We start from the raw sequence: 576,716 nt of genomic DNA, 5'->3' as shown, positions 1-576,716 counted from the left end.
ACAATCTGCTCAGTTACTGGGATTTTCATGCACAACCATTTCTAGGGTTTACAAAGAATGGTGTGAAAAGGGAAAAACATCCAGTATGCGGCAGTCCTGTGGGCAAAAATGCCTTGTGGATGCTAGAGGTCAGAGGAGAATGGGCCGACTGATTCAAGCTGATAGAAGAGCAACGTTGACTGAAATAACCACTCGTTACAACCGAGGTATGCAGCAAAGCATTTGTGAAGCCACAACACGCACAACCTTGAGGCGGATGGGCTACAACAGCAGAAGACCCCACCGGGTACCACTCATCTCCACTACAAATAGGAAAAAGAGGCTACAATTTGCACGAGCTCACCAAAATTGGACTGTTGAAGACTGGAAAAATGTTGCCTGGTCTGATGAGTCTCGATTTCTGTTGAGACATTCAAATGGTAGAGTCCGAATTTGGCGTAAACAGAATGAGAACATGTATCCATCCTCTGATGGCTACTTCCAGCAGGATAATGCACCATGTCACAAAGCTCGAATCATTTCAAATTGGTTTCTTGAACATGACAATGAGTTCACTGTACTAAAATGGCCCCCACAGTCACCAGATCTCAACCCAATAGAGCATCTTTGGGATGTGGTGGAACGGGAGTTTTGTGCCCTGGATGTGCATCCCTCAAATCTCCATCAACTGCAAGATGCTATCCTATCAATATGGGCCAACATTTCTAAAGAATGCTATCAGCACCTTGTTGAATCAATGCCACGTAGAATTAAGGCAGTTCTCAAGGCAAAACGGGGTCCAACACCGTATTAGTATGGTGTTCCTAATAATTCTTTAGGTGAGTGTATCTCACTGATCATCTGGAACTGTACACAGCATGCATACTATACATATATCTCACTGATCATCAGGAACTGTACACAGCACGCATACTATACATATATCTCACTAATCATCCGGAACTGTACACAGCATGCATACTATACATATATCTCACTAATCATCCAGAACTGTACACAGCATGCAAACTATACATATATCTCACTAATCATCAGGAACTGTACACAGCATGCATACTATACATATATCTCACTGATCATCCGAAACTGTACACAGCATGCATACTATACATATATCTCACTGATCATCAGGAACTGTACACAGCATGCATACTATACATATATCTCACTGATCATCAGGAACTGTACACAGCATGCATACTATACATATATCTCACTGATCATCAGGAACTGTACACAGCATGCATACTATACATATATCTCACTGATCATCAGGAACTGTACACAGCATGCATACTATACATACACCCTGTACAGAATTATTAGGCAAATGAGTATTTTGACCACATCATCCTCTTTATGCATGTTGTCTTACTCCAAGCTGTATAGGCTCGAAGCCTACTACCAATTAAGCATATTAGGTGATGTGCATCTCTGTAATGAGAAGGGGTGTGGTCTAATGACATCAACACCCTATATCAGGTGTGCATAATTATTAGGCAACTTCCTTTCCTTTGGCAAAATGGGTCAAAAGAAGGACTTGACAGGCTCAGAAAAGTCAAAAATAGTGAGATATCTTGCAGAGGGATGCAGCACTCTTAAAATTGCAAAGCTTCTCAAGCGTGATCATCGAACAATTAAGCGTTTCATTCAAAATAGTCAACAGGGTCGCAAGAAGCGTGTGGAAAAACCAAGGCGCAAAATAACTGTCCATGAACTGAGAAAAGTCAAGCGTGCAGCTGCCAAGATGCCACTTGCCACCAGTTTGGCCATATTTCAGAGCTGCAACATCACTGGAGTGCCCAAAAGCACAAGGTGTGCAATACTCAGAGACATGGCCAAGGTAAGAAAGGCTGAAAGACGACCACCACTGAACAAGACACACAAGCTGAAACGTCAAGAGTGGGCCAAGAAATATCTCAAGACTGATTTTTCTAAGGTTTTATGGACTGATGAAATGAGAGCGAGTCTTGATGGGCCAGATGGATGGGCCCGTGGCTGGATTGGTAAAGGGCAGAGAGCTCCAGTCCGACTCAGACGCCAGCAAGGTGGAGGTGGAGTACTGGTTTGGGCTGGTATCATCAAAGATGAGCTTGTGGGGCCTTTCGGGTTGAGGATGGAGTCAAGCTCAACTCCCAGTCCTACTGCCAGTTTCTGGAAGACACCTTCTTCAAGCAGTGGTACAGAATAAGGTCTGCATCCTTCAAGAAAAACATGATTTTCATGCAGGACAATGCTCCATCACACGCGTCCAAGTCTCCACAGCGTGGCTGGCAAGAAAGGGTATAAAAGAAGAAAATCTAATGACATGGCCTCCTTGTTCACCTGATCTGAACCCCATTGAGAACCTGTGGTCCATCATCAAATGTGAGATTTACAAGGAGGGAAAACAGTACACCTCTCTGAACAGTGTCTGGGAGGCTGTGGTTGCTGCTGCACGCAATGTTGATGGTGAACAGATCAAAACACTGACAGAATCCATTGATGGCAGGCTTTTGAGTGTCCTTGCAAAGAAAGGTGGCTATATTGGTCACTGATTTGTTTTTGTTTTGTTTTTGAATGTCAGAAATGTATATTTGTGAATGTTGAGATGTTATATTGGTTTCACTGGTAAAAATAAATAATTGAAATGGGTATATATTAGTTTTTTGTTAAGTTGCCTAATAATTATGCACAGTAATAGTCACCTGCACACACAGATATCCCCCTAAAATAGCTAAAACTAAAACAAACTAAAAACTACTTCCAAAAATATTCAGCTTTGATATTAATGAGTTTTTTGGGTTCATTGAGAACATGGTTGTTGTTCAATAATAAAATTAATCCTCAAAAATACAACTTGCCTAATAATTCTGCACTCCCTGTATATCTCACTGATCATCAGGAACTGTACACAGCATGCATACTATACATATATCTCACTGATCATCAGGAACTGTACACAGCATGCATACTATACATATATCTCACTGATTATCCGAAACTGTACACAGCATGCATACTATACATACAGTATAGACCAAAAGTTTGGACACACCTTCTCATTCAAAGAGTTTTCTTTATTTTCATGAATATGAAGGCATCAAAACTATGAATTAACACATGTGGAATTATATACATAACAAACAAGTGTGAAACAACTGAAAATATGTCATATTCTAGGTTCTTCAAAGTAGCCACCTTTTGCTTTGATTACTGCTTTGCACACTCTTGGCATTCTCTTGATGAGCTTCAAGAGGTAGTCCCCTGAAATGGTCTTCCAACAGTCTTGAAGGAGTTCCCAGAGATGCTTAGCACTTGTTGGCCCTTTTGCCTTCACTCTGCGGTCCAGCTCACCCCAAACCAGCTCGATTGGGTTCAGGTCCGGTGACTGTGGAGGCCAAATAGCCCTTACTTTCAAAGTTTTCCCAATTTTTTGGCTGACTGACTGACCTTCATTTCTTAAAGTAATGATGGCCACTCGATTTTCTTTACTTAGCTGCTTTTTTCTTGCCATAATACAAATTCTAACAGTCTATTCAGTAGGACTATCAGCTGTGTATCCACCTGACTTCTCCTCAATGCAACTGATGGTCCCAACCCCATTTATAAGGCAAGAAATCCCACTTATTAAACCTGACAGGGCACACCTGTGAAGTGAAAACCATTTTAGGAGACTACCTCTTGAAGCTCATCAAGAGAATGCCAAGAGTGTGCAAAGCAGTAATCAAAGCAAAAGGTGGCTACTTTGAAGAACCTAGAATTTGACATATTTTCAGTTGTTTCACACGTGTGTGTTATGTATATAATTCCACATGTGTTAATTCATAGTTTTGATGCCTTCAGTGTGAATCTACAATTTTCATAGTTATGAAAATAAAGAAAACTCTTTGAATGAGAAGGTGTGTCCAAACTTTTGGTCTGTACTGTATATCACTGATCATCAGGATGTGTACACTGTGTGCATACTATGTATCTCACTGATCACTGGGATGTGTACATTGTTTGGACACTATATATCTCACTGATCTTTAGGATGTGTACACTGTATATATACTGCTGTATATTTCTCACTGATCATCAGGATGTGTACACTGTATACATACTATAGTATATATCTCACTGATCATCAGGATGTGTATACTGTTTGCATACTATATATCGCGAAAAAAAGGAATCTGTGGCTCACCGTTTGTTGCTGATATGGAATAGGGGTGCACTACTAATAGACTTGTCCCAGGTCTAATGATCCTGTATGGATCCAATATATCTTGCTGATCCTCAGAATGTGTGCACTGATTGCATACTATAGTATATATCTCAGTGATCATCAGTTTATGTACACTGTGTGCATACTATATACCTCACTGCTGATTGGGATGTGTGCACTGTATGGATATAATATAAATCTCACTGATCATCAGGAACTATACACTGTATGTATACTATATATGTCACTGATCATCAGGATGTGTACACAGTAGTTATGTCCTCCTAATGGCCCCTCACTGTAGATATGCCCACCTTTGTGCCTGTCACAGTAGTTATGCCCATCTTTGTGTCCCTTCACAGTAGTTATGGCCAGCTTTGTGCCCCTTCACAGTAGTTATGCACATCTTTGTGCTTCTTCAAATTAATTATGCCCACCTTTGTGCCCCTTCACAGTAGTTATGTCCTCCTTGTGGCACCTCACTCTACTTATGCCTACCTTTGTGCTTATCACAGTAGTTATTTCCATCTTTGTGCCCCTTCACAGTAGTTATGCCCACCTTTGTGCTCCTCACTGTAGTTATGCCCACCTTTGTGCACCCTGACAGTAGTTATGCCCACCTTTGTGCCGTCACAGTAGATATGCCCATCTTTGTGTCCCCTCACTGTAATTATGCCCACCTTTGTGCCCCTCACAGTAGGTATGCCCAGTTTGTGCCACCTCACTGTAGTTATGCCCACTTTTGTGCCCCCTCACAGTAGTTATGACGATATATGTGCCCCCTCACCATAGTTATGGCCAGATATGTGCCCCCTCACTGTAGTTATGCCCACTTGTGTGCCTCCTCACAGAGTTATGTCCTCCTTGTGGTCCCCAGTGCCCTCTCCAGCTACATGAAAGAAGAAAAACACACAAATACTTACTTCCCTGATGACGCGCTTCCACACACACATGGTGCCATATGAGCAATACTCGTATATATATAATAATTAATATATCAATCTTATACCAATAAATAAACACAAACCAAAATTGTGGTAGAAATTGGCCGTGGTCTTTTATTAAGGGTTACATCAATATAATACTGCTGATAAACACCATAATAATTAAATAAATAAATAACCAATAAATAAATACTCATTTTAAAATTCATTGAGTCCACAAATTATCCCCCCAGCAAAGCTGGGTGACTAACCCCCTTCAATATCAGACCACGACTTCTTCTTTTTTAAAACAAGGAAGGGCGGCGGGACGACGTCCTCTTCATCCAGGCTCCGCGGCGGACAAGCTCCGGACCTGCTGCGATCCTCTTTAAATATTCAATCTTCCCGCCCAAGATATCAACCTCCATCAGGAACAGGCAGAAAACAGGTACCTCAGCAACAGGTAAGCAACCAGGTACCAATCAGATTCCTCAATTAGAAACCACCTCAGAAAATGTAAAAGAACATATATTTAAAATCCAAAAGGCGGGAAAATGGTAAAAACATAAATTAAATTAAATTAACCCCTACCCTACTGCTCAATGGCCCCATGGTGGGCATTCAGTATAACTTCTGTGCCCACTATCATTGTGCTGCTGGCTGTGCAGGACGTTGATTCCCAGGCTTTCAGCGCTCCTCCTACAGCCAGCAGTATGATGTGCGGCCTGAGGGTGGAGCACTGGCAGAACAGTGAAGCAGGGAGCGGATGGCAGCCTGCTTCACCATGCAAACAAACTGCCTGACAGTGAAAAGAACTGCCCCCCCCAGGCCTGCCTCTGCACCTAGTGAATGTGCCCCATCTTCCCCCCTCGCTACAGCCCTGCCCTAGAAAGTATTAGGCTATAAGTTCATAAAAACTTTGGGGCTTTTCATTTTTGGTTCAGCTGTCCTGAAATAATTGCTAAAGACGTTGGCAATCCTGTCTAGGACAGAGTTCTCTGTTCTTACTTAGGCTACTTTCACACTTGCGTTGTTCTTTTCCGGCATAGAGTTCCGTCACAGGGGCTCTATACCGGAAAAGAACTGATCAGGTATGTCCCCATGCATTCTGAATGGAGAGTAATCCGTTCAGTTTGCATCAGGATGTCTTTAGTTCAGTCGTTTTGACTGATCAGGCAAAAGAGAAAACCGTAGCATGCTACGGTTTTATCTCCGGCTAAAAAAACTGAAGACTTGCCTGAACGCCGGATCAGGCATTTTTTCCCATAGTAATGTATTAGTGCCGGATCCGGCATTCAGAATACCGGAATGCCGGATCCGTCCTTCCGGTATGCGCATGCGCAGACTGAAAAAAAGGTGAAAAAATAAATGCCGGATCCGTTTTTTCCGGATGACACCGGAAAGACGGATCCGGCATTTCAATGCATTTTTTAGACTGATCAGGCATTTTTAAGACTGATCAGGATCCTGATCAGTCTTACTAATGCCATCAGTTAGCATACATTTTGCCTGATCCGGCAGGCAGTTCCGGCGACGGAACTGCTTGCCGGATCTCTCTGCCGCAAGTGTGAAAGTAGCCTTACACACTCAAGTTGAAGGCATGGTGCTCTGAGTATGAACTGTCTTTCACCTCACATAAAAAAAGATAAGAAGGGAGTCTGTTTTCACCCCCTAGATTATAGGCCTCAGAGCAGCTTGGGTTGTGATAGGCTACAAAGCAGTTGCATGGTCTCTTCCTCCATTACAGATACAATAGTACTCAGACCTCTCATCCCTAATTCCTAATGCCTTAACTGTCACACTAGTGTTTATGGACAAGGAACCAAAGTGTCCAAATAATGTTTAAAACTATGGAATATTGCTAATGACTTCTGCAGCGTGCTTCAGGGGCATGCGCGAGTGCAGACAGGGTCCCTGTTGTCATGACGCCAAAACCTTGCGGTGTAAATGTAGTGCAGAAAGCAATGATGACACAGTTGTGCAGCAGAACGGTTTCTTTACTGAAGAATTCAAATGCAAAGAGTTATGGTCAGGTCTTACTTGCAATGGACTGGCTGATGTTACACTGAAATGCAGTATCCTGAAATGTTTCAGATCTTATAGCTGCACAGGTAATCATAGGCCAAGAGGTGTCGTTAAAGTAGTTGAAGCAGTATTTTTAACTTTGCTAACTGACTTGTACTTTAGCATCCACATGTGGGGTGTAGTATTTTACTTTAAGCAAGATCTTGACACCAGTAAGAGTGTTACTCTCTGCAGCAGGTATACAATTCTGCTACATTATTTGTACAGGTTGCTAGTCCACTCTTCCACCTTGAGATGTGGAAAACTACACAGGAGGGCCAAACTGTGTGAAGTGTGCTCAGACACTGGAGGGAGCTCCTGAACACAGGTGCTGTAGTGTAAATAAAGTCATTTCTTAAGACAAGTCACCTATACAGGTCTTTCTGTACACCTCTATTGAATCTGGTCTGCCTTCTGGAGATGTTCTGGCTCTATCTTGGATGGTGCCAGGTCCAGGATGAGCTAGCCTTTCAGCTATATACTTGGTCTTCCTTCTCCTAGTCCTTGCTAGGCTCTAAACTGACTGCAATAGACAAACTGACAGACTCTAGAACACTTTTATATAGACGGTGACATCAGCCCTATCTAAGAATATGCCTGTGCACATACATATGTAGTTATTACATATTAAAGCATATACCTTGTGTTAACCCTCTGCAGTTTGCAGTATACAGCAACTGTCCGAGCACGATGCTGCACTTCCTTAAATGGTTCTTTAATATGTAGACTTATATGCCCAAGTCAAAAATCATGAGCTTGCGCTTCGACCTGTTCCAGTTATATTGTGAGAACAAGACTTGTAAGTTAACAAACATTGCAGCCTCTTCACATGTATGTAAAATAAGTTGACACTAGAAGATGCTTTGTGATTCTTTTTACAAGCACCATAAATGTCATGCAACTCCTCAGAAATTATAGCAACTTTCATTTTATATCTTTCTCTGTCAGAATAATACAAATTGCCATCACAATTATGAAAAAAAGATTATTAGTTAGGATTTTCATAAAGTGTTGTTGAGACATTTCTTGTCAAATACCTTTCAAAATGTGCTTTAATTGCATTTAATGAACAATCCAGATAAAGAAGTATAGTTTAATTTTCAAAAGTGCATCATGTTATTTTAGAATGCTAATTTTTAGGGATGAGCGAATCGACTACGGATGAAACATCCGAAGTCGATTCGCATAAAACTTTGTTTCAATACTGTACAGAGCGAGCGCTCGGTACAGTATTAGAATGTATTGGCGCCGATGAGCCAAAGTTATTACTTTGCGAAGTCTCACGAGACTTCGCTTAATAACTTCAGAAATTGATGTATACTGTAAAAAACAATTTCCCAATTTCAGTTTCGGAGCCAATACATTCTAATACTGTACAGAGCGCTCGATCAGTACAGTATTGAAACTACGTTTTATGCTTTATTCGCTCATCCCTACTGATTTTAATATATTTAAAGGGGTTGTACGAGTTACAGAAAATAAATGACACTCTAGCAAATTAAAAATGCTATTTCCACACATATCTAGTGCTGCCACGGCCCCTTTGTTTACATGCAGTTGCAGAGCTGTGTGGGCGTGTAACAGCATTCTGTGATGTTCTTCTTATAAATATCTGGGGGTGTCAGCTAAGACTGTCTTTCCACTCCCCCTGCCCGATCTTGGTTCTCCTTGCTGACAGATCCATCTTTTCTTCCCAGTATTCCCTGACCTCTCACAAACATTCTTCCTTCTGGTTGCTCTCCTGGCCATTTACTTGCTGCATTTACAGGCAGGGCATTTCACCTGTTACAGTCCAGTAAACCATCTCCCACCCTGTTAGCTTTCACTGTGACTGGAATTCCTCTTCTGCTTATTGGATTATACACTGCGTGCAGAATTATTAGGCAAATGAGTATTTTGACCACATCATCCTCTTTATGCATGTTGTCTTACTCCAAGCTGTATAGGCTCGAAAGCCTACTACCAATTAAGCATATTAGGTGATGTGCATCTCTGTAATGAGAAGGGGTGTGGTCTAATGACATCAACACCCTATATTAGGTGTGCATAATTATTAGGCAACTTCCTTTCCTTTGGCAAAATGGGTCAAAAGAAGGACTTGACAGGCTCAGAAAAGTCAAAAATAGTGAGATATCTTGCAGAGGGATGCAGCACTCTTAAAATTGCAAAGCTTCTGAAGCGTGATCATCGAACAATCAAGCGTTTCATTCAAAATAGTCAACAGGGTCGCAAGAAGCGTGTGGAAAAACCAAGGCGCAAAATAACTGCCCATGAACTGAGAAAAGTCAAGCGTGCAGCTGCCAAGATGCCACTTGCCACCATTTTGGCCATATTTCAGAGCTGCAACATCACTGGAGTGCCCAAAAGCACAAGGTGTGCAATACTCAGAGACATGGCCAAGGTAAGAAAGGCTGAAAGACGACCACCACTGAACAAGACACACAAGCTGAAACATCAAGACTGGGCCAAGAAATATCTCAAGACTGATTTTTCTAAGGTTTTATGGACTGATGAAATGAGAGTGAGTCTTGATGGGCCAGATGGATGGGCCCGTGGCTGGATTGGTAAAGGGCAGAGAGCTCCAGTCCGACTCAGACGCCAGCAAGGTGGAGGTGGAGTACTGGTTTGGGCTGGTATCATCAAAGATAAGCTTGTGGGGCCTTTTCGGGTTGAGGATGGAGTCAAGCTCAACTCCCAGTCCTACTGCCAGTTTCTGGAAGACACCTTCTTCAAGTAGTGGTACAGGAAGAAGTCGGCATCCTTCAAGAAAAAACATGATTTTCATGCAGGACAATGCTCCATCACACGCGTCCAAGTACTCCACAGCGTGGCTGGCAAGAAAGGGTATAAAAGAAGAAAATCTAATGACATGGCCTCCTTGTTCACCTGATCTGAACCCCATTGAGAACCTGTGGTCCATCATCAAATGTGAGATTTACAAGGAGGGAAAACAGTACACCTCTCTGAACAGTGTCTGGGAGGCTGTGGTTGCTGCTGCACGCAATGTTGATGGTGAACAGATCAAAACACTGACAGAATCCATGGATGGCAGGCTTTTGAGTGTCCTTGCAAAGAAAGGTGGCTATATTGGTCACTGATTTGTTTTTGTTTTGTTTTTGAATGTCAGAAATGTAAATTTTTGAATATTGAGATGTTATATTGGTTTCACTGGTAAAAATAAATAATTGAAATGGGTATATATTTGTTTTTTGTTAAGTTGCCTAATAATTATGCACAGTAATAGTCACCTGCACACACAGATATCCCCCTAAAATAGCTAAAACTAAAAACAAACTAAAAACTACTTCCAAAAATATTCAGCTTTGATATTAATGAGTTTTTTGGGTTTATTGAGAACATGGTTGTTGTTCAATAATAAAATTAATCCTCAAAAATACAACTTGCCTAATAATTCTGCACTCCCTGTAGAAGCTAAAGTTAAGCCATTCTGCCTCCAGTAACATGCAGGGGACATGACTTCACATTGATAAGCTCCACCCACTTTTCATACCTCAGTGCTGATGTTCCTATGGCCCATATATGCTGGCAGCTGACAAGCTAGCCTCTATGCTGATGCCTTCTGAATGGACTTGATATGCCTGACAGCTCTCAGCTGGAGCATGATGAGAAAGGTAAGCCTGCAGACATCAGTAGTGATGACCCGTTAACAGGAGGCAATGCTCGTCCCTCCAGCAAGCACCGCCCACAGGTCGGACTTTAGTGACGTTCCGTGCACGGAAGCAGGACTGCCCACTCCTGCAGCCCTAGGCTGGTGCATGGAACATCATCATAGCAAGCAAAGAAGGTGATGTTATAAGTCATGTGATGATCAGCAAGGTATGAGAAAAGGGGCCACTGTAGAAGAAGTTAATCAATTGAAAATACATTACTTGTGTTTAGATATAAACATATATACCACATGGGTCAGTATCGGGCCCTATTCTCTTCAATATATTTATTAATGATCTTGTAGAAGGCTTGCACAATAAAATATACATTTTTGCAGATGACACTAAACTGTATACAGTAATTAACAAGGAAGAGGACAGTATACTACTACAGAGGGATCTGGATAGATTGGAGGTTTGGGCAGAGAAGTGGCAGATGAGGTTTAACATTGACAAATGTAAAGTTATGCACATGGGAAGGAATAATGCATCTCACCAGTACATACTAAATGGTAAAACACTGGGTAACACTGACATGGAACAGTGGCGGATCCAGAGCCTGGTCTCGGGAGGGGCACTTCCAGATTATTTTCTGTCCGCTGCCACAAAACAATGGTGCTTATAGAACAGACTACTCAGTGTAGAGGTATACTATATATTGTGTGGCACAGTGTATGCTATATGTGTGTAACATAAACATATTTCACATGAAAACTTACAATTACTTGGCTTAGCCCTTGGGGATCTCGGACATCACCTCAACACTTTGGCTGGGGGGCTCGGTGGAGCTGATGTGTTTTATCCTAATGAGAAAGATTTCATAATAAGGTTTTGGAGAAGGGGCAGAGGGATAGCAGAGCAGGGAGAGGATGGTGCTGCTACTAGGCAGCTCATACCATGGGGGAGTAATAAAGCCCACCATAATGCCCCCCCCCCCCAGTAGAAATAATTCTCTTTATAATGTGACAGTGTAAAAAATACCCCCTTGTAATGCCCCCAGTTAAGCTAATGTCCCCATAGTCCCCTATAATGTGCCAATATAAAATACCCCTATATAGTGCCCCCCGCAAATGCCCCATAGTGCTCCTCTCCTCCCTTCCTCCTAGTGACCCCCATAATGTACCAGTATAAAATGCCCCATATATAGTGCCCCAGTAGATGCCCTCAGTGTCCCCCATAATTTGCAAGTATAAAATACCCCTTCTTAGTGTACCCCGTAGATGACCCCATAGAACTCCTCTCCCCCTTCCCCATAGTACCCACCATAATGTGTCCCAGTAAAAAAAGCTACTGTACAGAGCCCCCCATATAAAATACCCCTTCTTTGTGGCCTTAGTAGATGCCCCTATAGTGCCCACCAATAATGTGCCAGTAAGAAGTGCCCCCAATAATGTGCCAGTAATAAGTGCCCCCAATCATGTTCCAGTAATAAGTGCCCCCAATCATGTGCCAGTAAAAAGTCCCCCCAATAATGTGCCAGTAAAATGTGCCCCCAATCAAGTGCCAGTAACAAGAGCACCCCCCATCATGTGCCAGTAATAAAAGCACCCCCATCATGTGCCAGTAATAAGAGCCCCCCATCATGTGCCAGTAACAAGAGCCCCCCAATCATGTGCCAGTAATAAAAGCACCCCCCATCATGTTCCAGTAATAAGAGCTCCCCCCCATCATGTGCCAGTAATAAGAGCCCCCCATCATGTGTCAGTAATAAGAGCACCCCCATCATGTTCCAGTAATAAGAGCTCCCCCCATCATGTGCCAGTAATAAGAGCCCCCATCATGTGCCAGTAACAAGAGCCCCCCCAATCATGTGCCAGTAATAAAGGCACCCCCCATCATGTTCCAGTAATAAGAGCTCCCCCATCATGTGCCAGTAATAAGAGCCCCCCATCATGTGTCAGTAATAAGAGCCCCCCAATCATGTGCCAATAACAAGAGCCCCCCATCATGTGCCAGTAATAAGAGCCCCTTCATCATGTGCCAGTAACAAGAGCCCCCCCAATGTGCCAGTAAAAGTATTGTACATATCAAAAACACTTATACTTACCTCCATGTGATGCAGGCCTCTTCCGGCCTGTGTCCCACGCGGTACGGCTCAGGCGCCTGCAGCCTATCAGAGGAAGGTGAAGGGATACGCCTCTCCCTCCCCTGCCCTGCCGCAGCACAGCCATCTGTATTGCTGTCCTGAGGACGGCGATACAGATGACTATGGAGATGAGCGCTTCCACAAGGTAAGCGCTTATCTCCCTGTGCCCTGCCGTCGCCGCACCCCACTTGTGAGCAGGGCCGCGCCACCAGCTTGGGGAGGGGCAATTGCCCCGTTGCCCCCCTGGATTCGCCAGTGACATGGAAAAGGACCTAGGAATTTTAGTGAACAGCAAACTAAGCTGTAGAAACCAGGCAGCTGCTGTCAAGGCCAATAAGATAATGGGTTGCATCAAAAGGGGCATAGATGCCCGTGATAAGAACATAGTCCTACCAGGGTTATTCACTTTAGAAAAAAGACGACTGAGGGGAGATCTAATTACTATGTATAAATATATCAAGGGTCAGTACAGAGATCTATCCCATCATCTATTTATCCCCGTGACTGTGACGAGGGGACATCCTCTTTATCTGGAGGAAAGAAGGTTTGTACACAAACATAGAAAAGGATTCTTTACGGTAAGAGCAGTGAGACTATGGAACTCTCTGCCTGAGGAGGTGGTGATGGTGAGTTCACTAAAAGAGTTCAAGAGGGGCCTGGATGTATTTCTGGAGTGTAATAATATTACAGGTTATAGCTACTAGAGATGGGTCGTTGATCCAGGGAGTTATTCTGATTGGAGTCGGGAAGGAATTTTTTCCCCTAAAGTGAGGAAAATTGGCTTCTGCCTCACTTTTTTTTTTTTGCCTTCCTCTGGATCAACTTGCAGGATAACAGGCTGGACTAGATGGACAAATGTCTTTTTCAGCCTTATAAACTATATACGTAAAATAATTGGACAACCCCTTTAACATCTCATATTAAAAATGTAATTGCAATATTTTTAGGGTTTGCCTATGTTACCGTTGTGGAGTTAAAAACATGTATAGCATTGAAGCCATGGGAGCTTGCTTATTAAGCAGTAAAGGATTCACGGTATCCACTTATTATACCCACTGGCTTCTCGGTACAACAGTAAAGGCTAGATTCAGATTATGTGGTGATCAGGTTGAGACAGGACTGCAGAGTTTACTGAGTTTGAGGTTGTCATCACTATATGTCAGCTGTATAATAACATACAAATTACCTGAAAATTACAGTTACGTCCTTTAACGGAGGATAAATCACAAGTCATCTTACAGCTGTGGCAAATGATCCACATGATGAGTAACTGAACTTACATTGCAAATTAGTGTTGCTTCATTTGTTCACATTTTTTCATGTCTAGTGCAGTTTTTGCATGTTTTCCTCCAAAAACAAGAGGATAAACATAATGAATTACTTTATACTTTTGTCTCCACTCTCAGCTTTGGCATAAAATAAATATGCACTAAAACTGAAAATGTCACCGTGTAAATTCCCAGAACTAATTCAGTTACTGGAAATCTCAAACACAATTCTCAAGCTACCATGCTGATGATCTCAGTGGCACTGAAGCATGGGAAATGGTGGAGATTTTCAGTGATGGAAATCTCTAACACTATAAGGGGGTTGGTACTTTGCAAAGCCCCTCACAATTTTAATAAAGGATCCAGTTTAATCCAAGTTCACAGACTCTTGCCACTTAAATCTTTTTATGCCTATGTGACATGTGAAAAGATGCTAATAAGGTAATTTTTTTCCCACCCTTTACATATCAAACAGAAAAAATGGGAAATCCATACAAGCAGACTGATACACCGAAAATTTCAGCAAATCTGGAATTGCCTCATGCCAGTTGTCTTGCTTTGATTTGTAGATTTATTAATGTATCTGCATTCTGCATAGATACTGTGTTTTGTTAATGCAGCTGCAATGTTGCATCAATGTTATAGGCATAATATCTGTACTTTCAGCCAGGGGCGTTGCTAGGTTAAAACATTCCGGGCCTGCGCCCCTGAGGTTTTGTCCCAGGCCCTGAATATCCTGCCTACCAGACAGATCCAACTGTATTGCCATCCTCAGGACGGCAATACAATTGAATCTAATGCCCTGCAATAGCTGAAGGACCTGTGATGACATCACAGTCCATGTGATCAGTTCTGAATGCAGTAGCTGAAAAGGAACTGCGATGATGTCACCTACATGTGACCAGTGCAGGAGAGGAGGGCTCAGCAGTGAAGAGAAGTCCTGGGAAGATGCTGTGGTGAGGTCTGTACATGAGGAGAGGTACGTGAAGGGGTAGATTACTCAGTGTGAGAGGCAGAGCAATGTTGGGAGATGTAGTTATTTAACTTGGACGTGTGTTAGGGCTGAAGGGAGGGAAGTTATTTACATAGGACAGTGGGGTTATTTACATGGGACTGAAAGTTGAGGGGGTGAAGTTATTTACATGGGAATGCATGTTGGAGGTGGCTGGGGAGGGGGTGATTTTATTTACATGGGACTGTATGTAGAAGGTGTCTGGGGGAGGGAGTGATGTTATTTACATGGGACTGAATATTGAGGGGGTGATGTTCTTTACATGGGACGTTATGTTGAAGTTGGCTGGGGAGTGGGTGATATTATTTACGTCGGACTGTACAGTCGTGGCCAAAAGTTTTGAGAATTACATAAATATTGGAAATTGGTAAAGTTGCTGCTTAAGTTTTTATAATAGCAATTTGCATATACTCCAGAATGTTATGAAGAGTGATCAGATGAATTGCATAGTCCTTCTTTGCCATGAAAATTAACTTAATCCCAAAAAAACCTTTCAACTGCATTTCATTGCTTTCATTAAAGGACCTGCTGAGATCATTTCAGTAATCGTCTTGTTAACTCAGGTGAGAATGTTGACGAGCGCAAAACTGGAGATCATTATGTCAGGCTGATTGGGTTAAAATGGCAGACTTGACATGTTAAAAGAGGGTGATGCTTGAAATCATTGTTCTTCCATTGTTAACCATGGTGACCTGCAAAGAAACGTGTGCAGCCATCATTGCGTTGCATAAAAATGGCTTCACAGGAAAGGATATTGTGGCTACTAAGATTGCACCTCAATCAACAATTTATAGGATCATCAAGAACTTCAAGGAAAGAGGTTCAATTCTTGTTAAGAAGGCTTCAGGGCGTCCAAGAAAGTCCAGCAAGCGCCAGGATCGTCTCCTAAAGAGGATTCAGCTGCGGGATCAGAGTGCCACCAGTGCAGAGCTTGCTCAGGAATGGCAGCAGGCAGGTGTGAGAGCATCTGCACGCACAGTGAGGCAAAGACTTTTGGAAGATGGCCTGGTGTCAAGAAGGGCAGCAGAGAAGCCACTTCTCTCCAAAAAAAACATCAGGGACAGATTGATCTTCTGCAGAAAGTATGATGAATGGACTGCTGAGGACTGGGGCAAAGTCATATTCTCAGATGAAGCCTCTTTCCGATTGTTTGGGGCATCTGGAAAAAGGCTTGTCCGGAGAAGAAAAGGTGAGCGCTACCATCAGTCCTGTGTCATGCCAACAGTAAAGCATCCTGAGACCATTTATGTGTGGGGTTGCTTCTCATCCAAGGGAGTGGGCTCACTCACAATTTTGCCCAAAAACAGAGCCATGAATAAAGAATGGTACCAAAACACCCTCCAACAGCAACTTCTTCCAACAATCCAACAACAGTTTGGTGAAGAACAATGCATTTTCCAGCACGATGGAGCACCGTGCCATAAGGCAAAAGTGATAACTAAGTGGCTCGGGGACCAAAACATTGACATTTTGGGTCCATGGCCTGGAAACTCCCCAGATCTTAATCCCATTGAGAACTTTTGGTCAATCCTCCAGAGGCGGGTGGACAAACAAAAACCCACTAATTCTGACAAACTCCAAGAAGTGATTATGAAAGAATGGGTTGCTATCAGTCAGGAATTGGCCCAGAAGTTGATTGAGAGCATGCCCAGTCGAATTGCAGAGGTCCTGAAAAAGAAGGGCCAACACTGCAAATACTGACTCTTTGCATAAATGTCATGTAATTGTCGATAAAAGCCTTTGAAACGTATGACGTGCGTGTAATTATATTTCACTACATCACAGAAACAACTGAAACAAAGATCTAAAAGCAGTTCAGCAGCAAACTTTGTGAAAACTAAAATTTTCTGTCATTCTCAAAACTTTTGGCCACGACTGTATATTGGAGGGGTCAGGAGAGATGGTGTGATGTTATTTACATGGGACTGTATTTTGGAGGGGCTGAGGAATTATAATTTTTGAGGACAGTAAATGGAGGAATACAACTACAGGGGGCATTATAAATACTGGGGGTGCTTCAGAATGAGCATTATAACAGTAGGGGGCAATATAAATACTGGCGGCACTTCAGGATGAGCATTATAACAGTAGGAGTCAGTATAAATACTGGGGGCACTGTGGGGGCATTATAACAGTTGGGGGTGATATAAATACTGGGGCACTTCAGGGTGAGCATTATAACAGTAGGGGGCATTATAAATACTGGGGGCAATGTGGGGCCATTTTAAATCCAGGGGACATTAGGCGTTCATATTATTACTGGGGGCTCTATAGGAGGGACTTATAGATCTGCATTATTTCTATTAAGAGCACTATGGGGGGCCTTATTACTACTGAGGGGTCTGTAAGGGCATTATTAATACTGGAGGGCTCTTCTACTAATGGGGGCACTCTTGGGGAGCACTATCATTGTTGGGGCACTGTAAGGGGCATTATTACTAATGAGGGCATTCTAGATGGGAATTACTATTGGTGGGACTATGAGGAGTACTGTTACTATGGCGGGCACTCATTTTTCTTCAGCATAGTAATTGGGGGTACAGAAAAGTGAGAAAATCAAGATGTCTGTGTGTCACTGTTGAAGGAAGTGTTATATTTAAATATATATGTATATATGCCCTGACATATATACATGTATATTGGCCCTTGACTGTGGGCCCGTCCAGGTGGGACCAGGGGATATACATGGAGATGTATGTAGGCCTCCTTGACAGGCATACATCTCTATGTATATATATGTATAATATGTATGGATGGGCTTATTGTCCCTTGTGTGTGTGTGTATGCATATTTGTGGATGTGCCCCAAACATCCATGAATGTGCATATACTTATAAATATAACTGTGTATATATATATATATATATATATATATATATATATATGTGTGTATGGATGTGCCCCAAGCATCCATACACATATAGTATAGGAACAAGACGTGCCGCCCCCCCCCCCTCCTCATGCATCCCTGCAGGGGATGAGAAGGTCTCCAGATCGCTGGACAATTATGTCCAGCCTCTGGTGACCTCAAAAGGCATGGGATCAATAGAGATCCGATGCCTTTTGGTATTTAACTATCCCCAACCGTTGGGGATAGTTAACATAACAGAGAGAGGAACAAACGTCCCTCCCTCTGTTATCTGCACACCTCCGGCGCGATAATTATCGCACCGCATGGTATGCAGATGCGCTACAGGCGGAGGATCAAAGGAACCCTCCGCCTGGAAGCGCGCTCCGGGATGCGCGGGCCGGCGCGGTGACGTCATATCACCGCGCCGGCCCACAGGTTCTGGCCGGCGGCGCGCACGTGCACGTCCGGACGTGCTGCCTCGGGAGCGAGCGCCGCCAAACTTAAATAGTCAGGCGGCGCTACGCTGAGGCACTGCTGAACGGAGCCCCAGCCAGAGAGGATCATCCCTAGACGAACGAGCAACCCCTGCACAACGCGCATTTAACCCTAAGTATCCTATATACCCCCCTGCACTCCATCTATATACCCCCTGCACTATATATATATACACTGCGTGCAGAATTATTAGGCAAATTAGTATTTTGACCACATCATCCTCTTTATGCATGTTGTCTTACTACAAAGTGTATAGGCTCGAAAGCCTACTACCAATTAAGCATATTAGGTGATGTGCATCTCTGTAATGAGAAGGGGTGTGGTCTAATGACATCAACACACTATATTAGGTGTGCATAATTATTAGGCAACTTCCTTTCCTTTGGCAAAATGGGTCAAAAGAAGGACTTGACAGGCTCAGAAAAGTCAAAAATAGTATGATATCTTGCAGAGGGATGCAGCACTCTTAAAATTGCAAAGCTTCTGAAGCGTGATCATCGAACAATCAAGCGTTTCATTCAAAATAGTCAACAGGGTCGCAAGAAGCGTGTGGAAAAACCAAGGCGCAAAATAACTGCCCATGAACTGAGAAAAGTCAAGCGTGCAGCTGCCAAGATGCCACTTGCCACCAGTTTGGCCATATTTCAGAGCTGCAACATCACTGGAGTGCCCAAAAGCACAAGGTGTGCAATACTCAGAGACATGGCCAAGGTAAGAAAGGCTGAAAGACGACAACCACTGAACAAGACACACAAGCTGAAACATCAAGACTGGGCCAAGAAATATCTCAAGACTTTTTCTAAGGTTTTATGGACTGATGAAATGAGAGTGAGTCTTGATGGGGCAGATGGATGGGCCCGTGGCTGGATTGGTACAAAATACAACTTGCCTAATAATTCTGCACTCCCTGTATATCCCCCTGATACCCCACTGCTATACACCCCCCTGCACTCCATCTATATACCCCCTGCACTATATATATATATCCCCCTGATACCCCACTGCTATATACCCCCCTGATACCCCCCTACTCTCTTGGTATATACGCCCTTGCTATATACCCCTCTAATACCCCCCTACTATATACCCCCTTGATCTATATACCCCCCTGCTACACCCTATTTCCCCCCATACAATATTCCCTCTACCACCAACGAACCCTTCCTGTTAACCCTTACAACATACCCACCTCTGGACCCTTGATACACCCCCTGATCCCTTGGTCACCCTTACCTTCTCCTGCCCTGAGTCCCCCCTTTTCTATCCCCTGTGTTCCCCTAGGACATCCCTCCTTGCCCGTAATAATCTCTTGTCATTCCCCGTAGGGATAGTATATTGTCAGGATTGGGTGGGTTGCTGGTAAAGTGTATGTATGTGTATTAGTGCAGTTGTAGTTAGATTTTGGGGAGGACTTGGGGCCGCGTTAGTGTAGTCAGAACCGTATTAGTGTGTTGTAATAGTGTGTGTATTCATATTGCTGTGGGCCGCTGTAACTATATAAGTCTATACCCTTGATATAGAAATATATAGTTATAAACCTTTAGATTCCTTGTATATGTAAGTTGCCTCAGCAATAGTTGTAGTGTATTGTTGTACTGTATTATCAGTGTATTACATGTGTTATGTTCTGTAAGAATTAATAAATACGGTATTATTTATACCCTTTGTGTAGCGTGTACTTGTTAGCGGTAGCAAGTTAGTAAGGCGCATGCAGCTAGTTTAGTGAGTAGCGTAGGGCAATCAGTAGCGATTTGTTGTTAAGTAAGGCATAAATAGGCCGAGCTATCATAAGACGACTCACGCCTATTTATGAATATTAATTAGTGGGATTCGCATAAATACCAATAATTAATATCTCCTTTAACAGTCACACTCTGCAGAGACGAGGCGCGGCTGAGAGAAGTTATCCGGACCAAATGGAAAAGATGATGACAGAGAAGAGCTACATCAGAGGAAACGTCACCTGGAGGCACTGGATGTGACAGGTATGTGCTGTTGTATAGCTGTATAGCAAATACAGTAAAATGTCTTCAGTGCTTGTGTTTGTGTTTGGGGTGGTCGGTCGACTTAGAGAATTGGGCCATATGCATTGAGGCTTGGGCCCCAGATCTTTTGAGACTCTAGCAACGCCCCTGCTTTCAGCTTTTCTGCTGATCAAAACTCCCTGCATAGGGCAGTAGTTTAGAAAAAAGGAGTGTGCTGCTAGAAAAAGAGCATTGGGGCACTTATTGTGATATACACTGATCCGTGTATATCGCTCTTCTATAAGCTTGTAAATGTCCTGAGACTCCACATATTTTTCATAAGCAGCCGAGTACTCCTTTTCTATAAAGAGGTAAAGCGCATAAAACGTCTACACCAATGGTGCAGTACCACAGAAACAGGGATATGCATATGATTTTATTATACTCACAAGATCAAAAGCGTTAAAACATAAATCATGTCCAATATTCAGATGCCCGACTCGAGTTTTACAATAATCTTGTTATGAGGCAGCTGATTGTGAAGAAAAAGCTAATTGTGAAACTTGAGTCAGGCATGTTGTGAACCTTGCACACGTTTTATGCTTTTAATTTTTTTCATCTTGTGTTGTAAAATAAAATTTTATGTATATCCCTGTCTCTGTGGTACTTCAAAGTTTGGCAAACGGACTGTGGTACTTCACCATTGGTGCGCCCAGTTTTTGTCCTTTACTTATTTACAGACAATGAGTACTCGGCTGCTTATGAAAATCATGTGGATTCCTGGGATATTTACAAGCATATAGAAGAGCAGAGCTGGATAGGAAGGGGAAATCATTCCTGGGAGTCTTGGCTGGATTACACAATAAGTGCCTCCAATGCCCTGTTTCTGGCAGCACACACGTTTTTCTATTATATGTACTATGTGAGTTTGGGACCCTGCTCATTTGGGTGTTGCCGCACTAGGTATGAACGGTCCGCAAGATTATTATACAGTTCTTTTTAGCATAGTGCAATATGTATTGAGGGACCAAAAGACTTAAAGGGTATCCATCATTTAAAATAGCACCATTTCTATTTTTGCAGATGACACCAAGCTATATTGAACTGTACAGTCTATGGAAGATGTCCACAAACTACAAGTTGATTTGAACACTCTGAGTGATTGGGCATCAACTTGGCAAATGAGGTTCAATGGACAAATGTAAAGTTATGCATCTTGGTAGTAATGATCTCTGTGCTTCATATGTCCTATGTGATGTGGTACTGGGAGAGTCACTTATAGAGAAGGATTTGGGTGTCCTTGTGGATGGTAGATTAAATTACAGCATACAATGTCAATCAGCTGCTTCTAAGGCCACCAGAATAATGTCATGCACAGGGCCGGCTCTATCATAAGGCAGCCCAAGAGGGCGCAGAGAAGGGGGGGCGGAAAACAATTAGCTGACTTACATTTACCCCGCTGAGCCTGTGTGCCCTCAGCAACCAAAGTTCAAAGTTGTTGTTTTTTCCACACAGGATGACAACTTTGGCACTTTTTCAGAGACAGTTTTGATCCATGATGCTCTCTATTTTCAAGGTCTCCTCACAAATTACAAGAAGAACAAAAGTAGTTGTCATTCAAGGTAAACTGGAGTGTGATATTTTATATAAACCTATCCATTTTAATTCTGCTTATGTAACTGGAACCACTTTTAACTGAAACCTTTTTGGAGCATTTCTTGCTGTGGATAATTGAAGAATTATGGTTTAACATTAACATTTTTCGATATGTGCTCCTGACTTTTTTTTTAAGATAATTTTTCAAGATTCAGCCTGGGATCCTGATTAAGCTGAAACTACAAGATTACAAGTAAACATTCTCACTCCATCATAGGACTTGAGACTTTTCAAAATGTTGTAAAGAGAACCTGGTTATTCTCTATACCACAAGTTAAGATCTGTTTTGTTGGCTATTTCAGGCAGGGAAGGTTCCCTGCTGTGTCCTTCACTGGGCTTACTGACAAGAAGTTTGATATGCTTATGAAAAATGTCTCCCTAATGATCAAAGCCTAATGTCAAATATCTCTGTTCTCACAACCTTCTTAATCTTTTGTGTAAAACTTATGAGCGTTACGTGTAACTTCCTTATACAAATCAACTCTCATGTTCAGTTAACAGCACAAGGGAACATTTGCCCTTTTCTCCCAAGCTGTGGGGGTAATATATAATAAAACGTGAAAATGCAAGCATGCTGTAAACAAGACACCTGATGAAATCTCATTTCCCTGGTTATTCTACATTTCCATTTTTTCTTACAGTGAAAATAGTGCAGTTATTATTTCAACAATGGCCCACATTCAGTATTGTAATAGACCTGGACCTTGTTGTAAAATCAGCCAAAATGTTTTGTGTCATTCAGCACATGTAGTTTTAGAAAAATACACTTTACGCAGCTTGACAAGGGGGTGGAGGTGGGGGTGGCTTAGGAGGAAAAGGGCATGGTTTTAGTGAGAAATGGCTATGGTTTAGGATGCAACATTTACACCAAAGGTTTTGCACAAAATTCTGGTGCGAAGTAAGCCACCCAATAGTTGCCATAATGTTAGACAAGAGTGTCCAGTTATGCAGTAAGTTCATCATCCATCTTTAACCACTGTAATAAATTTTAAATATCTCTAGGCTATCTATCTAAAGGTAGGTTTAGATACTCCAATCCAACATCTGATTGTCGGGAAGGAAGTGTTCCGTCCCAACAGTCGGCTGCTCATTTAGTGAAGGAGAAGCATTTATACGCTACAATCTCCTTCACAGTATGAGTACGAGGGATCGCTATTGTGATCACTCATTCTCATAGAGCTGCAGTGTTTCTGGGCAGCAGATCGTTGTTTAGACAGCACGATCTGCTGCCCAGAAACAATAATTGGTGTGCCTGCACGAACGACAGGGTCACCCGATGAGCAAGCATTTCGCTCGTTCATCGGGTCATCGGCTACACATTTTGATGGGCAGATTGTTGGGAACGAGCGTTCGCAGGAACGTTCATTCCCAATAATTGGGTCGTGTAACTCCACCGTAAGTTTGTTTCATATTTGTAACTCTGGCCAATTATCCTCAAGAGTTTAGATAAAATGAATTAGTTGACTTAGGCTACTTTCACACTTGCGTTTTTCTTTTCCGGCATAGAGTTCCGTCACAGGGGCTCTATACCGGAATAGAACTGATCAGTTTTATCCCCATGCATTCTGAATGGAGAGTAATCCGTTCAGTTTGCATCAGGATGTCTTCAGTTCAGTCATTTTGACTGATCAGGCAAAAGAGAAAACCGCAGCATGCTACGGTTTTTTCTCTGGCGAAAAAAACTGAAGACTTGCCTGAATGCCGGATCCGGCATTTTTTCCCATAGGAATGTATTAGCGCCGGATCCGGCATTCAGAATACCGGATCCGTCCTTCCGGCCTGCGCATGCGCAGACTGATAAAAATGTGAAAAAATGTACAAGACGGATCCGTCTGTCCGCATGACAAGCGGAGAGACGGATCCGTCCTTGCAATGCATTTGTGAGACGGATCCGCATCTGGATCCGTCTCACAAATGCTTTCAGTCAGCGGCAGATCAGCGGATCCGGCGGGCAGTTCTGCCGGATCACACTGCCGCAAGTGTGAAAGTAGCCTTAAGCCAGCAAACCATTTATTGTGTATTATGGTGTCCCAACCTATCCCCTGATAGTAGATGGAACATGCCTGATCCTTTTATTCTTAAGGAAGATAATTTGTTGCCAGCTGTGTCTGGAAGGATCTTCCTTCCCTCTCCCCATTTAGAACACTTGCGTGCTCCGGGAACACATATGTGTTTGTGAGGGGGGTCAGGAGGAATGACAGTTTAGCAGACAATTATCTTATGTATATGAGTACCCTATGTCCAGTATGACATTGCGGTAAGTGTGAATGGGTTCTGTGTGTGTGGATTTTTTGTCAGAAAGAGCCACTGTTGTCCATGGCTTGTGTCTAGTTTTACAGTTAAGCACCTTCATTCGAGTGGGCCTGAGCAGCAATACCTGACTCAAAAGTGGTACAGAGAAAAGTCAACCAATAAAAATTGGGCATTTAATATACTAAATCATATGCTGGTGTGGTACTGAAAATGAATCAACCGATAAATATAGCAACACTCAGGCACAAATTTTAAAAGTTTTAATTAATCTATTTTGCACAGAAAAAGCATGTAGGGCAGTGGTGGCGAACCTATGGCACGGGTGCCAGAGGCGGCTCTCAGAGCCCTCTCTGTGGGCACCCACGCCCTGGAAAAAGTCAGTGGTGTACCAATACGCCTTAGACTTTTCCTGCCATTTATCAGCGCAAAGGCGCACGACAGCGCACTGAATGTAGGCAGATAAAGTACATGGAAGATATACTGTACTGGACTGTAGTATTTGGGTTCAATAAATAGATATACGGAAGAAAAACTCTGTTACCAGTTCCAACCCAGGAATAAATCATATGTCAGTGGATGCGGCGTGTCACAGTGAGTGAAGACTCCCAAAACGGAAAACAAGGATCCAGCACTACACTTCCCCTAACTGTATTCTTTATTGAAGCGTACACATGCCATTAAAAAAGACTGAGTTTTATTGAAGCGTTTCGGGCAACACAATCTCACACAAAGCAACAGGTAAAATACACGTTTGGAAAATCAGGTAACCAATAGTGAATCAACACATACATGATCAGGTGAATATCATTAGGTCTCCACAGGTCCATGACTAATTATTCAAGGAGAGGAAGACTACTATAATGAAAAAAAAAACAATGCTTCATATACATGATAACTTCGAAAATGACGTCTATCACTGCTCACCCTACAATAAAGTGCATAATATATCATGATACAATATACTACTAATAGAAATTAATAATAATAAATTACATCCTGTCTTTTATTTAGACCATTTAGGGCTCTAGTTTCTAACATAAAAATCCAGTATGTTTCCCTGGCCAATTTGGAAGTGTGTTTTCCAATTCAGGTTAAATAGTTGTGTTGGCTCCTTGGGATAAATAAGTGGGTTTTGGGTTGCAGTTTGGGCACTCAGTCTCTAAAAGCTTCGCCATCACTGATGTAGGGGATATATAAATATCTATATATATATACACTCACCTAAAGAATTATTAGGAACACCTGTTCTATTTCTCATTAATGCAATTATCTAGTCAACCAATCACATGGCAGTTGCTTCAATGCATTTAGGGGGGTGGTCCTGGTCAAGACAATCTCCTGAACTCCAAACTGAATGTCAGAATGTGAAAGAAAGGTGATTTAAGCAATTTTTAGCGTGGCATGGTTGTTGGTGCCAGACGGGCCGGTCTGAGTATTTCACAATCTGCTCAGTTACTGGGATTTTCACGCACAACCATTTCTAGGGTTTACACAGAATGGTGTGAAAAGGGAAAAACATCCAGTATGCGGCAGTCCTGTGGGCAAAAATGCCTTGTGGATGCTAGCGGTCAGAGGAGAATGGGCCGACTGATTCAATCTGATAGAAGAGCAATGTTGACTGAAATAACCACTCGTTACAACCGAGGTATGCAGCAAAGTATTTGTGAAGCCACAACACGCACAACCTTGAGGCGGATGGGCTACAACAGCAGAAGACCCCACCAGGTACCACTCATCTCCACTACAAATAGGAAAAAGAGGCTACAATTTGCACGAGCTCACCAAAATTGGACTGTTGAAGACTGGAAAAATGTTGCCTGGTCTGATGAGTCTCGATTTCTGTTGAGACATTCAAATGGTAGAGTCCGAATTTGGCGTAAACAGAATGAGAACATGTATCCATCCTCTGATGGCTACTTCCAGCAGGATAATGCACCATGTCACAAAGCTCGAATCATTTCAAATTGGTTTCTTGAACATGACAATAAGTTCACTGTACTAAAATGGCCCCCGCAGTCACCAGATCTCAACCCAATAGAGCATCTTTGTGATGTGGTGGAACGGGAGCTTCGTGCCCTGGATGTGCATCCCTCAAATCTCCATCAACTGCAAGATGCTATCCTATCAATATGGGCCAACATTTCTAAAGAATGCTATCAGCACCTTGTTGAATCAATGCCACATAGAATTAAGGCAGTTCTGAAGGCAAAAGGGGGTCCAACACCGTATTAGTATGGTGTTCCTAATAATTCTTTAGGTGAGTGTATATGCAGATGTGGTCTGTAGGATATACAGACCAATGTGGTGGCAACAGATACCCAGACAAATGTTTTACTGTCACTTTCTGTGGGGATCTAGACCCTCAGGCTTACTCTATGCATTGTGGGATTTTCTATATATACAGCCTTTAAAACTGTAGTCAGGATATTACTTATACATGTGTTAGGGCCCTTTCACACTTGCGTTCTTTTCTTCTGGCATAGAGTTCCGTCGTCGGGGCTCTATGCCGGAAGAATCCTGATCAGTTTTTTCCTAATGCATTCTGAATGGAGAGAAATCCGTTCAGGATGCATCAGGATGTCTTCAGTTCCGGACCGGAACGTTTTTGGCCGGAGAAAATACCGCAGCATGCTGCGCTTTTTGCTCCGGCCCAAAATCCAGAACACTTGCCGCAAGGCCGGATCCGGAATTAATGCCCATTGAAAGGCATTAATCCGGATCCGGCCTTAAGCTAAACGTCGTTTCGGCGCATTGCCGGATCCGACGTTTAGCTTTTTCTGAATGGTTACCATGGCTTCCAGGACGCTAAAGTCCTGTTTGCCTTGGTAAAGTGTAGTGGGGAGCGGTATACTTACCGTCCGTGCGGCTCCCCGGGCGCTCCAGAGTGACGTCAGGGCGCCCCACGCGCAAGGATGACGTGATCGCATGGATCATGTGATCCATGCGCATGGTGCGCTCTGACGTCATTCTGGAGCGCCCGGGGAGCCGCACGGACTGTAAGTGTACCGCTCCCCTGCTCCCCACTACTACTATGGCAGCCAGGACTTTAATAGCGTCCTGGGTGCCATAGTAACACTGAACGCATTTTGAAGACGGATCCGTCTTCAAATGCTTTCAGTTCACTTGCGTTTTTCCGGATCCGGCGTGTAATTCCGGCAAATGGAGTACATTCCGGATCTGGACAACGCAAGTGTGAAAGAGCCCTTAGCATCATGCTTGTATGGATTTACACTTGTCCTTCGTAATTTTTGTGGATTTTAAATAAAATGTAATTGTGATAAGTAATTAAGAAAGATGAATTTACATTTTTACAACTTGTGGCTGAGTGCGTCTATCTTTATTGGTGAATTCTGAAAAAAAAAAGAAGGTAAACACACTCTGCTAATTCCATCATCATCTTCTCATGCAACCCCTTTGGGGGCTATATTGTTTTATTATTGCATTCTGCTCACCAAAATCATTTTTCCAATTGTTCTTATTAAAAAAATTGTTTCCCTGGAATGGCTTTCAGGTTCTGTGTGTTTGCAGACTGGAAGGTTTTCCCTTCACAGTGAATCTTGCCAGACAGCAGCTCTGATGGCTAAATGTTTAGCTCTTATCTCTGAAATCCTGACAGCTTGTAAACCCTCATTAATTATAATTGAGCTATAGTGAGTATTTATACTGAGCTGTCAGGAGTTCAGAGATAAGGGGTACGCAATTCCCTGATAGGATTCACTTTGAAGAAAGAGCCTGCCATTCTGGAAATACATAGAAATGGACCAATTGACCAATTGAAAAAGTGTTTTTTAGTTCAAAATGAGTAGCACACAATAATAAATTACTGCCCACATTGTTGTCCATAGCCTTTAACTATGTTTATAGCACAATACAACACATGTAACATTTTTATTTATCACATTGTACTTGCTCATAATTCTGAACATTGTTATTGAAAAAGTTCGAATAGAAAATTCACATTTTGCTATATAAACCATACATGTCAACAGCTACAGTATCTCACAAAAGTGAGTACACCCCTCAAATGTTTGTTAATATTTTATTATATCTTTTCATGGGACAACACTGAAGATATGACACTTTAATACAATGTATAGTAGTCAGTGTACAGCTCGTATAACAGTGTAAATTTGGTGTGCCTTCAAAATAACACAGCCATGTCTAAACCGCTGGCAATAAAAGTGAGTACACCTCTAAGTGAAAATGACCAGATTGTGCCACAATTGTCAATATTTTGCGTAGCCACCATTATTTTCCAGCACTACCTTAACTCTCTTGGGCATGGAGTTCACTATAGCTTCACAGGTTGTCATTGGAATACTCTTCCACTCCTCCATGACGACATCACAGAGCTGGTGGATGTTACCGACCTTTCATTTGAGGATGATCTGGAGACATGCTTGGCCAGTCTAGCACCTTTACCTTCTATTTCTTTGGCAAGGCAGTGGTCATCTTGGAAGTGTGTTTGGGTCATTATCATGTTGGAATACTGCCCTGCGGCCCAGTTTCCAATGGGAGGGGATCATGCTCTGCTTTAGTATGTCACAGTACATGTTGGCATTTATGGTTCCCTCAATGAACTGTAGCTCCCCACCACCATGCTTGACTGTTGGCAAGACACACTTGTCTTTGTACTCCTCACCTTGTTGCCTTTTCGGTGTTATGTGACTCATTAGTGTTACAAGGTCTCATGTGTGAATGGGGAGGAGGTGTGTTATATCTTCAGTGTTGTCCCATAAGAAGAGAGAATAAAATATTTTCAAAAATTTGGGGGGTGCACTCACTTTTGTGAGATACTGTATAAAGAAGCAATAGAGTAGAAAGAGTCTGATAAGAAGCATACTTTCAATGATAGAACTGTTTACAGCATATTTATTTCTGTGGAAACAGCTCCATCCTTAGACTTAGATTTGTATATTCATACAAATACATTAGAATTGTGGGCAAGACATATATTAAGATTAGTGCTGACAAATTGAATTATCTAAAGTGGACTTCGATACGAATTTCAGGAAAAATAAAATTTGCCGCAAAGACGAATTTCCTCATGCTTCATGGTAACAAATCAATTTTCACTGAAATGGTGGTAAAAAAAATCATACTCACCTCATCAATTTAAGCGCGAAGAGGCCGCTGCGGCACTCTTGATTGAAGGTCCCACGGAAAATCTCATACACGGTGACATATGATGTCACCACACTGGCCATCGTGATGACTTCATCATCTGCAGTGCAAGATTTTGTGTGGAATCTTTAATCAATATGGCCACGACTGCCTCTTCACACTGAAATGGATAAGGTGAGGATTATTATTATTTGTTTTCAACGATTAACCCCTGAAAGCCCTATTTTTTAAATCTTAGATGCCTCGATCATCGATGAACGTGGCCCCACTCTGAGGGGTTCCATGACGCGGGCAGCGCAATCGCCGTTCCATATCATTGTGCCCACTACTCACAAAGAAATGCGCTTTGTGATGAAGTAATTCATCATGAAGCAAATTTCTTTGTGAAATTCAGCAAAGCGGCCGAATCAAAGTTTTCTAAACTTCGCTCATCTCTAATTAAAATTCAAAAATGTTACTGGATCTGCAATGAGCCGGACCGTGGTATGGTTACACGGACGCCAAATTATGCAGTGGGTCAGGATAGGGGTAATGAAGTCTATAGTTTGTTCGTGCACCTGCTGCAAGCCGGGATCCCTAGCCGGTGCAGAGGCGGTTAATACCTCCGGCTGAAGGGGTTCTGGAAGGCTACTTGCAGGTGCCTGGCATTGCTTCTACGACAAAACATACGGTTGCACCCTGGGATTGAAGGTGAGAACCGAATTGTTAATCTGGCCCACCCGCAGTGTTGGTGGTGCAGCCAGGTCAGGGATTAGTGGCTCAGGTTCTGGCTGGGGCTGTTCTCTGAATCTCAACCTGCCGTCTGGTGTCTCCTGTAGACAATGGACTTTACCTGCAGAGCCTGGGTCCTCCTGCCAGGTCTCTGGGGTGACTGCAAGGGTTAACGGTTTAGCCAGCAGGGTCACTCCGGCAGCAAAGGGGCCTTGGACGGAGCGCATAGGGGTGTACTCCACTTGGTTGCCCACATACAGACTGTGGCGGGCCTGCGGCAAATAGGGGTGCTTAACAGAGCGGCGGCCTACAAACATCTCTGCTCCAGAGTAATTGTCCTGAAGAAACCCTCTCCTCGCTGTACGGAAAACCAGAGGACTGTCTCTGTCCATCTGGTGAGCTTAGGGTCGCCAGGCTGGGGATTGTCTAGAACTTGTTTACCCACTCCTCTATGTTGGTCTTATATTCCCATGGGGTCTGGGCATAAGCAGTAATCTCCCACGGAACTTCGGGGTTAAGGCATCCCGGTTTAGCAGTAGTAGCACTTGGCGGCAGAGTGGAAGTTCTGTCCGCCTCCACCGCACCAGTAGGTGTCCTTGGCGAAGCAGGCCTAGGCCTGTTTGGGGTATCGGGACCCACAGGAAGAGGTGCAGGGGCAACTATGGACCGGGCCTGGGCATCAGGGAGTGCGTCTGCTCCTACCTGATGTCGCGGCCGGCCGACCGGTTCCGGTGCCTCCTGGTAGTCATCGCGGGCTTCAGGTGCCGTCCGCGGTGCAGGCTGGTCCAAAGCCTTGGCAGCTGCGTCAGTGGCGTCCTCCGCGGGAGCAGGCTTAGCGTCGGCGGCCATCTTGGGGGACGTCTTGTCTTTGACGCTGGCAGCAGTCCGGTTCGCTGAATCAGTAGCGGCGGAGGGATCCACTGCCTCCGAGGTCTGGACTGGAGTCACAACGTCTTCTTCTGCGGGAGCGGGAACAGCGGCCTTCTCAGTTTGGTCAGCGGCAGCTGTCTTTTCCCTGGTTGCGGCATGCGCTAAATCTGGGGACGCTCCGAACGTGCAGGGGCCAGCTCTCTTGACAAGCTGAGAGACCCGGATCTCAGGTACGGTGGTCTCATAGACAAGCTCTCCCAGGATCGCCATCTGGTCCCATTTTGGAGAAGGGCGCGCCATCTTCCTTGGCTCCTCTGTCACAATCAGTGCAGGACATGAGGGTGGAGCCCAGAGGGAGGAGTCTACACTCCCTTGGCTCGCAATGCAAAGTTCTTGGTGGGCAGGCTTTAGAGTTCCCGCTTCTAAGGGGGCACAGTCATCATTTTCACGCTCTTGAAAGCCATGAAGACACTGAGCCATGAGGGAAAAATGGCTGATTAACCCTTGCAGTGCTAATGCGCACAATGCAGCGTTTTCTGGTCCCGCAATGAAAGTAATAAAGTCCATTTTCAGGGTTTTTGCACAATTCTCAGATCTTGCAGTACTGTGAAACATGCAATTTGATCCAGTTAAGCACACAATTGGATCCGATTCTGTTGGCACACAGTTGGATCCGGTTGGCACACAGCTCGATCCTGTTTTGGCACACAATTCAGTTTGTATCCTGTTCCAGGGACGCCACTTAAATGCAATGAGCCGGACCATGGTACGGATACACGGACGCCAAATGATGCAGTGGGTCAGGATAGGGGTAATGAAATCTATAGTTTGTTCGTGACGCCACTTTAATGCAATGAGCCGGACCATGGTATGGTTACACGGACGCCAAATTATGCAGTGGGTCAGGATAGGGGTAATGAAGTCTATAGTTTGTTCGTGACGCCAATTGCAGCTTGCGCAGGGTCCTGTCGCTGGGCCCTTTAAGGTGTTGTAACTCACGTACCAGGTTAGGAATGCCAGAGTGGGGTAATGTCTCTGTGCGATAGTGGCAATAGTGTCAACGGTGTCTCCTACCTGGGTACGGCTGGACTCCTGGATCCTGGCTCATTTGCAATAAAATGAGTGTGTTGCTAGTAGGAGTAATTGAGGGATTTGCAGCAATAATTGAGATCCAGACTTGGAATAAAGTTCAAACTTGTCTACTATATGCAGCTTTCATCCAAGTGAGATACAGCAATAGTCTTGGGTCCCAGCAGGTATTGGCAATGTGTGGCAGGGATCTATCTTATGATTCTATCATGGGCCTGGAGCTCTTTGCAGGATAAGTTGTCTGCTTGTGGCTCTGTAATGTGGCAGGAATTAATATCTTCTGCGCTTACTATCTTCTGCTGTATGGGGACTGACTAGCTGAGGAGGGATTTGGCTTCTCCTGGTCTCTGGACGGTACTCACAGTTGTGCTGACAGGGTATGCTTCTTCCTGGAATACTGGAGGTGGCTGCTTGCTTTCATCGGCTGAGGCTGCAAGGCTCAGGCTGGGAATGATGATCAATTGTCTCAACCGAGACAAGATCCTGGCTTTGGATCTCTAGAACTGGGAGCTCCTACACACACAGCCTTCCCCATGCAGGGAGAGCTAGAACTCTAACTTAACTTCCTTCCCTCCCCATGAGGCAGGAAATGGGCAAGCCCACTTTGCTCACAGAAGGGGGGAGCTAAACTGGAATAAACTATTCCAGTCTAGAAACACTAAACTGTCCCTGCTAAACACATTGCTGCCACCTGCTGGTGAACATAGAAATTACAGCAATTTACATTTACAAGGCTTAGAATGCACATTTGTGAGAATATTAGATAAAATCTCATTAGATGACAGTATAAATACACTTAACAGGTTGTAGCAGGGTAAAAGAGTTTTGTAACATAACTCTGGGATGTTACAGATCCCATGTGGAAATCATGAAAGTGAAGAGAAGAAAAGAGCTGTGAGCCTATTGTCATCACCACATGATGGCACTGTTTAGGGGAGGGGGGATCTGTGGATGGCACTGTTTAGGGGGGATCTGTGGATGGCACTGTTTAGGGGGGATCTGTGGATGGCACTGTTTAGGGGGGAGATCTGTGGATGGCACTGTTTAGGGAAGCGGAGATCTGTGGATGGCACTGTAGGGGGATCTGTGGATGGCACTGCCATCCACAGATCCCCCTACAGTGCCATCCACAGATCCCCCTCCCCGACGCTCACAGCAGTATATTTATAAACTAATCAGTAACTACTTTAACTTTAATCATTGCTCATTGCTGAGCTCTTTACTTGGATTATTTGGATATCTTACTTTGTCTTAGCGCCGGTAATAGCAGGCAGTGCGGGGGGCGGCGCTCACTCACTGACGTCACGCGCCTGCACCGCCTAGTGGGAGGAGCAGGCGCGTGACATCAGTGAGTGAGCGCCGCCCCCCGCACTGCCTGCTATTACCGGAGCTAAGACAAAGTAAGATATCCAAATAATCCAAGTAAAGAGCTCAGCAATGAGCAATGATTAAAGTTAAAGTAGTTACTGATTAGTTTATAAATATACTGCTGTGAGCGGCGTGGCCCTGTATATTCTAACCCCCAGGCAAGCGTCCCTGTCACCATGGGAACGTCTGGGGGTTAGAATATACCATCGGATTTGAGTTTTTACGATCTCACTGAGCTCGTAAAACTCAGATCCGATGGTATATTCTAACCCCCAGGCAAGCATCCCCATCACCATGGGAACGCCTGGGGGTTAGAATATACCATCGGATCTTCTGAGTTACTCAGTGGCCTGGCTGGAAGTTGGCCCCGGGCCAGCTCGGGGCCCCAAGCAATTGCTTATTTTGCCTGTCTGTTAGCGACGGGCCTGGCTGCAGCTCTTGACCCCCTGCTTCAGGTCTCTGTTGGATCAGAAGTGATGAGGTTCCGTAAGCATTGCAGCAAATCATTAGTGAAATAATGGGACAATCCTGCTAAGCCTCAGGTATGACATGCAGTTCTGGCACATGACCACAGAAGCCAACAATTAGCTGCAGCTGTCAATGGACCTCATCACTTCTGGTCTGGCAGGGACCTGAAATGGTGAGGATGAGAGCCACAGCATTGGAACGGCAGGACTTTCAATAGGTGTTTTTTTTTTTTTATGTGAACACTTTCCTGCCAGTCTTTTGCAATTAGCTACACTGATAGAGACTTTTAGATGTGCAGCTGTAGGTTTTTGTGCGGACACAATGTGATGTGTGGTTTCTGGCTAGCTGAGAATCAGAAAGCCTTAGGTCTCATGCACAGGACCGTAGCAGGTTGGTGCTCATATTGCGGCCCGAAAATAGCAGATCTGCAATATACAGGCACCGGCCATGTGCACAGCGCATCACAGATGCGGACCCATTCACTTGAATGGATCTGCAATTCGGAAGATACAATGCGGAAAAGAGGCACTAATCGGAAGCCCGTGGAAGCACTACTGAATCCTTCTTTGGGTTTTCTGTCAGTGCCTCCATACCACAAAAAAGTAGAACACTTTTTTGTGGTGCGGACCTTCTGATGCGGATTGCGGACCCCATTCAAGTGAATGGGTCTGCGTCCGCAGACAGCAGGTACACGGTCAGTGCCCGTGCATTTGCAGCACGGACATAGCCGTCACATGGTTGTGTGCACAAGCCCTTATACTGAAATAATTCCTGCACTGTCTATAAAATAGGTGGGAGGGAAATGTGGCTGTAACTTGAAAATGAATATATTTCCCATATTTTCATGGTTACTAAGATCTGTAGTCACGTGTACAAAGATCCATTAGTGTTTAGACAGCTATTTTGCCGTAAAAAAGAGAGTGCACATTTATTGCCATTGTGAATGATGTTCATGAGCAGCTTTACCAAAAATGAAACATTCTTTCAGAAATTAGGTTGTGCTATCATACATCTTTTACATAGAAAACGATAAACCAAAGTTGTAAGCATTTTGTTTTGTATTAAAAGTTTAAACCTTTGACAAATCCAATACCTAAGATGTAAGGGTACTCTGGGATCCAGCATGTTCTATTACAGTATGCAATTTACACATTGCTCAGAAATCAATGTTTAATTAAATAATAGCATTGTAAACATTTTATAGGTAGCTGTGTGATGATCTTACAAATGTCACACATAAAGACAGCTATTGAAGTACATGTATATGTGTAAAGTATATGTAAGGTCTTGTAAATGAATTGTTATGGATCCATATTTATCATATTTACCTTTTTTCAGTAGTCACCAATTTGCCTTAGACTAGGCCACTGCCTTTTTATGGGTAAGCACTGCACGGGTCTCCTGTGCAGCGGAGAGCAGGAGCTCAGATATCTCATGAAAGCTGGGCTACTGCTCTAACAGCCCGAATCGGCAGAAGCACTGATCCAGGCCCCTTAACCCCTTAGATGCTGCTGTCAATAGCGACCATGGCTTGTAAGTGCATTACAGGAAGAGACCTCTTTTTCTCAGGCATTGGCACCACCACAAATAAGATGGTGTGGTGCCAATGTGTTCTCACTGCAGTCTAATGTAGGCCCCCAAACCTGCCCTCAGTGATTGCCTCAAGTTGTGATAGAGGCTCATCCTGATAGTGCCTGAGATATAGATATGGACTACATTCTTTGATTCAGCTAAGAAAACTCCCACATACTTTAGCTCTCAGACAACATCTTTTCCAGAGCACAAAGGTTCCATCGTACCAAAGAGAACATGCCTCCTTGCTACGTCATATATGCTTTTTTTGTTGTTAGTGAAAACTCCATTACAAGATGGCATTGACAGCTAGATATTTACATAGTTCACATACCACAGTTAGTAAAATAATGCACAATGGGCAGATGCCAAGTGTTAGCTCTTTTCATATTTTAATATTTTAGCCAATGTAAGGATGCCACGTGCCTCAGGGGGAATGGCCCTCTGATGACTTTATAAACTGCTGTACTTCCTGTAATAAAAAATAACTGAAATAAAGTGGCCTGAATTGGATGAAATGCTCAAAAACCCCAAACACTTTGGCGTGTTTATAAATGGGGGAGCAATTCCTCTGCATGTGATACGTTGCTAACGGCAATCCCCAGCAAAAATGCAAACAATGGAGGATGTCGGCAGCGGACCACATGCACCACAATGTCATCCTACACAAGATGGGATAATGTGTGGATGCAAATATAAAAATACATAAATCACTGCGAAAGGTGCACCAGTTGCATATCATTGTGGTGCACCTTTCGCAGTGATTTATGTACTTCCTGTAATAAATGAGAATTTTCTTTGACCCCAGTGTGTGTGTCACAGTTATCTTCTTCCGTGCACGCAAAGCCCTTGGGTTACTATTAATTTGGAGCAGTAGAGCAAACATGATCGGCCCTGATTAGGGGCAACTTCCATAGTTGGCGCCCAACGCGGGGCTCGGGAAATGTAACATCGCTAGCTGAAGTTTGGGGTTTCCAGGGCACAGTGGATCACACTTGAGGACGAGGACTGAAGCCTTACAGAGACCAGGTGAGAAAATGTGGTTACCTTATCTGCCTTTTGCTGTGCTCCACTGTGCTGTGGTAATCTGTTTTGCTATTGAGGTTACGTACGTAGTAGCAACTATGGTTCATGTAAAATCCTGAGTTCCTAGAATCCTTTGAGTTTGCTCTTCTGTGTTTTGTCTGTGTGGTTTGTGTCAGGCACCTTCACAGTTAACGGTTAAGCAGAGCAAGAGGTTTCCCCTGGCAGGGGGGGCTACAGTTGATTTCTGCTGGACCTGGACTGGGGCATCTTTACAGATCTTCCCTTAGGAGGTGGCAGATGGAGTAGCCCAGGGGGACTACGGTAAATATCTGCTGGACCTGGACTGGGTAATCTTAAGTGATCTCCCCTTAGGAGGCGGCAGACCTGCAGGACCTAGACTGGGGCATCTTAAGTGATCTCCCCTTAGGAGACGGCAGGTGGATTAGTCCCGGCTGGTGGGCCAGACGTGAGAGCCAAAGTGTATATACTGTAGGGGTGAGCTCTGCTTAGGAGTGTGAAGGAGAAGGTGCCTGCTTCTGTCTTGGTTATAAGTGGATAAAGCCATAGGGCAGTTGCAGTCACTGCCCGAGGGCGAGTATACAGCTCATCAGCTAGTAGCCCGAGAAGAGGGGAGCAAGCATGTCAAACATTACAAAAAGCTGAAGATAGCTGGTGGTTATGAAAATTGAGAGTTAAAATGTAATGTGGAGGAAAGTTTTGGCACAGTGCCGTGGAAAATTGTGTGACGAAGGCTTACTGAGTGCTTCACAAACTTGGCAGCGAACAGCAGACCACCTGGCTGCTAACGGAGGATTAGAGAGATGGGATGAAGGTCTGAAAACGTATGTCTATATGCCACAAAATGGGACACCGCCACCCTATAATGGTCTGGTGGTGGTGATTTGGTGATTCGCACTCTGGGGGACTCCGCACACCGAGTGGGGAGACAGTGAGGGGACCAGCAGAATGGACGTGCGTACATTGAGGGCAGCAGAATCCTGATGCCCGAGATACGTGTCTTGCTTGTGGTGCCCCCCGGCCCCACCCTTCCAGAAATGGGAGGGCCTCTGTGACGACCCAGCTCCGGTCCATAGACACAACCCACCTCCTTGTTCAGACGGTCCTCTGCCCTGTCCAGCCCCCATTGCAGGGTGACAGACAGTCCAATAAAAGTTGCCCCGACCCTCCGTTGATAACATTTGACAAGACAGCGCAGCCCTGTGAAGATTCACCCAGACAGACTACAGGGATATATTTTAATATACAATAAAATTGATACGATTTTGGATATATTATCTCCACTAGCTTTTTTTTGTTGCTGAGACTATAGGGACAATGCTGAAGCCAGTAACTCCCTTGTATCCTGTGCTGAATCCAGATGGCACCTATTACTTGCCAGGGGGTCAGGTTGCCCGTTCTACTGCACCCGTAAATCCCTTGAATGTGGCTATCATGATGGGAGTGGAGATGTGGGGACAGAAAGAGCAGCAGGAGGAGGAAGAGACGAAACCTTCTCAAGACCCAGCAGTCAGTACTCCTGTTAGCCCCCCTTCCTTCATGCACCTGCCGGGAGAAGCAGGAGGAGGAGAGACAGGGGAAGTGTAGAGAGCAGAAAGGGAGGGGAGATGGAGAGAAAAAGAAAGAGACCTGGAGGTGGCCAGGTTAGCCGGACAAATAGAGGTCTTGACCAGACAAGCTGAGACCCCTAAGCCTCCCCCTGAAATAAGCCATCAGGGTAGATACATGACTTTTAACCCCACACAGGCCACCAATCTGGTGATCTCTCTCTCCGACCCCAAACAACATCCCATGCCCTTCTATAGGGCATTAGAACAGATCAGAAAAACGCGTTCTGCCACATGGAGAGACCTCTCTGGACTTACTCAAATTAAGGCAGGGGATTCTTTTTGGCCAAGCATGGCTAAGAAGCTGCCAGCCCCGAACCATGGGGATGAAGAATACAAAAAAAACTATCTGTCTGGAGTGCATTTCTGTGAAATATTAGAAACTTGGGATAGGACCAGACTGGCCAATCAGGCTATCCAAATTGAGGATATGAAAGAAGATAAGGCAGAGTCAGTGGAAAAATTTGCAAACTGAATGGAGCAACCTGGGGTTCTCTAAACAGGACCCCATGTAAACCAGGATGCTGTCTAGTGCCTTTGCTGATGGACTAAAATCCTCAAATCATTCTGTTCCTCTTGAAACATTAAACTTGGCTAAAGGCATAGAGGCAGTTCCCAAAACTAACATAATGCTCGCAGCAGAGGAGTACCCCTGCCGTCCGAGGGGAGATACCAGTAAAAGACACCCCCCCTCACTGCTATGGGTGTGGCCAGCTCGGACATTTCAGAAGAGAGTGCCCGCATAACCCCCCTTCTCACCCTCCACTGCAACAGGGAGGGGAGGGGTACCACGCCCCCTAGGACAGGTCGGAGGAGCCAACCCTACCATGGTCCTCCTCCCTCCCCACTAAGAACCTGCACCTACAGTGCAGTTGCAGATAGGGGAAGACGTACACACTTTTCTTGTGGATACTGGTGCAGCTAGAAGTGTAATCTGACATGATGAGATCCCGACCTCTCCTTCCTGGACAACATTACTGTGCAGTGCATCGGCATTGACGGCCGTGCTCGATCCTCTCCCTTAACAAAACCGCTCAGTGTTTCTTTTAGACCACAGCTTTCCTATGATGTGCTTTCACAGTTTGTAGTCTCCTCCACGTGTCCACTTAACCTTTTGGGTGCAGCTCTGTTACAGAAAATAAAAGCCACTATATAGTTTTAGCCCGATGGTACAGTCACCCTTTTCACTCCCCTTCAGCCAGAGTAGACAGTCATGTTAGCTGCTCTTATGTCCCTAGAAGACTGTCCGCCTGAAGGTTCACTTCCAGCTGCTGTTTTATCTGTCATACCTGAGACGCTGTGGGTAAATGGACCACGGGATGTAGGCAGGCTTCCGGTGCAGCCTGTGATGGTACACCTGAAACCAGGTGCTGTTCTCCCTCGCAAACCGCCATATCCTCTGTCTGTAGCACAGATGGACTCTGTCACTCAAAGTTATGGGCTTTCTTAAAAGCTGGTGCCATAATTCACACCACCTCTCCGTGTAACATGCCCCTTTTCCCAGGGAGGAAGAAAGGTAAAAAAGGACAACCTGACACTTACAGGATGGTTCATGATCTTCGGGCTATGAATGAAGCAACCGTCTTGGAAACTCTGATTGTACCAAATCCCCACACTCTGCTCTCTTCAGTACCATCGGATGCAGCAGCCTTTACAGTCATTGACCTAGCTAATGCCTTTTTTTCTATACCTTTACACTCCGAATGTCAATACCTTTTTGCCTTCACCCATGCAGGATCACAGTATACCTGGACAGTCATGCCGCAAGGAGCTCTAAATAGCCCATCCCAGTTTAGTAAAGCCATGTCTTCTATCTTGGAAGATTTGAAGCAAGTTCATGATGATGTTGTCCTGCTCCAGTATGTGGATGATCTCTTAGTCTGTGCACAGGACACCTGTGTGTGTGTTCAGATACCTCGCTTTCCTTGCTCCTTTTCCTATCAGATCAGGGATGCAAGGTTTCCAAAGACAAAATCTAGTGGTGTCAATCAAAAGTAGTGTTCCTTGGACACTGCCTTAATCCTGGTGCAAAACACATTATAGAAGAGAGGAAAAAGGCTATCTTGCAGATCCAAGAAACAACTACCTCAAAACAGTTGTAGGCCTTCGTAGGCCTCATCTTATACTGACGCCCTTGGATCGTAGATGCTTCCATCCTCATGCAACCACTGAAGTTAATTAAGCAAGAGACTAAGCCTCTCCCGAACATGACTTAAACAATACTGGACAATCCTGATCTCCATCCGTTTGTGGATGGATCAAGATATGCAGATGATCAAGGCAGATATCATACTGGATTTGCGGTTACCTCCTTCCATGATGTGCTACAAACCTCTCCTCTTTCTCCAGACAAATCTGCCTAGGAGGCATAACTGATAGTCCTCACTGAGGCCTGCAAGATGGTTGAGGGGAAGACTGCCAACATATACACAGATTCCAGATACGCTTTTGGAGTAGCTCATGATTTTGGCCCCATCTGGAGGAGCCACAATTTCATCACTGCAAGTGGAACTCCTATAAAACATGCTGAAGCTATGCAAGCACTAATGGAGGCCCTGACACTCCCTAAGCGGGTGGCCATACTTAAGGTCAAGACACACTCAAAACCAGATACTCCAGAGACCCAAGGAAATGCCAGAGCTGACAGAGCAGCAAAGGAAGCTGCAATGAGGAGAAGGGAGGAGATAAAGACGATGGTAGCCCAGACACGGTCAAAGGTCATAAGAGACGAGACTCAGATGCCACGTGGGTCCCACCCTACCAAAGAAAAGGTACATGCCCAGAGAAAGGTGGAGAAGACTTCTTAAGGACTTCCTAAAGGACTCTATGGGGACAAATGGTTCCTGATAGACAGACAGAATGAAGCATCAGATGAAGAAGTCTCTGCATGGGGGTAGGAATGGAGCGGGGCCAGACTCAGATGATGATTACATATGGAAGCTTTACCCTATGACTGGGACTTGAGCACATGGCCCTACTCATCTCGGGAAGGAAGCCATGAATAATCTCATATCCTCCATCTTTTTGGCTCCAGCCATCTCCACGTACACTACCTGATATGTAAGCAGCTGCATGGTTTGTGCCAGATTCAACCCAGGAAAAATGGAAAAAGTCTCTGTAAAGTGTTCACCAAAACCTCTCTACCCCTTTCAAGGTAGCCAGATTGACTACATACAGATGCCCCCTCCACAGGGATTCCAGTATGCTCTAGTGGTCATAGACATGTTCTCTGGATGGCCTGAAGCCTATCCCGTAAAGAATCAGACAGCAAAGACAACAGTGAAGAAGCTGTTAAATAAGATTGCAGATTTGCGGTACCTGAAGTGATAGAGAGTGATCAAGGAACTGCCTTCACACCTGAAGTGGCCCAGGAGATATGGGCCGCACTGGGGACTCACCTCGCCTTCCATACCGCTTACAGACCACAAAGTATCACATTGAAACAAAAAATGCTGAAAATTGTTAAATCACCTGCGGTCTCAATGAGAAAGGTACACTCCCAAAGCATACAAGATAACACAACAAGTAAGGAGTGCATAACACACCAATAATGAGTGATAAAAATCTAATTTATTAATGTTTCAGTTAAAAATTAATCATGATTTACAGTACATCTATGTAAATAAGCAGGGACTAACCACAGTCATACATCACCCTGCTATCAACCCTATCACAGTAATAATATGATATACCTCAAATGACCAATTGAACAATGTCCTAATAAATATAATAGATCAGAAAATGTGAGGTATACATACAAATGCATGCGTGCCCCATGTGAATAAAGGCAACACTAACAAGGCACAAAACAACTAAGTCTACCGGCCAAGAGGTGCATGAGTATATAGGGCAAAATACCAAGATAGCTAGGGCTGACACCAGGGCAATGGCGCTCCTCGACGCGCGTTTCGCGTATGTTTGCTTGCTCAAGACATTGGTAAACCATGGCTAGAGACTCTTCCTTTTGCCCTATCCAGTGTCAGACATACCCCTAGGGGGAAGGAAAAGCTGTCCCCTTTTAAGATTTTGTTTGGGAGTGCCCCCAAGTTTGGACTGTATTTTCACCAACAACTTGCTTTACAATATGTTTGCTTGTCTGCCTATGTATCTGCTCTGTGTAAACATCTGACTGACCTACATTTTCAAGTATTCTCTTCACTTTCAGATCCCAGACAGATTCCTGGAAGTCATACCCTTTAGCCAGGAGATTTGGTTGTGGTGAAAAGGCATGTCAGAAAGACTCTGGAGCCCAGATTTGATGGCCCATTCCAGGTTCTTTTAACTACTCCTGCGTCTGTGAAACTGGAGGGGAAGACGTCCTGAACACACACTTCACACTGTAAAAAGGTTCCAGCCCCCCACCTGGAGGCCTGCTGAGAATGATGTCCTTTGTGGTCTTCCTGTTGGGAGGGGGTGTGGGTCTTGTGGGAGCGTATACGGACCAATGTTCATACTGAGCCTCAGATGCCTCAAGTGGCACATGGGCCTTCTGGATAAATACCACAGAGCCAATACAGGTCTTTGAATTTGACTTCTGTGATGTTGCTGATTGTAGATGTCATGACAGTTCAATGTTTGATTTTGCTTCCCTGCAATACTATGTATGTGTTACCAGGACCAATAATGAGTACTGTGCTGCCTGGTCCGATGTACTCACTAATACAGGAGTCAGCTGGGGATACAAACCAGCTGAGGGGATGAAAAGAGAGGGCAAAAATAAGAAAAACATGGGCAGGTTTCTAGAAGGATATTGTGGAACTGTGGTGAATATCACCGGTGAACCCTATCAAAGCCATTTGATAAACCAGATTCAAGCATTAGTGGATATGGAAAGGAGAAGGCGGGATACCAGTCCAGGAGGCAGCCTAGATTTTTACATGTATATAGATGCTATAGGAGTGCCCAGGGGGGTCCCAGATGAGTTAAAAGCCAGAAATCAAGTGGCAGCAGGGTTTTTAAATCTTTAATCAGTATAGTTACTATAAATAAAAATGTGGATATGAACGACTACATCTATTACAATCAGCAGAGATTTCTGAATTACACCAGAGATGCATTAAAGGGTATAGTAGAGCAGCCGGGTCCCACTACTGTTATGGCATTCCAAAAAAGAATGGCCCTCGACATGCTACTGGCAGAAAAAGGTGGTGTGTGCAAAATAATTGGTGAAACCTGCTGTACTGTAATTCCTGATAACTTAGGACCAAATGGTCAGGTCATGAATGCCCTGAAGGGACTTACTTCTCTTTCAGAAGAGTTAAAGAGAAATTCTGGGGTGGATAGTTCATGGGAAAATTGGTTCGAAAACTGGATTAAGAATTGAAAACAGACCTTGTCACAAATTGGAATGGTTATATCATGGTATTATTAATCCTTGCAGTAATTGTTTGTTGTGTCATCCCCTGTATTAGGAGGCTTCTGCTCAAAGCCGTAGCTGAGGCTACCCCGGAGATGATCGTGTGAGAAAGGTTCCATCCTACCGAAGAGAACATGCCTCCTTGCTACGTCATATATGCTTTTATTGTTGTTAGTGAAAACTCCATTACAAGATGGAGCTTACAGCTAGATATTTACATAGTTCACATACCACAGTTAGTAAAACAATGCACAATGGGCAGATACCAAGTGTTATCTATTTTCATATTTTCATATTTTAGCCAATGTAAGGATGCCACATGCCTCAGGGGGAATGGCCCTCTGATGACTTTATAAACTGGTGTACTTTCTGTAATAAATGAGAATTTGCCCCCAGTGTGTGTGTCACAGTTATCTTCTTCCGTGTGCGTAAAACCCTTGGGATATTATTAATTTGGAGCAGTAGAGCAAATGTGATCGGCCCTGATTAGGGGCATCTTCCCCACCTGTCAGTATTGTACTGACAGTATAATATACTGTACTAAGTAGTACAGTGAATTATAAAAGTGATCAGTGGTTCACATGTAAAAATCCCCTTGTGGAACTAATAAATGGTGAAAAAAAAAAAAGAGTTAAAGCTTTACTTTAAAAAACCTCCAAGTTAAAAAAAAGTGAAAAAATATGCACTTCACTACTACAATATACACTATACATGTAATGTATCTCACGGTGAATGCTGTAGAAAGGAAAAATGACAGAACTGATGCATTACGTGTATTCCAAAATGGTGTCATTAAAACCTACAACTTTCCCTGCAAAAAAAAAACAAGCCCCTATACATCTATATCAATGGAAAAATAAAAAAAAGTTACAGGTCTTGGAAGGTGACGATTGAAAAATGATAAAAATTGCTTGGCCACTAATGTTTTTTCATAAACTGAATTTCTGGTCATTTTCAATCATTATGAATGTTTTTCACAAATGTAATACAGCTATTAGGTGTTACAAGAGATCTCATGTGCAACATATTTAACATATAAAAAATTATTTTTCGAATATAAGCCAGATTACAACAAGCATATCAGCAAGAACAAATAAGAGAAGAACGGAGAAGTAGGTCCTGTGAGGATCAGAGATTATGTGTGGGGGTGTATCTGGAAAGCAGGTCAGAGATATGATCTGTGGCACTTTTACCCGGGCAGATTATCTTGAACGAGCATACAGTATGTAGAAACATTTGTCGGGCCATGTAAATCCACCTTCCGTGTAGGAAATAGGGCCCTGCAACTGCTACGCCAGCCTTGATAGGGTCTGTGTTTCTGGAGGAGGCATGTCATCTATGATGAGGCACTGGCGTTGTCATAAATTACCTGCCTCTGGCAGTCTGTGTGCTAGGACGCTGCCATAGATTTCAGGCATAATTTATGATCTTCATATATCAGAAGCTGGTGTAAATAATAATTAGCCAGACCCGGTAGCAGCGTAAAATGCAGATTGCAATTAGAAAAGTCGTAAATGCATAGAAAAGTCAAAAATGTTATGGATTTCAGACTTTTCAATGGCAAAAAGAGGCCTAAAGGAATGTTGAACTTCCCCCTGTGTCTTGCAGACTTTGCTGTTATCTTCTTGAGACATTGTCTGATTTTCTGCACAATGTTTTTACATTTGTCTCACATTTTGGCCTTTATCTTTGGTATTTGTGCTTCTGCCTAGCCACTATCCTTGATGTGCTGCTAAATATAGAAGCAATCATTGAAGGATGGAAGCATGTCAATTGAAGCTATGACGGATGGAGCAGAAAAGACTGTCTAATTGGACCACAATTTTATGAGATAACCATAAAGTGAACTCAAGACTTTTTTCTTTTTAATTTTCATCTGAAGCACATATAAAATGCCTACTGCAAATGTGGAACAGACCCAGAGTACACATTATTTCAAATGTATGATCTCTGTCACTAAAGTTTACAAGGTAGGTCAAGCTTGTACAATCCCTGGGGAGAGTTCAATCTGTGCTGTCTACACAAGTGCAATCAGTTCATTGATTGAAAGCAAACCTTAAGAACATGCTCTATTACACCCGCTTTTGAGAAATAAATTCCGGAAACTGTATACAGTCACTAGTTTGCCTACTTATGTCCATCACAGATATTACGTGTCACATGAAAGCATAGTATCGTCCTATATTTTATTAAAGAGGAAAAAGTAATAGAGACTGGTTTATTTTCAATGACGCCTGCAACGCTTTGCCTTTTTTTTCTGTTTTGTGACTTTTCCATTAAAATGGTTTTTATGATTGCGAATAAATGACTTTAAATAATGGCTTCCTACCTCTCCCATTAATGGATTAGCATGTTATTATCTCACAGAAGCAATTCTGCATACTACTCTTGTCTTGAAATATTTATCCTCACCAGTCACCTCTCGTGTTCTCTGTGTGAAGTGAATGGTACTTATCAAGCTTCTCAATTTTCTTGATTACTAAATACGGCTGATTGAAGGTCAACAATCATTTATTAATAGCAACTATTCTGCAAGGTTTTTTTCTCCTCTAAGATATACTGTTCAGCAGAATTATGTTTACCGCTGTCTTGTTTTCAATGATTGTGTTGCCATTTTGAGAGTCACTTTAATAGAAAAGCCCACAGTGTGCATGAGGGCACTTCTAGTAAACATTGTAATTTGTAATTATTGTACAGTATACAGAGAAACACAGGTTATACATAAAATTATTACTTCAAAAGATTCGGATATTTAAGGAATAACTAAACATTTCTAAAACCTTCTTTTAAAATATTCTAAATAGCCTAAAAGTGATTTTTGTAATGTACTTTATTAATCAAATAGGCACCCAAAGTCTTGGGTGCTATTGTGTCCTAAAATCATTATCCTTAGGGCTCATGCCCACGAAGGTAAGGGCTCCGTGCCCATGCTGCGGACCGCAAAGCTCGGGCACCGACCGTGGGGCAGCCGCACGCGGATCACAGACCCATTCACTTGAATGGGGTCCGCAATCCGCATCTGACAGTCCGCACCGCAAAAAAGTAGTGCGTGCACTACTTTTTTGCGGTGTGGAGACACGGCCAGAAACACCACGGAAGCACTCCGTATTGCTTCCGTGGGGATCCGATCCGTGCTTCCGCACCGCATCTCAGTGTTTGTGGACCCATTCAAGTGAATGGGTCGGCATCCGTGATGTGGGGTGCACACGGCCGGTGCCCCGTGTGTTGCGGGCCGCAATATGGCCACGACGGGGCAACGGCCTTGTGCATGAGCCCTAATACAGAGCTTACATGTCAACGCTGTACTGGTATACGAATTTCACTGGGGACTGCAGGGGAACACTGCACAGGTCTATGCGCTCCTCAAGCTTGGCTAAACACTGAGCCTACTACTTGGAGCAGCTGCACAGGTGTGAGATTGACAGGATAGGCAAGATGTCTGGCTGTGTCAATCAACAGGGAAGGGTAGAGCCTCTTGAGCAGCAAGGATAGCCCTTTGCTGCTCAGGAACATCAATGAACAACTCGATTCATAGAGTTAAGGCAGACTAAAGTGTGGATTATATATATTAACCCTTTCACACATTTGGATGTAACTGTACGTCCAAATTGCAAGTGACGTTCTGCATTTGGACATACAGTCACGTCCAATTTGCTTACCGGGGCTGTGGCACTCCCGGAGAGCAGAGACACTGGGGAAGCAGTCAAGGAACCAATCAGAGTGGTCCCTTGCCGGCAAGTGCTCCAATTGGTTAGTCTCTGCAGACTACCCAATCGGAGCGCTTCATTGAGAAGAATGCCGGTTTCAGGCTGTGATCTCCACGCTTGAGATCACAGCCTGAAATCAGGCATGACTGCCACCGTGCCCCTGATAAATGTAAGTGCCCCCCACATGTGGCCATTGCCCCCCAGATGCCCCCTGCTGCCACGTTCTCTCTGCCAGCTGTGATGGCAGCGGCTCAAGAAACGGAGACGCTGCCATCAACAGAGAGTGTCTACTGTAACTTACAGCTGACACAGTCGAAATTGCTGCTGGCACCGATCTTGGTCGTTTAACCCCATAGATGCCATGGCCAGCAGATGCCTGCGGCATCCATGGGGTTGAGAGGGAGAGAGCTCCCTCACTCTTGCATCTGGCCACCGCTGCTGCAATGACAGCGGCCCGATGGTTGCCATGGCAACCGGATGACTTACAAAGGCATCCGGGTTGCCATGTACCTAAGGCTGATCAGACCCTGAGGGTCTGATCAGCCTTAGGGCTCATGCACATGAACGTATTTTCTTTCCGCTTCCATTCCATTTTTTTGCGGACCGTATGCGGAACCATTCACTTCAATGGGTCCGCAAAAACAATGGAAGGTACTCCGTGTGCAATCCATTTCCGTATTTCCGTTCCATAAAAAAGTAGTGCATGTCCTATTATTGTCTGCAATAATATACTGTCATCAGTATTTAATCCGTATTTTGCGAATCCATACTGATGAAATGCTATGCCCAGCCCATATTGTTCATGTGTTTGGTGATTAATAAGTTACTGTTTCCGTTTCTGATCTGCAAAAAACGGATTGCATATATATTTTGTGGAATAACGGAACGGAAGAGGACTTAAATCAGAGGGAAAAAAATGTCAGATACGGAACAACGGATCTGTGCAAAACCGACCGCAAAACAACGTTCATGTGCATGAGATCTTAGTGTAAATATAGCACTGATTATACAGTGCATTGCAATAGATAACTATTGCAATGCACTGTATAGCCATCAGGCCCACTGGATCTTCAAGATCCAGATGGGTCTTGATAAATAAAATAAAAAAAAGTGAAAAAAGTAAAAAAATAAAATAAAAATTGTCTTTTCTCATATCTGTGCCAAACAGCGGTTAATGACCGCATATGAGGTGTTGCATAACAAATTTTGGGGTGCATTTTCTCCTGTTACCCCTTGTGAAAATGAAAAATTTGGGGCTAAAGCAACTTTATATTGGAAATAAAAGTTAATTTTTCATTTTCACAGGCATGTGTTTTTAAATTCTATAAAAACGCTTGTTGAGTCAAACCATTCACTATATTTATTCCTTCAGGGGTTAGTTTCCAAAATGGGCTCACTTTTTGGGGTTTTATTTCTAGGGGTACCTCAGGGGCACTTCAAATGGGACATGGCACCTGAAAACCATTCCAGCAACATCTGCCCTTCGTTAACAATATGGCGCTCCTTTCCCTCTGCACCTTGCCGTGTGCCCATAAAGCAGTTTACGACCACATATGGGGGGTTTCTGTAAATTTCAGAATCAGGGTAATAAATATTGAGGTTTCTTTGGCTAATTTCCCCTCCATTTTGCTTTTATTCTTGTGGAACACCTAAAGAGTCAATAAAATTTGTAAAATCATTTTTGAATAACTTAAGGGGTGTAATTTCTAAAATGTGGTCATTTATGGGTAGTTTCTACTGTGTAAGCCCCACAAAGTGACTTCATAACTGAAATGGTCCTTTAAAAAGTGGGTTTTGGAAATTTTCTTAAAAATTTAAAAATATGCTTCTAACTTGGTAAAAAATAAATAAAAGGACATTTGCAAAATGGTGCCAACATAAAATAGACATATGGTAAATGTAAAGTGATAACTATTTTATGAAGTATCACTATCCGTCTTAAAAGCAAAGAAATTATAATTTTGAAAATAGCTAATTTTTCCAAAATTTCTGCAAAGTTGGGATTTTTTTATGCATAAAGGTAAAATGTATCAACTCAAATTCACCACTAACATGAAGTACGATGTGTCACGAGAATACAGTCTCAGAATGGTTTGGATAAGTAAAAGCGTTCCAAAGTTATTACCACATAAAGTGACACATGTCAGATTTAAAAAACGGGGTTCCGGCATTTGGTCCAAACTGGCTGTCGACCCCTCTCCTCTTCACCCAAAGGATCCGATCTTCCACAGACCTCCTCCTCTACAGGGTTTAAGAAGATTGGCAGAATAGTGAAGCACCCTTTTGCAAGTTAGTTTAAAAGGTTTTATTCTACTCACAAGAGTCGAAAGACAAAAAGCATATAGCACAATAAAATCGTCACGTTCCTGCCCGACCCGGGTTTCGCTGCCTCGCTTCTTCAGGGGCGATAACTGCGCATGTCCGCAGTGGGGCCCTTTAAATAGCCCAGCTTATCCCATTACATGAGCCGGTATTAATCCGGATCATCTCCCAAAGTTACAAACAACAGTTACAAATCATACATATTAAAATTACAGACAGTAATCTTTTTATACATTCAAAATTGAAATAAAATTTAAAGTTTCTCTTGCTATTGTAAACTAATTCACATATACACCCTTTCGGGTAGCTTTACCTACAGTGTTCATAGTGCCGTCACCTAGGCTCCGCCCACTCCTGGAGCGTCATTCAGGTATTCTCGACCTCGCCTCCCCCCTCCGACGCCCACATCACGATGTACCACCGCCCAATTGACCGGTCAGACCTTCATGACGTCGCTCAAAGGTCCTCAAGAAGCAAGGTAAAGAAAACCTGAATAGCGCTACCAATAGGGACACTTTACAATATGCATGGTTTCAAATCAAATTCTATGTTCAGCCCACCTGGTTGTAGGGTCCCTAGCTGGTAGATCCACTCTACCTCTTTTCTATTAATTTGTGCCAACGAATCCCCTCCTCGCCAGTGTGGCTTGACAATTTCTACTCCAGCAAATTTCAAGCCCCGCAGATTTTTTCCATGCATGAGCTTGAAGTGGGCTGATACACTGTGGGTCATCAGGCCTTTTTTGATGTTCCGTAGGTGTTCTTGTATCCTAACTTTCAGCTTCCTTACCGTCCTACCCACGTACTGGAGCCCACAAGGGCACTCCGGCACGTATATGATGCCCTCATTTTCGCACGAGCAGTTTCCTCTTATACGGAACTCCGCTCCATTCTTTTTGGATACCATACAGTTAATATTCCTCTGCCGTTCTTTTGAATTCCGGTTCTTGCACCCTGCGCAAAACCCACACCAAGTGAATTTTCCTCCTTCCTTATTTAACTTTATGTTCACTGGGGGGATGGCACTGTGTACAAGCTTTGTTCTAATACTGGCCGCTTTCCTAAAAATAAAGGAGGGATTATCAGGTATAGTTTTTCCTAATATTGGATCGTTCTTTAATATTCCCCAGTTCTTTTTCACCATTTTTTTAATATTGTCAGACATCGAGCAGTATTTTGTCACGAAGGAGAACCTATAGTCCCTATCAGCCTTTTTCACTTTTTCTCTCATGCATTCATTTTCTTCCCTTTTTTCCACCTTCACTTTTTGTATACACACGTCCAGACTTGCCTCATCATAACCCCTTTCAACAAATCTGTCTTTTAACACCTTACATTGGGAAACTTCAAATGTGGGCACTACGCAATGTGTAACATAATGCGCACGGGGAAACAAGTCCAGATAGGACATATAACACACATTATTAAGCAATTTATTAATTGCAAGTCAGCTTATGTAGTGTATGCGATTTTTTGACCATGCAAAAGATTTTATATCTGTAAAACCCATAGACCCCTATATGTGCGATTCAGAGAACATAAAAGATCGATCGTTACAGGTATTAGAGCTACATGTCTTATAGAACATATTAAAGATGAACATCAGGGAAATAAAGAAGTGTTAAAATGTGCAGGGATCGAGAGAGTTAATCCACCAGCCAGAGGTGGGGACAGAAAGCGCATTTTATTGCAACGAGAAGCACAATGGATTATTAAAAGTAATGCCATGGGAGGTTTAGGCTTCAATGACAAAAACGATCTTGCTGTCTTTGTACTATTTTAAAGTTTTATATGTATACGAAGGTGATCCGAATATTTGATTGATTGATGCACCTGTTTAGCAGTGACGTGCAGGGAGGAGACAGGTATATTGGGCGCTCCCCTCTCACGTCACAGTAGGCTCGACAAAGCGCGATTGTAGCGCGAAACGGCTGTTGCCTTTCCTTCTGCTATATGTGACCCGCACCCGCTATGTTTCAAACCGAATAAAGCTACGATTTAACGAAGATTCGGTGAGTGCCGCCTTTTTTCTCTTTTTTTCTTTTACCGTTGATGACATTCAGCTACTTACCTAGGCAGAGCACCACTCGATTTTTTTGCATGGACGCTGCGAATTAGCCATCTGCACCATACCGCGCATTAGTGCCGACTGTGTTCTCTTTTTTCTTTTATACAATAATAAAGCACCACACACCACAGCTTCCTTGTGCAGGATTTATTATACTCACAGAGTCAAGATAATAATGCACTTTAATAAAAAACTATCATAAAAATTTGCTCGACCTAGGTTTTACCATTGCTTTCTCAGCCCCTGTACTTCTGATTGGCACCATATTATCTGGTTTTGAGCAGTGTGGAAGCCATAGTTACTATACAACTTTTTGCATTTGAAGAGGACTTACATCATTTGATTTCTGAACTTTGTGGGCTGGTAAAGGTTTTATTTTTATTGCATTTTTACAGAGGCTTACAGATATTGCATGAAAACCTATATTCATGTATTAAATGCATTACACATAGCGGTGCAGAATTGGTAATCCTGCTTAATATTTAGGCAGTGTAAACTTTAAGTAATAGTCTAAAGAAGTGCCAAAGCTTAGAAAAGTGTCTCATGCTGGATGAAAATACATCTTTACACAATTTTGTCTTACTTTTGTATACAGTAGGCGACCAATAGGTGGTTCAAAGTTTTGGTGCACGTTGACACATATTAAATTGACCGCTTTCCATCAAGAGCACATCCTCTTGACAATCAAGACACACAAAGTGTCTAAAAACACATGATGTGCTGCATAGCATGTACAGTAAATATGCGGGGTGTACTCACTTTTGTGAGATACTATATATGTAACATTGGCAGTCCTTGTTTGCCAGCATTTCCAAACTCCTAGTGGGCATGGTAGTCGGAACGCTCACCTGTTTCTACGTTCTGTTGCAGTCCATGCTTACCAGCATCACAGTAGTGTTCTGCCTGACAACTCCTCGCTAGGTTGCCTTCCTCTTTCTGCCTGCAGTTCCTCTCTCTGCCTGTAGGGTGTGTTTTTTTCTTCTCCTGGCTTTAAAGGGCCATTAAGCCTGTCCTAATATGCCCCAGCCTATATCTAGCCTTCCCAGGCACCTTTCCCTGTTTAAGTATACCTGGTCAAATAGGTTCCCTAGGTTTCTAGTCTCTGCGAAGGTGTTTGTTACCATTTCATTTAACCTACCCAACTTCTGTCTGTTTATCACGCTGACCCTGTGCTGTCTGCCCCAACTTTTAGCGTGTTAACAGGTTAACCTGTTACTCTACCTGCCCTTATCTTGGTCTTGTCCACTAACTACAATTTTACCTGTCCCTTTGGTGCCATGGACAGATGTTACTTAAGCTGTCACTAAACAGAGACTATTTCAGGAGGTAGTGGCCTGGTGGTTCCCCTGCAGCAGAGACAAGATGCCTATATAGGGGAATAGGGTGCAAACCATGGGGATACTTATATAATTCCCTTAGGATTAGCCCTAAACCAAATCTGTTCAGTGTCACAGTGGGTGAACACCTGCTTCATTACAGTACGCAATGTTTTTTTTTCAGCATTGTGTTTTGCTGTATGGCATTTCTGTGGCATTTACTGGACCACTGCTTGTGGTGTTTTTTAATTTTATTTGGTATTTTGCCTATAGGCTTCTCTATGACAGGAGCAATGCATGTACAAAGTGACGCTACATAAATAAAACCCCACCAATGCCTGTAAAAAACAAATGTTACATTTACAAAATTTGACTTTGTTATGCATTTAGATACCTGATAAGAACACTATGTAAAGAAAGTTTTTCAGTGGCTGGTCTATGATAAACAGGAATGTTCTATTAAACACTGAAACACTAGATCATCTCTTTCCCACAAAATACATTGTCCTTTCCAGACTGTGACGAGGGCTTTTTCATTTTTCCTGCTTCAGATTTATAAATCTCAAGCACAGTTTAATTAGCCAACTTTTCAAATAATTAAGCAATATAACATGATGTTATACTGTGATATATTGGTCATGGAATCATTTCTAATGCATACATCAAATGTGCTTCCAGCTGGTGTCATTCTGTTAAGTCTAATATAGTAAAATCTCACATAAAAGTACTTAGTTTCATATCATCAGACATTGCTGGGCATTGTGACAAGTTTGGATCTTCTATCAAAAACCTCATTGAGGGTTTAGCCACCCTAAAGGATCTCTGGAGTAGGATTACTCCAGCTTAATATTCTTTATCTTGCTTTACAACATTAAAAAGGAAAGATCTTGACTTTGAGAGAATTAATAACCACTCTTCTTGAAGAAAAGATTACTGAAATCAATGATGTGATTAGGATTGTAAATAAGAAGTACAAGACGTTGCCATTAAAAGCAGTCTCCAATGCTAACGGGAAAATGTGTGAGTCTTACTGATGGGCTTACGGCTAAAAATCCTCCATCAAACATTAAAGTCAATACGGAACAATCTTGCAGATTAATTACGTATCCTGATTAGGGTTATTTGTGATAGAGGACATTGCTTTCTATGTTCCCTGTAGGTTTCCTTGGTAATTGCGGGTGAGACAAGGCAAGGATGTTACAGTTGGGTTTGTACATTTAAACAATTCAGGTGTTAGTAGATCTGAAAAACAGGTCGACCAAAGTAACAAACACAATGCTCTCAATGGCAAGTAAATGATGCGGACAAATTGGGAGCAGCCTATAACAGCTAAAGAGAACATGAATTGTTCAGCTGAATTGTGTTAAGTCTCAAGGCTGCCATATTACCAAGCTGTTTACAAAGACTTTCCAGTAATTAAAGAGCACATAAAGATACTCTAGAAACCATCAACTACTGTATCATTTCCTCAGCAATACTTTGAATTTGAGTTAAAGCAATTAACCTTGTATTATCCAGGAATTATTTACACTTCACCGACCCAACATTCATAATATGCAGTTTAGCTACTTGCAGTATTTTCACAAGTCTGAGTATCTATCTATCTATCTATCTATCTATCTATCTATCTATCTATCTATCTATCTATCTATCTTCCAAGTCAAATAAAGTATATATAATGATCATATGTTGCACAGGCCCTACGATAGATGCACCAATGACTCATGCAACATGTGAAGATGCTGGAGTAAGATGCACCTAATTTATTAAGAAATACAATTTATAGTAAATTTCCTGCCCCTACGGCTAAGCCACAACCATGTTTTACGAATGTCGAGGGCAAAAAGTATCAGACTTTTGTGCAAGTAGGGCGCCTGCAAAAATGTAAAACTTTTTTTACTTTACAACTGTGGCATACACCACTCTATAAATCCCCCTTGTGTTTTTTTTTGGATCTTTATAACAGAAGTTAGTTATAGTGACAATGTGCAAGCTATATCAGGTGATTGGGACTGAACTGCAATACGAAGCAAAGATACTATACAGTCTACGGCAGGGGTGCACAACCTGTGGGCCGCATGTGGCCCCCAGAGCCAAGGTTTGCGGCCCCCATCCTCCTGGACAGAAACACAGATGATGGTGTGATTAGCTGTGTTTCTGCCCGCAGCGCCACACAACAGAGCATTACAGCTCCTGTTCCCCCACTGTGGAAGCCCCAGTTACAGTAGTAATAGTGCAAAAAGTGACCTCTTGGGGACAAATTATGTGGAAAAATATATTTAAAAAATAAGTAAAATAAAAAAAAATAAAAAAATAAATATAATAAAACACAAATTAAAGAAAAAAAGAAATGAAATATGATGTGGCAAAAAATGGAAAATTATAAAACAAAAATACAAATAAAATAAAAAAAATAAAATGGAAACATTGCAAAAATATAACAGTGTTCACTGTCCCCCAACAGACTTTTTAGGTTACCTTGGGGGACATTTTGTGTTGCAAAAATATATAAAAAAAATATAATAGAAAATAATAATAAATAATAATAATAATAATAATAAAATACAAATAAAATAAAAAATATAAAAAGTGCTAAATAATAGAGTGTTCATTGTACCCCAACAGTATTTTTATGACCACTTGGGGGACATATTATGTGGCAAAAAAATATTAAAAAAATAAGTAATAAACCAATTATAAAAAAAATTGGTAGAATAAAATATTAATAACATACAATTAAAATGAACAAAAAAAGAAAAAGTAAAAAATTAACAAAAGGTGTCAGTGTCCCCCAAACGTCTTTTTATTATCTCTTGAGGAATATATTTTGTAGCAGAAATATATAAACTAATTTAGTTAAAAAATAATAAGAATAAACTACATAAAAGAAAAAAAAAAAAACACCAACCAAAACAGTCACCATTATCACCCCATTCACATAAAACCATACATATTATATAACAAAACGACTGACACAAAATAGGGAAGTAATTATAATAATTTATTTTGGTGTCAGTTTACATTTTTAAATTTTTTTTTTAATAAGGAGCTATATACTTAAATACTTTTTAAAAATGTTTTGTACAGTTTTTTCCCCCAAATAAAACTTAAAAATAAATTATAAGGCCCTATGTGTCAAGTAAAAAATAGTTGCAAAAATTATTTTGGTACTCCTAACACATAAAACATAAAAAAAAACTTCCAAACGTTTGGACCACCACGTGCACTAAATAAAAAAAAAAGTGTCTGTTGAGGCCTGGTTATTAAAGTGTTAACCAATAAGTGCTTTCCCCACTAGTAAGTGCTTACTGGTTATTGCATGGCACCTGTAACTGGGGGGCAGAAGATGGTAATAACCAATGAGCGCCATCCTCTGCAGTGAAGGAAAGCTCTGATTTATGAATAGGAGGCAGGATGGAATGAAATGTCACCACTTTTCTGGGTTTTTCCTGTAAAAATTATTTTTTCACAAGTTCCTGAAGCATGGACCATGGTCATACACTGCCAGGTGGAAACAGCCCGGGACCAGAAGAATGAGGCAGCAGGGGCAGTGTGGAGGACCGAATTGGCAGAGAGCAGGTAAGTTTAACTCTTTGGTTTCAGGGGCCATGCTGCAGGAAAGTGTTATAAATTCATTGTTACTGGAAAATCCCTTTAAGCCCGTAATACACTGTGAGAAATTCAGGTCAATTACTGGGAACAAGTCTTCATAGGAACGTTCATTCATGATAACTGGCCGGTATAATCATGCCATACATCTCTCTGTGTAATCAGGGATGTGCTAGCAATAATCAATTTAACTAAATTAAGGAGGAATAACTGTGATAGCGATCATTACTCCTCAGTCACTTTACATTGGCCTGTATAATAGGCCGATGCAAATGGCCTCCGATCAACATTTTTTTAAATTTGCGGCCCCTTGAAATAGAGCGATGTGACAATGCGGCCCTCAGGCCAAAAAAGGTTGTGCACCCCTGGTCTACGGCATTGTGCTTCATAAGGTCTGAGGAAGCCTCTTCGTGGCCTCTTCAAACAGCTGATTGTGGGGGTGCCGGCTGTCATAGCCCCACCGCTCAGATATTGATGACCTATCTTCCGGATAGGCCATTTGTATCAAACTACTGGAAAACACCTTTAGTTTAAAACATTTTGAAGTACATATTTTTTCCTGCACTTAGCCAAGTTTTCAGGCATTTATAGGGGTCAGAATAATAGAAATCATCAAGAAAGTACCTAATTTTGAAAAACACACCCCAGGTATTCATTAGGGGATGTCATTTGGACCCCACAGTTTTTTTTCAGGAATTAATGCAATGAAGGTGAAAAAAATAAAAATGTGTTTCAAATGTATCATTCTAAAAGCAGTTTTTTGTAAATTGCACATAAAAATTAAGAAACACACCACAAAATGTATCACCCACAAACACACCACAAAATATCCCCATTGTGGTCCTAATATTATGTCTTGACACACGGCAAGGCACAAAAGTGAAGAAGCTCCCAGTAGCTTTCAGAACATAAATTTTGCATAAAAATTATTTAGGCTCCATTACTCATTTGTGGAGACATTGAGTTGCCAAATGAAATCCCTCCTTAAAGAGGACCTTTCACTAGAATAAAAAATCTAAACTAAGCACACAGACATGGAGAGCGGTGCCCAGGGATCTCCCTGCACTTACTATTATCCCTGGGCGCCGCTCCGTTCTCCCGTTATAGGCTCCGGTATCTTCATATGTTCGGCTAAACTGGGTGGAGCCTGCCAGCGTCTCCTTCTCCCAGGCTGGAGTGTAGATTTTTTATTCTAGTGAAAGGTCCTCTTTAAGGTATTTATTTAAGGCTGTAGCAGTGGCGTGCCTAGGGTGTTTGGCACCCGGGGCAGGTCCTTTCTTTGGCACCCCCCAATACTTTCAAAAAATTGTACCCCCTCACAGTAGTTATGCCCACATTGTGCCCTCTCTGTGCCCCTTTCACAGTTATAATCCCCATTGTGCCCCTTCACAGTAATAATCTCCATTGTTCCCCCTTTATAGTAATAATGTCCACTGTGCCACCTTCATAGTAATAATGCCCATTGTGTCCCTTAATAGTAGTAAAGCCCATTGTGCCAGTAATGCCCTCTGTACCCCCTCCATAGTAGAAATCCCCATTGTGCCCCCTTCACAGTAATAATGCCCTCTGTGCCCCTTCATTGTAGTAATGCCCTCTGGCTCTGTGCCCCCTCCATAGTAGAAATGCCCATTGTGCCACCTTCACATTAGTAATGCCCTCTGTGCCCCCTCCATAGTAGTAATGCCCTCTGTGCCCCCTCCATAGTAATAAAGTCCTCTGTATTTAAAAAAAATAAAAAAACACAGTAACTACTCACCTTGTCCCGCTCCTAAAGCTCACATACCTCTCTTCCGTGCAGGCGCAGATCGCTCTGTAGCACTGTGTGGACATAGCTTATGCAGATTTCCGGGCTGCAGGCTCCGCCCACACATGCCAACAGCACGATCTGTGCCTGCAGTCTGAATGGTGGAGCGGGGAGAAGTCTTCCTGCTTCACCATTCTGTGCGTTGCTGGCCTGAAGGAGGGGAGGGGCGCTGGGAGCTGAGCAGTGAGTGACAGGACCGCAGCTCCCAGCGCTCCAGCAATGAGCGCTTCCATCTCTATAGGGAAAACGTGTTTGAACAATAGGTAGGGAGAGGAACAGCCACGATAAGTGGAGCTGTCCCTTTCAGTGCGATAACTGCTCAGCAATAGGGCCAATAGTCCCACCATCATAGTCCTAATAGCAGAAGTTGCATGTCATGAACCCTGGATTATAAATACAGAACAACCCAGTGTTTGAAGTCTCTTATCTGTTAAAGGAGAAGGTGAATTGGATAAACTACATCCTTAACTAGAGGGTCATCTGTCCGTGAGTAATGATATTTTCCAGTGACTAATTGCATTGCAGTTATAGTACAAATATTTTGGAACCCATAAGTATTAGCATGTGGTCCCACTGTTTTATATAACAACACTTATAATGGCTGTGATCTTGTTAATATTATGGTCACCCACTTTTCTTTCTTTCTTTTTTTTTCTTGGGCATTTTTTAAGTGGATTACAATAAAAGTTATGTTTTATGTAGGGCTTTATTTTCAGCGAAAGTTATTTTGGATCTTATTTCTTGATATCTGAGTGATTTGTGTTTCTTCAGAAAAAAAACCACACTGTAACCCCAATTAGCTTACTGGATACATGGCTGCCCAAACATTGAGGGAGTACCCTTTGGCCTTTATGGCACCATTGAATGAATTGCAAATTACATTTTCTGCTTATAGAGGCATTAAGTTGTCAGAAAGACACTAGTGTAGTTAGCATGCTAACCCCAACATATATATTGTTTTCTTCACTGTTTCTACATTGTCATATAAAACAGGAAGAAAAATATCTTAAAATGTATAACTCTATTGTTATGTTAAAAATATGCCAAATTCTTACTTTTAGGGGAAAACAGACAAGATCAAAATAAAAAAAAAGACTATTTCTTGCCACAAAGCAGTTGGCCTTTATCTGTGTCATTCTGATGCTATTGTGAACATCATTCTGGTCTGATATATAATCAATTATAGTGAAAAAAAACTGTACTGTAGTCCATCAAAATAGAGAAAAATGCATCTATGTGGCAGATTTGAGTATGTTCACAAAATGAACGAATACCTGTAGGGCTATATGACAAGTTATTTTTCATAGCGACTGATCATACAACATCTCTTTAGCCCCCATCAATCCCTATATGATTGACAGATATGTCAAATGCCTCTCCAGCAAGGTGGAAACTGCTATGTGCTTAAAACAATCAATCACCTACAGAATGTAAAAAAGAGTCAGTGTCCTAAAGCATCCTAAACTCTTATTTTGAGAGGTACATACCTTAAAGGAGTGTAAAAGTAAGGGACAATAAAAAACATTGCCGATAAATAGAAATGTAAATGGGGCAATACATGACAAAAAGAAAGCATTTCAATTATTAAAATAGGAAGGTAGTGAAGAGACACTAAAAAACTATAAAAAAAAAAATAGAATATGTAAAAGACAGATAAAGGCAGCCAAACTTGAGAAAGAGAGGCTCATTGCCAAAGAAAGTAAAACTAACCCTAAAATGTTCTTCAATTATATAAATGGTAAAATGTTTAAACGTGAAAGTGTTTGACCATTAAAAAGTGAAGAGGTTGGAGTTGTAAAGGGCAATGAGGTAAAAGCAAATTCATTGAATATTTTGTTCTGCACTGAGGAAAATGAAAAATATCAGATGAAATGTAGAGTGTCAAAATAAACTTCCTATTAAATGTGTCCTGTCTGATCCAGGAAGAAGTGCATTCTTGAAAATATTAAAATAGACAAATGGCTGGGTCCAGATGGCATACACTCCCAGTTTCTAAGATAATTAAGTAATGTTATAGACAGACCCTTATTTCTTATATCTAAGGACTCTATAATGACAGGGTCTGTTTCATAGGATTGGCTTAGAAAATGTGGTGCTTATATTCCAAAAGGGGACAAAAACAAAGCTTGTAAATTATAGGCTGCTAAGTCTAACATCTGTTGTGGGAATACTGTTTAAAGTTTTTCTAAGAGATGCTACCTTCGCTCCACATGTGCTGCGAAGGGGGGAAACCACCTCTGAGGAAAGGGGTGCGGAGCCCGGAGACCTCTCCTTTCTGTCCTCCCTCATTATGGAGCCCACTCCCCCAGTGTCACTGCCAATGTTTGGTGATACACACTCAGTTCATGGCTATTGGCCGCGGCGGTAGGGGATGGCGGACGCGGTGTCTATCAACGGAGAAGACAAGGAGGAGGATGGAGGGCGAAAGACGGTGAGCAGCACCGCGGGCCCTGCAGAGACCATGGGCTTCTATGAGCGGAGCGACGGCAGCGGGCGGTCAGAGGGGAAGAAGCGCAAACTGTCATGTAATTGATTGGGGTGGGGGTGATTGGCAGATCAGGGGGTTAACCATGTACTGGCCAGGACAGTGTAAAGTGACAGCTGCTTCTGTCATACCAGGGAGCTGCCACCATAAGAGGCCCCTCAGTGACCAGCCAGTGTGACTGTCACCTGCAGCATGGGATTGGATTTATGTGGTTACCCATCAATGACCCCAAAAAGTTGCCCCCCCTTCCCCGCTCACTGCCTGGCTGCTGGCCCCTGACCAATAGTAATTGTCCTGCATAGAGGTGTGTGTGATAAGCAGCTGCCAGATACTTCCTGTGATGCTCATCACCTGGGTAAACAAAAGATAAGAGGTCCAAGAGAACCCGAGTGACTGACGCACTGACTCCCATACAAACTGCGCATGCACGGCACGCCGACCAATCATCACATGCCGCCCACACCTGCGAGCTGGCCAATCACTGCTGCTGCTCGCAGGTTATGGTGTGCTCTCAATGTTGGAGCGCCACCATCACAGATCCGCACAGTCCCAGCACTCTCAGCCACAGACAGCAGCCGCTGCCAACAATCTCATCCACCAGTCAGTGCCACCATTTAGTGCCAATTGTCAACTTGCCATTTAATATAGACTGTTCCTACTAATGTTTATGCACTACTGTTCTAGCGCCCGTTATTGTAACAGGCTTAATTTTTAATCCCATAATATCAGCCTGGACATGCTGGGAGTTGCAGTTGAGTCTGGTTTAGATCTGTTGTTTATTTCTGAACACTTTTTTTTTATGTCTGGACAAACTGCTTCGTCATTCTGATAGACTTGTATTGACACTCTATACAAGTCTATGACAGACTGAAATTGCAACATTGTTTCTTTTTAGGCTGAACTTCTCCATTCCACTCTTCCCAATAGATGATTTTAGTTAAGCTAGTAAATGTATATAAAGAGTGCAGTCAGCCCCTAGTTGTCTGCAGATAGGGACCAGTGTTTAGTAGACGAGACTTTGTCAGACATGAATGACCAGAAGAAGAGATGGGAAATACAGAACCATAGACCCTTGGTCACCAGCCCTTTGATCAGGGAGCCTGTTGGATGACCAAGTCACAGAACCTGGGCCACTAGCCCTTTGGACAGGGTACCAGCCTTCTAAGAAAGAGAGGGACAGCTGGCTCAGGCCTTTAGAGATTGGAGAAGTCAGCTCAGTGCTTTGTCTGTAGTGTTTTGCACTTGAGTTCCTCCAGTAAATAAGCACACTGATTTACTGCAAACCCTGACTCTGGACTAATTTCTTATTGGGGTGCACCATGCATTACTATCACCTCTGGAGAGCAGCAACATATGGTGACATATCAACATTGTCGGGGGGACTCAGCATAATGTTAGGACCACCCTAAACCTGGCCACTACATAATGTCACATAATATCAACCTGGACATGCTGTGAGTTGCAGTTCAGTTCTCTTTTGCCCACACTATAATGTAATCTGATAGAATGTAATAGCAATCTGCAATTACAGGTATTAAGAGTTTAGGCCTCTTATACCTTCTTCCTATAATATCTTCTGATATCACATAAAAGCCTGGACTTGCAGTGAGTTGTAATTCAGTGCTCCTATACCCCTTCCCTGTAATGTCCTCTGATATCACATAATACCAGCTTGGACATGCTGGAAGTTGTAGTTCTCTCTTCTTATACAGTACAGACCAAAAGTTTGGACACACCTTCTCATTCAAAGAGTTTTCTTTATTTTCATGACTATGAAAATTGTAGATTCACACTGAAGGCATCAAAACTATGAATTAACACATGTGGAATTATATACATAACAAACAAGTGTGAAACAACTGAAAATATGTCATATTCTAGGTTCTTCAAAGTAGCCACCTTTTGCTTTGATTACTGCTTTGCACACTCTTGGCATTTTCTTGATGAGCTTCAAGAGGTAGTCCCCTGAAACGGTTTTCACTTCACAGGTGGGATTTCTTGCCTTATAAATGGGGTTGGGACCATCAGTTGCGTTGAGGAGAAGTCAGGTGGATACACAGCTGATAGTCCTACTGAATAGACTGTTAGAATTTGTATTATGGCAAGAAAAAAGCAGCTAAGTAAAGAAAAATGAGTGGCCATCATTACTTTAAGAAATGAAGGTCAGTCAGTCAGCCGAAAAATTGGGAAAACTTTGAAAGTAAGGGCTATTTGACCATGAAGGAGAGTGATGGGGTGCTTCGCCAGATGACCTGGCCTCCACAGTCACCGGACCTGAATCCAATCGAGATGGTTTGGGGTGAGCTGGACCACAGAGTGAAGGCAAAAGGGCCAACAAGTGCTAGGCATCTCTGGGAACTCCTTCAAGACTGTTGGAAGACCATTTCAGGGGACTACCTCTTGAAGCTCATCAAGAGAATGTCAAGAGTGTGCAAAGCAGTAATCAAAGCAAAGGGTGGCTACTTTGAAGAACCTAGAATATGACATATTTTCAGTTGTTTCACACTTGTTTGTTATGTATATAATTCCACATGTGTTAATTCATAGTTTTGATGCCTTCATAGTCATGAAAATAAAGAAAACTCTTTGAATGCGAAGGTGTGTCCAAACTTTTGGTCTATACTGTATATCCTCCTGTAATGTCCAATAAGAACTCTTGGAGGCAGTAAGGAAAGGAATTAAGGAGGTATTCCCACAAAAAATATTCAACATTTGTAAGCTAGCATCTAGATCTGATAACTTATAATTAGAGATGATCGAATTTCTCAAAAATTCGATTAGGCCAGTTCGCCAAATTTTCCGAAAAAATTCACTTCGATCTGAATATATGCTCTTCCTCTGATCCGATAAAACAATAACCCACAAAAAACGGATCCCGTCTGTAGAGCACACGCCTTCACTCGTTCAGCATTTGCTCAGTAATCCAGTATTGGTAACGCCAAAAAAAACAGGAGTGAATCTAAAACAGAGATGACACGTGAAGGTAATATTTGCATGTCTTCTGTGTTTTGTACCCACTCCTGCTTTTGGCTACCAAATAATAAGCCAGTTCTGATGCGACCATACAGGCCTTACAGCTGCTACACAGACAGGATCCGTTGTGTGTCTCATTTTTCCTTTCTTATGACCGATCAGAAGAAAGGTCAAATAAATGGTGATTTCAAGAAGGCCAAACAAGGACAATAGCGACCCGTCAGAGAGTTAGGAGGGTGTTAACAGCATGAGAAGTCCACAGAGTGTTCAAGTGGCACAATGACAGGGCCTGGAGGTGGCGGCAGCATCAGGAGGCCACAGAGTGGTACAATGACAAAGTGTGGAGGTGACAGCAGCAGAATGATTAGGCCACAGAGTGGCACGGTGACATAGTGTGGAGATGGCAGCATCAGGAGGCCACAGAGTGGCAAGGCGACATATTGTGGCGATAACAGCAACAGCAGCAGCATGATACCACATAGTGGCATGGTGACAGTGTGGACATGGCTGCATCAGGAGGCCACAGAGTGGCAAGGTGACATAGTGTGGAGATGGCAGAAACAGCAGCAGCATGATACCACATAGTGCCATGGTGACATAGTGTGGACATGGCTGCATCAGGAAGCCACAGAGTGGCAAGGTTACATAGTGTGGAAATGGCAGCAACAGCAGCAGCATGATACCACATAGTGCCATGGTGACATAGTGTGGACATGGCTGCATCAGGAAGCCACAGAGAGGCAAGGTGACATAGTGTGGAGATGGCAGCAACAGCAGCAGCATGATACCACAGAGTGGCAAGGTGATGTAGTGTGGACATGGCAGCATCAGGAGGCCACAAAGTGGCAAGGTGACATAGTGTGGAGATGGCAGCAACAGCAGCAGCAGCATGATACCACAGAGTGGCAAGGTGACATAGTGTGGAGGTGGCAGCATCAGGAGGCCACAAAGTGGCACGGTGACATAGTGTAGAGATGGCAGCATCAGGAGGCCACAGAGTGACATGGTGACAGTGTGGACATAGATTATCTAATCTGATGCATCAGGCATTGGTGGGTGGAAATCCTGGCTGATCCACGTCTGGTTCATCTTGACAAAAGTAAGTCTCTATACATTTTGGGTGGATAGGCGAGTTCTTCTTGGGGTAACTATGGCCCCCGCCGTACTAAACACCCGCTCTGATGCTACACTACTGGCTGGCAGGACAGCTTTTCCAGGGCAAACTCGGCCAGTTGCGGCCACAAATCCAGTTTGGCTGCCCAGTAGTCCAGCGGATCTTCTGTCAAAGTATGCCACCACCTGCTGGTTCAGGTCCTGCTCCAGGTCTACCTGCTGCTGGTGAGTAGTTTCTTCACTATGTGGGTGAAGAAAGCTGCTCCTCAGCGACTCGAGAGTCAGGCTGCTAGTGCTGCTGTAAATTGCGCCGAAGTCGAAGATCCAATCAACCGATCAAGAACCGCTGGGTTGCTGGTCAAGACACGACCGCTAGCTGACATGTGGACCTGAGTCCTTGGGAAGAAACCCCTGCTACCATGCCCCCTTACTCTGCTGCGACTTATTGCCTGTGCCAGAATCATTTACGCCTCTGACACTCCCCTGTGCAGGGCCTGGCACTTCTTTTTCTGACATACTTTTAGCTGAACTAAATAAATTAAAAGCAAATTACCCCTAATTACCCCTAAAAGCGCCAAATATATATTTCTTTTTTTACTGAGATGGGCAACTAAAGGATTTGAAATGGGCAACAAAATGATTTCAGCGCAAATAACAGCAAAAGTGAACTGCGTATATATTTCTCGTATTGGACTAAAATAGGCCACTAAACAATTTCTAAGTAAATTACAGAAAAAGGGAACAGCGAATATTTTTCTCTAGAAATGACAATAAACGCTTTTAGCGCAAAGAACACCAAATGTGATCTGCGTCAATTTTTCTCGTATTGTAGTGAGATATGAAAAGAAACGCTTTCAGCGCAAATAAGACCAAATGTAATCTGTCTCTATTTTCTTGCATTGTAGTGAAATATGACAATAAACGCTTTTAGTGCAAATAACAACAAATGTGAACTGTGTCCATTTTTCTCGTATTGTAGTGAAATATGATAAGAAACGCTTTTAGCGCAAATAACAACAAATGTGAACTGTGTCTATTTTTCTCATATTGTAGTGAAATATTACAAGAAACACTTTTAGTGCAAATAACACCAAATATGAACTTAATCTATTTTTCTCTAGAAATATGGCAATAAATGCTTTTAGCGCAAATAACAGCAAATATGAACTTAGTCTAGTTTTCTCTTTTTCTCTAGAAATATGGCAATAAACGCTTTTAGTGCAAATAACACCAAATGTGAACTGCTTTTATTTTTATCGTATTGGAGTGAAATATGACAATAAATGCTTTTAGCGCAAATAACAGCAAATATAAACTTAGTCTATTTTTCTCTTTTTCTCTAGAAATATGGCAATAAATGCTTTTAGTGCAAATAACAACAAAAGTGACGTGCGTAAAAATTTCTTGTATTATATTGAAATAGGCCACTAAATGATATCAGCGCAGTTAACAGCAAACGTAACCTGCATATATATTTATCTTTTTCCACAGATCAAAGCCACTAAAGGGTTTTCAACATAGCACTTACACCTCAATAACTAATTTCTGGAATGACAGAGCTGTATTATAAGACTATCTGGACCCCCAAGTAATGTTTCCCTGCACTTGTAAATCGCTTCTTTCCTTTTTTTTTTACAATTAGTTTTTCTTTCACTCTCGCTAGCGCCTGCATACATGTCTGTCCCTGAACAAAGTACGATAGTGAATAGCAGACTCTAAGATGGCCGCCATATCTATAGGGCTCCACAGAGTAACAGTCGGCACTCTGTTCACTGCCGCTGCGTGGTGCCCGTGTCCAGGGTTGGCGACCCGTCAATATACAAAGGAAAGAGATTGGCACTCACAAAAGTAGATGCGATGCTTGTTTTTATTGCCACATAGATGAAGCAAATGTGACGCATTTCGACTCAACCTGACGTCAGGTTGTCAAGGAAACATAAACAAAGAAAGTAACCATGCGGGCTACGATTACATGCCGGAATACACAAGGTTACATGCAGGTAACAGCAAATATAAACGAGACAAGATACAATGTACATAAGAATTAGATCAATATAGATATTAGTAATGTTGCAAACGTCTAATATAAAGGCACAAGACATAATTAGTTGTTAGTGATATAGTATATAATCATAAAGACCTGAGGAGATACATAAGGAAATTTTAGTGTCCATCACACATTCTGTGAAAAAGAAAACAAAAATATTATGAACTAAAATATAATAAATGAATAAATCACAAAAAACTATTAATCTCATATTCACGGTTCAAGCCCTTTGGATCCAGAGTCTGGTAACACTTGTTCAATTATTTGAAAACGCAATTGGGAGACATTGTGGCGACATTGGTAAAAATGTAAAGGAACTAGCAATAGCAAATTATTTTTCCGTATCGTTGACTTGTGCTTACAAAACCTGTCTTTCATCCGAGTTGATGTCTTCCCAACATACAGTAACCCACACGGACACTTCAGAATGTAAATTACAAAATTACTATTGCAAGTGAAAAAACCATTGATAGGGAATTTTTCTCCTGTCTGTATCTCCTTTGTGATGCTGGAGCAATGAATACACTGCAAACAGGGGAATGTGCCCCTTTTGGGTGTGGACATTGTCATTTGTCTTGATAGGGTTTTGTTACTACCTATATCAGCCCTAACTATAACATCTATGATATTTTTGGACCTTTTGTAGCATACCATTGGTAAGTTTTGAAATTCTTGTATTGCTGGGTATGCCTTCTTCATAATGCCCCAATGTTTGTTAATAACACTTCTGAATGTATTGATCCAAGGGTGATACTTAACTACAATAGGGATTCACATCTTTTTGTTGTTGTACTGACATAGGAGTTATACTATCTAATTTGTCCCTTTCTTGTTGTAACAGGGATTCAACAAGACTGCAGGTAAACCTTAGACCCACATTCTTTTGTGAGAATATTGATTATTGCACATAGTTTGCAAATATTTTAAATAAGTGTTTATATGATCTGATGATCCTCACCATTGAGTATCTTACCAGCGCTATTACTGAGACTAAATAGAAATTTTATCAATTGAGTAACAATTATATAACTCTTTAAGCGCTGACGATCTTACTACTTTCAAAAACTAAGATTGACAAAACTTGTTCTGATAATACATTTATAGAATTTATAAATGGCAAGACTCCTTGGGTACCGCGATTCCATTGTCCAGACGTCACACTCAGCAAATAGAAGAGATTATACTCCTGCTGTACATCATCCATCTCCTTTTTTAGGGAGAAAACAGCTCAACACAAAAAGAATACCAGAAGGGCAGGACGCCATCATAGGAGGAATAAATGCTCCAAGGAAACGCGGTCCCAGGTAGAAATGAGACTTTAATTTTTAATATCTCCTAAAAATTTGAGTCCTATTCAACTGCAAGTATTGCAAAAAAGACTATCCTTTAGTCCAACAGGACATTTAGATACTTTTGAATTAGAAATGGATTGTCAAAGGTTTTTTCGTAATATTTATTTAAAGGCACATTTTTGTACCAGTGATGACATTTCTCCCCAAAAGGTAGTAACAGATACCAGTAAGCTAACATTACAACAATTTAATCTTAGGATTAAGAGTAAATTTCAGCTGCTTAAAACACACCATCCGGTGGAGACATTTATATTGCTGGTCCAAAGAGACATATCACAACTGTTGAAAGACTGCAAACAGGGTAAACTGTCTATATCTTACAATCTGACATTATCTGAAAGGGATGCTTTGCATTCTATGTTAAGTGATGACTCTGTGATGTTCAAACCTGTGGATAAGGGGGGTGCCCTTGTCCTCATGGATAAGGAGTTCTCTATAGCAGAGATTTTAGGCCAATTGGCAGATAGGGACACTTACCAACCCTTGAGACAGAATCCGGTCTATACTATTAAACCAAAACTTTTTGTATCATAGAGGAATTCAAGGATAGAGATATGCTGGATAATAAATTATGTAGCTTCTTAATTAATCAATATCTGATAGCACTGGTATTTTATACCTTACCGAAAATTCATAAGTCACTCACACACCCTCCGGGACGCCCTATAGTGGCGTCTACTGACTCCATCCTGTCTCCACCAGCTATTCTTTTAGAGAAGTTTCTTACACGTCTAAACAAAAATACACCTTCTTTCTTGTTTCATACTAATCCTTTTCTTTGAGAAATACAGAATCTTTCATGGCAGGGAGATGATCTGTTGGTGACTGTTGATGTATGCAGTCTGTATACCTCAATAGAACATACCAAAGGCCTTGCAGCGGTAGAGTGGATTCTTGAATCCTCCCCCTATACATCGCAGGAGAGGGAGTTTTTTATGCAACTTTTGGATATCATATTAAGAGAAAATTATTTATTTCAGGACATGTTATTTCAGCAACGGTTAGGAACCACGATGGGTTTGAATGCTGCACCGCCATACACAAATTGTTATATGGCCTGGTTTGAAAATACATACAGTACAGAGCAAAAGTTTGGACACACCTTCTCATTTAAAGAGTTTTCTTTATTTTCATGACTATGAAAATTGTAGATTCACACTGAAGGCATCAAAACTATGAATTAACACATGTGGAATTATATACATAACAAACTAGTGTGAAACAACTGAAAATATGTCATATTCTAGGTTCTTCAAAGTAGCCACCTTTTGCTTTGATTACTGCTTTGCACACTCTTGGCATTCTCTTGATGAGCTTCAAGAGGCAGTCCTCTGAAATGGTTTTCACTTCACAGGTGTGCCATGTCAGGTTTAATAAGCGGGATTTCTTGCCTTATAAATGGGGTTGGGACCATCAGTTGTGCTGAGGAGAAGTCAGGTGGATACACAGCTGATAGTCCTACTGAATAGACTGTTAGAATTTGTATTATGGCAAGAAAAAAGCAGCTAAGTAAAGAAAAACGAGTGGCCATCATTACTTTAAGAAATGAAGGTCAGTCAGTCACAGGAGAGTGATGGGGTGCTGCGCCAGATGACTTGGCCTCCACAGTCACCGGACCTGAACCCAATCGAGATGGTTTGGGGTGAGCTGGACCGCAGAGTGAAGGCAAAAGGGCCAACAAGTGCTAAGCATCTCTGGGAACTTCTTCAAGACTGTTGGGAGACCATTTCAGGGGACTACCTCTTGAAGCTCATCAAGAGAATGCCAAGAGTGTGCAAAGCAGTAATCAAAGCAAAAGGTGGCTACTTTGAAGAACCTAGAATATGACATATTTTCAGTTGTTTCACACTTGTTTGTTATGTATATAATTCCACATGTGTTAATTCATAGTTTTGATGCCTTCATAGTCATGAAAATAAAGAAAACTCTTTGAATGAGAAGGTGTGTCCAAACTTTTGGTCTGTACTGTATATTTACAGCAATAATTCTTACAAAAAACACTGTACCTTATGGCGTTGTTTTATCTATGACATTTTTTGCGTATGGCGGGGCGGCATTCAATCCTTGCTGGATTTATTCATTTATATAAATTCTATATGGAAAAACTCAAATTTACCATACATTGGGATGACGAGAGGATCAATTTCCTTGATACCTGTATTATTAAAGACGAGGGAGGCCATATACAGACTGATTTGTACGTCAAGGAAACTGCCATAAATAGTCTCCTGTACTTCACAAGTAATCATCCGCCTGCTGTAAAAAAATCTTTACCTTACTCACTATTTCAACGTGTAGACAGAATAGTCTCGGACGCCACTACTAGGGAGATCAGAATCAATGATATGACACAGAATCCCTGTTACAACAAGAAAGGGACAAATTAGATAGTGTAACTCCTATGTCAGTACAACAACAAAAATGTGAATCCCTTTTGTAGTGAAGTATCATCCTTGTATCAATAAATTCAGAAGTGTTATTAATAAACATTGGGGCATTATGAAGAAGGCATACCCAACAACACAAGAATTTCAAAACTTACCAATGGTATGCTACAAAAGGTCAAAAAATATCAGAGATACTGTAGGTACAACTGATATAGGTACAAACAAAACCCTATCAAGACAAATGACAATGTCCACACCCAAAAGGGGCACATTCCTCTGTTTGCAGTGTATTCATTGTTCCATCATCATAAAGGGAGAATATTTTTCCCATCCACATACAGGAGAAAAATTCCCTATCAATTGTTTTTTCGCTTGCAATAGTAATTTAGCAATTTACATTCTGAAGTGTCCGTGTGGGTTACTGTATGTTGGGAAGACATCAACTCGGATGAAAGACAGGTTCTGCAAGCACAAGTCAACGATACGGAAAAATAATTTGCTATTGCCAGTCCCTTTACATTTTTACCAATGTCACCACAATGTCTCCCAATTGCGTTTTCAAATAATTGAACAAGTGTTACCACCACAGAGAGGTAGCGACACAATTCAGATGTTAAAAAAAAGTGAAGCCTTTAGGATCCATAGACTGCAGACTCTGGACCCAAAGGGCTTGAACCATGTATATGAGATTAATTGTTTTTTGTGATTTATTCATTAATTATATTTTAGTTCATAATATTTTGTTTTCTTTTTCACAGAATGTGTGATGGACACTGAAATTTTCTTATGTATCTCCTCAGGTCTTTATAATTATATACTATATCACTAACAACTAATTATGTCTTGTGCCTTTATATTAGATGTTTGATCAAGTTTTGGTTCTGGTGCCGACCGTGGACAGTAAGTTCCTGGCTAGGTGGCAGGGCCCCTACGAGGTACTCGAGAAAATTGGAGATGTAAACTACAAGGTACACCAGCCAGCGTGGCGAAAGCCGGAGCAGGTTTACCATTTTAATTTACTCAAACCGTGGAAAGATAGGGAAACCTGTACAGAAGACAGCCCGCGACCGGGTTTTCTAGGAGAAGAGGTACCAGCCCCTCTGTCTGATGCAAGTGAGACGTCTGCCACAGTAAAAATTGCTGACAGCCTCTCCTCTAAACAGACTCGGGAGGCCAGGGAGTTCGTTAGTCAGAACACGGATGTGTTCTCGGACCTCCCTGGACGCACTTCCATAATCCAGCATGACATTGTCACTGAGCCTCAGGCAAAAGTCTGATTAAAACCATACCGTGTGCCTGAGGCTCGGCAACAATCCATATTGGAGGAGTTGCAGCTAATGTTGCAGCAAGACTTCAATGAGGAGTCAAAAGGTGAGTGGGCCAGTCCTATAGTACTGATACCTAAGCAGGACAGGACGTTGCGGTTTTGTAACGACTTTCAAAAACTTAAAGAGGTTTCCAAATTCAATGCGTATCCCATGCCCCGGGTGGATGAGTTCATCGAGAGGTTAGGACAAGCCCGGTATTTTCTGTTTTGGACATCACGAAAGGGTACTAGCAGGTGCTCTTAACGGAGGCTGCCAAAGACAAAACTGCCTTCATCACGCCTGAGGGGCTGTATCAATATAAGATCTTACCCTTTGGTCTGCATGGCGCCCCCGCCACTTTTCAGTGACTAATGGACATTGTTCTTCGTTCACATCGTCGGTATGTTTCGGCTTACCTGGACAATATTGTAATCCACAGTACTGACTGGGAAAGTCACCTGCCCAAAGTGCAGGCTGTAGTGGACTCCCTTTGGACAGCTGGCCTAAACGCTAACCCAAAAAAATGTGCGATAGAGTTGGAAGAGACTAAGTACCTGGGGTATTTCATTGGGCGCGGAGTCATCAAACCCCAAGTGAACAAAATAGAGGCAATACGGTATTGGCCTTGACCTGTCACCACTAGGCAAATAAGTAATTCCTGGGAATGGTGGGCTATTAGATGAGGTTTGTTCCCCACTTTGCTACTCTTGCCGTGCCCTTGACAGGACTCTTGTAGGGACACAAGTCAGTGATAGTTTGCTTGGATGAACGGGTGTAAGAAGCTTTTTCCACTTTGAAGTCAGCCCTGTGCTGGTCAATAGGGAGTTCGTAGTACAGACCGATGCCTACGAAGTAGGCCTCTGTGCTGTACTGTATCAGGAAGTCAACTGAGAGGAGCATCCCATTGTCTTACTCAGCCGTAAGCTCACCCCAGCCAAGACCAGGTATAGCATAATGGAGAGAGAGTGCCTGGCTATAAGTGGGCACTAGAATCTCTCCACTATTATTTATTGGGCAGAAAATTCCGCCTGGTGACTGACCACTCCCCTCTCAAGTGGATGAGCCAGGCCAAGGACAGAAATGCCCGGGTCACTCGATGGTTTCTCTCCCTACAAAGCTTTAAGTTTTCGGTGGAACACAGGCCAGGCCGGTTACAGGGAAACGTGGATGCCCTGTCTCGGGTACACTGTCTGGCGTGTGTTCACCCCCTCAGGGTTGAACAAAGGGGGTATGTGACACAGTGAGAGGTTTGGTCTGGGAAAACAGGTATTTTACTTCCAGCATGTGCTGCTGGGCTGATTTACAGCCAGATGAGGTCACGTACCAGACCGGATTTTAAATGCCGGTCTGGGTTTTGGCAGCACCTGGCTGTCCTTAAATAGGCAGCTGGGCTCCGAAGCCAGGTCTCTGTGTTGGGATCTGGGAGCCTTGTATCTGGATGAAGGTTTGCTACCTGTTTGGCGTAAAAACAGGTTGGTGCTGCTATCAGCAAGGACTCTTTGAGGCAGAATTGCCGCATGGTGTGAATTACCACCAACACTGCAAGGTGACTTTTTGTTTGAATATGACTGTTTGTTTTGTCACTTGCCTAAAGTGTGAATAAAACACTGAACTGTTTTATCCAAAGAACTTGTTGTTGCCTCTATACTGCGTCCGCTAATCCTGTCTACCAGAGCGAGTCCCCACAGTATACAAAACAATAAAAGGCTATCTGCCCATCAATCTTATATTAAAAATGAGGGTAGGGAACTGCGTGCGTACCTTGGTGTGTAAACTGAACTACCCACCCTTGCACTGCTAGATTCCTTGCATATAGCAGGACACACCAGTGAGTCTTGTCCCCCTATAATCAGCAGCAGTGTGTTATGTCATCAGATCAACACACAACTATAGGGCACCGCAGCAGACATACAGTAGGTAATGCATCCATCCAAACATCTATCTGTGCCCTAAATGTCCCTGTTATCATACTCGGTACACTGGCTATTGTGGTGCTCAATTGACCTAACTGGTCTATTTCTCTAGGTAAACCCTCTCAGTGTCAGCTATATGCATAAGTCTCCTCACACTCAATGTGTTTCATTGCTCTGACTGTAGCAATTCATCAGGGGTAAAAATGGAGATGATTCAAACAAGCACAAAGTATTGCGTGCCACTGATGGCGTGTGCGCAATACACATAGCCTTCGCCACTATGACAGCCGTGGCTCAGCCATCAAGGGCCTTTGCTAAATGGCAATAGCCACACCCACCAGGAGGAGCCTTCCTGTGGAACTTCCAATTGGATCGAGGAGGCAGAACTAGGCACGCCTCCCCTCCACAGATACAGTATGCAGCATACTCTGGAGCGTCAAGAATGTAAGTTAGGGGTGCATATACAGCGGCTTGAAAATATATGTCCGCATCCCGAACTCAGTGCATCACAGTGCCAGGTATCCAGCGGAAAGGCGCCATAGGCACATAAGGGTGATGTGTATAATCTTGATCATTATGTACATGCTGCGGCAGAAAGCCAGCCGCAGAGGTCTTTTCTCATGTCGCGATCACCTCGACCCTGTCGCCTGGTTCTACCTCCCATAATAAACCTTAAGTTGTCACTGTGGCCAGTGACAAAACACTTGTGCAATGCAGCATAGTAACCTATGTCTGGATATCCCATCTGCCAGATATATAAACATGTCATATCAATAGACATGCCGTTCAAAGTGATGTATTCAGACAATGGGGTAGTTAAATTAACCTACCCTCTATCAATCCATCAACGTGACCTTGCACTGTTTGGCAGGCAGCATTGCCGTATGTACGGTGAAGTGTAACCCTGTTAAGGCACGTTCCCACATAGTTGTATGCACAATACTATTGCCTACTAAACCAGGGACACATGCAATGGCCCTAGACCTATTGCCATTAAACTACAGTAAATCCCTGGTAGATGGTTGAAGAAGTACCCCATGCATTGTTAAAGAGAACCTGTCACCTCCAAAAACCATCCCAAGCCGCCAGCAATACCTGAGAGTAGCCCATAGTGTGTTTCTAATGATCATTTTCGTTCAGCAGTCAGATGTGGCAAATGCTCTGAAATCGTTCTTTTATTCTCTGCCCGCGCTATTCTCTAGTCATGCTTGAAGTCAAGGCAGTGGAGTTGCTAGGGCTGGTGTCACCCGGTGCGGTAGAAAATGGTGTCACCCCCCCCCCTCCCCGAAGCAATAATTTTTTAGCCATATATGGGGGCTATGGTGGTGCTACTGCCATAGGGGGCATCCGTTAGCTCAGCAGACCCCCCTAGCAGTCAGAGCCTGGTCTCGGGAGGGGCACTTCCAGATTATTTTCTGTCCGCTGCCACAAAACAATGGTGCTTATAGCACAGACTACACAGTGTAGCAGTATACTGTATATTGTGGGGCACAGTGTAGCAGCATCAAGTGCCTCTCTCTTCCCCCCCATGTCCCAGTATCATAGTGCCTCTCTCCGCCCCCCATGTCCCAGTATCATAGTGCCTCTCTCCCCCCCATGTCCCAGTATCATAGTGCCTCTCTCCCCCATGTGCCAGTATCATAGTGCCAAACCCACCCATGTGCCAGTATCAAGTGCCAACCCCCCCCACGTGCCAGTATCAAGTGCCTCTCTCCTCCACCCCCATGTCCCAGTATCATAGTGCCATCCCTCCCAAAAGTGCCAGTATCAAGTGCCTCTCTCCTCCCCATGTGCCAGTATCATAGTGCCATGCCATCTCCCCCCAAAAGTGCCAGTATCAAGTGCCTCTCTCCCCCCCAAAAAGTGCCAATATCAAGTGCCTCTCTCTTCCCCCCCCCCCAAAAGTGCCAGTATCAAGTGCCTCTCTCCTCCCCCCCAAAAAAGTGCCAGTATCAAGTGCCTCTCTCCTTCCCCCCATGTGGCAGTATCATAGTGCCATGCCATCTCCCCCCCAAAAGTGACAGTATCAAGTGCCTCTCCCCCCATGTGCCAGTATCAAGTGCCATCCCTATCCCCCAATGTGCCAGTATCAAGTGCCTCTCTCCTTCCCACCCCCATGTGCCAGTATCATAGTGCCAAACCCCCCCATGTGCCAGTATCAAGTGCCTCTCTCTTCCCCCCATGTCCCAGTATCATAGTGCCATCTCCCGCCCCCCATGTGCCAGTATCAGGTGCCACCCCCCCCATGTGCCAGTATCAGGTGCCAACCCTCCTCCCCCCATGTGCCAGTATCAAGTGCCTCCCGTTCCCCCCATGGCACTAAGAGTCGGGTATTAAAAAAATAAAAATAAATTCTACTTACCTCCATGTCAGTGATGCGATGCAGCCTCTTCCTGTGTCCCACCCTGTATGTCCATATATGGAGTCAGTGCTTGTGTATTCTAATTTAGCCTGTATTTCAGAAAAAGTTTCTCCTGGGATTCGAACCCACAACCTCCTGTAGCAGAGGCAAAGCACTTAACCTCACAGCCATAAGATCTGCCTTGCTACTGACTGAAAAAATATGAGACTTCTACTATAGCTGGCTAAGTGTACATCTATACACATGACAGCTTCCCTAACACACCCAGCTCTGCTATATCTCTATATATGATAGCTGCCCCAGCACACCCAGCTCTGCTACATCTAATACACATGACAGCTGCACCAGCACACTCAGCTCTAATATATCTCTATATATGAAAGCTGCCCCCGCACACCCAGCTCTGCTACATCTATATATCTCTAAGTATTGCTATACAGTAGATAGATATATAGAGATATAGCAGGGCTGAGTGTGCTGGGGAGGCTGTCATGTGTATAGATGTAGCAGAGCTGGGTGTGTTTGGGCAGCTGTCATGTGTATAGATGTAGCAGAGCTGGGTTTGCTGGGGCAGCTATCATATATAGAGATATAGCAGAGCTGGGTGTGTTTGGGCAGCTGTCATGTGTATTAGATGTAGCAGGCTGGGTGTGCTGGGGCAGCTATCATATATAGAGATATAGCAGAGCTGAGTGTGATGGGACAGCTGTCTTATAGAGATATAGCAGTGCTGGGTGTGCTGGTGCAGCTGTCATGTGTATTAGATGTAGCAGAGCTGGGTGTGCTGGGGCAGCTATCATATATAGAGATATAGCAGAGCTGAGTGTGCTGGGACAGCTGTCATATAGAGATATAGCAGTGCTGGGTGTGTTGGGGCAGCTGTCATGTGTATAGATGTACACTTAGCCAGCTATAACAGTAGAAGTCTCATATTTTTTCAGTCAGTAGCAAGGCAGATCTTATGGCTGTGTGGGTAAATGCTTTGCCTCTGATACAGAAGGTCGTGGGTTCAAAGCAGAAACTTTTCTGAAATACAGTCTAAATTAGAATACACAAGCACTGACTCCATATATGGACATACAGGGCGGGACACAGGAAGAGGATGCATCGCATCGAAGGTTGTGGGTTCAAATCCCAGACACATCTTTCCCTCTCCTGAGGACGGCAATACAAATGACTCGTAAATGCCGGCCCTGCTGGTGTCACCCCATCAATGGTGTCACCCGGTGCGGTCCGCACTCCCCTTGCAACGCTACTGAGTGAAGGGGGCAGTGGACTCCTTGCTTCAAGTCAAGGTAAGCCACTCCCCCTTCCCTGCCCCTTTGATGTGACTGACAGCGCTTATGCAGAGAGTTCGGCAAAGTCAATCACAGCGAAGGGGCACGGAATGGGCGTGGTTACCTTGACTTGAAGCAAGGAGGCCGCTGCCCCCTTGACTTCAAGCAGGACTAGAAAATAGCGCGGGCAGGGAATAAAAGAACGTTTTTAGAGCATTTACCACATCTGACTGCTGAACAAAAATTATCATTAGAAACACACTGCGGGCTACTCTCAGGTACTGCTTGCGGCTTGGGATGGTTTTTGGAGGTGTCAGGTTCCCTTTAATGACTCAATAGATGTCCCTTGGCATTCTGCCATTTATCTATGCGTCCATATATCCATGTATGCATGGGTCTGCCCCCATTAAGGTGTAATTTTTGGATGCTTGGTTCCAACAAGCTACTGTCTTTTTCCCATTATACAGTGTGTGTTTACCCTTTCAAGACCGGCTTATTTTCTGTTTTTTTTATCACAGCCCACCTAAATCCATAGCTTTATTTTTTATTTTTTCATTCACATAGCCGTATAAGAGCTTGTTTTTTGTGGACAAGATGCACTTTTTAATGGCACCATTTACAGTTACATGTGGTGGGAAGTGGAAGGTTAACTCCTAAGGTAGATAGTGTTGCAAAAAAACAAATAAAATGTTATTTCTATTGTGACACAGTGAGAGGTTTGGTCTGGTTACATGTGGTGGAAAGTGGAAACAAATTCCAAATGGTATGGGAAATGGGAAAAAAACACCATTCCACCAAAGTTTTATGGAATTTTTTACGCTGTTTCCGATATGGTAAAACTTACTTTTCTTCTCAGTGTCAGTACGATTACAATGTTACCACATATTTATAGTTTTTCTTGCATTTTAATACTGAAAAATTTTGAAAAACTTTTAACTGACCCCCAGAACTTTTATATTTTTATGTGTATGGAGCTTTGTGGGGGCTCATGTTTTGTGGGGCAATCTGTACTGATCTGGAGAATGTATGTCTTTTTTTGATAATTTTTTATTACATTTTTTTGTGTGAGGTGAAGCAGCCAAGAACTGGGGAATCAGCCAATCTGTCAGTCGTGTGTTTACCCGTAGCTGTGTATGTCAGTGTCACTCTGACATTATTTCCTATTGCTGTCAATGCAGTTATGAGCTTAAAAGGGGGCATTGGGAGGTGAGAAATAGCTAAAATTCATTTTTTTTTTTAATTAACAAAAAGAGATAATGAAAATATATAAAAAAAATCCTAGGAGACCTCAGAGAAAGTGTCATATGCCAATTTTAAGGCTAATTGGAGCATATTTGATTTATTCATTTATTTATTCATTTAGGCTTGAATCTAATTTTTTTGAAAACATCATTGAATAGAACACAAAACCTATTTCAAGAAATTTGCTTTCTAATCCACACATCCCCATAAATGTATTATAATGTGTCATGCAGACAGGCTTTCTCGTATCAGTGCTACCCCCTATCTCTTACTACTTCTGCAATGTCCTCATGTATAGTGGAAAGCATGTCTACATTCTCTCTGACATTCCACTTGACTACAAGTAACTGGTCAAGTGCAAATTACACCTTTTTTTTTACACATTTCCGGACTCTAGAAGTTGTGGGAATCCAGCTCTGTTTTTCAGACTCTCATGCAAGCCCCTGTATTTGCAGCATGGAGGGATTTATATAGGGGGACACTTCTATAATTATTTTCTGTGTAGATGTGATATGTATTCTGGAAATATGGCACCATTAGCTCCCAGACATTTTTTCCACTGATGACAATAGTTTCTGAGCAGATTGTGAGATTAATTAGCAGTGATGGCCAGTTCGCCGTGTTCGCCCGCGAACACATGCGGGCTGCCACCTTAACTCACAAGTCCGGCGATGCACAGGTAAGTCCTTTCCTGTGCCTGTGCGCGAGCCGGTCTGAAACAAATGCGGTCACCGGGAGCAGGCAGTTCCGAGAACAGCCACCGGGGGCCTTCATCGGGCTGTTCTCGGAACTGCCTGCTCCCGCTGACCGCATTTGTTTCAGACCGGCTCCCGGCACAGGCACAGGTAAGGACTTACCTGTGCATCGCCGGACTTGTGAGTCAAGATGGCAGCCCGCATGTGTTCACGGGCGAACACGGCGAACTGGCCATCACTATTAATTAGGCGATCTATGCCTTCATAGATAAATATATTGCAGGGGTAACCTGTGGAGATGAACAGATTTCCTAAAATTGGATTCGAGTCAGATTTGGGAGATTGGGGGTTTTAATTTATTAAATCAAACATAGCCTGGGTAATTTCTTTGAGGGAACCTCTGAATTGCATGAAAAACATTTAGAGACATTTGGTGGGGGGGATCTCCAAATTCTTGAATAGGTACATGTGAGGTTTTGAATAATACATTGTCTAGCGATGTTTATCCCAGCAGTAGCTAAAAAGTGGGGTACTTGTGGGGAAAATGAAGTTGCAGGATCCCATAAAACATCTGATGTGTCAACAGCTGCCTCTACCACCATGAGGCTCTAAGGATCAGTGGTAGATGTAGAACTTGTGTTGTTGCTGTTTACTACATGCATTTCAGCCACTGCTGCAGTTTCAATGTTTCTGCTAGAGCTGCTGGAGTATAGCAAGGCATACTCTTGCTTCACACAAAGCACATTAGTGACCACCATAAAAACACGGTCACTAATGGGTTAACCACTTCATCCCGCAATTTTCCATTTTTGAATTTTTGTTTTTCAATTCCTGCCTTAAGCCCTAACTATTTTATTTTTCCCACTTACATAGCTGCCTAAAGGCTTGTTTTTTTGAGCGATATGTTGTACTTTGTAAAGGCACCATTTAAAGAGGACCTTTCACTAGAATAAAACATCTAAACTAAGTATACAGACATGGAGAGCGGCGCCCAGGGATCCACCTGCACTTACTGTTATCCCCGGGCGCCGCTCCGTTCTCCGGTTATAGCCTCCGGTATCTTCATAGTTAGGCTCCACCCAGGGGAACCTGCCGGCGTCTCATTCTCCCATGCTGTAGCGCTGGCCAATCGCAGCGCTCAGCTCATAGCCTGAGAGGAAAAAAAAGCCTCTCAGGCTATGAGCTGAGCGCTGTGATTGGCCAGCGCTACAACATTGGAGAATGAGACGCCGGCAGGTTCCCCTGGGTGGAGCCTAACTATGAAGATACCGGAGCCTATACCGGGCGAACGGAGCGGCGCCCAGGTATAACAGTAAGTGCAGGGAGATCCCTGGGCGCCGCTCTCCATGTCTGTATAGTTAGTTTAGATGTTTTATTCTAGTGAAAGGTCCTCTTTAATATTGCATACGATGCAGTGAGAAGCTGGAGAAAAACTCTAAATTTGTTGGAATTGGAAAAAAAGCTATTCAGACACAGTTTTACGAGTTTTGGGGGAGATTTATCAAACTGGTGTTAAGTAGAACTGCCCTAGTTGCCCATAGCAACCAATCATATTCAACCTTTCATTTTCCAAAGGAGCAGTCAAAAATGAAAGGTGGAATCTCACAGTTCTACTTTACTCCATTTGATAAACCTCCCCCTTTGTTTTTACGTTGTTCACCATGCTGTAAAACCCACCTCAAACCCTTCATTCTCTGGGGCAGTACAATTACAACGATACTACATTTTTATAGTTTTTTTGTGTTTGAATACTTGTAGTTAAGTCTATGGAGTGGTGTGAGGGCTCATTTGTGCAGGACCATCTGTAGTTTTTATTTTGGGGAGGTGAAGCAATGAAAAAACTATGTATTTTATATTTTTAAGAACTTTATTTTGTTATTAGATTTGTATTTATATTTACTAATGGATTTTTATCCATTACTGAACACAAAATTCAGTGTATTCCAATTCAGTGCTGCCACCTGCATGCCTGCATTGGAATATACCAGTGATAGGTCCAGAAGCCTTGTGTAGGCTGTGACCTATTAGTACTTAGAAATGCTTTCACCAATCTCAGCCAAGGGATGGTGTTTCTGCCCGGGAAGTGTGTGCACCCGAGTCTTTTACATTTCACATGGCATGATCACATTTGACCATGACATCTGAGGGGTTAAATGTCTCCAACTGGCGTTATCGCAGACATTAGCCCCTGGTGTCTGCCATTTTGAAATACCCTACCGCTGATTAATATAGTTGTACAATGGCAAGGAAGTGGTTAAATAAGGGCAGAGCTCTTCCTAGTCTGGGAAGAGAATGTCAAAGAAAATTACTGTGGGGGCTACAGGACCATATGTATGGTGTGAATTCTGGTGAATGGTGACTTCTGTGAGGAATCTGGTACTACTAGACAGGAAAATGGCTGAGCATTTGGTTTTGTGACCCTCTATGGTGTTGAAATGGCTTCTTCACATAGCTTGAGAAAGACAGCAACAAGCTGTTGAAACGTCGCTGCTGACTCTGGAGGAATAAACTTCACATTTCGTTGAAAACCTTGGTGTGCTGCTGGCCTTCCTTTTTGTCTGTATACTACATTGGATCTCGGTGCTGATTCACACTGGCCTGACCTTGCACCCGCCATTGACAGAGTGCTGCATCCTCATTTTTCCATATTCTATATATATATATATATATATACAGTTGTGTTCAAAATTATAGCAGTCTGACATCATTAACCTGATCAATCACAGTTTTTGGTAGAAATGATATTTCTACATGGCAAATAATTTACTAGCAGGTGTAGTAGAGTAATAGAAACCTCAACAGACCCAACAGTCATGAAATGCATGCTGCTGATTCTCTGTAATTCAATCACTTATTGAAAGAGGCATGTTCAAAATAATAGCAGTGTGGAGTTCAATGAGTGAGGTCATTCATTCTTTGTAAAACAGGTGGCAATTATTGCCCTTATTTAAGGAAGGAAGTCATTAAATGTTGTACATGCTGGTTACAGTACATTTCTCTCTGAAATTCTGAGGAAAATGGGTTGTTCCAGACATTGTTCAGAAGAACAGCGTACCTTGACTAAAAAGTTGATTGGAGAGGGGAAAACATATAAAGAAGTGCAGAAAATGATAGGCTGCTCAGCTAAAATGATCACAAATGCTTTAAAATGGCAACCAATACCTGAAAGACGTGGAAGAAAGCGAGAAATTACCATTCAAATGGATAGAAGAATAGCCAAAATGGCAAGGACTCAGCCAACAAACAGCTCCAGGAAGATCAAAGAAGGTCTAAAGTTACCTGTGAGTACTTTTACCATTAGAAGACGCCTATGTGAAGCCAAGCTATCTGAAAGAAGCCCCCACAAAGTCCCACTGTTGAAATATAGACATGTGCTGAAGAGGTTACAATTTGCCAAAGAGCACATTGACTGACCTAAAGAGACATTTTGTGGACTGATAAAAGTAAGATTGTTCTTTTTGTGTCTAGTGGCCGGAGACAGTTTGTCAAACGACCCCCAAACACTGAATTAAAGCCACAGGACACTGTGAAGACAGTGAAGCATGGTGGCGCAAGCATCATGATATGGGGATGTTCCTCATACTACGGTGTTGGGCCTATTTATTGCATACCAGGGATCATGGATTAGTTTGAATACATTAGAATACTTGAAGAGGTCATGCTGCCTTATGCTGAAGAGGAAATGCCCTTGAAATGAAATGGGTGTTCCAACAAGACAATGACCCCAAACACACCAGTAAACGTGCAACATCTTGGTTCCAGACCAACAATATTGACGTTATGGAGTGGTCAGCCCAATCCCCGGATCTTAATCCAATAGAAAACTTGTGGTGTGACATCAAAAATGCAGTTTCTGAGGCAAAACCAAGAAATAGAGAAGAACTGTGGAATGTAGTCCAATCATCCTGGGCTGGGATATCTGTTAACAGGTGCCAGAAGATGTACAGCAGTTCTCAGAAACAGTGGTTATACAACTAAATATTAGTTAAGTGATGCAAAGGAAAGCAAAATCTTCAAACATTTTTCAGTTTATATAGTGAATGTTTGAGCTTGTAAAGAAGAATACAAACACTGCTATTTTTTTTAACAGTCTAATATTCACTTTTCTTCATTTTTTTAGAGGAACAACACAAATTTGATATATTTTTCTTCATATTTTGATTTGGAATAGAATGTGTAGTGTTCCCAATGCATTTGTGTGTATGGAAATAAAAGCTATTAGAAGGATTTTGGGCTTTATTCACTTTTTTAAATACACTGCTATTATTTTGAACACAACTGTATATATATATATATATATATATATATACAGTCAAATCCATAAATATTGGGACATCGACACAATTCTAACATTTTTGGCTCTATACACCACCACAATGGATTTGAAATGAAACTAACCAGATGTGCTTTAACTGCAGACTGTCAGCTTTAATTTGAGGGTATTTACATCCAAATCAGGTGAACGGTGTAGGAATTACAACAGTTTGCATATGTGCCTCCCACTTGTTATGGAACCAAAAGTAATGGGACAGAATAATAATCATAAATCAAACTTTCACTTTTTAATACTTGGTTGCAAATCCTTTGCAGTCAACTACATCCTGAAGTCTGGAACTCATAGACATCATCAGACGCTAGGTTTCATCCCTGGTGAGGCTCTGCCAGGCCTCTACTGCAACTGTCTTCAGTTCCTGCTTGTTCTTGGGGCATTTTCCCTTCAGTTTTGTCTTCAGCAAGTGAAATGCATGCTCAATCGGATTCAGGTCAGGTAATTGACTTGGCCATTGCATAGCATTCCACTTCTTTCCCTTAAAAACCTCTTTGGTTGCTTTTGCAGTATGCTTTGGGTCATTGTCCATCTGCACTGTGAAGCGCCGTCCAATGAGTTCTGAAGCATTTGGCTGAATATGAGCAGATAATATTGCCTGAAAACACTTCAGAATGCATCCTGCTGCTTTTGTCAGCAGTCACATCATCAATAAATACAAGAGAACCAGTTCCATTGGCAGCCATACATGCCCATGCCATGACACTACCACCACCATGTTTCACTGATGAGGTGGTATGGTTAGGATCATGAGCAGTTCCTTTCCTTCTCCATACTCTTCTCTTCCCATCACTCTGGTACAAGTTGATCTTGGTCTCATCTGTCCATAGGATGTTGTTCCAGAACTGTGAAGGCTTTTTTAGATGTCGTTTGACAAACTCTAATCTGGCCTTCCTGTTTTTGAGGCTCACTAATGGTTTACATCTTGTGGTGAACCCTCTGTATTCACTCTGGTCAAGTCTTCTCTTGATTGTTGGCTTTGACACACATACACCTACCTCCTGGAGAGTGTTTTTGATTTGGCCAACTGTTGTGAAGGGTGTTTTCTTCACCAGGGAAATAATTCTTCCCTATCCACCACAGTTGTTTTCCGTGGTCTTCCGGGTCTTTTAGTGTTGCTGAGCTCACCGGTGCATTCCTTCTTTTAAAGAATGTTCCAAGCAGTTGTTTTGGCCATGCCTAATGTTTTTGCTATCTCTCTGATGGGTTTGTTTTGTTTTTTCAACCTAATGATGGCTTGCTTCACTGATAGTGACAGCTCTTTGGATCTCATCTTGAGAAATGACAGCAACAGATTCCAAATGCAAATAGCATGCTTGAAATGAACTCTGGACCTTTTATCTGCTCATTGTAATTGGGATAATGAGGGAATAACACACACCTGGCCATGGAACAGCTGAGAAGCCAATTGTCCCATTACTTTTGGTTCCTTAACAAGTGGGAGGCACATATGCAAACTATTGTAATTCCTACACCGTTCACCTGATTTGGATGTAAATACTCTCAAATTAAAGCTGACCGTCTGCAGGTAAAGCACATCTTGTTTGTCTCATTTCAAATCTATTATGGTGATGTATAGAGTCAAAAATGTTACAATTGTGTCAATGTCCCAATATTTATGGACCTGACTGTATATATATATATATATATATATATATATATTCAACGAATAAAGAGGCAGCACTTCCAGTAGTTCGGTGATAGGGTGACGACCCCAAACTTTATTCCAGCTGGAATAAAGTTTGGGGTCGTCACCCTATCACCGAACTACTGGAAGTGCTGCCTCTTTATTCGTTGAATATATATCCTGGAGGAGAAGCCAGCCTCTGTGAGGATTTTTTTGCACCCAGGGCACTACATCTGACTGTGCTGCTGCAATATTTGTGGTATTATATATATATATATATATATATTATACACGCACAAATATCACAGATCAGGGAAATCCGTTATAAAATGCAAAGTGATGTGCAATTTTCAGCTTCCTTTCAGTCTTTGCTTTGGTCTTTTCAAACCCAACTCAATTTCCACCCTTTTGAATAGGTTTCATAAGGAGGAAATATATATGTTAGGGTATTTGTAGCTTGTACACTAGAAGAACATGTCTGTTCAGTCACAAGCTATATTGGCTAGTAAAGCAAAAAGAAAATAAGCATTTCCAATCAACTAACAGTGCCGGAAATGGATTTCCTTCTTGGTGCAAACACACAAAAAAGGACAGAATTATTTGTAGAGATATTCTTTAGTTAGTGCAATTTTCCATTTTCACTCCTTAAATTGGGTTGGTTTCTGCCGAACTGTTGAATTGTTGGCTGTTTCTATTCTCTCACTGTTAATATAAGAGAAATTTGCAAATGCTTCTAATATCTTCCTATGTAAAGTTCAAAGTATTCACAGGCAGAGCAATCCTTCCACTTTTTGTTACCAAGATGTCTTTGCTGTTAATACCGTTAATATTACTTCTGATTGTAAGTAGATTGAAAACAACCTCAACCTTCTTATGAAGAAAATATATTATTTTCAAAAATGATATTGCTATTAGTTACTGTTGACCTTGTTGCTTTGATGATCCCACGTAAGTTGAACTCTTGAATTGTTTAGTCACTGTTACTGAGAACATGCCAGAAATACAGTGATTTTATGTTTATATATGCCATTATATCTTCTCATACTTGTAATTGCACCCTTATATTATATCCCATATATGATATGGTGTGTGTGATGTATCATGCCATGTGTCTTTAAGCTGCTGAGAGATGCCAGTAAGGTCACCAGATATGATGTTCATCACTGTGGCTGAAATGTCCTATATGAATTATGGATATGGTGGGGATGCATAGTTTTAGCATCACAGATGGCCTGTGACAGTAGACAGATACCTCAGAAGAGTCAAATACCTTGGATAAGGTGATGAAGGACCTGTGCAGAAGGTCCACACTCAATACTGATGAACCACAACGGTTCCAGTGGGAAACACACTCAATGTGTTAGGTATTGCAATGTGATATTTGAACAATTGGTTGCAATGGATAAATAGAAATGCAAGCAGGCTTTGGTGGGAGAGCTGCAGGAGACATAGAGTCACACTGCAGTGTGTCAGCTGGAAGAAGCTGAAGATTCCTGTGAGTAGCTAGTTAGCAGTAGAGGTGAGTGGAATTAGCTATTAAAAGGGTTGTCCAGCCTAGGAGCTGGCAACCTCAATGGCCATAACCTGTTGCCAATGAAAAAGAAAAACAAACTTGTCTAAAGTCCCACATTCCTGTGCCCCTGACCTGTTCCTGGTCACTTCTAGTAATGCGCTGTCCCAACACATATGACCATTGATGCAGGTAATTGGCCACAGTAGTCATGGAACCAATCCACTTTCATTCTATTGGAGTCTGGAAGCGACCAGGAATGGGTTAGTGGTGCGGGAATAGTAGGTCCGCAGACGGGTGACTTTTTTTGAATTTGACAAAGGTTAGGGGTTGTCAGTTCCTAGGTCAGAAAACCCCTTTAATGTGTGCCACCTAATGGCATAGATAGAACAAACTCACTTGAAAAATCACTGCATTGAGTAATGTAGAGGAATTGAGGTCAGAGCTAGGGGTAGCAAGAAACCACCTAGTATCCTGAGAGCACCCAAGACCTGTATAGAAATCAGGCCTATGATCAAGAAGTAAAATCCATTCTAAATTGATCCTGTGAAGACACCTATAAAGTAAATGTTCTGCATTCCATATCGAGGGTCTTCGGTTTAAATCCCAAAAGAGAATTGTTAATTTTTATTTCTCTCATTTAACCCATAATAAAAGTTGATAGAAAATAAAATCTTTCTGTATGTGTAAAATGGCCTGATGCAGGTAATACTGTGTATATGATATCACACTATGGCACAGCTCTACAATGAACTTACTTTACTTTTTTTCCTGATACTCATTCATAATACGCCCCATATCTAGTTCAAGGTCTGTTTCTCAGTCTAAGGCCTCTTTCACACTACGTTTTTTTTTTTTCCGTTTTGCGGGCCATTTTTTGCTTTCCGTATACGGTCCGTATACGGAACCATTCATTTCAATGGGTCCGCAAAAAAAACGGAATGTACTCCGTATGCATTCCGTTTCCGTGTTTCCGTATCTCCGTTCCGTGCAAAGATAGAACATGTCCTATATTTGGCTGCAAATCACATTCCGTGGCTCCATTAAAAGCCTCTTTCACAATACCGTTTTTCTTTTCGTTTTGCGGGCCGTTTTTTTGCGTTCCGTATACGGAACCATTCATTTCAATGGTTCCGCAAAAAAAACTGAATGTTCTCTGTATGCATTCAGTTTCCATATTTCCGTTTTTCCGTTCCTTTGAAAGATAGAACATGCCCTATTATTGCCCGCAAATCACGTTCCGTGGCTCCATTCAAGTCAATGCGTCAGCAAAAAAACGGAACACATACAAAAATGCATCCGTATGTCTTCCGTATCCGTTCAGTTTTTTCTGAATCATCTATTGAAAATGTTATGCCCAGCCCAATTTTTTCTATGTAATTACTGTATACTGTATATGCTATACGGAAAAACGGAACGGAAAAACGGAATGGAAACAGAAACACAACGGAAACAAAAAAACGGAACAACGGATCCGTGAAAAACGGATTGCAAGACACTGAAATAGCCATACGGTAGTGTAAAAGAGGCCTAAAGCATGAGTGTCACCAATATGAGAAGCATGATTGCATCTGCTGCTTCTTATCTCGCCATGTTTGATGCCTAGCCCTGTCAGTCAAGTGTAGGAGGGAGTGTGCAGAGCATAGGGCGTTACAAAAGCAGTGCTCCAAAGTCTCAGTCCAACCCCTTGTTCTCGAACTTGCTTATATCTATGCAGCTATTGATCATACAGACACTGTTTTACATATACCTCTCCGAGAACTATGTTGCTTCACAGAGGCCCACACCAAGATCTCAGCATCCACTGTGTGAAAATCTCTCTGACTCACAGATCCTGCTAACAAGGCCTCTCTCTATCGCAGTCTGTGTGTCTCAAGGGTTCTGTTCACTCTTATGTTCAATTTACTCACTGGGCAATCTTATTACTGGACAATCAGACAGATCCTCATGTCTACTCCACACTCACTCATTCTTACAGAAGGGCCGACTTTCCACCTTGGCACTGATTCTGAAAGGTTCCCAAATCTCTACTTAGTCTAGTCTGATTCAGGACTGTACTATCAGGTCACACCCATAGCCTACAATGGAACTTTATTAACTTATTGGTTACAGCTTAGGGTGAACTCACCCTTACCCATTCTATAAATATTGATGATAATCTATGTATAAAATACACCAGTCAGCCATAACACTAAAACAACATGCCTAATATTGTGCAAGTTTCCCTCATGCTAGAAAAATAGGTTTGATCTACTGAGGCATGGACTCCACAAGATCTCTAATGGTTTCCTGTGGTATGCAGCACCAAGACATTAGCAGCAGATTCTTTATGTGCAGTACCTAGTGAGTTGGATCAGACTTGTATTTGCAGCACATTCCACAGATATTTATCTGGATTGTGATCTTAAGAGCCATCAGTCAAGTGCGGTACGCCAGACCTGCAGGGTAATGCGATTGTGAGGTCACGGTCAATGGCAAGCGAGGGTCACTCACAGTTATATATGGAAACCCCTGGGCAGGCATACAGCAGTGAAGGAGAGGCTGGCACAAAAGTCCTCTGGGGCACACTCTGTATTTAGGGACCAAGCCTGATGTTGGTTGAGGTGCCCTGGATGTTGCAGGTGTTTTATGTGCCTGGGGCAAGGTCCCTTTAAGGTTCGTGACGCCAGTGCCGGTAACGGTGGCACACCGGTGGAAGGTCTTAATAAGCAAGGAACACAGATGGCAGGGTGAACCAAACTTTGCTTTACTGTAGTAAATTCCACTCTGTACAGTTAGATGGCAACTCACATGTCAAATACACTTCACAAGCAGGTTTCACAATTATGGCAGGTATATGGTGGTTAGGCAAGATACACAGAGGGTAAACATCCACATGCGCAGAATCAGGCTGTACAGACTCCTCGGAGATTAGTGTACACTGTTCCTTTCAAACTCCTGTCTGGCTTTAATCCCAAGGCCCAGATACCTTATTGTAGGCTTTTATCCTTGGTAAATAATCATCCTTAGGTGCTCATTCTTGCTCCATACCTCTATTCTCTCTGCCCTTCAGCTTACTTGTATCAGCTGGACCTGTTGGCTCTGCTCGACTCGGTGGTAACTACAGGGTTGCTCCCAGGAGGCAACCTCTTCCCCTGGGTTAGATCTTCTGAGCTAACCATGGCTCTCTGGATCAGGAGGTAGACTAGGATCCCTCTACTAGTCTCCTGGTGGCAACTAGAAGCCTGGACTGTCTAGTTGCATGTCAGGAGAAGGCCCTGACTGGATGCCTTCCAGCTTGTCTTTGCAGACTCCTGACCTTCAACCCCCTTCCCTGTCTGGGGCCTGACTACTTATACTAGGGGTACTCTAGCTCCCTCTAGCGTCTGGGATGACTAACTACAGGGACTAGGCCTGATAATGCCTATAACAGGGAAACATTGCACAATACAAAAACAATACTTTACAAGTTACATAAAATATGCACAATTGGAAATGACACTCCTATACCAAGTGAAGAGAAGTCACGCACACCCCAATTGACCCTCGTGTAGTGCCCACGCTTAGTCCGTGAGGCCACTACACAAGTTCTGATGCTCTTATTAGGTACAGGGGTCAGCACTGGCATTGTTAGCAGTCTTCGGCTGTGTACTACCATATGCAGCAAGCTACAGTATGATGCACTAAGTGTTCTGATACCACTCTATCATAGTCAACACTATCTTTTTCAGCAATATTTTAGACAGAATAGCTTTCACTCCCCATGCACATCAATGAACTTTGGGTGCCCATAATCAGGGGCGGACTGATAACTCATGGGGCCCTTGGGCAATAGGAGATTATGGGGCCCCTGTGTCCCCGCCCACCCTCAAGCCACACCCACACCGACATATCGCGCCGCGCCGACTCCAGACTCATGTGGGCCCTTGGGCAATAAAGTCTCAGTGGACCCCCTATACAGTGATAACTCTCGGAGTACAGATAATATAGTAGATGTCCCCTGCAGTCCTATGTAACAACACAGATAGCACAGTGATGGCTATCTGAGTACAGAAAATGTAGTAGTGTTACCTGCAGTTCAATGTAAAACCACAAATAACACTAGTGTAGATCATGTGGTAGTGTTACCTTCGTCCTTAGTGTGCCTCCCTGTGCCTCTCCCATGGACTCCATGCTGGTGGCGCTGCCTCTTCTTCCATCTTCTTTTTCTTGCCCCGCACAGAACATCCTGATGCAGCTGCGTCAAGACATAGGAACACTGTAGGCATGGTGATGGTGACAGACACAGGGACAGACACACACAGGGACAGACACACACAAACAGAGGGACAGACACATACACACAGGGACAGACACACAGCTAGGCCTCACCACACTCCAGCCAGGCTCCTCTCCGTACAAGAACACACAGGGTCACTAGTGGGGGGAGCAGGGTTACTAGTGGGGTGACAGGAGGAGGGGGGAGCAGAGTCACCAGTGGGGTGACAGGAGGAGTGGGGAGCAGGGTCACTACTCTCCCATCTCCTCATCAAAGAGGCTGAAAAAACGCTTTTTATGGCGCATCACTTCAGTATTTGTTAATCACACCCAGATGTTACAGAGCTATGTTTGTAATTTGAGCATTAGGATATACAAGGTAGTAAACAATCCAACCCTATGTAAAGTATCTTACAGGAGACAGCCCTATGGCCTGATGACAGTGACAGTGTGTCCCATCAGTAATTAACCCTTCCAGTGCTGGCAGCCCAGCAACAATGCCTTCATGTCAATGCAGAAAACAGAACAGTGATTCATCATCTTCCAGAATGCTGCTGCCTGGCTTACATAAGGGCAGCAGCCTGTCCTCAGCACTTTCCTCTTTATCTGCAATCAATGGAAATGGAGGGTAAGCAGTGAGCTGCAGATAGAGGTAAGTGGCCTAATCACATCCACCAACCCTACTAGCCTGGGGGGTAATGAGGACACAGATAGGGACTTGAAATGAGACACATCATACAGCAGGGATCCCATATGGATGGTGGAGATACAGGAGCTGAGAAGTCTGCACAGACATAAAGGGCATTGTGTGGGACGGAAGAAGTCATCCAGAAGACAATCCAGGGGCAAGTCAGGATACATGCAGGAGGACATCTGTGTACTCATTGACTCCTGCAGCAGCACCAGTAGTGGGACCCTTCTGAGGTCCGCAGCAGCACCAGCACAATATCCCTCCTGAAGTCAGCAGTAGCATCAGCAGAGGAACCCTCATGAGATCACCTTCAATCCTCCCAGACTCCTGCAGCAGCACCAGCAGAAGGACCCTCCTGATAGCCTGTGTTTGTGCGTGCGTAGGGATGCAGCGAGAGAGTATCGCAGGCACGGCACGTATGAGGAGGCAGGACCACCATGGTGAAAGTTGCACCTAGGCAGCACAACGAGCGGGGGAAACGGAGGCACCATAGCAAGTGAAGCGCTAGAGCTGAATACACCGCCCTGCACTAATCATTAACTGTCTGTAATCACAGGGGATTTCCCCAGCTCCCTAACGGGCCATGCCCGAGTGCCCGAATGGTCAGCCCGCCCCTGCCCATAATCCTTTTGTAAGTTTACCCCTTGTCCCTCCTTGTACTACTTTTGGTAGGTTTTAACCACTGTTTGATGGAACAACGTAAAAGACCTGCAGCTTTGGAGATACTTTGAACAAGTTATTTGCAATTACAAATGTAGCCCTTGTCACAGTGACTTAGATCCATAGATTGCCCAATTCTCTTCATTGAAGTCGAAGAACTGACTGTTCAAATGCTGTCCAATATATTCCATCTCTTTCCAGCTGTCACTATCATAATCTCTGCTGTTCAAAATCCTTGTCAGTTATGGCTAACCATCATGGCTGATTGGTGTAGAACATCACCTTCCTCACAAAACTTTAGTCCTTTAGTTGGCCATTTAAAGGGAGCCAGGTTGTCTGTTATAAGGTGGAGAACTGGGACTTCAAAAACATAGACCCTTTGCCATTGAGAGATGTAATGGCTCTCTTTCTGATACTGTCATTAATGCTAGAAAACTATAAGTCAGTAAAAGGGGTTCCTGTCAACTCCAAAGCGACAAGGTGTAAGTTAACCAGATATCAAAGCACATATCTACTGTGTATCATATGTAATGGAATTGAGAAACAATGTGTCAGACAGAGCTTATTGGTGTGGGACAGCTCGTAATGTGCGTTGTGGTGTGTAGCACCAATTTTTCCTTTTTCAATTTTCAGCATTTGGAGACCTGATGTGAAAACAACTTCTCTGCAAGTGTCCATCTATCAGCATGATATCTTTTCACCAGAGGAAAGTAACTTCATCCAGTACTAACACAGAAATAAACTGTAGTATAACCTTGGTGGTATTTCTGGTGGTGGTGGTGGGGGTAAAAATATAGAAGCCACAAGCTCAAGTATATCATTCTGCTGCAGTTTGCATTTTTGTGATGCATGCTGCTCCCTTTCCTACAGTAGATTTAAGAACTTATTTAGATAGTTTGGGGTTTACTTTTAACGGGTTGCACAGGATATGGGATGAAAGTAACTGTTTAGTTTTCAATGATATGCAGCTTTAGAAAACCACTGTACATTTACATTTGAAATATCTTTACTCCTCTCTATAAATCTATTTTAATAGTAAAAGTATGTTTGATTGGAATTTTTGCGCCAGCATTTAAATTATCACATGAATGTATCTTGATAATGAGACCTTCAATCAACAGACTCTCTAGTATAATTAAAATCACTTTCAAAATGCAATTTTTGATTGTTATAAAGCAATTGAACAAATACAATTACATTTCACAGACACGTTGAAATACAGGGCAGGTTAAACTTCATAATTTATAAAACTTTTACAGAAAATAACCAGCAGCTCTTTGTAGTCCTCTGCAAGATGTTTTGAATACAAAGTAAAATTCAATACAATTGTGCTAATAAAATTGAAATGTTACTAGGTTTTTTTAAATGATACGGCTAGGTATTCGATGAGTATAGAGAAATGAAACTTGGCTACTAAATAGACATAAGATTTAATGCCAGGTTAAATTGTAAAGTTAGATGCAATGGCACTTTAAGGAGAACTTTTTTTTATTATCTGGCAGTTCATTTGACTGGTTGTTTGTCTCTTTTTTATTTCTATTTTTTTGCAGTTTTTTTTAATTCAAAGTTTTTTTATTTTCCAATTATTTAATGCGTTAACAAGTGAACATTGTAACACGGTACTTTGTCTCTTTTTAATGGTTAGAAAGACAAAAAAGGGGGTCAGTCAACACATACCAAAACGCAGGAGCACATTGCTATGGCAAGGAACAACACTAAAAGACAGAAACATGCAATGCGACAACTCACTGCAATATAGAGTACAAAATTGCATAATAATTACAAGTGCTACACTATAAGTGAGAGATACTTGGCAAATCGTTTTGTACAAAATTATTTGAGCCCGTCTGCCGCACGTCAAGGTGATCTCTGTTAGATGGGTTCCTACACTAAGTTCTACCTGTTAGGTGCCATGACAGCTACCATACACTTCAGGGAGTGTAGGTTCCACAGCAGGCCCACTCCACAACACCACCGGCGCCAAATGGCCACCAAGGACTGTAGTGAGAGTCCACAAACTATCTCACTCCTGGAGCCATGGCAGAGATCGCCTTGACGTGCGGCAGAGGGGCTCAAATAATTTTGTACAAAACGATTTGCCAAGTATCTCTCACTTATAGTGTAGCACTTGTAATTATTATGCAATTTTGTACTCTATATTGCAGTGAGTTGTCGCATTGCATGTTTTTGTCTTTTACTCTTTTTAATGGTTGTAAACCTTTGACTTAGGCAGTAATCAGCCACTGTAAGAATATGGGCATGTAAACACATACTGCCAGATGTAGCATTAGCTCAAGTCAAAATAATGGAGTGAAAAAGTTGCAAATTTTTCCGCAATCGCTAAAACTGCGGAACAATTTGTGACTTTTATTGGCTTTGCCCTATGCTCGCCAGTTTTCTGAAAGTGGGCGTGTTTTATTATGTAAATTAATCTCTAGACAGATTTACTATTGCGACAATTTTAAAAGTCACAAAGAATTGCGCAATTTCACTCCAGTGAGGACCATGCTTATCTTATGCGACTTTTTAATAGAACATGCAACATTTTTGTAAAGATGTGAGACTTTTGTAAAGCCGCTTACTGAAGGATAAACTGCTACCGACAAACCACATTTATCACAGTATTTTTAAAGGACCATTAATAAATCTGACTTAGCCACAAGGGACTTTGGACATATGTAAAAGTGGAGTAAGATGTAAGTGTAATGATAAATCTGGCCCATAGTAGTAATTTATTTCAACACAGTGACAACAAATCCTGTATCACTTTACAGTTGGGATAGTAACAAACTAAAAAACTGACAAGTTATCAAAACAAATGGGAAACAGACAATGAGAGAAAAAGAAAGGGTTTCCTGCTCTTAAAAGCTTACAGACTATTGTAAATAGAATGGGAGGAGTGACAAATAGTTATAAGCTCTGAACAAACTAGACTGAATAAACAGGAATCCAATTATTCTAATACTTGGTACAGAGCGACATTTTAAAATTGTTCCAATATCACAAAAGTGTAGCCAGAGTTCAGCACAGGGTTGGCAAAAAGCACATCTAACTGACTAAGGGAGCAGCCAACGTCAGGTTTCACCTATATGCTGTCTATAGGCTGAATAAGCCTATAGAGGTGAAATATGCATCGAGTTGTCAGCGCTGTATTTGCTTATAATTATCATGTCTCAGGGTATGTAAAAGCGGCTTATGAGCACTGTTATGTTTATTCAGTTATGTTTTTTTTTTATTACATTTATACTAATTAGGATTTTTTACTATATATAATTGTGGTTCTCCCAACTGTGACATGTGCAATAAATAGAAAGGTACAACGCCAATCAAAAATTATAACATGTGTAATAAATAGAAAGGTATAAAACTAGTGTTGATCAAGCACTATAATGCTCGGGATGCTCGGGTGCTCGGTAGAATGGAGGTCAATGGGAGAACCCGAGCATTAAACCAGGCAACCCTGCTCTGAAGAGGGGAGGGTGCCTGGTTAATAGGAAAAGGTCAGAAATTTATGGAAATACCACCAAAATGGTTCGGGAACAGCATGGGGAGGATGCCTGGATGCATCTTGGACTCCCAGGTCGCTTTTGGAAACGATGTTGTCCGAGTAGTACGCCACTTTTACAGACTGACAATAATACGCACAAAACCGAAGATAAAATCGGTTTTAAAGGAAATATTGTTAGGAAACATTCTTTCCTGTATATTTACTTGTATATAAAGTGCAAGTGCTGCCAAAAATTACAAGGAAGAGGCACTCCGATACAACCTGTATATCACATAAAGGAGGGCCTCATTCACATTGTGGTACAATTGTTCAGATAGTGGGACTCCTACACTCATAAAGCCTATGTACTAAGTGAAAGGGCCGCCAAAAATTACAAGAAACCGGCAATACAATACACCCTTTGTTAAACATAAAGGAGGGCATCATACACAGCATTGAAAAATTATGATTGATGGCCTGCTGGTGACCCTCAAAAACATTTGGAGCAAGGGCCTGCTGATCTGACCATCTAAAACATTATGGGCGAGGGCCTGCTGCCGCTTTGGGGACTCTAGATAATCTGGGCCCGATCGCACGTCCCCGTGACGGCGACGATCCATTCTGATGTCTTCCCTATCAACTTTCAATGTTATTTTTAGAGCGAACCACGGTGACCTTGGGTAACAGGGAATCGGGGTTTGATTCCAGAGAGGGAGCCTGAGAAACAGCTACGGCTGCCACTTCCAGGCAAGGCAGCATGCGCGCAAATTACCTATTAGGTATAATTAAATGAGGGCCTGCAGGTGAGCTGACCCTGTAAAACATTATATGTGAGGGCCTGCAGGTGAGCTGACCCTGTAAAACATTATATGCAAGGGCCTGCAGGTGAGCTGACCCTGTAAAAGATTGTAGATGAGGGCCTTCAGGTGATCTGATCCTGTAAAACATTATATGCGAGGGCCTGCAGATGAGCTGACCCTGTAAAACATTATATGCGTGGGCCTGCAGGTTAGCTGACCCTTTAAAAGATTTTAGGTGCGGACCTGCTGGTGAGCTGACCATGTAAAAGATTTTATGTGCAGGTCCTGCTGGTGAGCTGACCCTGTAAAACAATTTAGGTGCAGGCTTGCTAATGAACTGACCCTCTAAAAAATTATATGTGAGGGCCTGCTGGTGAGCTAACCCTGTAAAACATTGTAGGTGAGGGCCTGCTAGTGAGCTGACCCTCTAAAAATTATATGCGAGGGCCTGCTGGTCAGCTGACCCTGTAAAACACTTTAGGTGCGGGCTTGCTAATGAGCTGACCCTCTAAAAAATTGTATGCGAGGGCCTGCTGGTGAGCTGACCCTGTAAAACATTGTAGGTGAGGGCCCGCTGGTGAGATGACCCTCTAAAAAATGATCTGCGAGGGTCTGCAGCTGAGCTGACCCTGGAAAACATTGTAGGTGAGGGCCTGCTTGTGAGTTGACCCTCTAAAATATTATATGCAAGGGCTTGCAGCTGGGCTGACCCTGTAACACATTATATGCGAAGGTCATATATGCGAGGGCATTATGTGCGAGGAATAAGGAGGAGAAAAGGAAGATTCAACCATATACTCTGGTACAGTGTATTTAATACACCATAAAAGCCACATTTAAATTACCTTTATGTTTAGCTGCTTTCCTCTGGTGGAGTAGAGAAGTCATGGTCAATCCAGGCCTTGTTCATTTTTATAAGAGTCAACCTGTCAGCATTTTCAGTTGACAGGCAGATACGCTTATCTGTTATAATGCTACCAGCAGCACTAAATACCCGCTCAGACAAAATGCAGGCAGCAGGGCAGGCAGCAACTCCAAGGTGTAGAGCGCCAGTTCGTGCCACGTGTCCAGCTTGGACACCCAGTAGTTGTAAGGCACTGAGGGATCATTGAGGATGCTGACAGTGTCTGCTATGTACTCCTTCACCACCTTCCAAAAATTTTCTCTCCTTGTGACAATAGGCCGCGCATCAGGGTAAGGGTGCTGGCGGGGTGTCATGAAACTGTCCCAGGCTTTGGAGAGTGTTGCCCTGCCTCTGTTAGAACTGCTATGTGTTCCCCTTGTCAACCCTCCTCGGTTGGCCAAGATATTACGGACTCTGCCGCCAGCATTGTCAGATGGAAATTTTTGGGGCAATTTTTCAGCAAGGATCTTGTGGTATTGCACTGTTTTGCTCATCCCCTCCACCAGAGGAATGAGAGATGAGAAGTTCTCTTTGTAGCGGGGGTCGGGAAGGGTGAACAACCAGTAATCCGTGTTGTCTAAAATGCGTATAACACGTGGGTCGCTGGAAATGGAGACTAACATGAAGTCAGCCATGTGTGCCAAAGTACCAACAGGCAAGACTTCGCTGTCATCATCAGGAGGATCACTCTCAATCTCCTAATCCTCTTCCTCCTCTTCTGCAAACCCACGCTGAACAGATGAAATTAAACTTCCATGGGTACTACCCTCTGTAGTGGAGGCAACCGTCTCCTGCTCCTCCTCCTCCTCTTCATCGTCCAATTCGCGCTGAGAAGACGAACTGAGGGTGGTCTGGCTATCACCCTGTGTAATGTCTTCCCCCATTTCCACCTCTTCCACATGCAAAGCGTCCACCTTAATTGTGAGCAGCGAGCGTTTGAGTAGACACAGAAGTGGGATGGTTACGATGATAATAGCGTTATCGCCGCTCACCATCTTTGTTGATTCCTCAAAGTTTCTTAAAACCTCACAGAGGTCAGACATCCATGCCCACTCTTCGCTTCTGAATAGCAGAAGCTGACTGTAAAGGCAACGACTATATTGAAGCTGGTATTCCACTACTGCCCTCTGCTGCTCACAAAGCCTGTCCATGTGGAATGTGGAGTTCCAGCACGTGCTCATGTCGCACAACAGCCGGTGAGCTTGATAAAGCTGTCAATAACTTGTGGAAATGTGCACACACGTTGCACACCTTCACCAGTAGCTCAGGCAAATTTGGGGTAGGTTTTGAGAAACCGCTGAACCACTAAGTTTAAGACATGGGTTAGGCTTGGGATATGTCTGAGCTTGCCGAGCTCCAAAGCCGCCACCAAGTCACGGCCATTATCAGACACAACCATGCCTGGTTCTAGGTTGAGTGGCGAGAGCCACAGCTCAGTCCTGTCTCTTATCCCCTGCCACAGCTCTGCGGTGGTGTGCTATTTTTCACCTAAGCAGATCAGCTTAAGCACAGCCTGTTGACACTTCCCCACTGCAGTGCTACACTGCTTCCAGCTACCGACTGATGACTGACTGGTGCTGCACGCGGATAATTTGGAGGTGGAAGTGGAGGGACAAGGATAAGTGGGGGTTGGAGCCACTAACATAGGTGCTGGTGGAAACCCTGATCGACGTAGGGCCCGCAATCCTTGGCGTCGGTAGCACCTGTGCCATTCCAGGGTACGACTCGCTCCCGGCCTCCACAACATTCACCCAGTGTGCTGTCAGGGAAATGTAGCGTCCCTGGCCGGATGCACTTGTCCATGTGTCCATGGTTAAGTGGACCTTTCCAGTAACTGCATTGGTCAGGGCACAAGTGATGTTACAGGACACTAGAGATGTTGCGAACATAAAATTTTCCGTTCGCGAACGGGAATTTCTGCAAATGTTCGCGAACGGGCGAACCGGGCAAACCACCATAGACTTCAATAGGCAGGCAAATTTTAAAACCCAAAGGGACTCTTTCTTGCCACAGTAGTGATGGAAAAGTTGTTTCAAGGGGACCAACACCTGGACTGTGCCATGCCGGAGGGGGATCCATGGCAAAACTCAGATGGAAAATTACATAGTTGATGCAGAGTTGGATTTTAATCCATAAAGGGCATAAATCACCTAACAATCCAATTTTTTTTTTGAACAACGTGGTTTAAAACATCCAGTGTGTGTATACGATCAGGTATGATGTTGTATCGATCAGGTAGTGTAAGGGTTACGCCCGCTTCACAGACATTGACAGACCAAACTCCCCTTTTAATGCACCGCAAACAACCGCAAACAGTCCATTTGCCCAACCGCAAACTTCCCATTTGCACAAGGTTGGATACGAAGCTAGCCAAGTCCAGTCGATGTTATTGAAGGTTTCTTCCTCCACCCAGCCACGTACAACACCAAGTGTCCCCGAAAGGTGAATTGAATAGATTTTTCCAATGGAGAGATGGTTAAAAAAACGTTGTCTCCCTCCCCTTTGTTTGAATCCACGCCACGGTCACTGCATCTGCACCATGCAATTTACTGTCACACCCGATATGAGTGCTATTTTCTGTAGTTCTCTCTTCTCATCAGTTTAATCCCTGTTACGTCCCCAATCTGGGGTCCATTTATTAAATTGATTTTTCGAACCGGGAGATGGTTAAAAAAACGCTGGCTCCCTCCCCTTTGTTTGAATTTACGCCACGGTCACTGCGTCTGCGCCGTGCAATTTACTGTCACACCCAATATGAGTGCTATTTTCTGTAGTTCTCTCTTCTCATCAGTTTAATCCCTGTTACGTCCCCAATCTGGGGTCCATTTATTAAATTGATTTTTCGAACGGGGAGATGGTTAAAAAAATGCTGGCTCCCTCCCCTTTGTTTGAAATTACGCCACGGTCACTGCGTATGCGCCGTGCAATTTACTGTCACACCCAATATGAGTGGTATTTTCTGTAGTTCTCTCCTCTCATCAGTTTAATCCCTGTTACGTACCCAATCTAGGGTCCATTTATTAAATGGATTTTTCGAACGGGGAGATGGTTAAAAAAAGCTGGCTCCCTCCCCTTTGTTTGAATTTACGCCACAGTCACTGCGTCTGCGCCATGCAATTTACTGTCACACCCGATATGAGTGGTATTTTCTGTAGTTCTCTCTTCTCATCAGTTTAATCCCTGTTACGTCCCCAATCTGGGGTCCATTTATTAAATTGATTTTTCGAACGGGGAGATGGTTAAAAAAACGCTGGCTCCCTCCCCTTTGCTTGAATTTACGCCACGGTCACTGCGTCTGCACCGTGCAATTTACTGTCACACCCGATATGAGTGGTATTTTCTTTAGTTCTCTCTTCTCATCAGTTTAATCCCTGTTACGTCCCCAATCTGGGGTCCATTTATTAAACTGATTTTTTGAACGGGGAGATGGTTAAAAAAAAGCTGGCTCCCTCCCCTTTTTTTGAATTTACACCACGGTCACTGCGTCTGCACCGTGCAATTTACTGTCACACCCGATATGAGTGGTATTTTCTGTAGTACTATTCTCATCAGTTTAATCCCTGTTACGTCCCATATCAGGGTGGGATTGCCTTTTGTGAAAAAAAAAATTAGGCCGGGTACCTTCGACTGCCTTCACAGTGACAGACCAAACTCTGATACACCAAACTGAATTGATTTTAGGAACCGGGAGATGGAAAAAGCAGCTTGGTCGGTCCTCTTACTCCCAAGTTGGGGCACTGCGCGTGCACGGAGAAATGTGCTGTGACACCCTATATGAGTGGTGTCTTAACTAGTACTATTCCTATCAGTTTAATCCCTGTTACGTCCCCTATCCGGGGACATGTGTCGAATTGATTAACCATTGTCGAATTGATTAACCATTGTCGAATTAACGAACCATTACGACATCCTGGAATAATTTAGTTCTGAGCTTTGTACTTGCTTTGTATTGGAATTGATGGGGATTTTTTAAATTGTCTGCATTATTTCTAATAAACTATTAAGAGACTTTATTATGATTTTTTTATTTTATGTATTAAAAACCCACCCATACATCTTAAAAATTTTTTTTTTTAAATTTTTGTTTTTTCTATGAAAAATTATCCAGCCGATCGCTTTTGTCTGATCATAATGAAGCAACGGCCTTATCATCTGGGGTGTGGCAACATTGCCAACACACTCAGAGGTGATGATCGCTTCATTGTGATATGCAAGCCCCTTCACCACAACAAGGTAACGATCACGAAGGGGAATTGACACTTGTATGTGCCTTTTTTTTTTTTTTGTTTTTGCAGCCACAGTGCAGCACCAGAGGCCAGAAAAATTAGGCATGTACACATGCCTGAAAAATAATGTTATTGTTGCAGCCGCTGTTGTAGCAGCGGCCGGAAAAATTGATGCTTTCAAGGCAGAAAGGTAACTAAAACATTGCGGCTTGAACCCTAGTTGGTGGCGGAGAATTCACAAAAGTCATCCGGTATGCAGACATTAAATACAGCAGCATGGGGACCATTTTGATGCCAAGGCATGTCATCAGGCCTTTTGTTAGTCAAACGTATCCCCCACTGTCAGTCCCTTCGGGATCCATGCCTCATTCATCTTAATAAAGGTGAGGCAATCAACACTTTTTTGACCGATGCGACTTCTTTTGTCAGTGACAATGCTTCCTGCTGCACTGAAGGTCCTTTCTGACAGGACACTTGAAGCGGGGCAGGCCAGAAGTTATATCGCAAGCTGGGATAGCTCAGGCCACAGGTCAAGCCTGCACACCCAGTAGTCAAGGGGTTCATCGCTCCTCAGAGTGTCGATATCTGTAGTTAAGGCGAGGTAGTCTGCTACCTGTCGGTCGAGTCGTTCTCTAAGGCTAGATCCTGAAGGGCTGTGGCGATGTGTAGGACTGAAAAAGCTCTGCATGTCCTCCATCAACAACACATCTGTAAAGCGTCCTGTCCTTGCCGCCGTGGTCGTAGGAGGATTACTTTCACCTCTTCCCTTGTTAGATTCCCGTTGTGCTGTGACATCCCCCTTATAAGCTGTGTAAAGCATATTTTTTTGTTTTGTTTTGAACTGCTGCATCCTTTCTGACTTTCGGTAAGTTGGTAACATTTCCGCCACTTTGTGCTTATACCGGGGGTCTAGTAGCGTGGCCACCCAGTACAGGTCGTTCTCCTTCATGCTTTTTATACGAGGGTCCCTCAACAGACTTGACAGCATGAAAGACCCCATTTGCACAAGGTTGGATGCCGAGCTACTCATTTCCCGTTCCTTGTCCTCACAGATGTCATTGACGGTCTGTTCTTCACCCCAGCCACGTACAACACCACGGTTCCCAGATAGGTGACAACAACGAGCACCCTGGGATGCCTGCTGTGGTTGGTCTTCCTCCTCCTCAAAGCCACATTCCTCCTCTGACTCCTCTTCCTCATACTCCTCTTCCAGCGTTGCCGCAGGTCCGGCAAGCGATGATGACAAGGCTGTTTCTGGTGGTGATGGTGACCACAACTCTTCCTCTTCCTCTTCACGCTCATCTACAGCCTGATCCAGCACTCTTCGCAGGGCACGCTCCAGGAAGAAAACAAATGGGATGAGGTCGCTGATGGTGCCTTCGGTGCGACTGACTAGGTTTGTCACCTCCTCAAAAGGACACATGAGCCTACAGGCATTGCGCATGAGCGTCTAGTAACGTGGCAAAAAAATTCCCAGCTCTGCAGAGGCTGTCCTAGCACCCCGGTCATACAAATACTCGTTGACGGCTTTTTCTTGTTGGAGCAGGCGGTCGAACATTAGGAGTGTTTAATTCCAAAGTGTCGGGCTGTCGCAAATCGAGCGCCTCACTGGCATGTTGTTTCGGCGCTGAATGTCTGAAAAGTGCGCCATGGCCGTGTAGGAACGCCTGAAATGGCCATACACCTTCCTGGCCTGCTTGAGGACGTCCTGAAAGCCTGGGTACTTAGACACAAAGCGTTGTACGATGAGATTCAACACATGTGCCATGCACGGCACATGTGACAACTTGCCCAAATTCAATGCCACCAACAAATTGCTTTCATTGTCACACACCACTTTGCCGATCTCCAGTTGGTGCGGGGTCAGCCACTGATCCACCTGTGCATTCAGGGCGGACAGGAGTGCTGGTCCGGTGTGGCTCTCTGCTTTCAGGCAAGTCAACCCCAAGACAGCGTGACACTGTCGTATCCGGGATGTGGAATAGCCCCTGGGGAGCTGGGGGGATTCAGTTGATGTGCAGCCAGACACCGCAGCAGAAGAGGACTCAGCTGAGGAGGTTATGGAAGAGGATGGAGTAGGAGGAGTAGAGGAGGTAGCAGTAGGCCTGCCTGCAAGTCGTGGCGGTGTCACCAACTCCGCTGCAGAGCCACGCATTCCATGCTTGTCAGCCGTCAGCAGGTTGACCCAATGCGCAGTGTAGGTGATATACCTGCCCTGACCGTGCTTTGCAGACCAGGTATCAGTGGTCAGATGGACCCTTGCCCCAACACTGTATGCCAGAGATGCCATGACTTCCTTTTCAATCACTGAGTAGAGGTTTGGGATTGCCTTTTTTGAAAAAGGTACCTTCCACTGTGGTGTCCCAATAGCGACAAATTTTTTGAAGGCCTCAGACTCCACCAGCTGGTATGGTAAAAGCTGGCGGGCTAAGAGTTCCGTCAAGCCAGCTGTCAGACGCCGGGCAAGGGGGTGACTCTGTGACATTGGCTTCCTACGCTCAAACATTTCCTTTACAGACACCTGACTGTGGGCAGATGAGATGGAACTGCTGAAGGTGAGAGGCGGAGTGGCGGGTGGTTGAGAGGGGGCAAGGAGGACAGCAGAGGTTGACGTGGCTGAAGATGCTGGACCAGGAGGAGGATGGTTGCTTTGAGCTTGTGTGCTGCTTCTACTCGTCATCATGTGTTGATCCCATAGGCATTTGTGATGTGCGATCATGTGCCTTCGCAAAGCAGTTGTACCTAGGTGGGTGTTGGATTTCCCACGACTCAGTTTCTTTTGGCACAGGTTGCAAATGGCATCACTGTTGTCAGAGGCAGACACACAAAAAAAATGCCACACTGCTGAGCTTTGCAATGACGGCATTCTGGTGGTGGCAACAGCATGCGTTGATTGGCGTGCTGTCTGGCTTACCCCGGGTGCCGATACATGCTGTCTGACTGTGCCACTAGCTCCTTGCGACGACCTCCCCCTGCTTCCAACTCGTCTCCTCCTTCTCTCTGTCTCCCCTTCTGAACTTTCCCCCTCTTCTTCTTCTCTTCGAGCAGGCACCCACGTGGCATCCACGGACACATCGTCATCATCAACCACTTCACTTGTATCTGACACCTCAGCAAAGGAAGCAGCAGCGGGTACAACATCATCATCATCATCAGCTCCTTGCGACGACCTCCCCCTGCTTCCAACTCGTCTCCTCCTTCTCTCTGTCTCCCCTTCTGAACTTTCCCCCTCTTCTTCTTCTCTTCGAGCAGGCACCCACGTGGCATCCACGGACACATCGTCATCATCAACCACTTCACTTGTATCTGACACCTCAGCAAAGGAAGCAGCAGCGGGTACAACATCATCATCATCATCAGCTCCTTGCGACGACCTCCCCCTGCTTCCAACTCGTCTCCTCCTTCTCTCTGTCTCCCCTTCTGAACTTTCCCCCTCTTCTTCTTCTCTTCGAGCAGGCACCCACGTGGCATCCACGGACACATCGTCATCATCAACCACTTCACTTGTATCTGACACCTCAGCAAAGGAAGCAGCAGCGGGTACAACATCATCATCATCATCATCACACTGTACGTCCATGTGTAATGCTGCCTGACTGAGACATATCCCTGTTATCTCCATCCTCTGGCAATAATGGTTGTGCATCACTAATTTCATCCAACTGACGTGTAAATAACTCCTCTGAGGGATCAAGTGAAGAGGCTGTGGTAACTTGAGAGCAGGTGACCAAAGCTGAGCTGGAGGAGGATGGTGCGTCAAGGTTCTTAGCGGAAGCTGTTGAAGATTGGGTGTCCTGTGTAAGCCAGTCAACTTATTTCTTAGAATTTTTGGGGTTCAGGGTACGTGGCCTCTGAACACTGGGCATTATTCCAGGGCCAGTGGAAATCACAGCACCACGAACACGACGGCCCCTGCGGCATGGCCTGCCTCTGCCTGTCATTTTTTATTAGATAAGTGTTACTATGCGTGCAAGGTACTGTGCCACCCTATATAAGTGGTGGGTAGTGGGCACAGTACAGTCTGTGTGGGCCTGACACACACTGGCTTGTAACTGTGATTATATCACAGAAAAATATTAAATAGAATTTTTTTTATCTGAAAGGTATTTGAGTGAGTGACACCCTGTAACGGTAAAAGTGGAGGCCTAGCCACTAGCCAGTGGCCACAATACAGTCTGTGTGGGCCTGACACACACGGGCTTGCAAATGTGATTAGATCACAGAAAAATATTAAATAGATTTTTTTTTTTATCTGCGAGGTATTTGTGAGTGAGTGACACCCTGTAACAGTATAAGTGGAGGCCTAGCCACTAGCCAGTGGCCACAATACAGTCTGTGTGGGCCTGACACACACTGGCTTGCAAATGTGATTAGATCGCAGAAAAATATTAAATATAATTTTTTTTTATCTGAAACGTATTTGAGTGAGTGACACCCTGTAACGGTATAAGTGGAGGCCTAGCCAGTGGCCACAATACAGTCTGTGTGGACCTGACACACACGGGCTTGCAACTGTGATTATATAACAGAAAAATATTAAATAGAATTTTTTTTATCTGCGAGGTATTTGTGAGTGAGTGACACCCTGTAACGGTATAAGTGGAGGCCTAGCCACTAGCCAGTGGCCACAGTACAGTCTGTAGGCCTGACACACACTGGCTTGCAACTGTGATTAGATCACAGAAAAAGATCAAATATAATTTTTTTTTATCTGCGAGGTATTTTCTGTCACACCCTGTATGAATGGTGTGCACACAGTACTGTCTGTGACTGAGCCTGCAGCCTCTCACACACGGGCAGGCAACTGCAATATATATATATACAAAAATAAAAAGCAGACTGATGTACCAGCCCTGAAAAGGGCTTTTTGGGGTGCTGTCAGGACGCTGTCCTTACAGCAGATGAGTCTGTGGACACAGAACACTGCCCTAGCTAACGCTTTCCCTATTGAATCAGCAGCAGCAGCACTGTCCCTCCTCTCACTGAGAATGCAGATTCCGAATGAATCTAAAATGGATGCTGTCCAGGAGGTGGGAGGGTCTGGGAGGGAGGGTCTGCTGCTGATTGGCTGGAATGTGTCTGCTGACTGTGAGGTACAGGGTCAAAGTTTACTCAATGATGATGTATAGAGGGCGGACCGAACATCGCATATGTTCGCTTGCCGCGGCGAACGCGAACAAGCTATGTTTGCCGGGAACTATTCGCCGGCGAACTATTCGGGCCATCACTAATTGTAGCCTTCTAGGGGCTAAAAAAAAGTTAAAAAGATTTTTTAAGAAGTTTTAAAAATATAAAAATTTTAATCACCCACTTTCCCCAGAATTAAAATAAAAATAAATAAAAAATAAAAAAAACATAATGATCATGGGCAATGCTGTGTCTTAAAATGCCTGACCTATTCAAATATAAAAATATTTATCCCATATGGCAAAAAACAGAAAAAAAATCAAAATGGCCGATTTCATTGCTTCATTTACCCAAAAAGACACACACTCTAAAATGGTCTCAATAAAAACTACAGATCGTCCTGCAAACAATACCCCCACACAACTCCATGGACATGACTAGAAAAAAGTTATAGGGATCAGAATATGGCGATGAAAATAAAAAACTGTTTTTTTTTTCAAAGTTTTATTTTTTTTCAGTATTAAAACACAAGTAAAACTATATAAATGTGGTATAGTTGTAATCATACTGACCCGGATAATGAAGGGAACAGGTAATTTTATGGAACACCATAGAGACAAACCCCACTTTCCACTTCCCACTACATCATATGAAATATTAAATGGTGACATTAGAAAATACTTGTCCTGCAAGGAGCACACTCTCATAGGGCTACATGAAGAGAAAAATATAAAAAAGTTATGGCTCTGGGAAGACAGGGAAGAAAAATTAAAATTTTAAAACAATAAAACCTCTGGGACTCGGGTTAAAATAAAATACACTGCGTGCAGAATTATTAGGCAAATGAGTATTTTGACCACATCATCCTCTTTATGCATGTTGTCTTACTCCAAGCTGTATAGGCTCGAAAGCCTACTACCAATTAAGCATATTAGGTGATGTGCATCTCTGTAATGAGAAGGGGTGTGGTCTAATGACATCAACACCCTATATTAGGTGTGCATAATTATTAGGCAACTTCCTTTCCTTTGGCAAAATGGGTCAAAAGAAGGACTTGACAGGCTCAGAAAAGTCAAAAAAAGTGAGATATCTTGCAGAGGGATGCAGCACTCTTAAAATTGCAAAGCTTCTGAAGCGTGATCATCGAACAATCAAGCGTTTCATTCAAAATAGTCAACAGGGTCGCAAGAAGCGTGTGGAAAAACCAAGGCCCAAAATAACTGCCCATGAACTGAGAAAAGTCAAGCGTGCAGCTGCCAAGATGCCACTTGCCACCAGTTTGGCCATATTTCAGAGCTGCAACATCACTGGAGTGCCCAAAAGCACAAGGTGTGCAATACTCAGAGACATGGCCAAGGTAAGAAAGGCTGAAAGACGACCACCACTGAACAAGACACACAAGCTGAAACGTCAAGACTGGGCCAAGAAATATCTCAAGACTGATTTTTCTAAGGTTTTATGGACTGATGAAATGAGAGTGAGTCTTGATGGGCCAGATGGATGGGCCCGTGGCTGGATTAGTAAAGGGCAGAGAGCTCCAGTCCGACTCAGACGCCAGCAAGGTGGAGGTGGAGTACTGGTTTGGGCTGGTATAATCAAAGATGAGCTTGTGGGGCCTTTTCGGGTTGAGGATGGAGTCAAGCTCAACTCCCAGTCCTACTGCCAGTTTCTGGAAGACACCTTCTTCAAGCAGTGGTACAGGAAGAAGTCTGCATCCTTCAAGAAAAACATGATTTTCATGCAGGACAATGCTCCATCACACGCGTCCAAGTACTCCACAGCGTGGCTGGCAAGAAAGGGTATAAAAGAAGAAAATCTAATGACATGGCCTCCTTGTTCACCTGATCTGAACCCCATTCAGAACCTGTGGTCCATCATCAAATGTGAGATTTACAAGGAGGGAAAACAGTACACCTCTCTGAACAGTGTCTGGGAGGCTGTGGTTGCTGCTGCATGCAATGTTGATGGTGAACAGATCAAAACACTGACAGAATCCATGGATGGCAGGCTTTTGAGTGTCCTTGCAAAGAAAAATGGCTATATTGGTCACTGATTTGTTTTTGTTTTGTTTTTGAATGTCAGAAATGTATATTTGTGAATGTTGAGATGTTATATTGGTTTCACTGGTAAAAATAAATAATTGAAATGGGTATATATTTGTTTTTTGTTAAGTTGCCTAATAATTATGCACAGTAATAGTCACCTGCACACACAGATATCCCCCTAAAATAGCTAAAACTAAAAACAAACTAAAAACTACTTCCAAAAATATTCAGCTTTGATATTAATGAGTTTTTTGGGTTCATTGAGAACATGGTTGTTGTTCAATAATAAAATTAATCCTCAAAAATACAACTTGCCTAATAATTCTGCACTCCCTGTATACCAAATTGCTACAAGTTTTGGAGCAAATTACATCATAATTCATGTGCAGCCATAATGGTTAATGTGGGCCATCAAGTATTTAAAACATGATACATTTACCCAACTAGGGACCTTTATAAGTGAAACATATTGTAATACAACTCAGCATCTCTCCCTATCTATAGCAAGTGCGTAACATCAGGTACATACACATGCAGAGTGAAGGTGTAAGAATGCTGTTGGTGGTACAGCAGAGAGAACTGCAACAGTATACAGATATAACTCCCCACCCCAGCTCACTATAGTGACAGGGTAAGATATCCAAAGGGACATTAGTCAGCAAGTGCCCTAGTACCAGGGTACTTTGACGTGCACTGATATGTGGTGCGACGCTTGCGCTTGGAACTTGAAAACATGTAATATACATATATAACATAGTAACATAGTTTCTATTGGCAAAAAAAAAAAAGAGGTAGAAGACAATGTTCCTTGTTTTAGGGAAAGAATTCTTACAGATTCCAATCAAGCAGAATAACTCCTTGGATCAATTACGCTTCACCAAAAATCTAGTAAATATAGCCTTTATTATTATTACACTGCAGAAATTCATCCAAGCCCCTTTTGAACTCTTAGTGAACTCACCATCACCACCTCCTCAGGCAGAGAGTTCCATAGTCTCACTGCTCTTACCGTAAATAATCCTCTTCTATGTTTGTGTAGAAACCTTCTTTCCTCCAGACGCAGAGGATGTCCCCTCGTCACAGTCACAGTCCTGGGGATAAATCGATGATGGGAGAGATCTCTGTACTGACCCCTAATATACAGTATTTATTCTAAATTATTAGATTTCCCCTTAGTCATCTTTTTTCTAAAGTGAATAGCCCTAATTTTGATCATCTTTCTAGGTACTGTAGTCCCCCCATTCCAGTTATTACTTTAGTTGCCCTCCTCTGAACCCTCTCCAGCTCTGCTATGTCTGCCTTGTTCACAGGAGTACAGAATTGTACACAGTACTCCATGTGTGGTCTGACTAGTGATTTGTAAAGTGGCAGGACTATGTTCTCATCACGGGCATCTATGCCCATTTTGATGCAACCCATTAACTTATTGGCCTTGTCAGCAACTGCCTGACACTGGTTTCTACAATTTAGCTTGCTGTCCACTAAAATTCCTAAGTCCTTTTCCATGTCAGTGTTACCGAGTGTTTTACCATTTAGTATGTACTGGTGATTTGCATTATTCCTTCCCATGTGCATAACCTTACGTTTGTCAGTGTTAAACCTCATCTGCCACTTCCAATCTATCCAGATCCACTTGTAGCAGTTTACCGTCCTCTTCAGTCTTAATTACTTTACACAGTTTAGTGTCATCTGAAAAATTTTAATTTTCTGTGCAGCCCTTTAACATGTTCATTAATAAATATATTGAAGAGAATAGGGCCCAATACTGACCCCTGTGGTACCCACTAGTGACAGTGACCCAATCTGAATGTGTACCATTAATAACCACCCTATGTTTTCTATCACTGAGCCAGTTACATACCCACATACATACATTTTCCCCCAGTCCAAGCATTCTCATTTTATATACTAACCTTTTATGTGGTACAGTTGAAGGAGAAAATAAAAATTATATAGTATAATGCCGCCTGATTATACCAGACAATACATTCCCAAATCTTATGTGTGTGTACACATTCATAAGGTGGGGGCACTCACTTGGGTGAGGGGCTATAGACTAGACAGGATGAAGCAATCATTGGTAATGAATGACAGATGTTGGCCAAGAAGAACATGAAGCAAGCATGCATTGTCCATGCATGGAGATGTCCAATGGGGTTTTAGAGAGAGTTTAACCTATCCAATGAGAATAAGACAAGTATGTAAAGTTTAGGATGGTTATGTGTATAAGATGAGTGTGGGCCTCTCCCCCTTTGACCATTTTCCCTTGTGTGATTGAAGCTGTTAATGCTCCCGGCTAGCTGCAATAAACCTTATTCTTCCTGAAGAATGTGTTTTCTGAGTGGTTTTCCACAACATTTCTTGGTGACCCCAACGTGATCCCAGATACTTGAACCCTACGTGCTGGCAGTGTGTCCATCAGGAAAATCTCAGCAGTGCAGGCCTGCGCAAATTATAGGTAAGAAGACACCTTGCTTTGCTAAAGTCTGTACGCACAGTTTTTTCCAGTGACCACCATAGTCCAGTAAGTAAGGGGGTTAGTTCGGGTGAAGAGTAACATTTATTAATAGAATATTTAATATCTATGAGTAAAGGGTAACAGTCAGGTTCGCGTCACTGCTGTCCAAATCTAAAATTGGATTAGATACATTTTTTATTAATTATTCAATTAATTAATGATTCATTGATTGAATAATTTTTTGGTCCAATTCCGATTGGATTTGGTTCTAAATCCCTAATGAAAGAAGACACGGGTAACAGATAGGGAGATCCACTACTGTCCAGGCCTGGTTCTAAATCCTGTGTGAGAGAAAGAGATTCCCTATTGGTTACGAAACAAAACCTCAGTTTCGTACCAAAGTAGGAAGAGGTCAGTTACGGTTAGAGGCACGGCTCATTGGTTATTTAAACCGATGCAAAAGATCCAGAAAGCGCGCAAAAAATCCTTTGGGTTATGTATTCCTTTGTATATGTCATTGTAATTGTGTTGTGATTGTTGTGTTAACTGTCTGTACTAATCATTTGTTGCATACGCTGAGTGATTGAAACTCTACGTTTTGGTTAGCACACACAACTTTGATGTGGTGTTTTGAACTTTACTGTGAGCACTGTGGAGGAGTAGAATCCGCGACTGTGTTGTTACCTCAGCTTGCATTAAGGTAAGGGGACACTTGCTGTGTAGTGAGTGGTGTCAGTAGACTTTACCCTGAGCAAGACAAGTGAGGTGACGAAAACGAACTATTGTGGTCATGGCTACGGCCAAGAGATATCCGAAGAACCCTAGGGAGAGAAACAACGGGAACAACCTAACCAAGCTAGGCGTGTCTTAGCTGACCTGACTAAATGGCTTGTTGTGTGCCCTAAGCCATGATCGTGGGTAGGCCTGTAAGTGGGCATACCCTGTGGAAATGAGAAGATAAGGGAGGGAGGGTGGGGCACCTGAGAACACACGCCTGTGAGTGAGGCTGTGGCTCGTATATGAAGAGCCTCCGCCCTTCCCACAAATGCAGGCTGACTAATCAGCCTTACCAACTTGTGGTCATGGCTACGGCCAAGAGATATCCGAAGAACCCTAGTTAGAGAAACAACGGGAACAACCTAACCGAGCTAGGCGTGTCTTAGCTGACCTGACTAAATGGCTTGTTGTGTGCCCTAAGCCATGATCGTGGGTAGGCCTGTAAGTGGGCAAAAACCAAGCCAAGTAGGGTAGAAAAGGAACTCTAATGGCATGTGCAAACTAATCCCCGAGCCAACTGCAAGGCGTCAGGGATCTAGGGCGAAAAATTCGGGGTGTATGAGGCAAGGCCAGAAGGAGACCTACAACCCATCTTGTGGATGACAAGGCCAGAGACATGATGCTCAATATTGCGGATACTGCTCCAAAGCGGAATGGAGGACCGGGAATACGTTGTGAAATGGATCATGAAAACCAACTGAACCTTGTAAAGTTTTGGTTCTAGGGAGTACTGGCAATGCCATAGCCTCAGGAGATCGTGGGACTGAAACCTAACTGCCTAGACTATGCAGGAATGAGGTCCAAAAAGAACTATGTAGATAGGAAGAGAATCCTTGAATAGTTCCCCAGACAACAGCTATCTGCTAGCCGTGGTCCGTGCGTTGTTCTACTGTGTGCCCCTGAGAATTGTTTTAACGCTTGAGACGTGAAGACCGACCTACTATCTGAATCTTCTACTGTGAGGAAATGCTGAACCTTGTCCAAAACACGATTTAACGTGGTTGTAGAGAGTCTGAGGTTAGTGCGGCAAGAAGCTACGAAGCCATAATATACAAGATTCTGTCTATGACCTCCCATGAGTGAGGGAATGCAATTGCAATAAAGCTACCGGCGAAAAATGAATTCCTAGTCGTGGTAAAAAGGCAAAGACTTTGCGCGGGGACCTGGTTGACAAGATATGGTCAACTACGATCGGAGACTGAAATGCTAGAGGGAATTACCCTACTTGTTCCTCCTCTGGCAGGACCTGAACGAAAGCATGAATAATTAAAGCAAGACTAAATATCTGCGTAAGACATGACAATGATGCTGTAGGGCGAACCGGACCAGTTTGCGGTCAAAAGATAAAGTGAGCGATCAACATGGATTATTAGGAAATTAGGGAAGCAGGTATGTATGTGATACATACGGGCCAAATCAGCCCAGATGGACAACCAACCAGGCAATCAGCCCAGCAGGACTGAAAACAGTCATCGGGCCCCCGAAGCCATGGGGCCGAAGCAGTCATCGGGCCCCCGAAGCCATGGGGCCGAAGCCGTCATCGGGCCCCCGAAGCCATGGGGCCGAAGCCATCATTGGGCCCCCGAAGCCATGGGGCCGAAGCCATCATCAGGCCCCCGAAGCCATGGGGCCGAAGCCATCATCGGGCCCCCGAAGCCATGGGGCCGAAGCAGTCGTCGGGCCCCCGAAGCCATGGGGCCGCAGCAGTCATCGGGCCCCTGAAGCCCCGAAACCATGGGGCCGAAGCAGTCATTGGGCCCCCGAAGCCATGGGGCAGAGTTTTTTTTTTTTTTAAATCAAGAAATTATGACTATAATAAGTGACCTGAATAAGGTGCAGGTGAAATTAAACCATGAGCCTGACCGATGTGGCAGGCGATACCTAAGATAAACTACGTGGCCTGAATAACATGCAAGGCGAAATATCGTTAGGAACGAGACCTGACCGACGTGGAAGGTGACCCCCAACATGAATTCAACTGCATGACCTGAAAAGACGAAGGGAAACGTGACAGAAAATGGAGATAATAACGAACATTAACTAAAATGAAACCTAAATAACATAAGTTGGCAAGCAGATAAAGATGTGAGTCATTCAAAACCAAAAGCATAGCTGCACAGGTGGACAGACAACCATTGGTCGGACCCCTGAAGCCATGGAGCCGAAGCAACCACCAGGGGCCCACGGGGCTGGGCAGCCGCCGGGGTGCGAACCTTAGAATTGGGGATGGCTGGGGAAAAGATTGGGGCTTAACCCGACGGGTTTAGTAATCAACCGGCACTCGATAACCTAGAAAGACAAAGACATGGGGTAAAGCTTCTTACTGAAATGAGGCTGAAATGAACCACAAGTACTAATCTGTAAAATATAAATGAACAAAAGAAAACTTCTGAAAGGTGTGCCATGGAAAATAGTATCAGATGGCCGTATGACCTACCAATGCGGATGACAATTGTGAAATCCTCTAAGCCAAGAGCTACTCCAGCGAGTCCCTTATGGCGGGAGCCATACGTGCGAGTCCCTTATGGCGGGAGCCATGCGTTCGAGTCCCTTATGGCGGGAGCCATGCGTGCAAGTCCCTTATGGCGGGAGCCATGCGTGCGAGTCCCTTATGGTGGGAGCCATGCGTGCGAGTCCCTATGGCGGGAGCCATGATTGCGAGTCCCTTATGGCGGGAGCCATGCGTGCGAGTCTCATATGGCAGAAGCCATGCGTGCGAGACACTTATGGCGGAAAAAAGTATCAGATGGCCGTGCGAACTACAAGTGTCAGTGCCAATCGTGAGGTCCTATAAGCGAACAGCCACTCGGGCGAGCCTCTTATGTATTTTTTTTAAACCACTTATGCAGCACCAGAATGCCTTGGGGACTCGCATAGCCATGACCCCCTCTAACAGCAAACCTGGGACACTAACCAGCCTACAACCATGTCGTACCCCTAACAAACAAAACAAAACATGAAAAACGGTCAAGGGGCCCCCGGAGCCATGAGGCCGGATCAATCATAGGGCCCCCGAAGCCAGAGGCCCCCGAAGCCAGAGGGATGACGTTGCGGTGACGATAAGTAATTAAAACGTAAGCCGGACCTGATAGGATATGCAGAGGCTTGAATGATTGGATTGGCTAGGAGGTGGCCTAAGGAACATAACTGCAAACAGGCGTTGAAAATATAGACATTAGAAATCCGAAGCATGTGCATACATAACACTAACCACCGCGAACCATAAACGTAAACATGAAATTGAAACAGAGATGGGAGAAAAACAAGAGCCTGAGTCATTGCAAGTTCACTAAGAGAAGTCTCTTATCGTGACAAACAAATGAACAGCTTGTGAAAACATAGCAGGAAACATACTCCTATTGGCCGACTGACCTCCGCTGAGGAGCTGTTTGGTGAACTGGGGCAGGAGACCAATCTAAGTAAATACGAACCAGAAGTAAAAGGAGACCAGTCTGAGTGAATATGAACCAGGATTAAAGAACCAGAGCGGTGGGTGCAGACTGCCCCGGTGAGACTATTGAGTAAAACCATGACGTAGCAATAAACAGGAGAATGCAGCTTTGAGTGGAAGCAGAGTACAACACATGATATAACAACAAATGGGTAAATTGGAGCTTTGCATGTGAGTGGTACCTAAAAAACATGGTATGGGCGCAGCTCCGAGTATGGGTAGCGCATGAAAAGCATGGTATAAGCAGACGTATGAATGCAATTTGAAAGTGAGCAGAGTATTGACGTGATGCGAAAGCAGACACGTGAACACAGCTCTAGTAGTGAATGGAGTATAGTACAAGATGTAAAAGCAGACATGCGGACGCAGCTTTGGATGTGCACGGAATATTAACTTGATGTGACAGCAGACATGGAAAGCGGCATTGGTGAGTGGGGTATACGACCTGGTGTAGCAGTATAAGTGTGAACACAACTCTGGGTATAAGCAGAGCATGAAATTTAGTATAACAGCAGCTCTGGTTGTGAACGGAGCATAACATAGATGTAACAGCGACATGAATGCAGTTCTTGAAATGGGCCTGGAAAGAACCTGTAGTAGTATAGGACGTGTGAACGCAGCTCTGGGTGCGAGTAGAGTAAACCCGATATACCGATAGAGTGGGGTATGGCAGAGACTTATTCTAACAACAAAACATGACATATAGCGTAGTATAAGCAGCGGCTGAACCTGACGGTCCAGTTGTCACCCAACATTTAGCTTGTCCTGGGCGATCCAGGTAACAAGACAAATGACATAGCATGGTATCTGCAGTAGCTGAACCTGGGCGATCCAGGTGACATACAACATTTAACTTGGCCTGGGCAATCCAGGTGACATACAACATTTAACGTGGCCTGGGCGATCCAGGTGACATACAACATTTAACGTGGCCTGGGCGATCCAGGTGACATACAACATTTAACGTGGCCTGGGCGATCCAGATGACATACGACATTTAACGTGGCCTGGACGATCCAGGTGACATACAACATTTAACTCGGCCTGGGCGATCCAGGTGACATACAACATTTAACGTGGCCTGGACGATCCAGGTGACATACAACATTTAACTCGGCCTGGGCGATCCAGGTGACATACAACATTTAACGTGGCCTGGGCGATCCAGGTGACATACAACATTTAACGTGGCCTGGGCGATCCAGGTGACATACAACATGTAACTCGGCCTGGGTGATCCAGGTAACAAGACAAATGACATAGCTGTGATCTGCCGTGGCTGAACCTGGACGATCCTGGTGACATACAACATTTAACTCGGCCTGGGCGATCCAGGTGACATACAACATTTAACTTGGCCTGGGCGATCCAGGTGGCATACAACATTTAACTCGGCCTGGGCGATCCAGGTAACACATAACATGTAACTCGGCCTGGGCAATCCAGGTAACAAGACAAATGACATAGCGGGTATCTGCAGTGGCTGAACCTGGGCGATCCAGGTGACATACAACATTTAACTCGGCCTGGGCGATCCAGGTAACAAGACAAAAACATATAGTATCAGCCGTGGCTGAATCTGGACGGACAAGGTAACATGCAGCCTGTGCACCTGAGAACCCACGCCTGTGAGTGAGGCTGTGGCTCGTATATGAAGAGCCTCCGCCCCTCCCACAAATGCAGGCTGACTAATCAGCCTTACCAACTTACTAACTGGTGCCGTATTACTAGGATTGGTACCTAGCAGAGCATTGCACATCGTTCTGCTGGAGTGTTTGTGACCTTGAGTTACTCCTCCATTAGGGATATCTATTACTAATATCTTTTACGATTTGAGATTATGATCAGACCATGAGATCTCTATTAACACTTATGTGTCAGGAATACCCTGACACTAAAACTGAGTTAGTTAGAAGTGGTGTGGGAAGTGGCACAAAAGGACATTATCGCTTACTGTCTTCTGGCCAGATGCAGGAAGCTTTTCTAAGGTCCATTTGAATCATTTGCATACGTATATTGAAGCCACCACATCAGGGAAAGACCAGCAACTTAGAAACATAGGGAACAGCAAGAGGCTTCATGTATACCATCTACAGATGGTGAAGAACAAAAGCCTACTGTGGCCTCATCTGCCCTCCCCTCTGCCCCACCCCCATATCATAAAACCCCCAACTATAGTGAACTGTTAGTATAAGCTAAACAAATATCTACTGTAAGTGACTCGGTGGGACACATGGGAGATATCCCACTACCTGCTGAGGGATATAAGAATCCCCCAGTAATTGTAAAGGATTCTAAGATCAGAGCCAAAGTTGAAATGGGAAGTGAAAACACAGAAAAGGAAGATAGCTCTTCAGAAGAAGAAGAAGAGAGGGGTTTGTCAGATTTAGGGGAGTTAGGAGCTAATATATGGATCAATGTTTCTGGTTTAGTTTCTCTTAACCACCTCAGCTCCCCTAGCTTAAACACCCTTAATGACCAGACCACTTTTTACAATTCTGCACTACACTACTTTCACGGTTTATTGCTCGGTCATGCAACTTACCATCCAAATGAATTTTACCTCCTTTTCTTCTCACTAATAGAGCTTTCATTTGGTGGTATTTCATTGCTGCTGACATTTTTACTTTTTTTGTTATTAATCGAAATTTACCGAAATTTTTGCAAAAAAATGACATTTTTCACTTTCAGTTGTAAAATTTTTCTAATAAAACTACATTTCTATATAAATTTTTCTCTAAATTTATTGTTCTACATGTCTTTGATAAAAAAATAAAAAAAAGTGCATATTTATTGGTTTGGGTAAAAGTTATAGCATTTACAAACTATGGTACAAAAATGTGAATTTCCGCTTTTTGAAGCAGCTCTGACTTTCTGAGCACCTGTCATGTTTCCTGAGGTTCTACAATGCCCAGACAGTTAAAACACCCCACAAATGACCCCATTTCGGAAAGTACACACCCTAAGGTATTCGCTGATGGGCATAGTGAGTTCATAGAACTTTTTATTTTTTGTCACAAGTTAGCGGAAAATGATGATTTTTTATATATATTTTTTTTCCTTACAAAGTCTCATATTCCACTAACTTGTGACAAAAATTTAAAACTTCCATGAACTCACTATGCCCATCACGTAATACCTTGGGGTGTCTTCTTTCCAAAATGGGGTCACTTGTGGGGTAGTTATACTGCCCTGGCATTTTAGGGGCCCTAATGCGTGAGAAGTAGTTTGAAATCAAAATGTGTAAAAAATTACCTGTGAAATCCTAAAGGTGCTCTTTGGAATGTGGGCCCCTTTGCCCACCTAGGCTGCAAAAAAGTGTCACACATGTGGTATCGCCGTACTCAGGAGAAGTTGGGCAATGTTTTTTGGGGTGTCTTTTTAAACATGCTTATGCTGGGTAAGATAAATATCTCTGTCAAATGACAACTTTGTATAAAAAAAATGGGAAAAGTTGTCTTTTAGGAGAGATATTTCTCTCACCCAGCATGGGTATATGTAAAAAGACACCCACAAACACATTCCCCAACTTCTCCTGAGTACGGCGATACCACATGTGTGACACTTTTTTGCAGCCTAGGTGGGCAAAGGGACCCACATTCCAAAGAGCACCTTTAGGATTTCACAGGGCATTTGTTACACATTTTGATTTCAAACTACTTCTCACACATTAGGGCCCCTAAAATGCCAGGGCAGTATAACTACCCCACAAGTGACCCCATTTTGGAAAGAAGACACACCAAGGTATTTCGTGATGTCCATAGTGGTATCGCCGTACTCAGGAGAAGTTGGGCAATGTGTTTTGAGGTGTCTTTTTACATATACCCATGCTGGGTGAGAGAAATATCTCTATAAAAGATAATTTTTCCCATTTTTTTATACAAAGTTGGCATTTGACCGAGATATTTATCTCACCCAGCATGGGTATATGTAAAATGACACCCCAAAACACATTGCTCAACTTCTCCAGAGTACGGCGATACCACATGTGTGACACTTTTTTGCAGCCTAGATGCGCAAAGGGGCCCAAATTCTTTTTAGGAGGGCATTTTTAGACATTTGGATCCCAGACTTCTTCTCACGCTTTAGGGTCCCTAAAATGTCAGGGCAGTATAAATACCCCACATGTGACCCCATTTTGGAAAGAAGACACCCCAAGGTATTCAATGAGGGGCATGGCGAGTTCATAGAAGATTTTTTTTTGGCACAAGTTAACGGAAATTTATTAATTAATTTATTTTTCTCACAAAGTCTCCCTTTCCGCTAACCTGGGCAAATATTTCAATCTTTCATGGACTCAATATGCCCTCAGCGAATACATTGGGGTGTCTTCTTTCCGAAATGGGGTCACATGTGGGGTATTTATACTGCCCTGGCATTTTAGGGGCCCTAAAGCGTGAGAAGAAGTCTGGAATATAAATGTCTAAAAAATGTTACGCATTTGGATTCCGTGAGGGGTATGGTGAGTTCATGTGAGATTTAATTTTTTGTCACAAGTTAGTGGAATATGAGACTTTGTAAGAAAAAACTAAAAAACTAAAAATTATTTCCGCTAACTTGTGCCAAAAAAATGTCTGAATGGAGCCTTACAGGGGGGTGATCAAGGACAGGGGGGTGTTCAGGGAGTCTATATGGTGTGATCACCACCCTGTCATTGATCACCCCCCTGTAAGTCTCCAGTCAGACGTCCGTATGTGTTTTGCGGATCTGCTGTGTCAGTGTTTTGCTGATCCGCGGATCCGCAAAACACATACGGATGTCTGAATGGAGCCTTACAGGGGGGTGATCACCCTATATAGACTCCCTGATCACCCCCCTGTCATTGATCACCCCCCTGTAAGGCTCCATTCAGAGGTCCGTATGTGTTTTGCGGATCTACGGATCCATGGATCGGATCCGCAAAACACATACGGATGTCTGAATGGAGCCTTACAGGGGGGTGATCAATCACAGGGGGGTGATCAGGGAGTCTATATGGTGTGATCACCACCCTGTCATTGATCACCCCCCTGTAAGTCTCCATTCAGACGTCCGTATGTGTTTTGCGGATCTGCTGTGTCAGTGTTTTGCTGATCCGCGGATCCGCAAAACACATACGGATGTCTGAATGGAGCCTTACAGGGGGGTGATCACCCTATATAGACTCCCTGATCACCCCCCTGTCATTGATCACCCCCCTGTAAGACTCCATTCAGACGTCCGTATGTGTTTTGCGGATCCGATCCATGGATCCGTGGATCCGCAAAACACATACGGACCTCTAAATGGAGCCTTACAGGGGGTGATCAATGACAGGGGGTGATCAATGACAGGGGGGTGATCAGGGAGTCTATATGGGGTGATCACCCCCCTGTCATTGATCACCCCCCTGTAAGGCTCCATTCAGACGTCCGTATGTGTTTCGCGGATCCGATCCGTGGATCCGTAAAACACATACGGACGTCTGAATGGAGCTTTACAGGGGGGTGATCAATGACAGGGGGGTGATCAATGACAGGGGGTGATCAGGGAGTCTATATGGGGTGATCAGGGGTTAATAAGGGGTTAATAAGTGACAAGGGGGGTGTAGTGTAGTGTGGTGCTTGATGCTACTTATTACAGAGCTGCCTGTGTCCTCTGGTGGTCGATCCAAGCAAAAGGGACCACCAGAGGACCAGGTAGCAGATATATTAGACGCTGTTATCAAAACAGCGTCTCATATACCTGTTAGGGGTTAAAAAAATCGCATCTACAGCCTGCCAGCGAACGATCGCCGCTGGCAGGCTGTATATCCACTCGCTTACCTGCAGTTCCTGTGAACGCGCGCGCCTGTGTGCACGCTTTGACAGGAAATCTCGCATCTCGCGAGATGACGCGTAGATGTGTGACTGTGCCTGAGGGAGCCACCTCCGGAACGCGATCCTGCGTTAGGCGGTCCGGAGGCGGTTAAAGAACCCCTGACAACCGTAAAGCAATTGACTAAACTACTTAAAAACAGTCTGTGTGAGGGGAGAAAGATAAATCAGGTCTCCCTGGATTAAAGCCCTCTCCATGTTTTACCCCCTCCCCTCATCTGTCTCCTATTGACCTCCCTGACCCCTTTGCATTAACCCCTTCAACTCCGGGCCTGTTTTCACCTTCCTGCCTAGGCCATTTTTTGTAAATCTGACATGTGTCACTTTATGTGGTGATAACTTTAAAACACTTTTACTTATACAGGCCATTCTGAGATTGTTTTCTCGTCACATATTATACTTCATGACAGTGGTAAAAAAAGAAGAAAAAAAACATTTTTATTCATAAAAAATACCAAATTTACCAAAAATTTTAAAAAATTTGCAAATTTGCAAATTTCAATTTCTCTACTTTAATAGTATATAGTAATACCTTCAAAAATAGTAATTACATTACATTCCCCATATGTCTACTTCATGTTTGGATAATTTTGAAAATGACATTTTATTTTTTGGGGACGTTAGAAGGCTTAGAAGTATAGAAGCAAATCTTGAAAATTTTCGGAAAATTTCCAAAACCCACTTTTTAAGGACCAGTTCAGGTCTGAAGTCACTTTGTGAGGCTTACATAATAGAAACCACCCAAAAATGACCCCATTTTAGAAACTACACCCCTCAAGGTATACAAAACTAATTTTACAAACTTTTTTAACCCTTTAGGTGTTCCACACGAACTGATGGAAAATGGAGATGAAATTTCAGAATTTCACTTTTTTGGCAGATTTTACATTTTAATCCATTTTTTCCAGTAGCAAAGCAAGGCTTAACAGCCAAATAAAACTCAATATTTATTACCCTGATTGTGCGGTTTACAGAAACACCCCACATATGATCGTAAACTGCTGTACGGCTCACGGCAGGGCACAGAAGGAAAAGAACGCCATATGGTTTTTGTGAGGCAAATTTAGCTGAACTGGTTTTTAGATGCCATGTCCCATTTGAAGCCCCCCTGATGCACCCCTACAGTAGAAACTCAAAAAAGTGACCACATTTTGGAAACTACGGGATAAGGTGCCAGTTTTATTGGTACTATTTTGGGGTACATATGATTCTTTATTGCTCTATATTATGTTTTTTGTGAGGCAAGGTAACAAAAAAATGGATGTTTTGGCACCGTTTTTTTTATTTTTTTTATGGCGTTTACCTGAGGGATTAGGTCATGTGACTTTTTTATAGAGAAGATCGTTACGCACGTGGCAATACCTAATATGTCTACTTTTATTTAAGTTTTACATAATAATAGCATTTTTGAAACCGAAATAATGATATTTTAGTGTCTCATAGCCTGAGAGCCATAACTTTTTTATTTTTTGACCGATTCTCTTAGGTAAGGTCTCATTTTTTGCGGTATGAGGTGACGGTCTAATTGGTACTATTTTGGGGGGCATACGCCTTTTTGATCACTTGCTGTTGCAATTTTTGTTATGTAATGTGACAAAAATGCCCTTTTTTTTACACATTTTTTTTTTTTTTTTTTACGGTGTTCACTTGAGTGGTTAGGCCATGTGATATTTTTATAGAGCTGTTTGTTACGGACGTGGCAACACCTAATATATATACTTTTTTTTATTTTTTTCACTTTAGCACAATAATAGCAGTTTTGAAACAAAAAAATATATGTTTTAGTGTCTCCATGTTCTGAGAGCTATAGTTTTTTTTATTTTTTGGGCGATTGTCTTAGTTAGGGTCTCATTTTTTGCAGGATGAGGTGAAGGTCTGATTGGTACTATTTTGGGGGGCATACGCCTTTTTGATCACTTGCTGTTGCAATTTTTGTGATGTAATGTGACAAAAATGGCTTTTTTTTTACACAGTTTTTTTTTTTTTTTTACGGTGTTCATCTGAGTGGTTAGGTCAGGTAATATTTTTATAGAGCTGGTTGTTACGGACGTAGAGATGCCTAATATGTATATTTTTTTTATCTATTTCACTTTAGCACAATAATAGCAGTTTTGAAACAAAAAAAAAATATGTTTTAGTGTCTCCATGTTCTGAGAGCTATAGTTTTTTTTTTTTTTTTTGGGCGATTGTCTTAGGTAGGGGCTCATTTTTTGCGGGATGAGGTGACGGTTTTATTGATACTATTTTGGGGGGCATACGCCTTTTTGATCGCTTGGTGTTGCACTTTTTGTGATGTAAGGTGACAAAAATGGCTTTTTTTTTACACTGTTTATATTTTTTTATGGTGTTTATCGGACAGGGTCGATCTTGTGATATATTTATAGAGCCGGTCATTACGGACGCGGTGATACCTAATATGTGTGGGTGTTTTTTTTTTCTGTTTTTTAGTATAAAATAAGGGGAAAGGGGCGTTTTTTTTTCTTTTTTACTTTATTAATTTTATTACTTTATTAATTTTATTAAAAACACTTTTTTTTTTACTTTACTTTATTTATGACATTCACTTTTGGGGGTCTGATCCCCTCTGTAATGCATTACAATACATCGGTATTGTAATGTATTGCCTGTTAGTGTATGACACTGAGTCATACACAAACAGGTTGCCTAGGAGACCCAGCCTGAAGCTGGATCTCCTCGGCTCCCGTAGAAGGCAGTTCCCGATGCCGTGCAAGGCATTGGGCAACCTCTGCACGGCTTTGGGCAACCTCTGCACGGCATCGGGCTGCCTTGTGTCGCATCGGGTCCCTGCCACAGCAGCGCGGGGACTCGATGCGATCGTTCACCTGACACAAACCTCTTCTATGTCGCGGTCAGCGCGGACCATGGCATAGAAGGGGTTAATCCACCGGCATCGGCTTTTACAGCGATGCCGGCGGATACAGCAGGGGCCCGGCTACCACGGACTTCCGGGCCCCTGCAGTGATCGCGCGCGCACCGCTCCGGTGCCCGCGCAATCACAATGACGTACTATTACGTCAAATTGTGGGAACTCAGTGGTTCCCATGATGTAACAGTACGTCAAAGGTCGGGAAGGGGTTAAGGCATGGAGATGGTTCTGTGCTGGAGTCTGATGATAAACAAAGTGACCAGAGGAGGAGGAGGGGGAAGGAAAGGAAGCTGAAGGGTTAATAGTTGTAATGTTTAAGTGGTAACTGGCCTTTTGATTAATTTTGCAATACAATGTGTGCGTTAAGGAACAGCAGACCACAGCAGTGTAAGTAGAAAGGGGATTGTATGTGGATTATGAAGTGAGTGTGAGGTTAAGGTCGGCGTATGCTCTACTATGGAGATTTGATGAGTGTAGATGTAGGTGAGAGCAAACTAATTCCATAAACTGCATGTTATACTATAACACTTTTGAAAGGATTAAGGATATGTTGATTGGCATATAAGATTGTATAAAACCTGGGTTGAGGTATGATAACCTCTGGTTAATCCAGTATAATGTGAGGTTTATGAATTTGATGTAATGATATTAATTAAGCTGTTTGTTCTCTTTCCTAGGAAATGAAGATGCTGTGACATTTCCCATTGCTTTATTGTGTGAATGAAGGATGCATGGAAAGTAGGGTGTGATGTGTGGTATAACTGAGAATGTCAAGAGTACTCTACTAATAACTATACATCGTAATCGGATATCCTAAAAATAAAAACATAAAATAAATTGGATAATAGAAAATCCACGTTGTAAAAAATTAGCCAATTGTTAAATGTAATATTGGGTGAATATGGTTCTTTAATTATGAAAACAACTGTTTTATCCGTTTTATTTTGCAGCTGTATTTACGGAACGCTTGGAGGCTTCTTGCTAATTACTTTTACTTTCTCCCAAATGTATGATTTGGTGAATGTTTTATTTGTAGCAATAATGAAGACCCCAACAGAACGTCTGGATAAAAAATTGGTTTGGAGCTCAAATTAATATTTTTATGTTGAAAGGTGTTATGTCAAAGGGGCCCTTTGTCTGTTTTATGTTGGTATTGTGTTATATGTTGTATGTTATGTATGTTATGTGTTGGGACATCTGATTAGGACCAGTGCACTGTTATACACCAAAGCAGAACTGACTTAGGAAACATGGTACATTTCACCAGACCCCAAGGGGTGTGGACAAATGATGAAAAAGGGAGGAGGAAAGGTGGGATATTGTAATGAGTGAACTTCCATTACATCCTATCTACTGATTCATGATCCTATAGGTAGGAAGAACCTTCTTATTAACAACTGCAGTACAAGATGTTCAAACAATCAATTGTATCTAAACCAAATACTGAGATTTTTCCATTGCAGTAAGAGTCCTTCTTTACATTTTCTGACCTCACATGAAGTGACAAAACACTTCAACAAACTCACTGTAAGTGTATGTTTACTTTAAGTCTTTCTCCAGGTAGGAAACTTACCTCCTCAGCAGCATTTTAAAGGGAAAAACAGGTGGAAGGATGGGGTTCCAGGGTATTTGCATCAACAGAATATAAGGGGAATGCAACCTTTCCAATTAATAATCCAGACTGAGTTTCTTGTAGTTGGTTTCAGGTTATTCAAAGATGGATCATCTTGGACAGCATATGCTGCCTCTACCCAAACTGATGTTGTCAAGTAAGAACCACTCTCTCCAGCAATGTCAGTGCAGGAGACGGAGCTGAAGGCACTCGCTGAGGTTTGTAAGATGGCTCAGGGTAAGACTGCTAACATTAATATAGATTCTAGGTATGCCTTTGGTATCACCCATTATTATGGTGTAATCTGGAGGAGCAGAGATTTTGTTGGATCCATGGGTAAGCCCATCAATAATGAATGTTGAATGTGTGAAAGGTGTTTGATGCCCTGATGCTACCTGAGGAACTAAAGGCTAAACTATTACCTGAAGCCTACTGTAACTGGGGGTCTATGTGATACAGGCTGGTTTAGGGCCAGTAGACTTCCAAAATGTGAGTCTGATACAGGCTACAGAGGCTGAAGGGAAAAATTAGGGTTGCAAACGTTATCTTCAGAGGGCACTCTACCCAAAGAGGATGGATTTAGAGCATGGCAAAATCAAGAGAGGGAATATGTGACTGGGTTCAGTGGTGGATGGCTCCTGGGTTCAACAATGCTGCCACGAGGTTAGTCCAAGGTTGAATGAGGTGTGTTATAATAATGATGGGAGAACTTTGGGACATCCAGGGAGGCATACGTATGCCCAGGTCATCTTACCCATTTCAAAGACTGCGTATTGACTACATTCAGTTACCAAAGGTAGAACAGTGTGAATATGTCCTTGTCTGTATTGATCTCTTTCCAGGATATTCAAAAACCTGTCCTGTAGCAAAGACTACAGCTACGAAGATACTGGCTGAGGTAGTATATAGATATGGGATTCCAGAGAGGATGGAGGGTAATAAGGGAATTAATTTCACAGAAGAACATTGGGTATGGTGGAGAGATAGAATAATGACATGTTATTGAAAGATCAAGGCAAAGGGAAATAATGTCCCTCCATAGTTCTGTATTCAGGAAGGATCATGCCTCAGAAGAATATCTTCTTGTCACCGTATGAGATATTCTTGGGCTATATTATCTAGGACAGGGCTATACAGTATTATCTCCAACAGGCCCAGATACTGTATTTTGGATTTTACTACCTATTGTTATGGTATGTGGCTTCTGATGCATGAGGATCAGAGACACCAAAGTGGGGAAGTGGGCTATACTTTGTACAAGATACAGGCTGTACTAGTAATCAGGAGACAGGTTGTGGTCTTGGACAAGTTTGTGGAGATCTGTAATACAGTCTAGAATTTATAGTAGAGAGGAGCAGTGGAGACAAGCTGCTAGTGTGACATCTGTATGGGAGTCCTACAAAACCAACTGATTGCTGTAGATAACTAAGTGTGTGATTCCCTTCCAGATGTGAATTCAGTGGCTTTACCTTTCCACAAACCTTGTGAGCATTGATGATTAAGCAGGTGTTAAGAGACATAAGGAAAACTTTGAATGACTGATTTGATCACTTCAAAATTAGTGAAGCGTTTGAAGGAGAAACCACCTGGAGACACATGACCATTACGAATACATCTGTAACTAAAGGAAAACACGAGGAGAGTCTTCAGTCTCTGCATTGTGCTGCTTATTGGACTTATGGGTTTAAAGGACATTTAGGACAATACATTTATTAATCCTCATATGGCTACTTTAAAAAATATCAATTTGATTGTTTGATATGTACAAATTGTTCAAATGATTCCAATGTTATGTTTTCTATTCCTGTTACTGAGGATATGCTGATATCACCATATTGCTGGAATTTTATACTGTACAATGTGAATAAGTGGGTGTTAGGCTAATTAGTGTTACTGATTTATAATGATGTCTATATAGCATATGTATTTTCAGGTTTAGCTGAACATAGATTAGGAATATTAGTAGGTTTCGTAAAAGTATTGTGGTTGTGCAAGCCAGACTCTTTGGAACTTCACTTCCGATTCTAGTTTGGTAAAAGATACTAACCTGTGTAAAAAAAAAGTATGGGGAGATGTTGTAACCTCATTAATACGGAGTGAAGATCCAGAAGAAAAAAGGTCTCAAAGTCACAGAAAAGAGGGAATTTAATGTATGTTATTCTAATGATGGGAATGGGCAAAGGTTGGGAACAAACACACGATGTAAGTTGGTCAAATATGAGATATTTGAGTCAAGGGACTGCTGTACTGATGGATGTATATTGGCAATGTGGTAGTCTGGCGTATACCAGACTCCCTGGAGACTGGTCAGGTGTGTGCTCAACGGTTAAACTGATCCACCCTTTGTTGGCAATCCCTAAGCATGCATGGGTTCCAGGTGAGCGTGTGCGAATCAAGAAAAATCCATATTTTGCTCCAGAGGAGGTTCCAGATGATTTTCTAATCTTTTCAAAAGCTGAAATGTTTTTTGTAAGTTGGTTGACTTCTGCAGTACAAGCAGTAGCAAATGCAAAATGGATAAAAACAGGTACGAGCTATTAAAGTTTATAAACATTACAGATGAGGCCTTGAATGCCATCAAGGAGGAGCTCAGAGGTCTGAGATTACAGCGGTACAGAACCGATATGCACTCAACATGATTCTCACTTCTCAAGGAGCAGTTTGTGCAGTTATTGGAGACTCTTGCTGTACTTTCATCCCAGCGAATGATGATGAGCAAAATGGGATTCTTGTTAGGACCATCGAGCACCTCCATTCCTTGAATAAGCAGATGATTGATGAAGCTGGAGTTACAGGTGACTGGTTCTCAGGGTGGTCTTTGAATCTTCCATCTTGGTTGTTGCCATTACTGAAGACTTTCATGCTTGCATGTGCTCCAGTACTGTTATTGTGTCTTGTAGGCCTATTGTTGTTTACGTGTTGTAAAAGACTGTTCATGAAAGCCACCATGATGCTCGCCTACGCACCTGTTGCTACAGAGGAAGTCAAGGATCCGGAGTGTGAACTTTGTTCATTGGATGAGGAGAACATCATATATTGAATTGCAAAAAGCCAGAAACATTGTGTATGTAGTATAAGGGTCCATTCACACGTCCGCAATTTTTTTCCGCATTTTGCGGAACGGAATTGAGGACCCATTCTATTGCGGATACATCGTGCTGCCCAGATCCGGAATTGCGGATCCGCAGTTCCTTGTCCACAATTCCGATCCCGAAAAAAATAGAACATGTCCTATTCTTGTTCGCAATTGCGGACAAGAATAGGCATTTTATATTAAGTGCCGGTGATGTGCGGTCCGCACATCGCCAATGTCAGTGTTTTGCGGATCCACAGATCTGTGGATCTGCAAAACACACACACGGACGTGTGAATGGACCCTAAATGTCAGTATCTGTGTGTGTGTGTGCTGGGAAAAGAGGAGGGAGTGAAGGAGAAAATTAAAAATATATAGTCTAATGCCGCCTGATTATACCAAACAATACATTCCCAAATCTTATGTGTGTGTACACATTCATAAGGTGGGGGCACTCACTTGGGTGAGGGGCTATAGACTAGACAGGATGAAGCAAGCATTGGTAATGAATAACAGATGTTGGCCAAGAAGAACATGAAGCAAGCACGCATTGTCCATGCATGGAGATGTGCAGATGTCCAATGGGGTTGTAGAGAGAGTTTAACCTATCCAATGAGAATTAGACAAGTATGTAAAGTTTAGGATGGTTATGTGTATAAGATGAGTGTGGGCCTCTCCCCCTTTGAACATTTTCCTTTGTGCTATTGAAGCTGTTAATGCTCCCGGCTAGCCGCAATAAACCTTATTCTTCCTGAAGAATGTGTTTTCTGAGTGGTTTTCCACAACACAGTATCAAATGCAAACACTAAATTGACATTTAACAAGTTACATACCATGGAAATAAAGAGTACATAACACATTAACGCCAAATCAATGTTTGCTACATATGTACTATACAAAGTTTTTTTTTTTTATGTATTAAATAGAATTCTTCTATCAAGGGTGGTAGGGGAAACATGAGTCGTCTTTTCCAGGGGGCCAGTTCATTCTCAGTTTAACTTTTTTCTCTTAACAGAGTTTTTTAATGATCTTGTACTAGCTACAGTAGTACTAACAAGCCACATACCATTTCACATTTTAGTTTCCTTATGTGACAGCAGATGAAGGTTTTGCATTACTTTCGGTACTAAAATGTATTATATAGATGTAACTCAGTTTGATGCCAGTCTGAATGATTCTTTAGTAACAGTATTGTTGAACACAAGTTTAATCTCACACTCTTATTGAGAGCTCAGTGACCTTTCTCTTTTAGCGGCAATGCATATCAGCCTCAGTTGCTATTTCTGGATGTGGTGTTCTCATCATTTAATCATGCTTGATTAAACCTTGAAATGGTAACCTTGGATAATCTGCAATATTCATGTCATTTCACCCCCCCTACAAGCGCCCCATATTTTGCAACTGTACATATTACATCCCATTATGTTTTAAATAATGTTCTTTATAGAGTTTTATAACCAAATTACTAAGCTCTTTACTACTAGAGATGAGCGAATTTCCGGTTATGAAATTCGTTTGCGATTCGTTTACTGGTAAAAGCTGAATTGTGTTATGGATTCTGTTACCACGGACCATAACGCAATTCTATGACTGAATGCCTTTAGAGGCATTCTGTTATGCATTCTGTCATAGAATTGCGTTATGGTCCGTGGTAACGGAATTTATAATATAATTCACCTTTTACCAGTTAACAAAGCGTGAACGAATTTCAAAATATGAAATTCGCTCATCTCTATTTACTACCATCAGAAAATAGTTGACTGGTAGTTTTTGTTAATCAGATTAAAATCTGGATGCAAAAATATAATATAATCATTTTCATATTATTAAGTACTTGTGAAGGTGAATTTATAGTAATCCACTAAAAACATGTATACATTTTGCTGCTAAGTGTTGGAATTATATAATTGATTAAACTATTTATTTAAATCCTAAGAATAATATTGTTGCATAGAAAGTCAAACATCTTTCTTATAGTTGTGTAGCAGTCCGTGAAATCTCTTACTGGTATATTCTCTTAGGCTCCTTTCAGATGAGCGAGTCCCACACATACAACTCACACCATGAGCATGCAGTAGCTCCTGTCCTTACCTCCCAGCACTGACAGGGTCGCATAGCATTATATTGATTTATGATGCCATGTAACACATATAGTTCTGGAATGTATTGGATAACATTGACATAATGTTGTCAGTCTTATCCAATACATTCCAGAACTGTAAGGATTACATAGCATCATAAATCAATATAATACTATGTGACCCCGTCAGTGCTACAGCAACATTAAAGGAGCTGCAGGAATATCTGGCAAGTACTGGCTGTGTACATGTGACAACAATCTCCCGTATTCTTCATATGTCTGGGCTATGGGGTAGAGTGGCAAGACAAAAGCCTTTTCTTACGAAGAAAAACATCCAAGCCAGACTACATTTTGCAAAAAACACATCTGAAGTCTCCCAAAAGCATGTGGGAAAAGATGTTAAGGTCTGATGAAACCAAGGTTGAACTTTTTGGCCATAATTCCAAAAGATATGTTTAGCACAAAAACAACACTGCACATCACCAAAAGAACACCATACCCACATGAAGCATGGTGGTGGCAGCATCATGCTTTGGGGCTGTTTTTCTTCAGTTGGAACTGGGGCCTTAGTTAGGTAGAGGGAATTATGAACAGTTCCAAATACCAGTCAATATTGGCACAAAACCTTCAGGCTTCTGCTAGAAAGCTAAACATGAAGAGGAACTTCATCTTTCAGCATGACAACGACCCAAAGCATACATCCAAATCAACAAAGGAATGGCTTCACCAGAAGAAGATTAAAGTTTTGGAAAGGCCCAGCCAGAGCCCAGACCTGAATTTGATTGAAAATCTGTGGGGTGATCTAAAGAGGGCTGTGCACAGGAGATGCCCTCGCAATCTGACAGATTTGCAGTGTTTTTGCAAAGAAGAGTGGGCAAATCTTGCCAAGTCAAATGTGCCATGCTGATAGATACCCAAAAAGGCTGAGTGCTGTAATAAAATCAAAAGGTGCTTCAACAAAGTATTAGTTTAAGGGTGTGCACACTTATGCAACCATATTATTATAATTTTTTTTTCTTCCCTCTACCTACCCTCTACTTAAAAGATTTCAGTTTGTTTTTCAATTGAGTTGTACAGTTTATAGGTCACATTAAAGGTGGAAAAAGTTCTGAAATGATTTATCTTTGTCTCATTTTGTTACATCACAGAAACCTGACATTTAACAGGGGTGTGTAGACTTTTTATATCCACTGTATATGTGTGTGTATATATATATATATATATATATATATATATACAGGGAGTGCAGAATTATTAGGCAAGTTGTATTTTTGAGGATTAATTTTATTATTGAACAACAACCATGTTCTCAATGAACCCAAAAAACTCATTAATATCAAAGCTGAATATTTTTGGAAGTAGTTTTTAGTTTGTTTTTAGTTTTAGCTATTTTAGGGGGATATCTGTGTGTGCAGGTGACTATTACTGTGCATAATTATTAGGCAACTTAACAAAAAACAAATATATACCCATTTCAATTATTTATTTTTACCAGTGAAACCAATATAACATCTCAACATTCACAAATATACATTTCTGACATTCAAAAACAAAACAAAAACAAATCAGTGACCAATATAGCCACCTTTCTTTGCAAGGACACTCAAAAGCCTGCCATCCATGGATTCTGTCAGTATTTTGATCTGTTCACCATCAACATTGCGTGCAGCAGCAACCACAGCCTCCCAGACACTGTTCAGAGAGGTGTACTGTTTTCCCTCCTTGTAAATCTCACATTTGATGATGGACCACAGGTTCTCAATGGGGTTCAGATCAGGTGAACAAGGAGGCCATGTCATTAGATTTTCTTCTTTTATACCCTTTCTTGCCAGCCACGCTGTGGAGTACTTGGACGCGTGTGATGGAGCATTGTCCTGCATGAAAATCATGTTTTTCTTGAAGGATGCAGACTTCTTCCTGTACCACTGCTTGAAGAAGGTGTCTTCCAGAAACTGGCAGTAGGACTGGGAGTTGAGCTTGACTCCATCCTCAACCCGAAAAGGCCCCACAAGCTCATCTTTGATGATACCAGCCCAAACCAGTACTCCACCTCCACCTTGCTGGCGTCTGAGTCGGACTGGAGCTCTCTGCCCTTTACCAATCCAGCCACGGGCCCATCCATCTGGCCCATCAAGACTCACTCTCATTTCATCAGTCCATAAAACCTTAGAAAAATCAGTCTTGAGATATTTCTTGGCCCAGTCTTGACGTTTCAGCTTGTGTGTCTTGTTCAGTGGTGGTCGTCTTTCAGCCTTTCTTACCTTGGCCATGTCTCTGAGTATTGCACACCTTGTGCTTTTGGGCACTCCAGTGATGTTGCAGCTCTGAAATATGGCCAAACTGGTGGCAAGTGGCATCTTGGCAGCTGCACGCTTGACTTTTCTCAGTTCATGGGCAGTTATTTTGCGCCTTGGTTTTTCCACACGCTTCTTGCGACCCCGTTGACTATTTTGAATGAAACGCTTGATTGTTCGATGATCACGCTTCAGAAGCTTTGCAATTTTAAGAGTGCTGCATCCCTCTGCAAGATATCTGACTATTTTTGACTTTTCTGAGCCTGTTAAGTCTTTCTTTTGACCCATTTTGCCAAAGGAAAGGAAGTTGCCTAATAATTATGCACACCTAATATAGGGTGTTGATGTCATTAGACCACACCCCTTCTCATTACAGAGATGCACATCACCTAATATGCCTAATTGGTAGTAGGCTTTCGAGTCTATACAGCTTGGAGTAAGACAACATGCATAAAGAGGATGATGTGGTCAAAATACTCATTTGCCTAATAATTCTGCACGCAGTGTATAGCTTTAGACAAAAAACAATAGCAGCACACTCAATTATTCCCGGTGCTATATCCTTGTATGGATTCCGGATGAAAAATCCCCAAGCAATAGAAAAAATAATTGACAAGGCAGCACATGCAGGATTGGTGGTGGAAAGGAGGTATATTTCCCCAAGCTTCCTCTCCTATGTGAAGTAACAGGTGGAAGACTCTCACCTGTGAGATAATTAATGAAGCAGCACTTAGGTGGGGATATATCAGAGCCAGGAGGTCAGTCAGTCTCTCTCTGCCTGGGGACACAGAACGTCTGTCTGTGTGAATGAGTAAAAGGTTGCTGAAAGCCTTGTTTTGTGAGCTGACAGGGAGAAGCCCTCCAGCAGGTAGACAGGGAAGTCTAAGTCTCCATTCACACGTCCGTAATAATGGGTCCGCATCTGTTCCGCAAATTGCGGAACGGGTGCGGACCCGTTCATTCTCTATGGGGACGGAATGGATGAGGACAGCACACAGTGTGCTGTCCGCATCCGCATTTCCGGAGCGCGCCGCAATTGCGTACAAGAATAGGCATTTCTATGGGAGTGTCGGCTGGGTGTATTGCGGATCCGCAATGCACTACGGACGTGTGAATGGACCCTTATGTATAGTAAGTGCTGGACAGGTGAGGTTTTCTTTTGCTGTTTTGTTATTTTTATCTGCATCCTTATCAATAAACCTGGCTACAAGTCAACTTAAAGGGGATTTTCCGGGCTAAACCTAAAATTGGGGCATAATACTAACCTGTGGAGGGAAGTATGTTGGTCTGGTACTTACCTTCCACAGCACAGCCCATTCCAAGATCCAACACCCTGTCACGTGACTGCTCCTGGCCGGCTTTCTGGTCTTCCAGTAAGTCTCTGTCTTCTTCTCCTACTTTCTTGAGCAGGAGACGGATCGTCATGAATGACATCACCACCTTCTGTTCAAGAAAGCTCTGGCTGGCCATCCTCACTCACAATGAAAGCACACTATGCTGAATGCTAGTGCGCATGCGCAGGATTGCTGGCTGCTCTGCTGTGCAGGATTGACAGCATAGCAATCATCCACAGTGGCTGATCGCTATGTTGTGGATCTCACTGGGGGCATGACTGGCACATTGGGGGGAACTGTGAATGGCAATGGGAGCACTATTTATAGCACATGGGGGCACTGGATGTCACTGGGACACTGTGGATGGCACTATGGATGGCAATGGCGCAATGGGAGCACTATTGATGGCACATGGGGGCACTGGATGTCACTGGGGAACTGTGGATGGCACATTGGGGCCATGTAGATGACACATGGGGGCACTGAATGTTACTGGAGCACTGTGGATGACACATTGGGGAAAAGTAGATGGCATGTGGGGGCACTGGATGTTACTGGGGCAATGTGGATGGCACATTGGGCACTGTGGACGGCACACTGGATGTCACATGGGGCACTGTGGACGGCACTGGATGTCACTCGGGGCATTGTGGATGGCACATGTGGCACTCTGAATGTCACTGTTATGGGTGGATGTCAATGTTAGTGATGAGCGGCAGGGGCAATATTCGAATTCGGGATATATCACAATCATTTTGTAGAATATTCGTGATATATTCGTGAATTTGAATATTCGTTATATTCGACTTACCAATTTTTATGCGAAAATCGGGAACGTAATGATCGAGTGAGTACGCGAGTACGTCATTCAATATTGTAGAAAGTCTGCCCGATAAGAAGAAATGGTGCGCAACTACTTTGAGAAAGCTGAGGAAGAAATCGTGATAACTGTAAGTAATATTATATTACAGCATTTTTTTTTTTACATATTGCATGCATGGCAGAAATTTTTTTATATGTAGATCGAGTCTTTCCAAATATTCGTACATGTGAATAGTAGCTATATGGATACAAATTTAAATTTTTTGTAATACAAACAACACTGTTTATCTGGTAAGAGTGGTTATTACTGATTGGTGCACTAAGTATTCTTGTTACTTCACAGCACTATGTCTGTAGCATGTATATATGGACAACAGATAAATATCTCTCACATGCACATAGCACATCTATTTTTCTGCCACTCACTATATACCACACACTATATACCACACACTATATACCACACACTATATACCACACACACAATATATATATATATAGATTATATTTTATGTCCATGAGCTTTCTTTGTCTGACCGTAAGTATTTGCTGGTTCATTTAGCTTTACTCAGGGTGCACCACGGGGAGGCGAACCAGCAGTACACCCCATACCGTACTGTAAATTAACTAGACAGGTACATCTCTGCTTAGCTGGCCAATATCTGAATGCTCAGACCCCACACTCATTCAATCGCAATACCATCCGATTTTATACTGGTAACATTAAATCTAATATTTCCCCTTCAAACACGTAACTACTTTTTGATATTTTGTTGAGGACATTTTTTTGAAAACTTGTATTTAAAAAAATTGGGATTATATGCTTGCATCTTTATCCTGCAGCGAATGTTGGTGCGGGGCTATGACAGGACCTGGAAAAGAGAGGAGAAGCAGGCCATCATCAGGGCTCTCCGGTTTGAATTGTCACAAAAATATGGAATCTAGCACAGAAAGGACGCCATCCAGAAAAAATGCTGCGATCTGAAGCGCATCCACTATGATCGGGTCAATTATCGGCGATTATGCCCAGATACAATGCTTACATGACTTGTGTATCTCTCTCTACAACACTCTGTAATGTATATATTCAGTTATGCTGCTAATCCGTACAGATGTAGTAGGGTTAACATACAACCTCTTAACTCAAATTTCTTAACTCATCGCGTTATCTTGAAACAAAAGACATTTTAAAAAAAAATTGCTTAACGCATTTAATTGCATTTAGTTTACATAACACGTCTCCTAAAGCATGTGTGTTAACTCTACCACATCCGTATTTCATTCCTTTAAAAATAATTACTTAACACCTGGTGTGACACGAACAAAATCATCCAGTTATATATCTCTACGTCGCTGTGAGTGTATATATATATATATAGTTATACACACAGCATGGTAAAGATGTATGATGTCACCAGATGATTTCATACGTTTCACACACACATAAATAAATATAGGTCTTTTTGTTTATATCTACATAAACTGCAAATATCATTCAATATTCCGGTGAAAGGCCCCGTCCATTACATACATCCCCCACTTTTTTTTTTGGAATTAATTATCTTTATTAATTGATATATAAAAGCAAATTACAGTACAAAAAGAATTTTTCATTTTCCTTTCCCCTTATCCCCATTCCCTATACCCACCCCCCTCCCCGTACCTGTGGTGCGTCAAAAAAAAAAAAAAAGGAATAATTATCCTAACTAATCAAGTCCTCCAACCGCCCCATAACTTAGTCCACTTCTCCTCAGCTTCCCTCTGTTTATACATAATTTTCTCATAATTTTTTACCTTGTTAATTAGGTTTATCCATGTATTTATCTCTGGAATATATCGAGCAAACCAGGTCCGACTGACCAAAACTCTGGCCAACATCAGTATTCTACCTAGGAAACTCTATTGATACTTATGGTTATTTATTTTGGAGAAATCATTAAGCACAAACACTTGTGGTTCGAAAGGAATTCGTATTTTTAATTTGTAGCGGATAAAGTTGTTAATGCTATTCCAGTATTTTATAAGTTCTGGACAGGTCCAGATCATATGAAGATAGTCCGCGCCTGGGGTGTCACATTTAGGGCAATTAGACGTGTCTCTTAGACCACATTTATTCATCCATAAAGGGGTGACATAATCTGTGACAAATATTAAAATGTATTAGAACATGGTTAAAGTTCTGGGATAGTAAACCTAGATTCCCAAAAATATTCTCCCACCCTTCTACTTGTATGTTCGGACAATCCATCTCCCACGCTCTTTGTCCTGGTGATTGTGTATCACTAAATCGTGCCTTAAGTAATAACTTATATATATTTGAAATCTTCAATCTAGGCGGTGTCCCCCCTACCCAATCATTCAAGAAGGATGAGCTATCTATATCCAACACCAGTTTATCGTCCAGACTAGATAATGCTGAACGCAATTGAAAATATCTAAACCATGAAAAAATTTCTATATTATGTGATATCTCTATAAATGGCTTAATCTCTCTATCCTTAATTACCTGTGAAATATACAAAATTTTATTCTTTTGCCAGAATGTGTCAACTGCAATATCATCTAACCTTTGTAGGTGCAGATTATGCCAAAGAGGCGTGAATGTAAGTGAGCCCTTTACCTTTAACCATGTCCTAGTAGTAGCCCACACTTTCAGGAGTAATTTTATAGTCTCTCTATAGCCCCGCTCATAGCTCCTCAATAACCCGGATTCCAAAAGAGTGAATATATTATTATGAGCGTGGCTACCCAATATTTTCCCTAAAAGTGCACTGTTTTCTGATTCATAGCACATCAATAACTGAGTAGCAATAAAATAGCCTTTAAAGTAAGGGAGATTTAAACCCCCGCACTCCAGTGATTTATACAAATATTCTAACTTTATTCGAACTCGTTTTCTTCCCCATATAAAATCATTAATTATTCTTTCCATAAGTTTAAAGTATTTATCTTGTATCCAGATAGGTGTATTCCTAAGCACATAAAGAAATTGTGGTAATATCACCATTTTGACCAATGAAACTCGGTCAGCTCTAGATAGGGGAAGTCTCAACCAGATCCCTATTTTGGCTCTAATCTTTGTCACCATGGGGATCAAATTAAGTTGTAGAACATTTTCAACCCGAGGTGATATAGTCAAACCCAAATACTGAAAAGAGTCAACGATGTCCAACTGTGTCTGTCGTAGGGGGTCTATTGGCATCAAACTGGTCTTAGACCAGTTTATAAGAAGACCGGACACCTCACCAAATGATTTAACCATTTGAATAATTCTGGGGAGAGTTGTTTCCGTATGGTCTATAAAAAAGAGAACATCATCCGCGTATAGGGAAATACGGTCTTGCACTCCTAGCGTACCAAATCCCTTAACTTGATCATCCTGCCTAATGGCCAACGCAAGAGGTTCAATATAAATATCAAATAACAATGGGGATAGTGGGCAACCCTGACGTGTCCCTCTATTTAAATCAAAACTAGTTGTCAGGATCCCATTGAGACTCAATTTTGCCTTGGGGAATCTGTACAATAACTTGAGAATGCCTATAAATCTTTCCCCAAAGCCCATCCTTACCAGAACCTTCAAGAGGAATCGCCACTCCACCCTGTCAAAGGCCTTAGAGGCATCCAGTGACAGGATGGAGCGAGCGGTCCCCCCAGGGGCCTGAATATTAGCAAAGAGCCGATGTAGATTATGGTGCGTGCCCTTATTTTGAATAAAGCCATTCTGATCCGGATGGACAATGGAGGAAATAACCCCAGAGAGCCTTGTGGCCAAAATCCTCGCGAGGAGCTTTACATCTGCATTAAGCAGTGAGATTGGTCTGTATGATTCTAGATCTACGGGATCTTTGCCTTTTTTTGGAATTAATGTTATTACGGCTTCCATCATTAAATCTGGTAACTTCCCGTCCTCCACTGATTCAGAAAAGACCTCCAGCAGTCTGGGGAGAATAAAGTCCCCATATTTACTGTAGAATTCGTATGGGAGTCCATCTGAGCCAGGGGTGGAATTGTCTGAACATAATTTAATAGCTCCCTCAAGTTCCTGGATTGAAACATCCAATTCAAGTGCTTTCTTTTGCGCCTCAGTAATAGTTGGAAAAGCAATGTCATCAAGATAGGCATCCATCTTATCATCTGTGATCTTCGAATCAGCTTTATACAAATCCAAAAAATAGTCCACAAAGGCCTTCTCTACAGGACCCTGTCCACTAACCATCCTACCATTAACCAGTCTAACATTATCTATATATTTTTTGGATTGTTGACTTGAGATCACTCTGGACAAAAGTTTACCAGGTCGCCCTGACTCCGCAAAATATTTTTGCCCTTTAAAGAAAAGGCTCTGTTGGGCCTTGTCCAATAAAAAGTTAGAGTATACTTGTGTGGCCATTTGCATACTTTCTCTATTCTCCTCCGTCTTATTCGTATAAAAGGATTGTGTCGCCAGTGATGCAAGTTCTTCTAGATTTTTCAGTTTTTTCCCATACTCCTTTCTAAGGTTCGCAATATTACTGACCATCATTCCCCTCATGTACGCCTTAAAGGTATCCCATACCACTTGGATTTTAGCTGAGCCATAGTTGTTATCCCAAAATCGACCAATTTCATTCTGGATTGTTTCATGTGTCTTTATTACTGATAACCAGTAAGGGTTTAATCTAAAAGGGGGCTTTTGTATGTGTCTTTCCTGGGTTAAGCAGAGTTCAAGGAATAACGGTGAGTGGTCCGAAATTGACCTTGTTTCATATTTCATTCGTTTTACGAGTTTCACGTGTTTACTACTTATCAGTGCAAGATCTATTCTAGACATAGATTTACCTGCTTTACTAAAGCATGAAAAGGCCCTTTCCCCCTGTCCTAGGTGTCCCCACTACATCTTCAAAACCCGCCTCAGAGCAAAACCGTGCCAGGGGAGACCCCTGAACCGGGCTATCTCCCTTGGCACTCGTAGAGACCCTATCACGCAGAGGATCAATGACACAGTTGAAATCACCAATAATCAATGTTGGGCACTCTGGCCATTTATCCATAAATAATAACAAAGAATTAAGAACCAAAAAGGAAAATGGCGGTGGAATATAGACAAAAGCTAAAATACATGTCTTCCCCCTTAATCTACAATATAGGAAGATAAATCTCCCCTGATGGTCAACAGAGGATGCCTCACAGATGAAATCGATCTGTCTATGTATCAAGACAGTAACACCTCTAGAGTGGCTGGAAAAAGTAGAATGATACATATGCGCGGCCCATCCCCTGCCGACCACCCTAGAGGTCTCTTCAGTAAGATGAGTTTCTAACAAACATACTATTGCTGGTAGGTGGACCTGTGTCAAATCAAAAATCGCTTGTCTTTTTCCTCTATCCCCCAATCCGCGTATATTCCAGGCAAGGATTCTAGTCGTCATTATCAAAAGCGGTTAGGTGGGACAAAACAACAGGAAAAAAAAAATAAAAAAAAAATAAAATAAAATTAAATAATAATAATTTGACGCACTAAATTATACCCTCTTCTTCTTCAGGTTGTCTAGAGGCTTTTTGTGGTTCTATCTCATTAACCTCAGGGTCGCCATTTTTTCTAGAGGCAAAGTACTTTTGTTCGCCCCTCGTATTAACCCTTGGAGACCTCAAGAACTGATCTATTTTTGTTGTTTCAAAAGTTTTTGTTCCCGGTTTCTGACTAGAAAGATCAGCCGAGCGCCTACTGGCTTTTGGAGCCATGCCTTGATCCTGTGTCTTTTCTTTTTTCTTTTCTTTTTTTTTCTTCCTCCTTTCCCCTCTTTCTTCTTTTTCCCTTCTCTCCCCTCTTTTTCTTTTTTTCTTTTCTTTCCTTTTTCCTTCTCTCTCCCCTTTTTCTTCTTTCCTTTTTTTTCTTTTCTTTTTTTTCTTTTTTCTCTCTCCCCCTTCTTTGCTTTTTCCTTTGCCCCTTCTTTTTTTTTTTCTTTTTCTTTATAAAATTTTTTTTATTTTTTTTTCCCTTTTTCTCCCCCTTACTTTATGTTCCTCTCCCCCTTCTCCTCCTCCTTGTTTTTTTTTTTTTTTTTTTTATATTTTCCTCTTCCTTCTTTTTTTTTTTTCACTTTGAGCTTTTGTAGCTTGTTCCTTTTATATTTGTATTTATAATTTATTTATTTGTATTTATAATTTACTTTTATTTTGCTTTTATGGCCACCTCACTTTTCTCTTTCAACAGTGAGGGTACTAGCAGTAAGCTTTACAAAATATAGATTGAGTACGTTTTGAAATGCAGGAGCAGTTTTGGTTAATGGTTAGTATCGAAGGGAGAGGACATAGGGAGACACAGTAGGCCAAAAAAAGGGAGAAAAAAGGAGGAGGTAAGACAGGGCTCCCAGGTGAGCTGAGAATCAAGCGTTCGCCACCCACGCAGGAGACGAAAGCGGAGCCACCAGTCCACCAGAAGGAGATCAGGCAGATCAGGCAGAGCTCGCAAGTAAAATCGAATAGCCCGTCCAGCAGCCCGTCAGTTAGGGCAATCACAGGAGGATTAGTCCCAGCGGTGCAGGGGAGGAGAGCAGGAGGATCGGCAGAAGGTAGGAGCGCACTCAGCAGTCAGAAGCAGTGGAGTCAGCGGCTAGGAGTCAACGGCTAAAACAGCAGCACATACCCCGCGACCATAAGGAGCATAGGGGCAAGAACCACCGCAGAGATTATTCTTTTTTATAAGGACATCTGTGATTTTATGACAATATACAATATGTTATTGGTGTGTACTAATATAGGAGTATTAAAAAGAGTCCTAATGGCCGGAAATACTGGTTCTCTAAATGGACTGATTCCAGTTCGGACTTTCAAAGATTCCTAAATAAATGAGACACCTCCCTATCTAAGCAAAACCCTCTATATAAGGACATGACTTTCATTATGACATGACTCCTATTTTGCCACATCATATTGAGGTGATAGCGATATTGGTTATTGACCCCCTGGAGTTTGCTGAGTTTGCTGATTCACGTCTGCAATATACAGTGTTTTGCAATTTGTATGATTTTACACATTTATTTTCTATATGGCGCCTTTTTATGTGTGATTTAATTCTGTTTTTGACTTTGTATTTACCTATGCTATTTGATTAAATATAATTTTAATACAATTTTAATACCGTATTGATCATCCATCTGGTTCCAGATAGTTGAGTGCCCCCTACCTATATACGTATCCCAAAAAATTATATACTAAACATAACACCATCCAATAACCCCTTATCTAATTTCCAAACTTTTGCTTGGTTTCCCTAAACGTCAATAACCCAGCCACAATACCCTATAGGGCACCTTCCTAACAAATCCCATATTACCTCCTCCTACCTTGTAACTTAGGCTAGTTTTACCCATCTGTAACACTGGTTTTGGCATGTTATATAACCCCAAAATGAGGCAAATACACCATATGGATAATCATAATCCCATGTAGATCCCTCCATATAGGAATTTCTGGATCTTTACCTTTTGTTATGATTTATGAGTTGTTTGTCTAAATTCTTAACATTCTGTGATTACAGGGGTTCCCATTCCATCGGTCAGACACCGAAGACCCCAAAAGGATGTTAACGTGGTGGAGGTTTCCATGGAGGAGGAAGAGTCGGAGGAGCAGACGGAGGGAGAGAAGCCCAGACCCTCCAATAATGTAGCGGCCTCTCCCCCACCTGATGTGGGCAAAATGTCGGAGGTAGAGTATTAGCAGCCCGGACCCTCCCAGCCACGGGATTCCCTTCCCCCACCTCCAGAAGAGGAGGAGGTTGTCTACACCCCCACCAGGAGGGTAAATATGTGCACACATCAATATAATTCTCTATGCATAACATATTCACAAACATCCCACGATCCCATCACCACCATGCATCTCCGGAGCTGTAATGCACATGTGTAAGGAATCCGAACAATAGCAGCCCTTAGTTAACATGTCTGCCTGTTTAGCTGAGCAGCCTTTGCACCCCGGTTCCCAAGTGATTATTCCTGGGGGCCAGGTGTTTGTTGGTCCGTAATAGTACGTCCCTGTGTGTCAAGTCACGTCCCGCTGTGGCGTACTATTATGGGCCGGTCGTGAATTGTTTAAAAGTGCCAACAATGAGGAGTCAACAAACTACATTACTAGAAAACAAAAAAACTGCACCATAACTCTGTAAACTACCTAAAAACTATTACCTAACCAAATAAATAACATTATACTCTATCCAAACTATCACTAAGCAAACAACACTATAATTAACATAAAGATCTATAACTACTGAATTTAGATGTAAATCGGCTGTGTTTGAACACATACTCCACACAATGCACTAATTTTCTTGCAACATGAATTGCAATTATTATTATTATTTTTTTACAAACAGTAATAAAGAAATGCATCAAACGCATGGCCCAGATGCAGCGTGACCACCGTAAAAACATGCAGGAAGTTCACAAGCTGCTAATGAGGGTCAATTGGCCGGAGTCATTGGCCAACAAGCAAGAAGTAGCGAGGAATCATGTTCATATGGAAAAAAATTCTGAATATTCGTCATTACGAATATACAGCAGTATATTCTAAATATTCGCGAATTGTCGAAGTGCCGATATTCGAGATTAAAATTCGTAATTCGAATATTTGCGCTCAACACTAGTCACTGTTATAGAGCTACTGTGGAGGTCACTGTTATGGGATCACTGTGGATGTCACTGTTATGGGGGTAATCTAGATGTCACTGTTATTGGGGCACTGTGGATGTCACTGTTATTGGGGCACTGTGGATGTCACTGTTATAGGGGCACTGTGGATGTCACTGTTATAGGGGCACTGTGGATGTCACTGTTATAGGGGCACTGTGGAGGTCACTGTTATAGGGGCACTGTGGAGGTCACTGTTATAGGGGCACTGTGGAGGTCACTGTTATTGGGGCACTGTGGATGTTACTGTTATTGGGGCACTGTGGAGGTCCCTGTTATGGGGACACTGTGGATGTCACTGTTATGGGGACACTGTGGATGTCACTGTTATGTGGACACTGTGGATGTCACTGTTATGTGGACACTGTGGATGTCACTGTTATGTGGACCCTGTGGATGTCACTGTTATGTGGACACTGTGGATGTCACTGTTATGTGGACACTGTGGATGTCTCTGTTATGGGGGCACTGTGGATGTCACTGTTATGTGGTGATAGGGATCATGCAAACTACTGTGATCGGCACAGGAATCCATGTCTCAGTCCATGTGTCAGCCACAATTTCCAGGCCAACCTCGGCTTCCCTGACCAGATAAGAGACTGGCTGTATCATACATTACTGTCATATCGTCAGTTCGGTCAGGAGAGTGCAGTCGGCCTGGGAGATGTGGCGACACACGGACCGTGTTTCCCAGGCCGATCATGGTCTTATCTCACGTGTATCACACATGATGGGCCAAGATAAACCCTTCAGCAGTCAGGACCAAAAAAGATAAAATTAGGCCTCATGCACAGGACTGTATTCGTTCTGCTTTCTCCAAGTAGCAGATCTGCTAAATAAGGATACTGCCTATGTGAGATGTGCATTTTTTTCCCAGAGCCATTGAGTTCTATGGGTTTTAGATCTGCATTATGAGGACCAGAATAAGACATGTTCTATATTTGGCTGTACTTATTTATAGATGTGGAAAGCACACTAATGAAGTCCATGTGTTTTTCGCATCCGTATGTCAGTTCTGCAAAAAACCGCAAAATGGATACGGTAGTGTGCATAAGAATTTAGATACACAGCTCAGGAGGCTGTATCATGCAAAATGGGATTAGATACACAGCTCAGCAGGCTGTATGATAGAAGATGGGATTAGATACACTCTTCAGCAGGCAGTATCGCACACAACATGATTTGTATCAAGCACACATACATGTTAGGATTAAATACAGATATGTTTGGATATAATGTTTTTATTACACTCTGGAGATGGTGAGGGAAGAGCCTGTGGATGGTCAGTGATTTAGACACTGAGTGAGAAGGAGATTCATGTCTGGGTGTAGAAAGATAGACACAGGAGTTATAGATGGTGTAGCTGCTGCAGACAGAGCAGTGGGGGCGTGGCCAGCCTGTGACTCATCTCTGTGCAGTGCAGCCAGGCTTGTGTGTCAATAAAGTTATGCATTCAACAAAACAAGAAGGGGAGAAAGTAAACAGATCTGCCAGGATAATGTGATGTCTTTCATGGAGGAAGGAAAGCTCAGACATGGAAAACAGGTATTGGGGGCATATGTATGCATGGTGAATGGTGTTAGGAGCACATAAAAAGAATTTAGATTTTGGGACCGGACAACCTCTTTAAAACTTATACTTGGTGTTTGATCTGAATTGGATGGAACAGACAAGTGTCCTTTGACCTCAGCAAAAGCGATCCCGAGCATAACCCCTCCCAATATATATATATATATATATGTCCTGAACTATTTGCCGGCGAACAGTTCCCGGCGAACATTGGTTGTTCGCGTTCGCCGCGGCGGGCGAACATATGCGATGTTCAGTCCGCCACTTATACGTCATCATTGAGCAAACTTTGACCCTGTACCTCACAGTCAGCAGACACATTCCAGCCAATCAGCAGCAGACCCTCCCTCCCAGACCCTCCCACCTCCTGGACAGCATCCATTTTAGATTCATTCGGCAGCTGCAGTCTTAGTGAGAGGAGGGACAGTGCTGCTGCTGCTGATTTAATAGGGAAATCGATAGTCAGGCCAGTGTATTCAGTGTCCACTACAGTCCTGAAAGACTCATCTGATCTGCTGTAAGGACAGCACCCCAAAAAGCCCTTTTTAAGGCTAGTACACCAGTCTGCTTTTTTTCCCCTCTGTAATCTAACTGCAGTTGCCTGCCAGCGTGTGTGTCAGGCACACAGCGTATACTGTGCCCACTTGCCCAGTGCCACCACTCATATCTGGTGTCACAGTAGCTTGCATAAAAAAAATAAAAAACTTTTTTGACTGTAATATAATTGCAGTTAGTTGCCTTCAAGCGTGTGTGTTAGGCCTGCAGTGTGTACTGTACCAACTACTGCCAGTGCACAGTGCCACCAGTGCCACTCATATCTGGTGTCACAGTAGATTACATTTAAAAAAACAAACAAACACTTTTTGGACTGTAATATAATTTCAGTTACTTGCCTGCAAGCGTGTGTGTTAGGCCTACAGTGTGTACTGTGCCAACTACTGCCAGTGCACAGTGCCACTCATATCTGGTGTCACAGTAGATTACATTTAAAAAAAAAAAAAACTTTTTTGACTGTAATATAATTTCAGTTAGTTGCCTGCAAGCGTGTGTGTTAGGCCTACAGTGTGTACATAGCCAACTACTGCCAGTGCACAGTGCCACTCATATCTGGTGTCACAGTAGATTACATTTAAAAAAACAACAACACTTTTTTGACTGTAATATAATTTCAGTTACTTGCCTGCAAGCGTGTGTGTTAGGCCTACAGTGTGTACTGTGCCAACTACTGCCAGTGCACAGTGCCACTCATATCTGGTGTCACAGTAGATTACATTTAAAAAAACAAACACTTTTTTGACTGTAATATAATTTCAGTTAGTTGCCTGCAAGCGTGTGTTAGGCCTACAGTGTGTACTGTGCCAACTACTGCCAGTGCACAGTGCCACTCATATCTGGTGTCACAGTAGACTACATTAAAAAAAAACTAAAAATACTTTTTTGACTGTAATATAATTTCAGTTACTTGCCTGCAAGCATGTGTGTTAGGCCTACAGTGTGTACTGTGCCAACTACTGCCAGTGCACAGTTCCACCACTCATATCTGGTGTCACAGTAGCTTGCACGCATAGTACAACTAATCTAAAAAAAAGGACAGGCAGAGGCAGGCCACCCCGCAGGGGCCGTTGTGGTCGTGGTGCTGTGATTCCCTTTGGCCCTAGAATAATGCCCAGTGTTCAGAGGCCACGTACCCTGAACTCGAAAAGTTCTGAGGACATAGTTGACTGGCTAACACAGGACACCCAATCCTCTACAGCTTCCGCTAGGAACCTTGACGCACCATCCTCCTCCAGCTCAGCTTCGGGCACCTCTCAAGTTACCACTCGCCCGCCTGCCTTACCACCAACACTAGCACCACAGCTGCTTCACTTGATCTGTCAGAGGAGTTATTTACACATCAGTTGGAAGAAATGAGTGATGCGCAACTATTATTGCCAAAGGATGTAGATAACAGGGATATGTCTCAGTCAGGCAGCATTACACACATGGACATACGGTGTGATGATGATGTTGTACCCGCTGTGTGTGATGATGATGAAATTGTACCCGCTGCTGCTTGCTTTGCTGAATTGTCAGATACAAGTGAAGCGGTTGATGATTACGATGTGTCCGTGGATGTCACGTGGGTGCCCGCTCGAAGAGAAGAAGAACAGGGGGATAGTTCAGATGGGGAGACAGAGAGGAGGAGGAGATGAGTTGGAAGCAGGGGAAGGTCGTCGCAAGGAGCTAGTGGCACAGTCAGACAGCATGCATTGGCATCCGGGGTCAGCCAGACAGCACGCCAATCAACGCATGCTGTTGCCACCACCAGAATGCCGTCATTGCAAAGCTCAGCAGTGTGGCATTTTTTCTGTGTGTCTGCCTCTGACAACAGCGATGCTATTTGCAACCTGTGCCAAAAGAAACTGAGCCGTGGGAAGTCCAACACCCACCTAGGTACAACTGCTTTGCGAAGGCACATGATCTCAAATCACAAACGCCTATGGGATCAACACATGAGTACAAGCAGCACACAAACTCAAAGCCGCCATCCTCCTCCTGGTCCAACATCTTCAGCCACGTCAACCACTGCTGTCCTCCTTGCCCCCTCTCAACCATCTGCCACTCCGCCTCTCGCCTTCAGCAGTTCTTGCTCATCTGCCCACAGTCAGGTGTCTGTCAAGGAAATGTTTGAGCGTAAGAAGCCAATGTCACAGAGTCACCCCCTTGCCCGGCGTCTGACAGCTGGCTTGTCGGAACTCTTAGCCCGCCAGCTTTTACCATACAAGCTGGTGGAGTCTGAGGCCTTCAAAAAATTTGTAGCTATTGGAACACCGCAGTGGAAGGTACCCGGCCGAAATTTCTTTTCACAAAAGACAATCCCCAACCTGTACTCTATTGTGGAAAAGGAAGTCATGGCATGTCTGGCACACAGTCTTGGGGCAAGGGTCCATCTGACCACTGATGCCTGGTCTGCAAAGCACGGTCAGGGCAGGTATATCACGTACACTGCGCATTGGGTAAATCTGCTGACGGCTGCCAAGCATGGAATGCGTGGCTCTGCAGAGGAGTTGGTGACACCGCCACGACTTGCAGGCAGGCCTGCTGCCACCTCCTCTACTCCTCCTACTCAATCCTCTTCACTAACCTCCTCGGCTGAGTCCTCTTCTGCTGCTGCGTCTTTCTCCACATAAACTGCACCCCCCCAGCTCCCCAGGGGCTATTCCACATCCCGGATATGACAGTGTCACGCCGTCTTGGGGTTGACTTGCCTGAAAGCAGAGAGTCACACCGGACCAGCACTCCTGTCCGCCCTGAACGCACAGGTGGATCAGTGGCTGACTCTGCACCAACTGGAGATCGGCAAAGTGTTGTGTGACAACAATTTGGGCAAGTTGACACATGTGCCATGCATGGCACATGTGTTGAATCTGATCGTCCAACGCTTTGTGCATAAGTACCCAGGCTTACAGGACGTCCTCAAGCAGGCCAGGAAGGTGTGTGGCCATTTCAGGCGTTCCTACACGGCCATGGCGCACTTTTCAGATATTCAGCGGCGAAACAACATGCCAGTGAGGCGCTTGATTTGCGACAGCCCGACACGTTGGAATTCAACACCCCTAATGTTCGACCGCCTGCTCCAACAAGAAAAAGCCGTCAACGAGTATTTGTATGACCGGGGTGCTAGGACAGCCTCTGCAGAGCTGGGTATTTTTTTGCCACGTTACTGGACGCTCATGCGCAATGCCTGTAGGCTCAGAGTACTGGATCAGACCGTAGATGAGCGTGAAGAGGAAGAGGAAGAGTTGTGGTCACCATCACCACCAGAAACAGCCTTTTTGCGGCAACGCTGGAAGAGGAGTCTGAGGAAGAGGAGTCAGAGGAGGAATGTGGCTTTGAGGAGGAGGAAGACCAACCACAGCAGGAATCCCAGTGTGCTCGTAGTCACCTATCTGGTACCCGTGGTGTTGTACGTGGCTGGAGGGAAGAACAGACCTTCAGTGAGATCAGTGAGGACGAGGAACGGGACATGAGTAGCTCGGCATCCAACCTTGTGCAAATGGGGTCTTTCTTGCTGTCGTGCCTGTTGAGGGACCCTCGTATAAAAAGGCTGAAGGAGAACGACCTGTACTGGGTGGCCACGCTACTAGACCCCCGGTATAAGCAGAAAGTGCCTGAAATGTTACCGAATTACCGGAAGTCGGAGAGGATGCAGCAGTTTCAAAACAAATTAAAAAGTATGCTTTACACAGCGTATAAGGGTGATGTCACAGCACAACGGGAATCTAACAGGGGAAGAGGTGAAAGTAATCCTCCTCCTACCACGACCACGTCGGAAAGGACAGGACGCTTTACAGACGTGTTGTTGATGGAGGACATGCAGAGCTTTTTAAGTCATACGCATCGCCACAGCCCTTCGGGGTCCACCCTCAGAGAACGACTCGACCGACAGGTAGCAGACTACCTCGCCTTAACTGCAGATATCGACACTCTGAGGAGCGATGAACCCCTTGACTACTGGGTGTGCAGGCTTGACCTGTGGCCTGAGCTATCCCAATTTGCGATAGAACTTCTGGCCTGCCCCGCTTCAAGTGTCCTGTCAGAAAGGACCTTCAGTGCAGCAGGAGGTATTGTCACTGAGAAGAGAAGTCGCCTAGATCAAAAAAGTCTAGATTACCTCACCTTTATTAAGATGAATAAGGCATGGATCCCGAAAGGACTGACAGTGGGCGATACATTTGAGTAAAAAAGGCCTAGTGATGAGATGAGCTGCCTTGGGCTAAAAATGGTCCACACGCTGCTGTATTTTATCTCTGCATGCTGGATGACTTGCGTGACTTCTCAGCCACCAACTAGGGTTCAAGCCAAAATGTTTTAGTGCACTTTCTGCCTGGAAAACATCAATTTTTCCGCAGCAGCGGCTGCAACAATACCATATTTTTCCGGTATGTGTACATGCCTAATTTTTCTGCCCTCTGGTGCTGCACTGTGGCTGCAAAAACAAAACAAAAAAAAAGTCACATACATGTGTCAATTCCCCTTCGTGATCGTTACCTTGTTGTGGTGAAGGGGCTTGCGTATCACAATGAAGAGATCACCTGTATGAGTGTGTTGGCAATGGCAATGTTGGCACACCCCAGATGAGATAAGGTCGTTGCTTCATTGTGAACAGACCAAAAGCGATCGGCTGGATAATTTTGCATAGAAAAAACAATAAATTTCTTTGTGATCATCTAAGGTGATCATTAAAGCCTACTAGGCCAACAATGGGCCCACACTGCAGAATCATTGTTTTCTAGGTCACTTAACTGTCACTGAACTACTTCAGCACGACCATAGGCTTTGAAAAACCGCCATCGCCTGCAATCTGCCAAACGTGCACGAGCACAGTCATCACTACACCAAGATTGACGCATAGAGGAATAAAATTTATGTCATGAGTGTGTCAACTATTGACAACTCTTTGCGGTTGTCTAAACTTTATTTCATACACGTCCCCTGATAGGGGACGTAACAAGGATTAAACTGATAGGAATAGTACTACTTAACATACCACTCATATCTGGTAGCACAGTAAATTGCACGGCGCACGCGCAGTGCCCCAAATTGGAAGTAAGAGGACCGACCAAGCATCTTTTTCCATCTCCCGGTTCCTAAAATCTATTCCATACACGTCCCCTGATAGGGGACGTAACAGGGATTAAGCTGATAGGAATAGTACTACTTAACATACCACTCATATCTGGTAGCACAGTAAATTGCACGACGCACGTGCAGTGCCCCAAATTGGAAGTAAGAGGACCGACCAACCATCTTTTTCCATCTCCCGGTTCCTAAAATCTATTCCATACACCGGCCCCTGATAGGGGACGTAACAGGGATTATACTGATAGGAATAGTACTACTTAACATATCACTCATATTGGGATTGCATAGTACATTGCACGGCGCACACGCAGTGCCCCAAATTGGAAGTAAGAGGACCAAGCATCTTTTTCCATCTCCCGGTTCCTAAAATCTATTCCATACACCCCACCGGCCCCTGATAGGGGACAAAACAGAGATTAAACTGGTAAGAACAGATTTTTTTTATAAAAAAAAAAAAAGAGGACAGCCTCTGCGGAGCTGGGTATTTTTTGGCCGCGTTACTGAACTGAATGGCTGCAGGCTCATGCATCCTTTTGCGGAGGTGACAAACCTGGTCAGTCAAACCCAAGGCAACATCATCGACCTCATCCCATATGCGGTTTTTCTGGAGCGTGCCCTGCGAAGAGTGCTGAATCAGGCCGTAGATGAGCATGAAGAGGAAGAGTTGTGGTCATCACCACCAGAAGCAGCCTTGTCATAGTCGATTGCTGGACCTGCGGCAACGCAGAGAGAAGGGGTCTGAAGAAGAGGAGTCAGAGGAGGAAGGCGGCTTTTAGGAGGTGGAAGACCAACCACAGCAGGCGTCCCAGGGGGCTTGTTGTCACCTTTCGGGGACCCTTGGTGTTGTACGTGGCTGGGTGGAGGAAGAGACCTTCAATGACGTGGCTAGCTTGGTATCCAATCTGTGCAAATGGGGAGTTTGCGGTTGTGCAAATGGACTGTTTGCGGTTGTTTGCGGTGTGTTAAACGGGGAGTTTGGTCTGTCACTGGGAAGCGGGTGTAACCCTTACACTACCTGATTGATACAACATCATACCTGATGTTTTAAAGCACGTTATTCCAAACAATTTAGGAATGTTAGGTGATTTATGCCCTTTATGGATTAAAACCCGACTCTGCGTCAACTACGTAATTTTCCATGGGAATTTTGCCATGTATCCCCCTCCGGCATGCCACAGTCCAGGTGTTAGTCCCCTTGAAACAACTTTTCCATCACTATTGTGGCCAGAAAGAGTCCCTGTGGGTTTTAAAATTTGCCTGCCTATTGAAGTCTATGGCGGTTCGCCCAGTTTGCCCGTTCACGAAAATTTGCGTTCGCCGTTCGTGATCGGAAAATTTTATGTTCGCGACATCTATATATATATATATATATATATATATATATATATATACATATACACACACACACATACACATACACATCAAGCCATAATTAGAACATTAAAAGACTTTTCAAGGAAGATATTTAACTTAAAAAAAAGAATCATTGACCTGACAATATTGAAATTTGGTAGCGCAAATATTGTGGGCAAAATAAAATAGTACAGATTAATTTTATTTCCTCTTCAGATACAGATATATCCTTTATTTATCATGCTACAATACAATACTGCTGGACAACCACTTTAACCCCTTAACGCCCGGCACCGTACATGTACAGCGCAACCGGACATGACTTAATACCCAGCGCCGGGAGTCCGGCAGTCACTGAAAGCGAGACCCTGCTGTATGCGCTGGCATCGGTGAAATCTCAGATGCCGGAGCATTAACAAGTGCACGGCCACGGTCAGCGCTAACTGTAGCATGTGCGGACTTCAGACGTGTGCGGGGTGGCCATCGGGTCCCTGCGCTGCTGTCACGGGGACCCGATGGCAGAGAAGGCAGCCTGATGCATTCTTTAGGCATCGTGGCTGCCTTCCGGGAGAGCCTTTGAGATCCAGCCCCCTGGATCTCACAGGCAAACAGGCTGTAAGTGTATTACACTGGTAGTACACTTACAGCTAATGCATCACAATACAGAAGTATTGTGATGCATTGTAAAGCGGATCAGACCCCCAAAAGTTGAAGTCCCAGACTATGGAGACACTAAAACATTATTTTTTTTGTTTCAAAAATGCTTTTATTGTGTTAAATGTAAAAAAAAAAAAAAAAGTAGACATATTATGTATTGTTGCGTCCGTAACAACCTGCTCTATAAAATTACCACATGACCTAACCCCGTGAACACCGTAAAAAAAAAGAAAACACCCTAAAATAGTAACAATCAAACCGTCATCTCATACCCCAAAAAATGAGCCCCTACATAAGACAGCCGCCCAAAAAAAAAAAAAAAACTATGGCTTTCAGAATATGGAGACACTAAAAAATCTTTTTTTTCAAAAATGCTTTATTATGTAAAACGGAAACAAACAACCAACTAAGTAGTCATATTCGGTATTGTCGTATCAGTAGAAACCTGCTCTATAAAAATACCACATGATCTAACCTGTCAGATGAACATTGTAAATAACAAAAATTAAAAACGGTGCCAAAACAACAATTTTTTGTTATCTTGCCTCACAAAAAGTGTAATATAGAGCAACCAAAAATCATATGTACCCTAAAATAGTACCAACAAAACTGCCACCTGTTTTCAAAATGGGGTCTTTTTTTTGAGTTTCTACTCTAGGGGTGCATGAGGGGGTCTTCAAATGTGACATGGTAACTTAAAATTATCCCAGTGAAATCTGCCTTCCAATAACCATATGGAGCTCCTTTCCTTCTGCACCCTGCCGTGTGCCCGTTCAGCAGTTTACGACTACATGTGGGGTGTTTATGTAAACTACAGAATCATGGCAATAAATATTGAGTTTTGTTTGGCTGTTCACCCTTGCTTTGTTAGTGGAAAAAATGTATTAAAATGGAAAATCTGCCAAAAATTTGAAATTTTGAAATATAATCTCCATTTTTCATTAATTCCTTTGGAACACCTAAAGAGTTAACAAAGTTTGTAAAATCTGTTTTGAATACCTTGAGGGGTGTAGTTTCTAAAATGGGGTCATTTTTGTGTGGTTTCTATTATGTAAACATCACAAAGTGACTTCAGACGTGAACTGGTCCTCAAAAAGTAGGTTTCGGAAATTTTCTCAATTTTCTAGATTTGCTTCTAAATTTCTAAGCCTTCTAACGTCCCCAAAAAATAAAATGGCAATCGCTAAATTATCCAAACATAAAGACTACATATGGGGAATGTAAAGTAGTAACTATTTTTGGAGTTATTACTATATATTATAAAAGTAGAGAAATTGAAATTTAGAAATTTGCAAATTTTTCAAAATTTTGGTAAATTTGGTATTTTTTATAAATAAAATAAAAATTTTACTCAATTTTACCACTGTCCTGAAGTACAATATGTGACGAGAAAACAATCTCAGAATGGCCTGGATAAGGGTCCATTCACACGTCAGTGGTGTATTGCGGATCTGCAAATTGCGTATCCGCAATACACCTGGCCGGCACCCCCTACAGAACTGCCTATTCTTGTCCGCAATTGTGGACAAGAATAGGACAGGTTTTATTTTTTTGCGGAGCCGCTCTCCGGAAATGCGGATGCGGAGAGCACATAGTGGGGTCTCCGCATCCAATTCTGCCCCATTGAGAATGAATGGGTCCGCAACCATTCTCGATATTGAGGAACAGATGCGGACGTCTGAATGGAGCCTAAGTAAAAACGTTTTAAAGTTATTACCACATAAAGCGACACATGTCAGATTAGCTAAAAATGGCCTGGGCAGAAAGGTGAAAAATGGCTTGGTCCTGAAAGGGTTAAGGAACAACACAGACTTTGTTTATTATTTTTCTAATGCATTCAAAATAAATACATAATTCATGCATGCTGTATACATGAAAACTGAGCATAATATTCAAAGAGTATACTTCAGTAATGTCACATATCAACAAAAAATAAACATCTATTGCAAATCGTTTTGACAAGTGACTCATAGCTTGATGTGTAGAAACCAATCCAAACAACAAATCCTATTCAAAGTATTAAAGACTTAAGGTTTTCCTTTTCCTTCAAATAAGTCTATCATAGGCAAGAAATGCTACAGCTAGGGCATTAAAAATACTCCCTCCCCTTGATGTCTTTCCTGTTTTGTTGCGTTACAACCTAGATTTTAATGGACCAGACAATATATTTTCAATTGTTACAGTGGAAAAAAAATAAAAATAAACATGATTACATGTGTATAAACCCCCCCTATGTGCAATCAAAGTGTTGCAAGATCTATCGCATAATGTGAGTATATATACACCTATTCTGAAAGGCTCCAGAGTCTTCATCACTACTAAGCAAGCAACATGAAGCTCCAAGAAACTCTCCAAGCTGGTCAGGGACAAAGTTGTGGAGAAGTATAGATCAGATGTAACGCCTGTAGGACAGACACATACAGTGAGCCCTAAACTAAAACCCGGACCGTTTTCTCTGCCTACTTGCAGTGCAAGCGCTAGGTAGCAAGACCACAACTGGTCAACAGTCCCTATGCTACTTATGTGCAGAGACAGACAAACACTAAGAACCAGAACCAGACAATCTACGCAGTACCAAATGAGAAACAGAGAGTGGTCAGAAAACAAGCCGAGATAAGAACCAGACGGACAACGCAGTACCAAACGAACGACAGAGTGGTTTAGAGGACAAGCTGGGGTCAGAGGAATGAGCAATCCAACATGCACAGGAACCAGGCACCAGGAACACAGCTTGTGAGTAAGAAACTATAACTGGCACTGGTCCTAGATCCAAAGTCGCTTCGCTCAAAACTTTGTTTTAACGCTGTACGGATATTCGTTTCCCTACAGCATTAAAATGTATGGCCTCTGACCAAGAGAAGTGAGTTATTCCCGAAGTCTCGCAAGACTTCGGTGAATAACTTCGGTATTCGATTTTTTTATCTGAATTCGGCATCGGTTCTGAGGTATCAGTCGGACTGATATCTCGGAACTGAAGCCGAATTCGGATCCAAGTTTTAATATGGTTTTGCAGCCGCCATTATCCTGCCTTGTTTACTCTTAGGGCATGCCATGCTTCCGTTACTCCTTTTAAAGGGCCAATACATGTGTTCACTAAACCTTCACTAGCCAATGGCCGAGTGTCCCTGGGTAGTGATGGAAGAACATCTGCCGGGACGGTTCGCGAACAAATGTTCGCGAACCGCAAGTTCGCGGTGGGTCCCATTCATTTTAATGGCAGGCGAACCTGAAACACTTTCAGCTTATATTTGCAGCCAATAAATAATTACTAGAAGTGCACAAATAGTCCCACAATATGGACAGTGACATACCAGATGTATTATTCGAATTTGCGATCTTAATTTTTGCGTAAGTGCATGTGCAAATGCACTATACAGTACCCAAATGCACTATAAAGAAAGTATATTGGTTTATAACACCCCACATCAATCAGTTTTTTGGGGGGACGACTGGTATATCACACCAGTAGAAATTATTTGTTCCAATAACGCTTGTGCCTCTATATACCTGCAGTATCGCAGCAGAACCGCACACAACTGCCGCACAATACAAATGCACTATAATATACTTTCTAACATAGAAAGTATATTATAACATTGTACAAGGAAGGCAATCCATTAGAATATACATAAAGATAAAACGTAACCTTTAATAATTTTACTATGAGGGTCCATTCATACGTCCGTAATGGTTTTGCGGATCCGCGAAACACGGACACCGGCAATGTGCATTCCGCAATTTGTGGACCGCACATCGCAGGCACTATGATAGAAAATGCCTAATCTTGTCTGCATTTGCGTACAAGAATAGGACATGTTCTATTTTTTTGCGGAAACGGAAGCACAGATGCGGATGCGGACAGCACATTCCGGCCCCATTTAAAATGAATGGGTCTGCACCCGTTCCGCTAAATTGAGGAATGGATGCGGACCCATTTTGCGGACGTGTGAATGGAAAAGTATCCCTCAAAATGAAAATAAATAAAATTATTAAAGTTAACCAAAAAGCATAGATGTGGTAGGCAATAACAAGTGCTCGGCGGCACTAAATCAGGTGTTCGGCGGGACCAAATCAGAAACCATATGTCCTACCACAATCCGGAGGGTTCCAGGGCACATCGATGAATCCAGGAGGGAAAGCAAAAAAAACATCTATCCCTGGGCTAGATGATGATGTGGTATTGAAGGACAAGGTGGGCAAAGAACTATCCCCGATATTGCCCTACAGGGGGGTGCTATTTTGGCCCTGATAGCCTAACCACAGACTACCCGCCCTGATAAGAGCGACCCCGTCCGGAACCTTACCTTATATAAAAATGGCCCCTAGTAAGCCCCTAGGCCCCTGACTTTCAGGTGATCACTATATAGATCTATGTGTTTTTGACTCATTATAAAAGTATATTATAAGTATATCGCACCCCTCTGTGTATCACACATATCGATAGCACACCTATACTAGTGCTTACAATTACTTTTGTGGTCCTATTAGCTAGCGTTTGGTGTCCCTAACAGCCTGTCCCTGCTCTATACAGCAACCTCTCCCTACACTGGCAAAACACTGAATGGCGGCCAGATCAAGTTTATTTATAAGGTAGGGGGTATGTCCATATGCTGAAATGTCTGAATTGGCTGTCCTGTATCAACTGATGGATGTGTCATGGGTCAAAGTTCTTCACAATGTAAAACAATATGGCGGGCGCAAATTTCTCCATATGTTTGCATGTTCAGTGAATCGCGAACACGCAAAGTTTGCCGCAAAACGACCGCCGAGCGAACCGCAAGGCCATCTCTATCACTGGGTGTGATACACAGAGGAACCACCTAAAACGTAACTTTTATTATAGATTATTTAATAACAAAACAAATCCCAAAAGGACTAATATATAAAAATGCAGCTACAGAAGGAGCTATGATAACCTGGACAGCCAGTAAGTAGGGAATTAGCAATGGGACAAAATGTCTATATACCTAATGTCTGTCCCTGTTTCATCCTACAAAAATATCCTCAGCCCACAGATACACCTGGATGGTAGGCGTAATCTGTCCACGTACCTTGGCTAACCTGTCCTTACAAGGCCCTAACTTCAATCTAATACACGATACATGATTGAAAATCCCATAAAATTGATACACAGTACTTGGTTCACAGTCCCAATGCGTTTCCCCTTATGGTAATTGAGGTTTAAGAGGTTTAAGACTTACCTGTGAACAACTTGGTCTGCAAGATAGTGAGTTTGCTGACCTTAGAATCTTTCTGGATTTATTGGATGAGGGAACTCGTAAACCAGGACAGGGACCATTCACGGACCTTCGCCCTAAGAGTAAGAAATTACCTCCCCCTATGAATTATGATCATATAGATATTTTTCTACAAATGGTCACTGATGATATAGAAAAGCTGCCCCAATCTACACCATTTTTCCACAATTTGTCAGGCCCTGAAACTGAGGCCCTTTTGAGTTTAGAAAGGGATACCTCAATAGTGGTGAAACCAGCTAATAAGGGAGGGAACCTTGTAATTATGGGGCACATCTGTTTAATGATAGACAATGTTATCGGGTGTTGCCATGAGATCCCACGGATATCTTTGTAAGTGAACTTGTGTCCATCCTTGACGATGGGCTAATTAGGAATGACATCAATGATACTGAATACCTCTTTCTGCTACCAAGTTCACCTTAGACAGCTACCTTTTATGGATTGCCAAAAATTCACAAGGGTGTATCCCCATTGAGGGGTTGCCCTATTGTGTCTGGGGTGGACTCGGTCACTCAGAATAGCGGTATCTATATCGATCGGATTCTAAAGGGATTTGTATCTGCCCTCCCTTCCTATACGAGGGATACTATGGACTTCCTACGGAAAATAGAGACCATAAATATAGAAGCATCATGCTCACTTGCGAGCATAGATGTTGAATCCCTGTATAGCTCCATTCCTCACTCAAAAGGACTGATGGCAGCTGCCGAGTTTCTTAAAACGAGGGCGTATGTTACAGGTTCCATAATGACATTGTGGTGACCCTCCTTGAATTTTTCCTTTTTCATAATTTTTTTCTGTTCGATTTGCGGTTCTTCCACCAGCTCAGGGGGACTGCAATGGGGAGCCCTTGTGCCCCTACATACGCTAATCTCCTCCTGGGCTGGTGGGAGGATAATGTGGTCTTTCCTGATGTACAAACCTGGTGGGGTGACAAGATTGTCTTCTGGACACGCTATATTGACAATGTCTTTGTAATATGGAACGGTGACGCTGAGGAATTTTAAACATTTGTTAAGGCACTTAATATAAATGAGTTGGGCTTATCTTTTACCTTAGAGTTTCATCCAGATACACTAACTTTTCTGGATGTCAGGGTCACCAAAGAAAGAGATAGACTAGTTATGACCACCTTCAGAAAGGCTCCCGCGATGAACAGTTTACTTTATTGGGACAGTCATCATCCTACGAATTTAAAAAGGGGAATTCCCCGGGGTCAATACTTAAGGATGAGGAGGAATTGCTCAGATACAGAAAGCTTCCATCATGAGTCCCAAAAACTCCAGGACCGTTTTAGGAAGAGAGGCTATCCACAGCAGGTCCTAAGAGGGGCTTTCCAAAATGCAGAATCATGCGAACGTAATTCCCTCCTAGTACCTAGGGAATCCAATGCAAAAGGGGAAGAAATCATCAGGATTATCTCCACCTTTGATGTGAAAAATAAGGAGGTTAGGGTCATCATTTCCAAATAATGGCCCATTCTTCTAATGGATTCAGGCGTGGCTGATGTACTCCCTCCCCGTCCAAGTATCACCTTTAGACGAGATGGATTTCTACGTGACCGGTTAGTACATAGCCATTTCTCACGACCAGCTCCTGAGGGGACGTGGCTAGATAGAAAACCGATCGGCACGTTTCGTTTCGACATGTTTGGCCTGTTGCTATCTGAAAAGCACCAAGACCAACATTTGCTCAGTCACAAACAAGAGATACAATATCAGAGACTTTGTTAACTGTAGGAGTAAGGGGGTAGTGTATCTCTGTCAATGTACGTGCCCTACGGATTACGTGGGAAAGACCTTCAGGGAATTTTGTCGACGTATTGGAACATCATGGATGGGATCTGAAGTCCCTGAAATTCTCAGCCCTAGAATTAGTGAGACCCTCCCCCAGAAAGGGTGACTGGGACGGGAGAATCCTTCAAAAAGAGACCGAATGGATCTACAGATTCCGCTCCCAGTCACCAAGGGGGCTTAATGAGAAACTCACGTTCTCATGCTTTATTTAACCCTGAAGTTGTAAATCTCACCTACTTCAAATATGGTTAGCCTCTTGCTGTATTCAATACGCTTCGTCCTCTATAACTGATAGAAAATGCTATCGACACAAGAAGTGTCATGTCACTATTTAAGAGACAGCTCTATATCTGAGCGTCTATCTATATATCTAATGTATCTATGGGCTGGCAAGAACAGTTGGCGGTCTATGGCAAACTCACTAATTCTATCATTAGACACTCCCATGCTGCCCTCATAATGTATGGTCATAAAACATGAGTATCATTATATGCTCCCCTTTCCCTCTCCTTTGGGGGAGTACTAGTGTTGGACACATATATGGGATGGTAGCAATGGAGGGGTGTACTCCCTTATGATCTGTCTGGTTACACATACCGAGTAAGCGCAAGATTACTGCACACTGTGTTCCACTGTGTATATCGGTGTAGCGCACGGCCATTTTCCTGTATCATGTGAGTGCATCACGTCACCCGGACATCTCACGTGCGTTCCACTTGCTTCATAGGTGAGACGCACGACCATATTGTTAAGGATCACGTGAATAAGTCATGTGATCGCAATATCGAGGGAGCCGCGACTGCATGAATGGCAAAGCGGCACAGAGGCATGTTGGCGCTGTCACGGGTGACTGTGTGGAGGATTCGCCTTTGGTGCAGTATGATTGTGGACACCATTGGGTCTGGTGCTATCTGCTGGCATGTAGGCATTGTGAGTGGTACCTGGCCAGTGGCATTCATCGTCATGTGACAAACATGGGCAGAGTAGTATCTAGCCAAGGGCAGGTCTAACTCACTATCACATGACTACATGAGCGGATCAGGATTGGCCAATGCAGGTGGGGTCCACCACTATCCAGGCATTTAAAAAGTGAGTGTGTTTCCTTGGACTAATTGGAGCTGTATCTGTTTGCCCCCTGGAGCCCCTCCAACTGTACACTATTGGTCTGTGAGTGAATAATGTCGACTGAACTTATCAGATAAGTACTATACTAGTGGTTATTATTGAAGTATCTATTGACGTCGGCACTGCATATGATTTATATCTGGATTGTTGACACACATCGCGTAGTTTATCATACTCTCTCACAGACCTGCTTTTTGCTTAACTTTAATAATTTTATTTATTTTCATTTTGATGGATATCTTTTCCATTCACACGTCTGCAAAATGGGTCCGCATCTGTTCCGCTATTTTGCGGAACGGGTGCAGCTCCATTAATTTTCAATGGGGTCGGAATGTGCTGTCCGCAACCGCATTTGCGGATCCGCATCCACATTTGCGGATCCGCACTTCTGCATCCATGCTTCCATTTCCGCAAAAAAATAGAACATGTCCTATTCTTGTCCGCAATTGCAGACAAGATTAGGCATTTTCTATTATAGTGCCAGCGATGTGCGTGAGGTCCTCAAATTACGGAATGCACATTGCCGGTGTCCGTGTTTTGCGGATCCGCAAAACACTTACGGACGTGTGAATGGACCCTCATGGTAACATTATTAAAGGTTACGTTTTATCTTTATGTATATTCTAATGGATTGCCTTCCTTGTACAATGTTATAAAATACTTTCTGTGTTAGAAAGTATATTATAGTGCATTTGTATTGTGCGGCAGTTGTGTGCGGTTCTGCTGTGATGCTGCAGGTATATAGAGGGACAAGCGTTATTGGAACAAATAATTTCTACTGGTGTGATATACCAGTCGTCCCCCAAAAAAACTGAAACGGGGTGTTATATACCAATATACTTTCTTTATAGTGCATTTGGGTACTGTATAGTGCATTTGCGCATGCGCGTACGCAAAAATTATATTGACGATATTTCACATTGAAAATAAATTTATGGAGATCGCAAATTTGAATAATACATCTGGTATGTCACTGTCCATGTTGTGGGACTATTTGTGCACTTCTAGTAATTATTTCTTGGCTGCAAATATGAGCTGAAGGTTTTTCGGGTTCGCCTGCCATTAAAATTAATGGGACCTGCCGCGAACTTGATTTGATCGCGTTTGCGAACCATCCCGGCAGATGTTCGTCTATCACTATTCCTGGGTATTCAAGACTCCCTCTGCAGGGTGCCTGAGCTTTAAGGTTCCCTGTGGCCAGCACAGATGTTTGGAAGACTTAGTGCTTCAGAATTTCTCTTGCGATCCTGCTGTGTACCCACCCTGCGTGTGTTCTCATATTCTCACAGTTCAGCTGTCGGTTCAAGTCTGTTTTTAAGTTCTTCCAGTCTGTCTTGTCTTTGCCAGAGTCTTGGCTCCTGCCCTACACTCACCAATACCCCGCCTGCAAGTTATCCTAGTGTCTATATTTCAGTGTTATCTGCAGTTCCATTATCAGGCACTGTTCTAAATGCCTTTGTGTTGTGGTGCGGTTTCCCTGCATCTCTGCCTTCTAGCCAAGTTTTCTACAGTCAGGCACTTAATCAGTATAAGTGACTGTTCGGACTATACCTGCAGTTTTGGTGCATTTTGTCAGGTTTTCTATGCCTAAAGTCTCTGATGCTTACACCAGAGTCCCTGACTCCAGTGTGTCAGCTGCCAACTGCCCCCCTGCAGCGAAGTCCAGATCCCTGTATAGGGGTTAATGGATGAATGCCAGAGGAGCACCGAAACAACTCTCTTATCTTAAATCCAAACTATTTAGTTGGCACAATAGGTCCACAATCACTGATCTCTAACAGGAAACAAGGCTTGTTCCCCATAAGATCACGCAATAGAATTATAGGTGGCACTGCCATTCCGCATCAACACCACTGAGTGCTTGATAAATGCCTCTCGACACCTCCAGAAAACCAGTCACAGCGGTGCACAATCCACTAAATAAAGCCATCCAAATCTTCCAAACACAAGATGAATAAAAATAGGCAGCACTGACCACTGGTTCTTTGCTTCTTTTATTTCATACAAGCAGATTTCATGCGGCTGGGTAACAGATTGCCAAATTTACATACAGCGGCGACGGCCATTGCGCACGAATAATCACGCTTCCTCAGGCCACTATGTAAGCACGTATCTACGTGCTGGCCTCTTATACCCAGCGTCTAGTTGTCATGGAAACCCCTAACAAACCAGATGCCACAAATATAAGGGTCCATCGGTAACAATATACAACAGCAAACATGCTATTACAAAAACACATTCAAATCATTCCAGTCATTTAGACCTAACTGGCCTAATGCTCCTGTACGTATAATCCATTTTGCTTCCTTTTGTAAAAGAATGCGATGTCTATCCCCACCCTGAACTGTGTGCGGGACGACCTCCACTCCGGCAAACTGGAGCGCTTGTACATTTCCTCCATGTACTTCTCTCACGTGATCAATTAATCTGCGACAGCCCTTTCCCGTTCTTATAGAGGTAAAATGCTCTCTGATCCTTTCAAATAAACACCTGATGGTTTTTCCTATATAAAAGTGGCCACAATCGCACATCATATGTACTTCTGCAGTTTATGAAACTGGTTATTTTTTGAGTTATGGGACCTATCTTTAAAATTTTAGTTTGGGAATTGAAAACACAAAATGAGCAACTTCCGCATTTGTAGTTGTCCTTCGGCAACCTCTCCTGCAACCAGTTGCTCTTTTTTCCCAATAAGAATCTGCTTCTAACAATCCTATCTTTGATTGTGTGACTCCTTCTATACCTTATTAACGGCTTTTCATCCACTATACCCTCAAATCTACATCCTTTTTCAAAATATCCCAATGTTTAAATATTGCTGTTTGTATCAAATTAAGAACGGGAAAGGCCTGTCGCAGATTAATTGATCACGTGAGAGAAGTACATGGAGGAAATGTACAAGCGCTCCAGTTTGCGGGAGTGGAGGTCGTCCCGCACCCAGTTCAGGGTGGGGATAGACATTGCATTCTTTTACAAAAGGAAGCAAAATGGATTATACGTACAGGAGCATTAGGCCAGTTAGGTCTGAATGACCTTAATGATTTGAATGTGTTTTTGTAATAGCATGTTTGCTGTTGTATAATGTTACTGATGGACCCTATATTTGTGGTGTCTGGTTTGTTAGGGGTTTCCATGACAACTAGGACGCTGGGTATAAGAGGCCAGCACGTAGATACGTGCTTACGTAGTGGCCTGAGGAAGCGCGATTATTCGTGCGCGAAACGGCCGTCGCCGCTGTATGTGAATTTGGCAATCTGTTACCCAGCCGCATGAAATCTGCTTGTATGAAATAAAAGAAGCAAAGAACCAGTGGTGAGTGCTGCCTATTTTTCTTCATCTTGCGTTTAGAAGATTTGGATGGATTTATTTCGTGGATTGTGCACCGCTGTGACTGGTTTTCTGGAGGTGTCGAGAGGCATTTGTGAAGCACTCAGTGGTGTTGATGCGGACCGGCAGTGCCACCTGTAATTCTATTGTGTGGACTTGATGAACTTAACCTTTTCGGGTAGAGCACACTGTGTTGTAAGCTGAGTGCTTGTGAATTTGTGGAAATATGGCCTCTGAAGGATTGATACTTAGGTTGTGTGTCGGCAGAGAAGGGGCAGATGCCTTTTTACAACAGTAAGGATGCTCTGCAGAATTTGAGTACTAAAGCTTTGAAAGTGAAAATTATGCAATTAGCTGACTGTGAAGTTTGTTTATTCTGGACAGTTAACGCATTCAAATCGTACAAAGAGAGCAATAGAGTCCCGAGAGGACTAAGAGTGTACAAGGATCCTATGCAATATGCCAATGATGAGGAATTTATGAAAGAATGGCAAAGTCTACATGCACAGTTTTCTTCCCAGATTATGGACTTGGTTCTAAAAAGAGATATGGTTGAATATGAAAAAGTGAAAGAGGATCTGAATAAAGCAAAATCTGAATTTAAAAACACGACTAACAGAATCTCAGTTACAGAATTGTGAGAAACGACTAAATAAGAAATTAATTGTGACACAAGCGGAGGTAAAACAAACGGAAAAAGGATAAATTCCTACATGATAAACAAGATTATGACTCTGGGAGAATTTTTGACTGGAACATGCAACGAAAAAGTAGGAGAAGATTTAGTTGCCAGCAAAAAAGTGGGGGTTGGACCACTGATTTAGACTCTAGTATATCTGATGAGATTTGTCAGGTGGGGAATGTCAATGAAAAATCAGTTTAGCACCCTTTAGGCGAGCTACCCGTAGGGGCCGCAGGAAAATCAAATGGAACCAGAAAATACTCTCGCCAAAGGAGACAGGTCTCATGGAAACATTAATTTCTCCTGTGGGAACAAATTCTCTGATGGGCGAGGAAAATGTAGTTATTAATCTGACAGGATATGAGCTATTTCCGGACTGCATCTCAGTCCTTAAAAAGGGACTGGGATACGGTCTCGTTGAACAGTTTGACCCCACAATGTTTGAAGTTGATTTATATAAAGCTGTCCGAAAAACTATATTTGCAAAAAAGGTTCCATGATAAAATTCAATTAGATGTGTCTAAAAAGGAAGGTGGAATACCACTGCAGTCAAACCCCCAAAATTTATCGTGAATTTCATAGCCATGCAATTTTTACCATTAAGGTGCTGTACAAACTTCCTACATAAAGTCTCCGTTCCGGACCAGATTATAAAAATATTGTCCACAAACCGAAGGAACAATTTAATGTACTACAAGTAAGGATTGCTGGTATAAAAAATGCATTTATCTTCCAACCTTGCTAGGTACATACACTGCTCAAAAAAATAAAGGGAACACAAAAATAACACATCCTAGATCTGAATTAATTAAATATTCTTCTGAAATACTTTGTTCTTTACATAGTTGAATGTGCTGACAACAAAATCACACAAAAATAAAAAAATGGAAATTAAATTTTTTAACCCATGGAGGTCTGGATTTGGAGTCACACTCAAAATTAAAGTGGAAAAACACACTACAGGCTGATCCAACTTTGATGTAATGTCCTTAAAACAAGTCAAAATGAGGCTCAGTAGTGTGTGTGGCCTCCACGTGCCTGTATGACCTCCCTACAACGCCTGTGCATGCTCCTGATGAGGTGGCGGACGGTCTCCTGAGGGATCTCCTCCCAGACCTGGACTAAAGCATCTGCCAACTCCTGGACAGTCTGTGGTGCAACGTGACATTGGTGGATAGAGCGAGACATAATGTCCCAGATGTGCTCAATTGGATTCAGGTCTGGGGAACGGGCGGGCCAGTCCATAGCATCAATGCCATTCGTCTTGCAGGAACTGCTGACACACTCCAGCCACATGAGGCCTAGCATTGTCTTGCATTAGAAGGAACCCAGGGCCAACTGCACCAGCATATGGTCTCACAAGGGGTCTGAGGATCTCATCTCGGTACCTAATGGCAGTCAGGCTACCTCTGGCGAGCACAGTGATGGCTGTGCGGCCTTCCAAAGAAATGCCACCCCACACCATTACTGACCCAATGCCAAACCGGTCATGTTGGAGGATGTTGCAGGCAGCAGAACGTTCTCTGTCACATGTGCTCAGTGTGAACCTGCTGTCATCTGTGAAGAGCACAGGGCGCCAGTGGCGAATTTGCCAATCTTGGTGTTCTCTGGCAAATGCCAAACGTCCTGCACGGTGTTGGGCTGTAAGCACAACCCCCACCTGTGGACGTTGGGCCCTCATATCACCCTCATGGAGTCTGTTTCTGACCGTTTGAGCAGACACATGCACATTTGTGGCCTGCTGGAGGTCATTTTGCAAGGCTCTGGCAGTGCTCCTCCTGTTCCTCCTTGCACAAAGGCGGAGGTAGCGGTCCTGCTGCTGGGTTGTTGCCCTCCTACGGCCTCCTCCACGTCTCCTGATGTACTGGCCTGTCTCCTGGTAGCGCCTCCATGCTCTGGACACTACGCTGACAGACACAGCAAACCTTCTTGCCACAGCTCGCATTGATGTGCCATCCTGGATAAGCTGCACTACCTGAGCCATATGTGTGGGTTGTAGACTCCGTCTCATGCTACCACTAGAGTGAAAGCACCGCCAGCATTCAAAAGTGACCAAAACATCAGCCAGGAAGCATAGGAACTGAGAAATGGTCTGTGGTCACCACCTGCAGAACCACTCCTTTATTGGGGGTGTCTTACTAATTGCCTATAATTTCCACCTGTTGTCTATTCCATTTGCACAACAGCATGTGAAATTGATTGTCACTCAGTGTTGCTTCCTAAGTGGACAGTTTGATTTCACAGAAGTGTGATTGACTTGGAGTTACATTGTGTTGTTTAAGTGTTCCCTTTATTTTTTTGAGCAGTGTATTTGCAAAAGTGCATGAGACCGGAGTCCCCATTGCTGTACCGACTTTGTCTATACCAGTTCATTCCAAGCTTGAAGACATTATCATCCAAAATAAACATTAATGCCTCCTGCACAAAATCACAATATAGGGAACTTTTTCCTGCATGTTTTATGACGTCAATAACTGCTGTCACTCCTTCAGCATGCGGTATACATGTATATAAACTTTCCACATCCAGGGACACCAATTGATAACCCTCCTGCCAATGAAATTGTCTCAAAGACAAGAGGAAATTATTAGTGGCCCTGATGTAGGCTGGAGCACTATTTAATATTGGTCTTAATAACCATTCAACATACTGGGATAGTGGTTCTGTCACTGAGCCAATCCCGGCCACTATAGGGCTGCCTGGAGGATGGCTCAGTGATTTATGAACCTTGGGAATAAAATACCATGACGGTTTCATAGGATGAATAAGCACCAACTTTTCCAAGAGCTTATTTGGGAAAAAAACCATGGTGACATATTTAAATAATAGATTTTTTAATTGCTTCTGGATATTCTCTATTGGGTCCTGTTTTAAAACTTTATAAGTTTCCTTATCACCCAACTGCCTAAGAGCCTCTGACACATAATATTCTCTGGTCATAAGGACCACGTTGCCCCCCCCTTGTCAGCCGGCTTCACAATGACATCATCATGTGATTTGATCTAATCCAGGGCCTTTTTTTCACCTCTTGTGATATTCTCCTGTGCCTGAAGATATATAATAGCCCTTACTTCTTGTAAAACCTGCTGATGAAAAATATCAATATTACTACCGGCCTGGCATGGGGGAACAAAATGTGGACCCAATACCTCCTTTAAAATATCCCAAATCTGTTACAATTGGGCTATCATAATTAGACCCAGTTAGAAACTCTAAGCAGGATACCTCACTCTCATCGAGTTGGGTGTCAATACTAAAGGCTAATGGGTTTACCCCTAGAATTTCTGAACGTTTCTGTCGTGGTTTGTGGTGGAGAGTTGGTCACGGAGGGTTTTCGCAAGCCCACGGCGACCAACTCTCTAGTGCAGTGTTTCCCAACCAGTGTGCCTCCAGCTGTTGCAAAACTACAACTCCCAGCATGCCCGTACAGCCAAAGGCTGTCCGGGCATGCTGGGAGTTGTAGTTTTGCAACAGCTGGAGGCACACTGGTTGGGAAACACTGCTCTAGTGCACCACAACAGTTTTCACCCTTATGCTGTGAAAAAATCTGTACCATATGGGCAATTTGTTAGATTGAGGCGCATTAACAGCAAAGATGAAGGATACAGAAAACAAGCACTGCAGCTAAAAGAACGGTTATTGCAAAGGGGTTATCCTGAGATGTTATTAGATGAGAAAATGGAAGAGGCAGGTAAATTTTCCCAGTATGAGCTACTAACGGGTAAAGGAGAAAATAATGTGAGAGGACAACAGAAGAATAAAAGCAGTAAAAAAAGATGTGTTTTTGTTCAAATTTAGCCCGATGGCTAATTTGATATGAACAGCAATATTTAAACATTAGGATATTTTGAAAAAGGATGTAGGTTTGAAGGGTATAGTGGATGAAAAGCCGTTAATAACGTATAGAAAGAGTCACACAATCAAAGATAGGATTTTAAAGATAGGTCCCTTAACTCAAAAAATAACCAGTTTCATAAACTGCAGAAGTACATATGTGGTTTACCTTTTGATGTGCGATTGTGGCCACTTTTATATAGGAAAAACCATCAGGTGTTTATTTGAAAGGATCAGAGAGCATTTTACCTCTATAAGAACGGGAAAGGGCTGTCGCAGATTAATTGATCACGCGACAGAAGTACATGGAGGAAATGTACAAGCGCTCCAGTTTGCCGGAGTGGAGGTCGTCCCGCACACAGTTCAGGGTGGGGATAGACATCGCATTCTTTTACAAAAGGAAGCAAAATGGATTATACGTACAGGAGCATTAGGCCAGTTAGGTCTAAATGACTGGAATGATTTGAATGTGTTTTTGTAATAGCATGTTTGCTGTTGTATATTGTTACTGATGGACCCTTATATTTGTGGCATCTGGTTTGTTAGGGGTTTCCATGACAACTAGACGCTGGGTATAAGAGGCCAGCACGTAGATACGTGCTTACATAGTGGCCTGAGGAAGCGCGATTATTCGTGCGCGAAACGGTCGTCGCCGCTGTATGTGAATTTGGCAATCTGTTACCCAGCCGCATGAAATCTGCTTGTATGAAATAAAATAAGCAAAGAACCAGTGGTGAGTGCTGCCTATTTTTCTTCATCTTGTGTTTGGAAGATTGTTCCCCATAAGAGCTGTGAATCTGTGGACTAGTCTACCTCAGGCGGTACTCACAGCAATAACAGTTGACGGTTTTCAAAAAGGTTTAGATTAATTTTTAGAACTAAATACTATCAATGCTTATTGAAATATGTAGAATTCTGTTTCCCCACTCCTCTTCCCTTAAATCACTTCCTCTCCCATACCTTGGTTAAATTTGATGGATATGCCTTTTTATTAATGTTACAATCAGTGAGTATGGACCCACTGTGCCAACTAACCAGTTTGGCTTTGGGCTAAACCTAAGGGCATTGTCCTGGCGGTTCCTTGGTGTTCATCCTTTAACCCCTGTACAGGGACCTGGACTTTGCCGCAAGGCACCAACCAGGCCGCTACCTCCTGAAGTAGTCCTGGTGCAGTTGGCTGCTAACTGACGGGGGTTTGAGACACCATTGTGAAGCACCAAGGACTCATGCAAAAACTGTAATCTAAACACTGTCCAATAGTCAAGGCAGGCTGAGTTCTTGTGTATTAGAAATAACGAATCAAAAGTCAGGGCAGGCTGAGTACAAGCGTAATCCAGGTCAAAGTTCCAAGGTCGGGGCAGGCAGCAAGGAGCAGAATTGGTAGATAGAAAAGGTTCGGTACACGGATATTCAGATGAGATCACCTTCCCTGGTTAGTAGATTGCCTCAAAGCTCAGACAAGGAGGTGGATACAAAGCACAGGTGAATAGGGAGGATGATTAACCAACTTAACCAGCAGGGGGCTGGTAGTAACAGGGGCATGAGTAAGGGATTTAGTTTCATAGTCCTGAAAGGAGTTCACTGAGCAGCAGTCCCAATATGCACAAGGAGAATGGAGCACTTGCCTGGGACAGCAGGACTGCGGCAGATTTGACCCGCCAGCCTAACAATTAACTGTACTATGTAGCTATGAAACATGGAAGGTTCTCTGGTCAGATGAAACTAAATTGAGCTTTTTAGCCATCATAGGAAATGCTGTGTGTGAGGTGCAAACCCAACACCCCAAGAACAAGAGAAGCATCAAAGTAGCAGCATCATGTTTTGGGGGCGATTTTCATTGACAGGGAATTAGGATTAAAAAAAGGGTAGATGGAACTAAATACAGAGTAATTTTTGGGGAACCCTGTTTGAGTCAGCCAAAGATTTGAGATAGGGACAGAGGTTCACCTTCCAGCAGGACAATGACCCTAAACATACTGCTAAAGGTAAATTAACCGGTTTAAGGGGTAACATTTAAATATCTTCAAATGTCCTAGCCAAAGTCCAGTCCTTAGTCCAATGGACAATTTATGGCATGAGATGAAGACTGCTGTATGCCAATGCAAAACATCTAACTTAAAGGAGTTGGAGAAGTTTTGTTTGAAAAAACAGGCACAATTCAATTTTTTAGGCCAGAGCAGTGACATAAAAAGTCACAGATTATGGTGAACACCATATTTGAGCCATAATTTGCAACTTTTTGAGCATCTCAACACTTTTTAAAAGTGTCAAAGAGAGGAGCAGGCTTAACAAGAGGGAGTATGGACTACAACAACCCACCAGATTTCCTATGATTTACACCAGAAACTGGTATAAATTGTAGCTGAAAGCTCCACCTACTCCTAGCCTTTGTAGATTTCAGTTTCTTGCACACAGAAAGCCAGAAGATTCACCAAATTTATTAAGAGGACTGAACCAGATTTTAAAAATGGATCATCTTATTCCAGTGCACTTTTTACTAAGACTGACATTGGAGAAGGCTGTTTCAGTAAATCTCCCCCTCCTGTGTCTAGATGTGCTAAGCTAATAGAAAATACCCCAAGAGACTTGCATCTGTAATTGTAGTATTAGGTGGCTCCAAAAAGTATTGACTTTAAGGGAGAAAACACTAAATTACATTTAAGTTCCCAGTTTTTTGTTTTAACCATTATTTGTGTCACAGTAAAATAGTTTTTGCACCATGAAAGTGGAAGGTATGTTGTGTATATCAGTGTTACGGATCACTTAGCATGGACCCACTGTGCCCACTAACTAGTTTGACTTTGAGCTAACCCTAGGGGCACTATCCTGATGCTCCCTTAGTATTCACCCATTAACCCCTGTACAGGTATCTGGACCTGGATGCCGGGGAGCAACCAGAGTGCTAACTGTTGGGACAGTCCCAGTATAGTTGGCTGTTGACTCACTTGGTTCAGGGACCATGCTGCAAGCACAAAAAACTCAGAGTACAAAAAATTCACAAAAACTTAAACATGAACTGAACATGGACTTGAAAGTACAGAGGCACACAGGCAGAATGTCACACACTTGAAACATGGCAGTAATGCAGGCAGGAGAAAATGCAGGATAAACGCAAGAAAATCATAATGACACAGGACTATCAAACTCCTTTGCTGTAAACCAGGAAACCTAATGCTCAGGCACCCTCCAGCTGGAAAGGGTGCCCCAAATACCCAAGTACCTCTGGAAACGTGATTATTGGCCATTCAAGAGGCTGGAGGTGAGAGCACTCATGCTTTAAGGAGACAGAGACTGGAGCACAGGGCAGAAGCATGGAGGCAGCTGCTTGGTCAGGAGCACTGGTATCATGTCCTAGGGGGTGAGCAGGGCATGGTCAGACATAGACAGATCCACTACATGCACTACACTAATTGACTAAACAGTCAATTAGTGCAAACCTTCCAAAGATCAATTGTAATTCCAGGTTGTAATGCAACAAAAGGTGGTAAGTAAACTCATTGAAAGAAAATATAGAGGGCTTACCCAAATATCTAGAGATTCACTTAGGGTATACATAAAACATAATAACCTTTATTGGTATAGGCATAATGCCCAATACAGCTATTAAGAACTTCTGACACAGTGTGCAATAATTTAAAAGTATATCACTGTAAATGCTATCTCCACCTTCTAGTAAAACAACAGTGAACAGCTGTATCACTTAGAAAGACAGGTGGACACGCATGCCCTGGCCTATTGGGTATGAAGAGATTGTTTGTCTTGCTGTTATATCACTGTTTCTTTTAATATTGATTGTTCAACCTTTATTATCAGTCAGTGGCCATTTGGTGTCGATCTAGCTATGATGACAGATAAAATATGGGGCACATGTACCAGAAGTTCAGTGTTCTGTATATTTGTTTCAGGCATTATGCCTCTTAATGTATGCCAATATAGGTTATTAAGCTTTATCTCTACACATTGTTCCCTCAGTGAATCACCAAGGGGTGAATACTTTCACAAGGCACTGTATAAGAACTATGGGGGGCATTTATCAAATTTGCTTTGACTGTTTTGTAGTGTTAAAATGTGCGTGCAGACTAGGGGCGGGCTGGGACGGGGGACAGGGAGGCATTTGCCCCCCAGGCCGCCCTAAAAAATGGCCGCTGGGCTGTCTTTAACAAATAATATTTATTTTTTTATTTTTTTAATTCCTCAGGGTCGCACAGCCGATCACCACAGGCGGTGCGGCCCTGGATGTCACTGCGGCGGCGCTGGTGGAGACGGGCAGTAGGAGATGAGCGCTTCCATTGTGGAAGCGCTCATCTGCATATTAATTTGTATCGCCGTCCTCAGGACAGCGAGACAGATGCCTGTGCTGCGACAGGGCAGGGAGAGGCATCTCCATTCCCTGTTCTTCTGATAGGCCGCAGGCACTAATGCCTGCAGCCTATCAGAGGCCGGCTCAGGCGGCGTGATGATGTCATTATCATCGCGCTGCCTGAGCTGGGCAGCACACAGCAGGGACACAGGCTGGAAGAGGCCTGCATTGCATCATATTAGTGTTTTTTTTCTTTGTGGGGAGAGCTGCCACTATGGGGGGGCTGGCACTATGGGGGGAGCTGGCACTATGGGGGGAGCTGGCACAATGGGGGGAGCTGGCATTTCTTACAGCCCCTTTTTTTTGCTGGTGGCATTCTGGGGGCATTTATATCTTGCCCATTTTGGGGAGGGGCACTATGGGGGCATTTCTTACTGGCACATTATGGGAGGCACCATGGGGAGAGGAGCACTATGGGGGCATCTGGAGGCTCTAAAGGGGCTTTTTTTTTATTATTGGCACATTATGGGGGCACTATAGGGGAGAGCGGCACTATGGGGCATCTGGTGGCACTAAAGGGGTATCATTTGGGGGCACTATGGGGAAGTGAGGGCTCTAAAGGGGACTTTATTGGCACATTATGGGGGGCACTATGGCATCTGGTGGCACTAAGGGGGTATTTTTTACTGGCACATTATGGAAGGCATTACAGGGGAGAGTGGCACTATGGGGCATTATTTGGGGGCACTATGGGGGAGTGGAGTACTATTGGGGCATCTGGTGGCACTAAAAAGGGGGTATTTCATGTACTGTCATTATAGGGAGAATTATTACTACTAGGAGGTATTATGCAGAGCTTTACTACTACTGGGGGCATATTTGGAACATAATTACTAGTATGGGCACTATAGGGGCATTATTACTACTAAGTGTGCTCTGGCAGAGAATTATTTCTATTGGTGGGATTTTGGGGAGCACGGTTACTTTGGGGAGCACCCTGGCACAGTATCAGCTTAGCACAATTATTTTTGGAGGACATTATCTTTATACTATTACTGTCTGGGCGCAGTTATTTTTTAGAGCACTGTGTGCCAATCATTGTTGAAGGGGGCACTATCTGTGTGGTAGTAGTATTTCCAGGGGGACTGTTTCTGCAGTATAGTATTGGGGGTGGCAGGAAAGGGTGCTCAGAACATGTTAAGATGATAGAAATGTGGGAAACTAATGTCTGTTTGTCAATCTCTACAGAGACGGGAGATGGCTGAAAAATCATCATGGCGGTCTGGTCTGAATGGAGAAGATGAGAAAAGAGAACGTCTACAACAAAGGTGACATCACTGGATGTAATAGGTATGAGGTGCTATGTAGGAGAGGAGATGCTCCGGCTCCTCCCACTGCCATTTGCAGAAGGAGGATTCAGAGCTGGGTGAGGACGGTCAAGGGGGGCAGCAGGCCACGGGCGGGTGGCAGATGGTGGGGGGGAACCACAGGCCTTGAGCAGAATCTGGGGAGGGAAGAGAGCAGAGGAGCCTGCTGTTTATTGTATAATGTGAAGCAAGCAGTGCCAGGACAGGTCCTCCCCTCTCCGTATGATGTGTAGAGACAGGCCTCAACAATAGAATGTCAGCTGTACAGTGTTTGTTGGGAGTGGCCTGTTATATGTAGGAAGGGCTTTTAATAATGGGCGGGGCTAAAAATTGGCCACTTGACTGGATTTGCCCCCCAGGACTAAGGCTGCCAGCCCTCCCCTGGTGCAGACCAGTACTCCTTTTTCAAATTCAAACACAAGGGGGAATTTATGACTCCCTGCACTTCAGAATTCTGTCTTAAAAAGTTGCAAAATAGGTTTCACAACTTTTTGGACTTTTGTTGTGCACGCAGCAGTTTTTGTCCGCGCACTCCTCACCATATTTGCCGGGTTACGGCTGGATCTCTGCCGGACCCCATTATAGTCAGTGGGGGTGGACGGATTGCTGGAAGCGCATGGTTGTGCCCGGCAAGGAGGGATCCGACAGGCTGTTCTCAGCAGCCATAGCCTGCTGGATCTGTTTAACCATTGTGAATAAGGCCTTAAAGGGATGCTCCAATGACATTTTTATTTTGGAATGTGCAAGTTTTAACTATCATTTTTCACTGTTAATTATCAAAATATTTTAGTTTTTTTAATAAATCCATGTAAACTACATTCTATTCAGTGTCTTTATCTTCTTTTCAGTGTGCCTATTAGCACAAAAGGAAAGCTCACTTAAAAAACACATCTGAGGAACAAGTGGTCTGACACAGAGGAGAACTGAGGGGTGGTGACTTAAATAAAGTACTACATCTCCTCTAAAAAAAAATGAAAACAAAGAAAAAGAACAAAGAGCATGTGGCGCTATACAGATACATTATATTGAATAACTCAGTGGCTATACAACATTTTTAATTACATGCAATTACAAAAGTATTCAGAACCAGGTGCTGGTTTGAAAACTGTAAAATATTTTTCATGGGACAACCCCTTTAACCACCTCCGGACCGCCGAACGCAGCGACGCGTCCTGGAGGTGGTTGATTCATTCCTCCTGGACGCATATACGCGTCCTCTCGCGAGACGCAAGATTTCCTGTGAACGCGCGCACACAGGCGCGCGCGTTCACAGGATCGGAAGGTAAGCGAGTGGATCTCCAGCCTGCCAGCGGCGATCGTTCGCTGGCAGGCTGGAGATGCGATTTTTTTAACCCCCTAACAGGTATATTAGACGCTGTTTTGATAACAGCGTCTAATATACCTGCTACCTGGTCCTCTGGTGGTCCCTTTTGCTTGGATCGACCACCAGAGGACACAGGTAGCTCAGTAATATGTAGCACCAAACACCACACTACACTACACCCCCCCCCGTCACTTATTAACCCCTTATTAACCCCTGATCACCCCTGATCACCCCATATAGACTCCCTGATCACCCCCCTGTCATTGATCACCCCCCTGTCATTGATCACCCCCTTGGAAGGCTCCATTCAGACGTCCGTATGATTTTTACGGATCCACTGATACATGGATCGGATCTGCAAAACACATACGGACATCTGAATGGAGCCTTACAGGGGGGTGATCAATGATGGGGGTGATCACCCCATATAGACTCCCTGATCACCCCCCTGTCATTGATCACCCCCCTGTAAGGCTCCATTCAAACGTCCGTATGTTTTTTACGGATCCACGGATACATGGATCGGATCCGCAAAACACATACGGACATCTGAATGGAGCCTTATAGGGGGGTGATCAATGACAGGGGGGTGATCACCCCATATAGACTCCCTGATCACCCCCCTGTCATTGATCACCCCCCTGTCATTGCTCACCCCCCTGTAAGGCTGCATTCAGATGTCCGTATGTTTTTTATGGATCCACGGATACATGGATCAGATGCGCAAAACACATACGGACATCTGAATGCAGCCTTACAGGGGGGTGATCAATGACAGGGGGGTGATCACCCCATATAGACTCCCTGATCACCCCCCTGTCATTGATCACCCCCCTGTCATTGCTCACCCCCCTGTAAGGCTGCATTCAGATGTCTGTATGTTTTTTACGGATCCACGGATACATGGATCGGATCCGCAAAACACATACGGACATCTGAATGCAGCCTTACAGGGGGGTGATCAATGACAGGGGGGTGATCACCCCATATAGACTCCCTGATCACCCCCCTGTCATTGATCACCCCCCTGTCATTGCTCACCCCCCTGTAAGGCTGCATTCAGATGTCCGTATGTTTTTTACGGATCCACGGATACATGGATCGGATCCGCAAAACACATATGGACATCTGAATGCAGCCTTACAGGGGGATGATCAATGACAGGGGGGTGATCACCCCATATAGACTCCCTGATCACCCCCCTGTCATTGATCACCCCCCTGTCATTGATCACCCCCCTGTAAGGCTGCATTCAGATGTCCGTATGTTTTTTACGGATCCACGGATACATGGATCGGATCCGGAAAACACATACGGACATCTGAATGCAGCCTTACAGGGGGGTGATCAATGACAGGGGGGTGATCACCCCATATAGACTCCCTGATCACCCCCCTGTCATTGATCACACCCCTGTCATTGATCACCCCCCTGTAAGGCTCCATTCAGACATTTTTTTGGCCCAAGTTAGCAGAAATATTTTTTTTTTCTTACAAAGTCTCATATTCCACTAACTTGTGTCAAAAAATAAAATCTCACATGAACTCACCAAACCCCTCAAGGAATCCAAATGCGTAAAAATTTGTAGACATTTATATTCCAGACTTCTTCTCACGCTTTAGGGCCCCTAGAATGCCAGGGCAGTATAAATGTGGTCACATGTGACCCCATTTCGGAAAGAAGACACCCCAAGGTATTCCGTGAGGGGCATATTGAGTCCATGAAAGATTGAAATTTTTGTCCCAAGTTAGCGGAAAGGGAGACTTTGTGAGAAAAAAAAAAAGAATCAATTTCCGCTAACTTGTGCCAAAAAAAAAATATTTCTATGAACTCACCATGCCCCTCATTGAATACCTTGGGGTGTCTTCTTTCCAAAATGGGGTCACATGTGGGGAATTTATACTGCCCTAGCATTTTAGGGGCCCTAAAGCGTGAGAAGAAGTCTGGGATCCAAATGTCTAAAAATGCCCTCATAAAAGGAATGTGGGCCCCTTTGCGCATCTAGGCTGCAAAAAAGTGTCACACATCTGGTATCGCCGTACTCAGGAGAAGTTGGGCAATGTGTTTTGGGGTGTCATTTTACATATACCCATGCTGGGTGAGATAAATATCTTGGTCAAATGCCAACTTTGTATAAAAAATGGGAAAAGTTGTCTTTTGCCGAGATATTTCTCTCAACCAGCATGAGTATATGTAAAAAGACACCCCAAAACACATTGCCCAACTTCTCCTGAGTACGGCGATACCACATGTGTGACACTTTTTTGCAGCCTAGGTGGGCAAAGGGGCCCAAATTCCAAAGAGCACCTTTAGGATTTCACAGGTCATTTACCTACTTACCACACATTAGGGCCCCTAGAATGCCAGGGCAGTATAACTACCCCACAAGTGACCCCGTTTTGGAAAGAAGACACCCCAAGGTATTCCGTGAGGGGCATGGCGAGTTCCTAGACTTTTTTATTTTTTGTCACAAGTTAGCGGAAAATAATGATTTTTTTATTCTTTTCTTACAAAGTCTCATATTCCACTAACTTGTGACAAAAAATAAAAACTTCCATGAACTCACTATGCCCATCACGAAATACCTTGGGGTGTCTTCTTTCCAAAATGGGGTCACTTGTGGGGTAGTTATACTGCCCTGGCATTTTAGGGGCCCAAATGCGTGAGAAGTGGTTTGAAATCAAAATCTGTAAAAAATGGCCGATGAAATCCGAAAGGTGCTCTTTGGAATGTGGGCCCCTTTGCCCACCTAGGCTGCAAAAAAGTGTCACACATCTGGTATCACCGTACTCAGGAGAAGTTGGGCAATGTGTTTTGCAGTGTCTTTTTACATATACCCATGCTGGGTGAGAGAAATATCTTGGCAAAAGACAACTTTTCCAATTTTTTTATACAAAGTTGGCATTTGACCGAGATATTTATCTCACCCAGCATGGGTATATGTAAAATGACACCCCAAAACACATTGCCCAACTTCTCCTGAGTACGGTGATACCAGATGTGTGACACTTTTTTGCAGCCTAGGTGGGCAAAGGGGCCCACATTCCAAAGAGCACCTTTCAGATTTCACCGCCATTTTTTACAGATTTTGATTTCAAACTACTTCTCACGCATTCGGGCCCCTAAAATGCCAGGGCAGTATAACTACCCCACAAGTGACCCCATTTTGGAAAGAAGACACCCCCAGGTATTTCGTGATGGGCATAGTGAGTTCATGGAAGTTCTTATTTTTTGTCACAAGTTAGTGGAATATGAGACTTTGTAAGAAAAAAAATAAAAAATAAAAAATCATCATTTTCCGCTAACTTGTGACAAAAAATAAAAAATTCTAGGAACTCGCCATGCCCCTCATGGAATACCTTGGGGTGTCTTCTTTCCAAAATGGGGTCACTTGTGGGGTAGTTATACTGCCCTGGCATTCTAGGGGGCCTAATGTGTGGTAAGTAGTTTGAAATCAAAATCTGTAAAAAATGACCTGTGAAATCCTAAAGGTGCTCTTTGGAATGTGGGCCCCTTTGCCCACCTAGGCTGCAAAAAAGTGTCACACATGTGGTATCGCCGTACTCAGGAGAAGTTGGGGAATGTATTTTGGGGTGTCATTTTACATATACCCATGCTGGGTGAGATAAATATCTTGGTCAAATGCCAACTTTGTATAAAAAAATGGGAAAAGTTGTCTTTTGCCAAGATATTTCTCTCACCCAGCAGGGGTATATGTAAAATGACACCCCAAAACACATTGCCCAACTTCTCCTGAGTACGGCAATACCAGATGTGTGACACTTTTTTGCAGCCTAGGTGGGCAAAGGGGCCCACATTCCAAAGAGCACCTTTCGGATTTCACCGGCCATTTTTTACAGATTTTGATTTCAAACTACTTCGCACGCATTTGGGCCCCTAAAATGCCAGGGCAGTATAACTACCCCACAAGTGACCCCATTTTGGAAAGAAGACACCCCAAGGTATTTCGTGATGGGCATAGTGAGTTCATGGAAGTTTTTATTTTTTGTCACAAGTTAGTGGAATATGAGACTTTGTAATAAAAAAATAAAAAAAAATAAAAAAATCATCATTTTCCGCTAACTTGTGACAAAAAATAAAAAGTTCTATGAACTCACTATGCCCATCAGCGAATACCTTAGGGTGTCTACTTTCCGAAATGGGGTCATTTGTGGGGTTTTTCTACTGTCTGGGCATTGTAGAACCTCAGGAAACATGACAGGTGCTCAGAAAGTCAGAGCTGCTTCAAAAAGCGGAAATTCACATTTTTGTACCATAGTTTGTAAACGCTGTAACTTTTACCCAAACCATTTTTTTTTTACCCAAACATTTGTCATTTTGTCAGTGAAAAATGTCAGTGAAAAATGTCATTTTTTTGCCAAAAAATCGTTAAATTTCGATTAATAACAAAAAAAGTAAAAATGTCAGCAGCAATGAAATACCACCAAATGAAAGCTATATTAGTGAGAAGAAAAGGAGGTAAAATTCATTTGGGTGGTAAGTTGCATGACCGAGCAATAAACGGTTAAAGTAGTGTAGGTCAGAAGTGTAAAAAGTGGCCTGGTCATTAAGGGTGTTTAAGCTAGGGGGGCTGAGGTGGATAATGGGGAATACAATTATTTTTTAAAACAGATATGGCAGGAATGGTAACAGGTCCTTCTGAAAAATACTTACCACTAGACTTTTACTTAAAGGCTATGTACACCTTCGGGGGCAATATTGTTTTTTTTTTTTTTAAATTCTGTTTATTTGGAGCAGATTCACAAAATACAAGGCAAGGGTCATGAACCCGCATATCATACATTAAACATGCTTTCACCCCCTGGCTTCTGGAGGAAGACAGGGAGTCACATACAGTAACATAAGGAACATGAGTTTAATATACATGAATCTGACTGCATTTTTTATTTTAATTTAAAAGTAGTAGGAACAGAAATAATAAAGAAAAGGAAGTGAAGAGGGGAAAGGGTAAGAGATATAGGGGGGAGGGGAGGCAGGACTATACTGCCAGGGGTCCCAGAGTATTACCTAGAGATGCTCTAAGATACCATGAAGTGTACTGAAAGGGTTTAACCAATTCTCTAATTTCTACCATATTAAAGTGTGCAATAACAAAAGTGCGCCACTTATTAAAGAATTTGGAAGCTGAACTTTCTTTGTGCCTAGATGCTTCAATCCTTTCATATCCCAAAAGAACTTTCAATTCAGAGATCACAGCAGGAATGTCTGGCATGGCATCCGTGAGCCATCTCTGGAGCAAGACCCTTTTGGCTACTAACAAGACCGAGTGTAATAAAATCGGTATCTTAGTTGGGTTCTCCAGACGGATATAATGGAAAACCAAGGTCTGGGGTTCCATAGGTAACTCCACCAACCAGTTAGTCTTGATATACTCAATCACAGCAGCCCAAAATTTGACTACCTCAGGACATGTCCAAATGCCATGCCAGAAATCCGTAGCAGCCAATTTACAATAAGGACAATGTGTGATACGGTCTGGAAACTGGGGAGAGGCTGGAAAGTTAAAACCATAGATTGCCCGATGCATCATTCTAAAAAACGTTTCACGCCAAATCTCACCTATCACGCACTGACGTACCTTACTCCAACCTTCCAGGATCTTTACCCCAATCTCATCATCCATAGTGATGTGCTCCCACTTCTTAAAAAGAGTGGAAACCTTGGCTTTCGTGAAATTTCCTGAAAAGGCCCTATACAACCTAGAGAGAGAAACTGTTTGGGGGGAGAAACTAAGGATCTCGTCGAAGGAGTTTTTGGTCACCTCCCTCGACAGATCAGGCAATCTATGTGAGCAGAAACCCACAATCTGCATTATTTGCAAGAAATGGGAATCCGGTAGGGCATATTTTTCCTTCAGTTCTATTGGAGTTAGCCAACGTTTTTCCCCTTGATGCATCAGATGTTCCGCCCTAGTCAAACCCCTAGATATCCACAGCTCAGAAGGTCTCAGACTAGTTCCTGACGGAAATTCTGGATGACCCCATAGCGGCATCCATTTAGAGATTGCATGAGGCAGATTTACTGTCTTCCTAACCGCCTTCCAGGTTGCTATCGTATCTCTCAATAAAAGCGAGGATTTAATTTCCCCAGGTAATGCGGCCAAGTTAGAGTGGAGGCACGATACCAGGTTCCATGGAGCTACCAGGTTTTGCTCCACTTCCCTATTAGAGAAAAGATCAGTATTATGCACCCAATCCGAAACATGACGCATAAGACATGCCAGATTGTAACCCCGTACATTCGGGAATTTCACTCCTCCTTCTGGTTTCCATAACATAAGCTTCGAAAGAGAGATACGAGGGCGTCTGCCTGACCACAAAAACGTGGTAAAAGCCTTGTTTAGAGCAGTGACATCGGTATGTTTCAGTAGAATCGGGAGCGTTTGGAGGGGGTAGAGTAACTTAGAAAAACTCATCATCTTAATGAGCTGGCACCTTCCCAGCAGAGATAAGGGAAGTGAATGCCATTTCTGTAGTTCAGATATTATTTTCGCTATGAGGGGAGGATAGTTTAGTGAGTACAATGACCCCGGAAGCTTACCAATTTTAACCCCTAAGTACGTGACATATTTCTTAACAGCAGATAAAGAGAGACCTATATCCTGCCAAAACTGTGGTGGGTTAGTGGCGTGAAGCTCTAGAATCTCACTTTTAGACAAATTTATTTTATATCCTGAGAAGGACCCAAAAAAACTCAGGAACTCCATTAGGGGGCCTAAGAGACAGGCCAAGCAAGTTATAAGAACTTCTAAAGCGCAGGCAGAAGAAAAACTAGCTCAGTCTATGAAAAAAGGGGATAAGACATTCTTCAGATATATAAATGAAAAAAGGAAATTAAAACAAGGAATAACTAAATTAAAAACAAAAGACGGAAGGTATGTAGAAGAGAATAAAGGGCTAGCCGACTGCCTTAATGAATACTTCTGTTCAGTTTTTACAAAAGAAAAAGGAGAAGGACCTCCACTAGAAAGAATGACTATTAAATCGTTTGATGCATGTATCTTTACAGAGGAAGATGTTCTAAGTTTGCTGTCTAAGGTGAAGACAGATAAGTCACAGGGGCCTGATGAGATACACCCAAAATTATTAAAAGAGCTTAGTGGTGAGCTGGCAAAACCGTTAACAGATTTATTTAACCAATCATTAGTAACAGGAGTCGTCCCGGAAGATTGGAAATTGGCAAATGTCGTGCCCATTCACAAGAAAGGTAGTAGGGAGGAATCGAGCAACTATAGACCAGTGAGTCTGACATCAATAGTAGGCAAATTAATGGAAACCCTATTAAAGGATAGGATTGTGGAACATCTAAAATCCCATGGATTGCAAGATGAAAAACAACATGGGTTTACTTCAGGGAGATCATGTCAAACAAATCTTATAGATTTTTTTGACTGGGTGAATAAAATAATAGACGGTGGAGGTGCAGTAGACATCGCATATCTAGATTTTAGTAAGGCTTTTGACACTGTCCCACATAGAAGACTTATCAATAAACTGCAGTCATTGAGCATGGACTCCCATATTGTTGAGTGGATTAGGCAGTGGCTGAGTGACAGACAACAGAGGGTTGTAGTCAATGGAGAACATTCAAAACAAGGTAATGTTACCAGTGGGGTTCCACAGGGATCTGTACTGGGACCGATTTTGTTTAATATCTTCATAAGTGATATTGCAAAAGGCCTCGCTGGTAAGGTTTGTCTTTTTGCTGATGACACAAAGATATGTAACAGGGTTGATGTTCCTGGAGGGAAACGCCAAATGGAAAAGGATTTAGGAAAACTAGAAGAATGGTCAGAACTCTGGAAACTGAAATTTAATGTGGATAAGTGCAAGATAATGCACCTGGGGCGTAAAAACCCAAGGGCAGAATATAGAATATTTGACACAGTCCTGACCTCAGTATCTGAGGAAAGGGATTTAGGAGTAATTATTTCAGAAGACTTAAAGGTGGGAAGACAATGTAATAGAGCAGCACGAAATGCCAGCAGAATGCTTGGATGTATAGGGAGAGGTATAAGCAGTAGAAAGAGTGAAGTGCTTATGCCGCTGTACAGAACACTGGTGAGACCTCACTTGGAGTATTGTGCGCAGTACTGGAGGCCATATCTCCAGAAGGATATAGATACTCTAGAGAGAGTTCAGAGAAGAGCTACTAAACTAGTACATGGATTGCAGGATAAAACTTACCAGGAAAGGTTAAAGGACCTTAATATGTATAGCTTGGAAGAAAGAAGAGACAGAGGGGATATGATAGAAACTTTTAAATACATAAAGGGAATCAACTCGGTAAAGGAAGAGAGCATATTTAAAAGAAGAAAAACTACCACAAGAGGACACAGTTTTAAATTAGAGGGGCAAAGGTTTAAAAGTAATATAAGGAAGTATTACTTTACTGAGAGAGTAGTGGATGCATGGAATAGCCTTCCTGCAGAAGTGGTAGCTGCAAATACAGTGAAGGGGTTTAAGCATGCATGGGATAGGCATAAGGCCATCCTTCATATAAGATAGGGCTATCCATAGTATTCAGTATATTGGGCAGACTAGATGGGCCAAATGGTTCTTATCTGCCGACACATTCTATGTTTCTAAGTGTCGCTGTGGAGTGTCCATGAAAATCAAAAGATCATCCGCATTTAAAGTTAGTTTAACCTCTTTCTTGCCTATGGTAATACCCGTATATAAGTCAGAATCTTCTAGAAATCTAGCTAAGGGCTCGATGGCTAGGTCAAAGAGGAGGGGGGAAAGCGGACAACACTGTCTAGTCCCTCTTTGGAGGGGGAACACCCGAGACAGGAAACCTCCCGTATGGATGCGCGCCGCTGGGCTGGAATAGAGACCCTTCAAAAAGGTACGGATATCCCCCAAAATCTTGAATTTATCGAGCACCGCCCCCAGCCAGTCCCAACGCAATGAGTCAAAAGCTTTTTCCGCATCTAAAGCCAGCAAAATAGGGGTCCCGGCTGGCTGAGGGCGGCGCCGGACCCAATCCAAGGTTGCCAACACCTTCCTAATATTTGCCACCCCCGACCTCCCTTTAATGAAACCCACCTGGGAGGGCCCTATCAGGGTAGGCATTAATAGGCTCAGTCTGTCAGCCAGTATTTTAGTCAATATCTTGAGATCCTGATTAATGAGCGAGATCGGGCGGTACGAACCTGGATCTTGTGGGTCCTTATTTGGTTTAAGTATCAATTTAATGTGGGCAACATTAACATGAGCAGGGAAACTACCTGTGTGTAAAAGATGGTTAAAATAGTCCGTCAGTGTGGGAGCAAGATTTTCTTGTAGCACTTTGTAAAATTCTCCTGAGAATCCGTCAGGGCCTGGCGCCTTTCCGTTATGTAGGAAACGTATTATATGTAGCACTTCCTCAGCCGTTATTTCCGCATTTATAGATCCCTGCTGTTCCTCCGTCAGGGAAGGTAATTTGACGTCTGACAGAAATCTCCTACCCTTTTCAGGGTCTTCTGGGGTGTCGCTATAGAGACGCTCATAATATTTTCCTAGCAAATCATTTATCAACTTAATATTTGTTTGGACCACTCCCCCCTCCCCTTTCAGAGCTGTGATGACTGTAGGAGTCCTCCTGCCCCGTGCTAAGTTGGCCAACATTTTGCCTGACTTATTCCCAAATCTGAACAGATCCGTCTGGAATTCTGACCTATACATTGCCTCCCGTTTAGCTACCCAAACTTCAAAGGTATTTCTAGCTGCAATCCAGGCCTCCTTGTGCTGAGTGGTAGCCACCCGGAGGAATTGAGTGTATGCCTGTCTCAGGGCCGAGCTAGCCTCCTGATATTGTTTAGCGACCACCTTGCGTAAATTACTAACATAACTGAGAATTCGACCCCTCAGGACCGCTTTAGCAGCCTCCCAATGGGTCGAAACATCTGATGCATCTCGGGGATTGTCACCCTGAAACTCCCACCACCAACCTTGTAGTGTATCTTTGAAATTGTCGTCCTTGGCAAGAAAAGAAGGAAAGCGCCATATAAAATCAGTTCCTCTAGGGTAGGTATCCTGCAAGGAAATGGAGATAGGTGAGTGGTCAGAAATAAGTAAGTCATGAATTTCAGCGGAAACCACCCTAGATGACATATGCAAGGGAAGGAAAAGATAGTCAATACGAGACCATACATTATGTGCGTGTGAAAAATGCGTATACTCCCTGTCATCGGGATGTAGAGAGCGCCAGGTATCATATAAACCTGTAGAGGTTAGAAAGGGAGGTATAACCTTGTCAGAGAGTCTTTGCGATCTGACCATCCCCTCCTCTCTCTTCCGATCTTCCAGAACAGATGCGACTGAGTTAAAATCACCACCCACAATTCTGTTGTGAGTTCTATCCATATGCAGTCTGTTCTCCAGAAGAGCGTAAAAGGGGGCATTATTTTCATTTGGGGCATACACATTATGTATGCTATAAGAAATCCCTCCTATCTCTACCACTAACCTATGCCATCTGCCCTCACTGTCATGAAATTCTGAAAGTATTTTCCCTGAGAAATTTCTATGTACTAAAGTGAGTACTCCAGCTTTGCGCTCCCTGGCTGAGGATCCGAACACAGAACCTATATCAGGAGAACTATATCAGGTTGAAGACGCTTCAGGTGGCGTAAAATCTTTGACCGCTTCTGCGGGGAGCGTAAACCCTTGACATTCCAGGAGATAATTTTCATTTCAGCTCCGGTATATACGGATCCCCAGACAGAGAGAGCCAAGGGAGAAGGGAGGAGGGAAGGAAAAAAGGGGGGGAGGAAAAGAGAACAGAAAATACAAGCAAAAATCAATATAAGTACAACCAAATAGAACTGCCTAGGTGTGTGGCAGCAGGTACCGATCCACTGGACCGGGTACGGCTAGATGGTGTCAGCCGTCACTAAATCTAGTTATAGACTTTCCTTTTTTCCGCCATGGCAGAGCTCTCACATACCTAGCCTAAACAATGGCAATCTGTACGACTGAACAATAACGGCCCTAGTATGGAGCATAAAGCAGAATAACAAAACATTCTTAATCTGGAACAGCTTAGCAGCATTAACAAGATTCTACCCCTCAGGGTTGAGTCTCAACCACATTTAGAATTGAGGAATATCAACGTCCTCTTCTGGAGGGCCTTTCTGGGCCGTTGCGCAAACGGTCATTCCCTCGTCGAACAACTGGATCCAATGAGTCCTTCAAAGTAGACCGCTGGGGAGAGAGGGATACATCATGCTACTCTGAATCAATAATCTCATCCAAGGCCTCCTCTGCCTCAGTGGGGGATCTAAAAGTGATAGTCCCTCCTTGTGCTCTGTGAATCTTTAGAACCGCCGGGAAAAGAAGCTGAAATCTGATGTCCCTTTGGTAGAGTGGAGTGCAGACCGGGCTAAAGGCCTTGCGTTTCTTCGCCACCTCAGCCGAGAAGTCCTCAAACAATAAAATTTTGTGGCCCCTTATAGTTATCTGGTGTCGTCTCTTACGAAAACTGCGGAGTAAAGCCACCTTATCATTGAAGTCCAGCAGTTTAAAAATAACTTGGCGAGGTCTCCCATCTCCACTGCGGGGAGACTCCGAATTAGAGTCCCTAGTGGCGCCTCTTTCCGGACCAATCCTGTGGGCCCTCTCCACTCGACAGAAAAACTTTAGGCCCAGGGCCTCTGGCAGTTCTTTCTCACATATATCTAAAAGGTCCAGTTGTTTAATGGACTCAGGCAGCCCAACCACCCTCAGATTGTTGCGGCGTGACCTGTTTTCCAGGTCATCAACCTTAAACTGCAGGTATTCCAGGGCATGCTGCTGGGATTTCAAAACAGACTCAGTGTCCCCTGCTTGCTGCTGCAAGGAACGCAGCTCTTTCTCCAGGGCCCCAATTTGTATGCTGGTCTGGTTTACCTCTTCCCTCAGGGAGTTAAAAGAGGCCAGTATTGTCGTTTCCAGTGTTTTCTGGATGTCCGGCATTATACGCATTGCCACTTCAATGGCTAGTTGTTTATAATCTAATGTGGCCGGGCCACCTAGAGGGGACCCCTCTCCCTGGGTACTCTGAGAGCCCTCTTCCCTGAATACTAGTGGCTGAGTGTCCGCCATTTTTGCCGCGCTCTGTGAGGCTGCTAGCTGCGCACCTGTGATCTTCTGCCCGCTCCGGAGAAGATATCTTTCCATCAGCCCCTTGATGCAGGTAAGTGGTGTCAGTCGGACGTCCTTTAGGGCTGAAAAGCAGTTCCCTGCGCTGCAAAATGACAAAGATGTTCGGCGGTATGCAGGAGCTCTGAGCGCTGCGTCCTCACATGGCGGCGCCGGAACCGGAAGTCGGGCAATATTGTTTTATGATTGCATTTAACTTATTTGGGGCCAAAAATATTTTTTTCAATTGGTCTTTATTAAACATATCGAGCTGTTCTGTCAAAAAGGGTTAACTGTTTTTCTAGCTATGTGCATCCTTCTTTCACTTTGTGGGTCATCTAATAACCCTTATCTCTAAATTACTAAGAGGTCATAAACACTTATTTAAGCCATATTCTTATCAGTAAGATAAAGATTGAGCTTTGTGTTTATAAGGTCTGAGAGCAGAGATAAGGAGCCTGTCAGCTTCCTGTCTGACAGAGCAGAGAGAAAAATCAAATTCTGCTAGAAGAGCATCTCAGCTCTGCACAGAGAAAACAACTCCATATTTTTAATAAAGACCAATTAAAAAATATTTTTTACCTCATAATGAGTACAATGCACCACAAAGAAATTGCCCCCAAAGGTGCAAATAGCCTTTAAAAGGAGAAAATAAGTCTAACATATTAGTCTCTCATAAGTTAATCCCCATGCATATCTTGCTGAAAGTCAGAGTATCAGCCTCATGTGAACATACCCTTATTGACACCCACAGACAAGGACAGCTTTACTATTTCCCTTTTCTCATATTTTGGATGCATTTTGGATTAGGAGTATGGGGAAGTTATTTACTTGCTAATTTTTTACTCTCTACTTACACATTATACAGAATATCTAATTATAATAAAAGTTAAAGAATGCAATTTAATATTGGTATCAGTACTGTAGCCAGATATTTCTTGTGACTGCATAGTGAAGCAAGTTAAAGTTTTCTAGTTAATTTTAGCTCCTGGAGTTCTTAAACAGTTCAGAAGTCAGGTCAAGCAGCCATGCTGTTTCTGAGACACATAAAACATGCAAATATATTACTTACATCTACACTGTTAACATTGCAAACTCTGCTGGGGTCTTTATCATTATGGTTTTTATAGATGTAATGCATGTGGTGTTATTTATGTGGCCTGCTGCACTTGTAACTCGGTTTATGCTGTGTTAACCACCAGGAGATTGAAATATCAAGTAGAAGAACATATAAATAGTAAAAGAATGCTTTCTAAACTGATAGGAAGCAGGCAACTGTTGTTTTGTAAAAAGGCACATTTAATATATATTTAATAGACCCATTTGTAGCTTGATTTGTTTTTCTTTAAATATCTTACTAGAAGTATTATGCAGTACTGAAATAGTATTAAAATATGAATATTCCAGTTTGCCTCAGCAGGAACATTATTACAGATTAAAAGTTTAACCAAAAATTGCATACTGTCAAACTGTTAATTTAGATGCTAATAGTCATGGGATTGTGGTACCATAAAAATGACTGTAATATCATTTGATCAACAAATATGAGCTAATCAGTAAACTGATCAGATGCAGGAATATGAAATCCATTAGATATGGAGTTGTGCCACTGTAGACTTGTTTAGATTTTGGGGTTATGAATAGAGTTGAGCAGACACCTGGATGTTCGGGTTCGGCCGAACTTCATAAAAAAGTTAGAGTTCGGGACCCGAACTTGACCCCGAACCTGAACCCCATTGAAGTCAATGGGGACCCGAATTTTGGAGCACTAAAATGGCTCTAAAAAGGTCATGTAAAGGGCTAGAGGGCTGCAAATGGCATAAAAATGTGGTTAAGAGCATGGCAAGTGCTCTGCAAACAAATGTGGATAGGGATAGGACTTAAAATAAAATACAATACACAAAAATAAAAATAAAAATTATCTTAAACTAGGAGGACGAGGTCCATATGAAGTAGGAGGTTGAGGAGGCGGTGGATGTGGCGGTGTAGGTGGAAGCGGCAGTGGAGGAGGAAGAGGTAGCCAACACAGGTTTTTGGTTTTAATTAGGGTAAACCCCAAAACATTCCAAAACATTGTGAAATATAACCTGTGATAACCCCCTCCAGCCATGCTAAACAAACGCACAGACAATACACTGGCTGCAGGGCAGGCCAGCACCTCCAAGGCGTAAAGGGCAAGCTCAGGCCATATGCCCAATTTAGAGACTCAGAAGTTGAAGGGGGCAGACCCATCAGTCAGTACATGTAGGCGTGTGCACACATACTGCTCCACCATGTCGAACGTCCCCGTGATGTCCACAATCCAATTGGATATCTGCTCTATCAACTTTCGATGTTCTTTTCTGCGCCTACCAAGTTAATCAAGGTTAATGGCGAATCAGGGTTCCACGCCGGAGAGGGAGCGTGAGAAAGGGAGCTCACATCTAAGGGAGGTCAATGGCTGCAATGTGATCAAGCTGAAATGTGGGACAAATTATTGAAGCCAAAGCTTCCAATAGAGGAGGGGGAGCGCGGCAATTACCCACTCCCGACTCGGGGAGATAGTGATGATAAATAACAATACAGGACTCTTAAGATGCCCTGTTATTGGAATGATTAATAAAAAATTATAGGGAATGTCACTGGGGTATTTTGGATTTGTAAACGTTTCGACAGGAGAGGCCCTGCTGCCGCTTTGTTGACTCTAGATAGCTTCTGCCTGATCGCACGTCCCCGTGACGTCAACCATCCATTTGGATATCTTCTCTATCAACTTTCGATGTTCTTTTCTGCGCCTACCATGTTGATCATGGTTAACGGCAAATCAGGGTTCCACGCCGGAGAGGGAGCGTGAGATAGAGATACCACATCCAAGGGAGGACAAGTTGTTAAAGGGTTTCTATCACTTCATATGACATAATTAGCTGGCAGACACTAGCGACCTGCTAGTGTCTGCTCTGGCCAACCATCCTACTATAATCACTTGTGGGGCAGCGGTTTTGCTAAAAAACTAACTTTTATAAATATGCTAATGAGCCTCTAGGTGCTATGTGGGCGTCATTAGCACCTAGAGGCTCCGTCTACCTTCATACACAGCGGCCGCCCAGCACGTCCCTCCAGCCCGCCCATGTCCTCCTCCGTGTGACGCAGCGGCCGAATTCTCGCGCATGCGCCGTGCGCGGCTGTATTCGGCGCATTAGAGATGTCTGAGCTCGGAGCGGTCAGACATTCAATGCGCATGCGCGGCCGCGCATGCGCATTGAATGTCTGACCGCTCCGAGCTCAGACATCTCTAATGCGCCGAATACAGCCGCGCACGGCGCATGCGCGAGAATTCGGCCGCTGCGTCACACGGAGGAGGACATGGGCGGGCTGGAGGGACGTGCTGGGCGGCCGCTGTGTATGAAGGTAGACGGAGCCTCTAGGTGCTAATGACGCCCACATAGCACCTAGAGACTCATTAGCATATTTATAAAAGTTAGTTTTTTAGCAAAACCGCTGCCCCACAAGTGATTATAGTAGGATGGTTGGCCAGAGCAGACACTAGCAGATCGCTAGTGTCTGCCAGCTAATTATGTCATATGAAGTGATAGAAACCCTTTAAAGTTGAAGCATCGAATGAAAGGAGGGGGCACGCGTCAATTAAAGACAAATTTTTGAAATTTAATTCCCTGTCACCTATGCAGAGCAGGGGTTTTTCTTCGCTAAAAATGGGTTAATGTCACCCACCAATGGAACACCCAATTTTTAAAAATTTTGGTCCCTGTCACCTATGCAGAGCAGGAGTTTATTCACTGCAAAAATGGTAAAATGTCACCCAAGAATGTGAATGGTCTCTTGGACCTGGAGCGTGTGTCTGCAACCTCTCTGATAATATAACTTATACTATAAATTAAACCTTTATTGAAATCCTTAGATTAAACAATTGTGTATTACATAATACTCTTAGGGACGAACATTTAAAACTATCAGGTGTGGGTAGATTGCAGGGTGATCGTATCTACTGCTGATGTGTATTACACATGTGCATTCATATTTTCCCCCAGGGAAGGGGGGCTGCACTCTGTTGCTTTAATACTTTAATGTATGCCTCAATCTACCCTTCCTGCCTAAAAGCTATAGACCTGCCTCCCAGGCAGGTCTATAGCATATAGCTTTTAGGCAGGAAGGGTAGATTGAGGCATACATTAAAGTATTAAAGCAACAGAGTGCAGCCCCCCTTCCCTGGGGGAAAATATGAATGCACATGTGTAATACACATCAGCAGTAGTTACGATCACCCTGCAATCTACCCACACCTGATAGTTTTAAATGTTCGTCCCTAAGAGTATTATGTAATACACAATTGTTTAATCTAAGGATTTCAATAAAGGTTTAATTTATAGTATAAGTTATATTATCAGAGAGTTTGCAGACACACGCTCCAGGTCCAAGAGACCATTTAAAAATTTTCTTGTGTATCAAAAATAGCGTGGTAACCTCCTGCGGGATCTTATTGTTTGTTAAGAATACCAAGAATGTGAATGTCACAGACGAATTAGTGAAATGTATTTCCTTGTCCACTAGGTAGAGCAGGGGTATATCACAGCCAAAAATTGGTGAATGTCACCCGACAATGTAATAGAAAAATTAGTGAAATTTATTAACCTGTCCACTAGGTAGAGCAGGGGTATATCACAGCCAAAAATTGGTGAATATCACCCCAAATTTTTGAAATAACATAAAATAAAATATGTACAAATTAACCACCTCAGCCCCCAGTGCTTAAACACCCTGAAAGACCAGGCCACTTTTTACACTTCTGACCTACACTACTTTCACCGTTTATTGCTCGGTCATGCAACTTACCACCCAAATGAATTTTACCTCCTTTTCTTCTCACTAATAGAGCTTTCATTTGGTGGTATTTCATTGCTGCTGACATTTTTACTTTTTTTGTTATTAATCGAAATTTAACGATTTTTTTGCAAAAAAATGACATTTTTCACTTTCAGTTGTAAAATTTTGCAAAAAAAACGACATCCATATATAAATTTTGCTCTAAATTTATTGTTCTACATGTCTTTGATTAAAAAAAAATGTTTGGGTAAAAAAAAAATGGTTTGGGTAAAAGTTATAGCGTTTACAAACTATGGTACAAAAATGTGAATTTCCGCTTTTTGAAGCAGCTCTGACTTTCTGAGCACCTGTCATGTTTCCTGAGGTTCTACAATGCCCAGACAGTACAAACACCCCACAAATGACCCCATTTCGGAAAGTACACACCCTAAGGTATTCGCTGATGGGCATAGTGAGTTCATAGAACTTTTTATTTTTTGTCACAAGTTAGCGGAAAATGATGATTTTTTTCTTTTTTTTTTTTTTTCTTACAAAGTCTCATATTCCACTAACTTGTGACAAAAAATAAAAACTTCCATGAACTCACTATGCCCATCACGAAATACCTTGGGGTCTCTTCTTTCCAAAATGGGGTCACTTGTGGGGTAGTTATACTGCCCTGGCATTCTAGGGGCCCAAATGTGTGGTAAGGAGTTTGAAATCAAATTCTGTAAAAAATGACGAGTGAAATCCGAAAGGTGCTCTTTGGAATGTGGGCCCCTTTGCCCACCTAGGCTGCAAAAAAGTGTCACACATCTGGTATCTCCGTATTCAGTAGAAGTTGGGGAATGTGTTTTGGGGTGTCTTTTTACATATACCCATGCTGGGTGAGATAAATATCTTGGTCAAATGCCAACTTTGTATAAAAAAATGGGAAAAGTTGTCTTTTGCCAAGATATTTCTCTCACCCAGCATGGGTATATGTAAAAAGACACCCCAAAACACATTACCCACCTTCTCCTGAGTACGGAGATACCAGATGTGTGACACTTTTTTGCAGCCTAGATGGGCAAAGGGGCCCACATTCCAAAGAGCACCTTTCGAATTTCACTCGTCATTTTTTACAGAATTTGATTTCAAACTCCTTACCACACATTTGGGCCCCTAGAATGCCAGGGCAGTATAACTACCCCACAAGTGACCCCATTTTGGAAAGAAGAGACCCCAGGGTATTCGCTGATGGGCATAGTGAGTTCATGGAAGTTTTTATTTTTTGTCACAAGTTAGTGGAATATGAGACTTTGTATGAAAAAAAAAAAAAAAAAAAAAAAATCATCATTTTCCACTAACTTGTGACAAAAAATAAAAAATTCTAGGAACTCGCCATGCCCCTCACGGAATACCTTGGGGTGTCTTCTTTCCAAAATGGGGTCACTTGTGGGGTAGTTATACTGCCCTGGCATTTTCCAGGGGCCCTAATGTGTGGTAAGTAGGTAAATGACCAGTGAAATCCGAAAGGTGCTCTTTGGAATGTGGGCCCCTTTGCCCACCTAGGCTGCAAAAAAGTGTCACACATCTGGTATCGCCGTATTCAGGAGACGTTGGGGAATGTGTTTTGGGGTGTCTTTTTACATATACCCATGCTGGGTGAGATAAATATCTTGGTCAAATGCCAACTTTGTATAAAAAAATGGGAAAAGTTGTCTTTTGCCAAGATATTTCTCTCACCCAGCATGGGTATATGTAAAATGACACCCCAAAACACATTCTCCACCTTCTCCTGAGTACGGAGATACCAGATGTGTGACACTTTTTTGCAGCCTAGGTGGGCAAAGGGGCCCATATTCCAAAGAGCACCTTTCGGATTTCACTCGTCATTTTTTACAGAATTTGATTTCAAACTCCTTACCACACATTTGGGCCCCTAGAATGCCAGGGCAGTATAACTACCCCACAAGTGACCCCATTTTGGAAAGAAGAGACCCCAAGGTATTCGCTGATGGGCATAGTGAGTTCATGGAAGTTTTTATTTTTTGTCACAAGTTAGTGGAATATGAGACTTTGTATGAAAAAAAAAAAAAAAAAAAAAATCATCATTTTCCACTAACTTGTGAAAAAAAATAAAAAATTCTAGGAACTCGCCATGCCCCTCACGGAATACCTTGGGGTGTCTTCTTTCCAAAATGGGGTCACTTGTGGGGTAGTTATACTGCCCTGGCATTTTCCAGGGGCCCTAATGTGTGGTAAGTAGGTAAATGACCTGTGAAATCCTAAAGGTGCTCTTTGGAATGTGGGCCCCTTTGCCCACCTAGGCTGCAAAAAAGTGTCACACATCTGGTATCGCCGTATTCAGGAGACGTTGGGGAATGTGTTTTGGGGTGTCTTTTTACATATACCCATGCTGGGTGAGAGAAATATCTTGGCAAAAGACAACTTTTTCCATTTTTTTATACAAAGTTGGCATTTGACCAAGATATTTATCTCACCCAGCATGGGTATATGTAAAATGACACCCCAAAACACATTCCCCAACTTCTCCTGAGTACGGCGATACCAGATGTGTGACACTTTTTTGCAGACTAGATGCGCAAAGGGGCCCAAATTCCTTTTAGGAGGGCATTTTTAGACATTTGGATACCAGACTTCTTCTCACGCTTTGGGGCCCCTAGAATGCCAGGGCAGTATAAATACCCCACATGTGACCCCATTTTGGAAAGAAGACACCCCAAGGTATTCAATGAGGGGCATGGCGAGTTCATAGAAATTTTTTTTTTTTGGCACAAGTTAGCGGAAATTGATATTTTTTATTTTTTTCTCACAAAGTCTCCCGTTCCGCTAACTTGGGACAAAAATTTCAATCTTTCATGGACTCAATATGCCCCTCACGGAATACCTGGGGGTGTCTTCTTTCCGAAATGGGGTCACATGTGGGGTATTTATACTGCCCTGGCATTCTAGGGGCCCTAAAGCGTGAGAAGAAGTCTGGAATATAAATGTCTAAAAAATTTTACGCATTTGGATTCCGTGAGGGGTATGGTGAGTTCATGTGAGATTTTATTTTTTGTCACAAGTTAGTGGAATATGAGACTTTGTAAGAAAAAAAAAAAAATTCCGCTAACTTGGGCCAAAAAAAAGACTGAATGCAGCCTTACAGGGGGGGGGGGGGGGGGAATCAATGACAGGGGGGTGATCAATGACAGGGGGGGTGATCAATGACAGGGGGGTGATCAGGGAGTCTATATGGGGTGATCACCCAACTGTCATTGATCACCCCCCTGTAAGGCTGCATTCAGACGTCCGTATGATTTTTACGGATCCGATCAGTCTATCAGTGGATCCGTAAAAATCATGCGGACATCTGAATGGAGCTTTACAGGGGGGTGATCAATGACAGAGGGGTAATCAATGACAGGGGGGTGATCAGGGAGTCTATATGGGGTGATCACCACAGTCATTGATCACTCCCCTGTAAGGCTGCATTCAGACGTCCGTATGATTTTTACGGATCCGATCAGTCTATCAGTGGATCCGTAAAAATCATGCGGACATCTGAATGGAGCTTTACAGGGGGGTGATCAATGACAGAGGGGTAATCAATGACAGGGGGGTGATCAGGGAGTCTATATGGGGTGATCACCACAGTCATTGATCACTCCCCTGTAAGGCTGCATTCAGACGTCCGTATGATTTTTACGGATCCGATCAGTCTATCAGTGGATCCGTAAAAATCATGCGGACATCTGAATGGAGCTTTACAGGGGGGTGATCAATGACAGAGGGGTAATCAATGACAGGGGGGTGATCAGGGAGTCTATATGGGGTGATCACCACAGTCATTGATCACTCCCCTGTAAGGCTGCATTCAGACGTCCGTATGATTTTTACGGATCCGATCAGTCTATCAGTGGATCCGTAAAAATCATGCGGACATCTGAATGGAGCTTTACAGGGGGGTGATCAATGACAGAGGGGTAATCAATGACAGGGGGGTGATCAGGGAGTCTATATGGGGTGATCACCACAGTCATTGATCACTCCCCTGTAAGGCTGCATTCAGACGTCCGTATGATTTTTACGGATCCGATCAGTCTATCAGTGGATCCGTAAAAATCATGCGGACATCTGAATGGAGCTTTACAGGGGGGTGATCAATGACAGGGGGGTAATCAATGACAGGGGGGTGATCAGGGAGTCTATATGGGGTGATCACCACAGTCATTGATCACTCCCCTGTAAGGCTCCATTCAGACGTCCGTATGATTTTTACGGATCCGATCAGTCTATCAGTGGATCCGTAAAAATCATGCGGACATCTGAATGGAGCTTTACAGGGGGGTGATCAATGACAGAGGGGTAATCAATGACAGGGGGGTGATCAGGGAGTCTATATGGGGTGATCACCACAGTCATTGATCACTCCCCTGTAAGGCTGCATTCAGACGTCCGTATGATTTTTACGGATCCGATCAGTCTATCAGTGGATCCGTAAAAATCATGCGGACATCTGAATGGAGCTTTACAGGGGGGTGATCAATGACAGGGGGGTGATCAGGGAGTCTATATGGGGTGATCACCTCCGTCATTTATCACTCCCCTGTAAGGCTGCATTCAGACGTCCGTATGATTTTTACGGATCCGATCAGTCTATCAGTGGATCCGTAAAAATCATGCGGACATCTGAATGGAGCTTTACAGGGGGTTGATCAATGACAGGGGGGTAATCAATGACAGGGGGGTGATCAGGGAGTCTATATGGGGTGATCAGGGGTGATCAAGGGCTAATAAGGGGTTAATAAGTGACGGGGGGGGGGGGGGTGTAGTGTAGTGGTGCTTGGTGCAACATATTACTGAGCTGCCTGTGTCCTCTGGTGGTCGATCCAAACAAAGGGGACCACCAGAGGACCAGGTAGCAGGTATATTAGACGCTGTTATCAAAACAGCGTCTAATATACCTGTTAGGGGTTAAAAAAATCACATCTCCAGCCTGCCAGCGAACGATCGCCGCTGGCAGGCTGGAGATCCACTCGCTTACCTTCCGATCCTGTGAACGCGCGCGCCTGTGTGCGCGCGTTCACAGGAAATCTCGCGTCTCGCGAGAGGACGCACCGGCGCGTCCACCCAGAACAACAGGACCGCCGCAAAGACGCAATCCTGCGTACGGCGGTCCTGAGGTGGTTAAACAAAATAATCATGATGTATGAGGTGGAGGTCTATATGGAGTAGGAGGTTGAGAAGGCGGTGGACGTAGCGGTATAGGTGGAAGAGAACAAGATAGCCAACACTGGTTTTTGTTTTTGAATTTTATTTATTTATTTTTTTAAATTAGGCTACACCCCAAAATAGTGGGAAATATCAAAAATAAAACAATGAGCTATTGCGCTGTAGTATAACAATGGCTGGGTAAGGCCGGTATACATGTCTATTCTCCACAAGGTACAGACAAGTCCTGTGGGATCATGCCTGGTTCATTTTAATGAACGTGAGCTTGTCCACATTGGCTGTGGACAGGCGGCTTCGCTTGTCTGTGATAACGCCCCCTGCCATGCTAAATGAACATTCAGACAATACACTGGCTGCAGGGCAGTCCAGCACCTCCAAGGCGTAAAAGGGCAAGCTCAGGCCATGTGCCCAATTTGGAGACCCAGAAGTTGAAGGGGGCAGACCCGTCATTCAGTATGTGTAGGCGTGTGCACAGATGCTGCTCCACCATGTTGCTGAAATGCTGCCTCCTGCTAAGGCTACTTTCACACTAGCGTTCAGAGAGGATCCGTCTGGTGTCTGCACAGACGGATCCTCTCCTATAATGCAGACGTTTGGATCCGTTCAGAACGGATCCGTCTGCATTATAGTTTAGAAATAATTCTAAGTGTGAAAGTAGTTCAGACGGATCCGTCCAGACTTTACATTGAAAGTCAATGGGGGACGGATCAGTTTGAAAATTGAGCCATATTGTGTCAACTTCAAACGGATCCGACCCCATTGACTTACATTGTAAGTCTAGACGGATCCGTTTGCCTCCGCACGGCCAGACGGACACCCGAACGCTGCAAGCAGCGTTCGGGTGTCCGCCTGCTGAGCGGAGCGGAGGCTGAACGCTGCCAGACTGATGCATTCTGAGCGGATCCGCATCCACTCAGAATGCATTGGGGCAGTACGGATGCGTTCGGGGCCGCTTGTGAGAGCCTTCAAACGGAGCTCACAAGCGGAGCCCCGAACGCTAGTGTGAAAGCAGCCTAAGACATTCCATATCAGCTGGTGGTGCTGGTTGTTGTGGCGTGCTGACGAAGCTTTTCCACATTTCGGCCATGCTAATCCTGCCTTCTGAGGTGCTGGTGGTGCCCCAGCTGCGTTGGCGACCTCTTCCTCCTCCTTCACCTTGTGCTTCTACTAGCGTGCGCTTGTACTCGCGCATCTTACGATGACGCTCCAGTGATGGAATTAAGGATGGTACGTTGTCCTTGTAATGGGGATCCAGCAGCGTGGCCACCCAGTAATTAGCACAAGTTAGAATGTGGGCAACTCAACGGTCGTTGCGGAGACACTGCAGCATGTAATCACTCATGTGTGCCAGGCTGCCCAGAGGCAACGACAAGCTGTCCTCTGTAGGAGGTGTATCATCTGTGTCCTCTGTATCCCCCCAGCCACGTACCAGTGATGGCCATGAGCTGGTTTGGGAGCCATCCTGCTTTGAACACGGTTCCTCCTCCTCATCCTCCACCTAGTCATCCTCCAGAACTGTGCCCTGGCTGGACAATTGTGTACCTGGCGTTTCTGGGTGCAGGAACCCACCCTCGGAGCCACTTGTGAATGACTGGACGGAAACCCTATGAAATGATCCCTCTTCCTCCTCCTCCTCCTGTGCCACATCCTCTTCCATCATCGCCAGAAGCAAAGGCATAGAAGTGGGATAGTAACGCTGAGAACTGCGTTATTGGCACTGGCAATGTTGGTGGAGTACTCAAAACAACACAAGGAACAAAGGTCTCGCATGGAGGCCCAGTCATTGGTGTTGAAGTGGTGCTGTTCCGCAGAGCGACTCACCCGTGCGTGCACAGTCTGGCCAGCATGTGCAAGGTGGAGTTCCACCTTGTGGGCACGTCGCATATGAGGCAGTGAGCAGGAAGGCCAAAGTTACGCTGCAGCGCTGACAGGCGAACAGCAGCAGGCTGAGAACATCGAAAGAACGCACAGACGGCCTGCACTTTCTGCAGCAGCTTTGACATATCGAGGTAATTTTTAAGGAACCTCTCCACTACCAAATTCTGCACATGCGCCAGGCAAGGGATGTGCGTCAAACCGGTTAGTCCGAGAGCTGCTACGAGATTTTGCCCATTATCGCACACCACCAGGTTGGGCTTGAGGCTCACTGGCACCAACCACTCATCGGTCAGTTGTTCCATGCCCGTCCACAGCTCCTGCGCGGTGTGGGGTTTGTCCCCCAAACAGATAAGTTTTAAAACTGCCTGCTGTCATTTACCCCTGGCTGTGCTGAAGTTGGTGGTGAAGGTGTTATGCTGACCGGATGAGGAGGTGGTAGGCAACAGGAGGCAAACTGAAGCGCCGTGCAATCCTCGGTGGTGGAAGGACATGCGCCAAGCTGCTATACGCCTCAGGCCCAGCCGCCACTGCATTTGTGGTCAGGACCTAAACGAGTGGAAGATGCCCAACCACCACCCCCCTACCTAATTGGCCTGAGGTGTGCCATGGCCTCACTAGGTCGGTATGCCTGAAAAAGGGGGCATACCCTGAATGTGATGGTTGAATGACTGAATGAAGAATGGGAATGGGTGGGCAGGGGACGTCCGAATGCCGACGTGCTGCCTGGGAGAGCCGGACTGCTTAAGACAGGTACCGGCCCCTCCCACAAATCCAGGCTAGCCTGCGGCCAGCCTTAACACTTGTGGTCAGGACCTAAACGAGTGGAAGATGCCCAACCACCACCCCCCTACCTAATTGGCCTGAGGTGTGCCTTGGCCTCACTAGGTCGGTATGCCTGAAAAAGGGTGCAAAACCCACCAGTGAGGGAAGGATTGGCCTGAGGTGCTACTCTGCCAATGTACTGAATGCTTGGACCAGCTCCGCTTGTGGCTCCGGGATATACCGTACAAAGCACCCCGAGCGCCAGCGCCCCAAGTGTTTGATGATATGCACAGGGACTCCATGCTTGGACGCTGCGGATGCCACACCGATGCGGAAAGAATGCCCCGAGAATTGAGCCGGATTCAATCCTACACTGGTCAACAGGATGCGAATATGTTTGATGAACTGGCTGGACGTCAGTGGACCAACAGGGAATGGAAGTAATGGGTCGGTGGGGCTGTGAAGACTAAGGGCCAGCAAGAGGTTGTCCAAGACTGTCACTGGACACCATGCGTTTGTGGTCTGGAAGAACTTTACTACATGGCCGGGACCTACCTGCCTTGTCTTGTTGTGAGGCAACTGCAAATTAAAGTTACTGCCCATCCTGACTAAATCTCCCTTGCGGAGAGCCACCGCCCCTTGTCTGGCCTGTGTCACTTCACCTGGTCTTAAAAACCCGTAAAACGCCAAGTACATCGCCGCCTTGATCACCAGGCTGGGAAGGACTCCGAATGGTGACAATGTGAGAACTTCCGACAGGCTACGAAACGTGTCCCCCGTAATAGGTCGACGGACCGACTTGACCGTGACCTGGCTTTTTTGAATGCCTCTGAGGATGGCCTTGATCGGGTGAGCTGAAAATATAGAGGGTCTGTCTGGCTCTTGAAGTGCCAAAAAATGCTGCACCCCAGCCAAATATAGCCTAATGGTGTTGTAGGATAAAGCCAATACCGAATGACAATAAGACACGAAAGCCACCATATACTTGACCTGACCTGTGTCACCTCTAGGATATGCCAACTGAAAGTTTGAAAAAACCACCCACACTCGGCGGTACGACCGCAACGTACTGGCCGACAAAGACTTGGTAATGAGTGAACTGGCGACCACCATCAGAGAGTCTAATCCAAGACCAGCAGCCGCCAGTCCGGTACCGGGGTGCCCACTGAGTCTGCTTCTGGGTTCTGTAAGAAAAAGCGAGAAAAATCAAAACGAGATAAAGCATCAGCTGCAACGTTGCTGACCCCGTCCAAAAACAGGGCATGAAAATGAAACCCCTGTTCCAGAGCTATCCAGGTCAATCTACGCATGAAAGACATGATGAGTAACGATTTAGATCTGCCCTTGTTAATGATCTCTGCGGTCGCCATGTTGTCAGTGTGGAAAACCACCGTGTGACCCGACCACCTATGCCCCCAGACTATAGCAGCTGCTACGATAGGATAGATCTCGAACAATGCCGACGTCTGAGAAAACCCCGGCAACTGTAGCACGTGTGTGGGCCATGAGCCGGCGAACCAATGTGAGCCAAATATGGCCGCGAAACCTACCGAGGCAGCCGCGCCTGAAAATACGTGTGGAGAATCAGAAGTGGCCCTCGGAATAAACATGGAAATGCCGTTCCACCCGCTGAGAAATCTGTCCCACATGAACAGATCTGCTCGGGCGTTCGCATTAAGATGCACTGATGCGTCCAAATCACTGGTCTGTTGTAATAAGACTAGCAATCTTGAAATGAATGATCTACCCTGAGGAATGATCCTCATGGCAAAGTTTAACATGCCCAACAGACTGCAATTCTCTCTTGGTGCAAACCTGAGACATGAGCAAGGAACGGACACCTGATTTGATTCTGTCGAGTTTGTCTTGTGGCAGACTGGCTGACATGGCGCGTGAATCCAGAGAGATCCCCAAGAACGTGACAACCTGCGCAGGCCCTTCTGTTTTGTGTTCGGCCACTGGAATGTTTAACTCCTTGAAGACCTGCAAGAGAACCTGCAAGTCAACAGGTGCCTGGGAGGGTTCTTCGATCGACAGAAAATCATCCAGGTAGTGAATGACATTCTGGCAACCCTGTTCCAACAAAATCCATTCCAGTGCCTGCGCTAACTTGTCAAACAGACTGGGGCTGCTCTTGGAACCAAACGTCAACTTGGTGGCGAAATAGTACGCATCTCTCCATTTGATGCCATGCCACTGCCAGAGAGATGGGCTAATGGGCAGTAGTTTGAACGCATCAGAGACATCTGCTTTGGACAGCCAAGCCCCCATGCCTGTCTGAAGAATGACCTGGATAGCCTGGTCTACGGAAGTATACTTCAAAGAAAATTCCTCGGACGGAATCAACGAGTTGAGACTTGGAACGTGGGAAGAATGTGGAGCAGACAAATCATAAATCAAACTAAATTTATTGGAATATTTTCCCTGCACCACCCCCACCGGGCTCACCCTCCAAGTGCAGAAAGGAGGGGACTGGAAAGGACCAATGATGAAACCCTTGTCCAGCTCAACTGCCAAGAGTGAATCCACCAGACCAGCATGTTTAGAAGCCGACTGCAAGTTGGGGCATCCATGAGTCTGCTGGGGCAAAGTTATGAGCCCAGTGTGAAACCCCCGTGAAAACCCTTCCACCAGGAATGTACGGAACGGCTGAACCGGATGAAGCCGCAGCAGCTGGTCTAGTGCCTCCACATTCACCCGGCTCAGTCACGCCGGCTTCAATGTCCAGACCGTGACCGGATGTGCCCTAAAACATGTGGCACAGACATGCAGGAGCCTGCACTGGCTGAAGTTGCAGATGGCGTAATTAAAGTTATTGCAGAGCTGGGCTTTGCCTAAATAATGAATGGGTCTCCCTAGCTTGTCAAACTGGGTTGACTGCTGGCTAGGACCCGGGTTGATCCCACCTCTGGAGGTACTGGGGGCGGCTGTGAGGTCAGCCAATGGGCACCAAGCGGTAGTATGAGCAGGAGACTGACATGTAGCGCACACCGGGGACTTCAAACTGGCGAAGTGCCTGCAAAATAGTTTGATGGTGGTATTGTCGCTGGTAGCAGCAGGCCTGGCCTGTGGAGTAGCGGGGAACAGAAGCCTGAAGAGTTCCGCCTTTCTGGCTGTAGCCGCGAACGGAATTCCTCTCCTGAGCAGTTCGGCCGTCAGTTTAGGCACTGTCCAAGACCTAAGGGATGGAGTACTGCCGTGTTCGGACCCTCTTGGAGACGGAGGCAAGGACACAAATTCCTCAATGTCTGAAGGCTGAGATATGACCACTGCAAACAACACAACAAACACCACAAAACAACAACAAAAAAAAAAACAACCTGTTAACCCTACGACCTGCTGCCCGTAAGCTGACAGACAAGATGACGGAATCTAAGTCCCTCCCCTCCCCTCCCCCCCAGCAGCGTGAAACGATTGAACGAAAAGCCTTCGAGGCTGACAGGGAGTATGATAGTCATTTCCACTGACGTATGAAGCGAGCCCGAGTTTGTGTGAATCTGTGACGTGGCAGATTAATTAAAAACGAATACTGCGGGCTAACGAACCTACAGACGTGGTAGGTGATGTATGTAAGTATAGGATTTGTGGAAAACAGACCGTATAACGTATGACACTAGTCTACGAGATGAAACGGGGGGTGTATGTCGTGCGAGCGTGTAGCTGTATTGGCGGATGTACCTATGCTAGAGGTGTATGGATGAAGCTTGGTGGATAAAGGTTCCCAAAATTATTATTATTATTTTTTTTTAAATCCCCAAAAATTCTTTTTTCTTTTTTTTTCTTTATTTGAACAACCCACTCTTTTTTTTTTTACTCTATTTAACAATTTACTTGTACCCTTTTTTTTTTTTTTTTCGTCAAACTGCCTGATGTGCGAACTATGTGTCTAAGGTATGTATGTAGTGTATGTGATGAGTGTCAAACATGTGCACAAGCAGCAACCTTGTAAGTAATCAACTCAGTAATGGCACCAGGACCCAGCTGCCAGAGTTTAACCTGCTGAGCCCAGATGACTCGCAGCCCCTGTATGAACTTAGATACAGGTTATGCTGAAAGTGTTGAACAGGCAATGAGCTCCAACTATGTGACAATGCTGCCCCCTGGTGCCAAAACTTGAATTGCATGTGCCTGAACGCAGTGAGGAGAAGCGATCCTCCGACACACTTCCCCCTCTCTACACACCCTCCTACCCTCCTCCACGTTGCCACGCTCCCCAAACAAACCAGTTATCTTGGAAAACGATCTGAACAGCTTGTAGACTGAAGGGAAAGGTACACCCGGCTTCTCTGAGATCCGACTCGTGCAGGACGCTTGCTGATGACGTCACACCCGAAGTAGCAGACGTCCGAATGCCGACGTGCTGCCTGGGAGAGCCGGACTGCTTAAGACAGGTACCGGCCAGCCTTAACAGTGTGCTGTTCGGGAGATATAATGTCCCTGACCGTGCTTACTGGTCCACGTATCAGTAGTTAGGTGGACCTTGCCACAGATGGCGTTGCGCAGTGCACACCTGATTTTGTCCCCCACTTGGTTGTGCAGGGAAGGGTGGCTCGCCTGGAAAAGTAGTGGTGGCTGGGCACGACGTACTGTGGGACAGCCACCGCCATACGGCCTTTAAAACTATCCGTCTCCACCAGACGGAATGACATCATTTCAAAGACCAGTAATTTTGAAATGCTGGCATTCAGGGCCAGGGATCGTGGGTGGGTAGGGGGGGTACTTCCTCTTCCGCTCCAGTGTTTGAGAGATGGAGAGCTGAACGCTTCCATGGGACATTGTGGAGATGCTTTCTGACCCAGGTGGTGGTGATGCTGGCAGATACTCTGTTTGTGGGGTGCCAGGTGGCACTGTCATTCAAGAGGGGGATGAAGAGGCCGAGACTGCAGCAGAAGAGGAAGCAGGAGGAGCCAGAGACATTTCTTGGACTTTGAGGTGTCTACTCCACTGCAGCTTGTGCTTTACACTTATATGCCTGGTCATGCAGGTTGTGCTCAGGTTGAGAATGTTTATGCCTCGCTTCAGGCTCTGATTGCACAGCGTGCAAACTACTTGTGTCTTGTCGTCAGCACATTGTCGGAAGAACTGCCACGCCAGGGAACTCCTTGGAGCTGGCTTTGGTATGCTCGGTCCCTTGCTGCATTGGTCAGTAGCAGGCGGACTGCTCACTCTTCTGCTGTGCTGGTGGCTCTGTGCGACCACCACCTCTTCCTCCGAACTAGACAGGTCACTCACATGATCTTGATTGCATGTGGGGGTCGAGTACCTCATCGTCCTCCTCATCATCTTCCACCCAGTCTTCATCCCTGCCCTCCTTGTCGGTCTGCACACTGCAGAAAGCCACAGCAGTTAGCACCTGTGTTTCGTCATCATCCGAGACGTGCTGCTGTGGTCCTCCCATGTACTCATCTTGAAAAATAAGTGGTTGGGCATCGGTGCACTCAATCTCTTCCACTTCTTGAGCAGGTCTAGGTGGATGGCCCTGGGAAACCTTGCTAGCAGAGTCATCAAAAAGCAGAAGAGACTGCTGCATGACTTGGGGTTCAGACTGCTTTGCTGATTTGTAAGGGCATGAGGTGAAAGACTGATGGACATCAGCTGCAGGTGCCAACTGAAATCTTTCAGCAGGAGACTGGGTGGGAGACAATCTATTATCGCCTGTACTTGTTCTGGCCTCACCATTCGTATAGCCGCATTAGGCCCTACCAAATAACACTGAAAGTTCTGTCGCCTACTTGCACCTGAGGAAGGTGTTTCACTTGTGCGTGTAGCTGGCACAGATCGACCACGTCCTCTCCCTGCAACAGGAACTCCACCAGCAGCACCACGACCGGGGCCACGTCCCTTATTTTTCCTTATGGTGTTCGGATGCGGTGTTTTATTCAATAAATCATTTTACTAATGTCCCGAGGACTGCCTTACACCTATTAATCCTACACCTCCTATATCCTAAAACTTAACCTTTATTTGGTAATACTTGTAATATACATCTATAGAATATATTAAAATTGCCAGTACATCTCAACCAATTAGAATTAGTGTCTATATTTCCTATTGGTGATCACCTATCTAGGATTGCCTATCTAGGATTATACATTGTTGCCTTTCTGGCTGCGTGCTGCCAGTATGAGTACAGGCACAATGTATCAATTGTCCCCTATGTATGGAAGGATAAAGTCTCTATTGAAAATACTTGTCCTCTCTAGCGCTGCAAATCCAAAAGACAATGTGGGAAAAGTCCGCTATGTGAGTAAATGTAGGAGAGGATTGCGCTGCAGGAAAGAAATCTTTTTTGTGGATAAAAGTTCCCTTTTGAAAGTCTTCAACCAATGGGATCACAAACCAACCTCACAATCCTTCACTGGTATGGAAACCTGTGGTATAAAGAAAAACGCACTATGTTGTAGCGAGTTCAGACACCTGACGCACCATGTGAATAGGATATACTCACAAGATTCCAGATAGGTAAGTGCACGTAGAGATCTAAAAGGTGTCTCCTATAGGGCTCTGCTGAAAGGAGAAAACTATAGTGTAGTATGTAAAGACACGGTGCACGCCTGCAAACAGATTGTACTCACAGAACTTCACTGGAAAAGTGCATGAAAGGATCCTGACAAAATCTTCACAGACAGCTGGGCAGATCGAACAAGCGGAGGTCCAGGGGCGTCGGTATAGGAAATCCCAAATATCAATCGACAGATTGAATACCTCTACACCTGGATGGCATCGAATCACAGCTTTCAAAAAGATCTCAGTGGAGGAATCGCAGATGTAATACGCACCAAAGGGCCAGATAAAAATATATTTAATAAAAACAAAAATTACAGCTAAAAACCGTATTAAAATATCTCTGTAAAGCCCGACCCGGGTTTCGCCGTGATGCTTCGTCTGGAAAATTGATAGGTAATAAGATACCGCTGGGTTTAAATTAGCAGGAAAACCTCCCTCATCCCACGTCATAGGCATCCAAAAAACAGGGCATGGAACAGACATACACAAACAGACTAAAATTGAACAAATAAAAATGCAGCAAAGAGACAGAACCTAATAAGCTGGCGGAAAATAAACATTAAAATAAGCAAGCATTAACGTCGCACTCAATATTTAACCCTTGGGGTTGAATGGTGCCCAAAAGGAACATCCATTCCACCTCTTTTTTATTTATTAAGGCAATAAAATCCCCTCCTCGAATAGGGGTGTGTGCTAATTCTAATCCAAAAAACCGCAGACCTTTAGGATTTTTATTGTGATTAATCTTAAAATGTAATGAGACACTGTGGGTCTCAAGACCCTTTTTAATGTTACGAATGTGTTCCTGCACCCGAGTTTTGAGACTCCGTGTGGTCCTACCGACATATTGGAGCCCACAAGGGCATTCCAACAAATAAATTACACCAACATTGTTGCAGGAAAAACGGCCTCTAATTTTCAGGGTAGTGTCTTTTGTTTTTTTGGTTATGATGGTATCTACAGATCTTGCTCGGTCTTTTAAGTTGCGGTTTTTGCATGGTAAGCAAAAGCCGCACCATGTGAACCTGCCTTTATTAGTACTAATATGTTTTTTACTAGTGGCAAGACTGGCACTACGAACCAATTTGTTGGTGAGATTGTCGGCTCTTTTAAAAACTACAGGAGGCCTTACTGGCAAGTCTTTACTCAGAACAGGATCATTCTGAAGAATATGCCAATTTTTTTGAATCATATTTTTAATACAGCCCATTTTGCTGTTATATTGGGTCAGAAATGTATATCTAAAATCCTTAATAAATTCTTTTTTATTATTGGTTGTCTGTGGTTTAGTATTGGTGCGTCTTTGTTCTATCTCATCCTTACAGTGATCTAAAAATTCTTTTTCGTATCCTTTTTCCAGAAATCTATTTTTGACCATCTGTCCCTGTTCTCTATAGTCCTCTACCTTACTACAGTTTTTTGAGATGCGTTGGAATTGGCTTTTGGGAATATTTTTAAGCCATGATGGATGATGACAACTATTAAGCTCAATATACGTGTTCACATCCACGCTTTTGAAGAAGGTCTTAGTCTTGAATCTGCCATCTTCCACAAAGATGGCCAAATCGAGGAAATCTACAGAAGTAGCACTAATATTGCTGGTGAATTTTAAATTAAAATTATTAACGTTAATGCCCGCTATAAAGGCATCTAGACCCTCCCTCTCACCTGACCAGATGAGAAGGCAGTCGTCTATATACCTTCGCCACACTAATAGGTGCCCCCCTTCTAAATCTTTTTTGAGGATCTGGTCAATATTCTCCCTCTCCCACATAGTCATAAAAAGGTTGGCGAGGCTTGGGGCGAATTTCGCCCCCATCGCCACGCCAGAGTGCTGCAGATAAAAAATATCTTTGTAAAGAAAATAAGAAGATCTTAGTACTAATAAAGGCAGGTTCACATGGTGCGGCTTTTGCTTACCATGCAAAAACCGCAACTTAAAAGACCGAGCAAGATCTGTAGATACCATCATAACCAAAAAAACAAAAGACACTACCCTGAAAATTAGAGGCCGTTTTTCCTGCAACAATGTTGGTGTAATTTATTTGTTGGAATGACCTTGTGGGCTCCAATATGTCGGTAGGACCACACGGAATCTCAAAACTCGGGTGCAGGAACACATTCGTAACATTAAAAAGGGTCTTGAGACCCACAGTGTCTCATTACATTTTAAGATTAATCACAATAAAAATCCTAAAGGTCTGCGGTTTTTTGGATTAGAATTAGTACATACCCCTATTCGAGGAGGGGATTTTATTGCCTTAATAAATAAAAAAGAGGTGGAATGGATGTTCCTTTTGGGCACCATTCAACCCCCAAGGGTTAAATATTGAGTGCGACGTTAATGCTTGCTTATTTTAATGTTTATTTTCCGCCAGCTTATTAGGTTCTGTCTCTTTGCTGCATTTTTATTTGTTCAATTTTAGTCTGTTTGTGTATGTCTGTTCCATGCCCTGTTTTTTGGATGCCTATGACGTGGGATGGGGGAGGTTTTCCTGCTAATTTAAACCCAGCGGTATCTTATTACCTATCAATGCCCCAGACGAAGCATCACGGCGAAACCCGGGTCGGGCTTTACAGAGATATTTTAATACGGTTTTTAGCTGTAATTTTTGTTTTTATTAAATATATTTTTATCTGACCCTTTGGTGCGTATTACATCTGCGATTCCTCCACTGAGATCTTTTTGAAAGCTGTGATTCGATGCCATCCAGGTGTAGAGGTATTCAATCTGTCGATTGATATTTGGGATTTCCTATACCGACGCCCCTGGACCTCCGCTTGTTCGATCTGCCCAGCTGTCTGTGAAGATTTTGTCAGGATCCTTTCATGCACTTTTCCAGTGAAGTTCTGTGAGTACAATCTGTTTGCAGGCGTGCACCGTGTCTTTACATACTACACTATAGTTTTCTCCTTTCAGCAGTGCCCTATAGGAGACACCTTTTAGATCTCTACGTGCACTTACCTATCTGGAATCTTGTGAGTATATCCTATTCACATGGTGCGTCAGGTGTCTGAACTCGCTACAACATAGTGCGTTTTTCTTTATACCACAGGTTTCCATACCAGTGAAGGATTGTGAGGTTGGTTTGTGATCCCATTGGTTGAAGACTTTCAAAAGGGAACTTTTATCCACAAAAAAGATTTCTTTCCTGCAGCGCAATCCTCTCCTACATTGTCCCCTATGTATATTGGCTGAAGGACTGTACTGTATTAAAACGTGAGATCCACGCTGCCCCCCGACATGTTTCGCCGAGTACCGGTGTCTTCAGGGGTTAGGGCAGAGTGTGACAGTGTCTTAACTCGGCTTGATTATAAAACTTATGTTTGTGATGTCATCACTTGTAGGCTAGCCTATGGGAATGATCTCCATCCTCATCCTGGAGTTTGATAGGTTGCGTCCCAAGGTACCTCCCCCTAGTGTTACCGCCCATACTAACTTCGCCTTCTGATTGGCGTTCACCACATCTCGTCATTAGGCTGCGTCGCGCATGTCTTGTGGACTTTGACATTTCTTCCCATGATCCGTCTCACTGCGCATGTCACTGGACTTTGTTTCCGACGCTTGCATCGTCAGGTCCTGCGTCTGCGCATGTATCAATGCTTTATTGCCCGTGTGGATCATCAGTACTAGGGCGCATGTCACCGGACATAATCTGCTTTCATGATCGGGTCCTGCGTTTACGCATGTCTAGGTACTTAGTTACTTAAGTGAATCGTCAGCACCAGGACGCATGTCAGCGAAGGTTGTCGCCTTACTCTTAATGCATCTCAGGAACTATACTATATGTTCAGCACATATGAAGGGATTTAATTCACTGTGTGATCCTTCATAATGGATATATCTAGCCATGGGTATGGATTCATAATACTCATCCTTAACATCTAGCTTATGTTAAGCTACTATCAGTATATCATAGAGGCCTTGATTCAATTTTTTGAAGTTTGATGGTGGAGATGTTCCTACATATATAATATTATTATTTACCTGGTGACAATGCCCAAGTGCATGTCTCCAGGTTTCATACTTTTCCCCACCCCTACATGCATCTCAAGGTCTGTACTTTATATTCTGCACGTATATTGGGACTTTATTCACTATATAATCCTTCATAATGAATATATCTAGCCATGGGTATGGATTCATAGTGCTCATCCTTAACACCTATCTTATATTGGGCTACCGTCAGTATATACTAAAGGCCTTCATTCCATTTGTGAAGTTTAATGGTGGAGATGTTCCTGCATATATATTATTATTTTCCTGGTGATAATGCTCAAGTGCATGTCTCCAGATCTCATGCTTTTTCCACCACTACTTTTCACTGATCCACAGATGCTTCCCTTGTGCAACTTATTTTCCTGCATGTGATGTATATAATTATCGTCCTGACTATTCCGCTTTTCACAAGACCTTATTCTCCAGGTAAGATGGTTATATTCCCACTGGTGCTGTTATTGCCTTCATATTTTCTTCTCTTTTAATTATTCATTGCCGAGTAAGTTACTCAGTTTCCAATCTATCATATTGTTTTATCATTTTTAACTGCTTACTAATATCTTATGATTTTATTTTTCTCCTAGGAGGGGGTCCAGACTACAGGAAGGACGAGTATGTGAACCCTTCATTGAGACCTCTCGGGGATAAACTATTAAGCAGGTAAATACATTTTGTCTCCTCCTGTTGAAGTTTTCTGTCTGTCTCCTTTGCGTGGGCCTGATTTTACCTTCATCACTCCTCAAAACTTGAAGTCTGTCCTTTTTCCTCTGTGTTTTTCTCTCATATGTCTGGCTAGGCTGGTATCTTCTCCCGTGTTGATGCTGCTCAGGTGTCTAGAAATCCTTCTTAGCTCCTGGGTGGTCTTCCCCATGTACAGTTTGGGACAGTCACATTTAATAATATACACTACTCCTTTCATTTTGAAATTAATGTAGTCTCTTATTTCATAATTCTTCCCATCCACCGGATTCACAAATATTTTTGTGACCTTCATCCGGCAACAGAAAATACAGTCCCCACATAGGTATGATCCCTTGTGGTTCAACCAGGTCGTTTTATTAGTTTTTTTGTGAGGTTGATAATGGCTGTGGACTAGCATTTCTCTTAAATTTCTTCCTCTTCTGTAAGTTATCGCTGGATATCTCAATATCACTTTCTGTAGGTCATTTTTCAGCTTGTAAGATATGCCAATGTCGTCCCAAGATTTGTTTTATGACACTGTGTTCAGTGTCATAAGTGCCTATACAACGTATGATTTTTTTCACCTCCTTTTTGGGTTCTGCCTGCCAGCAATTCCAGCCTTCCTATCTTTCTTGCTTTGTTATATGCTCTATGAAAGCATTTCTTGGAATACCCTCTATTATAGAATTGTGAATAGAGTATGTTGCATTCTTTTTCAAATGCCTCCTCTGTGGAGCAATTCCGCCTGGCTCTTAAGTATTGCCCCACGGGAATTCCCTTTTTGAGGGGTTCAGGATGAAAGCTTTACCAGTGTAGCAGATTATAGGTTGACGTTGGTTTGCGGTATATTTCCGTTTGCATACTGCCGTCAGGTTGCAGTGTTAATTTGAGATCCAAGAAATTGAGGGTGCTCTTGTGTATTCCGGCTGTAAATTTCATTCCAATTTGATGGTCATTCAAGTGACAAACAAATTCATGAAAAAGTGCTTCAGTGTCATCCCAAAAAAATCAATATATCATCGATATAACGACCCCAAAATAAAATGTGATGTGTGTACTTACCATAGGTGTCTGTGAAGACTATACGATCTTCCCACCACCCTAAAAACAGATTAGCAAAACTTGGTGCACAAATCGTGCCCATAGCAGTGCCAGTTGTCTATGTGCCAGAGTCTATGTGAAGGCATCAGCGAATACGTGGAACAGGTCATCTCTCCATTTGTAAGATCACTACCATCATATCTCAGAGATACCAAAGATACTGTTGTCAGGTTGCAAGAGATCCAAGTAAATTCACAAACTTTCATAGCTAGTCTCGATGTGGAGGTTCTATACACTAGTATTCAGCATCATCTGGGAATACAGGCAGTGGAAAATTATTTGAGCATGAAAGGGATACAATATCACGAGCACAATTGTTTTAGAAACATAGAATGTGTCGGCAGATAAGAACCATTTGGCCCATCTAGTCTGCCCAATATACAGAATACTATAGATAGCCCCTGGCCCTATCTTATATGAAGGATGGCCTTATGCCTATCCCATGCATGCTTAAACTCCTTCACTGTATTTGCAGCTACCACTTCTGCAGGAAGGCTATTCCATGCACCCACTACTCTCTCAGTAAAGTAATACTTCCTGATATTACCTTTAAACCTTTGCCCCTCTAATTTAAAACTATGTCCTCTTGTAGCAGTTTTTCTTCTTTTAAATATTCTCTCCTCTTTTACCTTGTGGATTCCCTTTATGTATTTAAAAGTTTCTATCATATCCCCTCTGTCTCGTCTTTATTCCAAGCTATACATGTTAAGGTCCTTTAATCTTTCCTGGTAAGTTTTTTCCTGCAATCCATGTACCAGTTTAGTAGCTCTTCTCTGAACTCTCTCCAAAGTATTAATATCCTTCTGGAGATATGGTCTCTAGTACTGAGCACAATACTCCAAATGAGGTCTCACTAGTGCTCTGTAGAGCGGCATGAGCACCTCCCTCTTTCTACTGGTAATTCCTCTCCCTATACACCCAAGCATTCTGCTATCATTTCCTGCTGCTCTATGACATTGTCTGCCTACCTTTAAGTCTTCTGAAATAATGATCCCTAAATCCCTTTCCTCAGATACTGAGGTTAGGACTGTATCACCGATTTTATATTCTGCTCTTGGGTTTTTACGCCCCAGGTGCATTATCTTGCACTTATCCACATTAAATTTTAGTTGCCAGATTTTTGACCATTCCTCTAGTTTTCCTAAATCCTTTTCCATTTGGTGTATCCCTCCAGGAACATCAACCCTGTTACAAATCTTTGTGTCATCAGCAAAAAGACACACCTTACCATCGAGGCCTTCTGCAATTTCGCTGATAAAGATATTAAACAGTATGGGTCCCAGAACAGATCCCTGAGGTACCCCACTGGTAACAAGACCTTGGTCTGAATATACTCCATTGACTACAACCCTCTGTTGCCTGTCCCTCAGCCACTGCCTAATCCATTCAACAATATGAGAGTCCAAGTCCAAAGACTGCAATTTATTGATAAGCCTTCTGTGTGGGACAGTATCAAAAGCTTTACTGAAGTCTAGATAAGCGATGTCTACTGCACCTCCTCCATCTATTATTTTAGTCACCCATTCAAAAAAATCAATAAGATTAGTTTGACATGATCTCCCTGAAGTAAACCTATGCTGTTTTTCATCTTTTAATCCATGGGATTTTAGATGTTCCACAGTTCTCTCCTTAAGTATGGTTTCCATTAATTTCCCCCACTATTGATGTCAGGCTTACTGGCCTATAGTTGCCCGATTCCTCCCTACTACCTTTCTTGTGAATGGGCACAACATTTGCTAATTTCCAATCTTCTGGGACAACTCCTGTTGCCAGTGATTGGTTAAATAAATCTGTTAATGGTTTTGCTAGTTCACCGCTGAGCTCTTTTAATAGCTTTGGGTGTATCCCATCTGGCCCCTGTGACTTATTTGTATTAATTTTAGACAGCTGACTTAGAACCTCTTCCTCTGTAAAGACACATGCATCAAAAGATTCATTAGTCTTCCTCCCTAACTGAGGTCCTTTTCCTTCATTTTCCTTTGTAAAAACTGAACAAAAGTATTCATTGAGGCAGTCAGCTAGTTCTTTATCTTCTTCCATATACATTCCTTTTGTTTTTAATTTGGTAATTCCTTGTTTTAGTTTCCTTTTTTCATTTATGTATCTAAAGAATGCCTTATCGCCTTTTTTCCCAGTTTGGCCTCTCTGCCTAAACGTATAAATTTGCCTGTCATCCTCGTTTTTTTTTTTTATTTATAATTCCTAAATGCTATCTTTTTGTTTTTAATGATCCTGGCCACTTCTGCTGAGTACCACAGTGGTCTCTTCCTTTTTTTGCTTTTACTGACAAGTAGGGATGAGCGAACCCGAACTGTATAGTTCGGGTTTGTACCAAATTTTGGGGTGTTCGTGACACGGACCCGAACCCGAACATTTACGTAAAAGTTTGGGTTCGAGTTCGGTGTTCGGCGCGTTCTTGGCGCTTTTTGAAAGACTGCAAAGCAGCCAATCAACAAACGTCATACTACTTGCCCCAAGAGGCCATCACAGCCATGCCTACTATTGGCATGGCTGTGATTGGCCAGTGCAGCATGTGACCCAGCCTCTATTTAAGCTGGAGTCACGTAGCGCCGCACGTTACTCTGCTCTGATCAGTGTAGGTAGAGGATGCAGCTGCTGTTAGGGCGAGATTAGGCAGGGATTAACTCAGCAAAAACACTTAATGAAGTGATCGATCTACAGCTGTGAATCATTCAACTTCTGCTAGTTAATTGCTCACTATTTTTAGGCTGCCCAGAGCATTTTTCTGTCACTTTTTTCTGGGGTGATCGGCGGCCATTTTGTGTCCTGTGGTGCGCCAGCACAAGCTGCCACCAAGTCCATTTAACCATCAATAGTATTTTTTTTTGCTATATCCTACATCAGGGGCTTGGCTGTGCTTATTGTCACCCCTAGAAACTCAGGATATAATTTTCTATATTTTATTGAGGGGTGAAATTCACTTGCAAAAATAGCAATCCCCTAAATCTGGTGTTCCAGCTGTGGCTAGCCAAGTGTAATACTGTCTGCTGTCTGGCAAAGGATTTATTTTTTTCTGGGGTGAAATTCAATTGCCAAAATAGCAATACCCTAAATCAGTGGTTTCTGCTGTTGCAGGCCAAGTTTAAATCTGTCCATAAAAGGGTATATTACACAAACTGTTAAATTACAATTGCTGAAAGCATAAGCCTTTAAATTTGCATGCACTATTGTGCATCTCACATAGTGTATTTCTGTCCGTAAAAGGGTATATTACATTCAAGGTGCAAATTCAAGTGCTGATAGGGTCATCCTCAATAACTTCACACGCTACCGTGCATCTCCAAGTGTAATTCTGTCCGTAAAAGGATACCTTTCATCCAGGGACTAAATACTAGGCCTACAATTTTAATTCAGCTAAATCTTTGGTTACTGCTGTGCATGTATTAGTGTAATACTGTACATAAATAGATAGCCAGATAGTGTTAGGTGCCTGTAAAAAAAAGGCCTGAATTTGAATTCAATGCATTGGGCCAAATAATTTTTTTCTTATTGTGGTGAACGGTAACAATGAGGAAAACATCTAGTAAGGGACGCGGACATGGTCGTGGTGGTGTTAGTGGACCCTCTGGTGCTGGGAGAGGATGTGGCCATTCTGCCACACGTCCTAGTGAACCAACTACCTCAGGTCCCAGTAGCCGGCAGAATTTACAGCGATATTTGGTGGGACCCAATGCCGTTCTAAGGATGGCAAGGCCTGAGCAGGTACAGGCATTAGTCAATTGGGTGGCCGACAGTGGATCCAGCATGTTCACATTATCTCCCACCCAGTCTTCTGCAGAAAGCACACAGATGGCGCCTGAAAACCAAGCCCATCAGTCTGTCACATCACCCCCATGCATATCAGGGAAACTGTCTGAGCCTCAAGTTATGCAGCAGTCTCTTATGCTGTTTAAAGACTCTGCTGGCAGGGTTTCCCAAGGGCATCCACCTAGCCCTTCTCCAGCGGTGGAAGACATAGAATGCACTGACGCACAAACACTTATGTTTCCTGATGATGATGAAACACAGGTGCCAACTGCTGCGTCTTTCTGCAGTGTGCAGACTGAACAGGAGGTCAGGGAGGAAGACTCGGTGGAAGACGATGCAGGGGACGATGAGGTCCTAGACCCCACATGGAATGAAGGTCGGGCCACTGACTTTCAGAGTTGAGAGGAAGAGGCAGTGGTGAGACCGAGCCAACAGCGTAGCAAAAGAGGGAGCAGTGGGCAAAAGCAGAACACCCGCCGCCAAGAGAGTTCGCCTGCTACTGTCCACCGCCACCTGGGACCCAGCACACCAAAGGCAGCTTCAAGGAGTTCCCTGGTGTGGCACTTCTTCAAACAATGTGCTGACGACAAGACCCGAGTGGTTTGCACGCTGTGCCATCAGAGCCTGAAGCGAGGCATTAACGTTCTGAACCTTAGCGCAAACTGCCTGACCAGGCATCTGCATGCAAAGCATGAACTGCAGTGGAGTAAACACCTTAAAAACAAGGAACTCACTCAGGCTCCCCCTGCTACCTCTTCTGCTGCTGCCTCAGCCTCTTCCTCCGCCTCTGGAGGAACGTTGGCACCTGCCGCCCAGCAAACAGAGGACGTACCACCAACACCACCACCTGCGTCACCAAGCATCTCAACCATGTCACACGGCAGCGTTCAGCTCTCCATCTCACAAACATTTGAGAGAAAGCGTAAATTCCCACCTAGCCACCCTCGATCCCTGGCCCTGAATGCCAGCATTTCTAAACTACTGGCCTATGAAATGCTGTCACTCAGGCTGGTGGACACAGACAGCTTCAAACAGCTCATGTCGCTTGCTGTCCCACAGTATGTTGTTCCCAGCCGCCACTACTTCTCCAAGAGAGCCGTGCCTTCCCTGCACAACCAAGTATCCAATAAAATCAAGTGTGCACTGCGCAACGCCATCTGTGGCAAGGTCCACCTAACCACAGATACGTGGACCAGTAAGCACGGCCAGGGACGCTATATCTCCCTAACTGCACACTGGGTAAATGTAGTGGCGGCTGGGCCCCAGGCGGAGAGGTGTTTGGCGCACATCCTTCCGCCGCCAAGGATCACAGGGCATCATTCTTTGCCTCCTGTTGCCTCCTCTTCCTACTCGCCTCCCTCTTTCTCTTCTACTACCTCCTCATCCGGTCAGCGATAGACCTTCACCACCAACTTCAGCACAGCCAGGGGTAAACGTCAGCAGGCCGTTCTGAAACTGATGTGTTTGGGGGACAGGCCCCACACCGCGCAGGAGTTGTGGCGGGGTATAGAACAACAGACCGACGAGTGGTTGCTGCCAGTGAGCCTCAAGCCCGGCCTGGTGGTGTGCAATAATGGGCGAAATCTCGTTGCAGCTCTGGGACTAGCCAGTTTGACGCACATCCCTTGCCTGGCGCATGTGCTGAATTTGGTGGTGCAGAAATTCATTCACAACTACCCCGACATGTCAGAGCTACTGCGTAAAGTGCGGGCCATCTGTGCGCGCTTCCGGCGTTCTTATCCTGTCGCCGCTCGGCTGTCTGCTCTACAGCGTAACTTCGACCTTCCCACTCACCGCCTCATATGCGACGTGCCCACCAGGTGGAACTCCACCTTGCACATGCTGGAGAGACTGTGCGAGCAGCAGCAGGCCATAATGGAGTTCCAGCTGCAGCACGCACGGGTGAGTCGCACTGCGGAACAGCACCACTTCACCACCAATGACTGGGCCTCCATGCGAGACCTGTTTAGAGTACTCCACCAACATGGCCAGTGGCGATGACGCCGTTATCAATGTTACAATACCACTTCTATGTCTCCTTGAGAAAACACTTAGGGCGATGATGGAAGAGGATGTGGCCCAGGACGAGGAGGAGGAAGAGGGGTCATCTCTAACACTTTCAGGCCAGTCTTTTAGAAGTGTCTCAGAAAGGATTTTTGCAATAGCAGAGGCCAGGTACAAATTAGGAGGAGGAGGAGGAGGATGAAGCATGTTCACAGCGGGGTGGCATCCAACGCAGCTCGGGCCCATCACTGGTGCGTGGCTGGAGGGAAACGCAGGACGATGACGATACACCTCCCACAGAGGACAGCTTGTCCTTACCTCTGGGCAGCCTGGCACACATGAGCGACTACATGCTGCAGTGCCTGCGCAAAGACAGCAGCGTTGCCCACATTTTAACGAGTGCTGACTACTGGGTGGCCACCCTGCTGGATCCCCGTTACACAGACAATGTGCCGTCCTTAATTCCCTTACTGGAGCGTGATCGGAAGATGCGCGACTACAGGCGCATGCTGGTAGACGCGCTCCTGAAAGCATTCCCGACTGACGCCGGGGGACAAGTGGAAGCACAAGGCGAAGGCAGGGGAGGAGGAAGAGGTCGCCAACGCAGCTGTGTCAACGCCAGCACCTCAGAAGGCAGGGTTAGCATGGCCGACATGTGGAAAAGCTTTGTCACCTCGCCGCCACAACCGGCTCCAACTGCTGATATGTAGCGTATTAGCAGGAGGCTGCATTTGAACAACATGGTGGAACAGTACCTGTGCACATGACTACACATACTGACTGATGGTTCTGCCCCATTCAACTTCTGGGTCTCCAAATTGTCCACATGGCCAGAGCTTGCCCTGTATGCCTTGGAGGTGCTGGCCTGCCCTGCAGCCAGGATACTCTCTGAACGTGTGTTTAGCACGGCAGGAGGCGTCATTACAGACAGACACAGTCGCCTGTCCACAGCCAACGTGGACAAGCTCACGTTCATTAAAATGAACCAGGCTTGGATCCCTCAGGACTTGTCTGTACCTTGTGCAGAATAGACAGTTCTAACAGCCTCAACCATCCATCCTTGTACTCAAGTGCACTTATTCCTTTTTTTTTTATATGTCCCAATATTTTGGGGGATACCCCTATGTAAAAATGCAAAATAACACATCTGTGTTGGCTACCTATTCCTCCTTCGCTTCCACCTAGACCGCCACGTGAGCCTACACGGCCACATCCACCCATTCACCGCCTCCTCAACCTCTTCCTCCTACATCATTCCTAATTTTTTTTTTTTTAAAGGTCTTTTATGTTTTTTTAATTCATTTCTCTATCCACATTTGTTTTCAGAGCATTTGCCATGCTCTTAAGCACATTTTGCTGCTTTTTGCAGCCCTCTAGCTCTTTCCATGACATTTTACAGCCATTTTAGTGCTTAAAAGTTCAGGTCCCCATTGACTTCAATAGGGTTCGGGTTCGGGGTCAAGTTCGGTCCCGAACCCGAATTTTTTTTTTAAGTTCAGCCGAACCTGCCGAACCTGAACATCCAGGTGTCCGCTCAACTCTATCCATAACGATACGCTCAAACGGTACCGCGATGATCGGGAGAGATACCAAGGGACTGCAAAAAAGGGGGCTAGTTGCCTGGCAGGTCAGGCAAGACTTGCAGAACTCGTCCACCTCTTTAAACACACTGGGCCAGTAAAACCGTTGTAGTATCCGGTCCTGTGTTTTTTGCATTCCCAGATGTCCCCAGAGAACATGCTGGTGGGCTAACTCTAACGCGAGTTTACGATAAGCCTAGGGCACCACCAACTGTTCAATGGATTCACCTCGCAGCTGATTTACCCGATACAACATATCCTGATGAACCACAAAACGGGGGAACACCGACTCTGCCCCTGGTTGTTGTGGTTCACCATCTATTATTAGTACATTTTCCCAGGCTCGAGATAAGGTTGGATTCCGGTGTTGTGCAGTATCAAAATTATCCCCGGAGACATTGAGGTCTGCCAGCTCAGTCCCCGGCGGAAAGTCCTCCATGTCTCCCACCATGACACTTACCGGGGTTGTTTCCCCCCCCCCCCCTCTTCCACTGAAGTGGCGGTCACCCCTACCGCTGGCCCTTCAGACTCAGGTTCCCATGGTTCTGGTCTCCCCCCTGAGCCAGGCTACTCTGCTAGGGTTACCCCTGTCTCATGGGTATCAGTCACTCTCGTAACTGGCCACAGTGCCGGTAAGCACGGGAAGTCTCTCCCTATTATAAGTTCATAGTGCAGGTTGGTTGCGACAGCCACCTCGTGGGTCCACCTGCCGGAAACCGTGGACAGAGACATCATAGCAGTAGGGTAGTCTTTTAAGTCCCCATGTGTACACATGACTCCGACCTTACGGCCGATGTACTCAGCGGAGCGTACCAGAAAAGCCCTTACCAGGGTCACCAGACTCTAACAGAGCCTCTGATGGAGTGTCTCCCACCTCCACCTGGCACAGGTGGTTCAGAGACTCCGGAGCTTCCATGGCATACAGTTTCCTGGCATACAATGATTGACGGAAGCCATAGTTCGTGTCCATGGGTTCCCCCTGATGTGGACAGTCAGCTCGAACATGGCCAGTCTCCCGACACCGCCAGCAAATTATAGGAGCGGGGTCCACAGGGGTTACATCCCGGGCGGGTTTGGTGGGCACCAGTCGCCGGGTCCGGGTCGGAGAGTTACGGGATCTCAAGCGCATTACCTGTAGAGACCTGGCCAATCCATTGCTGGAGAGGGGGTGGTAGAGTACTCCAGAACATATCTGCTAGCAACCGGTCCAGCATAGCAGTGGGGCTCAGCACGTCAGGCTGTAGCCACTTTTGCAAATGGTTGAGCAGGTTATAATACTGGGGTATCACAGCCTTAGCTGGGTTGAACTCCCACTGATGCATCCGCTGGGCCTGGACCAGCACATTCACCCCCAGTCTTGCCAAAATCTCACCCTTTACCATTGGATAGTCGGCTGCTTGATCGTCCAGCAAATCGAAATACACCCGCTGAGACTCTGATGCCAGAAAAGGAGTGACAACCTCAGCCTACTGGTCCTGGGGCAGCCTTTCCCTGGTGGCCACTTTCTCATACATCACCAGGTAGTTTTTCGATGTCATCTGTGGGTGTCATCTTAGGGATCGCTGTACGGACTGCTTTCCGGGCATCGTGGACGCTTGGGGTTGCTCCTGCTGTCTGCAAAGCCATCACGTGTTGTAGCAGCAACTGGTTGGTCTCTTGCTGCTGCTTATTAGCACACAGGTTTGAATCTAGCTGGTTTGATAAATGACATACAGCCATGTGCAAACCAAAAAATATTTCGGCGTTCATGCCAGCCTCACTGCGCTTGCCCACTCCAAGCCACCAATTGTAGGGATTTGCTCTGGTAGGCAGGGTAAGCGGACGCAATACAGAGGCAAGACCATGGTTGGAAAGCAAAAGTTCATTGTTTATTCACACAAAAAGGCAGAAAAGAAAAACAATACTTTGCAGGGTCCTGGTGTTAATTCACACAGCAAGAGTCCACAGAACAAAACATGTCACCTGGAAGTCCACAGCAGGTTTTAGGGCGCCTGACTCCCAGAAGGCAGCTCTCATGCAGCTCTCAGCCTTGCAGCATGGCGGAACTCCTCAGCTCTCAAACACAGAGCTTCCACAGCTCCACTATCATCTGGATGATTATTCCACACCCAGCTAAGCTACTGGCTGGGTTTTTAAATCCCAGCCCAAAACCTGGCCTGGAACGTGGAGAACAGCCACCTACCTTGCTCTTTGGCTGCTCCCAATAAGAACCGGCCCGGATTGACTTTACAGCCACACTAAGTAAAAACTAAAAACTAGCACTAGCTACCGCTGACACACAAAATTACCGGTTCCTATCTCACCGAGGCCAGGAACCTCGGTGACAAGTACCTTCCGTCAATAACGGACCCTTGCGCCTTCCTACAATTATTTAAGTGATTCAAAGGAAAACAAAATCTTCAAACATTTTTCAGTTTATATAGTGAATGTTTGAGTTTGTAAAGAAGAATACAAACACTGCTATTTTTTTGAACAGTCTAATATTAACTTTTCTTAATTTTATTTTAGAGAAACAACACAAATTTGATATATATTTTTTTATGTTTTGATTTGGAATAGAATGTGTAGTGTTCCCAATGCATTTGTGTGCATTGAAATAAAAGCTATTAGAAGGATTTTGAGCTTTATTCACTTTTTTAAACTCACTGCTATTATTTTGAACAGAACTGTATATATATACAGCACTACTGTAATATCTGCATATGACACTGCAGGATAATGGGGGTTATAGTTACACTGACCTCATGTATACAATGTCCTATACTATATATCCTACCTAATAAAAGCCATGTGTGCCTGCGCTGTGTCCGTGTGTGCCTGCGCTGTGTCTGTGCACCGTTGCTAATGGCGATGCCCAGCAAAAATGCATACGGTGGAGGATGCCCGCAGCGGACCACAAATACCACAATAGACATCCTACACAAGGTAGCAATTGTGTGGATGTCATAATCAATATAACAATATAACAAAATAGCAAAGACAGGTGCACTCTGCAGTCTTACTAAACCCTCAAACTGATTTGCTGGGGATCTCCATTAGCAACGGGCCACAAGTGCAGGATTTGCTACCCTATATATATGCACGACTGCATGTGGGTTTGAGCACCTCCTGCTAATACCACGCTAGTCTTTTCAGTTTGTATATATAGAGATTCCTGGAGGTGCATAAACTCCAATTTAAATGTGCCTGTTTTCCATCTACAGGTCACATTTAGGTGCACCTGTGAGGCCTGGGACATATCAGCCAGTCTTGAGTGGGACTCGCAGACTCCTCCCTCCTCCCACTGCAAGCATGGTTACATGCTGGAGGTAACTGGTGAGTTGTTTGTGAGTCGGCCTCATGCTCTTGTAATTTGCCCACTGGCTCCTGGTATTGCCCATACGGCTCAGTTAGGAGAGTGTTAGGTCCCGGGCTACTTGAGAAACCTTGGCGTGGTGCCCGGGCTTAGACATGTCCTACACCGTAGAACATGTTGACTAATCTCTCAATTTTAAAATCAGTTTGAGGGTTTAGTAAGACCGCAGAGTGCACCTGTCTTTGCTATTTTGTTATATTGTTATATTGATTATGACATCCACACAATTGCTACCTTGTGTAGGATGTCTATTGTGGTACTTGTGGTCCGCTGCGGGCATCCTCCACCGTATGCATTTTTGCTGGGGATCGCCATTAGCAACGGGCCACAAGTGCAGGATTTGCTACCCTATATATATGCACGACTGCATGTGGGTTTGAGCACCTCCTGCTAATACCACGCTAGTCTTTTCAGTTTGTATATATAGAGATTCCTGGAGGTGTATAAACTCCAATTTAAATGTGCCTGTTTTCCATCTACAGGTCACATTTAGGTGCACCTGTGAGGCCTGGGCTATATCAGCCAGTCTTGAGTGGGACTCGCAGACACCTCCCTCCTCCCACTGCAAGCATGGTTACATGCTGGAGGTAACTGGTGAATTGATTGTGAGTCGGCCTCATGCTCCTGTAATTTGTCCACTGGCTCCTGGTATTGCCCATACGGATCAGTTAGGAGAGTGTTAGGTCCCGGGCTACTTGAGAAACCTTGGCGTGGTGCCCGGGCTTAGACATGTCCTACACCGTAGGACATGTTGACTAATCTCTCAATTTTAAAATCAGTTTGAGGGTTTAGTAAGACCGCAGAGTGCACCTGTCTTTGCTATTTTGTTATATTACTAATGTTTATGCACTAGTGATGAGCGGCAGGCGTCATATTTGAATTCACAAATATTTCGTAGAATATTCGTCGAATATTCGCAAACTCGAATATTCGTTATATTCTACGATTTTTTTACTCAAAAAATCGGCAAGGTAATGATCGTGTAATATGCGAATTTTCTGATTCTAATTTTGCGAATTTTTATACTTTTAGACAAAGAATATTGTAGCACTATATTAGCTAAATTGCTCTATATTCGTTTTTTTTTTCCGAATATTCGTTATATTGCTATAACTTAGTTTTTTCGAATATTCGTAATATTCTAAAACAAGAATATATAGCAATATAGCGAATATTCGAAAAAAACGAATATAGAGCAATCTAGCTAATATAGTGCTATAATCTTCTTTGAAGTAAAAAAGGGGGTCAGTCAGCACATCCCAAAGCACCACATTATTGCAAATGCTATACTAGCAAGTTAGAGATATTTGGCAAATCATTTTGTACAAAATTATTTGAGCCCGTCTGCCGAACGTCAAGGCAATCTCTAGTTAGACGGGTTCCTAACACTATATACCTGTTATGTGCCATAGCGGCTAACATACAATTCAGAAAGTGTAGGTTCCACTCACATGCTGGGCCCACCTGAATTTCTGTCATTTTCGGTGCCAAAATGGCCTCCATTGAATCCAGGAAAAGGCATTTACCAGCATGCACGCTGGGCCCACTCCACACCACCCCCGGCGCCACATGGTCACCAAGGACTGCAATGAGAGTCCACACACTATCTCTCTCCTGGTGCCATATGGCTTCAGTGAGTGAGGGGGAGTGGGCCAAGCTATATACTAACACTAATTAAAATCAACCTGTGAGACAAACGAGCTGGTCAGGAGTGCACGACTAAAGAGGCAGCCACGCCTCCAGCAAACTGTGAAGTAAAAAAGGGGGTCAGTCAGCACATCCCAAAGCACCACATTATTGCAAATGCTATACTAGCAAGTTAGAGATATTTGGCAAATCATTTTGTACAAAATTATTTGAGCCCGTCTGCCGAACGTCAAGGCAATCTCTAGTTAGACGGGTTCCTAACACTATATACCTGTTATGTGCCATAGCGGCTAACATACAATTCAGAAAGTGTAGGTTCCACTCACATGCTGGGCCCACCTGAATTTCTGTCATTTTCGGTGCCAAAATGGCCTCCATTGAATCCAGGAAAAGGCATTTACCAGCATGCACGCTGGGCCCACTCCACACCACCCCCGGCGCCACATGGTCACCAAGGACTGCAATGAGAGTCCACACACTATCTCTCTCCTGGTGCCATATGGCTTCAGTGAGTGAGGGGGAGTGGGCCAGGCTATATACTAACACTAATTAAAATCAACCTGTGAGACAAACGAGCTGGTCAGGAGTGCACGACTAAAGAGGCAGCCACGCCTCCAGCAAACTGTGAAGTAAAAAAGGGGGTCAGTCAGCACATCCCAAAGCACCACATTATTGCAAATGCTATACTAGCAAGTTAGAGATACTTGGCAAATCATTTTGTACAAAATTATTTGAGCCCGTCTGCCGAACGTCAAGGCAATCTCTAGTTAGACGGGTTCCTAACACTATATACCTGTTATGTGCCATAGCGGCTAACATACAATTCAGAAAGTGTAGGTTCCACTCACATGCTGGGCCCACCTGAATTTCTGTCATTTTCGTTGCCAAAATGGCCCACTCCCCCTCACTCACTGAAACCATATGGCACCAGGAGAGAGATAGTGTGTGGACTCTCATTGCAGTCCTTGGTGACCATGTGGCGCCGGGGGTGGTGTGGAGTGGGCCCAGCGTGCATGCTGGTTCATGCCTTCCCTGGATTCAATGGAGGCCATTTTGGCACCGAAAATGACAGAAATTCAGGTGAGCCCAGCATGTGAGTGGAACCTACACCTTCTGAATTGTATGTTAGCCGCCATGGCACATAACAGGTATATAGTGTTAGGAACCCGTCTAACTAGAGATTGCCTTGACGTTCGGCAGACGGGCTCAGATAATTTTGTACAAAATGATTTGCCAAATATCTCTAACTTGCTGGTATAGCATTTGCAATAATGCGGTGCTATGGGATGTGCTGACTGACCCCCTTTTTTACTTCACAGTTTGCTGGAGGCGTGGCTGCCTCTCCAGTCGTGCACTCCTGACCAGCTCGTTTGTCTCACAGGTTGATTTCAATTAGTGTTAGTATATAGCTTGGCCCACTCCCCCTCACTCACTGAAACCATATGGCACCAGGAGAGAGATAGTGTGTGGACTCTCATTGCAGTCCTTGGTGACCATGTGGCGCCGGGGGGTGGTGTGGAGTGGGCCCAGCGTGCATGCTGGTTCATGCCTTCCCTGGATTCAATGGAGGCCATTTTGGCACCGAAAATGACAGAAATTCAGGTGAGCCCAGCATGTGAGTGGAACCTACACCTTCTGAATTGTATGTTAGCCGCCATGGCACATAACAGGTATATAGTGTTAGGAACCCGTCTAACTAGAGATTGCCTTGACGTTCGGCAGACGGGCTCAGATAATTTTGTACAAAATGATTTGCCAAATATCTCTAACTTGCTGGTATAGCATTTGCAATAATGCGGTGCTATGGGATGTGCTGACTGACCCCCTTTTTTTACTATAATCTTCTTTGTCTAATAGTTGTAATTTTTTTCTCATCTGAAGTTCAGATTGGAAAAAAAATTACAACTATAAAAAAAAAAAGATTATAGCACCATATTAGCTAAATTGCTCTATATTTGTTTTGTTTTCTATATTCGCTATATTGCTAAAACAAGAATATATAGCAATATAGCGAATATAAAAAAAAGAATATAAAGCAAAATTCGCAAACAACATTACTCTTAAAGTCAAGTATATTGCAGGCTTCTTATTGGCCCACAAGCTAGAAGCAGGGAGGGATCATGTGTACTGATTAAAAAAAAAAATCGAATATAAAAAAAAAAGGAAAAAAAAATTGAATATTCGAAATTACGAATATATATCACTATATTCAAAATATTTGCAAATTTTCGAAGAACCTATATTCGCGATAAAAATTCGAAATTTTAATATTCGTGATCAACACTATTATGCACTACTGTTCTAGCGCCCATTATTGTAACGAGCCTAATGTCTAGTATTTATATATCTCCCTTGTCGTCTTTTTTCTAAAGTGAATAGCCCTAATTTTGATCATCTTTCAGGATACTGTAGTCCACCCATTCCAGTTATTAGTTTAGTTGCCCTTCTCTGAACTCTCTCCAGTTCTGCTACAGTATGTCTGTCTTGTTCACAGGAGCCCAGAACTGTGCACAGTACTCCATGTGTGGTCCAGTGTTTATAAAATAAATTTGGGGGAGGTAAAAGTGATGAAAAAAATGGCTAATCAGCCGTATAGATTTTTTTTCCATTGCGTCATTCACTGTATTGGATACACTTTTCAATATTTTAATAGTACAGGCATTTTCATATATGGCGATGCCCATGATATTTATTTTTGCTTATTTATTTTTATTTTATTTTAGTAAATCGATGGTGAATCACGTTAAAAAACAGGTATTTTCTGGCTGCAGAGAGCCTGTATTGTGGTGTAGAACACTATGCCTTGCAGTAACACGCATAGGGTGTCTGCCGTGGTACAGAAACAATACTGTGAGTCAGTATGACACGCAGATGATAGGCATCGCTCTTAGAATCACTGGACACTTCACTTATTTGGGCAGTTATGGGGCCAAAACAAATCAAATAACTCAAGTGTGAACTCAGCCTTACAGGTCAATGTAAGTATCAAGAAGAAGCACACTCCTTTTACACCGTCGTCAGCTTATTCCACATAGTTTTCTACTGAACCTGTTATATTAAATGCTTATACAAGTAAAGCCCCCTAACAGAGTGGAGAGGGTGTCAGCAGTAAGTTTCTGTTGACGTCACTGATTATTTTGCCCTTCTGATCCGTCAGAAGAATAACCCCCCAAAAACAGATCCTGTCTGTTGAGCATCGGCCTTCACTCGGACAGCATTTGGTCAGTAATCCATTAGTATTGCTAAAGCCAAAAAAAACAAAAACAGGAGTGGATCCAAAACAGAGATGACACGTGAATGGAATTTTTGCATGTCTTCTGTGTTTTGTACCCACTTCTGCTTTTGGCAACCAAATCATAAGCCAATTTTGAAAAAAAGGGACCATGTCATACAGGCCTTACAGCTGCTACATATACAGGATCCGTTGTGAGTCTCATTTTTTTCTTCCTTCTGACAGATCAGAAGGGTCAAATTATGATGTCAATTAGGCCAAAAAGGCAAAATAGTGGCCTACTCATGGAGTGAAAGAGTGGGAACAGCATGAGAAGTCCACAGAGTGGCCCAATTACAGAGTGGTGAGGTGGCAGCAGCATGAGGAGACCACAGAGTGGCCCAGTGACATAGTGTTGAGGTGGCAGCAGCATGAGGAGACCACAGAGTGGAGAAGTGGCAGCAGCATGAGGAGATCACAGAGTAGTGATGTGGCAGCAGCATGAAGAGACACACAGAGTGGCCCAATTACAGAGTGAGGAGCTGGCAGCAGCATGAGCAGACCAAAGAGTGGCCCAGTGACAGAGTGGGGAGGTGGCAGCAGCACAAGGAGACCACAGACTGGCCCAGTGACAGAGTGAGGAGGTGTCAGCAGCATGAGGAGACCACAAAGTGACCCAGTGACATAGTGTTGAGTTATCAGCAGCATGAGGAGACTACAGAGTGACCCAGTGACAGAGTGAGGAGGTGGCAGCAGCATGAGGAGACTACAGAGTGACCCAGTGACATAGTGTTGAGTTAGCAGCAGCATGAGGAGACCACAGAGTGGCCAGTGACATAGTAGGGAGGTGGCAGGAGCATGAGGAGACCACAGAGTGGCCCAGTGACAGAGTGAGGAGGTGGCAGCAGCATGAGGAGACTACAGAGTGACCCAGTGACATAGTGTTGAGTTAGCAGCAGCATGAGGAGACCACAGAGTGGCCAGTGACATAGTAGGGAGGTGGCAGGAACATGAGGAGACCACAGAGTGGCCCAGTGACATAGTGGTGAGGTGGCAGCAGCATGAGGAGACCATAGAGTGGCCCAGAGACATAGTGTTGATGTAGCAGCCACATGAGGGGACCACAGAGTGGGGAGGTAGGGGGCAATACCAGTACCAGCTGAAGATGTTGGCTGGCAGTAGAAGCACCTGGCATCAGGCGGGTGGCAGCATCAGAATAGTGATGTCCCGAACTATTAGCCGGCGAACAGTTCACGGCGAACATGGCTTGCTCGCGTTCGCTGCGGCGGGCGAACATATGCGATGTTCGGTCCGCCCCCTATACATCATCATTGAGCAAACTTTGACCCTGTACCTCACAGTCAGCAGACACATTCCAGCCAATCAGAAGCAGACCCTCCCTCCCAGACCCTCCCACCTCCTGGACAGCATCTATTTTAGATTCATTCGGAAGCTGCATTCTTAGTGAGAGGAGGGACAGTGCTGCTGCTGATTTAATAGGGAAAGCGTTAGCTAGGGCAGGGTTCTGTGTCCACAGACTCATCTGCTGTAAGGACAGCGTCCTGACAGCACCCCAAAAAGCCCTTTTTAGGGCTGGTACATCAGTCTGCTTTTTTTAATTTTTTTATATATATACAGTACAGACCAAAAGTTTGGACACACCTTCTCATTCAAAGAGTTTTCTTTATTTTCATGACTATGAAAATTGTAGATTCACACTGAAGGCATCAAAACTATGAACTATGAACATGTGGAATTATATACATAACAAACAAGTGTGAAACAACTGATAATATGTCATATTCTAGGTTCTTCAAAGTAGCCACCTTTTGCTTTGATTACTGCTTTGCACACTCTTGGCATTCTCTTGATGAGCTTCAAGAGTTAGTCCCCTGAAATGGTCTTCACTTCACAGGTGTGCCCTGTCAGGTTTAATAAGTGGGATTTCTTGCCTTATAAATGGGGTTGGGACCATCAGTTGCGTTGAGGAGAAGTCAGGTGGATACACAGCTGATAGTCCTACTGAATAGACTGTTAGAATTTGTATTATGGCAAGAAAAAAGCAGCTAAGTAAAGAAAAACGAGTGGCCATCATTACTTTAAGAAATGAAGGTCAGTCAAACTTTGAAAGTAAGGGCTATTTGACCATGAAGGAGAGTGATGGGGTGCTGCGACAGATGACCTGGCCTCCACAGTCACCGGACCTGAACCCAATCGAGATGGTTTGGGGTGAGCTGGACCGCAGAGTGAAGGCAAAAGGGCCAACAAGTGTTAAGCATCTCTGGGAACTCCTTCAAGACTGTTGGAAGACCATTTCAGGGGACTACCTCTTGAAGCTCATCAAGAGAATGCCAAGAGTGTGCAAAGCAGTAATCAAGGCAAAAGGTGGCTACTTTGAAGAACCTAGAATATGACATATTTTCAGTTGTTTCACACTTGTTTGTTATGTATATAATTCCACATGTGTTAATTCATAGTTTTGATGCCTTCATAGTCATGAAAATAAAGAAAACTCTTTGAATGAGAAGGTGTGTCCAAAATTTTGGTCTGTACTGTATATATATATATATATATATATATATATATATTGCAGTTGCCTGCCCGTGTGAGAAGCTGCAGGCCCACAGACTGTACTGTGTGCACACCACTCATATAGGGTGTCACAGACAGTACCTTGCCAGACAGTGAGAGGCCGCAGGCTCACAGACTGTACTGTGTGCACACCATTCATACAGGGTGTCACAATACCTTGCAGATAAAACTAAAGTCAATTTATTATTTCTCTGTAATAAATATAATCGCAGTTGCAAGCCAGTGAGTGTCTGGCCCACAGACTGTACTGTGGCCACTGGCCAGGCCACTACTCATACCATTACAGGGTGTCACAATACCTTACAGATAAAACTAAAGTCAGTTTATTATTTCTCTGTAATAAATATAATCACAGTTGCAAGCCAGTGAGTGTCTGGCCCACAGACTGTACTGTGGTCAATGGCCAGGCCACTACTCATACCGTTACAGGGTGTCACAATACCTTGCAGATAAAACTAAAGTCAATTAATTTTTTCTCTGTGATATAATCGCAGTTGCAAGCCAGTGTGTGTCAGGCCCACACAGACTGTACTGTGCCCACTGCCCACCACTTATATAGGGTGGCACAGTACCTTGCACGTATAGTACCACTTATCTAAAAAAAAATGACAGGCAGAGGCAGGCCACCCCGCAGGGGCCGTCGTGGTCGTGGTGCTGTGATTTCCACTGGCCCTGGAATAATGCCCAGTGTTCAGAGGCCACGTACCCTGAACCCGAAAAATTCTGAGGACATAGTTGACTGGCTTACACAGGACACCCAATCTTCAACAGCTTCCGCTAAGAACCTTGACGCACCATCCTCCTCCAGCTCAGCTTCGGTCACCTGCTCTCAAGTTACCACTCTCCCGCCCGCCGCCACCGCCACTACCACCACAGCCACCACAGTCGCTTCACTTGATCCGTCAGAGGAGTTATTTACACATCAGTTGGATGAAATTAGTGATGCACAACCATTATTGCCAGAGGATGTAGATAACAGGGATATGTCTCAGTCAGGCAGGATTACACACATGTACGTACAGTGTGATGATGATAATGATGATGTTGTACCCGCTGCTGCTTCCTTTGCTGAGGTGTCAGATACAAGTGAAGTGGTTGATGATGACGATGTGTGTGGATGCCACGTGGGTGCCTGCTCGAAGAGAAGAAGAAGAGGGGGAAAGTTCAGAAGGGGAGACAGAGAGAAGGAGGAGACGAGTTGGAAGCAGGGGGAGGTCGTCGCAAGGAGCTAGTGGCACAGTCAGACAGCATGTATCGGCACCTGGGGTCAGCCAGACAGCACGCCAATCAACGCATGCTGTTGCCACCACCAGAATGCCGTCATTGCAAAACTCAGCAGTGTGGCATTTTTTTTGTGTGTCTGCCTCTGATAACAGCAATGCCATTTGCAACCTGTGCCAAAAGAAACTGAGTCGTGGGAAGTCCAACACCCACCTCGGTACAACTGCTTTGTGAAGGCACATGATCTCACATCACAAACGCCAATGGGATCAACACATGAGTACAAGCAGCACACAAACTCAAAGCCACCATCCTCCTCCTGGTCCAGCATCTTCAGCCATGTCAACCACTGCTGTCCTCCTTGCCCCCTCTCAACCACCCGCCACTCGGCCTCTCACCTTCAGCAGTTCCATCTCATCTGCCCACAGTCAGGTGTCTGTCAAGGAAATGTTTGAGCGTAAGAAGCCAATGTCACAGAGTCACCCCCTTGCCCGGCGTCTGACAGCTGGCTTGTCGGAACTCTTAGCCCGCCAGCTTTTACCATACAAGCTGGTGGAGTCTGAGGCCTTTAAAAAATTTGTCGCTATTGGGACACCACAGTGGAAGGTACCCGGACAATTTTTTTTTTCAAAAAAGGCAATCCTAAACCTCTACTCTGTTATTGAAAAGTAAGTCATGGCATCTCTGGCATACAGTATTGGGGCAAGGGTCCATCTGACCACTGATACCTGGTCTGCAAAGCACGGTCAGGGCAGGTATATCACGTTTACTGCGCATTGGGTAACCCTGCTGACGGCTGACAAGCATGGAATGCGTGGCTCTGCAGCGGAGTTGGTGACACCACCACGACTTGCAGGCAGACCTACTGCCACTTCCTCTACTCCTCCTACTCCAGGGCTGGCCAACCTGCGGCTCTCCAGCTGTTGTAAAACTACAATTCCCACCATGCCATGCTGTAGGCTGATAGTTCTAGGCTGTCTGGGCATGCTGGGAGTTGTAGTTTTGCAACAGCTGGAGAGCCGCAGGTTGGCCAGCCCTGTCCTACTCCATCCTCTTCGATAACCTCCTCGGCTGAGTCCTCTTCTGCTGCGGCGTCTGGCTGTACATCAACTGAATCCCCCCAGCTCCCCAGGGGCTATTCCACATCCCGGATACGACAGTATCACGCTGTCTTGGGGTTGACTTGCCTGAAAGCAGAGAACCACACTGGACCAGCACTCCTGTCCGACCTGAATGCACAGGTGGATCAGTGGCTGACCCCGCACCAACTGGAGATCGGCAAAGTGGTGTGTGACAATGGAAGCAATTTGTTGGCGGCATTGAATTTGGGCAAGTTGTCACATGTGCCGTGCATGGCACATGTGTTGAATCTCATCGTACAACGCTTTGTGTCTAAGTACCCAGGCTTACAGGACGTCCTCAAGCAATCCAGGAAGGTGTGTGGCCATTTCAGGCGTTCCTACACGGCCATGGCGCACTTTTCAGACATTCAGCGCCGAAACAACATGCCAGTGAGGCGGTTGATTTGCGACAGCCCGACACGTTGGAATTCAACACTCCTAATGTTCGACCGCCTGCTTCAACAAGAAAAAGCCGTCAACGAGTATTTGTATGACCGGGGTGCTAGGACAGCCTCTGCGGAGCTGGGAATTTTTTTGCCACGTTACTAGACGCTCATGCGTCCTTTTGAGGAGGTGACAAACCTAGTCAGTCGCACCGAAGGCACCATCAGCGACCTCATCCCATTTGTTTTCTTCCTGGAGGGTGCCCTGCGAAGAGTGCTGGATCAGGCTGTAGATGAGCGTGAAGAGGAAGAGTTGTGGTCACCTTCACCACCAGAAACAGCCTTGTCATCATCGCTTGCCGGACCTGCGGCAACGATGCAAGAGGAGTATGAGGAAGAGGAGTCAGAGGAGGAATGTGGCTTTGAGGAGGAGGAAGACCAACCACTGCAGGCATCCCAGGGTGCTCGTTGTTGTCACACAGTGTCGGACTGGGGTACCTAGGGCCCACCAGTAAAATGTATTTTGGGGGCCCACTGTACGGATACATTCAAATATAATAAATAATCTAACAAGTTTTTTATATGAAAATAGGCTGGTTGAGGTGCTGTACATTGACTATATGTATGTAGTGCAGTAAGTCTACTGTGTTATGTGCTACTTGTGCAGGTGGTGGGAGACTAGGGGCCTACCTTGCTCAGGGGCCCACTGGGGGATTCCCCTGTACCCCTGTGGGCCAGTCCGAGCCTGTTGTCACCTATCTGGGACCCGTGGTGTTGTACGTGGCTGGGGGGAAGAACAGACCGTCAATGACATCAGTGAGGACGAGGAACGGGAAATGAGTAGCTCGGCATCCAACCTTGTGCAAATGGGGTCTTTCATGCTGTCATGTCTGTTGAGGGACCCTCGTATAAAAAGGCTGAAGGAGAATGACCTGTACTGGGTGGCCACGCTACTAGACTCCCCGTATAAGCAGAAAGTGGCGGAAATGTTACCAAATTACCGCAAGTCGGAAAGGATGCAGCAGTTCCAAAATAAATTAAAAAGTATGCTTTACACAGCGTATAAGAGTGATGTCACAGCACAACGGGAAACTAACAGGGGAAGAGGTGAAAGTAATCCTCCTCCTACCACGACCACGCCGGCAAGGACAGGATGCTTTACAGATGTGTTGTTGATGGAGGACATGCAGAGCTTTTTCAGTCCTACACATCGCCACAGCCCTTCGGGATCCAGCCTTAGAGAACGACTCGACCGACAGGTAGCAGACTACCTCGCCTTAACTGCAGATATCGACACTCTGAGGAGCGATGAACCCCTTGACTACTGGGTGTGCAGGCTTGACCTGTGGCCTGAGCTATCCCAGTTTGCGATAGAACTTATGGCCTGCCCTGCTTCAAGTGTCCTGTCAGAAAGGACCTTCAGTGCAGCAGGAGGCATTGTCACTGACAAGAGAAGTCGCCTCGGTCAAAAAAGTGTTGATTACCTCACCTTCATTAAGATGAATGAGGCATGGATCCCGAAGGGACTGACAGTGGGGGATACGTTTGACTAACAAAAGGCCTGATGACATGCCTTGGCCTCAAAATGGTCCCCACGCTGCTGTATTTAATGTCTGCATACCGGATGACTTTCGTGAATTCTCCGCCACCAACTAGGGTTCAAGCCGCAATGTTTTAGTCACCTTTCTGCCTGGAAAACATAAATTTTTCCGGCCGCTGCTACAACAGCGGCTGCAACAATGCCATTATTTTTCAGGCATGTGTACATGCCTAATTTTTCTGGCCTCTGGTGCTGCACTGTGCTGCGCTGCAAAAACAAAACAAAACAAAAAAAGGCACATACAAGTGTCAATTCCCCTTCGTGATTGTTACCTTGTTGTGGTGAAGGGGCTTGCGTATCACAATGAAGCGATCATCACCTCTATGAGTGTGTTGGCAATGTTGCCACACCCCAGATGATAAGGCCGTTTCTTCATTATGATCAGACCAAAAACGATCGGCTGGATAATTTTTCATAGAAAAAACAATAATTTTTTATTTTTTTTTTAAGTTGTATGGGTTTTTAATACATAAAATAAAAAAATCATAATAAAGTCTCTTAATAGTTTATTAGAAATAATGCAGACAATTAAAAAAATCCCCATCAATTCCAATACAAAGCAAGTACAGAGCTCAGAACTAAATTATTTCAGGATGTCGTAATGGTTCGTTAATTCGACAATGGTTAATCAATTCGACACATGTCCCCGGATAGGGGACGTAACAGGGATTAAACTGATAGGAATAGTACTAGTTAAGACACCACTCATATAGGGTGTCACAGCACATTGCTCTGTGCACGCGCAGTGCCCCAACTTGGAAGTAAGAGGACCGACCAAGCTGCTTTTTCCATCTCCCGGTTCCCAAAAATCAATTCAACACAAGTCCTCGGATAGGGGACATAACAGGGATTAAACTGATAAGAATAGTTAACACACCACTCATACTGTGTGGCAGAGTACATTGCACGGCGCACGCGCAGTGCTCCAAATTGGAAGTAACAAGAAGGACGCACACAGATAAATCACATTTCTGCAAGGAGTTTGTCAACTTTTGACAACTGTTTGCGGTTGTCTAAAATCCATTCAATACACATCCTGATAGAAGACGTAACAGGGATTAAACTGATGAGAATAGTACTACAGAAAATACCACTCATATCGGGTGTGACAGTAAATTGCACGGCGCAGACGCAGTGACCGTGGATTAAAACAAAGGGGAGGGAGCCAGCGTTTTTTTAACCATCTCCCCGTTCGAAAAATCAATTCAATAAATGGACCCCAGATTGGGGACGTAACAGGGATTAAACTGATGAGAAGAGAACTACAGAAAATAACACTCATATTGGGTGTGAGAGTAAATTGCACGGCGCAGACGCAGTGACCGTGTATTCAAACAAAGGGGAGGGAGCCAGCGTTTTTTTTAACCATCTCCCCGTTCGAAAAATCAATTCAATAAATGGACCCCAGATTGGGGACGTAACAGGGATTAAACTGATGAGAAGAGAACTACAGAAAATAACACTCATATCGGGTGTAAGAGTAAATTGCACGGCGCAGATGCAGTGACCATGGATTCAAACAAAGGGGAGGGAGCCAGCGTTTTTTTAACCATCTCCCCGTTCGAAAAATCAATTCAATAAATGGACCCCAGATTGGGGTCGTAACAGGGATTAAACTGATGAGAAGAGAACTACAGAAAATACCACTCATATCGGGTGTGAGAGTAAATTGCCCGGCGCAGACGCAATGACCGTGGATTCAAACAAAGGGGAGGGAGCCAATGTTTTTTTAACCATCTCCCCGTTCGGAAAATCAATTCAATAAATGGACCCCAGATTGGGGACGTAGCAGAGATTAAACTGATGAGAAGAGAACTATAGAAAATAACACTCATATCGGGTGTGAGAGTAAATTGCACAGCGCAGACGCAGTGACCGTGGATTCAAACAAAGGGGAGGGAGCCAGCGTTTTTTTAACCATTTCCCCGTTCTAAAAATCTATTCAATTCACCTTTCGGGGACCCTTGGTGTTGTACGTGGCTGGGTGGAGGAAGAAACCTTCAATGACTTCAACGGGACATGGCTAGCTTGGTATCCAACCTTGTGCAAATGGGGAGTTTGCGGTTGGGCAAATGGACTGTTTGCGGTTGTTTGCGGTGCATTAAAAGGGGAGTTTGGTCTGTCAATGTCTGTGAAGCGGGCGTAACCCTTACACTACCTGATCGATACAACATCATACCTGATCGTATACACACACTGGATGTTTTAAACCACGTTGTTCAAAAAAAAATTGGATTGTTAGGTGATTTATGCCCTTTATGGATTAAAACCCAACTCTGCGTCAACTATGTAATTTTCCATGGGAGTTTTGCCATGGATCCCCCTCCGGCATGCCACAGTCCAGGTGTTAGTCCCCTTGAAACAACTTTTCCATCACTACTGTGGCTAGAAAGAGTCCCTGTGGGATTTAAAATTGCCTATTAAAGTCTATGGCGGTTCGCCCGGTTCGCCTGTTCGCGAACATTTGAGGAAATTTGTGTTCGCCGTTCGCGAACGGAAAATTTTATGTTCGCGACATCTCTACATCAGAATAGTAGCTGAAGAAGGTAGCCAAAAGAAACAGGCCTCTTTTGTTAAATTGTAGGTGTGGCACCATGGATGATCTAGTCTTATGCATCATGCACTTGTGTTTGAAAAGCCTGGCTGATCCACGCCTAATTCATCTTCACAAAGGTCAGTTTCTCCACATTTTGGGTGGACAGGCAAGTTCTCCTTGGGGTAACTATGGCCCCGCCACTCTAAACAACTGCTCTGATGTCATACTGCTGGCTGGGCAGGAAAGTTTGTCCAGGGCAAACTAGGCCATTTACGGCCACAAATCGAGTTTGGCTGCCCAGTAGTCCAGAGGTTCTTTGATGTGGGGTGGCATGGTGCACTCCAAGTGTGCCACAACCTGCTGGTTCAGGTTCTGCTCTATGTCTACCTGCGGCTGCTGGTGAGTAGTTTCTTCACTAGGCAGGTGAATAAAACTGCTCATCAGCAACTCTAAACTTAAGTTGCTGATGGAGCTGGTATTCCTCCTGCCCCCCCTATCCCAGCAGCCATGGCAGTGGAATGTGAGCGCAGACGGCTATCCCCCGGGCAAACCTGCGTAAGGATGGGCTATGGCGCACATAGGCAGCGGCCAACTGACTACATGAGATATCTCGATAGTAGTTCAGTTTGTCCTCCCCTCTCAGCGGGTGTAAAAAAGGCCCCCATTTTGGACCGGTAGCGAGGGTCTAACATGGTGGAGAGCCAGTAGTCACCCTCTGGCTAATGGTGACAATTTAGCTGTCACTATGCAAGCAAGTGAGCATGCATCGGGCGATTTGCGCAAATGACTCAGAGAGACTCTATGCCTCCATCTCAACTGCATACTGCCACGGTGTGTCCGGGTCTCCTGCCTCGTCTTCATTGCCCTGTAGCTCCCCTGGATGTGCTTGCTCCTCCTGCTCCTCCTCTTCTGTCAAAAAACCACCCATTTCTCTACACATTGCTTGTGCTCGAATCTCCTCCTCCTCCTCTAGTCACAGGGCTCATTTGGCCGTGAGATGTAGTCGCCATGCCTCGTGTCCACTGGCAAGCCAGCTTTAGCAGCATCTGTTCCAGGACCTGAAGCAGTGGAATGAAATTGTTCATCCCGTAGTCCTGGCGACTGACAAATAAAGTGGCATCCTCAAAGGGCCTGAGCAAACGGCAGGTGTCACGCATGAGCTGCCACTGGCTAACATCGAATTTACACAGGGGAGTACCTCTGTTCGCCTGTATCATCAAGAAAAAGTTTATTGCCTTTCTCTATTCATATAATCAGTCCAACATATGGAGGGTGGAATTCCAATGGGTGAAAACATTGCATATCAGTCTATGTTGGGGGATGCCGTTCTGCCGCTGCAGCTCAAGGAGGGTGTGCTTTGCGGTGTACGAGTGGCTGAAGTGCAAGCAAAGTTTCCTGGCCATTTTCAGGATATTTTGCAGATGGGCGGAAGACTTCAGGAACCGTTTTACGACCAAATTGAACACGTGCGCCATGCAGTGTTCATGGCTCATGCCTCCTTGATGTAGCGCCAACACCATGTTCTTCCCGTTGTAGCTCACCATGGTTCCGATTTTGAGTTGTCGAGGAGAAAGCCAGGATTTGATTTATTGATGAAGGATGCGGAGCAGTTCCTCTCCTGTGTGACTCCATTTGCACAGGCAAACTAGGTGCAGAACAGCAAGACACCGCCATTCCCTGTACATGTGGTATGCTGGAAGGGCACTGTGAATTGTCCCTGCAGTGGAGGCTGAGAACATGGTGGAGTATGAGGAGGTAGAGGTGGACATTGTCTCAGGACCAGCGGCGTGAGAACATGGAGGCGAAATCTGCGTCACCTGGCCAAGTTGCTGGTGTGGCTGGGAAGGAACCACATTTACCCAGTAAGCCGTAAAGGACATATATTGTCCTTGACTGTAGTTACAGCTCCACATGTCGGTGCTGCCGTGCACTTTGGCAGACACCGACAGGCTCAAGGACTGGCCCACCTTCTGTTCTACATATGTGTGCAGGACTGGTGCTGCCTTTTTAGCAAAGAAATGACGGCTTGGGACTCTCCACCTCGGCTCGGCACAAGCTATCAATTCTCTGAAAGGTGCAGAGTCCTCCACTTGGAAAGGGAGGGACTGGGAGAAAACTTGGCCAGGAGGAAGTTCAGCTTCTGCACCATTGGATGAGTGCACACATACAGTTGTCTCTTGGCAATCACTTCAGTGATCGATTGCTGACGGAATGACTGACGAGGAGTAGGAGGGCGAGGAGCAGGAGCATCATGACCAGCAGATGATGGGAAGGACAGACAGCTCTCTTCAGCTGAGGTGGTGGAGCCTTGACTGCCTGAAATCGGCTGCGTGCCACTGGGTGATGCAGCAGTTGCTGCGGCAGGCTGGACCACCACATCGGAGTCATGGTTCTCCAAGGCCACTTTATGGTGATGCTGCATATGTTGACACAGGGCCGTGGTGCCAACATTGGCACCCTGGCCACTCTTCACCTTCTGCCCACAGATTCTACATATGACCATGTTCACCTCCTCCGGCGGCTTAACACAAAACTGCCACACCGCTGAGTAGGTGATTTTATTCCTAACACTACGCACTGACTGACTGCTACCGCCACTGCCTCCGTGAACCCGTGCACCGCTACTTCCCGGGCAGGTAGGCTTCTGCGAAGCAGGTGGTCTACCACGGGCACGTTTGGTTCCCGACATCCCACTGCTGCCACCCTGCTGAATCCCAGCCATGCTAGCGACTTGCTGGCTCCGCCACTGCCTCACGTGCGAGCTGCCACCCTCTTCTCCTGATGATGATGAAGCTCCTTCGTCACCCGGCTCCCAAGGGCGATCAGCTACATCATCATCATTGAGTACTGTCTGCACATCACTGATGTTCTCCTCAACCGTCGCTGGGTCAGGAGCCTGACCGCTCACAACACCAGCTCCCACGCCACTCTCCTCATAACTACTTGCCTGCCTACTGGAGGAAGCGGTGGATGTCTCCTGCACATCTTGGCTTGCCAGTAGCTGCTGACTGTCTTCTAATAGCTCGTCCTTACTGTATAGTGGAGCTAAGCCCACAACATACAATACTTCTCTGGCTGAGGGAACAGAAAAGGACAGAGGCAGGTTGAGGACAGGTGAGGGCACAGGGCCTGCTCCCGGGCCATGCCGACCAAGGGTTGTGTCTGACGAACCCACCGACTCTTGGGTGAGGGTGTCTGATGTCACTTGCTACGAAGTCGAAGATCAAGTCAGCCATTCAAGAACCGCTGGGTTGCTGGTCAAGACACAACCACTAGCTGACACTGGGAGCTCAGACCTCTCGAAGTGACCCCTGCTGCCATGGTCCCTTACTTTGCTGCGACCTCTGCCTGCGCCAGAAACATTTAGGCCTCTACCACTCCCCTATGCAGGAACTGGCACTTCTCTGTCTGACATACTGTTAGATCAAATAAATAAATAGAAAGGAAATTAAAACACCCCAAAAAAGTCTGTAATTTTCTCACTTCACCAGACAACAGGTAATAAGCCCTTTTTTACCACTAATACACGACAAAAAGGGCTTTAGAACATATAACTGCACCGCTGAACAGCAAATATATTTTTCTTACACACTCCGCAAATGGCTTTAGAACATATAACTGCACCGCTGAACGGCAAATAATATATTTTTTTGCCACTAATAAACGCCAAAAAGGGCTTTAGAACACTAAACGGCAAATAATATATATTTTTTTGTGCCACTATTATACGCCAAACAGGGCTTTAGAACATATAACTGCACTGCTGAACGGCAAATACTTTTTTCTTTTTTTCCACTTATACACTCCACAAAAGGCTTTAGAACATATAACTGCACCGCTGAACGGCAAATAGGCCCTTATTTTTTTTCCACTTATACAATCGACAAAAGGCTTTTGAACATATAACTGCACCACTGAACGGCAAATAGGCCATTCGATTTTTCCACTTATACCCTCCACAAAAGGCTTTAGAACATATAACTGCACCGCTGAACAGCAAATAATATTTTTCTTTTGTAACTAATACACGCCATAAAGGGCTTTAGAACATATAACTGCACCGCTGAATGGCAAATATATATATTTTTTGTGGCACTAATATACACCAAAAAGGTCTTTAGAACATATAACTGCACCGCTGAACGGCAAATAGGCCCTTTTTTTTTCACTTATACACGCCAAAAAGGGCTTTAGAACATATAACTGCACCGCTGAACGGCAAATAGATTTTTTTTTTGCCACTAGAACACAACAAGAAGGGATTTAGAACATATAACTGTACATCTAAACTCCATATTTTTTGCTACTAAAACATGTCAAAAAGGGCTTTAGAACACATAACTGCACAGCTGAACGGAAAATATATTTTTCTTTTTCCACTTTTACACGCCAACAAGGTCTTTAGAACATATAACTGCACTGCTTAACGGTAAAAATATATTTATTTTGCCACTAATACACGCCAAAAAGGGCTGTAATTTTCGCCCTTCACCACACAACAGTTAATATGCTTTTTTTTCCCCCACTAATACAAGCCAAAAAATGCTTTAGAACATATAACTGCACCGTATAAGGGCAAATAAGATGTAGAAATATTTCCTTGTAATAAACCCTGTTAATGGCTGTATCAAACAGCACTTGCACCCTAATAACAAGAACGGTTTGCTCGAATTACAGAGCTGTATAATGGCAATTTGGATCCCCAGTCAGTGCAGCAAGGCAGTGCTCCAGACAAAAAAAAAATGACCAGGAGCCATTGGCTCCTAAACTAAAAAATTTAGGAGCCAAATAAAAAAAAATTGTCGCCAAATTTTAAATGCATATAATTAAAAAAAAGGACTTTGAGAAGATGAGACGCAGGTCACAGTAGTGAGCCAGCACTACATATAGGAGAAAACAGCACCACATACTTCTCACATCCAGGGACATCTTCTGGGGGACAAGGTGACTAAAAATGGCTAATTGCGTGGTTTAGAGGGTTTTTTTTCTGTTACGGCCTTCACCGAGCGAAAATATTTTTTAATATTTTAATAGCTCACACTTTTTGGGACGTGGCGATATGTAATATGCTTATTCTTTATTGTTTGTAAATTTTTTATGTAAAACTGGGAAGGGGCCATTTAAACTTTTAGTATTTTGGTGTTTTTTTTAATCTTTTTATTTAATAACCATTTCTTCCCTTGGGGACTAGAACCTGGATCTTTTCATCCCTTGTCCTAATCACCCTGATAGAGCTCTATCAGGGTGAATAGGATCTCACCCATCTCGCTGCTGCCCTGTGCTTTGTGCATACAGCAGCAGGGAGCTGAACATGGCAGCCAGGGCTTCAGTAGCGTCCTGGCTGCTATGGTAACGATCTGAGCCCCAGCAGTGTAATCTGCCACTGCCCAGGGAGGGGATGGAGGGGATGGGACCCTGTGGCCACCATATAACAATGGGAGGGGGGGGACTTGTGGCAAGTAATAATGGGTGGGTGAGGCTTTGGGGGGGCGCACTACACCACCAATGAATGTAATTAAAGAGGACCTTTCATAGGTCCAAAGAATATGTACTTAGTAGCAGGCTGCATAGAGGGGCGCCCAGGGATCTAAGTGCACTTACTATTATTCCTGGGCGCCGCTCCGTTCGCCCGCTGTGGCCCCCGGTATTTTCAACAATCAGAGCAAGGAGACGCCAGTGTCTCTCCGTCTCCATGACAGCAGCGCTGTCCAATCAGAGCTCAGATCTCAGAGCCAGGGAGAAAAAAAAACTCCCTCGCTCTGAGCTCTGATTGGACAGCGCTGCTGTCATGGAGACGGAGAGACACTGGCTCTGAATGGAGAGACCTCCTCCTTGCTCTGAATGTTGAAAATACCGGGGGCCACAGCGGGTGAACGGAGCGGCCCCCAGGAATAATAGTAAGTGCACTTAGATCCCTGGGCGCCACTCTATGCAGCCTGCTACTAAGTTCATATTCTTTGGACCCATGAAAGGTCCTCTTTAACTCCTTTATACAATTGTCTGCAGCGGTATCACAGACCCGGCACCCAGCCTCAATAACAGGGCATGCGATCTGTGGCAATTAACCCCTCAGATGTGGCACCTGAGGGGTTAATTGCCGCAGATCGCATGCCCTGTTATTGAGGCCGGGTGCCGGGTCTGTGATACCGCTGCCTATATTTATGTTTTACATTCATTGGTGGCGCAGTGGCGACAGCTCCTGCCCTCCTCCTCCCTGCTATATCCCCATTGGTGGTAGCGGCGGCCCCGTCACAGTGGAGAGGGAGGGGCTCCTTCCTTCTCCACTGTGCTACTGAAGAGAACTTAGGCTGCGCAGGAGCGCGGCGGTACAGTCGCAAATGGCGACAAGACTAAAAAGTCTTGTCGCCATCTGCAAATTTTAAGTCGCATTGGCGACCATTTTGGTCGCCATCTGGAGCCCTGCAAGGTGTAATAGGATTGTTCCTATTACCCAGGCTATAATCTCCCCTACTGAACCCTGTTCAACAGAAATGCTGTGGAATGATTCCTCCCTATCCTTTCCCTACACCTTGAATAATCGTTCACTGAACTTGTAAATCGTTTTTTTAGCACAATTAAGTTTTTTCTAGCACTGTCCCTAGCGTCTGCTGACGTCTCTCCCTGCACACTAGTACACTGGAAAATAGCAGAATCCAAGATAGCTAAGGCTATTTATAAGTCTGTGACATCTCAGGCCTGGCTGGCTACTGATTGGCTGCATGCATGGCATCATGGGTGATCTCGTCTTCCCAGAGTTCCTTGCTCCATGTCCTCACACGTGCAGCAGCCATTTTAGGAAAAAATGTGATTCGTTACCACGAAGCGTGAGAAAATTTAGATTTGGTGCGAAATTGAATAAAACTTGAAATTCGGATCGAATTCCACTTCGTCAACTTGATTCGCTCATCTCTAACTAATTGTCACGACGGGGAGTGTCAGAGGGTAAAGGGGATCAGCCTGGCCAAAAGGAGTAATAAGGGAGCAGGTCACCTCCTACAACATCCCTAATCCTCTCCCTGACTCCTCACCGTATGAGCGGATCTCGATGGTAGGACAACTCATACTCAGGATACCTAAAGACCCTACGTCGCCCTGGTAATTTCCTCACCAAGGAGCAGGGAAGAGACGACCTGTTCATCCCAGTAATGGAGGAACAGGAGTCTCTATCTGAGGCCAGGCTGCAAGGAGAGGGGAACACATACAGCTATAGAGATGGCAGGTAAGTGAGACTAGTAACACACTTACCTGCCACAGACACACTGACTGGAACCCGTGCACAAGTGCTGGTGTCCACACCAACATTAAAAGGACACAGCACACACCACAACCACACAGGAACCCAGGACATCCATAGCTGCAATAAACGTGAGACACCATAAAAACATCTATGACCACAAGGATGGCCCTCACTGGACAGATGGAATATGAAGACCTGGAGGATAGCTCCAGCACACACCATGGCTGGAGTACCAATCATCTACAGGCTTCCAGCAGAGACTAAATAGCCCAAGCAGCCACACCCACAAACACATAAACCCAGTGTTAACAAAACACTAGGAAGGGAGTTAACCCTTCCAACACCAGACAAGGGAAGGAAGCAACTTAAAGGGGAAGTGCACACACAAGCATAGAAAGCTACACGTTGCAGCAGGCAACAACATGCGTGGCAACCATGTCACGGCAATCACCCAGAAGGCCGAGACACTGCCACCGCATGCTGACACAGCAACACGGTGCCGCGGGCAACCGCAAGTATAGCAACAGTGTCACAGCGCACATCATAGGCCGTGACACTGATACACCAAAAAAAAAAGCTCTAGAACAATGTAACTGCACCAGAGAACGGCAAATAAAACATCCCTTTTTTATACTAATACACCCCAAAAGAAACTGTAGAACTATTTAAATGCACCACAGAACGGTTAATATGTACGTATATTTCCTATAAATACACTCTGCATCACAGCACTTGCACCCCAATAACAAGCAAGGTTTGATGGAATAACAGAGGTATCATCTAGTGCAAACCTAAAAGCAGCAGTATAATGGCAATTTGAAACCCCAATTAGTGCAGCAAGGTGTAATAGAATTGCTCATATTACCCAAGCTCTACACTCTCCTATTGCACCCTGTTCTCCTTTTATAGTGTGTGTTCTGCCCAGCTGGGTTAGAAAATGATTCTAGTTCATTCTGCTAGAGTCTTGGTATTTCTCAAGTGGTTAGTGTGGTTATAGCACCATCTAGCGGTGTTAAGTTGTAGTACACTTTGTTTTCCTGTTACAAAGACTACAGTGTGGGTGGTGCACTGCATTGTGGAAGTGAAAAGAATCTTGGTAAAGAGAAGTCTCCAGTCTCCAGGACACATCAGCAGAGCTGTCCTTTTGCATATCTCCTTCTTAAACTCCACCATCCTTGTATAAGCATATCTGGTGAGAGATCTACCTTTGTTTCAGGTACATGATGTTATGCAGAGCTGTTCAGCTAGTTGTAATTGTTACTCAGGGAGTTGTTACTACTGTTAGCTAGACATGTAATCCTATGTATACGCAGCCATTTTACCATGTGCTTTCAGTGTTAATTGTATTCTTGAAGTTTTACCAATAAAACAATCCTGTTTTACCAATAAACAAGTTAGACTACAAAGAACAGTCCTCTTATTTGGAAGACATGAATGGTTTATGCTGAATGTCAGACTGCACACTGCGTGAACGTGTATTAAGACAGAACAGTGTGGATGATGGCTCCCTATGCTTTCCCTACACCTTGAATAAACTTTTCCTGAACTTGTAAATTGTTTTTAGCACAATAAAGTCTTTTCTAACACTGTCACTAGCACCTTCTGACATCTCTCCCTGCACTAAGCACACTGGAAAATGGCTGAATTCAAGATGGCTGAGGTTATTTATAGGGCTGTGACATCACAGGGCTGGCTGCTAATTGGCTGCATGCATGGCATTGTGGGTGATCCCTCGTTCCCAGAGTTCTTTGCTCCATGTCCTAAAACGTGCAGCAGCCATTTTAGGAAAAAATGTGATTCGTTACCACAAAGCGTAAGGAAAATCGGATTTGGTGCGAATTGGACTTTTCCTGAAATTCAGATCGAATTCCACTTCATCAACTTCGATTCACTCATCTCTAATCAGTATATTCCAATTCAGGGTGCCACCCACAGGCCTGAATTGGAATATACTAGTATTAAGACTAAAAGCCTAGTATAGGCTCTGGCTTATTAATTTAATGAAGCACTTTCTCCAATCTCCCAAAGGGAGACATTCTTTACCGTAAAGCATACCATTCCATTTTTTTGCCTTTCAGATGTCGTGGGCACATTTGACCATAGCATCTGAGGGGTTAAATATCCACGATCTGCCTTACTGACAATTGCAGACATTAGACCTGGGTGTTTGCTGTGTGGAAGATCAGGCACCCGGTAGCTATGGCACTCACTCCGCTCTGGAGCAAGAGCCATCTTTGAAGATTCAACATCCACCATACATGTATGACTGATGTTGAGAAAAGGTTAAATAAAACAGAATGCCCTCTTACACCTGATTGCCATCCCATTTCACTTTACAATTATCTGAAAATACTAAAGGTTCACAGACGTGATATTGCATCATTTCTCTCATTATATAAATTGCCAAATCTGATATTTTTGTCTCATTTGTTTGATTTGTTTATCTTTATCTACATGCAGAAGTGGTGCAAATTTTTGCAGAAATATAGAAAATTCGGAAGGGTTCACAAACTTTCAATGTAATATGTTAGGAACATGTCCTACTGTATGCATCTTTTGCAGGTTTCAAACCTATTATGAACATTGCCCAAAAATTATACATCTAATATATAAAGATGAGTGTATGTATGTATGTCCGCTAAAGGAATCCGCACAGTCGCATTTACAATCACAAAATTTGGCACACAGGTACATCAGGTGTCGGGGGAGGTTTTAGACCAGATCTCAGCTCTCTAGCACGTATTGTTCCTGAGATATTCCCAAACAATGCATTAGCCAATAGAAGCCTGGTCACATGACCCTTATCAGCCAATAGAAGCTCATAGACCCTTAGTTTCCACATACACACAGTTTTACACCAGGTTTCAATAACAACCCAGCAATTTTTCTTCACTGCTGTAGTTCAGCTTTAAAGGGGCAGGGCACTGTGGATAGCACTGTTAAGGGAGCAGAGTCATCTGGAGGTCACAGTTAAGGGAGCAGGTAGAGTGGCCATACAGGTCACCCTCAAAAGACGGACTTAAAAACCCCGCCCCCAGGTCCGACTAAGCCACACCCAATCCCACTTCGCAGCTGACGGGGATTTAAAAAATGAAGGTAAATATCAACTTCTGTCAGCTGCATGGGTGGAAGGAAGGCTGACTTTCTCCCTGCAGCTCACTCTCAGACATCACAGTGCTGCTGTTAAAAAGGACATACCTGTTTCCATTCAGACCCTGCTCTAGACGGAGGACAGGGAGTCTTAAAGCCAGACTGTCTAGCCTAAAACCGGACCTCTGGCCACCCTAGGGGCAGGCTGCTGTGGAGGTCTCAGTTAAGGGGACTGTCCACTATGGAGGTCAGTGTTAAGGGGCAGATTGCTGTAGAGGTCACTGTTAAGGGGACGGGGTGTTGTGGAATTCACTGTTAAATGGAGTACTGTGGAGGTCACTAATAAAGGGACGGCCGCTGTGGAGGTCACTGTTAAGGGGTGGGATGCTACGGAGGTCACTGTTAAAGGGGTGGGCTGCTGTGGAGGTCACTGTTAAGGGGGCCGGATGCTGTGAAGGTCACTCTGATGAGGGTGGGATGCTGTGGAGGTCAGTGGTAAAGGGGCGGGATGCTGTGGAGATCACTGTTAAAGGGGTGGGCGCTGTGGAGGTCTCTATTAAGGGGTAGGGAACGGTGGAGGTCACAGTTAAGGGGACAGTCCACTATGGAGGTCAGTGTTAAAGGGTGGGGTGCTGTAGAGGTCACTGTTAAGAGGGCGAGGTGTTGTGGAGGTCACATTTTAAGGGGACAGCTCTGTGGAGGTCACTGTTAAGGTGCGGGTCATTGTGGAAATCACTAATAAAGGGGCAATCACTGTGGAGGTCACTGTTAAAGGGGAGGGCACTGTGGATGTTACTGTAAAGGGAGAAGACTGTTGTGAAAGTCACTTCTAAAGGTGTGGGATACTGTAGATGTCCCTGTTATAGTGGATTCTGTCTATCTTTTAACGCCACATACAAACATTACATAAAATAGATTAAATATACCCGTGTGAAGCCGGGTCCTTTAGGTAGTTTCAAATATTCTTCACTAACATTTTACATTTCTCTATTAATCAATTTCCATTTTTTTATCATCTTACATGAGATTTCATTTTAAACCTCAAAGTTATTGAAATGAGTGTTTTGTTATTACCTATATAAGACATATGTATGGTCCAGAATTGCATAGCTAAATAAACAATAGCAAATTCTAATTTTACCAGAAAAGTATTTTCACTCCTACGATTCTTTTAGCTGCAGTGTTCTCTTATCATTTACTGTTGTCACCAGTAGATATCACTCCAGTCAAACAGTTATAGTAACGTAAACCAGGCAATAACATATGCTACTTGCTTAGACAGCTGCCCAAATGTCACTAGCTCATGATTGAAAGAAAGAATACTTGGCAGGAAAATGAATTGTTCATTAACTGAGCTGTGAGAATAATCTGTTCAGTTATCATCCAGGGCTGCACTAGATATATTAATCTCTAGAGCATAGTATTTACTCCTTTAGGGAAAATCATTAAAAAAAAAGTTTTAAATAGTTATTATTTTCCCCCTAAAATAGATATAAATATTTATAAAAGTATATTATGTTGATGTTTGATATATGTTATATACAAGGGAAATATTTTAACCCCTTCCCAACATCAGCAGTACATGTCTACGGTGTGGTCGGGTCTTTAACCCCCTCGCTACAAGCACCGAACATGTACGACGCAGAAATGCAGGACAGAAATCCCAGCGCAGTACAGGTACAGCGCTGATCAGAGGCAGGGATCTGGCTATCACTGATAGCTGGACCCCTGCTGTATGCTCCGGCATCGGTGAAACCACTGATGCCGGCGCATGAACCCTTGCACGGCCGCGGTCAGCATGGTATCCTCACAGGTGCTGGTGTCCATTGGGTCCCCGCTCTGCTGTGACGGAGACCCCATGGCAGGGAAGGCAGCTCGATGCCTTCCTTAGGCATCGTGGCTGCCATCCGGGAGAGCTTGTGAGATCCAGCCCCTGGATTGAGTTTTGTTGAGTTTTGTTGAGTTTTTTTTGGCTGTTAACCCTTGCTTTTTTAGTGGAAAAAATATGTAAAAATTTAAAATCTGCCAAAAAAGTGAAATTACGAAATTTTAACTCCATTTTCCATTAATTCTTTTGGAACACCTAAAGGGTTAACAAAGTTTGTAAAATCAGTTTTGAATACATTGAGGGGTGTCTTTTCTAAAATGGGGTCACTTTTTTGGAGTTTCTACTCTAGCGGTGCATCGGGGGTCTTCAAATGTGACATGGCAGCTTAAAATTATCCCAGTTAAATCTGCTTTCCACAAACCATTTGGCGTTCCTTTCCTTCTGCGCAATGCTGTCTGCCCGTACAGCAGTTTATGACCACATATGGGGTGTTTCTGTCAACTACAGAATCAGGGCAAAAAATATAGAGTTTTGTTTGGCTGTTAACCCTTGCTTTGTTACTAGAAAAAGTGGATTAAAACGGAAAATCTGTCAAAAAAGTGAAAATCTGAAATTTTATCTCAATTTTCCTTTAATTCTTGTGAAACGCCGAAAGGGTTAAAAAAGTTTGTAAAATCGGTTTTGAATAGCTTGAGGGGTGTAGTTTCTACACAAAGTGACTTCAGACCTGAATTGGTCCTTAAAAAGTGGGTTTTGGAAATATTCTGAAAAATTTCAAGATTTGCTTCTAAACTTATAAGCCTTCTAACATCACCTTAAAATAAAATGGCATTCACAAAATCATCCAAACATGAAGTAGATATGGGGAATGTAAAGTAATAACTAGGGTTTAGCGAACCCGAACTGTAAAGTTGGGGTTCGTACCGAACTTTAGGATTTTTGGACCCCGGAACCGAACTTTTCAGTAAAAGTTCATGTTCGGGTTCGGTGTTAGGCGATTTAATGGTGCTTTTTGAAAGGCTGCAGAGCAGCCAATCAACAAGCGTTTAACTTGTGTGCCCTTAGAAGCCATCACAGCCATGCCTACTAATGGCATGGCAGTTAAAGGCCAGTGCAGCATGTGACCCAGCCTCTATATAAGCTGGAGTCACGTAGCGCTGCACGTCACTCTGCTCTGATTAGTGTAGGGATAGGATGCTGCTGCTGTGAAGGAGAGAATAGGAAAGAATCTTTAATCTGAAGTGCTTGTTAACTCAGCAATCTACCTGGATTTTGTTTTGTGGGTGCAGTGCACAATCTTTTTACCCTGCCCTAAACCCAGTGACACAGAAAAATAACTTTTATATGTCTGTTAGTTAGGTGGGCGGCAGCGGCTATTTTATGCAAGTTCAGTACACCAGCACACCATATGTGCATTTGTGACAGTTAATACAAGCTTGAAATACTGCAATTATAATCTGGGTTTAAAAATATCACCAATTTTTTGAAAGACCCTATATCTGTGGCCTTTGCAGCATTTGTCAGTGTGAAATACAATCTTGAAATAATGCAATAGTTTTCTGGGTTTAAAAAAGCACCCATTTTTGGCAATACCCTACATCTTGGGCCTATGCTGCATTTGTTAGTGTGAAATACAAGCTTCAAATACGGCAATACTATTCTGGGTTTAAAAAAAACACTCATTTTTGGCAATACCCTACATCTGGGGCCTATGCTGCATTTGTCAGTGTGAAATATAAGCTTGAAATACTGCAATAATTTTCTGGGTTTTAAAAAACACCCTATTTGGGCAAAATACTAAATTTGCAGCCTTTGCTGCATCTGTCAGTGTGAAATACACTCGTTAGATACTGATGTTATATTCTACTATTAAAAAAACACCCATTTTGGGCAAAATACAAAATTTGCGGCGGTTGCTGCATCTGTCATTGTTAAATACAAGCTTGAAATACTGCAATAATTTTCTGGGTTTAAAAAAACAACCATTTTTGGCAATACCCTAGATCTGGGGCCTATGCTGCATTTGTCAGTGTGAAAAATAAGCTTGAAATAGTGCAATATTTTTCTGGGTTTTAAAAAACACCCTTTTTGGGCAAAATACTAAATTTGCAGCCTTTGCTACATCTGTCAGTGTAAAATACACGCGTTAGATACTGCTGTTATATTCTGCTATTAAAAAAACACCCATTTTTGGCAAAATACTAAATTTGCGGCGTTTGCTGCATCTGTTATTGTTAAATACAAACTTGAAATACTGCAATAATTTTCTGAGTTTTAAAAAACACCCATTTTGGGCAAAATACAAAATTTCCAGCCTTTGCTGCATCTGTCAGTGTGAAATACAAGCATTAGATACTACTGTTATATTCTGTTATAAAAAAAAACTAAAAAATCATTTTGGCCAAAATACTAAATTTGCTGCGTTTGCTGCATCTGTCAGTGTTAAATACAAGCTTAAAATACTGCAATAATTTTCTGGGTTTAAAAAAACACCCATTTTTGGCAATACCCTACATCTGGGGCCTATGCTAGATTTGTCAATGTGAAATATAAGCTTGAAATAATGCACTAATTTTCTGGGTTTTAAAAAAACTAAATTTGCAGCCTTTGCTGCATCTGTCAGTGTGAAATCCAAGCTTTAAATACTACTGTTATATTCTGCTGTTAAAAAAACACCTATTTTGGGCAAAATACTAAATTTGCGGCGTTTGTTGCATCTGTCATTGTTAAATACAAGCTTGAAATACTGCAATAATTGTAACGGTCACATACACATACACACAGGGGGGAGGATAGTGACCACTTCGCTCCACCCTCACCCCTGGTCCTGCCTACTTGCCTCGCGAGTCCTGATGACAGGGGACAACTGGACGGCAGTCCCTAACTTAGGATACGTGCAGGGAGGACAGGCAAGACAAATAACGGATGGTGAACGGACAGGGTCAATACCAAGAGAGCTACGCATTACCATGGGATAAGCAGAGAATAGTCAGGAGAAGCCGAGGTCAAATACCAGGAGAGTAATGAAGTACAACAGGAGTCCGCAAAGAATCATCAGGTGGAAGCCGGGTTCAGAATACCAGAAGAGTAGCGCAGTAAAGGAGGAGCAGGCAGAGGATCGTCAGGGAACGCAGGATAAGGTAAGTATTCTTAGGAAACCAAAAATCGCCAGGAACCTAATAAACAGGCAACCTGTGGCCAGCAGGCTGCCTGTTAAATACTGGCTAGCTGGGGTCATGTGACGTGGCCAGCGTCACATGACCCACACTAAGGAATACAGCTGAGCACTGAGTGCTTAGCTTGGTGCTCAGACCTCCCATGGTTGCTGGGGGTCTGAGGACGCCGGCCGCACAGAGGAGACGTGTGCGGACGGTCCGTCCTGCCCCATATCACCTAGGAGATGAGGACGCTGTGCGCGTCCTCGCTCCTGCAAAGAAACGGGACAACAACGGCGCTGAGGAGAGCGAGCGCCTCGGAGTCCCGTGACAATAATTTTCTGGGTTTAAAAAAGCACCAATTTTTGCCAATACCCTACATCTGGGGCCTATGCTTCATTTGTCAGAGTGAAATATAAGCTTGAAATACTGCAATAATTTTCTGAGTTTTAAAAAACACCCATTTTGGGCAAAATACTAAATTTGCAGCCTTTGCTGCATCTGTCAGTGTGAAATACAAGTGTTAGATACTACTGTTATATTATGCTATTAAAAAATATATATTTTGGGCAAAATACAAAATTTGTAGCATTTGCTGCATCTGTCAGTGTTAAATACAAGCTTGAAATACTGCAATCATTTTCTGGGTTTAAAAAAAAAAAACATTTTTGGCAATACCCTACATCTGGGGCCTATGCTGCATTTGTCAGTGTGAAATATAAGCTTGAAATAATGCAATATTTTTCTGGGTTTTAAAAAACACCCATTTTGGGCAAAATACTAAATTTGCAGCCTTTGCTGCATCTGTCAGTGTGAAATGCAAGTGTTAGATGCTACTGTTATATTCTGTTATAAAAAAATAATAATAACATTTTGGCCAAAATACTAAATTTGCAGCGTTTGCTGCATCTGTCAGTGTTAAATACAAGCTTGAAATACTGCAATAATTTTCTGGGTTTAAAAAAAACACCCATTTTGGGCAAAATATTAAATTTGCAGCATTTGCTGCATCTGTCAGTGTGAAATACACGCATTAGCTACTGCTGTTATATTCTGCTATTAAAAAAAACACACATTTTGGGCAAAATACTAAATTCACGGCACTTCTTTTTGCCTTCTGTTGCTTCCTCCTACTACTCTGCTTCCTCATCCTCTACGGCCTCCTCATCCGGTCAGTGTAACACTTTCACCACCAACTTCAGCACAGCCAGTGGTAAACGACAGCAGGCAGTTTTAAAACTTATCTGTTTGGGGGACAAACCCCACACTGCGCAGGATCTGTGGACGGGCCTTGAACAACAGACCGATGAGTGGTTGGGGCCAGTGAGCCTCAAGCCCGGCCTGGTGGTGTGCGATAATGGGCAAAATCTCATAGCAGCTCTGGGACTAGCTGGTTTGACGCACGTCCCTTGCCTAGCGCATGTGCTGAATTTGGTGGTGCAGAGAATCCTTAAAAATTACCCCGATATGTCAGAGCTGCTGAAGAAAGTGCGTGTCGTCTGTGCGCTCTTTTGCCATTCTCACCCTGCTGCTGCTCGCCTGTCGGCGCTGCAGCGTAACTTCGGCCTTCCCACTCACCGCCTCATATGCGACGTGCCCACAAGGTGGAACTCCACCTTGCACATGCTGGAGAGACTGTGCGAGCAGCAGCAGGCGATAGTGGAGTTTCAGCTGCAGCACGCACGGGTGAGTCGCTCTGCGGAACAGCACCACTTCACCATCAATGACTGGGCCTCTATGCGAGACCTGTGTTCCTTGTTGCGCTGTTTCGAGTACTCCACCAACATAGCCAGTGCAGACAACGACGTTCTCAGCGTTACTATCCCACTTTTATGCCTCCTTGAAAAAACGCTTCAGGCGATGATGGAAGAGGATGTGGAGGAACAGGGATCATTTTATAGGGTTTTAGGCCAGTCATTTACAAGTGGCTACGAGGGTGGGTTCCTGCACCCACAAACGCCAGGTACACAATTGTCCAGCCAGGGCACAGTTCTGGAGGATGACGAGGTGGAGATTAAGGAGGAGGAGATGGAGGAGGAGGAACTATGTTCACAGCAGGGTGGCACCCAAACCAGCTCATGGCCGTGATGGCCATGTGATCCAGCATCGTGGCCACCCAGTATTCAGCACAAGTTAGAATGTGGGCAACTCTGCGGTCATTGTGGAGACAGTGCAGCATGTAATCGCTCATGTGTGCCAGGCAGCCCAGCAACAACAAGCTGTCCTCTGTGGGAGTGGTACCGTCTGTGTACTCTGTATTCCCCCAGCCACGCACCAGTGATTGGTGCGTGGCTGGGGGAATACAGAGGACACAGACGGTACACCTCCCACAGAGGACAGCTTGTTGTTGCTGGGCTGCCTGGCACACATGAGCGATTACATGCTGCACTGTCTCCGCAATGACCGCAGAGTTGCCCACATTCTAACTTGTGCTGAATACTGGGTGGCCACGATGCTGGATCCCCATTACAAGGACAATGTACAGTCCTTAATTCCGTCACTGGAGCGTGATTACAAGTGTAACATCCCGGAGTATGTCACTAAACTCTTTCTCCCCGCTACAACATGTTAGGTGTATGTATATTGTCATCTGGTATAATCTAACATTGCATCTGAATTGTATGTATTTTCTAGGCCTGTTTTATGTATTTTGCTGTAATTTCCATGTGCACCAGCAGGTGGCAGCAATATATTTAGCAGGACCTTATCCAGTTTAGTATCGCTAGACTGGAATAGTTCATTCCAGTATGGCTCCCCCTCTTTGAGCAGAAGTGGGCTGGCCCATGTCCTGTCTCATGGGGAGGAAAGGAAGTATAGTTAGTGTACCAGCCCCCCTGCTTGGGATAGGCTGTGTTAGTAGGAGCTCCCAGACATAGGGATCCCTACCTAGGATCCAGCCTCGGCTGAGGCCAAAGATCCCTCTTCCCAGACTGAGCCTTCAGCCTCAGCTGGAAGAAAGCAATCAGCACCTCCAGGAAGAAACTACAGAAGAGACCAGGAGAAGCCAAATTCCTCCTCAGCTAGTCAGGCCCATACCAAGCAGAAGACAGAGCAGAAGATAGATACCTGCCAGATTCACTAGGCATATGATAAGAAGCAGAATATATATTGATTCCTGCCACATATTGCCAATACCTGCTGGGACCCAAGGCTAATGCTGTTACTCGTATGGATTCAAGCTGCATTAAGTAAAGACAAGTTGGATTATATCACCAGTCTGGATCTCATTCCTTATTATCAAAGTTCCTCAGTTACTCCTACTAACAACACTCAATTTTATTGCATGTGAGCCAGGATCCGGGACTCCAGCCATACCAAGGTAGGAGACACCATTGACACTACATAGAGACATTATCCCCTCTCTGGCATTCCTCACCTGGTACGTGAGTTACAACATATTAAAGGACCCTGAGACTATAACCTGCGCACCTTGTAATTGGCGTCACAAACAAAAACTATTAATATTGCGCCAGTGTGCATCAGTCCCAATCCGGCTTACTGCACAAGCACACGCTGGTAGACGCGCTGCTGGTGGCATTCTCACCTGACAGCAGGGGCACAGTGGAAGCACAAGGCGAAGGCAGAGGAGGAGAAAGAGGTCGCAAACACAGCTGGGGCACCACCAGCACCTCAGAAGGCAGGGTTAGCATGGCCGAAATGTGGAAAAGCTTTGTCAGCACGCCACAACAACCAGAACCACCAGCTGATATGGAACGTCTTAGCAGGAGGCAGCATTTCAGCAACATGGTGGAGCAGTATGTGTGCACACGCCTACACATACTGAATGACGGGTCTGCCCCCTTCAACTTCTGGGTCTCCAAACTGGACACATGGCCTGAGCTTGCCCTTTATGCCTTGGAGGTGCTGGACTGCCCTGCAGCTAGTGTATTGTCTGAACATGTGTTTAGCATGGCAGGGGGCGTTATCACAGACAAGCGCAGCCGCCTGTCCACAGCCAATGTGGACAAGCTCACGTTCATTAAAATGAACCAGGCATGGCTCCCACAGGACTTGTCTGTACCTTGTGCAGAATAGACATGTATACCGGCCTTACCCAGCCATTGTTATACTACAGCGCAATTGCTAATTGTTGTATTTTTGATATTTCCCATTTTTTTGGGGTGTACCCTAATTTAAAAAAATAAAAAAATAAAATGTAAAACCAAAAACCAGTGTTGGCTACCTCGTCCTCCTCCACTGCCGATTCCACCTACACCGCTACGTCCACTGCCTCCTCAACCTCCTACTCCATATGGACCGCTACCTCATACATCAATATTATTTTTTTTTATTTGTACGTATTTTATTTTCTGTCATTTCACTAATTTGTCTGTTACATTTTCGGGTGAAATTCACCAATTTTTGGCTGTGATATACCCCTGCTCTACCTAGTAGACAGGTAAACAAATTTCACTAATTTGTCTGTTACATTTTCGGGTGAAATTCACCAATTTTTGGCTGTGATATACCACTGAAATACCTAGTAGACAGGTTAAAAAAATTCACTAATTTGTCTGTTACATTTTCGGGTGAAATTCACCAATTTTTGGGTGTGATATACCACTTTTTATTTCACTAATTTTTCTGTTACATAGTCGGGTGACATTCACTAATTGTTGGCTGTGATATACCCCTGCTCTACCTAGTAGACAGGTTAATAAATTTCACAAATTTTTCTGTTACATAGTTGTGTGACATTCACCAATTTTTGGCTGTGATATACCCGTGCTCTACCTAGTAGACAGGTTTATAAATGTCAAAAAAATTTCTGTTACATTGTCGGGTGACATTTACCAATTTTGGGCTGTGATATACCCCTGCTCTACCTAGTGGACAAGGAAATACATTTCACTAATTCGTCTGTTACATTCTTGGGTGACATTTTACCATTTTTGCCGTGAATAAACACCTGCTCTGCATAGGTGACAGGGCACGACATTTTTAAAAATCATCTGTTCCATTGGTGGGTGACATAACCCATTTCTGGCAATGAAAAACCCCTGCTCTGCATAGGTGACAGGGAATTAAATTTCTAAAATTCGTTTTCATTGCTTCAACTTTAACAACTTGTCCCACATTTCCGCTCAATAACATTGGAGCCATTGACCTCTCTTGGATGTGGTATCTCTTTCTCACACTCCCTCTCCGGCGTGGAACCCTGACTCGCCGTTAACCGTGATCAACATGGTAGGCCCAGAAAAGAACATTGAAAGCTAATAAAGAAGATATCCAAATGGATCGTGGACGTCACAGGGACGTGTGATCAGGCAGAAGTTATCTAGAGTCAACAAAGCAGCAGCAGGGCCTCTCCTATCTAACGTTTACAAATCCAAAATACCCCAGTGAAATTCCCTATAATTTTTTATTAATCATTCCAATAACAGGGCATCTTAAGAGTCCTATATTGTTATTTATCGTCACTACCTACCCGAGTCGGGAGTGGGAAATTGCCGTGCACCTTCTCCTTTACTTGGAAGCTTTGGCTTCAATAATTTGTCCCACATTTCAGCTTGATCACATTGCAGCCATTGACCTCCCTTGGATTTGATCTCCCTTTCTGACGCTCCCTTTCCGGCATGGAACCCTGACCGCTAACCCTCGCCGCTAACCGTGATCAACATGGTAGGCGCATAAAAGAACATCGACAGTTGATAGAGCAGATATCCAATTGGATCGTGGACATCACGGGGACGTGCGACATGGTGGAGCAGTATGTATGCACATGCCTACACGTACTGACTGATGGGTCTGCCCCCTTCAACTTCTGGGTCAACAAATTGGGCATATGGCCTGAGCTTGCCCTTTACGCCTTTGAGGTGCTGGCCTGCCCTGCAGCCAGTGTATTGTCTGAACGTTTGTTTAGCACGGCTGGAGTGGGTTATCACAGGTTATATTTCCCAATATTTTGGGGTGTACCCTAATTTAAACAAAAAAAAAATTAAAAATTAAAAATAAAACCAAAAAGCAGGTAGGCTACCTCCTCATCCTCCACCACCGCTTCCACCTACACCGCCACATCCACCGCCTCCTCAACCTCCTTCTCTATATGGACCTCGTCCTCCAAGATCAAGATTATTATTTTTCATTTTTACATATTTTATGTTATTTTAAGTCATTTGCCTATCCACTTTCCATGCTCTTATCCACATTTTGCTGCCATTTGCAGCCCTCTAGGCCTTTCCATGACTTTTTTAGAGCCATTTTAGTGCTCAAAAGTTCGGGTCACCATTGACTTCAATGTGGTTCGGGTTCGGAGTCAAGAAACCAATCAAGTTCGAGTCCCGAACTCGAACCTTTTTGTGAAGTTTGGCTGAACCCGTCGAACCCGAACATCCAGATGTCCGCTCAATTTTTTTTGTAAATTTGGTATTTTTTGACTAACCACCTCCGGACCGCCGAATGCAGCGACGCGTCCTGGAGGTGGTTGATTCACTCCGGCTGGACGCGCCGGCGCGTCCTCTCGTGAGACACGAGATTTCCTGTGAACGCGCGCACACAGGCGCGCGTTCACAGGATCGGAAGGTAAGCGAGTGGATCTCCAGCCTGCCAGCGGCGATCGTTCGCTGGCAGGCTGGAGATGTGATTTTTTTAACCCCTAACAGGTATATTAGACGCTGTTTTGATAACAGCGTCTAATATACCTGCTACCTGGTCCTCTGGTGGTCTTTTTTGTTTGGATCGACCACCAGAGGACACAGATAGCTCAGCAATATGTAGCACCAAGCACCACACTACACTACACCCCCCCTGTCACTTATTAACCCCTTATTAGCCCCTGATCACCCCATATAGACTCCCTGATCACCCCCCTGTCATTGATTACCCCCCTGTCATTGATCACCCCCCTGTAAAGCTCCATTCAGACGTCCGCATGATTTTTACGGATCCACTGATAGATGGATCGGATCCGCAAAACGCATACGGACGTCTGAATGGAGCCTTATAGGGGCGTGATCAATGACTGTGGTGATCACCCCATATAGACTCCCTGATCACCCCCCTGTCATTGATTACCCCCCTGTCATTGATCACCCCCCTGTAAAGCTCCATTCAGACGTCCGCATGATTTTTACGGATTCACTGATAGATGGATTAGATCCGCAAAACGCATACGGACGTCTGAATGGAGCCTTACAAAGGCGTGATCAATGACTGTGGTGATCACCCCATATAGACTCCCTGATCACCCCCCTGTCATTGATTACCCCCCTGTCATTGATCACCCCCCTGTAAAGCTCCATTCAGACGTCCGCATGATTTTTACGGATCCACTGATAGATGGATCGGATCCGCAAAACGCATACAGATGTCTGAATGGAGCCTTACAGGGGCGTGATCAATGACTGTGGTGATCACCCCATATAGACTCCCTGATGACATTTTTTTGGCCAGAGTTAGTGGAAAAAAAAATTTTTTTTCTTACAAAGTCTCATATTCCACTAAATTGTGTAAAAAAATTAAATCTCACATGAACTCACCATACCCCTTACGGAATCCAAATGCGTAAAAATTTTTAGACATTTATATTCCAGACTTCTTCTCACGCTTTAGGGCCCCTAGAATGCCAGGGCAGTATAAATACTCCACATGTGACCCCATTTCGGAAAGAAGACACCCCAAGGTATTCCGTGAGGGGCATATTGAGTCCATGAAAGATTGAAATTTTTGTCCCAAGTTAGCGGAAAGGGAGACTTTGTGAGAAAAAAATAAATAAAATCAATTTCCGCTAACTTGTGCCAAAAAAAAAAAATTCTATGAACTCGCCATGCCCCTCATTGAATACCTTGGGGTGTCTTCTTTCCAAAATGGGGTCACATGTGGGGTATTTATACTGCCCTGGCATTCTAGGGGCCCTAAAGCGTAAGAAGAAGTCTGGGATCCAAATGTCTAAAAATGCCCTCATAAAAGGAATGTGGGCCCCTTTGCGCATCTAGGCTGCAAAAAAGTGTCACACATCTGGTATCGCTGTACTCAGGAGAAGTTGGGCAATGTGTTTTGGGGTGTCATTTTACATATACCCATGCTGGGTGAGATAAATATCTTGGTCAAATGCCAACTTTGTATAAAAAAATGGGAAAAGTTGTCTTTTGCCGAGATATTTCTCTCACCCAGCATGAGTATATGTAAAAAGACACCCCAAAACGCATTGCCCAACTTCTCCTGAATACGGCGATACCACATGTGTGAAACTTTTTTGCAGCCTAGGTGGGCAAAGGGGCCCACATTCCAAAGAGCACCTGAGGTAAAATTCATTTGGGTGGTAAGTTGCATGACCGAGCAATAAACGGTGAAAGTAGTGTAGGTCAGAAGTGTAAAAAGTGGCCTGGTCTTTAAGGGTGTTTAAGCTATAGGGGCTGAGGTGGTTAATAAAAAAGAAATTTTTTGATTCAATTTTATCACTGTCACGAAGTACAATATGTGACAAGAAAATTTTCTCAGAATGGCCTGGATAAGTAAAAGTGTTTTAAAGTTATTACCTTATAAAGTGACACATATCAGATTAGCAAAAATTGGCCTGGGATTTAAGGTGAAAAGTGGCTTGGTTTTGAAGGGGTTAAAGATGGCGCCCTCTCAGGTATTGAGCAGGTGCTATAGCCACTGGGTGCTTGCTGTTTTACACAGCAAACATCTGGAGGCAGATTCAGTAACACAGATGATTTTAACCTCTCAAATTCTTGAGGCGCTGATCTCCCAGGGACCAAACAGATTAAGGGTGCCATTCAGTTGCTATGGCAGCCTCAGGATTTTCGAAGGCTTCAAGGCCTATTATAGCAAAGTTCCTAAGCAGCTTTGCCTGTGTCAGGGCTTTATAGAAACATAGCTAATCTCCCAAAAGGCTACAGTGTTAAATAATTGCAGTCTATGGTAGAAGAAATCAGATGATTGCATGTTAAAGTCCACTAGGTGGACTTAATGCAAAAAAAGAAGTGAAAAAAGTATTAAAATATATTTTTAAAAAAGCATAAAAATTTAAATCACCACCTTTCCCCATTTAATAAATAAATAAAGATTATAGGTATCATTGCATTTCAAAATGCCTAAACTTTTAAAATATTGAAGTATGTTTTTTGTGGCTTCACCTCCCCAAAAAATTTAACAAAAAGCATCAAAAAGTCTTATACACCCCAAAATGGTATTAAAAAAACTACAGAATGCCCTGCAAAAATGAGCACTACCAAAGCTCTATAGCAGGGCTGGCCAACCTGGGGCTCTCCAGCTGTTGTAAAACTACAACTCCCACCATTCCCTGCTGTAGGCAGACTGGGCATGCTGGGAGTTGTAGTTTTGCAACAGCTGGAGAGCCGCAGGTTGGCCAGCCCTGCTCTATAGAATATAAATATAAAAAAGTAATGAGGGTCAGAATATGGCGATACAAAGAAAAAAAACTATTTTTCTTAGGTCTTTTTTAGTTTTAAAACACAAGAACAAATATAAAAATGTGGTATCGCTATAATTGGAAAAATAGGGGTGTAAATAGGTTAATAAATGTCCCTCATTCTCTTTTCAGCTTGCATTGCACCCAACTACATGTTGACACTCTAACTCTAGACTCCTCAGATTGCTCCTCGGCCTAAGATGGCTTTTTCTTTATTTATTACTATGGCTTTCTCTCCACTTGGCACAGTACCATACAATTTGCACACTCTCTAACAGGATCTCCCAGGTTGTAGCATCACTGGGTGGCAACCCAGTAGTCCGCACACGTTAAAATGTGGGCAACTCTGCTGTCGTTGCGCAGGCACTGCAGCATGTAGTCGCTCATGTGTGCCAGGCTGCCCAGAGGTAAGGACAAGCTGTCCTCTGTGGGAGGCGTATCGTCATCGTCCTGCGTTTCCCCCCAGCCACGCACCAGTGATGGGCCCGAGCTGCGTTGGGTGCCACCCCGCTGTGAACATGCTTCATCCTCATCCTCCTCCACCTCCTCCTCATCCTCGTCCTCCTCGTCCTCCAGTAGTGGGCCCTGTCTGGCCACATTTGTACCTGGCCACTGCTGTTGCAAAAAACCTCCCTCTGAGTCACTTCGAAGAGACTGGCCTGAAAGTGCTAAAAATGACCCCTCTTCCTCCTCCTCCTCCTCCTGGGCCACCTCCTCTTCCATCATCGCCCTAAGTGTTTTCTCAAGGAGACATAGAAGTGGTATTGTAACGCTGATAACGGCGTCATCGCCACTGGCCATGTTGGTGGAGTACTCGAAACAGCGTAACAGGGCACACAGGTCTCGCATGGAGGCCCAGTCATTGGTGGTGAAGTGGTGCTGTTCCTCAGTGTGACTGACCCGTGCGTGCTGCAGCTGAAACTCCACTATGGCCTGTTGCTGCTCACACAGTCTGTCCAGCATGTGCAAGGTGGAGTTCCACCTGGTGGGCATGTCGCATATGAGGCGGTGAGCGGGAAGGCCGAATTTACGCTGTAGCGCAGACAGGCGAGCAGCGGCAGGATGAGAATGCCGGAAGCGCGCACAGACGGCCCGCACTTTATGCAGCAGCTCTGACATGTCGGGGTAGTTGTGAATGAACTTCTGCACCACCAAATTCAGCACATGCGCCAGGCAAGGGATGTGCGTCAAACCGGCTAGTTCCAGAGCTGCAACGAGATTTCGCCCATTATCGCACACCACCAGGCCGGGCTTGAGGCTCACCGGCAGCAACCACTCGTCGGTCTGTTGTTATATACCCCGCCACAACTCCTGTGCGGTGTGGGGCCTGTCCCCCAAACATATGAGTTTCAGAATGGCCTGCTGACGTTTACCCCGGGCTGTGCTGAAGTTGGTGGTGAAGGTGTGTGGCTGACTGGATGAGCAGGTGGGAGAAGAGGAGGAGGAAGCCGAGTAGGAGGAGGAGGCAACAGGAGGCAAAGAATGTTGCCCTGCGATCCTAGGCGGCGGAAGGACGTGCGCCAAACAGCTCTTCGCCTGGGGCCCAGCCACCACTACATTTACCCAGTGTGCAGTTAGGGAGATATAGCGTCCCTGGCCGTGCTTACTGGTCCACGTATCTGTGGTTAGGTGGACCTTGCCACAGATGGCGTTCCGCAGTGCACACTTGATTTTATCGGATACTTGGTTGTGCAGGGAAGGCACGGCTCTCTTGGAGAAGTAGTGGCGGCTGGGAACAACATACTGGGGGACAGCAAGCGACATGAGCTGTTTGAAGCTGTCTGTGTCCACCAGCCTGAATGCCAGCATTTCATAGGCCAGTAGTTTAGAAATGCTGGCATTCAGGGCCAGGGATCGAGGGTGGCTAGGTGGGAATTTACGCTTTCTCTCAAATGTTTGTGAGATGGAGAGCTGAACGCTGCCGTGTGACATGGTTGAGATGCTTGGTGACGGAGGTGGTGGTGGTGTTGGTGGTACATCCTCTGTTTGCTGGGCGGCAGGTGCCAACGTTCCTCCAGAGGTGGAGGAAGAGGCCGAGGCGGCAGCAGCAGAAAAGGTAGCAGGGGGAGCCTGAGTGAGTTCCTTGTTTTTAAGGTGTTTACTCCACTGCAGTTCATGCTTTGCATGCAGGTGCCTGGTCATGCAGGTTGTGCTAAGGTTCAGAACGTTAATGCCTCGCTTCAGGCTCTAATGGCACAGCGTGCAAACCACTCGGGTCTTGTCGTCAGCACATGGTTTGAAGAACTGCCACACCAGGGAACTCCTTGAAGCTGCCTTTGGGGTGCTGGGTCCCAGATGGCGGTGGCCAATAGCAGACGGACTCTCTTGGCGGCGGGTGTTCTGCTTTTGCCCACTGCTCCCTCTTTTGCTACGCTGTTGGCTCGGTCTCACCAGTGCCTCTTCCTCCGAATTCTGAAAGTCAGTGGCACGACCTTCATTCCATGTGGGGTCTAGGACCTCATCGTCCCCTGCATCGTCTTCCACCCAGTCTTCCTCCCTGACCTCCTGTTCAGTCTGCACACTGCAGAAAGACGCAGCAGTTGGCACCTGTGTTTCGTCATCATCAGAGACGTGCTGAGGTGGTATTCCCATGTCCTCATCATTAGGAAACATAAGTGGTTGTGCGTTAGTGCATTCTATCTCTTCCACCCCTGGGGAAGGGCTAGGTGGATGCCCTTTGGAAACTCTGCCAGCAGAGTCTTCAAACAGCATAAGAGACTGCTGCATAACTTGAGGCTCAGACAGTTTCCCTGATATGCATGGGGGTGATGTGACAGACTGATGGGCTTGGTTTTTATGCGCCATCTGTGCGCTTTCTGCAGAAGACTGGATGGAAGATAATGTGAACGTGCTGGATCCACTGTCGGCCACCCAATTGACTAATACCTGTACCTGTTTAGGCCTTACCATCCTTACATTTATCGCTGTAAATTCTGCTGGCTACTGGGACCTGAGGTAGTTGGTTCACTAGGACGTGTGGCTGTGGCAGAACGGCCACGTCCTCTCCCAGCACCAGAGGGTCCACTAACACCACCACGACCATGTCCACGTCCCTTACTAGATGTTTTCCTCATTGTTACCGTTCACCACAATAAGAAAAAAATTATTTGGCCCAATGTATTGAATTCAAATTCAGGCCTTTTTTTACAGGCACCTAACACTATCTGGCTATCTATTTAGGTACCGTATTACACTAATACATGCACAACAGTAACAACAGATTTAGCTGAATATAAATTGTAGGCCTAGTATTTAGGCGCTGGATGACAGGTATCCCTTTTACGGACAGAATTAAACTTGGAAATGCACGGTAGCGTGTGAAGTTATTGAGGATGACCCTATCCGCACCTTCAATCTAATATACCCTTTTATGGATAGATTTAAAGTTGGCCTGATAGAGCAGAAGCCACTGATTTAGGGAATTGCTAAGTTAGGAATTGTATTCAACCCAGAACAAAATCTGTGCTTTGGCGGACACTAAATAAATTGACCAGCCTCAGCAATAAACACAGATTTAGCTGAATATAAATTTTAGGCCTATTATTTAGGCGCTGGGTGACAGGTATATGTTTACGGACAGAATTATTTAAACTTGGAAATGCACGGTAGCGTGTGAAGTTATTGAGGATGACACTATCTGCACCTTAAATCTAATATACCCTTTTATGGATCAATTCAAACTTGGCCTGATACAGCAGAAAAAAATTATTTAGGGGATTGCTAAATTGGGAATTGTATTCAACCCAGAACAAAAACTGTGCTTTGGCGGACACTAAATAAATTGACCAGCCTCAGCAATAAACACAGATTTAGCTGAATATAAATTTTAGGCCTATTATTTAGGCGCTGGGTGACAGGTATACGTTTACGGACAGAATTATTTAAACTTGGAAATGCACGGTAACGTGTGAAGTTATTGAGGATGACACTATCCGCACCTTAAATCTAATATACCCTTTTATGGATCAATTTAAACTTGGCCTGATACAGCAGAAAACAAATATTTAGGGGATTGCTAAGTTGGGAATTGTATTCAACCCAGAACAAAAACTGTGCTTTGGCGGACACTAAATAAATTGACCAGCCTCAGCAATAAACACAGATTTAGCTGAATATAAATTTTAGGCCTATTATTTAGGCGCTGGATGACAGGTATACGTTTACGGACAGAATTATTTAAACTTGGAAATGCACGGTAGCGTGTGAAGTTATTGAGGATGACACTATCCGCACCTTAAATCTAATATACCCTTTTATGGATCAATTTAAACTTGGCCTGATACAGCAGAAAAAAAAAAATAGAAAAATATTTAGGGGATTGCTAAGTTGGGAATTGTATTCAACCCAGAACAAAAACGGTGCTTCGGCAGACAGCAGACAGTATTACAATTGGCTAGCCACAGCTGAAACACCAGATTTAGGGTACTGCTATTTTGGCCAATTGTATTTTACCCCTCAATAAAATAGCAAGCACAGCCAAGCCCCTGATGTAGGATATAGCAAAAAATAACCACTCTATTGATGGTTAAATGGACTTGGTGGCAGCTTGTGCTGGCGCACCACAAGACACAAAATGGCCGCCGATCACCCAAGAAAAAAGTGACATAAAAACGCTCTGGGCAGCCTAAAAACAGTGAGCAATTAAATAGCAGCAGTTCAATGATCCACAGCTGTAGATAGATCACTGAATTAAGTGTTTTTGCAGAGTTAATCACTGTCTAATCTCCCCCTAACAGCAGCTGCAACCTCTCCCTACACTGATCATAGCAGAGTGACGTGCGGCGCTACGTGACTCCAGCTTAAATAGAGGCTGGGTCACATGCTGCACTGGCCAATCACAGCCATGCCAATAGTAGGCATGGCTGTGATGGCCTCTTGGGGCAAGTAGTATGACGCTTATTGATTGGCTGCTTTGCAGCCTTTCAAAAAGCACCAAGAAAGCGCCGAACACCGAACCCGAACCCAGACTTTTACGAAAATGTTCGGGTTCGGGTCTGTGTCACGGACACCCCAAAATTCGGTACGAACCCGAACTATACAATTACCTAATATTAACCACTTGTGCTACTCTTCTTAAAAGTGACTGTCACTTTTTTTTTATACATTTATTGTTTGTATTTTAATTGTATCTAATAAAATATCCTATTTTAATTTTTATAAAAAATTTCTGTGGTGTGGATTTTTGATAAATGCTGTCTTTTCTACATTGCCTCACTTCAGGAAATTGCATTTATCATGTAGAGAAAGTTAATACAAGGCACTTACTAATGTATTGTGATTGTCCATATTGCCTCCTTTGCTGGCTTGATTCATTTTTCCATCACATTATACACTGCTCGTTTCCATGGTTACGACCACCCTGCAATCCAGCAGTGGTGGCCATCCTTGCACACTATAGGACAGTGATGGCTAACCTCCAGCACTCCAGCGGTGGTGAAACTATGACTCCCAGCATGCTCCATTCATTTATATGCAGTTCTGAGACCAGACAGGCAAATGTGCATCTTGGGAGTTGTAGGTTTACCACAGCTGGAGTGCCGGAGGTTAGTCATCAAAGCTATAGGAAATTGCCTCTTTTTCCTATAGTGTGTAAGCACGACCTTCGCTGCTGGATTGCAAGGTGGTCATATACCCTGGAAACCAGCAGTGTATAATGTGATTGGAAAATTAATTAAGCTAGCAAAGTGTCACAGACGTTCCTGTGGCAGGTACCAGGAGATCGGAGAGACTGGCAACTCATAGTTAAATTGACAAGTTCACTGTGGATCTTATTGTGTCTGTGTTTTGGTGAATGCCACACCCCTTGCTTCCGGTGTTGCTTGTTGGTAATTTACTTTTCCCATAAGTAGCTGCTTCTCACTCTTGGAGGTGCGGTTTATAGATTTTCTTCCTGCCGTCTAACTAGCTGGTCAGTTATACTCTGTGGTGCTTCTGGAGTTGCCAGTTTTCTACTTTCAGATAAGCCTTGTCTTTTCTTAGTGTTTTGTGTTTGTTATATTCCCTGTTGTTTGTATCTGGGCCTGAGACAGAGACTTCCATTCATCCATCTGGGGAGGAATGGGTTGTCTCTGGTCCTAACCTCATTCCAGGGCATTATAAGGATATAAGGGCCCAGGTATTCAGCTTATGAATATTCCTACCTTCAAGGTCTATTCATGTTAATAGGTAGTTAGGGCCCGGATTAGGGTTGTTTAGAAGGTGACCTGTTCCTTCCCTAGTTTCCAGTTACTGTTCCCATTCCCTCCTGTGTTTAGTGTGGAGTTTTTTCCCCACACTGATCGTGACAAGGAGGCAATATGGACAATCACAATGCACTAGTAAGTGCTTTGAATTCAGTTCCTTTACATTATAAATGCCATTTGCTGAAGTGAGACAACTCCTTTAACTTCCTAACAGTCAAAGTAAATTTGTGAAACCCTCCCAAAAATGTCACTTTTTTATTGTAGGTTTATAATAGTTTGAAGTAAGCATAGTTGGCACACAATTCACAGGGCACAATTGTGTTTTTAACCCCTTAGTGACATAACTAATTTTAACCTTAAGGATCAGTAACATCCTCTCTGTTGCAGCAGTCATAACCTTTTATTTTTTTCATCCAATTTTTATTTTATTTTTTATGGGTTGTATTTTTTTTTAGGAACCATTTTTGGGTACATACAGTGTTTTACATACATTTTATTTTTAGGGGATAGATAAAAAATGCTATTTTAACATTATAGCTGTCAGATCCCCAACTGCCCCCCTACTCTCCAGATGGAAGAGGGAGAACTGCTCAAGCTGCTCTTATCTGGGGATGTAGGTTTGATCTTGAAAGCTGGCATTCGAAGCTTCAAACAATCTCCACTACAAGATATAGCTGTTAGAATTCGGCATGGCAGTGTTCAGCTAAAAAAGAAAGTAAAAGTGGGTTTCACACTTTTTACTCCCAACCCCATTTCTAACAGTTATTCTGGTCTTGTTTGAAAACTTGGAATACCAGTTTTAAAACAAGTCCAGGCCCATAAATCTAGCTGCTACGAATCTCAGGATATAGGCAGCTAAAACAGGCCTCCCCCCTCACCCTGCTGCCCAAGCTCTGCTTGGATAAACTGTGAAGGTACCTTCCCATGTGGCAGATTTTGTGGCAGGAAATTCTGCCACTGAAAATCTGTTGCATTCAATAAATGGGGCAGCAAGCACATGGAATTCTGCAAGTCCCATTAAGATGCATGGAACTGATTTTCAGTCGTAGAACTTTCTGCCACAAAGTCTGATGGGTGTGAAGGTATCGAGCAGGACAAAACTTTTAGGTGGTTAAGGACCTTAAGTTACATGGTCTCCAAGGTCTCCACAACCTGACATTAATCACAGTGCTATACTGTATATTGTGTAATGTGTGTGTTTGCGTGAAATAGATAAAATTAGACTGAAAGCCTTACTAGGGACAGGCACTGATGTGTGTGACTAGAGAACTGGGATATGGCCTGGAAAAGCCATCATCATTATCTGGGTCAGATGAAAAATAATGTTTTCAGAGAACGTCACCTGTTAATTACTGGATGTCGTTTATTCTGCCTCAGACTGTTTCTGGTCAGTACTGCAGTCACTTGTACAGTCTGCAGGGTGATGGGTGTTAGCATTCTCGCTTGTGAAACAGCAACTAATGTGCAGAGATGAATGTGCAGTGGACTGTTCAAAGTGAAAATTGCAATTCCTCCACAGATATCCTTATCTTTGGTTATACTTTTATCCATGTTAAGGCTATATTTTCATGTGGCACAAACATATAAGCCAGGGTCTAATCTTTACAGTACTCTGTACTAAACTTTTTCCTTTTACTATGATTTTGTTATGGGCTTAGTTGTTCTGCATTATTTTTCTTCTAGTATAGGTGCTATAAAAAGATCTTGCAGGGGATGTTACACAATTCTCCTGTCTTTACACAGTGTATGTTATAATCTTAACATTGGTGCCGCAGTAAGGTTATAATCTAATTTTGGTGCTTTATATATGTAATAAGCTTGGCTCTGTTTCTGTAATTATGTTATAATCTTAATTCTGGTGCTGCAGTCATATAATAATCTTGCCATGGATCTTCAATCAAGATGGCTGCGGCCAGCTCTTAGCGATCAAATGGATGAGGTAAGTATATATTTTTTTTGTTACACTCTAATATCAATTTCAGATGCCATGACCATATATGAACGCTGCATCTGAGGGGTACAATGATGGGGGGCGGCACAAATGCGCTTCGTGATTAAGCAAATTTTATTGTAAAATTCGGCAAAGCAGCCGAATCAAATTTTTTTATACTTCGCTCTTCACTAGTTCTCATGAAATATTAATGTTAGGTGGTCAGTTTCCATGCTGTATTTATACATAAGCTTTGCTATAGGTTAATATTAATATTATGTGCTTGTTTTTTGTTCTTTATTTATGTTATGCACTTGGTTCTGGTGCTGTATTTATGTTCCTATAAAAAAGGTGCCTAAAATAACCCCTTTAAGAGCTAGAGGGATCATGCATGTACTGTATTTATGTTATAAGATTGGTTCTGGTGCTGTATTTATATTATGTGCTTGGTTCTGTTACCAAATTTATGAACTGAGATTGTTTTTGGTGAATTATTTATATTATAAATTAGATTCTGGAAAATTTACAGAAATAACTGTTACATAAAATAATATTTATATTGCATGTTAGCATATAGCATATTTAGACTATTGTAATTATTTTATTTGTTTATGGAAGTCGGAATAACGTTCCATAATACTACAGCACAAGCACTTCAGACAGTATATTTTTGTAGTCCAAGTAGGCAACCTGTTGTTAACTGCAACTGTGTCTTTCCTCCCTTCCTCCTGTATTTAATAAGAGGTGGTAGACAAACCAATGACCAAAACTAGAAATCTGCCCAGCAGTGGAGAAGGACAATAGCATCAGGCAGCTCAGGGATGCCCAGTAAAATTTCTGGTCACAGCCCTGATTTAGTATCAGGACTTGGCAGGTATTGTAGCTAAATTGTAAGGTTCCAAAATAAACCTTTGTTCACTTTAATTTAAATATACAGTTTTAAAATTTTAAGTATCTCCATGTGTTAAACAATCATTTGGCCACATGCTTCTTATTAAAAATTCTCATCATATTTAGAAAGTTAATTATCTGATTTATTGGGTGGCAATTTTACAGAAGGCACCTTTAATATAAGATAGTAGATTTTGCACAAAGCAGATAGAAATACCTAGAGAACTTACTTTTAAGAATCATTGTAACAAAAAGATACTCCATTTCACAATTTTTCCTATAGAAATCTACAAGATGAAGTGTTTTTTTTTTAGTTCTGCATTTGCATGTTATCAGCATTCCTATCTTAATTATAAGACATTGTATTGAATGATGGCAGTTCAAGAATAGTCGAGTCAATTAATTATCTATTCACATTAACTTCTAATCATATAATGAGCCTAAATACCTGCTTTTTGTTAAATTAATATTTTGGATAGTTTTAGCCACAGAAGCATTAATATTTTACCATTTATATATTTTGCATTTACTTTGTTTTACTTTATCATATACTATGTATTTTGAAGTTTAAAATTCATGATGTGAATCTCTATTTTGAAAACTGTATATCAGAAATATGAGTCTCTACATGTTTGTGAGTAGGTTAATATTGTATGTTAGTATGTTAGCATATAATGAGTTAGTGCATACAGACATTTCAGCCAGAAATAAAAATAAAAAAATGGATATTGCAACATAAAAAGACAAATAGATAAATAGAGAGATATTGTCATACAAAAAAAAAAGGATAATAGGGTAATACATCAAATGAATGATAACTTTTTAATGCTTTTTTCTAGCAGCCCTTTGCTTTACTTAACAGGGTCCTGCCCGAGTCCCCTCTCTATAACACCAAGATAACCGAATTGGGTACATGAAAGCGGTGGTATTCATGATATAAAAACACTTTAAATGTTAACAGTTTTAAACCCTTCCCTTCCAATGGCATACTTGTATGGTGCAGGATGGGTCTTTAAAGATTGTGCCCGCTCGTGACCGCAGCAGGCACCTTAGCCACCGGGGGCCTTTTGTTTTAAACAGCAGAACCTGGGACTAATGCGATCGAAAATAACATTGAATGCATACTTTTAACCCCTCAGATGCCGTGGAGACAGTTCTTTCCACTGGCCGGTGTGATCATCCTCCACCTCTGACTCTTCCTCCTCCACTGGCAGCTGCCATATTCATCCTCCTCCATGGAAGATTCTCCTTGTGGGTCCCCAACAGCTACAGGGTAAACAACAAGATGCATTGACTGTTCTTCTTCTGCTATCCCCCTTGTTGCATGAGTGTCAGCATCTGTTCTAAGATAAATATAAGTGGGATGAGATTGTTCATATCGCAGTTTTCCCTACTGACAAATTTTGTGGCCTCTTCATAGGGCTTCAACACTCAACAGGCGTCTTGGCCTGCCTAACCTCGAAACAACACCTGTTCCCTACTGGTGCATGACAAAATCATTCATGGCTTTCCACTGCTCGTACAGACGCTCAAGCATATACAATGTTGAATTCCAGCAAGTTGGAATGTCATGGATTAAGCAGTTTAACAGTAAACTGTTCTGTCGCTGCAAGTCCAGGAGAGCATTCCTCACCGCATATGGCTGAAATGCAAGGACAGACTCTTGGACATTACAAGAACCTTACGCAAGCCATTGTACTTTTTTAAAAAGAATTGTGCCACTAGGTTAATCATGTGCGCCACACAGGGAGAATGTGTTATTTCCCCCAGGTTTGGCGTGGCCAATATGTTGCAGCCATTGTCAGCTAGTGTTTGCAGTTTAAAGTGGTTTAGCAACTGTTTGCCTGTGTTTCTACTCTTCCCCAGGCTGATCAGCACCAACATCACATGGTAACGCTTGAAAAATGTTATAGGAGGGAGGGGGAGTGGAAGCGATGCTGTGCCCTGCTGTTGTTGGGGACAGGAAGGTGTCCATAGAGGAAGAGGTGGAGGAGGTTGGAAGTCACCTCCATGTCATCTTTAACTGAGTGGAGAAGTGAGCCATCCAATCCACAATCTCATCCTCTTTCTCCTCAGTGATAATGTTGCACCTTTCCGAAGCCAGGGAGAATTGTGGCCTACTACTACTACCAGATAGCTAGCTATGCTACTACCCACATTCTGGCACTGGGAGAACAAGAGCTGGTCCTGTGTGTTTCACTTGGAACCCTACAATATTCCTCACAAAGTATGGAATGGTTTGCAGGTCTGTTTTCTGAAACATAGAGGTGCAATAAAATGCTACTGACAATTTACTTTGGTAATATAATGCAGTATCAGTGCCACTAACAGATTTAGACCTAAAGTCTTATATGCATTCAAATACACAGATTCATATTTTTTTTTATCAATCTACTATGAGATTATTACACCCCCTCCCCCCACCGACACAAACACTTGAACTTTCTGGAGATTTCAGGTGCTTTTACTCTGAGATTTAAAAAGGTACGCTCTAGATTGTACACTTAAATTGCGATTTTTGCAACCCACACAAACACTTGAAATGTCTGGAGATGCCCTATCCCAGATTTTGGCCTAATATTTCAGGTGTTTTCACTTAGATTTAAAACTGTACACTCTGGATCATAAGGCATGCGTTTTACACTTATATTTCTTTTTTTGCAAATCATACAAACACTTGAACTGTTGGAAGATGCCCTGTGAAATATTTTCGCCTACTACTTCAGGTGTTTACGCTCAGTGATTTAAAATGGTACCATTTGGATCGTAAGACACATGCTGTACACTTGCATTGCTATTTTTGCATCCCACACCAACACATCAACTGTCGGCAAATGCCCTGTTCTAGTTTTCAAAAAACAATTTCAGGTGTTTTTACTCAAAGATTTAAAACAGTACCCTCTAGATTGGAAAACACACTTTGTACACTTATATTGCTATTTTTGTAAATTACATCAACAGTTGAACAGTTTGGAAATGTCCTGTCACCGATTTTGGCCTATTATGTCAAATGTTTTCAGTCACAGATTTAAAACAGTACCCTATGGATTGTAAGACATGCATTATACTCTTATATATATTTTTATTATTTTTTTTTGCAGACCACACCAACACTTGAACTGGAGATGCTCTATAAAAGATTTCGGCCTACTGTTTCTGATGTTTTCACTTAGAGGTTTAAAACGGTAACCTCTAGATTGTAAAACACACATTGTATACTTATTTTGCTATTTTTTTAAATCATACCAACACTGAAATGTCTGGAAATGCCCTGTCCCAGATTTTGGCCTACTATTTCAAGTGTTTTCACTCAGAGATTTAAAATGGAACCCTCTGGATTGTAAAACACACGTTGAAAACTTGAATTGCTGCTATTTTTCCAACCCATACCAAGACTTGAACTGTCTGGAGCTGCCCTGTCACAGATTTTGGACTATTATTTCAAGTGTTATTACTAACCGATTTAAAACAGTACCTTCTGGATTGAAAAATACTCATTGTACAGTTGTATTGAACTTATTCCTCCACATCAACACATGAACTGTGCAGGGAAGGTGATTTGATTTCTGTGTACGGTTTAATTTGCGTTCGATTTCACTAGCAGAAAAATTGCTTTGTTACTTTTGTTGCATTGTGGAGGTCACTGTTAAAGGGGCGGGCACTGTGGAGGTCACTAGTAAAGAGGCAGGTACTGTGGAGGTGACTGTTAAAGGGGCGGGCACTGTGGAGGTCACTGTTAAAGGGGCGGGCACTGTGGAGGTCACTGTTAAAGGGGCAGGCACTGTGGAGGTCACTGTTAAAGAGGTGGGCACTGTGGAGGTCACTGTTAAAGGGACGGGCACTGTGAAGGTCACTGTTAAAGGGGCGGGCACTATGGAGGTCACTGTTAAAAGGGGCGGGCGCTGTGGATGTCACTGTTAAAGAGGCAGGCACTGTGGATGTTACTGTTAAAGGGGCAGGACACTGTGGAGGTCACTGTTAAAGTGGCGGACCCTGTGGAGGTCACTGTTAAGTGGCAGGGGCCACTATTAAAGGGGTAATTGCTGTGGAGGTCACTGTTAAGGCAGCAGGGTACTTTGAGGTCACTGTTAAGGCAGTGGAGTACTGTGGAGATTGCTGTTAAGGGAGTGGGCCTCTGAAGAGGTCACTGTCAAGGGAATAGGGTGCTGTGAAACTCACTTTTAAAACGGCGGGCTGCTGTAAAGGTCAAAGTTAAGGGGATGGACTGCTGTGAAGGTCCCATTTAAAGTGGCGGGGCACTGTGGGGGTCAGTGTTAAGGGTTGGGGAACTGTGGAGTTTACTGTTAAAGGGGCAGAGTGCTGTATAGGTCACTGTTATGGGGGATATTGTTGCTATCTTTTAACGACACACAGTAACATTAAATGAAGTAGATTAAACATACCTGTGCGCAGCCGGGTCCTTCTGCTAGTAATATATATATAAGAATCCATTCCAGAATTTTCATTGAACTATGTTTTAGAATGAAGAGTACCGCCCTATACAATGGCAGAGTTTAAATAGTGTACACACAGTGGTTTATGCATGGAACCACTGATGAAGAGCATGTAAGCTCCGATACGCGTTTGATTTTTAATTTGATGTAATCCAAAAAGACCCCAAAAGATACTGTAGCCAGGATATGTAATTGGAGGCCGGATTGAAGAAAGTAAACTACCAGGCCTGATCAAAGAAGCGATCTCTACATACGGTGCCAAACAACCAAAGTACTCGACTGGTGTGAAAGCAAGCCGATCACCATGTGGGACGCCAAGTTACGAGAAGTTTCATTGCTTGGTAGTCCACTCAATGCCAGGAGGCACTGTATTCGTAGTCTCCTGATTTTTTGAAGATGTTAAGTGGTAATGTTAAGCTGGTAGCTGGTAGAAAGTTATATCTACAGTCGTGGCCAAAAGTTTTGAGAATGACACAAATATTAGTTTTCACAAAGTTTGCTGCTAAACTGCTTTTAGATCTTTGTTTCAGTTGTTTCTGTGATGTAGTAAAATATTGACAATTACAGGACATTTATGCAAAGATTCAGTATTTGCAGTGTTGGCCCTTCTTTTTCAGGACCTCTGCAATTTGACTGGGCATGCCCTCAATCAACTTCTGGGCCAATTCCTGACTGATAGCAACCAATTCTTTCATAATCACTTCTTGGAGTTTGTCAGAATTAGTGGGTTTTTGTTTGTCCACCCGCCTCTTGAGGATTGACCACAAGTTCTCAATGGGATTAAGATCTGGGGAGTTTCCAGGTCATGGACCCAAAATGTCAACGTTTTGGTCCCCGAGCCACTTAGTTATCACTTTTGCCTTATGGCACGGTGCTCCATCATGCTGGAAAATGCATTGTTCTTCACCAAACTGTTGTTGGATTGTTGGAAGAAGTTGCTGTTGGGTGGTGTTTTGGTACCATTCTTTATTCATGGTTGTGTTTTTGGGCAAAATTGTGAGTGAGCCCACTCCCTTGGTCTCAGGATGCTTTACTGTTGGCATGACACAGGACTGATGGTAGTGCTCACCTTTTCTTCTCCGGACAAGCCTTTTTCCAGATGCCCCAAGCAATCGGAAAGAGGCTTCATCGGAGAATATGACTTTGCCCCAGTCCTCAGCAGTCCATTCACCATACTTTCTGCAGAAGATCAATCTGTCCCTGGTGTTTTTTTTGGAGAGAAGTGGCTTCTTTGCTGCCCTTCTTGACACCAGGCCATCTTCCAAAAGTCTTCACCTCACTGTGCGTGCAGATGCGCTCACACCTGCCTGCTGCCATTCCTGAGCAAGCTCTGCACTGGTGGCACTCTGATCCCGCAGCTGAATCCTCTTTAGGAGACGATCCTGGCGCTTGCTGGACTTTCTTGGACGCCCTCAAGCCGTCTTAACAAGAATTGAACCTCTTTCCTTGAAGTTCTTGATGATCCTATAAATTGTTGATTGAGGTGCAATCTTAGTAGCCACAATATCCTTGCCTGTGAAGCCATTTTTATGCAACGCAATGATGGCTGCACGCGTTTCTTTGCAGGTCACCATGGTTAACAATGGAAGAACAATGATTTCAAGCATCACCCTCCTTTTAACATGTCAAGTCTGCCATTTTAACTCAATCAGCCATAATGATCTCCAGCCTTGTGCTCGTCAACATTCTCACCTGAGTTAACAAGACGATTACTAAAAAATGATCTCAGCAGGTCCTTTAATGACAGCAAAGAAATGCAGTGGAAAGGTTTTTTTGGGATTAAGTTAATTTTCATGGCAAAGAAGGACTATGCAATTCATCTGAGCACTCTTCATAACATTCTGGAGTATATGCAAATTGCTATTATAAAAACTTAAGCAGCAACTTTTCAAATTTCCAATACTTATCTAATTCTCAAAACTTTTGGCCACGACTGTACAGTACAGACAAAAAGTTTGGACACACCTTCTCATTCAAAGAGTTTTCTTTATTTTCATGACTATGAAAATTGTAGATTCACACTGAAGGCATCAAAACTATGAATTAACACATGTGGAATTATATACATAACAAACAAGTGTGAAACAACTGAAAATATGTTATATTCTAGGTTCTTCAAAGTAGCCACCTTTTGCTTTGATTACTGCTTTGCACACTCTTGGCATTCTCTTGATGAACTTCAAGAGGTAGACCCCTGAAATGGTTTTCACTTCACAGGTGTGCCCTGTCAGGTTTAATAAGTGGGATTTCTTGCCTTATAAATGGGGTTGGGACCATCAGTTGCGTTGAGGAGAAGTCAGGTGGATACACAGCTGATAGTCCTACTGAATAGACTGTTCGAATTTGTATTATGGCAAGAAAAAAGCAGCTAAGTAAAGAAAAACGTGTGGCCATCATTACTTTAAGAAATAAAGGTCAGTTAGTCAGCCGAAAAATTGGGAAAACTTTGAAAGTAAGGGCTATTTGACCATGAAGGAGAGTGATGGGGTGCTGCGCCAGATGACCTGGCCTCCACAGTCACCGGACCTGAACCCAATCGAGATGGTTTGGGGTGAGCTGGACCGCAGAGTGAAGGCAAAAGGGCCAACAAGTGCTAAGCATCTCTGGGAACTCCTTCAAGACTGTTGGAAGACCATTTCAGGGGACTATCTCTTCAAGCTCATCAAGAGAATGCTACGAGTGTGCAAAGCAGTAATCAAAGCAAAAGGTGGCTACTTTGAAGAACCTAGAATATGACATATTTTCAGTTGTTTCACACTTGTTTGTTATGTATATAATTCCACATGTGTTAATTCATAGTTTTGATGCCTTCATAGTCATGAAAATAACAAAGCTCTTTGAATAAGAAGGTGTGTCCAAACTTTTTGTCTGTACTGTATAAATATCTTCTTGATAAATGAGAACATTTTCATCTATGTTGGATAAGCAGACATTATATAACAGTCCGAATGTGATGAATGGATGACCCATATATATGAATTTTGATGGTCATAGATCTAATGAATACTAACCATTGGGATTGTTAATTGAATATTAAAATCATGAACATTAACCATTGGAACTACCAATCGGATTAACTAATATTATCAACTTTTTATTTACATTAGGAATCATGTTTGCATAAGAACCTCAATTATATATTGTTCTAAATTATAAACTACAATTTTCAGTAAGGAGGATATATATAACCTATTGCTAACTATCTTATTTTAACATTTATATTTTTTTGAAGGATTATCAATGTATCTACTATTGCTACAATTGGGAATTTGAATTTTTAAAATATTTTCTATGTATGTATTTTGATATATTGGGTATGTAATTAAAGCACTGAATCTTGAGACGGTTCCAGATGATAGAGTGAATGTTTATACATTTTTTTTATTATTATTAATACAGATAAGATGCTGTGAAAAAAATAGCAATTGCTTAGCAGCAGATGGTGTTATTGTGGTAAAATGCTTCTGCTACAATGCAATATGTTTACCACTGACGGATGTGATGCACTGACTATACAAATGTAACACTAAATGTACACTAGTTGTTCAGCATTCAGCACTGCAGCATAATGCTAATTGTACTGGAAGTAAGCTGGCAATATTAGAAACTTCAGTTTTGGGGGAAAAAAACGTTTTTCCTGTTAAAAATAAAACAAAGTAATGTTCTTCCATGTGGTTCTGCAGCAGCTGTATTATAAGGCAATAAATGTAGCTAGAAGGCACTGCAATGGACTGCCTCAGCTCCTCACTTCACATTCCCTGGCTAAAATCTTTCCCTGCCTTTCCCTTTCTATTGGCCCTGACACTGTCCCTTTCTATTGTCCCTGACAGCTTGATTGAGACTATGCCTAAGATCGTTTTCTGCCACAGACTGCTATACCCGTCCACCCTCATTCACAGCCCAACACAGAATGATGTTCTGCTCATTCTGCGAGGGTACAGTTGTGTTCAAAATAATATCAGTGTGTTTAAAAAAGTGAATAAAGCTCAAAATCCTTCTAATAGCTTTTATTTCCATACACACAAGTGCATTGGGAACACTACACATTCTATTCAAAACATGAAGAAAAATATATCAAATTTGTGTTGTTCCTCTAAAAAAAATGAAGAAAAGTGAATATTAGACTGTTCAAAAACAGCAGCATTTGTATTCTATTTTACAAACTCAAACATTCACTATATAAACTGAAGAATGTTTGAAGATTTTGCTTTCCTTTGAATCACCTAACTAATATTTAATTCAAAGCCATCAGGTCCCATTTGCCTAGTTCGGGATTCCCATTAACCATCCTGAACCATCATACCCTGTTCCCCAGACCCTGGCAAGGAGTCTCCACACTCTACTTATCCCAATGAGACAACTGTCTCCACGGCTGACACAAGGATCAGGATGTTGGCTCCTCTTCTGTCTGATGGCACTAACCCTTCTCATGCTGCTCTTCAGTAATATTGCATTTTGCCTAGATCTATTACTAGTCCTATTTGGCCATATTCAAGCTGCCCCTTTGCACATGTTGTATACACACCTTGTAACACAACATGTGTTTGAGGCCAATATATCATTAGCTAGAACCAGCCCTGTACCTCACATGGATACAGAGATCGCCCCATTTATTGCTCTGCTAGTTTTAAATCAAGCTGACAGCTCAAGAGAAGAGTCTTTTCTGCTGCAGCTAAGGGGATGTATCTTTTACGCTGGAGCTCTCTCCCTATCACAGCTCTGGAGGATGAAACTAAGAATGTGAGCCCTTCTGAGTGAGCTTGACAAAGAAATAAGAAAAAAACTAAGAGCAGGTGGTGCTATACAGATACATTTTATTGAATAACTCAGCAGCTATCCAAAATTTTTCATTACATGCAATTACAAAAGTATTCAGATCCAGGCGCTGGTTTAAAATATTTTGATCCGAGGTATCAGACCTCAGATCAAACCCCCAATAGACCTCCATGTCAGACCACACCAATATCAGACTTCGGATTATAGACCCCCAATAGACCTCCATGTCAGACTCCCACCAATCTCAGACCTCAGATCAGACCTCCATTAGACCTCTCAGACCCCCCCATTTCAGACCTCAGATCAGACCCCCATTAGACCTCTCAAACCCCCCATATCAGACCTCAGACCAGACCCCCATTAGACCTCTCAGACTCCCATATCAGATCTCAGATCAGACTTTAAAATAAATCAATTTACTTAAATCTTCTGCTCAGTCGCCACTCTCCTGGTCCAGCCATCTCTCTGGTTCTCGTGGCCCACAGTGCACAGTCAACTGACTGCCTGTCGCATCAGGTTATAGTGCACTCTGTACTACCTGAAGCTGTAGGCAGCCAGGACACAGCAGTGCGGGCCCCGAGAAGAGCAGGTAGGGATGAGGGGTGAGTACAGTGCTCACAGCGCTTCACTTCCCCGCCTTTTGCAGACAAGTGACTGCTTCCATAATAGAAGTGCTCACTAGTATTCCCTTTATAAGATGCACTGCTTGTATAACCACTGTTTCTGAGAACTGCTGTAAATCTGTGTTGCATGGAGTCAACCAACTTCTGGCACCTGTGAACAGGCATTCCAGCCCAGGATGATTGGACTACATTCCACAGTTCTTCTCTATTTCTTGGTTTTGCCTCAGAAACTGCATTTTTGATGTCACCTCACAAGTTTTCTATTGGATTAAGATCCGGGGATCCATAATGTCAATCTTGTTGGTCTGGAACCAAGATGTTGCACGTTTACTGGTGTGTTTGGGGTCGTTGTCTTGTTGGAACACCCATTTCAAGGGCATTTCCTCTTCAGCATAAGGCAGCATGACCGCCTCAAGTATTCTGATGTATTCAAACTGATCTATGATCCCTGGTATGCGATAAATAGGCCCAACACCGTAGTATGAGAAACATCCCCATATCATGATGCTTGCGCCACCATGCTTCACTGTCTTCACAGTGTACTGTGGCTTTAATTCAGTGTTTGGGGGTCGTCTGACAAACTGTCTCTGGCCACTAGACCCAAAAAGAACAATCTTACTTTCATCAGTCCACAAAATGTCTTTTTAGGTCAGTCAATGTGCTCTTTGGCAAATTGTAACCTCTTCAGCACATGGCTTCTTGCAGATAGCTTGGATTCACATAGGCGTCTTCTAATTGTAACAGTACTCACAGGTAACGTTAGACCTTCTTTTATCTTCCTGGAGCTAATTGTTGGCTGAGTCCTTGCCATTTTGGCTATTCTTCTTTCTATCAATTCATATGGTAGTTTTTTGCTTTCTTCCACGTCTTTCAGGTTTTGGTTGCCATTTTAAAGCATTTACGATCATTTTAGCTGAGCAGCCTATCATTTTCTGCACTTCTTCTTTATATGTTTTCCCCTCTCCAATCAACTATTTAATCAACGGACACTGTTCTTCTGAATAATGTCTGGAACGACCGATTTTCCTCAGACTTTCAGAGAGAAATGCACTGTAACCAGCATGTACAGCATTTAATGCCTTCCTTCCTTAAATAAGGGCAATAATTGCCACCTGTTTTACAAAGAATGAATGACCTCACTCATTGAACTCCACACTGCTATTATTTTGAACATGCCCCTTTCAATAAGTGATTGAATTACATTGAATCAGCAGCATGCATGTCATGACTGTTGGGTCTGTTGGATTTCTATTACTCTACTACACCTGCTAGTAAATTATTTGCCATGTAGAAATTTCAATTCTACCAAAAACAGTAATTGATCAGGTTAGTGATGTCTGACTGCTATTATTTTGAACGCAACTGTACCTCCCTGCCTGCTACAGTACTGATTGGCTCATCCAGTCTGTCTGCCAGCCTGTGAGCCCCACACACACAATTCCTCTCAGGATCACTTGTGCATTCTTCTACTTCCTCCTTTGTGGTTTTTCCTGCCAACAAGTGGAGCAAAATGGCGCTGTGCGCCATTTTAATGGAATCATCCATAGCAAACCTGAATCGCTTTGGGTTCGTCTTGTGGACACATTTTTGGAAAGTTCGTTACCCGGTTCATTACAAAATGATTCAGGGCTCTTTCACACCTGCGTTCTTTTCTTCCGGGATAGAGTTCCGTCGTGGGGGCTCTATGCCGGAAGAATCCTGATCAGTTTTATCCTAATGCATTCTGAATGGAGTGAAATCCGTTCAGGATGCATCAGGATGTCTTCAGTTCCGGAACAGAACGTTTTTTGGCCGGAGAAAATACTGCAGCATGCTGCTCTTTTTGCTCCGGCCAAAAATCCTGAAGACTTGCCGCAAGGCCGGATCCGGAATTAATGCCCATTGAAAGGCATTGATCCGGATCCGGCCTTAAGCTAAACGTCGTTTTGGCGCATTGCCGGATTCGACATTTAACTTTTTCTGAATGGTTACTATGGCTGCCGGGATGCTAAAGTCCTGGCAGCCATGGTAAAGTGTAGCGGGGAGCAGCATACTTACCGTCCGTGCGGCTCCCGGGGCGCTCCAGAGTGACGTCAGGGCGCCCCAAGCGCATGGATCACGTGATCGCATGGCACGTCATCCATGCGCATGGGGCACTCTGACGTCATTCTGGAGCGCCCCGGGAGCCACGCGGACTGTAAGTATACCGCTCCCCCGCTCCCCGCTCCTACTATGGCAACCAGGACTTTAATAGCTTCCTGGCTGCTATAGTAACACTGAAAGCATTTTGAAGACGGATCCGTCTTCAAATGCTTTCAGTACACTTGCGTTTTTCCGGATCCAGCGTGTAATTCCGGCAAGTGGAGTGCACGACGGATCCGGACAACTCAAGTGTGAAAGAGGCCTCACTCCTCTCTAATATATATTTTATATTTTTACTTACAAAACCAATATAGCCCCCTTTACTACACTGCCATGAGAGCAGAAATTGCATTGTGCAATGTAAATAATGTTTTTTTTTTTCCCATGAAAAGATGAATCCACCTACTGATGCTGTGAAAAGAGAGAAATGAATGAGATACATTTTTCTATTTCAGTAGATGCGCTGAATTGCCTGTGGTTGCATACACAGTTAATGATTCATTGTAATTGCTTTTCTGGAAATAAAACTGTTTTGTTATTAGTAACAATAAACTCCAATACAGTTGTTCATATGAGCACAGTTATATGAGGCTTTCTACAGTTCGAAAGTATTTAAAATATTCTAAATGTATATATGTGCTGCAGTATGTTTTAATGGATCGAATAATAAATATTGTAGTTTTAATGTTATGGATGCGCTGGTTGACCTACTATTGCTAGAAAAAAGATAAATGATTAATAGATAGATGGATAGATAGATAGATAGATAGATAGATAGATAGATAGATAGATAGATAGATAGATAGCAGAAACTCCAATCTTCAACTTGAACAGCAGCAACAGTTAGTTGTGGTCCTTAGACAAGTATCAGAGGCCTTGACAATGTGGGACAAGTCCTATCATAAGCCGTTTATGCCGGGGTTTATTCAATGAAACAGTTGCCATGTAACTTTCATCTTATCGCCATAGTTTACCAAAGAGCAATACTTTTCCTATGGATTCTAGAGTAAGCTGCAGTAACTGGGTAACACCATATACCCTTCAAATTATGCTCCTTGTACCTGTAACATGTAGAGGGCACTACATAGGATAAACTGGTTTCTAGTGGAAGAGAATTGTGAAACACACAAAGTCCACAGTGTCTGGTGTAAAGCATTATCTGGTGTGCTGTATATTTGTGTCAGGGAGGGTGCAGCTGATAATGTGGTGCAGATGGCAGTTGAGCCTGCAAGTTGGTTTCATCACCCCCAGATTAGACGAGTCACTATTGTACTGTATTGTTATAATTGAGTACTTAGACTGTATTGTCTCAACACTCAAGAGACTGTTAAAAATGCCACCGAGCCTAAGAACCACAGTGCATGCCTAGAGATTTGTGTTCTAACCTGTTCAAGATTAATTATTTTACTACTGCTTTCTGTGCTATTAAAATATTCAATTGTAACCTGTTAAAGAGTTATAGATGTCATATAGCGATAAGTAAAACATCATTGCTCTTCAAATCTGGAGTCTATGAGGAACATGATAAATAGTTATTCAAGGTGTGGGCCTGGGCTACAACTTCCCTAGAGCTATATTTGATCAAGCATCTGGGATGTGCTGGAGAAATTAATCAAATCCAATCCATGGAGGAACCACTTTGCAACTTATATGACTTGAATCTGTTCTTGGAGCCAGATAGTACATGACATCTTCAGAGGTCTTGTGAAGTCCATGTTTCAATGGGTCAGAGCTTTTGGATTCCTTGGGTGCCACTCCACAACTGTTGGCAGCAGTAGTGAGGTTATTTATAAGTCTCTTATAGGGCACTTCAAGATTGATGGTGCTCACTCAGAGGCATAGTCCTTAAAGGGGTTGTTTCACTTCAGCCAATGGCATTCATTGAAAAATGAATGAAGCCAGCAAAGGAAGCATTATGGACAATCACAATACATTAGTAAGTGTTGTGTATTAACTTTGTCTACATGATAAATGCCCCATATAAACTTCTTACAGTTCATATGGTAGGCCAAAGGGAATCTGCCTGCTACAGGTGATGTTAAGTCATCAGGTCCCATTTGCCTAGTTCGGGATTCCCATTAACCATCCTGAACCATCATACCCTGTTCCCCAGACCCTGGCAAGGAGTCTCCACACTCTACTTATCCCAATGAGACAACTGTCTCCACGGCTGACACAAGGATCAGGATGTTGGCTCCTCTTCTGTCTGATGGCACTAACCCTTCTCATGCTGCTCTTCAGTAATATTGCATTTTGCCTAGATCTATTACTAGTCCTATTTGGCCATATTCAAGCTGCCCCTTTGCACATGCTGTATACACACCTTGTAACACAACATGTGTTTGAGGCCAATATATCATTAGCTAGAACCAGCCCTGTACCTCACATGTATACAGAGATCTCCCCATGTATTGCTCTGCTAGTTTTATATCAAGCTGACAGCTCAAGAGAAGAGTCTTTTCTGCTGCAGCTAAGGGGATGTATCTTTTACGCTGGAGCTCTCTCCCTATCACAGCTCTGGAGGATGAAACTGAGAATGTGAGCCCTTCTCAGTGAGCCGGACAAAGAAATAAGAAAAAAACTAAGAGCAGGTGGTGCTATACAGATACATTTTATTGAATAACTCAGCAGCTATCCAAAATTTTTCATTACATGCAATTACAAAAGTATTCAGATCCAGGCGCTGGTTTAAAATATTTTGAATCTGAGGTATCAGACCTCAGATCAAACCCCCAATAGACCTCCATGTCAGACCACACCAATATCAGACTTCAGATTATAGACCCCCCAATAGACCTCCATGTCAGACTCCCACCAATATAAGACCTCAGATCAGACCTCCATTAGACCTCTTAGACCCCCCCATTTCAGACCTCAGATCAGACCCCCATTAGACCTCTCAAACACCCCATATCAGACCTCAGACCAGACCCCCCCCATTAGACCTCTCAGATCCCCCATATCAGATCTCAGATCAGACTTTAAAATAAATAAATTTACTTACATCTCCTGCTCAGTCGCCACTCTCCTGGTCCAGCCATCTCTCTGGTTCTCGTGGCCCACAGTGCACAGTCAACTGACTGCCTGTCGCATCAGGTTATAGTGCACTCTGTACTACCTGAAGCTGTAGGCAGCCAGGACACAGCAGTGCGGGCCCCGAGAAGAGCAGGTAGGGATGAGGGGTGAGTACAGTGCTCACAGCGCTTCACTTCCCCGCCTTTTGCAGACAAGTGACTGCTTCCATAATAGAAGTGCTCACTAGTATTCCCTTTATAAGATGCACTGCTTAGGGGCCCGGTCGCAACTACGACCGTTGCAACCCTTATAGCTATGTCAGTTTCACATATGAGGTGGTAAGAGATCCTCTGAAGCTCTCTGGATCCGGCATTGATAGATGGTACCATAAAACCATAAAAATACACAAGACCCACCTATGAGACCAATTATATTGGGGATAGGATCTATATGTGAGAGAAAAGGATGTTGGGCTGATAATTAATTACAACCTCTGGTACATAGAATATCTAGATTCATTATGGATTCACAAGATTACCAAATGGTAATCAGAAATGAACTGGTTGAAATGTTATGTGTTCTCATTATACATATCTATACCTTATGAGGTGGCAATGCAGGCTTTGCATAATCACCTCTTGTAGTATAGTGATTATTCCCATACATAACATTTATAGTATAATTTTGATGAAGCACAGTTTTTCATTTTTGATAAGTCATATTATTTTCAAACAGAGAGTGTTTCTATGGAGGCGAAATACTCACCCTCATTAGTTAACTTGATGATGGCTTACTGGGAAGAAAAACACATTTATGATGTCCGCAACATGTATGCTGACTGCGCTGGTATAGCAGATACATTGATGACCTCATTTGGAGAGGCGACGTGTCTGCCGTAACAGGGTTTGCACAGTAAATGAATGGCAATCAATTTAATTTGAAATTCACGAACAATTATGATAAAGAAAAACATATTTTTTTGTAATTTAGTATTTGAAGGACATAGGGACCAGTGTTGGGCGAGCATGCTATCTCGATGCTTGAGTCTACGCAGCCAATAAACATGCGGAGAAGTACTGGCCCTCACTGTAATGCCATACCCATGTTGGTTACTGGCATTCAGGGGCCAAAGCCCCATAGCATATGGCCCAATTCTATAAGTCGACCAAAAGACCCCCCCGCCCCCTGCAAACACTAGCACTGAAGACATTTTGCTGTACTTGCTATACAGCAGAACATACCGGTCACAACCAGTGCCTCCAGGTGACATCTCCTCTGATGTAGATCTTCTCATCATCTTCTCTATTCGACCTGGACTTCTCTCAGCCGCCTCGTCTCTGCAGAGTGTGACACACAGACATCTTAGTTTCCTCACATTTCTATCATCATCCCCCAACCTGGTGTCCCCACAGTGTTAACCTGCTGCTTGCTGTGCCCACCAATACCCCCAAATACTATCCTAAAGAAAAATTAGTGTCCCCAATAGTAATAGTGCTCCTCATAGTCCCACCAATAGTACTACCCTTCTAGAATGCCCTCATTAGTAATACTGCCCCTACAGTGCCCCCAACCATGATAATGCTCCCCAAGAGTACCCCATTTAGTAGAAGAGCCCTCCAGTATTAATAATACCCTCACAGAGCCCCCAGTATCAAACACATAGTGCAACAGCACTCTACGAACCAAATAAAGTACAAAGGTATATTTATTTTGCAATACTATACTAATAACTTAGAGATGCTTAGCAAATACTTTTGTACAAAATTATCTGAGCCCGTCTGCCGCACGCCAAGGCGATCTCTATAAGACGGGTCCTAACACTAAAGCTCACTTGTTGGGTGTCACAACAGTGACCACGAAACTCAGGAAGTGTAGGTCCCACATGCATGCTGGGCCCATTTTTGGTTTATTATGGTGCCAAAATGGCCTCCATTACAACCAGGGACTATAAGTACCAGCATGCATGCTGAGCAAACTACGTACTCATGCTAATTAAAATCAGCCCATGACGCAACACAGGCTACAGGAGTGCACGACCAAATGGGAATCAGCCACTACTCCCATACAAATTACAAAACAAAAGGGGGGGGGAGGGTCAGCACGTTGCTATGGCTGAAAATACATATCAAATACATAGTGCAACAGCACTCTACGAACCAAATAGAGCCCCCAGTAGTAATAAGGCCCCCTTAGTAGAAATAATGCGGATCTATAAGTCCCTCCTATAGAGCACCCAGTAGTAATAAGAACGCCTAATGTCCTCTAGATTTATAATACCCCTACAGTGCCCCCAGTAGTTATACTGACCCCTACTGTTTGAATGCCCCCTGCAGTGTCCCCTGTAGTTATATTTCTCCGTTTAGTGTCCTCAGAAATTATAATTCCTCAGCCCCTCCACCATACAGTCCCATGTAAATAAAATTATTTCCCTCCCTCCACCAAAGAGTTCCATGTAAATACCATCACACCATTTCTCCAGCCCCATCCAATATACAGTCCCATGTAGATAACATCCCTCTCTATCTACAACCCCCTCCAAAATACAGCCGCCTTCAACATACAGTCCCATGTAAATAACATTACCCTTCAATATTCTGTCCCATTTAAATAACATCATTCCCTCCCCAAAACACATTCAACATACAGTCCCATGTAAATAAAATCACCCCTTTCCCAGCCACCTCCAACATGCAATCCCATGTAAATAACATCACCCCCTCAACTTTCATTCCCATCTGAATAACATCACTCCACCCCACTGTCCATGTTAATAACTTCCCTCCTATCAGCCCTTACATACACTCCCAGTTAAATAACCAAAACTCCCAACATTGCTTTGCCTCTCACACTGAGAATTCTACCCCTGTACTTACCTCTCCTCATGTAGCTGACCTCACCTGAGCTTCTACCCAGGACTTCTCTTCACTGCTAAGCCCTCCTCTCCTGTACTGGTCACATGATGGTGACATCATCGCAGGTTCTTTTCAGCTACTGCATTAAGAACTGATTACATGGTCTTTGATCTCATCACAGGTCCGTCAGCTCTTGCAGGGCATTAGATTTAATTGTATTGCCTTCCTGAGGAGGGCAATACAGTTGTATCTATCTGGCAGGCAGGACACATCAGGCCTGGGACAAAACATCAGGGGCCCAGGCTCTATATAGCACCTGATGACACGTGGTTCGGCTCAGTCTTAGTCAGTGAGAGCTGCAGCAGAAGGGACAGATAGTGTAGGGACAGGAATTGTTTAGTGTTGAAAGGTGTTAGTGACCCAAAAGTCCTTTTAAGAACTATTGTTTTATTTGACTGCAATATATATAATTAGCGCAACCTGCGCTAAATTGCGTGCAATTGTTGGGCCGATGCTGACAGTGACACAACCTCTGCTACATCTGTTGTGTTACATTAGCGCATCCTAAATATCTGAGACATTTAGCGCAATTGTTTGGCCGCTAGTGACAGCGACATAACCTGCGCTACATCTCCTATATAACGTTTGCGTATACTAAATATCTGTGACATTCAGGCAAATTTTTTCATCGCTGGTCGCAGCGACATTACTTGCGCTATATCTCCTGTATAACGTTTGCGCATCCTAAATATCAGTGACATTCAGTCTAATTTATTTGCGCATACACTTGCAAAACCCACTCTACTGTACGTGTGACATACTTGAAAGCATATATACCCTTTAATATGCTCAAGGCGAGCAGTAAGGGACGGGGAAGTGGCCGTGCTGCTGATGGTGCACGCAGAAGCCGTGGCCCTGGGGGTGGTGAAACTGTGCCTGCTGCCAGAGCACAAGAAACACACTCTTCCACAATACCTAGCTTCATGTCCCAGTTTGCAGGGCGGCACAGGACACCACTCTCAAAGTCACAACAGTGCGACCAGGTGGTCGGTTGGATTGCAGCAGATAATGCTTCCAGTCAGTTAAGCACCACATTGTCTTCAACAAAGTCCAGTCTCAGTAGCCAAGAGTCTGGTCAACAGAATCCTCACCATGATCCTCCTTTCTCCCACCATGTGATCCCACACTCGGATATTCTGAGGAGCTCTTTTCAGCGTCATTCTTTTATTTGGCCCTCTCGCCAAGCCCACTTGAAGAGGGACATGAGGAGATCTTGTGCACTGATTCCCAAACTCTTGAGCATCCACAGTCAGAAGAAGATGATGGTGGGGAATGGCAATTAGTATTTCTCAAGGTGGATGATGATGAGACACAGTTGCCAATAAGTCAACCGCAATTAGTGTCTCAAGAGGTTGATGATGAGAATGAGACACAGTTGTCAATAAGTGAGGTTCTTGTTAGGTCAACAAGTCAGGAGGATGACCAGAGTGAGGAAGTGGAAGAGGAGGTGGTGGACGATGAAAATCACTGACCCACCTGGGAAGGTGGCAAGCCGAGCAAGGACAGCAGTACAGAGGGGGAGGGATCTGCAGCACCGCAACAGGCTGGAAGAGGCAGTGGGGTGGCAAAAGGGAGAAGGCGAGCCATACCACATTCTCTTGCAACTGTTCCCTGGAGCACCCCCTTGCGACAATATCCTTGCCAAGGGGTAGGTGTTCCGCAGTCTGGCGCTTTTTTGAGGAAAGTGAGGACGATAAAAGAATTGTCGTTTGCAACCTGTGCCATACCAAAATGAGCAGGGGCATGAAAAATAGCAACCTCATCCCCACCAGCATGATCTGACACATGGCAACAAAGCACCCTAATAGGTGGGCCGAACGCCTGGGTCCACAATCAAACCACTGCCTCCTCTTTCCCTGTGTTATGTGCTGGCCAATCCTCTGTTCAAGATGCAGGCCCTGGACTTTCGAAAGCACCATCAGCTAGCACATCCACTTCTGTGTCCCAGCACAGCATACAGAAGTCCATACTCCAGGCCTTTGAACGCGCAAATACCCAGCCACCCACCCACAGGCCATAGCACTAAATGCGCACCTTTCCAAATTGCTGGCTCTGGAAATGTTGCCATTTAGGCTTGTGGACAGTCACCACTATTTTTCCCAGTGTGCTGTCCCCGTCTTACACCAGCATGTGCCCCATAACATCACCCGTACCCTGACCAGCGCAGTAATTGGGAAGGTCCACTTAACGACTGACACAGGGACACTACTTTTCCCTAACGGCACACTGGGTGAACGTTGTGGAGGCCGGGAGCGAGTCGTACCCTGGGATGGCACAGGTGCTACCGACGCCAAGGATTGTGTGCCCTACTTACAACAGGATTTCCGCCACCACCTACATTAGTGGCTGCAACCCCCCTTCTCCTTTTCCACTTCCACCTCTGAATTCTCATCTTGCATCACCAGTCAGCCATCAGTCAGTAGCTGGAAGCAGTGTAGCATTGCAGTGGGGAAGCGGCAACAGGCCCAGCTGAAACTAATTTGCTTAGGTGACAAACAGCACACCGCCGCAGAGCTGTGGCAGGGTATAAGGGACCAGACTGAGCTGTAGCTCTTGCCACTCAACCTACAACCAGGCATGGTTGTGTATGATAATGGCCGTAACTTGGTGGTGACTTTGGAGCCCACGTGTTCAATTTAGTGGATTAGCGGTTTCTCAAAACCTACCCCAATTTGCCTGAGCTACTGCTGAAGGTGTGCCGCGTGTCTGCCCATTTCTGAAAGTCATCTACAGCTGCTGCCAGTCTGGCAACGCTGCAGCAGCACTTGCAATTGCCAGCTCACCGACTGTTGTGCGATGTGAGCACACGCTGGAACTCGTCATACCACATGTTGGCCAGGATTTGTGAGCAGCAGAGGGCAGTAGTGGAATACCAGCTGCAACATGGTCGTCACCTTTCCAGTCACCTTCTGCTCTTCACAAGCGAGGAGTGGGCATGGATGTCTGACCTCTGTGAGGTTTTACGCAACTTTGGGGAATCAACAAAGATGGTGAGCGAGGATGATGCTATTATCAGCGTAACCATCCCACTTCTGTGTCTACTGAAACGTTCGCTGCTCACAATGAAGGCGGACGCTCGCATGTGGAAGCTGTGGAAATGGGGGAAGACAGTACACAGGGTGATAGCCAGACCACCCTTAGTTTGTCTTCTCAGTGCAAATTCGATGATGTTGAGGAGGACGAGGAGGAAGAGGAGGAGCAGGAGACGGTTGCCTCCGCTACAGAGGGTAGTACCCATAGCAGGTTTATTCCATCTGTTAAGCATGGATGGGCCGAAGAGGATGAGGAGATTGAGAGTCATCCTCCTGATGAGGACAGTGAAGTCTTGTCTGTTGGGACTCTGGCACACATGGCTGACTTTATGTTATGCTGCCTTTCCTGTGACCCTTCCGTTGTACGCATTTTGGACAACACCGATTACTGGTTGTTCACCCTTTTCAACCCCCGCTACAAAGAGAACTTCCCATCTCTCATTCCTGTGGTGGAGAGGACTAGCAAAATGGTGCAATACCAGAAGGTCCTTGTGGAAAAATTGCCCCAAAACTTTCCAGCTGACAACGCTGGCGGCAGAGTACATATTTCCTTGGGCAAATGAGGAGGGGAGACGAGGGGAACACATAGTTGTTCAAACAGAGACAGGGCAACACTCTCCTAGGCCTTGGACAGTTTCATGACACCCCGCCAGCACCCTCACCCTGATGCGTGACCTGGTGTCACAAGGAGGGAAAAGTTTTGGAAGATGGTGAAGGAGTATGTAGCAGACCGTGTCAGCGTCCTCAGTGATCCCTCTTTGCCTTACAAATATTGGGTGTTCAAGCTGGACAGGTGGCACGAAATGGCGCTCTATGCCTTGGAGGTGGTGGCCTGCCCTGCTGCCAGCGTTTTGTAAGAGCAGGTATTTAGTGCTGCAGGGGGCATAATAACTGATAAGCGCATCCTCCTGTGAACTGAAAATGCTGACAGGTTGACTCTTATCAAAATAAACAAGGCCTGGATTGCCCCTGACTTCTCTATTCCATCAGAGGAAATCAGTTGAACATAAAGGGACTTTAAATGTGGCTTTTATGGTGTATTGAATACACTGTATTCCCATGCACCCCTTTCACCTCAAAAAAGGGTATATGGATCAATCTTCCTTTTCTCGTCCTCCTCCTCATCCTCCATCATATCAACATGCTTATTACGCTGCCCTCACTCCTAATATTTTAGAGGGTCATCTCACCAGCAGACCCTCACCCCTAATGTTTTAGAGGGTCACCAGCAGGCCCTCGCCCATAATGTTTTAGATGGTTAGATCATCAGTAGGCCCTCGCCACTAATGTTTGAGATGGTGAGATCAGCAGCAGGCATTTGCCCCTAATGTTTTAGAGGGTTAGCTCAGCAGCAAACCCTGACCCCTAATGTATTCAATGGTCAGATCAGCAGCAGGCCCTCGCCCCTAATGTTTTAGAGGGTCAGCTCAGCAGCAGCCCTCGTCCCTAATGTTTTAGAGGGTCAGCTCAGCAGCATATTTTCGCCCCTAATGTTTTAGAGGGTCACCAGCAGGCCCTCGCCCATAATGTTTTAGATGGTCAGATCAGCAGCTGGCCCTCGCCCCTAATGTTATAGAGGGTTACCAGCAGGCCCTTGCTCCTAATGTTTTTAAGGGTCACCAGCAGGCCATCAATCATAATTTTTTAAGGGTGTGTATGATGCCCTCCTTTATGTGCAATAATGGGTGTATTGGAGTGACGGTTCCTTGTAATTTTTGGCAGCCCTTTTACTTAATGAGTGTAGGAGTCCCACTACATGAACAATTGTACCACAATGTGAATGAGGCACTCCTGTATGTGATATAAAGGTTGTATCGGAGTGCCTCTTCCTTGTAATTTTTAACAGCACTTTCACTTTATATACAACTAAATATACAGGAAAGATTGTTTCCTAACAATTTTTTATCTAAAATAGTTTTTATCTTCGGTTTTGTGCGTATTATGGTCAGTCTGTGAATAGTGGCATACTACTCGGACAACATCGTTCCCAGCAGCAACCTGGGAGTCCAGGATGCATCCAGACATCCTCCCCATGCTGTTCCTGAACCATTTTAGTGGTGTTTCCATCAATTTATGACCTTTTCCTTTGAACCAGACACCCTCCCTTCTTCAGAGCAAATGGTGCCTGGTTTAATGCTTGGGTTCTCCCATTGACTTCCATTGTGCTCGGGTGCTCTGTAAAAGTGTTCTACTCGAGCACCCAATAACTTTCGTGCTCGATCAACACTAATAGAGACCATAATATTTTTTCCCATGTACATAGAATTATGGGCACTGAAAAGATTAACAAATCACATAAAGGTGGAAATAAAAAAAACATTTCAAAACAGAGAAGCTTTCTGAATTTTCCAGTGCAATACCTGCTACCTATTAGTGATGAGCGGCAGGTCCCATATTCGAATTTGCAATATTTCACGAATATTCGCTAGATTGCGATTGCGATTAAATTAAATTGTTAAAATCGCGTAATGCGAAGTTGATCAAAAAAGAATATATAGCAGTAAATATTTTGCTATATATTCATTTCAAGAATATTCGTCATATTGTAAAACAAGAATATATAGCAATATAGCGAATATTTGAGAAAATACAAACAGAGCAATTTAGCTAAGCTAATATAGTGCTATAATTTTTTTTAATAGTGTACATTTTTTTCCAAATCTGAAGTTCAGAAGAGAAAAAAAATAAGACTATAAAAAAAGATTATAGCACTATATTAGCTAAATTGCTCTATATTTGCATTTAATGAATATTCGCTATATTGCTATATATTCTTGTCTTACAATATGACGAATATTCAAAAAAAACGAAGTTATAGCAATATAGCGAGTATTCCTAACATGCACATATAGACTGTAATTTAGCTAATATTATGCTATAACCTTTTTTTTTTCAAAGTTGTAATTTTTCTTCAAATCTGAAGTTCTGAAGTTCATTTTCATCGACTATGAAAAAAAGTTTATAGCACTATATTACCTAAATTGCAGTCTATATGTGTATTTTACGAATATTCGCTATATTGCTATATATTCTTGTTTTAGAATATGACGAATATTCTAAAAAACTAAGTTATAGCAATATAGCGAATATATTCATTATTTACAATATTTGTCTTATTTCTTTTTCAATGTGTACTGTTATTCCACTTTGGCATACTCCTCCCCGACAAGCGTCCCCGCCACCATGGGAATGCCTGTGGGTTAGAATATACCATCGGATCTGAGTTTTCACAATCTCAGGGAAAACTCAGATCTGATGGTATTTTCTAACCCACAGGCGTTCCCATGGTGACGGGGATGCTTGTCGGGGAGGAGTATGCCAAAGTGGAATAACAGTACACATTGAAAAAAATATATATATAAATATTCTAAATAACGAATATATTAGCTATATTGCTATATATTCATTATTTAGAATATTCGTCATTTTTTTTTTCATATGAAAACATGATTCCTTCCTGCTTAAGTTGCTTGTGGGCAAATAACTCATTGACCCACAAGAAAGAAGCAGGGAGGAATCATGTTTTCAGATGTAAAAAAATGACGAATATTCGATATAGCGAATATATAGCACTATATTCGAAATATTCGCAAAGTTGCGATATTCGCGATAAATATTCGCTATTCGAATGTTCGCGCTCTACACTACTACCTATCAGTACTGAACTATGAACTTTACTTTAACTTATTTTACATGATTAGTTTTTGTTCCTCTATATATATTTGTTGTGCATATTTGTTATATATCTTATTTTCATGGGATCTGTAATGAAGTTTAAAGTTTGAAAGCCCTTGTGTTTCTCAAGTGCTAAATGTCACATCTAAATGGTAAATGTTACCTCTACGATCAGCGTTATTTTGGAGAGGTATTTGGATAACGAGTATTTGGCACCAGTTTGGTGTATATGTTGCTTTTCCTCTCTACAATACACTGCTTTTGTATCTTCTTGTTTGCATGAAGTGATATTTGGTATTGATGGGATGTTTTTGTCTTGCGGTAATGGGAAGGTACCATATACCATACAATACATATAATTAACACATAATTCACTAATACTCAGATGAATACTTATGATATGAGTGTGTAGTACTTATCTATATTTAGATTTGTAAGTTACTCAGGCCCAGTGACATAGTGGTGAGGTGGCAGCAGCATGAGGAGACCACAGAGTGGCCCCATGACAGAGTGGTGAGGTGGCAGCAGCATGAGGAGACCACAGAGTGGCCCAGTGACAGAGGGTTGAGGTAAAAGCAGCATGAAGAGACCACAAAGTGGCCCCGTGACAGAGTGTTGAGTTGACAGCAGCATGAGGAGACCACAGAGTGGCCCGATGACAGAGTATTGAGGTAGTAGCAGCATGAGGAGACCACAGAGTGGTGAGGTGGCAGAAGCATGAGGAGACCATAGTGTGGCCTAGTGACTGAGTGTTGAGGTGGCAGCAGCATGAGGAGACCACAGAGTAGTGAAGTGGCAGCATCATGAGGAGACCACAGAGCGGCCCAGTGACAGAGAAGGGAGGTGGGGGCAACACCCTGCTCCTCCCCCCCCCGCAACAGCCATGGCAGTGGTTCGTGAGTGCAGACCTGCGTGAGGATGGGTGATGGCGCACATAGGCAGCTGCTAACTGACTACATAGGATGTCTCGATAGTAGTTCAGTTTGTCCTCCCTCTCACCGGGTCAAAAAAAGGCCCCAATTTTGGACCTGTAGCAAGGGTCTAGCATGGTGGAGAGCCAGTAGTCATCCATCTACCGAATGGTGACAATTCGGCTGTCACTACACAAGCAACTAAGCATGCATCGGGCCATTTGCGCAAGTGATTCGAAGACACTCCCTGCTTGCATCTCCATAGCATACTGCCACTGTGTGGGTCATCTACCTCGTCTTTATCATTCTGTAGCTCCTCCGGCTGCTCCTGCTCCTCCTGCTCCTCCTCTCCTGTCACCTGTGTAGAAAAACCACCCATTTCTCTACGCATTGCTTGTGCTTGAATGTCCTCCTCTTCCTCCTCCTCCAGTTCAGCCCCCACAGGGCTCATGTTGCCGTGAGATGTAGTCACCACTTCTCCTGTCCCCTGGCCAGCCAGATTTAGCAGCATCTGTTTCAGGACATGAATCAGTGGAATGATGTTGTTCATCCCGTAGTCACGGAGACTGACAAATAAAGTAGCCTCCTCAAAGGGCCTGAGCAAACAGTAGGTGTCACGCATGAGCTGCTGATGTCTAACATTGAAGTTACACAGGGGAGTGCCTCTGTCCACCTGTTTCATCAAGAAATTGTTTATGCCCTTTCTTTGTTCATATAATCAGTTCAACATATGGAGAGTGGAATTCCAATGGGTGGAAACGTTGCATATCGGCATATGTTGGGGGATGCCATTCTGCCGCTGCAGCTCATGGAGGGTGTGCTTTGCAGTGTATGAGTGGCTGAAGTGCATACAAAGTTTACTGGCCATTTTCAGAATGTCTTACAGATGGGGTGAACACTTCAGGAACTGCTTTGCAACCAGATTGAACATGTGAGCCATGCAGGGCACATGACTCCGCCCTCCTTGACGCAGGGCCGACACCATGTTCTTGCTGTTGCCAGGATTCGATTTCTTGATGAAGGACATGGAGCAGTTCCTACCCTGTGTGACTCCGTTCGCCCAGGCAAGATAGGTTCAGACCAGTGTGACTCCACCGTGCCCTGCACATGTGGTATGCTGGAGGGACACTGTGAATTGTCCCTGCAGTGGAGGCTGAGGACACAGTAGAGAATGAGGAGGCAGAGGCGGACATTGTCGCAGGACCAATGGCGTGAGAACGTGGAGGCGGAAGTGGCGTCACCTAGCCAAGTTGCTGGTTTGGCTGGGCATGAACCACATTTACGCGGTGGGCCGTAAAGGACATATATTGTCCTTGACCGTAGTTGCAGCTCCCACGTCGGCGCTGCCGTGCACTTTGGCAGACACTGACAGGCTCAAGTACTGGCCCACCTTCTGATCTACATTTTTTGTGCATGGCTGGTACTGCCTTTTTCACAAAGAAATGATGGCCTGGGACTCTCTATCTCAGCTCGGCACAAGCTATCAGTTCTCTGAATGGTATAGAGTCCACCACTTAGAAAGGGAGGGACTGCAGCACCAGCAAATTGGCCAGGAGCACCTTCAGCTTCTGCGCCATTGGATAAGTGCACGCATACTTTTGTCTCTTGGCAATCATTTCGGGGAAGGACAGACAGCTCCCTTCGGCTGAGGTGGTGGAGCCTTGACTGTATGAAATCGGGTGCATGCCACTGGGTGATGCAGCGGTTGCTGAACCACCACATCGGAGCCATGGTTCTCCCAGGCCACTTTATGGTGATGCTGCATGTGTTGACGCAGTGCCGTGGTGCCATCATTGGCACCCTGTCCACGCTTCACCTTCTGCCCACAAATTTGGCAAATGGCCACGTTCACCTCCTCTGGCGGCTTAACAAAAAACTGCCACACCGCTGAGTATGTCATTTTCCCCCCAACAATCCCTGCTCACTGCCTGCTACCACTGCCTCTGTGAACCCCTGTACCGCTACTTTCCTGGCAGGTAGGCTCCTGCGAAGCTGTTGGTCTACCCTGGGAATGTTTGGCTCCGAACCTCCCATTGCTGCCACCCTGCTGAGTCCTGGCCATGCTACCAACTTGTTGGCTCAGCCGCTGCCTCATGCGCAAGCCCCTTCTTCACCTAGCTCCCAAGTGCGATCGGTTAAATCATCATCATCATCCGCTACTGTCTGCACATCACTGATGTCCCCCTCAATGGTCTCAGGGCCAGGAGCCTGACCGCTCACAACACCAGCCCCCAAGCAACTGTTATCATCACTACTTGCCCTGCTACCAGAGGAAGCAGCGGATGTCTCCTCCAGATCTTGGCTGGGCAGTAGCTGCTGATTTTCCTCTAGTAGCTTGTCCTTGCTGAAAAGTGGAGTCGAGCTTACGGGATACTCGCACTGACGGAACAGAAAATGACAGAGGCAGGTTGAGGACAGTTGGGGGCACAGAGGAACCCACCGACTCTTGGCTGTAGGTGTCTGATATCACTTCTGACGAAGTCGAAGACCAACCCAACCATTCAAGCACCGCTGGGTTGCTGGTCAACACACGACCACTAGATGACACTGGTAGCTCAGGCCTTTCGCTGCGACTCCTGCTGCCACCCTCCCTTCTTCTGCTGCTACTTCTGCCTGTGACAGAAATATTGTGGCCACTGTCTATTCATTTTGAAGAGCCTGTCACTTCGTCTGACATACTCTATAATAAAAGAATTAAATTAAAAGTGTAATAATAAACACCAAAAAATGCTATAGTACAATATAACTTCACCACAGAACGGCAAATAAGATGTACGTATATTTCCCATTAATACACCCCATAAATTGCTGTAGTACCATGTAACTTTACCGCAGAATGGCAATTAAGATGTATTTTTTTTCCTATTAATACACCCCCAAAAAAAAGTATAAAAATTTAAATTCACCGCAGAACAGCTAATAAGATGTACATATATTTCCTATTAATACACCCCGTAAATGGCTGTAGTACAATGTAACTTAACAGCAGAACGGCAGTTAAGACGTATTGTTTTCCTATTAATACACCCCCCAAAAAAATGTATAACTATGTAAAATCACAGCAGAATGGCTAATAGAACGTATGCATATTTCCTATTAATACACCCCGTAATTGGCTGTATTACACAGAACTTGCACCCCAATAACAAGCAAGGTTTGCTGGAATTACTGATATAGTGCAAACAACCTAAAAGCAGCAGTATAACACCAATATGGATCCCCAGTGCAGCAAGGTGTAATACAGGGTGGGCCATTTATATGGATACACCTTAATAAAATGGGAATGGTTGGTGATATTAACTTCCTGTTTGTGGCACATTAGTATATGTGAGGGGGGAAACTTTTCAAGATGGGTGGTGACCATGGCGGCCATTTTGAAGTCGGACATTTTGAATCCAACTTTTGTTTTTTCAATAGGAAGAGGGTCATGTGACACATCAAACTTATTGGGAATTTCACACGAAAAACAATGGTGTGCTTGGTTTTAATGTAACTTTATTCTTTTATGAGTTATTTACAAGTTTCTGACCACTTATAAAATGTGTTCAATGTGCTGCCCATTGTGTTGGATTGTCAATGCAACCCTCTTCTCCCACTCTTCACACACTGATAGCAACACCGCAGGAGAAATGCTAACACAGGCTTCCAGTATCTGTAGTTTCAGGTGCTGCACATCTCGTATCATCTGAAGGCAATCGTCTATGCTGTGAAGATACGAGATGTGCAGCACCTGAAACTACGGATACTGGAAGCCTGTGCTAGCATTTCTCCTGCGGTGTTGCTATCAGTGTGTGAAGAGTGGGAGAAGAGGGTTGCATTGACAATCCAACACAATGGGCAGCACATTGAACACATTTTATAAGTGGTCAGAAACTTGTAAATAACTCATGAAAAAATAAAGTTACGTTAAAACCAAGCACACCATTGTTTTTCTTGTGAAATTCCCAATAAGTTTGATGTGTCACATGACCCTCTTCCTATTGAAAAAACAAAAGTTGGATTCAAAATGGCCGACTTCAAAATGGCCGCCATGGTCACCACCCATCTTGAAAAGTTTCCCCCCTCACATATCCTAATGTGCCACAAACAGGAAGTTAATATCACCAACTATTCCCATTTTATTAAGGTGTATCCATATAAGTGGCCCACCCTGTAGAATCACTCCTATTACCCAGGCTGTACACTCCTCTATTGGACCCTGTTCTCCTTTTATAGTGTGGATGATTCCTCCCTATCCTTTCCCTAACACTATGAACAATCTTTCCCTGAACTTCTAAATTATTTTTTCAGCACAATAAAGTCTTTCCTAGCACTGTCCCTAGCGGCTGCTGACATCTCTTCCTGCACTAAGTACACTGGAACATGGCTGAATCCAAGATGGCTGAGGCTATTTATAGGGCTGTGACATCACAGGGGCTGTCTGGCTGCTTATTGGCTGCATGCATGGCATTGCGGGTGATCCTTCGTTCTCAGATTTCTTTGCTCCATGTCCTAACATAAGCAGCAGCAATCTTAGGAAAAAATGTGATTTGTTACCACGAAGCATGAGGAAATATGACTTCTGTGCGAATCAAATTTTTACAGAAAATTCCACTTCATCAACTTCGATTCGCTCATCTCTAGTCTTGACCATCCAGAACTCTTTCTCTGTGTATAGGAGTGACTTCCTTTGACCGCTGTCAACAACACTAATGCACTAAAGAAACTTCTCGTCCAATTATTTTTGAGTTTTGACAGATGGCGCATCCAGCTTCACAAAGTCCCACTATTTGGCCCTTTTTAAAGTATGATAATTGCACAAATGGTGCATGCCTTAATCTAGCAGACATAAGGCCTGATTTATCATTCCTTTATTTCAGAATAATGGCATCAAAAAGTCGTAAAATAGGGCTTTTGCAATTTTTTTGGACTCACTTGCTCAAAATGTAAGCGATTGCGCAAAATTTTGCGAGTTTACACTCACTTGTGCAAAATTTTGCAACTTTTTGCATTTGTACACCACTCACTCCAGTTTTGTAATAATGGTGGAGAAGTGGGTGTGGTTAACCATGTTAATGAGTTTCACTTCAGATTCATCATTGTGACTTTTTTTAAAAGGAGGGTGGAGTAGGAAAACTGGAGTAGCTTCTCTAGACAAAAGTGTTAGGTTTAAGGACAAGCCAAATTTATCAAACAACCTGTGACATTTTATAAATGTGGCACAAAGTATTCCAACACAGACTCAAGCAAAACTGACTTCAAATATTCTCCTCATGATAAATTCCCCCCATAGTGAACACTTCAGTGTTACCCATTCAACAGTTCTGTAAGAGAGAATATGAGAAACGGTGCTATCAGTCAAAAACAGCAACAGTGATGCCAGACAAAAAAACAAGTCTGTGGAGCATCTCCATCTAGACTAGTAATCTTTGAACTTTTATCACTACACATAACACCCTCCAACATTGCCATATTGTAAAATAGCCATTAAAATTCCTTCTAGGTGGTCAATTTTATTTTCTGGCAGTGTACAGGAAACATTTACACAATGACTTTATATGATGAATTTACATTGGGCTGCTTTAGCCATAGTGCATCTGTACTGTGCTTCCTGGCTGCGCCGAATACTGAACGGGACAGCGCAGGCGCGAGAATTCCCCAGCGCACACGGCCGGCAGGAGGAGCTAAACACTGCCTGGCTCTGTCAATCAAGGATGTCAGGGCGGGATATGAGGTGGGAGAATGGAGCCTCTAGGAGCAGGAGCAACACCCTCCCTGCTCCTAGAGGCTAATTTGCATATAATAAAACATTAAATTGCACAAAACCTAAACCACAAATACCTAAGAAAAAGGATAGCACATTTAGGCCTCATGCACATGACCGTTGTGTGCATCCGTGTCCGTTGTGCCGCTTTCCGTTGTTTTTCGCGGACCCATTGACTTTCAATGGGTCCGTGGAAAAATCGGAAAATGCACCGTTTTGCAGCCGAGACCGTGATCCGTGTATCCTGTCCGGCAAAAACATATGACCTGTCCTATTTTTTTGACGGACAACGGTTCACGGACCCATTCAAGTCAATGGGTCCGTGAAAGAACACGAATGCACACAAGATTGGCATCCGTGTCCGTGATCCGTGGCCGTAGGTTACTTTAATACAGACGGATCCGAAGATCCGTCTGCATAAAAGCTTTTTCAGAGCTGAGTTTTCACTTCGTGAAATCTCAGATCCGACAGTATTTTCTAACACAGAGGCGTTCCCATGGTGATGGGGACGCTTCAGGTTAGAATATACTAAAAGAACTGTGTACATGACTGCCCCTTGCTGCCTGGCAGGTGCTGCCAGGCAGCAGGGGGCAGCCCCCCCCGTAGTTAACACATTGGTGGCCAGTGCGGCCGGCCCCCCCTCCCTCCCCTGTAGTTATGTAGTTAACTCATTGGTGGCCAGTGGGCCCCCTCCCTCCCCTGTAGTTAACTCGTTGGTGGCCAGTGCGGCCGGCCCCCCTCCCTCCCCTGTAGTTAACTCGTTGGTGGCCAGTGGGCTCCCCTCCCTCCCCTGTAGTTAACTTGTTGGTGGCCAGTGCGGCCGGCCCCCCTCCCTCCCCTGTAGTTAACTCGTTGGTGGCCAGTGGCCCCCCCCCTCCCTCCCCTGTAGTTAACTCGTTGGTGGCCAGTGGGCCTTCTCTCCTCCCTCCCCCTCCTAATTGAAATCTCCCCCCTATCATTGGTGGCAGCGGAGAGTACCGATCGGAGTCCCAGTTTAATCGCTGGGGCTCCGATCGGTAACCATGGCAACCAGGACGCTACTGCTGTCCCGGTTGCCATGGTTACTTAGCAATTTGTAGAACCATTATACTTACCTGCGAGCTGCGATGTCTGTGTCCGGCCGGGAGCTCCTCCTACTGGTAAGTGACAGGTCATTAAGCAATGCGCCGCACAGACCTGTCACTTACCAGTAGGAGGAGCTCTCGGTCGGACGCAGACATCGCAGCTCGCAGGTAAGTATAATGGTTCTACAAATTGCTAAGTAACCATGGCAACTGGGACAGCAGTAGCGTCCTGGTTGCCATGGTTACCGATCGGAGCTCCAGCGATTAAACTGGGACTACGATCGGTACTCTCCGCTGCCACCAATGATAGGGGGGGAGATTTTAATTAGGAGGGGGAGGGAGGGGAGAAGGCCCACTGGCCACCAACGAGTTAACTACAGGGGAGGGGGGGGGGCCCACTGGCCACCAACGAGTTAACTACAGGGGAGGGGGCCCACTGGCCACCAATGAGTTAACTACAGGGGAGGGAGGGGGGCCGGCCGCACTGGCCACCAACGAGTTAACTACAGGGGAGGGAGGGGGGCCCACTGGCCACCAATGAGTTAACTACAGGGGAGGGGGGGGCCGCCTCTGTGTTAGAATATACTGTCGGATTTGAGTTTCACGATGTAACTCAAATCCGACGGTATATTCTAACATAGAGGCGTTCCCATGGTGATGGGGACGCTTCAAGTTAAAATATACCATCAGATTGGAGAAAACTCCGATCCTATGGTATATTAACTCCTGACTTTACATTGAAAGTCAATGGGGGACGGATCCGTTTGAAATTGCACCATATTGTGTCAACGTCAAACGGATCCGTCCCCATTGACTTGCATTGTAATTCAGGACGGATCCGTTTGGCTCTGCACGGCCAGGCGGACACCAAAACTTTTTTTTCATGTCCAAGGATCCTCCAAAAATCAAGGAAGACCCACGGACGAAAAAACGGTCACGGATCACGGACCAACGGAACCCCGTTTTGCGGACCGTGAAAAAATACGGTCGTGTGCATGAGGCCTTAGATTCAGCTGACATTTGCACATGTATAATGTCAGCCTGTTCAATAGGCATAATTGTGGTGACAGAAACCCTTTAAGACTGTTAAAAAGTGAACTTTTCTTCAAAATGTGTTTATTATCATAAATCCTTATGCCTGTAATAAACTTTTTTCTCTATTATTCATACCTTTTAGAATCTAAAATATGAAAAAACAACAATATGTGTAAAATATCCTAGATAGGAAAAAAAAAATTGCTGTGTGACAAAGTGCATTTTCTTACAAGTAGTGGGTGCATCTAATCTCGGCATGTGACTGCAATAATACAGTGTAAAATAAAAAAAAATTATAATCATACTTACCCTCATCCATTTGATCACGAAGAGCCGTCCGCCACCATCTAGTGCGAAATCTCGCGTGGCCCAAGATGACGTCATTACATCGGCTGGAGTGGTGACGTCATACGTCACTGTGCACGGGATTTTGTGCGAGATCTTCAATCAAAATGGCAACGGTCGGCTCTTCGCGCTCAAACGGATGAAGTATGTATGATTTTTTTTTATTGCCATTCAGGGAAAAATGATTTAACATGAAGTACGAGAAAATTCGGCTTCGCTGAGAATTGAATTTTCCCTGAAATTCAGATTGAATTCTAGTTTGTGTAGTTTGATTCGCTCAACCCTAATACTGGCATTGCTGTATTCAAATCTGGACTTTAACACGTTCAGGACCTTGGACGAGAATGCTCGTCCTAACTTGCAGGTACTTAACGCACTAGGACGAACAATTTCGTCCTGCAGTAAAACTGTCACTGTGAGTAAACACACAGTTGATAAGAACTGAGCTACTTGTGACTTAAAGGATGGAAGATACCCAGGCAATAAACCACCCATCTACCTTACCGCCCCTTCCTGTTCCCCAATTAACACACAGAGACATCTTCTTGGGAAAAGAGCCTTCTCGGCCAATTTATTCAACAACACTAATTATCACTTCACAGAAAATACGTAATAACACGCATAACATATCAATTACCATAACAATTATCATAACATCTGAACCATTGAATAGGATCCTAGAAGGCAACAGGTAAGCTGTGTTCTCCACCATTCACCTCCACATGTAATATCGCCTTACCCTCGGCCGCGGTCACCGACCTGAGAGCACCGAATACTCCAACTGTAATTAGTCTCCCCTGTAGGCCCATCTGCCCACAGGAGCCCCATGCACAAGCTTACCGAACCTCCTGAGATGCACACTCCACCTTGGCATGCACCTCTTAAACCTATGATTGCCTTCCAGGACCCTCCATTACCACGCCACAACAAACCCTTTCAACCCCTTGCCGATATACCGGGCGGGCGGGAAAAATCTTCCTGCTTCTTCACAAGCTCCTGACTGATAAACTCCGCCCCCCATTCCCTTCATATACTGCCCGGGAAAATAGCTGACCGAGACCCCTCCCCACGACCTAACCTTGACCCTCAGCTGCCTGAACTTCCCCCCAAGTCAAAGAGCACTACGCCCAGGCTGCGCCCAGCTCCGTTGCTCCCATGACTTAAAGGATGGAAGATACCCAGGCAATAAACCACCCATCTACCTTACCACCCCTTCCTGTTTCCCAATTAACACACAGAGACATCTTCTTGGGAAAAGAGCCTTCTCGGCCAATTTATTTAACAACATTAATTATCACTTCACAGAAAATACGTAATAACACGCATAACATATCAATTACCATAACAATTATCATAACATCTGAACCATTGAATAGGATCCTAGAAGGCAACAGGTAAGCTGTGTTCTCCACCATTCACCTCCACATGTAATATCGCCTTACCCTCGGCCGCGGTCACCGACCCGAGAGCACCGAATACTCCAACTGTAATTAGTCTCCCCTGTAGGCCCATCTGCCCACAGGAGCCCCATGCACAAGCTTACCGAACCTCCTGAGATGCACACTCCACCTTGGCATGCACCTCTTAAACCTATCATTGCCTTCCAGGACCCTCCATTACCACGCCACGAACGACCATAGGAGAAACCTCACCTATGGGAGTCCTGCCACACCCGAAAAGCCGTCTCCAGACCCTCCTGAATGGAGTTGGGGGACGCAGCGACGCCTGGGAGGGTCGCAGGGCCATAGTCAGGCAGACTACTGAGCCCCAATCCCCCACAAGAAATACTGAACTAGAGACAGTGGGCGTACTGTGCTCTGTACAACCAGGAGGCTGTGGGACATTGGCTGACAAAGCCGCATGAGTTCACAGGGTGTGAACTGTGACTTTAGGTGAGTCAGGATATTAAATGTTTAGTTAGAGCCCAGCCGGGCATGTGTTTATTTTGTACCATTTATGTTTGGATTGCTGAGGAGCCAAATAAAGTGATTTTTGGACCAGAAAATTGGTGTCTGGCGACGATATTTGTGTGAATCACCCCCGGAGAAGAGCTAACCCCCCACAATTGGTGGAGGATGCGGGCAGGTGTCCCTGCTGATAAGTAAAAATGCTGGAATCCTGCTAGTTTGCAGAGCAGAGACTGCTGGTGTTAAACTGGACTTTTTTTTTCTGTGGTGCAAACAGTGCAGGATTTAAAGGGCCAGAAGCCCAGTACAAGAGACTGAGCAGTGGAAATGGCTGCAAAATGGTATAGCCCGTGGGAGAAATCCTGCGAGTTAGTGATCGGCGGAATCCCGCTGGGGGTCATTCTAGACTCCCGCCAGCAAGTGTCTCGGGTCCTGCCTGGAATTCTGGACTTTGTAACAAGGGGGCCAGAGACCAAAACTACGGTGTCACTGACCTTTGTGACGGACTATGGCTCTGTGCAATGGGAGCTGTTAAAATGTGAGACACTGGAAGTGGAATTTGTACTGGGCAAGGACTTTCCATTGTTTGGGCAGTTGTGGAGCGGAGTTCCTGATAAAAGGCAAAGATATGCCGTTGCCAAGGGCAACCGTCGGGAAGACAAAGAGGTGGAGAGCGGCGCTGTTCTCAGGAGTGCATATCTTCCCTGCGACTGTGTCCGGAGTCCTAGAGAGGAAGTGCGGAGGTGCAGTAAAGCTGTTGCTAGGAGCAACCACAACCTTGATGAGTCCGCGGGAGAGAATGTCACTGCTTTACCAGAATGGTTGATTACAAAGGGTAAGACTGTTCCTGTTATTAACTATGTAGCAGAGCCAGTGACAGTGAGCCGGCGGCAGGGGATACCTGCTGGGCCGGTAGGTAATAAGTCTGTGTCTGGACAGGCGGATCAGCCTGCTGTGATCGCTCCCTCGCAGAAATCTACAGGGGAGAAGGTTTCTGTGTTACCTCAGTTGCCCATGACCAAAGCTAGTTTTGGGATGACAAGGATCCGGGATCCCATGCTAGCCCGGGTAAGAGGTAGCACCATATTGAAACCTGAGACTGGTAAAATAATAAAGGTGCTGGACAGTCGTGCGGATAAGGACTATCCGCTGATTTTCACTGAGCGTGAGACTCCAATGAGAACAGAGACTGATGAACTTGATGTCACAGATACGCTCATGCATGAGGGAGTGCTGGGCCGTGATATCGGTTTGTTGCTGTGGGGTAAGGTAGAAACTTCTGCAGATAGTGACGAAACTCCTGCAGAACCTGTACCTGTCCCTTTAAGTGAGGATCTAAGGGAGTTGCACTTTGACCTGCATGGGGAAAGAATATTGACCATTGGAAACAATGGTGCTGGTCAAGTGCAAAGTGATGGTGACAAAAGTGCGGAAATGCATAAGGAAAATATGATGTCATATGAAATATGTGGTGACAGTGATATAACTTTTCCGTTGCAGGTTGTGGTCAGGGGAGAAGCGCCCCCTGGTGGTAAAAATGTAAATGATGATGAAGCTTTATTTTCTGCATCTGCTATGTTTCATGAAGCGCGATATGACGTAATCGAAAGGTTTGAAGACATGCATATAAGTAGTGTGGAGCAAAGCCCAGCTCAGTGTTTGAAGGTGCAGGAAAATATGATTGGGCTAGAGGGTGTACCGCACGTATCAGAGGTGGAAATGCAGTCCCCACAATGTTGGTTGGTTACTAAGGAAGTGTCCCAGGTGGGGATTAGCTCATCGGTGCCCCTAGAGGTCAGAATTAATAATGACATGAGCGGTATAGGTGACGGATGTGCTGTGACCGTTAGCAACCCAGAGAGTGAAGCTACTATGTCAAGGTCCTGTGAAACAAAGGTGGTTACTAGTAGCGACCAGACAGTTATATATGACGAGATGAGAATTAAGTCGGGTGACGTCATCCTAGGGTCTGAAGCCCATGTCCAGACAGTTGTAGATGACCTGACACGACAGTACAACTGCAAACAGGAGAATGATCTCTCTCTCTCCTCACGCTCCCTAGAAACGTTAGAGACGGGACTAGCTGTCTTCACAGAGCAACTGAAGAAAATTTCAGAAAGGGCAAAGAAAGAGAATGGTGATACTCCTACATCTGCTGCAGCAGAGCCGAGCAAGGAGCAGCTGGAATCGGAGGCCCAAAAGCGGGGCACTTCCCACAAGCTTGTGCAAAAAGCTGAAAAGAAACTGCTGAAAAACATGGAGTTGGTGGTTCAGCGCCTGGAGAAACAGGGTGTGACATACAAAAAGGGGGAGAAAACCAAGAACAAACTTCAGCGAGGATTGGATGATCTGATGGTGGACCTGGACCACCAGAAGCAAGTTATGTCTAATCCAGCGAAGAAACAGGAGAAGTGTGACTGGCTCCTAGCTGAAGAGAAATACATCTCGGCTCGATATGGTGAAAAACGTGACCAAACAGAGACTGATGCTTGGGAAAAGGAGACCAAGGCCCTCTCCTTGGCTAAAGCCCTGGAAAAAGCGCTTGAGGAGCATGCTGAATTGGAGAGGCTGAACAAGCAACTCAGAGCAGAGAATGAAAATCTCATGAGCTTAAAAGAGGAGTTGGAGAAATCTAAGTGTGCTCTCAAACAGCAGGTGGAAGGTGAGAAACCTGAAGAGGAGAGTTCTCTGGAAGATGTCAAGAAGCCAGAGCCTGTTAAAAATGGGACTGGAGAGGGTGGCACGGTGGTGCTGGCTGTGGCAGAGAATATGGAAGAGGCTTCTGCTAAACCAGATGATGGGGCTGATGTGGATGCCGAAGACCACAGACCCGTGGTAGCGTGTAGCCTAGGCCTGGAAGACGTCCCCTCTGCATACAAGGCCTTCCAAATAGCCAGCAGCCTGCTGGGGAAGAAGTACGAGGAGGTGAACGATCAGTTTACGGATCCGGGCTATTACAATGGGCTGTGTCTCCTGAATCCTCCACAAAATGAGAACAGGGTCCTGGGTGAGCCTCTGGAGAAAATGACAGAAGACGAGGAGTCTGCAGAAGACCCTGGTGCCTCCTGCCTCGATGAGGGGGAGGGGTTAACAGGGCAAGTGTATGGTGCCATGTCCGAGAAGGATGAGAAGGCGGTCAAAGAGACTGGAGACTCCAAGAAGACAAAGGCTGAAAAAGTTAAGGCCGATGTGTTGGTTGACGTGAAGTCTCCAGGTGCTGCAGAGACCAAAGTTAAGCCAAAGGGGGCGGCGGCCGAAGTGGGAAAAGCCACTAAAGAAGCGAGTTGGGGCAAGCAGGCTCTGGTGAAGGAGCCCTGCAAAGCAAAGGAGGAAGTGTCGGGACGTGACCATGACTGGGAACAGTTCAGTCAAGAGCGGCAGCAGTCCAAGAAAGGACATGAGGCGCAAGTGCGGGAGCCAGAGGATCAAAAACGAGAGAGAGATCGAAGAGTGCGAGAGCGCATCATTATCACCCACGAAAGAGTAGGAAAAGAGTACCTGACCATGAGATGGGCACATGAGGCCTTTAGGCAGATTAGATTGGGCAAGATGCTAGTTTGGGTGATAAACCAAGCTCTGCTGGCGTGGGTCTGGCAGAACAAAGGGAAGGTACGTGTCACCGAGTTTCCTGGCCTCGGTGAAATAAGAACTGGTAATTTTATGTGTCAGCGGCAGCTAGTGCTCGCTGACACTGTGTTACTTAGTGTGGCTGTAAAGCCAAGCTGGGCCGGTTCTTATTGGGAGCAGCCAAAGAGCAGGGTGGGTGGCTGTTCCCCACGTCCAGGCCAGGTCGATACCCTCTCACCAGCCTCCCGTGGTTATGCAGGTGTTCACCCTCACGGGCTTGAACAAAGGGGGGGGATATGTGAGACAGTGACAGGTCTCACTCAGGTTAGAGGCAAGGAAGGGGTGGATAGTGTGGTCCACACCCCTGTTCCACCACAGGTGAGAGAAGCTGGAGGTAATCAGCCTGGCATAAGGCACCTCCCAGAGTGTCAGAGAGGGGTAGTGTGTTACATGTGAACAGAGGCCTGGAGGCTCTGTCTGTGTGGTCTCAGCTGGGCAAGGCTGAGGGACCACAAGGCTGGGAGATAGCCTGGAGTTGGGGGACGCAGCGACGCCTGGGAGGGTCGCAGGGCCATAGTCAGGCAGACTACTGAGCCCCAATCCCCCACAAGAAATACTGAACTAGAGACAGTGGGCGTACTGTGCTCTGTACAGCCAGGAGGCTGTGGGACATTGGCTGACAAAGCCGCATGAGTTCACAGGGTGTGAACTGTGACTTTAGGTGAGTCAGGATATTAAATGTTTAGTTAGAGCCCAGCCGGGCAGGTGTTTATTTTGTACCATTTATGTTTGGATTGCTGAGGAGCCAAATAAAGTGATTTTTGGACCAGAAAATTGGTGTCTGGCGACGATATTTGTGTGAATCACCCCCGGAGAAGAGCTAACCCCCCACACCCTTCAAAGCTTGCCTAACCAGAAAGCAGTTAGACACATCCATGAGACCCCGCAACCGCAACCAAAAATTGACGGCCGCCACTCGCTTGGAAACCACCGAAACAGACACCCCCGAACTATAAGACAAACCTATAAAATATACCAACAACATCTGAAAATCCTCCACTACCTCACAACCCCCCACCTGATCCAACAACTGCTCCCACCACACCGAAGAATACGCCAACCACGTACTCCTACTCACGGACCGGCGAATCAACTCAGAGGAGACCCCAATGCCACGTTCCAGAGCCACTGAGGACATGATAGACCCGTCTCGTCCGCATCCGGCACCAGCCCGCGAAAACGATCCCACTGAAAGCGAGAAAGTGAATCAGCAATGTCGTTATCAACACCCGGAACATGCACAGCCACAAAACAGGCATTCAACCGCAAGCCACTAAGCACTAAATGGCGAAGCAAGCGCAACACCGGGGGCGAATTAGCAGACTGACTGTTAATCGCCTGAACCACCCCCATGTTGTCACAGCAAAATCTCACTCTTTTATTCCTGAGCACGTCCCCCCACAACTCACAGACAAAATGATCGGAAACAATTCCAACAAAACCAGATTCCTCAAAAAACCTGCCTCCACCCAAACCTCCGGCCAGGCACCAGCGCTCCACTGCCCCCGGCAAAAGGCCCCGTAACCACAAGACCCCGACGCATCCGTACACAATTCCAAATCAAAACTGGACACAGGCGCCTCCATCCACACCGAACGCCCATTAAATTCCTCCAGAAAACGCTCCCACACCAACAGGTCATCCCGAACCTCAGATGATAACCGCAAAAAATGGAAGGGCCTCCGCACCCCAGCCATCGCCATGGCCAAGCGCCTGCAGAACACCCGGCCCATTGGCAGAATTCTGCATGCAAAATTCAACTTCCCCAGAACCGACTGCACACGCTGCAACTGCACCTTTTTCGCCCTCCTTAAAAAGGCAATATCCTCACGCAAGTCCGCCACCTTCTCCTCCGGCAACCGACACTCCATGGCCACACTATCTATCACTATACCCAAAAATTTAACAGATGTCGCCGGGCCCTCCGTCTTTTCCGGTGCCAACGAGACACCCAAACGACCAGCTATGCTCTCCATCGTGTGAAGTAACACCAAGCACACTCGCGACCCAGCAGGTCCCAGAAACAAAAAGTCGTCAAGATAATGTAAAACAGAAGTTCAACCCGCCTCCTGCTTCACCACCCACTCCAAAAAGGAAACAAACTTCTCAAACAAAGAACATGAAATTGCACAACAGATCGGCAGACAACAATCAACATAAAAACTGCCTTCCCACTTAAACCCCAACAAATGCAAACTGTCCGGATGAATGGGTAACAAACGAAAAGCGGCCTCTATATCCGTCTTCGCCAACAAAGCCCCTTTTCCAAAACGACGCACCCACCGAACCGCCTCATCAAATGAAGTATACGAAACCGAACAAAGCTCCTCAGCAATACCATCATTAACAGAACTACCCTCAGGAAACGACAAGTGGTGTATGAGCCTAAACTTGCCCGCCTCCTTTTTTGGACCAAACCCAACGGTGACACCCACAAACCTGACAACGGGGATTCCGCAAATGGGCCAGCGACCCGCCCCGCCGCGATCTCCTTACCAATCTTCTCCGCTACCACGTCCGGCCTACGCAAAGCCGACATCAAGTTACGGGGAGCCACAACCGGGCTGACCGAAAAACACGGGATCCGAAAACCATCCCTGAAACCAACAAACAACAAAGCCGCTGCAGCCCTATCTGGGTACCTCTCTCACCACGGCAACATCTCTTCCACCTTCACCGGCGTCGCCCCTCTTCTGCGCCCCATCAACTCCTTTTCCTCGCCCCCGCTTGAAACACCGTGACAGACTGTGCGCCCCACCGCATCCGGAACACTCGTGCTTGAACCGACAGTCGGCGAGGTATCTGCAATAACCCTCATTGAACTGCCAACAGCAACCCTTCTTTTGCCCAACACCAGGTTCGGACGCCGAGGGACCCCCGGCTGCCCCACGAAAGGACTGATGCCCCACCTTCGGAGCCGCCATAAGCCGCATCCAAAGACCGATATCTTTGTGATCCCAGCGAATACTCGCCCGGACCGCCTTCCGCTGACGAAACTGCTCGTCTTACCTCAACCATGCCACACCCCCATACGTCCTATAGGCCTCACCAATGGCATCCATGTAACAGAAAAGCGCGGAACAGTGCTCCGGCGCTTTTTCTCCCACCACACTTGCCAGAATGGCAAAAGCCTGCAGCCAATTCAAATACGTCCGCGGTATCAACCGATACCGCCGCTTCTCCTCCTCCTCCTTTTTGGACTCATCAGGCCTAACCCTATCCAAACTAAACTTTTCCAACTGAAGCAAAGAGAATATCTCCACATACTCGTCCTTCCAGATCTTCTCTTTAACCTCCGCCTTCAAATGAGCCCCCAGCGGCCCCTCAAAACAGACGTAGACCTCGCCCTTAGCTGCGTCCGCCAACCGCACCTCGTCCCCGACTTTTCCTTTCTCCCCAACACCGACCGACACATCCCCAGTCCCCGGCGCCTCCACATCCGCCCCAACGCTACTCGAGCCAACCCCGCCAGACTGACACCTCGTATCACCGGACACCTCTGAAGCCCATACCGCCGCAGGTGACTCCCGCACACCCGACCCCAACCTAGACAAAAGCGACACCATCCCCTCTAGCAATTCCTGCGCCAACCCCTGGCCCTGCAAAACACCCCCCCCCCCACCGATTGCTCAACAGGAGCCCGTTGCTGACCCGAAGGCCCCTTACCTGACCGGCCCTGAGGTATCCGCCCAGCAGCCACGGTCCGCCCGGACACTCCCGCCATCGATGGTCCGCTCAGCTGCGCTGCCGCCGGACCGGCTCCATCCTCGTCCATCCGCCCGTCGTCAGCTCCAGAGTCGTCCTGGCTCACCTCGCCGTCCTCCACTTCCGCCCGCTGTCCAGGCCCGCCGACAGGTGGCCGCCGTCTCTCGTCGCCCCCGGCAACCGACGTAAACCGCCTCCGTCCAGGCTCACCGGCAGGGGAACCGGCAGCCGCATCCGAAATACCTCCATCACTGCAGTCGTCCAGTACTACAGCATCTCCTAGTCCAGCTCCTACAGCAACCTCGGCCTCCTGAACAAATCCAGATGCAGTACCGGGGACAGCCACAGGTGTCGCTGCCGCGCTCCGCCCGCTCCTCTGCAGTCTCACTGAAGAACGCCGCCGGCCCTGCGACAAGGGCCGCGGCACAACACGCACCACTGCTGACCTCACTCCAGGATCCAGGCCCCCACCGGAAGGCTGTGGGGCCGCACGCTCCTCTCCCTGCCGTGGTCGACTCGCCGCCCGACAAGGACAGGTAAGGGCCGACGCCTGGCTCGCTCCCCGTCCGACAAGGCTACAAGGGGAGACGCCGCACTTGCATAGCTCCTCCCACGCCGTGAATAGGACGAGGCGACGGGCACAGCCTGGTCCTCTCCCGCTGGTGCCCGGCGCCGACCAGGATTCCTCCCGCTGCGGCGGCGAGGCGCAGGGCTCACAGCCCTCACCGCCCGCAATGAAGGGTCCCTGCTGGGGCTCCTTAAGCGCCGCCGCACCCGTGGGGTAGCCTCAGGGCTCAGCCTCTCTGGGGGCACAGACCTCCTAGCCCTAGGCCTAGCAGCAGGGGCGGCCGGTGTGGGAACCGGACCCGCCAGACTCTGCTGCAACCAATCGGCCCCATGTCTCTCCACCGCTGCCTTCACCGCATCCAATAAAACGTCCAAAGACTCCATAACTCCCAGCAAAAAATCCTTCCAAACCTTAAAACCTTCCTGCTTCTTCACAAGCTCCTGACTGATAAACTCCGCCCCCCATTCCCTTCATATACTGCCCGGGAAAATAGCTGACCGAGACCCCTCCCCACGACCTAACCTTAACCCTCAGCTGCCTGAACTTCCCCCCAAGTCAAAGAGCACTACGCCCAGGCTGCGCCAAGCTCCGTTGCTCCCATTATTCTCCTTCTCTAGTGCTGAGGAGATCAAAGCTGTGGATTAGCCTGCCCTTCATCCTCAGCTGCAGAGTTAACCCCTTCAGTACTCCTCACACATCCATAGCCCTTCCTTAGTGCTATGCTTGAATGTCATTTACAAAATGATCCAAACATGAAGTAGACATATGGGAAATTTAAAGTAAACTATTTTAGGAGGTATTACTATTTGTTTTAAAAGCAGAGAAATAGAAATTTTGAAAATTATGAATTTTTCCAAATTTTTGGTAAATTTGGTATTTTTTTATAAATAAAAATGAAATATTTTGACTCAAATTTACCACTGTCATGAAGTACAATGTGTGACGAGAAAACAATCTCAGAATGGCTTGGATAAGTAAAAGCGTTCCAAAGTTATTACCATATAAAGTGACACATGTCAGATTTGCAAAAAATGGCCAGGTCCTTAAGGTGAAAAATGGCAGGGTCCTTTAGGGGTTAAACATTTGTACTTACTAGAAGTGCACAAATAGTCCCACATCATGGACCCTAACATACCATAGGGGGATCATTGGCAAAAATTCCCTGTATTTTAATCAGGGGCCATTTTTATGCGTCTTTGTTAAGGGAAATATTAATTATTGAAATTTAGTGTAATCTCAATAATTAATATTCATAAATAGGCGTGAGTCGTCTATTGATGACTCCGCCTATTTATACTATAGATAGACTGTAATTAGCTAATTGACTAACTAACTAGCTTCCTCTGTTTCCTTTACACTACACTGAACTAAATGCGACTTACTACTGCTATTACGATATACTACGGCGGCAACCAAAAGCACTATACACTGTATTATGAATAATAATTGTATTTATTACACATTGCAATTATACAAGTCTAATAATACTATATGGGTGGGACTGCTACCCCAATGAAAAACACGCTACAGTGTTTGGGGTTTGAGCAGCTCCCCCATATTTGCCACTATATTTCTGTGATTAAGTCTAATAATACGCTATATCTATATATATTTATAGATCAATGGTTATAAATATATATACATATAAAGGCACACACTACAGTACAGTAATAACACTACAGTAAACACAATACAAACCTAACTACACTACACAATACACCATTCCCATTCCACCCCACACACTATATAGGCAATACACTTACATACACATGTTATATAACAGTGCCCACCCCACCTGTCTCTACACACTGTCCCTACTGCAATGCAAGGGTTAACAGGGCAGGGGTAACCCAGGAAAGGGCTACAGGGAAATGCAAGGGTTAACTGCTGCAGGGTAAGGGTCCAGGGGTCCTGGTGTAAATATGCAGTGGTCCTGGAATAAACTGCAGCAGGATTATTCCATGGGTAATTGGACAGGGGTAAGGCAAATGCAGTGCAGATGATGATGGAAAGGGGTTAACCCAGGGTTGGAAAGGGTTAACGCTTATACATCAGGGGTTAGACAAGGCAGATTAGTCACAGAAGTTCCAAACCGTTGTTTCACAATGGTTTTACCGCTGCGGGTACCAGGAGGGAAGTGGGCTCAATTCACAATATCAGCATGCGTTCTTTCGCGATTATTTACTACTTCCTCCTCTCTCAAAGATCCTCCAGTTATGCAAGCACTAGTGGGATGCCGTATACTCCAAATATTCCTCTTTCCACTACAGCTCCTGTAGGAAAAGCGCCCCAATAGTGTAGCACAGTATATGCTTCTCACCTGCACTTTTTCCTATTATACTCACTGGGACAGGTGGAAATCAGGCACCTCAGACACAGTAAACACCACAAATCCTCCGATGTTCTTATTCCTTAGTAGTTCTATATAACATAAAAGCTCCAATAGTGAAGAGACGCTATTCAGTAGATAAAACCTTTTTTAATAATACTCACAAATGTAGGTGGACACAAGCGATTATAACAAATAGCAGCCTATTGCTCCTGCCCGACCCGGGTTTCGCTCCAAAGCTTCATCAGGGGCGTAACCTAAAATCCCACATCCCATCTTTAAATACCCCCTCCCTTCCCCCATTTCAATCTGAGACACTAAAAACCAGTAATACTTTTCATAATTCTTCCTCTCCTTAAAACCACCCATGCACATTAATATCTTATATCTATAAACCGCAATTTCTTTAAATGTTCCTTTCATTCATCCACGAATATTCTTTTATTCGCACCCATCCAGGTCACATGTTCTATTTTATTTATCTCCATATTCTAGGTTTTTACACCAGTCAGGGTCACATGTCCTATTCTAACCTATTGTATACCAGCCGTAACAAACACCCTCTCAACTTACTCCAACATCCATTCTTTAGAGGTCAAACTCTCTTCTTAGCCTTAAGTGACGTAGTTCATACCTAGCTGCAAGGTATGTATTTGCAGAGTCCTCCCTGGTGTAGGGAAACGGTGCTTCCATGATGTCTCCACTCAATCTACAAGGCAGGCCGCTAGATCAAACTCCACATTAAGCACCTTTGGTTGAAGTGTATCTAATTCATAAATCCATTTAACTTCGCATTGATCTATCTGTGCAACCAAATTTCTTTCCAATCTCTTTTCACTATAAACTTTAACCCTTTCGGGTTCTTCTGATGTTTGTTTTGAAATGCAGGGACCCCCCATGCGATTCTAAACCCTTCTTTATATTTCTGATGTGCTCCTGCACCCGAACTTTGAGCTTCCTGGTTGTTCGGCCCACATACTGGAGGCCACACGGGCACTCCAGCATGTAGACCACCCCTGAAGTGTCACAGGTAATCTCTCCCTTCACCTTAAAATCCTTGTTCCTTGCATTCGAATGTACTATTTGCACATACCCCTCTTTTTTAATTCTATTTTTACATGGGGGATAAAAATCGCACCATGTGAACTTCTCCTGACTTTTCTACTTACCTTCCAATGGGATAGCGCTATGGACCAAGTGATTGCGAAAATTGGGGGCTTTTCTCTTTTCTGAAGATAACATCCAGACGATCCGGTATTTCCTTGCCTAACACAGGGTCGTTTTTAAGTACTCCCCAGTTTTTTTTTATTGCGTTCTTCACCAATCCAGCCTGTACAGTATATTGAGTAATAAAAGAGTATCTAAAATCCTTCTTTTTAATCCCCTCTTTTTTTTCTTTATAGCCTCCTATCTCTATTTCTTGGCTACACATACGAAGATCTTCCCTCTTATAGCCTTTTTCAAGAAACCTATCTTGTAACACCTTACTCTGTTCTCTGAAGGTAATTACATCTGTGCAATTTCAATGATTTTTTTTTTATCTGGCCTTTTGGGATATTTCTCAACTAGGGCTTGTGATAGCAACTTTTTATATCTATGTATCCATTTACATCTGTTTCTTTGAAAAACGTTTTAGTCTTCAATCTTCCATCTTCCATCCTCTATCCAGAAAATGTATTGCCTTATCACTTATACTGCTAGTAAATTTTAGATTCCAATCATTTATATTGAGGTTACAGATAAGCATTTCCAGACCCTCTTTACTCCCCTCCCTCACTAGCAGACAGTCATCAATATATCCTAGCCATACTTTTAAAATCCTCCACTATGTACATTTGGAGAGGATTGGGTCAATGTACCTTTTTTCCCATGCTGTCATGAAGATCTTTGCGAAACTGGGGGCAAATTTCGCCCCCATCGCTGTCCCAATCCTCTGCAAATAAAATTCTCCATTAAACCAAAAATAATTGTGAGTCAAACAATACTCGATACATTCCATAATAAAGAATTCAAAAGGTGGAGGGGACTCAGATGACTGGGTAGATAGATAATCAGAATACAAGTGTAGTGTATAGGCAGTAACAGAGTTACCCTTCCGGTCACGTAGGACGTCATTTCGTGTATCACGTGGGATGCAGCAAGAACATCCAGGGATCCAGAACGCCGCAGCAGAGAGAGACGCCGAGGGAACACCGAACCATGTGTGCACCAACGCCATCCAGGACCAGGTCATCGCCCGTATACACCAGGGTATTGTGAACTCAGAAATCTTTTCACAGCCGCTCCCTGAGACCCAGAATCAATGGGGTAAGACTGTTCCAATTATCCAAAACAACCATTTATCCAGGACATAAGTGGATCACATCAGTGTCTATGCTATTATTAGTTTTACCTTTTTATGCAGTTCACCTTATTTTATGCAGTTCATTTTATCTTGGTTTTAATACCTTACACATTGTGCATATTTATATGTTCTAATAAGACCTCTATACAGACTGATCACCTGTATAAGCAGGCTACCCTTAATTTAGAGGGGTGTATTTATAGCCCATTCGACCACACGCCTTTATAACTTGTGGCCAAGACATTACTGATTTAAAGATTCAGTGGTGTATATTTTATATGTAACTAATAAATAACTGTCTATACAATACACTTGTATTCTGATTATCTATATACCCATTCATCTGAGTGCCCTCCACCTTTTGAATTCTCCATAGTGTACCCAATACCTTGGCAATAGGTGCTGCCATTTGGAGAGAGCACCAATCCGTGAATTGCTGACAGTAGAGCCTCTGTAATCCCCTATCTACATTCCCTAATAAAATTCCCTTGTAGTGTAGACATATGTGGATCCCCCTCTAGTTCTTCCTTGACTGCACTCAAACCCAAATCTTTGGGAATGATAGTATATAAAGAGGCGACGTCAGCTGTCGCCAACCAAACATTGTCACCACATGGTCCCAACTCCTTTATTAACTCAATAGTGCTCCCTGTATCTTTTAAAGAAGACGGTGCCTTCACCACATACCGTTGCAAAAAAAACAACAATATATTCAGTTAGTCTGCTAGTGAGGGAGTTGATACCGGAGACGATAGGTCTCCCCAGAGGGTCTGTCAAGCTTTTGTGGATTTTGGGTAAATGGTAGATGACAGGCGTCACTGGCGATTTAATATCAAGATATTGATACTCTTTATTATTTAATACTCCCTCTTTAAAGGGCTTCTGTCAGCCCACTAAACCGTTTTTTATTTTTTTTGTTTAATAATAATCCCTACACTGCGATCTCTGCATACATAAGTAAAATAATAATTTTCATTCGGTAGAATTTTATAAAACGCTATTTTTATAATATGTAAATTACCTTGCTACCAGCAAGTAGGGCGGCTACTTGCTGGCAGCAGCCGCATCCTCCGATCCTAATGACGCCCCCTCCGCATTGTGATTGACAGGGCCAGGGAACGGAATCGTTCTCTGCTGGCCCTGCCTGTTTTCATTCAATATCTGGCGCCTGCGCCGTGGCCGTACCTATCTTCAATCTGCGCAGGCGCACTGAGAGGCGGCCACTCAGTCGGCCGCTCCATCCTCAATGCGCCTGCGCCGATAACGTCACATCTACACCCAGCGCAAGCGCATTGAGGAGCGAGCGGCCGAGTGAGTGGCCGCCTCTCAGTGCGCCTGCGCAGATTGAAGATAGGTACGGCCGCGGCGCAGGCGCCAGATATTGAATGAAAACAGGCAGGGCCAGCAGAGAACGATTCCGTTCCCTGGCCCTGTCAATCACAATGCGGAGGGGGCGTCATTAGGATCGGAGGATGCGGCTGCTACCAGCAAGTAGCCGCCCTACTTGCTGGTAGCAAGGTAATTTACATATTATAAAAATAGTGTTTTATCAAATTCTACTGAACGAAAATGATTATTTTACTTATGTATGCAGAGATCGCAGTGTAGGGATTATTATTAAACAAAAAAAACGGTTTAGTGGGCTGACAGAAGCCCTTTAAGGCCCTTTTGTAGCAGCACATCTAAGTCTGCTTTATACTTCTGGACTATAGTCTCTTTAATTCAGCCTCATATGTAGTTTTATCCATTAACACCACCCCTCCTCCCTTATCAGCCGGTTTTATTACCAGGTTTTGTTTTTTTTCAAGATTATCAAGTGCCGATTTTTCTTCCCTTGTTAAATTGTACATCCTTGGTTTCGCATCTATGATCTCTATTTCTCTTAATACCCCTCTCTTAAATGCTTCAATGCACTTGCTATTTTTGTTTTTCGCACAAAACTTCAATTTTTCATTTAACTTATTGTGAATTATGTCATTACTTAGTCCTGCGTTTTTTAGTGCCGGTGTTTGGTTATTCACAAAATATTTTGCCAAATTAAGTTTTCTAATATATCTATTGACATCCAAGAAGGCCTAAAATTTATTCAAACCCTTCGTAGAGGCAAATTTCAGACCTCTCCCTAATACCCTTACTTCCTCTTCTGAGAGAATGTGACTACTTGGGTTGAAGATACCTGTCTCTCCTCTTTGCTTTTTTTGGCATTTGGGCCTATGTTTAACCCCCCCCCCCTTTTTTCCTCTATATGTCCCCGTTTCAGTGGCGTTCCCCTTATTTGTATATCTTTTCCCTTTCTTTCTATCTTTTCGTTTCTCTGCATCCCTTTCATTCCTTGGTGGGGAAAGTTCTGTTTTTCGGGGGCTACCTCTCTTTGAGTGTGTTGCTGTACTTCCTTGTCTCTCCTATCCTGATCTCCTCCATAATCCCTGAATCCCCTCTGCTGGTATTCCCTACCTTCTCTGTATTGTCCATATCTTGGTGGGCCCTGTTAGTGCGTGTTCACATTCCCATATTGTGGACGATACTATGAAAAATGCGGTCTCCATCCATAATGTGGAAAATAATTCCTATTCTGTTGGCAAAAACCTTCCTGTCTAAAACCACCGTAGGGTCTAAAATCGGGCCGATAATGCCCCCATAAGGCCTCTTCTGAGGTCCATATCTTTGCCCTTGATAATACTCTTTAGCGGGACAAAGTTATTCTCATTCCTCCATGTCTCATGCACTGGTCTGTGAATCTGGTATCCAGCATCACCCCTACGGGCTCCTGTGCTCGCATTACGATCCTCTAGTTCCACATTATTTATTTTTTCATTTTTCACTTTCCATTTGTAAACCCTATTATTCTCATAGTCATCACATTCTTTAATATATTTTTTTCTGCTTTTCACTTTTCACCTCCATTTTGATTTTGTTCAAGTTAGTTTTACACCTGACGCTTAGATCTATATACTCTTTTTTACCTTTAAATGGTTCTAATAGTCGTTGCAATCTCTCTATATTTATACTAATGCTCTTCAGTTTATTTTTCCGTATACCTAAAATAAATCTCACCACTCGAAGACCGCAATCATTCATCAGGTGTTCCCAATCTTTCAAATCATCCGCTTCATCAGAATTTAGTGGCAAGTGCCATCTTAGACCTTCTGGGATTTTGTCTTCTGATAGGTATTTTTCCAGAGACAATATATCCCATGAAGTTCTAATTTCCTTAACCAGATCTCTTTCTAATTCCTTGAACATATCCTCCATCTCGTTCTATTTCTTATTAATAACTTTCGCAGAAAAAACAGATGCGAAGAAAAGAATATTTGTGGATTAATGAAAGGAACATCTAAAGAAATTGCGGTTTATAGATAAGATATTAATGTGGATAGGTGGTTTTAAGGAAAGGAAGAATTATGAAAAGTATTACTGGTTTTTAGTGTCCCAGATTGAAATTGGGGAAGGGAGGGGGTATTTAAAGACGGGATGTGGGATTTTAGGTTACGTCCCTGATGAAGCTTAGGAGTGAAACCTGGGTCGGGCAGGAGCAATAGGCTGCTATTTGTTATAATCGCTTGTGTCCACCTACATTTGCGAGTATTATTCAATGCATTAAACTCGCTCGTGTGAAACCAGCCTAACAAAGGCATCTGTGGAAAGCAGATGGAAATAGCCACAGTGTCACTATGCAACTTAGCAGTCATACACACAGACAGGACTACCTAGGAAACTGCAAAGGTGGGGTGGGGAGAGGTCAACACCCAGAATCATATTGTGGACTGAGTTATATAGTTGGAAGTGTTGTATAGTATTAATCTTTGCGGAAATCAATAGACTGTTATTTTATATACAGATTATAGATGAGTGAATTACTTGAAATTTGTTTTGGGATTCACTGAATCCGTCCAAAATTCTGTTCCAGATCAAATTGATTCTACCAAAATCAAAAGTTCTCCAATTGCCATGAATATTGGTAAATAGCTCTCTGTCTCCTATTTTTTCTCTTGTCTTTCTCTCTTGTTTTTATTCTTTTCAACCCCCCCCCCCCCCCTTAGGCTCTTTAATGCAATGACAGCAATAGTAACTAGTGACACTGGCATATAGCTATGGGTAAAAGCATAGTTGATGGGTATAAACAAACAGCCTGTTGTTGCTTATTGGGAGAAGATTGTATTTAAAAACACACAATATTATCAAAGAAAAATAGTGACTTGCTCTGAATAAGGCTACTTTCACACTTGCGGCAGGATGGATCCGACATGCTGTTCACCATGTCGGATCTGTCCTTCCGCTATTTCGCCGTGCCGCCGCTCCGTCCCCATTGACTATAATGGGGACGGGGCGGAGCTCCGGCGCAGCACGGCGAAAGCCGCCGGACTAAAAAGTCCTGCATGTCCGACTTTTTAGTCCAGCGGCTTTCTCCGTGCACCGCCGTGCTGCGCCGGAGCTCCGCCCCCGTCCCCATTATAGTCAATGGGGACGGAGCGGCGATCCCCAACGGATTGCAAACGGAAACATAAAATTTGTATTCATTACTGTAATGTACAGTAATGTTTGTAAACAGTAAACACATGAGCAAAGTGGACATAGATCTGCAAAAAACGGACGACATACGGATGTGTTCTGTATGCATTCCTTCTTTTTTGCGGACCCATTGACTTGAATGAAGTGACGGAACTTATTTGCGGACAATAATAGGACAAGTTCTATCTTTTAGCGGAACTGATATATGGAAATACGGAAACGGAATGCATACGGAGTACATTACGTTTTTTTGCAGAACCATTGAAATGAATGGTTCTGCATACAGACCCCAAATGGAACCCGCAATAACAGAACGGAAACGGAAAAAAAAAACATTCATGTGCAAGAGGCCTAAAGTTGTGGTTACTACGCCAGACGACTTTCGAAGTTAACAAACTTCTTCCTCAGTTTGTTAACTTCGAAATGCGTCTGGCATAGTAATTAAATCCAAAGCTTAAATTAAAATAAAAAAATGAATGCAATTATTTCCAAATCTTATAAACCCATATTTTATTCACAATAGAACATAGAACACATATCAGATGTTGAAAGTGAGACATTTTACTAATTCATAGGGGAAAAAAAATCATTTTGAGTTATCAGATCAGCTTGGGTCTGACTCCCTGTACCCCTGCCAATTAACTGTTTGCTGCACAACTCTTTTCACAGTTTACCAAGCACAACAATGTACATTGTATAGCAGCTGTGCTTTGTACTGCAGCACTTGAAAGGGACTGAGCTACACCTAGGCCATGTGATGGATCTACGGTGACGTCACTTGTCTATGAAGAGGACTAAGCTATGGAATTTCAATAGCAGTGGCAGCAGTAGCAGCACAGCATGGAAAAGACAAGGTAGTAGATGTATGGCTGTGTAGAAGTAATGGTAGAGGCAGTATGGGGAGTTGCAGCTGACATAAAGCACAGAACATGAGGGCAGGCACACAGCGGCAGTGGCATGATTCTGGTGATAAATAGCCACCGTCAGCAATGGCAGATAATATTAATAGTAGTAATTAGTGTTGATCGAGCACCAAGAGCACCCGAACACAATGAAGGTCAATGAGAGAACCCGAGCATTAAACCAGGCACCCCCTGCTCTGAAGAGGGGAGGGTGTCTGGTTCATAGGAAAAGGTCAGAAATTGATGGAAACACCACTGAAATGGTTCGAGGATGTCTGGATGCATCTTGGACTCCCAGGTCGCTGCTGGGAACGATGTTGTTCGAGTAGTACGCCACTTTTACAGACTGACAATAATACACCCCAAAACCGAAGATAAAATTGATTTTAGAGGAAAAATTGTTAGGAAACATTCTTTCCTGTATATTTACAAGCAAGAGGCACTCTAATACAACCTGTATATCACATAGAGGAGGGCCTTATTCACATTGTGGTACAATTGTTCAGGTAGTGGGACTCCTACACTCAAAAAGCCTATGCACTAAGTGAAAGGGATGCCAAAATTTACAAGGAATCGGCACTACAATACATCATTTTTTACACATAAAGGAGGGCATCATACACACCCTTGAAAAATTATGATTGATGGCCTGCTGGTGACCCTCAAAAACATTTGGAGCAAGGGCCTGCTGATCTGACCATCTAAAACATTAGGGGCGAGGGCCTTCTGCTGAGCTGACCCTCTAAAACATTAGGAGTGAGGGTCTGCTGCTGAGCTGACCATCGAAAACATTATGGTTGAGGCCCTGCTGGTGAGCTGACCCTATAAAAGGTTGTAGGTGAGGGCCTGCGGGTGAGCTGACCCTGTCAAGCATTATATGCGAAGGACTGCAGGTGAGCTGACCCTGAAAAACATTATATGCGAGGGCCTGCAGGTGAGCTGACCCTGTAAAAGATTGTAGATGAGGGCCTGCTGGTGAGCTGACCCTCTAAAAGGTTGAAGATGAGGGCCTGCAGGTGAGATAACCCTGTAAAACAATATATGCGAGGGCCTGCAGGTGAGCTGACCCTGTAAAAGATTGTAGGTGAGTGCCTGCAAGTGAGCTGACCCTGTAAAACATTATATGCGAGGGCATATATGCGAGGTCATTATATGCAACGAATAAGCATGTTGATATGATGGAAGAGGAGGAGGAGGATGAGAAAAGGAAACTTATTTCATATACCATTGTTTGTAGTGGAAGGGGTGCATGGGAATACAGTGTATTCAGTACATTATAAACAACACATTTAAAGTGCCTTTATGTTCATCAGCTTTCCTGTGGTGGAGTCGAGAAGTCAGGGTCAATCCAGGCCTTGTTCATTTTTATAAGAGTCAGCCTGTCAGCATTTTCAGTTGACAGGCGGATACTCTTATTTGTTATAATGCTACCAGCAGCACTAAATACCCGCTCAGTGGTAGGGCAGGCCAGCACCTCCAAGGCCTAGAGCGCCAGAACATGCCACGTGTCCAGCTTGGACAACAAGTAGTTGTAGGGCACTGAGGGATCATTGAGGACGCTGACACGGTCTGTTATGTACTCCTTCACCATCTTCCAAAATTGTTCCCTCCTTGTGACAGTAGGCCACACATCAGGGTGAGTGTGCTGGCGGGGTGTCATGAAACTGTCCCAGGCTTTGGAGAGTGTTGCCCTGACTCTGTTGGAACTGCTGTGTGTTCCCCTTGTCTCCCCTCCTCGGTTGCCCAAGGAACTACGGACTCTGCCGCCAACATTGTCAGATCAAAATTTTTGGAGCAATTTTTGAACAAGGACCTTCTGGTATTGCACCATTTTGCTACTCCTCTCCACCAGAGGAATGAGAGATGAGAAGTTCTCTTTGTACCGGGGGTCGAGAAGGTTGAACAACCTGTAATCCGTGTTGTCTAAAATGTGTATAACGGTCAGGTCGCGAAAAAGGCAGCCTAACATGAAGTCAGCCATTTGTGCCAGAGTACCAACAGGCAAGACTTCGCTGTTGTCATCAGGAGGATCACTCTCAATCTCCTCATCCTCTTCTTCCTCTTCTGTCCACCCACGCAGAACAGATGGAATTAAACTTCCATGGATACTACCCGCTTTAGCGGAGGCAACCATCTCCTGCTCCTCCTCCTCTCTTCTTTGATTAAGCTAAGAAAGCTCCCACATACTTTAGCTCTCAGACAACACCTTATCTTCTCCAGAGCACTGTCACGGATGGTGTTGCAGAAAACTGGAAGTTATAAATAAACATCCGACTGACTTGATCCCAAACTAAGGAACATATGGGTGAGCCCTATAAAACCCCTAGAGCTCTCCCTGACTGCTCTGCCCATGCAAAGATCTTTATGATAGATGCATGCCCTCGTACCTAGACTGTGTGACACCTGAAAACCCTATAATAGTGAGGGGACACGACCACCGGCTCCCTGCACTTAATACGGAGGGAGTCAGGGTCACCTAGAATCAAGTCAGATTGGAAACACAAATAAAGGAAAAGACTTATCTGAGGAACCAGCAGTTTCAGCATGTAGCAGTGAACACAATCCAGGAAGTAGTATAAACCGCAAAGTGAGGCAGTATGGGAGGGAATATAAAGGGAGGCAATCAGTGTAAATAGATGACAGCTGGGAGAAGAAAAAGAGATGACAAAGTGAAACCAAAACAAAGAACATCATGCAAGAGGTACAGAAGAACGTCTGCCAGAGCTTCTCAGAGAGCTGGCGGTGACAGTACCCCTCCCTCTACGAGTGGACTCCGGACACTCAGAGCCCACCTTCTCAGGATGGGACCTATGGAAAGCCCTGATAAGACGAGTGGCCTTAATGTCCGCCACTGGGACCCACATCCTCTCCTCAGGACCATAACCCTCCCAATGAACGAGATACTGGAGAGAACCGCAGATAATGCGAGAATCCACAATCCTAGAGACCTGAAATTCAAGATTATCATCAACAACAATCGGAGGAGGAGGCAAAGAGGAGGGTACAGTGGGTTGGACATACGGTTTTAATAGGGACCTGTGAAAAACATTATGAATCTTCCAAGTCTGAGGAAGATCAAGACGGAAGGCAACGGGATTGATGACGGACAAAATCTTGTAAGGCCCAATAAACTTAGGACCCAACTGAGGGAACCTTTAGTTTGATATTCTTTGTAGACAACCACACCAGATCACCCACATTCAGGTCCGGACCAGGCACACGTCTCTTATCCGCCACACGCTTATATCTCTCACTCATCCTCTTCAGATTACCCTGAATCTTTTGCCAAATAAATGACAAAGACGAGGAAAATCTCTCCTCATCAGGTAAACCAGAAGACCCCTCTCCAGAGAATGTCCCAAACTGCAGATGAAACCCATATGCACCAAAAAATGGTGACTTATCCGAGGACTCCTGGCGACGGTTATTTAAAGCAAACTCAGCAAGGGACAAAAAAGAACACCAATCCTCCTGATTCTCTGCCACAAAACAGCGCAGATATGTCTCCAGATTCTGATTGACGCGTTCGGTCTGGCCATTCGACTGCGGGTGAAAAGCAGAAGAGAACGACAACCGAACCCCCAAGCGAGAACAGAAAGCCTTCCAGATTCTGGAAACAAACTGCGTGCCCCTATCAGAAACTATGTCTGAAGGAATGCCATGTAATTTGACAATGTGATCAACAAATGCTTGTGCCAGCATTTTAGCATTGGATAACCCAGGGAAGGGAATGAAATGTGCCATTTTGCTAAAACGGTCCACTACTACCAGAATCACAGTCTTCCCCGAGGAATGAGGCAGGTCCGTAATGAAGTCCATGGACCGATGCGTCCAAGGACGGGAAGGAATGGGTAACGGGAGGAGAGAACCCGATGGCCGTGAATGAGGGCCCTTGGCACGAGCACAGGTCTCGCAGGCTGCCACAAAACCCTCAACCGTCTTACGAAGAGCCGGCCACCAGAATCTCCGAGCAATGAGATCCACTGTGGCTCTACTCCCCGGGTGCCCAGAATGGACAGTATCGTGGTGCTCCTTAAAAACCTTGTGTCGTAAAGCAAGAAGCACAAACAACCTCCCAGGAGGACAAAGATCAGGAGCCTCTGCTTGGGTTGCCTGAACCTCTGCCTCCAAATCAGGATAAAGAGCAGAGACGACCACCCCTTCAGCCAAAATGGGACCCGGGTCTTCAAAGTTCCCCCCTCCCTGAAAACAACGTGACAGGGCATCAGCCTTCACATTTTTAACCCCAGGGCAGAACGTGACAACAAAATTAAACCTAGAAAAGAATAAAGACCATCTGGCCTGTCTCGGGTTCAGACGCTTGGCTGATTCCAAGTAGGCCAGATTCTTATGGTCGGTAAACACGGTAATAGGGTGTCTGGCTCCCTCTGGCCAATGACGCCACTCCTCAAAAGCTAATTTGATGGCCAACAACTCCCTATCTCCCACATCGTAATTTCTGTCTGCGGAGGAGAGTTTCCTTGAGAAAAAGGCACATGGTCGCCATTTGGCAGGAGAGGGATCCTGAGACAAGACCGCACCCACACCCACCTCAGAAGCATCCACCTCAACAATGAAAGGCAGAGAGACATCAGGTTGAACCAAGATGGGAGCGGAAGCAAAACTCTCTTTGATACTAGAAAAGGCCTTAAGTGCATCTACCGACCAGGAGGAAAAATCTACCCCATTTTTAGTCATATCAGTGAGTGGCTTAACAACAGAGGAATAATTCAAAATGAACTTCCTGTAATAATTGGCAAAACCCAAAAACCGCATCAGCGCCTTCTGATTCTCAGGAAGCTCCCAATCAAGCACAGCGCGGACCTTCTCAGGGTCCATGCGAAAAACAGAAGCGGAGAGAAGAAAACCCAGAAATTGAATTTCTGGGACTGCAAACACACATTTTTCCAGTTTAGCGTACAATTTATTCTCCCGCAGAATGAGCAAGACCTGACGTAGGTGGTCCCTATGAATTTTGAAATCAGGAGAAAAAATTTAAATGTCATCTAGATACACCAGTACAAATTTCCCCATTAAATGATAAAAAATGCTGTTCACAAAATATTGGAAGACGGCTGGAGCATTCATCAAACCAAAGGGCATAACCAAATTCTCGAAATGGCCCTCAGGGGTATTGAAGGCCGTCTTCCATTCGTCCCCTTCCTTGACCCTGACTAGGTTGTATGCCCCTCTTAAATCCAACTTAGAAAAAACTTTAGCCCCAACAATCTGGTTAAACAGGTCCGGGATCAGAGGAAGCGGATAAGGGTCATGAATTGTGATACAGTTCAGCTCCCTGAAATCCAGACATGGTCTTAAAGAACCATCTTTTTTCTTAACAAAAAAAAAAAACTGCGGCAACAGGTGACTTTGAGGGTCGGATGTGTTCCTTTCTCAGGCTCTCAGAGATATAAGTACGCATAGCGACCCTTTCAGGTTGGGAGAGATTGTATAAACGTGATTTTTGCAGCTTGGCGTCTGGGATGAGATTAATAGGGCAATCGTACTCCCGGTGAGGGGGCAGCTCCTGGACACCACTCTCTGAAAACACATCCGAAAATTCAGAGAGAAAAGATGGTACAGTCTTGGTAGAATCCTCTGAAAGAGACGCCGTGAGGCAATTCTCTCTGCAAAAGTCACTCCAACCATTTATTTGCCTTGCTTGCCAATCAATGGTGGGGTTATGTTTAGTTAGCCAGGGTAGCCCTAACACTAGAGGAGTAGGTAATCCGCTTAGGACGAAACATGACATATCCTCAACATGAGCATCACCCACAGTCAAACGGATATTGTGAACTATGCCTTTTAACGATTTTTGAGAAAGTGGAGCGGAATCGATAGCAAAAACAGGTATATCCTTTCCCAAAGTGCATACCTGGAAACCATGTGTTATAGCAAATTGATTATCAATGAGATTGACAGCTGCTCCACTATCTACAAAAATCTCACAAACAATGTTCTTGCTATCTAGCGCCACCCTGGCAGGTAGGACAAAACGGGAATTACAAGCAAACGGCAAACCTTCAATTTCCGCATCAACCTTGCCAATAGTAACAGATGGAAAGTTTTTAGAGGGTTTTTTTTCTTTTTGTTTCTTTAATACCCTCAGAAAACTTCCTGAATCTCCTAGAGGGGCAAACATTTGCCAAATGATTTATGCCTCCACAACAGAAACAAACCCTCCTCTGAGAGCTGAATCCTCTACTATCAGAGGCAAGCAAACCCAGCTGCATGGCCTCCTGCTCAGAAGGGATTGAGAGAGACTGAGGCCCCTGCACACTGAATGAGACCGCCCCACTGTCCTTGGACTGAATATGACAGGAATGAGTGATCTCTCCTCTCTCTCTAAGATGCCTGTCAATACGAACAGCTCGAGACATGGCAGACTCCAACGAGGCAGGTCTCTCATGAAAGGCAAATGCAACTTTCAATCCCTCCGAAAGACCATGGCAAAATTGACTTCGGAGTGCAGCATCATTCCAACCAGTATCAGCTGCCCATCTCCAAAATTCTGAACAATATATCTCTGCGGACTGTTTACCTTGGCATAAAAGATGCAGTTTAGATTCAGCCAGAGCAATACGATCCGGGTCATCATATATCTGCCCCAGGGCTACAAAAAATTCATCCACCGATCGGAGGGGCCGTGCCCCCACCGGCAGCGAAAAGGCCCAAGACTGAGCGTTATCCCTGAGCAGCGAGATGATGATCCCCACCCTCTGCTCCTCATCACCAGAGGAATGGGGAAGTAGGCGAAAATGGAGTTTGCAAGCCTCTCTAAAACGAACAAAATTCTCACTACCCCCGGAGAACGTATCCGGAAGTGAGATCTTAGGCTCGGAACAAACTCCATGAACGCAAGCAGAACCGGTCATCTGAAACTGAGACACAGTTTTACGGAGATCTGCTACCTCCAGTGAAAGACCCTGCATGCGGTCAATCAAGGCTGAAACCGGATCCATGCTTAAGACGGTTTTGGCGGTTTATAATGTCATGGATGGTGTTGCAGAAAACTGGAAGTTATAAATAAACATCCGACTGACTTGATCCCAAACTAAGGAACATATGGGTGAGCCCTATAAAACCCCTAGAGCTCTCCCTGACTGCTTTGCCCATGCAAAGATCTTTATGATAGATAATTGCATGCCCTCGTACCTAGACTGTGTGACACCTGAAAACCCTATAATAGTGAGGACACGACCACCGGCTCCCTGCAGTTAATACGGAGGGAGTCAGGGTCACCTAGAATCAAGCCAGCACGGAAACACAAATAAAGGAAAAGACTTATCTGAGGAACCAGCAGTTGCAGCATGTAGCAGTGAACACAATCCAGGAAGTGGTATAAACCTTAAAGTGAGGCAGTATGGGAGGGAATATAAAGGGAGGCAATCAGTGTAAATAGATGACAGCTGGGAGAAGGAAAAGAGATGACAAAGTGAAACCAAAACAAAGAACATCATGCAAGAGGTACAGAAGAACGTCTGCCAGAGCTTCTCAGAGAGCTGGCGGTGACAAGCACACAGGTTCCATTCTACCCAAAAGAGCACGCCTCCTTACTACGTCATATATGTTTTTTCTGCTGTTAGAGAACTCCATTACAAGATGGCGCCCATAGATATTTACATAGTTCACATAGTAAAACAATGCACAATGGGCAGACGCTAAGTGTTATCTCTTTTCTTATTTTGATATGTTAGCCAATGTAACAATGCCACATGCCTCAGGCGGAATGGCCCTCTGATGACTTTATAAACTGCTGTACTTCCTGTAATGAATGAGAATTTGCTTTGACCCCAGTGTGTGTGTCATAGTCATTTTCTTTTGTGCACGTAAAACCCTTGGGTTACTACTAATTTGGAGCAGTAGAGCAAACGTGATCGGCCCTGAGTTAGGCGCAGCTTTATCAGTTGGCGTGGGGGCTCAGGAGAAGTAGCGTTGCTAGCCTAAGTTTGGGATTCCCAGAGCACAGTGGACCACGCTGGAGGAGGACTGCAGCCTCAAAGACAAGGTGAGAAAATTTGGTTACCTCATCTGCCTCTTGCTGTGCTCCACTGTGCTGTGGTAATCTGTTCTGCTATTGCGGTTACGTACATAGTAGCAACTTCGGTTGATGTAAAATCCTGAGTTCCTAGAATCCATATTTTGCTCTCCTGTGTTTGTGTTTTGTCTGTGTGGTTTGTGTCAGGCACCTTCACAGTTAACGATTAAGCAGAGCAAGAAATTTCCCGTGGTGGTGGGGGGGGTGGGTGGGGGGGGGGGGCTTCAGTTGATTTCTGCTAGACCTGGACTGGGGCATCTTTACAGATCTCCCCTTAGGAGGCAGCAGACCTGCAGGACTTGGAATGGGGCATATTTACAGATCTCCTCTTAGGAGGCGGCAGGTGGATTAGTCCCGGCTGGCGGCCCAGACTTGGGAGCCAGAGTGTATATACTGCGTAGGGGTGAACTCTGCTTAGGAGTGTGAAGAAGAAGGTGCCTGCTTTTGTCTTGGTTGTAAGTGTTAAATCCATGGGGCAGTCGCGGTAACTGCCCGATGGCGAGTATACAGCTAATCAGCTGGTAGCCCGAGAAGAGAGGAGTAAGCATGTCAAACATTATAAAAAGCTGACGAAGATACAGTCAGGTCCATAAATATTGGGACACCGACACAATTCTAACATTTTTGGCTCTATACACCACCACAATGGATATGAAATGAAACAAACAAGATGTGCTTTATCTGCAGACTGTCAACTTTAATTTGAGGGTATTTACATCCAAATCAGGTGAACTGTGTAGGAATTACAACAGTTTGCATATGTGCCTCCCAATTGTTAAGGAAACAAAAGTAATGGGACAATTGGCTTCTCAGCTGTTCCATGGCCAGGTGTGTGTTATTCCCTCATTATCCCAATTAAAATGAGCAGATAAAAGGTCCAGAGTTCATTTCAAGTGCGCTATTTGCATTTGGAATATGTTGCTGTCAACTCTCAAGATTAGATCCAAAGAGCTGTCACTATCAGTGAAGCAAGCCATCATTAGGCTGAAAAAACAAAACAAAGCCATCAGAGAGATAGCAAAAACATTAGGCGTGGCCAAAACAACTGTTTGAGACATTCTTAAAAAGAAGGAACACACTGGTGAGCTCAGCAACACCAAAAGACCCGGAAGACCACGGAAAACAACTGTGGTGGATGACCGAAGAATTCTTTCCCTGGTGAAGAAAACACCCTTCACAACAGTTGGCCAGATCAAGAACACTCTCCAGGAGGTAGGTGTGTCATAGTCAACAATCAAGAGAAGACTTCACCAGAGTGAATACAGAGGGTTCACCACAAGATGGAAACCATTGGTGAGCCTCAAAAACAGGAAGGCCAGATTAGAATTTGCCAAACGACATCTAAAAAAGCCTTTACAGTTCTGGAACAACATCCTATGGACAGATGAGACCAAGATCAACTTGTACCAGAGTGATGGGAAGAGAAGAGTATGGAGAAGGAAAGGAGCTGCTCATGATCCTAAGCATACCACCTCATCAGTGAAGCATGGTGTTGGTAGTGTCATGGCGTGGGAATGTATGGCTGCCAATGGAACTGGTTCTCTTGTATTTATTGATGATGTGACAGCTGACAAAAGCAGCAGGATGAATTCTGAAGTGTTTCGGGCAATTTTATCTGCTCATATTCAGCCAACTGCTTCAGAACTCATTGGATGGCGCTTCACAGTGCAGATGGACAATGACCCAAAGCATACTGCAAAAGCAACCAAAGATTTTTTTAAGGGAAATAAGTGGAATGTTATTCAATGGCCAAGTCAATCACCTGAGCTGAATCCGATTGAGAATGCATTTCACTTGCTGAAGACAAAACTGAAGGGAAAATGCCCCAAGAACAAGCAGGAACTGAAGACAGTTGCAGTAGAGGCCTGGCAGAGCATGACCAGGGATGAAACCCAGCGTCTGGTGATGTCTATGCGTTCCAGACTTCAGGCTGTAATTGACTGCAAAGGATTTGCAACCAAGTATTAAAAAGTGAAAGTTTCATTTATGATTATTATTCTGTCCTATTACTTTTGGTTCCTTATAAAGTGGGAGGCACATATGCAAAGTGTTGTAATTCCTACACCGTTTACCTGATTTGGATGTAAATACCCTCAAATTAAAGCTGACAGTCTGCAGTTAAAGCACATCTAGTTCATTTAATTTCAAATCCATTGTGGTGGTGTACAGAGCCAAAAATGTTAGAATTCTGTCGATGTCCCAATATTTATGCAACTGACTGTAGCTGGTGGTAATGAAAACTCCGTAATGTGGAGCAAAGTTTTGGCACAGTGCCATGATAAATTGTGTGATGAAGACTTACTGAGTGCTGCGCAAGCTTGGCAGCGAACAGCAGACCGCCTGGCTACTAACAGAGGATCAGAGAGATGGATGAAGGTCTGAAAACGTATGTCTATATGCCACAAAATGGGACACCTCCGCCCTATAATGGCGCCGGTGGAGCAGTGTCTGGTGATTTGCACTCTGAGAGGCCCCGCCCACCGAGTGGGGTGACAGTGAGAGGACCAGCAGAGTGGACGTGCATACATTGTGGTCAGCAGAATCCTGATGCCCGAGATACGTATCTTGCTTGTGGTGCCTCCCGACCCCACCCTTCCAGAAGTGGGAGGGCTCTGGTCCATAGACACAACCCCCCCCATTCAGAAGGTCATCTGCCCTGTCCAGCCCCCACCGCAGGGTGACAGACCGTCCACTACGAGTTGCCCCGACCCTCCATTGATAAAATTTGACGAGACAGTGCAGCCCTGTAAAGACTCAGCCAGACAGACTACAGGGAAAATGCTGCTGCCAGTAACTCCCTTGTATCCGGTGCTGAATCCAGATGGCAAATATTATGTGCCAGGAGGTCAGGTTGCCCGTTCTACTGCACCATTAAATCCTTTGAATATGCCCATCATGATGGGAGTGGAGACGCGGGGACAGAAAGAGAGGCAGGAGGAGGAAGAGACAAAACCTTAACAAAACCCAGCAGTCAGCACTCCTGTTAGCCCCTGTTAGCCCCTCTTCCTTCATGCACCTACCTGGAGAAGCAGCAGAGGGGGGATAGGCAGGAGCGGTGTGGAGAGCAGAGAGGGAGGGCAGATGGAGAGAGAGATTAAGAGACCTGGAGGTAGCCAGGTTAGCTGGACAAAGAGAAGTCCTGACCAGACAAGCTCAGACCCCTAAGCCTCCCCCTGAAGTGAGCCATCAGGGGAGATAAGTGACTTTTAACCCCACACAGGCCACCAATCTCTCCCCGACCAACATCCCATGCCCTTCTATAGGGCATTAGAACAGATCAGAAAAACGCATTCTGCCACATGGCGAGACCTCTCTGGACTTACTGAAATTAAGGCAGGGGATTCTTTTTGGCCAACTATGGCTAAGAACCTGCCAGCCCCGAACCATGGGGATGAAGTATACCAAAAAACCTACCAATCTGGAGTGCATTTATGTTAATTATTACAGACTAGGGCTAGGATCAGACTAGCCAATCAGGCTATCTAAATTCAGTATATGAAACAAGATAAGGCAGAGTCAGTGGAAAAATTTGCAAACCGAATAAAGCAAATGTTTAAGGACCTGGGGTTCTCTAAGCAGGACCCAGTGCAAAACAGAATGCTGTCGAGTGCCTTTGCTGATGGATTAAAACCTCACATCCAAAAGTCTCTAAAGACTGCTCGCCCAGAGTACCGTACTGTTTCTCTTGACACGTTAACCTTGGTGGCTAAAGGCATAGAAGCAGCTCCCAAAACTAACATAATGCTCGCAGCAGAGGAGTACCCCTCCCGCCCGAGGGGAGATACCAGTAACAGAACTCCTCCTCGCTGCTATGGGTGTGGCCAGCTCCGACATCTCAGAAGAGAGTGCCCGCATAACCCCCCTCAGCAAGGGAGAAGGGGGCCACCCTGTGTGTTTACATGGGCTCCCCCTGCTCCCCCTCCTCCTCCACCGCAACAGGCAGGGGAGCGGCACCATGCCCACTAGGACAGGGGCAAGCCAGATCCACACATCGGAGGAGCCAACCCCACCATGGACCTCCTCCCTCCCCACTGTGGACCTGCACCTACAGTGCAGTTGCAGATAGGGGGAGATGTACACACTTTTCTTGTGGATACTGGTGCAGCCAAAAGTGTAATCCGACGGGGTGAGATTCCCAACCCCTCCTTCCTGGACAACATTACTGTGCAGTGCATCGGCATTGACGGCGGTGCACGATCCTCTCCCTTAACAAAACCGCCCAGTGTTTCTTTTGGACCGCAGCCATCCAATGAAGTGCTTTCACAGTTTGTAGTCTCCTCCACATGTGCGCTTAACCTTTTGGGTGCAGATCTATTACAGAAAATGAAAGCCACCATACAGTTTCAGCCCGATGGTACAGTCACCCTTTCCACTCCCCTCGGCCAGAAGAGACAGTCATGTTGACCGCTCTTAGGTCCCTAGAAGACTGTCTGCCTGAAGGTTCACTTCCAGCTGCTATTTTATCTGTCATACCTGAGACGTTGTGGGCAAAAAAACCACAGGATGTAGGCAGGCTTCGGGTGCAGCCTGTGATGGTACACCGGAAACCAGGTGCTGTTCTCCCTCGCAAACCACAGTATTTTCTGTCAGTAGCGCAGATGGATGCTGTCACTCAACAGTTACGGGCTTTCTTAAAAGCTGGTGCCATAATTCACACCACCTCTCCATGTAACACACTCCTTTCCCCAGTGAGGAAGAAAGGTTAAAAAGGACAACCTGACATTTATAGGATAGTTCATGATCTTCGGGCCGTGAATTAAGCAACCGTCTTGGAAACTCTGACTGTACCAAACCCCCACACTCTGCTCTCTGCAGTACCACGGGATGCAGTGGCCTTTACAGTCATTGACCTAGCTAATGCTTTTTTCTCTATACCTTTACACCCCAAATGTCAATACCCTTTTGCCTTCACCCATGCAGGATCACAGTGGACCTAGACAGTCATGCCGCAAGGAGCTCAAAATAGCCCATCCCAGTTTAGTAAAGCCATGTATTTAATCTTGGAAGATTGGAAGCAAGTTCATGATGATGTTGTCCTGCTCCAGTATGTGGATGATCTCTTGGCCTATGCACAGGACGCCTGTGTGTGTTCAGATGCTTCACTTTTCTTGCTCCTTTACCTGTCAGATCAGGGATGCAAGGTTTCCCAAGACAATATCCAGTGGTGTCAATCAAAAGTAGTGTTTTTCGGACACTGCCTTCGTCCTAGTGCAAAACGCCTTACAGAAGAGAGGAAAAAGGCTATCTTGCAGATCCAAGAACCAACTACCTCAAAACAGTTGCAGGCCTTCCTAGGCTTCATCTCATACTGCCGCCCTTGGATCATAGATGCTTTTATCCTCATGCAATTACTGTATGACTGCACACTCCATTCGATCTGACAGAGGATGCTAAACTCTGTTTTAATCAGTTGAAGGCAGCAGCTTCTTCCTCTCCTGCCTTAGGACTGCCTAATTACAGCCTGCCTTTTAGACTGTATGTCATGGAACGTCAGGGGCATGCCACAGGGGTCCTTACCCAAAGCCACGGAGGTAGAAACAGGCCTCTGGGCTACTACTCAGCCCGCATGGATCCAGTTGCTCGACCCCTTCCTGCATACGTGCTATTCATGCCTGCCATCTTCTTCTGGACAAGACTTCTGATATTGTCCTGGTTCACCCTTTGCAGATTTTGGCCCCCCATGACATTTCTGCAGTTCTCCAGCAAACACAACCCAAACATCTCTCAGCTGCTAGACACCTTCGTATGCAGTGTTCTCTTCTTCTTCCGGAAACTGTGACTATTTCTAGGTGTCATGTCCTCAACCCTGCTTCCCTCCTTCCTTCTCCTCAAGGGGGGATTGTTGAGGAGGGAGATGTTTATTCTGATGATGCTTTTTACTCTCGAGATTGCCATGATTGCTTGGAGTTGATTAAGCAAGAGACTGAGCCTCTCCCGAACGTGACTGAAACACTACTGGACAACCCTGATCTCAATCTGTTTGTGGATGGATCTGGATATTCAGATGAACAAGGCAGATATCATACTGGATATGCGGTTACCTCCTTACATGATATGCTACAAGCCTCTCCTCTTTCTCTGGACAGTCTGCCCTGGAAGCTGAACTGATAACACTCACTGAGGCCTCCAAGATGGCTGAGGGGAAGACTGCCAACATATACACGGATTCCAGATACGCTTTTGGAGTAGCTTATGATTTTTGCCCCATCTGGAGGAGCCGCAATTTCATCACTTCCAGTGGAACTCCTGTAAAACATGCTGAAGCTGTGCAAGCGCTCATGGAGGACCTGACTTTCCCTAAGCAGGTGGCCATACTTAAGGTCAAGGCACACTCAAAACCAGATACTCCAGAGACCCAAGGAAATGCAAGAGCTGACAGAGCAGCAAAGGAAGCTGCAATGAGGAGAAGGGAGGAAGTGAAGACAATGGTAGCCCAGACACGGTCAAAGGTCATAAGAGACAAGACTCATATGCCACATGGGTCCCACCCTACCAAAGAAAAGGTCCATGCCCCAAGAAAGGGGTCCATGCCCCAAGAAAGGTGGAGAAGACTTCTGAAGGACTTCCTAAAGGAGTCTATGGAGAATATAGGGAAAAACTCAGCTCAGAACATGTCAAAAATATCCCACAGATCAAGGGGGCCCCTGGGTTGTCATCCATTGATACTGGCAATAGAATCCCCCCAACCAACAGACTTGGGAATGTACGTTTTGAGGAAATATCCATCTGATAAATATGGGCCTTGGGGACAGTTCCACTTTAAGCACATCGCAGACAGGCCTGTCACAAATCCCATCCCTAGTTCACTGCCAATACAAGAGCCCAACCCCTTGTTACCAGGGAAGGTAGTTAGACCCCTCTTTACTGTAGAGGAGACATTGGCAGTGCAAACAGGATTTTCTGACCGTAATTTTTGGTTGGAATGGATGAAGTACACGGGATAACAGGTAAACAGATCTGGGTGTATCACCTGTGCCACAGCCAGACCACACTTAGGAAGTGTGCCCTTCTCCTAAGTCCCAGCCAATATTTATGTTTTACAAGCATGTATGTGAATCAGACTGCCGATATGACTGAATGCAAGGTTTGGGAAGAGAAGTTCCCAATCTTAAGAGAAACCCCTGAACCTGGGGGAGGGATAACCATATACAAAGGGAATTACACCTGTTTCGAAATAGAGGGCAAAAAAGGAAAAAACATGGGCAGGTTTCTTGAAGGATATTGTGGAACTGTGGTCAATACCACCGGTGAACCCTATCAAAGTCATTTGATGAACCAAACTCAAGCATTAGGGGATGTGATCTGGTTGTGTGCAGATATGAAACTAAGGACAAAATTGACAATTGTCTGGCATGGGCAATGTGCCTTAGCCCTAGTGTTTATGCCCTTCCATGTATTTAATCCCCTTGACTGGGAGAAAACTATTGAGAAAATAAGAAGCCCTGGGTTAGGATTTGGTTATGCCCAAGGAGAGACAATGGTGAGTAGAAGGTGGGATACCAGCTCAGAAGGCAGCCTAGATTCCCAAGTGTATATAGATGCTATAGGAGTGCCTAGGGGGGTCCCAGATGAGTTCAAAGCCAGAAGTCAAGTGGCAGCAGGGTTTGAATCTTAAATCCCTATAGTTACTATAAACAAAAATGTGGATTGGATCAACTACATCTATTACAATCAGCAGAGATTTGTGAATTACACCAGAGATGCATTAAAAGGTATAGTGGAGCAGCTGGGGCCCACTAGTGTTATGGCATTCCAAAACAGAATGGCCCTGGACATGCTACTAGCAGAAAAAGGTGGTGTGTGCAAAATGATTAGTGAAACCTGCTCAACTGTAATTCCTGATAATGGGAACATTGGTTCTAAAACTGGATTAAGAATTGGAAACAGACCTTGTTACAAATTGGAATGGTTATAATCATGGTATTATTGATCTTGCAGTAATTGTTTGTTGTGTCAGCCCCTGCATTAGGAGGCTTCTGCTCAATGCCGTAGCTGAGGCAACCCCGGAGATGATCATGAGAGAATTTCATGAGGATGGGAGACAAAGTCCACTTAGTTCTGTTGGTCCCCCCCTTCCCCCCAGTGTTACGATGCTACCTGGAGATCATCAACCATAGGGACTGACATCTGACTTTTCCATGCTAAGTCCAGTGTCATGGGTTGTCATGGAAGCTGGCAAAGAGGATTCAGAGCATGGGGACAGATGTGCTAGGCTTTCATTAGTAAATGAATAAGGTCCAAGCGTTTGGTGGTGGACATACCATGGGAAATGTGTCCTACAGCAACAGTGCTCCCCGCTCCGTTCTCAATATAGGTGCGGGTCCTACCAATGTTTACCCACACCTATCAGACAATGGGGACATATTCAAGTGAAATCCCCCCATTGTCTATGTGAATACCCCTTTAAAAACTGTATGTCCTTTGCGTGTCCCTTGTGGTAATCACACTAGTTATATTAGCGTCATCGGGAAATCATTAAACGTTAAAATCACAATTTATTAATGAATTCCTGATGATGCTGATGGACCGTGACTCCCACAAGGGCTCATATGAAAGGGCACAAGATTGAACAATGAACAAGCATTTGTCTCAGACAGCCCCTTAAACTCAGACGGAGAGAAAAGTTGTCCATCTGACTGTGGGGGGCTGGCCAAAACAGGGGAGCCAAATGCTCCACTGTCTCAGACAGCCCCTTACATTCAGACGGAGAGAACAGTTGTCCATCTGACTGTAGGGGGCTGGCCAAAACAGGGAAGCCAAACACTACCCTGTCTCAGACAGCCCCTTACAGTCAGACGGAGAGAACAGTTGTCCATCTGATTGTGGGGGGCTGGCCAAAACAGGGGAGCCAAACGCTACCCTGTTTTGGCCAGCCCCTTACAGTCAGACGGAGAGAACAGTTGTCCATCTGACTGTGGGTGGCTGGCCAAAACAGGGGAGCCAAACGCTACCCTGTCTCAGACAGCCCCTTTACAATTTATTTTTTGAACAGTTGTTATAAATATTTACCTTTTTGGTGCCATTGCCTTTCGTAGGAACCCCAGGGCTGCCGTATGGATGTAGGTTGCCCCTGAGGTTCCTCCGGAGCCACTCGGGGCCTGAACCTCCTTGTTGTAATCCCTCCTGAAGCGGTCCCAGATAGATCGCCAACCCGTTGTAACCAGTTTGACTATCGAAAAAAACAATAAAAACTAAAATCAGCATGATGAAAGGAAAAGAACAATATTTTAAAGTATTAAAATACATATTGTTTTACTTACCATATTTCTCCTGAGCCGCCGCATCTAGATCCCCCCAGGTCTCAAAAACTTCAGCACAGATGTCCCTCCAGAGCCGCTGGGTACGACGATGATCGGCGTGGTGGCGGTCGGAGTGGTCCCCATAATGCTGGACGCGCCTCCACCAGTTGGATGAGGAGCAGGTTATCTATGCTCGGAACCCCGAACTCCTCATCTTCCCTGGTGGAGCCTACGGAAACCTGAAAAAAAGGAAATACAAAATTTAATGTAAATCCTAATACAAAATGCTAATTAAAACTACTTAATTCAATACTTACACGTCTACGACCGCCACGCTCATTCCCGCGGACTCTGGAGGCGACTGGGGGATCCTCGCTGGCGGCTCTAGGTGCAGATTGCTAAAAACAAATATTTTTTTTTTAGAAGACTGTACTTAAATAAAAATAAAAAATTACGATATATATATATATATATATATATATATACTTACTTCTTGACAGCCCCGGTCCCGGCTTGGTCCACCTCCCCTGGACGCTGGCGATTGGGCAGGTGAGCTGGCCATAGCTGGAGAGCCTTCCGCAGATGATGAAGACAAAATCTATAATAAGAGCACATACTGATTAATGCAACGAATCAAACAGTAAAAACTCCAAGTGTTGAATTTATACTTACCGGCCACTGAATACGGCGGCGCCTTCTGGGTGGGTTACTCCAGTCAATGGTTGTCTTCTTTGAGGACATCTGTACGCAACAGAATACCAGACAAAATGCAGATAACGTTAAAGGAACTTGTAGAGCACTATTTCCTCACATATCAACAATTTTTTTTTTAATACTTACTTTTTAAAATATAGATCTGGGCTTGCCCACCGCAGATATTTTCTATTTTCTTTTTTCTTTTTTTGGGAAAAAATGAATCCGACAGGAGCCATAATCTCCCCCCCCCAACTGCCATAAACACCCCCAGAGACAGCAGCCCCGCATAGTGCCAGCAGCCCCCCACAATGACATCAGGCCCCCAGTTCCAAACAACCTTCCCACAGTGCCCTCAGCCCCCCCAATGCCAGCAGCCCCCACAGTTCCAGCCACAAACACCCCCGCAGTGCCAGCAGCAACCACAGTTCTAGCCACAAACACCCCCGCAGTGCCAGAAGCACCGCACAGTTCCAGCCACAAACACCCCCGCAATGTCAGAAGCACCGCACAGTTCCAGCCACAAAAAAACCTGCAGTTCAAGAAGCACCGCGCAGTTCCAGCCACAAACACCCCGCAGTGCCAGAAGCACCGCACAGTTCCAGCCACAAACACCCCCGCAGTGCCAGCAGCAACCACAGCTTCAGCCACAAACATCATACCATTGCCAGCAGACCCCCCCAGTTCCAGCCACACACGCCCCCCCCCAGTGCCAGAAGCCCCCCATAAAGGCAGCCCACACAACCAGTGCCAGCGGCTCCCACTGTTCCAGACACACACCCCTTCCCAAGTGCCAGCAGCCCCCCCACCCTAGAAATAGAGAGATAGATAGATAGTAAAAAAAGAAAGATAGACAAACAGACAAAACTTCATACTTACCAGTCTCACCAAGTCGATAATCCAAAATGGCCGACGATGAGGGGGAGGGACAGGAAGTTACTGGGCATGCGCAGAGACGTGAACGGTTTCTAACGGATCCGTGTCAAAGCGGAGCCAGGACAGACGGATCCGTCCCCATTGACTTCCATTGTAAGTCTGAACGGATCCGCACGCCTCTGCACGGCCAGGTGGACATCAAAACGCTGCAAGCTGCGTTCGGGTGTCCGCCTGCTGAGCGGAACGGAGGCTGAACGCTGCCAGACTGATGCATTCTGAGCGGATCCTTATCCACTCAGAATGCATTGGGGCAGTACGGATCCGTTCGGGGCTGCTTGTGAGAGCCTTTGAACGGAAGTCACAAGCGGAGCCCCGAACGCTAGTGTGAAAGTAGCCTTATCTTCTCCAGATCACAAAGGTTCCATCCTAACAAAGAGAACACGCCTCCTTTCTACGTCATATATGCTTTTATTGTTGTTAGTGAAAACTCCATTACAAGATGGATATTACAGCTAGATATTTACATAGTTCACATACCACAGTTAGTAAAACAATGTACCATGGGCAGACGCTAAGTGTTATCTCTTTTCTTATTTTGATATGTTAACCAATGTAACAATGCCACATGCCTCAGGGGGAATGCCCCTCTGATGACTTTATAAACTGCAGTACTTCCTGTCATAAATGAGAATTTGATTTGACCCCAGTGTGTTACTATTAATTTTGAGCAGTAGAGCAAACGTGATTGGCCCTGAGTTAGGGGCATCTTTAACACTCACGTCGCACAACAGCCGGTGAGCTGGAAATTTCCAGCTGAGCTGCAGCGTTGACAGACCGGCTGAAGCTGTCGATGACTTGTGGAAATGTGCACACACGCGACTCACCTTCACCAGTAGCTCAGACAAATTGGGGTAGGTTTTGAGAAACCACTGAACCACTAAGTTTAAGACGTGGGCAAGGCATCAACGTAGGGCCCGCAATCCTTGGCGTCGGTAGTACCTGTGCCATCCCAGGGTACGACTCACTCCTGGCCTCCACAACGTTCACCCAGTGTGCCGTCATGGAAATGTAGCATAACTGGCCGAATGCACTTGTCCATGTGTATGTGGTTAAGTGGACCTTCCCAGTAACTGGGTTGGTCAGGGCACGTGTGTTACGGGACACATGTTGGTGTAAGTCGGTCACGGCACACCTTAAAAAATAGTGGCGGCTGGGGACTGCGTAAACGCGGGACGGCCGCTGACATCAAGCTGCGGAAGGCCTCAGTGTCCCCAAGCCTAAATGGCAACATTTCCAGGGCCAGTAATATGGAAAGCTGCACATTTAGTGCTATGGCCTGTGGGTGGGTGGCTGGGTATTTTCACTTGCGTTCAAAGGCCTGGGGTAAGGAAATTTGGATGTTGCGCTGAGACACTGAAGTGGATGTGGTCGCTGATGGTGCTTGTGAAGGTCCAGGTGCAGGGTGGGAGGCATCTTCGCCTGCGCCTTCGACAGGCGATTGGCCAGCATGTACCATAGGGGAAGAGGAGGCAGTGGTGTGACCCGCAGACACAGATTGTGGACCCAGGCGGTCGTCCCAATTATTATGGTGCTTGGATGCAATGTGGCGGATCATGCTGGTGGTGGTGAGGTTGCTAGTGTTCACGCCCCAGCTCATTTTGGTAGGGCACAGGTTGAAAACTACTATGCTTTTCTAGTACGCATTTTCTTCAAAAAAGCGCCATACTGCGGAACACCTACCCCTTGGTAAGGGAGATTTCCGCTAGGGGGTGCTCCAGGGAACAGTTGGTGGTAACGGTTATGGGCCTGTTTGGTGTGGCCTGACTTTTCCCTTTTGCCACCCCACTGCCTCTTCCAGCCTGTTACGGTCCTGCAGATCCCTCCCCCTCTGTACTGCTGTCCTCGCTCAGCTTTCTACCTTCCCAGGTTGGGTCAGTGACTTCATCGTCCACTACCTCCTCTTCCACTTCCTCAATCTTATCATCCTCCTGACTTGTTGACCTAACCACAACCTCAGTGATTGACTTGACAACTGTGTCTCATCATCTTCATCAACCTCTTGAGACAGTAATTGCCATTGACTTATTGGCAACTGTGTCTCATCATCATCCACCTCATTAAACAGTAAATGCCGTTCCCCATTGTCATCTTCTTGTGACTGTGGATGCTCAAGAGTTTGGGAATCAGGGCACAAGATCTTTCCCTCTTCGAGCGTGCTTGGCGAGACGGCCAAATCAAGGAATGGCGCTGAAAAGAGGTCCACGGAATATCCGAGTGTGGGGTCACTTGTTTGCCCAGACTCTCGAATGTGGGGGGAAGGAGGATCAGGGTGAGGATTGTGTTGAGCAGACTCTTGGCTACTGAGACTGGACTTGATGGAAGACAGGGTGGTGCTTAACTGACTAGAAGCATTATCTGCTGCAATCCAACCGATCACCTGGTCGCACTGGTCTGACTTCAAGAGTGGTGTCCTGCGCCGCCCTGCAAACTGGGACATGAAGCTAGGTATCGTGGATGATTGTTTTTCTTGTGCTCTGGCAGCACCATCAGCATCACGGCCACTGCCCCGTCCCTTACTGTTTACCTTCTTCTTATTAAATGTTATATATGCTTGAAAGTATGTCACACGTACAGTAGCGTAGGATTTGGAAGTGTATGTGCAAACAATTTTAAAAAGGTATTTGGGATGTGGAAACAACAGATAATGTCAATGCTGTCACCAGCAGCTAATAAAAAATTACAGGGAATGTAACAGGTTTTTTGGATAAGGAAACGTTTTACAGGAGAGGTACCACAGGTAATGTCACTGTCCACAGTGTCTACGGAAAAATTACTGTATGTCACAGATACATTTTTTAAGCGCACACGTTACACTGCAGATATGACACTGGTAATGTCACTTCAGAAGAGGACACCGTTTATTGAAAAAGTACACTGTATGTCACAGATACATTTTTTAAGTGCACACGTTACACTACAGATGTGGCACTGGTAATGTCACTGTCAGAAGTGGACACCGTTTATTGAAAAAGTACACTGTATGTCACAGATACATTTTTTAAGTGCACACTTTACAGTGCAGATGTGGCACTGGTAATGTCATTGTCAGAAGCGGACACCATCTATTGAAAAAGTACACTGTATGTCACAGATACATTTTTGAAGCACACACGTTACACTGCAGATGTGGCGCTATTAATGTCACTGTCCGCACCAGACATCGTCTATGGAAAAAGTACACTGTATGTCACAGATAAAAATTTTAAGTGCACAGGGTACACTGCAGATGTGGCGCTGGTAATGTCACTTTTCACAGCAGACACTGTCTACGGAAAAAGTACACTGGATGTCACAGATATTTTTTGGATGCGCACACTTTACACAGGAGATGTGGCGCAGCTAATGTCACTGTCCGCAGTGGACACCGTCTATGGAAAAAGTACACTGGATGTCAGATATTTTTTGGATGTGCACACTTTACACTGGAGATGTGGCGCAGCTAATGTCACTGTTCGCAGCGGACACCGTCTAGGGAAAAAGTACACTGGATGTCACAGTTATTTTTTGGATGCGCACACTTTACACTGGAGATGTGGCGCAGCTAATGTTGCTGTCTGCAGCGGCCTAGCTATTGCACGCTATTTAGCGCAGGATGCACTAAAAATAGATATGGCTGCCACACACAATAATCCTTAGGCCTCATGCACACAACCGGGTTTTTTTTGCGGTCCGCAAAAACGGGTTCCGTTTTTCCGTTATCCGTGACCGTTTTTTCATCCGTGGGTCTTCCTTGATTTTTGGAGGATCCACGGACATGAAAAAAAAAGTCGTTTTGGTGTCCACCTGGCCGTGCGGAGCCAAACGGATCCGTCCTGACTTACAATGCAAGTCAATGGGGACGGATCCGTTTGACGTTGACACAATATGGTGCAATTGCAAACGGATCCGTCCCCCATTGACTTTCAATGTAAAGTCAGGAGTTAATATACCATAGGATCGGAGTTTTCTCCAATCCGATGGTATATTTTAACTTGAAGCGTCCCCATCACCATGGGAACGCCTCTATGCTAAAATATACCATCGGATTTGAGTTACATCGTGAAACTCATATTCGACAGTATATTCTAACACAGAGGCGTTCCCATGGTGATGGGGACGCTTCAAGTTAGAATATACTACGAACTGTGTACATGACTGCCCCCTGCTGCCTGGCAGCACCCGATATCTTACAGGGGGCTGTGAACAGCACAATTAACCCCTCAGGTGCCGCACCTGAAGGGGTTAATTGTGCGCATCATAGCCCCCTGTAAGAGATCAGGGGCTGCCAGGCAGCAGGGGGCAGACCCCCCTCCCTCCCAGTTTGAATATCATTGGTGGCCAATGTGCGCCCCCCCGGCCCCCCCTCCCTCCCTCTATTGTATTATCATTGGTGGCCAGTGTGCGGCCTCCCCGGCCCCCCCTCCCTCCCTCTATTGTATTATCATTGGTGGCCAGTGTGCGGCCCCCCCGGCCCCCCCTCTATTGTATTAATATAATTGGTGGCCAGTGTGCGGCCCCCCCGGCCCCCCCTCTATTGTGTTAATATCATTGGTGGCCAGTGTGCGGCCTCCCCTCCCCCCCCCCCGATCATTGGTGGCAGCGGAGAGTTCCGATCGGAGTCCCAGTTTAATCGCTGGGATGCTACTGCAGGCCTGGTTGCCATGGTTACTTAGCAATATTACAATATTAGAAGCATCATACTTACCTGCTGCGCTGTCTGTGTCCGGCCGGGAGCTCCTCCTACTGGTAAGTCACAGGTCTGTGCGGCACATTGCTTAATGATCTGTCACTTACCAGTAGGAGGAGCTCCCGGCCGGTCACAGACAGCGCATCAGGTAAGTATGATGCTTCTAATATTGTAATATTGCTAAGCAACCATAGCAACCAGGCCTGCAGTAGCGTCCTGGTTGCCATGGTTACTGATCGGAGCCCCAGCGATTAAACTGAGACTCCGATCGGAACTCTCCGCTGCCACCAATGATCGGGGGGGGGGAGAGGGGAGGCCGCACACTGGCCACCAATGATATTAACACAATAGAGGGGGGGCCGGGGGGGCCGCACACTGGCCACCAATGATAATACAATAGAGGGAGGGATGGGGGGCCGGGGGAGGCCACACACTGTCCACCAATGATATTACAATAGAGGGAGGGAGGGGGGCCGCACACTGGCCACCAATGATAATACAATAAAGAGAGGGAGGGGGGGCCGGGTGAGGCCGCACACTGGCCACCAATGATATTACAATAGAGGGAGGGGGGGCCGGGCAGCAAAAAAAAAGCTTTTATGCAGACGGATCTTCGGATCCGTCTGCATGAAAGTAGCCTACGGCCACGGACCACGGACACGGATGCCAATCTTGTGTGCATCCGTGTTTTTTCACGGACCCATTGACTTGAATGGGTCCGTGAACCGTTGGCCGTGAAAAAAATAGGACAGGTCATATTTTTTTTTACGGCCAGGAAACACGGATCACGGATGCGGCTGCCAAGCGGTGCATTTTCCGATTTTTCCACGGACCCATTGAAAGTCAATGGGTCAGGGAAAAAAAAAACTGAAAACGGCACAACGGCCACGGGTGCACACAACGGTCGTGTGCAGGAGGCCTTAAAAGGACTTTTGGGTCTGTAAAGTTTTACCTATTTAGAGCAGTTTGCGTTAAAAATAGATATTGCTGTTGCCGCACACAATAGCCCTTAAAACGATTTTTGGGTCTCTGAAAAGTTTTTCTAATAAAAATATTCCTATATCACTCTCTACACTGCCTGTCCCTTCCTCAGCACAGCTCTCCTTGACTAAGACTGAGCCGAACATTCGTCCTCGGGTGCTATATAGCATACGGCATTACAGTGAGGGCAGCACTTACCTGCATGTTTATTGGCTGCGTAGCAGCCATGAAACATGCAGGGAGGGGACTCGAGCATTGGTAGGTTTGGCGATACATTGACTCAATTCTTTATTGCCTTCACGGCCACTACCCTCCTTCTCTGATGTCACTTCCTCGTCCGCACCCTGATCCGGCTCCCGCCTCATGATTCTGTCCTCTGTATTTGCCCCAAGTGACACTGTTACATGCTTACTGCTGCTCCTACTGCCACCAGGATGACAAGGCAATTCATTTTCTAATATGTCATTTACAAGATATTTTATTATAAAATCTATAAATCGAAAGTCATAGGTGTGGTAAACTGAGTACTAGCTGCAAAATTGCAAGTGTTTTTTTCTGTAATTTACAGACAGAGGTGCATGTAAACATGTCTCCCATTCTACAAACACACTGCACAATGGTATTGGCAATTTACAATGGTATATTAATGCAATACAATATGTTGAATGAAACTGGTAAATGAATGCAGCACAGCTAAAACTGCATAGTATATTAATGCAGTATAATACATTAACCAAAACGGCATGGTATATTGACACTATAAAACTATTCTGTGTAAATTAAAATGGTATATTCATGCATTGAAATGCGCTGAAATGCCCAATTACAAATGGTAACTAAATTGTAACAGTTTTTTTCTGTAACCAACAGAGGTACAATTAAATGTCCCCTGGTCTGAGCACACTGGTAAAATGTTATGAATTGCTTTATTATACATAGTAGCCAAATTGCAGCTGTTTTTCCGGGAATTAAAATAGGCATAATTATACATTGGTTTCTACGAGCACCCTGGTTTTGATGCACTGAAATGTGCGGAAGTGCTTAAAGGGGTTATACAGGAATTTTAATGAATTTGATTAATATCCTCAATATCAGATCGGCTTGGGTCTGATTCACTGCACCCTTGCCAATCAACTTGCTACACAACTTTTTTCACAGCATACCAAGCACAACAATATACATTGTATAGCAGCTGTCCTTGGTATTGCAGCACTTGAATAGAACTGAGCTACACCTAGGCCATGTGACCAATGTACGGTGATGTTACTTGTCAGTGAAGAGGCCTAAGTGCTTATGGAGTGATGCAGCCTCTACCAACAGTTGATCCTGAGGATAGGTCATCAATATAAAATTTTCAGATAACCCCTTGATGAAAAATAGTAGCACAAAAACGGGGTGATTACACAGCTTTTGCAGCAAAATGTATGCTGCTGGTGCTGGAGTTGCAGCCAGCAGCTGCTCTCAGTATGAAACACACAGAACTCTTAATGATCCTATGCTTTCCCTGATAAAACCCTGACTTTTTTACCGGTTGGTTCAATCGTACTAAATAAATATGTCCCTGAGCTATCTGGCTTCTGAGCAATCCCAGAGACTGAAAGACCTGCCAAAATCCTGAGCCCCTTATTGGCTCACAGCCTATCTGTCAGCCTTTGAGCAAATCAGGGCAATGTCCCTCAATCCCAGGGTCACATGTTCTTTCATCCTTATCCTCCCTTCCATGTTTCAAGTTAATTTTCACATTAAAATGGCACGGAAGCATTGGTGTGCGATTTGCCCAAAGCAAATCATCAAAACTTCAGATTTGTTTGTCAGCAGAATATTTGTGAGATTTGTAAGATTTCTGATTCATTTACAATTAGTTTGCTCATCTCTAATACAGAGATCAACTGCACTTGTCATTGTTGAAGCAAATGTGTCAAACCACTTCATTATTTAAAGAGATAATTGCACAGATTGTCTAAAGTTGGCAATACACATTAGGTGTGTTTCAGCCAAATCCGTCAATTTCAATTGTTGGGGAAAATAAGGATCGGGCACTTTGGATTCAATTGTCTGATCTTTAAGCAGGGAGATAAGCTTCTGCCCGATTGGGTGAAATAGCTGTCGGCCAAACAAGTGTTCAGAAGAGAGCTAACTAATGCGTTTGACCAGCTTAAGTCTACTTAAGCACAGCATTCTACAATAGCACAGGAATTATATCTACATATATTTATAGAAAAAAAATATTCACCAATGTCATTATGCATAAGTAAGAGTAATTTTCTCCTTAGTTACCCAATCAACCATCTCACCAAATTTAAATGATAATTAGGTTTAATTGATTGCATACACTGTATCGTGACTGCAGATAGTCTGATATTATTTAATCTATATATAGAACCCTACCATGAGGCTGAAGTAATTACCAAACTCCAAAAGAACAAGTTATCAATGGAAATTTAACAAAATTAAAGAAACAAGAAATATTTCAGTCTAGAGATAAAAGGCTGAATTTGTTGTAACAGAGCTCTTAAATGCTCCTTTTGATCTTTTTGAAACATTGCAAAGTTAAAGGGGACATTTTTGTATGTGTACAACAGTCCCCTAAATAATACATTCATGCCTGTCCTACCTTTAACAGACATTTCTGATGCCCCATTTGCAATTCACAAAATCTCATCCAGAAGTGCAGTTTTTCTAAGAGTCGGTGACGTACCGGGACCCTTTTTGCAGAGCGAAGCCTCTTCTTCTGCTTCGCAAGGAGCCCGGTGATGTCACCGTCAGCCCAAATAATTATTCACAGCGCATGGATGTGCGGTAACAAGGCGGCAACAAACCACGCTAAAATCTTCTTAACCATAGTGAGACCTCAGCACATGTCTAGTTGGATGGCTTTTGTGGGTGCACGTCTCCTGATAGCCTCCTTCCACCCGCGGAGTGAAATAGTAGCTTTAAATAAGTGTTTCAGAGACAGCATACCAATGCAGCAGGATAGCTTTATATTCAACCTTTATTTACCAGTGGTATAATCTCGGTACAATCTCAAGACATTTATTGCTATTTGCAACGTTTCGGGCCCATTCGGTGCCCTTTGTCAAGCTATAAATGCAAAGATAAACACAGAACAGTACAATTAAAAAGAGAGAAATTCATATACACATCAGTGGAAATTCATATACATATCAATTCACATGAAATATTTCATATTATCACTCCTTAACAAGTGAGAGCTCATCCAAAAGGCCATCAGTGATTCATCTGTTATTTCAATAAATAGATACTTCATGTCATCCAAGGGAGCCGTAGCTAGCATGTAAGTACTGATCCTATATCAATTAGACACATGATTTTATATAGATTTAGACACATGATTTGATGGTAGACACCGCCGTGGACATCAGTTCCTCTGTGGTCCAACATGCATATGAGGCACTGGCATCAGTCAGTTATTTCATTAAAAAAGAGAGCGGTTGTGCACTAGCATCAAAAGTAGCATGATTGGGGTATCATTGGAGAGACATGTTCAAAGTATAGTTTTGGAGAGATATTTTCAACACACATAAGTTAAGACATGATTTGGAAAAAACATGATTTGGAAAAAACATGATTAGAATAGAGAGCCAGAGAGCCGAAAAAAGATGATTAGAATAGAGAGCCAGAGAGCCGAAACCTGATGAGGGTAGAGAACTCTGCAGTGGCAGGCTCAATACATGATTATGGTGAGACATTAGTTACAGGACCATGGTCTCAAGGTTATGGGAGTTACCCAGATTGTATTGTCACACAATGAACCCTTGTATTCACCCTGGGGAGGAGGAGGGGGGGGTTGGGGGTGGTTGGCGTTCAAAATGTCATGTAAGAATGCAAGAACCAGTAGCACATATGAGGGCTGTAAAGACACTGGTATAGTGGCAGCAGCAGTCTGGTTTCAGAGCCTACATGCCGGTATCGTATATTACACACAATATGGGTCTAAATATCAGTGCATTAGTATATCATATCTGGATGGCCAGTCTCAGTGTTTCCACGGCGTGCGGTGCATGTGGAGCACGCCGTGGTGTTTTATTTAGAGTCAAAGCCGGACATCCGGCGGTAGCCGGCGTGTGTGGAGGGCGGAGCTACGTTGCGTAGCCGACATGTGTGGGGGGGCGGAGCTGCGGTGAGCAGACACTTGGCGCATGCGCATTACCCCTGTGTGCCCGCGGCGCCATCTTGTTTCCTGGCATTCAGTAGAAGGAAGGACTGGCGCATGCCCAGTAATGTCTAGGAGTTCCCTACGGCCATTTAAGGTCCTGGTATGGGAGAGTGTTGTATACACTAAAAACAGGGATGCGATCAAGTGTGTGTACACCGTATCTTGGGATCCAAAATTAGTAGACATAATTCTGATGAAGGGTGGTGGCATGATATATTGTCTCAAAAGGTGCTACGGGTTTTTGCATATCAAACACATACAATTTCCATGTCTATAACTATAACTAGGTCTGTAGGCATACTATACCCAATGGCAGCGGTACATTAGTTGGACTATAGATGTTTGGTGAAGGGTGGTCTATAGTGAACGTTCTACGTGGGCTCTCATGGGGATACGTTGTGAAGGAAGAACCTATTGGAGAGAAATGTGAGAAACGTATAAGTTAAACATTCGTGGAAATAGGCAAATTTAGACATAGTTATAATCCTTATTTAGGCCTCCCGGGCCCAAAGTCCCCAGGCGGCGGATCCATTGCATTTCTCTCGAATGTAACATGTCATCACGACTACCCCCTCTCCGGGGGTTTGGGACCCAATCGATCACCTGAAAGCGTAATTGGCTGGGCGTGTGTTTGTGTTCCTGGAAATGTTGTACTAAAGGGGCTTCTTTTTTTGTTGGTGCGGATATTGGACTTGTGCTGGCTAATTCTGTCCTTTATTTTTTGTGTGGTTTCACCCACATACCCAAGCCACAAGGGCATTTGATGAGATAGATGACATAGTTTGTCATACATGAGAAATGGCCCCTTATATAGTACTTTTTCCCTGAGGAGGGGTGCGTGAAGAAATTTCCTTTTGTGACATTGCCACACTGGGCAGATCCCAAGCATGGGTACGTCCCCAAGTTGGGGGATCCCGTGATAGTGCATTGTGCATCAATTTTCATAGATCCAAGGTCGGATCTCACTAGCTGGTCACGGATAATCGGTGGACGTTTATAGGACATCAGGGGTCTGAGGTGAAAAACGCTGGGGATGCTTCTCTGCAGGATCTGCCAGTGTTTGTACACAATTCTTTTAATAGAAGTACTCCAGGTGGAGTAGGTCGTTACACAGGGGATTCTGCTGTCCTGTTTAGTGCCAGATTTTATCTTGGGTTTTAAGAGGTCATCTCTACTTGTGTTGCTTACACGTTGTACGTGATCCTTCAATATTTTGGGTGGGAACCCGCGAACTGCGAACTTATTATTCATTTGTGTTAGCCTTACTTCCGCGGTTCTGGGATTGGAGACTATTCTTTTTACCCTCATCAGTTGTGAAAGTGGGAGTGAATTGATTAGGCCTGGCGGTTGGTAGCTTTCGTATAACAGGAGACTATTTCTGTATGTGGGTTTTGTAAATAAGTCATAATGTAAATGGCTATTTTCTACCTGGAGGAGAACGTCGAGGAACGGAATCTTTGTTTGACTAATCTCCAGGGAAAAAGCAATGGATCCCACCGCTGAGTTCAGGTCCCGATGGAAGCTCTGTAAGTCTTCTAGTGATCCCTGCCACAAACAGAAAATGTCATCAATATAGCGTAACCAAGTTTTTACACATTTGTCAAATAGTTGATGGATATAAACAAATTGTTCTTTAAAGGCATTCATGTATATAACCGCGAATGTCGGTGCTACATTACATCCCATCGCGGTGCCCGCTACCTGTAGGTAAAAATCATCTTCAAATAAGAAGTAGTTATTTTTCAACACAAAATTCAGTAAGTCTTGGATAAAGAGGTTTTCCTCAAGTGAGTATTCCTGGTGTTGTACCAGGACCTCCATCACAGTCCTAATACCATCCTCCGTGGGAATGTTGGTATACAGACTAGAGACATCCATGGTAACCAAAATTGAGTCAGTTCCGTGGATGTCCAGACCCTTGATCTTATTGATAAAGTCTGTGGTGTCCAGAATGAAGGACTTCCCTAACTGGGCATAAGGGCGTAAAAGTTTGTCCAGAAGGATTGCAGCTGGCTGTAAAACTATGGGACGGTCTGGGGGGTTTATTAGGCTTTTATGAATCTTAGGTAAGATGTAGAATACAGGGATTCTCGGATGCTCGATTACAAGGAATTTAGCTAATTTGTCTGCGATTATTTTTTGTTGTTGGGCTTGTGATATCAGATTACCTAGTGTTAACTTTATTTCTGCTATGGGATCATAGTTAATACATTGGTAGGCAACAAACCACGCTAAGCCACGTTCCTCTGGTCCGGTGACGTCACCGGGCAGGGCGCTTTATTATGAATGAAGGAGGCAGAGCACTATACTACTTAGCATAGTAAACGCCTCAAGTAATACAGGCAAATGGGATGGCAGGCTGTAGAAAGAAGCAATTACTTTCAACTAAGCACGTTTCATATTACTACATGGCCATGCTAATTGCATCTAGACAATGGCATGTTGATTGTGTAAAAAAACAGACAATAAAACAATGGTTTAGTTACAATAAAAGGTAATTCTATTTATGTAATCTGTCTGCTCTAGTTTTTATATTTGAAATAAAAGGTAATCCTATTTATGTAATCAGTCTGCTTTTGTTTAGCTGAAAATAAATATTTTTAGCACTGTACTTGTGTCTTGGACTGAATCTTTATTGTTCATTCTACTTTGGGAGTCACAGTGTGTGCATTTTGCTTTGCTGTGGTTATATGTCTGTTTCAAGGGATTGCCAGGTCAGTATATTAGTAGAGTTGAGCGAACACCTGGATGTTCGGGTTCGAGAAGTTCGGCCGAACTTTCCGGAACGACCTGAACTTCGTCCCGAACCCCATTGAAGTCAATGGGGACCCAAACTTTTCGGCACTAAAAAGGCTGTAAAACAGCCCAGGAAAGGGCTAGAGGGCTGCAAAAGGCAGCAAAATGTAGTTAAATCCCTTGCAAACAAATGTGGATAGGGAAATGAATAAAAATAAAAATAAAATAAATAAAAATTAACCAATATCAATTGGAGAGAGGTCCCATAGCAGAGAATCAGGCTTCATGTCAGCAGAGAATCAGTCTTCATGTCATAGCAGAGAATCAGGCTTCACGTGTCACGGCCATGCCCATGACCGTGACTCCTTTACCGCATGCGGTTGCCTGCGGTTTTGTATGGGCGTTCAACCACGGGTGAGGGCTGCTTGTGTGTGGCCTCACTTGTGGTTGCCGCGGGCAACCAGTGTTGTTGTTAGCAGCAGAGCAGCCTGAGCGTCGCTAGGCAGCTTGCTGCCCTGGCATGCGGTCTCACCTGACGTTCCTTTTGTTAGGTGTGTTTGTTGTGTGCACTGTGTTGTAAGTTATTGTGTGCACTTTCCCTTTATGTATGTTTGTTTTCCCTTCTGTGTTACTGGAAGGGTTAACTTCCTTCCCAGTGTGTGTGTGATGTCACTGGGTGTGTCCAATCCTTGGGTGTGGCCACTGGGGCCTATAAAGACCCTCTCTCTTGCAGAGCTCAGTAGGTTGCTTCAGCATGCTTGCTGATAGCAGCCTCCTGTGTTTGTTCATCCGCCAGTGAGAGCCACCACTGTGGTCATAGTTTAAGTTTAAGTTTGAGTTCTTAGTTTGAGGTTTAAGTTAAAGTTTTATGTATGCCTATGTCTTTATGTGTGTGTTGTAGCAAGTTTGTCTGTTGGGATTTTCATATGTGTTTGTGCAGCATAACGGTTCTGGATCCCTGTCTGTTTAGGGATCCAGTCAGCAGGGCTGTGGCAGGCTGGTGAATGTCTGTTCACCTGCCATTTCCGTATTGCTGTTTTTGTCCCCCTTTTCCCAACAGCTTGGCCATTGAGGCTCCTGCTCCTCCGTGTCAAGGAGGAGTAGGTTGCCTTACCCAGCTCCTAGCTCAGGGATCTGCGGAGGGTAAGATAGGGCTCCGAGGTTCCGGCGCATGGGCCCTCCTACCTTAAAGGTCGGCCCATGCAGGTTAGGAGTTAGGGTCAGGGTAGGGACGCTGTAGGAGGTGACCTGCTCCCTGTCCTGTGGCTTCATGGCCGAGTAGCTACTTCAACACCTGGCACCTCACGGCTGAGGGTTTCCCCCATCCTCAGCCGTGACATCACGTCACCCAAAAATGGAACAGTCCATTGTCAGATATTTAGGCCCCGGCACACAGGCAGAGGAGAGAGGTCCCATAACATAGAATCTGGCTTCATATCAGCAGAGAATCAGTCTTCATGTCATAGCAGAGAATCAGGCTTCACGTCAGCCAAAACTGGAACAGTCCATTGTCATATATTTAGGCCCCGGCACCCAGGCAGAGGAGAGAGGTCCCATAACAGAGATTCAGGCTTCATGTCAGCAGAGAATCAGTCTTCATGTCATAGCAGAGAATCAGGCTTCACGTCAGCCAAAACTGAAACAGTCAATTGTTATATATTTAGGCCCCGGCACCCAGACAGAGGAGAGAGGTCCCATAACAGAGAATTAGGCTTCATGTCATAGCAGAGAATCATGCTTCACGTCACCCAAAACTGGAACAGTCCATTGTCAGATATTTAGGCCCCGGCACCCAGACAGAGGAGAGAGGTCCCATAGCAGAGATTCAGGCTTCATGTCATAGCAGAGAATCATGCTTCACGTCACCCAACACTGGAACAGGCCACTGTCAGATATTTTTAGGCCACGGCACCCAGACAGAGGAGAGGATCATTCAACTTTGGGTTGCCCCGCAATATAATGGTAAAATGAAAATAAAAATAGGATTGAATGAGGAAGTGCCCTGGAGTACAATAATATATTGTTAAGGGGAGGTAGTTAATGTCTAATCTACACAAGGGATGGACAGGTCCTGTGGGATCCATGCCTGGTTCATTTTTATGAACGTCAGCTTGTCCACATTGGCTGTAGACAGGCGGCTGCGTTTGTCTGTAATGACGCCCCCTGCCGTGCTGAATACACGTTCAGACAAAACGCTGGCCGCCGGGCAGGCCAGCACCTCCAAGGCATAAAAGGCTAGCTCTGGCCACGTGGACAATTTGGAGACCCAGAAGTTGAATGGGGCCGAACCATCAGTCAGTACGTGGAGGGGTGTGCACAGGTACTGTTCCACCATGTTAGTGAAATGTTGCCTCCTGCTAACACGTTCCGTATCAGGTGGTGGTGCAGTTAGCTGTGGCGTGTTGATAAAACATTTCCACATCTCTGCCATGCTAACCCTGCCCTCAGAGGAGCTGGCCGTGACACAGCTGCGTTGGCGACCTCTTGCTCCTCCTCTGCCTTCGCCTTGGGCTTCCACTTGTTCCCCTGTGACATTTGGGAATGCTCTCAGTAGCGCGTCTACCATCGTGCGCTTGTACTCGCGCATCTTCCTATCACGCTCCAGTGCATAAAATAAGGTGGGCACATTGTCTTTGTACCGGAGATCCAGCAGGGTGGCAACCCAGTAGTCCGCACACGTTAAAATGTGGGCAATTCTGCTGTCGTTGCGCAGGCACTGCAGCATGTAGTCGCTCATGTGTGCCAGGCTGCCCAGAGGTAAGGACAAGCTGTCCTCTGTGGGAGGCGTATCGACATCGTCCTGCGTTTCCCCCCAGCCATGCACCAGTGATGGGCCCGAGCTGCGTTAGGTGCCACCCCGCTGTAAACATGCTTTATCCTCTTCCTCCTCCACCTCATCCTCATCCTCGTCCTCCTCGTCCTCCTCGTCCTCCAGTAGTGGGCCCTGTCTGGCCACATTTGTACCTGGCCTCTGCTGTTGCAAAAAACCTCCCTCTGAGTCACTTCAAAGAGACTGGCCTGAAAGTGCTAAAAATGACCCCTCTTCCTCCTCCTCCTCCTCCTGGGCCACCTCCTCTTCCATCATCGCCCTAAGTGTTTTCTCAAGGAGACATAGAAGTGGTATTGTAACGTTGATATTGGCGTCATCGCCACTGGCCATGTTGGTGGAGTACTCTAAACAGCGCAACGGGCACACAGGTCTCGCATGGAGGCCCAGTCATTGGTGGTGAAGTGGTGCTGTTCCGCAGTGCGACTGACCCGTGCGTGCTGCAGCTGAAACTCCACTATGGCCTGCTGCTGCTCGCACAGTCTGTCCAGCATGTGCAAGGTGGAGTTCCACCTGGTGGGCACGTCGCATATGAGGCGGTAAGCGGGAAGGCCGAAGTTACGCTGTAGCGCAGACAGGCGAGCAGCGGCAGGATGAGAACGCCGGAAGCGCGCACAGACGGCCCGCACTTTATGCAGCAGCTCTGACATGTCGGGGTAGTTGTGAATGAACTTCTGCACCACCAAATTCAGCACATGCGCCAGGCAAGGGATGTGCGTCAAACCGGCTAGTCCCAGAGCTGCAATGAGATTTCGCCCATTATCGCACACCACCAGGCCGGGCTTGAGGCTCACCGGCAGCAACCACTCATCGGTCTGTTGTTCTATACCCCGCCACAACTCCTGTGCGGTGTGGGGTCTGTCCCCACAACATATGAGTTTCAGAATGGCCTGCTGACGTTTACCCCGGGCTGTGCTGAAGTTGGTGGTGAAGGTGTGTGGCTGACTGGATGAGCAGGTGGGAGAAGAGGAGGAGGAAGCCGAGTAGGAGGAGGAGGCAACAGGAGGCAAAGAATGTTGCCCTGCGATCCTTGGCGGCGGAAGGACGTGCGCCAAACAGCTCTTCGCCTGGGGCCTAGCCGCCACTACATTTACCCAGTGTGCAGTTAGGGAGATATAGCGTCCCTGGCCGTGCTTACTGGTCCACGTATCTGTGGTTAGGTGGACCTTGCCACAGATGGCGTTGCGCAGTGCACACTTGATTTTATCGGATACTTGGTTGTGCAGGGAAGGCACGGCTCTCTTGGAGAAGTAGTGGCGGCTGGGAACAACATACTGTGGGACAGCAAGCGACATGAGCTGTTTGAAGCTGTCTGTGTCCACCAGCCTGAATGACAGCATTTCATAGGCTAGTAGTTTAGAAATGCTGGCATTCAGGGCCAGGGATCGAGGGTGGCTAGGTGGGAATTTACGCTTTCTCTCAAATGTTTGTGAGATGGAGAGCTGAACGCTGCCGTGTGACATGGTTGAGATGCTTGGTAACAGAGGTGGTGGTGGTGTTGGTGGTACATCCTCTGTTTGCTGGGCGGCAGGTGCCAACGTTCCTCCAGAGGCGGAGGAAGAGGCCGAGCCGGCAGCAGCAAACAGAGGTAGCAGGGGGAGCCTGAGTGAGTTCCTTTTTTTTAAGGTGTTTACTCCACTGCAGTTCATGATTTTCATGCAGGTGCCTGGTCATGCAGGTTGTGCTAAGGTTCAGAACGTTAATGCCTCGCTTCAGGCTCTGATGGCACAGCGTGCAAACCACTTGGGTCTTGTCGTCAGCACATTGTTTCAAGAACTGCCACGCCAGGGAACTCCTTGAAGCTGCCTTTGGGGTGCTGGGTCCCAGATGGCGGTGGCCAATAACAGACGGACGCTCTTGGCGGTGGATGTTCTGCTTTTGCCCACTGTTCCCTCTTTTGCTACGCTGTTGGCTCGGTCTCACCACTGCCTCTTACTCTGAATTCTGAAAGTCAGTGGCACGACCATCATTCCATGTGGGGTCTAGGACCTCATCGTCCCCTGCATCGTCTTCCACCTAGTCTTCCTCCCTGACCTCCTGTTCAGTCTGCACACTGCAGAAAGACGCAGCAGTTGGCACCTGTGTTTTATCATCATCAAAGACGTGCTGAGGTGGTATTCCCATGTCCTCATCATTAGGAAACATAAGTGGTTGTGCATTAGTGCATTCTATCTCTTTTACCCCTGGGGAAGGGTTAGGTGGATGCCCTTGGGAAACCCTGCCAGCAGAGTCTTCAAACAGCATAAGAGACTGCTGCATGACTTGAGGCTCAGACAGTTTCCCTGATATGCATTGGGGTGATGTGACAGACTGATGGGCTTGGTTTTCATGCGCCATCTGTGCGCTTTCTGCAGAAGACTGGGTGGGAGATAATGTGAACGTGCTGGATCCACTGTCGGCCACCCAATTGACTAATGCCTGTACCTGCTCAGGCCTTACCATCCTTAGAACGGCATTGGGCCCCACCAAATATCGCTGTAAATTTTGCTGGCTACTGGGACCTGAGGTAGTTGGTTCACTAGGACGTGTGGCTGTGGCAGAACGGCCACGTCCTCTCCCAGCACCAGAGGGTCCACTAACCCCCCACGACCATGTCCGCGTCCACGTCCCTTACTAGATGTTTTCCTTATTGTTACCGTTCACCACAATAAGAAAATAATTATTTGGCCCAATGTATTGAATTCAAATTCAGGCCTTTTTTTACAGGCAACTAACACTATCTGGCTATCTATTTAGGTACCGTATTACACTAATACAGGCACACCTGTAACGGCAGATTTAGCTGAATATAAATTGTAGGCCTAGTATTTAGGCGCTGGATGACAGGTATCCCTTTTACGGACAGAATTAAACTTGGAAATGCACGGTAGCGTGTGAAGTTATTGAGGATGACCCTATCCGCAACTTCAATCTAATATACCCTTTTATGAATAGATTTAAAGTTGGCCTGATACAGCAGAAACCACTGATTTAGGGAATTGCTAAGTTGGGAATTGTATTCAACCCAGAACAAAAACTGTGCTTTGGCGGACACTAAATAAATTGACCAGCCTCAGCAACAAAAACACAGATTTAGCTAAATATAAATTTTAGGCCTATTATTTAGGCGCTGGGTGACAGGTATACGTTTACGGACAGAATTATTTAAACTTGGAAATGCACGGTAGCGTGTGAAGTTATTGAGGACGACACTATCTGCACCTTAAATCTAATATACCCTTTTATGGATCAATTTAAACTTGGCCTGATACAGCCGAAAAAAATTATTTAGGGGATTGCTAAGTTGGGAATTGTTTTCAACCCAGAACAAAAACTGTGCTTTGGCGGACACTAAATAAATTGACCAGCCTCAGCAATAAACACAGATTTAGCTGAATATAAATTTTAGGCCTATTATTTAGGCGCTGGGTGACAGGTATATGTTTACGGACAGAATTATTTAAACTTGGAAATGCACGGTAGCGTGTGAAGTTATTGAGGATGACACTATCCGCACCTTAAATCTAATATACCCTTTTATGGATCAATTTAAACTTGGCCTGATACAGCAGAAAAAAAATATTTAGGGGATTGCTAAGTTGGGAATTGTATTCAACCCAGAACAAAAACTGTGCTTTGGCGGACACTAAATACATTTACTAGCCTCAGCAATAAACACAGATTTAGCTGAATATAAATTTTAGGCCTATTATTTAGGCGCTGGGTGACAGGTATACGTTTACGGACAGAATTATTTAAACTTGGAAATGCACCGGTAGCGTGTGAAGTTATTGAGGACGACACTATCCGCACCTTAAATCTAATATACCCTTTTATGGATCAATTTAAACTTGGCCTGATACAGCCGAAAAAAATTATTTAGGGGATTGCTAAGTTGGGAATTGTTTTCAACCCAGAACAAAAACTGTGCTTTGGCGGACACTAAATAAATTGACCAGCCTCAGCAATAAACACAGATTTAGCTGAATATAAATTTTAGGCCTATTATTTAGGCGCTGGGTGACAGGTCTATGTTTACGGACAGAATTATTTAAACTTGGAAATGCACGGTAGCGTGTGAAGTTATTGAGGATGACACTATCCGCACCTTAAATCTAATATACCCTTTTATGGATCAATTTAAACTTGGCCTGATACAGCAGAAAAAAAATATTTAGGGGATTGCTAAGTTGGGAATTGTATTCAACCCAGAACAAAAACTGTGCTTTGGCGGACACTAAATACATTTACTAGCCTCAGCAATAAACACAGATTTAGCTGAATATAAATTTTAGGCCTATTATTTAGGCGCTGGGTGATAGGTATGCGTTTACGGACAGAATTATTTAAACTTGGAAATGCACGGTAGCGTGTGAAGTTATCGAGGATGACACTATCCGCACCTTCAATCTAATATACCCTTTTATGGATAGATTTAACCTTGGCCTGATAGTAATTCCCTAAATTTGTGGTTTATGCTCTAAGTTGGGAATTGTATTTCAACCCAGAACAAAAGCTGTGCTTTGGCAGACACTAAATAGATTGACCAGCCACAGCAGTATCAACAGATTTAGCTGAATATAAATTGTAGGCCTAGTATTTAGGCGCTGGATGACCAGCTTACGTTTACGGACAGAATTAAACTTGGAAATGCACGGTAGCGTGTGAAGTTATTGAGGATGACACTATCCGCACCTTAAATCTAATATACCCTTTTATGGATCTATTTAAACTTGGCCTGATACAGCAGAAAAAAAATATTTAGGGATTGCTAAGTTGGGAATTGTATTCAACCCAGAACAAAAACTGTGCTTTGGCGGACACTAAATAAATTGACCAGCCTCAGCAATAAACACACATTTAGCTGAATATAAATTTTAGGCCTATTATTTTGGCGCTGGGTGACAGGTATATGTTTATGGACAGAATTATTTAAACTTGGAAATGCACGGTAGCGTGTGAAGTTATTGAGGATGACACTATCTGCACCTTAAATCTAATATACCCTTTTATGGATCAATTTAAACTTGGCCTGATACAGCAGAAAATTATTATGGGCAAGATAATAAATTTGCAGCCTTTGCTGCATTTCTGGCAGTCCAATACAAGTGTTAGATACTTAAATAGCAAATATGGGGGGGCACACTCAAAAGGGAACCACAAAGCGGTAATAGTGATAATACACTTCATTGTATTAAAATATTAAGAACATACCCCTAAAATATCTATATAAAATACATATACCACATATACAGCATGTAAATATAAGCGTATGACCGACACTCAGTCTCTGCGGCAAAACACCAAATAATCGCAATGGAACCGCGTGCGGCAAAAATCCCACTCAGGGAAATGTGGTAATAATAGGATTCTATCACCAGTCCTGTAATGCACTGTCAATAAACAGATAAGCCAGCAGTGATGTGATGCTTTAGTGTGATAATCCAATAGCCCACTTCACTGTCCAGTGCACTGATATAGTATAGTAAAGCAAGGGCCCAGTTCTCTGTCCGACACACTTGTGGTGTAACGCCCACAATGGTAGGTTAAATCTCACTTGCCTCCACAAAATTAGCAGTGCTCAAAATTGAGCCCGGTCTTACCCGTCTTCACTGCCTCATCCGCAGCGTAGATCCAGGCGGCCGCACACCAAACAGCGTCTCACGTGGTGTGCTCGGCCTGTACGTGGCGTCCCACGTGACCTGGTTGCCTAGGGGACCGGATATGCGCTCGTATAACGTAGATATCGAGCGACTGCTTTCCAATCGGTACGAGCTGCTTTATTCGCTTCACTCTTTATGTTGCCGGCTTTCTTTTTCTTTAGATTAATCCACGCTCACTCTATACCGCCAGACGCGTTTCGGGGTCCTACGCCCCTTGCTCAGGGGCCAACTGAGAGAGCGGATCCTCACTCCTTATAAATGGGATACCTCCTCCCACATTTCTCCATGTTCCTTGTACATTTGTGTTACATGGAGTGCATTTACTCCTTGTGGAGTGGGTTCCCATTCCTAATATGTTGATCATACATACGTATATTAATTCATTATAAAATGTTAAAATAATTAATACACCCCTTCACAATACATTCTAAATGCTTAAAATGGATACTGGAGGAGACTGCAAGGTCCTACCTTATATCTAAATAACCTGCACGAAAAACGCATTGAAAACACATATGTGTACACTGCGTTTTTCATTGCAACCTTCATCTTAAAGAGAGAACGTTCATCCGGGGGAGCTATAATATTCATCCCAAAGGACCGATGAGTAAGACGGAGTCAAATGGACAGACGGATGGATCTTGGGGATGCTGGACATTGGATCCCTATATACAGTCATTGATCATACCCAGGGTATACAGTCATTGCAAGAGCAACTGTCGGGAGATGCCGGTCTCTCCATGGAACAGTTGGAGTTTATATTGGGCGGAGTGAGATATATATTGGACCATAATTATTTTTCTTTTGAACAGGAGTTCTATGTGCAGCGCACCGGCACCGCCATTGGCGCCAGATTCTCCCCCAGCTATGCCAACTTGTTTTTGGCTCAATGGGAGAAGGAGGTCATCATGCCCAGGCTGGGGACGGATCTGGTGCTATGGCGGCGCTACATAGACGATATTTTGTTCATTTGGCAGGATACATCTGAATCCCTGGATTTATTTCTCCAGAATATCAATGTGAATGATAGGAATCTGGTGTTCAGTCCTAGTGTGAGTAAATTGAAAGTTGAATTTTTAGATCTGGAGATATGGGTAAGGGGGGACCAACTGCACTGTAATACTTTTTTCAAACCAGTCGCTAAAAACAGCTTTATCAGATTTGCCAGTTGTCATCTTCCTCGATGGCTGATTAACGTGCCAACCAGTCAGTTCCGTAGACTTAAGCGGAACTGTACTGATGACAACAAATTCGAGGAAGAAGCGACTGGTTTGAAACAACAATTGCTAGAAAGAGACTATCCAGTCCAAGTGATCGACAGGTCACTGGAGAAAGTAAAGAAAATGGAAAGAAAAGATTTATTTTTGGCCAGTGATCCCCAGGCACGTGATGAAACATTGAGAATTATCCTTCCATTTAATTCGTAGTACAGAATAGTGGAAAGGAGCATCCAGAAACACTGGGGACACTTATTGAATGACAAAGTAGTTGTTCCTCTCTTAAGCGATGCACCAAAGATAACCTACACAAGGGCAAGTAACTTGGCCGGTAAAATAGCTCCAACTGTGAGGGTGAAGAAGGATAGCCATAAAAAAGAAAATTGGTTAGCAGTGAACGGGTTCTTTAAGTGTGGCAGATGTGCTAACTGCAAAATCACTAGTTTCCCCAAAAAAACTACAAAAGTAGTGTCTACAGTTAATGCATTTAGTTTGGAAATACAAGAATGCCTGACCTGTGATTCCACAGATGTTATATATCTGCTACAATGTGGATGCAGGAAACAATATATAGGCAGGACTAAAAGAACGCTGAAAAAGAGAGTAGCGGAACATGTGGCAAATATCAAAAAAGGCCTAGAGACGCACTCTTTATCCAAGCATTTTAAAACAATACATAACTGCGGCCCTACGGGTTTGAAGTTTGTAGCAATAGAAAGAGTAAAAAAGGCATGGAGAGGGGGCAACCATATTGCACACATGTCACGACAAGAATCCCGGAGGATCTTTGAGTATGATACAATCATTCCTAGAGGCCTCAACGCCGAAATGGAAGTGTTTGGGTTCCTGTGAGGGGGGTTTTTCTGGTGGGGATGGGACATCGCAGTCTGGTCGTCTATCGACACTGTGATCTCCCCTCCTTGCCGGAAGGCTCCCCATATCAATCTTACTCATCGGTCCTTTGGGATGAATATTATAGCTCCCCCGGATGAACGTTCTCTCTTTAAGATGAAGGTTGCAATGAAAAACGCAGTGTACACATATGCGTTTTCAATGCGTTTTTCGTGCAGGTTATTTAGATATAAGGTAGGACCTTGCAGTCTCCTCCAGTATCCATTTTAAGCATTTAGAATGTATTGTGAAGGGGTGTATTAATTATTTTAACATTTTATAATGAATTAATATACGGATGTATGATCAACATATTAGGAATGGGAACCCACTCCACAAGGGGTAAATCCACTCCATGTAACACAAATGTACAAGGAACATGGAGAAATGTGGGCGGAGGTATCCCATTTATAAGGAGTGAGGATCCGCTCACTCAGTTGGCCACTGAGGAAGGGGCGCAGGACCCCGAAACGCGTCTGGCGGTATAGAGTGAGCGTGGATTCATCTAAAGAAAAAGAAAGCCGGCAACATAAAGCGTGAAGCGAATAAAGCAGCTCGTACCGATTGGAAAGCAGTCGCTCGATATCTACGTCATACGAGCGCATATCCGGTCCCCTAGGCAACCAGGTCACGTGGGACGCCACGTACAGGCCGAGCACACCACGTGGGACGCTGTTTGGTGTGCGGCCGCCTGGATCTACGCTGCGGATGAGGCAGTGAAGACGGGTAAGACCGGGCTCAATTTTGAGCACTGCTAATTTTGTGGAGGCAAGTGAGATTTAACCTACCATTGTGGGCGTTACACCACAAGTGTGTCGGACAGAGAACTGGGCCCTTGCTTTACTATACTATATCAGTGCACTGGACAGTGAAGTGGGCTATTGGATTATCACACTAAAGCATCACATCACTGCTGGCTTATCTGTTTATTGACAGTGCATTACAGGACTGGTGATAGAATCCTATTATTACCACATTTCCCTGATTGGGATTTTTGCCGCACGCGGTTCCATTGCGATTATTTGGTGTTTTGCCGCAGAGACTGAGTGTCGGTCATACGCTTATTTTTACATGCTGTATATGTGGTATATGTATTTTATATAGATATTTTAGGGGTATGTTCTTAATATTTTAATACAATAAAGTGTATTATCACTATTACCGCTTTGTGGTTCCCTTTTGAGTGTGCCCCCCCATATTTGCTATTTACATATTCCTTACCGGTCCCGAGGGTGGGACCGGGGGGTGAGCACCTTTCCCATATAGAGAGAGGGTGAGCCGCTGTAATTATTTTCTATTTCAAGTGTTAGATACTGCTGTTATATTCTGGTATTAAAAAAACACCCATTTTGGGCAATATAATACATTTGCGTCCTTTGTTGCATTTGTGACAGTCAAATACAAACTTAAAATTTTCTATTAAATTCTGGGTTAAAAATATATTTTTTTTTTTTCGAAAGACCCTACATCTGGGACCTTTGCTGCATTTGTCACAGTCAAATACAACCAGTCAATACTGCAGTTACATTGTTGGTTGACAAATTAAAAAAAATTGGGACCATGAAGTAATTGTATAAAATTTGCCTGTCACACTGTAATGTGACCTCAAGAAATGTTTCCTCTTTATGACACCGGCACTGCCTTACTCTCAGTGAACTTAATTGTTGACTATTGGCGGTTACATTGTCGCCTGACATAAACCATATGTAAGTTTGGTGGGTGAATGCAAAGAATGAGGAGAGCGTCAAATAAGGGGCGTGGCCCCGGTCGTGCTGCTGGTGGAGCTCCTGTTGCAGGGAGAGGACATGATCCATCTGTGCCAGCTACACGCACAAGTGAAACACCTTCCTCAGGTGCGAGTAGGCAACAGAACCTTCAGCGTTATTTGGTAGGGCCGAATGCGGCTCTACAAATGGTGAGACCAGAACAAGTACAGGAGATAGTAGATTGGGTGGCTGAAAGTTCCTCCAGTTTCCTTCACATTGTCTCCCATCCAGTCTCCTGCTGAAAGATCAGAGTTGGCATCTGCAGCCCATGTCCATCAGTCCTTCACCTCACCCCCTTGCAAATCAGCCAAGCAGTCTGAGCCCCATGGAGCAGTCTCTTCTGCTTTTTGATGACTCTGTTAGCAGGGTTTCTCAGGGCCATCCCCATAGCCCTGCCCCAGAAGTGGAAGAGATTGTGTTCACCGATGCCCAACCACTTATGTTTCAGGATGAGTACATGGGAGGACCAACGCAGCATGTCTCGGATGATGACGAAACACAGGTACCAACTGCTAGTGCTTTCAAAAGTGTGCAGACTGACAAGGAGGGCAGGGGTGAAGACTGGGTGGAAGATGATGTGGAGGATGATGAGGTCCTCGACCCCACATGGAATCAAGGTCATGCTAGTGACCTGTGTAGTTCGGAGGAAGAGGCGGTGGTTGCACAGAGCCACCAGCACAGCAGAAGAGGGAGCAGGGTGCAAAAGTAGAATGGCCGTCCCCTAGACAGTATGACTGCTACTGCAAGGAGTTCCCTGGCTTGGCAGGTCTTCAGACAATGTGCTGACGACAAGACAATGGCAGCATTTCAAAATGACTGGCCTTTGAAATGCTGTCATTCCGTCTGGTGGAGACGGAGAGTTTTAAAAGCATTATGGCAGTGGCTGTCCCACAGTACGTCGTGCCCAGCCGCCACTACTTTTCCAGGCGAGCCATCCCTTCTCTGCACAACCAAGTGGGGGACAAAATCAGGTGTGCACTGTACAATGCCATCTGTGGCAAGGTCCACCTAGCTACGGATACGTGGACCAGTAAGTACGGTCAGGGACCTTATATCTCCCTAACAGCACACTGGGTAAATGCAGTGGCGGCTGGGCCTGAGGCGGATAGCAGTTTGGCGCATGGCCTTCCACCACCGAGGATTGCAGGGCGCCTCTCATTGCTTCCTGTTGCTTCCTCCTCCTACTCCACTTTCTCATCCTCTACCGCCTCCTCATCCGGTCAGCGTAACACCTTCACTACCAACTTCAACACAGCCAGAGGTAAACGACAGCAGGCAGTTTTAAAAATTATCTGTGGAACAACAGACTGATGAGTGGTTGGTGCCAGTGAGCCTCAAGCCCGACCTGGTGGTGTGCGATAATGGGCAAAATCTCTTAGCAGCTCTGGGACTAGCCGGTTTGACGCACAACCCTTGCCTGGCGCATATGCTGAATTTGGTGGTGCAGAGGTTCCTTAAAAATTACCCCGATATGTCAGAGCTGCTGCAGAAAGTGCGGGCCGTATTTGTGCACTTTCGGTGTTCTCACCCTGCTGCTGCTCGCCTGTCAACGCTGCAGCGTAACTTTGACCTTCCCGCTCACCGTCTCATATGCGACGTGCCCACAAGGTGGAACTCCACCTTGCACATGCTGGCCAGACTGTGCGAGCAGCAGCAGGCGATAGTGGAGTTTCAGCTGCAGCACGCACGGGTGAGTCGCTCTGCGGAACAGCACCACTTCACCACCAATGACTGGGTCTCCATGCGAGACCTGCGAAACCTGTGTGCCTTTTTGCGCTTTTATCGAGTACTCCACCAACATGGCCAGTGCTGATGATGCTGTTCTCAGTGTTACTAGCCACTCCTTGAAAAAAATGGCGTTCAGATTCAGGATCAAGTTCGGGTCCCGAACTCAAAATTTTTTGTGAAGTTCGGCCGAACCCGTCGAACCCGAACATCCAGGTGTTTCCTCAACTTTAAAGACGACTCAAAAAAAAGTGACCGTTCCATCATCCTTCATTCATTTCCTTGTGATGTGGAAAGAATATGCCAATGGCTTAGTCAAACAGGACAGTACCCTCATAATCTTGAAGAAATGGTTATAAAATTCAAGGAGGGCACACTGTACGACAACTATCGGATGTGTTCATTACATTTTTCAAACGATGCATACACTCATCACGAAGACTGTAGAAGATTACCACCAAATGCTATTACTAATATATTTATATTTCATTCATCTCTTTTTTAACAATCCTCAGAATTCCTGGAAGAGCCAAGTACTAGCCGTCAGACAGTAACACAATCTATGTCCCTTGCCACAAACACAATTCCTTGTGTTAGTTCTAACTGGCTCAACTACTATGACGGTAACTAGGACCAATGCGGTCACAACGACTACATCATCTGTTTCTTATTACCAATTCATGGAACCAAATTTATCATTAACAAATAGAAATTTTCAGTATACTGCTTCTGGAAAACACATGACAGATGCCACCAAAAGAAGCCAGCTGCAGGACGAGGCACTACCAAATTGGAATATTATTAGACAAAGCCTATTTGATCCTGACACCACCAGCAAAACTATTTTGTCCCCTGTAGGCACCACCACCATTTCTTATGAACAATATGTTGTTCAATATCATAAAGTAGAGAAACCGTTTACCAATGTAAATGTTGGTTGCCATTCTAGAGATACAATAAGTGAGCATTCTCTATCAACTCAACAAATTTCAATGCAAACGCCAAGCATCAGCTCAAGATCTTCGCCACAAGGTAAAATACAATTTGAGCATGATTATTACTCCAGAACTGATGACATAGTTGCCACCTCTACTTTGCTTTCAACAGTTACCCCAGAAACAATGGATTTACAAAATGCCAACAATCCTCAACCTTATTCACAAACCAGGTCTTTTGCCGTGAACACGGAGCATTACATGATTAAAAGAGACAAACAAATTCAAACATATTTCAAAAGAAAAACTGCAGAATGGTGGAGTGCTCACCGATGTACGACCTGGTCTGCTATACCATCTAGCATATAAAATCAGAAAGATAAACTCAATGACCGGCCCTTTGTAAAATTTCATAATTTATTATATAAATATGCCACTTATAAAACTATATAGCAGCATATAGCCCTATAAGAAAAAAGACATCCAATACATATAGATAAAAATGAATAAAAGAATAAAGATGAGCTTTCACATAAAATCACGGTCCCTCTATTCTGTTACAGTGCAGAGCTCTCGCACTGTTCACTATGATCAATATTCCATTGCATTATTCTGTGCTCAGGTATGAGCTTGCTGTTTTTAATTGTGTGGTAATACTGATATCTATGGTTCCCCAAAGTTTTTCAAGACAGCTTTTTAGATTTATATCAAGATGCAAACATAAAGTACTGATTCACACAATCAGTCCCCGTCGCAGCACCCTCGTAAGAAAAAAACAAAATCTTCCAATCAATATCAAAAAGGTCTCACAAAAGGTTTGTCTTTAACAACTAAATCATTTCCACGGGATATGCCAACGGTGGAAGAAATGACACTTGAGCCAACAGCAGCAACTGGGACAACAACCTCTGAGTTCTTGAGAACGTCAATGCCTTTGAAAGAAAAAACACTGAGAAATTTATCCTCTAACATTCAAGATACAAATCTCACCATTTATACCTCTGAATATGAGGACATGAACAGCTATCCACTATTTTTGAAGACTTTGAAGAATTGTCACCTATAATGAGTCCCGAGTTGCTTGAAGAACATAAAGTTGAAGACATAGAGGAAGAAAATGTTGAGCCAGCAGCTACTACTATTGCGGACCCAGAGGACAAAACTTTCCACTCATCCGAATCAAACACAGAGTTAGACGAAAGTTTTGTGGTCCATAGCAACGAAGATACAGCCGTTGAAGAAGAATTTGAAGATCTGGAGCATGACTGTATTAGCCATGCGAAGAAGGAGACATATCTAGTTTTTGATTGTTCTTTACATCTTCTATTATCACTAGTACCTTGTCAATCAAGATCAAAGTATAATGCAAAGCTAATATCACTTAAAAAACAAAATATTGGAAGCATGATCAGTGTAACGGTAAAATGTTCTAATGGTCATGTTATGAAAATATGGAAAAGTCAACCCAAACATGGACGGAAGCCAATCGGAAATCTTCTGTTATCGACAGCGGTGGTTCTAAGTGGTTCCACCTTCCACAAAATTGAGCTTATCCTAAACATCTTTAAAATGCAATCTATCGGGAAGTCCAGCCACTATGACAATCAGAAACAATTTATTTTTCCGGCAATTGATTTTCATTGGAAAAAAAGAACAACAGCAAGTCTTATCCGAAATAAAAAAAATACTTGGTTTGCCTGGCAGGGGATGGACAATCTGATAGTCCTGGATTTTCTGCTAAGTACTGCGTTTATTCATTCATGGTTTTTGCAACCAAGAAAATAGTAAGCTTCACAGTGGAACAGATAGTACTGCCACTAACATCTGTTAGTCTAGAAAAAGTCGGATTAAAGAACAATGTGGATTACCTTTTACAGCAGGGAATCGACATCCATTAATTGCCACCGAACGGCATATGTCCGTGCGTAAGTTGGTACACAAAAATTATTCTCATATAATCCATTCATTTGATGTGTGGCATATGGCAAAATCAGTTGGAAATAAGGTGCTTGCCGCATCAAAGACCAGAAGTGGAGCCATCTTAGCGCATCGGGTGCAAGCGGTGAAGAACCATATGTGTCCAGCTTGTGATGAGAATTCTTTATTGAATCATGTGACCAATGTACATAAATGGACAGAACCAATTGAATTTCCATCTTGCTGTCACAATCCCCTAACTGCAGAAAAAGGCTCACTGTAGATTCCCCAGCAATGGATCTCCTCAGATAAATTGTATTAAATCCTTCCCTACAAAGAGATCTAAAACATTTAACCTGCTTTTGTCATACCGGAGATTTGGAGATATACCACTGTGTATGCCTGAAATATAGGCCAAAAAGAATACACTATTACATTGATGCCATGATCGCGCGTTCACAACTATCCGCACTAGAGCACAACCAAAATGTGGAAAGAATAAGAGCAGTTGTGAAACATGCCTCCATGACTAGTGATCCCAAAGGCAGTTATTGACATTGTGTGGAGTTTTCAAAAGGACGAAAGGCATGGGTGGTGAAGACTATTTATGAGCCAACCTCCCAGGAATTAATGTTCGATATTCTGCACGATGTCATATGAAAAACAAGAACTAGTCCATTCTTAGCTTCCAAAAGCACCTGAACTACCAGCCAACATTGCTTCTGTACCAAAACTGGATTGAAAAGAGTTAATCCAACAATATCAAACACGATTTTAGGTCGAATAGAAGCGTGTACCCTATATAAATATTGAAATTTTTTAAAATAATTATACTGTTAATACTAGTGATGAGCGGCAGGGGCAATATTCAAATTTGCGATATTTTCCGAATATTTTGTAGAATATTCGTCATATATTCGCGAATTTGAGATTATATTCTTGATTGCAAAAATCGGCAATGTATTATTTGCGTAATGCGTGCGAAATACCGGCGTGGGTCACTCATGCTTCATTTTCCAAGCTGGTATAAATTTTCTGAGACAGGAGAAAATGGTTGGCACGACAGAACATTAGAATAGGTTTATATGCAGATAGAGTGCTCCAATATATTTGCGCTTGCAAATTTTCTGCAATTAATAATGCGCATATTTTTCGCAATACGTGCAACTTGTAACAACACAGCACTATGTCTGTAGCATGTATGTATGGACAGCAGAACCTATTACACTGCCTAACACCCTGCACTGGAACTTATCAGCTACACGATAGATCAATCTAACCTACACTGACTATCTCCCCCTAACTATCTGAATTATATATGTAAGTTAACTGTCTAATGTAATACAACAAAGTACAGAGCACAGCAATGACACTGCTGTCTCTTTCATAACTGCAATAAACTTTAGAAAATAGCTGCTGGGGAGGTTCTTATATACTAAGGGGTAGGCAACATTTCTATTGGTTGCTAGGGATGTTGCTAAGCTGTGACAAAGCCTTCTCATTGGCCCACAAGCTAGAAGAAGGGAGGGATGATCACCTGATGTGTACTGTGTTAAAAAAAATAAAAAATATTTGTCATTACGAATATTTAGCACTATATTCAAAATATTTGCGAATATTCGAAGTGTCGATATTCGTGATAAAAATTTGCTTTTCGAATATTCGCGCTCAACACTAGTTAATATATTGATTAGAAATAGAAATATACAGAGGCACTACTGTCAGCAATTCACGGATAGGTGCTCTTTCCAGATAGGCAGCACCTATTGCCAAAGTGGTAGGTAAACAAGTGGGTATATGAAGTGGAGGGCACTCAAATGTCTAGGTACACATATGGATGAATCATAAATTATTTATTGGTAATAAAATTGTAAACCACAGGGGTGTAAACAAGTGGTTCCAAATGGGTGGCGTCAGGGTAATTTGTACCGCAATACGCAATGTTCTTATATACGATAAAATCCAATATTTTAGTATAAGATAGTACTAGTACAGATGATCAGTCTGTCTAGTAGTTTACTAAAATAAAAAATGCACGTCACAGTGGACTTGTATATACCCAGCTGGAAATTACGTGGGTATCCGGATATCCAATAAAATGAACAATAAAAACAAATTGTGTCAAGTGGTGTTGGCGTCCCTTGTTATGTCCAGATAGATAGAGACAGTCTGTTATATATCGAGGCTGGAACAGTCTTACCCCATCGAAGATGTACCGAAGTAGGTGATGTATACTGGCGGTGGTCCGATCCTGGGGAGCGTTGGTGCGCACGTATATTGCAGCTTGTTCGGCGTCTCTCTCCGTTGTGGTGTCTCCTACTTCCAGCGTCTCTGGTTGCGTCCCACGTGGTGCAGAGGATGGCGTCTCACGTTGCTCGGGGCATATCTCCGGCGTTTCTGGTTGCGTCCCACGTGGTGCAGAGGATGGCATCTCACGTGACTCGGGGCATATCCCCGTCACTGCGGTCAGCTGACTGGATATGTCACCTATTGTAGCCGGCTCTATTTGGTGACTTTTGCAGTCTCTGTTGGTGGAAAGTCTTTAGCTATAGAACCATATATGGGTCAAACTACTGTCTGAATAAGGACCAAACGCGTTTCGTTGCCCTCTTGCACCTTCATCAGTGCCACTCGAGTGGAAACCAGGTATTCCAAAAAGGAGAAATCTAAGAAAATGGTCTCACAGTAGATTAAAGTACATATATGAAGAAAAATTGCCATATCTTGTTAACTGGTGACAAATCTATGCAATTTAAGGCATCAAACAAGATCACCCCTTATAGAGTCGATACACTATTAATAATGAAAATAAGAAAAATATATATTTGCCAAAATCCCAATAGGATATTGTAGAGATAAGCATGTATAATTTTATGCATAAATACGTACAAGTTAATGGGAATACGAAAAACCATAACGTGTTAAATGTGCAGGTTATAACTGTATGAGTTGATTATTGTACTAAAATTTTAAAGTTTTAATGTTTATGTCAATAATAGAATCCTTAAAATCGCATATCGATAGATACAAATGAAGATTGATTGCACACACATTGAACAGACTGTAAAAGTGTTATATAAGTCTAACCAAGGTGTGTGCAATAAAATCCTTTATGGAGTCTGTATAACAAGAAAAACTGCAGCTTATCACAAAAAAACGTATCAGTATGATATAAAACGCATCAAAAACGCAATATAACCGCAAGTGGAAAAATCAAACAAAAATCGAATATACAATAAATTCAATGGATGAAAACCCATCAGATACAAAGGAGGGTCATTACCACTGAGGAAGGGGAGAGCCGTCCCCGAAACGCGTTTGGTTCGAAGATCTAATATGAGATCGTAACATGACCCTTTTGTAAGAAGAATTAATTCCATCATACGAAATAACAGTGCACTGTAAGACCGAGAAAAGATTTTTTCTTAGAAATATTGGCTGTTGAAGCGATAATTTCAGATCGAAAAAAGATTGACAATCCCAGTCCTGTATGCCAGATACGTCATTTCCGAACTTACCTCCGAATACACGTGGGACGCTGACCGAAAAAACTGCCGGGACGCCGGTATTCAGCGGGCCCCGAATAACTTGACTGACCAGGAATAACTTGACGTAGGGAAGGTAAGCCCACAATAGTGGGTGATTACTATTTACACTGAAACTGCCAATTATCAAGTCATTCTGTACAAAAGGAAACAACTACGCTTAAAGCAATTACAATTGGAATATTGACTTTATCCTAGCGGAAACTATTATCTTCTTGCCCCTTTTTCTCTCATAAAGGACATTATCAAGGCAGACCTTTTTTTTTTCCTATTGGAACTTACCTGCAAATAGTTATAGTTTCTTTGCAATGACCATTCAACCAACATAAAGTTCATTATATGATACAGGATGCGAAAATATATGTTTTATTGTATCATGCAATAACAAGTGTAATATTATGCAATTTTTTTAAAATAGAAACCAAGCGGTACTATCCATATTGTACAAGGGATGAAAAGAAGGGAAAAAGGTGCTCCCCCTGCGCTCCTGTTATTTGACCGGGCAGATCTACCTGGATGGGGAGATCCCGCTGCTTACTGTCTGGTGAGGAGCTATTGTTCTCCTCAGAATAATGTAAAGAGAGAGGGGTATGTCACCCTTAGGTGATACAAGACAGATAGCGCTGGAGTGTACGGTCAAGACAGCTGGTCCCATAAACAGTGCTGGCCTGATGTAGTGCTGATAATGTCAGCGATGGTCTGATACGGTATTAGTATTATTTTGTTAGTGTATGTTAATTATCCTTTGGGCAGAAAGTAAAACAGGAACTGAAACTGAAAACTGGCATAAGTAATAATAGCAGTGTCACTACCTTATTATTCATCCGATGTCGGTCCCTCAGTTGGTGGTTTGATCTGATGATAAATAGGAATTGGTTGCTGTAAGATTCTTCTGCTGGTCCTGTTGCTGTAAGATTCTTCTGCTGGTCCTGTTCCTTTAAGTCACGGCGTCCTCCTGGCTCACCTCCTAGCAGCAGCGCGGCCCCGGCCGGAAGTACGCGCAGCGCGAGGGAGCTTGTTGTTCTGTTGCCCGGGAAACCGTTGGTGGTGACGTCACCGCTTTGAGTACAGGATCCTCCGTAGGACAAAAGACTACCTACGCGTTTCAGAGCCTATCAGGCTCCTTCGTCAGGGTTAGTCTGTTAGCTGTACCTAGGAGGATTTAAGTAGCTCCTTGGGTTCCCATGGCAACAGGTAAACATAGGTTTTACAGCGGAGGGGGTGTCAGTCTTTTCATTAGGGTTAACAGTTTGTGTGCACCCTAGATGTGACTGCTTTATATACAGTGATTGAAAAAAATAAGGGACGCAAAGCCGTAGAATTTTTTTTAAAAAAAGACAGCACTATGCCAGGTGACCAAATAAATTTTATAGGTGAATGCATCACTTTCATTTTAGACCACAACTATTTTGAATATGGACCTGACTTTTATCTCCAGACGTGGGGGACCGCGATGGGGACCAGATTCGCACCGAGTTTCGCAAACTTATACATGGGCAGATGGGAGGAGCTTACCATCTTCACCCATGCTGAAGGACCAGCAGAAGAATCTTACAGCAACCAATTCCTATTTATCATTAGATCAAACCACCAACTGAGGGACCGACATCGGATGAATAATAAGGTAGTGACACTGCTATTATTACTTATGCCAGTTTTCAGTTTCAGTTCCTGTTTTACTTTCTGCCCAAAGGATAATTAACATACACTAACAAAATAATACTAATACCGTATCAGACCATCGCTGACATTATCAGCACTACATCAGGCCAGCACTGTTTATGGGACCAGCTGTCTTGACCGTACACTCCAGCGCTATCTGTCTTGTATCACCTAAGGGTGACATACCCCTCTCTCATATTGTACAAGGTTTGAATGATCAAACATTTTATTATATGTCATATTTATCTTTTATCCTTTTATTTCTTCATTTATATGTACAATAAACTTTGTGATTTGCATTGATCCATAGAGTCCCATGTGTCGAATGTGCCAGTCTTCTAGTACCTTATATTGTGAGGCTATTTTTTGCTTAGATAACAAACGATTCTTTTAATGCACCTTAATCACTCTGTGTGTGCTACAGGGGTCGATCTCTGTGATCTATGGATTCACTCCTTGTGGACACGGCTGTCTAGGTGATCGACTCCTGTATATGTATATGACTCCACCTATGGCTCCACTTTCTGAGCACTGTTAGCCAAGCTTTTATGGAGATATGTACAGGTATGTTTACATGTGCTGTTTATTTGTGATATCTACAGGATTCTTTTCTTTACATAAGTGATAGATGTTATTATTGTCATATTGGTTTATCCAATATATGCTGCAGGAGGATCGGTCTTTGTCATTTTTGTGTTTACCACTAGTGGATGTGACCATTACAGTGACCGGTTGCTATGCACAGATGTATCTCCACTTAGGATTCTATCTTCAGGGCACTGATTTGCTCTCTACGTATTTATGGATAAATATACGTGTATGTTGACACGACCTGGATACTTGTGATCAGGGCTTTTTTTCTGGCGGAACGCACCGGAACGGCGTTACGCCACCTTTTGACATCGCAGCCTGCGATGTATCAGCGGGGAGGGACTGGGAGGAGGAGCTGGGGGGCGGTGCGTTCACTGTGCTCCGGCCCCCAGCTCCAGTACAGTTATAGAATGTGTAAAATTAATAATGATTCTATTCATGAGGCCCCCTCTGTAGTAGAACATTCAATATATCCATCCTACTCACAGGGCTGTTATCGTAATCCAGGCCGGCCGGGCAGACGAGCGGCAGCGTCACTGACTGACGTCACGTGCCTGCCCGACCTACTTTATGAATGAAGCAGGCGGCGCAGGCACGTGACGTCAGTCAGTGACGCTGCCGCTCGTCTGCCCGGCCGGCCTGGATTACGATAACAGCCCTGTGAGTAGGATGGATATATTGAATGTTCTACTACAGAGGGGGCCTCATGAATAGAATCATTATTAATTTTACACATTCTATAACTGTACTGGAGCGGCAATGGGGGGGGGTCTGTGGGTGGCAGTGTTATGGGGGGTCTGTGGATGGCACTGTTAAGGGGGGGGTCTGTGGATGGCACTGTTAAGGGGGGGTCTGTGGATGGCACTGTTATGGGGTGGGGGGGGTCTGTGGATGGCACTGTTATGGGGTGGGGGGGCTGTGGATGGCACTGTTAAGGGGGGGGTCTGTGGATGGCACTGTTATGGGGTGGGGGGGTCTGTGGATGGCACTGTTAAGGGGTGCGGGGGGTCTGTGGATGGCACTGTTATGGGGTGGGGGGGTCTGTGGATGGCACTGTTATGGGGTGGGGGGGTCTGTGGATAGCACTGTTAAGGGGGGGGGGTCTGTGGATGGCACTGTTAAGGGGGGTCTGTGGATGGCACTGTTATGGGGTGGGGGGGTCTGTGGATGGCACTGTTATGGGGTGGGTGGGTGTCTGTGGATGGCACTGTTATGGGGTGGGGGGGTCTGTGGATGGCACTGTTATGGGGTGGGGGGGTCTGTGGATAGCACTGTTAGGGGGGTCTGTGGATGGCACTGTTATGGGGTGGGGGGTTCTGGGGATGGCACTGTTATGGGGTGGGGGTCTGTGGATTGCACTGTTATAGGATGGGGGGGTCTGTGGATGGCACTGTTATGGGGTGGGGGGGTCTGTGGATTACACTGTTATAGGATGGGGGGGTCTGTGGATGGCACTGTTATAGGATGGGGGATCTGCGGATGCCATCCCCAGATCCCCCATTAACAGTGCCATCTCCAGATCCCCCATTAACAGTGCCATCCCCATCTGGGGGGTTTCTTTGCTGGGCTGGACTTTTATAGTCCCCCCAAATTTTACTTGCATCCCTGTTCTCTAAAGGGGCGGTTTTAGGGGGCGGTCCTAGGGGTGGGTAGGGGCGTGGCCAGGGGAGGGGGGCTGAGTTCCACCACCTTTTCTCTGAGAAAAAAAGCCCTGCTTGTTATACCTTTATCATATCAATAGATCTTTTCTGTATACATATATATACTCCTAGAGACATCTGTGATAACTATAACGATCACCTAGACAATTTGTGACGGTTTTATATGTCAGTGCATTTGTTGTATATCTTAGTATATTGTGGTTGCCTCACTGCCCTCTTTCTTCAATCTTTGTGTGACTGTGTCATGTCCCCTCAGGTGTAGTCCACAGTTTTATCTGATGTATTACATCATATACATGTTTTTTATGAATTATTGAATAAAGTATATCTATATTTTGCTACTTACCCGTCTAGTCTCAATTTATCTTCTGTTTGTGTATGGCTTCTAAGGGCACAGAGTTAAACGCTTGTTGATTGGCTGCTCTGCAGCCTTTCAAAAAGCGCCAAGAAATCCCCGAACACTGAACCCGAACTTTTACTGAAATGTTCGGGTTCGGGTCCGGGGTCCAAATATCCTAAAGTTCGGTACGAACCCGAACTTTGCAGTTCGGGTTCGCTCAACCCTAAATGTCAATGCTGTCACCAGTGGCTAATGAAAAATTACAGGGTATGTCACAGGTATTTGGGATGAGGAAATGTTATACAGGAGAGGTACCACAGGTAATGTCACTGTCCGCAGCGTTTGTGCAAAAAAGTACACTGTATGTCACAGATACATTTTTGAAGCGCACATGTTACACTGCAGATGTGGCCCTGGTAATGTCACTGTCAGAAGCGGACACCATCTATTGACAAAGTACCCTGTATGTCACAGATACATTTTTTAAGCACACATGTTACACTGAAGATGTGGCGCTTGTTATGCCACTGTCCGCAGCAGACACTGTTTACGAAAAAAAGTACACTGGATGTCACAGATACATTTTTTCAGTGCACACGTTGCACTGCAGATGTGGTACTGGTAATGTCACTGTCAGAAGCGGACACAGTCTATAGAAAAAATACACTGGATGTCACAGATACATTTTTGAAGCACAAACGTTACACTGCAGATGTGGCTCTGGTAATGTCACTGTCCGCAGCAGACACCGTCTATGGAAAAAGTACACTGTATGTCACAGATACATTTTTTAACCGCACACGTTACACTGGAGATGTGGCCCTGGTAATTTCACTGTCAGAAGTGGACACCGTCTATGGAAAAAGTACACTGGATGTCACAGATAAAAAAATTTAACCACACACGTTACACTGCAGATGTGGCTCTGGTAATGTCACTGTCCGCAGCAGACACCGTCTATGGAAAAAGTACGCTGTATGTCAGATAAATTTTTTAAACACACATGTTACACTGCAGATGTGGCGCTGGTAATGTCACTGTCAGAAGCGGACACCGTCTATTGAAAAAGTACACTGTATGTCACACAGATAGATTTTTTAAGCGCACACGTTACACTGCATATGTGGCCCTAGTCATGTCGCTTTCAGAAGCGGGCACCGTCTATTGAAAAAGCACACTGTATGTCACAGATACAATTTTGAAGCACACACATTACACTGCAGATGTGCCCCTGGTAATGTCACTGTCAGAAGCAGACACCGTCTATTGAAAAAGAACACTGTATGTCACAGATACATTTTTTAACCGCACACGTTACACTGCAGATGTGGCCCTGGTAATGTAACTGTCAGAAGCGGACACCGTCTATTGAAAAAGAACACTGTATGTCACAGATACATTTTTTAACCGCACACGTTACACTGCAGATGTGGCCCTAGTCATGTCGCTTTCAGAAGCGGGCACCGTCTATTGAAAAAGTACACTGTATGTCAAAGATATATTTTTGGAGCACACACATTACACTGCAGATGTGTCCCTGGTAATGTCACTGTCAGAAGCGGACACCATCTATTGAAAAAGTACACTGTATGTCACAGATACATTTTTGAAGCACAAACGTTACCCTGCAGATGTGGCTCTGGTAATGTCACTGTCCGCAGCAGACACAATTTACGGAAAAAGCACACTGTATGTCACAGATACATTTTTGGAGCACACACATTACACTGCAGATGTGGCCCTGGTAATTTCACTGTCAGAAGTGGACACGGTCTATTGAAAAAGTACACTGGATGTCACAGATAAAACATTTAACCACACACGTTACACTGCAGATGTGGCACTGATAATGTCACTGTCAGAAGCAGACACCGTCTATTGAAAAAGTACACTGTATGTCACAGATACATTTTTTAAACACACACGTTACACTGCAGATGTGACGCTGGTAATGTAACTGTCAGAAGCGGACACCGTCTATTGAAACAGTACACTGTTTGTCACAGATAAATGTTTTCAGCTCACACGTTACACTGCAGATGTGGCCCTGGTAATGTCGCTTTCAGAAGCGGGCACCGTCTATTGAAAAAGTACACTGTATGTCAAAGATATATTTTTGAAATGCAATAAAAATATTAACATTGTTATTAAATCTACATTTTAACCACTTAAGGACCACAGGTTTATACCCCCCTAAAGACCAGGCCCTTTTTTACAAATCGGCACTCCACAACTTTAGCTGTTTATTGCTCGGTTATGCAACTTACCACCCAAATGAATTTTACCTCCTTTTCTTCTCACTAATAGAGCTTTCATTTGGTGGTATTTCATTGCTGCTGACATTTTTACTTTTTTTGTTATTAATCGAAATTTAACGATTTTTTTTGCAAAAAAATGACATTATTCACTTTCAGTTGTAAAATTTTGCAAAAAAAACGACATCCATATATAAATTTTGCTCTAAATTTATTGTTCTACATGTCTTTGATAAAAAAAAAATGTTTGGGTAAAAAAAAAATGGTTTGGGTAAAAGTTATAGCGTTTACAAACTATGGTACAAAAATGTGAATTTCCGCTTTTTGAAGCAGCTCTGACTTTCTGAGCACCTGTCATGTTTCCTGAGGTTCTACAATGCCCAGACAGTACAAACACCCCACAAATGACCCCATTTCGGAAAGTAGACACCCTAAGGTATTCGCTGATGGGCATAGTGAGTTCATAGAACTTTTTATTTTTTGTCACAAGTTAGCGGAAAATTATGATTTTTTTTTTTTTTTCTTACAAAGTCTCATATTCCACTAACTTGTGACAAAAAATAAAAGCTTCCATGAACTCACTATGCCCATCAGCGAATACCTTGGGATGTCTTCTTTCCAAAATGGGGTCACTTGTGGGGTAGTTATACTGCCCTGGCATTCTAGGGGCCCAAATGTGTGGTAAGGAGTTTGAAATCAAATTCTGTAAAAAATGACCAGTGAAATCCGAAAGGTGCTCTTTGGAATATGGGCCCCTTTGCCCACCTAGGCTGCAAAAAAGTGTCACACATGTGGTATCTCCGTATTCAGGAGAAGTTGGGGAATGTGTTTTGGGGTGTCATTTTACATATACCCATGCTGGGTGAGAGAAATATCTTGGCAAAAGACAACTTTGTATAAAAAAATGGTAAAAGTTGTCTTTTGCCAAGATATTTCTCTCACCCAGCATGGGAATATGTAAAATGACACCCCAAAACACATTCCCCAACTTCTCCTGAATACGGAGATACCACATGTGTGACACTTTTTTGCAGCCTAGGTGGGCAAAGGGGCCCATATTCCAAAAAGCACCTTTCGGATTTCACTGGTCATTTTTTACAGAATTTGATTTCAAACTCCTTACCACACATTTGGGCCCCTAGAATGCCAGGGCAGTATAACTACCCCACAAGTGACCCCATTTTGGAAAGAAGACACCCCAAGGTATTCGCTGATGGGCATAGTGAGTTCATGGAAGTTTTTATTTTTTGTCACAAGTTAGTGGAATATGAGACTTTGTAAGAAAAAAAAAAAAAATCATAATTTTCCACTAACTTGTGACAAAAAATAAAAACTTCCATGAACTCACTATGCCCATCAGCGAATACCTTGGGATGTCTTCTTTCCAAAATGGGGTCACTTGTGGGGTAGTTATACTGCCCTGGCATTCTAGGGGCCCAAATGTGTGGTAAGGAGTTTGAAATCAAATTCTGTAAAAAATGACCAGTGAAATCCGAAAGGTGCTCTTTGGAATATGGGCCCCTTTGCCCACCTAGGCTGCAAAAAAGTGTCACACATCTGGTATCACCGTACTCAGGAGAAGTTGGGGAATGTGTTTTGGGGTTTCATTTTACATATACCCATGCTGGGTGAGAGAAATATCTTGGTCAAATGCCAACTTTGTATAAAAAAATGGGAAAAGTGGTCTTTTGCCAAGATATTTCTCTCACCCAGCATGGGTATATGTAAAATGACACCCCAAAACACATTCCCCAACTTCTCCTGTGCTTGGTGCTACATTACTGAGCTACCTGTGTCCTCTGGTGGTCGATCCAAACAAAGGGGACCACCAGAGGACCAGGTAGCAGGTATATTAGACGCTGTTATCATAACAGCGTCTAATATACCTGTTAGGGGTTAAAAAAATCACATCTCCAGCCTGCCAGCGAACGATCGCCGCTGGCAGGCTGGAGATCCACTCTCTTACCTTCCGTTCCTGTGAGCGCGCGCGCGGCTCACGCGAGATGACGCCAATCGGCGTTAGTGTGACCTGGGAGCGCCGCAGAAATGACGCCAATCGGCGTTAGTGTGACGGTAAGTGGTTAATAACATAAATTGTAAATAAATAATTAAAAAATAATAATTCTGAGAGCCTTGACCTCGGTTTTCGGAAAACCACAGAAATCCTGTATAATGTCAGTTCGTGCCTGGAAGTTTTCGGCGAATCATATTGACAGCACAAGACGGTATTGGTACTCTATTGCCATGGCCAAGGAGACTCTATACACTTGCTGTAAATTTTCTATAAGCCGCAAGACGTAGGTTTCTATAAAAGAAAAAAAAAAATTGTGTACCCACCATATGTTGCCCGCAATACTGGCATGGGCCACACAAGGTCGTGGGCATGCGGCCCTAGCCTGATGACATCAGACCCAGTAATGAGATAATCGATTCCCAAAATTTGCTCTATTAGATGGGCCGTCTTTACCTCTGCACTAGCTATTTTATCAGCTATGGTAGAGCTAAAGCACGGCATCAGTGGCGGTGAAATCACTGTGCTCACTGCTAGGCGGAAGACTCCACCGAACTGTCCTAAGGAGAGTCCGGCTCCTCAAAGCAACTCCTTAAAATCATTTTGGTCTGCGCGATTCAGCACAGGGCAAAGGAGAAAAACGGAGCCTGAACTTCTCTGATTCTCTTGTCAGGGGGGCTGCCGAGTTTAAAATATGGGAAAGTCTGGGTTCAGCTATGAACACAAACAACCCATTTAAACCAGTAGACTAAAGAGATATATCCTTTTATACATAATTAAACAGTTTACTTCCAATAGAATTGTTATAAAATGATATATTTTTAAACTTCAAACTTTTAAAGTTTGAACTATTTTAAACATTTAATGACAGATTCTCATATTGTTCAAATTCAAGTTGTCTGATTTGTGCATTATATTCTATTAGTTCTACAAGATAACTGCGATCAATCTCTTTGGTGGTAAAAAATTAATGTACAATAACACAGGGAACCTCAACCAAAAAGTGAGACATTTGGTTGTACTCATGGCAGCATAAACTTTCTTTCCAATATGGGCATTTTCTTACAGTTTCCACATTTGCACCAATTAGTATTTTCAAGGCGACCTTCTGGATTTACGAGAGGACGTGGACGTTCTTCATCTGGACCCCCTTGTGGGTCATTTTGAAAAGACAATGGGTGCAATCTGTGTTCTATCGAAACACCCTCCCACAGTCTTGCAAGGATCGCTGGCAATTGCTGAAACTTAATAAAAAAAATAAAACTATACTTTCTCACTTGACATGCATGTAGAAAATAGAAAGTAAATAGAAGGGTGTTTTGATTTTGCTAAATAATGTAATACTTTCTGGTCTCGGTGCATTTGTGGCTGCCGGATTAACTAATTCTTCCCTTGTCTCATCGGAACTTTCCTACTGAAAATAATATAATCAATAAGTAAACCTTTTTATTTATATCGGGAGCTGAAATTCAAAATAAATTTTAAAAGTTTTACCTCAACATATTTTTCATCTTCACTTTCCAGTTCAAACTCCTCTGATTCTTCTCTGAGAAAGTAGGTTTCTTGATTCTGAAATAGTATAGAGATTCACATTGTGTTTAGTCTTCATATTCTGATTTTCTAATGTTACCGTACGTACCACAATGTTGGTTATTTCTCCATGGATAAAACATAGTATTAACGTATTGCATAGCAAAGATGTTGGCGTAATGGTGATTTGACCAACTATCATAGGCCATAACCCTCTATTTTTTTAATCTAATATTATTTCTCTGTGATCTCATCAAGTTGCTCCCACCTCACCACTATATCATAGGGCCACTCTGAGGACTTCTCATGCTGTTCCCACTCTCCACACTTCATGACTGGTCCACTATTTTGCCTTTTGGCCTGGCTGACATCTTAATTTATTTGACCCTTCTTCTGATCTGTCAGAAGGAAGGAAAAATGTACGCACAAAGAATCCTGTCTGTGTAGCAGCTGTAAGGCCTGTATGGTCCCATCAGAATTGGCTTATGATTTGGTAGCCAAAACCAGGAGTGGGTACAAAACACAGAAGACATGCAAATATTCCATCCACGTGTCATCTCTGTTTTAGTTCCACTCCTGTTTTTTTTTGGAATTAGCAAGAATTATGTATTATTTAGCAAATGCTGACGAGTGAAGGGGTATGATTCACAGACAGGATCAGTTTTTTGTGGGTTATTGTTCTGACGGATCAGAGGCAGGGCAAAATGATCAGTGATGTCAACACAAACTTACTGCTGACACCTTCTCCACTTTGTTGGGGGGGGCTCTACTTGTATAAGCATTTAATAGAACAGGTTCTGTAGACATCTATGTGGAATCAGCTGGCGACGGTGTAAAAGGAGTGCTCTCTTTCACTCTATAGTATGATCTTGGGCCTCCGCACGGTTCTTTATACCTGCCGCTAACATTGACCTGTAAGGCCTCCTGCACACAAACGTATGCGGTCCACAATGCACGATGAACGTTTGTGCAGCGGCCGGGACGCATCCAGACCCATTCAACTAGAATGGTCTGCATCCGTCTGTTCCATAAAAAGATAGGACATTTTTTTTGCGGAAGGGAAGCATGTAAATAAAAACCCCAAGGAAGCACTCAGTAGTGCTTCCGATCCGTGCTTCCGTTTCACACTGCACCGCATCTCCATGTATTGCAGAGCCACTGTATGCAGGCCGCAATAAGGCCATGGTCGGGCAACTGCTGTGTGCATGAACCCTAACAGCTCACTCACACGACCGTGGTTTGGTTTCACATCCGAGCTGCATTTTTTGTGGCTCAGATGCAGACCTACTATCTCCAATGGGGCTGCAAAAGATTTGGACAGCACTCTGTGTGTTGTCCGCATACGTTGCTCCGTTCCATGGCCCCTCAAAAATTATGAGTCATGTCCTATTCTTGTCTGTTTTGCGCAAGGCACACGGGTGGCATCCGAGTTTTGGGGATCGTCAATTTGCCAACCGCATAACTCGGCACGCTTGTGGGCATAAGGCCTTAGGGCTTGTTCACACATAGTGCCGTGTTTTTTGGTCCTCAAAGTGCGGATCCGCAAAACATGGACGACGCCTGTGTACATGCCGCAATTTGTGGAACGGAAAGGGTGGCCCAATAGAAATGCCTATTCTTGTCCGCAAAACAGACGAGAATAGGAAATGACTCATAATTTTTCTGGGGCGACGGAATGGAGCAAAGGATGCGGACAACACACGGAGTGCTGTCCAAATCTTTTGCGGCCCTATTGGAGTGAATGAGTCCGCCGCATCCGAGCCACAAAGAATGCGGCTCGGATGCAGAACCAAACACGGTCATGTGAGCCCTTAGGGCTCATGCACATGGCAGTTGCCCGACCGTGGCTGTATTGCGGCACGCATACAGCAGCTCTGCAATACACTGACCATGTGCACCCCGCATCACGGATCGTGGACCCATTCACTTGAATGGGTCCACAATCACGGAGATGCGGTGCGGAAGCACGGATCGGAAGCACTACGGAGTGCTTCCGTGGGATTTCTGGCCGGGCCTCCGCACCGACAAAAAGTAGTGCATGCACTTCTTTTTGGCAGTGCGGACCTACGAATGCGGATTGCGGACCCCATTTAAGTAAATGGGTCCGCTATCAGCATGAAGCTGCCCCACGGTCGGTGCCTGTGCATTTGCGGTCCACAGCATGGGCAAGTGTGCATGAGCCCTTAGAGTGACGACTGTCATCTGCATGGGGACTCATTTATCATATAATCATTGTTTCTATTCCTTTTTTTTATATAGAACTTTATTTCATTCAAATTTAAAACAATTTATATCATTATATTACAGTATTTTTTTATTACTCAATTGCACACCATAATTTTGGACCTTGTGAAAAGTAATGTTTTCCTTGTTTTGGTATAGTAAAAAGGGTATTGCAATGCTGACTATAAATGTAATAGAAATCCAGTAAATTATAGGTACCATTTTGAAAAGATGAAGCTGCACCCTGTCTGATTGATCGCTGGCAGCCTCCCTTGCCTCGTGTAATGCAAACACAGAGCACATGTTACAAGGGAGGTACTGAGCCAGAAGGTATTTAGAGGCGTAACTATGGTGGAGGAATATGTGCGGCAGGAGGCGGCATATGAATTAGTGGGGCGGATGCATGGAGGAGCAGACAGACACCTAATACCTTGCGATGTTGCCCTTTACTGGGACCCAGAAGGCACTGCGGCAAGAAGTGACCGCACACATAAACATAGATGTCAGCAATCAGTGGGGGACTGTTGGAGCCCTGCTGAAGTAAAAAAATACATAAAAACATCTGGTGGGACCTTGAAACAGCTATTAATAGTGAGTAAACTGTTTTGTAAAAAAATGTTTGATCCCGGACAAACTCTTTAAAAGTACATTCCTAGGGATGTGGTGTAAAGAGGGCAACTGTATTGTTCACTTTCATCTACAACCTGAAAGAGAGATTCCTTAAGGCTTTGAAACGTTTAGAATACGAGCCCTGATTTGTTATATACAATACAATGCACTTTATTGATCCCGCTGGAAATTTTAGTATCATGCCTTCACACCAAAATTCTGGCTTCAAAAAGTTTCAAAATTGGGCTTTGTAACTTTTTGGGCACACTTGCAAAAAAAGTTTGCATCTTTTACACCACTCACGCCAGTTTTAACGTATGAGTGGGGAAGTTGGTGTGGTTAGCTTTGTTAACGAGATTCACTTCATATTTATCACTGAAACATGAAATAAATCACATTCTTATGATGAAGAGGCATGAATCCTGGATTAAAAAACTACAATTTCCCACCTAAAATGGTTCGAACCATTTTATAGATAACCATTTATAGATAACCATGCATATATATTTAACTTTCTCTATATGCTACTTCTACTGGAGATGAATGAATTTCTTAAAAGTTGTTTTGTCGCTGATTTTCCATTAAAAAAAAATAATAATAATTTGGGTCCGAATCGATTCTACCTGAATAAAATATGCTCCAGTTGTCCCAGACTCCTTTTTTACAAAAAAAAACCAGCAAAAATATAAGTTCTAGGAGACCAGAGAGAGACCCATGTGTAATACTGCTCTAAATGAGACATGCAAGCGAATACAAAAGTACTTAACATCCCACCACACAAGCCAGTTCTCCTTCCAAAAGGACATGCATACTGAGTGTCTTAACAGGTTAAGGACCCAGGACAAGAATGCTTGTCCTAAATTGCTGGTACTTGGCACCCTAGGACAAGCATTCTCGTCCTGCGGTCCTTCCTCTGCTCCATGTGTGGTGCCACAATCAGCGTCAGAGGCTCAGCTGTTACTGAGAGCTGGACATCTGCTGCATCCACCAGCATCGATGATAACATAGCTGTGGGTGGATTAACTCCTCATATGCCGTGGTCAGTGCTGACCGAGGTTATAGGAGGTTTACGCTCCCTCTCCTGATCCATCAGGTCTGAGGTGACGGTGACCCGATGGTTGCCATGATAGCCCCAAGCCTTCAAAATGCCTTGGTGCCTGGCAGCTATGGAGGCCTATGAGGCACAGCCCCCAGGCTGGGTCTGATAGGCAAACTATCAGTGTATTACACTGTGTAATAAATGTCATATGACAACTTAAAATTATCCTAGTAAAATCTGCACTCCAAAATCCATATGGCGCTAATTTCCTTCTGTGCCCTGCTGTGTGCCCATACAGCAGTTTACAAAAACATATGGCGTGTTTCTGTAAACTGCAGAATCAGGGTAACCCTTGCTGTGTAACAGGAAAAAAATACAATTCTAATGGAAAATCTGCAAAAAATGTGAAATTTTAAAATGTCATCTCCTTTTTCCTTTAACTCTTGTGGAACACTTAAAGGGTTAACAAAGTTTGTAAAATCATTTTTGAATAACTTGAGGGGTGTAGTTTCTACAATGTGGTCATTTATGGGTGATTTCTATTACGTAAGCCCCACAAAATTACTTCAGAACTGAAGTGGTCTTTAAAAAAGTAGGTTTCTGAAATTTTCTTAAAAATTAAAAAATTAGCTTCTAAATTTCTAAGCCTTATAATATGCTAAAAAATAAAATGACATTTGCACAATGATGCAAACATGAAAAAGGACATATGGGAAATATAAAGTAATAACTCTTTTATGATGTATCATTATCTGCCTTAAAAGCAGAGAAATTCAAATTTTGAAAATGTAAAATTTCCAAAAAACGTCCTGAAAAATGGCAAGGTCCTTACGATTTTAAAGGGGTTGGCCACTTTCTGACTACTGTTGATCAGTGTGTTCGGGAGATAATTATATGGCACTTACTAATATAGCCTTTATTGAAATTCTGCACCATTTTATATATTTGATAAGGTGTTCTCCCTTGTTTAAAAATGTTTTGTGCTGCCCACACAGAGATCCTGTCCATAAAAAGGCTGCTAATGGAGGGTCATGTGACCAGGAAAATCACCTCCACATGATGTCTCCTCCATTCAAACACACTGTACATACACAAACTCCCAACAGAACAGATGTATGTGCAGTGTATTTGAATGGAGGGGACATCACATAGAGGTTATTTGCCTGGTCACATGACCCTCCATCAGCGGCCATCTTATGGACAGGACCTCTGTGTGGACAGAGCAAAATACTTTGCAAACAAGGCGGCATATCTTATAAAATATAAAAAAAAATAAGGCAGAATTTCAACAAATGCTATATGTAGAAAGTGCTATGTAATCTCACAAACACATTGGTCAACAGTAACCAGAATGTGGCCAACTCCATGAAGAGGAAATTTCCCTGTTTAGCTGAGCGGCCATGGTGCTTTTGGGGGTGCTTTCTTTATCATCTGGGAGATGACCAAGTAGGCAGGAGGAGTATTGTAATCTAGTCAACGCTGCTCTGCATTTCTGGGGAAAAAAAATGCTAATTGACACATATTATGTCTGCTGGCATCAGATAGCCTTAGGGGCACATTTATTAAGACCGGCATTTTGGATGCTGGTCTTAATAAACCGCTAAGCTATTGGTGGTTCCGCTGAAGTTATGAAGAGGCACAGGCCTTTTCATAACTTCGCCAAATACTCTGCCAGTTCTAAATGTAAGACTCCTTCCTAGCTGTCTTACATTTAGACCTTTCTCTACACCTGAAACAGGAGTAGGAAATGGTAAATGAGAAGCTCACTTTTTTAAACCTGGCGTGAGCGGGGAGAATTCGCAGATTGTGGCGCAACTAGGACCACCAAGGCTAAAGTTTACATGTTCAGGTTTTCTGATGCAGTTTTTGAAGGCAAAATAAAGAGTGAATAAAAAATAAATAAAAAACAGGTGAGGTATAGACTATAGAGTTACCAAATCAATTCTACACAATTCGAATTTGTTACAATTTTCCATATAAAATTTTAATTTTGGCAAATTCAAAACTTTTGTGATTTTTCCCAGACATATCATTCAGAATGGCTGCCACCATTTTACAATCAGAAGACAGAGGAGAAGGCATCTACCACCTAAAAGGGTTCATTTATGGACCACTTATTAATTTTAAAAAATAAATCTCATAGTGTAGTGTGCTTTTAAACAGGCTATTACCACTGGCTACCAATATGTCTCTGACACTTTGACATTACTAATACTATCGTAGCATTAAAGAGCTTCAATGAGCTGTCTCAGAGTGTGATATACAACTTTTCAGTGCAATTGATGTACTTTCAATTCGGATTAATTTGGACTAAGTCAAATATGATAGTTGATTTGACCAAATTGCATCCGACTGCATTTTGAAAAATTTGCTAATCTCTAGTGAGGTAGTATCAACACTTTTTGTAGCACTTTTAATTGATTTTAACTATTGAGCTAGAGCTCTAGTCCAAAAAAATGTATTTGCTTGTATACAATCGTGTTCACTGTAGCTGTCTCTCAATAAATAATGTCAATTAAAAATGCTTCAAAAATGCTTAATGTAGCTCCAGCAATAGGATTTGAGTTAGTTGTTTCAGCTCTACTACTTTTACCAAGACTGTTTTGTTTGGTCTATTTCACACGTTTTGTTCTGAAATTTCAGTGATTGTGAGCGGAAACCATTTGCCGGTCTAAAATACAAAACAGGAGCAAATCTTTCCACTTATTCCTTATCTATATGTAGGCTCCCTTCTTACCTGGTTTTGGCTAACCATCACTAATGGAAATAACAGATCAAACTCTGATTGTATGAATATAAGATCTGCCCATAGCAACCAATTAGAGTGATCCTTTCATTTTCCATAGATGTTCTAAAAATGAATGATGGAATCTGATTGGTTGCAATGGGCAAGTAGGTCAGTTTTCCTGTACACCAGTTTTGATACAACTCCCACTAATGTTAAACTATAGATTCAAATTGTATTCCCTACATGTGTTCTGATATAGTGTTGAGCCCGAATATTCGAATAGTGAATTTTTCTCGCGAATATCGGCACTTCGATAATTTGCGAATATTTAGAATATATTAATATATATTCATTAAAATGAATATTCGTTTTTTTTTTTTTCTTTTTCATCTGAACCCATTAGTGATAGTAAATGTAATGGGTTCAGATGAAAAAAATAAATAAAGGATATTCGTATTACGAATATAGCGCTATATTCTACATATTCAACAATTCTACCAAGCCAACCAAATAGGAAAGTTGCTTAACGCCCTTACGTGATTTGATTAATGTGCATATTTAATTGCCAATTTTTGGCATAAGATAAACTATATTAAATAATGAAGAATATTCTAATTCAGTACTGACTAAGATATTTTAGCCTTCCTACATTGGCCCACAAGTAATGGCCCATTACCGGCCTGCTTTTTGCTTGTGGGCCAATGTGAGAAGGTAAAATATCTTAGTCAGTACTGAATTAGAATATTCTTTATTATTTAATACAGTTTTATCTTATGCCAAAAATCGGGAATTAAATATGCGCATTAATTGAATTGCGTAAAGGCATTAAGCAACTTTCCTATTGGGTTGGCTTGGTAGAATTGTCGAACATGTAGAATATAGAGCTATATTCGTAAATTACAAATATAGCGCTATATTCTACATATTCGACAATTCTACCAAGCCAACCCAATAGGAAAGTTGCTTAACGCCCTTATGCGATTCGATTAATGCGCATATTTAATTGCCGATTTGTGGCATAAGATGAACTATATTAAATAATGAAGAATATTCTAATTCAGTACTGACTAAGATATTTTAGCCTTCTCACATTGGCCCATAAGCAAAAAGCAGGCCGATACTGAATCATTACTTGTGGGCCAATGTGAGAAGGCTAAAATATCTTAGTCAGTAATGAATTAATATATTTTTCATTATTTAATATAGTTTATCTTATGCGAAAAATGCACATGTGCATGCAGAATATTCCAATGACGATTTTTCGCAATAGAATAGCATTGTATGAATATAACGAAGTCTCAAATTAGCAAATATATCACAAATATTTCGCAAACTATTTGTGAAATATTGCAAATTCGAATATGGCACCTGCCGTTAATCACTATTCTGATACTGTGATTGCACAATGCTTACACATGTCCACCGTTATGAATTTGTTAGAATTCAGGGCATCAAAGCTGGGCTTACAAAAAATTATCTCCCTATCATCCCATCACTGCTCAGGCCTGTCACAAAAAGACTGATACTAGATGTAGTATTAGTGATTTCCCTGCGTTGTCTCCTGCAGAGATGGTTGAAACCAGGAGTACCTGGACTCCAGGAGGTGAAGACTCAGATGGTGCGTTTCATGTATATGGATAAATTAGACACAGAATCTAATAAAGATAAAAAACTAAAGGGTTTTTCAAAAAATGGAGAATCTTTATTGCAAATAACTTCAAACAAGAGGTCATTAATGAGATTATGCAATCATTCAAGTATACAGAGTGGTATAATCTAGAAGCCCTTAAAGGTACGTTGGGAAAATTAGCTATCTAGTTATTAGAAAGTATCAATGATTGGGTAGTCACTCTACTGACAGCTACGGACATACTTGGAAAAATGAATAGCAGATTGATGGAATTATAGGTGAGATGGTATTTGCAGATGTGACTTAGTTGGGTGGGGGGGTGGGTTTGGGAGTTTGGGTCTTCTTTGTTTAAAAAATTATAAAAAAATATGTATTGCCATGTATTCTGAACTTTGCTTCTGTAACCAAAAGTACTGTAATTTTGTATTTTATATATTGGTGATACTAATAAAAAAATATTTACAAAAAAAAGACAACAATACGGCGGTGAAACACATAAACAAGATAGGAGGAACAAAATGAAAAAAAAAACTCTGCATAGATGCCCTAGAAATTTGGACATGGCCCTTAGGTCGCAATTTTGAGATAAGGGCACTACGTATTCTAGGTCATTCCAACAAGGTGGCTCTTTCAATAGACAAGTTGCCCCTATCAACTGTGGCACTGAAACATCACCTATTCACAATGATAAACCAAACATTCGGTATAAGGGACATAGAGCTGTTTGTGACAGCTACCGCAGCTCAGACAGAGAGATTTTTTGTGAAGACATGGTCACAGGAGGCATGGAGGGTGGACACAATCTCTTTTCCATGGACACAGCTAAGGAACCTGTACAAATTTCCTCTCCTGTCTCTTTTCTCCCACGTTTTGGCAAAAATTCAGGAGGACAAGGTCTCTAAGATGGTATTGGTGTACCCAGTCTGGCGATCCAAATCTTGGAGATCTATCCATTACAGAATACAGGATTCAATATATTCTATTGCAGTGTTGACACCTGTGAGCTAGAATTGGAATATATTAGTAATTGGCCTAAAAGCCTTGTACAGGCTCAGGTCTATTACCAGTAGGGATCGCCTTCTCTGGATCTCAGCCAGGCAAAGATGGCTCTGGCCAGGAAGGGCGCTACTTCATGTTTTAGCAATCTCAGATGCCATGGTCATATTTGGCCATGGCATCTTAGAGGTTAAATGTCTTTGATCACCATTATTGTGAATGTGCGCCATCTTTAAAGACCAGACTTCTGTCGTACATGTACAGCGGAGGTCAATAAGGGGTTAAAGTACATTACAAAAACATTCCTTGTCACTTCCCCTATACATTACATAAATAAATAAATTACATGTACTATACACTTTAAGGAAGGAACTATGTACCAGAAAACTTTAAACCATATCTAGTTATCTGTCTGTAAGCTGGAGTGTAACTAGGTAAGAAAGACAATGAACCACAATACAAGAGCAAGTCTGAATGTTTAAGGACAAAAATGAATTGAAATTCTGCTTTGCCTTTGTCAAAATTCAATAGAGATGCTTTGACAATACCCAAAACTACATTCAACAGCATCATTTCACTTATGAAAAACTGTTTGGCTACAATAAGCACATTTAATATTAAAGGGACAGTTACTCTTTTCTCCTGGGAATATGTGTATTGGATAATATATTAACTCAAGTGGAGGAAAACTATTCTGAAACCTTCAGAGCGAAACATTATATCTAGAACAATGATTCTATTATTTCAGTGCACGGAGAAAAAAATAATATCTGACTGAAACACAAATTACAAACTTACTAAAGAACATTAAATGATAAGGATGATAGCTCGGCTATCCAGTATCTGCATAGATAGGGAGAATAAATTACACAGAAAATGCCTGGTTTCCTGGACTAGTGTCTAGAACCAAGTAGTGGTCCTAAGAAGTACCAGTGGTGACTGGCAATCCCAAGTCATTAAATTCATATTTTATTGTACATTAATAGACGTAAGCAAAGAATCTTGATGCACACAAACAGATAAAACATGCATAGACATTTCAAGATGATCTCAGCTCTTAGACTGTCCATACATGACATACCTGTCAGCGAAATACTCATTTGAAGGAGAATTATCTCTCCAACACATGCATGCTTGCCTCAGCTATTGATAAAGCTGAATTTGACATTACATAAATGCACTGACAAAAAAAAATAGGGTTGTTGGAATAGAATGAAACTTTATATGTGTGTATTATCGTGAAATCAGAAGTTAATGAAAAAATACACTTAACACAACTTATGTTAATATATAGTTTACTAAACTATGATAAAAGATATATACACAAAGAAATACAAAGATAAGTAACAGTCACCAAGGGAAATCTTACCCTGATAATGTCTTCAATGAAGCCGAGTTCTCTGTTCCAAAACTAAGGGGGAGATTTATCAAAAGTGTTGTAAAGGAAAACCGGCTTAGTTGATCATAGCAACCAATCAGAGTTCATCTTTCATTTTCCAAAGGAGCTCTGAAAAATAAAAGGTGGAATCTGGCTGGTTGTTATGGGCAACGAGGCCAGTTTTCCGTTACACCAATATTGATAAATCTTCCCCTTAGTGTTTTCTACTCTCCTAGCCCCACCTAAAGGTCAGTATGAATGTATAGTTACCAAATACTGCAGATATGTGGCCAGGTATAGAAATCACTAAATAACTTCATGAAGTTAAAGAGAAAGAACCAATTAAAAACTTTGATTTAAATTCCCCCTCTGGTTCTTCCACTTTAATTCATTTCAACCCATCTCAAAATAAAAATAAAAATCAATATATGTATAAATGTATGCAATGGCTATTATATCGTGGTACGTCTTACTTTCAAAGCAAATTCCATAAAGGTATCTACAGAATAAATTACCTTTTCTACGTAATCTATCAACGCTGTTCATTAAAGAATACTGCCCCTAATTGTTTAACAGGAAATCATCTTGACACCACTGGGTTTTGAAAAAAAAACTTAATGTATGTTGGATTAACAAGAGTTTCTTTATTTCTTTAGTTAGGAATTTCTTTATTTCTTATCTTCTTAAATGTTCAGTCTCAGGTGCTATTTCTTGATCTTGACTTTAGAATCCTCATCTCATCTTTTCAGTTGAGACAATGGCATCAGCCCATCCTAATTAAAGGGTTCTCCCAACACTCACAAGTATAAAAGTTAATTCTCTATTTCTTGGTGCTCTGTACAACAGACTGAGTGGCATTTCATACCAGGATATAGATGTGAACTTTCCTGGTTTTCAGCCGCTCTTACTAAAAGTCCAGTCTTTGACACTTTGTCTAGCTCAATCTCTTACCCCTTCTTTAATGTGAAGATGTATGAGGTTTTTGCAGGTGTATTCACAATTGCAAGTGCAGGTTTCAGCCTCTTTCAGTGGTTGCAGGACAGTCCATAACCCTGTCTGTGGGAGGGGCTGTGACACTGGGAACTTCTGCCCTCGCTGGTCTGAAGGTTGTTGTAAGGTCACCAGCTCTGCTAATTGGTTGGTGTACTGCAGGAAGTCTTGGGTAAACGATTATGTTACGGACGTTCCCGCAACAGGTGGAAGGAGATCAATAAAACTGGCAACACGTGGTTTGATCTGACATGTTTTCTGTGTGGATCAAATGACGAAGTCTGTGTTGCTTCTGGTGTCTGCCACACCTTCTTTCCCCAGGTGTGGCTATTAGGGTCATTTAACCTTCCCTATTTCTAGTTGCTTCTCCCACAATGCTGTGCGGTATATAGCCTCTGTTTGGACCTTTGGATAGATTGTGATTGGATCTCAGCTGAGTATCTGGTGCTTCCATTGCTCCTTTGAAGTAAAGTTTTTCCTTTCCCTTTTGTATTTTGTTTGGGTTCTGTGTGTCGCATTTCCCTATTGTTTGGATTAGACCTGAAGGAGTCTCCTGTTCGTCTTTACTTTTGGAGGAACAGTTAGTCTTGTCCCTGCCATTAGTACCAGGTTCCTATAGGTATAGATAGGATTCTAGGTGTTCCTGCGCAGTGATGGACGAACATCAGCCAGGACGATCCGCGTTCGCGATCAAATGTTTGCGAACCACAAGTTTGCGGCGGGCCCCATTCACTTTAATGGCAGGCGAACCTGAAAAAGCTTCAGGTCATATTTGCAGCCAACAAACACTTGCTAGAAGTACACAAATAGTCCCACAAAATGGACAGTGATATACCAGAGGGGAATCATTGGCAAAAATTCCCACAAAAAAATATGTATTTTAATCAGGGGCCATTTTTATGCGTCTTAAAGGGAAACTCTCAAAAATGTGCCCTGCTGGAGCCTAGAAAATTTTTATTTTCTATTGGTTTGATGTATACAAATGTGCAGCACTCTACGTTTTTGTATTCTGTAGAGTCCATTAAAAAAATGCATACGTTAACGTACATTTTTTTTTCTACTATGGAACTATATGGTGAACGGACGCCACTGCACAGCATCAGTCTGAGGCATCTGTTAACGCATACATTTTTGTTATGCATTAAATGGATGGAAAAAATAGCATGTGAACCCAGCCCTAGTGTCAGAATAAGCACCAGTACACAGCGGAGCAGCGTGGCGGAAAGGGGAGGCCGCCATGTACTGACAGAGCGCTACCTGGTCCTGGTGGTCAGGGATGAAGACTGTGCTTCCCAAGGATCATTTTCTACTGGGAAATACAGGGCACAGTATAATACACTAGAATCTGTATAATATAGATAAGATATTATCCCTACCCCCAAATAATAATACAATTAGGTGGTAATTTATTATATAGAAATACGTCTATGTTAGGCATATTTCTGACACAGATTCTGGCACGAAGGTCCTTAGCACCGCAATCTGCATACATTGCCCGCTCATGCCAGGTCTAAAAAAGGATGGCATGGGCAGGAAAAGTAATATAGTTATGGCCATCCAGTTATTGGATACCACCGCCATACATTGAACGGATAAAGGGTTATAGGAGGGCACAGTACAGAAAATGACTAGGGGCACTGCACAGGGTGTGATAGGGCACAACGCAGGGTATAAGGGGGCACAGTACGGGGTGAAGGGCACAGTACGGGGTGGGGAGCACAGTCACATGACCCTGTGACATTAGAAGGACATTATAGTAAATGCGGTTAATATGCCACCATAATAAGAGGCAAAGGAGTGAGACAGGGGTGTGATTATGTACCTTGAGATAAAAAAAAGTCACTGTTGGCCAGTACAGGCCCCAAAAATTAGGCAATAGGCATTCACCTGACAGCAAAGAACTTTGGATTCTGTGGCTGGAGGTACATTAGATGGTAACAGAATAAATATGTAACTGTCGGCCAGTACAGGCCCCAAATATTTGGCAATAGGCCTTTACCTGACAGCAAAGAACTTTGGATTCTGTGGCTAGAGGTACATTAGGCGGTCACAGATTAAATATGTAACTGTCGTCCAGTACAGGCCTCAAAAATTTGGCAATAGGCATTCACCTGACAGCAAAGAACTTTGGATTCTGTGGCTGGAGGTACATTAGTCGGTCACATGATAAATATGTAACTGTCAGCCAATTCAAGCCCCAAAAATTAGCCAAAAGGCATTCACCTGACAGCAAAGAACTTTGGATTCTGTGGCTGGAGGTACATTAGGCGGTCACAGAAACTGTCGGCCAGTATAGGCCCCAAAAATTTGGCAATAGGCATTCACCTGACGGCAAAGAACTTTGGATTCTGTGGCTGGAGGTACATTAGATGGTAACAGGATAAATATGTAACTGTCGGCCAGTATAGGCCCCAATAATTAGGCAATAGGCATTCACCTGACAGCAAAGAACTTTGGATTCTGTGGCTGGAGGTACATTAGGCGGTCACAGGATAAATATGTAACTGTCGGCCAGTACAGGCCCCAAAAATTGGGCATAGGCAATAGGCATTCACCTGACAGCAAAGAACTTTGGATTCTGTGACTGGATGTACATTAGGCGGTCACAGGATAAATATGTAACTGTCGGCCAGTATAGGCCCCAAAAATGAGGCAATAGGCATTCACCTCACAGCAAAGAACTTTGGATAAATATGTAACTGTCGTCCAGTACAGTCCCCAAAAATTTGCCAATGGGCATTCACCTGACAGCAAAGAAACTTGAATTCTGTGGCTGGAGGTACATTAGGAGGTCACAGGATAAATATGTAACTGTCGGCCAGTACAGGCCCCAAAAATTAGCCAATAGGCATTCACCTGACAGCAAAGAACTTTGGATTCTGTGGCTGGAGGCAGGAGCGTCGCTAGGTTAAAACATTCGGGGCCTGGGCCCCAGATGTTTTGTCCCATGCCCCAAATGTCCTGCCTGCCTGCTAGATACAACTGTATTGCCGTACACAGAACGGCAATACAATTGAATCTAATACACTGGGAAGAGCTGAAGGACCTGTGGTGACATCACAGGTCATGTGATCAGCAAAACAGGCTGTGATAGGATGACCTGGATGATGTCACCATCATGTGACCAGTGCAGGATTGGACCGGACTGAAGATGAGAAGGAGCCTAATGGTGATGTCTGTACATGAGAAGAGGTAAGTGAAGGGAGAGGCAGAGCAATGCTGGAAGTTGTAGTTATTTTACAATGTAAGTCAATGGGGACGGATCCCTTTGCATTGACACAAAATGGTGAAATTGTAAACGGATCCGTCCCCCATTGACTTTCAATTTAAGTCAGGACGAATCTGTATTGGGACTTAGAAATTCAAATCTAATACAAACGAATCGGTCCTGAACGGATGCATTTGTTTGTATTATCGGTGCGGATCCGTCCTGTACAAGTATAGGACAAATCCGCACGAACGCAAGTGTGAAAGTAGCCTTAGGGGGTGATGTTTACATGGGATTGTGCGTTGGAGGCGGCTGGGGAGGAGGTGATGTTATTTACATGGGACTGTATGGTGCAGGGAGGATTATAACTGCAGGGGGCACTGCAGATCCAGGGGACATTATAGGCGGTCTTATTACTACTGGGGGCTCTATAGGAGGGTCTTATAGATCTGCCTTATTTCTACTAAGCGCACTATGGGGGCCTTATTACTACTGAGGGGTCTGTAGGGAGCTTTATTACCACTGGGGGAACAATAGGGGGCCTTATTTCTACTGGGGACTCTGTGAGGGTATTATTAATATGGGAGGGCTCTTCTGATAATGGGGGCATTGTTGATGAGCATTATCACGGTTGGGGCAGTGTTACTAATGAGGGCATTCTAGTAACATAGTAACATAGTACATAAGGCCGAAAAAATACATTTGTCCATCCAGTTCGGCCTGTTATCCTGCAAGTTGATCCAGAGGAAGGCAAAAAAAAACTGTGAGGTAGAAGCCAATTTTCCCCACTTTAGGGGAATAAAAAATTCCTTCCCGACTCCAATCAGGCAATCAGAATAACTCCCTGGATCAACGACCCCTCTCTAGTAGCCATAGCCTGTAATATTATTACGCTCCAGAAATACATCCAGGCCCCTCTTGAATTCCTTTATTGTACTCACCATTACCACCTCCTCAGGCAGAGAGTTCCATAGTCTCACTGTTCTTACCGTAAAGAATCCTTTTCTAGGTTTGTGTATAAACCTTCTTTCCTCCAGACGCAGAGGATGTCCCCTCGTCACAGTCCTGGGGATAAATAGATGAAGCGATAGATCTCTGTACTGACCCCTGATATATTTATACATAGTAATTAGATCTCCCCTCAGTCGTCTTTTTTCTAAAGTGAATAACCCTAATTTTGATAATCTTTCAGGGTACTGTAGTTGCCCCATTCCAGTTATTACTTTAGTTGCCCTCCTCTGGACCCTCTCCAGCTCTGCTATGTCTGCCTTGTTTACAGAAGCCCAGAACTGTACACAGTACTCCATGTGTGGTCTGACTAGCGATTTGTAAAGTGGTAGGACTATGTTCTTATCACGGGCATCTATGCCCCTTCTGATGCAACCCATTAACTTATTGGCCTTGGCAGCAGCTGCCTGACACTGGTTTTTGCAGCTTAGTTTACTGTTTATTAAAATTCCTAGATCCTTTTCCATGTCAGTGTTACCGAGTGTTTTATCATTTAGTATGTACTGGTGACTTGCATTATTCCTTCCCATGTGCATAACTTTACATTTGTCAGTGTTAAACCTCATCTGCCATTTATCTGCCCAAGCATCCAATCTATCCAGATCCCTCTGTAGTAGTATACTGTCCTCTTCAGTGTTAATTACTTTACACAGTTTAGTGTCATCTGCGAAAATTGATACTTTACTATGCAAGCCTTCTACAAGATCATTAATAAATATATTGAAGAGAATAGGGCCCAATACTGACCCCTGAGGTACCCCACTAGTGACAGTGACCCAATCTGAGTGTGTACCGTTAATAACCACCCTCTGTTTTCTATCATTGAGCCAGTTACTTACCCACAAACAGATGTTTTCTCCCAGTCTGAGCATTCTAATTTTATATACTAACTTTTTATGTGGTACAGTGTCAAATGCTTTGGAGAAGTCCAGATATACGTCATCCATTGATTCGCCGCTGTCAGGTCTAGAACTTACCTCCTCATAGAAACTGATTAAATTAGTTTGGCATGACCGATCCCTCACAAAGCCATGCTGATATGGCGTTATTTGCTTATTTCCGTTGATATGCTCTAAGATAGCATCTCTCAGAAAACCTTCAAACAGTTTACCCACAACAGATGTTAAACTTACCGGCCTATAGTTTCCAGGCTCTGTTTTTGGACCCTTTTTGAATATTGGCACCACATTTGCCATGCGCCAATCCTGTGGAACATTCCCTGTCAGTATAGAGTTCGCAAATATCAGAAATAAGGGTCTGGCTATGACATTACTTAATTCCCTTAGGATACAGGGGTGTATGCCATCCGGTCCTGGCGATTTGTCTATTTTAATCTTTTTAAGTCGCTGATGTACTTCTTCCTGGGTCAGACAGGACACTTTTAATGGGGAATTTATTTTTACATTCTGCATGTCATCTGACAGTTTATTTTCCTCAGTGAATACATTGGAGAAAAAAAATATTTAACAGTTTTGCTTTCTCCTCGTCGCTCTCTGCGACTCCCCCCTCATTACTCATTAAAGGGCCGACACCTTCAGATTTATACTTTTTAACATTTATATAATTGAAGAACATTTTAGGATTAGTTTTACTCTCTTTGGCAATTAATCTCTCGGTCTCTAGTTTGGCCGCTTTTATTTGTTTTTTACATGTTCTATTTTTTTCCTTATAGTTTTTCAGTGCTTCCGTCCTACCCTCCTGTTTTAGTGATTTATATGCTTTCTTTTTGTCATTTATTGCTTTCTTTACAGTTCTATTTATCCACATTGGTTTCTTTTTGTTCCTTAACCTTTTATTCCCATACGGTATGTACCTCTCACAATGAGATTTTAGGATGTTTTTAAAGATATCCCATTTTGTGGCTGTATTTTAATTTTTGAGGACTTTGTCCCAGTTAGTTAGGCCTATGGCCTCTCTTAGTTGGCTAAATTTAGCTTTTTTGAAGTTTGGTATTTTTGTTCCTCCCTGTAGAAACGCTCTTTTGAATGATAATTAGAAGGTTATTACTTTATGGTCACTATTCCCCAGGTGTCCACCAACCTGCATGTCTGTTGTTCTGTCAGGCCTATTGGTTAATACTAAGTCCAGTATGGCCGTCCCTCTAGTCGGGTCCTGAACCAGTTGGGAGAGGTAATTGTCTTTGGTTATTGCCAAGAACCTGTTTCCCTTATGAGATATACAAGATTCAGTTTCCCAGTCGATATTTGGGTAGTTGAAGTCCCCCATAATAACCACCTCATTATGATTTGCCGCCTTGTCTATCTCGTTTAGTAGTAGATTTTCTGTGGACTCTGGTATATTAGGTGGTTTATAGTAAACTCCTATTAGTAATTTATTGTTGTTTTTAGCTCCATGTATCTCTACCCACAGTGACTCCACATGTTCATGTCCCTCACTTATATGTATTATAGGTATTATTAATATGGGAGGGCTCTACTGATAATGGGGGCATTGTTGATGAGCATTATCACGGTTGGGGCAGTGTTACTAATGAGGGCATTCTAGAAGGGAATTACTATTGGTGGGACTATGATGAGCACTATTACTATGGGGGGCAGTAATGGTTCTTCAGGATAGTATTTGGGGGTATTGGGGGGGGGCAGGGGCGTAACTAAAGGCTCATGGGCCCCGGTGCAAGAGTTCAGCTTGGGCCCCCCTTTCCTCAGTGCTTTGTGTGTCTTCTTATGCGGCACAAGTGTATTTGGGCCTCTTCAGGCTCCTGGGCCCGGTAGCGACTGCTACCTCTGCACCCCCTATAGCTACACCCCTGGGGGGGGGCACAGCAAGCAGCAGGATAACACTCTGGGGACTCCAGTTGGGGGATAATGATAGAATGTGAGGAAGCTAAGATGTCTGTGTCTCACACTCTGCAAAGACGAGGCGGCTGAGAGAAATTGTCCAGAATTGTCCAGATCGAGTGGAGAAGATGATGAGAGAGAAGATCTACAGAGAAGATGATGACAGAGAGGAGACGTCACCTGGAGGCCCTGGATGTGACAGGCAAATGCTGCTGTATAGCAAGTACAGCAAAGTGCGGGGGGGGGGCAACATATTTATTGGGGCTTGTGCCCCAGGTCTTTTGAGACCCTAGCAACGCCCCTGGCTGGAGGTACATTAGGTACATTAGCCCCCCCTGGGAATTCATTTAGCAATGCGACTTCCTCATCTTCCAGCTCCTGCTCCTCAACGGCTTGATCAATGACACAATGCATTAGTCTGTCACAGGATAAATATGTAACTGTTGGCCAGTACAGGCCCCAAAAATTAGCCAATAGGCATTCACCTGACAGCAAAGAATTTTGGATTCTGTGGCTGGAGGTACATTAGGCGGTCCAGCTTCCTCATCTTCCAGCTCCTGCTACTTGACGGCTTGATCAATGATACGACGCAATGCATGCTCCAGAAAGAAGGCGTAAGGTACGATGTCATTGTTGGCCCCCTGGCTGCAACTGACGAGTTTGGTGATCTCATCAAATGGCCTCAGAAGTCTGCATGCATTGCGCATGAGCAGCCACTGGCGCGATGATAAGGAACAAAGCTCCCAGAACCTGTCCTGCCGCAGAGTTCACACAGGTAGTTGTTAACGGCATATTTCTAATGGAGCAGCCTATCAAGCATATACAAGGTGTAGTTCGAGCGCGTCGGGATGTCACAAATCAGGCGTCTGACTGGCAAGTGGTGTTGCCGCTGAACGTCAGCAAGGAAAGACCTTTTAGAATGGCCAGAGATTTTACTGGCCTGGCGCAAGACTTCCTGGACCCCGGGGAATTTGGCAATGAATTGCTGAACGACTAAGTTCAGGGCATTTGCCATGCACGGCACATGTGTCATTTTGCCCTGTTTCAGCGCGTTCAGCAGATTGGCACCGTTGTTGCACGGCACTTTACCAACTGTCAAATTGAGCGGTGTTACCCACTGATCGGCCTGTGACCGCAGAGCTGAAAGCAGTGCAGGACCGATGTGGCTCTTGGCTTCCACGCACAACAGCCGCAGCACAGCATGGCAACGTCTCTCCTGGAACATCAAATAGGTTCTGGGGAACTTGGGGTGGTGCAGCGGAAGAGGCGGTAGCAGTGGAAAAGGAGGAGTCATCCGAGGAGGAGACAAAGGATGAAGTAGGAGGAGGAGAAAATGAGGCAGGCCTGCATGCAATCCGTGGCGGTAACACCAAATCCACACGGATGCCATGGGTTACATACATGCTTGATAGCCGTCAGAAGGTTCACCCAGTGGGCAGTATTATGTACCTTCCCTGCCCGTGCTTGCTAGAACATGTGTCTGTGGTCAGATGTATTTTGGTACCGACACTGTGTGCCAGAGATATATTAACTTGCCGCTGAACATGGCCATATAGTTCAGGGATGTCGTTCCATTGCGGTGTGGCAATGGCCAAAAATTTTCGAAAGGGCTCCGATTCCACCAATTTTTATGGCAGTGGTTGGCGGGCTAGCAGTACAGACAAGCCAGCAGTCAGCCGTTGGGCAAGAGGATTATCCGGCATCATAATTTTTATGCGCTCAAACATTTGGGCTATGGATGCCTGCCTTGTGCCAGATGAACGCGACAACGGCGTGGTGGAAGGTGGCGTGGAGGACAGATAGGAGGAGAAGGGGAAGGAGAAGAGGCAGGATGTGGAGCATCAGGAGTGTGTCTTTGTGGGTTCTGACGGTGTTGCTCCCACTGGGCTCGGTGATGGGAGGCTAGGTGCCTTTTTAAGGCGTTCGTCCCTAGGTGAGTATTGGGCTTGCCGTGACTTATGCGTTGACAGCACAGGCTGCAGATGGCAACACTATTGTCAGCATTGGACACGTTAAAAATAGCCCATGTGCCGGCGTCCTGGGAGCGCAAGATGTGACCATGCATGGTGGATGGCTCGCTCCAGATACATTTGCAGTCTGCTTTTTGCCTCCTGTGCACTGCAAGTTCTGCCTGCTTCTCCTCCTTCTCCTCCCTATTTTCCCATTCCGTCTCCACCTCTGAACTCGCCTCCTCTTCCGCTCTTGTGGGCACCCAAGTGACCTCCATCGACACGTCAGCATCGTCACCTTTACAACCATTGACCAGTGTTGATCGAGCACCATAGTGCTCGGGTGCTCGGGTGCTCGGGCGGAACACATCGGAATGCTCGGGTGCTCTACCCAGCACCCGAGTATAATTGAAGTCAATGGGAGAACCCGAGCATTAAACCAGGCACCCCCTGCTCTGAAGAGGGGAGGGTGCCTGGTTCATAGGAAAAGGTCAGAAATTGATTAAAACACAGCGAAAATTGTTCGGGAACAGCATTGGGAAGATGTCTGGATGCATCTTGGACTCCCAGGTCGTTGCTGGGAACGATGTTGTCCGAGTAGTACGCCACTTTTACAGACTGACAATAATACGCACAAAACTGAAGATCGATTTTAGAGGAAAAATTGTTAGGAAATATTCTTTCCTGTATATTTACTTGTATATAAAGTGCAAGTGCTGCCAAAAATTACAAGGAAGAGGCACTCCGATACAACCTGTATATCACATATAGGAGGGCCCCATTCACATTGTGGAACAATTGTTTATGTAGTGGGACTCCTACACTCATAAAGCCGATGTACTAAGTGAAAAAGTTGACAAAAATTACAAGGAATCGGCACTACAATACACCCTTTGTTACACATAAAGGAGGACATCATACACAGCCTTGAAAAATTATTATTGATGGCCTGCTGGTGACCCTCAAAAACATTTGGAGTAAGGGCCTGCTGATCTGACCATCTAAAACATCATGTGCGAGGGTCTGCTGCCGCTTTGGTGATTCTAGATTACCTGTGGCCAATTGCACATCCTCTTGACGGCGACGATCCATTCGGATGACTGCTCTATCAATTTTCAATGTTATTTTCAGTCCAAACCATGTAGACCATGGTTAACGGGGGAATCATTGTTCGATTCCAGAGAGGGAGCCTGAGAAACAGCTACGGCTACCACATCCAAGCAAGGCAGCAAATTACCTATTAGGTATAATTAGGTGAGGGCCTGCAGGTGATCTGACCCTATAAAAGATTTTAGGTGCGGGCCTGCAGGTGAGCTGACCCTGTAAAAGATTTTAGGTGTGAGCCTGCTGGTGAGCTGACCCTGTAAAAATTATAGGTGAAAACCTGCTGGTGATCTGACCCTGTAAAAAATTATATGCAAGGGCCTGCTGGTGAGCTGACCCTGTAAAAGATTTAAGGTGCGGGCCTGCTGGTGATCTGACCCTCTTAAACATTATATGCAAGGGCCTATAGGTGAGCTGAACCTGTAAAAGATTGTAGTTTAAGGCCTGTGGTGAGCTGACCCTGTAAAACATTTTATGCAAGGGTCTGCTGGTAAGCTGACCCTCTAGAAAATTATATTCGAGGGCCTACTGGTGAGCTGACCCTGTGAAACATTATATGCAAGGGCCTGCTGGTGAGCTGACCCTGTAAAAAATTATATGTGAGGGCCTGCTGGTGAGTTGACCATGTAAAAGATTTAAGTGGGGGCCTGCTTTTGAGCTGACCCTGTAAAAGATTTTAGGTGCGGGCCTGCTGGTGAGCTGACCCTCTAAAAGGTTGTAGGTGAGGGCCTGCAGGTGAGTTGACCCTCTAAAACATTATATGTGTGGGCCTTCAAGTGAGCTGAAGGTGTAAAATAGTTTAGGTGAAGGCCTGCTGGTGAGCTGACCTTGTAAAACCTTATATGCTAGGGCCTGCTGGTAAGCTGACCCTGTAAAACATTATATGCGAGGGTCTGGTGGTGAGCTGACCCTATAAAAAATTATATGCGAGGGCATGCTGGTGAGCTGACCCTTTAACCCCTTAAGGACTCAGCCCTATTTCACCTTAAGGACTTGGCCATTTTTTGCAAATCTGACCAGTGTGACTTTAAGTGCTGATAACTTTAAAAAAGCTTTGACTTATCCAGGCCTTTCTGAGATTGTTTTTTCGTCACATATTGTACTTCAGGACACTGGTAAAATGAAGTAAAAAAAAATACATTTTTATTTATAAAGAAATACCAAATTTACCCAAAATTTTTAAAAAATTGCAAATTTCCAAGTTTCAATTTCTCTACTTTTATAATACATAGTAATACCTCCAAAAATAGTTATTACTTTACATTCCCCATATGTCTACTTCATGTTTGGATCATTTTGGGAATGATATTTTATTTTTTGGGAATGTTACAAGGCTTAGAAGTTTAGAAGCAAATCTTGAAATTTTGTGGAGCAAGACGCAGCAGCAGAAGAGGACTCAGCCGAGGAGGTTAGCGAAGAGGATGGAGTAAGAGGAGTAGAGGAGGAGGCAGCAGGCCTGCCTGCAAGTCGTGGCGGTGTCACCAACTCCTCTGCAGAGCCACGCATTCCATGCTTGGCAGCCGTCAGCAGGTTTACCCAATGCGCAGTGTACGTGATATACCTGCCCTGACCGTGCTTTGCAGACCAGGTATCAGACAGTGGTCAGATGGACCCTTGCCCCAAGACTGTGTGCCAGACATGCCATGACTTCCTTTTCCACAATAGAGTACAGGTTGGGGATTGCCTTTTGTGAAAAAAAATTCGGCTGGGTACCTTCCACTGCGGTGTCCCAATAGGTACAAATTTTTTGAAGGCCTCAGACTCCACCAGCTTGTATGGTAAAAGCTGGCGGGCTAAGAGTTCCGACAAGCCAGCTGTCAGACGCCGGGCAACGGGGTGACTCTGTGACATTGGCTTCTTACTCTCAAACATTTCCTTGTTAGACACCTGACTGTGGGCAGATGAGCAGGAACTGCTGAAGGTGTGAGGCGGAGTGGCGGGTGGTTGAGAGGGGGCAAGGAGGACATAGAAACATAGAATGTGTCGGCAGATAAGAACCATTTGGCCCATCTAGTCTGCCCAATATACTAAATACTATGGATAGCCCCTGGCCTTATCCTATATGAAGGATGGCCTTATGCCTATCCCATGCATGCTTAAACTCCTCCACTGTATTTGCAGCTACCACTTCTGCAGGAAGGCTATTCCATGCATCCACTACTCTCTCAGTAAAGTAATACTTCCTGATATTACTTTTAAACCTTTGCCCCTCTAATTTAAAACTATGTCCTCTTGTAGCAGTTTTTCTTCTTTTAAATATTCTCTCCTCTTTTACCTTGTTGATTACCTTTATGTATTTAAAAGTTTCTATCATATCCCCTCTGTCTCGTCTTTCTTCCAAGCTATACATGTTAAGGTCTTTTAATCTTTCCTGGTAAGTTTTATCCTGCAATCCATGTACCAGTTTAGTAGCTCTTCTCTGAACTCTCTCCAAAGTATCAATATTTTTCTGGAGATATGGTCTCCAGTACTGAGCACAATACTCCAAATTAGGTCTCACTAGTGCTCTGTAGAGCGGCATGAGCACCTCCCTCTTTCTACTGGTAATTCCTCTCCCTATACACCCAAGCATTCTGCTATCATTTCCTGCTGCTCTATGACATTGTCTGCCTACCTTTAAGTCTTCTGGAATAATGACCCCTAAATCCCTTTCCTCAGATACTGAGGTTAGGACTGTATCACTGATTTTATATTCTGCTCTTGGGTTTTTACGTCCCAAGTGCATTATCTTGCACTTATTAACATTAAATTTTAGTTGCCATATTTTTGACCATTCCTCTAGTTTTCCTAAGTCCTTTTCCATTTGGTGTATCCCTCCAGGAACATCAACCCTGTTACAAATCTTTGTGTCATCAGCAAAAAGACACACCTTACCATCGAGGCCTTCTGCAATTTCGCTGATAAAGATATTAAACAATATGGGTCCCAGAACAGATCCCTGAGGTACCCCACTGGTAACAAGACCTTGGTCTGAATATACTCCATTGACTACAACCCTCTGTTGCCTGTCCCTCAGCCACTCCCTAATCCATTCAACAATATGGGAGTCCAAGCCCAAAGACTGCACTTTATTGATAAGCTTTCTATGTGGGACAGTATGAAAAGCCTTACTAAAGTCTAGATAAGCGATGTCTACTGCACCTCCTCCATCTATTATTTTAGTCACCCAATCAAAAAAATCAATAAGATTAGTTTGACATGATCTCCCTGAAGTAAATCCATGCTGTTTTTCATCTTTCAATCCATGGGATTTTAGATGTTCCACAATCCTCTCCTTAAGTATGGTTTCCATTAATTTCCCCACTATTGATGTCAGGCTTACTGGCCTATAGTTGCCCGATTCCTCCCTACTACCTTTCTTGTGAATGGGCACAACATTTGCTAATTTCCAATCTTCTGGGACGACTCCTGTTGCCAGTGATTGGTTAAATAAATCTGTTAATGGTTTTGCTAGTTCACCGCTGAGCTCTTTTAATAGCTTTGGGTGTATCCCATCAGGCCCCTGTGACTTATTTGTATTAATTTTAGACAGCTGACTTAGAACCTCTTCCTCTGTAAAGACACATGCATCAAAAGATTCATTAGTCTTCTTTCCTAACTGAGGTCCTTCTCCTTCATTTTCCTTTGTAAAAACTGAACAGAAATATTCATTGAGGCAGTCAGCTAGTTCTTTATCTTCTTCCATATACCTTCCTTCTTTTGTTTTTAATTTGGTAATTCCTTGTTTTAGTTTCCTTTTTATATTTATGTATGTGAAGAATGCCTTCTCGCCTTTTTTCCCTGACTGAGCTAATTTCTCTTCTGCCTGTGCTTTGGAAGCTCTTATAACTTGTTTGGCCTCTCTCTTCCTAATCTTATAAATTTGTCTGTCATCCTCGTTTTTTTTTTTTTTATAATTCCTAAATGCTATCTTTTTGTTTTTAATGATTTTGGCCACTTCTGCTGAGTACCACAGTGGTCTCTTCCTTTTTTTGCTTTTACTGACAAGCCTAATGCAATTTTCTGTTGCCTTCAATAGTGCCACTTTTAAGTAGTCCCATTTCTCCTGGACTCCAATGAAACTGTTCCAGTCTGATAGGGACTTGTATACCACTAATCTAATTTTAGAAAAGTCAGTTGTTTTTCTAAAATCTAAAACTTTTGTTTTTGTGTGGTGTGACTCAGTCACTGTACTTATAGTAAACCACACTGACTGGTGATCACTAGATCCCAAGCTTTCCCCTACAGTAATATCAGATACCAAATTCCCATTTGTGAATACTAAATCTAAAATTGCCTCCTTCCGGGTTGGCTCCTCCACTACTTGCTGTAGAGATAATCCCAGTAGGGAATTTAGAATATCTGTACTCCTGGCAGAACTAGCTATTTTGGTTTTCCAGTTTACATCTGGAAGATTGAAGTCTCCCATAATGATAACTTCCCCCTTCAATGTCATTTTAGCTATTTCCTCAACTAGTAGATCATCTAATTCTTTGACTTGGCTAGGTGGTCTATATATCACACCTACACGAGTTACCTTATGATTATCAAGCTGCACGGTAACCCAAACTGACTCTAAATTGTTCTCGCTAACTTGTATCAAATTAGATTTTATGTTATCTTTCACATACAGGGCCACCCCTCCCCCCTTCTTGCCTTCTCTGTCGTTCCTGTATAGAGAGAACCCTGGTATTGATATATCTCAGTCATTACTCCCCTTGAACCACGTCTCAGTAACAGCCACTACATCTATATTCTCAGGTGCCATTATAGCCTCAAGTTCATTGATCTTATTCCCTAGACTGCGAGCATTTGTAGACAAGACTCTGAGCTTGTCATTTCTTAACCTTTGTGATACTGGCCTCTTCTGGCATTGTTCCGGGGGACAGTTGGACTGCTGGATTATCACTCTTTTGCCCCCCTTTCCTAGTTTAAATGCTTCTTAGCAAATACCTGGAACTGTTCACCGAGGACATTCGTTCCTTTGAGAGAAAGATGCAAACCATCATTCTTGTACAGTTCTTTTCCATTCCAACAAGAGCTAACATGAGACACAAAGCCAAACCCTTGGTTCAGACACCATTCACCAAGCCATACATTGAATTCCTTAATGTGCATCTTCCTGTCATGCTGAAGGTTATGCACAGGCAAAACTGCAGAGAATGAAACAGTTGATGCAACCTCCCGTATATCCTTTCCAAGTGTGTGAAAAGCTTCTTTTACCTTTGAAACCTCATTGCAAGCCAGATCGTTTGTCCCAAGATGGAGAATAACATCCACTTCCCTTTCCTGCTTTGCTTGCCTAACAATATTAAGGATCCGTCGTCTATCCCTGCTAGCGGTAGCACCAGGGAGACATCTCACAACACCATTCTCCTCAAACTTCACACCTCTCATGATGGAATCGCCCACCAACAGCTGCTTACTATCAATCCTCATCTTCACCTTTTTGTCTTTGGCTGCAGTCTTACATACTTTAGGCATGGGAGATGATTGTTTCTCACCCACTGTGCTTGAGCCATCCTCCATGTTGCTCTTGCACTCTGAAAGTGCTGCAAATGAATTATGGAGAGCCACAGACTGTGGGAAATGCCTTCTATCCACAACTCTCAGTCTACCAGAACCTACAGTAACCCATCTTCCAATTCTAGGGGGCCTCTATGGCAGTGGCATTGCAATGTTCTCAGCCTGAGATTGTTTAGTGGTTAATTTAAAAATCTCATATTTCAAAAAGGTGATTTCCTGCTGCATTATGGAAAGCTGTCTACAGATCAGACAGTATCCAAACCTCTGAAGAGTAGAACCTGAAATAAAAGCACAACAATTCCTGCACAGAACCAGGTCTGCCATTGTAAAGAGGGGAAAGATTTTAAACAAACAAATCTTACTTGTTTAGATTGTATCCACCTCCAGATTACCTCCTGAGTATCTCCTGAATATCTCCAATGCTCTTGTAAATCAGCTCTTGGTAAGCAGTCTTGGAAAAGCAGCAAGCTATAATTAGCAAGCTAATACTGTGTGGGTATATATACATACCCTCCCACAAAGGCTCCTCCCCAACAGCAAATTAACACCTTACTTGCCTATGCTCATTTGCAATCAGACAATAGAGATACTGTGTCTAGCAAATTCCTTACCTCTCTTGAAACACAGTGTCTGTCTGAGTATTCACCAGAAACACCACTGAAGTTCTGCTACAGTGGAAAAACTCTGAGTTAGACTAAGTTGCTCTCCTGAATATCTCCAATGCTCTTGTAAATCAGCTCTTGGTAAGCAGTCTTGGAAAAGCAGCAAGCTATGGACAGCAGTGGTTGACGTGGCTGAAGATGCTGGACCAGGAGGAGGATGGTGGCTTGGAGTTTGTGTGCTGCTTGTACTCATCATGTGTTGATCCCATAGGCGTTTGTGATTTGAGATCATGTGCCTTCGCAAAGCAGTTGTACCTAGGTGGGTGTTGGACTTCCCACGACTCAGTTTCTTTTGGCACAGGTTGCAAATGGCATCGCTGTTATCAGAGGCAGACACACAAAAAAAATGCCACACTGCTGAGCTTTGCAATGATGGCATTCTGGTGGTGGCAACAGCATGCGTTGATTGGCGTGCTGTCTGGCTGACCCCGGGTGCCGATACATGCTGTCTGACTGTGCCACTAGCTCCTTGCGACGACCTCCCCCTGCTTCCAACTCGTCTCCTCCTCCTCTCTGTCTCCCCATCTGAACTTTCCCCCTGTTCTTCTTCTCTTCGAGCGGGCATCCACAGACACATCGTCATCATCAACCGCTTCACTTGTATCTGATCACTCAGCAAAGGAAGCAGCAGCGGGTACAACATCATCATCATCACACCGTACATCCATGTGTGTAATGCTGCATGACTGAGACATATCCCTGTTATCTACATCCTCTGGCAATAATGGTTGCGCATCACTCATTTCTTTCAACTGATGTGTAAATAACTCCTCTGACAGATCAAGTGAAGCGGCTGTGGTGCTAGTGTTGGTGGTGGCGGCAGGCGGGCGAGTGGTAACTTGAGAGGTGCCCGAAGCTGAGCTGGAGGAGGATGGTGCGTCAAGGTTCCGAGCGGAAGCTGTAGAGGATTGGGTGTCCTGTGTTAGCCAGTCAACTATGTCCTCAGAACTTTTCGAGTTCAGGGTACATGGCCTCTAAACACTGGGCATTATTCTAGGGCCAAAGGAAATCACAGCACCACAACCACGACGGCCCCTGCAGGGTGGCCTGCCTCTGCCTGTCATTTTTTTTTTAGATTAGTGGTACTATGCGTGCAAGGTACTGTGCCACCCGATATGAGTGGTGGGCAGTGGGCACAGTACAGTCTGTGGGCCTGACACACACTGGCAGGCAACTGCATTTATATAACAGAGAAAAAAATGTATTCTTTTTTATCTGCAAGCTACTGTGCCACCAGATATGAGTGGTGGGCACTGGCAGTGGGCACAGTACACTCTGTGGGCCTGACACACACTGGCAGGCAACTGCAATTATATTACAGATAAAAAATTGTTTTACTGTTCTATCTGCAAGCTACTGTGTCACCAAATATGAGTGGTGGACACTGGCAGTGGGCATAGTGGGCCTGACACACACTGGCAGGCAACTGCAATTATATTACAGAGAAAAAATAGTTTTACTGTTTTATCTGCAAGCTACTGTGCCACCAGATATGAGTGGTGGACAGTGGGCACAGTACACTCTGTGGGCCTGACACACACTGGCAGGCAACTGCAATTATATTACAGAGAATTATTTTTTTTACTGTTTTATCTGCAAGCTACTGTGCCGGAAGATATGAGTGGTGGGCACTGGCAGTGGGCACAGTACACTCTGTGGGTCTGACACACACTGGCAGGCAACTGGAATTATATTACAGAGAAAACATTGTTTTACTGTTTTATCTGCAAGCTACTGTGCCACCAGATATGAGTAGTGGGCACTGGCAGCGGGCACAGTACACTCTGTGGGCCTGACACACACTGGCAGGCAACTGGAATTATATTACAGAGAAAAAATTGTTTTACTGTTTTATCTGCAAGCTACTGTGCCACCAGATATGAGTAGTGGGCACTGGCAGCGGGCACAGTACACTCTGTGGGCCTGACACACACTGGCAGGCAACTGCAACTATATTACAGAGAAAAAAAAAGCAGACTGATGTACTAGCCCTAAAAAGGGCTTTTTGGGGTGCTGTCAGGACGCTGTCCTTACAGCAGATGAGATGAGTCTTTGAGGACTGGAGTGGACACAGAACACTGGCCTAGCTAACGATTTCCCTATTAAATCAGCAGCAGCTGCACTCTCCCTGCTCTCACTAACACTGCAGCTTCAGAACGAATCTAAGATGGATGCTGTCCTTGCTTTTTGATAGGAGGTGGGAGGGTCTGGGAGAGAGGGTATGCTGATTGGCTGGAATGTGTCTGCTGACTGTGAGGTACAGGGTCAAAGTTTGCTCAATGATGACGTATAGGGGGCAGACCGAACATCGCTTATGTTCGCCCGCCGCGGCAAACGCGAACAAACGATGTTCGCCGGCGAATAGTTCGGGACATCTCTAATTCAAACCTCTGTATGTAGATGGGGTATCTCACAGGGCCTGAACCAGTGTAGGCCTGAATTCAATATTGGTGCACCAAATGGCGGTATTTAAAATCTCTAAATGTAACCCAAATGTATTAAGGGTGTATCTCACAATGACATCTGCATCAAAAGCTGCCAACTAAATTTTTTTGTGCCCAAATGAGTGTTTGTTTAAAAACTGAATTTGACAGCAGTATATAAGCCTGTAATTTCACAAGTGCTGATGCTGCAAGGCCTGAAAATAGTGTTTATTGTCAAAAGAGTGTGTTTTTCAAACCCTAGAAAATGATGGGTGTCTTTCTACCTTAAATTGCACACTGACTAATACAGATGTTGTAGATTGCCAAAAAAGTCTTTTTTTGCTAACAGAATATGAAAGCTGTAGATATTAAGCTTGAATTTAACACTTGCAGATCTGGAAAATACTGTTTTTTGAAGAAAAAAAATGTGTGTTTTTCAAACCCCAGAAAATGATGGGTGTATTTCTACCTTAAATTGCACACTGACTAATACAGATGTTGCAGAGTGCCAAAAAAGTCTTTTTTTGCTAACAGAATATGAAAGCTGTAGATATTAAGCTTGAATTTAACACTTGCAGATCTGGAAAATACAGTTTTTTTAAATAAATAGTGTTTTTAAAACCCCAGAAAATGATGGGTGTATTTCTACCTTAAATTGCACACTGACTAATACAGATGTTGTAGTTTGCCCCCAAAAAATGGTGATTTGCAATGTCCCAAAAGCTCAGATGCAGTGCTGGTGCACTGAGCATGCATAAAATGGCCGCGGCCGCCACCCACCTAAATAACAGAATTCTAAAAGTTAGTATTTTTTGGTCAATGAGCTCAGGGCAGGGTAAAACGATAGTGCCCTGCACCCACACAACTATTTGTCTGTAGATCGCTGAGTTAGATTCTCTCCTATGCTCTCCCTGAAATCACAAGTCCAGCAGCATCCTCTCCCTACACTTGTAACAACAGAGTGACGTGCAGCGCTACGTGGCTCAAGCTTATATAGCGCCTGGGCCACATGCTGCTCTGGCCAATCACAGCCATGCCATTAGTAGGCATGGCTGTGATGGCCTCTTGGGGCAAGTAGTATGCCGCTGTGCAGCCTTTCAAAAAGCGCCAAGAAAGTGGCGAACACCGAACCCGAACCCTAACTTTTTACGGAAATGTCGGGTTGGGTCCGGGGTCCCAAAATCCTAAAGTTCGGTACGAACCCGAACTTTACAGTTCGGGTTCGCTCAACCCTACTCACCAGCAGGCCCTCAACCATAATGTTTAAGAGGGTCAGCTGAGCAGCAGGCCCTCACCCGTAATGTTTTAGAGGGTAACCAGCAGGCCCTTGCTCCTAATGTTTTTGAGGGTCAGCAGCAGGCTATTATTAATAATTTTTAAAGGGTGTGTATGATGGCCTCATTTATGTGTAATAAAAGGTGCATTGGAGTGCCTGTTCCTTGCAATTTTTGGCAGGCCTTTTACTTAGGGCATAGGCTGTAAGAGTGTAGGAGTCCCACTTCCTGAACAATCGTAGCACCATGTGAATGAGGCCCTCCTTTATATGATATAGAGGCTGTATCTCTTTTTCCTTGTAATTTTTGGCAGCACTTACACTGTATATACAATTGAATCTACATGAAAGAATGTTTCCTAACAATTTTTCCTCTAAAAAGGATTTTATTTTTTGTGGGGGCGGGGTTTTCGGCGTTTTTTTTTCAGTCTGTAATTTCAGAGGTGTTTTCCTATGAACCAGGCACCCTCCCCTCATCTGAGCAGGGGGTGCCTGGTCGCCTCCCATTGACTTCTATTATACTCAGGTGCTAGGCTGAGCGCACGAATGTCGCAATGTGTTCAAACCGAACACACAAACAATTTGGTGCTCGCTCATCACTAATTGTGACATCATAATTGAATCATGAATATTTTCATCTGCTGACCATACATTTTGACATCATAATGGAATCCTGGATATTATTATCTACTGACCATACATTGTGACAGCATAATGAAATCCTGTATACTATCATTTGCTGACGATACATTGTGACATCATAATTGAATCCAGGATACAATCATCTGCTAAAAATACATTGTGAAGTCATAATGGAATCCTTGATACCATCATCTGCTGACAATACATTGTGACATCATAATGGAATCCGGGATACTATCATCTGCTGACCATCGATTGTGACATCATAATAAAATTGTGGATACTACCATCCGCTGACAATTCATTTTTATATCATAATGGAATCCTGGATACTATCATCAGCTAACAATACACCGTGACATTTATGTAATCATTAATACTATCATCTGATGACCATTCATTGTGACATCATAATGGAATCCTTGATACCATCATCTGCTGACAATACATTGTAAAATAATAATGGAATCCTGAATACTATCATCTGCTGATCATCGATTGTGACATCATAATGGAATCCTGGATACTATAATCCGTTGAGAAAACATTGTGACATCATAATGGAATTCTGGATACTATTATCTGCTAAAAATACAATGTGACATCATAATGGAATCCTTGATACCATCATCTGCTGACAATACATTGTGAAATCATAATGGAATCCTTGATACAATCACCTGCTGTCTATACACTGTGACATGATAATGGAATCCTGGATACTAACATCTGCTGACTATACATTGTGACATCATAAGGGAATTCTGGATACTATCATCTGCTAAAAATACAATGTAACAGCATTATGGAATCCTTGATACCATCATCTGCTGACAATACATTGTGACATCATAATGGAATCCTAGATACTATAATCCTCTGAGAATACATTGTGACATCATAATAGAATTCTGGATACTAGTATCTGCTAAAAATACAATGTGACATAATTATGTAATCCTTGATTCCATCATCTGCTAACAATACATTGTGACATCATAATGGAATCCAGGATACTATTATCTGCTGACCACTGATTGTGACATCATAATGAAATTCTGGATACTATCATCCGCTGACCATACAATTTGACATCATAAGGTAATACTGGATACTATCATTTTCTGACCATACATTGGGACATCATAATGAAATCCTTGATACAATCACCTGCTGTCTATACATTGAGACATCATAATGGAATCCTGGATCCTAACATATGCTGACTATACATTGTGACATATTAATGGAACTCTGGATACTATCATCTGCTAAAAATATAATGTGACATAATTATGGAATCCTTGATACCATCATCTGCTAACAATACATTGTGACATCATAATGGTGTCCAAAATACTATCATCTGCTGACCATTGATTGTGACATCATAATAAAATTCTGGATACTATCATCCGCTGACCATACACTGTGACATTGTAAGGTAATACTTGATACTTTCATTTGCTGACCATACATTGTGACATCATAATGGGACCCTGTATACTATTTTTGGCTGACCATACATTGTGACATCATAATGGAATCATGGAGACTATCATCTGCTAACAATATACACTGTGACATCATAATGGAATCCTTAATACTATCAACTGATGACTAATCATTGTGACATCATAATGGAATCCTGCATACCATCATCTGCTGAAAATACATTGTGACTAGGGATGAGCGAACCCGAACTGTATAGTTCGGGTTCGTACCGAATTTTGGGGTGTCCGTGACACGGACCCGAACCCGAACATTTTCGTAAAAGTGCGGGTTCGGGTTCGGTGTTCGGCGCTTTCTTGGCGCTTTTTGAAAGGCTGCCAATCAACAAGCGTCATACTACTTGCCCCAAGAGGCCATCAAAGCCTTGCCTACTATTGGCATGGCTGTGATTGGCCAGTGCAGCATTTGACCCAGCCTCTATATAAGCTTGGGTCACGTTGCGCTGCACGTCACTCTGCTGATTCAAGCATAGGGAGAGGTTGCAGCTGCGACGTTAGGGCGAGATTAGGCAGATTAACTCCTCCAAAAGACTTCATTCTGTGATCGATCTGCAGCTGTGGATCATTGAAGTGCTAATATTGACTTGCTCACTTTTTTGAGGCTGCCCAGAGCGTTTTTAGATCACTTTTTTTCTGGGGTGATCGGCGGCCATTTTGTGACTTGTGGTGCGCCAGCACAAGCTATCACCAAGTGTATTTAACCATCAATAGTGTGGTTATTTTGTGCTATATCCTACATCAGCTGCAGGCTGAGCCTGTGTCACCGAAGTGCATTTACCATCAACAGTCTGGTTATTTTTTGGCCATATACTACATCAGCTGCAGGCTGAGCCTGTGTCACCGAAGTGCATTTAACCATCAACAGTCTGGTTATTTTTTGGCCATATACTACATCTGGTGCAGGCTGAGCCTGTGTCACCCAAGTGCATTTAACCATCAACAGTGTGGTTATTTTTTGGCCATATACTACATCAGGGGCAAGTTGAGCCTGTCACCCAGCGCCTAAAAAATAGACCTGACATTTCTATTCAACCAAATCTGTACTGTTTTAGCTGGTCAAGTTATTTGTATTGACCGTAAAATCAGACTTTTTGTTCTGGGTTGAAAAACTATTCCCAAATTTATAGATTGTAAATAAAAGCAGGCACTCACCAGCTGGCAGGTCTATAAGTAGTAGCTTTATATAATGATATAAAATTGTTACATAAAATTTACAATAAAATGTTCACATAAAATATTAACATAAGAAGCACTGGGGACAATAAATAGATATGGTTATGTGTCCTCCTTATATTGACTAACTGAATGGAAAATAGGCTCTAGGTCAAATCCTATAAGTGCATATAGTGCCAAGATATACAAATAATAACAATAGTGTCCTGTGTAAAAAATCCAGTGTAGAATATCAAGGATGGATATCCTACAATGAAAAAAATCCTGTGGAAAATAAAAATATCCTGTGGAGAATAATTGTGACAAAAAGTACAAATATAATAATCTTTGGTGGTTGGTGTTTCGGTGAGATCTTATAAAGACCTAGTAGCAATTCCTCAGATGAGGTATTAATATTATTTCCATTTAGTAGCAATTCCTCTATGCGCCAGAAGATAAGGGTTTAGGTGAAGAATGGTCGGGTTTTGAAACTGGGGCGTCCCCCTAGTTCTTCAAACCCTCTTACCTTGCCCTTAGTTGTGACTGTCCTCTTTGGGGGTGCCACTCTCATAGGCGCTGGGACTCTTGGTTCTCCCTGGTTAACACAGGATCCAACAATACAGGAGTTACCTCTCGCCGGTCTCGGCGTTCCACGAGGTTGCTTCCTTGAGTGTCACCAGTCAGGAAGTGATTTCCAAAGTTCGGTTGGTCTCGCGTAGTCTCGCGATGGCTTGATCCAGCTAAGTTTACACTGGAATGTTAATACAAGCTGTATGGTAATCTTCCGACTGTTATTGCAATCGAATTCGGGTGGGTAATTTTTACTCGCAGGAACCAGTCAGACGCGTTTCGAGGGTCCTCTCTCTTCCTCAGTGGCTATAGTGCGAGTATTACCCTTCTTCCTTATATACTGTGGTTCTCTGAAGTCCCACCCAAATCCGACATGGATTTCACCTGTTCTAATTGGACTGTATATTATATCCTCAGTGTATAGTACTACTTAAGTGTATATATATAGACTACTTGCCTTTGTAATTTTAATAATCTTTATTTCTAAAATACAACTTAAAAGTATATGTAAAAAATATAAATAGATAAAATATATAAGCTCTAATTTAGAGATCCCAATCTCTTGGATTTTATTCCTTTCATTAGTCCTTACTTTGTGGATTTGGATATAGTCGGTTGGGTTTTTTCTCCATAGGTATTTGCCAGTATATGGGAACCATAGTATAGGTACCATGATATCTGATCTTAACGCTGTCTACCCAGAATTAGGATTCACTATGCAGACGAGCCAGGAGGAAATAAGTTTCCTCGACACAACAGTCAAACTCGATCCAGCAGGCAACATGACATTAGATCTCTATAACAAACCAACCGACCGCAATAGCCTTTTACATTATAACAGCTGTCACCCCAGAGCTACAAAAAACTCTCTCCCCAAATCCCAGTTTATACGGGTAAACCGCATTGTCACCGACACAAATGTAAAAACAGTTAGACTTAAAGAAATGAAGGAAAAATTCCAAACTAGAGGTTATCCACAGACTCTCTTAGATTCCACATTGAATAACATTACCGAAGGAGCCCAACTATGCAAAAAACAACATAAAAGATTAGCTTGCGTATCTACTTACCATCCCCTGGCCCCCAAAATCCACCAGGCATTAAGGAAACATTGGTCAATACTCACTAAAGCATACCCTAACATCTCGGAATTCAGTGAACCCCCACTCACCTGCTACAAGAGACCCCACAACATCAGAGATAAATTGGTTAGGGCCGATATAGGGAGTCTTACCAAGCTACCTAAACAAACTTTTTTGAAAAGCCAAAGACAAGGAACATTTCCTTGTTTACATTGTGCGCAATGCTCAAGTGTAATTAGAGGTGAACATGTCACCCATCCAAGAACTGGTCGACTATACCAGATTAAAGGTTTCTTCACATGTGAATCCAGTTTTGTGATATATGTATTGAAGTGCCCATGCGGTTTGGCGTACATGGGAGAGACAACCCAACACGTGCGTGATCGTGTAAGTAAGCACAAATCCACCATTAGACTTGGACACACGATGCTACCCGTCCCACATCATTTTAACGAAAAAAAACACCAGGTATCCCAATTACGTTTCCAAGTATTGGAACAAATCGATCATCCAAGACGTGGCGGCAACCGGATCACGCATCTAAAACAAAGAGAGGCGTATTGGATCCACACACTCGGAACCTTCTCACCACACGGCCTCAACCGGGAATGCGATTTCTCTATCAATATCTGATGTAACTGTAAAGAATTTTGTAAAAATATTTTTTATATGCAATTAACAATATCTTCATTTTTCCTCTACAGACCCGTTGAAATCACGACTTGCAAGGGTGAGATAAACCCCCACCCCCCTTCCCCCCCCCTTTTTTCCCCCCCTTCCCCCCCCCTTTTTTCCCCCCCTTCCCCCTTCTTTACCCCCCCTTTTCCACCCCCTTCTCCCCCCCCTTTTCACCTCTCATCCCATCCATCATTTATCAATCCATTACTCATTACGACAGGGATATTATAGATTATTTCTTATTGATTATCAACATGCAAATCATTGTGATGTATTACTATTGATTATCCAGTACCCATTTATCCCCATCAACAGTTGCAAAGTGCCTACCCATATGTATTATCGAAAATGCCATAATATCAATTTATTTCAGTAAGCCCTCTTTTAATGCTGTTGAAGCACGGCCTGAGCCGGTGACACGCAAGGTGGAACGCAGGTTAGTTCCGCCCGTGTCACGCGATGCACGCATGCGCAACAGCACAGACTGAGCGGCCGGCCGGCACAACAGAGATGTAGGTGGAACGCACGTGCGTTCCACCAGCGTCAGGTGACCCAGACGTCCCATGTGACGTACATGATAATGGCGCTCACTACCGATATAAAAAGCACATAGCCAGCGTCCTCCAGGTGCATCCGGCGCACACACCTGAAGGACAGCACGGCAAGGTAACTACTCCAGCTTATGCTCAATATTATTATGGTAAAGATGAGGTTTGTCTAGACCATTGTTGGGGGTAATATAAGCCATCCAGACTATGTATGTTACTTGCACTTTGTTATTTACACTCTGCTTTAATAATGAGGTCTTCACTCTGCTATACTATGATCTCTTACTCAGGGGGTTTGCCCAATGGACTACACAAGGCAGTGACCATGTGCATATATAGATTATAGACCACATGACCAATTAGGTGGATCACTTACCCCACAAATACGGTCACAGTTGCTTATGTGTCTTGTATTGGGCAAACACCCGACAGAAACTTTTATGGAATATATCCACTTATACTGTATTGCTGATATCAGTAGGTTCGCTCTTGGATTATTACAAGCTGTCTATTTGTTTTTAGAATATATTTACCATATATACTTTTTCCCCTATGTTCAATATATGTATATAGCAAATATCTCATGTATAATTCTTTTCATCAAGACCAGAAATCCCAAGACGTATTTCATGTGATTTATAACGAATATATATTATTTTTTTAGATTTGAGACCACTGAAGAAGGCCTTGACAGGCCGAAACGTCTGGTCATTATCTAAACTATATAATTGAGCTGTCTAACGTGCACTGGAATTTGGTCATATGATGACAAATAAATTTTGATAAGCAACAAGCAAGACTGTGTGCTGCAATTACTTTATTAATTGTACGTGACTGAACAAGTCCTTGCAGGCACCAGCTAACCCAACAAACGGAGTGCGGTACTCCAAAACCAACACTATAAGCGATACTGCGTGTTACCAGCACCCGAATCGAATATGACAAATGTGTTCTCATACGACACTAGTACTGCCGACAGCATTGTCTCCGGAGTGAATCTACCCAGCGAATTCCTACATATACCAAGCCACGAACTGAAGATACGAGACTATGAAAGAGATCGCAAATGCCTGATTGGATGGGAGCTCCACTGTAGCACCCTTGCCGAATATTACAGAAACAACCGCATCCCTAGGGGTCTGCGATCAAAACTAAGACCCACATTATTCGCGGACAACACAGAATTTTCCACACGTTTTGAAAATATTTTGAACAAATGTTCTTTCGATATAATTCTGTTAACCTTAGAACAACTACAGAAGTCAATAGAAGAATTATCCAAGAAAATTGAAATCACAGAAACAACTCTGACCGCGATGGCCCCTGAGGGAGATTGGAAAAAATCCAAAGAAAGAATTGATAAACAATTGAGTGAATATAGAAAAGCCACAGAATAAACGTCAAAAATTTGTTCGCGACGCAGAGGACTATCGTCTCGATAACGTTTATAGATGGAAGAGGAATCCTTACTACAATACCTGGGACAACAGATACCAGCATTTCTCTGGCCCTGGTTCATCATCGGACAGTGACCGATCAGGAAGCTACAAACATCCAGCTCGTTTTTTAGGCAACCGACGGAGAGGACAGAGACCAGGACTAGGCGCACCAGGAGAGGCGGGAGGAAACGGTCAAGGAAGCCAAGTACAGACAAGATCCCAGGTAAGGAGAACAATTTAGTTGTAAATATCTCCTCTACCAATCTATCCCCCGCACAGACTTATATACTTCAAAAAGGATTATCCTTTTGCCCCACACCGAGCCTTAATACGTTTACCCTGGAACAAGAACTCCAGAGGTTTTACCGGACTTTAAGACTAAAGGCACATTTTGGCGAGGCGGAATCGGGACCTACTATTACCACGGAACCACCCGGGGCATTATCCCTGGAAACACTAGGCCTTAGAAATAAAAGTTCATTTATGTCACCCCGCAACAAACATCCGGTAGAAACATTTATTTCCCTTGCCCAGAAAACCATACAGGATATTCTAAAAAATAATAAACAAGGCCACTATAAACATACAAATAACTTGACAGCAGAAGAAAAAATGGCCCTAGATTCACTACAAACACAGAGTGACATCATAATTAAACCAGACGACAAAGGAGGTGCCCTAGTAGTTATGGACAAATCTAAATACATGAGGGAGATCATGGGACAACTAAATGATGAAACAACCTACGAGATTCTACGAAAAAATCCGACAAATTCAGGAATTAATCTCTAATATCCTTAGCACATACACCAGCCTAGAGGTAATTGATCCCAAGACCGCTATATTCCTCACTAAACAGGATCCGATCATACCAGTCTTTTACACTTTACCAAAAATTCATAAAAATTTACAAGATCCCCCAGGACGTCCCATTGTCGCCTCAACAGAGTCAGTATTTTCTCCTCTAGCCATTGACCTTGAAAAAATTCTCACCCCACTAATCAAAATGTCTAGATCCTTTCTCCTTGACACTACAGATTTCATCTCCAAATTACAACAATCAGACAGACCACCAAACTGTACATTAATCACTCTAGATGTGAACAGCCTATATACATCAATTGAACATGAAAAGGGCATTCAGGCCACAGCTAGATTATTGTTTACCCATTCCAAACTCCATCAGATACAACAGGAATTCTGCATCGAGCTATTGACAACCATATTAACAAAAAATTATTTCATGTTTGGTGACACATACTACGGTCAGAAAAGGGGTACCGCTATGGGATCGAATGTGGCCCCTCCATATGCAAATGCCTACATGATGGCCTTTGAGGAAGATTACGTATACACCCACCCCTTGTTTAAACAATTTTCAGTCATGTGGCTACGCTTTATTGATGACATTTTTTGCATATGGAAGGGCCCCATCACCACCATCAAGGAATTTGTACATGATCTTAACGCTGTCTACCCAGAATTAGGATTCACTATGCAGACGAGCCAGGAGGAAATAAGTTTCCTCGACACAACAGTCAAACTCGATCCAGCAGGCAACATGACATTAGATCTCTATAACAAACCAACCGACCGCAATAGCCTTTTACATTATAACAGCTGTCACCCCAGAGCTACAAAAAACTCTCTCCCCAAATCCCAGTTTATACGGGTAAACCGCATTGTCACGACACAAATATAAAAACAGTTAGACTTAAAGAAATGAAGGAAAAATTCCAAACTAGAGGTTATCCACAGACTCTCTTAGATTCCACATTGAATAACATTACCGAAGGAGCCCAACTATGCAAAAAACAACATAAAAGATTAGCTTGCGTAACTACTTACCATCCCCTGGCCCCCAAAATCCACCAGGCATTAAGGAAACATTGGTCAATACTCACTAAAGCATACCCTAACATCTCGGAATTCAGTGAACCCCCACTCACCTGCTACAAGAGACCCCACAACATCAGAGATAAATTGGTTAGGGCCGATATAGGGAGTCTTACCAAGCTACCTGAACAAACTTTTTTGAAAAGCCAAAGACAAGGAACATTTCCTTGTTTACATTGTGCGCAATGCTCAAGTGTAATTAGAGGTGAACATGTCACCCATCCAAGAACTGGTCGACTATACCAGATTAAAGGTTTCTTCACATGTGAATCCAGTTTTGTGATATATGTATTGAAGTGCCTATGCGGTTTGGCGTACGTGGGAGAGACAACCCAACACGTGCGTGATCGTGTAAGTAAGCACAAATCCACCATTAGACTTGGACACACGATGCTACCCGTCCCACATCATTTTAACGAAAAAAACCACCAGGTATCCCAATTACGTTTCCAAGTATTGGAACAAATCGATCATCCAAGAAGTGGCGGCAACCGGATCACGCATCTAAAACAAAGAGAGGCGTATTGGATCCACACACTCGGAACTCTCTCACCACAAGGCCTCAACCGGGAATGCGATTTCTCTATCAATATCTGATGTAACTGTAAAGAATTTTGTAAAAATATTTTTTATATGCAATTAACAATATCTTCATTTTTCCTCTACAGACCCGTTGAAATCACGACTTGCAAGGGTGAGATAACCCCCCCCCTTCCCCCCCCCTTCCCCCTTCTTTACCCCCCCTTTTCCCCCCCCTTCCCCCCCCCCCTTTTCACCTCTCACCCCATCCATCATTTATCAATCCATTACTCATTACGACAGGGATATTATAGATTATTTCTTATTGATTATCAACATGCAAATCATTGTGATGTATTACTATTGATTATCCAGTACCCATTTATCCCCATCAACAGTTGCAAAGTGCCTACCCATATGTATTATCGAAAATGCCATAATATCAATTTATTTCAGTAAGCCCTCTTTTAATGCTGTTGAAGCACGGCCTGAGCCGGTGACACGCAAGGTGGAACGCAGGTTAGTTCCGCCCGTGTCACGCGATGCACGCATGCGCAACAGCACAGACTGAGCGGCCGGCCGGCACAACAGAGACGTAGGTGGAACGCACGTGCGTTCCACCAGCGTCAGGTGACCCAGACGTCCCATGTGACGTACATGATAATGGCGCTCACCACCGATATAAAAAGCACATAGCCAGCGTCCTCCAGGTGCATCCGGCGCACACACCTGAAGGACAGCACGGCAAGGTAACTACTCCAGCTTATGCTCAATATTATTATGGTAAAGATGAGGTTTGTCTAGACCATTGTTGGGGGTAATATAAGCCATCAAGACTATGTATGTTACTTGCACTTTGTTATTTACACTCTGCTTTAATAATGAGGTCTTCACTCTGCTATACTATGATCTCTTACTCAGGGGGTTTGCCCAATGGACTACACAAGGCAGTGACCATGTGCATACATAGATTATAGACCACATGACCAATTAGGTGGATCACTTACCCCACAAATACGGTCACAGTTGCTTATGTGTCTTGTATTGGGCAAACACCCGACAGAAACTTTTATGGCATATATCCACTTATACTGTATTGCTGATATCAGTAGGTTCGCTCTTGGATTATTACAAGCTGTCTATTTGTTTTTAGAATATATTTACCATATATACTTTTTCCCCTATGTTCAATATATGTATATAGCAAATATCTCATGTATAATTCTTTTCATCAAGACCAGAAATCCCAAGACGTATTTCATGTGATTTATAACGAATATATATTATTTTTTTAGATTTGAGACCACTGAAGAAGGCCTTGACAGGCCGAAACGTCTGGTCATTATCTAAACTATATAATTGAGCTGTCTAACGTGCACTGGAATTTGGTCATATGATGACAAATACATTTTGATAAGCAACAAGCAAAACTGTGTGCTGCAATTACTTTATTAATTGATTCTGTGATTAAACCTATACCTATACCTATACCTATTTTTGTTCTGGGTTGAAAAACTATTCCCAAATTTGCCATTCTCAAAATTGTGGTGAACAGGAACAATGAGGAAAACATCTAATAAGGGACGCGGACGTGGACATGGTAGTGGTGGTGTTAGTGGACCCTCTGATGCTGGGAGAGGACGTGGCCGTTCTGCCACAGCCACACTTCCTAGTGAACCAACTACCTCAGGTCCCAGTAGCCAGCAGAATTTACAGCGATATTTGGTGGAGCCCAATGCCGTTCTAAGGATGGTAAGGCCTGAGCAGGTACAGGCATTAGTCAATTGGGTGGCCGACAGTGCATCCAGCACGTTCACATTATCTCCCACCCAGTCTTCTGCAGAAAGCGCACAGATGGCGCATGAAAACCAAGCCCATCGGTCTGTCACATCACCCCCATGCATATCAGGGAAACTGTCTGAGCCTCAAGTTATGCAGCAGTCTCTTATGCTGTTTGAAGACTCTGCTGCCAGGGTTTCCCAAGGGCATCCACCTAGCCCTTCCCCAGGGGTGGAAGAGATAGAATGCAATAACGCACAACCACTTATTTTTCCTGATGATGAGGACATGGGAATACCACCTCAGCACGTCTCTGATGATGACGAAACACAGGTGCCAACTGCTGCGTCTTTCTGCAGTGTGCAGCCTGAACAGGAGGTCAGGGATCAAAACTGGGTGCAAGACGATGCAGGGGACGATGAGGTCCTAGACCCCACATGGAATGAAGGTCATGCCACTCACTTTCACAGTTCGGAGGAAGAGGCAGTGGTGAGACCGAGCCAACAGCGTAGCAAAAGAGGGAGCAGTGGGCAAAATCAGAACACCCGCCGCCAAGAGACTCCGCCTGCCACTAACCGCCGCCATCTGGGACCGAGCACCCCAAAGGCAGCTTCAAGGAGTTCCCTGGCATGGCACTTCTTCAAACAATGTGTGACGACAAGACCCGAGTGGTTTGCACGCTGTGCCATCAGAGCCTGAAGCGAGGCATTAACGTTCTGAACCTTAGCACAACTTGCATGACCAGGCACCTGCATGCAAAGCATGAACTGCAGTGGAGTAAACACCTTAAAAACAAGGAAGTCACTCAGGCTCCCCCTGCTACCTCTTCTGCTGCTGCCGCCTCGGCCTCTTCTGCTGCTGCCGCCGCCTCGGCCTCTTCTGCTGCTGCTGCCGCCGCCTCGGCCTCTTCCTCTGCCTCTGGAGGAACGTTGGCACCTGCCGCCCAGCAAACATGGGATGTACCACCAACACCACCACCTGCGTCACCAAGCATCTCAACCATGTCACACGGCAGCGTTCAGCTCTCCATCTCACAAACATTTGAGAGAAAGCGTAAATTCCCACCTAGCCACCCTCGATCCCTGGCCCTGAATGCCAGCATTTCTAAATTACTGGCCTATGAAATGCTGTCATTTAGGCTGGTGGACACACACAGCTTCAAACAGCTCATGTCACTTGCTGTCCCACAGTATGTTGTTCCCAGCCGCCACTACTTCTCCAAGAGAGCCGTGCCTTCCCTGCACAAACAAGTGTCCGATAAAATCAAGTGTGCACTGCGCAACGCCATCTGTGGCAAGGTCCACCTAACCACAGATACGTGGACCAGTAAGCACGGCCAGGGACGCTATATCTCCCTAACTGCACATTGGGTAAATGTAGTGGCGGCTGGGCCCCAGGCGGAGAGCTGTTTGGCGCACGTCCTTCCGCCGCCAAGGATCGCAGGGCAACATTCTTTGCCTCCTGTCTCCTCCTCCTCCTACTCAGCTTCCTCCTCCTCTTCTTCCACCTGCTCATCCAGTCAGCCACACACCTTCACCACCAACTTCAGCACAGCCCGGGGTAAACGTCAGCAGGCCATTCTGAAACTCATATGTTTGGGGGACAGGCCCCACACCGCACAGGAGTTGTGGCGGGGTATAGAACAACAGACCGACGAGTGGTTGCTGCCGGTGAGCCTCAAGCCCGGCCTGGTGGTGTGCGATAATGGGCGAAATCTCGTTGCAGCTCTGGGACTAGCCGGTTTGACGCACATCCCTTGCCTGGTGCATGTGCTGAATTTGCTGATGCAGAAGTTCATTCGCAACTACCCCGACATGTCAGAGCTGCTGCATAAAGTGCGGGCCGTCTGTTCGCGCTTCCGGCGTTCACACCCTGCCGCTGCTCGCCTGTCTGCTCTACAGCGTAACTTCGGCCTTCCCGCTCACCGCCTCATATGCGACTTACCCACCAGGTGGAACTCCACCTTGCATATGCTGGACAGACTGTGCGAGCAGCAGCAGGCCATAGTGGAGTTTCAGCTGCAGCACGCACGGGTCAGTCTGCTGATCAGACCCACTTCATTACCAATGACTGGGCCTCCATGCGAGACCTGTGTGCCCTGTTGCGTTGTTTCGAGTACTCCACCAACATGGCCAGTGGCGATGACGCCGTTATCAGCGTTACAATACCACTTCTATGTCTCCTTGAGAAAACACTTAGGGCGATGATGGAAGAGGAGGTGGCCCAGAAGGAATAGGCGGAAGAGGGGTCATTTTTAGCACTTTCAGGCCAGACTCTTCGAAGTGGCTCAGAGGGAGGTTTTTTGCAACACCAGTGGCCAGGTACAAATGTGGCCAGACAGGTCCCACTACTGGAGGACGAGGATGAGGAGGAGGTGGAGGAGGATGAGGATGAAGCATGTTCACAGCGGGGTGGCACCCAAAGCAGCTCGGGCCCATCACTGGTGCGTGGCTGGGGGGAAACTCAGGACGATGACGATACGCCTCCCACAGAGGACAGCTTGTCCTTACCTCTGGGCAGCCTGGCACACATGAGCGACTACATGCTGCAGTGCCAGCGCAACGACAGCAGAGTTGCCCACATTTTAACTTGTGCGGACTACTGGGTTGCCACCCTGCTGGATCCCCGGTACAAAGACAATGTGCCCACCTTACTTCCTACACTGGAGCGTGATAGAAAGATGCGCGAGTACAAGCGCACGTTGGTAGACGCGCTACTGAGAGCATTCCCAAATGTCACAGGGGAACCAGTGGAAGCCCAAGGCGAAGGCAGAGGAGGAGCAAGAGGTCGCCAACGCAGCTGTGTCACGGCCAGCTCCTCTGAGGGCAGGGTTAGCATGGCAGAGATGTGGAAAAGTTTTGTCAACACGCCACAGCTAACTGCACCACCACCTGATACGGAACGTGTTAGCAGGAGGCAACATTTCACTAACATGGTGGAACAGTACCTGTGCACACCCCTCCACTTACTGACTGATGGTTCGGCCCCATTCAACTTCTGGGTCTCCAAATTGTCCACGTGGCCAGAGCTAGCCTTTTATGCCTTGGAGGTGCTGGCCTGCCCGGCGGCCAGCGTTTTGTCTGAACGTGTATTCAGCACGGCAGGGGGCGTCATTACAGACAAACGCAGCCGCCTGTCTACAGCCAATGTGGACAAGCTGACGTTCATAAAAATGAACCAGGCATGGATCCCACAGGACCTGTCCATCCCTTGTGCAGATTAGATATTAACTACCTCCCCTTAACAATATATTATTCTACTCCAGGGCACTTCCTCATTCAATACTATTTTTAATTTCATTTTGCCCTTATATTGCGGTGCAACCCAAAGTTGAATGAACCTCTCCTCTGTCTGGGTGCCGGGGCCTAAATGTGTGACAGTGGCCTGTTCCAGTGGTGGGTGACGTGAAGCCTGATTCTCTGCTATGACATGAAGACTTATTCTGTGCTGACATGAAGCCAGATTCTCTGTTACGCGACCTCTCTCCTCTGCCTGGGTGCCTGGGCCTAAATATGTGACAGTGGCCTGTTCCAGTGGTGGGTGACGTGAAGCCTGATTCTCTGCTATGACATGAAGACAGATTCTGCGCTGACATAAGGCCAGATTCTCTGTTACGGGACCTCTCTCCTCTGCCTGGGTGCCTTGGGCCTAAATGTGTGACAGTGGCCTGTTCCAGTGGTGGGTGACGTGAAGCCTGATTCTCTGCTATGACATGAAGACAGATTCTTTGCTGACATGAAGCCAGATTCTCTGTTACGCGACCTCTCTCCTCTGCCTGGGTGCCTGGGCCTAAATGTGTGACAGTGGCCTGTTCCAGTGGTGGGTGACGTGAAGCCTGATTCTCTGCTATGACATGAAGACAGATTCTGTGCTGACATAAGGCCAGATTCTCTGTTACGGGACCTCTCTCCTCTGCCTGGGTGCCTGGGCCTAAATGTGTGACAGTGGCCTGTTCCAGTGGTGGGTGACGTGAAGCCCGATTCTCTGCTATGACATGAAGACAGATTCTGCGCTGACATAAGGCCAGATTCTCTGTTACGGGACCTCTCTCCTCTGCCTGGGTGCCTGGGCCTAAATGTGTGACAGTGGCCTGTTCCAGTGGTGGGTGACGTGAAGCCTGATTCTCTGCTATGACATGAAGACTTATTCTGTGCTGACATGAAGCCAGATTCTCTGTTACGCGACCTCTATCCTCTGCCTGGGCCTAAATATGTGACAGTGGCCTGTTCTAGTGGTGGGTGACGTGAAGCCTGATTCTCTGCTATGACATGAAGACAGATTCTGCGCTGACATAAGGCCAGATTCTCTGTTACAGGACCTCTCTCCTCTGCCTAGGTGCCTGGGCCTAAATGTGTGACAGTGGCCTGTTCCAGTGGTGGGTGACGTGAAGCCTGATTCTCTGCTATGACATGAAGACAGATTCTGTGCTGACATAAGGCCTGATTCTCTGTTACGGGACCTCTCTCCTCTGCCTGGGTGCCTGGGCCTAAATGTGTGACAGTGGCCTGTTCCAGTGGTGGGTGACGTGAAGCCTGATTCTCTGCTATGACATGAAGACAGATTCTGCGCTGACATAAGGCCAGATTCTCTGTTACGGGACCTCTCTCCTCTGCCTGGGTGCCTGGGCCTAAATGTGTGACAGTGGCCTGTTCCAGTGGTGGGTGACGTGAAGCCTGATTCTTTGCTATGACATGAAGACAGATTCTGCGCTGACATAAGGCCAGATTCTCTGTTACGGGACCTCTCTCCTCTGCCTGGGTGCCTGGGCCTAAATGTGTGACAGTGGCCTGTTCCAGTGGTGGGTGACGTGAAGCCTGATTCTCTGCTATGACATGAAGACAGATTCTGCGGTGACATAAGGCCAGATTCTCTGTTACGGGACCTCTCTCCTCTGCCTGGGTTCCTGGGGCTAAATGTGTGACAGTGGCCTGTTCCAGTGGTGGGTGACCTGAAGCCTGATTCTCTGCTATGACATGAAGACAGATTCTGCGCTGACATAAGGCCAGATTCTCTGTTACGGGACCTCTCTCCTCTGCCTGGGTGCCTGGGCCTAAATGTGTGACAGTGGCCTGTTCCAGTGGTGGGTGACGTGAAGCCTGATTCTCTGCTATGACATGAAGCCAGATTCTCTGCTATGGCATGAAGAGACTGATTCTCTGCTGACATGAAGCCAGATTCTTTGCTATGGCATGAAGAGACTGATTCTCTGCTGACGTGAAGCCAGATTCTCTGCTATGGGACCTCTGTCCAATTGATATTGGGTCATTTTTAGTTTTTTTAATTTTTATTTTAATTTATTTCCCTATCCACATTTGTTTGCAGGGGATTTACCTACATGCTAGCTCTTTCCTGGGCTGTTTTACAGCCTTTTTAGTGCCCAAAAGTTCGGGTCCCCATTGACTTCAATGGGGTTCGGGACGAAGTTCGGGTCGGGTTCAGATCCCGAACCCGAACATTTCCGGGAAGTTCGTCCGAACTTCTCGAACCCGAACATCCAGGTGTTCGCTCAACTCTAATTGTGACATCATAATGGAATCCTGAAAACTATCATCTGCTGATCATCGATTGTGACATCATAATGGAATCCTGGATACTATAATCTGCTGAGAATACACTGTGATATCAGAATTTTATTCTGGATACTAATATCTGCTAAAAATACAATGTGACATCATAATGGAATCCTGGATACCATCACCTGCTGACCATAAATTGTGACATCATAATGGAATCCTGAACATTATCCTCTGCAGACTATACATTGTGACATCATAATTGAATCCAGGATACTATCATTAGCTGACCATACATTGTGACATCATTATGGAATCTTGTATACTATTATCTACTGACCATACATTGTGAGATCATAATTAAATCCTGTATACTATCATTTGCTGACCATACATTGTGACATCATAATGGAATCCTGTATACTATCATTTGCTGACAATACATTGTGACAACATAATGTAATCCAGGATACTATCATCTGCTGACCATCGATTGTGACATCATAATGGAATCCAGGATACTATCATCTGATAACCATCGATTGTGACATCATAATGGAATTCTGGATACTATCATCCGCTGACCATACACTGTGATATCATAATGAAATTTAGGATACTATCATCTGCTAAAAATACAATGTGACATCATTATGGAATCCTTGATACCATCATCTGCTAACAATACATTGTGACATCATAATGGAATCCAGGATACTATCATCTGCTGACCATTGATTGTGACATCATACTGGAACCCTGGATACTATTATCCTCTGACCATACATTTTGAAATCATAAGGTAATACTGGATACTATCATTGTCTGACCATACATTGTGACACCATAATTGAAATCCTTTATATTATCATTTGCTGACCATACATTATGACATCATAATTAAATCCTTGATGCTATCACCTGCTGTCTATACATTGTGACTTTATAATGGAATCCAGGATTCTATCATCTGCTAAAAATACATTGTGACGTCATAATGAAATCGTTGATACCATAATCTGCTGACAATACATTGTGACATTATAATGGAATCCAGAATACTATCATCTGCTGACCATCAATTGTGATATCATAATAAAATCGTGGATACTATCATCCACTGACAATACATTGTGATATCATAATGTAATCCTAGATACTATCATCTGCTGACCATACACTGTGACATCATAATGGAATCCTTAGTACTATGAAAAAAGGGGATAAGACATTCTTCAGATATATAAATGAAAAAAGGAAATTAAAACAAGGAATAACTAAATTAAAAACAAAGGACAGAAGGTATGTAGAAGAGAATAAAGGGCTAGCCGACTGCCTTAATGAATACTTCTGTTCAGTTTTTACAAAAGAAAAAGGAGAAGGACCTCCACTAGAAAGAATGACTAATAAATCGTTTGATGCATGTATCTTTACAGAGGAAGATGTTCTAAGTTTGCTGTCTAAGGTGAAGACAAATAAGTCACAGGGGCCTGATGAGATACACCCAAAATTATTAAAAGAGCTTAGTGGTGAGCTGGCAAAACCGTTAACAGATTTATTTAACCAATCATTAGTAGCAGGAGTCGTCCCGGAAGATTGGAAATTGGCAAATGTCGTGCCCATTCACAAGAAAGGTAGTAGGGAGGAATCGAGCAACTATAGACCAGTGAGTCTGACATCAATAGTAGGCAAATTAATGGAAACCCTATTAAAGGATAGGATTGTGGAACATCTAAAATCCCATGGATTGCAAGATGAAAAACAACATGGGTTTACTTCAGGGAGATCATGTCAAACAAATCTTATAGATTTTTTTGACTGGGTGAATAAAATAATAGACGGTGGAGGTGCAGTAGACATCGCATATCTAGATTTTAGTAAGGCTTTTGACACTGTCCCACATAGAAGACTTATCAATAAACTGCAGTCATTGAGCATGGACTCCCATATTGTTGAGTGGATTAGGCAGTGGCTGAGTGACAGACAACAGAGGGTTGTAGTTAATGGAGAACATTCAAAACAAGGTCATGTTACCAGTGGGGTTCCACAGGGATCTGTACTGGGACCGATTTTGTTTAATATCTTCATAAGTGATATTGCAAAAGGCCTCGATGGTAAGGTTTGTCTTTTTGCTGATGACACAAAGATATGTAACAGGGTTGATGTTCCTGGAGGGAAACGCCAAATGGAAAAGGATTTAGGAAAACTAGAAGAATGGTCAGAACTCTGGAAACTGAAATTTAATGTGGATAAGTGCAAGATAATGCACCTGGGGCGTAAAAACCCAGGGCAGAATATAGAATATTTGACACAGTCCTGACCTCAGTATCTGAAGAAAGGGATTTAGGAGTAATTATTTCAGAAGACTTAAAGGTGGGAAGACAATGTAATAGAGCAGCACGAAATGCCAGCAGAATGCTTGGATGTATAGGGAGAGGTATAAGCAGTAGAAAGAGTGAAGTGCTTATGCCGCTGTACAGAACACTGGTGAGATCTCACTTGGAGTATTGTGCGCAGTACTGGAGGCCATATCTCCAGAAGGATATAGATACTCTAGAGAGAGTTCAGAGAAGAGCTACTAAACTAGTACATGGATTGCAGGATAAAACTTACCAGGAAAGGTTAAAGGACCTTAATATGTATAGCTTGGAAGAAAGAAGAGACAGAGGGGATATGATAGAAACTTTTAAATACATAAAGGGAATCAACTCGGTAAAGGAGGAGAGCATATTTAAAAGAAGAAAAACTACCACAAGAGGACACAGTTTTAAATTAGAGGGGCAAAGGTTTAAAAGTAATATAAGGAAGTATTACTTTACTGAGAGAGTAGTGGATGCATGGAATAGCCTTCCTGCAGAAGTGGTAGCTGCAAATACAGTGAAGGGGTTTAAGCATGCATGGGATAGGCATAAGGCTATCCTTCATATAAGATAGGGCCAGGGGCTATCCATAGTACTCAGTATATTGGGCAGACTAGATGGGCCAAATGGTTCTTATCTGCCGACACATTCTATGTTTCTATGTTTCTATCAACTGATGACCATTCATTGTGACATCATAATGGAATCCTGCATAACATCATCTGCTGACAATACATTGTAACATCATAATGGAATTCTGGATACTATAATCCGCTGAGAATACATTGTGACATCATAATGGAATTCTGGATACTATTATCTGCTAAAAATACATGTGACATCATAATGGATTCCTTGATGCCATCACCTGCTGTCTATACATTGTGACATAATAATGGAATCCAGGATACTATCACCTGCTAAAAATACATTGTGATGTCATAATGAAATCCTTGATACCATCATCTGGTGACAATAAATTTTGACATCATAATGGAATCCTGGATACTATAATCCGCTGAAAATACATTGTGACATCATAATGGAATCTTGAATACTATTATCCGCTAACAATACATTGTGACATCATAATGGAATCCTAGATTCTATCATCTGCTGACCATACTTTGTGACATCATAATGGAATCCTGTATACTATCATTTGCTGACAATACATTGTGACAACATAATGGAATCCAGGATACTATCATCTGCTGACCATCGATTGTGACATCATAATGGAATCCTGGATACTATCACCCACTGACAAAGCATTGTGACAACATAATTGAACCCTGAATACTTTCATCTGCTGACAATACATTTTGACATCATAATGGAATCCTGGATAATATTATCTACTGACCATACATTGTGACATCATAATGAAATCCTGTATACTATCATTTGCTGACCATACATTCTGACATCATAATTGAATACTTGATGCCATCACCTGCTGTCTATACATTGTCACATCATAATGGAATCCAGGATACTATCATCTGCTAAAAATACATTGTGATGTCATAATGGAATCCTTGATACCATCATCTGCTGACAATACATTGTGACATCATAATAGAATCAAGGATACTATCATCTGCTGACCATCAATTGTGACATCATAATAAAATCGTGGATTCTATCATCCGCTGACAATACATTTTGATATCATAATAGAATACTGGATACTATCATCCGCTAAAAATACACTGTGACATCATAATGGAATTCTGAATACTATTATCTGATGACCATTCATTGTGACATCATAATGACACCCTGGATACTATTTTTTGCTGACCATACATTGTGACATCCTAATGGAATCATTGATACTATCATCCGCTAACAATACTCTGTGACATCATAATGGAATCCTTAATACTATCAACTGATGACCAATCATTGAGAAATCATAATGGAATCCTGCATGCCATCATCTGCTGACATTACATTGTGACTTAATAATAGAATCCTGAATACTATCATCTGCTGATCATTGATTGTGTCATCATAATGGAATCCTGTATACTATAATCTGCTGACAATACATTGTGACATCATAATTGAAACATTGATGCCATCACCTGCTGTCTATACATTGAGACTTTATAATGGAATCCAGGATACTATCATCTGCTGACTATACATTGTGAAGATGTTGAGGAAGGGTTGAGACGCATGCATATATATACATATATGCATGCAAACACGTGCATGCATGTATGATATATATACATGCATTAATGGTCACTTCATAGCATGATGTGCGCGGATGTGCCCAGCATCTGCGCACATCTGCCCTTAGTGGCCCACAGGGGCTCATGTTGGGCCCTGTGGGAAATATGTGGTCCCTGGTTGATCTGTGCCCCCTTATATGATCTGTGCCCCCCTTATATGTGTCCCCTTATAGTTAGTATATATTTCCTGTCCCTCTCATGTAGATATATATATATATATATACAGCCAGGTCCATAAATATTGGGACATCGACACAATTCTAAAATTTTTGGCTCTATACACCACCACAATGGATTTGAAATGAAACAAACAAGATGTACTTTAACTGCAGACTGTCAGCTTTAATTTGAGGGTATTTACATCCAAATCAGGTGAACGGTGTAGGAATCACAACAGTTTGCATATGTGCCTCCCACTTGTTAAGGGATCAAAAGTAATGGGACACAATAATAATCATAAATAAAACTTTCACTTTTTAATACTTGGTTGCAAATCCTTTGCAGTCAATTACAGCCTGAAGTCTGGAACGTATAGACATCACCAGACACCGGGTTTCATCCCTGGTGATGCTCTGCCAGGCCTCTACTGCAACTGTCTTCAGTTCCTGCTTGTTCTTGGGGCATTTTCCCTTCAGTCTTGTCTTCAGCAAGTGAAATGCATGCTCCATCGGATTCAGGTCCGGTGATTGACTTGGCCATTGCATAACATTCCACTTCTTTCCCTTAAAAAACTCTTTGGTTGCTTTTGCAGTATGCTTTAGGTCATTGTCCATATGCACTGTGATGCGCAGTCCAATGAGTTCTGAAGCATTTGGCTGAATATGAGCAGATAATATTGCCCGAACTACTTCAGAATTCATCCTGCTGCTTTTGTCAGCAGTCACATCATCAATAAATACAAGAGAACCAGTTCCATTGGCAGCCATACATGCCCATGCCATGACACTACCACCACCATGCACCACTGATGAGGTGGTATGCTTAGGATTATGAGCAGTTCCTTTCCTTCTCCATACTCTTCTCTTCCCATCACTCTGGTACAAGTTGATCTTGGTCTCATCTGTCCATAGGATGTTGTTCCAGAACTGTGAAGGCTTTTTTAGATGTCGTTTGGCAAACTCTAATCTGGCCTTCCTGTTTTTGAGGCTCATCAATGGTTTACATCTTGTGGTGAACCCTCTGTATTCACTCTGGTCAAGTCTTCTCTTGATAGTTGACTTTGACACACATACACCTACCTCCTGGAGAGTGTTCCTGATCTGGCCAACTGTTGTGAAGGGTGTTTTCTTCACCAGGGAAAGAATTCTTCGGTCTTCCACCACAGTTGTTTTCCGTGGTCTTCCGGGTCTTTTGGTGTTGCTGAGCTCACCGATGCGTTCCTTCTTTTTAAGAATGTTCCAAACAGTTGTTTTGGCCAGGCCTAATGTTTTTGCTATCTCTCTGATGGGTTTGTTTTGTTTTTTCAGCCTAATGGTGGCTTGCTTTACTGATAGTGACAGCTCTTTGGATCTCATCTTGAGAGTTGACAGCAACAGATTCCAAATGCAAATAGCACACTTGAAATGAACTCTGGACCTTTTATCTGCTCATTGTAATTGGGATAATGAGGGAATAACACACACCTGGCCATGGAACAGCTGAGAAGCCAATTGTCCCATTACTTTTGGTTCCTTAACAAGTGGGAGGCACATATGCAAACTGTTGTAATTCCTACACCGTTCACCTGATTTGGATGTAAATACCCTCAAATTAAAGCTGACAGTCTGCAGTTAAAGCACATCATGTTTGTTTTATTTGAAATCCATTGTGGTGGTGTATAGAGCCAAAAATGTTAGAATTGTATCGATGTCCCAATATTTATGGACCTGACTGTATATATATATATATGGGGATGTGTGTATGCAGTGCATACATCTATATATGTGTATCTGCCATGGCTCTCCCCCAGGTATATATATATACATATATGGGCCTATAACTGCCCATGTATGTCCCAGGTTTATAATGAGTATATATGTGTATATAGATGCGCCCCAAGTATCTATATACATATATATATACTTAAATGCCCCCCATAGGGACAGTGTTTAGCCAGTTCCTGCAGTGGGGTGGATATGTCTCCAGTTGGCTGGTGACTTCAAAGGCTAAGGGATCAATAGATCTGAGTCCTTTTGTTGAGTTTATCAGCCTAGTTACTATGCTCTCCCCCACCTTGTGTTTGTGACATGGCTGGGCGTGTGCTGCTAGCCTCAGTGGGCCAACTGGCTGTCCTGAGTGCACGCATAACGTCACAGTCACACTATGATGTCACATCCCTGAGGAGGGGGGAGGTGGGCTGGTTCTGAGGCGGATATAGGAGCCTCAAGCCAGGAAGAGGGGTCTTTTGGAACTGGACTACAGAGAGAGCCACACATGGGAACAGGTCCCTGAAGGAAGAGAGGCCCATATGCCCCTGGAGATGGCTGAGTATACGCTGGCATGGCATTGTATCTCTGCCCTTGCAGTGCCAACCATATTTATCCCTTCCCTGCCCAGCAGCATCAACCCCTGTTGGTGAAACCCCCTGCAAATACCCTGGCACTGCATTGTATCTCTGCCCTTGCAGTACCAACCACATTCCCCCTTTCCCTACACCCCTGATCTCCCCTGCTTATCCAACCCCTGCCACTATAAACCCCATACCCTAATCTACCCCCACCATCATCCCTACTATCCCTCTCCCTGTTATTCACCCCTACCATTCCCCTGTACCCCAGCATTCCCTTGCAGGGTATTAACCCTTGCATTGCTGGATCCCGTCCCTTCCGTTCCCCTTCACCCTAAACCTACCAGAGTCACTTGCAAGGTATTAACCCTTGCAATGCTGGATCCCTACCTAATGTAACCCTTCGTCGTTCTCTTAGGGATAGAATTAGTCAGGTGGGGTGGGCTGCTAATACATGTGTGTGTGTATTGTATAGTTAGTTTGTGGGTGGAATTTGGGAACCGTGTAGTGTAGTTTTGTGCTGTATTTATAGTACTGTATTGTTAGTGTGCCTAGTGTATTGTTGGTATTAATAAATACTTTTATATATAACTATCTGTGTAATGTGTGGTTATTAGCGATAGTTAGTTTAGTAAGGCGCATGCAGCTAGCTTAGTGATTAGCGTAAGGTAAAGGCAAAGTATTGTATTATTGTTATATAAAGGTATAAATGGGCTCCTCCCATTTATGAATATTAATTATTGATATTTGCATAAATATTGGTGATTAATATCCTCCCTTTAAAGAAGACATAATGAAATCCTTGATACCATCATCTGCTAACAATACATTGTGACATCATCATGGAATCCTGTATACTATCATTTGCTGACAATACATTGTGACAACATAATGGAATCCAGGATACTATCATCTGCTGACCATCGATTGTGACATCATAATGGAATCCTGTATACTATCACCCACTGACAAAGCATTGTGACATCATAATTGAATCCTGAATACTTTCATCTGCTGACCATACATTTTAACATCATAATGGAATCCTGGATATTATTTTCTAATGACCATATATTGTAACATCATAATGAAATCCTGTATGCAGTCCCTGACAAAAGTCTTGTCGCTTCTCTATTTTGTAGAAACTCCTGCTTTTAATTAATTAATTGGTGTTAGAAATAGCTCATATGAAAAGCTAAAGCCCTCCTAAATGATGTTTAATCCACTGAAATAAATTAGTTTCACTGAAAAAAGATTTATCATTTAATCAAGACAGAAAGGTCAAATTTTGGCAAGACAAAAGTTTTGTCGCCTATACAGAAATTGAACAACTTTACTGCAAATCCAAAAATATGTCAGCAAATTAAGTAGTGGTGCTGTGAGATCCAAATTTAATATCTTGTATGACTTTCATGAGCTTGAAGGACAGCATCCATGCGGTTTGGCAAGGATTCATACAATTTATTGATGAAGTAATCAGGAATAGCAAAGAAAACTTTGCATGCCTCCCAGAGTTCATCAATATTCTGTGGTTTCGTCTTCCATGCTTCCTCTTTCATCCTACACCACATATGCTCAATGATGATCATGTCTGGTGACTGGGCTGGCCAATCCTGGAGCATCTTGATCTTCTTCGCCTTAAGGAATTTTGATGTGGAGATGGAAGTATGCGATGGAGCACCATCCTGCTGCAGAATTTGGCCTTTTTTATGGTTGGGAATATAAGAGGTAGCTAAGATTTCTTGGTATTTTAGACTATTGATGTTGCCTTCCACCCTGCAGATTCCTCGCACACCGCCATACTGGATGCAACCCCAGACCATGATTTTGCCTCGGGTAAATCTCGGCTCCATGCGGGTTCCAGTAGGTCTCCTGCAATATTTGCGGTGACTTTGCTGTGTAATTCAACAGAAGATTCATCTGAAAAATCCACCTTCTGCCACTTTTCCAGCGTCCATCCTTTTAGCAGGCTGTGGACCTTGACAAATGCCACACGGTTTTTCAATTGTCTTTGGTTTAGCGCTGGCTTATGGGCACTGATTCGACAATGGAGGCTGTCACGACCACCCCCGTTTAAATCAGACTTCTGACCGCCAGGACGCCCCAGCGTGGAGAAAAGCCCAACCGAGGGTGGACCGCAACAGGGGGGAGATTCAGAATTACCCAAACAGTCAATCCTGCACCCCCCTTATTTTCTGCTGCCACCACGTTCGTGAGTGAACGACTCTATAATTGTAGGGATAGGGGTTCGGACCACTCACAGATCAGCCCCACTATCATGCTACAAGCTAACCCAATTGAGTCATAAAACAGTTATGTCTCTAATATCAGTCTACTATAAAACAGGTAGGTCTCTTCAGGGCGTACGAGTACTTTGTTGCAGTGGGGCTTAGAGCAATAAGAGAGAGACAATTTAAAAGAAATGAAAATATATTTTACTATAAGTAACACAGAAGTGAAACAAACAATGCATACAAAAATTTACAGAAAAATATTACAATAGCAAGCTGGAATCATGTGGAAAATAAACAGGGATAAAAAGAGAAATACTGGGGGGCGGAGCTAGCGCCTGAGCTGAATGGAAGCGTCCGGTTAGAGCTCCTGCTTTCAACCTGCTGAGGGAACGGCAATCTTTTGCATAAAGAGCTCAAAATGGTCAAATACGGTGGCCAGAAACAAGTGGACCAAGCTCCGCAAGCTAAATCATCATCTGCAGTTTCGGACATGACGAAATATCTGAAAAAGCAGCAAGCAGCCGGCCCGGCCAAAGAAACCAAGATGGCCGCGGCACCCGGCAGCGCTCCACGAGGCCGCACCTCAAGCCTTTCTGAAGGAGAGGACGACACAAGAGAAGAGGGTGAGTCCCGCAACCTCCCGGTTTCACGCCGCTTTATCAAGCAAGCTTTAGAGGAGGCAATGCACCCGATAATCTCTAAACTACAAGAAGTGGCTCAAGACATACAACAGATAGGCCATAGAGTAGACACGCTGGAGGCTACGCAGGCTGCGGCGTTAGATCACAGCGCTGCAGTCACTCATTCACTGTCTGCCTGTCAGTTTCACATAAACCAGTTATACTCCTCCCTGGAAGACCAGGAGAACAGAGGAAGACGTAACAATCTCCTGTTTAGAGGGATCCCGCCTCAGAAATCCCGAACGCCATAACAAAAATTGTTACTTCCTTACTTGGAGAATTTGATCCAGCCATGCTGGTAATTGAAAGGGCTCACAGAGCATTACGCCCTCGTCCAAAGGACAATGACCCTCCTAGAGACGTTATCTGTCGATTTTTAAATTATCAAGATAAGGAAGCAATACTAAAAGCTGCTAGAATTGCATCATCGATCCTCCTGGAGGAGGCACAGATACAAATATACCAGGACTTATCTCCATCTACTCTGCAAAAGAGGCGGTTTTTAAGGCCTCTTACTGCATTACTTAAAGAGAAGAAGATCCTATACAGATGGTCTTTTCCATTTGGGCTGTCTTTTTTAGTCGCTGGAAAGAGGATCATGATATCCTCCTTTTCTGATTTATCAGAAGCCTACACAGTTCTGGACTCTCCCCCTCTAAACATCCCAGACTGGGACAAAGTACAAGACATCACAGCTTTACCTGCTTTACCTGTCCCCCAGCCTTGGGAGATTACAGCAACGCCGAAAAAGTTGAGCTCTAAGAAGTCCAAAGAGGTTTCAACACCAAAGAAGACCCACTTCACCCAAGATGGTTCCTGAAATCCTGATGTCTTTTCTCCTTTTGTATATTCTTTAATATGATAGAATTCTCTGTCTTGATTGTTGCTTCACTCTAAATCACCGGGTGAACTATAGTTAAAGACATATTTGAATTTCTCTTATATGTATTTTTAATTGTTTTATTTAACTTTATTTTATTTTTTCTCTGCTTTTATCCTATACCCTCCTAATGTCATGTCAGTCTTTCACTCTTCGTCATTCCCTATTGTGCCCATATATATTTTTATTTCATTTTTGCTAAACTGCCACCTTCCTTCTTAAACCTTGGTCTAAAAGCATGTTTTTTAGAATATTATGTTTTATTATACATGCCTGTTCCCTCCCTGATGCAGGTTACTTGTGAACTTGTTTCACTCTCCCCCTATCCATTTTAATAGTTGCTGTACGTGCGACTATTCATGTTGTTGTTATGCCACTCATTGTGGTCCCAAGTTATTGTTATCATGTTACTATGGTATAACTCTAGGTCTTTAAATATTGTTATGCTCAATACATATAGCTATGCCATCTATCTCACTTTAGTCAAGTCATGTCTGACCTAGTAGTAGTCTCTTATAATGTGAAAGGGCTGAGATCCCCCTCTAAACGCAGCCAAATCTTTTCTCTCCTTTGGAAAGAAAAAAGTACAGTGATTTTCTTACAAGAAACTCACTTCAAGCAAAACAACTTTCCGGATCTTTCGTTTTCTAAGTACCCCACTTGGTATCATTGTGGTGCAGACGGTGCGGCATCTAGGGGGGTCAGCATTGGTTTTAGGCGAAATACCCCATTCACCTATTTAAGCCATATCCAATACCCTGAAGGTCGTTACATTATACTAAAAGGGAAAATTGGACAAACCCTGTATACTTTTGTCAATGCTTATGCCCCTAATGCTGGCCAAACTAGATGGATCGCCAACCTTCTGTCCCTAGTCGAAGAACAGTGTGAAGGTATACTAATATTAGCAGGTGATCTAAATATGCCTTTAAACCCCCTAATAGATACGTCTTCAAAAAAATCAGCTCTTCCCTCGAAGGCAATCAGAGCTACTCTGACTAGATTGTTCAATCTTGGTTTAATTGATGTATGGAGAAGCCTCAATCCTAACAGCATTGACTATTCTTTTTTCTCTGCAGCCAACAACTCATATAGCAGAATCGACTATATATTGATTTCCAAAGAACATCTGCAACTTTGCACTTCAGCGAAAATAGGATCTATGACGTTGTCTGACCATTCACCTATCTTTTGCTCCATCTCTCCTCCACAAGGAACGGGTAAGAAGTCTGGCTGGAGGTTCAATGAGTCCATCTTGGATAATGCCACCCATAAAAAAAGAATACTGGCCCTTTTAAAAGAATTCTTCCAAATTAACCATACTTCTGACACTTCCCCAAATACTCTATGGGATGCCCACAAAGCTTACATAAGAGGCCATTTGATAAGTCTTTGCTCCTATCTGAAAAAAGAGTCTGACAAAAAAATTTATTCCCTAACCCAGATTAATACTCTTGAGAAGACTCACAAAATTTCCTTGTTACAACTCCACTTATCTGAACTACTCTCACTCAAAACTGAGCTAAAAAATTTGCTAAATGAACGTTCTGCGAAGTTCTTCCTAAGTTCGCAACAAAAAATATTCGCCCATGGCGACAAAGCAACAAAGTTTCAAATGCAGAGAATTAAACGTAGAAAAATGACTAGTTTTGTGCACAAAATAGCCTCTCCACCAGGCTCTATGTTGCTCAAAACAGAAGAAATCGCAGAACAGTTTAAGCTATACTATGAGTCCCTATATAATCTTCCCCCATCTCACCTTCCTAACCCTGGTTTGGATAAGGTACAAAATATCTCCTCGTTTCTTAGTTCGTTTCACCTTCCAACTCTCTCAGATAGCCAGCACGACCAACTGGCTGCCCCATTCACAATAAGAGATATTCAAGAGGCACTAAATTCTTCTCCAGTTGGGAAAAGCCCAGGCCCAGATGGGTTACCTTTGACTTATTATAGAGCTTATTCTGATATTTTATTTCCCCACTTCCTTCCAATTTGTAATAACGCTTTACACAATACTCCTGTCCAGAGCTACAATTACTATCATCCCCAAACCGGGCAAAGACCACTCACTATGCTCAAACGATCGCCCTATATCTTTGCTTAACACTGACCTTAAATTATTGGCTAAAATGCTGGCTACTAGATTACAAAAATTACTTCCTTCCCTAATACACCCAGACCAGGTTGGATTTGTTAAAGGTAGAGAGGGTAAGGATAATGTTATGAAAATTTTAAATGCCCTATACTTCTCCTCTTACAAAAAGATACCAATAGTTCTCCTGGGCACTGATGCTGAGAAGGCGTTTGACAGAATAGATTGGTTGTATATTAGTCTTACGCTGGCCAAATTCAATATCCCTGACCAATTCGCGGACGCAATCAAGGCTATGTACCAGTCCTCCTCAGCATCAGTGCTAGTTAATGACACCTTATCTCCTTGTTTCCGCATACGAAATGGCACAAGGCAAGGCTGCCCTCTTTCCCCGCTTATTTTCGTCTTAGTCATGGAGACGCTTCTACAGGCCCTGAGACAACAAACGGATATAATGGGACTCAGAGTTGGCGAACAAGAAATTAAGCTGGCTGCCTTCGCTGACGATCTATTAATCTGCACAACTAACCCAAAAAAGTCCCTCCCTGCTATTTTATCCATATTAGATTTATTTGGTTCACTTTCCAACTTTAAAGTAAACCCTGCTAAATCACAACTTATACATAGTGGTTTCCCTCTTTCAACAATTAGATCTCTTAGGCTTCACTCTCCCTTTGACTGGTCCACACAACTATTAACTTATCTAGGTGTGAAAATTTCCCCTAACATTACAGACTTATATAAACTGAACTTTATCCCACTTCTACACTCGGTTATTGCTCAGATGGACTCATTGAACCTCCCTTACCTGTCATGGTTTGGCAGAAAGAACATAGTATCAGCCTTGATTCTACCCAAATTAACCTATCTCATGCAGGCTTTGCCTATCAAAATTCCGAAATCCTTCTTTAATAGATTTAACAAAGTAGTCCGTAAATTTATTTGGAAGGGTCGTCGACCTAGAATTTCATTTGACACTCTTACCAAGCCAAAGCAGCTAGGAGGTATTAATCTCCCAGATCCTGAAATATATATGAAGGCCATACATCTAGCCAGAGTAGTAGACTGGATTAGAGCACCCCCCCATAAATTTTGGGTTAATATGGAAAGTAATTTTCTTCCCTCCACTCCCAGGGCTATTTTGCTTGCTGGAAAACCTTTCCCTCCATCTCACCAAATTCAAAATCCTATGATAAGATGCTCGCTTGTAGTATGGGATTGGTTCTCCTCTCATAACAAAATACTTACTATTCCTTCACCACTCCTGATTCTAAAGGATGTCATTGAATTAGCACCTCTAGAACTAAAAGAGTCATGTAACCCTATGATCAGGCACTCTAAGCTACTTATCTCTGAGATTTTAAAGGAGAATGGTAGTATTCCTCCTCTCCCTTCCCTGTTTAAAAGCCTAAAAGAGTCTATGTCGCTCTCTATTTTACATGAATGTATTGTATCTGTAATATCTTCTATTAAGAACCTTCCTCAGGTGCCACCTACGTCCCCTTGGTTTGATGATTTAATTGGGTCTAAACAAGCGCCTCAGAAATTAATCTCATCCTTATATAAAAAGATGAAGTCCCCTGTAACTGCTGTCAAACCAGCAATAGTGGGTGTTTGGGAAAAGGATCTAGGTCGTTCCCTGACGCCCACTGAGATTAAACTGATGTTTACTGTAACTCATAAAATTTCGAGATGCGTCTGAATCCAAGAAAATGGGTATAAAATCATGATGCGGTGGTATAAAACGCCAGAAAATATAGAGCAATATTTTCCTAACGTTTCTAATATTTGCTGGAGATGCAAAACCTTCAAGGGCACTTTTTATCACATATGGTGGGATTGCTCAATTATTCAGAGTTGGTGGTGTTCCATAGTAAACATTTGTAATAAGGTCTGTGGTTCTTCTCTTAAATGTTCCCCAGAATTGACCCTCCTCAGTTTGGGGTTGGATAAGATTAGCAGGAGAGTTAGGTCCTTACTACTAATTCTCTTAGCTGCAGCTAGAATTCTAGTAGCTGGCGCATGGTTATCTGCTGATCCTCCTGATGTAGCTAAGTGGACTCAAAAAGTTGATCAAATATACAGATTGGAAGAACTTTCCCACTGGGAAACCCGAACTTGAGCTGCTTTCCTAGATATATGGGCTCCTTGAAAGACTTATGGTGCTCTCCCTTGAGATTTATCTTCCCCACTTCTTTTCCCACCCCTTCTTCCAAACATAGGACACATTCTTGGCTTACTAGCTCACCATGTCGAGGCATACTAATAGCTATAACATGTACCCAACCTGATTTATACCATACGTTTTGTTGTTTCCTCAAGTTACCTTCCCCTTTATGTTAATTTATGATCATTGATTCTTGATCTGTACAGTCATGATGTACCGGTATGATTTAATACCATATTCTTTCATTTTGTACCCTTTATACCTGTACTATTTTTCTGCCAATGTAAACATTGTATTAATATTTGAAAATAATAAAAATTGTTGATACAAAAAAAAAAAAAAGAGAAATACTATCTTGGATTTTGCCTATGCAAAATCCAGGAACAAACTTTCGTTTAGAGTTGAGCGAACACCTGGATGTTCGGGTTCGAGAAGATCGGTCGAACTTCCCGGAAATGTTCGGGTTCGGGATCCGAACCCGATCCGAACTTCGTCCCGAACCCGAACCCAATTGAAGTCAATGGGGACCCGAACTTTTGGGCACTAAAAAGTCTGTAAAACAGCCCAGGAAAGAGCTAGAGGGCTGCAAAAGGCAGCAACATGTAGGTAAATCCCCTGCAAACAAATGTGGATAGGGAAATAAATTAAAATAAAAATTAAAAAAATAAAAATGAACCAATATCAATTGGACAGAGGTCCCATAGCAGAGAATCTGGCTTCACGTCACCCACCACTGGAACAGGCCACTGTCACACATTTAGGCCCAGGCACCCAGGCAGAGGAGAGAGGTCCCGTAACAGAGAATCTGGCCTTATGTCAGCGCAGAATCTGTCTTCATGTCATAGCAGAGAATCAGGCTTCACATCACCCACCACTGGAACAGGCCACTGTCACACATTTAGGCCCCAGGCACCCAGGCAGAGGAGAGAGGTCCCGTAACAGAGAATCTGGCCTTATGTCAGCGCAGAATCTGTCTTCATGTCATAGCAGAGAATCAGGCTTCACGTCACCCACCACTGGAACAGGCCACTGTCACACATTTAGGCCCAGGCACCCAGGCAGAGGAGAGAGGTCCCGTAACAGAGAATCTGGCCTTATGTCAGCGCAGAATCTGTATTCATGTCATAGCAGAGAATCAGGCTTCACGTCACCCACCACTGGAACAGGCCACTGTCACACATTTAGGCCCCGTCACCCAGACAGAGGAGAGCGGTCCCGTAACAGAGAATCTGGCCTTATGTCAGCGCAAATTCTGTCTTAATGTCATAGCAGAGAATCAGGCTTCACGTCACCCACCACTGGAACAGGCCACTGTCACACATTTAGGCCCAGGCACCCAGGCAGAGGAGAGAGGTCCCGTAACAGAGAATCTGGCCTTATGTCAGCGCAGAATCTGTATTCATGTCATAGCAGAGAATCAGGCTTCACGTCACCCACCACTGGAACAGGCCACTGTCACACATTTAGGCCCAGGCACCCAGGCAGAGGAGAGAGGTCCCGTAACAGAGAATCTGGCCTTATGTCAGCGCAGAATCTGTCTTTATGTCATAGCAGAGAATCAGGCTTCACGTCACCCACCACTGGAACAGGCCACTGTCACACATTTAGGCCCAGGCACCCAGGCAGAGGAGAGAGGTCCCGTAACAGAGAATCTGGCCTTATGTCAGCACAGAATCTGTATTCATGTCATAGCAGAGAATCAGGCTTCACGTCACCCACCACTGGAACAGGCCACTGTCACACATTTAGGCCCAGGCACCCAGGCAGAGGAGAGAGGTCCCGTAACAGAGAATCTGGCCTTATGTCAGCGCAGAATCTGTCTTCATGTCATAGCAGAGAATCAGGCTTCACGTAACCCACCACTGGAACAGGCCACTGTCACACATTTAGGCCCAGGCACCCAGGCAGAGGAGAGAGGTCCCGTAACAGAGAATCTGGCCTTATGTCAGCACAGAATCTGTATTCATGTCATAGCAGAGAATCAGGCTTCACGTCACCCACCACAGGAACAGGCTACTGTCACACATCTAGGCCCCGGCACCGAGACAGAGGAGAGGTTCATTCAACTTTGGGTTGCCCAGCAATATAATGGTAAAATGAAATTAAAAATAGTATTGAATGAGGAAGTGCCCTGGAGTAGAATAATATATTGTTAAGGGGAGGTAGTTAATATATAATCTGCACAAGGGATGGACAGGTCCTGTGGGATCCATGCCTGGTTCATTTTTATGAACGTCAGCTTGTCCACATTGGCTGTAGACAGGCGGCTGCGTTTGTCTGTAATGACGCACCCTGCCGTGCTGAATACACGTTCAGACAAAACGCTGGCCGCCGGGCAGGCCAGCACCTCCAAGGCATAAAAGGCTAGCTCTGGCCACGTGGACAATTTGGAGACCCAGAAGTTGAATGGGGCCTAACCATCAGTCAGTACGTGGAGGGGTGTGCACAGGTACTGTTCCACCATGTTAGTGAAATGTTGCCTCCTGCTAACACGTTCCGTATCAGGTGGTGGTGCAGTTAGCTGTGGCGTGTTGACAAAACTTTTCCACATCTCTGCCATGCTGACCCTGCCCTCAGAGGAGCTGGCCGTGACACAGCTGCGTTGGCGACCTCTTGCTCCTCCTCTGCCTTCGCCTTGGGCTTCCACTGGTTCCCCTGTGACATTTGGGAATGCTCTCAGTAGCGCATCTACCAATGTGCGCTTGTACTCGTGCATCTTCCTATCACGCTCCAGTGTAGGAAGTAAGGTGGGCACATTGTCTTTGTACCGGGGATCCAGCAGGGTGGCAACCCAGTATTCCGCACACGTTAAAATGTGGGCAACTCCGCTGTCGTTGCGCAGGCACTGCAGCATGTAGTCGCTCATGTGTGCCAGGCTGCCCAGAGGTAAGGACAAGCTGTCCTCTGTGGGAGGCGTATCGTCATCATCCTGTGTTTCCCCCCAGCCACGCACCAGTGATGGGCCCGAGGTGCTTTGGGTGCCACCCCACTGTGAACATGCTTCATCCTCATCCTCCTCCACCTCCTCCTCATCCTCGTCCTCCTCGTCCTCCAGTAGTGGGCCCTGTCTGGCCACATTTGTACCTGGCCTCTGGTGTTGCAAAAAAACCTCCCTCTGAGTCACTTTGAAGAGACTGGCCTGAAAGTGCTAAAAATTACCCCTCTTCCTCCTCTTCCTCCTGGGCCACCTCCTCTTCCATCATCGCCCTAAGTGTTTTCTCAAGGAGACATAGAAGTGGTATTGTAACGCTGATAACGGCGTCATCGCCACTGGCCATGTTGGTGGAGTACTCGAAACAGCGCAACATGGCACACAGGTCTCGCATGGAGGCCCAGTCATTGGTGGTGAAGTGTGTCTGATCCGCAGTGCGACTGACCCGTGCGTGCTGCAGCTGAAACTCCACTATGGCCTGCTGCTGCTCGCACAGTCTGTCCAGCATATGCAAGGTGGAGTTCCACCTGGTGGGTACGTCGCATATGAGGCGGTGAGCGGGAAGGCCGAAGTTACGCTGTAGCACAGACAGGCGAGCAGCGGCAGGGTGTGAACGCCGGAAGCGCGAACATACGGCCCGCACTTTATGCAGCAGCTCTGACATGTCGGAATAGTTGCGAATGAACTTCTGCACCACCAAATTCAGCACATGCGCCAGGCAAGGGATGTGCGTCAAACCGGCTAGTCCCAGAGGTGCAACGAGATTTCGCCCATTATCGCACACCACCAGGCCGGGCTTGAGGCTCACCGGCAGCAACCACTCGTCGGTCTGTTGTTCTATACCCCGCCACAACTCCTGTGCGGTGTGGGGCCTGTCCCCCAAACATATGAGTTTCAGAATGGCCTGCTGACGTTTACCCCGGGCTGTGCTGAAGTTGGTGGTGAAGGTGTGTGGCTGACTGGATGAGCAGGTGGAAGAAGAGGAGGAGGAAGCTGAGTAGGAGGAGGAGGAGACAGGAGGCAAAGAATGTTGCCCTGCGATCCTTGGCGGCGGAAGGACGTGCGCCAAACAGCTCTCCGCCTGGGGCCCAGCCGCCACTACATTTACCCAGTGTGCAGTTAGGGAGATATAGCGTCCCTGGCCGTGCTTACTGGTCCACGTATCTGTGGTTAGGTGGACCTTGCAACAGATGGCGTTGCGCAGTGCACACTTGATTTTATCGGACACTTGTTTGTGCAGGGAAGGCACGGCTCTCTTGGAGAAGTAGTGGCGGCTGGGAACAACATACTGTGGGACAGCAAGTGACATGAGCTGTTTGAAGCTTTGTGTGTCCACCAGCCTAAATTACAGCATTTCATAGGCCAGTAGTTTAGAAATGCTGGCATTCAGGGCCAGGGATCGAGGGTGGCTAGGTGGGAATTTACGCTTTTCTCTCAAATGTTTGTGAGATGGAGAGCTGAACGCTGCCGTGTGACATGGTTGAGATGCTTGGTGACGCAGGTGGTGGTGTTGGTGGTACATCCATGTTTGCTGGCGGCAGGTGCCAACGTTTCTCCAGAGGCGGAGGAAGAGGCCGAGGCGGCGGCAGCAGCAGAAGAGGCCGAGGCAGCAGCAGCAGAAGAGGTAGCAGGGGGAGCCTGAGTGACTTCTTTGTTTTTAAGGTGTTTACTCCACTGCAGTTCATGCTTTGCATGCAGGTGCCTGGTCATGCAGGTTGTGCTAAGGTTCAGAACGTTAATGCCTCGCTTCAGGCTCTGATGGCACAGCGTGCAAACCACTCCGGTCTTGTCGTCAGCACATTGTTTGAAGAAGTGCCATGCCAGGGAACTCCTTGAAGCTGCCTTTGGGGTGCTCGGTCCCAGATGGCGGCGGTCAGTAGCAGGCGGAGTCTCTTGGCGGCGGGGTTTCTGATTTTGCCCACTGCTCCCTCTTTTGCTACGCTGTTGGCTCGGTCTCACCACTGCCTCTTCCTCCGAACTGTGAAAGTCAGTGGCACGACCTTCATTCCATGTGGGGTCTAGGACCTCATCGTCCCCTGCATTGTCTTCCACCCAGTCTTGATCCCTGACCTCCTGTTCAGTCTGCACACTGCAGAAAGACGCAGCAGTTGGCACCTGTGTTTCGTCATCATCAGAGACGTGCTGAGGTGGTATTCCCATGTCCTCATCATCAGGAAAAATAAGTGGTTGTGCGTTAGTGCATTCTATCTCTTCCACCCCTGGGGAAGGGCTAGGTGGATGCCCTTGGGAAACCCTGGCAGCAGAGTCTTCAAACAGCATAAGAGACTGCTGCATAACTTGAGGCTCAGACAGTTTCCCTGATATGCATGGGGGTGATGTGACAGACCGATGGGCTTGGTTTTCATGCGCCATCTGTGCGCTTTCTGCAGAAGACTGGATGGGAGATAATGTGAATGTGCTGGATCCACTGTCGGCCACCCAATTGACTAATGCCTGCACCTGCTCAGGCCTTACCATCCTTAGAACGGCATTGGGCCCCACCAAATATCGCTGTAAATTCTGCTGGCTACTGGAACCTGAGGTAGTTGGTTCACTAGGACATGTGGCTGTGGCAGAACGGCCACGTCCTCTCCCAGCACCAGAGGGTCCACTAACACCACCACGACCATGTCCACGTCCGCGTCCCTTATTAGATGTTTTCCTCATTGTTCCCGTTCACCACAATTTTGAGAATGGCAAATTTGGGAATGTTTTTTCAACCCAGAAAAAAAAGTGTGCTTTTACGGTCACTACAAATAACTTGACCAGCTAAAACAGTACTGATTTGGTTAAATCGAGATGTGAGGCCTGTTTTTTTTTGCGCTGTGTGACAGGTATAGGTTTAATCACAGAATCAGATTTCTATCAGCACGCTAGCGTGTGTCTTAGGTTTTTCTGAATGACACTATCACTAGCTTCAATGTAAGATATTCTTTTTGGGATAGATTTCAAGTAGGCCTCAAATACCAGAAACTAGTTATTTTGAGAATGGCAAATTTTGGAATGGTTTTTCAACCCAGAAAAAAAAGTGTGCTTTTACGGTCACTACAAATAACTTGACCAGCTAAAACAGTACAGATTTGGTTAAATAGAGATGTGAGGCCTGTTTTTTTTTGCGCTGTGTGACAGGTAAAGGTTTAATCACAGAATCAGATTTCTATCAGCACGCTAGCGTGTGTTTTAGGTTTTTCTGAATGACACTATCAGTACCTTCAATGTAAGATATTCTTTTTGGGATAGATTTCAAGTAGGCCTCAAATACCAGAAACTAGTTATTTTGAGAATGGCAAATTTGGGAATGGTTTTTCAACCCAGAAAAAAAAGTGTGCTTTTACGGTCACTACAAATAACTTGACCAGCTAAAACAGTACAGATTTGGTTAAATAGAGATGTGAGGCCTGTTTTTTTTTGCGCTGTGTGACAGGTATAGGTTTAATCACAGAATCAGATTTCTATCAGCACGCTAGCGTGTGTCTTAGGTTTTTCTGAATGACACTATCACTAGCTTCAATGTAAGATATTCTTTTTGGGATAGATTTCAAGTAGGCCTCAAATACCACAAACTAGTTATTTGAGAATGGCAAATTTGGGAATGGTTTTTCAACCCAGAAAAAAAAGTGTGCTTTTACGGACACTACAAATAACTTGACCAGCTAAAACAGTACAGATTTGGTTAAATAGAGATGTGAGGCCTGTTTTTTTTTGCGCTGTGTGACAGGTATAGGTTTAATCACAGAATCAGATTTCTATCAGCACGCTAGCGTGTGTCTTAGGTTTTTCTGAATGACACTATCAGTACCTTTAATGTAAGATATTCTTTTTGGGATAGATTTCAAGTAGGCCTCAAATACCAGAAACTAGTTATTTTGACAATGGCAAATTTGGGAATGGTTTTTCAACCCAGAAAAAAAAGTGTGCTTTTACGGTCACTACAAATAACTTGACCAGCTAAAACAGTACAGATTTGGTTAAATAGAGATTTGAGGCCTGTTTTTTTTTGTGCTGTGTGACAGGTATAGGTTTTTTTTCACAGAATCAGATTTCTATTAGCACGCTAGCGTGTGTCTTAGGTTTTTCTGAATGACACTATCACTAGCTTCAATGTAAGATATTCTTTTTGGGATAGATTTCAAGTAGGCCTCAAATACCACAAACTAGTTATTTTGAGAATGGCAAATTTGGGAATGGTTTTTCAACCCAGAAAAAAAAGTGTGCTTTTACGGTCACTACAAATAACTTGACCAGCTAAAACAGTACAGATTTGGTTAAATAGAGATGTGAGGCCTGTTTTTTTTTTGCGCTGTGTGACAGGTATAGGTTTAATCACAGAATCAGACTTCTATCTGCACGCTAGCGTGTGTCTTAGGTTTTTCTGAATGACACTATCACTAGCTTCAATGTAAGATATTCTTTTTGGGATAGATTTCAAGTAGGCCTCAAATACCAGAAACTAGTTATTTTGAGAATGTAAAATTTGGGAATGTTTTATCAACCCAGAAAAAAAAGTGTGCTTTTACGGTCACTACAAATAACTTCACCAGCTAAAACAGTACAGATTTGGTTGAATAGAAATGTCAGGTCTATTTTTTAGGCGCTGGGTGACAGGCTCAACTTGCCCCTGATGTAATATATGGCCAAAAAATAACCACTCTGTTGATGGTTAAATGCACTTGGGTGACACAGGCTCAGCCTGCACCAGATGTAGTATATGGCCAAAAAATAATCAGACTGTCGATGGTTAAATGCACTTCGGTGACACAGGCTCAGCCTGCAGCTGATGTAGTATATGGCCAAAAAATAACCAGACTGTTGATGGTTAAATGCACTTCGGTGACACAGGCTCAGCCTGCAGCTGATGTAGGATATAGCACAAAATAACCACACTATCGATGGTTAAATACACTTGGTGATAGCTTGTGCTCGCGCACCACAAGTCACAAAATGGCCGCCGATCACCCCAGAAAAAAAGTGATCTAAAAACGCTCTGGGCACCCTCAAAAAAGTGAGCAAGTCAATAATAGCACTTCAATGATCCACAGCTGCAGATCGATCACAGAATGAAGTCTTTTGGAGGAGTTAATCTGCCTAATTTCACCCTAACGTCGCAGCTGCAACCTCTCCCTATACTGATCATAGCAGAGTGACGTGTAGCCCTACGTGACTCCAGCTTAAATAGAGGCTGGGTCACATGCTGCACTGGCCAATCACAGCCATGCCAATAGTAGGCATGGCTGTGATGGCCTCTTGGGGCAAGTAGTATGACGCTTGTTGATTGGCTGCTTTGCAGCCTTTCAAAAAGCGCCAAGAAAGCGCCGAACACCGAACCCGGACTTTTACGAAAATGTTCGGGTTCGGGTCCGTGTCACGGACACCCCAAAATTCGGTACGAACCCGAACTATACAGTTCGGGTTTATCTTATCCCTACTTACGTTCCAACGGACAGCCTATGGGCGATGTGACCACAGGGCAAAAAGCTCCCCTCTCCCATTGCACACTGACCTTTATGCCCTATTCTGTGGTAGGGTAAGGGGGGTTGGCCCAGCCAATCGCTGGCCAAGGCCTGCAAAGTGGGTGTTCCTGAAGGAGGGTTTGGGAGGGCTTGTTCGCCCCTCCCTGCTGGCCAGGCCACTTTTTCCTAATTTTACAAAAGAGGCCCATAACTTTGCCGGCGTAATAAATATGCAAAACCGGGCACTTGAGCGGGGTCCCCCATGAATTTATGGACGATTCTATGGGTGACACCCCACCTCTCTCCCCTCCAGGTGACTAGTAACCCATTTCCCAGTCTGGGAAGACCCCAGAGCTGCCAAGTTTGGACTCTCCTGGTTCCTCTGGGTGAGAGGTGCACTTTGAGGGTACCTACATTTTTGGCCGAAGTTATGATGTAGCGCAGACAGGCGAGCAGCGGCAGGATGTGAACGCCGGAAGCGCGCACAGACGGCCCGCACTTTATGCAGCAGCTCTGACATGTCGGGGTAGTTGTAAATGAACTTCTGCACCACCAAATTCAGCACATGCGCCAGGCAAGGGATGTGCGTCAAACCGGCTAGTCCCAGAGCTGCAACGAGATTTCGCCCGGGAATATATTTTTATATATAATCACATGTTTTCACTTTGCAATAAAAACTATTGAATATATAATGCTCTTGAAGCAAGGTCACCAGTTTGAAAGTTGGTCTATTTATTTCCGTGGTTGCGATCATTTGACCGCATAGACGTGAGGCGCTTGCGGCTCAGCGTGCGTTCCATTTCAGGTGCGAACACGTGATCTGTTATCATGTGACCGCCCTGTCTATGGATGCTCGTGGCCTGTGTGCATTCGTCCTTCGATGCGATCACGTGATTGCATCACATGTGTCTTTATGTAATGCGGAAGCTATGCGCCGATATGCGCAGTTAACCAAAGGGGTCGCTATATCGGATCGATGCTGGTTAGTGCTTGGCCCCCTCCATTATGTTTTTAATTGATACACCTGATATTTTAATGACACAATTGGTTTTGGACATATTTTTTAAATATGTAATTATGATGAATTAACATAGTTTAATTGAAGTTATTATATTTTTTAAATATGTAATTATGATGAATTCACATAGTTTAATTGAAGTTATTAATCTCTTCTCAGTATGAATATTTTCACAGTAAAAAAAGTCACTAGTATCTGTATCTGTATCGGTATCTGTAATCTTGCGCTGCTGGTTTTCAATTCGATGTGGGAAGATCACAGAAGCAAGTAAATCAAGAAAGTGGAAAACTGCGCTGCTTGATACACCTCCTCTCTTCTTGGTATGGGTTACAAAAGGCACGGGGAAGGATCTGTAAGGTGTATACCCTAGGATCCCTCCTCTCTCTAACACTCCTGTGGGCAATTAAAGGTCGCAACAATAGTGAAGCCCAGACTGCCACCGTCACGTGCAAAGATTTATTGTACTTACAACAGTATCTCAAATAAAACGCATAAAACAACGGCATGCACACTTCGGTATCACCCGACCCGGGTTTCGCTGTCAGGATGAAGCATGACAGCGAAACCCGGGTCGGGCGATAAGATACCGAAGTGTGCATATCATTGTTTTATACGTTTTATCAGAGATACTGTTGTAAGTGCAATAAATCTTTGCCCGTGACGGTGGCAGTCTGGGCTTCACTATTGTTGCGACCTTTAATTGCCCACAGGAGTGTTGGAGAGAGGAGGGATCCTAGGGTATGCCCCTTACAGATCCTTCCCCGTGCCTTTTGTAACCCATATCAAGAAGGGAGGAGGTGTATCAAGCAGCGCAGTTTTCCACTTTCTTGATTTACAGTATGGATACTTGTATATTATGTCATTATTTTTTAAACAGTATTTTTTTATTTTTAGACACAATACTAATCAAACACATTAATTGTAATTCACTTATTAATAGTTTTCATTGAATAATCACCTGAGTTTGTATTTGGCACCATTCACTTTTGCCACTGCTTGAGAAAGGTCCCATTGTGTGGACCTTAACGTCGCTTTTGGGTGAATAAATGCACATTTTCTGGATGCTGTGCCATGACATGTGTGTATATGTGTTAAGCAATGGTTAACATTGCTATATTTGTGCTGGGGGAGGCGTGGCCACACAGGGTTAAAAGGCGGCAGCCGTTACCTGCTGCACGATCGCCGGCAGTTCTGGGGTCAGGAGGCAGTCCAGCACTTCCGGGTTATTCGGTCCACAGGTCGGGCATCGTGAGGTCTGATCGCGTCGTCGCGACTTCAAGTAAGACGGGGGCTGTGGCACAAGAACCACCGGGGTCTGCGGGGTTGCGGGGCGCCGAACAAGGGGAGGGGAAGCCAGCAGGCACGGCTCCGGTCCGATCCATGGGCAGCGGTGGTTGAGGAGTGCAGGCTTGTTAGCAGTCCCCGGCCGCTCTGCTCGTGCTGGCTGGACTCGCACCGCACTGCGCCACCTGGTGGACACTGGCGGCATCAGGCTCTTTGGTCCGGCGGCAGGGAAGGGATAATCTGTCAATGTTACTTACCTGCGGCAGAGTATTATGTGAGGATATCAGCAGATGCAAGATATTCAGTTACTATGTTGGAAAAAGTTCTTTTGTACACCACTGACTGCCAAACTGTCACTCATGCTCATCAGAACTCTCCGGGTGCAGGTGCAATTCACTGTGATTACTTCTTCATTAACCCCTTCCTGCCTACCCCCCATCGTCAGCGGCAGCATCACAGTATCCACAAGTATTTGGTTTATCATGCGGTCCACAGGTCCATGTAACACACCCGTTCGCCTGTTCATAAACTTGTCCCTTTATCATGGCTGTTTCTAGGCTGTTGCAAACACAGGTTGGTAGTCAATACAACCACGGTTATTCACTGAGGCAACAGGCAGGGGCGCAATTCTACCGGCCTGCTTCCTGTCACCAGCTACATTTGTTCAGGCAGGCTGGGACAGGATAGTGAAACTGGTCTCGGCACTGTGCCGGACACTTCGGGGGGCCGGAGGGCTCCCATGCCGCCGACTACCGGTTCTGTGCTGCGGGGTGCGGACGCAATCTGCTGGTCGTGCATGGCAGCCGATGGTGTCCACAGGGGACTGACATCCACCCCCATGTGGCGTGAGTTGCCAACAACAGGGGGAGGGGTCGCAAAGGAAAAAAAAATTAAATAAATTTATGTTAAAAAATTTATGTTTCCGCAGTTCGTGTCACGTTCCGTGGCACCACAGGCAAATACACGGGCAGATAAGGTAGGTATCAGTGCCGGACTTAGCCCTACAAGCAGTCAGACATCCATTACTTTGAGGCCAGCGGTGAAAGGGTGCCCACTTACTATCCCGGGAAGAAAAAAAAAACTAGTCTGTCACAACCTCAGACTAACATAAGTCCTGTCACGACTATGGGCATTCCAAACGCGTCTGTCACGTCCACAGACTTGGCATACAATCCTGTCATGACTACAGGCATTCGAAAAAAAAAAAAACTGTCACGACTACAGGCAGTTATGATCAAGCATCTGTCACGTCCACAGACTCAGCATAAAGTCCTGTCACGACTACAGGCAATCTTGGTAAACACGTCTGTCACGTCAACAGGCCCAGCTTAAAGTCCTGTCACGTCTACAGGCACACCACCTGCTCGTAAGCACGTCTACACACTAGCACGAAGTCCTGTCACGACTACAGGCGTACAAACCTGGACATCCACACATTCGTGGTCACACCACAGGTGCCGCCTGGTCAACCCTGTCACGACTACAGACACAAGACCAGGGCCTGTCACGTCTTCAGGCTTCACAGGCACGGGAGCTCACAGGGGCAAAATTACGCACGCAGCAGGTGGCGGTGGCACGGTACGTCCGCCACTGCAAACGCGGGGCAGATGGGAACCACTGGTGGTCACGGCAATCGGGCACATGGGCACGATGTCGCTGTTCATAGTTCAGGCGAGGGGGGTTACTAATGGCTCTCAATTACTGACCGGTAGGAAGATGTCGCAAGAATTCACGCCAGGAGGCTCTTCCACGTCGCGGGACAGTGGGGACACCCATTCCTGGACCATCCCAAAGTTGTCTGCCGAGCTGCGCCGGAGAGGCATCTCCTTTCCAGCCTCTGCGAGAAAAGCGGAATTATATCGTCTTCTGATGTCAGACTCACCGCCCGTGAGCCAAGATGAGGTATCCATGGAAACCATTCAGACGTCACTCACCCAGCTACACGCCGTGATCAACAGCATGGCATCATCCATGATGGACTTACAGGCCAGAATGGAATCAGTAGAGGCCAGGTCTGCTACGGCAACATTGGCGGCACCAACACCAGCAGTAGCTGCGGCAGGGCAGTCCAGTGTTTCTGGTGGGTCATCCCAGATTCCCACGATCGCCCCTTCTCATTTCATTCCAGCTAATATCAGGCAGGACATATTGGACGGTAGGGACGTCAACCTGGCATCCCTGCTCATTGCTACACATGAGGCCCCGGACAATAAAACCATTGCATGTGGGGAGGTTTCTGTCATCCTGAGGTCTAAGGATGCCAGGCTGAACAGGAAATTGAACATCACTGAATTTGTGCTAGCATTTAGCTTATACCGGGACGTCATTTGCACAGCCAACCCGCATAGGAGGGCTGAGCTAGATTTGTACATGTATAAGGTAGTGGAATTAGGATATAAGTATGGCGGCACAGCGTTCTTTGACTACCACCGGTCATTCTCAGCTAAAGCAGCAGCCGCCCTGACGCAGTGCCAACACATCCTGGATTGGTCTAACATAGACACCAAATTATTCTGTCGCCATTTTGCAGGGCTGCAAGCTCCGACTTGTACCGTCTGCAATTCATACTCCCACACGGCGGGCTGGTGTGCCAATACGGGCCACGTAGCAGAATCAGCGCAGCCTAGTTCAGCCCCAGGTCCATCAAATAACAAATCTTCATCTGGGGTCGATAAATTGGGACGTCCCATCAAATACCTTGGGGGAAGCCAGATATGTAACAATTATAATTACGCTATCTGTCATTACAATCAGTGCAGGTTGCTACACCTGTGTGCGATCTGTTTCAGAGCCCATCCACGCGTAGCATGCCCTCAGAGAAATCAAGGCACGGCATGACTAAGTGTGGTTAACGTGGAGCTGCTTGCCCAGTTCTTGGCTGCACATCCACACCCCGAATGGGTGCAGTACGTCATCCACGGCTTGATCCACGGCTACCACACCGGTCTACTCCCCCTCCCACAGACCATATTCGAATGCGAGAATTTGCAGTCAGCAGCCAGAGACCCAGAGGCGGTAACTCAGTTGATCAACACCGAACTAGACCGGGGGTATTTGATAGGTCCTTTCAGCCAACCTCCCTTCGCGTGCTGGAGGGTCAATCCAGTAGGCATTGTGACCGGGAAGTTCAACAATAAAAAATGCCTAATCTATGACTTGTCGGCCCCACATTCATTACACATACCGAGCTTGAACTCATTAATTCCTTCCGAGGAATTCTCCATGAGATACGCGTCAATAGACGAGGCCATTCAGGTCATAATTAAATTGGGGAAGGGCACTTGGCTGTCAAAGGCAGACATCACTGATGCCTTCAAGTTACTGCCCATCCGTCCAGAGTTATGGCAGTGGCACGGCATGAAATGGCAGGGTGCTTATTATTTCGCTAGCAAACTGACCTTCGGGTCAAAGTCCAGCCCCTGGTTATTTGACCAGCTGGCCAGCGCGCTGCATTGGGTCTTGTCCAACACCTTTAGGGTAAACCATGTCATCCATTACCTGGATGACTTTCTCCTGGTGGAATCCCCAGATCAAGAGCCTCAAGATCTACAGGTCCTGTGCACAGTTTTTGCAGACCTCAAAGTTCCATTGGCCCCACACAAGGTCGAAGGTCCTAGCACAGAGATCACCTTTTTAGGGATACACTTGAACACAGTAGACATGAAGGCCAGTCTTCCTCAGGACAAGTTGGCGAGAATCAAGACGGTCGTTCACAGACTAGCTCAAGTGAGGGTAACAACCAGGGCAGATCTTCAGTCACTCCTTGGCATGTTGAATTTTGCCATGTGAATCATTCCGCAGGGCAGGTCCTTTATTTCAAGGCTTCTGGTACTCCTCCCACAAGCGCCCTGCCAGGATAGCCCAGTTCAGCTGGACCAGAATGCCATCTCGGATTTACTGATGTGGGACAACTTCCTCTCCCAGTGGAATGGGGTCTTTCTGTTCATTCCAGTAGCATCCAGTAGTTCCCCAGTAGTCCACACAGACGCCTCTCCCACTGCCGGCTTCGCAGCCATACATGGCACCCATTGGTTTGCTCAACCATGGCCAGTAGACATAACCAGCATAACAGGGTTTTCAAGGAGTTCCTCGCTCTTTGAAATCTATCCCATAGTAGCAGCAGCAGTTACATGGGGTGCACAGTGGAGAAACCAGACAGTCCTGTTTCTGACCGACAATGAGGCTCTCGCTGACATCCTGATGAAGGGGAGGTCAGCTTCCAGGCACATTATGGCATTCGTGCGAAAGTTCGTCTGGCTGTCACTGCAATATAATTTCAATTTCATTTGCGCACACATAAGTGGTCAACGTAATATCGCAGCCGATGCTCTATCTCGGTTTAACTTTCCCCTCTTCTTTCAGGTTTTTCCAGAGGCAGACCACTCCCAAACACAGGCCCCGCCTCATGGCCAGTTGCTGATGGAGTAGCGCCATTTCTCAAGATGGCTAAGATCCTCATGTCCAAGTCTCTGTCCGGCAACACACAAAAGGCGTACAAGAAGGCCTGGCGATTGTTCGACAAGTTTAAGATCACGTACCCTGCGGCCGGTGAAGGTCCTATCACATATCTGCTGGCGTTTACAGCTTTTTGCCACTCACATCTAAACCGGTCCCATAGCACCATCAAGCTGTATCTGGCAGGCATACAGCATCATTGGTATATCCAGTTTCCGGATCAACCATCGTTATTCACTGCCCATCCAATCAAATCCTTGTTGAGAGGCATCCAGAAACGGTCCATCAAAAGAAGACCCACTAGGCGGCCTTTCACCGGAAACATGGTCAGGACCGTTTCCGATGCACTGGCTAATAACCCGTTCGGTCAGTACATCAGCTCACTCGTCAAAGCGGCGATGTATCTGGCTTTCTACGGTTTCCTCAGGCCTGGCGAGTTCACCTGTGCTAAATCATCGAGCAAGTTCTTGCGGAGAAACCAATTGCATTGGGACGGCATGCACATCATCCTCTGCTTGGACTCCAGCAAGACGGGCCGACCTGGGGAGTCCGTGCGGGTCAAATACTTTGCCACTAGCAACAAATGGTGCCCAGTTACAGTACTACAGGAGTGGTTGCAGTGTACCGGGAACGAGCCTGCTGAGTCCCCCTTGTTCAAACTGGATGGGTTTCCCTTGAACATTCAGACCTTCCTCAAGTATGTTCGCCTACTAGTCTCCTCTTCAGGGGTCAACCCGTTGGCGATCACAGGTCATTCATTCCGGATAGGTGCCGCCTCCACAGCCTCCAAAAAATAACGTGCCGGCACATGTCATCCAAAAATTGGGCAGATGGAAATCAGCGTGTTACGCCCGTTATGTTCCTGACCCTCAACAGGAAATGTCCCTTGCCTTCAATCATTTGCTCTTGTGAAATATATTGATTCAAACCTTTCCTGCAGCCGTGTGGTTTTTGGCCCCTTCAGGCTACCCTCATACAGCAGTTCCGGCATAGCTCTACTGCTTCAGGTAGGTACGGTTAGCTATGTGTAGGCCTAAAATTACACCATTACCATTTACCTGCTGCTATCTGTCCTGATGAGTTTGAGTGAGCTATGTGTAGACCTTATACTGCACCATTACCATTTACCTGCTGCTGTTGCTCTTTATCCTGATGATTTTGGCCTAGCTATATGTAGGCCTTATACTCCCCCATTACATTTACCTGCTGCTGTCTGTCCTAATGATTTTTGCTAAGCTATGTGTAGGCCTTATACTACCCTGTTACCATTTACCTGCTGCTGTCTGTCCTGATGATTTTGGCCAAGCTATGTGTAGGCCTTATACTACAACATTACCATTTACCTGCTGCTATCTGTCCTGATTAGTTTGACTGAGCTATGTGTAGGCCTTATACTACCCATTACCATTTATCTGTTGCTGCTACTGTCTGTCCGGATGATTTTTCCCAAGCTTTGTATAGGTCTTATACTACACCATTACTATTTACCTGCTGCTGTCTGTCCTGATGATTTTGGTCGAGCTATGGGTAGGCCTTATACTACACTGTTACAATTTACCTGCTGCCGCTGTCCTGATCCTGATAAGTTTGACCCTGGACTAAAGGGGACTTACTGCAACCGTATAGTTTAAAATTACACGAAAACAAGACAAAAATAAAAAACGGAAGCACACGTTAGAACTGAAAAAAATATTTATTTACAAACATGGCTCTAAGGCAACTTTTTTAGTTGGTCATGAAGGTCCAACATCTCCTGTATCCGTTTGCGGTTTAACGCCTCCATCTCCTGCATCTGCTTCCAAATCTGCTTCCGTATTTCCTGCATGCCGGCTTCGTGCTCCTGCTTCATCTGCCTAATTTTTTTTATTTTTATTAATCAGTACTGTTCGGATTAAAAAAAAATTGAAATTACTCACAATTCAGATTAAGAGGCATGGATACAGAACTATATTGCTGTGTGCACATCATTACCCTACTGGCAGGGGCTGGTGACAACCTCCTCCTCTTCATCATCATCAGGAGCTGGGGGGAATCCAGCTGCTGGGAGGTTCCAGCTTCTTCCACCTCTACCTCTTCGCCCACATCAGGTGGGGGTGGCGCATCATGCTGCTGCTGCTGGGAGGGTCTGGCCTACTCTCCCTCCTTCTCCTTGGCGGACGCCACCTCCAGATCCTCTGTCGAAGGCCTCTGGCGGACGGAGGGAATGGGAACCCCTGTAATTACATAATGTTCTGAATTTAGACAAACAACTTAGAACTCATAACAAATGCTAAATAAGTGGGGGATATATCTAATGTAATAATGGATGGCACATTTTGCTGGAATACAGAATGATGATTGCAGTTTATGTATATACACACACATATACAGTACAGACCAAAAGTTTGGACACACCTTCTCATTCAAAGAGTTTTCTTTATTTTCATGACTATGAAGGCATCAAAACTATGAATTAACACATGTGGAATTATATACATAACAAACAAGTGTGAAACAACTAAAAATATGTCATATTCTAGATTCTTCAAAGTAGCCACCTTTTGCTTTGATTACTGCTTTGCACACTCTTGGCATTCTCTTGATGAGCTTCAAGAGTTAGTCCCCTGAAATGGTCTTACAACAGTCTTGAAGGAGTTCCCAGAGATGCTTAGCACTTGTTGGCCCTTTTGCCTTCACTCTGCGGTCCAGTTCACCCCAAACCATCTCGATTGGGTTCAGGTCCGGTGACTGTGGAGGCCAGGTCATCTGGCGCAGCACCCCATCACTCTCCTTCATGGTCAAATAGCCCTTACTTTTAAAGTTTTCCCAATTTTTCGGCTGACTGACTGACCTTCATTTCTTAAAGTAATGATGGCCACTCGTTTTTCTTTACTTAGCTGCTTTTTCTTGCCATAATACAAATTCTAACAGTCTATTCAGTAGGACTATCAGCTGTGTATCCACCTGACTTCTCTCAATGCAACTGATGGTCCCAACCCCATTATAAGGCAAGAATCCCACTTATTAAACCTGACAGGGCACACCTGTGAAGTAAAAACCATTTCAGGGGACTACCTCTTGAAGCTCATCAAGAGAATGCCAAGAGTGTGCAAAGCAGTAATCAAAGCAAAAGGTGGCTACTTTGAAAAACATAGAATATGACATATTTTCAGTTGTTTCACACTTGTTTGTTATGTATATAATTCCACATGTGTTAATTCATAGTTTTGATGCCTTCAGTGTGAATCTATAATTTTCATAGTCATGAAAATAAAGAAAACTCTTTGAATGAGAAGGTGTGTCCAAACTTTTGGTCTGTACTGTATATATATTTATGTGTTTGTGAAACGAACAAAATCAGCGGATAACATCATATATCTGTTCCTCGCTGTGTTTATATATATATACACTCACAGCGAGGTACAGATGTATGATGTAACATGCTGATTTGCTATGTGTCACACCAGGTACTAAGTAATTATTTGTAAAAGGATGAAATACTTATTTGCATAACTGTATATTTACATTACAGGGTGTTGGCGAGAGATACAAAAATAATGTAAGCATTGTGCCTGGGCATTTTCTGTCCTGGATCTCTGTGATCCACGCAATGTTTATTATGGCAATCGAACTGTGCTTCCCCTTGAACTCCCGCCTTAGCTCCTTCCTTATCTCCCTCACAATTCTCTGCTTTTCCTCCTGGACCAGGATCCTGTCATCACCTCACTCCAACATGCGCTGCAGGATAAAGATGCAAGCATATAATCCCACATTTTTTAACTACAAGTGTTGAAAATAATGTCCTCAACAACAGAGCAAAAAGTATTTAAGTCTTTGAAGCGGAAATATTAGATTTAATGTTACCGTTATAAGATTGGATTGTATTGCAATTGTATGTGTGTGGGGTCTGAACAATCGGATATTAGCCAGCTGAGCAGAGATGTACTTGTCTTGTGAAGTGATGGTACGGTATGGGGTGTAAAATTGGTTCACCTCCCCGTGGTGCACCCTTTTCCTGACCAACAGGACACAAACTCTAATCTATAGACTGTGTGTGTGTTGTGGTATATAGTGTGTAGCAGGAAAATGGATGTGCAATGTGCATGTGAGAGATATTTCTCTGCTGTCAGTGTATTGCAAAAGTATTCACCCCCTTGACGTGTTTTGGTGCCTCACAACCTGGAATTAACATGGATTGTTTGAGGATTTGCATAATTTAATTTACAGCACATGCCCACAACTTTGAAGATGTTTTTTTTATTTTTTTTTATTGTGAAGCAAACAACAAATAGGATAAAATAACTATTCACCGCTCTGAAGTCAGTACTTTGTAGAGCCACCATTTGCGGCAATCACAGCTCCAAGTCACTTTGGATAAGTCTCTATGAGCTTGCCACATCTTACCACTGGGATTTACACCCATTCCTCCTTGCAAAACTGCTCCAGCTCTTTCAAGTTGGATGGTTTGCGCTTGTGAACAACAATCTTTAAGTCTGACCACAGATTTTCTGGGCTTTGACTAAGCCATTCCAACACATTTACCTCCGTCCTAGCCTCAAATCAAGCACAGAGCGGTACAGGTTTTGCTCAAGAATATCCCTGTATCTAGCACCATCCATCTTTCCCTCAACTCTGACCAGTTTCCCAGTCCCGGCTACTGAAAAACATCCCCACCACCATGTTTCACTGTGTGGATGGTGTTCTTTGGGTGATGTGATGTGTTGGGTTTGAGTCAGACATAGTGTTTTCTTTAATGTCTGAAAAGTTCAATTTTAGTCTCATCAGACTACAGCACCTTCCTCCATACATTTTGGGAGTCTGCTACATGCCTTTTCGCAAACTCACAACGTGCCTTTTTGTTTTTTGCTGAAAGTAATGGATTTCTTCTGGCCACTCTGCCATAAAGCTTAACTCTAGGGAGCGTATGGCTTATTGTCATCCTATGTACAGATACTCCAGTGTTTGCTGTGAAATTCTGCAGCTCCTCCAGCGTTTCCTTAGGTCTCTGTGCTGCCTCTCTGATTAATGCCCTCCTTGCCCGATCCATGAGTTTTGGTGGGCGGTGACAAGGTGACATAGTGTGAAGGTGGCAGCAGCATCAGGTCCTGCTACAGGCCTAGATGCTGCTGCTGCAGGTAAGTAGTTCCTTCACTAGGCGTGTGAAGAAAGCTGCTCATCAGCAACTCTAGACTCAAGTTGCTACTGATGGAGCTGGAACTGCTCCTACCCCCCTACCCTGCCACAGCAGCCATGGCAGAGGAACGTGAGCGCAGAGCCCCCCCCTGTCAGACCTGCGAGAGAATGGCGCAGATAGGCAGCGGCCAACTGACTATATAGGATGTCTCTATAGTAGTTAAGTTTGTCCTCCTTCACAGCAGGTGTAAAAAAAGGCCTCGATTTTGGACCGGTAGCGAGGGTCCAACAAGGTGGACAGCTAGAAGTCATCACTCTGCCGAATGGTGACAATTCGGCTGTCACTACGCAAGCAAGTGAGCATGCATCGGGCCATTTGTGCAAGTGACTCAGAGGGACTCCCTGCCTCCATCTCCACTGCATACTGCCCCGGTGTGTCTGGATCTTCTGCCTCATCTTCCTCATCGCCCTGTAGCTCCTCTGGCTGGTCCTGTTCCTCCTCTCCTACCACCTGTGTAGAAAAAACACCCATTTCGTTACGCATTGCTTGTGCTCCAATGTCCTCCTCCTCCTCCAGTTAAGCCCCCACAGGACTCTCATGTGGCCGTGAGATCTAGGTGCCACGTCTCCAGTCCCCTGACCAGCCAGATTTACCAGCATCTGTTCCAGTACATGAAGCAGTGGAATGACATCATTCATCACGTAGTCCTGGCGACTGACAGATAGCGTGGCCTCCTCAAAGGGCATGAGCAAATGGCAGGTGTCATGCATGAGCTGTCACTGTCTGACATCGAAGTTACACAGGGGAGTACTCCTGTCCTCTTGGATCATCAAGAAATCGTTCATGCCCTTTCTCTGTTCATATAGTCGGTCCAACATATGGAGGGTGGAATTCCAATGGGTGGAAACGTCGGATATCTGCCTATGTTGAGGGATGCCATTCTGCCGCTGCAGCTCGAGGAGGGTGTGCTTTGCAGTGTATGAGTGGCTGAAGTGCATGCAAAGTTTCCTGCCCATTTTTTGTCTTGCAGATGGGTGGAAGACTTCAGGAATTTCTTGACAACCAGATTGAACACGTGTGCCATGCAGGGTGCATGGCTTAGCCCTCCTTGACGCAGCACCGACACCATGTTTTTCCTGTTGTTGGTCACTATGACTTCTGATTTTCAAATGTCGCAGAGAAAGCCAGGATTTAATTTCTTGATGAAGGATGCGGAGCAGTTCCTCCCTTGTGTGACTCAGTTCGACCAGGCAAACGAGGTGCAGAACAGCGTGACACCCCTGTGCCCTGCACATGTGGTATGCTGAAGGGGCACTGTGAAGCGTCCCTGTAGTAGAGGCTGAGGACAGGGTGGAGGATGAGGAAGCAGAGGCGGACATTGTCGCAGGACCAACAGCATGAGAACGTGGAGGCGGAAGCGGCGTCACCTGGATAAGTTCCTGTTGTGGCTGGGCAGGAACCACATTTACCAAGTGGGCCGTAAAGGTTCAGCTGTCCATCACCCAATTATTGGAGAGAAAGAGGAAGTACCCTCCTACCCACCCCCGATCCCTGGCCCTCAATGCCAGCATTTCAAAATTCCTGGCCTTTAAAATGCTGTCATTCCGTCTGGTGGACACGGAGACTTTAAAAACTTTATGGAGGTGGCTGTTCCACAGTACTTGGTTCTCAGCCACCACTACTCTTTCAGGCGAGCCATGCCTGCCCTGCACAACTAAGTGGCGGACAAAATTTGGAGTGCACTGTGCAACGCTATCTGTGGCAAGGTCCACATAACCACCGATACATCGATGGGCAGTGACGTTATATGTCCCTAACTGCACACTGGGTAAATGCAGGCCTAAGGCGGATAACAGTTTGGCGCATGTCCTACCGCCACCGAGGATTGCTGGACGTTTCTTGTTGCCTACTCATCCTACTCCGTTTTCTCCTCTACCACCTCCTTATCCGGTCAGCGTAACACCTGCACCATCAACTTCAGCACAGCCAGGGGGAAACAACAGCAGGCTGTTCTAAAAGTCATCTGTTTGGGGGAAAACCCCATACCGCGCAAGAGCTGTGGACGGGAATGGAACAACAGACTGATGAGTGGTTTGTACCGTTGAGCCTCAAGCCCGGCCTGGTGGTGTGCGATAAAGTGGTAAAACTCGTAGCAGCTCTGGGTCTAGCCGGTTTGACACATATGCTGAATTTGGTGGTGCAGAGGTTCCTGAAAAATTACCCCGATATGTCAGAGCTGCTGCAGAAAGTACGGGAAGTCTGTGCACGCTTTTGGCGTTTTCACCCTGCTGCTGCTCGCCTGTCTGCGCTGCAGCGTAGCTTTGGCCTTTCCGCTCACCGCCTCGTAAGCGATGTACCCACAAGGTTGAACTCCACCTTGCATATGCTGGAGATGCTGTGCGAGCAGCAGCAGGCGATAGTGGAGTTTCAGCTGCAGCACGCACAGGTGAGTCACTCTGCGTAACAGCACCACTCCGCCACCAACAAGTGGGCCTCCATGCAGGACGTGTGAGCCGAGGAAGAGGGATCATTTCCACGGTTATCAGGCCAGTCATTCACAAGTGGCTCGGAGGCTGGGTTCTTGTACCAACAGAGGCCAGGTACACAACTGTCCAGCCAGGGAACAGTTCTGCAGGATGAGGAGGAGGAGGATGATGATGAGGAGGAACTGTGTTCACAGCAGGGTGGAACCCAAAGCAGCTCATGGACATCACTGTTCTCCCACAGAGGACAGCTTGTCTTTGCCTCTGGGCATCCTGGCATGAGCGACTACATGCTTCAGTGGCTGCGCAACGACCGCCGTGTTGCCCTTGTTTTAACCAGTGATGATTACTGGGGGGCCACCCTGCTGGATCCCAGCTACAAGGACAACGTGCCGTCCTTAATTCTGTCACTGGAGCATGATCGGACATGGTGACGCTTGGTGACAGTGTGGAGATGCTTGTGACGGTGGTGGTGTTGCTGCCACATCCTCTGTTTGCAGTGTGGTAGGTGTCACTGTCACTCCAGAGGGGGAGAAAGAGGACGAGACCGCAGCTGAAGAGGGAGCAGGAGGAGGCTGAGATCTTCTGTGGTTTTTAAGGTGTGTACTCCACTGCAGTTCAAGTTTTGCATTTAGATGCCTGGTCATGCAGTTGGTGCTTAGGTTTAGAACATTCATGTCTCGCTTCAGGCTCTGATTGCACAGCATGCAAACCAATCGCATCTTGTCGTCATTACATTGTCTGAATAACTGCCACACCAGGGAACTCCTTGAAGCTGGCTTTGGTGTGCTCAGTCCCTGGGTGCGGTGGGCAGTAGCAGGAGTACTGTCCAGGGGACGGCCGCTCTGCTTCTGCATCCTGCTCCCTCTTTTGCTGTGCGGCTGGCGCTGTGTGACCACCACCTCTTTCCCCAAACTGCACATGTCACTCGCATAACCTTGATTCCATGTGGGGTCTAGGACCTCATCGTCCTCCACATCATTTTCTACCCTCTCTTCACCCTTGTCCTCCTTACCAGTCTGCACACAATCTCTTCCACTTCTGGGGCAGGGCTATGTGGATGGCCCACGGAAACCCCACCAGCAGAGTCATCAAAAAGCATAAGAGACTGCTGCATGACTTGGGGCCCAGACTGCTTGTGTAGTGTCCCACTACGTAAGGGTGGGCATTACTCAAGGGTCAATTGGGTCACGTTGTTCTCCACCTCCCGTGGAACATGGTTATGGTATTTTATATTGCATTGTAATGTATAATTTAATGTTATCTCCTGTGTACCAGGCCTGTTAGGGGTGTAGTTCCTCCTCCTAGGCAGTAGAGGGAGCTAGGGAACCCCCTAGTATATATAGTCAGGTCCAGACCAGAGAGAGGGAGTGTGTAGTCAGAAGCCAGTGTGCACTTTAACCAGAAGATAGCTGGGAAGCAGCTTCTGACATGCAGCTAGATAGCCCAGGCTCCTAGCTTGCTTCCAGGAGAAGAGGTTCCCTCCTAAAGATAACTAGCACCTTATCAAGTACAGAGCAGATCCAGCAGGCGCAGGGAGGTATTGGTAGCGTGCAGCATGAGGTAGGACGTGCTGCGGGCCCCCACCCCTCTGCTGCTCTGAGCTCTCCCGCCTCCCCCCCGCTCACAGCTGACTGACCGCATGATGATACGGAGGCCCAGCTAAACGAAGTGAACTTTGTACCGGCCGGCGCGGTGTCCCTGCCCGGCGTCTGGATCGGGACCGGCTGATGGGAGTATTGTGGAGTTGAGCCCAGATTGCGGTGAGAGGTGGGAGGACGGTGCTGTCCCCTTGCCCGGTCCGGTGAACTGTTTTCGGGCCACAGGCTGCGGTGCTGCATGAACCGGGCGCACAGCAGGCAGTGAGAGGGCCCTGCGGGCGGCCGGTGCAGCGCATGACTCCCTACGGGAGTTTCAGCTTGTCTTGCAGGAGGTACAGAGGTGTTACCGCTGCACTGTGGCCGTGCACTGTGGTCTTCCTCCTTCAATGCTGGTTCCAGCTCCGAAATATTGCCTATACTCATCTTTAAAATGCCGCTGAGCCACCGTCCCATCTATATGAGGCCTGGGTTCGATTCCAGAAGCTGCGGACCTGCGCTGCTGTGAGGCCGTGTTTCGGGTCTCATAGCGGAATCTCAAGCCACCACGCGGCCCACCTTCAATCGCCGCAAGGAATGCAGCCCTTGGAGATGTCGGTGAAAGGGATCCAAATCAACTCTCTGTGATTCCGAACCACGTTGCAGCCCCTGGACCCATCGACCGTTTGAACTACGGACGGGCAAGTTTGGTGAAAACCACCGGTTTCATTGTTTAACTGTCTTAATAACATCTAACTGAACGTTCGGACAAAATGCAAATAACCGTGGGGGTACAGTGGTATGGTTACTAACAATATTAACAAATAGCACAAATTGAACATTGCTTGAAGGTCTCACGTGTCTTACGTGTCTCTCTGGGCCCCAGTAGAAGGCTTATTTATTGTACATCTGAAGGGCCAGTTTGAAAAAGGGAACAAGGGGGGGGGGGGGGGGGGGGGGGGAATCAAAATTTTGAACTTGGCCCCTAAAGCTCAAAATAGGAAATCCCTGGGTACCTCCGCCCCTGAAGGCGCAGAAGGTAAAAGCCCTAAATCTAACATCGAGAGGTACTTAAGATCTTCCCCCACTAAAACAAGAGCCACAATGAAACCCCTCGCCCGCCCAGAGGAAAGAGAAGAGGCTAGAAATGCCGCACCACCTCTCGAAAATCGTGAAATGGAGATTATGGACAACCAGACATATAAGCGTTTGGAAACAATTGAGCAAAAATTGGGGGACATTTTGGAGGCCTTAAAAATAACCAATCAAACCTTAGAAACATTGACAACCACTGTGTCCTCAATGCAATCTGATATCTCTCTTATTAGGGATGATATGGATAAAATACGCTTCAGAGTTAAAGAATCAGAATTATCCCTAATCACTACTAAAAATGAAGTTTTCATATTGGGAAAAAAAAGTCAAAGGATGGATTCAGAACAAATGGTCCTTAAGGAGAAGTTAACTGACTTGGAGGACAGGGCACGTAGAGGAAATATCCGATTGATAGGTTTCCCTGAGGGATCGGAGGGGGACGACCCAGAGGGGTTCATTCAGAAATGGCTGGCGGACTCTCTGGGCCGAGAATACTTTTCATCATTATTCATGGTCGAACGGGCACACCGGGTCCCTAACAAAAAAACGCCTGTTGGATTTTGTGTACCAGTGACCAAGATAGAATATTGAGGCGAATAAGAGAACTGGGCGAGCTGATTTATAACGGGAGCAAAATCTCGATCTACCCAGATTTCTCTTTCTCTACTCGGCTTAAAAGAAGGCAATATGGGGAGATTAAGAAACGCCTTATTAATGTCAACATTAAATATTCTATGTTGTTCCCGGCCAAATTAAGAATAGTATATAAGGACTCTGTTTTTTTTTTTTCCTAGCCCTGAGGAATCCTCCGCCAGGCTGTATGCTAAGGGTTATGAGAATCCTAGCCGGAGGGCCTCTCTATTCTCTGCTTTTTGTTTTTTCTCTCTCTTTTTCATGGTTAACTAAGAGTAATCTGGTTTAATGTATTTTTCGATATCAAGGTCTTTGTGAATTTTTATTTCTTTTTGTATTGTTACACTGCATAAAGAGAGGAGGGAAAGAAATTGCTCAGAGATGTCGGGGGGATAGGGAGGGGAGGGCTGGGGGATGCGGGGGGGAGGAGGTCTAGGCGTTGTGTATGAGGAGCGCCGGACTTTACTGTCTTGCGAACCATGGGGTGGGGGGGGAGGGTTTTATTTATTTTTTTCACTGCTGCGGGATCCGAAGAACTAGGGAAGGGAGCGGAAAGGCTTGACCACCCCACGATATTTTTCAAATGCCATGTATACTGACATGGAATGTCTGTGGAATGGCGGACAAACTTAAACCGAGGGTGGTATACGATACTATCTCTAGACATTTGCCTGCTATCGTGGGGCTGTTAGAGAACCATTTTACCGCTGAAAAATTGAATTACATGCAAAAGCCATGGACGCAGCACGAGTACCACTCCCACTACTCGGCCTATTCGCGAGGAGTTAGTGTCTACATACATAGGAATGTGGATTAAGAGCCATTTGATCAATGGATTGATAAGGAGGGAAGATTTGTATTTTTATATGGCCAGTGGACGGGACTGATATGCGTGCTCGCATTTGTATACATCCCTCCCCCCTTCTCCTCGGAAGTGCTGAGGAAACTTGCTGAGTATGTCTGTAAGTGGGATCCGTGTCCTATATTGGTGTCAGGAGATTTTAATTCCGTTATGGATAATAAGGATAGGGTATCTGAGCTTAGTGGAAGGGGGAGTACAAATGCTCAACCCACGATCCTTAGCAGGATCTGCCAGGAGATGGGCCTCATAGACATGTGGCAGTATCTGCACGGGAAAAAAACTGCCTTCTCCTGTTTTTGCAGATCTTGCAGCGCTATGTCCAGGATAGATTTATCACTAGCAAGTTCAGAATTCCTGGAACTGATCCAAAAAATGAAGTACGAACCACACGGTATATCCGAGCACACTCCAATGTTACTGTCGACGGCCGACTCTTTGGCTTCTGTGGGGAGAAAATCTTTTAGATTGAATCCACACTGGATCGAAGTGGTCGGCGACCAAGAAAGGATTGGGAATGATATATTGGAATTCTGGGCACTAAATTATGGATCCACACACATACATTATGTGTGGGACTCCCTGAAGGCCATGATAAGAGAGGCATACAGTATGAGGATTAGGAAAAAAAGGGCAGAATATGCTAACACTGAGAAGGAATTGGTAGAGAGGGTAGGGGCTCTTGAGGCAGATCTGGTCAATCAAAATGGGGAAAATGCCCGATTATTACTAATGGAGGCTAAGAGGAAATACCAGACCTTTCTCTATGAGAAAGCTCAGCATAGATGCTTCTTTGCAGGACAGCAAGATTTTTTTGAGAAATGTAAAACAGGTAGAATGCTGGCATCTCTAATTACAAATCAAAGGACTCAAATCCCAATAAACCAACTTAAACTGCCCACTGGTGTACTAACCAACGATTGTTTAAAAATCAAAACCGCCTTTATAGAACATTTTACTAAAGTATATCGGTCGGACCTTGGGGTGGATGATGGAGCCCAGGCCCTTTTTCTTGATAGCGTGGTACTCCCTAGTCTCTCCGATCAGGACCGTTCCAAATTAAATTTGCCAATTACTCTTGCAGAGGTTGAGACAGCCGTTGATAGCATAAAAGGTAATATGGCTCCTGGTAGGGATGGCTTACCCTTTGAATTTTACAGAGTATATCGCAAAACGGTACTACCTCTCCTTCTTCTTATGTTTAATGAATCTTGGAGGAGTGGCTCACTCCCCCCTTCCCTGAGGGAGGCTTCCATTTCCTTAATTCTGAAGAAAGAATTATGAAGAAAGATAAAGATGGGACTGAGGTTGGGGCGTATCGCCCAATCTCATTACTCAATACCCATTACAAGATACTAGCGAAAGTGCTTGCTAATAGGCTAAGGGGCGTTGTCCACAGCCTGATTCATCCGGATCAGACGGGGTTTATCCCAAAATGAGATATACAATCTAATATCCGTAGGGCCTTTCTTAATATATATATTTAGGGGAGGGGGAGGACCGCTCCATCCTGTCTTTGGATGCCGAGAAGGCCTTTGACAGGGTGGAGTGGCATTTCCTGTGGGGGACCTTGGATAGAATGAACCTGAGAGAACATTTTATCAAATGGATAAAATTGCTTTATTGTGACTCCCTGGCCAGGGTAAAGGTAAATGGGATTGACTCTGAACCGTTCCCTTTACAGCGAGGTACACGACAAGGATGTCCTCTCTCACCATTGATATTTGCCCTGGCTCTGGAACCTCTCGCTTGTAAAATCTGTCAATCTAGTGAGATCATAGGCTTTGGAGGAAGAGGAGAGGAAGATAAGATCAGTCTATACGCGGATGACATTCTGGTATTTTTGAGGCAGGGGTGGAAAGCTGTTACACCTGTCATGAATATATTGAAAGAATATGGGTCATTATCGGGGTATAGAGTAAATTGGGACAAGTCTGAACTTCTCCCCCTTGTCCGAGCACCCCCTGACGGCCCCTTGGGTATTAAGTTACTTGAACCAACTGACCCCATTAGATATCTGGGTATTAGAATAAGCGCGGATCTGTCTAGATATAACTCCTTAAATATAATTCCTATGATTAATAAGATCAGGGATAAGATCCGGACTTGGCAGAAGCTGCCTCTGTCACAGGAGGAAAGAATTGCATTAGTTAGGATGGTGGTCCTCCCTATCGCACTATATCCTTTGACAGCATTTCCGATATGGATTGATGATTCATTTTTTGGGTTGTTGGACAAATTGTTGAATGAGTTGATCTGGGGGAGGGGAAGGGTCAGGATTAACCAAAAATACCTTTGCATCTCTGAGAGAAGGAGTGGCCTCTCCCTCCCATTCCTCCAGGGATACTATATTGCAGCACAGATAAAGGATACGGAATATTCCTACGCCATAGTGGAATTTCAACTGTGTGCCAATATTGCCTAGAAAGTGATACATTTCTAGGCAATTTATTTGTTTATTTGAAAATTGTTGGGCCAAAGAACTGTGAAAAATCGCGGTGTGAAAACTGTATATGGTGGACTGTTTGCCGCTTCCTAAGTCACCGCTTGCTGTCAGTGAATTGACAGCCTTATGCTTAAAGATGGCCGCCTAAGCTGACTGGAATTATTGCTGCGCCATCGCTGTGTTTTGTTGGCGGGAAGAATTTGGCGCCTTCTACTGAAAGAGCGGGAAGGACTGTATCTTCGCGCCACCGCCTCTGAATTTGATTTGCATATATGCCAATATGGACTCCGCCTCCCCATGTTGGAGTACCTAGGGGGTGGCCTCCCGGAGCAGTGGGAGGTCCTGTGCGAAGTCCTGCGTGCCGCCCTGCTGTGTGCAGTAGAAGGATGAACAGATCGCCAGGCTGGAAGTACACCTTGATGGCCTGCGTCAAATTGCTGCGTCCAAAGCAGCACCAATGTGATCGGAGGATGTTGTTCCCAGGTCTGCAGTGAAAGATCCCGTCGCCACCAGTTCGGCGACCCCCATGACTGCGCCAGCGGAGAAACTTTGTTATACCAGGAGTCAGGTCCGTTGCATAAAGCTGGCGCCACCCAGACCTATGGAGCCTGTGCTGTTCCTTTCATATTGAATTTCTGCACTGTATTATTTCTTGTTTTACCTATGTTGTTTAAGTCTATTGTTCTCTGCTGCCATCTGCTGGCCGGAATTTGTATGCTGCACGCCTTCGTTCTTGTTAAATAAAGTTTTATTTCTGGGCGTGGTTTTAGCAGCCTTGGGCCTGGTCACTTCCTGTAGCCTTTTTCAGTGCTGCATCCTTTGTGACTGGAGACTCACACCTTGGCTTGTGAAGGCATCAGTTTTTGACCAGCAGTAGCCTCAGCAGTAGCCTCAGCAGTTGCCTCAGCAGTAGCCTCAGAAAAGACATCCACATGACAGCATCTACTGCATTCCTGTATTCCATCACCGTATGTCACTGCTCTGGATCAATAAACCCACGTTTGATTGCATCCTCATGTCTACGTCTGGATCCATCTAACCTGAGCACCTGCCGGTCCGGTCTGCTCCACTGCTTGGATACGAAGGTAGGACAGTCACAAAGTCATTATCAGTTACACCTTCAATCGCCTTCATGTGGGGACAGAACAGTCAAAAACTGCCTTAAAGCCTTATACCCCAGTCAATATCCGTCTCAACGTCCAATGCCCGGCTACAGGTTCCCTCAGAGCCCAGTGCCACACTCAGGAACCTCCCCTGCAACAGGCCCACTCCCAGCAAATCTGCCCGGCAACAGTGCATGTCCCATAAGCCTAAGGGGAAGCACGGCGTGTCCGCAGTAGATGTACCCTTGCCTGGAAGTCCTCCACCACTCGCCAAGCCACTTTCTACATCATATATTAACCCTTGCTCGCATGATATAAGAACTGTTCATGCACGCGGGGCCTCCCTTAAACCAAAACCCCGCAATTCACTAAAAGGACTTTGGGAAACTCATTGGGGTGCCTCATCTGAGCCGCACTGCAATTTTCAGCCCCCAATTCAAAAGTTTGATTTCTTAAAGAGACAGCGCACCTTAAATCAAAATGTCCGAAAAGGACCTTGTACAGTTCCCCAGCGATGAAACAAAGCAAATGCAACCCGATACTGATCATTATGAAGAGCTGGAGGTAGAACCCACACTTCCAAGTCACGCGACCAAGGCGCTCTCTCAAACCAACTATAAAGATCACAGAAAATTATCACACCAGGAAAGATGAGCTATGTGACAACCTGGAAGAGCTATGGGAACGAGTTTCCTCCCTCATATCAGGACTTAAGTCCTCCTCAGGCGATACCACCAGTTTACAAGTTGCCGTCGGGCGGCTGAACGCAGCCCATGAAAGATACAAGAGACTGTCCACAAGGTATATAACCTTTCTAAAAGACTCTAATATTGAAGAAGCCCCATCAGAATTGTGCAAGGCAGAATCAATAGACAGACAAAGAGACGCCATGGTGCTGGATGCTAAAGATAAAGTGGAACTCCGTATCTCTCATTTGCAAGAAACTAGATCACACAGATCGCATTCATCCAAACATTCCTCGCGGTCCTACAGATCATCATGCTCTAGAAGCTCCACCCTGAGCGACAGATTACTAGAGGCCCGCATAAATGCAGAGCAATCCAAAGTGAGGCGTTCCTTCACCGAAAAAGAAGTCCTTGCGAGGGCTGAAGCAGAAGCCAAGAGGGCAGAAGCGGAGGCAGAAGCCAAGAGGGCAGAAGCGGAGGTAGAAGCCAAGAGGGCAGAAGCGGAGGCAGAAGCCAAGAGGGCAGAAGCGGAGGCAGAAGCCAAGAGGGCAGAAGCGGAGGCAGAAGGCAAGAGGGCAGAAGTGTAGGTAGAAGCCAAGAGGGCAGAAGCGGAGGCAAAAGCCAAGAGGGCAGAAGCGGAGGTAGAAGCCAAGAGGGCAGAAGCGGAGGCAAAAGCCAAGAGGGCAGAAGCAGAAGCAGAGGCTCGAATAAAGATCCTTGAATCAGAGAGGGAAGAGGAAATCGCATTAGCAAAAATAAGACTACTTGAGCAAGCATTAAGCCAAGGCCTTGATTCAGTCTGCTTACCACCAGAGGAGATAGACGATCCAGCTGATCGCACCAGCAACTATGTACTGAAACAGTTATCTGCACCACCCCCAGTGTGCAGTACTGTCCAAGCCAACAACACTGAAACCTCCAAGTCAGCTCTACCTGCAGGGCCAGTGACACCCACAGCACCCGAGCAATCCAATAACAGTCGCCCAGACACGCTCTCTCAAGGGCAGTTATTACAGCAAGATGGCTACCAGGTGTTTCCTGGCCTACCTCCACAGCTCAAACAGCAGTCATCAGAATCTACAGAGGCTAGACCACAGCTCAACCCTGCAGCAACATCATTCTACCCGGAAGCATCTCATCCTTTCACGCCACGCAGCCTATACGCCCCAGGGGCATCACAAGTTGTCATGGCAACAAGCAGTGAGAAATCAGATATGTCTGAGTTTGCCAGGTTTATGGTGAGCAGAGAGCTAATTAACACCAGTCTCTCAAAATTTGATGACCGTGCGGAGAGCTACAGAGCCTGGAAGGCAACCTTCAAAGCCGCCATCGCCAACCTCAACCTAACCGCAGAGCAGGAGCTTGACCTCTTGATCAACTGGCTGGGCCCAGGCTCCACAAATCGCATCAAGAGCCTTAGAACTGTCTATGTGGGACAAGCAGAAGCAGGTCTCGCTGCAGCCTGGCAGAGACTCGAACGCACCTTTGGCAGCGCAGAAGCAATAGAGAAGGCACTATTCAGGAGACTGCAGAACGTCCCCAAGATCAGTCTCAAGGATGTCCATAAGCTTCAGGATTTAAGTGATTTGCTCATGGAACTGGAGCTTGCCAAAAGAGACCCTCGTCTGTCTGGGCTGTGCTACCTGGATACAGCCCATGGGGTGAACCCAATTGTCGTGAAGCTACCATACAGCCTGCAAGAGAAGTGGGCGGCATCAGTCTCAAGGTACAAAAGAGTGCATGACGTCACTTTTCCCCCATTTATTCATTTCTGTAGGTTCATCGATGAACAGTCCCAGATGAGGAATGACCCCAGCCTCGACTTCCTGGAGTTCAATACTACAGCCTCAGTGACACCATCATCAAGGTATGAAAGTATTGTACATAAACACAGAGACTTTAAGAGCAGCGTGACTGTTAAAAAGACTAACCTACCATCATCTGCAGTACCCACTGGTAGACAGTACACTACCTCATCAGGAGACAAGGCCTTCAATCGTGAATGTCCCATTCATAAAAAAACCACACTCGCTGAACAAATGCAGAGGATTTAGATCCAAAACCATACAGGAGCGCAAGAAAGTCCTCACCGAGCTTGGGGTATGTTTCAGGTGCTGCGCCTCATTGGAGCACATGGCTAAGGACTGTAAATCCATTATCAAGTGTGAGGAGTGTCATAGTGATAGACATGCCTCAGCTATGCACCCAACTACACTCACAAGGGACTCACCTGCTGCTGTCACCACCAGTCCTGCTCAAAGTCATGGCGGGGAGCCCCAGAACAACGCTAACACAGCCACTGCTGTTTCCTGCTCATGCTTGGACGTATGCGGGGAGGGCCAGAGTGAGAAATGTTGTGCCCGCATATGCCTAGTCAAGGTCTACCCGGAGGGGCTACCAGAAAAGGCAGTAAAAATGTATGCCATCATTGACGACCAAAGCAACTGCTCCCTAGCAGGACCTAAATTCTTTGAAGCCTTTGATATAAATGGACCGTCAGAACCCTACATCTTAAACACCTGCTCGGGTCGCATAGAGACTAGCGGCAGGAGGGCACAAGGATTCATTGCTTGTTCCGTCAGTGGAGATACGGAAATACCTCTACCGACGCTGATCGAATGCGATCAAATACCCAACCATAGGGATGAAATTCCTACCCCGGAAGCTGCATTTCACCATCCACACCTAAGGCACCTTGCCAACGTTATCCCACCTATGGACAACAACGCCGAGATTCTACTCCTGCTTGGCAGAGACAATCTAAGGGTACACAAGGTGCGTCAACAGTGTAATGGTCCCAACTATGCACCATACGCCCAGAGACTGGACTTGGGATGGGTAGTCATAGGAAATGTATGCTTGGATCAACCAAAAATCCGCTCATTCAAAACGTACGTGCGTGGAGATGGACGCACAACTTGCATTAAGCCTTGCCCTCATCACTATGAGGTGAAAGAGAAGCCTCCAGACCTCATACAACCACCTGACAACATTCCTCCCTTTGCCGACAACTTGGGAAGATTAGTCTTTCATACCAGCAAGGACGATGATAAAGTAGCTTTGTCAGTAGAGGACAGAGAATTTATCAAGATAATGGACAATAAGTTCCTTAAAGACGAAACCAATCACTGGGTTTCTCCATTACCCTTCCGAGCTACCAGGGTGAGACTCCCGAACAATAGGGAACAAGCTCTGTCTAGATTTAACTCTCTTCAGCGTACCATGAACAGCAAGCCTGAGATGAGAGAACACATCGTTGCCTTTATCGACAAAATATTCCGCAACAACCATGCAGAACCAGCTCCATCCTTAGGGAAGAACGACGAGTGCTGGTACTTGCCTTCATTTGGAGTGTATCACCCACGGAAACCTAATCAAATTAGGGTTGTTTTCGACTCAAGTGCCAAACATCAAGGTGTATCTCTTAATGATGTCCTTCTCACAGGTCCTAATCTGACGAATAACCTAGTTGGAGTGCTGATGAGGTTCAGAAAAGAGCTCGTTGCCATCACCGCTGACATTGAACAGATGTTCCACTGTTTCGTAGTCAGAGAGGACCACCGGAATTTCCTCAGGTTAATGTGGTACAAGAATAATGACACCAACGCAGAGATGGCAGAATATCGTATGAGGGTACACGTATTTGGAAACAGCCCTTCACCTGCCGTGGCAACTTACGGCCTTCGGCGCACTGCATTAGAGGGAGAATCCAAGTACGGTAAAGATGCCAGAGACTTTGTAGAAAAGGACTTCTACGTAGACGATGGACTCAAATCACTACCGACTGAAGAAGCGGCTATCGATCTGCTCAAAAGGACTCAAAGTATGTTGTACCAAGCTAAACTTAGACTACACAAAATTGCTTCAAACAGCCTGGCTGTTATGAGGGCCTTCGAATCAGGCGATCATGCACCAGGATTCAAGGACATTAACTTGGGACTGGACAGTCCACCTGTGCAGAGGAGCTTGGGCCTCAGATGGGATCTCTCGGCTGACTCCTTCGGTTTTCAGATAAGTTGTGCAGACAAGCCATTCACAAAACGAGGCGTCCTATCAGTGGTAAACGGCCTATTTGATCCGCTGGGATTTGTAGCGCCCATCACCATACAAGGTAAATCTCTACCTAGACAGTTTTCTGAAACAGTCAAGGATTGGGATACCCCACTTCCCTCCGAGAAAGAGCAAAAATGGGAAGCCTGGAAGCGATCTTTGTGTGCCTTGGATGAGATCCACATCCCGAGATGCTATATTAAAACTTCACTTTCCTCTAGCATAAAGAAAGAACTCCACGTGTTCTCAGACGCCTCCACGGAGGCCATCGCAGCGGTTGCCTATTTGAAGGTGACAGAACCCAACAACCAAAATCACGTTGGAATAGTCTTTGGTCCAGAGTTTCTGCTTGGGGAGGCGGACGAATGTGTACAGGAAGTTTTCGGCATCCAGGATCCGGATAATGATCCAGAAATCCGCACTGAAGTTAGTGCATTAGTCACTGGAACAAAGCAAACCGCCAGCTTCAGTTGTCAGCGCTTTGAACGTTTCTCCAGTTGGATGAGACCCATCGAGAACGTCCCTGCAGGGTGAACAGGACTGTATCAAGTTTCGCAGATCTTCTCCATTCCAAGTTGGAAAACAGGACTAATCTTTTTTGCATTCTAACATGTTTTTCTTTTACAGGTTGTTTATATTTTATGGACATTCGTCATAGTGAAATCCCCAAAGTGAATTTCAGACGGGGAGTGTGTTGTTCCTTTCATATTGAAATTCTGCACTGTATTATTTCTTGTTTTACCTATGTTGTTTAAGTCTATTGTTCTCTGCTGCCATCTGCTGGCCGGAATTTGTATGCTGCACGCCTTCGTTCTTGTTAAATAAAGTTTTATTTCTGGGCGTGGTTTTAGCAGCCTTGGGCCTGGTCACTTCCTGTAGCCTTTTTCAGTGCTGCATCCTTTGTGACTGGAGACTCACACCTTGGCTTGTGAAGGCATCAGTTTTTGACCAGCAGTAGCCTCAGCAGTTGCCTCAGCAGTAGCCTCAGAAAAGACATCCACATGACAGCATCTACTGCATTCCTGTATTGCATCACTGTATGTCACTGCTCTGGATCAATAAACCCACGTTTGATTGCATCCTCATGTCTACGTCTGGATCCATCTAACCTGAGCATCTGCCGGTCCGGTCTGCTCCACTGCTTGGATACGAAGGTAGGACAATCACAAAGTCATTATCAGTTACACCTTCAATCGCCTTCATGTGGGGACAGAACAGAGCCTCCTGCATCGGTAACCCCCAGGCTTGCGGAGCCCGTGCAATTGACAGGCCCATTTATTCTACAGTTGCCTGCTAATACCATTTTGTGGCCCCAGCCAAGTATTGATCCACACAGGCCACGACTCAGAGCGCAGCCAGGATGCACCACATCTGATGACCAGTATGAACTGGATACATACCTGTGAGTAGGCCTGCTATGCCATAACTGCAGAAGGACCCATATATGTTGAGTTTAACTGTTTCAGGACAGAAGTCCTATGTTTTGGCCCAATGAGCAGCTGCCAGTTACCCACGGCCCAGTGGTAGTTCAAAAGCCACTGAGTATACCAATAGCTCTTCTGCCATACTGTTTACCAGGACATACTGTCTGCTTTAAGTGCTAATCCAATTTGTGCCAGTTGTTTTGCACCTTACCCTTTTAACCCCCTTTTCAGGTTCAATAGGGATATTACTGAACTACTTTTATCTACCAGGACTTGCCAGGGGAAAGTATCCCTGAAATGTAGAGTTCTGTGCTGTGACTTTTATATGCAATCTTAATTCAAGAACTGTGCCCAGAGATGACCACAATGCATGTGGGCCTCTGAGATGCTGTTTTATGGGACTATTGTATTTTATTATTATGGACTATCCTGGTTATTCCTGATACGCTGTACCAGGTCAGCGCCCCTGTTCCCTATATTATCCTGTGTGAAGAGAACGACACCCCTTTTCACCGCACTTGTTCCTTTGCCAGCGGAACTGCCTGATATTTTCATTGCAAATGTAAATGTATGTGCCTGCTTTGCATTTTTGTCTTTCAGGTTGCAGTTTCCAGCTGGGCGGGCCCCCTATGTTGCGCCGAGGTCGGGCGGCGTATGTAGTGTCCCACTACGTAGTGGGCACTACTCAAGGGTCAATTGGGTCACGTTGTTCTCCACCTCCCGTGGAACATGGTTATGGTATTTTATATTGCATTGTAATGTATAGTTTAATGTTATTTCCTGTGTACCAGGCCTGTTAGGGGTGTAGTTCCTCCTCCTAGGCAGTAGAGGGAGCTAGGGAACCCCCTAGTATATATAGTCAGGTCAAGACCAGAGAGAGGGAGTGTGTAGTCAGAAGCCAGTGTGCACTGACATGCAGCTAGATAGCCCAGGCTCCTAGCTTGCTTCCAGGAGAAGAGGTTCCCTCCTGAAGATAACTAGCACCTTATCAAGTACAGAGCAGAGCCACTTTTATCCAGCCAAATAGAAAGCTGAAGGGCGGAAGGATATTTAAAGTAAGAAGATTATATACCAGAGGAAGGTTCCCCTACCCAAGGATAAAGCCAGCAATAGGGCATACGGGCCTTGGTGAAAGCAAGACAGGATCTGAGGAAAGTACAGCCTGATCTGTAAGTGTTATACCCTCTGAGTATCTTGCAAAGACTTTGCCTGCCATTTGTATGAAGCCTGCCTGTATTCAACATAATACATATGAAACTAACTGAAGACTGTATATAGTTGAACTGTTCAGTAAAAAGAAGTTCTGGTTCACTGCAACTGTGTGTACCTCAATTCTTCCTACAATAAATCGGTGTGCCACCGTTACCGGCACTGGCGTCACAAACTTTAAGGGATCTTGCCACAGGCACACTAAACCTACAACACCCAGGGCACCTCACCTACCACCTGGCCTGGTCCCTATACACAGAGAGTGCCCCAGAGGATCCATGTGCCAACCTCTCCATCACTGCTGTACGCCTGCCCAGGGTATATAAAAACTGTGAGTACCAAGAGCAACCCTCGTTCTGCCTATTAACCGTGACCTCACATTCGCTCACCCTGCAGGACTGGCGCACTGCACTTGGCTCATTTGCAAGGGGTTAAGGTGAAAGACAGATGCCCATGGCTGCAGGTTCCAACTCTGTACTTTCAGCAGGGGACCGAGTGGGAGACAATGTGAATGAACTGGAAGCACTGTCAGTCACCCAATCTACTACCGCCTCTACTTGTTCTGGCCTAATCATTCGTACACTGGTATTCGGGCCTACAAAATGACGCTGTACGTCCTGTCGCCTACGTGCACCTGAGGAAGGTGTTTCATTTGGGCGTGCAGCTGGCACAGGTCGACCACTTCCTTTCCCTTCAACAGGAGCTCCATCAACACCAGCAGCACCACAACCAGGGCCATGTCCCTTATTTGATGCTCTCCTCATTCTTTGAGGTCATCCACCGAACTAACAGAATAACTATATTAATTTCCCTGTCACGGATGCAGTGCAGGTGTACCTCACACCAAAAATGTGTATATGTCACCCACCAATCTAACAGATGGATTAACTATATTAATTTCCCTGTCATGGATGCAGTGCAGGTGTACCTCACACCAAAAATGAGTATATGTCACCCACCGAACTTACAGACAGATTAACTATTATATTTTTGTGTCAGTGTGTCATGAATATGATGTGGGGGTGCATACTTGTAGTAGCTATTATAGAAGTATTTGTGCTGTGTGTCTGTTGTATAAGGTGTAATTTCTACTGGATAGAAGGGTCCGTCACCAAATGGCTGAGTGCTTTGAAGCCTACATTCTATCCTAGCAGGGTGGAGTCGGGCAGGCTGGGACTCTGCCAGCTACAAGAGATGCATATGGACAGTTCTCCTCATGTTCCTGTCATATCTAGCACCTCTGGCTGCCAGGTACTAGCTTCAAAGAGGCATCTGCTCCCCCCTGATAAGCCAGATACTGGAGGAAGGGGGCTTATTTTGGAGGGAGATTTGAAAACTTTAAAACAAAGAGATTTCAATATTCAATGCCCTCCACTCCCCTCATTAATTGTTCCCCAATGGAAGAACTAGGATTTGGTTAGTCAATGACTGGGCCGACCGGAAACTGGAAACCATTCCTAGTTCTATAAAATTGTTGCATGGACATATTTTCAGTGTTACACCGTGTGGGAGTCACAGACGAGCTGATGGTAAGCCATTTTCCTCCCCTTCTCCCAGGCAGTAAGTTCTTATTTACAGTTTTTACCCATTTATTTTAGTCTTAGCCCTCTGTCACACGAGCATCACCATGGTGATGGATCATGTGATGGACCATGTGATGAGCGCAGTGACGTCACCAAAGGTCCCTTTCCTCCCAGGTCATCAAAGAAGAAGAAAGAAGAGAAGCCGGGCTGCGCGAAACGCACAATATAGAGAATGCTGCGATTTTCACGCAATGCACAAGTGATGCATGAAAATCAACGCTCATGTGCACAGCCCCATAGAAATGAATGGGTCTGGATTCGTGAGGTGAACGCATTGCACCCGGGCGGAAAACTCGCCCGTGTGAAAGAGGCCTTACTGTTTTGTATGTTATTTTTCATTTGTGTCATATTACATCTGTTTTTGTAAGCAATGCCCTATTTTTTCTGTATAAAATATTTCCTTTATAAGTCTGCCTTGTTGCTGTAAAGAATCCATAGCCTGAACGTGTGACTGTGTGATTGCTTGTGAGCAGAACGTATATACTTACGTCAAAGTCGGCGGTGACAGCTGTTGTTTGGGGTGTTGAGTCTGTGCATGTTTGGGGGTGAACTACACTAACTTAGCAGCCTGAGTGTGTGGGGTGCGCGGAGTGAGAGCTTGGAGGTAGTTTGGGGCCCCTGGCAGACCCATCCCTGGTTGCGAGACTCGGGTGCGTATGTGACACAGGGATACAAAGATGGTGCATTGCACCCAGGGCCGGCTCCAGGTTCATGTGGGCCCTTGGGCGATAAAGTCTCAGTGGGCCCCCTTACACAGTCATAACTCTCTGAGTACAGATAATATGGTAGATATCACCTGCAGTCCTATGTAACAGCACAGATAACACAGTCATGGCTATATGAGTACAGAAAATGTAGTAGTGTTACCTGCAGTCCTATGTAAAACCACAGAAGACACTAGAGCTAATAATGTGTTAGTGTTACCTGCAGTTCTATGTAAAACCACAGATAACACTAGTGCTGATAATGTGGTAGGGTTACCTGCAGTTCTATGTAAAACCACAGATGATACTAGTGCTAATAATGTGGTAGTGTTACCTGCAGTCCTATGTAAAATCACAGATAACACTAGTGTACTGTAGATCATGTGGCAGTGTTACCTACGTCATTAGTGTGCCTCCCTGTGTCTCTCCAACAAACTCCATGCTGGCGGTGCTGCCTCCTCTTCCATCTTCTTCTTCTTGCCCCCCACAGAACGTCCCAATGCAGCTGCATCAAGACATAGGAACACTGTGAGCATGGTGATGGTGACACACAGGGAGAGACACACACACAGGTAGAGAAACACACACACACACACACACAGGGAGACACACACAGGGAGAGAGAGACACACACAGGGACAGACAGACACACATACACAGAGACAGACACACACAGGGATAGACACACACACACACACACACACACACAGGGACAGACACAACGCTAGGCCTCACCACATTCCAGCCAGGCTCCTGTCTGTAGAGGAACACAGCTCTCTGCTCCTTCGACTCCTCCCCCACTGGTCACATGGGGGGATGACATCAGGAAGGTCCTTTAGCCCGGTAGGAAACTCCATCTACCCTGTTCTGAGTCCTGGGGCCGACCACCCCAACAGTGCACATGGCAAAAAATATCTGCATTGCTGGGGTATGCTGCCCTAGAATTCAGAACAGACATTTTAATGAAGACCAGGACATAGCTGCAAGAGTGAGCGGGCACAGTGGGCCCCCCAGGGATCAGTGGGCCCCGGCACTTGCCCTGGTGTGCCAGGTGCTGATGCCGGTGTCATGCCCCACTCTGACGATGTGCGGAGGTCGGCCAGGATAGCAGCACGAGTTTAGTGTTTGTTTTGGAGCCGTGCTGGATCCGCCTCTCATCAAGTGCACTGGGTGGGGTCATTAGTTTAAATAGTACACCAGTCCAGTGCTCTGGGCGGATTATACTAATCATTGTGGTCTTGGAAGCTAGGAAGGAAGGTTGGCTGTCTGCTCCAGCTCAGGAAGATAAGTGTTATTTCAAGTTTGGTTGTTTTGTGTCATCTATCCCATCCAGGTTCTGTGCGAGCAGGCTGCTCCTATTTCCCTACTTCACCATCTCAGGGAATTCAGGGTTTTGTCAGCCCAGGCACGGGGACACCTCATACCTACCTTAAAGGTCTGTAGGTGGGCTGAGCAGTGCAGGGAAAGAGGTCAGGGATTAGTTAGGAGGTGACCCATCCCCTGTCTCTCGACCAGAGCCTGGTTGGTGCGGTATCTGTTAGACTCAGTGCACGCCCGTCGTGACAGCCGGCCCTGATTGCACCAGTTGCTCCTGGAGGGCCCAAGGCAGCTCCCTCTTGAGCCCTGCTGGCCACTGCCCCGGGTGTCAGGCTGTCAGATACACAGGGGGGTGCTGCCATGCCATGCCTGCCTGCCGGCACTCCAGGCAACGAACTGTGAGAGCTGTGATTCTCTTAGGAGAAAGGACCTTAGATGACATTATCACCATGTGACCAGTAACCTAGCGATATTACTGGTCACATGACTATGAGGTAATCAAAGGTCCTTTCTACCAGGAGTGTTGCTGCAGGAGAAGTTTGCCTTAACTGTGGAGCTTTTTTTGTGAAGATTACATTGGGAAAAGGTGACAGGGGCTGTTATGCTAATATACTGTAAGCTGCTGTATACTGTTGGGTGCCTTATACTGTGGGGTGCTGTATACTGTGGGATTCTGTATACTGTGGTGTGCTATACTGCTATACTGTATACTGTGGGGTGCTTTATACTGTGGGGTGTTGCATACTGTGGGATACTGTATACTGTGGGGTTCTGTATGCTGTTGGGGGCTGTATATTGTGGGGTGCTGCATACTGTGGGGTGCTGTATACTGTGGGGTGCTATACTGCTCTACTGTATAGAGTGGGGTGCTGTATACTGTGGGGTGCTATACTGCTCTACTGTATACTGTGGGGTGCTGTATTCTGTGAGGTGCTGTATTCTGTATAGTTTGGGGTGCTGTATACTGTATACTGTGAGGTGCTGTATTCTGTATAGTTTGTGGTGCTGTATACTGTGAGGTGCTGTATACCGTGAGGTGCTGTATACTGTGGGTTGCTGTATACTGTGGAGTGCTATACTGCTCTACTGTATACTGTGGGGGGCTGTATACTGTGGGATGCTGTATACTGTGGGGTGCTATACTGCTCTACTATATACTGTGGGGTGCTGTATACTGTATATTGTGGGGTGCTATACTATATACTGAATGCTGTGGGTTGCTGTATATTATAGGGTGCTATACTGCATACTCTGGGGTGCTGTATACTATAGGGTGCTATACTGCATACTGTGGGTTGCTGTATACTATAGGGTGCTATACTGCATACTGTGGGTTGCGGTATACTATAGGATGCTATACTGCATACTGTGGGGTGCTGTATACTATAGGGTGCTATACTGCATACTGCGGGGTGCTGTATACTATAGGGTTCTATACTGCATACTGTGGGGTGCTGTATACTATAGGGTGATATACTGCATACTGTGGGGTGCTGTATACTATAGGGTGCTATACTTCATACTGTGGGGTGCTGTATACTATAGGGTGCTATACTGCATACTGTGGGTGCTGGGGTGCACTGCAATGCTAGGTTGAGCAGAGCCCCGGTTTACTTCCTGAACTGCAGAGCGGTGCCCACTTCCAGCCCTGAGCCCAGCTGCCCAGAGCACTGATCCTGAGGGGCTGGAGTCTTCAGAACTGGAAGTATTTACAGTTATTCACTATACTCTATGAGGTGTGTGGATTTTTTTTGTGTGTGTGTTGTGGTGGAGGGCGTGATTGCATGCTAGGGTGTGGGAAGGCGGGATCCAAAGGGCCCAAGTAAATTTTTACCCAGGGTCCAATCAATATTAACCACCTCAGCCCCTATGGCTTAAACACCCTGAAAGACCAGGCCACTTTTTACACTTCTGACCTACACTACTTTCACCGTTTATTGCTCGGTCATGCAACTTACCACCCAAATGAATTTTACCTCCTTTTCTTCTCACTAATAGAGCTTTTATTTGGTGGTATTTCATTGCTGCTGACATTTTTACTTTTTTTGTTATTAATCGAAATTTAACGATTTTTTTGCAAAAAAATGACATTTTTCACTTTCAGTTGTAAAATTTTGCAAAAAAAACGACATCCATATATAAATTTTGCTCTAAATTTATTGTTATACATGTCTTTGATAAAAAAAAAATGTTTGGGTAAAAAAAAAATGGTTTGGGTAAAAGTTATAGCGTTTACAAACTATGGTACAAAAATGTGAATTTCCTCTTTTTGAAGCAGCTCTGACTTTCTGAGCACCTGTCATGTTTCCTGAGGTTCTACAATGCCCAGACAGTACAAACACCCCACAAATGACCCCATTTCGGAAAGTAGACACCCTAAGGTATTCGCTGATGGGCATAGTGAGTTCATAGAACTTTTTATTTTTTGTCACAAGTTAGCGGAAAATGATGATTTTTTTTTTTCTTACAAAGTCTCATATTCCACTAACTTGTGACAAAAAATAAAAAGTTCTATGAACTCACTATGCCCATCAGTGAATACCTTGGGGTGTCTTCTTTCCAAAATGGGGTCACTTGTGGGGTAGTTATACTGCCCTGGCATTCTAGGGGCCCAAATGTGTGGTAAGGAGTTTGAAATCAAATTCTGTAAAAAATGGCCAGTGAAATCCGAAATGTGCTCTTTGGAATGTGGGCCCCTTTGCCCACCTAGGCTGCAAAAAAGTGTCACACATGTGGTATCTCCGTATTCAGGAGAAGTTGGGGAATGTGTTTTGGGGTGTCATTTTACATATACCCTCGCTGGGTGAGAGAAATATCTTGGTCAAATGCCAACTTTGTATAAAAAAAATGGGAAAAGTGGTCTTTTGCCAAGATATTTCTCTCACCCAGCATGGGTATATGTAAAATGACACCCCAAAACACATTCCCCAACTTCTCCTGAATACGGAGATACCATATGTGTGACACTTTTTTGCAGCCTAGGTGGGCAAAGGGGCCCACATTCCAAAGAGCACCTTTCGGATTTTATTGGCCATTTTTTACAGAATTTGATTTCAAACTCCTTACCAGACATTTGGGCCCCTAGAATGCCAGGGCAGTATAACTACCCCACAAGTGACCCCATTTTGGAAAGAAGACACCCCAAGGTATTCACTGATGGGCATAGTGAGTTCATAGAACTTTTTATTTTTTGTCACAAGTTAGCGGAAAATGATGAATTTTTTTTATTTTATTTTTTTCTTACAAAGTCTCATATTCCACTAACTTGTGACAAAAAATAAAAAGTTCTATGAACTCACAATGCCCATCAGTGAATACCTTGGGGTATCTTCTTTCCAAAATGGGGTCACTTGTGGGGTAGTTATACTGCCCTGGCATTCTAGGGGCCCAAATGTGTGGTAAGGAGTTTGAAATCAAATTCTGTAAAAAATGGCCAGTGAAATCCGAAAGGTGCTCTTTGGAATGTGGGCCCCTTTGCCCACCTAGGCTGCAAAAAAGTGTCACACATGTGGTATCTCCGTATTCAGGAGAAGTTGGGGAATGTGTTTTGGGGTGTCATTTTACATATACCCATGCTGAGTGAGAGAAATATCTTGGTCAAATGCCAACTTTGTATAAAAAAATGGGAAAAGTGGTCTTTTGCCAAGATATTTCTCTCACCCAGCATGGGTATATGTAAAATGACACCCCAAAACACATTCCCCAACTTCTCCTGAATACAGAGATAACACATGTGTGACACTTTTTTGCAGCCTAGGTGGGCAAAGGGGTCCACATTCCAAAGAGCACCTTTCGGATTTCACTGGCCATTTTTTACAGAATTTGATTTCAAACTCCTTACCACACATTTGGGCCCCTAGAATGCCAGGGCAATATAACTATCCCACAAGTGACCCCATTTTGGAAAGAAGAAACCCCAAGGTATTCGCTGATGGGCATAGTGAGTTCATGGAAGTTTTTATTTTTTGTCACAAGTTAGTGGAATATGAGACTTTGTAAGAAAAAAAAAAAAAAAAAATCATCATTTTCCACTAACTTGTGACAAAAAATAAAAAATTCTATGAACTCGCTATGCCCAACAGCGAATACCTTGGGGTGTCTTCTTTCCAAAATGGGGTCACTTGTGGGGTAGTTATACTGCCCTGGCATTCTAGGGGCCCAAATGTGTGGTAAGTAGATAAATGATCTGTGAAATCCGAAAGGTGCTCTTTGGAATGTGGGCCTCTTTGCCCACCTAGGCTGCAAAAAAGTGTCACACATGTGGTATCGCCGTATTCAGGAGAAGTTGGGGAATGTGTTTTGGGGTGTCATTTTACATATACCCATGCTGGGTGAGAGAAATATTTTGGCAAAAGACAACTTTTCCCATTTTTTTATACAAAGTTGGCATTTGACCAAGATATTTATCTCACCCAGCATGGGTATATGTAAAATGACACCCCAAAACACATTCCCCAACTTCTCCTGAATACGGAGATACCACATGTGTGACACTTTATTGCAGCCTAGGTGGGCAAAGGTGCCCAAATTCCTTTTAGGAGGGCATTTTTAGACATTTGGATACCAGACTTCTTCTCACGCTTTGGGGCCCCTAAAATGCCAGGGCAGTATAAATACCCCACATGTGACCCCATTTTGGAAAGAAGACACCCCAAGGTATTCAATGAGGGGCATGGCGAGTTCATAGAAAAAAAATTTTTTGGCCACAAGTTAGCGGAAATTGATTTTTTTTATTTTTTTCTCACAAATTCTCCCTTTCCGCTAACTTGGGACAAAAATTTCAATCTTTCATGGACTCAATATGCCCCTCAGCGAATACCTTGGGGTGTCTTCTTTCCAAAATGGTGTTATTTGTGGGGTGTTTGTACTGCCCTGGCATTTGAGGGTCTCCGCAATCATTACATGTATGCCCAGCATTAGGAGTTTCTGCTATTCTCCTTATATTGAGCATACAGGTAATGAGATTTTTTTTTTCTGTTCAGCCTCTGGGCTGAAAGAAAAAAATTAACGGCACAGATTTCTTCATTCGCATCGATCAATGTGGATGAAAAAATCTCTGCCAAAAAAAGAAAAAGGAGGGGAAAGGCGTCTGCCAGGACATAGGAGCTCCGCCCAACATCCATACCCACTTAGCTCGTATGCCCTGGCAAACCAGATTTCTCCATTCACATCAATCGATGTGGATGAATAAATCATTGCCGGGATTTTTTTTTTATATATATACAAAGTGTTTGCCAAAGTATATGAACACCGCCACCTCCTCAGCTCATATGCCTCGGCAAACGTATCTTTTACTGCAGAGGAGAAATCTCGTCTTGCAGCGCCGCATACACCGACTTTTGTGTAATCTGACAGCAGCGCAATGCTTCTGTCCGAATGCACATCAGTGCTGCAGCTAGTCGATCGGTTGGTCCACCTGGAAGGTAAAAAAAAAAAAAAAAAAAAGAAAAAACCAGGCCGCAACGCAATAAATTTATTAACTTTTGAACAGAACATATAAACTTTTTTAAACTTTTTTAACTGAACGTTAACTTTTTTACTTACCGGTATATTTTTTTTTGTTTAGTTTTTTTTACCTTTATAGAACAAACCTCTCCTTCCCCATGGGACAATGTGCAAAGCGCAAATCGCCCAAAGATGTGGCGAAGTACGTTATGCACTTTATCCCAGGTGAAAGGAGAGGTTTGCAGCAGCTGTGAGTAAAAGGGCCCTAATAGCCCTGTGTGCCTGTCCTGGTGAGATGTGATCCCTATGCTAGGTGTACCTGTGTGTGGTACTTCCGGAAACACTCACCAAAGCATAGGGCAGGGTGGTCAGGACAGTCAGGACAGAAAAAGCGGGTGTCACGCCTTATTCCACTCCTGCTACAGACACGACATCTTTTTCGGGGTGACGGTTGGGTTGAGGTACCAGGAACGACACTGGGGAAATGTCGCTCGTGTAGACGGCTAACTACACTGGTGGATGGGGCTACGGAACCTCCTGGATACAGGAGGTTCTCAATGATCTCTTCCTGGAATTTGAGGAAGGATTGTGTTCTCCCAGCCTTACTGTAGAGAACAAAACTATTATACAGCGCCAATTGAATTAAATATACAGACACCTTCTTATACCAGCGTCTGGTTCTGCGGGAAACTAAATACGGAGACAACATCTGGTCATTGAAGTCCACCCCTCCCATGAGCGCATTATAGTCGTGGACACAGAGGGGCTTTTCAATGACACGGGTTGCTCGCTCAATTTGTATTGTCGTGTCTGCGTGAATGGAGGAGATCATGTAAACGTCACGCTTGTCTCTCCATTTCACCGCGAGCAGTTCTTCGTTACACAAGGCAGCCCTCTCCCCCCCTTGCAAGACGGGTGGTTACAAGCCGTTGGGGGAAGCCCACACGACTAGTTCGCACGGTGCCACAGGCGCAAATCCGTTCTAGAAACAAATGCCTAAAGAGGGCCACACTTGTGTAGAAATTGTCCACATAAAGATGGTACCCCTTGCCGAATAAGGGTGACACCAAGTCCCAGACTGTCTTCCCACTGCTCCCCAGGTAGTCAGGGCAACCGACCGGCTCCAAGGTCTGATCTTTTCCCTCATAGATCCGAAATTTGTGGGTATAGCCTGTGGCCCTTTCACAGAGCTTATACAATTTGACCCCATACCGGGCACGCTTGCTTGGGATGTATTGTTTGAAGCCAAGGCGCCCGGTAAAAGGTATTAGGGACTCGTCTACGCAGATGTTTTGCTCTGGGGTATACAAATCTGCAAATTTCTGGTTGAAGTGGTCTATGAGGGGCCGAATTTTGTGGAGCCGGTCAATGGGTGGCCTCTGGGACGGGAGGTGGTGTTGTCGCTAAAATGCAGGAAACGGAGGATGGCCTCAAATCGTGCCCTGGACATAGCAGCAGAGAACATGGGCATGTGATGAATCGGGTTCGTGGACCAATATGACCGCAATTCATGCTTTTTAGTTAGACCCATGTTGAGGAGAAGGCCCAAAAAAAATTTAAGTTCGGAAACTTGGACTGGTTTCCACCGGAAAGGCTGGGCATAAAAGCTTCCCGGGTTGGCGGATATAAATTGTGTGGCATACCGGTTTGTCTCTGCCACGACTAAGTCCAAGAGCTCCGCAGTCAAGAACAGCTCAAAAAATCCCAGGGCCGAACCGACTTGAGCCGTCTCAACCCGAACTCCAGACTGGGCGGTGAAAGGGGAAACTAATGGTGCGGCTGAAGTTGGTGACTGCCAATCAGGGTTTGCCAGCACCTCAGGGATTCTAGGGGCTCTACGGGCCTGTCTGTGCGGTGGCTGCGACGGGGTAACTACTGCACGTGCCACCGTACCAGCTTCAACTGCCCTTCTGGTGCTCGCCACGTCACCCTGTTGTACGGCAGTGCTGGTACTAGGTCCAGGGAGGGCTGCGCTGCTGGTGTATGCCTCACCACGTGATCCGGCAGCGACAGCCCCACTCTGCTGCTCTTGAAGCGGATCCTGCACAACCTGTGGTCTAGCGACACGGTGTCGGGTACGCCTGGTGCTATCAGGGACCTCCACCTCCTCGTCCGAACTTTGGGTCAGAGAGCCACTGCTTTCTACAGGTTCATATTCTGACCCGCTAGATTCGTCAGATGAGGGTTCCCATTCCTCATCCGACTGGGTCAGAATCCTGTAGGCCTCTTCAGAAGAATACCCCCTGTTTGACATTTTGGACTACTAAATTTAGGGGTATTCCCTGAGACTACCCAAGAAAAAAAGCAAGCCTGTCTTACAAAGGGGAGGCTAGCGAAGTACCGGAGGCCGCTGCGGTTGATAAAAAATATCAAAACTGATTTTTTTATCGCCGCAGTGCGTGTAAAATGAATGTGCAGTGATCAAAAAAATATATATTTTTTGTCACTGCGGTGGGGCGGGCGTGGGTGAACGCACGTGTGGGCGACCGATCAGGCCTGATCGGGCAAACACTGCGTTTTGGGTGGAGGGCGAGCTAAGGTGACACTAATACAATTATAGATCTGACCGTGATCAGTTTTGATCACTTACAGATACTATAAAAGTACAAATGCTGATTAGCGATACGCTAAACAGCGAATAAGTGACTGCGGTGCGGTGGGCTGGGCGCTAACTCACGCTAAACTACCTAACCAAGGGGCCTAAACTAATCCTAAAACCTAACAGCCAATACTAGTGAAAAAAAAATGTGACAGTTTACACTGATCACTTTTTTTCCTTTCACTAGTGATTGACAGGGGCGATCAAAGGGGTGATCAAAGGGTTAATTGGGGTGCAGAGGGGGTGATCTGGGGCTAAGGTGTAGTGTTGGTGCTACTCACTGTGAAGTCTGCTCCTCTGCTGGATCCAACCGACGAAAAGGACCAGCAGAGGAGCAGAGAAGCCATATAACAGATCATATTTACTAATATGATCTGTTATATGGCTTGTGATTGGATTTTTTGAAAATCGCCAGCCTGCCAGCCAATGATCGTTGCTGGCAGGCTGGTGACGAAATTGTTCTTTAACTTTTGCCGGCCCGCGATGCACATGCGCGGGCCGGCTTTGAGCGAAATCTCGCGTCTCGCGAGATGACGCGTATATGCGTGACTGTGCGCAGCGCTGCCACCTCCGGAATGCGAATCTGCGTTAGGCGGTCCGGAGGTGGTTAAAGACGGCCCTGGATTGCACCCACAAAAAATCACTATAGGTCATCCACAGAATTAACAGCCAAATGAATTATTATATTTCTGAGTAAGGGGTGCAAAGCTGGTGTACTGCACCCACAAAAAATCACTATAGGTCACCCACAGAATGAATAGCCAAATTGAATTCCTACCACTCTCCCTCACTTCAGCTGCCTGCTTCCTGTCCCTGCACTACTCAGAGCTGATAGGCGGTGCTACGCATGATCCAGCTTGTATAGAAGATTGGTCACATGATGCACCGGACAATCACAGCCATGCCATTACTAGGCATGGCTGGGATGGCTTCTAACTGCTGTGGCAATGTGAATAGTGATGGGTGCAGTAAAGTCCTGGGGAAGCATGAAAAAGGGGTATTGTTTGCACCATGAGAGTGTCACTAAGGGGCCCTGGTGGAGTAAAGGCCCTAGATATAGGTGGCCACCAAGTTAGTTGATGTACACCAAGATAGTTAGCTTAGCTGGCTCCAGCTAATCCGGGGTGGGCTTTTACTAGGAACAGGCAATGTGTTGGATGGGTGCCTGTTCCCCATGCTCCAGTCCGGGATTTTGGACTATGCCTATGTCCAGGGATGCTATTTTGCTATTTAATCCGGTTGCTGGACTTGGGTGTGTCTCCCAGTCTAGGGGAAGGAGACAGTCTTTGTGAAACAGAGTCCTGCTGGAGACTCTGTACGAGTGGTCTCAGCCGGGCTGGCTGAGGAGCCATGGGGCTAGGTGCTAGCCGGAACATTGCGGGACGCCGTGACACCTCGGCACAAGGATCACGACGCCGGAGTCAGGAGGACTACTGGGTTACACTCCCCCATAAAGGTACTGGACTTGAGACCGTGTGTGAACAGTGCTCTGTACAGCCAGAAGGCTGATGGACATTGGGCTGGAAAAGCCGAAATGTTATAACCGGGTGTGAACAATGCTTTAGGTGAGTCAGGGATGCACTTTGTTTAGTTAGAGCCCAGCCGGGCAGGTGTTTATTTTGTATGATTTATGTTTGTTTTGCTAAGGTGCCAAATAAAAGCGATGTTTGGACCTTAAACTTGGTGTCTGGAAAATATACTTGTGTGAAAGACCCCCGGAGAAGAGCTAACCCCCCACACTGCCTGCAACCTAGAGGCTTGTTGACTGGCGGCCCTGCAGCCTTTCAAAAAGCTTTATTAAATGCCCGAACACCGAACTAGAACCCAAACTTTTGCGGCAAAGTTTGGGTTTGGGTCCAGAGACCAGAATTTGCAACGTTCTGTACGGACCCCAACTTTTCAGTTTGGATTCTCAAGAATGCTTCTGAGCAGTCCATATAGTAAGTGGGCAAGGCACCGAACCTATATTGTGTTGTATACTGTATGTAGGATGTGACATTAGATACATATTATTACGCCACAAGGCAGGGTTAAGAAGTGAACAAACTTCATTAAGAATAGAGTGATTGCTACATTGTTGGACCATTGAATCAAGATTTCAATGGCCAAGGGGAGCAAAGATCTACTAACTAGCAAAAGATCTATCGAGGAGTATGACCTGTGTGATGATGAGAAAAATGCCTAGTCACCGTCAGTAGTGTGATGTATTTGCCAAATATCAAAAGCTCCTCTCTATGGGACCAATGAGCCAAGAAGGGGCCCATTGATCTGTGGCGTGCAATAGTGTCTAAATCTTTACTAGAATTCAGGTTGCAATCTCTTACAAAGTATCAGGTGCCTCTGTGTGAGTTTGGCCATTTTGCCTTGAACTTTCCTCAGAAACCTAATTGATGGGAATTTGGAGCATAAGTAGCTACTATTAAATACATTGTTAATCTCACAAATTTAGATGATAAAGTGACCTTTCTCTTCAACAGTAGTCAATATGGAAGTGTATGCTAATGTATTTTGTGAAACAGTGAAGGGTATGGTCTGGGAAAACAAGTATTTTCCTCCCAGCGTGTGCTGCTGGGCTGATTTGCAGCCAGGTGGGGTCAAACACCGGACTGGATTTTAAGTGCCGGTCCGGGTTTTGACAGCACCTAGCTGTTCTTGAAAGACAGCTGGGCTCAGCAGCAAAGTGTGTGTGCTGGGATCTGAGGCTTTTGCCGTGCTGGAGGGCTGAGACCCGTGTTTAGGGGAAACATGCCCCCTAAAAGCCTGCTATGGACTGCTGGAGATACAACTGCCAACAAGGTGATTTTTGCTATGTGGACTTTCCATTGTGTGTGAACTAACACCAAGACTGCAAAGTGATGTTTTGCTTTTGCCTTATGTGTGAATAAACACAGAAGTTGGAGTTAAGAACTGGTATTTTGCCTCTGTACTGCATCCGCATACCCTGTCTACCAGAGCGAATCCCCACAATTGGTGGAGGATGCGTGCACGCGCTGAGAGGCTGGTGTAAACACAGAAATGTTTTTGTTTTCGGGTACGGCTGGATGTCCTGGTTTAAACCAGCTAAATTCAAACCTGTGTCACGTGACAAAATAGAGGCTGTAATGAAAGCTCTCGTGGAGGCTAACCAACACCAGCAAGAAACAAACCAGCTGCTGTTAAAACACGTGATGGCTTTACAGACAGCGGGAGAGTCCCAAAGTGTCCATGATGTCCGGAAAGCGGTCCGTGCAGCGATCCCCAAGATGACACCCTCAGATAACATCGAAACCTACCTGGAGATGTACGAGAAGGTGGCCACAAGGGAGAATCTACTCCGAGATCAGTGGGCTGAGGTCGTCACTCCTTTCCCTGCATCCGATTCCCAGCGGGTGTATTTCAACTTGCCGGACGATCAAGTGGCCAATTATCAGAAAGTCAAGGGTGAGATTCTAGCAAGACTGGGGGTTCAATATACCTGTTTAAACAAAATACTGATTGAGGGGTACAATATACCTGCTTCTAAAAAATACTGATTAAGGGGTTCTATATACCTGTTTCCACAAAAAACTAATTGAAGGGTGCGATATACCTGCTTCCATCAAATATTGATTGAGGCCTGCGATACACCAGCTTCCACAAAATACTGATTGAGGAGTGTGATATACCTGCTTCCACCAAATATCGATTCAGGGGTTCTATGTACCTGTCTCCACAAAATACTGATTGAGGGGTGCAATATACCTGCTTCTACAAAATACTGATTAAGGGGTTCTATATACCTGCTTCCACAAAATACTGATTGAGGGGTGCGATATACCTGCTTCCACAAAATACAGATTAAGGGGTTTTATATACCTTCTTCCACAAAATACAGATTGAGGGGTGCGATATACCTGTTTTCACAAAACACTGATTAAGGGGTTTGAAATACCCACTTCCACAACATACTGATTGAGGGGTGCAATATACCTGCTTCCACAAAATATTGATTCAGGTGTTCTATATACCTGTTTCCACAAAATACTGATTGAGGGATGAGATATACCTGCTTCTACAAAATACTGATAAGGGGTGCTATATACCTGCTTCCACAAAATACTGATTGAGGGGTGTGATATACCTGCTTCCACAAATACTGCTCTTCTCTAGGGACTTTGGAACAGGGTCATTTTGAAAATGACAGGCAGAGGAAGAGGCAGGCCGTTCTTTAGAGGTGAAAGGGGTCAGGCAGGTGCACCAGGCCGGAGCCTAAGTGGGAATTTGGAGAAGGTGTTTTTACGTCAAAAAATGCACCAGAGTTGGTTGAGTGGCTCACTCAGCCTTCAGCTTTTACACCCTCCTCATCCTCTGCATCTGCACCCTCCTCACTCTCTGCTGTGTGCACCCCCAAAGACACCACCACCACCACCACCATAGTCCCTCCACTCGAGTCAGAGGAAATATTTTCCCATCCATTCCCAGATCTTACCGATGCGCAGCCATTCTTGGCATCGTATGAGGAAGAGGAGGTAGCAACGGACCCAAACCACCCAGCGGTCTGACGACAGTACCCAGATCAGCCCAAGGAAGGTAGTCCCCGTTGTTGCTCCCTACTCTGAGATCTCTAATGTCAGTAGTGGTAAAGGTGACGATGATGAAGTGTCGATGGACCACACATGGGTGCCCACAAGAGAGGAAGAGGAAGGGAGTTCAGAGAGAGAAAGGCAGAACTCACAGTGCACAGGAGGCAAAAAGCAGACTGTAAATGTATATGGAGTGAGCCATCCACCATGCACTGTCACATCTTGCGCTCCCAGGACGCCAGCACATGGCTCCGCAGTGTGAGCTTTTTTTAACATGTTAGCTGCTGATAATAGTGTTGCCACCTGCAGCCTGTGCTGTCAACACATAAGTCACGGTAAGCCCAAAACTCATGTAGGGACGACGGCCTTAAGAAGGCACTGAAGGGTTAACAAGAATTAGCTGTATGATCTGTATGAAGGACAGGAGGTTGGGTGACATCATATTGAAGGGTGACTATATTTACATGTACCTCCTCTCTGTATAAGGAAAAGTTTCTAGTCAGCATTATTATAATGAGAGTTGCCTGTCTCTATAAGGGACTGCTATTATTGTAATGAGAGCTGCAGCTATTCTTGTATGTATGCATGGATGTATATAAGGCCAGTACAACCAATCAATAAATAGAACTGTTACTGACATCATACTGCTTGTGTCACTGACATGTTCTCCAGACGTCTGTCTTCGGGGACAAAGGATGAAATCACGGTGCATTGAGACGGGATATATTCTTTCAGTTGGGGGCTCCGTCCGTGTATTAGAAAATACAGGAATTCGGTAAGTAACGGAACATTCCTGTCTAAACGACTGGGGACATTCCGATGCTTTCCGTAAAATTTTCTGTTGCTTCTATTTTGAATCCGCTTTAGACTCTGAAAGATAATGGTAGCTATCTTTAGGCAAGATAGAATGAAACATAATGGTGTCTGTCTTTAGGGAAGATAGACTGTAAATAGACTCCTGGCCAGGTCACACAGATAAAATCTTTGGGGAAGTATTTATTAGATATATCCTTTAAGGGGAAGGATTTACTAGTGGAATTTTTTTTTGGGAAAAATTCATATAGAGTCTGCACCTTGATTTCTCTTGTCACCCCCTGTCTGTTGCTTCTTTTCTGTCGCTTTCTTATGCTTTCTGTTGTTATGATGTTATGAAGCATTAAGTACTTTTTATGCTGAAGGTAAGCAGCAATTGATACTGTGAAAAATGTACTAGCTTTATTGTGTGTGTCCTGGATGACCTTCTCACCCAGCAACTAGTGAACGCAAGTAACTATTTTAAGAGATTATACTAACAGCCAGTTGAGCAGGAGGTTGTGCATAAACATAAGTCCTTCACGGTTCTGGGGAAAATTTTGCTCTCAATTTTGCTCTCAATTAAGTTATAAGTAATGGGTGCAAAGCAAGGAAAGGTCTCTCCACCCCCTCCGAATGTAGGAGAAACATGTAGGGATTAAGTAGCCCGAGTCTGTGGGACTGATTATTCTTTAGTTCCTCCCTGGGTAGATAATATGCCAGGATGGACAGAGGCAATAAAGAGTATAAATTCGTTCCCTAGGGAAGGGGCTAATGACACCTTCCATATGGATATGGTGAGAAAGGTTATGTTTGGGTGACACTGAAGCTTACCCATATTATGGTCCAGACCCCTAGTGGGACATGCAGTATATGCAGTCAAGAAGGGAAAATTGCCTTACTTATGCACCATACTGGTATGATTGACCAAATAAAAATGGTTCACAAGCAGAAGGCAGGGAACCAGGAGGGATATATATATATATAAAAAGAAACATGAGTTATAACAAGAATTGACAGGGAGTTCACTCCAGAAGCGCCCTCCTCCCTATCTAGGAAATACCCCACAGATATATTATTCCCTTCCAAAAGTTGACTTAGATTAAAAAGTACTTTGAGGCTCAGGTATTCCTAAATTGGCTCAAAAGGGAAGAAGATAGGAGGAGAAGAGCTGACACTCTAGAGTCCTTTTACAGTACACACTTCTTCTTCAAAGCATCTGTCGGGTGATAGTTCAGACGCTGCCCACAGCTCCTTGCCCCCCTTCTCCTCATGTCCATTACATACACAAGGCTTTGAGTGACAGCAGTAAAGGGAGGGGGGGTGGCTCCTGAGCTAAAAATGCAGTTTCTGACAGTTTGGGATTGACCAGTTGTTGTCCTGGAGATACGAGAACATGTAGAATACAATTCACACATTTCTAACACTAGAGAAGTCATATCTCCCATGCGCCTCAGATCACAAAAAAATGTTTTCCCAAACCTGAACATATACCTCATCATGATGTGGACAGTGACCTTGAGAAACAGTTCACTTTTATGACTGTAGGGGTCACCTTGTTAAAGGAACCTATTGAAGTAGATGTTATTTATAAGATTGTTATTTTACCCATAGCCCCTGTGGTTCCAAACGTGCCATCTCTGCTATCAGCTATTTCTGCCCATGCAGAGTTTTTCTCTGTTATTGATTTGATGAATGCATTTTTTTTCTGTCCCAGTTGACAAGGAGACGCGGCCACTTTTTGCTTTTACATTACATGGTATAGAATGCCTCAGGGTTATGTAGACTCTCCAGTAGTCTACTCCATGGTCCTCCAAATTACACTGCGCCCTTGGACTGCCCCTCATGGTTCTGTCCTTCTACAATATGTGGACGATCTCCTCATATGTAGTTCTACTCGGGAGGCTTGCCAGGCAGACTGTGTTAGTTTACTACTGTGGTTATGTGAAAATGGTCACAAAGTTTCTAGGAAGAAATTACAATGGTGTATGGAAAGAGTTGAGTATTTGGGCTTTGTTCTCAGTAAAGGTGAGAGGAAAATCAGCCATGCCAGAATTACCTCCGTACTGGGTCTGCCCCGCCCACAAACCAAGAAAGACATGTTGACCTTTCTTGGCATGATTGGTTACTGCCGCCAATGGATTGCTGATTGTTCCTACTATGATAATATTCTGAGACAGGCCACTAATACTGAGATGCCTGACTCCATTAAATGGTCTGATGACATGTTACAAGCTTTTAGTCATTTGAAATGTACAATAGTTTCAAGTCCTGGTTTGGGCCTACCCGACTATGGCGTGATGTTTCACTTATTTGCCAGGGACAATTGTAAAACCATGGCAGGAGTCCTGGCGCAGGATCATGGAGGTAAATTCCGCCCTGTTGCTTTTTTCTCAAAAGTGGTTCCCGTACAGGTTCAGGGCATGCCTGCGTGTCTCCGGAGTTTGGCAGCCTGTGCTATGGTTGCTGAGATGGTCACGCCTATCACCCTAGGTTATCCCACCACTCTGCATACCTCACACAATGTTCAGGCCCTATTGAAGAACATACATACACAACATATGTCAGCACAAAGACTGAGTGGATATGAAGTTTTGTTGCTATCTAATCCTCAACTTCATATCAAATACTCAGCCCCCACATTCGGTCCAATGGCTGTACTGAATGCCCTACTTGGCTACAAGGGAGAGCAGGATGATTTGCCTCCTCCCCATGCATGTACTGAACTTATACATGAGCATACCTCACCTAGGCCTGACTTACAGTCCACACCCATTGAAGGAGCACCTGATGTTTTTGTGGATGGATCCTGTTCCCGCCCTAATGACAACACTTATCATGCAGGATACACTGTGGTTCAGCTCCCTGATGTTATACTGGAATCAAATCCTATACCTTTTCAGCCGGCCCAAGCAGCTGAACTGATTGCCCTCACTAGAGCTTGTTGTCTTTTTGAGGGTAGAGATGTAAATGTATACACTGATTCCAAGTATGCCTTTTGGGGTTGTACACGATCATGGGGTAATCTGGCAGAGGAGAGGCTTCATAGCTGCAGATGGGAGACAAATTTCACATTCCACCCTAGTACATGATCTCCTGGCCGCCATCCAATTATCGAGCGAAGTTGCTATTGTCCATTGTAAGGCACATACTGGACTCCAAACACACATAGCTAAAGGGAATGCCCTAGCTGATCAGTCAGCAAAAGAGGCTTCTATTAGAACGGCAGCAACAGTTCAAATGCCTTCCCTAGTTCCAGTCATTACCCTTACTGACATTCTATTGCTCAGTCTCCAGGATTTGGCTACCAGTAGCGACAAAATGGAATGGCAGTCGGTAGGTGCAGTACAAGACCCTAATACGGGTCTTCTCTGCAAAGAGGGGAAGCCATGTATCCCAGTTGCAAGCGCCCCGATTTTAATTGCACAGTATCATAGTCTTGGCCATAGGGGAGCACAGGCAACCACTGACCTCATTCAGAGAGAATTTTTTATACTAGGTCTTAGATCAAAGGTACAATCTTATGTTTTACGGTGTATTATATGTAGCAGAAATTAGGATGCAGCCTAATAAGAATACTGGTTATTCACCATTTGAGGTCCTAATGGAAAGACCTTCCCCAACCCTTGGGGTCCAAAGGCCCCTGTGATAGAAAAAGGGGATCTAGAAGTAGTACAGGCAGATAATGTGAGGAAACTTGTAGAAATCTTAGATCAATGTGAACAAGATATTGCTCGTGCCTCTCCTTTCTCTCCACAGGAACCTACGCATCCTTTCCAACCAGGAGACGTGGTGATAGTCCAGCACCTGGCAAAAGGACGAACACAGACTGAGTTCCCGTTTGGACCACCCAACCGAGTGGTAGCAGTCACCAGAACAGCGATTCTCACAGAAGAGGCTCCAATCTGGATTCACGCTAGCAGAGTGAAGAGGGTCCCTGAGGCTTCTTCTCCGGTGACAGACAAAGATAAGAGGGTGAAGCAGGTGTGAAATCCCTGAACAAAGAGGGGAGCTCAGAAGAAGTTCCCCTGAAAAGTGCCTTGCCACAGGCTGAAGATGATGACCCCACAATATTCTGGGAGATTTGTTTGTCTGCTGATAATTATTAATCCCTTTGCTCCCGTCCCCTTTTATTCTGAACAGAATAGTATAGACAGGATGGCAAATGCCCTAAATGTTAGTTCATTGTGCCTTAAAGACTTACAGAGCCCACGGGATCTTATACAAACATGTGTTATTGCTGTGCCTACACCCGATAAATCCCTCCTTGAAGTCTGGTCGAAGGCTAACAATACACAATCTTTTATTCCCTTGTATGACTTCTGTGGGGAGTGTCAGAAATTAGGAAATAGCAGGGATAATATTAGAATAACTACTATTAACGTAACTGCAGCAGAGACTTGTTTTACTTTTTCCCAGGATATGACTTTATATTGTGATAATAGAGACATAAAAAGTGGATTACCTAAGAATAGTGTATATGAGTATATTGACGACACCTGTAAAAAGAATAGTAGGCTTGCTAGCTCTTTGGATAATTCCATGAGTTGTAATAAGACCATTGTGACTCCCAGTTGTATCTATAATATAATGCTCCCTAAGGGATGTTTTTTGTCTTGTGGTAGCAGCACTTACAATTACATTCCTGCTAATGTTATTGGAGGTCCCTGTGCGTTATCCAGGCAGACTTTGGCCCTTCCCAGTCAACCCCCTATCAGGAGAGCTTACAGATCAGTTACCAAGACTTTATCATCAGACTGTGACTCTACTTTACCCCTTCTCAGCCGTACAGAATATACGAGTTTGGGAACCTCTATATTAGGAGTGCCTGGACTGGCTATATATAATACTCGTACTATAAATTCTATTGCATCGGTTTATCAGACATGCTATTAGATATACAAGGCGTAAGAGGAGCAGTGCTAGAAACTAGATTTGCTGTAGATTATCTGTTACTGAAACATAATATAGGATGTCAAGATTTTAAAGGAATGTGTTGCTTTAATTTATCTGATCATTCCAGATCAATCCAGTCCCATATTCAAGGGTTACATGAAATTGCTAATAATATCAGGAAAGATGTTGAGTCATCCTCTTGGTGGGACTGGTTATTGAGCTGGCTGCCGGATTTGAGTTGGTTTAGAACATTATTGATCAGTATTATAATTATAATTGCTTCCTTGATTGTCATATGTTGTTGCATCCAATGTATTCCTTCCCTCATACAGATGTTTTGTGGAATGTGTCCAAAACCCACAGATCCTGGACAATCATATGCTACTTACCTCTCTAAGAGAAAAGATAAGTCATATTCATGACTTAAGAGGGGATTGAAGGGTTAACAAGAATTAGCTGTATGATCTGTATGAAGGACAGGAGGTTGGGTGACATCATATTGAAGGGTGACTATATTTACATGTACCTCCTCTCTGTATAAGGAAAAGTTTCTAGTCAGCATTATTATAATGAGAGTTGCCTGTCTCTATAAGGGACTGCTATTATTGTAATGAGAGCTGCAGCTATTCTTGTATGTATGCATGGATGTATATAAGGCCAGTACAACCAATCAATAAATAGAACTGTTACTGACATCATACTGCTTGTGTCACTGACATGTTCTCCAGACGTCTGTCTTCGGGGACAAAGGATGAAATCACGGTGCATTGAGACGGGATATATTCTTTCAGGCACCTGGCCTCTTATCACCGAGCCCAGTGGGAGAAACGCTGTCAGAACCCACAAAGCCACATTCCCGGTGCTTTTCATCCTGCCTCTTCTACTTCTCCTTCTCCTCCCATTTGTCCTCCACCTTCCACAGTGCCATCGTCGCGTTCATCTGGCAGAAGGCAGGCTTCCGTGGCCCAAATGTTCGAGCGTAAAAAGTTGATGACGCCGGATAACCCTCTTGCCAAATGGTTGACCGCTGGCTTGTCGGAACTGACCGCTGGCTTGTCGGAACTGCTAGCCCGCCAACTACTGCTATATAAACTGGTGGACTCGGAGGCCTTTAGAAAATTTGTGGCCATTGGCACACCGCAATGGAAGGTCCCCAGAAGTAAATATTTCTCACAGAAAATTTCTCCTCCTACTCCATCCTCCGTCTCCTTCTCGGCTGACTCCTCCTTTTCCACTGCTACCGCCTCTTCCGCTGCACCCCCCAAACTCCCGAGAACCTATTTGATGTGCCAGGTGAGAAATTGCCATGCTGTGCTGTGGCTGTTGTGCCTGGAAGTCAAGAGCCACACCGGTCCTGCACTGCTTTCAGCTCTGTGGTCACAGGCCGATCAGTGGCTAACCCTGCTCAATTTGACAGTTGGTAAAGTGGTGTGCGACAATGGTGCAAATCTGATGAGCTCACTGAAACAGGGCAAAATGACACATGTGCCATGCATGGCACATGTCCTGAACTTAGTCATGCAGCAATTCGTTGCCAAATATCCCGGGGTCCAGGACGTCTTGCAGCAGGCCAGGAAAATCTCTGGCCATTTTAGAAGATCTTACACGGCCATGGGTCGTCTTGCTGACGTTCAGTGGTGACACCACCTGCTCGTCAGACGTCTGATTTGTGACAGCCCAATGCGCTGGAACTCCACCTTCTATATACTTGATAGGCTGCTCCAGCAGCAACATGCCGTTAACGACTACCTGTACGAACTCTGCAGCAGGACAGGTTCTGGGGAGCTTGGTTTCTTTTCACCGTGCCAGTGGCTGCTCATGCGCGATGAGATCACCAAACTGTTCAGTCGCAGCCAGGGTACCATCAGTGACATCTTACCTTACGTTTTCTTTCTGGAGCGTGTATTGAAACGTGTTATTAATCAAGCCATCGAGGAACAGGAGCTGGAAGTCAGCAGGAGTCTGAAGAGGAGTCAGAGGAGGATGGTGGCTGGGGGGAGGAGGAGAAGGAATAGCAATAAGAGCAGGCATTGAGGGGGACTAAACTTTTTGGGTATCCCTGGTGTTGCCCGTGGCTGGGGGGAGGAGACCGAGGACGACATTCTCCTGGGCGATGAGCAGGAGTCAGGGCGCTCCACCGCTTCCAATTTAGTGCAAATAGGGGCCTTCATGCTCCAGTGTTTGAAGAGGGACCCCTGTATAAAAAGCATAAAGGGCAAGGACCAGTACTGGGTGGCAACTTACTTAGACCCCCGATAAAAGCATAAAATAAAGGACACGTTACCAGCATCACAGAGGGCTGGCCTTGCTGCCATCTCCAGGCCTTGCTGTGAGAGATGCTGCATTCTGCTGTTGAGTGCGCTGGCAGAGGAATTTCCATCCACAGCGAAACAGGTGTGGGTACCAATCCTACTGCGCCTGCAAGAAGAGAGTGGTTTGAAGATGTGTTGGTCACTTCGGATCATGAGATCATTCTTGCAGCCAACCCAAGTGGTCGGCGATCAAGAAAGAATTGGGAAAGATATATTGGAATTCTGGGCACTAAATTATGGATCCACACACAGATATTATGTGTGGGACTCCCTGAAGGCCATGATAAGAGGGGCATACAGTATGAGGATTAGGAAAAAAAGGGCGGAATATGCTAACACTGAGAAGGAATTGGTAGAGAGGGTAGGGGCTCTTGAGGCAGATCTGGTTAATCAAAATGGGGAAAATGCCCGATTATTACTAATGGAGGCTAAGATGAAATACCAGACCTTTCTCTATGAAAAAGCTCAGCATAGATGCTTCTTTGCAGGACAGCAAAAAATTTTTGAGAAAGGTAAAACAGGTAGAATGCTGCCATCTCTAATTACAAATCAAAGGACTCAAATCCCAATAAAGCAACTTAAACTGCCCACTGGTGTACTAACCAACGATTGTTTAACTTTTTACTAAAGTATATCGGTCGGACCTTGGGGTGGATGATGGAGCCCAGGCCCTTTTTCTTGATAGTGTGGTACTCCCTAGTCTCTCCGATCAGGACCGTTCCAAATTAAATTTGCCAATTACTCTTGCAGAGGTTGAGACAGCCCTTGATAGCATAAAAGGTAATACGGCTCCTGGTAGGGATGGCTTACCCTTTGAATTTTACAGAGTATATCGCAAAACGGTACTACCTCTCCTACTTCTTATGTTTAATGAATCTTGGAGGAGTGGCTCACTCCCCCCTTCCCTGAGGGAGGCTTCCATTTCCTTAATTTTGAAGAAGGATAAAGATGGGACTGAGGTTGGGGCGTATCGCCCAATGTCATTACTCAATACCCATTACAAGATACTAGCGAAAGTGCTTGCTAATAGGCTAAGGGGGGTTGTCCACAGCCTGATCCATCCGGATCAGACGGGGTTTATCCCAAAATGAGATATACAATCTAATATTCGTAGGGCCTTTCTTAATATATATTTGGGGGAGGGGGAGGACCGCTCCATCCTGTCTTTGGATGCCAAGGAGAAGGCCTTTGACAGGGTGGAGTGGCCTTTTCTGTGGGGGACCTTGGATAGAATGAACCTGGGAGAACATTTTATCAAATGGATAAAACTGCTTTATTGTGACTCCACGGCCAGGGTAAAGGTAAATGGGATTGACTCTGAACCGTTCCCTTTACAGCGAGGTACACGACAGGGATGTCCTCTTTCACCATTGATATTTGCCCTGGCTCTGGAACCTCTCGCTTGTAAAATCCGTCAATCTAGTGAGATCATAGGCTTTGGAGGAAGAGGAGAGGAAGATAAGATCAGTCTATACGCGGATGACATTCTGGTATTTTTGAGGCAGGGGTGGAAAGCTGTTACACCTGTCATGAATATATTGAAAGAATATGGGTCATTATCGGGGTATAGAGTAAATTGGGACAAGTCTGAACTTCTCCCCCTTGTCTGAGCACCCCCTGACGGCCCCTTGGGTATTAAGTTACTTGGACCAACTGACCCCATTAGATATCTGGGTATTAGAATAAGCGCGGATCTGTCTAGATATAACTCCTTAAATATAATTCCTATGATTAATAAGATCAGGGATAAGATCCGGACTTGGCAGAAGCTGCCTCTGTCACAGGAGGAAAGAATTGCATTAGTCAGGATGGTGGTCCTCCCTATCGCACTATACCCTTTGACAGCATGTCCAATATGGATTGATGATTCATTTTTTGGATTGTTGGACAAATTGCTGAATGAGTTGATCTGGGGGAGGGGAAGGGTCAGGATTAAGCAAAAATACCTTTGCATTACTGAGAGAAGGGGTGGCCTCTCCCTCCCATTCCTCCAGGGATACTATATTGCAGCACAGATAAAGTGGTGTGTGTGTGTGGGGGGGGGGGGGGGGGGGTGGATCATCAGGCCGCCTTGCTACTAGGTATCCTCTCAAGGGACTTTCAGGGGCCATATGGGGATATTTTTTCTATTTTGGAGACTGGTCATCCGGGCAAGAGAACAAAACAGTGTCTAATTAGTGATACACTAAATAGGGTTTGGAATAAGATAAAAAAAATACTGGGTGTGATATGCCCTACTCACTTTACCCCCACTTTGTCACAATTACAATTTAAAAGAATTTAAGTCAATCGTAGATTATAAATATTGGAACACACGCGGAATTAACCGTTTAACACCTATAACCCCTTTAGATAGATATAGATATGCACAAATTAGACACGCATATATGCGCACTCAGGACAAAAGTTTATTGACTATTAGGCAAACCCTTTTTTGGACTATTGCTTTAGATTTAAGGACACACAACTTACACTCTCTCAAATATATCACAGACTTCGGGACGGTTTAGGGGAAATAACATTTAAAAGTGAGGGAGGCTGTGAAGCTGAATTGGGCGATGGGAACATCTTGGAATGGGGTATAATATATCAAAATATAAAAAAGGTATCGATTGCTCAGAAATATAGATTGATTCAGTTCAATATTGTGCATCGCCTATACTACTCCCCCGCCTTCCTCGCTAAAATATATAAGGAAAGGAAGGACCTGTGTTGGAAATGCTCATTAGATAAAGCGGATTTGGGTCACTTATTATGGAACTGCCCAGAAGTGAGAGGCTTCTGGACCAGTATCTATGAAGAACTATATAAAAGATATAAGATTAAACTGAACCGCTGCTTTACGCAGGCAATACTGGGTTTCTTTTCCCCTTCTGAGTTGTCGCCCTACAAGCTGCGAGTCTGTATGGAAGGCTTCATGGTCGCAAAGGCCTTAATCGTTAAGTACTGGGGTACAAAGAACAGCCCCAGCTTTCATGAATGGAGGGCCCGGGTATATACTATAGATGTTTATAGAAGAATAGCAAGGAAACCGGAACGACGTTAGTCAGAAGGGGCAGGCTTTTCATTTCGCCCCAAAAACCCTTACAGTGGAAATTCTGGAAACAGAATAGAAATTCAAATATGGGTGGATCAGTGAATTATAGGGGGGGGGGTTAAAAGAATCAACTATGTGAATTGGTGCAAAATTACATTTTTAGACTTAAACTGTTTGTTATGTGAATTTATGTATTTGGTTCAGAAAACAATAAAGGATGTTAATTAAAAAAAAAAAAAAACTACTTGTTCTTTTCTGTCCGGTTATTGCCTAATGTTTTGTGCCTGTATTCCACTGGCCTGCAGTAAATTTGTTATCCACTGACCGCTTAATATACCTCTAGCCACATAATCACTTGTTATTTTCTGTCCGGTGAATGCCTAATGTTTGGGGCCTGTATTCCACTGGCCTACAGTAAAATTGTTATCCACTGACCGTCTAATATATCTTCAGCCACATAATCACTTGTTCTTTTCTGTCAGGTGAATGCCTTATTTTTGGGGCCTATACTGGCCTACAGTAAAATTGTTATCCACTGACCATCTAATATAGCTCCAGTCACAACATTTCTTGATCCTTTCTGTCAGGTGAATGCATAATTTATGGGGCCTGTACTCAATTGGCCTACAGTAAAATTGTTATTCAGTGACTGCCTAATGTACCTCCAGCCACTTAATCACTTGTTTTTTTCTGTCCGGTGAATGCCTTATTTTTGTGGCCTATACTGGCCTACAGTATAATAGTTATCCACTGACCGTCTAATATACCTCCAGTCACATAATCACTTGTTCTTTTCTGTCCGGTGAATGCCTAATGTTTGGGGCCTGTACGCCACTAGCCTGCTGTAAAATTGTTATCCACTGACCGCCTAATATACAGTACCTTCAGCCACATAATCACTTGTTCTTTTCTGTCCGGTGAATGCCTATTGTTTGGGGCCTGTACTCCACTGGCCTGCAGTAAAATTGTTATCCACTGACCGTCTAATACAGTCAGGTCCATAAATATTAGGACATTGACACAATTCTAACATTTTTGGCTCTATATACCACCACAATTGATTTGAAATGAAATGAACAATATGTGCTTTAACTGCAGACTGTCAGCTTTAATTTAAGGGTATTTACATCTAAATCAGGTGAACAGTGTAGGAATTACAACAGTTTGCATATGTGCCTTCCACTTGTTAAGGGACCAAAAGTAATGGGGCAATTGGCTTCTCAGCTGTTTCATGGCCAGGTGTGTGTTATTCCCTCATCCCAATTACAATGAGCAGATAAAAGGTCCAGAGTTCTTTTCAAGTGTGCTATTTGCATTTGGAATCTGTTGCAGTCAACTCTCAAGATGAGATCCAAAGAGCTGTCACTATCAGTGAAGCAAGCCATCATTAGGCTGAAAAAACAAAACACTCAGAGAGATAGCAAAAACATTAGGCGTGGCCAAAACAACTGTTTGGAACATTCTTAAAAAGAAGGAACGCACCAGTGAGCACAGCAACACCAAAAGAACAGGAAGATCACGGAAAACAACTGTGGTGGATGACTGAAGAATTCTTTCCCTGGTGAACAAAACACCATTCACAACAGTTGGCCAGATCAAGAACACTCTCCAGGAGGTAGGTGTATGTGTGTTAAAGTCAACAATCAAGAGAAGACTTCACCAAAATGAATACAGAGGGTTCACCACAAGATGTAAACCATTGGTGAGCCTCAAAAACAGGAAGGCCAGATTAGAGTTTGTCAAACGACATCTAAAAAAGCCTTCACAGTTCTGGAACAACATCCTATGGACAGATGAGACCAAGATCAACTTGTACCAGAGTGATGGGAAGAGAAGAGTATGGAGAAGGAAAGGAACTGCTCATGATCCTAAGCATACCACCTCATCAGTGAAGCATGGTGGTGGTAGTGTCATGGCGAGGGCATGTATGACTGCCAATGGAACTGATTCTCTTGTATTTATTGATGAAGTGACTGCTGACAAAAGCAGCAGGATGAATTCTGAAGTGTTTCGGGCAATATTATCTGCTCATATTTAGCCAAATTCTTCAGAACTCATTGGACGGCGCTTCACAGTGCAGATGGACAATGACCCAAAGCATACTCCAAAAGCAACCAAAAAGTTTTTTAAGGGAAAGAAGTGGAATGATATGCAATTGCCAAGTCAATCACCTGACCTGAATCCGATTGAGCATGCATTTCACTTGCTGAAGACAAAACTGAAGGAAAAATGCCCAGTAGAGGCCTGGCAGAGCATCACCAGGGATGAAACCTAGCGTCTGGTGATGTCTATGCGTTTCAGACTTCAGGCTGTAATTGACTGCAAAGGATTTGCAACCAAGTATTGAAAAGTAAAAGTTTGATTTATAATTATTATTATGTCCCATTACTTTTGGTCCTTTAACAAGTGGGAGGCACATATGCAAACTGTTGTTCCTACAACGTTCACCTGATTTGGATGCAAATACCCTCAAATTAAAGCTGACATTCTGCAGTTAAAGCACATCTTGTTTGTTTCATTTCAAATCCATTTTGGTGGTGTATAGAACCAAAAATGTTAGAATTGTGTCGATGTCCCAATATTTATGAACCTGACTGTATATCTCCAGCCACATAATCACTGGCATCACTATGCTCGGCACCTGGCAGTACTCGGCCGAGTACCGCATGTGCTCGAGTGCAATGCTCCAGTCTCCTTCCCATACGTTTTGCGGCTGCTATGCAGCCAATAAACATGCAGGTAAGTACTGCCCTCACTGTAATGCCAGTAGCCAGGTTAGGAACTGGCATTACAATGATTGGCTGGCCGGAACGAGTCATCGGGTGCTATATAGCACCCGATGATGCATGTTCGGCTCATTCGAAGTCAGGGAGAGCTGAGCATAGGAAGGGACAGACAGTGTAGGGAGTGTATTGAATATTATTTCTGTACAAAAACGTTTCAGAGACCCAAAAGTCCTTGTAAGAACTATTGTGTGTGACAGCAGCAATATATATTTTTGTAGCTCAACCTGCGCTAAATTGCTCAGTGTTAGTGAGAGCTGTGCATAGGAAGGGACAAACAGTGTAGGGAGTATAATAGGAAGTTTTTTATACTAAAAACTATTCAGAGACCCAAAAGTCCTTTTAAGGACTATTGTGTGTGACAGCAGCAATATATATTTTTAGAGCATCCTGCGCAAAATACTGTGTAATAGGCCGCTGTGGACAGTTAAATTAGCCGTGCCACATCTCCTGTTTAATGTGTGCGCATTCCTCAAATATCAGTGACATCCAGTGCAGTTTTTCCGTAGACGGTGTCCGCTGCGGACAGTTAAATTATCCGCGCCACATCTCCTGTTTAATGTGTGCGCATCCCTAAAATATCAGTGACATCCAGTGCAATTTTTCAGTAGACGGTGTCCGCTGCGGACAGTTAATTTATCCGCGCCACATCTTCTGTTTAAAGTGAGCGCATCCCTAAAATATCAGTGACATCCAGTGCAATTTTTCCGTAGACATGGTCCGCTGCTGACAGTTAAATTATCCGCGCCACATCTCCTATTTAAAGTGTGCACATCTTTAAAATATTAGTGACATCCAGTGCACTTTTTCCGTAGACGGTGTCCCCTGCGGACAGTTAAATTATCCGCGCCACATCTCCTGTTTAAAGTGTGCGCATCCCTAAAATATCAGTGACCTCCAGTGCACTTTTTCCATAATCGGTATCCGCTTTTGACAGTGACCTTAGCAGAGCCACATCTGCTGTGTAACGTGTGTGCTTCTAAAATGTTTCTGTGACATCAAATTTAGTTTTTCAATAGACTGTGTCCGTTTCTGACAGTGACCTGACCAGGCCCACATCTGCTGTGTACCGTGTGCATTTTCAAAAAATTTTCTGTGACCGAAAATTTTATTTTTCAATAGACGGTGTCCTCTTCTGACAGCAACCAGACCAGGCCCTCATCTGCTATGTAACGTGTGCGCTTTAAAAAAATGTTTGCGTCCCCCACTTGCCTTCCTTGGATGTGGTAGCCGTTTCTCAGGCTCCCTCTCCAGAATCGAACACTGATTCCCCGTTACCCGTGATCACCATGTTAGGAGCATAAAAGAACATCGAAAGTTGATATGGCAGACATCCAAATGGATCATCGACGTCTCGAGGATCTGCGATCCGGCTGAAGTTATCTAGAGTCAATAAAGCGGCAGCAGGCCCTCGCCCATAATGTTTGCGATGGTCAGCTCTCCTGCAGGCCCTCAACCATAATTTTTTCGATGGTCAGCTAAGCAGCAGGCATTCTCCCATAAGAGTCTGGTCAACACAATCCTCACCGGTGGGGGTCACGTAATTTTTAGCATGGAGGAGTCTCGTTGGTTATCGGAATTAACCAGACAAATCGCTCCACCAACTCAGAACGGCCATGCACCACCACCAACAGAATCGATAAACAGCTATCAATCTGTCAATCCTTTCCGTGATTGGGCCGGGTGAGGTTTGCCGTGTTGAGTAAAATTAAGCCGCAGACTCCACTCCTGGTGGTGCCCTTCCGTCATTTAATTTAAGTTTCAGCTTTGCAATCATACTCCCCCCGGAACCCAAAGACTTTGGTTTCCCGGAAGCTGCTCGGCGGGTCATGGGAGTAACGCCGCCGGATCGCCTTTGAACCTCTGACTTTTGTTGTTGATTAATGAAAACATTCTTGGCAAATGCTTTCACTGTGGTTTATCTTGCGCCGGTCCACGAATTTCACCTCCAGCTGCGCAATATGGATGCCACCGGCCGTCCCTCTTAATTATGGCCCTGTCCATGTTGGTATGTCACTGTCCATGTTGTGGGACTATTTGTGCATTTCTAGTAAGTATTTGTTGGCTGCAAATATGACCTGAAGGTTTTTCAGGTTCTCCTGCCATTAAAGTAAACAGAGCCCGCCGCCAACGAGCGTTTTGCTAACATTTGATTGCGAATGCGCGTTCGTGAAATGTCCCGGCCAATGTTCATCCATCACTAGTGCTGAGCCCCACTGCTATGCTGGATCGTCTGTTAGCTGATATGTTCTGGAGGGCTTTGCCACCCCCTCTCCAGCACTGGATCGGCCAGGTGTCTCCTGGCAATGCCTTTGAGATGGTGGACCTGGTGGAACGCTATGAGACTACCAGGAATATAAAGGGGGGTACTTTCGGGATTGGGCCAGTCAAACCCCGGAAATCTCCACCCCAGGCCCGGAGGTTTGAGCCGATAAAACCTGCCCAGAATGGTAACCTGCCTAGTGGGTATCACTGCGGACCTGGCTCCGATAGTCTGCTGGCGGTGTCAGGAGCCTGGCCATGTAAGGGATGACTGTCCCCATCGGGTTAAGCCCATAGACACTATGGCTACTGTCAGTCGCTATATGTCAGGAAGATGTGTGCAACAGGTACCTCAGAAACTCTAAATCACTTCTAAAATGTGGAAAACCGGCACTATTCACCTGGTAGAACACTTAAAGGAATTCTGTCATGAAATTTTACCCCTATAACCTAAACATATGCCCATGTCCGTACTAATAACATGAATCCTAAGCTGGCCATATTAAACCTGCTTGTGGCTCTATTAGCCCAAAAAACAGGTTTTTATAACCTGTCAATCACCTACCTAAGGTGTCCAAGGGAACGTTCGTTAATACAGGACCCTGGACTCCGTGTTGGCCGTTCAGATGTTTATCTTCGGCATCCCAGGTGGATGTGACGTCACTTGTATGGGGTCCCACGTGTCTTTGGTCCGTTCGCAATTGCTGTGTAGCGGTCTTTTTGATCCAATAGAAGGGGGAAGGTAGTTATTGGAAACGCTTCCAAAGTATTCAATGGTGTCTATCCAGTGATGTGATAGCGGGTTTGTAAAGTATTCACCATACACGTTTTGAAGGTCTGAGCTGCCTCCTTCATCAGTGGTAACCTTGATCCTCCCTCACCCCCTTCTTTTTAATTTATACTTTATATGATCGATATTTATACAAAATAAATGCACATTTCTATCTACCAATTTGTCTATATTGCTCTTTAAGTGTTCTACCAGGTGAAGAGTGCCGGTTTTCCACATTTTATTGTATACTCTCGTTTCCTGATTGGGTGAATCAGTCAAACCTAGAGAACCTACACATTGTATCAGTCAGGTGAGCCACCAGCAACCCGTCTTCTTCTCTAAATCACTTGTGCCAGGTAGAAGTGGGAGACACTCCAGAGGAGGCCTTGCTGGACTCAGGGAGTCTGGTGTCCTTAGCAAGGGCTCCCCTGGTACGGTCCGCTGAGTATACTGGCTGGAAAGTCGGGGTCATATGCATTCATGGGGACTTAAAAGACTATCCTACCATCCTGGTGTCGCTAACCACGGGGGCCGGCAGGTGGACTCATGAAGTGGCAGTTGCCACAAACTTACACTACAAACTTATAATCGGGAGAGACTTCCTGGGTTTCCCAGCACTGTGGCATGCTACAAAAGTGACTAATACCCATGAGACAGGGATAACCCCAGCAGAGTCGCCTTGCTCCGGAGGGAGGCCATAACCCTGGGAACCAGAGGCCGAAGGGCCAGCGGTAGGGGTGACCGCCACTTCGGTGGAAGAAGAGGAGACAACCCCACTGAGTGTAATGGTGGGAGACATGGAGAACTTGCCGACGGGGCCTAAGCTGGCAGACCTCAATGTCTCCGGGGATAATTTTGGTACTGCACAACACAGGGAAAATGTATTAATAGTAGATGGTGAACCACAACAAGCTGGGGCAGAGTCGGTGTTCCCCCGTTTTGTGGTTCATCAGGATATGTTGTATCGGGTAAACCAGCTGCGGGGTAAACCCATTGAACAATTGGTGGTGCCCCAGGCTTATCACAAACTCATGTTAGAGTTAGCCCACCAACATGTTCTCGGGGGTCATCTGGGAAGGCAGAAAACACAGCACCGAATACTACAACGGTTTTACTGGCCCAGTGTGTTTAGGGAGATGGACGAATTCTGTAAGTCTTGCCCGACCTGCCAGGCAACTAGCCCCCAGGACCTTTTTCGCAGTCCCTTGGTCCCTCTCCTGATCATCGAGGTACCGTTTGAGCGAATCGCTATGGACCTCGTAGGCCCAGTACCGAAGTCCGCTAGAGGACACCAACACATTTTGGTCGTCCTAGACTACGCCACTTGGTACCTGGAGGCGGTGCTACTGCGACATACATCGGCTAAACTTATAGCTAAGGAGCGAATGAAGATGTTCTCCTGAGTTGGCCTTCCTAAAGAGGTTCTGATTGACCAGGGGACCCCTTTTATGTCCAAGGTCATGAGGGAACTCAGTAAGTTGCTGCATATCAAACAGTTACGGACGTCCATCTACCATCTGCAAATGGACGGTCTGGAAGGCTTAACAAAACATAAAAAAACATGTTAAAAAGGGTGGTGTCTAAAGATAGGAATGATTGGTAACTTCTTTTGCCCTATCTTATATTTGTTGTGCCTCTACTGGGTTCTCACCCTTCGAACTGCTATATGGCAGACATCCTTGTGGTTTTTTGGATGTAGCCAAAGAGTCGTGGGAACAGCAGCCTACTCCGCACAAAAGTGTCCTTTAGTACGTTACCCAGATGCAACAAAGGATAGAGACAGTGTTACCTCTTGTTAGGGAGCATATGGAGGCAGCATAGCAAGCACAAAGTCAGATCTATAATCGGCAGGCTCAGGTCCGGATCTTTATCCCGGGTGATTGGGTTTTGGTTCTTGTACCGTCCGTGGACAGCAAATTCCTGGCTAGGTGGCCGGGGCCCTACGAGGTACTCGAGAAAGTTGTAGAGGTAATTTACAAGGTACAACAGCCAGGGCGGCGAAAGCCAGAGTAGGTTTACCATGTTAATTTACTAAAACCTTGGAAAGATACGGAGACCTGTACTGAAGGTTTTCTAGGGGAAGAGGTCCCAGCCCCTCTGTCTATTGCAAGGGAAGCGGTTGCCACAGTAAAAATTGCTGACAGCCTCTCCTCTAAACAGGCTCAGGAGGCCAGGGAGTTCATTTGTCGGAACACGGATGTGTTCTCGGACCTCCCTGGACGCACTTTTGCCATCCAGCATGGCATTGTCACTGAGTCTCAGGCAAAAGTCCAGTTAATGCCATACTGGGCACCTGAGGCTCGGCGACAAGCCATCTCGGAGGAAGTGCAGCTAATGCTGCGGCTAGACTTCATCGAGGAGTCTAAAAATGAGTGGGCGAGTCCTATAGTCTTAATATCCAAGCCGGACGGGACGTTACGGTTTTGTAACGATTTTCATAAGCTGAACGAGATATCTAAATTTGATGCATATCCCATGCCCCGGGTGGATGAGCTAATCGAGAAGTTAGGACAAGCATAATATTTTTCTGTTTTGGACCTCACAAAAGGGTACTGGCAGGTGACCTTAATGGAGGCTGCCAAAGAGAAAACTGCCTTCATCACACCTGAAGTGCCTTATCAGTGTAAGGTGTTACCCTTTGGTCTGCATGGCACTTCCTCCACTTTTCAACGTCTAATGGACATTGTGCTTCGTCTATATCGGCGGTACGCCTCAGCTTACCTGGATGATATTGTCATTCACAGTACCGACTGGGAAAGTCACCTACCCAAAGTACAGGCCATAGTGGACTCCCTTCGGAGGACTAACAGCTAACCCAAAGAAATGTGCAATAGGGTTAGAGGAGACTAAATACCTGGGGTATGTCATTGGGCACGGAGTCATCAAACCTCAAGTAAACAAAATAGAGGCGATACGGAATTGGCCCCGACCTGTCACCTCTAGGCAAGTAAAGTCATTCCTGGGGATGGTGGGCTATTACATGAGGTTTGTCCCCCACTTTGCTACGATAGCCACACTATTGACAGGGCTCTTGAAGGGACATACTGTAAGTCTGTGATGGTTCACTGGGATGATCGGGCGGAAGAGGCGTTCTCCGCTTTGAAGTTCGCCCTGTGTGGGTCCCCGGTTTTGGTGATGCCCGACTTCAAGCGGGAATTTATAGTACAGACGGATGCATCCGAAGTAGGCCTCGGTGCTGTACTGTTCCAGAGAGTCAACGGAGAGGAGCATCCTATTGTTTTCCTCAGCCGTAAGCTCACCCCAGCCGAGACCAGGTACAGTATAGTGGATAAAGAGTGCCTGGCTATCAAGTGGACACTCGAGTCTCTCCGCTATTATTTGTTGGGAAGAAAATTCTGCTTGGTGACCGACCACTCCCCTCTCAAGTGGATGAGCCAGGCCAAACATAGAAATGCCCGGGTCACCCGATGGTTCCTTTTCCTACAGAACTTTACATTTACAGTGGAACACAGGGCAGGCCAGTTACAGGAAAGCACAGATGCCCTGTCCCGAGTACATTGTCTGGTGAGTGTTCACCCCCTCAGGGTTGAACAAAGGTGAGGGGGTATGTGACACAGTGAAGAGTATGGCCTGGGAAAACAGGTATTTTCCTCCCAGCGTGTGCTGCTGGACTGATTTGCAGCCAGGTGGCGTCAAACACTGGACTGGTTTTTAAGTGCCGGTCAGGGTTTTGACAGCACCTAGCTGTCCTTAAAAGACAGCTGGGCTCAGCAGCAAAGTGTGTGTGTGCTGGGATCTGAGGCTTGTGCCATGCTGGAGGGCTGAGACCCGTGTTTAGGGGAAACAGGCCTCATAAAATCCTGCTATGGACTGCTGGAGATACGGTAGAACTGCCAATAAGGTGATTTTTGCTATGTGGACTTTCCATTGTGTGTAAACTAACACCAAGACTGCAAAGTGACGTTTTGTTTTTGCCTTATGTGTGAATAAACACGGAAGTTTGATTTAAGAACTGGTATTTTGACTCTGTACTGCGTCCGCATACCCTGTCTACCAGAGCGAATCCCCACAATATCTAAACTCCAATAATGCCCCTTTTGCTTCTTTGTATAATTAGATAAGATTACCATAACCACAGGGAATCTAGCATGACAAACTCTGTAGCTATTATTTTTTTAAAATATGTGCAGTGACCAGGAACGCGTACGCTGACACCACTTATGCAGTGAGCCAGGATATGGGTGGATAATAGTTTGTAGTTTGTTCGTGATGCCAATTGCAGCGTGCGCAGGGTACTATCACAGGGCCCTCCCAAGGTGTTATAACGCATGTCCCAGATTAGGAATGCCAGAGTGGTGTAATAACCTATAATGTCTCTATAGGTGGTGATAATTGTGTCAATGGAGTCTCCTACCTGGGTACGGCTGGACTCCTGGCTCCTGGCTCACTTGCAATCAATTTGAGTGTAGTGATAGTAGGAGTAACATAGTAACATAGTACATAAGGCCGAAAAAAGACATTTGTCCATCCAGTTCGGCCTGTCATCCTACAAGTTGATCCAGAGGAAGGCAAAAAAACCCTGTGAGGTAGAAGCCAATTTTCCTCACTTTAGGGGAATAAAAAATTCCTTCCCGACTCCAATCAGGCAATCAGAATAACTCCCTGGATCAACGACCCCTCTCTAGTAGCTATAGCCTGTAATATTATTACACTCCAGAAATACATCCAGGCCCCTCTTGAATTCCTTTATTGTACTCACCATCACCACCTCCTCAGGCAGAGAGTTCCATAGTCTCACTGCTCTTACCGTAAAGAACCCTTTTCTATGTTTGTGTACAAACCTTCTTTCCTCCAAACGCAGAGGATGTCCCCTCGTCACAGTCACAGTCCTGGGGATAAATAGATGATGGGATAGATCTCTGTACTGCCCCCTGATATATTTATACATAGTAATTAGATCTCCCCTCAGTCGTCTTTTTTCTAACGTGAATAACCCTAATTTTGATAATCTTTCAGGGTACTGTAGTTGCCCCATTCCAGTTATTACTTTAGTTGCCCTCCTCTGGACCCTCTCCAGCTCTGCTATGTCTGCCTTGTTTACAGGAGCCCAGAACTGTACACAGTACTCCATGTGTGGTCTGACCAGTGATTTGTAAAGTAGTAGGAATATGTTCTCATCACGGGCATCTATGCCCCTTTTGATGCAACCCATTATCTTATTGGCCTTGGCAGCCGCTGCCTGACACTGTTTTTTGCAGCTTAGTTTGCTGTTTATTAAAATTCCTAGATCCTTTTCCATGTCAGTGTTACCGAGTGTTTTACCATTTAGTATGTATGGGTGACTTGCATTATTCCTTCCCATGTGCATAACTTTACATTTCTCAGTGTTAAACCTCATCTGCCACTTATCTGCCCAAGCCTCCAATCTATCCAGATCCCTCTGTAGTAGTATACTGTCCTCTTCAGTGTTAATTACTTTACACAGTTTAGTGTCATCTGCGAAAATTGATATTTTACTATGCAAGCCTTCTACAAGATCATTAATAAATATATTGAAGAGAATAGGGCCCAATACTGACCCCTGAGGTACTCCACTAGTGACAGTGACCCAATCTGAGTATGTACCGTTAATAACCACCCTCTGTTTTCTATCATTGAGCCAGTTACTTACCCACTTACAGACGTTTTCTCCGAGTCCGAGCATTCTCATTTTATATACTAACCTTTTATGAGGTACAGTGTCAAATGCTTTGGAGAAGTCCAGATACACGACATCCATTGATTCGCCGCTGTCAAGTCTAGTACTTACCTCCTCATAGAAACTGATTAAATTAGTTTGACATGACCGATCCCTCACGAAGCCATGCTGATATGGCGTTATTTGCTTATTTCCCATAAGATGCTCTAACATAGCATCTCTCAGAAAACCTTCAAACAGTTTACCCACAACAGATGTTAAACTTACCGGCCTATAGTTTCCAGGCTCTGTTTTTGGACCCTTTTTGAATATTGGCACCACATTTGCCATGCGCCAATCCTGTGGGACATTCCCTGTCAGTACAGAGTCCGCAAATATCAGAAATAAGGGTCTGGCTATGACATTACTTAATTCCCTTAGGATACGGGGGTGTATGCCATCCGGTCCTGGCGATTTGTCTATTTTGATTTTTTTAAGTCGCTGTTGTACTTCTTCCTGGGTCAGACAGGACACTTTTAATGGCGAATTTATTTCAGCATTCAGCATTTCATCTGACAGTTTATTTTCCTCAGTGAATACATTGGAGAAAAAAATATTTAACAGCTTTGCTTTCTCCTCGTCGCTCTCTGCGACTCCCCCCTCATTACTCTTTAAAGGGCCGACACCTTCAGATTTATACTTTTTAACATTTATATAATTGAAGAACATTTTAGGGTTAGTTTTACTCTCTTTGGCAATTAATCTCTCGGTCTCTAGTTTGGCCGCTTTTATTTGTTTTTTACATGTTCTGTTTTTTTCCTTATAGTTTTTCAGTGCTTCCGTGCTACCCTCCTGTTTTAGGGTTTTATATGCTTTCTTTTTGTCATTTATTGCTTTCTTTACAGTTCTGTTTATCCACATTGGTTTCTTTTTGTTCCTTAACCTTTTATTCCCATACGGTATGTACCTCTCACAATGAGATTTTAGGATGTTTTTAAAGATATCCCATTTTTTGGCTGTATTTTTATTTTTGAGGACTTTGTCCCAGTTAGTTAGGCCTATGGCCTCTCTTAGTTGGCTAAATTTAGCTTTTTTGAAGTTTGGTATTTTTGTTTCTCCCTGTAGAAACGCTCTTTTGAATGATAATTGGAAGGTTATTACTTTATGGTCACTATTTCCCAGGTGTCCCCCAACCTGCACGTCTGTTGTTCTGTTAGGTCTATTGGTTAATATTAAGTCCAGTATGGCCGTCCCTCTAGTCGGGTCCTGAACCAGTTGGGAGAGATAATTGTCTTTGGTTATTGCCAAGAATCTGTTTCCTTTATGAGATATACAAGTTTCAGTTTCCCAGTCTATATCTGGGTAGTTGAAGTCCCCCATAATAACCACCTCATTATGATTTGCCGCCTTGTCTATCTCGTAATAGAGGAATTTGCAGCAGAAATTATGTCCAGACCTTTAGGTGACGTTTAAACGTTTCTTTACTGAAGATAACTTGTATCCAAGCAGTATACAGCTTTGGTCTCTGGTCCCAGCAGGTTTTAGCAATGGTTGGCAGGAATAAATACTTCTGCACTTTAAATCTGGAGCTTGCAGGATAATTTGTCTGCTTGGTAGCTCTGTAATGGTGGCAGGGATTAATCTTCTGCGCTTTTCTATACTTCTGCTGTATGGGGACAGACTAGCTGAGGAGGATATGGCTTCTCCTAGGTCCCTGGACTTACTCTCAGATGGTTTCTCAGGGAATGCTTTCATCCTGGAACTCTGGAGGTTGTCTGCTTTATTCATCCAGCTGAGGCTGAAGGTTCTTAGGGGAGGTGATCAATCTCTCAGCCGAGACAAGATCCTTGCTTTCTTCCCTATGCAGGGGTACTCCTGAAGGCTATCACACAGCCTTCCCCAACAGGGGTGGCTGGAACACACTAAGCCTAGCTTCCTTCTCCTCCCATACTGCAGGATGTGGGAACCGTCCACACCTCCACAGAGGGGGAGCTAAGCTGGAATAATCCATTCTAGCTTAGACATACTAAACTAGGACTTGTACCTTACCAATGCATTGCTGCCACCTGCTGGTGAACCTGGAAAATTACAAGGAAACAATTGTGTTTAACATGGTTTTAGATGCACATTTGTGAGTGACATAATATAAATTACATCAGATAAGGCTACTTTCAAACTAGCGTTCGGGTGTCCGCTCGTGAGCTCCGTTTGAAGGGGCTCACAAGCGGCCCCAAACGCATCTGTCCAGCCCTAATGCATTCTGAGTGGACGCGGATCCGCTCAGAATGCATCTTGCAGCGTTCGGGTGTCCGCCTGGCCGTGCGGAGGCAAGCGGATCTGTCCAGACTTACAATGTAAGTCAATGGGGACGGATCCGTTTGAAGATGACACAATATGGCTCAATCTTCAAACGGATCCGTCCCCCATTGACTTTCAATGTAAAGTCTGGACGGATCCGTTCAGGCTACTTTCACACTTTATAATGCAGACAGATCCGTTCTGAACGGATACAAACGTCTGCATTATAGGAGCGGATCCCTCTGAGCAGACATCAGACGGACCCGCTCTGAATGGCAGTGTGAAAGTAGCCTAACAATATAAAGGCTCTTAGAAGACAGTAGCAATATAGAGGCGTGTAGTAACACAACTCTGGTGTGTTACATATGTGTTTCCTGAGAACACTCCCTTCACATAAATGACATTTTAGGTGGACTGTTAAGGCCTTAAATCATAGCTGTCAGTCGTACTGCCGTAAGTCCGGGAAGCCCCAAACAAATGCTTTGAGCACACAAACCCAGAGTAAGCAGGGAATCCTGAGCGTGAAATAGGATAAACACTAAATGTCATTAATAATAGAAAAAAGAAGCAAACATGAAAAAAAAGTAGCTGAAATAGCTGTCCTGGTCTTACAGCATGAGTCCTCAGGATGTTACTTATCAGGAAGTATTACTTTACTGAGAGAGTAGTGGATGCATGGAATAGCCTTCCTGCAGAAGTGGTAGCTGCAAATACAGTGAAGGAGTTTAAGCATGCATGGGATAGGCATAAGGCCATCCTTCATATAAGATAGGGCCAGGGACTATTAATAGGATTCAGATATATTGGGCAGACTAGATGGGCCAAATGGTTCTTATCTGCCGACACATTCTATGTTTCTATGTTTCATTACACCACTCTCACCTTGCACATTTAGCTGTGTTATATTCAGCCCTCATTGCTTAGTGCCATGGTGTGCTGCCACAATCTGCCACTCCGTGTCCACAGGGTGGGGGAGGTTTGGAACGTTCCTATGCTGAGACATCAATGTTCCAATCAGAGTGCCCCTGTTCCACAGAGTGAATAACATGATAAATTTTGTTTCTGGAAATCAAGATTTTCACCAGGAAACCCCAGTGCTTTGGGATTTTACACAGAAAAAATGTATCCTGACATCCCTTGGGGCTGAGTCAGGTAGATGATTTGGCCTCGACACTCTGTGTGCTCTGTCTATTATGAGATCATGAGCAGTAAGCTTCGGGAGAAAAGTTTTGAACAAAGAGCACAAGTATTGTTTGAGATCAGCATTGGGGAAATCTTCAGAAATTCCCCTGAACTTAATATTGTTCCATCTAGAATAATCCTTCAAATTATTAATCTTAGCTTTCAACTTATCCTCTTCATCTGATAGGTCATTATGAGTGTCCAGAAGGTGGTTGTGGGAAGAAACTAAATCTCCCATTTTATCCTCAATATGAGTCACTCTGGAGTTGAAGTTTTGCACTGATGACTGTATAGGAGAGACCATTGCATAAAGAGAGAGCCAGTGAGGCAGGAGGCTCTATGAGAGTTAGGAAAAGACGAAGCGGGAGAGGGGTCTGCGCAATCACTGCTGCTGTCCTTGCCGTGACCAGAAACAGGTACGCTGACGCCACTTTAATGCAGTGGCCGGGTCAGGTGGATAATATATCCTATATTTGTCGTGACGCCAATTGCAGCGTGCACAGGGTACTATCCCAGGGCCCTCCCAAGGTGTTATAAAGCATCTCCCAGATTAGGAATGCCAGAGTGGTGTAAGGGCCTATAATGTCTCTATAGTTTTGTGGTAGTCGCGTCACGGTGTCTCCTACCTGGGTACAGCCGGACTCCTGGCTCTCTTGCAATAAATTTGAGTGTAGCGATAGTAGGAGTAATAGAGGAATTTGGCAGAAAAAATTATATCCAGAACTTTAGATGAAGTTCAAACATTTCTTTACTTGAAATAACTTGCATCCAAGCGGTATACAGCTTTGGTCTCTTGGTCCCAGCATGTTTTGGCAATCATTGGCAGGAATGAGTACTTCTGCTTTAAATATGGAGCTTGCAAGATAAAATGTCTGCTCGGTAGCTCTGTAACCTTGGCAGGATTAGCTTCTGAACTTATCTGGTATCTTCTATGTGGGGACAGACTAGCTGAGGAGGAAATAGCTTCTCCTAGGTCTCTGGACTTATCTCACAGATAGATTCTCAGGGATGCTTTAGTTTTTTTCCTTCTAGTCCACCTTCTCCTACATTCAGAGGTAGACTAACATGCTTAGTAGCTACCCTGCTCCTTTCCCTTCCTGTAGTGAAGCAGGTGAAGCAGCCCAGACATCTTTCCTTTATTCATCCCTACTTCAAAAATTCATAGAAATATATAGTTATATCTCTCTATTGACAGTGAGAAAGGAAATTGTGGGAGCATTACAAATCATATATGCCTCTGAGGCTATATATGATGGAATATTTTTTTATGCAAGTCTAAGTGCAAGGAGTCTAGCATATATCTGGGAAACACAGGTGCTTGATGAGCTGCTTCCCTCCCACAGAAAGCATTAAAAGTTTTTTTTCCCGAGAATTAAATAATGATGACCTATCCTCCAGTCCCACCAATCAGCTGTTTGAGAAGGCACCTGTGAGCGCTGCAGCATTTTCCCTGCTCACCAAGCACTGAACCATTGTATAGTGGCTGTACTTGGTATTACAGCTCAGCTGCATTCACCTCTATGGGGCTCAGCTGCGAATGGGCCATGTGACCAATGAAAGTGTCATCACTTGGCCTAGGGAAAGCTGAGAGAAGACCGCAGCGCTACTGCTAGTGCCAATGCCTTCTCAAACAGCTAATAAGTAGGGGTCCCAGGTGTTGGACTCAGATGCTCATAATCTATCCAGAGGGTAGGTCATTGGTATTTAAGTCTCGGAAAACTCTTTTAAATATTAAATGACTACCTTTATGCACATGAAAATTGTTACATGGAGGTACATGGGAGATTAAATGTGACATTATCAACATAAGTATACAAATAGGTAAAAAAAAATGTGCGAATGATGGTTTGAATATGTAGGATGTTAGACAAAAACTGCTGAAAAACATTTGCAAATGATCAAAACTGATGAAATATTTTGATTTGTCTCTATTTTCAGTTATAGCATGTATTTACTTTCACTGACAATTGCATTTGTATTTTTTACTAATGCACTATATTAGGTCAAATGAATATAATTGTAACGGGTTCACTTGTCTGGGTACAGTGCTTGCACTGTGCCTTTAAATATTCTTCTCCAACCAGGATGGCTCTCTGTATTTCTTCTTCCTTGGTTGGCTCTCTTAGGATGAGCCAGTTTGGATCCCTGCTGTAATGATTCAAATAAGTGCACACAACTTCCTTTGTTCTTTGAATCAGACAGAATGCTCACCCTTTATTAAAAACCACACATCTTATATACCCCTGGACACAGCAGGGCACAAACAGATAGAACATTGTAGCCACTCCCAGGTGCCTCTGAGTCTGATAGCTAGGGAAGCTTCAGATTTCTGACTTTTTTATCTCTCAGACATGTGAGGCCGCTGGGGGGTGGGGAATACACAGAAATACAACACATTTCCCTTTAGGTGGACAATTAACATGGTCCTGGGACAGGGGGACACATAGGAACACACAGGGCAAGTCAATGAGGGTGGGCAAAGGGCAACATACAAAGTCTTAAAGTCACGGTGCTCCGTGACAATAATGTTTTAAACTCAAAAGGGTATACAAAAATATTAATGAAACCAGCAATGACTGACAATTTGAGATCCATCAAAGGATCTTTTTTTTTTTTTTTTTGTAAAAAAAACAAATGTCCAAACGGCAACTAAACCAAAGATTTAAAAAGGACAAACATGAACAAATCCTTTGGTAACTGAGACTATTCAGTAAAGGATATTTCCTATTAAAGGATATACTTAATAGGAACTTTAATGCAGCAGATGTTGTGGCAAACTAATGAAGCAAAGAAGTGCATTCTGCATCCATCCGCTGATTGTTTGTTTGTCGTCTGTGCAAAACCCTTTCATTTAGCTTAGGGACGATAAACACCAATTTGAAGTTACAGTATGTTAGTGTTCCTTTCTCATAACACATCACAGGTGGGTCTACAAATGTACAAGTTTCTCATGTTTTTTTTATTTTAATTTTGGTAAACCCAATCATGAGATCATTGGTTACATCACATGCAATTTTCAATGATTTTTAAATATGAAATAAAGTTTTTTTATTTGAACTATAAGAGAATAATGATTCAGGAAACAGGAGTTTTCAAATGTATAAAACATAATATCTTAATGGCAAAAGTACAGTAATTCAACTTAATTTTTCTGTTTTGTGCTGCAAGAAATGTATTAATTTAGCAATTTATGAATAATACCAAATAATTATTTATCATTTCAAGTTGTCTTAATTAAAGGTATTATTCAGAAATACTATTAATGTTCAATTAAACTATAATTAACTAATTAAGTAAGCACTTTAATAAATTAAACAACATAATAAATGTCTACCTTACTTGCTCTAATGTCTGCATTGCACATTAAGCATTGGTTGGGAAAAAAAAGGAATAATTAGGTTATTTAATCTTCCTAATGTTATTTTAATGTTAATACAGATTTTGTGATGTCAGCAGTAAAAATTTTTACTTCCCTAAAAGAAATAGTTTAACTAAATCACAAATATAGCTCATTATATTTCTTACATCAGTAAAACAACTGCCTGCAATATGAAATTGGGGAGCCGTAGAAACAAGAAATAAAAATATCACACAGCAAATATTCTTTTTTTTTTAAATCTAGAAGCTATGCCCAAAGCTGAATCATAAAGAATGAAAGGTAGCTATAAACATTTTATATTCAATTTCAATTACGTTTCTTATCAAACGTTTTAAATATTGGTGTTCACAAAGAGTAATATTGAACCTTTTCTACAGTTTTAGTGCTGACTTCATTAGACTTAAGACTATCTTCATGAAACTCAGCACTTTGTAGTTTTTAAAATGTGAACAGTTACTGCTGCTTCTAAGAGGCCATATGAAGTAAATTTACAAGGGAGGCTTTCACTGGACTTTGGTGAAGAGCTGGAAGCCTGTGACAATGAAGTCATACATAACAGTGTTTCCCCATCTTAGACATGTCTTCTAGATCCAAATTTTACATTCTCTCATCTCAGACTCTCATCTAACTCTAGAACGGAAGCCCTCTATCCTTCGTTCTGCAGCCTCTGTGAATGGCAAACATGCTTGTGTAGCTGTTTTCACAACTTCCATATAAATGAGTAGAGAGAAGTGTGGGGACAAGGAGCTTCTTTTCTGGAGATAGGTGTAGGTCCTGTGGATGTGCTATGAATGGCTAAGATGTTATAAACAACCAGTGTCTATGCAGTTGCATCAACCAGAGTGATCTGCCTTCTGTTGGTTTAGCAAATGATCTGCAGCACCCACACAGTCCCCAGTAGACATATGTATTATTAATCTCACTGCCAACTGGAATTGCAGTCCTAGCAAGGAGTATCACTGTTCTATTTTTCTATGTGTTTTACACAAGTTCATAGAGATTGGGAGAAAATTAAGAATGTGCACAGTTTAAAACTATTGTTTAAAGTACTCTGCTTAAAAGTTTTTTCCACCTAGATAGACATGGATAATATTGATAATTTTGCAGTGAAGGCCAGGGGTTAGACTAAAGGCTTCTTTAGACTGATCAAAGGAGTAGACAATTGTCAGGAAGGAAGTGTTCCTTTCTAACAATCGCCTCCCTGTCAGTGGAGGTGACCACTGCATTTATATGCAGAAATCCCCTATCCAGTATGAGGAGCGATCACTAATGCCATCACTTCATCCTCATACAGAATTATTATTTGTGGGCAGCAGAGTGCTGAAAACAGCATCATTTGCTGCCTCAAAAACGATAATTTAGGTGACTACACCAACAATCTATTACTAGATGAACGAGCATTACTGAAGATTAAAATATGAATTCTCTCTAGCAAAGTCTCAGACCTATGATGAAGCTGCTGCGAAAAAGGTTCCTCTTATTACTAATTGAGCAGTGATGAAATCATAAAATCGTAGATTAAAAGGCACAGTGTTCCTGTCACCGCATATGCAGTACCCAAGACCTGCGGGTATCAGCAATTTTGTTGTGCTATGTCATGTTATGTTATGTGTCTGTCGTGTATTCAGGCAAGGAGAGGTATGGTTGGCAATGGTTGGCAGGAATAGGGTTATGCACCCTGTTCCTCGCCTCTTGGTAGGAGTGGGCTTTACCTACTTCCTTCCAGGAGGGGGACTTCTAGAGTAGAGAGTGTGCAGAAGAAAGCATATTTTTCAGCTCCTACTCCAAGAGCCTTAAATGATTCTCCTGTGAGACCCTTAATTCAGGAGGATTGCCAGAATCAAGATACAGCTTGACAACTATATAGCAGACCATGAAATAGTAGAAATAAAGCGATGAATCCAGCATCAAAGTTAGAAAATATTGTGGGTTCCTTTATTCAATGTAGTACAGATCCATGCAGTGACAGCATCACCTCAGTGTTCCAAATGAACGTTTACGCATTTTGAACAAACATGTTCTTAGTCGTGACCGATCAGAAATCCAATTGGCCATGTCTATATAGGCTAGTCGCAACCTCTCCTCCCACCTCCAGGTGATAGCTAGAAAGAGCTGATTGCAGCACACCCAAGGCACAGCCAATGGGAACAACTGAAATTAACATTGGTACATATATATCTATGGCAATACATGGTAGGAGCCTACAAACTTTTTCTGCCTTTGGAATCGAGCGAGTTTTTCCCTCTATTCGAGGGGGTGACTTCCAAAGGCGATTAATACAAAGGGAGGCCTTTTTGATTCTACGATTAAAAATAAGACATCCGAATGGTTTGAACTTAAAAAAGGAACTCATGTATCTTTATTAGGATTCAGTCCATTCCTGGTGTGCTTATTTACATTCCATATGTTTTTTGCCAATGTCTCGCTTTGCTGAAATTTTCGGAGACTGGCATGTTCTGTCATTCCTGGTTGGGACCCAGGGGCCCGAATAGTATATATAATTTTATGTGCATTCACTTGGTTTTTATAGATGTTATATTTGCACCAATGTTAATTTCAGTTGTTCCCATTGGCTGTGCCTTGGGTGTGCTGCAATCAGCTCCTTCTAGCTATCACCTGGAGGTGGGAGGAGAGGTTGCGACTAGCCTATATAGACATCTCCAATTGAATTTCTGATCAGTCACGACTAAGAACATGTTTGTTCGAAATGCGTAGACGTTCATTTGGAACACTGAGGAGATGCTGTCACTGTATGGATCTGTACTAGATTGAATAAAGGAACCCACAATATTTTCTAACTTCAATGCTGGATTCATCGCTTTATTTCTACTATTTCACGGTCTTACCAAGGTCTCCATGCATCAAGGAAGTTGATACAAGGGATAAAGGCAGCAGGTGAACTGGACATTGTTTACAATATGAATGACACCTATCCACCAGGCCATAAGTTCAAATCTGTATCCAGGGGCTTACATAGAAATCACTGGGACCCATAACAAGAATCTAAATTGGTCCCCATGACCTATTCATAACACCTCCCGTTCCTGGAGAATATATACAGCAGTGTACTGATATGTGAGGTATGAGGTATATATTACAGCTCAAACCTCACATATCAGTACACTGTTGTATATACTATGTATCTTAACACACTGTATCTATTATATCTTGTACCTCACATGTCAGTACACTGCTGGATATTGTAGGGGGGTAATAATTCAATTAAGAATTATTAATTATGGTCATAAAAATAATTAACCATAAAAAAAATAAAATTTATAAAATTTGTCATAAATTCTTAAAATCATGACCTTGTGAATTGTAGACAACCTAATTGATACAATTCACATCTGAGTCAGACTATTTCCTCAGATAAATAAGTTCTTTTTGACGTGAGATGACGTTAATGATAAAATGTAGTTCTGCCTTATACAATAATACACAGGTATTATAAAAAATATGCAGATTTATTGGTTACAAGATTATAAACATATATAAGTAAATAAACACAATGATACATGCAAATAAATATATATAGCGTTAATATAAAGCATTACAAGCTTAACAATACATGTGAGTGGAAATAACTTGTCACATTATAACCAAGCTATTACTAGGTTAGGATATCAAAGTAGGAACATAAGTTATATACATCACTTCTGTTCAGAGAAAACCTCATGATATCAGGATGGGTATGTCTAATCCTAGACATCAATATAGAATGCTAAATACATTCTGCCCCCCCCCTAACCAACTACACATCACATGACTTCAAGATGGGCATTTCCATCCTGGATATAACTTAGAAGAGACAACTGTATCCTTCCGCCCCATCCTGGACTATTTTCACATATATAACTTTGGTTAGACTATTAAGACAAATAACAGGGATCTAGGATCTTAAATGGGAAGGACTTGAAATTAGTCTTTCCTGTGGGAATCCATCATTTAGCTTGGCGAAGAATGTTCTATCAATATATATACTGTATATATATATATATATATATATATATATGTATATATAAAATCAATTATTTAATGCTTTGCTAGATTATGAGTCTAGATTCTTCTTCAGGTAGAATGAAGCCTCACAATATCCTAAGACTACATCTTAATATGGAGATGATCAATTAATTTAATTATTTATTTATTCACCAATCTAGATGGTATAATTTCACCCACACTATCAAATTAGTCTTAATAAAATGAAATATCATTTTCTGTGTCTCTTACCAAGTCCTAGTAGGAATCTCACTTCTGCTCCTAGGAAAGCTGGGTGGTCCATCATAGCACATCTCACCATGGCTTTCATCTTTCATCTTCTCTTCTTCTCTCCTTCTCCTTTCTTTCTCCTCTCTCTTTTTCTTCTACCTTCTGTCTATGGTTTATGATCACAAACTTATCAGTTAGACACACCTTTCTAGTTTGGAACTTTCCAATCATTGTCGGATGGGCGTGACCATTGATAAAAAATGTGACATCATAACCCTACCCAGAATGCACTTTTGCTACTGTTGTATTGTCACCTACTCATACCTAGGTGGCACTGCTGTATAAGCTATTTGCATCATAGTATAAAGGGTTAACTTATGTCATAGTATAAAGGGTTAAGTCTGAATATACATTTGACCTTAAAAGCTTTTAGAGATTAATTCTGACACTTGTAGCAATTAGAGACAGACCTCTAGGCGTCTCTCTGAATGTTTCTCACACTGTTGATTTATGGATCATAAATGGCCTTGTTTTCTCACAGAGATATCAGTACCTCCTGTCACACCAAAGATACTATTCATTGTTACAAAATACACATCTTCACAGACACTCTTTTAGAGACAGATATTCTCCTAATGAGAAAGATATAATATAAACAAATATGTATATATATATATATATATATATATATGTCCTACTGATTGTCTTATGATAAGGAATAACTAAGGCTCATTAAATTAATACATGAGCCTTAATATATGTTGTCTTCGTAACATATAACAATATAATATAAACAAATATATATATATATATATATATATATATATATATATATATGTCCTACTGATTGTCTTATGCTAAGGACTAACTAAGGCTCATAAATGAATACATGAATATTATATATTTTGCTTCATTAATAAATGCCTAATTGTATAGGTAATTATCACCAGCTGCATAGAGCTTATCTTTATCTCCCATCATAAATTTAAAAGTAGACAAGGCGGATTCTTCTCAGACTGGTACATTCATGAGAAAAATAACATTGAAGAGTATAAACCTTTGTGTGACCCTAACTGCTGCTGAACCTAGATCTGACCAACTTCAGCAAGCCCAGATCATAGCACTGCCCCACAGGCTTGTACAGTAGGCACTAGGCATGATGGGTGCATCACTTCATCTGCCTCTCGTCTTACCCTGATGCGCCCATCACTCTGGAACAGGGTAAATCTTGACTCATCAGACCACATGTGTCACCGCCAGTTCTGTGAGAAGATCTGGCAGACGTTTTTTTCTACCTCTTGTAGGATGTTCTTTGTTTTGGTTTCACTTTCTCATCTCCTTTCCTTCTGCCAGGTGTCACTTATTTCGACTAATCGTCTTCCTTTATAATCCCTCCCATACTGCCTCACTTTGCGGTTTATACTACTTCCTGGATGAGGTGTTCACTGCTGGAGGCTGCTTCTGCTGTTTGTACAGATAAGTCTTTTACTTTATTGTGTTTCCTTTCTGGCTTGATTCTAGGTGACCCTGACTCCGTCCATATTAAGTGCAGGGAGCCGGTGGTCGTGTCCCCTCACTATTATAGGGTTTTCAAGTGCCACACAGTATTAGGTATGCGGGCATGCAATAATCTACCATACAGACCCTTGCATGTGCATAGCAGTCAGGGAGAGCTCTTAGGGTTTTATAGGGCTCACCTATCAGCTCCTTAGTTCGGGATCAAACCAGTCGCTCATTTATTTATATGTTCCAGCTATCTGCTAACTTCATCCATGACAACATGACCTTCTTTCATTGCTCCAGAGTCCAATCTTTATGCTCCCTAGCAAATTGAAGCCTTTTTTTCTGGTTTGCCTCACTGATTATAGTTTTTTTTATGGATACACAGCTGTTCAGTCCCAATCCCTTGAGTTTTCTTAGAATTGTTCATGTGGAAATGCTATTACTTTCACTATTAAGCATAGCCCTGAGTTCTATTGTTGTTTTTCTTCGATTTGATTTCACCAAACGTTTAAGAGATCACTGATCACGATCATACAGGATTTTTTTCCCGACACATTTCTTCCTCGAATACGATGGGTCCCCACTATCCTTCCAGTTTTAAATAATGCGTTGGACAGTTCTTAACCCAATATTAGTAGTTTCTGCAATCTCCTTAGATATTTTCTCTGCTTGATACATGCCAATGATTTGACCCTTCTCAAACAGACTAACATCTTTTCCTCATATATCAGTACACCGATGGATATACTATATATATTAACACATTGCATCTATTGTACCTTGTAACTCATATATTGGTACAGTGTTGTTTATAACATATATATATACAGTATATATATATATATACACACTGGATCTATTGTACCTTGTAACTCCATATCGGTACACTGCTGGGTATACTACATTGAGAGTATAAGGATCACACCAGCACTGCAAGCTGTCAAGTGAAAGAAAGTAGATGTCCAGCCCTGAGATAAAATCTTCAATATTCATTTTAATTAGTATAAATTATACATCTCCTTAAGATATGTGGTAATGCTACCAATGTGTTTCGATTTAAAAGATCTTAGTCATGGTAAGTGCAGGTATGTGGTATTTACATAGCAAAAATGTTTGCAATATAAATACAGCGTACCTGCACCTAACCTATACTATGACTAAGATGTTTCAGATCAAAATGCATTGGTGCATTACCACATATATGGCTGCGTGGTCTGCCTCTATTGGAGGTATGCCACTGCCTACATCTCATGGTAAATACTTATAACCAAAAGTGCAAGATAGTGCCATTGAATTTCCACACAACCAGCCACCATATTTCCTCATCTGGTGCCTGAAACTGCACTTTGTACTTACTAATGCAGGGTATACCAAAAGTAAAGAAAGACTGTTATACGTTTACTTCTGGACTGATTCTTCAAACTACCTTTCCACTGCACCGATACATCAGGGCCACTGCCACTGCCATCCTCTGCACCAACCTCTCCAGGACTCGCTGCATATGTGCCACTATTTATTGGTAGGTTAAAAGGTAGTGTAGCTGCCCTTGGGATAGTGGTGCTGGGGCGCCCCCTCTTCCACTCTGCTCACTACCTGCATCTACGACTGGCATAGCAAATTATACAGAGTAGAATGCAATTAGAGATCAATGCCTGTAACCCCTTAAATGTCACTGTAAATAGCAACTGTGCCTTCTACCACATTGTGATCTCTTGGTGCTCATGGATTTTGATGTCTCTATATCCATATTGACTTATACTATAAAATAGAACAGTTTAAGAATAGTTTTTTTTTTGTCCATCACACATAAAACAGAATAAAAAGAAAAAAAAGTTGTCTATACTCCAAAATGGTACCAATGAAAACATCAACATATCCCGCAAAAGCAAGCTCTTATATCGCGTAAAAAGTAAGAAAAGGTTCAGCTCTCTGAATGAAGCTGAACTGTTTTTATTTATTAAGTAGAACATTCAAAAATTTTATTATTTGGTATTTATTTGGTATATTATTTCTACTAAAAGGTGAATGGCACAAAATTTATAACACAAAATACAATGGCAGAGTTGCTGATTTTTATTTTTTTTTTGTTTTTTATATTCCACCGAGAAAGAGTTAATAGATAAGTTATATTTAAGGCTACTTTCACATTAGCGTTTTTCTTTTCCGGCATAGAGTTCCATCACAGGGGCTCTATACCGGAAAAGAACTGATCAGGTATGTCCCCATGCATTCTGAATGGAGAGTAATCCGTTCAGGATGCATAAGGATGTCTTCAGTTCAGTCGTTTTGACTGATCAGGCAAACGAGAAAACCGTAGCAAGCTACGGTTTTATCTCCGGCGAAAAAAACTGAAGACTTGCCTGAATGCCGGATCCAGAATTTTTGTTCCATATGAATGTATTAGTGCCGGATCTGGCATTCAAAATACCGGAATGCCGGATCAGTCCTTCCGGTCTGCGCATGCGCAGACCTTTAAAAATGAGAAAAAAATAAATACCGGATCCGTTTTGCCTGATGACACCAGAAAAACGGATCCGGTATTGCAATGTATTTTTCTGACTGATCAGGCATATTTCAGACTGATCAGGATCCTGATCAGTCTGAAAAATGCCTGATCAGTCAGAAAAAATGACATGTGTTTGCATACAGTTTGCATACAGTTCAGCAAACGGAACTGCCTGCCGGAATCAAACAATGCAAGTGTGACCCTAAGTACCCTAACTCAGAGCTGAAACTTTGAAAAAAAAAATCATCCTGCAAAAAAACAAACAAGCAAGCCATTATATGGCTTCATCAATGAAAAAATGACAACGTTATGGCTCTTAGGATGCAAAGAAGAAAGAAAAAAATGCTTGGAGAGTAAGGCCTAATATAGCTTGGTCACTAAGGGGTTAATGTGTCATATACACTCACCTAAAGAATTATTAGGAACACCTGTTCTATTTTTCATTAATGCAATTATCTAATCAACCAATCACATGGCAGTTGCTTCAATGCATTTAGGGGTGTGGTCCTGGTCAAGACAATCTCCTGAACTCTAAACTGAATGTCAGAATGGGAAAGAAAGGTGATTTAAGCAATTTTGAGCGTGGCATGGTTGTTGGTGCCAGGCGGGCCGGTCTGAGTATTTCACAATCTGCTCAGTTACTGGGATTTTCACGCACAACCATTTCTAGGGTTTACAAAGAATGGTGTGAAAAGGGAAAAACATCCAGTATGCGGCAGTCCTGTGGGCAAAAATGCCTTGTGGATGCTAGAGGTCAGAGGAGAATGGGCCGACTGATACAAGCTAATAGAAGAGCAACGTTGACTGAAATAACCACTCGTTACAACCGAGGTATGCAACAAAGCATTTGTGAAGCCACAACACGCACAACCTTGAGGCGGATGGGCTACAACAGCAGAAGACCCCACCGGGTACCACTCATCTCCACTACAAATAGGAAAAAGAGGCTACAATTTGCACGAGCTCACCAAAATTGGACTGTTGAAGACTGGAAAAATGTTGCCTGGTCTGATGAGTCTCGATTTCTGTTGAGACATTCAAATGGTAGAGTCCGAATTTGGCGTAAACAGAATGAGAACATGTATCCATCCTCTGATGGCTGCTTCCAGCAGGATAATGCACCATGTCACAAAGCTCGAATCATTTCAAATTGGTTTCTTGAACATGACAATGAGTTCACTGTACTAAAATGGCCCCCACAGTCACCAGATCTCAACCCAATAGAGCATCTTTGGGATGTGGTGGAACGGGAGCTTCATGCCCTGGATGTGCATCCCTCAAATCTCCATCAACTGCGAGATACTATCCTATCAATATGGGCCAACATTTCTAAAGAATGCTATCAGCACCTTGTTGAATCAATGCCACGTAGAATTAAGGCAGTTCTGAAGGCAAAAGGGGGTCCAATACCGTATTAGTATGGTGTTCCTAATAATTCTTTAGGTGAGTGTATTACACACATACATTCAGTACATATCACATTTTATCAGCATTTCCAATTTAGTGTTTAGTGTTCTCTATAGTAAGAAATCGAGAGATATTGTTTCCTTTCTCTTATATGTTCATTCTCTTTGCTTAAGAGTAGAGTTGAGCGAACACCTGAAAGTTCGGGTTCGAGAAGTTCGGCCGAACTTCCCGGAAATGTTCGGGTTCGGGATCCGAACCCGACCCGAACTTCGTCCCGAACCCGAACCCCATTGAAGTCAATGGGGACCCGAACGTTTGGGCACTAAAAAGGCTGTAAAACAGTCCAGGAAAGAGCTAGAGGGCTGCAAAAGGCAGCAACATGTAGGTAAATCCCCTGCAAACAAATGTGGATAGGGAAATCAATTAAAATAAAAATTAAAAAAATTAATATTAACCAATATCAATTGGACAGAGGTCCCATAGCAGAGAATCTGGCTTCACGTCAGCAGAGAATCAGTCTCTTCATGCCATAGCAAAGAATCTGGCTTCATGTCAGCAGAGAATCAGTCTCTTCATGCCATAGCAGAGAATCAGGCTTCACGTCACCCACCACTGGAACAGGCCACTGTCACATATTTAGGCCCAGGCACCCAGGCAGAGGAGAGAGGTCCCGTAACAGAGAATCTGGCCTTATGTCAGCACAGAATCAGTCTTCATGTCATAGCAGAGAATCAGGCTTCACGTCACCCACCACTGGAACAGGCCACTGTCACATATTTAGGCCCCGGCACCCAGACAGAGGAGAGAGGTCCCGTAACAGAGAATCTGGCCTTATGTCAGCACAGAATCAGTCTTCATGTCATAGCAGAGAATCAGGCTTCACGTCACCCACCACTGGAACAGGCCACTGTCACATATTTAGGCCCCGGCACCCAGACAGAGGAGAGAGGTCCCGTAACAGAGAATCTGGCCTTATGTCAGCACAGAATCTGTCTTCATGTCATAGCAGAGAATCAGGCTTCACGTCACCCACCACTGGAACAGGCCACTGTCACACATTTAGGCCCAGGCACCCAGGCAGAGGAGAGAGACCCGTAACAGAGAATCTGGCCTTATGTCAGCACAGTATCTGTCTTCATGTCATAGCAGAGAATCAGGCTTCATGTCACCCACCACTGAAACAGGCCACTGTCACACATTTAGGCCCCGGCACCCAGGCAGAGGAGAGAGGTCCCGTAACAGAGAATCTGGCCTTATGTCAGCGCAGAATCAGACTTCATGTCATAGCAGAGAATCAGGCTTAACGTCACCCACCACTGGAACAGGCCACTGTCACATATTTAGGCCCAGGCACCCAGGCAGAGGAGAGAGGTCCCGTAACAGAGAATCTGGCCTTATGTCAGCACAGAATCTGTCTTCATGTCATAGCAGAGAATCAGGCTTCACGTCACCCACCACTGGAACAGGCCACTGTCACACATTTAGGCCCCGGTACCCAGACAGAGGAGAGGTTCATTCAACTTTGGGTTGCCCCGCAATATAATGGTAAAATGAAAATAAAAATAGTATTGAATGAGGAAGTGCCCTGGAGTAGAATAATATATTGTTAAGGGGAGGTAGTTAATATCTAATCTGCACAAGGGATGGACAGGTCCTGTGGGATCCATGCCTGGTTCATTTTTATGAACGTCAGCTTGTCCACATTGGCTGTAAACAGGCGGCTGCGTTTGTCTGTAATGACGCCCCCTGCCGTGCTGAATACACCTTCAGACAAAACGCTGGCCGCCGGGCAGGCCAGCACCTCCAAGGCATAAAAGGCTAGCTCTGGCCACGTGGACAATTTGGAGACCCAGAAGTTCAATGGGGCCGAACCATCAGTCAGTACGTGGAGGGGTGTGCACAGGTACTGTTCCACCATGTTAGTGAAATGTTGCCTCCTGCTAACACATTCCGTATCAGGTGGTGGTGCAGTTAGCTGTGGCGTGGTGACAAAACTTTTCCACATCTCTGCCATGCTAACCCTGCCCTCAGAGGAGCTGGCCGTGACACAGCTGCGTTGGCGACCTCTTGCTCCTCCTCTGCCTTCGCCTTGGGCTTCCACTGGTTCCCCTGTGACATTTGGGAATGCTCTCAGTAGCGCGTCTACCAACGTGCGCTTGTACTTGCGCATCTTCCTATCACGCTCCAGTGTAGGAAGTAAGGTGGGCACATTGTCTTTGTACCGGGGATCCAGCAGGGTGGCAACCCAGTAGTCCGCACACGTTAAAATGTGGGCAACTCTGCTGTCGTTGCGCAGGCACTGCAGCATGTAGTCGCTCATGTGTGCCAGGCTGCCCAGAGGTAAGGACAAGCTGTCCTCTGTGGGAGGCGTATCGTCATCGTCCTGTGTTTCCCCCCAGCCACGCACCAGTGATGGGCCCGAGCTGCTTTGGGTGCCACCCCGCTGTGAACATGCTTCATCCTCATCCTCCTCCACCTCCTCCTCATCCTCGTCCTCCTCGTCCTCCAGTAGTGGGCCCTGTCTGGCCACATTTGTACCTGGCCTCTGCTGTTGCAAAAAACCTCCCTCTGAGTCACTTCGAAGAGACTGGCCTGAAAATGCTAAAAATGACCCCTCTTCCTCCTCTTCCTCCTGGGCCACCTCCTCTTCCATCATCGCCCTAAGTGTTTTCTCAAGGAGACATAGAAGTGGTATTGTAACGCTGATAACGGCGTCATCGCCACTGGCCATGTTGGTGGAGTACTCGAAACAGCGCAACAGGGCACACAGGTCTCGCACGGAGGCCCAGTCATTGGTGGTGAAGTGGTGCTGTTCCGCAGTTCGACTGACCTGTGCGTGCTGCAGCTGAAACTCCACTATGGCCTGCTGCTGCTCGCACAGTCTGTCCAGCATATGCAAGGTGGAGTTCCACCTGGTGGGCACGTCGCATATGAGGCGGTGAGCGGGAAGGCCGAAGTTACGCTGTAGCGCAGACAGGCGAGCAGCGGCAGGGTGTGAACGCCGGAAGCGCGAACAGACGGCCCGCACTTTATGCAGCAGCTCTGACATGTCGGGGTAGTTGCGAATGAACTTCTGCACCACCAAATTCAGCACATGCGCCAGGCAAGGTATGTGCGTCAAACCGGCTAGTCCCAGAGCTGCAACGAGATTTCGCCCATTATCGCACACCACCAGGCCTGGCTTGAGGCTCACCGGCAGCAACCACTCGTCGGTCTGTTGTTCTATACCCCCCCACAACTCCTGTGCGGTGTGGGGCCTGTCCCCCAAACATATGAGTTTCAGAACGGCCTGCTGACGTTTACCCTGGGCTGTGCTGAAGTTGGTGGTGAAGGTGTGTGGCTGACTAGATGAGCAGGTGGAAGAAGAGGAGGAGGAAGCTGAGTAGGAGGAGGAGGAGACAGGAGGCAAAGAATGTTGCCCTGCGATCCTTGGCGGCGGAAGGACGTGCGCCAAACAGCTCTCCGCCTGGGGCCCAGCCGCCACTACATTTACCCAGTGTGCAGTTAGGGAGATATAGCGTCCCTGGCCGTGCTTACTGGTCCACGTATCTGTGGTTAGGTGGACCTTGCCACAGATGGCGTTGCGCAGTGCACACTTGATTTTATCGGACACTTGTTTGTGCAGGGAAGGCACGGCTCTCTTGGAGAAGTAGTGCCGGCTGGGAACAACATACTGTGGGACAGCAAGCGACATGAGCTGTTTGAAGCTGTGTGTGTCCACCAGCCTAAATGACAGCATTTCATAGGCCAGTAGTTTAGAAATGCTGGCATTCAGTGCCAGGGATCGAGGGTGGCTAGGTGGGAATTTACGCTTTCTCTCAAATGTTTGTGAGATGGAGAGATGAACGCTGCCGTGTGACATGGTTGAGATGCTTGGTGACGCAGGTGGTGGTGTTGGTGGTACATCCCATGTTTGCTGGGCGGCAGGTGCCAACGTTCCTCCAGAGGCAGAGGAAGAGGCCGAGGCGGCGGCAGCAGCAGAAGAAACCGAGGCGGCGGCAGCAGCAGAAGAGGTAGCAGGGGGAGCCTGAGTGAGTTCCTTGTTTTTAAGGTGTTTACTCCACGGCAGTTCATGCTTTGCATGCAGGTGCCTGGTCATGCAGGTTGTGCTAAGGTTCAGAACGTTAATGCCTCGCTTCAGGCTCTGATGGCACAGCGTGCAAACCACTCGGGTCTTGTCGTCAGCACATTGTTTGAAGAAGTGCCATGCCAGGGAACTCCTTGAAGCTGCCTTTGTGGTGCTCGGTCCCAGATGGCGGCGGTCAGTAGCAGGCGGAGTCTTTTGGCGGCAGGTGTTCGGATTTTCCCCACTGCTCCCTCTTTTGCTACGCTGTTGGCTCGGTCTCACCACTGCCTCTTCCTCCGAACTGTGAAAGTCAGTGGCACGACCTTCATTCCATGTGGGGTCTAGGACCTCATCGTCCCCTGCATCGTCTTCCACCCAGTCTTGATCCCTGACCTCCTGTTCAGTCTGCAAACTGCAGAAAGACGCAGCAGTTGGCACCTGTGTTTGTGGCAGCAGAGTCTTCAAACAGCATAAGAGACTGCTGCATAACTTGAGGCTCAGACAGTTTCCCTGATATGCATGAAGGTGATGTGACAGACCGATGGGCTTGGTTTTCATGCGCCATCTGTGCGCTTTCTGCAGAAGACTGGGTGGGAGATAATGTGAACGTGCTGGATCCACTGTCGGCCACCCAATTGACTAATGCCTGTACCTGCTCAGGCCTTACCATCCTTAGAACGGCATTGGGCCCCACCAAATATCGCTGTAAATTCTGCTGGCTACTGGGACCTGAGGTAGTTGGTTCACTAGGACGTGTGGCTGTGGCAGAACGGCCACGTCCTCTCCCAGCACCAGAGGGTCCACTAACACCACCACGACCATGTCCACGTCCGCGTCCGCGTCCCTTATTAGATGTTTTCCTCATTGTTCCCGTTCACCACAATTTTGAGAATGGCAAATTTGGGAATAGTTTTTCAACCCAGAACAAAAAGTGTGCTTTTACGGTCACTACAAATAACTTGACCAGCTAAAACAGTACAGATTTGGTTGAATAGAAATGTGAGGCCTGTTTTTTTTTTGCGCTGTGTGACAGGTATAGGTTTAATCACAGAATTAGACTTGTATCTGCACGGTAGCGTGTGTGTTAAATTTTTCTGAATGACACTATCAGCACCTTCAATGTAAGATATCCTTTTTGGGATAGATTTCAAGTAGGCCTCATATAGCAGAAACTAGTTATTTTGAGAATGGCAAATTTGGGAATAGTTTTTCAACCCAGAACAAAAAATGTGCTTTTACGGTCACTACAAATGACTTGACCAGCTAAAACAGCACAGATTTGGTTGAATAGAAATGTGAGGCCTGTTTTTTTTTTGCGCTGTGTGACAGGTATAGGTTTAATCACAGAATTAGACTTGTATCTGCACGGTAGCGTGTGTGTTAGGTTTTTCTGAATGACAATATCAGCACCTTCAATGTAAGATATCCTTTTTGGGATAGATTTCAAGTAGGCCTCATATAGCAGAAACTAGTTATTTTGAGAATGGCAAATTTGGGAAAAGTTTTTCAACCCAGAACAAAAAGTGTGCTTTTACGGTCACTACAAATAACTTGACCAGCTAAAACAATACAAATTTGGTTGAATTGAAATGTCAGGTCTATTTTTTAGGCGCTGGGTGACAGGCTCAACTTGCCCCTGATGTAGTATATGGCCAAAAAAAAAACACACTATTGATGGTTAAATGCACTTGGGTGACACAGGCTCAGCCTGCACCAGATGTAGTATATGGCCAAAAAATAACCAGACTGTTGATGGTTAAATGCACTTCGGTGACACAGGCTCAGCCTGCAGCTGATGTAGTATATGGCCAAAAAATAACCAGACTGTTGATGGTTAAATGCACTTCGGTGACATAGGCTCAGCCTGCAGCTGATGTAGGATATAGCAAAAAATAACCACACTATTGATGGTTAAATACACTTGGTGATAGCTTGTGCTGGCGCACCACAAGCCACAAAATGGCCGCCGATCACCACAGAAAAAAGTGATCTAAAAACGCTCTGGGCAGCCTCAAAAAAGTGAGCAAGTCGATATTAGCACTTTAATGATCCACAGCTGCAGATCGATCACAGAATGAAGTCTTTTGGAGGAGTTAATCTGCCTAATCTCGCCCTAACGTCGCAGCAGCAACCTCTCCCTATGCTTGAATCAGCAGAGTGACGTGCAGCGCTACGTGACCCAAGCTTATATAGAGGCTGGGTCACATGCTGCACTGGCCAATCACAGCCATGCCAATAGTAGGCAAGGCTGTGATGGCCTCTTGGGGCAAGTAGTATGACGCTTGTTGATTGGCTGCTTTGCAGCCTTTCAAAAAGCGCCAAGAAAGCTCTGAACACCGAACCCGAACCCGGACTTTTACGAAAATGCGTTTCAGTTTAGGTTCGCTCATCCCTACTTAAGAGATCTATATATGTTTGCCCTAAAAAACAAAAAGGAACACTAATCTATAGTACATAAGATCAAGTCTTTACTTTTGCTTTATAGGCCTCATGCACACGACCGTAATTCGGGTCCGCATCCGAGCCACAGTTTTTGCGGCTCGGGTGCTGACCCATTCGCTTCAATGGGGCCGCAAAAGATGCGGACAGCACTCCGTGTGCTGTCCACATCCTTTGCTCTGTTCCGTGGCCCCGCCAAAAAAATATAGCATGTCCTATTCTTGTCCGTTTTGCGGACAAGAATAGGCATTTCTACAATGGGCCGTCCGTTCTGTTACGCAAATTGCGGAAGGCACGTGGGCGGCTTCCTTTTTTTGCGGATCTGCAGTTTGTGGACCGCAAAAAACGGAACCGTTTTGTGCATATAGCCTTAAACTAAAGGTAAATTCTGCTGAATCCCTGTTATACTTTTTATTAAAGCTTTAATAAGAGCTGTTTAAATACAAAGAGAGAAAAACTTGTAGATGACAAACCAAAATAGAATAGCGTAGACAAGCAGCTATTTCAGGATGAAATTGCAAAAATGAGAAAAAATAATGCAATTACAACAGATTGTGAAATTCATTTGCAAATGACATTGATTTGTACAGCAAAGTATGAAGTCTGCAGTTATAATGGATAGAAATAGAACTGGTTATAAAAAAAATGTCAGAAGCATTAGCAAGAAACTAGTGATGAGAATATATAGTTCTGATTTTTCAACTTGCCAATGAACAGATTTTTACAATAGATAAATATTAGCATTTATCATAAGGATGAGCGAATAGTTTCTATCGAATTTCCCAAAAAGTTTTAATTCAATCTAACCCAATTATTGAGGGATTTGTTTGAGAAGAGTTTTGATTCAAAAGGCCCTAGTATGGGTTTCTTATTATGAAAAAGCATTGATTGAACAGCTTGAGGCTACCGCTGAAAAAAAAATTAGGGAAAAGTTTATCTATGAAACACAAGGACATATGTATAAATGAATATGCTAGAATTGAGCAAATTAATTCTATCAATTTGAAATTCATCCTGCGTTTTCAAAAAATAAATAAATGATTTTAACTACTGTAAACTTTAAACTTTTTTTTTTTTTTTTTCAAAAGCTTTATTGAAAAATGAATATCAGTTACATTTGTATCAATTCATTGGAATAGGAGGAGTGAGCTCCCATTATACATAGATTGTTTGGGTAAAAAATAGTAAGTATAAAACAAACAAAACAACACTGAGGATGTATGTTAACAGAGCTATATTTTGTAGAGATCTTATCTGGGTTTTGGAAGAGGGCCCTGGGTATAAGTATTTCTATAAGGCAAGGTGGTTTAAATGATTAAGTCAATGCAGACCTCTAAAAGATCTCCAGTTTTCCCAGAGAGTCATAAATGTGTGGTGGGATCTATTTTCCCATGCTGCTATCTCCTCAAATCTATAAATAGAGTCGACTTTATTGAACCAATGTTCTAAGGAAGGGGTATTTGTTGTCAACCAATGTGTAGGGATCAAAAGTCGGGCAGAGATAATTAGGATCTTAAAAAGGGGGGGAGATTTTGTCTTGTGGTCAAGTAATAGACCTAATAAAGCCAATAAAGGTGATGGTGTGACATTAGAGTTGCAAATTTCATTGCATTTTTTGAAGATTTTATTCCACCAATCACAGATCAGGGGGCAAGTCCACCATATATGAAACATGGTTCCACGTCCTACCCCACATCTCCAACAGATGTCAGAACCACTGCTATCGTAACGGCAGGTAATGTCTGGTGTTTTGTACCATCTAGTTCAGTGTTTCCCAACCAGTGTGCCTCCAGCTGTTGAAAAACTACAACTCCCAGCATGCCCGCACAGCCAAAGGCTGTCCGGGCATGCTGGGAGTTGTAGTTTTGCAACAGCTGGAGGCACACTGGTTGGGAAACACTGATCTATTTAACACTTTATATCCATTCTCTTGGATTCTGGTACACCTTGATGATATGTGGCATTTTAAATAGTAGGAGTTGCTCTTCAGGTGAGAAGTGGATATTCAAATCCCTTTCCCATTGGTTTATAAAGGAGGGCTTGGGAGGTAGAATAGTTGTACTAAGGTACTTGTAAAGTGAGGATATAGGTTTTTTCGGGGGAGGGAGGTTGTGGATGAGGCTCTCAAACCAGGTGAGAGGTCTGAGAAGAGAGCTCAAAGGAATATTTTTGTTGATGTATGCAACCAAGAAAGAGAGCATATGGGGGTGAGATTTGATCCCAGGTAGGAATGAGATGAGGACTTCTCGGTCCAGTAGTCCCCTCTCACTCTTTAACAATATGGTGAGGATAGGATCTTCTGAGGAGCGTAGGTTTTTGGGTACACTTTGTTTAAGTTCTAAAGGGGCTAGGCCAATCACATCTCTGATTTGGGCAAGGGGGGAGAGAGACGGGAAACTCCAATTCGAATTTTGGAACCATCTCTAAGCCTCAAGGGTAGCTGAAGCCAAGGGATTATGTTTAAAGGTAAGAATATTCTATGGAGAAGATCTACTAATAGGGCCCTTAGGGTCATGAGGTAAGCAGGGGTTTCCATACCAACCCAAGACTTATGGTCAGGGTTTTTGAATCAGTCCAAGGATCTGGAAAGAAGTATAGCTTTGTTATATAATAGGGGGTTAGGAAGGCCTATACCTCCCTGAGTTCTGGGTCTCTGTAAGGTGTTGATATTAATTCTTGATTTTTTGCCGTTCCATATGAAGGAGCGAATGTATTTCTCCAGGGATTGAAAAAAGGAGTTGGGTATAGGTATGGGGAGGACCTGAAGGAGGTAATTTAGTCTAGGTAGGATAAGAGACATGACCATATTTTTACGTCCAAACCAAGATAGTAAGGAAGGATTTAAGGCTTCTAATTGACATTTGATAGAGCTTAATAGAGGGACATAATTTAGTTTATATAGTGATGTTATATCAGAGTGGATCTTAACTCCTAAATATGTTATGTATGGAGAGTCCCAGTTAAAGGGGGAGGAAAGGATTAGTTTGGATCTATGTCTATGATTGAGCCCTATACTAAGGATGTGGGATTTTTTCATGTTTATTTTAAAGTTGGAAAAGAAGCTAAATTCCTCTAAAATGGAGTATATAAGTTGGAGAGAGGTTTCAGGGTTGGAGGACATTCTCAGGAGGTCATCAGCAAAAGCTGCAATTCCTGATCTCCAAGTTTAAGGCCTCTGATAGCGTTCTCTGAACGTATGAGGATGAGGAGGGGTTCTATTATCAAGACAAAGATCAAGGGAGAAAGGGGGCACCCCTCTTTAGTCCCATTGCTTATGGGAAAAGGATGGGAGATTGTCACGACTATGACTGATCCAGACAGGTCTGGGAGGAGAAGGTCGCAGCCACTTGCTACTCGCGATAGCTTGTGAGTTTGCTCCGTGGTTCAGGGTATGTCATCAGGGTTTTGCCTTGTGAACCTTTTTGTCCTGACTGGGAGTTTGTAGGCATCCTTCTCAGGTGAGTCCTGTCTGCCACTCCCAGCTACTATATTAGTTTCAGTTTCACTTGCAGTCATTGCCAGATATAGTCCTTACTTCCAGTGCTATTCTGACCTTTGAAGGAGATCGTTGGACGGTATTGCTGTGGAGCTCTTGTCTGGCGTGGACTGTCGTCATTGGGATCACCTTCTCTGCTCGTGACTGGATAAGTCTATCTCTGCTGTAGATTGTTTGTTTGTTGCTGTCTTCCCCTGTTGTTCTCCTAGACACGAGTAATGGTGACTAGTGCTCCCATCTGCCTTTCCCCAGTCTAGTCTTGTTAGGGTGACTGAGGGTTTAGGCATCCTGCTCGCTGCACGGGTTCACACCCCGTCTGGGGTATCAGGGCAGACAGGTGCCAGCTTAGGGTTAGTCAGGGGTGGCCGTTCTATTCCCCATCCGTAGATAGGGGTCCCCCTTCCCCTCCATCTGGTGCGACACGACTGCTGCTGGGATAGCAGTCGTGACAGAGATAGTGTCATTGATCAGCACCGACGCCGAGGCACTGGTGTACATGGCTTGGACAGAGCGTATAAAGGCAATGGGAATACCAAATTGTTCCATGGTGCTATACATGAAATTCCAATGACTCGGTCAAATGCTTTTTCGGCATAGGTGATGTCCATGACTAAGGCAAGATGGAATTTTGAGGCATGTAGCAGGACGTTTAGTACCCTTGCTGTGTTGTCTTTTCCCTCCCTTCCCTGTTTGGTCTCTGTGGATAAGTTGGGGAAGGAGGGGGGCTAGACGGTTAGCTATTAGTTTGGCTAATAGTTTTAGGTCTAAATTTAATAGAGAAATAGGGCGGTAGTTGGCACAGTCAGTAGGGTCTTTCCCTTCCTTGGGGATAATGGTAATATTAGCTTTTGTCATCTCATGGGAGAGAGGATCGCGCTGTAGGGTTTGATTGCAGACTTTAAGCAAGTGCGGCAGAAGGACAGAGCTAAAAGAACGGAAATAAAGAGCAGGGAACCCATCGGGGCCGGGAGCTTTATCTTTTGGGAGTTGCTTAATTGCCAGGAGAATTTCCTCATTAGTGAATGGGGAACTTAGGGCATTAATCTGAGTTTCGTTTATTTGGGGTATGTTAATTGAACGGAGGAAACGTTTTATCGAGTCCTAATGTGTAATATTCGGGGTAACTTTTTCCTGAGAAGGTAGGTTATAAAGGGAGCGATAAAATGCTGAGAACCTCCGGGCTATGTCTTGTGTATTAGTGAGCATATTACCTTCATTATTGCGAATTTTGCATATGAAGTTTTGGGCCTTCCTTTTTTTGATTCTAGACATCATAAATTTGGACACCTTATCGCCGTGGGTGAAGTATTTATATTGTGCATGCATGAAGTACTTAGCAGATTGGGCATTAAGAAGGTTTTTTAGGTCAGCTCTGAGGAGCGTTAATTTTGTTAAATGGGAGTCTAACAGAGATCTTTTATGAAGGGTTTCAATATCTCTAATATTTTTCAGGAGGGAGTCAATATGGGCAAGTCTTATTTTTTTGTATAGGAGCCTAAACTTATAAGTTGACCTCGGATATAGGCTTTATGGGTGTCCCATAGGGTATAGGGGTGGATACCCGGGGTGTCATTGGAAGAGAAGAAGTCTCTCAGCCATTTGAGGACCTTTTCCTTGTTTTCTGGGGTTTGGATCAATTGTTCATTAAGTTTCCATCTGAATGTTTTTGTGGGCCTGTCGGGGGTAAGTATATTAATCCAAATAGGGGCATGGTCGGATATACTAATAGAGACAATCTGGGCCTTAGACCATAACTGAATGTGCTCGGATGAAACCAGAAGATAGTCCAGGCGCTGGTATGAACTGTGCGGGTTTGAATAAAATGTGTAATCCCTAACGTTGGGGTTTAGTGTTCTCCAGATGTCAACCAGGCGCCGGTCATGGAAAGATTTTCTCAATTTGCTAAGGGCTTTATTTGAGACAGCAGACTTTTGGGAGGAGGAGTCTATTGGGGGGACCAAAGTGAGGTTAAGGTCACCTCCCATGACAGTCACTCCTTCACTGAAATGATCCATCATCTGGAGAATTTTATGGAGCCATGGAGCCTGGTAGACATTTGGAGCATACACATTAATAAACGTATATATCTGATTTGCTATATTACCTTTTAAAATGATAAATCTGCCCTCGGGGTCCTGGATGTGGTCCCTGTAGGTGAATGGGGTATTTTTACTAAAGCCCACACTGACTCCTCTAGAAGCAGATGAGTTAGTACCGCAATGATACCAAGTGGGGAAGTAAGAGTGGGAGAGGTTCGGGTAGTGATTGAATTTGAAATGTGTCTCCTGGAGGAGAATGACGGAGCAGCCCATCTTCTTTAGTTCAGAGATAATTTGGCAGCGTTTGGAAGAGGCGTTGAAACCTTTTACATTTTATGAGGTAATTTGTAAATCTGCCATACTATATCATAGAGAAAGTGGGACTGCTTCATCCCCTACCACCACAAGGGGAACACATCCAAAACCCACTGGACAGCACAGATAAGCATATAGTATTATTTCTTTCTGCGAGGATTTAAAGGGTCAGCAGAACAATATACATCCTGAAACGTAAGAAATAACAATATAACAAGCAAATAACAATACTAATATGACTAGTTGGGTAATAGGCATGGTAGTGCCTAAGATGGAATTGGGGGGAAAAAAGGAGAAAAAAACATGTTAGAGATCACCAGGTTGTTAACGATCTGGCAGATATAGGGGATCTTTTGAGGACATGATCAGTTGTCCATAGGAAGTCTTCTGGACGTGGTTCTTCTGGAATTCCTGGGGCTCTTTTGGCGCTTGGGGGTGCGTTGACGTTCCCAGATGCCTGGATGCGGGATTTCAGAGAGGTTGGATAAGTCCTGAATAGGGTCCCAGTTATAGATCTTGAGGGGTTCTATCTGGAGATGGTCGAAAATTGAGTCCAGATCAGCATAATTGGAGACAGAGAGCCTGCGCCCTTCGTACATGAATGATAGGCCAAATTGGAAGGTCCATCTATCAGGGATCCTATGCTCTCTGAGCCAGCTTGTAAGCTGTTTCAGGGTCCTTCTTTTGTCCAGGGTGGTTTGAGCTAAGTCCTGGAAGATTTGTATGTCCTGGCCATCCCAGGACACTTTGCCGGATTGACGGGCTTTAAGGATGACTGCTTCTTTAACAGGGAAGCTGAGAAATTTGCAAATAATGTCCCTTGGTGGGGCCGAGGCAGCGGGCTTAGGCCTAAGAGCTCGGTGTGCTCTCTTTAATATAACTTCATGGGCAGATTCTGGGCCAAGAAGGGACATGCAAATTTGCACCACAGTGCCAGGAATGTCTCCTGTGTCCACAGATTAGGGGACACCGCGGAAACGTAGGTTATTGCGCCTACCTCTATTTTCCTGGTCTTTCAGGGAGTTGCAGAGGCAGTTCATCTTGTGTTGAATGGCCTGGAACCGCTGGGACACTTCTGATTGGTGCCGGATGATGGATTCTTGTGTGTTCTCCAGTATTTCCACTCGGACTCCCACCTGTGATATGTCTTGCTTAATAGCAGCTAGGTCGGAACTTAGAGGTTCCAGGGCAGACGCCAGGAAAGAGGACAGTAACTCCTTTAGGAAGGTACGTGAAATCGGGAGGTCGTCTGTGTCTTCCTCACCTCCGGTGGCCTGATCCAGCAGCTCAGTGTGTTTTGAGCGCGGAGCGCGAGTTGGAGTCGGCGCCATCTTGGGATCATTAGATACATGCAGCGTCGCTGCTTTCTTGATAAATCTATCCATCTCTCCATTGGTGGGATTCCTCCTGTCTTGAGCAGCTTGGTCTCCGGGTCTGGGACCTCCGATTTTCACCATTATCGGTGCGACAGCCTATGATATAAGGGCTTCAGTGGTGATCTCAGTAACGGAGCTGCAGCCTCAAGCGTCCATGCTGTTCAGGCGCTAGCTCCGCCCCCAACTTTAAACTTTAAAAAAAGATCAATTCAGGCCTGGATAAATTTAGGACTTATCAAATATGTTCAAATTAACCTAAAATGATATATAATGATATATAACATGTCCTAAGACTCATATTTTTATTTTTTTAAAGACTCACCAAGCAGACATAAGTCTAAAAGATAGATCCAGTTAGAGCCTACAATAACCCAAAAACCGAACCTCACTCACCAACTTACTGCAACTTGTACAAAAAAAGAGCAAGGATTTAACAAGGTAAAAAAATCTCATTTTATTTGTTATAAATCACATGAACATTACAGGTGAGACTCAAAAGGGACAGAACATGGAGACTGGGCCACAAAAGGGCTCTGCAATGTGGAGAATCACAATGGGGGATAATGTGACCATATACAGCAGGTAACAGACAATAAACAGAAGCTGTGAACATTGGAGTAGTTGCGGGTGCAATTGCTGTCCCCTAGTGTTGAACAACTACCTAGCTCTTATTCACAGCGTCCAAGCAATGGATGCTGTAGGGTATAATTGGACAGTGCAATACTACTCATAAAGATGGCATATAACAATAACTGTAAGTCACTAGTCCCACCCTAATACAGATACCATGTTACCTACCCATGTTGCTGCTGAAAAATGGTGACACAGTTCCCCCACTGCTTCGACCTCAACACGTGTTTCGCCACGTAGGCTTCGTCAGGAGGTAACATGGTATCTGTATTAGGGTGGGACTAGTGACTTACAGTTATTGTTATATGCCATCTTCATGAGTAGTATTGCACTGTCCAATTATACCCTACAGCATCCATTGCTTGGACGCTGTGAATAAGAGCTAGGTAGTTGTTTAACACCAGGGGACAGCAATTGCACCCGCAACTACTCCAATGTTCACAGCTTCTGTTTATTGTCTGTTACCTGCTGTATATGGTCACATTATCCCCCATTGTGATTCTCCACATTGCAGAGCCCTTTTGTGGCCCAGTCTCCATGTTCTGTCCCTTTTGAGTCTTACCTGTAATGTTCATGTGATTTATAACAAATAAAATGAGATTTTTTTACCTTGTTAAATCCTTGCTCTTTTTTTGTACAAGTGAAAGATAGATCCAGCCCATATTCAACTGAAAGTAAGGCAGGCAATCTAACTCTCCATTTAAAACAGCTAGGCTATCCCACACAGAATTATACCTCTCAATAGGACATAATAGAAAAATGCCTTGCTCAGCTAACTGGCCTTGGGGAGTACTCTTTGCGGTACTCTTTTCAATAAGGAGACCAAAGAATATTCATAATAAGTATTATATGCCAGGCAGTACTGCTCTCACTTTCTAGGAGGAATAGATGAATTAATTATGCAGGCATTAGACAGGATATTTTCTCTTTTTGTCAAGTAAGATAATTTGCATACCTTTGGGTTTTTGGGAAAGATATTCAAATTAGCTTTTCTTCCCAAAAAAACGATAATCGTGTCTCATACCAGTCAAACTAAAGGAGTTTTCTGGTTATAGCAAGTTATCCTCTATCCATAGCGCTTCGATTGCGTGGAAAAGTCTCTCTCTCTCTCTTAGATTTATTTTACTCATCTCCAGTAATAACGTAAAACTTGTAAAACAACTATGTATACAATTAGCAGCATGAGGACTACTGTAGTTACCACATCCGTTGTAGATGGACGTCTCCAGGCATTACAATGGATTCTGACAGGGAGCCAGCATAAATGCCACTGCATACAGCTCTGGTAGTCTGCTCCTCTGCCAGAATAGACTATTGGATTTACCTGCCCAAGATGTGCAGATTAATCTGCATGTAAACAAGTTCTATTGATTATATAGTATATTTATTGACGCTTATTTAACACTTAAAGAGGTTGTCCCATGAAAAATATTCAACAGTTTTCAAACCAGCACCTGGATCTGAATACTTTTGTAATTATATGTAATTAGAAATGTTGTATAACTACCAAGTTATTCAATAAAATGTATCTGTATAGTGACACTTAATACTGTAAGTATACTGCTCCCCCGCTCCCCACTACTACTATGGCAGCCAGGACTTTAATAGCGTCCTGGGTGCCATAGTAACACTGAACGCATTTTGAAGACGGATCCGTCTTCAAATGCTTTTAGTTCACTTGCGTTGTTACGGATCCGGGCACCTCCGGCAAATGGAGTGCACGACGGATCCGGACAACGCAAGTGTGAAAGAGCCCTAGGAAGGTCGCACATGCTCAGTTTCATCTTTTAACTGCCTCCTGAGCTGTGATAGGGAGAGCATAGACACGCCCCCTTAGCTGCAGCAAAAAAGACACTCCCCTTGATATAAATCTATCAAAGCAATAAATGTGGAGATCTCTGCATCCAGGTGAGGTACAGGGCTGGTTCTAACTTTGTTAGAAAGGTATTGACATGTACTATGTGAGGCCTGATTTTCATTTTTTACATTATTAATGGGATAACCCTTTTAAATGTAGTGATGATCATACTGTATAAAAGCAATCATTAGTACAGGTTGTACAGTATATTGTCAGCAGCACATCCCTGTTTACACAAGGTGATGTGCTTCCAACAAATTATTAATTTTATGTCTGCATAAAAGATTAAGTCAATGGCAAACAAAGATTTCATCATTTGTCAGCCGATCAGTTGGCATATTTACCAAGGGCAACCATTGGCAATGAATGTTCATACAACTTGAGTAAAAGGACTTTAATTAGTGGTTTAACTAATTCAGTCTTAGGCCTCATGCACACGACCGTTCCGTTTTTTGCGGTCCGCAAATTGCGGATCCGCAAAACACGTAAGCCGCCTGTGTGCCTTTTGCAATTTGCGGAACGGAACAGACGGCCCATTGTAGAAATGCCTATTCTTGTCCGCAAAAAGGACAAGAATAGGACATGTTATATTTTTTTTTTGCGGGACCACGGAACAGAGCAACGGATGCGGACATTGAAGTAAATGGGTCTGCACCCGAGCCGCAAAGATTGCGACTCGGATGCGGACCAGAACAACGGTCGTGTGCATGAGGCCTTAATCGTTGTAATTTTGGCAAAACCTCCACAAAAACATTTGGTGAATTAGTATTATTTATAATCCATACATTTTATATAGCACTGGAATCATATCCATGTTTATCATGGCGGGTAAAAAAGGGTCCAATAGTACTAAGCCCTAAAACAATCTAGGTAAACCCACAATGAACACTTTGACTGACATTAGAAATATGATTGGCTGTGTTGTGTGACTCCATCACATTGTATAATTGATATGCACTAGCCCCACTGGAATTCATTTTAACTAATATAATGCTGCAAAGTCAATATGTATAAAAGCCTTGAATTATGTTTAGCTAATTAAATCAAAAAATTGTTAAATATCTTTCTAGGTGAAGTCCACAATGATTTTTCTGATTGAAAGTATACTTGAAAGTCAGAATTGAAATCTTAGTGCTATAACAGTATTTTTTCCAAATAAAAGTCACTGTAAATATTGCTTACAACATGCCACATGTAGAACTACTGCTGGTCTGATAATAAAATCAAATGTCTGCTTCCTATATTTTATAGCACTATACATTTTGCCCCATCTCTGTATTACAGATGTTAAAAGCATGAGATAGAAATCATTTAATAAAAAAAAACATATCAGCACCAAAATTGATGTCATGCCCTCTCACCATCATACAGTTTTCCATTAACAGTATGTTCATTTATAAACACAAGGGTTATCACAACAGTACCAGCTTTCAGGAGTATGTACAGATGTATGGTGTGTAGCCAGACTCTCTGTTGCTGTCTGTACAGTTAATGGTTTTGAAACATAGTGTTGGATGAAGCAAAAAAGCTTGCGTGCCAAAGAAATGTTGCAATCTGGCAGAGGCATTCTTAGGAAACCCTTACAGTGTGTGGGCAAGCATTATCCTGCTGAAAAATGTCAGTTGGAAGCCCTGCCATGAGAGGTAACACATGTGATCACAGGATAACCTGCACATATAGCTGAGCTGTTAGTGTCCCTCATATCTTGTCCCTCATATCATCACTAGGAGTGATCAACTGTCATGTACAATGGCTTCCCAGATCCTCACACCAGCAGTTGAGGAAATGTGTTGTTCCATAGCAGAGGCAGAATTGATGTTCTCACCACAAGCTTCCATTTTTGAACCTAACCATTGTGAACCTTTCTTCATCGCTAAAGACAACATGGTTCCATTCCTTAGCAGTCCAAATTTCTTGCTCACAACGCCACTGCAAACAAAGGCAATAGTTCCTGGCTTTCAGTGGCAGGGCATGCAAAGGGTGCTATGACACCAAATTTCCTTCTGATAAGTGTCTGGAAATAATGGGCAGAAACAGTAGTCTGTAATTAAGGTGCCATCTGTGTCTGGATGGTAAACAATGAAACTGTGGGAGCTGATCCTGATTAAAAGGCTGCAGCGCAGCCAATCAACAAGCGATTAAGCTGTGGGCACTTGGAAGCCATCACAGTCATGCCTAGTAGTGTTGATTGAGCACCAAAGTGCTCGGGTGCTAGGGCTGAACACCTCGGGATGCTCAGGTGCTCGGTATGGGAGAACCCGAGCATTAAACCAGGCACCCCCTGCTCTGAAGAGGGGAGGGTGTGTGGTTCATAGAAATAGGTCAGGAATTGATGGAAACACCACCGGAATGATTCGTTACCAGCATGAAGAGGATGTCTGAATGCATCTTGGACTCCCAGGTTGCTGCTGGGAACGATGTTGTCCGAGTAGTACGCCACTTTTACAGACTGACATTAATACGCACAAAACCGAAGATAAAATCGATTTTAGAGGAAAAATTGTTAGGAAACATTCTTTCCTGTATATTTACTTGTATATAAAGTGCAAGTGCTGCCAAAAATTACAAGAAAGAGGCACTCCGATACAACCTGTATATCACATAAAGGAGGGCCTCATTCACATTGTGGTACAATTGTTCAGGTAGTGGGACTCCTACACTCATAAAGCCTATGCACTAAGTGAAAGGGCTTCCAAAAATTACAAGGAACCGTCACTCCAATACACCCTTTATTACAAATAAAGGAGGCCATCATATATCCTTGAAAAATTATGATTGATAGCCTGCTGGTGAGCTGACCCTCTAAAAAATTATATGCGAGAGCCTGCAGGTGAGCTGACCCTATAAAACATTATATGCGAGGGCATGAGGTGAGATGACCCTCTTAAACATTATTTGCAAGGGCATGCTAGTGAGCTGACCCTGTAAAAGATTGTAGGCTAGGGCCTGTAGGTGAGCTGACCCTGTAAAAGACTTTAGGTGAGGGCTTCCAGGTGAGCTGACCCTCTAAAAAATGATATGCTAGGGCCGGTAGGTGAGCTGACCCTGTAAAAGATTTTAGGTGTGGGCCTGCTGGTGAGCTGACCCTATAAAACATTATATGCGAGGGCCTGCTGGTTAGCTGACCCTCTTAAACATTATATGCGAGGGCCTGCAGGTGAGCTGACCCTGTAAAAGATTGTAGGTGAGGACCTGCAGGTGAGCTGACCCTCTAAAAAAATATATGAGAGGGCCTGCAGGTGAACTGACCCTGTAAAAGATTTTAGGTGAGGGCCTGCTGGTGAGCAGACCCTTTAAAAATATTATATGCGAGGGCCTGCAGGTGAGCTGACCCTGTAAAAGATTTTAGGTGAGGGCCTGCTGGTATGCTGACCCTGTAAAAAATTATATGCGAGGGCCGGTAGGTGAGATGACCCTGTAAAAGATTTTAGGTAAGGGCGTGCTGGTGAGCTGACCCTCTAAAAAATTATGTGCGAGGGCCTTCAGCTGAGCTGACCCTGTAAAAGATTGTAGGTGAGGGCCTGTTGGTGAGCTGACCAACTAAAAAATTATATGCGAGGGCCTGCAGCTGAGCTGACCCTGTAAAAGATTGTAGGTGAGGGCCTGCTGGTGAGCTGACCCTCTAAAAATTATATGCGAGGGCCTGTAGGTGAGCTGACCTTGTAAAACATTATATGCGAGGGCATATAAGCGAGGGTATTATGTTGAGCCGCTTTCCTCTGGTGGAGTCAAGAAGTCGCGGTCAATTTAGGCCTTGTTCATTTTTATAAGAGTCAACCTGCCAGCATTTTCAGTTGACAGGCGGATACATTTATCTGTTTTAATGCTACCAGCAGCACTAAATACCCGCTCAGACAAAACGCTGGCGACAGGGCAGGCCAGCACCTCCAAGGCGTAGAGCTTCAGTTCGTGCCACGTGTCTAGCTTGGACACCCAGTAGTTGTAAAGCACAGAGGGATCTTTGAGGACACTGACACGGTCTGCTATGTTCTCCTTCACCATGTTCCAAAATTTTACCTCCTTGTGACAGTAGGCCGAGCATCAGGGTGAGGGTGCTGGAGGGGTGTCATGAAACTGTCCCAGGCTTTGGAGAGTGTTGCCCTGCCTCGGTTGGAACTGCTGTGTGTTCCCCTTGTCTCCCCTCCTCGGTTGCCCAAGGAACTAAGGATTCTGCCGCCAGCGTTGTCAGATGGAAATTTTTGGATCAATTTTTCAACAAAGATCTTCTGGTATTGCACCGTTTTGCTCGTCCTCTCCACCACAGGCATGACTTCGCTGTCATCATCAGGAGGATCACTCTCAAACTCCTCATCCTCTTCCTCCTCTTCTGCCCACCCACGCTGAACAGATGGAATTAAACTTCCATGGGTACTACCATCTGTAGTGGAGGCAACCGTCTCCTGCTCCTCCTCTTCATCGTCCAATTTGCACTGAGAAGACGAACTTAGGGTGGTCTGGCTATCAACCTGTGTAATCTCTTCCCCCATTTCCACCTCTTCCACATGCAAAGCGTCATCCTTAATTGTGAGCAGCAAGCGTTTGAGTAGACACAGAAGTGGTATGGTTACGCTGATAATAGCGTTATCGCCGCTCACCATCTGTGTTGATTCCTCAAAGTTTCTTAAAACCTGACAGAGGTCAGACATCCATGCCCACTCCTCGCTTGTGAATAGCGGAAGCTGACTGGAAAGGCAACGACCATGTTACAGCTGGTATTTCACTACTGCTCTCTGCTGCTCACAAAGCTTGGCCAACATGTGGAACGTAGAGTTCCAGCCCGTGCTCAAGTCGCACAACAACCAGTGAGCTGGCAATTTCAACTGCTGCTGCAGCGTTGACAGACCGGCTAAAGTTGTCGATGACTTGCGGAAATGTGCACACATGCGGCGCACCTTCAACAGTAGCTCAGGCACATTGGGGTAGGTTTTGAGAAACCACTGAACCACAAGGTTGAACACGTGGGTTAGGCATGGGATGTGTGTGAGCTTGCCAAGCTCTAAAGCCGCCACCAAGTTACGGCCATTATCAGACACAACCATGCCTGGTTCTAGGTTGAGTGGCGAGAGCCACAGCTCTGCAGCGGTGTGCTGTTTGTCCCCTAAGCATATCAGCTTCAGCACGGCCTTTTTGCTGCTTCCCCACTGCAGTGCTACACTGCTTCCAGCTACCAACTGATGACTTACTGGTACTGCACGCAGAAAATTCAGAGGTGGAAGTGGAGGAGGAGAAGTGGGGGTTGGAGCCACTAACGTAGGTGCTGGCGGAAACACTGATTGACGTAAGGCCCGCAATCCTTGGCGTCGGTAGCACCTGTGCCATGCCAGGGTACGACTCGCTTCCGGCCTCCACAACATTCACCTAGTGTGCCATCAGGGAAATGTAGCATCCCTGGCCGAATACACTTGTCCTTGTCCAGTAACTGCATTGGTCAAGGCACGTGTGATGTTACCTGACACATGTTGGTGTAAGGCGGGCACGGCACACAGTGAAAAATAGTGGTGGCTGGGGACTGCGTAACGAGGGATGGCCGCTATCAGGCTGTAGAAGGCCTCAGTGTCCACAAGCCTAAATGGCAACATTTACATGGCCATTATTTGGAAAGTTGCGCATTTAGTGCTATGGCCTGTGGGTGGGTGGCTGGGTATTTGCGTTTGCATTCAAATGCCTGGGGTAAGGACATTAGTATGCTGTGCTGTGACGCGGAAGTGGATGTGGTCGCTGATGGTGCTTGCAAAGGTCCATGTGCAGGGCGGGATACATCCGGGCCTGCGCCTTTGACAGGGGATTGGCCAGCATGTAACACAGAGGAAGAGGAGGCAGTGGTGTGACCCACAGACACAGATTGTGGACCCAGCCGTTCGTCCCACTTATAACGGTGCTTGGATGCCATGTGTCACGGTGAGGAATGGGGGAAACCCCTCACCATGCGATGTTAAAGGGAAAAGGGAAGCCGCTAGGCCAGGACAACAGAATCAGGGAGCAGGTCATCTCCTACAGCGTCCCTAACTCTGACCCTGACTCCTAACCGTATGAGCCAACCCAGATGGTAGGAGGGCTCATACTCAGTAACCTCGGGTCCCTACTAGCCCTCAGGATATCCCTGGACTAGGAGCAGGGTAAGACGACCTGTTCCTTCTAGACACAGACGAACAGGAGTCTAAACTGACCAAGCTGCAAGGAAAGGGAAACATATACAACATATGGATAAGGCAGGTGAATGAAACCACTTCCACACCTACCTGCCACAGACAGAGTGACTGGAGCCCGTGCTCAAACGCTGATGTCCACACCAAACATAGAGGAAGACAGCACACACACATTAAACACACAGGAAACCAGATCCATAGCTGCAATAAGGTAAGACACCACACAAACATAAGCTTAACATCAATACATGTTTTATGACCAGATCACTGGACAGATGGTATAAGACCAGGAGGATGACTCCAGCATAAGGCATGGCTGGGGTACCCCTCCGCTACAGGGATCCAGCAGAGGCTAAATAGCCCAAGTAGCCACACCCACACACACAAGCTAGGAAAGCAGTTAACCCTTCCAACACCAGACAAGGTAAGTGTCACTTAAAGGGGAAATGTACACATAACATGAATCCCGTGCACACCAAACATAGAAAGTGAACACATACATACAAATGCTGCTAGAAGCAACCGCATGCCTTGACAGCGAGCCGCCTAGCAACCAACTCAGGCTGCTACACTGCCAAACATAATTATGTTGCCAGCGGCAACCACACGTGAGACAAACATACAAACTGTCCTAACCTGAGGAAGACAACAAGCAGACCGCTAACAACTGCATGCTACACAAAGAGTCACGACCATAGGCCGTGACACTCCCACCCCTCAAAGCCCCCCCACCAAAAAAAAAAGGGAAACTAGTGAGGAAAGCAAAAACAGGGATGGGAGAAGGGATAAAGTAGCAGAAACAGTGTCAGTGCCAGGGAGTCTCCCAGGACTGCTGCCAGCCCCTGGAGCAACAGACAGGAACCAGGGCGCCGACTGCCAGCCCCTGGAGCAACACACAGGAACCAGGGCGCCAGCAAACAAACAGCCCGGAGAGACCGCACTGAACACTGCGTCTACTCTTAGCCATGGTTCCCACCAAGTCAGTGCCAGCATGCATCCTCCACCAGTATACACCTAAACCAGTCTAACAAGGACTGCAGCTAGCCACACCGACACAAGTGAGAGAACCACTGAGACGTGGACGAGGGGAGACCCAAGCACAAATGCCAGTTCACACATACTGCAACCACTGCTACCGAGAACTGCACTGAAATAGGGTTCCCCTTTCACCCTCCCTCTGGAGGATAAAAATGCATGCCAGAAAACGGCAGGCGCCACATGCTGCGCACTCTTCCGAAGGCGGAGACACTCCCACCCCTCAAAGCCCCCCCCCCAACCACATAAAAGGGGAAGGTTGGTGGGGCAGATCAAACAATGGGATGGGGGGAGGGGAATGACAAAGTAATGGGGCACCAATACAGACAACGGTGAGAATCGAATGGCGGGGAAAAGCCACTCACCGCGCCGTTAACGGTGAAACCCCCAAAACGCTCTCCCTCCAGAGAACGTGCATGCACCCCATCAACAGATGGCGATACCTGCTGCACCCTCTTTCGAAGGTATCGCAGTAAGGAGCTGGTGTGGTCATACTGTCACGGTGAGGAATGGGGGAAACCCCTCACCGTGCAATGTTAAAGGGAAAAGGGAAGCCGCTAGGCCAGGACAACAGAATCAGGGAGCAGGTCACCTCCTACAGCGTCCCTAACTCCGACCCTGACTCCTAACCGTATGAGCCAACCCAGATGGTAGGAGGGCTCATATTCAGGAACCTCGGGTCCCTACTAGCCCTCAGGATATCCCTGGACTAGGAGCAGGGTAAGACGACCTGTTCCTCCTAGACCAGGACGAACAGGAGTCTAAACTGACCAAGCTGCAAGGAAAGGGAAACATATACAACATATGGATATGGCAGGTGAGTGAAACCACTTCCACACCTACCTGCCACAGACAGAGTGACTGGAACCCGTGCTCAAACGCTGATGTCCACACCAAACATAGAGGGAGACAGCACACACACATTAAACACACAGGAAACCAGATCCATAGCTGCAATAAGGTTAGACACCACACAAACATAAGCTCTTAACATCAATACATGTTTTATGACCACAAGGGTGGCCCTCACTGGACAGATGGTATAAGACCAAGAGGATGACTCCAGCATAAGGCATGGCTGGAGTACCCCTCCGCTACAGGGATCCAGCAGAGGCTAAATAGCCCAAGTAGCCACACCCACACACACAAACTAGGAAAGGAGTTAACCCTTCCAACACCAGACAAGGTAAGTGTCACTTAAAAGGGAAATGTACACATAACATGAATCCCATGCACACCAAACATAAAAAGTGAACACATACATACAAATGTTGCCAGAAAGAAACCGCATGCCTTGACAGCGAGCCGCCTAGCAACCAACTCAGGCTGCTACACTGCCAAACATAATTATGTTGCCAGCGGCAACCACATGTGAGACAAACATACAAACTGTCCTAACCTGCGGTAGACAACAAGCAGACCGCTGACAACTGCATGCGACACAAAGAGTCACGACCATTGGCCTTGACACCATGTGGCAGATCATGCTGGTGGTGGTGAGGTTGCTAGTGTTCACGTCCCCGACTCTTTTTTGTATGGCACAGGTTGCAAACTACTATTTTTTTTTCGTCCGCACTTTCCTAAAAAATGTGCCATACTGCAGAATATCTACCCTTTGGCAAGGGAGATTTCCGCAAGGGGTTTCTCCGTGTAACAATTGTGTGCCTGTGTGGGGTGGCACGCCTTTTCCCTTTTGCCACCCCACTGCCTAATCCAGCCTGTTGCAGTGCTGCAGATCCCTCCCCCTCAGTTCTGCTGTCCTCGCTTGGCTTTCCACCTTCCCAGGGTGGGTCAGTGACCTCATCGTCCACCACCTCCTCTTCCACTTCCTCACTCTGATCATCCTCCTGATTTGTTGACCTAACCAAAACCTCAGTGATTGCCAACTGTGTCTCATCCTCCTCATCAACCTCTTGAGACAGTAATAACGGTTGACTCATTGGCAACTGTGTCTCATCATCATCCACCTCATTAAACACTAATTGCCATTCCCGACCGTCATGTTCTTGTGACTGTGGATGTTCAAGAGGTTGGGAATCAGGGCACAAGATCTCATGTCCCACTTCAAGCGTGCTTGGCGAGCGGGCCAAATCAAGTAAGGGCGATTAAAAGAGGTCCTTGGAATATCCAAGTACGGGATCACTTGTTTGGCCAGACTATAAATTGTTGGAGGAAGGAGCATTAGGGTGAGGATTGTGTGGACCAGACTTCTGGCTACTGAGAGTGGATTTGATGGAAGACAGGGTGGTGCTTACCCGACTGGAAGCATTATCTGCTGCAATCCAACCAACCACCTGGTTGCACTGGTCTGACTTCAAGAGTGGTGTCCTGCACCGCCCTGCAAACTGGGACATGAAGCTTGGTATCTTGGATGATTGCTTTTCCTGTGCTCTGGCAGCAGACACTGTTTCTCCGCGCCTCTGCCTGCACCATCAGCATCACGGCCACTTCCCTGTCCCTTACTACTCACCTTCTTCATTTTAAATGTGATATATTCATGAAAGTATGTCACACGTACAGTAGCGTAGGAATTGGAAGTGTATGTGCAAAAAAATTTACAAAGGTATTTGTGATGAGAAAAAATGCACTTGATGTCACTGATATTTTAAGGACGCGCACACTTTAAACAGGAGATGTGAAGCGGATAATTTAAGTGTTCGCAGTGGACACTGTCTACGGAAAAAGTGCACTGGATGTCATTGATATTTTAGGGATGCGCACACTTTAACCAGGAGATGTGGCGTGGATAATTTAACTGTCCACAGCGGACACCGTCTACGGAAAAACTGCTCTGAATGTCACTGATATTTTAGGGATGCGCACACTTTAAACAGGAGATGTGGCGCGGATAATTTAACTGTCTGCAGCAGACATCGTCTACGGAAAAACTGCAGTGATGTCACTGATATTTTAGGGATGCGCACACTTTAAACAGGAGATGTGGCGTGGATAATAACTGTCCGCAGCGGACACCGTCTATTGAAAAAGTGCACTGGATGTCACTGATATTTTAGGGAGCGCACAATTTACACAGGAGATGTGGCTTGAATAATTTAACTGTCCGCAGCGGCCCAATTACACGGTATTTTGCGCAGGATGCCCTAAAAATATATATTGCTGCTGTTACACACAATAGTCCTTAAAATGACTATTCTGAAAAGTTTTTTTGTATAAAAATCTTCCTATTACACTCCCTACACTGTCTGTCCCTTCCTATGCACAGCTCTCCCTAACACTGAGCAATTTAGCGCAGATTGCGCTACAAACATATATTGCTGCTGTCACACACAATAGTCCTTACAAGTACTTTTGGGTCTATGAAACGTTTTTGTAGAAAAAATTTATTCAATTACACTTCCTACACTCTCTGTCCCTTACTATGCTCAGCTCTCCCTGACTTAGAATGAATCGAACACGAGTCATTGGGTGCTATATAGCACCTGATGACGTGTTCCGGCCAGTTAATCACTGTAATACCAGTAGCCAACATGGCTACTGGCATTACAGTGAGGGCAGTACTTACCTGCACTTTTCATGGCTGCTTAGCAGCCGTAAACGTGTGTGGAGGAGACTCCAGACTGGTATTTGGCAGAGCATGCTTGCTCAACACTAGTAATAGTATGTTTCTGTGACTTCTGTGCATACGATTACCCAGCCTCTATTCACATGACTAAGGGAAGAGCAAGTTGGCCATGCCTGGACCCCTCAAAATGTCTCATGAAATGACATATAACATCAGATCTCGGACATAAACCTAGTTTGTAAGTCTACTGAACTTTCAGCACTTTTAGCATGGATCTCTCATTGATCTGTTGTTTGTTATTTTATATCTGTACTGTTTGCTTACCTGTATGTGTCTTTTCTTGGCTTCTCTTTGTAAACTTTTACCACTGTACCTTTTGTATAAAAAATCTTAAATTTAGCCCCTTCCTGACAGTACGGCGCTGCCGGAAGTGACTTCACGACCAGCGCCGTAGTACTAGCTGCAGGGGACCGGCTGAAAACACAGATGCCGGAGCATTGACCCTCACTATTCCGTGGTCAGCGCTGACTGCGGCATATGCAGGGTGTGTGGAGGGAGCTCCCTCCTTGTCCCCATCGGGTCCAAGTGCTGCTGTGACAGGAACCCGATGGCTGGGACAGCAGCCTGATGCCTTCCTTAGGCATCATGCTGCCTTCCCTATTAGCCTGTGAGATTAAGCCCCCTGGATCTCACAGGCAAGAAGGCTGTAAGTGTATTACAGTGAGTAATACATTTACATCCAAGGCATTACAATACAGATATATTGCAATGCATTGTACAGGGGATCAGACCCCCAAAAGTTGTGAACAAAAAAAACCCACAAACAGTGTAATACCAAGCAATCAAAAAGTCTTATGTACCCTAAAATGGTACCAATGAAAAGGCCACCTCATCCCGCAAAAAATTAGCCCCCACATACGGTAAGACAATCACTCAAAAAATAAAAACCAATGGCGCCCATAAACCAATCCATCAAAATCTGTGCTGCAAAAGCCATATGAAGCTCCTTCCATTCTGAATCCTGCCATGTGCCCCCCCAGAAGTTTACCACCACATATGGGGTGTGGCCGTATTCAGGAGAAAATCTATAGCCCCTCAAAATCACTTTATATCTGAATTGTTGCTTAAAAAAATGGTTTTGGAAATTTTGCTGAAAATTAGAAAAATGGCTTCTAACCTTCTAAGGCTACTTTCACACTTGCGTAAAAGTTTTCCGGTATTGAGTTCCGTCACAGCTGCTCAATAGCGGAAAAAAATACTTCAGTTTTATCCTAATGCATTCTGAATGGAAAGCATTCCGTTCAGTATGCATCAGGATGTCTTCAGTTCAGTCACTCTTACTGTATTTGACCGGAGAAAATACCACAGCATGCTGCTGTATTTTATCCGGCCAAAATTCCAGAACACTTGCCGGAATGCCGGATCTGGCATTCATTTTCATTGAAATGTATTAATACTGGATCCGGTACCAAGTGTTCCGGAAAACCCAATCCGGTATCCTGATCTGCGCAGACCTTTAAAAATGTAAAAAAATAAATAAATACCAGATCCGTTTTTCCAGATGACACTGGAGAGACGGATACAGTGTTTCAATCAATGCATTTGTCAGCCGGATGCACATCTGAATACGGATTTCCGGATCTGGCAGGCAGTTCTGGCGATGGAACTCCCTGCCGGAATCCAACAACGCAATTGTGAAAGCCTTCTAATGTCCTAAAAAAATAAAATGACATTTACAAAATGATGCCAACATAAAGCAGACATATGGGGAATGATGACTGATAACTATTTTATGAGGCATTACTATCTGTCTTAAAAGTAGAGATATTCAAATTTAGAAAACTGTGAATTTTTTTAAATTTTTGGTAAATTTGGGATTTTTTTTATAAATAAAGGAACAATATATTGACTCAAATTTAGCACTGTTGTGAAGTACAATGTGTCACGAGAATACAGAATGGCTTGGATAAGTAAAAGTGTTCCAAAGTTATTACCACATAAAGTGACACATGTCAGATTTGCAAAAAATGGCCTGGGCAGGAAGGTGAAAACTGTTAAGTCATTCTTTGCGGGTATAAACATGCCCATACCCTATAAGTATCGCTTTGCTGTATTACCATTGAAGTCCGGCGAGCTAGAGGTGTGTCTATTGTATGTTGAGTAGTGATACCGGCTCACTGTTTATGCGGTTAGAATGTATCCGCATGCTCGGTGCCTGGTTTTTCAACCTCCTTATACAGGTACAACGAAAAATAGCAAAATTTTGACTCCAGCACTCACTTATTTTGAAGTGTCAAATTCTCCGTCTTTATTTGGCAAATGTGCACAGACAATACAGGACTCAAATTCTCTCTGATGTAGGCTGTTGATACGTTTCGAAAGGTTCTTATTCGTAACAATGAAATGCAATAATGCAATGTGTACCTGTGAGTGCTTGTGAGTTTGCAACCAGGCCACCAAGTTGGCAATACTGACGGGTGGTGGCAGCATTGTGTGTAGATGTGTGGACATAGTTGGGGGTCTCATTCCATCTAATGTGTTTGGTTAGTGTAGAAGCTAATGTGGAAGCAGAGTATCCCCTTACAGTCACATCCAAGGTCATGGGTGTAGTGAATGGCAAATTGCCTTCTCGTGGCCAATTGTATTGTGTGTGGTCATCGTGACATATATTAAGAACTTTCAAGACCCATTCATTAAACTTTAAATAAACTCTGTTACCTTTGCTAATTGTCTATGCTACAACACTGATAACTATTATAACTATTACTGTATATGTGATAGCTGTTATGCTCCAGAAAGTGCATGGAAAGTATTATAACCGTAATATGGATTATTGAACATGTAGAAAACTTAGCTTGTGGTCTGTTCTCTAGAGTGCAGTTTGAATACTGTATAAAGCAGGTTGTCACCGTGTAGGATGGCATATAGTCCGTTATGAATAGCAAATAATCAAGTCTAAGACAGAAAATGATGCAAAATAACACCTGCTCAAAGAAGGTGTAAATATCATTTTTTTATCATTTGAACAGCCTAAAGATGAGTTAAGTTCCTCTTAATAAATTTGGTGCAATTTACTCCACTGGACTTACATATGAACAAATGAAATATCAATGTTAATACATCTGCCTCTATGTCTTGTATCACACAAAGACTGGTGTATCATATGCAAATCTTATTAAAAAGACAAGTGGAGGAAGAGGTGCAGAATTTAATAAGAGGCACACTCCTTTAAATTTGGTCACATCTCACCACATCCACCACAAACTGAAATCTTTGACAGCTATTGGCTAGTATAGACCTCAACTACAAGGTGAGTCAAAAGTCTCAGGACAGCCTTTTACTTCAGAAATTAAAGGGAAAAATGAAATATCTCAATACCCCAGCAAGTAATGGGTGAGGGGATCTATCTTTTAGGCTATGTCCAGAACATGGCCGCCATCTTGAAAGGGCAAGGTCAAATTTTTCCAATGGGAAGGGGCTCATGTATCATATCAAATAATTTTTTCAGATCAATTGCCGCAATTAGATTTGCAATATCTCTTGTGGTTCAAAAGTTATCAACACAGAAAGTTCAAAGTTCTGTGTTCAGCACCAGGGACAACACACTGAACACGTCAAATAGCTATGCATCACAGGGAACGTTTCCGGTTGTTGTTGCACATGCTTTGTTGATAACTTTTGACGAAGCAGCTGAATCGAAGTTTTGTAAACTTTGCTCATGTCTACATATACTGTAATCTCAAGAGCTGGATAAACAAAAGATGATGGGATCCAGAGAGGAGGTGGAGTGGGATCTGAAAGGTTTGTACTGTAGAAGGCCTTCTATTGCATACCAGAAATGTGTATGGTCAAGACAATCACTTTGAGGCTGGGTTTATATGTTGAATTTTTTGTCAGGATGAAAAAAAACATTTACATGCGTTTTTACTGCAATTGCAGTTTTCCACAGATGAGACTTTAAATCGACATGTTTCACCTGTAAAAACTACCCATTCAGTAGAAATGTGGAATCGTGGAAGCCTAACCTCTTTAAATAATATGTAAAGAGCAACTGTCAGCAGGATCAACCCTATTAAACCAGGTATGGTGCCTGGTAGGGTGGATCCTATACTTGTCTTGTGAAAGTCTGTTTCGGCGTTCCCAAGAAAAAAAGTAACTTTTATTTGTTATGCAAATGAGAGCTGAAGAGCAGAGGTGCTCTGAGGGGCTAGGCCCTGCCTAGAGGTACACTGATACCATAATTTGCATACAAAATAAAAGTTTTCAGTCTCAGGAATGCTACAAATGATTTTCACAAGATAGGTATCATTTTAATAAGCAAAATCAATCCCTCCAGGGCAAATGTCTGATTTAATAGGGTTGAAGCTGCAGACAGGTGCTCTTTAAGGCACCAAACATAAGTGACCCAACATATGCCGGCTTGGACAACACCAGAACGTTCGCTGCTACTCCAGCGACTATACCAGATTTTTATAATTTATATATACACTGCTCAAAAAAATAAAGGGAACACTTAAACAACACAATGTAACTCAAAGTCAATCACACTTCTGTGAAATCAAACTGTCCACTTAGGAAGCAACACTGAGTGACAATCAATTTCACATGCTGTTGTGCAAATGGGATAGACAACAGGTGGCAATTATAGGCAATTAGCAAGACACCCCCAATAAAGGAGTGGTTCTGCAGGTGGTGA

The sequence above is a fragment of the Bufo bufo genome, chromosome 2, assembly GCF_905171765.1.
Source record: "Bufo bufo chromosome 2, aBufBuf1.1, whole genome shotgun sequence".
Classification (NCBI taxonomy): Eukaryota; Metazoa; Chordata; class Amphibia; order Anura; family Bufonidae; genus Bufo; species Bufo bufo.
The sequence above is the reverse complement of the archived record's forward strand: the minus strand, read 5'-3'. Positions refer to the sequence as shown.